The sequence below is a fragment of the Gopherus flavomarginatus genome, chromosome 3, assembly GCF_025201925.1.
Source record: "Gopherus flavomarginatus isolate rGopFla2 chromosome 3, rGopFla2.mat.asm, whole genome shotgun sequence".
NCBI classification, from domain to species: Eukaryota; Metazoa; Chordata; order Testudines; family Testudinidae; genus Gopherus; species Gopherus flavomarginatus.
In genome coordinates, this window is record NC_066619.1 from 76,789,031 (window position 1) to 77,365,746 (window position 576,716).

At 41.2% G+C, this 576,716-nt stretch overlaps 2 protein-coding genes across 3 annotated transcripts; one reads left to right on the top strand and one right to left on the bottom strand.

Annotated features, from left to right (window-relative positions):
• Positions 1-4,032: 4,032 nt before the first annotated feature.
• On the top strand, positions 4,033-247,897 carry PRR16 (proline rich 16). 2 transcript variants are annotated; one of them, XM_050945949.1, is made up of 4 exons: positions 4,033-4,384; positions 154,201-155,100; positions 242,916-243,012; positions 246,694-247,897. In XM_050945949.1, the coding sequence occupies exons 1-2, from the start codon at positions 4,226-4,228 to the stop codon at positions 154,957-154,959; spliced, it is 918 nt and encodes a 305-aa protein (XP_050801906.1). In that variant the 5' UTR covers positions 4,033-4,225; the 3' UTR covers positions 154,960-155,100; positions 242,916-243,012; positions 246,694-247,897. The 2 variants fall into 2 exon arrangements, with proteins under 2 accessions (XP_050801906.1, XP_050801907.1); XM_050945950.1 differs by lacking the exon at positions 242,916-243,012.
• Positions 247,898-264,285: 16,388 nt separating this feature from the next.
• On the bottom strand, positions 264,286-267,637 carry LOC127047535 (zinc finger and SCAN domain-containing protein 29-like). The gene is made up of 2 exons (XM_050945933.1): positions 266,927-267,637; positions 264,286-264,920 (listed from the first exon to the last, which is right to left on the bottom strand). Exons 1-2 carry the CDS (start codon positions 267,447-267,449, stop codon positions 264,415-264,417), a joined length of 1,029 nt encoding a protein of 342 aa, XP_050801890.1. The 5' UTR covers positions 267,450-267,637; the 3' UTR covers positions 264,286-264,414.
• Between the last annotated feature and the right edge of the window lie 309,079 nt (positions 267,638-576,716).

Sequence of the window (576,716 nt, forward strand, 5' to 3'; positions counted from 1 at the left end):
AAGACTGATCCCCAAAATTATAGAACATGGACCCCTAGGAAAACAGAGAAAACCATTACAGGAAAACTATAAACAACTGGATGAATATAATATAATAGGGTCAAGCTAGTCCAACTCCTCTGAGGACAACTCATGTCTCTCTAACTTAAAATACTTTGAAAAAGTTAATAAAATTGTAGAGACAGAATCAGTGGCTATGGTTCATCTCTTCAAAAGTCTTTGGACAAAGTATCTGAGGGCTGACTTGCATAAGGTGAAGACCTGTCATGATTTAAAATAAGTTGACAGAGGTAAAGTAGGAATAAAATTCTGTCTTTTCAGAGTAGAAATGTTTAAAAAGCAGCTGCCAGAGAGATCAGTATGACTTAATATGTTTACAACTCCAAACAAGGGGTTGAAGTGAAAAAAATTGCTAATGGTACACAATTATTTATTTCTGTGTATGTGTGTGTGTATGTTTAAAAAAAAACAGCTGTAAGAAACTGAAATTACAAGGAAACTACCCAGGGCCATTTCATAACTTTAGTGATGTCAGATAAGCTACAGGGAATTTATGCCTTCCTTTGACACATCTGGAATTAAACACTGTGGGAGAAAACATAAGTGAATAGATAAACCAACAATCTATTCCTATATAGTAATTTTGTGTTATTTCTGTAAGCAGAGTCAGGATGAGCTCTGCCCTGACATCTGGTGGGGAATTGTGGCAAGTTGTGGAAAAGAACTTCAGGGGCTGATCTTGTTTGCCCAGACACACCCACCCCGCCTAGCATGAGCCCACAGCAGCCCAAATGGTCACTTTGGCTGCTGTGGGACCCCCAGTTTCTCTGTTATTGGGGCAGGAAGAATAAAGTGTTGCTACCCTCCTTCTGTGAATCAAGGACAATGAAACTGTTTTATGCCCGAGGGACTCACCATCAACTAAGTAGCACTCGCTAGACAAAGGACATAGGTTCCACCTCCTAGTGAATGGAGAGAAGCTAGGGATAGGTATTTGTACTTGGTGGTATGGGCCCCTTTTGATGGCTTGAAATGTTAACTGCATCTTCTCCTTTCTCTACTGTGGAATATCAGAGCTCATTTTAATTCCATTAGGAGTCTAGTCACAGGCTGCTGAGCTGAATTCATGTTAGGCCAATGGTTCACTGCTCTCCTACTACAAGCTGAAATCACTAAGTGCTGGGGGGGCCTGAAGCTATGTTGCTGAGCGGCTGGCAGAGTGGAGCAGAGTAGCTAGTGGAGTGGCTCATGGTGAAGCCTGCAGCAGAACCCCATGGAGAGGCAGGGCAGTTGGCCTTGGACCTTGTAAGGAGCCCCTTAGCACTGCTGTGCCCCACCCCTCCAGGCTGGGAGGTAAAACTCTGCAGATAAACTTTTGAACTCTGGGGCTATACTGACCAGGGACAGAGACTTTGGGATGATGATAAGACCCTGAGGGAAAAAGGATACTAATCAAACTTACTTGAGGGTGGCTCTTTTGCTCATGGTTTGTGTTATGAATCCTGTTTGTGGTGTTTCCCCAACACAATGCCGCACTTTTCCCTTCTTTATTAAAAGGATTTTGCTACACTCAGACTCTGTGCTTGTGAGAGGGGAAGTATTGCCTCCTAGAGGCGCCCAGGGGGTGGTATGTAATTGTCCCAGGTCACTGGGTGGGGACTCGAACTGGTTTTGCATTGTGTTTTTGAAACTGAACCCCGCTCTTATTGCTGCCAACTCAGACAGGCAGAAGGGTTACATTTCTATATAACTTTGCTACTGCAGTTACTTTTTTTTAATTCTAAGTGGGGTCACACAAAATCTACATGAATAGGCTTTGATAGACTTTGGTACCCTTCTCTTCAGAGAATGTATACGAATAGAGCAATACTTCTCAAATGGATTAATCACTGAAACCAGGAAACAGTTTTTGCTGTTTTTTCACCTTGACATTTGTTTAATGTGCCTCTTAACTCAAAATCTGAGATTCAAGGTATAATGCTTAATGGTAGATAGCCCCTCAACTCATATGGTATCTTTTCCTGTTTGCTGACTGGATAAGCAAAATAATCAAGTTTCCAGCATGAATGGCTCCAGAAAATGAATCTTAACGTTGCTTTCCTAGAGTATGTGTGTGTGTGTGTGCTTAAACCAGATTGCCTAATACTTAGGGAAAGTGAATACAATGGGTGTGACCAGGCCACCTGAAATTATTTTAAGATTCTAATGAATGCCTATGGAAAACACTTTTTTAAAAATAGTATTTGCCCAACACTAATAAATCCTTTAAGTCAAGGCCTGTGATTTCTTCTATTGACAAAACTCCCAATGGCATTACCTCCTGAATAAGGGCAACTAGCTTTCCTGCAGTGGTAGCTGAGTTTGCAATTCAGCCTGTGTCTATTCCTTATTCCAGCCCCACACCCACTCTAGACACAGAACTGTTCACCACCCACTTGTCTACATCCGGTGAGATCTGAAATATTATGCACACACGCAGCTCTGAGTGATGTCTTTGCTCTTTCCCTTTTCTTTCCTGCTGCTAAATTAAAACATAGCAAACTGCGAGAAATCCTCTCAGAAACAGAACCATTTAAGATTTCTAAACTAGATGCAACCCTCCAGGCCGATCTTCGTTGCAGGGCTTGGCTGTTTGCCTCTGCTGGCTGTTTTCAGCTGAAGTTGAAGATAAAAATTCGTAATGCAATTTCCAGTGCCTGGACATGACGTCTTCTTGCAATAAGTTGAAAAACCACTAGAGGTGAATATCTGATAATCTCTCTCTCTCTGCCCCAGCAAATTAAATGCTGAAGTCAAACAGCAACGGGTGGAGAGAGTCCTGCCCTTAATTGTACCTATTGCATTGAAGCAATCGAGAGCTATTTTCGTTTCCCCAGTACCTGCCTAAAGGCATAGATTTTAAGTATCAGAGGGGTAGCCGTGTTAGTCTGGATCTGTAAAAGCAGCCAAGAATCCTGTGGCATCTTATAGACTAACAGACGTTTTGGAGCATGAGCTTTCGTGGGTGAATACCCACTTCCTCAGATGCATCATTTGCTGCTCTTGCATAGATTTTGTTTCTAGAGTTAAAAGGGCTTATTGTTCCTCATCTGTGATCACTGACTAAAGACCGAGGTTTCTCCTGCCAATTTGGTGGTGTTTGCAAATCTCCAGCCTCCTTGCTTCTTTTAGGAGGAAAAAGAAAGTCAGGTGCGATTGTTACAGGTGTTATACATCTCTCCCTTTTAAATGAGATCGGTCTGCAGAGACTGGGGCCAGAACAAGACATCTACAGGGCTGAGAATGGGGGTTTCATGCCCACAATTAATGTTCTATGAGCAGCAGAACCAGACCCGATCGTCTGCGGGGAGTTTTGCCAGGCTCTGGCGGTGTGTAAAAGTGCTTCGCTTTTCCTGGATATTTTTTGTTGTGTGTCTGGGAGGTGGCCAAAACTGACCCTGAACTAACGCAGAGAAGCTCCCGCTGGGTAGCGTGAAAGAGACGAAATAACCACTGCCGGACTGGTCGCCTGCAATCGTGATCCAACCATTCCACTGCACGCTGCGCTCCAAGCAGAGACGAAGCGCCTCCTCTGGAGGAGTTGTAGCTACCTCCTCCTCTCCTGTCTCTTACGCACTCACACCTTCTACCCCAGTGCCCTTATAAAAGGGAATCATTTGACCCCGGGTAGGGGGGAGGAATCGGACAAATCCCTTTCTCAGAGAGAGTTCGCACAGAGGAGAAGAAAAGGGGAAAGTTTATGTAAAAAACAAACAAACGTGTCCCTCTCCACCAACCTACCCCCCAGTCTGGGCCAAGCAGTCCTGAAGTGCGTGCTCTGGGATCGTGGCGCGAGCTCGGAGGAGAGCCCGGTAGGCTGCCGGGGTGGGCACCGCGGGGAACGCACGCACGGCTGCCCCCCACCCCGGCTCTCTCCCATCAGTGAGCAGCATGCCCTGTGCTTGCGCGTGTGCCTACGGGAGGGAGGGAGCCAGGCGCAGGCGCAGCGTCCGCCCGTCTGCAGCCCGGGCGCTCTCAGTGCAGATCCCGGGGAGTTGATGGCAGCAGCGCGGTGCGGCCACCCGGCGGAGAGCAGAGCGCGGCGCAGCCCTGAGCCCAAAATGTGTGGGGAGGAAGACAGCGGCTATAGCAGCTCCGGGAGCCCGAGGGACGCGGCCGGGCAGCCGCTGGTTACTCAGCTCTCCTGACCTGCATACCCCCTCCCCACACATCGCTCCCCCAAAGAATGTCAGCCAAGTCCAAGGGGACCCCCGCCTCCTCCTCGCCACCCGAGGGGCCGCCCGCAGCCTCCAAAGCCAAGGTGAAGGAACAGATCAAGATCATCGTGGAGGATTTGGAATTAGTCCTGGGGGACCTGAAAGACGTGGCCAAGGAACTCAAGGAGGTGAGCGGTGCTGCACCGGAGGGGCGTGGGGCCAGCCCCACGTTCCCGATAGGGCGGACAGACGTGCCAACTCTTTGGGAGCCAGAGAGCGCCCCGCGAGCAGTGCGCGGGGCTGGGCGCAGGCTAGTTACACTTTGGCTTTGCCAAGGAGAAATCAACTAGTGTCTCTGCGCGGGGGGTGTAGAAAGCCAGGCAGCCCCCGGTGGTGGAGGCTGGCTCGGTAGGTCCTAGACAGTTGCTCTCTGGAGAGCGATGGAGACGGGAAGGCGCGGAAAAGGCGCTGTTGGTTTTGTGAATGGTGAATGCAAGGGAGATCTCTTTCTGGAGTGGGGTTTGCCACCCAGCAGCAACTGAGAGGGGGTTCTTAGGCACTTGCGTCCAGGGGTCTCCATCACCGTGCCCCACCGGTTTTCTCTGTGTGTCTAGGGGAGGAGGGATGGGGTATTATGACTCTCCAGCCCTTTAAAGCAAAGGGGTCTGTAGGTATTTCCAGACCCTCCCGCCGCTATCCATCCCTGGGGATTCAGATTTACCTTTAACTACTCTGCGAGAGAGAGGCTTGTGTCCGTCTCTGAGCTGATGTGCCACTTACGCCCTGACTCCCGGCGTGGTGGTTGCTGTGGCTGGCTGTTGCGGATGCTATGTTTAGGAGATGGGGGAGGACTGTTGAACTTATTACAGGTCCTGCCTTGGGGAAGTGGCCTTCTCTGCACCGCGGTTGTACGGAGGGGGGAAAAGGTTTCCTCTTACTCCAACGTTAACTTCGCAGTCGTAACCCTGTATTCATCCCGGAGCTGCCTGACTCTAGCTACTCCGGCTGCTGGAAGATGGGGACAGGGAGTGGGGGGCTCCCTCGGTTATAAATCTGCTGGAGGCTTTCCCAGTTATTGGGGAAAGGGAAAGGACGAGTATCTAGCGATCCTGCTAACATGTATAAAGTCTGCATTTTTCTTCTCAGACTTGTATCACCATCATTGAGATGTACATCAGGCAAAATATCTGTTGATTTTTAGATATCTGGTAATCTATTGTAATGTTTCTCTCGTCAGGGACGAGTGTCAGTTCCTGTAGGTTAATCTGCAGACAGAATGTAATTACCAGAGAGATGTTCTTAAATATCAAAATGTTGTAGCTAAAATAATGTAACTTGGCTGTCCTTTTTGGAGTTTGCCCCAAATCTTGATTTTGCTACACAACTGATGGACAGATGGTTGGATTGGATTATGCATTGAAATTCAAGTCCAAAGTTTGTGTGCATTGCCTGTAATCTTTTATTTGACATTTGTATTAGGCTGTGTTTTTTTTGCTCTCAAACATTAGTTTTCTATTTTAACAATATTTTCAACAAGTTTAGTCAACAGTCTTTTGCCTTCAGAGGCAGTCTTTTATTCAGTGGTGTGTTAACATTTAGAATATATATCCACTAATAACAGATGCAATCTCTATATGAGCATGATTAAAATAATCACAATCCAAGATTTTTCACTCTTTCTAGAAGATATCTGTAATTTTCCCTTAATGTGCTACCTGTTCTCTAAGTTTTGTATTCTTTGTGGATGTTTTAAAAACAGAAAAATGTTTCTGGTTCTTATTTGAATAACAGTTCTTTGCAGACATTTAAAAATGTTGCTAGAATAAATTGGCTTCTGTTGCTGCACTAGTACATGTTGTTCAGAACCTACCCTGTGTTCTGCCCCATGAATGTTAATCATTCTGTACATATAACCAGACTCCTGGGTTTCCTCTTGTAAGCAAACAAGATCTCTGTAGTTGGAGGTCAAGTGTCATCATTTACTGTGGCATGTTTCATCTAAGCAGATATGTCTGTTCTGGCTGATTGCATCTGTGAGAGAGAACTGGGTTTACCTCTGTCTGATGGGAGGGGGAATGGCTTGTTTGGACTGTCTTTTCCCAGTTAGAAGTGAAACCAAAACTCTAAAATTCCAGTACTGTTGGGCTGTAAGTTTAAAGCTGTGTGCATATCTTGATTCTTTATCAATGCTCAAAAGCTAAGTCAACACCTGTGAATAATAATTTAAGTATCTTTTTTGTAAAGAGCCATCATTGTACCACAGTATACCAACAGATAAGTGTTGCATATGAAATTATTTGTAATATCCTCTTAAAACTTTGGTTTCATAAAAGTTAAATACATCTTGCCCTGTAGCTATTTTGAGAAAAGGTCTGTGGAAATTTGCTATGTGACTGCTACATTTATAGTACAGGCTAAATCCACCCAAGAATTCTCAACAAATCCTGTAATGTATTTTATCTGAACAGGGAGTAACTGAATATATGCTAAATTAAGAGTCTGGCTTTGCAGAGTCTCTATATAGGTTGTGTATAGACATTGCTGTGCGTTTGGAAGGACTTCGAAGCATCATGCATTAAATAAAACTCCAGGCAGTTATTATTGTATATTAAATATAGACTATCAGACATAAAATGCTGGTTTTATAGGCAGTGAAATGTTAACTGTGAATTAGTAAACAGTTTTCACTATTTCAAAGCATGATAAATACTAAAACCAAGTACATTTTATTGTGGAACTTGGCAGGACTATAAACTGTAAGGCAAATCTTTCCTTTTTCTATTTGCATTCTAAATCAAATACACAATGTTCTTTTGGTAATGTTTTGGCTATCCTCCATCTTTACTGCATGTGTGCTACAGTTAGACTCTTTTATATAGTGCCTTTTCTTGTGGGGTTAATGTTCCTCTTCGTACTGTACCAGGATGAATTTCTTTTTCAGGAGTGTGGCAGTCTGACAATTTGCCTTCTACTCTACTCTATTTTTGCTTTTATTATTTTTTTTAAGAAAAAATGCACCATATTGTGATAGGTCAGATCTCTCTTATACTTTTGTGGAAATCTGCAGCTGCTAAATTGACAAATACAGCGTTCGTTTGTTTCTGGCTCAAACATATGTTTAGGATTGGGATCCTTTATGATATAATTTTTTGAATGGTAGCTGTTAGTTGCATGCATAGTTAATGCACTGGTGAGCTGAAAGATTCAGTGCTTCAGAAGTGAACTCTCTCAAAATAATGGGTATGGGCAGGGCCGGTGCAAGGAAGTTTTGCACCCTAGGCGAAACTTCCACCTTGCATCCCCCAGCAGCTAACTCAGCCCCCCACCCGGGGAGCCCCCCGCAGCAGATACCTCCCCCACCATGACAGCTAACGCCTCTCCCGCCCGTCCCCCCCACGGCAACTAACCCCACCCAGAGAGACTTCCCCTGTCCCCCCATGGCAGCTAAACCTGCCTGGGGAGACTTCCCCCCCCCCCCCCGCCATGGCAGCTAACCCTGCCTGGGGAGGCTTCCCTCCCCTACCCCCGCCACGGCAGCTAACCCTGCCTTTGAGACTCCCCCCCTCCCTCCCTCCCTGCCACGGCAGCTAACCCTGCCTGGGGAGACTCCTCCCCCCCCCGGTCTCCCCGCCACAGCAGCTAACCCTGCCTGGGGAGACTCCCCCCTCCCCCCCGCCTCCCCGCCACAGCAGCTAACCCTGCCTGGGGACACTTACCCCCCCCCCCCGGCAGCTAACCCTGCCTGGGGAGACTTCCCCCCTCTCCCCCCCCCCCACGGCAGCTAACCCTGCCTGGGGAGACTTCTCCCCTCTCCCCCTCGCCACCACGGCAGCCAACCCTGCCTGTGGAGACCTCCCCCTGCGGAAGCTAACCCTGCCTCGGGAGCCCGCCCCAGCTCACCTCGGCTCTGCCTCCTCCACTGAGCACGCCGGCTTCGCTCTAATTCTCCTCCCAGCCCAGGCTTGCGGCGCTGATTGGAGGAGACTTAGAGCTGGGCTGTGTGCTCAGCGGAGGAGGCAGAGTGGAGGTAAGCTGGGGCGGGGAGCTGTTCCCCTGTGTGTCCCCCCCCCATTACTGTGGGTAGCCCTCCCTGCGCGCCCCCCCCAGCTGACCTCCACTCCACCTCCTTGCCTGAGGGGACTTTTAGGTGCCCCCAACTGCTAGGTGCCCTAGGCGGCCGCCTAGTTTGCCTAAATTGTTGCACCGGCCCTGGGTATGGGGAGTGGATATGATGACTCCTGTACCCTAGAATTACATTTGGTTGTGTGGTATTCCACTTAAATTAACTTTCTCCCATCTGTTCTTTGCCCTACATGTTTCTTACTGGTCACTTCAGTAGCTATGGCCTTGAAGGTCCGAGAAAGAGGAGGACTTCTGTAGCATTCCAAGGTAGCAACAAGTACAATGATAGTAATGCCCAATAGTACTGCTTTCTAAATAACTCTGCATTTATAGAATAATGGTACTGTATTTAATCAGAACTAAACAGTCTGCAGCTGATCTCTCTCTCTCTCTCTCTCTCTCTCTCTCTCTCTCGCTCTCTCTCTCTCTCTCTCTCTCTCTCTCTCTTTAGAAAAGGTTAGTTTTAAACATAAAAATAGGCCAAAATAGGCCCAAAACTATCTGATGTGACCTATTAGCCTTCTGCAACCTCTTCAGATACTTCCATATGAAATCTTGAGAGCCCAACTGCTTGAGACAGCTTTACATGTTTATCTGGGTAAGGAGCACATTTGAGAGAGATACTCCAGTGTATTAAGAAACAGGCAAAACCTTGCTTAATTTAATTTATTTCAGTGAAATCCAGACACACAAGTCTTGAAGATATTAAAATTCCTTTCGAAACAGAAGACAAAATTACATCATCTGTTGTAATGGAGTTGTTGTGGCTCAGATGTTAAACTTTATGTAATTTATCATGATTTATTGGTAAGTTTAGGTTAAGGCAGCCACAAGAGACTTAGGAGAGTGAAGGAGTGACTGGGAGACTTGTTAGGATGGAATAGTATGAGAGACAAGTTCTGCATTGCAGCTGATGTATGTCTAGTCCTTCCATGGGTGCAGTTTACTCACTAGAAACAGCCATCTTTGTGTTGTTGCTAGAAGAAAAAACTATTATGAATGTGTGTTAATTGCAGCATGTATCTTGTATTGGAAGAACATGCTCTTTACACTGAGCTGTATGGTTCCTGTTTGTTTAATTTTTTTGGCCCCTTCAGAATATTCACTAACCACCACAAGAGTATGCCTTAATGTCATTCATTTTAAAATTCGCCCATCCAGAATACTGGATGTCGGAGTCTTTTTTGAAACATTTTTAACACTGGTTCTTGTTCTGCAGATGGAATTTACCTATTTACCTGTGAAGCACTTAGATGTTAAGGTGATGGCACTATAAGAAACCATAAGAGCTAACTGAATTTCTGTCCTCTTATTTAAAAATTCTAAGGAATTTTTTCCTTTCTGTTTGGTGTTGATGGACATAGAATGCATGTTGTAGCCCAAATTCTGCATTCTCTGGGAGTTCAGTGGGGAAAAAGGGGTTTCTCCTGTATCTGTAATATAGTGTTGTTGTTATTTGAAAGGCTCCCCCCTCCTGTGTTGATTGCACTAGGGAAATCTCGAATATTGAATCATTTGGTAAATACTTTTTTAGAGATGGAAAAACTCATCAACCAAAACAGATTCTTGAAAGTAATTTGTGAAATATTTGCAGAGCTTTTAATTGGTGAATGGATGTGCTTCAACCTTTTATCAAAAGGACGCAGCTGTTGTAGCCATTGCCAGTGTTCAGTGCAATCCAAAATGGATGTGGTATCTCGCATAAGAAACATAAGTCTTAGTGGCCACGGTTTGAACATGGTGGTTCCTAAGTTTGGAATGTAGAATATTGTTCAGTTGACTGACTCTCATCAAAATTATGGTTGTAGGATTGAATCAACCCTCCCCCCTAAATTCCCCTGAAATCTTGGAAAATCCTAATTCATGCATCAAAAGAAATCCTGGCTACCCCAGTTCTACCTCCCCCATTCTGAGCCCTCCCAAAGAGCTCTGTGTTTTGGATAACTAAAAAAAGGATAAATAATCATTTCCACCCCTTTCTACAATGTTAAATTTCAGTGAAGTTATGAGATAGGAAACTCAGGAGTGAACTGAGCAACCAATAATGTGCTCCAGGCGATGGTAAAGTTAATAGCTAAAACAAATGGCCCGATCCGTTACTGAGGTGGCTGCTCTTTCTCCTATGATAGGGTCAGTGTGCAGTTCTTGTGGGTGAAATAAACATGTTTATGTTGAATATTCTGTATTCACCATCTTTAGGATAGATGTGCACAGACATATCATAGCTCTACTCCCAATAGTCTCAGTTTCTTCACTCAAGACTATTGTGCACAGCTGGTACTCTAGCTAAGAGAAGATACAGTATTTCAGGTCTGATCCTGAAATAACAAGCTATGTGCAGCAGCAGACTATTTACAGAGACTCCCCCTCTAGGAGGAATGGAAGAATGATTGTTATCTCTCTAATTGTATCGTGCATCCAAATCCCTGATGTGTAGGCAGCGACGCCCTCACTGTGTTATGGAATGACATTCCAGCATACAGAGGTCATAGTTCAGGCATGGTCAGATGCACATGCTACAACAGGATTTGGAGAGAAGGGTTCCTTAATCCTCAGCCCTCCCCCACTGTTAATATATTATTGGTAGATATGCTCTGAGTGCAGCACTGTAGAGTAGCCCATATATCCAGGTCTGATTGATGGAGTGGAAGACTGACATACAGCACTGTGTGTTCCTTAGACTGAAGCCTTCATGTGTGTTGCACTGGTGTGACCAGGAATAGTGTTTTGTGTAGGCATCAATGCCAAGATGTCTTGTGACTGGTGGTTTACACATCTGGATTATATGCTCCAAGATTTGCCATTCTTGCCAGGAGTACACTTCTCCCTCAGATTTCCTCATCCCATTTCCTTGATGAGATATGTAGCTGCAATCTTTGCCTTCACTTTTGTAATGAGTGCAGAGTATGATTCACTATGTATCTGAAGCACTGCACAGATTCTTCACTTGTGATCTGTTCAGCAGTACCAAAAAGGGCCATAAATAGTTAACTGAATCATAGTTTTCTTACTCCTTTCATAGCTAAGAGTATATAAAGTATTTATACATTTAAAATGTTACAAAAGTATTATTAAAGTAAACTTCTTACAGATGTTCAGTAAATAGCTACAAAGTTCATATGTGGTCCTGAACCTCTGATGCTTAGTTTAGGATTATCAGGGGCACATTAAATGCTAATGTGATGCTGGGTGAAATTGCTTTGCATCTGACTGGAATCAGGTTGCCATAAGTTAGCAACTCCTTTCATTCTTGTACAATATACAGTTAATAGAAAGAACCAATATATGCATACAACACTATTTATTAACATCATGTGACTTGACAGAAGGAAGTATACTGTCAAATTTGTTAGCTAAATTTTGTTTTCAGCTACATTCATTCTGCTTGTGAAATACAAAATTACTTGAAAGTATAATATATTATTGTACAACCATGAACTAAATAGAATGCATATATAAATTTGGTGGTAAAAATAGTACCACGGTTAGAATAAGTATTAAAATGTATGCTTTTATGAGCTTCATGCAACCTAGATGCTTCTAACAGTGATCAGAAAACAAACTGTAGTATAGCAAAAGCATGAATCTGTTCTTGGAAGTTTTGCCAGTGATTTCAGTGGGAGAAAGATTGGGTTCTAAACTCAGATACATTTTTAAGATTTCAGAAAGTTATTGCTGTTTAGTATGTACGTCTGTGTATATGAATATTTATAGGTGCATAGATTATAAGGTGAGAAGAGACCATTATGATCAAGTCAGATCTCCTGTGTAACACAGGCCATATGACTTCCTTGAACTAATTCCTATATGAACTAGAACCTATCTTTTAAAAAAAAAATAGAATCTTGATTTAAAAATTTCCGGTGATGGAGAATGCCCCATGAAACCTTGGTAAATTGAGTCAGTGGCTAGTTATCCTCACTCTTAAAAAATTCTAGTCTTAATTTGTTTAGGTTCAACTTCCAATGGTTGTGGATCTTGTCATAGCCCTCTGTTATCAAATTTCTATTTGGATGTACTTTTAGACTATGAACAAGTCAGTCCTTAACCTTCTTTTTCATGAGCTAAAGAAATTGAGCTCCTGGAGTCTATCAGTGTAAGGCATATGTTCCAATCCTTTAATCATTCTTCAGTTTATCAACATCATTCTTAAATTGTGGACATCTGAACTCAACGTAATATTCCAATAGTATATGTACCAGTGCCAAATACCGAGATAATATAACTTCCCTACTCCTACTCAAGATTCCCCTGTTTATACATTCAAGGTTTGCATTAACCGTTTTGGCCACAGCATTGCACTGAGACCTCATATTCAGTTGATTATCTGCCATGACCTTGAAGTCCTTTTCAGAGTGCTACTTTCCAGGATACAGTCTCCCATTCTGTAAATATGGCCTATGTTCTTTGGTCCTAGATGTATACGTTTACACTTAGCCATATTAAAATGCATGTGTATGTGTGTGTGTGTATACACACACATCCTTCACTTGGTACTGCACAATATTTTGATTAAGAAACTGGGGCGACACAAAATCTGGGTGGGTGGGCTGAGAACTGTCCTGGAAGTTGTCTCAGAAGTTTTTGCCAGTCTCCTCAGCTTTGGGCACAACTATCTTAATGGAAGAAGGTTTCATAAGCCTATCAAAAAGTTAGTGAACAGCAATTTTGTTAAACATAATTTTGTTAAACATAATGACAAAATGCACTATGTAAAATCTAACACTCCTGTTCTTTCTCATTCAGTTATTATAATAAAAATTAAAAGTTAATTAAGGGGTTTCAAAGCATGTAACTTGAATTGAGAGATTTTCATTAAATTAAAATTAAATTAAAAGCAAAACGAAACCTGAAAATCCTTGAAAATCAAACATAGTAACGCTGAGGCAATTCGGTAGAACCAGAAAGTGGAACTGACTTAAAAAAGATGAAACTAACCAGACTAGTTTCCCTTTCTCAGCAAAATGAAGTGCAGAAAGCCAATAAGAAGCATAAATGGTGAAACGTAAACACGTTTTTTTTAGTTATGAATTTTGTCTAATCTAGGCATTATACCTACTCTTCACAAGAGTATCAGAATTGTGTTACATTTCACAAGTAAAGTAACATGCACCTTGTTGAAGCTTCCTTTTTTCACATGCCTAGAGATCAGGGCTGGCTCCAGGCACCAGCCGACCAAGCATGTGCTTGGGGCAGCACCTTGGGGTAGGGCAGCACTCGGGTGTTTTTTTTTGGGGGAGGGAGGGGGTCGTCAGGACATCGTTGGAGGGATATTTTTTGTTTTGGTGGCACGGTGCTCGGTGGGGGGCGGGGCTTCAGGCGGCATGGCGCTGGGAGGATGGGGGCTTGCGCGGCGCTCGGGCGGGGCTTTGGGTGGCATGGCGCTCGGAGGATGGGGGCTTGTGCGGCGCTCGGACGGAGCGGGGCTTTGGGTGGCATGGTGCTCGGGGGGTGGGGGTTTCATCGGCGCTGGAGGAGTTTCATCGGCGCGGTGCTTGCGGGGGGTGGGGGTAAGGCAGGGCGGCGCTCTTCTTTTTTGCTTGGGGCTGCAAAAAAGTTAGAGCCGGCCCTGGTAGAGATTATTAAAAATGGTGATCATTGTTATTGTGTGGGAAAGCTGGGTTGAAGATCTGGGTTTTGCACATTGTCCTGTCTCATGATTATTGTTAACTCTTGTAGTCTATCTTTTGATAGATCCTGTGGAAAACAGCTAATGTGGTTGGGTTTAATCTTTCAGGGAGAAAGAGTCCCGGAGAGAACCTGGGCCCCACTTGTTGAAGGTGGTGTAGATTAAGGCCCAGACTTAAATTTTAATGTAGTATTTGATGGATTGCTAGTATACAAAGCACCAGAGTGATGTGCTTTTGACACCTTGTTTTGGTTAGTCAGTGGGCTGCCATATCCTGCACCAGCTGGAGCATTTTCAGTGCACTGTAATTATTGAGACTGGAGTTGCATAAGTGATTGTGGCCAAGTCCTCATCTGACAAGATGGAGCATAATTTCCTGGCCTAGCATAGTTGGAAGGTATATTTTACAGATGCTGCTTGGGTAGCCATAGCCATATGTAGCTATCACAGTTTAAATTGTCATATAAATATGTATTTCTTTACAAATATAATATTCATCTCATAGTACCCTGTAATCTAATTTTCTCATTATACAGACATTCATGGGAACCTTTTGCTATTTCACCTTTTTTATAACATTTGGAACTGTCAGTTCCTGCAATGAAAAAGATAATTAAATGGTTTTTATTCTAGAAGTTTGCAGATATCTTGGAAATAACTCAGACTTGCAAATATTGGGTGAAGTTGTGGTTCGTTGTGCAAAGCCTGATTTATGAAGATCCCCTTAGTACAAGGGGAAAAACAGAAGTGGTATAGGGAGGAAGCAGTCTTTTCATGCTAATCCTGAGGAAAGGTGCATGTTGCCTGTATAGCTAAGCCATTGCTACATTAGCTCATAGGCTCTGTGATGAAAGGCTGCAGCCAGTGCCCCCTTCCCACATGGCTTGTGACCAGTCTCTTGTTTGGTTATAAGTCATTGGCTCTCTTGCTATCCATGCATGCCATTCACAATGTCCTCTCCTATCATGATCTCACTGTGAGAACTATTGAAGAGCTTGCTTTAAGCATGACGTCTGCTCAGTCCCTTCTCACAGCCCCCAAAACCAGGGATGGCTCTAGGCATTTTGCCGCCCCAAGCATGGCAGGCAGGCTGCCTTCGGCGGCATGCCTGCGGAGGGCCCGCTGGTCCCGCGGCTTCGGAAAGCCGAAGCCGCGGGACCAGCGGACCCTCCGCAGGCAAGCCGCCGAAAGCAGCCTGCCTGCCGCCCTCGCGGCGACCAGCAGAACGGCCCCAATGGCTTGCCACCCCAAGCATGCGCTTGGCATGCTGGTGCCTGCAGCCGCCCCTGCCCAAAAGAGTAGCAATTCTGCTGCACTTTATGTCCATTGCGGAGGAGGCTTGAGTCCATTGGTGTTTCATTTTTGGTTTAATATTATTAAACTAAAATGAACTGGAATAGTTAGCAGCAATCTCCTCCAGACAAAAAGAGTATTGTCAGTCCTCTCTTCTCCATAGATAATAGAATGTTCATATGTGTTTAAAGGTTAACACACTCATCCATTGTTTCTCGCAACATGTGCCACAGTGCATAATGGAGTTTGACAGCACTGAAGGTTGAATCATTTCCAGAACTCATTGCAGATTAAGTTTGCTCAGTAATCAGAAGAATGCTTGTAATTTTAAAACATTGTTTTTATTTAAGCCTTTCTTGGGAACTTCTGCATTAGGTCAATCTTGAATCACTTTTGGTTTTTCTTTCTTCTCCCTCATGCGATATACTCAGAAAGGAATTATGCCCTTTTCCGTGATGCATATGAAAAGCTAAGGGCCAAATTAAGTTACCCTTAATTCATGTTGAGTTCCACTTTATATGACAAGTTATCTTCTGAAGTTAGCGGAGTAAGGTACTACTCAGTGGGTGTAAAGGGTATCTGAATCTATCCTTATATTTATTACTGGGAACCAGTGATCCAAAGTTTGTGGGTCATGAACTGAATTATAGAAGGTTTGACCAAATGCCTAGAAGATTATATTTGTTTTCTAAACTATGATCGTTCAGTAGATTATAAAATTTTAGTCATCATTGCCAATATCATTGCACTAAAATAGAAAGTTCATGTAATGCTTCTCCAAAGGGAATTAAAGTAAAAAATAGATATGAAAACATTAGCAAATGAACAACGTGGAGCTGATTCTCAGTTCCTTTACACTGTCTCCGTCGAAGTGCAACTCCACTATCTTTATTTATGTAAAGGGATAGAGAATCAGGTCTAGCATCTTTTCTAACTCCAATATTAAGCAAAACAAAAATGATTGACTCTTTTTTGCATACTGTAATTTTTGAAGTGCTTGTTTCCATTTTATGCGTTCTTTCATATATTTTGTTGAAACTTAAGACGAGAACTAAATGGCTTTTAAAAAATAGTTCCATGACTGTTTAGAGAACATTAAATAAGCACATAGAGTATTTCTAATGAGAAAGTAATAGGCTAGCTAAAATAAATTGAAGACACTAATTACTGAAAACAAAATTGGCACAAGTACTTTTGTTATTAAATCAAATCTATTACATATTCAGCCATAATGGTATATTATGAACATTAACATTCCCAATAAACATTTATCTTACCAAAACAAGCTTCAAAATTTTGGCATTAAAATCACAATAATAAACAGTTACTAATTTCAAACCCAATAGTACATAGTGGGTTTGAAAGTGAGATTTCCTGTCCCTAATACAGTGCATAACATGGGCTTCTCTTTAGCACTGGTATGTGCTTTTCCCCCTCCAAATTAAATTGTCATGACAAACACAATGAGATGCAGTTACTTAAATGAACGTTGTGAACTGTCCTGATTAGTTTTGTCCATCACATTCCAACCTCTGCAGAACTCCCTTGAACACAGAGAGATAAAAGCCTTAACTTTGAGTTATTCAGTTTTTATTGACTCGTATTAACACTCCCAATTCTGGAAACAGCTTTTCTTTTCTCTCTGCTTTCTTTTCTCTTCATTCCCACCCCTCCTCAAATTCACTCCAGTATTCCTGCTTAATCTGGACTACAGTACCAACGGTTGTCAAACCTTTTTTTTGTTTTTTTTGTCAGTTCACAATTTGATACGTACATATTTTAAAGTATTAGTCTCTGTGCTCTTAAAGCTGAATAAAAAATTCAATGCACAGATGGTATTTGTGCTGAGGTACTTCTATGAAGTTAACTTTAGTAATGTGATGTTTCCTTCTCTTTCCCAATTTAGTAGTAACAGACTGGCATGGTGGCAGAGTATGGAGGTGTGTGTGTGTGTGTGATCATTATAAGATGAAAGCTTTTTCTCTTAGAGTTCATATGAGGTTAAACTAATATTATTTTCCAGGCTTTCCAATTCAGCATCCAAAAATATTATTTAAAATTCACTCCATTCTTCATCCAAAGACTATGATGCTGCTGCTTTTAATAAATGGTGGTGGTTAGCTTTCAACCAAATGCTTTTATTTTCTGTGGGCACTGTTGGTGATGATCATACAGTCTGCAAGAAATGTGTGTTTATAATTGGTGTAGATGAACTCTTCTGGTACTGCTGTATGTGTGATCTGAGGCAGGATGCTAGGCATAGAGGATAGTTTTGCAGTGCCAAAATTTAATCTCTTTTGCTCTCTGAAGAGATTTTCACTGTGATATCCCCAGCAAGCCAGACTGCCCCAACAGGTCCATGCCTGTGCTTTGCTTTCTCTCCAAAGGCTTTCGCTTGTGTATTGTCTGCAGTTATAAGTTACTACACAGCTCTTTGTAAGAAAGCACATTTATTCTTATAATAGCCTTACAGAGAAAACATATTAAAACAATAAAAGAACCTAAACATATGCTAAATAGTTTACTAGAAGTCACTCCCATCTCCAACCTAGTGTTCTGGTAGGTTTCAGTCCTTCAGAATCCACAGCTGGGTTTCCCCATGGTTATAAGTTCGTTTCCATCTTAGATCCAGATCCATATCCAGAAAGAAGGTTGGGCAGATCCGTTGTTTCTCTGGCTCGGGCCATTGATCTTGGCCTTCTGTAACAGGTAATCAGCAGAGAATAAACCTTTGAGCTTTGAAGAGGTGGTTTAGGCACATGGTACAATTGATGCATCTATAGTTCACATAATTTCAACTGTGGCAGCTTGAACTGGCAGCATGGATTAGATTTCCCTCAGTGGAGGTAAAAATTAATGGGGATGGGTGATGGCCCCCCTCACATTGCCCCTTCCAGAAATGTTTGGAGTTGGGGTAGGATCCCTTTTCTGAGAATTTGACACCAACCCAACTTAACCAGACAACTTTGCATAGACACCTGGATACTCGTACAAGGCCTGGTGGTTGCCTTATGCAGTGGCTCTGAATAGGGATGTGACCTTGCTATCAGGCCAGTGCATTGCTGCAGATCAGATTCTATGTAGTAGTTCCAGATGGGTAAATTACACACAAGAAGTGATGATGTAAGTTACTGCGAATCATAGAATCAGAGTCTTGCAATGGAGAAGGCTTCTTAGGTATTGATAAAATTCACCTGGAATACCGTATGAAGTGTTGATTGCTGCCACCTGGCCATCGGCCAGGGAGGAAGGTTTTTATAGGACACCAAAACCAAACCAATACAACTTATGTGTTAGGCTCTCATGAAATGGGAGTTAGTGATGACCAGAGGCAGCTCACTGCACCAGCAAGAAAAAAACTAGTTTGTGTTAGCCTAGTTTACTCTTTTTACATATTTTATTGTTGAAAAGCATTTTTTTGTATGGAACCTGTTTACAGAGGTTTTTTACTTTAAAAATGAGAGCAGAGAACTAGGTGTAAAGAATGAAGTCATGCAAATGTTAATAAAAGTATTGAACATACCATAACGAAGGTGATCCAGGAACTGAGTTTAAGAGACACACAGACTTGTCTCTGAATTGAGTTGAGGGAGATGATGAAATGAAATCAACCGAAATGAAATCAACTGAAGTAAAATAAATTTTAAAAAAAGGGCAGAAATGATGTCTTGGATGACTTTTGCTTATTTGTAAATTGCATGGGCCAGATCTTTAGCTGATATAAAGTGACATAATGATATCACAACTGTGTCAGTTTATAGCAGCAGAGGAGCTAGCCCTGTGTTCTTAAACAATACTAGCCATTTTGGTCACTTCATTCACGTGAAATTGGTTGCTCGTAGTAAATCCATGCCCTGCCTTGATCATCACACCAAAAATTGACCATCAATGCCTAGGTTTGAATCTATTAGCCACTGAAAACAGTCTAATACAGTTGCCTTTTCTGTATATTAGGCTGTTACAGACAATGCTTAGTGTGCAGGAGTTCTGGTATTCCACCTTTGTTATACGCAAAAAAGAAGCTTACAAGAAGTGGAAAATTAGACAAATGATCAGGGAGGAGTATAAAAATATTGCTCAGGCATGCAGGAGTGAAATCAGGAAGGCCAAATCACACTTGGAATTGCAACCAGCAAGAGATGTTAAGAGTAACAAGAAGAGTTTCTTCAGGTATGTTAGCAACAAGAAGAAAGTCAAGGAAAATCAAGTAAAGTGTAGGCCCCTTACTGAATGAGGGAGGCGAGGCAACCTAGTGACAGAGGTTGTGGAAAAGGCTAATGTACTCAATGATTTTTTTGCCTCTGTTGTCACAAACAAGATCAGCTCCCAGACTACTGCACTGGGCAGCACAGTATGGGGAGAAGGTGACCAGCCCTCTGTGGAGAAAGAAGTGGTTCGGGACTATTTAGAAAAATTGGACGAACACAAGCCCATGGAGCCGGATGCGCTGCATCCGAGAGTGCTAAAGAAGTTGGCAGATGTGATTGGCCATTATCTTTGAAAACTCATGGCGATTGAGGGAGGTTCCGGATGACTGGAAAAAGGCTATTGTAGTGCCCATCTTTAAAAAAGGGAAGAAGGAGGAACCAGGGAACTACAGGCCAGTCAGCCTCACCTCAGTCCCTGGAAAAATCATGGAGCAAGTCCTCAAGGAATCAATTCTGAAGCACTTAGAGGAGAGGAAAGTGATCAGGAACAGTCCGCATGGATTCACCAAGGGCAAGTCATGCCTGACTAACCTAATTGCTTTCTTTGAGGAGAAAACTGGGTCTGTGGTTGAGGGGAAAGCAGTGGATGAGTTATTCCTTGACTTCAGCAAAGTTTTTGATATGGTCTCCCACAGTATTCTTGGTGGCAAGTTAAAGAAGTATGGGCTGGATGAATGGACTATAAGGTGGATAGAAAGCTGACTAGATCATCGGGCTGAACAGGTACTGATCAACGGCTCCATGTCTAGTTGGCAGCCGGTTTCAAACAGAGTGCCCAAGGATCGATCCTGGGGCCGGTTTTGTTCAGTATCTTCATTAATGATCTGGAGGATGGCGTGTACTGCACTCTCAGCAAGTTTGCAGATGACACTAAACTGGGAGAAGTGGTAGATACGCTGGAGGGTAGGGATAGGATACAGAGGGACCTAGACAAATTAGAGGACTGGGCCAAAAGAAACCTGATGAGGTTCAATAAGGACAAGTGCAGAGTCCTCCACTTAGGACAGAAGAATCCCATTCAGTGTTACAAACTAGGGACCGAATGGCTAGGAAGCAGTTCTGCAGAAAAGGACCTAGGGGTTACAGTGGATGAGAGGCTGGATATGAGCCAACAGTGTGCCCTTGTTGCCAAGAAGGCTAAGGGCATTTTAGGCTGTATGAGTAGGGGCATTGCCAGCAGATTGAAAGACGTGATCATTGCCCTCTGTCCAACACTGGTGAGGCCTCATCTGGAGTAGTGTGTGCAGTTTTGGGCCCCACACTACAAGAAGGATGCGGAAAAACTGAAAAGAGTGCAGTGGAGGGCAACAAAAATGATTAGGGGGCTGGAGCACATGACCTATGAGGAGAGGCTGAGGGAACTGGGATTGTTTAGTCTGCAGAAGAGAAGAATGAGGGGGGATTTGATAGCTGCTTTTAACTACCTGAAAGGGGGGTCCAAAGAGGATGGATCTAGACTGTTCTCAGTGTTAGCAGAGGACAGAACAAGGAGTAATGGTCTCAAGTAGCAGTGGGGGAGGTTTAGGTTATTATTTAGGATATTAGGAAAAACTTTTTGACTAGGAGGGTGATGAAGCACTGGAATGGGTTACCTAGGGAGGTGGTGGAATCTCCTTCCTTAGATGTTTTTAAGCTCAGACTTGACAAAGCCCTGGCTGGGATGATTTAGTTGGGAATTGGTCCTGCTTTGTGGTCCCTTCCAACCTCCCGGGGTCCCTTCTGACCCTGATATTCTATGATACCACGCTTTATAACACTAATATTATCGAGCACTTAGGAATGGTGGTCTGACAGTGATGGAAGATCAAAATAAAAGTAAGAAACCCAACTGCATTTGGATATAGGGTAGCTACTGTATGGCATTTCATATCAAGCAACTTTTTCTCCTAATTCTCTTATCTCTAATGAATAAGTGAATCATATCTGAATACTTATTACAGAATTACAAATATTGTGGGTAGCATTTGTTGACGATGAAAAACCTGTCTCTAGCATACAGAATGAAGGCTATGAATTATTACCATTTATTTCTGTGATGACCTGGCTAGCATCTTGAATAACAAATACACTACTAGTTTCCTAAGGTTATTAAAAGGGAGTTTTGTCATCTTCCCCAACTACTTCTAGCAACGTACCTGATGTACAAGGATATTTTCTCCATGATTTGATAGTCTGTCACAGAGCTGCATCTGGGTTAAGTATATAAATTATTTCTGAGCTTCACCATTTAACAGACATCAGTCAACAAAGGACATAAAACAAAATGCTAGAAGTCAAAACTGATTAGAAAACCCCACACTATCATTTCTAAGCAAGTTTCTTTTATGACATCTTCAGGAAAAATGAAGACAGCCTTGACTGATCTTTTACATTTTAAAGATCAAATACAGTTAATAATATGTTTATTATGAAGAGGATGTGGGATCAGTACTTTGGCAGATTAATTCCTCAGTCCATAATCTACCACTGGTTTCTCAGGGCTGGTCTACAGTATGGGGGAAAATCGATCTCAGATACGCAACTTCAGCTACGTGAATAACGAAGCTGAAGTCAAAGTATCTAAGATCGAATTAGCTCCCCATGTTGACTCCGCAACTCCGTTCGGGTTGGTGGAGTTCCGGAATCGATATAAGCGCGTTCTGGGATTGATATATCGCGTCTAGATGAGATGCGATATATCGATCCCCGAGCAATCGATTGCTACCCGCCAATACGGCGGGTAGTGAAGACGTAGCCTCAGATAGTTACACTACTGACAATAGCATGTCATTATACCTATAGGATTTTGAAGGGGATAAGTAAGGACTCATAACGGATTTGAAATCCTACTGATACTACGTTTTCTGAAATCAAATACTTGTTTAGAGACAAAACTCAATTTGTACAGGGAAAAAAATACATTTCCTGAATTCTTCTTTTCTCTTTTTAAGCTTAATTTCGCTTATTAAGAAGAATGAAGCACCATTGTTATCTGTGTGAATTATGAATATGAAATGCTGTTCTTATATGCATGGTTTCTTATTAATGAGTAACTAAGTTGTCTGATACATAAATGGTAATATACTACAATTAAATCTTAATCAACTGGCAATAATTACTACATTATATGGTAATTAAATGTCCATTTTGGGTAGTTTACTTAAATTGTTACCTTGTTTCTTGTACAGTGATTGTAGTCTTGCAACACTACAATGACATTTTTCTTTAAGGACCTTTGTTTTAGACCAGAAAAATGAGCCATGATAATCTGAAGGCAAAACAGTATATATATTATTGCCCCTTCTTTTGAAACTGAGCAGTAGCAGATGTCCGGGCCCTGCGGTCAGCTTCCCATTGGAGGAGAAATCAGTCCTCTGGAGTCTGGGTATATTTTTGGTTTTAGTTGATTTATTTACCCCTGTATACCGGTGCTTGAACAAAGGTGGTCGCAAATGACATGCAGGAATTCTCCCAGGAATCTCAGCCCAGCTGCAATGCCCAGTTTCTTGGGAACAGCTCTGAGCTTTGTATGCGTGTTTCGAGAGGTTGAGAGGGAATACTTGACCGTGAAGGATAAGGGTAAGTGAGGGTGAGATTTTCTTTGCTTTGGATTGGAATAAAGTTTTCCATGCCTCATGAGTGCCCCACCCCTATTCCCTTGGTTGCAAGCCACTAGCTGAGAAACACTGTCCAAGTGACAACACTCTGGTTAAAAATCCAAGGATCCTTTCTGACAGAGGCCTTCTCAGAAAGCGCACTCTTCTCTTTTTATATGGCCCTCTGCTTGGTAGGAGGTCTAGTAAATTTGTCAAGCCCGAGAAATGTTATTTTAATGAACACAATTAAAAATGAGAGAGATGGTAGCTGAAGATTCTCACAAAAGATCATTTAAACTACAATCTGAGTGAAGGAATAACATTACGCGTTTGTTTCTGCATGCTGTAATACCACTACTACGTAAATGAAGTAGAAGAATGTTTTTGAGGAGTTCTGGGTTTTCTACTATAGCACTGCCATCCTTGTCAAAGGAATTCTGATCTAAGCATTGGCTACAGGCACCAGACCATACTGAGTAATTCTTTGCAAGAGTAGAGTTTTATTTTTTCTAATTTGATTTTCATTGTATTTCAGAGGCAAATGTAATCTTTTATGGGCAAGGCTGGTAGCACCACTTATTAAAATTGCCTTACACTTCCCATTTGAAGAGTCTGTGTTCAGTTGTTTGTAACTTTGCCAAACTTTAACTTTCTAGGCAGAAATTTGTCATGCTGTTTCTTGTGGCCAAATTATAACCCTTGGAAAAATTGTGGTTTGCACATGCTCAGTAGCAACATTTTAGATTTTAGTAGCTAAACTCCCCAAAGATTCCTTCTACATTGAGCATGCTTCAACCCAGAGCTGGGCAGGAATCTCCCTGCACTTGTCGCTTTGGGTTGCTGCAGGCTCTGCTGAGTCTGGGTCCAGGTACTGGAGATGAGAGCAGGGAGGCTTTCTGTCTTGTGCTGTTGATGAGACCAAGGCCCAGGCAGCATGGAGGAGGAACCTGCCTGATTTTAGTGCAGTGAGGACAAAATCCGAATCTGCAGTAGCCGGTGGTGGGTGCAGAAACTTGGACTGGAGGTTGGCAGGAGGGAAGAGGGATACTGGGACTGTCTGGGTAAAGGGACAGGGAGCTGTAAGGGAGAGACTGGGGCAATCTGGGCAAAGAGACTGAGAACCACAGTGGAAACTGGGACCCAGTAGGTAAGGGTGTGACTGACGTTGTATGAGGAGCTGTGGGAGACTGGGACTGGCTGTGCAAGGAAACCGGGACTGGAAGCCAGTAGAGTGGGGAGAGGGAGACAGATTTAATGAGGAACTGGGGCAAAACTGGGACTAGCTGGACAAAGAGATTGGGACAAGGATCTGTGTGTGTGTGACTGAGATTGACAAGAAGTCTGGGGAACAAGACTGAAATTGAGAGCTAGTGGGAATGGGGAAAGCATGCCTGGGGGTGGCAACAGAAGGCCAGGTTTGGGGGCAGATACAGGTTGGATGAGGAGTTGAGAGTCAGAGATTTGGGACTGGCTGGGCAAGTAGAACAGGGACAAGAGCTTGGGGGTTGGTGGGGAGAAATGAGGAATGTCTGGACAAGGGGACTGGGATGAGAACCTGAGGAGTGGAGGCTGGGGCTTGCAAGGTGAGGAGAATGGGACTGGGATGAAAATCCAGGGGTGGGGTGAGGACAGGAAAGAAGGAGTTAAGTTTAAGGGATTGGGAAGGAGAGTATGTGCCCACTAGAGCATACTCCTCTCCAGAGCCTTGAATGGAATCCAAGATCCTGAGTCTCATCATTCTTTTGTTTTCATCAAATACCTATGAAATAAACTGGGAAAGTGTCCCATTCCTTACAATTCTACATAGTGGTAGATTATCATCCTTTGGTGTCAGTTACACCAGTGCTTCTCAAAGTCGGGCCGCTGCTTATTCAGGGAAAGCCCCTGATGGTCTGGGCCAGTTTGTTTACCTGCTGCATCCACAGGTTGGCCGATCGTGGCTCCCACTGGCCATGGTTCGCTGCTCCAGGGAAATGGGGGCCGCAGGAAGGGTGACCAACACATCCCTCGTTCCGCACTGCTTCCTGCAGCCCCCATTGACGTGGAGCGGCGAACCGTGGCCAGTGGGAGCTGTGATCGGCCGAACTTGCGTATGTGGCAGGTAAACAAACCGGCCCGACCCGCCAGGGGCTTTCCCTGAACAAGCGGCGGACTGCCTTTGAGAAGCACTGAGTTACACAATTAAATGCTCAAGTGGTGGATGTCTCTGTGGTCCATCTAAAGGTTTGCACCCTGCTGGTGACCCATGTAAGTGTCACTATGATGGAATTTGATTTGTTTCAATTTCTTTTTTAAAAGCTTAGGAATGACACACAAAGTACATTAAAAGAATATTATTAAGATTGCAGAGCTGTATACTCAGAAGGTAAGAAATGCCAGAATGAAAGTTGCCTGTGCAACCTTAATTTGACTCCCTTGTGTATATGTGCTATGATACAGTCTTTACATGATCACATACAATTTTTTCTACAGGACTCCTGCCCCATTGAATGCACAGAATGGACCTGCTCTGAGGATGAATCAAGGCTGTGTATAGTGAAGCAGACTGTTGTCAGTAGGGCCCCTGTTTATTTGTTGCAGAAGTTGGAAGGCGTATAGTGCCGGGAACAGGGGATTGCAAGAAGAGAAAGGATGATCTTGTGGTTAAGACAATTAAATGCTACCCTGGAGAACTGGATTCTATCTCTCTCTCTGCTACAGAGTTCATATGTAATGATGGATAAGTCATTTAAATCAGAGTTTTCACAGGTACTCCCTATTTGTGTATTTCTTGTGTTCTCGCTCCCCAACTTGAGACCCTTGGTTCTGATTTGCAGAAGTGTTGAGCGTTCACAGCTGAAGTCCATGAGCACTGTGCTTTGAATATATTAAGTCCTGTAGAAGGATAAGGTATCTGAAAAATCAGGGCCTAGGTGTCTCATGTTGGACACCCAATATTAATGGATACTTTTGGCCTTAATCTTTTTGTGCCTCAATTTCCTGGTGTAAAATTGGGAATAATACCCTCTCACCTCACAGAAGTGTTGTGAAAATAAATTCAGTAATATTTTGAAGCACTCAGATACTGCAGTGAAAAGTGCTACTGGAAAGCCCATGAGGAAATTAATCATTCTTTAAAGCAGGGTTTGAATAGCATGCAGTAAAGAAGGCCTGCAGACACACATTGAACAATGAGGATAAAACAAAATATTAAATTGCTGCTCATAAAGTGAGCGCCATTTGATGCTGTGCACTGAATGAGGCGGTAGTTCTATGGAAACAATAGTATGTGATCATGTAACTTAAGACTATCATAACACATGCACAGAAGGGGAGTAAATTAAGCTTACCCAGGCTACCTTGATTCTGGTATTTCCGAATTTTTGAGTGATTGACTTTGCAACCTTAGCAAGTGTTATTTTAATGTCATTTTGGTATGTGTAATATTGAATATTGTCCAACAAAGGTGAATCGGTTCTGCTAGGACACAAAGAAAATGGATGAAATGAGGCAGATGTAATTTAGCACACAATCATTACCTTGTTTCTTTGTTTCTTCATAGAAAAAGAAAAACGTGAACTGAAAACAATTAGCAGTTGATTCACCGTTTCACATATCACAACAGTCAGTTTTAGCTAAAATAAAAATAAATACCGTTCCTAGATGTAAAAGGGAAAGATGCTCCCAGCTCTGTGATTGTAGTTTATTTGAAGATTTGAACCTCTGGCTTCAGTGTTCTCCTTGATTGCTAGTCCCCATTCTGCAGTGCATTGCGCACGTTCAATGCCCTGTGCTCGTTTGGGGCCACACACAGCAGGTGTCCACCCAGTCATAATATACTGCAGGATCTGGATCTTATCAGTACATAATAAATATTTTCAGTAGTGATAGTTTAAAGGAGTTTAAACCTTAATTTAAAAATATCTGGATTAAATTATGTTTTTATTACGAGAAATGAGAGACATCTCCTCTGACCTAGAAACCTTTAAAAAATCAGTTGGTGTAAACGTTGGGTTTTTAATATTTTTATCTTATTTTGTTACTCTGCCAAGGCAGGATAGACGTTCTTTTCATTACAATTTAGTGATGCTTTTTAATCAAGGTGCACTGTCTGCTGCAATGTTCGCTTTTGATTATGAATCACATTTAAAGACACTGCAGCCACTAAAGAGCAACATTTATTCCCCAGTTATTGCTGATCCTGTTCATGCTGTATGTATTGCATACAAAAAGTGTTTCTTTCAAAAGGATCAGTGTTTGCCCTTTTATGCTGAATGCATACAACACAAACTGTGATTTGTGGACGTGGTGGGGGCAGTGGCTGGGGTTGAGTCTCATCTCTGGTTAGTTATTTTCTTTTCTGGTTTTATCTTTTGTATTGTAATTTTAATTATGTTAAGTTACCTAGCATCCAGGATAGATGCTCTTTTTTTATATTCATTATAAAATTAAATGTGTTTAAAAAGTAAGTATATCAAAACCAGGAAGTATTTCTCTTCTATCAACTAAGGGTACAATACACTCTCTATTTAATTTCCAGGTCACATCCAGCATTATGTAGTGAAAGGAAATTAAGCACAGAGATATGAAGCTTTTACAATACCCATAACACTCATCTCTCTCTGTATATTCCTCTCCCTCTTTTACTGGGTACTGTCTGCTCTTTCTTATTATAAAGGTAATAGTGCCTCCAGCATAATGTATCAGCGTGTTAGCCGTTACCAAGCCGCCACTCCAGCATTATTTCTAAAATGTTTGTTACTCCTGAAATATATTGTATCTTAAAGACAAAATCAGGACTTTCTGTGCCTCACATGTAGCAAGACTCATAATTTGGGAGTCATGGTTAAGGGGGAATTTGAAGTCACTCCTGTATTCAAAAGTAGTGAACTTTCAGGGTGCCTGTGGCAAAAGCTATGCCAAAGTCAGCATTTTCAGTTCACCATGTGAATGTGTGTGTTGTTTTTTTTTGACATCATATGTTTTGTATATTTTAACTTATGGGGTTTTTAACTGTTGTGCATCTACCTACAGGCTATAATTATCACATTTATATTTTGAATAACTGAATGATAAATAGTTTTTGTGTTTCATTGTAGCTTTGGGTTTGCATAAACCACCAACCTCTAGAGAAAAACACAGCTGAAATCTCTAATTTGGCCTGCAGTAGGCTGCTTTGAAAAGTGGCTGTGGTTTACCAAAATCTTCACAATCCTTGGGGTGCATCTGTCCTAGATTTCAGGTATGTTATGAAACCCAAAAGAAGATGATTTGCCCCTGGCTGGCCTGATTTTGGGTTTTGTTATAAAAGTTTCCCACAACTCTGCCTGTGACATCCTCAGATAAAAAACGAGTCTCTAAAAAATGTAACACTACACATCATTATCTATATCCTAAGGCCAGCTCCCTCTCTCTAAATTGGCTATTTCCTACTTCATGGAGGCCTTGAGGACAAATACATTCGAAATTGTGAAGCACTCAGATACTAGGATATTGGGGCCATATTAATACCTGAGATAGATGGATAGACAGATACTGTTGGTCTTTTATAGGGTTCCTAGAGGATACTAACTAGACTAAGTGCCAGTGCTCTCCTGTGCAGCAGTGCTAATTGCCAACTTTTGGCAGTTGCACATATGTTAATTACTTTTTAATAGAATCAATGGAAGAGAATTTTCCACTAAGCTTCTATGGATAATTATTGCAGATTTTTCTTTCAAGAGCTTGAAGCTTTGTTTAAACTTTACTCTTTCACCCTCCATCAGATCTATTTGCACCAAAATGGTAAAATTACAGCAAATGTATACTCAGATTATGCAATCTGTTCTTTCATACTGTCCATGTCGCTACACAGCGCTTTATAATACACACATATTTAGGGTTAGTATTGATATCCCTGTGATGAGGCCTTATAACTATAGTAAATAAATAAAAAGTTTAGGAGCACTAGGATTTAGTGTACTAAAAATAACCCCCAGCCATCTGGGAAGAGTGGAGGGAAGCAGTTGGTTGGACTGCAAAGGGAATGGATTGTCCCAAGAAGAGTTGTCGAGCGGGGTCGGGGGAGAAGGGAGGGAGAGCCTTGGCCAGAGAAATGCCTCTCCAATCAGAGGATTGTTGCAGGTTAGGCCAAGAAATGGGATGGATTAAACCCTATCTCCATAGAAAACTACTCAGGTTTTCCATAGCAGCCCTTTATGAGTTTTCCTGCAGTCTTTTAGCCCCAAAAATATTAGCTCCTAAACACAGTAACCTTGAGTGATGTTGGAACATAACAGGAGTCTAGCAATCAAAACAAAGTTCCCAGTGGATGATGGGTTCTCCTTAGTATGATTTAGTTCAAGTGATTTTAAGTCTTTTCCCACACTCACAGGATTGTAGTTCATAGACCTTATTAAATATGTTACAGTCTGTCTCCTGTAAGTTGTCAGATCTGTTGATTTCATTGTCATAACACCTCTTCTGGAATTCCGAGGGCAGGAGTGCAACAGGGAATATGTTGTAGACACTATTATATCTTAAATATTGCAGGTGCTAATCTGTTTTTAGTAAAACAGCAGTTTGAGTTACGGACTTCGGGGCAATAGGATTCTTCTCATTCTGATACGATACAAGAAATAGCAGGTATACAGTAAGCTGTTAATAGTGTACCACTGAAGTCATAGTATTTGAAATGAGTTTGTCATTCACACAGAGAGCTGGGTTCAAAGACTGTTCATTCATAATTCATATGAGGATAGTGGAGATAAATCCTTTCTGTAGCAGAATGCTGCAGTTTGTCACATTTGGCACTTTAAGTTTGCAGACAAAATCAGGAGACCCAGAGTTTAGTGTACAAATGGAAAATGTATATTTTCCCCTAATGGTGGGAATGGAGCTCTTTTTGCCAGGATGCACTGACATAAGAGAGACTGGAAGCTCTGTTTTTGTTGCCTTTGGGTTAAAGTCATCCTGCAGATAAAGTTCTACTGCAGTGTTGGAAATGGTTATATTTTAGTTTCATATATAAATATCTCAAACCTAATTCTTAGGAAACTGTCTGGTTCCCAAGAAGATAGCATCTAAGGACTGGCTGTTTCTAAGAGTTTAATTCAGATAAGGGACGTTAGTGGGAGTAATTTGAGGGGATTTCCAATAGTAGGGAGGCAAGGTGGAAGTTGATTCTCGCCTGGACCAAGTACTGTGTCGCCTTCCCTTCACCCCCTGTTGGAAATACTTACTGATCTCTATAATTTGTCTGAGACAACCTCCCCACCATTGGCTCCCAGATCAGTTGGGAGTCGTGGGCAACTGGGGGTCAGATAGGAATACATATAAGAGGAAGAGAACTAGCTGGAAGCTAAAACTTGGCCCCTCAACACAAGTGAGATAGATGTGGGAGGTATTCTGTCCAGCTGTGGGGACTGATGAGGAGGGTTTGAGGAGGGCTGATGAACAAGTAAACTTATCCTCAGTGCTATAAAGGTTAAACCTAACGTATGTTACAAAACATGCACCTGTAACTGTATGCTCAAAAATATTTGGGTGTTTTTGATGTTTATAATCTATTTACCTGTATAAATTAAGAGACAGAGATGACTCATACTTTGAAAAACTGGAAATTTGTCAGAAAATAGCAGTATAATCTTCAATTATATACAATATTGCAAATTAATGGGAACATAGAAGCTTCATCCCCTAAAGGTAGACATAATGAGTCTTATTAATGCACCAGTTATTGTACAATCTCCTATTTGGGTCCCAAGTCATTTCAAGAGAAAAGAAGGGAAAATAACTTTGCAAAGTCAGAGGTAATTTTTCTGGAGGTTCAAAATCTGTATTTGCCTTTTGGTTTTCAAAATGATCTGAAACTGAAGCTTCATTTAGATGTCCCTTATTTACTTGTACTTTTTCTCCTCAACCCCATCCCTTAATAATTAACTTTTTATCCTGTTAATTTTCTAGCTGTGCAACTGGCTACATTAATGAACAATAATTTATAAAGTACCACTGCGTGCTAGATGCTTATAGACAAAACAGAGGAGAAGGTCTCTGCTCCAAAGATCTTAAAGTCTAAGTTCCTGGTCCTTCAAAGAGTTACGCAAGACTAACTTTACGTTAAGCATATTTAGTTCCACTAATGGCAATTATACTGCTCGCATGTGGAAGTCTTTGCAGGATCAGGGCCTAAGAATGTCCAGGCATAATGTCAGTTAGTTTTCATCATAGATAGCCTCTCCACTCCTAGTTACAGAGGGTTTTGTCTGGATTTAAAAATTTTCCTGCATTGTCTGCAACCTGAATTGCATGAAAAAGAGCTGTTAGAAAAATAAAATAAACTGTTTCTTTTCATTGTCTACAGTATTCTATACAAATTCTAGAAATAGCATTAATGGTGAAAAGTCCATAACTTTTTAAAATTCTTGTAAGTTTTAATAACCTGAGAGGCCATTATAGAGGACATGTCAGGTTTCCTAGTAGTACTGTAGTTCTATCTTTCATTAAATCACCAAGCATACTGAATAATGGAAAGCATTGTGGTGGCTTTGCTGTGAATTAAAAGTAATATGTTAATACCAAGAAACTAAGGATTGTCTACACTATCAATTTATATTGGTATAACTACCTAACCCCCGGTGTAGACAGCGCTATATCGACACAAGGGCTTCTCCCGTTGACATAGCTACCGCCTCTTGGGGAGGTGGAGTAGCTCACCCGTAAGCATAGGTAACGTCTTCACTAAGCGCTACAGTGGTAGATAAGCCCTAAATTATTTGTTACTCTACTAAGATGGACCCCAATTTCCAGAGATGAACGGCGAGCAGTGATTAATACAAAAAATTACTATTTTTTGGAAGGCTTGATAATAGTAAAATGTTACTGCTATGAGCCAAAATGACATTATATGCAAAATCTTCCTGAGAGAGGAGTTGTCATAGACTGTAATTAAGGAAAGGAGAGAACAAAAATCAGTCATGTCACATTTGTTCCCAATAATTTTTTTTTTTTTTTACTTTTCTGACCCAGTTTCACTATGAATGATAACTCTCTGATTTGAAAGACTCTAATGTCAGCAGTTGAAGACTGAGAAGCAGCTGGAGGGGAAAAGGGACCGATAGCTAATGAAAAATTTCCTAAAAGCACAATGCAGCAATTTTGGTTATATACAGGAAATGACAGTTATGAATCTTTTACATTAGACTTTTTAGTTGCTTCACTTGTAAAATGTCAAGAATGTACTTTATTTTGAGCCAAATATGCTTTTTCTGCTATTCATTAAATATTTTTATCTTTTGAATGAGTGGCTACTTCTTCGCTCTGTTCTTGGGGGATGCGCAACTCTAAAAGCGGTGTGTAGGGAGTGGGAAATTAGGGAGGATGAAGTGAACTGGAAAGGAGTCATGGTGGAGTTCAACATGCGAAAAACCCAAGTTCCAGGGAAAAAAATATTAGCTGAGTCTGTATACTACAGTTCAAGGCTGCTCAGGGCAACAGTACGGTAACCTAACATCATTGTGAGTATTTAGTTTCTTATAAAAAGAAAAAAAAAACAACCTCAGGCTGTGATTGTGCCATATTTTGTAAGCTAAGTAGGATTGAGCCTGGTCAAAATTGGATGGAAAACAAGGAAATCTGCAGGCTGCTGCTGTAAGTGGTGTTGGTGGTTCAGTGGGTGGCATTCTTCCCAGGCCTTCATGACCAGTCTGCTCCGATCCTCCATATTGCTGGTGCACATCAACATTTTTCATCTTGTGTGGACATTCTCAAATGATTATGGAAAGGGTGCAGCTTTGTGCCTGACTAGTAGAGTCTAGCACAAGTCACAAATGCAATCTATAATTCTACAATGGAACTACCAGATTAATCCCTTTTTCTGCATACTCTTCTTACCCTGGGGATTTCTTGCCCCTCTAGGTAGTCAGTCCAGATGGAATAGGGTGGTGATAGCTCCGTACAGATATTAGTGTGTGAGAGTGACATCACTTATTGCTGAGAGAAAGTGGATGCAGAGTAGTGAGAAACAAATTTTTGCAATGTCATGGATCTCTGATTTCCACTGGATTTAGGTGAACACCAACAAGTTTAGTGAGGCCAGGAAAACTCATTGCACCAGCAGCATATCAGCCCCTTCTCCCTCCAGCAACATAAAATTCATTTTAAACACACAACAATTAATCCTCTTGCCATAAATAGCTTCTCCAGTCTCTCATATCCTGCCTTGTCTTTCCATTCTGCCACTCAGAATTTCCATCAATGCAACTCTTTGCCCACCTCATATGGGTCCCAGATTTAGTGTTGCCAAGTCCTACTTTTTTATTGTGAGTCTTGCAATAATTTTTTCTTTTAAAGTCCAAACCCTGGAACTATGTGAATGCACAAGAATCTTTGCTTTCATTTAAAAAACAAAAGGAAGCTTCTGGTCCTCATGATTGCAGAGATAAGCTTGTAAACATGACCCCTACACGTGGAAAAGCCGGCAGAACTCCAAATCTAATATTTTTTTAAATTTCATGATTTTTAAATCAGTCTAATTTTTGGGGGACACTTAATCATGATTTAACATCTGGCATTAGCATCAGTGTTATCTTGGAACAGCAGGGTCTGTATTCAAGTCTTTGGATGAGTGTCAGTAATGCCACATATGTTTTTCTCAAACAACTTATGATGACTTGTTTCCTAATAATAATACCTAGCTCTTATATACTGCTTGCAATCCATAGACCTCAAAGCATTTGACGAAGGTCAATATCATTATCCTCATTTTACAGATGGGGAAACAGAGGCACAGAGCAACACATTGCCTAAGGTCACCCAACAGGCAAGTAGGAGGGAGAGGAATAAATCTAGATATCCAGAGTCCCAATCCAGTACTCTAGGCAATAGGAAATGCTGCCTCCCATAAGTCTGTTGAGAATTTTCCTAAAGAAAAACATGTTCTAATATTTCTTCTAAACATCTTAAGTAAGGTTTATTTTTTTTCCAGAGACTTTTAAAGTAGCTACATTTGTATGAAGTTGTGCAGTATGACATATGATTCCATTTAATTAAAAAAAAATATTTTCTCTGTTGGTGATGTATCTTTTGTAGCCATCAGCATTACAAAATAATATGTTTATTTCACTTTTGTCTATATTATGAGATTGTTATAACAATGTGACCCTAGTTCTCTAGAGCAATGGTTCTCAAACTTTTTTTTCCGCGGACCACTTGAAAATTGCTGAGGGTCTTGGCAGACCACTTAATGATCTTTCCAAATGTTGTTTGTACCATTAGCTAAGTATTGTAAAGCGCTTTGGATAAAAGCAGTATATAAACCTCCCCCACCCCAATAATAATTTTTTTTTTGTTCTAAAAATAAAAGCACACAACTCATATTTTCATATCAGTAATCTTACCTTTCTAATGTGATGGATGTGGCCTCTCTTCCCTGCTGTGGTAGCCCCTAAGCTGGGGCTGGGAAGGAGGGCTGTCTGTCCCTGGCAGCCATAGCCCTGGAGCTGGATAAAGTCTCTTCTTTCTTTGGCTGTCACAGCCCTGCATGTTCCAAATTCCCCCAACCTCCTCTTCTCCCCCACTGCCCTCTCCCACCAACCCCTTATTCCCCTCAGGGCCACCGCCTCACCTTACATTCTTCAGGGTCCAAGCACCTAATTAGTGGAGCCACGCCTGTGAGGCTCCACTAATTAGGTGGGTGACCTTCATTCTCTTGTGTGCGGCCACCCAGGCGCACACCTGAGAGGGAACTATCCACAGACCACCTGAATGGAGCTCGCAGACTGGTAGTGGTCTACGGACCACAGTTTGAGAATCTCTGCTCTAGAGAGGTAAGTATCTATGCTGATCCCCATTCTTATTCCTTTGCATAGATTCCATTCTCTAGCTAAGTTCTGTGCTGATTGTGACTTTACAGTGTGGTGCATGCTGAGACATTACCTCGCAGGGAGAGCTGGATGGTTGTAGTGGTTATGGTCATAATAGAAGCATGGGGCTGGTAGTAGCACTTTGTAGTAGCCCATATGCTGAACTGGATGTTTCATAGCCTGATTTCTGTGTGCATACATGGATCAAGTTGCTGGAATCTATTATGTTACCTTTGCAGGTCAGTTTTGAGGCAATTATTCATGCCAGTAAGAGGTGAGATAACTCTTCAACAGAAGCCAAAAATAAAAATATTTGTCCACATTTGTCCCAGAAATTAATTTTGACCAGTGACATTGCAAAAGCTTTTTTTCAGACCACACAAGGCTTGAAATAAGCATGGATTTGTGGGGAAAAGCATCTTTCAGATTTTCGGATTTGCTGCTTTCCTGACACAGCCTGATGTGGCTTATCACAACATGGCTTGTCATCTGAAAATAGCTGAGAAAACAAAGGCAGCATTCTGGAAGTTAATGGTAAGGAAACCAGTATTAAGAGCTGACCAAGAAAAATGCATGCTTTTAAATATGAATTTCTCTTCCCCCCCTTACCTGCCATTCCCATTTCACTTAACAAGAACAAAATAACAATAATAATAATAATTAATAATAAATAAAAAATCTGCATACTAGAAACTTGACAGATGATAAACCCTCAGCAGAGGAGACAATTTTTTCACTGCCTATGGAGAGAATAAGTACAGAGTATATTGCTCTGGCTCATGTCTAGTCCTAACCTCTTAATGGAGTATAAGACAAATAATTAATGAAGCCAATGTGCAGATTCATAAGATCTCAAATACAATCATCTTATGTAATTTCAGAGATCACTTGTGGTACTTAGCAGCTCAGAGCCATTCATTCTCAATAATCCAAGTTTTCTGGTTTTGTTTTTATCATGCAAGTCGCTTTTTTTTTTTTTGGAAGTTCCTACTTTTCTAACTTCTTAATTTGCTCTTCCAAATAATGAACATTTGTGCTCGAATCTAGAAGAACACAAAACTAGAACATGTTCTCCACTCAGTGTAATAGTTAAATATAAAGATTTCCTGAAATAAATGTTTTAAATAAATGATGTGGTAGTAATAAGATAAGTGGTGAGTCTGTGGAATTCACTGTCATGCGATATTACTAAAGCTGAGTGAATATTTGACTTTGAAAGAAAATTTTGATTCCCTCATATGCAAGACCCTTTCATATTTGATTTCTGTGATCATTCAAGTACTTGAACTGTACTAGTATTAATACTCTTAAAGTGTATATTTTAGATACTTAACATTCACTAAAAATTAATTTCAAATTGTACATTCATCTATAAAATTTGCAGTTTGTTTGTTTGTTATTTACATAGGTCATCTAGTCAAGAAGCATAAAGAATAACTTATGTACCTAACCCAAAGCAGGATAAATATTTCAGTTCTGTATATCATTTGACATTTGTGCTATTTACAATATGTAACTAATAGTTGTTTCCTGACTGGATGACTTAAAGGTGCACACTTGATAATTTGAATATGCAGATAACAGTGGTGCATGCCCACATTTTGCAGGTGAAATTTAGGTGACCACATCTAAAAATTAAAAATAGCAGAACTATTAAAAATGCTATTAACACTTAAAACAATATTGTGGTCAAATCAGTACTAGCAAGGTCATCTGATATGTGCTCCTTCACCACCACCCTGGATATTTTTTAAAATAAATTGTTGAAAAACAAACTAGAAAATATTACATTATAATCCTTTCTCAAAGTTTTTCGTTTTAAGTGAATGATATGTATGCTAAAATTACCTATAATCAGTAAGGACAAATAAGAAAAGAACCACATGTTTAACTGAAAGGTGTTTCTGTGCTAGAAGTGTGTCCTCTTCTGAATAGAACCTTTTAAACTAGCAACAATTCTGTCAGGATTTACATTTTAATTATCTTTTTTCCCAGAATGTATAATTTGGCTCAAAATATCCCAGAACCTTTTAATAGATTCATAGCTTTTAAGATCAGATGCCAAAGCCAAATACCCATTACAGTCAGCTAGCCTGACCTCCCGCATAATCCCGCGGAGGAGCATCAGATGTCCAATCTGTGTGGAACCTTGCAAACAAAGAGAATGAATCAATAATGCTAATATGTAGGAATTTTTATTTTCAGAGCCCTCTACAAACGTTAACATTTCTAACTCTGGACAAGGCATATTATTATTATCCTCATTTTGTAGATGATGAAACTGAGACCAAGATATTAAGTGGTATATCTAAAAATCACAAAGGCTGTTGCTACTGGGATTAGAAACTTTGTCTGCCAGTAAGGCTAGACCACACCTTGCTCAAAATAGTAAATTTTCTCTTGCCCAGTATTTTAGTATAATAGTGTTATTTTGGTGCCCAAGATTCCTTTTGTTTTGGCTGTATTACTACCTGTGTGCCATTCTGTAGTTGATGTCTTAGAAAGTTCTGGCTAGCCATTTAAACCAGCCTTCACCATCTTGCAAAGCTATTTCTCTTGGGTGCTCACTGAGATTTCTCAGCATGGCTGTAGCAAGCTTAATTTGTTTCTGTGAAATAAGCTTCAGCAACATGTCAAGTCTGTGACGTCTGGGAGAAAAATAACTACAAAACCCTATTAAAAACATAAACCTATAAAAATATGTCATCTAGAAATATTTATTTTTCAATTATTTTGAAGGGCAGTTGTTCTTTTTCGGCTTTGTGCATGATAGACGTATGAAAAGGGGCTTTTTTCTCTTAAAATCTCCATCTAGTCAGCAGCCTGAGGGAGAGGATAAGTACAGAAAGAAAATAAAGTAATTAAAATGCAAACAAAGCTTAAAAAAAAACTTTAGTCCCTCCCCCTCCACACCCCCGATCCAGTCTCAAGGCTTCTGGGCTTGGCAAGCCTTTTTGTCCCTATGTGAGCTGAATATTTTAGCATGTGGCTCGGCGCCTTACACTCCTTCACCCTCCATCTTCCTTGTCACTAGACAAGATTTTTTTTATTCAGTATATAATTTTCAGCCTGCTGCACTGATGTGACAATTTTCAAATTGTAGTAAGCACTCATTTGCAAGCTTGGTTTAGGCAGGTTCTACAGTAATTTCATTTAATTGATCTGAAGTACTTCCATTGCATAGCCTGGCTACTTGGTTTATTTCAACTTCTATGCTAACATTTTTGCCCTTGTTTTCTTTGTCAGCTGTATCTTAATGAAGTCTCATTGGCCCCAGCCCCTCTGCTAGCATATTATTTAGTTTGTTAATAAAGCTCAGCCCAAAAAATGAAAGAATGTAAAAACACAAGTGAATGTGAATCGGTCATTTGCTAACTGGGCTTCACTTTCACAGGCTCTTCAGGATTTTCTACTCATCAGCCCCAGTTAGGGATCTGTTATCTATACAAAGCTTGAGGAAAATAAGATCGGTCTGGAACATTCATCCATCTCTTGAATGTAACCAGATTCTTTTTGGAACAGTAGTAAAAGATTGGTAAATCAGTCTTCTCCCACCACATATTACTTCTGTTACAACCTCTCTTTTGGGGACTGCCTGGTCTTTCCACGTCTGGCACAGCCAGCTGAGATGTGATCCGTCAGAAGTGATTTTCTCCAGATGAAAGGCATCTGAGATCATTAAGGGATATTTCTCTGCCAGATTTTAACTTTCTTCTCTGCCAAATTCGGCACTAGAGCTAATGCTGTTTTTTTTTCTTTTTTCTTAAAATAAATCAAACTTGGTAGCACACTTGGAAAAGTGTGGTGTGTTCTTCTCTTCTTAGTTCTCAAAACAGCTAAACTGTCTTTGTTCAAACTTTTGTTGCTTTTGGTTAGAAAAGAAAAATCTACCCTCATGCAGAGCCCAGATCTGGAAATTACTCATTCTGAGAGGAGAAGTTAGGGAGCCTGCATACGGAGTCTTACAATGAATATATTTGGCTGCCTTAACTTTAGCTGCCAATTATCACTGGCTATAATATAAATATTAAACATAATTATTCCTTCATTTCCTGTTTTCCTGTCCTTCAGCCCATTCAGTTTTTTCTTATTGTTTTATATTGGTGTAATTTTCCGTTTTCAGTGTCCTTTCCTTATTCTTTTTCCATTTCCCTCCCTCTTTTTTCCTCTTTGTTGCATTTTTTCCTTCCACCTCCCTCTTCCCTGTGTTTTTTGGTCTTTTCCTCCATTCATCTTTCCTTAATTCACTTATTTTAAAATTCCATTTAACCTCATTTCTCTTTTAGTCTGTCCCCTTTGACAGTCCCTCCTTCTTGCATTTCCTTCAACTTCTGGTCTCACACTTTACTTCCACAAATATATTCACTTTTCTTGTCCATTGTCACTCCATTCTAGTATGTCTTCCTGCTTATGTCACAGTCCAGTGCTACACGTGTTTTATATCTCCTCTCTTTCTTTGGTTCCTCATTTGGCGTCTGTTTTCTTTCTGTTCCCCGGGCTCTACTGTGGTGAAGGAATGCAAACAAATGTGGTCTCTTTCTCTTGGGACAGAATTGGGAGAGCTGTTAATAAATTCTGATTATTTAGGATTGCTCGTTAGCACTCTGAAATTTGGTAGCTTCTTGTGCCAAGATCAGGCCCAGTATTCTCGGATTTATTATTTACTTAAGAGCCCCGATGGGCACAGCAGTGACAACACCACTCACACTCTGGGAAGGCCTTTTGTAATTGCAAAATTTTTATCTTCACTGTCATTAGTCCTATAAGTAAAACAATCCAAACAAGCAAAGTGAAGTACTGCAATCCTGTAGTAATGTCCTGAACCATTACACTTGTATATTCACTCTGTCCTTAAGAGAATCTCAAAGAGTTGAGACAAATCCTAGTGTGACTCTGGCATGCCAATAAATAGCTCCTACAGCTTGACCCATGGCTGAATGTTTTATAGGCATTGGTATCGATGATGCATATGCATGAGTGACTCCTCCCTCCTTCCTATCTTAACTTCCTAACCCTCATAATATTGGGGTGTCCTTATCCAATAGGTTAGTATATTAATTAATTTAACCTTTTTTGCATGTATGTCAGTTAGTTATGATAGCTACCTGAGGTTGGACATCTGCTGATGTTTTCCTCCAAAAATACTCTAAGTTGGAACAAACTGCCTTTTTGCGGTTACCTGTCAGCAGTGTATGCTTAATAACTTGTGATTATTGCAAAACAAGCAAAAGTCTTATGCCATCTTATGACTTAGGGTCACTGTTAGTTTACTTACATATGCTAACTTCATTAAGCAGCTTACTCCTGCTAAGACTGTAAAGCCTTATTCTTATAGTAAGCACTTAAGCTAATTCTTATAGGCCAGGGCCTGCAGGTCTCTTGTTTTCTGCCTTATTATTCTTATCTGTTTACCTTAGTTATAATCAGCATGGTGATATAGGCAAGAGATTCCACATGGTTTATGTTATCCTATGTGGTGAGGGTTTCTGTTGGGGAAAGATTGATGGTTTTAGGAGGCTTCGTGGCTTTCTGCTCCTGGGTAGAGCTGCTGAGTTATCAGATCAGTTTCTCTGGTTTATGACACTGATAGGCTGGGAGCACAAGGTGCCTTGGCAAAATACATGTGTTGCAGTCAGGAGAAAATTTTTCTTGGTATTTCAGAGGACCACAATACACAGGCCCATGGGCCATGAGGTGGTATGAATACCAAAGATTTAGGCCACTGTCAAGAAAAAATCAGTGCTGACAAAACCTGCTCTTCTCCATCTCATTTGACCTCTCTATAGTATGTACTTAGACTCATAGACTCAGACTCATAGACTCAGACTCTAGGACTGGAAGGGACCTCGAGAGGTCATCGAGTCCAGTCCCCTGCCCTCATGGCAGGAGCAAATACTGTCTAGACCATCCCTAATAGTCATTTATCTAACCTACTCTTAAATATCTCCAGAGATGGAGATTCCACAACTTCCCTAGGCAATCTATTCCAGTGTTTAACTACCCTGACAGTTAGGAACTTTTTCCTAATGTCCAACCTAAATCTCCCTTGTTGCAGTTTAAGCCCATTGCTTCTTGTTCTATCATTGGAGGCTAAGGTGAACAAGTTTTCTCCCTCCTCCTGATGACACCCTTTTAGATACCTGAAAACTGCTATCATGTCCCCTCTCAGTCTTCTCTTTTCCAAACGAAACAAACCCAATTCCTTCAGCCTTCCTTCATAGGTCATGTTCTCAAGACCTTTAATCATTCTTGTTGCTCTTATCTGGACCCTCTCCAATTTCTCCACATCTTTCTTGAAATGCGGTGCCCAGAACTGGACACAATACTCCAGTTGAGGCCTAACCAGCGCAGAGTAAAGCGGAAGAATGACTTCTCGTGTCTTGTTTACAACACACCTGTTAATGCATCCCAGAATCACGTTTGCTTTTTTTGCAGCATGCATCACACTGTTGACTCATATTAAGCTTGTGGTCCACTATGACCCCTAGATCTCTTTCTGCCATACTCCTTCCTAGACAGTCTCTTCCCATTCTGTATGTGTGAAACTGATTGTTCCTTCCTAAGTGGAGCACTTTGCATTTATCTTTATTGAACTTCATCCTGTTTACCTCAGACCATTTCTCCAATTTGTTCAGATCATTTTGAATTTTGACCCTATCCTCCAAAGCAGTTGCAATCCCTCCCAGTTTGGTATCATCCGCAAACTTAATAAGAGTACTTTCTATGCCAACATCTAAATCGTTGATGAAGATATTGAACAGAGCCGGTCCCAAAACAGACCCCTGCGGAACCCCACTTGTTATACCTTTCCATCAGGATTGGGAGCCATTAATAACTACTCTCTGAGTACGGTTATCCAGCCAGTTATGCACCCACCTTATAGTAGCCCCATCTAAATTGTACTTTCCTAGTTTATCTATAAGAATATCATGCGAGACCGTATCAAATGCCTTACTAAAGTCTAGGTATATCACATCCACCGCTTCTCCTTTATCCACAAGGCTCGTTATCCTATCAAAGAATGCTTGCTATCAGATTAGTTTGACACGATTTGTTCTTTACAAATCCATGCTGGCTGTTCCCTATCACCTTACCACCTTCCAAGTGTTTGCAGATGATTTCTTTAATTACTTGCTTCATTATCTTCCCTGGCACAGAAGTTAAACTAACTGGTCTGTAGTTTCCTGGGTTGTTTTTATTTCCCTTTTTATAGATGGGCACTATATTTGCCCTTTTCCAGTCTTCTGGAGTCTCCCCCGTCTCCCATGATTTCCCAAAGATAGTAGGCTCAGATACCTCCTCTGTTATCTCCTTGGAGATGCAGTGGCACATTCATCCCCAGAGTAAGCTCATAAAAACTTTTATTTTGGCCAAATATCTTCAGTGTTGAATGATGACATTGTAATAAGCCGGAGAATGCTATCTAGTGTCACCATTGTTGGGTGCCTTTCTTAAACAAATAAAATAAAATGAATCTTGGAACAGATCCCAGATTATACATCTGCTTCTCAAATTTAACATTTCCTTCAGTGAGGATGACCAGAATTGTCAAATACTTATTTGCAGTGGGTGTACTGCTCCATCTGAAATAATGTACCGGACCGTCTAAAAATATGGCTGCCGGCTGGTTTGCTAACTAGCAAATATAAGATGAATTATGTCTGTCTGTTCCAGCAACGTACTGCTGAATGCGTGCCACTTTTTAATCCCTCTGCTGAATATGCCACCTGTCCATTGTTTGGTTTAACAGGTGTAGAGAGGGAAGGAGGGATGGAAGGAGGAAGTAAGAAAGATTAATTTTCTTAGCATTGCTTATATTTCTTCATTTCCATCTCCTGTCTGTGGGCCAAGTTCTATGAAATGCTGAATGCCTTTAACTTCTAGTGAAGTAAATGGGAGTGGGAGGCAGTGACTCAGTGCCTCTCAGAATCTGGCCCTTGTGATTTGTTTTCCTGTTTTGTAATGTGGCATTAGATATTGCTGAGATAAAAGTAGATAGAATCCACAATTGTCATTTTGGGAGGTGAACTTCTAGAACTGCCTAGCCTTTACTTTTTAAGTAATGGAATGGCTGGTGGCCTGTTTGCTTGATGGTATTTTGACCATACGTGCGATTAAGAAGAGGTATTTTAGTACCTGTCATGTTTTATTTGGTCTGGGGGGGGATTGAAATAACCTTTGACAAGCCTTCTATTTACATCTTTTTCACTTCTCAGTGCAGGCTGGCATGGTATTAGAGAAAAGTGATTATATTTAAGTGCTGTGAACTCTCATGATTTCACTGCAAGTTTTGAGATTTTGGTTTCTTTAAGCCCTTAGTTCCTGGAGTCAATTGTGAGAAGCTAAGCCCTCGTCCAGACTAACCCGCGGCATCGGCGGGTTAAAATCGATTGCTCGGGGATCGATATATCGCGTCTAGTCTGGACGCGGTGTATCGATCCCCGAGCGCGCTTACATCGATTCCGGAACTCCATCAATCCGAACGGAGTTCCGGAATCGACGCGGAGAGCCGCGGACATCGATGCCGCCCCGTCCAGACTGGTGAGTACCTCGATTTTAGAAATTCGACTTCAGCTACGTTATTCTCGTAGCTGAAGTTGCGTATCTAAAATCGATTTTAATTCCTAGTCTGGACGTGGCCTAAGTTTTAATTTATTTTTAAAGAAAGGGCATGTCCACACGGAGACTTGGTGTGCAACAAACTTAAGATTTCCTTGCAGTTTCAACTGGAGAACACACACTAGCTTGTCATGCACTAAATAACTATGTAGATCTGCTTTGAAGGCACAGTAGCAGGGTCCATGGGGCTAGGTGGTGCTCAGCACACTAAAGCACTGTAGATTTACACCCTTCCGTGCTGTGCACTCACTGATCATGTAGACAAGCCCTAAGTCTCTAGCCCTTTTGGTTGCAAAAGAAAACTTGACCTGAGTGTCCTATAAAGGTTCAAAAAGCAGAAGGCCAAATAAAAAGAATCCCAAATGTATTATTATTGTTTAAAAAAAAATACATCATGATATTTAAGCCAACCTCCACAAAAAGGAAGTAAGGAAGCGGAGGTTACTGCTCACATACAAGATGACTCAGGACAGGTTTTAATGCATGCTAAAGTGTTCCAAAAAGGAGCTAGCTACTTGGTTCTGTGCATGATAGGGGCCATGGCTGCTGACTGTGCTCCCAAGCCAGCAGATCAAACCCTTCGGAGCTGTGGAACACAGGGAGGAATGTTAGCAGTGCTCTTGCCTGTTGCTCAAGGGAAGAGCTAAGAGAAGTATATTTCCTGTGGTGGTGAGAAAGGTTTTTTGTATAGAAGAGGCTTCCATTGCCTGTTATACTCCCTCAGATAAGGAGCACAACTGTGCTTCTAGTCATATATCACCAGTGGAAGGAAGAAAGCCACCTTTCTGGTAGCAAACAGTAGCCAACTTTCAGAGACCATGCTGCACAGTGATGTAGGAGGGGAAGTTTGGTTCAGGACACCAAGGTAGAACCCTTTGCTGATGAAAAATACAATGGGATCCTTATTGTCCATGTGGAGAAGCCACTGCATTTTCCCTTTGTTGCTGTTAGTTTAAAAGTTTCATTCAAAAGCCATTATGTTGTTAAACTGCAAGGAACTGAGAGCACGCCTACGCTGCAGCCACTACAGCAGTCCACATATGGGGCTGGGACTGCAGCTACAGCTGTGCCTTTTGTAGGAGTGTAGTATAGATGCTTTTTACACCAATGGAAGAGGTTTTTCCATTGACGTAGTTAATCCATCTCTCCAAAAGGTGGTAGCAAGCATTTTTCTGTTGACATAGCCACATCTACAGTGGGGATTAGGTCAGCCCAATTCCAGTGCTCAGGACATGAAATCTTTCACAGCCCTTAGCGATGTAGCTAGGTGAGGGGTAGGCAAACTATAGCCTGGGGGCCGCATCTGGCTCTTCAGACATTTTAAGCTGGCCCGCAAGCTCCAGACAGGGAGCAGGTCTGGGGCTTGCTCTGCTCCGCACATGCCATGGTTCTGTGTGGCCCCCAGCAGCAGCGGCATGTCCCCCCTCCGACTCCTATGTATAGAGGCAGACAGAGGGTTCCACACACTGCCCTCACAGCTCCCAGTGGCCGGGAACTGAGCATTCATGGCCCACCATACAATTTCCCTACTCAGATGTGGCCCTCGGATCAAAAAGTTTGCCCTCCCCAAGCTAGGTCAATCTAATTTTTACATGTAGACCAGGTCTCACTTTATCTGCCTTGGAAGGTAAAGAGTCTGGGTGGAGCTTGCTGGAATTTGAACATTAGCTTCATGGACTCTAGGAATTTCAAATCTGAGACTTCCGACATCACAGCTGTGTTGATCAGGGTGTGAAGAGCTGTAGACCTTGACCAATGTAGCTATGCCAGCTGAAATCTCTAGTCTAGTTGCAGCTATACAGGCAGAACTGTGCTTTTATGGGTAGAGCTTGTTTTGCTCATGGGGGGTGGTTTTATTGTACTGTATTGTAGAAAAACTTTGCTGATGGCTGTGTTCACACTAGGATGCTTGCTGGTGTAGTATACTGGTATTCCTATACTAGTCAAGCTGCTCCTAGTATAGACATGGCATTAACCTATTAAACCATTCCTTCTCACAGTGTTTAAACTATGTGATTCAATATGTACATTTTAGATGAGGAAATCTCTTCTACGGGCTAATTCTGAACAAGCTGTCAACATAGATTTAAAATTAGGGCCCTACTGAATTCACAGCCATGAAAAACACGTCCCGGACTGTGAAATCAGACCTTCTCCATGAAATCTAACTATTGGAGGGGAGGGGGGAAGGGGCAGGGTTGAGAGTGCCCCAGCCGGTTGCTTATACCATTTACCAGGTGCTAGGCTGGGGAGGGGCAGGACTTCCTCTTCCCCTGCATGGCTGCTGTTGGGGGAGAAGGGGAGATCAGACCCACCTCCGGGTATCTCCCCTAGCTGAAGGAAGCCCAGCTCTGAAGGCAGCACAGAAGTGATGGTGGCAATCCCACGACCTCTTAACAATAGCTTTGCATCCCCCTTCTGTCCGCTTTTGGGTCAGGACCCCCACGGTTATGCCACCGTGAAATGTCAGATGTAAACAGAATTCAAGGCATAGGATCATTATTTCTTTACAGATAGCAAGCCCTTTTTATGTGATATCTAGAGAAGTACTGAAGCCTTCAGCCAGATTCTTCAGATCAGTACTTCTCTAGATATCACGTAAATCAGACCCGGATCTGAGTTAAGATTCTGAACCTTCTGTTCCCCTTGAAAAATGCAGATGGGTTTGGTTCTGGGGTTCAGTTCATTTGCTAAGTCTACTTGCTATTAAGTTATTTTCTTTTTTGCTTGAAACGTGTTTTGTACAAAATTCCTGCAAGGAAGAGGTAGCTGATTCATGTTGTTAGTGAGTAAAGCTGAGGCATCAAATAGGGCTTAGTCAAATATTCAGTTATTTTTGTTTTTTTCCTAAGGAGACATTGGTAAGCTTGCCAAACGAGCATGACTTAATTTGATTTCCAAGATCTGAGTGCCTCTTGAAATGAAAAGGCCTACTCTTCTGTAAACCTGAAATTAGATTACAATAATGCCTCAAAACTGATATAATAAAATTACTCCCCGATAAGTTTGTTGCTATGAAATTTATTTTAAAAATCCTCTCTAACTTTCTTTGCTCTGAGTGACATATATCTTTGCACCTCGAGGCCCTGTTCTCTGATGGTTTTGTATATTGTTTACTTTATAAGAGGGATAAAGATGTGGGGCAGAATGTGTGTGAGAAAAAAAACTAGGAAATTTAAGTTTTGTGTTAAAATAGAACCATCTTCTGAGTAAGGTTCTCGCAAAACTCAGCACTCACTATGTACCATGTCCTCACCCTTGACTCATGCAGATTTTTAAACCTGTTAATATGCAAAGTTACGTTGCAGAGTGACAGTGCTGCTGTCTGCCTTCATTTACAATCTAGAAGCAGCATTTATAGCTATATTTCTCTTGCATTGGTCTCCTTTCACTGAGCGTCTGGTCCTTTGAAGTGCTGAAAACCCTCAATGCCTATTGAAGTAAATTGGAGTTGAGGATGTTCAGCACCTCACACGATTAAGCCCTATGTTAATCACCATATTATTATGACTTCCTCAAGCCACTCTTAAGTTTCGCCATGGCAAAAGCAAATAAGCTGCAAACATAGTTATGCTTGGATGCCACACTTGTCTGGCACTCCTTAAACCTCTCCTCCAAAACGCCTTTACATCCAATTCTATATGTGTACCTACTCTGCTTCATTCAAGCACTGATTGTTGGCATTATCCCACCTACCAAAAAGAAAGATTTGCTCAAAATACATAGTTTGAATATTCTGTAATTCCTCAGTTTCCCTGATTCTAGTTCTGTTATTTATGTAGTCTGATTTTCTTCACTTTATAACTTTTCAGACAGCAGAGCTAGATGTCTGAATGGATCTACCCAGATCATAGCTGGACACAAGATTGATTTATGTACAAAAGAAAGGGTGTATGTCAGGCTCACCTTTTACGGAAGAAGAAAATAAGATTTATTAGATTTTCATTAGGTTGTGTTTTAATTTAGTTTAAGGCAAAATTGCAGTTTGCTAAAACAAATAATTTGTAAAACACATCAGTGCTTAATTTCTCTCTAAATGGTCCTTCTGCCAGGGCACATGTAGACATGTGTGGCTAGGTTGGATGAACTTGATTGTATTTCCAGGCATGTTAAGAAAGCGAGGCAAAGTATCTGCTCAGATACTGAAGTTGTTCACCTACTTTTCTCAAAAGGCTTGTGCTTGGCATGGACATAAAGGCAAGTTTTTCATTGGAGACAGCCCACAGTCTGCAGGTAAGCCAGGCAAATATACACACGTGCTTATAATGTCAGCAATGATACATCATCATAGTGGCACATTACAACAATTGCATGAATAACTACCAAATTTACAACAGTGTATTTAGAGATGGCAGCATAACAATTATGCATGCAAATAGCATTTAGGTATCTAAATTCTTGCCCACATTTGTATGATACCATTATTACTCTACATGTGTACATTTTAAATACAACAGTGTATGGACAATATTCATTATTCCAAATCAATTTTAGACCAAATATGAGCTAACTAAATTGCGTGTGTGATGAGTTAGATCACAGAAACCCCCTTGGGAACTGCCACCTGATGTGCCAACGCTTCCTCCTACTTTCCCTGCCAGCTCAGGACCCCAACACGTTCGTCAGCTCCAACAGAGACCCAGGATCTGAATTACTTGCCCCGAAGCTGCAGACTTAACTGGAAGCAGCTTACAGAAGTGTTCTTGTCTTTAACACTCAAATGCCCAACTCCCAATGGGGTCTAAACCCAAATAAATCCATTTTGCCCTGTATAAAGCTTGAGCAAGTTACTTCACCTCTCTGTTACCTCAGTTTTGCTGTCTGTAAAACGGGGATAATGATAGTGACCTTTGTGAAACACTTTAAGATCTACTGATGAAGCACTCTGCATTATTAATGTTAGTATTATTTATTTATCATATACTTTCACCACTTACACACCATATCTGGCAAGAATACTTCGGCCATTCCAAACTTGTGAGGAGCTTATGGTAGCTGGCATTAAAAAAAGATCTGTCTGCCAAGGAGAGAGGGAAAGAGAGAGGGAGAGGGGTGTTCTTCTTCTCCCCGAAATGTGGAGTTCTATACCCCCAAACAAAAACAAAAACAACCCCCAAAACAAAACAATCCCTCCCCCACAAACAAACAAAACACACATAACAAACATATAAGAAGCAAATTATCTTGGACGAGTGACAGGTTTCTTTTTGGGCTAGAAAGGGAAAGGGCAGATTTCTAGCTTTTCAGCAGGAAATATGACATTGGCTTCTAGCCCTTGGGGGGAGGGTGTATGAAAAAAGCATCATGGGTATATTTTTATTTTTAGTGTTTATTGCTCATAATTTTCCTCTCCCACTGGTCTCCACAGTTGGAATCATGAGCATGAATTACGTGCAGATTTTGGGTAGCTTCCATTGAAACCCTTGCATGCCTGTCTGTTGGTGAAGGAATTCAAAACACAGTCCCAATAAAACTTTTGGAAAATGCTCTCAAACTCTTCTAAAGTCTTTCTGTACAATGTACGGAATAAAGAATTCAGGATGGTGTGGTGGTATGATGGGGTATACAAATCTCACTCTGACCAGGAAAGGGTGAATGAGCTGCTGTGGGTTCAGTCAGCCCCATCCTGTTACACTTACAATAGATGTCAGGCTTGGAGGGAGGAATTAAAAAAGGAGAGCCCAGCTCAGCTGGGAGCTGGCTGAGAGAAAATACAGCCCTGCAACCTGACTCAAGCATGGTAGGACCCAGCTACAAGTGTTGGATTCAGTCAGAAAAAAGTCTGGCCCTGTTGGGCCCGAGTGGGTTCTGATGACCTTCTCCTGCCTGTTGTCAGTACCATGGTGGCTGTGTGCCTGGTTCTTGCCAGCTGCCACCACCTCACTATGCTGTGTGCGCTGCGGCTTGAGTGTCCCAAGCAGCCGCAGCACCTTTTACTCCACAGCACAGCCAGGGGCAGCAACTGGCAGGAATGAGGAACGCAGCTGGCGGCACACGCAGGCACTGCTGTGTCAACCCCACAGGTAGGATATGAGGATGTTGGCACTGACTCAGGTGCAGGAGAAAGGGTCCGAGTTGAGTCCAGAAACAACTCAACCCTCTTGGGGTTCGATCAGGCTTAAAAAAATTTGGCCCAAGCAGACCTCCAGGAGGGAGAATAGACTTTCATCTCTCTCTCTCTTGAGAGAAACTTGGCTGGGGCTAGGAATTGATTAGAGACTGCTGCCTGCCAAAGCCTCCCTGAGGAAGGTTGGCCTGATGTGGAGACTGTTTGATTTGCTACCAATGACTTGCTTGTTGGTGAGTAAGACTGCTGCAGGCGATGCCCTGCCTGAAAGGGGTGACATCCAACTAAAAATCTTTTGTCTTGTGCAGCTGCCCAGGGACCCAGCAGTGGTTTGTCATGCACCCAGGAGCAATGCTTTCACAGTTATGTATAAAGCTTTTATTGGCAATTGTTTGGGTATAACCTGCAAAAGGAGAAGAGCCAAAGACTTTATACAGTTCACTAGGGACCTCACTATTGCCAATCTATTTTAATGCCAGGTGCTCAGAAACTGCGGTGAGGGACAGCAGTACAGAACCATAAAACAGATGACCTACATAACTCATTGTTGGCGTTGTCTCTTGCGTGGAATGCAGCCATCTCAATTTCATGCAGATAAAACCTTTATATCAAACCACCCCATCATGCATATTCTCTCTCTCTTTCTCTCTCTCTCTCTTTCTGGTTGTGTGTATATCAGAAAAGCACAAAAATATGTAGTCACTCATTTTATTTGAATCTAGGCATTAAGACAGATTCTTGGTCATATCAGAAATCATATCAAAAATCTTGTTACATTATAGAATACAGTTATGAGTCTGTCCTGTGCTACTTGGGCACCTAAAACCTTCACTGAAATCAAGGAAATTGACCAACATTGTGTGCAACAGACACACTTGGAAGTGCAAAATACACAAATGTTAGATGTATAATTAGAAATAGATACTAGTGCATATTTATTACCTTTAAAACACATGGTGTGACCACTAAAATCTTCCATTTCTCTAGCTTGGACTGCTCAGGGAATTTCTGTTACATTCAGGTTCTCACAGAGTATTTCAGGGCTTTCAGAATAGTTGCCAAACTGCTCCCTCTTGGTTTGCATGTCTTCAAAAGGCAGTGAACAAGGATGACAGAATTTTTAAAATGCTGATTTCGGTTTTGGTAAAAGGCAGGAAGTTGCTGTTGCTCTGTCTGAAATTAGATTTAAAAAAAATAAAGTCTTTCAAATATAAATGTTTTGAGAGCAAATGGTACACCAGGGCTTGTATTCTGACCTTTCGGCTCTCTGAAATGGAGTAGTTCTAGTCACAGAGCAGTCGGTGGCATTGGATTCTGACCTTAGAACATCTGGTTCTCGCAAAGAGCACAAATGTTAAAAGTGCTATTGGGTAATTAGAACAAGAATGAAAAATAGGAGGTTTAATGCAAATATCAGGAGAAGAGAGACACATACACTTTCAATGTTGATTTTAAAGTAGAAAAATTGGCAAAATCTAGGAACACGTTTACTATTTTTTAAAGGAATGCCAATGGCATCTGTGGTTTACGCTGCTTGAGCGATCCCATTCTAACTCCTATTTTCCATTGTGTATAAATCTCTGTAACTTTTACCCTTCAGCCTGAAATTTTCCAGCCTTGGCCTCTGAAGGTGAACATTATAGAAAATTTGAGTGGAAATGGTTCGTCCAATTTGTGATAGACTAAAAAATGTTTTGCTTATTGTCCTCCCCCCATGTCTTCTCTCCCCCCCTCCCCCGCAAATATATCAGTAGGACTACTTAATATGAAGATGAGTTACAAAATCTGGCCCTTAATCATTAAAATAGTGTCTAGAGGATTATCCTAAACTTGTGAGGCATGACCTGACCATGTAGTGGAGCATGGGAGAGAAGTGGGGTTCAGTTATGTGGTGCTTGAAAGAAAGAAGTAAGGCCAGAGACTGGGCTCACTCTGATAAACATTCTGTGTGCTCAGAAGCCACCTCTTAACATCTCCTATGTTCACCAATCCCACCACCCTTCCATGCACTACATTTTCACTTATTTTCATAGCTAGCACACCATTTAATAAATCAGGACAGTACCTAAAGGCCATGGTGATAGGTGCCTAATAAGTATCTGTAATAGATTTATTCTGTATAGTGCAGTATTCATTGAGATGCAGTATATGGAAGGAGAAGTCCCAGCCCTTTCCTGAGTGCAATAAAGATGGGTAGGAAGTTTCCTTACACACACTCACCTGTGCTAATGCTGGGACCAATCTGGCCCTATACTTTCAAAAACCATACCTCCATTCATAAATTGGTCTTTGCCTGGCTGCAGCTAATTCAATATAGCTTTTCAATAGTGGCATCAGTGTACTGCATCAACATCCATTGGATGCTAAATGCACACCAGCCACTACCTAAGATAGCTATAGTATAACTGTAAGGCTCACATGGTCATCGTCTACTACAGTGAAAATATATCCGCTTGATTTTAACATTGCATTAACTATATCCAGCAGCATGAGTTCAAAATAAATTAGGATGCTTGGATGCATGAAAAAAGGATGGAAAATAATAGAGAAAATATGAAAATGATACTGTGGCATTATGCCCCATATTCTTTATAGTAATATTATTATATTACTATGGCATAACTGATATTTTATGCAAGATAGGACATGTAAGATATTGAAAAGGTTATGATTTACTGAATATGATTATCTTGTTTGTATGCATGTATCATTTTGGTATCTGAAGTTAGGAATATTGTCTATGCATCTATTACAAATGTGTTTACAACTGAGGAACGCCCACTAGGCAGAATGCAATCAGTCTAGATGGCTCGCTGGGAAGAGCCATTAGGGAGAATAATAGGTCTTTGAAGATGCTAATCTCTCATTGGGGAGCCTTGCTGAGCATGCTATAAACAGCCTCATGGCTACCCTGTCCCTACAGGGGCATGTGACCAAGTCACCTGGTGCTGGACTCATAGAATACTACTGTTTTTCAACTGAAAGACATGGGAACTAAAGTTGGAGACAAAGGGTTCCTGCCATATGCAAAAGCTATTTAGGGCAGGGGAGTGACATCATTGTGGTTCTTTACTGACTTTCTGCCCAAAGGAGACTTTTGGAAACACCTGAGAAGCAAGGACTGAACTCAGGATAGAGGGATTTCTAGCCTGTGAAAGGAATACCTGGGGTATTAAGCTGCAAGCAAGTGCGGCTGGCCTTGAAGAATCTCCACAAACTGCCTTAGCTAACAGTTAAGATGAGAATTTGCTACCCGTATCCAATTTCTTTAGTTTATTAAGCTTAGATTGCATTTTTGTTTTATTTGCTAGGTAATTTGCTTTGATCTGTTTGCTGTCCCTTATAATCACTTAAAATCTATCTTTTTGTAGTTAATTTATTTTTGCTTTGTGTAAAAAAAAGTGTGTGAGGGAGTCATTACTTGGAGTAGAAAGCTGTGTATATTCCTCTCCACATTGAAGGAGGGTGAAAATTTCATGAGTTTACACTGTATAGTTCCCTGTGCAGTGCAAGATGGTATAATTTTGTGTTTACCCTTCAAAGGGGGGGTGCACTTGAGTAACTGGGCAGTTTCTTTGCTAAGCCTTCCTACGCAGAGTTAATCTCATTCTGTGTGTTTAGCTACAGCTGGGTGTATCCTTACCTGTGTGTATGCTGATTGAAAGAGCAAGCTTGGAGAGTTTAGCAACTTGCCACAGCAGCACAGTGTGAGAGGGAGCCCAGGCTGGCAGATCGGGGTCCTCAGTGGTACCCTGGTTCCAGGTGGCACCCCAGGGGGAACCTGTCACAGATATATTAAAAATGACTCATTCATTTGGACTACTGTGTCCAATTTTTGTTTTTCCTTAAAGAAGTGATAGCAGAAACTAAACAGGACCAGGCAAGATGGATGAAAATGGTTAAAATTGGTGAATAGTGCGATTTTCAGGCTATACTAACAGATAACAGATAATAAAGAAAAACTATAAATGGGGATTTAGCTGAGGGCATTTTAAAAATGAATTGCTCCCTATCTCTTACCCTATTGCATAAGAAAAGCATTGAGTGAAATTAAAGGCAGTACTAATTGTGGTGCTCAGTAATCACTCCAAGCCAAGGAGTATGACTTCAGTCAGTATCTGAGTTCTGACTGATATGAGCCTCTGCATAGTATGATAACCTGTTCCAACTGGCTTATGCGAGAGCCTCTTGGAGGTTCATTCCCCATACTAATACAAATAAATACTATTTATCAGAATTATGTTAATCTGTGGCATTTTCTGCCACAAGAGATCATCGAGACAAATATTGAGGCTGGATTATTTTATGATTGTTGTTAAACTGTGCAGCTAGCTGTGCAACCTAGAACAATCAGATTTATCTAATCTTATGATTCAGAGCACAGACTGAAGGCCTGTGGAAATCTGAAAGGATTAGGTGCATTATGGGTTAGGATTTGTTTATTTTATTTTTTCTAGGATTCTTGGGAGTCGTCAGGTATAGGCTACTGCTGGTGGGCAGAGTACTAGCCTAGAGAGACCTAACAGTTTGACCCAATATGGCAAACACTGTGTCCCTATTATTGTAGGACTAGGACAATATTAATTTTCATATATGACATTGTAACTCCTAATATTAGCAAAGTATAAAAATATAAGAGAACATCCTTCAGAGTGCAGGTGTCAGGAATTTGTAATGTGTTCGTCGCTTGCTTTTCTTTATAAAAAGATGTTCACTGGGTTTATTTTTCATCAGCACGACTGTAAAACCTTATTGAATTTGAGTAGCTTCTCATTATTTTACTGAGTCATACTGCTAGCCTTTGAAAACACAGTTGACTGAAAAATATGTGGTTGTTAACAGTCTGGGGGCATTTTTTGGCTGTTGTCATAAAATCTAAGCTTTAGTTTCCCTCCTGGAAAATGTAAGTTCAGTAGTGTGGAAATCAGTCATTTTTGTATTTCTGCCCCCCTCCCCCCATTTTTCCCTTCTGTGATTGTTCAAGCATCTGTGCCATCTATAGTGTTTTTTTGTAAAGCAGAAACCAGTGACATCTGCTTCTGGATGCTCTGATTGATTTATAGACCGTTAACCAGCAAGTTGCTGTGCTGGCTCCATAATGCATAATCACACATGGTTGCCTGAGGTGGAGATCTGGTAGGATAGGCAATAAATACTGAAGGGGGCCAGAATATCTTTCTGAACTGTGTGTCTGGCCCTTTGGCCCAGGATATTGCTGAATAAAACACCTTGCTAAACTAAGCAGCAAGTGTGTCGTTAGAGCCAATTAGGAGTTTACTTCTTTTGTGCTTAAAGGATTAACAGCCATGGTGTCTTTGCTATCTTAATTATTTATATGCGTACTTAAGCAATGCTGCTTTTTGTGTTGTTTCCTCTGAGAGTTAAGGGATTCTTCAATCACTTGAGAGGCTATTTTAGTGGATGTTGACTGTATCTCTTCTTTAATTTTGGGAGAATAGTACTTAGTGTTCATATAGCTCTTCAGACATTGAAAGCGTTATACAAACATTATTTAATCAGGTAACAGACCACTGATTAAATCTGAGAGATTCAAAGAATAAAATAATTTGAAGCCTTAAATCTGAATACAATAATTAACACCTTCAAATCCTTACCAGCAATTTTTGTTTTTGATTTGCTGAATACAGACTTATCAGTTTTGACAGATGTACTGTCTTTGATTTAGTTTATATATATTTGTAAGCTGAGTCAAAAGAATGTAGCTTGTAGTGAGCATGTAAGCTTAAATCTTACATTGCACAACCACCCTATCAAACGTTAAAATCAATTAACTATAGCAGAATTGTGAATTTCACATAGACAGCCTTTTAAAGTAATTTTTATCTTCTAGTTAAACTCCCCTTCTTATCCTGTGGTATTATGCAGAGAAGCTTCAGAAAATAAGACAGTATTTAAATGCAGATTGGCTTGTCTGGTCTACCAGTGACTCAAGGTACTTCTCAGCCAATTTAAATGTTTGTAATGGTTTTCAATATTAGCCCTGTTTTTCATATTTTTAAAAACCTAATCATAAAATGTTCTGAACCAGGAAGCAAAAGCATTTTTTAATGTTGAAGGATGGCCCTTTTTTCTCCCTTAAATTGGGGGAGGAAGGAATTGAGTTTTGTTGCTTTCAGATGCCTTCTGTGCTCCTTTTTTTGGGTTTTTTTTAAAGACTTAAAAATTAAAATGACCATGCCTGTCAAATCTTAAAATGACTTCATGTGCATGTGTGAAGAAACAATTTTCTATAGGGACTGTTAGTATTCAATTATGGAACATGACTATATATAAAATACACAATATATATTCACAGCACGTTACAGTATTTTTTAAAATTTGCAAATTATTCACTTACAAAATAGACCATAATGTCTCTTCGGAAGCCCTGATGCTTTTCCTGTGTGTGTAATCCACAGATTAAAGCACCCTAAATAGGAATTGACACAAGCTGTTATAGTCTGTTATGCCAGTAATCCACGATATAAGAGTCCCTGGTTGCGTACATTGGTATGAGGGACCATAATAGCTTAACCATCATGTCAATGTTCTGCAGATAAAATTGTGTCTTATGCAGTTCCACTTAATTATATCCTGTTCTTATGGGAAAAATTCCTACGGAATATAATAGTGATGAAATAAAAAAAGATTCTATAAATATGTGATAGGTTTCTGTAGAAGCTATTGTAAAAACCCGAGAATCTAACAGGGACCAATATGTTTTCAGCAGTATTTTTAATCATTAAATTTTTTTTGATATTTTGCTATTGAATTCAATGAGATGGGTCACAATACTTTTAGAAAGGTTATTTTATTAAATTTTATAGGATTTCTCATAAAACATACTTTTCATAGATTGACAAAGAACAAAATAAATTAACAAAATATAACTATTTACACTTCTGGAAAATGAAGACAGAAAGTGCTGCTAGGTGCAGTAAGCATTAAAAAGTCTCAGATATGCTAATGTAAACACCAACATTTCAGATAATTGAGGCAACTATATCCTTGTGTACCACTGAAACTTAAAGCAAAAATTATTTTTAAAACATCTACAACTGACCGTGGGCACAAATGATAGCACGTAAACTTTTACCAAATAGGACCTACAAATCAGGTGGTTAAAGGTCTAAATGCTAACACCTGATTTGCAGGTGCCATCTGGTATTTCCAGCGCACAAAGCTGTAAACATAAATGGTGGCGTTTAGACCTTTGAAATGTTGGGATTTATATTAGCACAGCGGAAACCTTTTATGATAACTTCAATCTTCAGAGTTGCTCTAATGCTAAAGGGGGAGCTCACTAAAGTAACTCGGTTGGTTGTTCAGCTTTTTCTTTGTAATATTTTTTCACTGTGTATTTTGAGCAAAGCTTTTTACAGCTCATAAAATGAGGCTACTCAGTGAGAGTTTAAGTTATGAATTAAATTTGAAGAGAATTCAGTACAGACAGTTGGCAGACACATGGATTTAGAGAAGCTGCTGTGGGAGGTTTTAACAAAAGCTCTCTGATGTATTTGCTAGTTAGGGAGAAGTAAGAAACTCTCTGATACAAATGACGAGTTGGAAGGATGTATTTTAATATTTAATATATATCTAGACAACTGAAACTGAAGAGGAACATGGGCTAAATGCTGTTCTGTTTTGCTTTTATCTGTCTTTGGTACTGTAATGGACATCATGTGTGAGCACTCCAAATTTTTAATGTATTCATACTTACAATGCTGGTGAAGTAGGGAAGTGCTATTATCTGCATTTTACAGATGGGGAACAGAGGCACAGAGACACTAAGGCTACGTCTACACTACAGCATAAAATCGAACTTACTAAAACCGGTTTATAAAACCGATATTATAAAATCGATTTTGTGTCCACACTAGGGCACATTAATTCGGTGGTGTGCGTCCATGGTCCTAGGCTACCATCGATTTCCAGAGCGGTGCATTCTGGGTAGCTACAGTAAAAGAATGAGACCAATAACTTCGATTTCCGTCCACACTAACCCTAAATCGATATAGTAATATCGATTTTAGGGTTACTCCTCTCGTTGGGGAGGAGTACAGAAATCAATTTTAAGAGCCCTTAAAATCGATTTAAAGTGCCTTGTAGTGTGGATGGGTACAGCGTTAAATCGATTTAACGCTGTTTAAATCGATTTAACTGTGTAGTGTGGACCAGGCCTCTGTATCTTGCCAAGATCACAAAGAAATATTTGGCTGGTGGGTGTAGATTTTGATGGAGGTATCTTGAGTTCTCTATTAATATTGTAATAGCTTCAAGCTGGTGTCATAGGGCACGCTATCAACATCATATTGGACCCACGTGTCCTATAGACATGATAGTTTGGTGCAACTCTGCCATAATGTGTTAATGTCATTTTCAGTGCTGTGGGTATTGTCTTTAATTAGTATGAGCATGTGTCTTCTGTGAAAATTTCTGATCAGCGGCAGGGTCCTGAAGGGCTAGTTAGGGACTTTCACAGAAGATACATACATGTATCAGTTCAAGCTGCCACCCTAATAATCTCTCTACTAATATAGCCTGTAGGAGAGCGGTCTCAGCTCTGCGACGCCTCTTGCTGGTCTCTTCCAGGAATTAGCTCGTTCCAGCTCTGGAGCACCCTCTGCAGGACGGTGATCCGCCTGTCCTCTGGCTCCCATGTCCCTCCCTGGACCCGGTGCCCTTTTACATGGGGTGCTGCCCCCAGGCAGTAACCTGTTTCTCTCAGGGTCTCCCCTCCCTGGGAAACCTCCACCCTGCCTCAGTATATGGCTACTGCCAGTCATTGTCTAGCCCCACACCCTGGGGCAGACTGCAGTATCAGCCTACTCATCACTGGCAAAGAGGGTTTGGACTTGCTGCCTTGGCCTATCCCTGGGCTGCCCTTTGCAACCCCCAGTGCTAGGCCACAGCCTGGGTCTTTCCAGGCTGGAGCTCCCCAGCTCCTCTGCCTTTCCCCAGCCCTGCTTCACTCAGGTACCTTGTGTCTAGCTCTCTGCAGCCAGGCCCTTCTCCCTCTACAAACAGAGAGAGACCCCTGTCTTCCCCTGGCTTCTCTGCCTTTATAGGGCCAGCTGAGTCTGTTTGGGGCATGGCCCAAGCTGCAGTCACTTCCTCCAATCAGCACAGCCTAAAAGCTGCTTTCTCCAGCCACAACCCCTCCCAGGACTGTTTTTAACCCTTCAGGGCAGGAGCACGGGTCCACTCTGCTACATAGCCCTTGTAACTGTGGAATCTCAGTGCTACCCAGTATTAATCAGTTTGTTTATCTTCAAAACCTCCTTGTGAATACAGAAGAAATATTCCCATTTTACGTTTGAGGAAAGAAAGATAAAGATCTGATCCAAAGCCCATTGAAGACAACAGACTAACTTTAGTGGGCTGTGAATGAGACTTTAAGTGACCTGGCCAAGATTGTACAGAGAGTCTGTTGCAGAGAGTGGAATTCGAGCCAGATGTTTTGAGACTCCTTTCTGTTCTGTATTAATCTCAAGACCATCCTTTCCCCAGCAGAAGACTGCTTGAAACAGGCTCTGATCAAAGTACTTTGAACTGTGCTCAGAATGACAATTGTAGTTCTTGTTTTCCCCCTAGATAAGTTTCCCAAAGAGAAGGAAAGAACAAGACCAAAAATGAGTGAAACATCTAGGAAATACAGCTCTTCAGGCTTGAAATTTGATCCATCTATCCAATTTTAAGCCTGGGGGATGTTATAACAGAGACATAATGTTCAGCTAAACTCAAGGGACTGAGAAAGCAGGCCAAAAGCTTCTATAATCACTACAAAGACTGATTCAGTCTCCTCTTCTGTAATCAAGGAGATAGCGATACTTCTTGATGAATATTTTCCATCTGGATGAGAAAACACTCCTTGCCCAGGAGAAATTGCGGCAACATCAGCTGCTCTGGGTAGCTCTTCAGACTCCACATGTTTTGTTAAGCAATCCTAGCATAAACAAGTGCACTGACAGATGTCACCCCTCTCAAAACCAAGAAATCTGACTAAGGACTTCTCTCTAGAAAATTTCATTGGCTGCAGACTTAGGACTGGTGTACACTGGGAACTTACATCAGCACAGCTAAGTCTCTGGGCTTGGCTACACTTGCGAGTTACAGTGCATTAAAAGAGCCCCAGGCGCACTAGCTTACTACCCGACCACACTGGCAAGGCACGTAGAGCTCTCTGACTCCATGGCTAGAGCGCTCCTGGTACTCCACCTTGGCGAGTGGAATAACGTTTGATGCCAGGGCTGCCTAGAGGATTCAGGGGGCCTGGGGCAAAGTGGGGGAGCTGCTGCACTAGTACTAACCTGGCAGTGGTCTGGGTCTTCGGCGGCAGGGGGGCCCTTCAGTTCCTCCGCGTCTTCAGCAGCACTGAAGGGCCATCTGCCACCGAAATGCTGCTGAAGACCCGGACTGCCGCTGGGCCAGGGCTCGCGGGGCCCTTGTGGGGCCTGGGTCTGGGGCCCTGTTTGCCCCCTGGCTGGAGCGCCCTAGCATCAGTGTGAACGAGGTGTTGCATTACTGCACTCTGACCAGCCTCTGGAAACATCCCATAATCCCCTCTAAGTCAAGTTGCCACTCTTTGTCATTGTTTTGGATATGCCCTTTGAAAGCTCCGTTTGACAGCCAGCATGCTTATCTGCTCCAAGACAAAGCAACCATTACTGTGGAATGTTGTGGGTGGGGAGAAGGAGGTCTGCTGCTGTCTGAATTTACAAGACAGCATGCTGACATGCTCTCAGCCCCCCTCCCCCCCCCCAAACCCACTCTGTCTCCCCCTACATACACACAACACACTCCCTGTCACACTCCACCCCACTCCTCTCATTTGAAAAGCATGATGCAGCCACTTGCATACTGGGATAGCCACTGCTCTCTGTGGCTGTTGCAGGAGCTGCTAATGTGGCCACACCAGTGCGCTGTCAGTGTGGACAGACTGCAGCGCTTTCCCTACTGCGCTCTGTGACTGCTGGTTTAACTCAAAGCGCTCTACATCTGCAAGTGTAGCCATGTCCTCTCTTTTTTTGTTTAGCTTGCACTCCCAGAGCAGGCACTACAGACAGATGGACATAGCCCAGAGGGGCTATTAGATAGAACTGTGCAAGAAATTTAGACACAGATTCATTCTATTCTCAATTTCAAACACCAAGGAAGCATCGGGGCATGAAGGAAACCATACAGCATCTTCAGTTTGAAATGTCAGAACCTGTGCCTGTTAAGGGACTGGAAAATGGAGCACAGAAAAAGAGTATGGGACTGTTTATCATTTAAGGCTAGAAACAGAATGACAGGAGGGAAACAGAGTAGTAGTAATACTTACCTGGCAGGAGAGATACTTTGATCTGAGACACCTGAATAGATGCATTAAAAAAAAATACTCCCTCCTCCCCAATAAACAAACACCACTGCCACCACACACAGACAAGTTTCAAGATGTAGGCTCTCAAAGCCACACTGGTAGCCACTGGAGGCTTATGGGGGACTTATGGTCTTGTGTAAACCTGAAGAGCTTATATTCACGTTCTCACTTCGCCGTCTGAGTTTTCTCTGCTTAGCTTATCGATGGAAACAATTCTAATACCAGTCATCACCAGTGGTACTTCACCAGGGTCCTGGAAATACTAATTTTAGGCCACTATCCCATTAATTGTACACCACTAATTGTAGCTGGAGATGCACATTTATCCCTTTTTGGATGCCTTACTGAACTAAGCACAGATACAATGAGATCTGTCCATTTTCTGGCATATCATGGATTTGTGATAGGAGGAAAACCTAAATATTTCCAGTGCAGTCAATCATACATGATAGCAAAGATATATGTTATCAGGAAATAAAACGTTCATATCAAGGGGACTTCAGCAGATGATCAAGTCTATAAAGAAAGTAAAATCTGACAAAGAAATGACAATCTAATCCCTGATTGGCTGATTAAGAGTGTTGATCTCATGAACAGACATGCTACAATGGCTGCAACACATAAGAAACCTCTGTAGAAATTCCTGTTTCATGGATTTGTAGATTTTAAGAACATAAAGGACTGTGAGGGTGACCTAGTTTGACATCTCTCATAATGCAGGCCACAGATGTACAACATCTCTATTTTAACCATCGGCTAAGGCAGGGGTAGGCAACCTATGGCACGGGTACCGAAGGTGGCACGCGAGCTGATTTTCAGTGGCACTCACACAGCCCGGGTCCTGGCCACTGGTACGGGGGGCTCTGCATTTTAATTTAGTTTTAAATGAATCTTCTTAAACATTTTAAAAACCTTATTTACTTTACATACAACAATAGTTTAGTTATATATTATAGACTTATAGAAAGAGACCTTCTAAAAATGTTAAAATGTATTACTGGCACGCAGAACCTTAAATTAGAGTGAATAAATGAAGACTCGGCACACCACTTTCAAATGGTTGCTGACCCCTGGGCTAAGGTCAAGGCCCCATGGACTGTTCTCCGTTCTCTCAGCTAGTGAAAGACAAGGAACAGATTATTGAAAAAGAAAATACTGTCAGGAGGCCAGACAACACATCATAATGGATGTTTCGAAAGATGGGGTTTTGTGGGGAGACATTGGCTCCTCATTTCAATCCAGGGAATATGATCTTGGAAGGAGAAAAAGCACATCATCCACTCGTTAGAGCTCAGAATGATTGGATGTGGTGTCAAAGCATTGTTTCACTCAATGGTCTTGACAGTCCATACATCTGCCATAGCTTTATATAAACAAAGCAGAACACGATCGGCGCTGTTCAAGAAAAAAGCTGGCTGATGACTTATCATAATGAATCTATAGGATCTAATTTACCTAAAGAAAAGAAACTTTCAGGTAAAAGATGCCTGAGGGGAATTGAAACTGAGTTTTGGTTTTTATTTTTTAAAGACAAGGATGCACCATTGAACTGGAATGTCACTATGATTTACTGTAGGGACTTCTTTCTCTGAAAATATATGCCCTTTAAGGCGATAGTGTGTTAGACTAATGATGTTTATATATATCTGATATATCCTCAATCCTATATTCTAAAAATGCAGCATATCTTGCTGTTTTTCTGCAGACTACAAGGCTTATGTAATATATTTTAAAACGGTAAAAGAATGACCTGCTGCCCTAAAAGAAATCCAGATTCCTTTGTATTTTAAGATTAAAGAAGGTAAAAACCTCTTCCTTATAAGAATATAGAAGTACAGTACTTTATGATCAAATGTTGCATTTGTCAGACAGCCATTAAAGAAACTTCACTATGTATTATTTTTATCATTAATATTAATCAGATGATGTCCTCATGACTTAAATTCTGGAATTTTTTTTTAAATTGCTTCATTCTAAAGACAACTAAGTCTTTACTATAAAGGGTATGAAAGTAGTACAGATCAATTTATTTGATTCTCCCAGTCCATTAATCCTGTACCAAAGAGTCTATAAATCAAAAACGTGTTAGTACTATATGGTTGAATATAATACTAACTTGCTATATTGTTTGGATGAGAATAATCAGTGATATTTATACATCGTACCCTGGCCTTGTGCTATATTCTGTTAATCTTTATTCACTTAGGGAGATGCGCAACAAGGAGAGAAACTCCAGGCACACTGGACAATGGTATTAGTAACTCAGTTAATTCCTGCATTTTCTACAGTTATAGATGTATTCACATAGAACGAGAAGCATTTTTGGAAGGGGGATTAGATGATGTTAGTTAATTCTAAATGTTGCACTAGGATGAGGAGTAAGAATGTCTTGTCTAATTCTTTAATTTGTTATCACAGATTCAAGTTTATGTATAACTTCTATATTTTATTTAACATATTACCACAATACACTAATTTGCTATTACAAACAAAGGTTACTACAGTATTTTGGACCATTACTGTAAGTATTACAATGTGGTCCAAAAGACAGTAGTAGTAGGGTGACCAGGTTTTCAAAGCAAACCACCTAAGAGCACGTCACAGCAGGTGAGGAATGGATGAGTATGTGCATAGAGAACTTTTATGGGCAGTCAGGAAGGTGCACAGGAGAGAAGTCTGAGATGCTCCTCTGTCCCTTTTGCCTGCAGATCTAAAGTAGGTTTGCATTAAAATGTGTTGTGGGCTGTTTTTTGAATAACATAGCAAATGATAGGAATGACCCTGAAAAATGGCTCTCAGTTGTCCAGGACATCATTCCTACACAGGGATTTTGGGACAACATGTGACTGGATGGAGAGAGATCCATGAGGGCACACATGCACTTGGTTGGCTTTCTGTATGTTTCACAGCAGCTTTATCAGGTGTCCAGATTCGGCAGGCAGGGGATTACAAAAACTGGGACAAAACACCATTTTCTGTACACATCCACAGAGGCACTAAGGAATGCTTTGAAAACAGAGAAATTCTTTCATATTTTGGGAATAATTTAGAATATGTATTTTTTTATTTTTTATTGTTTTCTGTTTGATTCCAATTACTGTCATTTTAATTCTTAGGGTTATCTTTTCCTGTCTATGAATGGGCAAAATTCCCATAGCTAGAGTGAGTCTGTGTTGGAAACACAGTCAAGTTGTTATGCATGGGTAAAGCCTGGGTTCAGAGAGTATGCACACTATGTAATTGCTGCCATATTGTCCTTCATCAGCTATTCAACATTTATTTTATATTGTTTCTTTATATTCACAAGACTACATTTTATATTCTTTTTTTCCTATCTTTCCTCTCAGGCATTCTTTTATTAGAAAACCTACGTGTTGATCTTTACAATCTTGTGTTTTTATGTTTGTGTTACATAATTAACCAACACAACAGTGTTTCTGTATATTTATTTCTCTTCAATGATATGCATTTTGCATAAGTTTTGCTACTACTTCATGCAGCTTGTCATTCCTTTGTAACTTACAAGTGAATTCATACCTCTGCTCTTCTGTTTGTTGTTGAGTTTCGTATACACTTCAAAAAGAATAAAACCATAAGTAATTAAAACTTAAAATTTAGGGAGCTTCTCATTTCAGGATGAAGGCTCACTTTTCTCATCAATCGCTGTGTAACTCCCATTAACTTTAACAGAGATCATGCATTTAGAAGAGATTGCAGACCCTTTTTTTTTTTTTTTTACAAGAAAATAGAACCTATTTTTTGGAATGGTAGAGAAGAAGAATGGCATTGTAGTTAAACCTCCAGGTTGGGAGATAAGGATTAATTTCTCAGTTCTACCACTGACTTCTTATGTTGTTTAGGGAAAATCACATAACCTCTCCGCGCCTCATCTTATCTGTTAAATGGGCTTAATATTTAGCTCTAGTACCTCACATATGTAGTGTGAAAGTCAGTTAAAGTTTTTAAAGTGCTTTGAGATCTATAAATGGAAACCTTTGTAAAAGTAACTTGGGAATTGGTAAGGGGATGCAGAAATGTTAACCTGACAACAGCTGTAGGGCTGGCTGGAAATTTTCTGTTGAAACTTTTTTCATCGAAAATTGGTTTTTTGATTGAATGAAAATTTTACAGAAAGTGTCCACTTTTCTCAGAAATTTTTGATTTTTTTTTTTCCATTGGAAGAGTAAACTTTTTTTTTTCTGAAAAATCAAACTTTTCATTTTTGTTCAAAATTTTCCATGGGGAAAAACATGCCCCCCCCACTATTCTTTGATCACCTGTTACCAACAGCTCAATATGTAATGACCAAGAATAGTTATCTAATTACATCTCCTTAGTTTCTGTGAAATGAGTTGGTGTCTTTGTCCAGTTAGAAGATAGGAGTCTGCATCAGAGGTGGCAGCCTGTTTTAAAAGTGTTTTCCAGCTCCCAGCATCAATTCTTGCCAGTTCTCCCTCTGTTATATCCTAGTATGTACTACATTAATGATAGAGGCTGGAAACTAGATTCAGTCTATAAGGAGAATAAATTCATTTTTTAATATTGCAGTTCTGCCAACTTTTTTTTTAAAAGATGTAAAATAAAGTAGTAAGGGTATTAAAAAACTTTACAGAATTGTGACCCCCTCCCTGCTTTCAGGCTGTTTCCACTTGGTAGTCAGTTATAAGATGATTCTGATGTCTGTGCAATATGCAAAATGGAGTATCAAAGAGAATTGGAACCAGTGACCTGGAAAAGCTACCTTTAAAGTCAGTCTTGGCTCTGTGCCTTGTTACCTTTATTTCAGCGTATCATGCTAAACCTGTGGGTCTTTTCATTTAAATTGTATGTCACCGTTAAGAGATTTCTGAGTTCCAACTTCAGCCAGATTAATGGAAGTTTGATGTAAGGCAACTGCTCTGTCTGTAATTTACCATGTTGTCCATAGGTAGGGGAGATGTCTCAGAAAGATAGTGTGATCTTATATGTAATGTGTCCTGCAATAGTTGAGCACAGTGTGGGTTGAGTTTGTACCAGCTCCAGAGAGTCAGGGTGTCTGAGATGCTTCCATTTAAAAAATACAACCAAACAAGCACTTCCAAATTTTTCCATTGCTTACATGCCAGTTTGTCAGTTTTGTGTGTCTTCTTACACGGGATATGATGTTAATGGTCATTTGATTCTTTTATTATAAAACGCACTGACCTAATATTTGGCTGGTGGGTGTAGATTTTGATGGAGGTATCTTGAGTTCTCTATTAATATTGTAATAGCTTCAAGCTAGTGTCATAGGGCACTCTATCAACATCATATTGGACCCACGTGTCCTACAGACATGATAGTTTGGTGCAACTCTGCCATAATGTGTTAATGTCATTTTCAGTGCTGTGAAAAGTGATATGAGAAGAATTTGTGCAGGCTTAGAATTACAATTTTTAAACAGCATTCTAAGGAATGGTATTCTAACCTTTAAAAGAGCTTCTCCTGAGCCTCTATTTGTATGTACCTAAAATTGCATGAGAATGTGTCTGTGGCTACACTTCGCTAGGTACAAGTGCGTTAAATGGAATAATACCTGCATAAGTGTTAGAATAGACACTAGCTTAGTCTCCAGTTAGTTTTGCAACTGCAAATTCAAAAACTTATATTTAAAGCTGTTTATATAAAATGTGAGTGCAGATATTTACACCTGAAAAATACAAGCTTCAGTACCACAGTGGTCCAGCACTAGGAGATCTTCCCTTGTGCACCAAACCTTTTCCTTAGCTATTACAATGCTAGAAATCATTAGGTTAAATCAATTTCTTTGGAATCAATTAGTATAGATATGTGCTGATGTTAAATCAATTCTTTGAACTGTCCATGCTCATGATGGATTATTTGATTTGGTAAACTTGACAATGTAATGAATAGAATCTTTCATGTTCTAACTTGACTGAAAATTACAAAGGACATTGAAGATTTAAGAAAAGGGAGTTGGAGAATAAAGATGATGGTATCAAGGCTCTAACTTGAACTTGTGGAACAACTAGAATAATTTTCACAAAATCTCTAATATGTTTATATTGTGCGAGTGTTTGTGTGTGTGGGGAGGATTTAACTGGTACTGTATTGCTGCTATTAAAATATTTAGAAGAATTTCATTGTCCACCTAAATCCTAAGATCTTTCAGATGCCCTGGTTCTTTACCTGAATCTTAAGACAAATCTACTTTTTTCTGTTGCAGTTGCTAAGGTAAATTGGAACAGGAAAGAGAAGTCTCCCTCTACAAGCAAAAGAAAAGGGTGTCTGAGGGGAAATGCTGCTTACCCAAGCCAGGGAGAACAGCAGAGGTCCTCTCTGCTTTTAGCAGAGGCCCAGCAATACTTTGCATGAGTTGCAAGAGGTGCTGGTCTCCTTTGGTAGCATTTTAAAAAGAGAAATGGAAACATTGTACCTAGGATGGCAGACGTTTACATTTAAAACAAGAGTATAGAAAGGGATCTGAGATACCTGTGAATGAGTGAGGTTACTGTGTACACACGTTAAAGTGAGTATTTGTCTTACCTATCCAAAGTGTTGAATAGCAGTAGGTGGAAGGGAGAGTGTGTGACACAACAGAGATTTATTTTATTAGCTTTGGAGAGTGATCATTCAAAATAGGTAGTTGCTGATTTGAATCCAATTCAGGTTAATAGTGACTGAAAGTTCTTACCCATCGGATTGCTGTCTAGTGACTTTTTTTAAACCAGTTGGGTGATCTTAGTCCAGTTTCTTGTCGACATTTATCAGTATCACAAGAACCAACCCACTGCTGGCAAATTTTGGTTCCTTTTTTTCCATCTCAATAGAGAGAACAAGAACTGAATTAGCCTCTCTACAGGTAAGGACTGAGGCACCAATTAATGGTTCAGTATGGAGAAATTTTCAAGGCACTTCTGCTGCCTGCAAAGTTTAAAAAAAAAGTCTCACAACTGAATGCTATAAAGAATTACATTCACATTTGCTTTCTCTTTTTTTAGAGCAATCCACTCGCAGGAGCAACTTAGAAGGAGATACTGTGTTGGGTTTGAACCAGCTCTGAAAAGTTACCTTAATGCTAATGTAGAGATTCTACCTTTGCAAAAGTGTTCTCTGTCACAAATGTCAATAAGTAAGGAAAATTAAGCTATCTCAGAATTTAACTATGGAGGCTCTTAAATCTCGTCATGTAACGGATAGTACATAAATGACAATATCTGACTGCTGAGTTGTCTTCAGTGCAAGCTTAATTGCTGCATGTAAGATACAGTCAAACTACAAAAAAAATCTTTTCTGTGTGTGTGTCTGTGTTGTTGTTTTATTCATAGTTACAATTTTTTTCTTCATGGATATATAAACTAAATTGACTAAAACTAATCACAGCTGATCAAAGCATCAAGACTTTTGAGTTGTCAGACTCAAGTTGCTGTGATGTTTTCCAACTCATTTTCTTTGTCTTGTTAGAGTAAAAATAATCCAAAAGTCTGAAAAGTACTGACCAGCATTACTGACTAATTTGAGATGGAAAGACAATGGTGTTTTATTAATTGTGTGATTTAAAGGGTTTAATTTTTATGTAGCTATAGTGCATTTTAGCACCTTAGGTGTGCATGTCTAAGTTTATCTCTGACAATTACCCTCGTGGCCTTCTTGCTGTACTTCAGGACTTCAGGAAAGTAGTGTGTATTTTACAGATTTTCAGACTAGATGATCATAATGGTCCATTCTGGCTTTAAAATCTATGAATGTATTAACTTAAACATGACAGTACTGGATTCAGGAATTCTGAAGGACAATATAGTGCACAGCAAACATGTTTGCATATGGTAATGGTCATCACAAAATATTTTTGTAACATATCTGACTTGTTTGAGTGTTTTAGACAATGTTGATTCAAACTGATTATTAGGTTCCACATCTGCAAGGACCAAGATTCAGTGTGTGACTTTCTGTCATTGTGTGCGTGTGGAGAATATAAGATGGACAAGAGGAGAGAAAAACTTATGTGATCTAGCTAAGGCCATTTTCTCTGATTCCTGAATTATTTTTACAGAACTCAGGCAGCCTATAGTACCTCAAATTTTGTTCTATGGAGTGTGAACAGTAAATGGCATATTAGTGTTGGTAGTCTGCATGACCTGGTGGTTTCCCTGTGCCTTCAGTGGGAAAAGCTGCGCTTCAGCACTTGGCTCTGGAGTTTGGCTGCCTTGTGTGTGGAGGGCAGGAAAGGGGCAGGGCCATGGTCTCAAAACCAACAGGCTTTATATGTACCACCTCTGGCCTGGCCCTCTCTTACTTGAGAGTGTTGGCTGTAGCATAATCATTGTCTTCTGTGAGGGAGCACTACAGGGCAGGGTATTTCTTGTTCTGTCCTCCATGTTCAATGTGTTAGAGCAGTGTTTCCCAACCTTATTACATAGGAGGGTCATATAAACTTAAGCACAAAATTGTGTGGGGAAAACAGATTATACATACTTCCTTGTGTAAACTAAAATGATGTAAACATGATGACAAAACAATAATGAATCAGCCATTAATATATTGTGTTGAAGCAGGCCGCAAGTCTTATGAAAAGCTCTGGTGGGCACTAGAGCAACCATAATTTGGCTCCTCTGGTAGTGGTTAATATTACAGTGTATAAGTAGCTGAGTAGCAGCGCACAATAGTTCTATCTATCCATCATTAGGAGTGTATCTCATATATTAATGAATATATCTCACTGTGTTCATATGAGTTAGGGAAGTATTATCCCTATTTAACCGATGGGGAGACCAAGAAACAAAGAGATTGTGCCTTGCCCCTTGGTCACCCAGGAATCTGTGGCAGAGCTGAAAATTCAACCCAAACCAAACCACCTTTATTTAGTCTAGTGCCTTAACTGTATCATCCTTCCTCTGGGAAGAATGGTCTACTTCTCTGAACAGCCTCCCAGTACTCCCTGTACAACCTTCACATGGTAACTTGGGGGTTGGCATCTCCCCGTTGAGTTACGTGCCCCAAACAGTTCAAATTCCAGAGTACCTAGATACAGAAACTGGGATTTGGAGCATTTTGCACTCCTTTGTGCATGAGCGTAGGCAACACTTCACCAAGGAGGAACCACAAAAGAACCCCCTGTCACAAGCATAAATCCCAGAATGAATCTTTAAAGGTAGCAGTAGGCCAGCCTGAAGTCATGGAGTCGTGGCAAGGAAGGATTGAGCAGAGGGAGAAGGCAGAGCTGTCCAGAGGCTTTGATTGGGTAAACAGAGAGAAAAGAAGTTCAGTTGCTGTTGTCAGATGCTACCGGTATGGTGCTCTGCTCTGTTCAATGTTAATGTCACTCGGCTGTGTGCGTGTGTTCCCTGTGTGTGCTGTCCCAGCTCTGCGCAGATAGCTGACACAGCAGACCCGAAGAGAACCCCCAATGACCACAGAGTCTAGTAAGGTTTGAAGTCACGTCGGCTGGGTTTATTGCGATCTTGGACACAATGGCAGTTCCCTGTAGGTTTCTTAGCCTAATTCAGGGCATACTACGAGAAAGTGCCTCTTGGCAATGGACCCGGCTCAGTCAGTGGTGGGACTTTCCACTGCCCCCTCAGCCGGACAAAGACACCGCTGCAGGGATGCATTCTTATACACATGTACAAACAAGTTACACATCACTCCTGACGTATTGAGGTGCAACCCTTCTACGTAACCAGGTACAACCCCTCTACGTAGTAAGGTGCTGCCTCTCACCTTGTACATGCTGGTTGGAACAAAACAACTCTATCCATCATATTACCCTTTTGTCCCTGTCACTGGGATGGGTCAGTCTGTTCCTTGTTATCTGTGTGGAATGTGCAAGTATGTGAATGTTCTGATCTCTAGTGTTCAGTACCTTTTAGGTACGTATCTTCTTGCAGCATCAGTCCTTTCCTTGCCAGCTTCTGTGAGCAGGGCCTGCCTCTGGCTAGAGCTTCACTTTGCTTTATGTTAGCAAAGTCTTAACCATTACTTTAGTCAGGCCTCAGGCCTCATACCAGGCCTCTGGTTTATATCTCAGGGCCTCCTCTTACTACAGTGGCCAGTTAGTTCGTAGGGAGACAACCACTGATTATAAGCCCCCTCAAACAAATCAGTTCCCCACACCTTGCTAGGGACCAGCTGCCTCATGCTTCCTTCCTTCAGGCAAACCATCATGTGTCCTTTGATAAGGATCCTTAACCTGATCCTACCCAGCTGCCAAGACTCGTATACTTCTCCTTCCTCATAACCTGCCTTCAATGTTTCAGCTGTAGCCCTTAGCTTCTTATTAGTCAATGTATTGTAAAAAGATACAAACAAAATGAAATCAGCCAAACAAGAAAACTTAATCTTATATATATATATCAACCCTTGTTTCAGTATTCCTCTTCTCTTCTTATCCTTCCACCTATCTCAGTTTTGCCCTGCTCAGCCCCTCTGTACCCACTGTCACACTTAAAATATTTTCCTCTTCAGCCCTATACTGCTTTTGCTTCTGCTGTTCCATCTCTTGCAGTTTCTGAATGTGCCTAACAGTGTCTCTTCATGAAATCATTCATTTTAGAGAACCTCCTAAAGCTCTCTACAAAAAAATAAAAATCTGTCCTTAAGCAGGTCAGATAAGATTAAATGTTAATATTACTCTTATATTGAAATTTGCAACTGGATTATAGTGACTCTGAGGTGATTTCCGGGAGCAAGAGTTCCCTAGGATTAATGAGAGAACCGCATTAACTCCTCCACCCCATCTGCCAGGATAAAGAAATCTCAGCTCCTGCTGCCAAAGGCTATCATCCTTCTAGAATGTGAGAATACCACAATTTTCCAGGAACCCATTTTAGTGTGTACAGTTTATTATTGCCCATGCTGGTGACTCTTTAAATATTCAGATTTATGAAGAAAAGCATGTTTTTTTCCTGATACAACACAGCTGTAGCAGGAAAATACCTTTAATTATTCTTTCATGCTGTAATGACTGTTTCATCACTGATAACTGCTTGTTGCACTTCAAATTCTTTTTGATTAGGCTATGAGTTTACTGAGGTGTTTGTAGTAAATATGCTCTTTAGAGACTACCAGGTGCATCTTTTGTATTTTATTGTCGGAAGTAGAAAGAAGCTCACCAGTTGCCAGTAGATGATGTCAAATGCCTTGGCAGTACATTCAATTCTGTTTCAACTCAAGAATGGTTCACTTCACATTCAAATAATATTTACCCCATTGCTGAATGTCCAGTACATTTGAATATATAATAATTGTGAATACTCATTTCAGAGAGAAAAAACCATTAGGTGTGCATTGATACATGAGCAGGTTGGAAGCAAGGTTCTTAGGAGGTTTAATGCCTTGTATAGCACAGAAACTAGGATAGGTTGTATATTACTGAATCCTAATGTTGCTGCACCATTTAGAACATGTCATTTTACGTATTTTGCAGAGACATTTGCTACTGTACCTCCTTTGAAAGCATAATAAGTAATAGTTCAGGACAGGGAAAAAGTATCTTAGATGTTACGCTTCTGAAAGAAAAATCTTCTCGTTCTATTATATATTCTAACTTCTGCATTTTTCTTGCAACAATATGTTCATAGTTGCAATTTCATAAAGGAAGAGAGAGAATGAGAGAAAATACAGTAGATAGCTCTATGTTGCTATATAATTTATTTCCATTTAAGAGAGATTGGGCTATAACTCGTAGGAGGCAGAGAACTGAGGTCACTGTTTTCTGTGCAGAAATGAATTGTACAGTATTATATACTGATGCCCACTATTGTGCAGTTGTAACTATTACTTACTGAACCAGCAGCTATATTGTTTATGTTGTCATTTTGGTGTCAATTGACAGTTGCTTGAAGGCAAAATTTCTAATATTTTGAGTCAAGATACAGTAAAAACAAAACAGACGATTATAGGCCAAACTTTTAAGCCCTTGAAGGCCCTCATGCCCAGGGAAAACACTCATGCAATTTCATGATTCCATGTGTGTGCAACTATAGCAGTTGAGGGTGCAAATCTCATGTTGCATGCTTAATTGACCTTGTAAGTAAGTAAAAATTTGATTCCCTCTTGAAATACCTGTTTTACCTAGAGTTATAGTAACTGTGCCAAAACTTAATGATGCAAATTAGCTTTTGGTTTTTAAAATTTGCCCTATGTCTCAGATCTAGAACAGGCTGGAAAATGGGTATTTTTCTCATGGAAATTTTCACTAGAAAAAAATCCTCGTTTGAAATTTTTCCCTTTGTGGAAAATATGATATTCCATGGGAAAACTAGAAAAAATTAACAAAATATGGAAAAATCTGCTTTTCCCCTACTTTTAGTGTTTTCCGGCCTTTTTCGTTTGAAAATCGGTAAGAACATGTGAAAAGTGGGGTTTTCCCTTTCTTTCAGGCACACTGTTTTTCAGCTGAAGAAAAGTCATGGTTAACTTTATGTTAAAGTCTCTGACTTAAAGTGAGCAATCGAGAAAGTGTTACTCCTAAAAGTGAGAATGTACGTACCAGTCAAAGTGAGACTTTCACTTTCAAGTTTTTAGTTAATACTTAAAGATGCAAATTTTGCTTTTTCTCCCCTTTTAACTTAAGTCCCCCCCCACTTCTCTAGGGACAAAAAACAGAACCTTTGAAATTGAAGTGAAACAGGAGTACATGTTTTGAGAGTGGACTTGATGTTCCTATCACTGCGAGGATGAAGATCCTTTCGTAGTTATCTTTTTGCTGCATTTCCACCAACATGGAGCCCTTGTTTCTTCGCAAAAGGGCATGTAACTGAGCACAGTGTGGTGCTTGCTCTTTGATTTATACTGTTCACTGATACACATACCATGCCACTTTATATATAATGATACAGAATGTTAGCTATGGCTTAGGAATGTTTAGTACAGCTCATTGCAGGAGTGAGGAGTGCAAAAGTAGCTTTTAGCTACCATTGTGCTTTACAGATCCTGGGCTTATCCACACCAGACCAGTTCCCCATAACAATTTACAGCAACTTGACAATTGCTGTAAGTTGTGCTGGCTGCCAACAGTCCAAAGGTGGCATTAAACTAGCCTGGGATGCTGGGGTCGAGTGATTACCTGTCCATGTTTCTTTTCCCTTGTTTGTGCTCTCACACTGGCCACAGATAGGGGGATGGTATAAGAGCGCTACAATGGTTCTGCATAACCCAAGCACCCCATAACGAGGGAGGATCATCTGCTGGCCAGTTATGCAATCTTTGACAGCTTTTGTCAATGGAGTGATGTGATGCTTCCCTAATGTACTATCTAAAGGGGGATTCTTTACCAGGCCCGGCAGAAAGGAGAGCATGAAATACCCTAGGTATAATACTTAGAGTTTATAACTGGTCAATATAGTAGTTCGTTCCTAACTTTGTCCCTGGGGGCAGTATCTGGGATACCTCTTTTAGTCCATCTTTTTTCTTGGAGAACAATTAAGGGCTAGTCCATAGATAATGCAGACCATTCAGCTTCGTTTGTGGTTTTATTGGGATTCTTCCTGTGATGTTGTCTAGCTCTAGCTGTTGCATTGTACCTCCTGCTGCAGACTGCTGTCCCTATATCTTGCTGCTGAATTCTCTGCCAGCACAGCCCACTTCCTGGCTCAGCACTTATGTCAGAGATTCATAGAAGATTAGGGTGGGATGAGACCTCAGAAGGTCATCTAGTCCAAACCCCTGCTCAAAGCAGGACCAACACCAACTAAATCATCCCAGCCAGGGCTTTGTCAAGCTGGGCCTTAAAAACCTCAAGGATGGAGATTCTTACTTCATGGCTCAGCTCTTGATTTCAGACTCTGGTTTTCCCTCTGCAGCAAGTTTCAAGGCTGCTCTCTCTAGCCTGCTGCTTTCACTGCCACTCAGTTGCCTGCTCTCTCAAGTTTGTGTGTGTATTGTGCGTTTGTGTATTGTATGTATGAATACAACATGAAAGAAATCACATCTGTTAAAATACATAGTATTTTTAACCTCACTAGTGTTTGTATTAAACCCACATAACTACTAATTTACTGTATGGAGTATGGCAGCACATCTTTATAAATGGGAAAGAAACCCTCAGAAGAGCAAATAAATCATATGCCTAAAGCGGTGCTTTTTAAAATCATATTAGAAATGATCGTGTCTGTTTATCTTAAAAAGGAAATGGGTTGAGCTCAGACATGCACAGGGAAGCTTGTTTTCATCTGCTTGTTGCCTCTCCAAATTTTCTTTAAAGAATACTTACTCAAATTGTGTTGCTCCTCCATATCTGTGTTGCAATCATTCCCTGGCAACTGAAGCAACTGCTGTTTTGTATCTCTTCTCCAGCTTTGAATTTTCTAACTGAAAGTGGAATGGGAAACTTCAAAAAACAATTTAAAATCAGCGAAGTTCTAAATGCCAACTAAGTACACAGTAAAGGCGGGTAAGGTAATTCCTTTCATTGGCCCAACTTCTGTTGGTGAGAGAGAGAGAAACTTTTGAGGTTACACAGAGCTCTTCTTCAGGTCTGGGAAACATACTCTAAGTGTCACAACTAAGTGAAAGATGGAACAGATTTTTTTTAGCATAAGTAGTTAACACAATTGGTCCCTTGAAATATGTTAACTACTTTATGCTACACAATCTCTTCCACCTTGTATTTAGCTGTGACACTCTGAGTACGTTTCCCAGACCTGAAGAAGAGCCCTGTGTAATCTCAAAAGTTTCTCTCTCTCACCAACAGAAGCTGGGCTAATGAAAGATATTACCCTCACCCACCTTGTCTCTCTAAAATCCTGGGACCAATACGGCTACATCAGCACTGCATACAGCTAAGTACACAAACTAACTATCATTTTAGCTGCTGCTTTCGAAGAGAATTTAGTTCTTGCCACATCAGATTTCATTTTACTATTAAAAAAAACCCTAAATTGGAGGAAGAATAATCCCCAGTACAAATTTCCTTTAATAGCTTGGGACAGTTTGAATTGGTCCCATAGTGGCGAGGAGGAGGAGGAGGAGGAGGAGGAGGAGAAGTGTTGGGGGGGGAGGGGCAGGAGGAGAGGAGACACAAAACAAACAACTTTCAAGAACAATCCTGCTGTTGCTAGAACTAGAGGATCCAGTAGAGTAGCTCTTAAGGCAAAAGGAAAATTTACATCTCTTCCATAGATAGTTATTCTTTGTATGTGAAATTCTAATAATTTGGGGACATATCTGCTTCTGAAGTCTTTCCTTGGCAGTTATAGTTGCCTTTGTAGCAGTAGTCCTGATTTTCCTAATTAATATTTTATTTTGTAGTGTAGGCAAACTTAGTATTTTATATATTGCAATATATTATTATTGGCTTTAGACTGCTATAGTTACACAAAGATTTTTCCAGAGGGAGAAAAAGTAGGTCTCTCTCTCTCTCTCTCTCTCTCTCTCTCTCAACAGAAATGTTAAAATCCATGTTGGAAATTAGATGCTTGGAGCTCATATTGGTATTAAGACTATACACAACTTGTAGTACGCAAGCGAAGTAGTTGATTTTACAAGATGGGACATAGTACATGCTTTGTATCAGCGTATAGCCATTTGTGTTTAACAATGGACTCATCCTCCCTATGTGTCCATTGTATTTAGTAGAGTAGCTATGTTCTCAGGGAAAAGAAAACTTAGATGTAAAGGAACACTTGAATGGGAGTTATAAGAGATTTGCATGTTAGATGACATTCTGGCCCCATTGAAATCAGTGGCAAAACTTCCAGTGACTTCGTTGGGATAGGCTCTCACTCATTATGGTTGCTTCAGTTTGGCATTCATAAAATTGTCACCCTGTATCTGTATCACTGCAAAGAGAAAATGACAAGTCGGTTCTCTTTTTATGGTTTAAACTTGGAAGTTATGCCATGCAAATCCTCATGTTTTTAGCCAATTAGTATGGGAATACCTTATTTTTTCTTAATCGTATGTACTGTTTTGTCCTGGTTCTATGATTACCCCTTATATGACAATGATATATGTATTTAGTTTCTGTTCTTACTGATATTATAATGGGAATATTTTGCAGTTATATCCACGTCCCACTCAACTATGGAATTTAACAGATACAGGTCACTCTGTTTATCAATGACAGGCTATGGTTATTATTTCTGCTCTGTATCTATCATTTCTGCTAATGATGCCTCACCTGAACAGGAAAATTATTTGGTCTCATGTGCCCCAGAACTGCATTTATGACAGATGCTGGCTATTGCAGCAGATTGCGGTCCTAATCTAGAAAACCCTTCAGCATGCGCTTAACTTTAAGCATGTAAGTAGTCACATTGGCTTCAATGAGACTCCTGATGTGCTTAAATTTAAGAATGTGTTTTGCTGTAAGCTAAGACAGAATCTAATGTAAAGTCTAGCCTATTTTAACACTTTGTGGAGCAGTTTCTTAGCCTTTTCTTTGAAGGCTGATTATTTTCAGTTTCTTAAAGGGAAAATTAAATTTGAACAAATCAGAGATGGGAGAATAAGGATAAGTCCATTAATTTCATATATGGTATTACCAGACAAACTTTTAGGTTATGACAATATTGGTTTATTAACCTGTTGTTATTTTTGACATGGAGGAAGGTGGGATGTTTCTTATAGATTGAAGACTCCTGCTTTAACTGGATGTCAAGAAACCAGTCCTTTGGGCCATGGGAAATGATTTCTGATAGGCATGTGTTTCTTGTTATTGGAAGATGTTGTTGTGATGTTGTTGACATGAACTGTGACTGTATAGTTGCACCAAATCGTCTACAAAGGAGGTCAACTAAGGAGTCTATGGAAAGGTGATAGTTTGATGGTTATGATTATGCTGTCTGTATGTGTGTATCATTTTTGTATTTGAAGTTATGAATATTGGCAATGTACTCATATCTCAGTGTGTTTGATTCTAAGTAGCCTCAGTGAAGCATCTGGACAGCTTCTTGAGAAAAGACTATTCTCAGTAAGTGCCCAGTCAAGAAACATGTACCTGAATCATTCATGGACATATGACTTGCCCAGGTGGTTAGAAACTCCAGTTTGTTCCTGTGACTTTGCACAGAAGAAAGGGGTATCCGCCCACAAGAGAGAGAATATAAAAGTTCCTGAAAGTCTCTCTGCTTTGTCTTCAGCTGGCTCAAGAGATGGCCTCTCCACCTCAAAGAGATGCCTGAAAGAAACTGGAACAAAGGACTGTAACTATGGGAGTGTGAGTGATTGCTGGATCCAGGCCATAAGCCACAAGGTTGGTCTTAAATGAATTTGGCTGAGACTAGGAAGGAGTCTAGTCTGTGAAAGAAGCTTATTGGGACATCTCTGAGGGCGAGATTTACCTATTTTCAGTTTCCTACTGTATTAGGCTTAGACTTGCATGTTTTGTTTTATTTTCCTTGGTAATTTACTTTGTTCTGTCTGTTATTACTTGGAACCACTTAAATCCTACTTTTTATACTTAATAAAATAACGTTACTTACTCTGGGTTAATTAATAAGCAAGTTAATACCTGGGTGAGCAAACAGCTGTGCATCTCTCTCTCTCAGTTTTATAGGGGACAGACAATGTATAAGTTTATCCTGTATAAGCTTTATACAGAATAAAATGGATTCATTTGGGCTTTAGGCTCCCAGAAAGACTGAATACTGGGTGCTGGGAAAGTCCCTGTTAACTGAGAAACCCCTGGGGTAATTGAATCTTTAAGTTTTTGTGCACTGCAGGATGTGTGGCCCAACCTCTTGGTCTCTGCTGTAGCTGACTGGCGTGTCTAACTCAGCAAGACGGGAGTGGAGGGAAGCCTTCTCTGGTTGGGGGGTTTGCTCTCAGTGTTATCCCAGCACATCTGGTGACAGTCTTTAGGGAGCATCTGTGACTGAACCTGTCACAGTTGTCTTCTGAACTGTGGCCCTATAATATAGGGAAACTGAAAGAAATATATAGGGGGTGGTTATTTTTGTTCTTTAGTGACTCCTATTACTTCATAAATGGTTATTCAAAGACATATTTCTCCCCATATCACTTACATATTCATGCAAAGATTTGCTGTCCTCTCCCCTAACAATTTGTTTGCTAATCATTTAAAATGTACCATTTATAGTCAGAAGCTTCTTTTCAGATACCAAAGGAAACATTACTGTTAAAGGAATTATGCATAGGAAAGAAATAAATCAAATATTCAAATATCTCAAACAATGTATTTCGTGTAGGATGTGTTCCTTTTTATTCCCTCACATCACTGTGCATATTGTATTTGTGGAGTGACTTTAACTTCCTTGGAAAAGTTGTCTAGCCATGAGAAGACACATGAAAGCCTTTTATTGAGCATGGACAAAGACTCTGAAGTAGTTGACTGCAAGAGACTACTGCATTTAAAGTATCACAGACTTCTGTTTTTCTTTACCCCATAATTCTTTCACATGGTAGACAATTTATTTCAAAGGCATTAGCTGACCAAGCGGTTGATACAGAATGCTTCATTCAGATCATGCCACAGTGTCAGGTACTTTTGGAAAAGTTCCATCTCAGAAGAAGAGCAAGCACAGCTTTATTTAAAGATACTGATTCCACAACTTATTTAGGGAAAAGCCATTCAAACTATTTGTGGAGACAAACCCCCATTAGTGAAAGTAGCTCTTTATTATGGAGGACTGCAAAAGCATTTCTTATAGGGTCTGTCCTCTCAGATGCCTTTGCAAAACTTGAACTGATTAATCTGAGTTTTCTGGAACTTGAAGATAAAATAAGACCGTGAGCCTAAATTAACACATCATTTTAGTTTAGATGATAAATGTGACTCACATGCTGGCAGGTTTTTTTGCAGTGTTGTAGCCATGTTGGTCCCAGGATACGAGAGACAATGTAGATGAAATAATATATTTTATTGGCAGCTTGGCATTTAATACTCTTGTTGTCAGAGTCTCCAAATTCATTATTTTTAGCTAGATATAGATTCTTTTCTTTTCCCCTCAAGGCAATAAACCAAGGAGATTTTAGCAAGATTGGCCAAGGTCTATACTGCACTCACATTAATCCCCACAGTTAACATGAAAGGAGATATTTTTTCCTATATAAATCTGTCTTCTGAGTTTTGTTAAACAAACAAAAAAACACCCCTCTACTCTCCACAATTTTTTCCCAATTAAAGGATTTTTGAACCCTTAGTAGGGGAAATAACTTAATAAACCTCTCTGGTTGGAGCAAGTTCTCTGCAATTGACCGCTCAATGTCGGTAGAGCAAAGGCTCCTTTGGGTTTGGAGAAGCACTCTCTAAGCTGTTGGTGCTACCTTTGTCTTAATCAAAATATAGGATCAACCCTTTATTGAGGGATCTCTTCCCTATTCATCTGAGGCCTTGTAATCACAAAGTTTATAAACCAGTTTAGTTAAACAGGCACAAATGTCTGTGTGAACACTCTTATTTCAGTTTGAGAGGCTTATTTCAGGGTGGCTTAAACAGATTCCTTATAAATGTAAGATGCACTGAAATAAACCTGTTCACACAGAGGTTTGTACTGGCTTATGTAAATCAGTTTAAAATCACAACTTAAATTAATGAAACTTTCTCAGATAGTCAAGCACCTACAGCTCATACTACTTTAATACAAGTACATGGAATGGATTCTGAATGCAGTAGCTCTTACCATACCATTTTCAACTGAATATCAGACAATAAGGTACCTGTCTAAAATTTTAGCCTGTTGCTTTAATCCTGCCCTCTTTTTTGGTTAAACTAGTTCAGACTGGCCATGTCCTTGGCTTCCACTCATGCATGTTGTGCTTTGGAGGATAGGATTATAGTTCAAAATGATCTGGACAAACTGGAGTAATGGTCTGAAGTAAATAGAATGAAATTCAATAAGGAAAAATGCAAAGTACTCCACTTAGGAAGGAACAATCAGTTGCACACATACAAAATGGGGAATTGACTGCCTGGGAAGGAGTATTGTGGAAAGGAATTTGGGGGGTCATAGTGAACCACAAGCTAAATATGAGTCAATAGTGTAACACTGTTGGGGAAAAAAAAGCAAGCATCATTCTGGGATGCATTAGCAGGAGTGTTATAAGCAAGATGCGAGAAGTAATTATTCCGCTCTATTCCATGCTGATTAGGCCTCCACTGTAGTATTGTGTCCAGTTCTGGGCACCACATTTCAGGAAAGATGTGGACAAATTGGAGAAAGTCCAGAGAAGAGCAACAAAAATGATTAAATGTGACCTATGAGGGAAGATTGAAAAAAATGGGTTTGTTTAGTCTGGAAAAGGGAAGACTGAGAGAGGGCATAAGAGTTTTCAAGTACATAGAAGGTTGCTACAAGATGGAGGGAGAAAAATTGTTGTTCTTAACTTCTGAAGATAGGACAAGAAGCAATGGGCTTAAATTGCAGCAAAGGAGGTTTAGGTTGGACATTAAGAAAAATTTCTTGTCAGGGTGGTTAAGCACTGGAATAAATTGCTTAGGGAGGTTATGGAATCTCCATCATTGGAGATTTTAAGAGCAGGTTAGACAAACATCTGTCAGGGATGGTCTCGATAATACTTAGTCCTGCCATAAGTGTAGGGGACTGGACTAGATGACCTCTCAAGGTCCCTTCCAGTCCTGTGATTCTTCAGTGTCAGCAGCTGGCTGCACACTCTGGCCCTCCAGCTCTGGGAGACCTTCTGCCCCCAAGCTTTGGTGGTCCCCCTGGAGGTGGAGAAGGTTTGGTGGAGTTGAATGTCTATACTGCCCTATAGGTTCTTCACAGATTTGATGTGGGAAGAAATGTCCCCAGATGGGTTCAGATTTTATGAACTTTTCCTACAGCAAGTATAATATTCAGATAATTTGTACTCTAATAATTTTACTGCAGAGAGGGTGACAAGGCAGGTATGTCTTTCTCCCTTATTCTTTGTCCTGTTTTATAAAACTACAGGCTCTCTTCAGAGTTCATTCTGGACATTCAGGTGGATGGAGTTACTGGTGATATACTTGTATTATGTCTGCTCATAAATATTAAACCTAAATTTCATCTCCTCAGTAAATTATATGGTAAAATTTCAGGTTTTAAAATGAGTTTTGATAAATTAGCAGTATTAGCTGGATCTTTTTGTCCAAGCTGTCATTTGCTCCTTTGCTCTATACTCTTGTAACTTTTATCCACCTTTTATCAAAATCAAAACTGGTTATTGAGATGGTTCCTCCTCCCTCTCTCAAGTAGATATGCTTAACATAATTAAAATGACAATATTCCCTAAAGTACTTTATTTACTATGAGTACTCCCCCTCATTCTATCCAAGACGGAGGTATTTGACTTGGAGGGCTTGTTTTCTCACTTCATCTGGCATGGTGGATGCCCACACATGTGCCTATAAAATTTTAAGAGGTCTAAAATGAAGGCAGCCCTTACATTTGTCTGTGTCAAACTCTATAATATTTTCTGTCAAGTTAGTTTCATATGAAAGACTAGCTGAGTGAGATGGGAGATTACATTTCACTATATATTGAAGAGGAGTTGGCTTCTCTAGGCCTGATTATTCCATTGTCTTTCTTACTGGACACATACATACTCAAACAAATAATCTCTTATCTTTTAATCAGGATCCTTATATGCACTTGAAGATGTAATTTAATGGCTGAGACTTTGGATTTCTCACCATTGTGGCCTGCTTATATTAATTGTACATTTCCTCCAACCTGGCTAGCCCTATTTTTGAATCCTGGAGGGATTAAATATATTAACAGTTATTTTACTGTATATTTGCATTCGTAGAGGGATATTCAGTGTATCTCTAATCTTCCCTATGCTAATTTTGTTGCTTTTTCAGAGCTTTAATATTTTTTCAAAATTCTGTTGAACTAAAAACTTCAGTGGAAATAATCTTCAGTATGACTGGTCTAATTACACTTTATCTCCTATATAAACAATTGTATATTTCTCTTTATGCCTCTGAGGGAGTGAATCAGAAATGCCTGGGAGATATCATGCAGAGAACAAATTACTGGTGGCGTAGGATGTAAGGTCTGATTGAATAATAATGAAATTCCTGACACAACAGACACACAGGGATCTCAGTATAAAATAGCTGATAGATTATATATCACACCACCTTGCCATACTTAGGCCCCAATTCTGTGTTGTGATGTGCACAGGTGGACAGCTGCACTCACCTGGAGACCCACTGAAGTCAACAAGGTTCTGCATATGCACAGCAGTCCACCAACATATATCACAATGTAAGAATGAGGCCTAGGGATGTTATGGGATCTAGTCCATTCTGTTCCATGTGCAAGGAGGCCTTCACTGACCAAAAACACTGGTGGAGATGAAAGACTTTTTCATGAGGCAAGGAGACCTTGCCTGAACTGTCTTCTACAGAAGACAAAAAATATCTTGAGTCTAGTGTGGGAGATTTTCTGTCGTTTAGTTGTGAAATAGTGACGGTATTTTCCTTTTGAAATCTCTCAGGAGAACACGGTAAATGATACTGGAGGGACAGGAGTATTAGAGAGTGTTAATGGAGAATAAAAGGCTGGTCTTCATAGATGTGTAGACAAATGAAGTGGGTATATGTGGAAATTTATATTTTTGTTCAGTTCATTTAATTTGTGGGACTAGGGGGATAGATGTGAGGGAAATTAAATGTTGATGCTTCAGTGTTGGTTGGCTGTGGCTGTCACTGTGAATCAATAACATTTACTTTAAGGAAAAAAGATAATTCTGATGGCAGGGAGCCCTGGGCTTCTTTGTAAATCACAGTATCTCAGGAACTAAAGCAATCTTCAACCATATACTTTTTGTTTTGTTTTTTTACAGATGTGAGCTCTCTTAAAGTAACTGGCTTATGGCTTCACTTCTCACACGCAGTCACATATATTCTTTTTCTGTTTGTTGCTGTGAGACTCTCAGGATTTTTTCCATTTGTATATGTGTTGCAAAGAGGATTTCCAAGATTCTGGTGACCATGGGAATCCTATTCCATAGTCCTGTCTGTGCTCTCATGGGTCATGCTGCTGTTTTCCAGTTTGGTTCTGACTGTTTCAAAGTAGACTTCCTCTTCCCCCCATCCCCCAGAATAGCAGCTTCTTCTCTTTGAAATTAATACAACAATTTACATTTCACATTCTTGAGCAGACAAAGACATCAAAAGTTTTCCTTTTTCCAATAGCCTTCCAATGGAGCTATGCTGTCAGGGAGCTGGGGATATATTGGATTGGGAGAAGGGAGGACTTGTTCTCTCATTTTAGATGGAGTGGCAGATTCCTGTACAAGCACAGGATCTAAAATAGAGGGAGTCCTTTTGGTTTGTTGTGTTACTTTGTTTGTACATGTTATTTCTTGATTTTTGTAAGGCTTTTCTCACATTCCCTCCTGATATTTGTATAACCTAGGGAAATGTGGTCTAGATGAAATTATTACAAGGTGGTTGCACAACTGTTTGAAAGATGGTCTCAAAACTAGTTATCAGTGATTCACTGTCAAACTGGGAAGCTGTATATAGTTGGGTCCTGCAGGTGTCAGTCCTGGGTCTCGTACTATTTTATATTTTCATTAATTACATGGATAATGGAGAGGAGAGTAAGCTTATAAAATCTGTGAATGACACAGGGGTTGCAAGGACTTGGGAGGACAGGATTAATAGTCAAATTGACCGTGATATATTGGAGAATTGGTCTGAATTCAACACGATGAAATTTAATAACGATAAGTGTGAAATACTTTACTTAAGAAGGAAAAATCAAATGCACAACTACAAAATGGGGAATAACTGGCTAGATGATAGTACTCCTGAAAGAATCTAGTGGTTATAGTGGATCACAAATTGAATATGAGGTTGTGGAATCCCTTTCATTGAAGGTTTTTAAGAACAGGTTGGACTGGCCCACGTATACTTGAATCTGCCTCAGCTCAGGGGCTGGACTGGCTGACCTCTTGAGGTTCCCCCCACCGAGCCCTAAATGTCTGTGATTCAGTGTTAGCTGCATTTCATATGGGATTTCCTGTGGTTAGCCTTCCCAGACCTGATTATCCAATTGCCTTTCTTGTCAAATATGCAAATCCCTAAGCATATCAAATCAATACTTTTAGCCAGGGCTCTTATGTGAACTTGAATATGCTTATGTAATAACTCTATGGGGACAGAGCAATGGGGAGACATGGGGCTCCTGTGGATCTCCCAGGCTTGGGTGTGAGCCTTGGACCTGCATCTCTGTGTGTAGCGTGCTTTTAGAGCGGTATATCTATGTTGTTTAACATGCGACTATAATTTGAAAGTGATTCTTAATGCTGGGGGCAGAAGTGCTGACTGACTGTCCCAACAGATGAGAATGGTTGAGTGAAAAAGAGATAACGGGGTCTCAGCTGGTCCAGAGAGACCCAAGGCCTCAGATGTAAACTTTGGAGTGGTTGTGGTGCCGCCACAGACAGCAGACATGTATATTGATATCTTAAGTGAAGATCACACACAATGTCTAAACAAATGTTTGATCTCTGGTTTCCAAAATCCTGTAACCAAAAACTAATTATACAAAGGATAGATTTTCACTGGCATTTTAACATAACCTAGGAGAACGAACAGACAGAGAAAGGAGGACTGCAGCAACTGACAAGGACAGCATAAAATGAGCTCTCTGATCTTACTGCTTAGATATTAATGTGCTACAGAAAAACATACAATAGGTGGACATTAGAGGTGCCGGTGTATGAAAGACATCCATTAACAATTTTCAGAAATTAAAAAGCTTTCAGGAAAGATTTCCAAAGGCACAAATGGGAGTTAGGCTTCAATTTCCATGGACTTTCAATGGGAGCAGGAGGCCTAACTGCCGTTTGTGCCTTTGGAAATTTCCACCTTCTATTTTTGCTTATTTCAGTTGAAAATGAAACATCCACCTTTCAAGGGAAATTTGAAGCTGAGGATCAGGTAGAAGAAAGGATGCTAGAGCTTTTGTGAAAGCCTCTAATTAGAGAAACAAAGAGTAAAGCAGTCCTTTAGTGGAAAGGTACAAAGAAAGAAAGCATATTTTGACAGAAATCCCAACATTTTAAGCCTTCCACAGCTATTTCAAATTATATGTAGTATCATCGGCTTGAGTTCTATATGTAGAATCTCCTGAAAACTATATTGTTATCCTCATCAAAGCTCTGCTGGAAAAAAATATATAAACTATTATTGTTGAGCTATTATTGCATTCTTCTCCATGTCAAAAGTGCCTCTTTCTGTGCAGTGAACCACCGACCTGGAAATTGGTAAAAAAGGCAGGAGGACACTTCTGAAAACCAGATGCTGCATCTGAGATTAGCTGTTCTGGGAAAATAAATGACGAAGAAGAATATTGTAACCATGAAAAATGTGCCTAAGAATCAGGAGAAAGAAATGGTGAACAACTCTTGGTGTACATATTGAGGTTGTTGTAAGGTCTTACTCAATGTCATATTATTTTGACAATTAAAAATGAAAGATATCTAATAGTAAAGTGAAAACCAGAAATATCCTTTTCATAATTTTGGAACAACCACTCATCTCCTGAAGAACGATGTAGCTAGTAAGGTAAATTAGTTGATTTCAAATGAGACAGTTTTGTAACATTTATTTTTTCACTGATTTTTTTAATCCCTTTTCCAAGATAACTGCCAAAGTGCTAGTTGTTCAGCATTGTCAATATTGAACAACACCTTGACATGGTTAGTTCTTTAACACTGTTTCCCCTTCCTCCCGGAAATATTTATTTTCTGGGAAGCAAAGATATATTTATTTCTGTCCTCAACTGTATGCTCCAGTTTAACCGAAAAAAAGAGGAAAGGGAACAAAAGTTCACTGAGATTAACAATTGCCAAACTGATGCAAACACTCTGTCCACACTGATATAAAAAAACTTCCTGGGACTTCTAAATTTAGAGTAACAACTTTTCAAATACAAAAACTTTATGCTATAAAATGTAAAACATACAAAAGCTTAATTGCAAGGTAATTGCTAGCCTCTGTTTGCCGGAATGGGCAGCAGGGGATGGATGACTTGATGATTAACTGTTCTGTTCATTCCCTCTGAAGCACCTAGCTTTGGCCATTGTTGGAAGACAGTTTACTGGGCTAGATGGACCATTGGTCTGACCCAATATGGTGATTCTTATGTTCTTATAAATAAATATGAAATATATGATATGTAACTGATATATTAATCAAATTGTTTAGTTTGTGGAAATCTCCATAAACTACTAAACAAAAGTCATAGCTGTGTAACAAAATCATCAGTAGCAAATTGATACATTATGGAATACAAAATATACATCAATAATAATATATATATAGAACCATTCCTACCATCAGCAGCAAATACACACCAGTGAGAAAAGATTCTGTCTTGGAATTCTATTAATAAATTCTTTAAGTGCTACTGATATGGTCCCGCTGTCCTTAGAGCTCCTTGATCAAATTACTGCTTTGGATTATAGAATTTACATTTACTGTTGGGTGCACTTAAGTTTATTTTGGTTCTGGACATTGCCAGTTGTAGGGATCTACCACTTTTTAAGTATAAGGAGTAATTGCTGAAATCTATAGTGTCTCTAAAAACTGGAATGAGCTGTGCAAGCACACCCATTGTAATATGGCCTGATTTTCAAAGGTACTGAGCACCTACAGCTGTCATTGTCCTCAGTGGGATTTGTGGATGTTCAACACTTCTGAAAACGAGGTCACTAATGTATGTTGAACAGGATTCCCTTTGTGATCATAGATAATTTTGAGTGTTTTTCAGTAAAATTATGAAAGTTGCTGAATCCCTGCAACTTCCTTTGTCTTCATAAAAGCCTATCAGGGACTCTTATTCAGCTGGTGCTTCTGTCACCCAACCTGTGTGTCCTTTTCTCACAGAGCCATATTGGAGCTCTAAGAATTCTACTTTCCCAGTCAATTCTGTTGTAACTGAGAGGCTGAAAGTCTGACTGCTGCTGTAAATCACATTGGTTCCCCTTTAGTTGCTGTTTACTTCTGCTCTTCTATTTTTCCTTTACAAATGCTACTTTGCCTGCCAAAATGAATTTATCATGCTTAGGGAAGCTTCTTTGTATTTACCACTTCTTTATATACACAATATATTTTTCTTAAAAGTAAAGAGCTGGCATTATTTCCATCCTTTTCCTCTCATGCTGTTGAATTGCTTCTCCTGGATAATGTGATATTAGTAGTGACTAAAACTTTCAAACTTTGGTGTCTAAATTTAGGTTCCAACATCCATACTTAGAAACCAATTTTCAGAGGTGCCAAGTAACCCTATTAATTGGAGCGCCTGATACCCAGCAACTCTGAACACTAAGTCATTTTGCCCTGATATCAGAAAAAAATCTTGATTTCCCGCACCCCCAAGGTTTTTTCAAGGTTGCTGAGAAGCTGGAGCTCATGTTAACTTCAAGGAGTTCTGGGATTTCTCTGGACCTCTGAAAATCAGCTTCTTTTTGGTTTCCAAATATGGATTTGGGAGCCTAACATTAGGCATGGATGTTTCAATATTATTGGCCACAGCTGTTACACCAATAAAAAATAGAGCATGTAGCCACTCTCACTATCTGAGAGATAAGCAACTTGAGTTCAACTGGACTCTTCAGTGATGCAGTTCCCCTGCCCGGAATCAATAGTCATAAGTGAGTTACAGATGTGTGAGGGTTTAGTATGTATTGTTATGGTGTACAAAGGGAGGAATGAATAATGTGTTGTTTAATGCCCACACATCCCTTTCAAGATTTCCCAAACATCAAATTTGCCAACTTTCTGTTTGTGGTTTTCTGATCTAGGCAGATCAGCTTTGTAGCTTTGTAGCTAACTATCAAGAATCCTGTTCCTGTTGTACTGGGGAGTCTTATAACATAAAATTCTGTGAATACACTGTAGATATTTGGTCTCTTGGCAACTGGAAGTGAGTAGGCAGTAGAACAGTGCAAATAATGGATGTTTTGCTATATTAACTATTCTAAAATCTTGGGGAGAAATCTTTTGTTTGACCCAAAATGAAATGCTTAATTTAGTTTTTGTTTTTTTTTATAATTTAACATTTGTATAAAAAAGGACATTTCTAAATGAGAAGTCACTTCTAACTGAAAAATTGGAAAGTTTAATTTTGAAAATGTTGAAACTTTTTTTGACAACAAGAACTGAATGAAACCAACACAAATTTACAAAATATTTTGGTGTTGCCCAATCTGTATTTTTTGTCAAACAAAGTTTCAGCCCAAAACATTCACCTAGCCCTCCTAGTCAGTCTAGTCTAGTCACCGTGTGTATTTCCAGCTAAAATCTACATTAAACTGAATTGAAGGTCGAGTACATATGAGTAATTTAAAAGTAAAAACATTTCCCTTTGTGTCACTTATTCACATGTAAGGGTCTAACGAGGCATGGGCTAAGTTTATTTAACCTGGTCATTGATTTAGTCATTCATTAATATGCTGAAATAGCATAGCTGAGGTCAGTAAAGTAGTAATTTGTGTAATAACTTTCCGGATTCTTTTTAAGGAAAAGGAAGACTTAGGAGTTTATTGCTTTTGTACTTAGACCTATGCAGACAGGATGCGAATAGTCTGTAAAATTGACTTCTAACAATAAGTAAATAAACAAATCAATCATTTCTGCAACTTCATTTTTTTCATGTTGAAATGAATGTAATGTTCTGTCTAAGGCTACAGCTTCAATCAGCTGTGAGAGAGCTTACTTTGTCAGGCCCCTTGAGAATGCAGTAATGTATTCAGAGATGACTGTACCTCACTAAATAACTTTTGTAAGGGCAGAATTAGGGCAAACACACAGGAAAAAGGCACAACCTGGATGATGTCTTTATGTTCCCAGACAATTGTTCTGCTCATAAAATTCCAACTCTTATGTTCAGAGCTATTAGAATGTGGCAGATACAGTGATCTTAGATTCTGGCAAACAGGGGCGGTCCTGGGTGACTGGAAAAAGGCTAATGTAGTGCCCATCTTTAAAAAAGGGAAGGAGGAGGATCCGGGGAACTACAGGCCAGTCAGCCTCACCTCATTCCCTGGAAAAATCATGGAGCAGATCCTCAAAGAATCAATTCTGAAGCACTTAGAGGAGAGGAAAGTGATCAGGAATAGTCAGCATGGATTCACCAAGGGTTCACCATGGAGTCATGCCTGACTAACCTAATTGCCTTCTATGATGAGATAACTGGGTCTGTGGATGAGGGGAAAGCCGTGGATGTGTTGTTATTCCTTGACTTTAGCAAAGCTTTTGATACAGTATACCACAGTATTCTTTCCAGCAAGTTAAAGAAATATGAGTTGGATGAACAGGCTATAAGGTGGATAGAAAGCTGACTAGATCGTTGGGCTCAACGGGTAATGATCAATGGCTCCATGTCTAGTTGGCACTCGGTATCAAGCGGAGTGCCTCAAGGGTCGGTCCTGCGTCCTGAAATTTTGTTCAATATCTTCATTAATGATCTGGCGGATGGCCTGGATTGCACCCTGAGCAAGTTTGCAGATGACACTAAACTGGAAGGAGTGGTAGAGATGCTGGAAGGTAGAGAGAGGATACGGAGGGACCTAGACAAATTAGAGGATTGGGCCAAAAGAAATCTGATGTGGTTCAACAAGGACAAGTGCCGAGTCCTACTCTTTGGACGGAAGAATCCCATGCACTGTTACAGACTAGGGACCGAGTGGCTAGGCAGCAGTTCTGCAGAAAAGGACTTAGGGGTTACACTGGACGAGAAGCTGGATACAAGTCAACATGTGCCCTTGATGCCAAGAAGGCTAATGGCATTTTGGGCTGTATAAGTAGGATCATTGCCAGCAGATTGAGGGACGTGATCATTCCCCTCTATTTGGCATTGATGAAGCCTCATCTGGAGTACTGTATCCAGTTTTGGGCCCCATGCTACAAGGAGGATGTGGAAAAATTGGAACGAGGCCAGCGGAGTGCAACAAAAGTGATTGGGGGCTTTGATAGCTACTTTCAGCTACCTGATAGGGGGTTCCAAAGTGGATGGATCTAGACTGTTCTCGGTGGTAGCAGATGACAGAACAAGGAGTAATGGTCTCAAGTTGTGGTGGTGGAGGTTTAGGTTGGATATTAGGAAAAAACTTTTTCACTAGAAGGGTGGTGAAGCAGTGGAATAGTTACCCAGGAAGGTGGTGGAATCTCCTTCCTTAGATGTTTTTAAGCTCAGGCTTGACAAAGCCCTGACTGGGATGATTTAGTTGGGGATTGTTCCTGCTTTAGCTGGGAGTTGGATGACCTCGTGAGGTCCCTTCCAACACTGATATTCTATGATTCTGTGCTGAGCCAATGTAATCATTCTGAGAAAATAACAGTTTGGGATCATAACAAAATAAAACTCCTTGAAGCTTTAAAAAAAACTGATCTATAACCAGATTCCAGGACAGCGTGCTTTCCTCTTTAATTCAAAACAAATACATGGAGTTTCCATACAAAGGTCTGAGAGATAAATTAAGGCACTGAGATACAGATCAGTTAACTATGCCTGGAGGCTATGTTACACCTCTCTGCTGGACCACAGCCAAATGAAACATAATAGTAATGCGAGTAAAAGTCTGATATCCAGCTTCTGATATACTAAAAGATGTAGCACTGATATACAAGAGGTGATCTTGGGTTTCTGGAAACTCTTTATTAAAATTCAACCACACAATGGAGAAGAAGGTTGGAATTATTTATCTGCCTCTAACAGAGTTCACACCCTTTTGGGATACTGATAAATTGCCATTTCCAGAGATTAATTGTCTCTGTTGATCACCAAAGTACTTCCGAAGGTTTTTTTTTTATTTTTTTTTATTTTTGTAACGAAGAAGATTGTAGTAAACATCAAAAGATGTTTCTAAAGATTGCCATGGAAAGGAAATTCTCACATCCCTTCAAGGTCTTTTTGTGAATCTACTGCTTTAAAATGTGTCTTGAATACTGTACTACACTTTCAGTATACTCACTGAACCAAGGAGCTTTGCTGGTTTACACCAGGTTCTATTCTAACTATGGTGGTGCCCATTACCTTGGTTATGATTAAGGGAAAGCATATTTATACAAAGGGGAAAAGTAGATTCCCTGTCCTCTCATACTTTTTCTCTGCATGTACATGGTCTTTTTGAAATTAGAGTTTATCATAGATTAAGGGGAGAAATTTTGTGGGAGCACCTTGTTAAAATATTGTCAGCACAGGACTGGGAAGCAGAGCCAGAAACTCATGGCAGGAGAGGCTCACCACAAAAAGGGCCGCCCAGCGGGGGAGCGGAGGGGGGCAATTTGCCCCAGGCCCTGCAGGGGCCTCCATGAGAATATGATATTCTATAGTATTGCAACTTTTTTTTATGGAAGGGACCCCCAAAATTGCTTTGTCCCAGGCCCCCTGAATCCTCTGGGCAGCCCTGACCACAAAACCCTCTTCCACCTGTGAGCATTAATGTATCTGTGTCAGTTAGATAACGAGTGATCAGCTTGTGACTAACACTAAATGCCGTATACTTTAACACTCCAGAGATGCATCTTAGATGGACCTGAAATAACTTCCTCCAAATTTAGAGGGGGAGAGAAATAAATAATGAAAGGGACTTCCTATGTGCAGTGTATATCCAGCATATTTCCTCTGTTTTTTGATACAGTATGTGGCAATTATTGCTAAAGTATTTTGAGACTGACTGTCTACAGAAAATGACTGTGGGGTGGGACCTAGTTATAGTACAATATTCCCTCAACACAGTTAAAGCATGGTCCAGTCTTGCTTTGTAGGCACGATAAACCTGAATTGTAACTATGTTCTCTTCAACCATGCAAAGTTGAACTCTGTAGTTCAATTCAGAAATGCCATTAAAACACAGTTTGGCCTGTGTATGCTACAAGAATGAACCATATTTTAACCATTCCAGGGGGCTATCATGTTGAAACAAGGTCCCTACACGCTGTAATCTTTGTAGTATAGATTAAACTTTTATCATAGCTTTGTTAAATTCTTGTTTCACTTGTCTGACAGTGTATAGATATCAAGTGATCATGTTCAAGTGATCACTATTAGACACATCTTTATCTTTTGCCAACTTATTGTTACTGCAGCTTTTGCTGTTTAATTTATGCAGCACTTCACAAACCATGTTTATTAATTGCAAACAAATTTTAAAGATACTTCTGGTGACCATTGTACATTGACATCTTTTCCTAACTTGCACTTAACAACTTAAATTGTTTGCTCAAGCATCACTGTTGGAAATGAGAAGGAACCACATGTGTGTCCAGTGGCAGAATATAATTCTTAAGGCTTGTTCCCCAAAAAGGCTCTATATGCAGGGGATGCGGGCTCGAGAGAACTCACATAGGGAGAGGCTGCAACTCCAGTGCACCACTGAGCAGCGATTCATGGAAGTTGTTTCTATGGCTGGACAGAGTGGGTGACTGGAGATTGAGGAAGGGTTTTGGCCCTGTGTCATCCCTGCATGTGTACACGTGAGTGTGCATGCACACATGAACATGCAGTGGTATTAACTGCTATTACAGGTTACAGGTTCATCTTTACCCATGGTGTGTAAAGCTAGGTAGGATGTATGGAAGGGAGGATGCAGTTCATCACACTCCATTGTGATCACTTGTTCAAGGTCAGCTTTCTTGGGCTTTGTTCCAGGGTCCTGAATTTGACCATGAGACTGCGTGTATGTGGTACCAAGTTTGTCTGCTAATATTTGACATAGCTGAGTTATTTTATAGCCACTATGCACTGATACTTCAATATATAGGGACAACATTATTTTAACATTGCTCTCTGTGTGTCCTTTCCCCCAGTATATTATCCATGTTTAATGTAATGAGTGTTATAAAGAGGCTTTCCATTATTAGGAAACTTGATTTTTGGAAGAATTTCTTGCCTCTGTGCAGTCTTATGGATTCCCGTATGAAGAATCTGTTCACTTCTGGAGATTGCTGTTAGGCCAGATATTTATAAGAGCTATATACTGAATAAGCCAGCACTATAGTACTAATTTCAGTCATATATAAAATATTCAGTCAATGATGAATAATCTGCTCAGAAACGGTGCACTGGTACTCTTTGTCAATTTAGAATACAAAAATGGACCATTTTAACCAGAATGCTTCAGAAAAATAAATCTTAAAAACATTGAATATGCACAGGAAATACAATAAAATTCAAAGGATACGTAAGAGACTGCTATATCTGACTCTCTATATGGCTCTTTGAGCTTACAGCCCTCTCCTTAGGTTTCTCTTGTAACTGCCTGATTTACCAAGGTATTTTGATCTTGCTATTAAAAAGAAGTTATTCTAATTTTAGATCAACAAGATATATGCAAATATTAAAGGCTCTAACTTTATATTACATTCTATTTTTTTCCCATGTTTTTTTAAAAAGCTTTATATGCAACATGCAATCATCAGGAGAAATTATGTTTACTGATTATTATTTGACAAGAAGTTCATGTCTTTAATTTCAGAAACTGACAGCTGACCTCAGGCCAAATAGTAAAACATTTCAGAGAACAAACTGCCAGATACACTGGCATCTCTTTTAAGACCTTCAGCCTAGCTTCCAGTTAATATATTTTGGAAAATCTGAAATCAGTAAATTCTTTTTAAAAGGATTCTGAATTTTTTTTTTAACAGAAGCTCCATAACCTACTCCTACCTCCTCACATGATGAAGCAGGGAAAGCAATGCTGCAGGCAACCTAGGATAGCAGGAAATATGTGAAAAGGTCAGCCTCCTCCTTCCTGTAATGTTTTAAGTAATGTTCAACACCACACGTAATATCTTATGATCAATACAGTGTAAATAAACTGCTAATTAATTCAGTTACTGGATTTGATCAAAGTTTTCACAATTTGAGGTTATCCGTTCCATCCCTTTTACAAAGACTTCAATTATATTGAGATCATATAGCATTTCATGTTGATAATATTACAAACCACAATGCTAATAATCAAAACAGCAGTCATACAAAATATCTTCAGTTCTGTATTTTTTTTTCCATAAAGCCATTGCTGGAAAGTCATACTAGGTGTAACAGAGATGCGGTCATATCATGCATATCCTAAAGTTGAAGAAAACTATAGAATACACAGACTTTAAAGTAAACGTTTGGTGCAGTATTTTAAAATGATTTATAGCTCAAGATTTCTTCAGCCATACAAGGTGTAAAGGGATTTCATTGTTAAATCTTGAACGTTTCATGAATTACTTACTAATCAGGATTACCTATAGGGATTATTTCATTTACAGTAGGGTCAGGAAATTACATTCTTCCTTACTTGGGCTTAAAAATGCCTAGAAAAAATCCACATTTAATATCTGACATTTACATAGAAGATGTATAATTTCCTCTTGAAGGTTGATTTACAGAGCATGTAACTAATTCATAATTTGGAATGATACTAGGATATACCATATTTGACTCTATGAAGGATCATTATTTTTAACAGATGTGAATTCTTGATGAGGTTAAAGCAAGCAGCCATTAAGGTCACTAATGTTTTTCAGTTCTAATTTTTTATTTTCTTCTCATAAAGCCTTCTTTTAAAAGTTTAATGGGGAACATTTTTCCCTCCTGTGTAATGGGGATGTAGAAGTAGTATAGATTGATGATCCTAGAACTGTGACTATGTAGTCTACATAGTTGTAAAGAGTTCCCCACCATCATCTCTCTAGAAAATGATGGATAACAAATTATTCCAGTTTCAGGAGAGCCATGGAAAATGCCAGTATCATTTAACTTTTCATTGAGATGAAAACCAAATAAATCTTGAAGATTTCAAGGAAAAAAAATTTGCTCCTGTGTGACATTTCAGTTCTGAAGTTGGTAGTAGAGTTATAATAAATCTGTATATGTATTTGTTAACCCTTCATCTCATCTGTTCAAGGATAGTATACTTTAAATGTAGCACTTCAGGGATATTAATATTGAATTACAGGACTTTTTAGGAAATTTGCAGGGCTGGCTTGAACGGATTCATTTTTCCTTCTCAAATATGGAATATGTTTACATCCCCAAGAAGAGTAGTGGAGAATAATTCAGAAACTACTCAAATTCAATTTGTGACTCTTGAAAATATCATATTGTCTTTTCCTTTCTCTGCCTTGATCCATATTTCTAAGCACCCTTATCATGTTTAGAACTCTAATTATGACTTCTACATTTTTAGTGCAAATCTTTGTTTCATCACTTTTTTAAAATTTCAATTTTTTCAGTAGACTTTTGAGAACTAAAGCCGCTTTACCCAATCATATCACTACACCCCACCGAAATTGTCCTTCAACCTCCAGATCCACAATCTGTAATCCATAGTTTCCAAAAATACCCAAAGGAAAGATTTAAAGATCTTGAAAGGAACTAGTGCTTGAATTGGGGGACAGACGGTAAATACTCCAGCTTTTTTCCAACTTCCCATTTTCTTTTCCAACTTTTTTTTTTTGACTGGCAGCAATGAAATGTAAAAATATGGCATAAGCACCAAAAATGTTTCTATTCTCAAGCAAAACAATGAAAGGATTACGGTAGGGTTTAAGACCAAAATTGAACCTACTTTAAAGTTATTTAGTAGGTTTAATTGTACAGTTCCTGTTGACTTTACTGGAAGTTATGTGGCCAAAATCCTATATAATACCTTAATATTTGGGGTTGATCTTATTTTTCATGAGGTAGCATTTTTGGAATTTGATTTCCATTGTTGTTCAAGATTACAAAATAAGGTTAAGAAAAATATCCTGTAAACCCAGAGATTTACTATGAATCATATATGCATTACATAACCATATATTTAGAAAATGTCTGTCTACATAGTATTTTCTTTGTACATATTGTGTAACAATAACAGCGAAAAGCAGTGGACTTGTGTAAGATGTTTTTAGCTACTTTCTTTTTTTATTACTCTGTATTATGCTATTATCTTAGAATATTCAGAGTGAATAGAAAATGTCCTTCTCACTATTGTTTCCTGTTTTTGACTAGTAAATTGGATCACACAACCTATTGGTTCATTCAGAGAGCTCTTACTGGTGCAGCTGACATTTTTAAGGCTTCTTGCTTACTACTTTGTGTGCAAAGCATCATGAACTACATCAGCACTGTTTAGGGAATAGTACTTGCTAGCTACCTCTTGCAGCAGAATTCATAAGGGAGCTGACACACTGTTTTACCCACTCTAGTAAATAAAACTCGTGGTTATTGATAAGGTGCAATAGGTGTTTTAGTCTGCTATGAAGAATGAGCAATAGCATCTTTTAGAAAACAGTTATTTATGAAGAGGTTTTTCCAGGCCATAGCTACACTGGAGAGTTGCAGTGCTGGTGGTGGGTTTACAGTGCTGCAACTTAGTAACTGTCCACACCTCAAGGCACGTCCAGCGCTGCAACTTCCTGGCTGCAGCGCTGGCTGTGCACCTGGTCTGCTTGGGGTATAATGATTGCAGCGCTGGTGATGCAGCGCTGCTCGTCAAGTGTGGCCACCAAAAGGGCTGTAATTGGCCTCCAGGGTATTAGGAGGTATCCCAGAATGCCTGTTCACAACAAACTGGAAGAGTGGCTGAACTCCGGGCACCCCGGAGCCGCTTATCTAAAAAACAAACACAGCTCCTGTTTGCTCGAGTGAGCGAGCGGAGGCAGGCAGAGGAATTGCTTTGGAATGTTCACAGCTGTTTGCTTGAGGAGAGAAGCCACACGGCAGAGGGGGTGGGGGGAGTCTGTGTTGAGCAGCTGCTTATGTGGTCTAAAGGGTATTTAGGAGTGCATAATTAACATTTAGTGAATAAGAGAGGGGTGGGGGAAGGGGTCGAAACTTTTAAAATGATTGAAAGTAGGTGCTGTGTATCTTCCAGTCCTTAGAACTTGCAAGGCAGGGAGCTGACAACAGTGTCAGCTCCAAAAATCCACTCTCTCTGTCTCCCCTACGCTCCCTGTCACACTCCACCCCACCCCGCTCTTTTGAAAAGCACGTTGCAGCCACTTGAACGCTGGGAAAGCTGCCCACAATGCACCACTCCCAACAGCACTGGAAATGCTGCAGATGTGGCCACACTGCAGCGCTGGTAGCTGTCAGTGTGGCCACACTGCAGCGCTTTCCCTACACGGCTGTATGAAGACAGCTGTAACTCCCAGCGCTATACAGCTGTAAGTGTAGCCATACCCCCAGGGTGAGGCTTACCTAATCCAGGTTAATTCCGTGAGTTTGCTTACCCCTGTAGTGTCCCCAAAGGTGGGAAACAAGGCATAGTAGTTTTTGATAGTGGCAGGTTCTGTGTGCGCCTTTCGTTACGATGGAGGATATTTGCAGTTAGCTTGTGGGGGTCTTTTAAGATTATAACACTTTGTTAAGGTCAGTCAGATTTGAGGCTCAGGGGACCCAGTGTCAGAACTGAAAAGCCACAAGTCAGACCAACCTGTCTCCAGCCAAACTGTTTTATTTTCCAAATATTTCTTCTCTCACCAGTAACAGTTCTCTGAATGAGCTAGTAGGGAGTGTGATCAAAACACAATGCCTTGGAATTTGGATTTCTTTTGCTTACAAGTGCTCATTTCATGTGGAAAGTCTGGGAGTGCAGGGAATTCAGAGCCTTAAGTGTATTCTGTTTTAGGGTATGTGTAATTTTTTTGGAGGGCTGATAGTATCTTCATTAGTAAGGGCATAAATGGAGAGTAAATTTGGAGAACTGGGGTGGGAGGTCAAATTTTGGGGCCTGTTAAACTTGATAGTGTCCCTTTTAAAACTACTTGAGAATATTTAATTAATAGTAGCTGCAATAAAAAAGTTAATAAAAATTACACAGCAGTTCCAAGTTTCACTTTGAAGCACAATCTTACGGCTGAATTATGCCTAAAATGGGGGCGGAGGGTAGTAGCCAAAGGCTTTCTAACCTTAGAAATACTAGCTATCAAATCTGTAAGCCAGAACTTCCAATTACTGCTGTTATATTCACAAAAGGCTCTTTCAGAATGCAAGTGACATTATCCCACAGCAGCAGTATTTACTAATGTCTCACAATCACTGAATATAAGATACAGCTCATCAGCTTTGCTACCGTAGCAACATCATAAAACCAGATTAAATAATTGCCATGTTCAGCTGTAAAAGAGGCAAAATGCTTTCTTTGTGTCACAGAAGACCCCGTGGCAGGGGGAAGGTGTCTGCTGCTCTTGCATGACACAGCAACATAGTGTTTGCTATATCAGTGGAACTAAAACTTTCCTGACTACCCTTTTGAAGTCTGCTTTGTTGTGTGTACCCTAAGTTTCACCTCACTTAAAAAGTACTCGCTTACAAAATCAGACATAAAAATACAAAATTGGCACAGCACACTATTATTGAAAAATTGCTTACTTTCTCATATTTACCATCTAATTTTAAAATAAATAAATTTAAATATAATATTGTACTTACATTTCAGTGTATAGTATATAGAGCAGTATAAACAAATATTTGTATGAAATTTTGTACTAACTTTGCTAGTGCTTTTTATGTAGCCTGTTGTAAAACTAGGCAAATATCTAGATGAGTTGATGTACCCCCAAGGGTACATGGACCCTGGTTGAGAATACTATGTCCATAGAATGGGGAGGCATGAGTTTGGGGCAGGTGAATCTCCCATTGACCGCTGTATAGTGAGAGAGTTGCATTCGTGGTTCTCCTGCTGCTTTGTGCCTTGAAGTACCAAACACAATGAGAAATTTGGCCCAATGTGTGGCATCATGTTCAGGATATGGCAAAGATGGGGGGGTCCAGGATAGGTTCTTCCATTCTGTTCAGGCTCAAGCATTTTGTAGCCATTTATAATACTTTTCAGAAAAAGTAAAAGTAAAATGTTACTAGTAACTTGGCAAATCTCTTTTTGAAAGCAGAAGATGAAAAACATGTACACTTTTGAAAATCTGATACTTTAAATATTTAACAACTTGTACTATTCTTTAAATCAAAAACCTCTTTTTCTCTACTTTTTCCATTAAAAAAAAAAAGTCAGTATGAAGAAAAGTAGAATAGTCTGTGTTGGAAAGCTACCTCAGCCTCAGGCAACCAATAAGAATTGTGGGAAAAAAAAAGCAGGTACTATCCTTTCTCTGCTAATACAGAACATTTTCATCCCCTTGAGATTTTACTTAATTTACATGAATTAGGTTTACAGCAGGTAAAGCAAAAGTAATATGAAGCAGCGCTTTCACTGCAGCTGAATTTTATTACTTTGGAGTATTTATAGAATGAGTGCCTTCTGTGAATGTGCTGTCATTGCAGACATATCACAGTGGAAATTGAAAAAATTATTCACCTCTCATAATTTTATTCCATAGTGTCTGGGCAAGAGCAAAATATTAGCTGAATGGTTTTTAAGTATGACATGGGAGATTCTTCAGTTATAACTTACTGAATGCAATTAAATCAGTTGTATTTAATGCATTTGTGGCCCAACCTGTTCCAGGATATTCACCTCTGGGGAAGGCAAGTCGGTGTCCACCTCTGGGTTTTACTTGCTTATGAGGAATTCTTAGGAGCAGTAGTAGTGTAGGCTGCTGAAGGGATACATAGAGTCAGCATAAGCCTTGGCCATGCCTTCTTTCCAGCCAGTATGGGACACCTTTTTGGCTAGGCTTGTCCCCTGTGAAGAAGAATTTTGCAGCAGCTTTCTGCTGCCTCAGCTCACCTTATTTCCTCAGACTTTCAGCTTTGCATACTCTCTTATTATATTCCAGTGGAAACTGGAACTGAATCTGATCCCTGGCTTTTAATGTATTCCTTCTGTTGTCATTGTTACTAAATAAATCTTATAATTCTTTTATAGAAATACAACATCCACAAGTGGGAACATACAATTTCAGATGTGGGGGAAAGGACAACATCTTACCAAATAAATAAATACTGAGAAATATGTATGTGATGGGATCACCCCTGGGATATAGCCTGGGACTGTGGGACTGCTGTGCCAGCTTAACTCTCTCCAGCCTGGGCTGTCTCTCTCAATGCCTTGCTAGTGACTAGCAGCAAGCCCCACCAGGTGCTCTGATTACTCAGCTCAACAGCCTGTGTAGCCCCACACCCAGATATATTGCATGAATACTCCCAGAGCCACTCATGAAGCACGCAGAGAAAGGAACCAGAGCCAAATCCTCTCAGCACTGTACCTCAGGAATATACATTGTCTTGCACTGCTCAAGATGGGCAATGCAAATTTATTAATTTGTTCACCACTTCAACAATGGAAAGTAGACATTCACCAGCCTTGTCAAATCTGAGCAGATTTGCCCCATACTTCATGCAAACTCACTGGTAAAGATAAACAATTAAACACATTTATTGACTATAAAAAGTAGTTTAAGTGATAGGCAAAAAGTCAGTTAGTTACCAAATAAATATATAAGAAATAAAATATAGGCACACCATCTAAACTCTCAACCCTATTAGACTGGGCAGCAACTAGATTAAGCAGTTTTTCTCATCCCACTGGATATTGCAGGTTAATGTACAGGTTTGTTCCTTAAACTTGGGCCAATATCCTCTGTTGGAGTCTTGTCTTTTCAGTGTCTTAGTTGCTTAGCGTTGGTGGGGGAGGAGAAAAGGCTAGTACATGGCCTTTGTATTCTCTTTTATACCCTCAGTCCCATGTGCTTGGAAAATGCAAGTCCAGGCATGTCTGGGAGCATTGCTGAGTCTCCAGGCAAAGTTGAGCAATTCTCCTGGTGTGGCCTCATGCAGGTGAGTCATTGAATTGTAGATCCTTTGCTGGACAACGGCAGTTGCACGGCTCCTGGGCATTGATTACTTTCCTTGCTGTTGTCTCTGGGAAGCTATCAACTGGCTGATTCCCCAACTTACAGCATGTTTTAGTGACAACTATACAACGTGTTCACATAACTTCGTATGCATTGATGATGTACGCATATGGACAGAGAAATGACTTTCACCAGATTATAACCTTTCCCCTGATACCTTACAAGGCATGGTTTATATGTAATATCACAATTATATACAGATGAGGAGTATGTGGGGTGGGGTGGAGGGTGTGCCAGGGTGCTTCCTTAATGTACAGAATGTAGCAATATAATTGAGCAGATTTAAGTTTTAAAAACCATTTTCAATAAGTGTGTACCTATATTTGGTGTTTTAGAAGTGCAAAGTAGGACAATTTGTAAAGAAACAGACACAGGTGTGTGCACACACGTACATATGCGCTCCCTGTAATAAAAGATAAAGGAGAATATTTGACACCCAAGTCAGAAAAATCCCTAGCTATTGAGGACATCTGAGAAATAAGGCCATAAGGTCTATAAATGTGGGTGGCTTAGCTTTAACTCATTGCATATGTCTGTCATGAATGGGGCCATTTAGTGTGACAGTGAAGGAATGGGCAAGCATCATGTAGAAGTTCTTGCTCTGCCTTGGGCTGTTAATAGTCAAGTATTGTGTGTAAAGAGATTGATATAATTTAAATGAATACGCTTTTAAAATGCCAGGAGTGTAGTTGAAATAGAATGGCCTAGTGTCTTTATTTATAGAGGCATCTGAGCTCCGTATGGCTAAGGTTGGGTTGGTTTTCCACTTAAAGCAGTGTGTAAATCCAAGTGCATTGCTGAGAATGAATCCACTTTCTTTTGGCTCAGCCATCAACGCAAAAGACAGGTTTCAGAGTGGTAGCCGCATTAGTCTGTATCAGCAAAAAGAACAAGGAATACTTGGGGCACCTTAGAGGCTAACAAATTTATTTGGGCATAAGCTTTTGTGGGCTAAAATCCACTTCATCGGATGCATGCACTGGAAAATACGGTAGGAAGATAAATTTACACAGAGAACATGAAAAATGGGTGTTGCCATACCAACTATAATGAGACTAATCAATTAAGGTGGGCTATTATCAGCAGGAGAAGAAAAACTTCTGTTGTGATAATCAGGATGGCCCATTTCCAACAGTTGACAAGAAGGTGTGAGTGACAATAGGGGAAAAAATAGCATGGGGGAAGTAGTTATTACTTTACTGATTCTTGGATCTCTTCAAGCACGTGGTACATCAGTCAGTGGTGTGAAACCTTGGCACCAGACTCATACAATCCAGACCACTGTAAAAACATTAATGACTTGTATAACGGACACTGAACACATCACCAAGTGGCAGTCCTGAAAAGACAATAGAAAAGGAAAAATCACTGAAGAAAGCATTGAGGATGCTGTGTGTGTTCCGAGCTCATTTGCACCTTTGTCGATTAGACGGAAGTGAGGGTGGTTGGGGCCACTCCTCCTTTCATATCCTGGAACCCTCTGCAAGGGGACGCCTCAAACAAACACTATGCCCTGGAAGATTATGCAGCCAGGAGGTGCCAGTTTGACAAGTGGGAATATACAGAGGCCATTTGAAGTTTAAAAAACGAAACAAAATAAACCCCGTTCTCCCTAACTTTATTCTTTGGATCTGGTTAAGGAATAAGCATAATATATTCCTGTGATTCTCAGGTGTTAATGATGAGTCTGCACTCAGTTTTGTGTTTTATATTATTATTTGTATTCTAGTGGCACATATAGGCCTCAACTGAGATAGGGCTCTATTGGGTTAGGCACTGTACAGACACACAATAAGCAACAATCCCTGTCTTGAAGAGTTTACAATCCAGATAGACAATTGAAGGGTTGGAGGGAAACAGGCACAGTACAATGAACTGATTTGTCCAAGGACACACAGCAGATCAGTTACTGAGCCAGGTATGCAAACAGTGTTTCTTGACTCCAAGATCACTGTCCTTTCCTCTTACATCACACTGATTTTTACTTTTTTTTTTTTTGGAGCTACAATATTGGTGTTAATGTAAGTGCACAATGATCACTTTATTTGATTTTATTGATAAGTGTTCTGTGAATGGTCGACTTATCGGGTAATGATTAATGTTGTATCTGTGGCCAAGTTACTCACCACAGGCTCTTGTTATTGTATATGGTATATCTATTGTTTTTGCATGGTTCTGCAGTCTCTGTGAAATGAAGAAAATCCATCAACAAGAGTCAGAGAATAGCATTTACAACAAGTACAAGAGTGTGTAGAGAGGGATATGTGCACCAATATGAAATATTAAATGATAATTTATCAATGTTCTATTGGAATTACTGGAACCCAGCATGTCTTGTCACAGTATTGGTGACAAGATTTTCCATATAATTTCCTTGTTATCAAAAATTATATTTGATTTATTGTTCACAGTTCTCTGTTGAATAACAACATTCAGAATCATATTTTTTTATTGATGTCCCTGGTTTCCAGGCAAACGTCCAGTGATACTATTTGAAGGTAGAAAGATGCTCATTTGTTGGTACAGAGATAGAAATGACTAATCATTCCTGTTTTGAAAATCCAGAACAGTGTATATTGCAAACAATTTCATGAAGGAAGTCCCCATAAAGCCAAATGGAGTAAAAGCCATGACTGTTTTTATCTGTCTTTGGAAATCCTGTCTACAGTCAATTCTGACAATGCATGTCTTCAGATTAACAATACCAAGAAACAGACTGTTAAGGTCTACATGCATAAGTCAGAAAAACAAAGCAATCAAACTAAGAAACCTTCATGTTTTTACAAAAAGGAGGGTAGAGTTTGGTCCTAAGTTGTAACCCATAAGAAAGAGCTCTCCTGCTGTATTTTAAGTAATGCATTTTTTATTGTATTTCTCATACTCTGAATGCGTTACTTTAAAAAAAAAACCCGCATACTTTACCAAAGTATATTACGTATAATCTTAAAAAGCTAGAAAACCTTCTCAAGCTCCTCAACCTCAATAGCCTCTCTTATGGTCCCTTAAAAATGCCTTTGTAAGATTCCTCTCAATCCTTATCCAACCACACTCAAGTTTCTTTTTTTTTCACTCGCAGCTAGGAAAAGCCAGGAAAAAAGGTGGGCCTGAAAGGGGTGAAAGGGGGCCGGTGGAGTGTACCGGTAAGAAGCCAGTACTCGTCCATACCCAGCTGACGTTAAAGCGCTGCCCCCCCCCTTTTGCCCCTCTCTGTCAGAGGCAATATAAAAGGGCATGGGGCTCCAGGCTGCTGCCGCCGATACCGTAGCAGCAGCCGAAGCCCCAGGGCCTTGTAAATTGCTGACGGCGTCCCGGGTGGCACGGGCCAGGCAGTGCGGATGGGCTGGTTGGGGGAAGCTGACATCCCAGCCCCACCCTTTCTACCCCAGGCCCCTCCCCTTCTGGGGGCCCGGAGCCCACCCCATACCAGTAAGAATTTAATATTACTTTCACCCCGGGTGAACCTTTTGTATCAACCAGGCAAGGTACAAACAACTCCAACAGGACTTTATTTTTACAGTGGAAACCTCTGTACCAAGCTGCTGCTGCACCCTCTGTAACTCACACTCAGCCTCCTCAACTCCTCCTCCCTCCTTCCTGTTTCCTGTCCTTTCAGACTCCCAACAGCCAGTGCTCCCAGTTCTAATAATCACAAGCAGCATTTAAACACCACATTCCCTCCTCTCTTAAGAAACTTTCCCCCATGAGCAAATCGGAAACAAGACATTATACTGTTTGCAGAAATATTAGACTGAAAACTCTGTAGACTCTACATAATCATAGTCTGTAGTCCAGGCAGGTGGTAGTCTGGGTCTGACAGGCCGTCTCTCAAGCCCCGATTCCAGTGCAGTGTCTTGTGGTGTTGATTCTATGGTGAAGTCATCCAATGCAGACTGGGTGTTGGCATAATCTCCTCTTGGTGCATAGGCAAGTGCAAGATAAGAAGCATTCCATACCTGCCCATCAGAAAGTCGATAGGTGTAAAGTCCCTTCTTCTCTATGATTTTAAGAGGAGTTGTGAATTTATGGTCCCCTTTGTGTAAGATTCCAGGTTTTTGTATTCTAACGAAGGAACCACATTCAAGCTATGGTTCCTTAACACCCCGCTGCTTGTCTGTGAAAGCCTTAGACTTAGCTTGGTTCTGGTCAATTGTTTTTCTCACATCATCCTTGTTTTGGGTTTCAGGTCGTGCCTTTAACAATCCAGCAATGTTCAGTTTAGTATTCATCTGTTTCCCATGCAGTAACTCTGTGGGTGATCCTTGCGTAGTGGCATGTCATGTAGGTTGGTATGCTTGCAAGAAATCAGTAGTGAAGGGTATCCACAATCGCCCTTCCAGTTTAGCTGTTTGAAAACTCTCTTTCAAACTTCTGTTAAACCATTCGATTTCCTCATTGGCTTGAGGGTAATATAGGAATGACCTTCTGTGTAAAATGTTTCTCTCTGCTAGAAAAGTTTCAGACTCCAGGGAGGTAAATTGACTACCATTATCGGAAGCTAGTTCTTTGGGGTTACCTTCCCTGCTCAAAACTGAAGAGAGGAACTTAATTACTGTAGCAGAAGAGATTTGCGAGGTAAACACTATCTCAGGCCATTTACTGAAATAGTCTATTAAAGTGATGGTGTAACAACAGTCAATTGGAGCAGTATCAAAGGGTCCTACAATGTCAATCGCCACTTTTTCCCATGCAGATTCAGGAAGAGGAACAGGCTGTATTGTAGGGGTACATGTCACTGCTATCTTGTCATGCATTTGGCAAATGACATAGGATTTTATGAGTGACTCTGTTTTGAGAGTCCATCCCTGGCCGTAATTTCTGTCATACAGGCATCACATTATTTTGCATTTTAACTTTATGCAGAAACCCATAAGCACAGCCGAGTTTCTCCTCAAACTGGTGGTGGGTCTCAGCTGAAACTGGTGTGTGTACTGCAAGGGTGCTTTGTTGAGGAAGATCAATTTGTCCATTAACTACCTTGAGATTTAAAGCAGCCAATAAATCTCTGCCAAGGATAGGAGTGCCTTTGTGGACAATGTAGAACTCTGCAGTTACACAACAATTACCAAAAGTAACTATTGCTGGCAGGCAGCCATGTACTGGAATATGTTTTTTCAAATAGCACACCAACTGAAGTTTGGGTTCAGTACGAGGCATATCTTTAAAGTAATGAAAATAGATGGAATCAGGTAGTATAGATACTGCTGAGCCAGTGTCCTACATTAGCTGAATAGGGTGTGATTTGCCTGAGGGTATGGCAGAAATGTTTACAGTGCAATTTATCTGTTATGGAATATGTGCAGTAGTGATTTTGTCCACACTCAGCACAGTAACATCTGGTATTTTAATTACATGCACCTGTTGATTGAACTGGCCAGTGCAACATACTTTAGCAGAATGCCCAACCTTCTTGCAATGATTGCACTGAGCTACTTTTGCTGGACATCCTGTGTAGCTTGCAAGATGTTGTGGGGATCCACAGTGAAAGCATGCTTTTACTGAATTTTGAATTTGCTGATTCAGTGGCTTTTCATTAGTTTTCCTCTTGCAATAGTTTGTCTGTAGTGATAGTGAACTTTCCTGCAAAGGAGTCACAGCCTGGACTGTATCCCTGCTCATTATTTTGGCTTCAGCTGTAGCTGGCTCAATCTGAGTAGCAATGGTTATTGCTTTTTTTAGTGTAAGTTGTGGTTCTAGAAGTAAGCCTTCTCTTACACAAAGCATGGTTGTTTTCTCAATGAGCTGGTCTCTAATCATCTCATCTGCCATATTCTCAAAGTCACAAGTTACAGTCAGACTCCTCAGGGAAGCAATATACTGCATTATAGTCTCCCTTGGTTTCTGCTCATGCTGGTGAAATCTGTAGCGATTAGCTACTACATTCACTTTTGGCACAAAAAATTTCTTTAATGCAGTGAGTGCAGTCTCATATTTATCATCTGCAAGGGAAAAAGTGTAAAGTATACGCTGCCCTTCTACTCCAAGGCAGTGGATTAGCAGAGCATGCTTTCTTACTTCAGAAATCTCTGTAGCATTGATTGCAAGCAGTTAAGTCTCAAACATAAGGATGCAGACAGTAAAAGCAATTGGAGGCTCACCAGGATTTTGCAGAAAGGGTGCAGGTGAGTTCAGAGGCAGAAGATCCATTCTCATCGCCAAAATGTTGTATCAACCAGGCAAGGTACTAACAACTTCAACAGGACTTTGTTTTTACAGTGGAAACCTCTGTACCAAGCTGCTGCTGCACCCTCTGTAACTCACACTCCTCCTCCCTCCTTCCTGTTTCCTGTCCTTTCAGACTCCCAATAGCCAGTGCTCCCAGTTCTAATAATCACAAGCAGCATCTAAACACCACAGAACCACAGCAGGAAACCTCACTAAAAAATACCCTGCTGCCAGCTCACTACTAATAATCCCAAGGGGTTTTCATTCGAGCACTTAAGCTGACTACAGCTGCATGGCATCACACAAGGGGAGTCTTGTTCCCTGGGGTTGACAGGACTCAGGTCCCTTAGCACTCAGGAAGTGTAAAGAAACCACAAAAGCTTTTCATTCCCATTTGATAGAAAAGTTTTCATGAAATCATAAGCTTTTGATTACAGCAATCATGAGCTTATTGTGGCTGGAGAAGGTTGCTCTTTCTTCCTTTGCCTTGTTTTGAGTTTGTCTCAGTAAAGTAGAAGTGTTACAGTAGTTTTATAAAAATAGAAACATTTAGTAATTTTATCAACTAGCAACCACTACATTATCATCATCATCATCCTTTTTCTTCACTCATCCTGTGGAAGGTTCCAGACAATCAGTACTAGGACACCATGTCCCAGGAAGCAAGGAGACAAAGAACAGTGAGAGGCAGAGGATATATAAGGACAGACTCCGCCTCTGAGCCATTCAGCATTGTTTACCTTCTCTCCTGGACACTTGCAGCATAGCTCTCAGCTTTTTGGATCCAGCTGGTTTCTCTCCAGCAACCCCTCAGTGTGATTAGAAGAGAAGAATAAGGCCAACTTCAGGAACAGTAGTATCCAACTGAGAAAAAATGTGACTAAGCACCAGTGTGATCCTACACAGATTATGCAGGTTGTCAGTACAAAAAAAATCTTCATAAACCATCATCTAAGGGACCTTGCGCTAACTGCACATGTCCTGCTTTCTGTAATAATGACTCTAATTGTGGGACTCCTTATTCCTCCTACCACATGAACTTGATCCTAGCTGCCTGCTTCCAAGTGGGCTGAACTCTGACACTCTTCTTTGATCCACTGTTCTTTGCTTCCTTTCTTCCCAGTCCTTAGTATCATAACTCTTTGTCTGAAATCTTCTGCAGAGTGGGAGGAAAGAGGAGAGATTCCTACAAACTGAATTACCCAGGAATAACTTGGTCTTTTCATATCTGCCACTAGTTGAGTACTTTTTCAATTGTTTAGCATAACTGACGGCCTTATTCCATTTTATTCTTCTATGTGAGTATTTATTTTAAATAGCAGTTGAGTTTAATCTTCTTGCCTCTTGAATTAATTGCCTTGGTTTCCTTTGAGTCCTTTGCTCTTATCCATTTCAAGACTAATAGTTCACTTGACATTTGACCTGCAACCCTGGATCTTGCCCTTCTCATTGCTCTGATTGGTATCTAGACATTCAGGAACTGATGGAGTTGCATCATGAGAGACAGACTTCCAGTCAGGCAGCTGAAAAGACAGTGTGGATTTGACTGACTATACATTTTATATATATTATTTGAATAAAATTAAATGTCGTGTGCCACCACATAAGCCGACTCCACCCTAATTAGGAAACAAAAGAGATAACAGGGTGCCCGATCTTATGTCTCATTGTGGGCATTATTCTACAGTTGATTCTGATTTGATAAAGAGTGGTACTCTGCATTTGTGAATGAGGAAGCTCTTACTGAAATAATGGTGTTAAATATTTCTGGGGTCTATAGACATAAATAAATTGGATTTTATTTTAATAAAATAGATGCCCAGACCCTAGGCTACCTATTTCTGTGACTATTTTTGCATGCACAGTTACCATAACTTAATAAGAAAATTGTCCTTTTGCATTTCTAAGTGACCGAGTGACCTGTTGGAGTTCAGCATGCTGACCTGTGCATGGAATTGTAGTGACTATGCTCAGAGCACAAAAGTAGTCATACAGAAATTAACAGTGACTTTGGGCCTCAGAGCATTAAAATCAGGCTCATTAGGTCATCTGTGACATGCTCCTGGCAGAAATTTTTACTGCAGCATATTTTCTAATGCTTTGTACAGTTTAGTTTTACAATGTCCCAAGTGCCGTGTCATTTACCAGTTCTCTTGATAAACTATTCTGCAGAAGCCTTTCCACATTTGAGGGCATAGCATTCTGTTTGTGATGTCGTATGAATAGAGGAATAAAAGATCAACCTTTTCTAATTTCTTTGGCTGCTGTGCAGGATAGCAAATCCCATTCCTTTTTCTTTTCCCCATGATTGGTTCCTCTTAGCTCTTTAATAACAGATTCTTTCCCACTCCCCCTTCTTAAGTTGAAAAGCACATGTGAATTTTTAATGTTGAAGCATGTATTTAGTTCACTGTAATGGCCACTTCTGGACATTTTTCAAAGCACTACTGCCACTTCTTCAGGTAGCACATCTTGAAGCTGTGGGCTGCTTTTGGAAAGCTACTGCTGTGCTATCCATTGACAACCCCTCATGTGAGTTGATCTGATGCCTCAGCGGAGTATAGTGCATCATCACATGTGTGCTAGAGACAGGGCTCATTCTCAGGACAGTGGAGGTGAGAACATCTTGTAGAAATAGTTTTTAAAGTCTTATTAATGTATTAATGGGAGACTATGAAACTCTGGCTACTACTCTGACTTAGCAGAATCTTCCAGTTTTGTTTAGAAATAGCCCTAAAACTTTTCCCTAAGAATAGGCATCATTTGATTCTTAGGGAACTGGTGGAAAACATAGATTCATAGACTTAAGGTCAGAAGGGACCATTATTGTCATCTAGTCTGACCTCCTGCACAATGCAGGCCACAGAATCTTACTCACCCGCATTCTGTACCTCGGGGGAACACCCAGCATCCCCATGTTCACCCTTATAATATGATTGTGTGGTATCTAATGCAAAGTTTGTCATGTCGGGTATCTTCAGAATGCTCATGATGTACTGAGCATTGTTGTTATGGTAATTTCATGTATATAGTTATCAGGCTGAAAATGTGTCCTCATGGCTTAAAGCAAGCTCAGGCTGAAACTCTCCAGAAGCAGAGGGGTGTCCCTGCCTGCAGGTATATGGGATCTTGGGGAGCAATTACCACACAGGTGGGGTGCCAATTAATTTCTTTATTAAAGGAAAAAGGAAGTGATGGGAATTTAACAATGAAATACGATGGGATGGGGTGTATAGGGTGTTTACAATAGACAATGATGGAGGGGTTCTTCTTATTGAACAGTGTAGGGAGTTCTAACAGTGGGGTACAGTAATTGGGATTCAGCACAATGGGATATAGTACAGTCAATAAGCGTATCAAAAGAAATGCAAAATAAAATGGTAGCTTCTATATAAAATGGTCAACAATCTTAGATAGAATGTATTAAGTGGTTAGTGGCCTTATACACAATGTAACGCAATGGTATCAATGCAAATACAAAGTATATCAGAAAAGTGGAAGCAACCAATGGGGTGTTATAATTACAAGTAAAATGTGAATCACAGTGCAATAATACAATATGGGTGATAAGTGAAATTATGCAATGTAACGGTATAAAAGAAAAGTAATGACTTAATTTGTGAGGCTAGGATAGCAGATAATCTGCAAGAGTGTACCTAAAGGCTGGGTCAAGGAACAGGAGGTGGGAGGGGAGTGAATGATTAGTGACGACTGATGAGAGGAGAGTGCGGCTGGAAGCAGTGAGAGACTCTGAAGCCCTGCAGGGAAAGGACAACAGAGCAGTGTGATGGTGATCTTGGGTAGGGGAGGGGCAGCGGAGAAGTGTAAAGAAGGGCTAGAGAGAGGTTTAAGCAACAAGCGGACACCAAAAACAAAGGGAAAAAAGCGGCAAAGGGTTTGGGAAGTTTCACGGGGGAGAAGCAGCAAGGGGTTTGAGAAGTTTGGAGGGTGATGCAGATGCGGGGGGGGGAGCAGCAAGGAGTTGGGAAGTTTGGAGAGAGTGCAGATGCGGGGGAAAAAGCAGCAAAGGGTTATAACAGGAAGACACGGAGAAGCACACAGAGGGGGAGATTGGAGCGGGGGAAAAACAGACATGGGAAAGTTGTTTAATTAACAATTTAAAAAAAAGAATAAGGAAAAATGAGGAAGGTTAAAGGAAAACACATCACCTTGCTCTGTGACAGGGAACATTACAGACAGTGTCTCTGGAATGTCAGGGCACTTCCCAGTCTGTTCCTTGTAGGTCCCAGGTCTCCTTCTCAAGCCCTGACTGTTCTGCAGGGATGCTGCGGATTAGACACGTGCAATGGCAGTGGCCACACACCTCTGGGCTTTGGGTGGTAGGACCCTTCTTCCCAGCATCAGTCCCCCATCGGGTTAAGATTCCTCTCCCAGTCTGGCCTGCAAGGACCCTTGGCTAGGGGTATCTTTCTGTGCTGGGCCCTTTGCCCAAGGTCCCCCCTTGGCTAGCCCCAGTTGCTCACCATACCTGGCTCTGTGGCTGCAGCTCTGCTCCCAACACAGGATCTGGCACGGCTCTGCTTCACAGCTCAGCTTGGGCCCCTGCTTTCTCTTTAGCTCTGTCTGACTCAAGCAATTCCAGCTCAGATGGAGGATAGGACCCCCCGCTCCCCTCCGGCCTCCTGACTTCCTGATTAGCCTGCCCGCCCTATCAATCAGGCTCAGAGGCTGAGACTGTCCTGGAGCATTGGCCTCTCCAAATCTTTTAGTGCTGGGAGCTAGCCAACTGAAACACCTCCACTGAATGTTAGTAAGGGGGCAACAGTCCCCTTACATTGGATTGTGTCTGGGGTTGAAGATATTGGCTAGTGTCATTAGGTTGCACAATCCAAGGAACAGTTTACATGCTAGAGGCTGTGCGTGAACAGCCCAGGAGTGGCGGTTCTCACAGTAGAGCAGGGTAAAGTTGGCTCCCAGAGTCAAGGATTGGAGTGGTCTAGCAGATCACTGGTCCAGATAATGCCAGAGGGGAACGTTACACATAGTGCTATGGGTTGTACTAGTTTTGCATTGTATTTGCTGGAAGTTTTTGCATATCTGATTAGTGTATAATAAAAAACATGCTGTCCAGACAAACTGCATTTCCACATTAACCATAGAGATACAAGCTCGAAAAAAAATGAGCCATTTTGAGATTGGATGATGTCATGTGCAGTAGTGACTGAAAATAACATAAACGGCTCAATCCTGCTCCCAATGAAGTCAAAACAACTAAGCCGTTAAACTATATAGAGCATATCCCAGGATGTATGTGCAAAGTTGATGCTCTCCTGATCCTGGTGCATCTCTGTGTAAGTTGAGTCCTGTGTAAGTTGGGTCCTTTGCAGCTTAAGGGCTGCTCTAATTTAGTGCTTACTGCAGTGAAAATGCAGTGAAGGTTGGCAGAGGCATACTAGCCATACTCCATTCCTGTGGCCAGAACCTCGTTTTCCCACTATGAAAGTGGAAGGTGAAGTGAGACACACAAAAGCCTCTAGGCACCAATGAAGGATCACCTTTACTTAACTGATTAAGTTATCTTTTGGTTCAGATTGCTCTAGGTGATCTGATTCTTTCTCTCTAAATTAAAGATTAACTGTTTGGTTTGTGGAATTCAGTGTAGGGACCTAGTTTTGTCACAAAAATTGGGTGTCGGGTGACTTGTATGAAAGATTCCCTACCCCATTTTAGCTGAATTAAAGCATGATGACTGGGTTACCATTTTTGTTAAGACACTACACATTTTGGTTCCGAGTCATCTCACCAAGGCTATTTGACCATAAAAATATGTCAGAAATGTAATTGGTGTCTGGATGGTATCAAGTTCTTTCTTCATGTGTAAATAGTAATTATTTGTTTTGAGTGCTCTCTTATTGTCATTCTGCTGTGTAAATCTTTTCTAAAGCACAAGAAGCCTGTTAGAGAAATAAACGCTTAATCATAACATTTTCCAATTCAGCATTACGCCAACATTTCTAGGAATGGAAATATGATAAAGGCTAGTAAATACATTTCTCTCTTTAAAAAAATGTTCTCTTACCTTTACAAAGACAAATGTCATTAATGTGTGAACTTCCATGTTTTGTGAATTTTTCTTTCTTCGGATTTTGATACTGGATGGAAATTTCCTAAGTAATCAATGGCAATTAGCCAGGATGGGCAGGGATGGCATCCCTAGCCTCTGTTGTGCCAGAAGTTGGAAATGGATAGATCACTCAATGATTACCTGTTCTGTTCATTCCCTCTGAAGCACCTGGCACTGGCCAGTGCGGAAGACAGAGTACTCGGCTAGATGAACCTTTGGTCTGACCCAGTATGGCTGTTCTTATGTTAAGTAATAGATTCTTTTTTTTTTTTAAATATATATATATATAGCCTAATGGGTTTTTTGTAACATCCTCTTCCACAGCTTGTGGAATACGCCATACCATGTTAAACCATCTTCACTGAATTAATATATATCCTACTCAAGGACTATGTCGAGTTCTTAATAATAGTATTAATCTGTCTATAGATTATGAAAATAAAATTATATAATGTAGCTAGAGTACTTCACAGTTTTAAGCAAACAAGGATATTCCAGTTTATCTTTTACGAAGTACAAATAATCAGATACAGAATTAGTTATTCAGTCTGCCATCACATTATTATTTGGAGAGGGGAGCACATCTCGAGAAGGGAAAATAGAAATAATACTAAATATAAAACTGACAAATTTAGGTATGAGAATATGGATGCTACTTCAGAAAAGAGAGAAAATATAATCCCTTCTATCAATAAATGTTTATTTGTAATGTTGCTTAATGCCTATTCATCTCTCTTTTTTGGTACTGTGGAGATTTTAGTGATGCATTGCAAAGTCACATCAGCAGTTTTGCCCATCACACTTAGGAGCAAACTATTCTTTGAGAGTTGATCCTGTATTCCTTACGCAGACAAATCTTCCATTCAAGGCACTAGGTCCAAAGTGTAGTAATGCAGGTTAATGCCAGACTAGTAAAAACTGCCTTCAGAAATTACTTTAAAATCTGAGCAAATTCTGGGACTCCTCCTTCACTAAGGATCCTGTTGTATGAATAACAGTTTGTGGACATTGTACAATGACTTGGAAGTCACCATTTTAAAAATAATTATTTAGAATAAGATAAATGTTAGTAAAAATAATAGTCTAATGTTGATGCCAAAACTTCCATATAACAAATTCTAGGATCATGTTCAGTGGCAGCAAGGGACAAAGTAGCTTCTTATTGGTACTTAATCCTGAGGTCTTGCTGGCCCAGTGTGCAAGAGAGCCGAAGGGGGTTGTTCTGCAATAGGGTAGTGAGAAATGATGTGGCTGTGGAGGTTACTTCAACCCTGATCCATCAGTAAACCTCTCTCAGGGTGTCTCTGAAGGAGGAACAGAAAGAGATAGTGGCCAGACATGGGCCTGTCTTAAGTTTTTTGGATTGAGGAAGTTATTGCAGGCATGCTCCACTGACAGCCATCTGTGTCAGTCAATGTCTAAATAACATATCTGGACGTTGAAGAAGATATTGACTTCTTTCAAGTCATCCCAGCAGTGCCTAAAATGCACTATGTGCCAAATGAGCTGTGGAATGTATGGCTCTTCCCTCAGGGATAGGTTAGATAGGCGCAGAGTCTGTACGTCTACACTATAATAAAAGCCCCGTGGCTGGCCCAGGTCAACTAGCTCAGGCTTGCGGGGCTGGGGATGTGCGGCTAAAAACTGCAGTGTAGATGTTCCCGCTGAGGCTGGAGCCTGGGCTCTGAAACCCCATGGCGGGTGGGGTCTCAGAACCAGGGCTTCAGCACAGAACTGCATATCTACACTGCTATTTTTAGCCTTGCGAGCCTGAGTCAGCTGACTTGGGCCAGTCATGGTTCTTTTATTGCAGTACGGATATAGCCTATGTGACGACCTTGAGAGAGCCTCTTTGGAGTCGCATACAGTTCTGCAGTTGTAGATCCTGTTAGCTCATGTATATGCTGACTGTTTAACCCAATGGTATAGGTAGCTTCAGGCTTTGATCCACAGATGATATACAAGTGGGGAATTATTCACAGTAACTCTGCAGTCAAGTAGTGAGGTAAATTTTTAACATTGGTAGATTTTTAAAAAAAAATTGGGCTTTTTGTTCAAGAAATGTTCAAATAATTTAACAATGTTAAGTGTAAGATTTGCTGTTTAAAGTCCTCTCTCTGGAATCTTGATCGTAACAATACCAATGAAAGAGAGAAGCAGATTATGCAGAAATATTAACTGGCTGATTTCACAGAATCATAAAATCATAGAATATCAGGGTTAGAAGGGACCTCAGGAGGTCATCTAGTCCAACCCTCTGCTCAAAGCAGGACCAATCCCCAACTAAATCATCCCAGTCAGGGCTTTGTCAAGCCTGAGCTTAAAAACATCTAAGGAAGGAGATTCCACCACCTTCCTAGGTAACCTATTCCACTGCTTCACCACTCTTCTAGTGAAAAAGTTTTTCCTAATATCCAACCTAAACCTCTGCCACGGCAACTTGAGACCATTACTCCTTGTTCTGTCATCTGATACCACTGAGAAGAGTCTACATCCATCCTCTTTGGAACCCTCTTTCAGGTAGTTGAAAGCAGCTATCAAATCCCCCCTCACCAGTGTCGAATAGAGGGGAATGATCATGTCCCTCAATATGCTGGCAATGCCTCCACTTATAAAGCCCAAAATGCCATTAGCCTTCTTGGCAACAAGGGCACACTGTCAACTCATGTCCAGCTTCTCATCCACTGTAACCCCTAGGTCCTTTTCTGCAGCACTGCTGCCTAGCTATTCGGTCCCTAGTCTGTAGCAGTGCATGGGATTCTTCTGTCCTAAGTGCAAGACTCGGCACTTGTCCTTGTTGGACCTTATCAGTTTTCTTTTGGCCCAATCCTCTAATTTGTCTATGTCCCTCTTTATGCTATTCCTACCCTCAAGTGTATCTACTACCCCTCCCAGTTTAGTGTCATCTGCAAACTTGCTGAAGGTGCAGTCCACACCATCCTCCAGACCATTAATGAAGATATTGAACACAACTGGCCCCAGAACCGACCTTTGGAGCAGTCTGCTTGATACTGGCTGCCAACTAAACATGGAGCCATTGGGCCCGACGATCTAGCCAGCTTTCTATCCACCTTATTGTCCATTCATCCAGACCATACTTCTTTAACTTGCTGGAAAGAATACTGTGGTAGACTGTATCAAAAGCTTTGCTAAAGTCAAGGAATAACACATCCACTGCTTTCCCCTCATCCACAGACCCAGTTATCTCCTCATAGAAGGCAATTAGGTTAGTCAGGCATGACTTGCCCTTGGTGAATCCATGCTGACTGTTCCTAATCACTTTCCTCTCCTCTAAGTGCTTCAAAATTGATTCCTTGAGGACCTGCTCCATGATTTTTTCAGGGACTGAGGTGAGGCTGACTGGCCTGTAGTTCCCCGGGTCCTCCTCCTTCCCTTTTTAAAAGATGGGCACTATGTTAGACTTTTTCTTGTCGTCCAGGACCACCCCAGATCACCATGAGTTTTTAACGATAATGGCCAATGGCTCTGCGATCACATGTGCCAACTCCTTTAGCACCCTCAGATGCAGCACATCCGGCCCCATGGACTTGTGCTCGTCCAGCTTTTCTAAATAATCCTGAACCACTTCTTTCTTCACAGAGAGCTGGTCACCTCCTCCCCATACTGTGCTGCCCAGTGCAGTAGTCTGGGAGCTGACCTTGTTTGTGAAGACCAGAGAAAAATAAGCATTGAGTACATCAGCTTTTTCCACATCCTCTGTCACTAGGTTGCCTCTGCGATTCAGTAAGGGGCCCACACTTTCCCTGACCACCTTCTTGTTTCTAACATACCTGAAGAAACCCTTCTTGTTACTCTTAACATCCCTTGCTAGCTGCAACTCCAAATGTGATTTAGCCTTCCTGATTTCACTCCTGCATGCCTAAGCAATATATTTATACTCCTCCCTGATCATTTATCCAATCTTCCACTTCTTGTAAGCTTCTTTTTTTGTGTTTAAGATCAGCAAGGATTTCACTGTTAAGCCAAGCTGGTCACCTGCCATATTTACTATTCTTTCTACACATTGGGATGGTTTGTTGCTGCAACCTCAATAAGGATTCTTTAAAATACAGCCAGCTCTCCTGGATTCCTTTCCTCCTCATGACAGGGTTCAGAGTAGTGGCTGTGTTAGTCTGTATCCACAAAAAGAACCAGAGTACTTGTGGCACCTTAGAGACTAACAAATTTGAGCATAAGCTTTCGTGGGCTACAGCCCACTTCATCGGTTGCATAGAATGGAACATATAGTAAGGAGATATTTATACACATACAGAGAACATGAAAAGGTGGGAGTTGTCCTACCAACTCTAAGAGGCTAATTAATTAAGAGAAAAAATTTTGTAGGGATAATCAAGATAGCCCATTACAGACAGTTTGACAAGAGGTGTTAGTATACTTAATATGGGGAAATAGATTCAATGTGTGTAATGGCTCAGCCATTCCCTGTCTCTATTCAGGCCTAACTTGATGGTGTCTGATTTGTATATTAATTCAAGTTCAGCAGTTTCTCTTTGGAGTCTGTTTTTGAAGCTTTTCTGTTGCAAAATTGCCACCTTTTAAGTCTGTTACTGAGTGGCCAAAGAGACTCCAGCAAGAAGTTAGGCTTGAATAGAGACTGGGAATAACTCGCTGATCATCCCGCTTTCTCAGTATGAGACAGGAGTCCTCCCCTCTTGCACTCTCCTGCTTGTGCTTCCTCCCGGTATCCCATTTCCTCACTTACCTCAGGGGTTTGGTCTCCTTCCCCCAGTGAACCTAGTTTAAAGCCCTCCTCACTAGGTTAGCCAGCCTGCTTGGGAGGATGCTCTTCCCTCTCTCCGTTAGGTGGAGCCCCGTCTCTGCCTAGCACTCCTCCTTCTTGGAACACCATCCCATGGTCAAAGAATCCAAAGCCTTCTCTCCAACACCACCTGTGTAGCCATTCGTTGACTTCCACAATTTGACAGTCTCTACCCAGCCCTTTTCCTTCCACAGGGAGGATGCACGAGAACACCACTTGCACCTCCAACTCCTTTATCCTTCTTCCCAGAGCCACATAGTCTGGTCTCAAGGTCATTGGTGCCCACATGGAGAAACAGGAAGGGGGCAGTGATCCAAGGGCTTAATGAGTCTCGGCAGTCTCTCCATCACATTGTGAATCCTAGCTCCTGGCAAGCAGCAGACCTCTCAGTTTTCACAGTCGGGGCGGCAGATAGATGACTCATTCCCCCTAAGGAGGCAGTCCCTGACCACCACCACCCACCTCCTTCTCTTGGGAGCGGTGGTCATGGAACCCCCATCCCTGGAACAGTGCATCTCATGCCTTCCACTTGATGGAGTCTGCTTCTGCTCCCTTCCCTCAGATGTATCCTCTAGTCCATTAGTACCTGTGGAGAGAACATGAAAATGGTTGCTCACCTGTATCTGCATTGTTGGTACGTGGACACTCCTCTTTTGGAGGTCACTTGCTGCTAAATTTCTTCACTGTCCTTCTGTCCCCGCTGTGCAGCCCACTCTGATTCTTCGGAATGTTGTGCCCGTAGAAGCATATACTGATGTCAGTCCAGGAAATCTTCATTTTCTCTTATGAAACACAGGGTGGATACTTGTTTCTCCAGACCTCGAACCTTCTCTTTCAGTACAGAGACCAGTTTGCACTTTGTACAGACAAAGTCGCTTCTGTCCTGTGGAAGAAAGACAAACATGGCATATCACGTGCAGGTGACAACAGCTGAACGCTCAACATCCATATTACCTCCCTTCTAAGAGCTTCCTCATCTGTTGCAGTAACTACTCAGAGAAGCCTGCAAGATGAAAGCCTCAGTGGGCTCTCCCCAGGCGAGCTCCCTCTGTTAGCCTCCGCTGTTTGCCGCTCAGGTGGTTCACTGCTGACTGCCTTTTTATAACAGTCAGACCCACTTGAGGCCGACCTGGAACAAAGCACTCCCAATTCACACTTTACAAACAGTCAAGCTCATGGTCAAACTGACAAACTGTTCCCGCAGCAAACACTCAGTTACTCACCAACACAGCTTCCCTAATGCAGCACTTAGCATACCTCCTCTCGGACAGATCCCAGGCAAACTCCCTCTGTTAGCCTCCGCTGTTCTCTCCTGTGTGGTCTTGTCATTTCAGGATGTCTGTACACACTGCATTTCTTCGTTCAGTCATTTATCGTATTTCAGTATTTGCAGACATTAAAACATATACCTTACTCCCTTTAATTATGCAAAGTTTGGTTGCATGGTCTGCCTTTACTGTCATGTATTTGAAAGCAAAAGAATATCCCTAATCAGTAAATCTCTCACTTCTTTGAAGGTTGAGAGTTGTATAACCAAAGCACGAAGAAACAGCAGGTAATTCAGCATGTACCTCATTAAAAGTTGGTAATATAAATGATTTTGAAGGTTTCAGAAGTGTGGATTGTTATACTACTACTTATCTATATGAATGTTGATTAGGTATAGCACTATACAATATGAAATTTTTAAATAATCCATTTAATGTCATCAGTGTGGCTAATTTGGTATCTCATAGTGGTATACTGATATCTTGGAATACTGATATCTTGGCAACTATAGTTAACAGCAAATCTCCATGTTCTGATCTTTGTGAACATAATAGATGGTGCTGGAGAACAGAGCAGGAGCTCTATGAAAGAAAATTAATTTTCTTCTATTATTGTATGTTCAGAAATTGATTTTTATTCAGTTTGAATATAGCTGCTCTAAAGCTTGGCGAGTTGTAAATGTGAAAAGTACTTTGAAGTAGCATTGTTTTCCTGCCACAAGTGTAAAATATGTACTATTGGACCTTCACAGCAGAGATAGTGTTTGGGAAAGGGCAACACCCCAAAATCTGAAGCGTAAACAGTGGGAGAAATGTCAGATACTGATATTATATTTAAAAGCATGTTTAATATTTTGTTCAGGCTTTTAATAACAATAAGGCAGATAAGATTAAAGGTAGCACAGTGCAGATAGGTAGCATGAGTTACCAGTCACAGCACCTGCAAGCAGAGGATTCCAAATGATCTAACAAGCTGGTACTGCATTTACACCCGCTTCAACAGAAAACTGAATCATGGTCACATTTTTATTAAATATTGCTACTTAGATCAAAATATTTTATAACCCCTGGGCCGAAGACTTGTACTGTCTCATTTTTCATGATGAATGGAAATGATTTCTTCCCTGTCCCTGCAATCAGAAATATACCCCCCACCCTAGTACTGGGAATACACTAGACAAAGCGGGAGATTAATGCAGGGAAACATCACATCTGGTTTTAGTGACAGAGCTGGAATAATACATGCTGAGCTTTCTTTTTCTTATGAGAGAGAATTGAATTCATAAGCCACAGGGGAATTTCAATAACCAGAAAGGGAGAGGGGGGAAGTAAAAAGCTTTATCTGAACCACTCTGGGTCTTTCTAACCTGATTTTCTCTGTAAATAAACACATTAATCTGACAATAAGATGCAGTTAAATGGCTTAGAAGGAAGGGCCTTAAGCAACACCCTAATGCATATTTTTCAATAATATCTGTACTACTTAATTCTCCCAGTTTAATTATGAGATTATAAATCATCATAGCCTGTCTAAAATCCATATCTTTCCCACACACATGACTAAATCCCACAACCTGGATTTAAGTCTGTCTATAGGACCAGGTGGTCTGTGTCTCTTAGAGGTGGAGTTCTATCTTTTCACACACTTCATTCTTTCTAAAAATGGATTAGGGACAGGTTTTGGAGTGTGACTGTACTGTTGTAGCATTGGGAATGTAAAAAATATACAGTTCAGGTTATGAAAGTATACTTACCTGTTATCCCCAGGAAAAAGCAGATATACTTTCTCTCATTCTCTCTCTCTCTCTCTCCATCCATTGGTAGAAATATTCAGAAGGTTGGTTGAGAAGCAGTTTTCCATACCTCTGAAAATGTTTAAGATTTCAAAAAATTTTCCCCTTCCACATTGAGACAAAGCTTAAGATCTTTCAATTTGTGTGTGTGTGGGAAATGAGAGCGCCTCCCTGGTTCCTAGGGCATTTCCCTGGGACGTGGGAGACCTAGGTTCGAGTCTCTGTTTTATATGATTCAGAGGAAGAAGTTGAATCTGGGTCTTCCACATTCCAGGTGCTATACCACTGGGAATCAGTTGCTCGCTCTCTCTCTGGCACAGTGAATAATTATTTATGCAAAATGAGCCAACCCAGAATCGGGAATAGTCTAATGGCTAGATACTCACTTGTGAGGTGGGAGGAACCAGATCTGTTTCTGTTCTGAATCAGGCAGAGCAGGGATTGAATTAGGGTCCCCCAAATCCCAGGAAGGTATCTAACCACTAGGATATTGCTTACTGAAGTTAATAGATTCCTTTTGACTTCAATAGGAGTTGGATTAGACCTGTATTTATTTATTAAACTATATCTGTCCCTTACTATAGGTGTATGCATAACTAACATTTACAAAATTCACATTAACTGATAATATTAAAATCTTTCCCATGTCACCTGTCAGGATTCTAGCCATTCACCTCCTCAATTCAGTTTGGAAAATAGGGCATGTAAATTATAAACTGAATATAAACACACTTGGGTTTTGTTGAACCAAAGAAGAGAACAGGGTCTAGAATATAGAATACTTCACTGAAAAGGCTTTATGACCTACCTTATCACCTTCTCTATTTAATAAACGGTCTTGCATATTGTCTCTCTATTTACATAGGAATCTCTCCAGCTTCTTTTTAGTCACTGTAAAATAATTTTCATACACAAGGAAAAATTATCTTTTTAAGTTTCTATAGTGAAATCAGTCTATGGAATAGTTTAGTGATTTAAAAGAAAACCCAACAGCTTTCCCTAAGTAATCCTTCCAGATGTTATCACTCACCTTTTCTTATCACCCTGATTTTATTTCCTTCCCAGCCCCATTGCAAATGGGTTGTGATTTTTGTCATCTCATAAGCAACAAACATATATTTCTGTTTATTTTAAGGGGCGTTTTAACTATGGTTCCAGAATTTTTTTTTCTGTTTCTGAGACTCCCAAGGTTTTGCACTCTTCACATGCATATGTATATATGTGAACACACACACACACAACAGAAAACAATCAAACTACTTCTCCTACAGGCTGGAAAGGAAGAGGAAAGAAGTATTGTTTCCAGTGCTTAATTTTTGCCAGGGCTGTAGGCTTTCTGTATCAGTTATGAATGTAAAAAAATTGCTTGAGCTCCAGCACCTAATTGTTTGAGCCACGGCATCTCTTTCATTGCAAATTAAGCACTGATTGTTTCCAATTTTTAAATGCTAAGAAATGTTAACATACTTCCTGGAGGAGGGCTATAATAATACCTAAATAGAGGAATATTGAGTATGTTGTATGAGAAATAGATCATTTATTTGGGAAAGCCATGATTCACTTTAGCTGAGAATTGCGTTTGCAGTTCTTAGCAGCAAGGCAGCCTCTGCAGTTCAAGTTTATGATCAACTCCAAGCATTAAATTATTCTTTACACTGAATTCTTTCCCTCTGTGAAAGTGTGTGTGTGTGTGTGTGTGTGTGTGTTTATATATATATATATATATATATATAAAATAGCACTAGCTACAATGCCTACCCATAATGGAAGGTAGGCATTTACTATACTTCACTGCAATTTTTAGCTGTGCATGTAGATTATAGCCATGCTTTTTGATAGTGAATAGATTAGGACCCCACCATACTAGGTACTGCACAAACAAATCACACAAGACAGTCCTTGAGAGTTCGCAGTTTAAGATTTAGACAAAATGCAACAGGTGAATAAATGGACAAAGGCGAGCACGGTGAGAGGACAAATAACTTTTAGTCACAGTGACCTGTGACACAAATCAGATATTCCTGTATTTGGCTAGCTTTCTGTATAACTTGCTTGTACTGGGTGGAAAGTTGAGAAAGACTTCCAACAGGCCCAGATAACAGCCCAGTTGTGCTCTGCATGGTGACAATCTGAGAGATCAATGGAAAACACCAGAAGTGTGACTGGAAGTTGCTATAACTTGTGTCAGGTGTGCTGTGATTCAGGGCAGCATTGGAGATGCTTCCTCTTGCTAGGCCCTATAGACTCTAACGTCTAGTAGGTCACAGTGCACAATCTGCTACAAGTCACCAACCACCACACCCATTATAGGTCCTCTCGGCCCCTGCCAATTGACCACTCCTCACTAACCAGCTGACTTCCCAACTGCTCAAAATTTCCCCCTTCCTGCTGACCTGTCATCCTCTAGTCAGGAGACAGAAGAGCAGCATGCTCACTGCCTAGCAGCTTAGCAGATTCAACATGTTTGGCCGCTCATCAGGTTTGTCATACTGTTACAGAAACATATTTCTTGGACTCCCTATTGAAATGAAGGTAGAGGATCAAGGTTTGAAGCATCGTTGGTGGATTTCTGTGCATCTTCCTATATGAAGCCAGGGATAATGCCTGTACGGTTGCACCTCCCTTCACGTTGACAGTACAGTGGTTTTCAACCTGTGGTCCACAGACTCCTGGAGGTCTGCAGACTATGACAAAGATTTCCAAAGGGGTCTGTACATCCATTTTAAAATTTTTAGGGGTCTGCAAATGAAAAACAAATGACTGAAAAGCATAGTATAAGTTTAGTATCTATACTAGCTACAGTTCCTTTGTCAAATTTAATATTAGATCTAGCCTTTCCCCTGGTATTTAGCTCCTGTGAATGGCCTGATCATTACTAAAAGGACAGTGTCACATTTGGTAGCATAAAAAAGTAATCTACTATTATGTGTTACAAGGAGGGGTAATAAAAATAAGATAAAAAATGATATTACAGCATGGGCAAGTTACTTATGGCAGTCTGTGAGCTCAGACATTCACCTAGCTCGGAGGGAGAGGTGTGTGTGTTTGTGTTAGCATTTGTGGGAAAATATAATGCAGTTATTTATCATATTTTGTGACATTTTGCACCACTTTTCTTGTTTGCTCCACTTTTAACATTGCTGAGCCTTAGAAAAATAAATTGAAATTGATGCTTGTGAAAACAGGTATAACTCTCTTCTTATTTACAAGTTCTGTTTTACCACTGACTGTACTACTGTTTCTATTAGAAACAGAATATTCTTTTTGTGGATTTTTTTGGACTACTTCATTTTGCATCATAATTACTTTACATTGCTTACATTCAATCAGATTGGTATTTAATGGTATTATTTAATGATATGGTATTAATATTTTGGCATTAATGAGTATTTAATAGCAGCACTTAATGGAATAGCATGGTTTGCCATTAAAGACACACTGATTTATGTTAAAATAACCCTTAACTCTAAATTCTGGTTTTTCATGTGTGATGTCCAACTAAAAATAATCTTGTGTATGATGTCTGTATTTAGATTGGTGTCAAGTGACTTATTGAGCTATAAAGCATCTCAGACATAAACCAAAGAAAGTCTTCTCTTACAAATTAGTCAGAATAATATTTTAAGCTTTGTTTTTCTTCAGGAATTTCAGAGATTATATTTTTGCGTTGAAATACAGATGATATTTTGTTTCTTTAGATGTGAAGCACTTGCATCTGAATAGATTAATATATAGTCTCTTCTTTTTTAGTCTACAGGAATGTGCTAAATCTATATGAACTGAAAAATCTCTATTTTCAATGTATCAGACCCTTAGTGTTTGAAATATATTTTTGTTAAAAGAGCAAATCTTGCATCTAAAACTCTAGTGTTGAAGTGCTAAAATATGGATGACAGCTTTGAAGTGTCTACTTATACAGTAATTTATATTTCGCTAGTGGCACACAAGGAGCATAAAAGAATAAACTTATTTACTCAACGCCACTGATTATGTCAGATAAGTCACTAAAAAGCAAATTTATTGTGAAACATTAATGTATGCATCTTGTTTTGAGGCATTAAAACCATTTTATTCTTGCCAATTATATCCTATTGGGTAATCTGGCTATATTTTCATTTGAAATAAACAAAGCCAAGATAATTTGTACAGCACTGCCCCATTTGGCAATAAGCACCAAAAGTCCTATTCTCCTTTTAGTATGTCTATACTACAAAATTAGGTCGATTTTATTTAAGTCAACATTGAGCCTCTGATTCTGCATGTCCCCACTATGCACATTGTGTCGGCAGAGCGCATCCTCACTAACAGGGCATCAATCGACTCATGGAGTGCTGCACTGTGGGTAGCTATCCCACAGTGCATGGAGCTGAGTGGAATGTTTGGTTGGGCTTTCAGTGGCTCCTGGGACTAAAACATTTGCACGGGTGGTTATGGGGACATGTCATTAGCTTCCCATGATGCACTTACCTACCTTCCTCCCTCCCACCTGAAATCAACGGCAAATAAACCAAGCCTTTTTTGCACCTTTTGTTATAAGCCTGGGTTATCCATACAGACACCATAGCACAAAAAGCATGGACCCCACTCAGTTGCACCCTGTTGCTGTGATCGTTACAAACACCTCGCGTCTTATCCTGCAGTATTTGCTCAGCCGAAGCAGGAGCTTCCAGCCCTGCTTGGAAGCCATTATGATTTGCAGATGCTGGTGACAGTTATGCACATCTTGACGTGGTGGAGCGCCACTTCTGAGCCTGGGAAACAAGCTCTGACTGGTGGGACTGCATAGTTATGTAGCTATGGGATGATGAGCATTGGCTGCAGAACTTTCAAATGCATAAGGCTACTTTCATGGAACTGTGCGTAGAGCTTTCCACAGCCCTGAAGTGCAGCGATATTAAAATGAGAGCTGCTCTGATAGTTCAGTAGCACGTGGCAATAGCTCTGTAAGCTTGCAATGCCAGACTGCTGCTGGTCAGCAGGGAGTCAATTTGGAGTGGGTAAATCTACCGGAGGGGGGTGTCTGCTGTGATCCAAGTTGCCAGGGCAATCAATAGACTTCTGCTAAGAAGGGTAGTGACTCCGGGAAATGGGCAGTACAGAGTGGATGGTTTTGCCACGACGGGGTTCCCTAACTGTGGTGGGGTGATAGAACACACATTCCTATCTTGGCACCAGACTACCTTGCCAAAGAGTACATAAACCAAAAGGGGTACTTCTCAGTGGTGTTGCAAGTGGCTGGTGAATCACAGGGATGGTCATCAACATCAACATGGGATGGTTGGGAAAGGTGCATGATGCACATCTCTTTAGGAACTCCAGACTGTTCAGAAAGCTGCAAGCAGGAACTTCCTTTTCAGACTGCAAAATAACTGTTGGTGATGTTGAAATGCCAATCGTGATCCTGGGAGAGCCAGCCTACTCCTTGCTCCCATGGCTCATGAAGCTGTACATAGGCAGCTGGGACAGCAGTAAGGAACAGTTCAACCATAGGCTGAGCAAGTGCAGAATGGTGGTATAATGTGCCTTTGGAGGGTTAAAAGCCTGCTGGTGTACTTTGCTTACTAGGTTAGACCTCAGTAAAAGCAATATCCCCATTGTTGTTGCTGCGTTCTGTAGGCTCCATAATATCTGTGAAACAAAGGGAAAAAAGTTTCCGGCAGGGTGGAGGGTTGAGGCGGATCACCTGGCAGCCAATTTTGAGCAGCTAGACATCAGGGAAATAACAAGAGCACATCGAGGTGCGCTGCATCTCCGTGAGGCTTTGAAAACTAGGTTTATCAATGACCCACAGTAATGTAAAAAGAACAGGAGTACTTGTGGCACCTTAGAGACTAACAAATTTATTTCAGCATAAGCTTTTGTGAGCTACAGCTCACTTCTTCGAATGCATGGAATGGAACACTTACCAAGCTGTCCACTTCATTGCGTGTACTCCCCTGTAAACTACACCCCTGCTAACCACAGTGTGCTGAATGAATAAATGAATAAAGAGCCTTTTCTCCTCAATTCATTCATTATTATAATGCTCACAAACACTGAGAGACAGCAAAGAAAAGTAAGATCACCTGGGGCAAAAGGGCTGATAACACAGAGCCAGAGGAGAAGCAAGGGCAGCTTGGTTACCATTGCACTGCAATAACAATCAAGGGTATGGGAATGGGCACCTTCTGGTCCTTGTACCCTCCCCCAGAGTTGAGTGCACGGGATACTGGGCTTCTTCCCCCATTCCCCCCGCCCTTCCCTCGCATCTCAGGATGTCTGGGAGAGGAGGGTGTGGAACTTGGTGATAATGGCAGCAGGTTCAGCATAGGCTGCAGTGGGACTCTAGCATCCAGCTGCCTTTCTTGAACCTCAGACAGATGTCTCAAGGTATCTGTTTGCTCCCTCATAATCCGCACCATCTTGTCCTGCGTGTTACGCTCGTGTTCCCTGCATGCTTTCCTATCCTCGCGGGCATTGTGCAGGATCTCCAACAGTGGAATCCTCCATGCCTAGCTCCATCTTGTCACTCTCGGAGGCATTCATTAACTCATTGAACATGTTCTCCCGAGTCTCGAGTTGTCTTTTTCTGCCTTCTAATCTGAGGAGATCTCTGTCCCAGCGTGGAGGATGCACTTATGGACAAGGTTTCAGCTGCAAAGAATACAAAGCACAAGGGTAGCACCGACAGTGCATACATTGTTTCTGGTGCAAGATTAAATCTTTTTATGAAAGAAACACCCTTCAATGCACTTCCCTGCAAGCCACAATGTAAGCAGAAGCGCTGGCTACTGCAAGAGTTGGTTTACTGCTACAGCCATGGTGAGTAAGGCCATGAGGCATGGGTGAGAGGTCTTGTGCTGCAGCTTCTTTTAAGACATCCTTGGTTGCAACCTCAGCACAACCCCCTTTCCCATAGAAACACGGATGGTGCTTGAGGACAGGTACCAGCATAAATCCCCACAAATTGTTGGATTGTTACAAAAGCAGCACTGGGTTGGGGTGAAAGGGAGATGAACAGCAGTAATCCCTTCCAACCACAACCAAGGCATGCTTGGGAAAATGTGGTGATGTGATCCAGAATCCACCAATAGGGGCGGATTACTTATCCAGTTGCTTGCAGTTTAAGGGCTAGCATTTAAAACTTCCCCTGTTTTCCCTAGGTGACAATATGTGATATCACTCTCCTGAGGGTAATAGAGGCGAAAAGTTTCAGAGCTTGGAGCAGATGTATCTGGGTACAGACCTTGTCTTATGCTGCAATGCTGTGTGCTGCAATGATGCCAGAAGTGTTAATACTGGAGTGGCGCGGGAAAGTGTCCTACCATGGTGGATGAAATAAGGCAGCTGTCGCAGAAACCTTCTGCAAAGGATTGCAAAGTACCTCTATGAAAGCTTCCTAGAGATTTCAAGGAAGGATTCCTGGGCCAGCCCCAGGCACATAGTCTTTTTCAGAGAGCACCCTCTGCATACCTGGAGTGGCTGTTGATAACGATTATCCCAATATTTTTATTCAGATTCAATATTAAAAATAATAGCATGTAACCCATATAGTTTGATTGAAAATGTGTACTCACCAGAGGTACCTTCCCTGGCACCACCCTCTGCCGACAAATGATCCTGTGAGGGGATGGGCTCCAGAGTTTAAAAAAGTTCTTGTCTGTCGGGGAGAATGGATCCTCTGCTTGCCTGCTGCACGTTCTCCTCCTCATCATCATCAACAGTGTCCTCCTCATTGTTGCCTGAGGGTGCCCAGGGCTCCTGGGAGGTATCCATGAAGTGTTTTGGAGTAGTGGTGGGGCCTAGAATTGCATGCAGCTTCTCCTAGAAGCAACATGTCTGTGGCTCAGAACCTAAACTGTTCGCCTCCCTTGTCTTCTGTAACACTTGCTGAAGCACCTTTATTTTTACGCTGCAGAGCTGTGTCCCCCTGGTGTAGCCCTTCTCCTCCATGCCCTGTGCAATTTTGGCATAGATGTTAGCATTTCTTCTGCTAGTTCAGAGCTCTGCCTGCACAGACTGTTCTCCCCACACAGCAATAAGGTCAACTACCTTCTGGAGCTTGTTTACGGCCTTGACTATCCATGGTCAGCTGTGCTGATGAGCTCTCCTCACCAATCAAACAGGAAATGAAAATTCAAAAGAGCTTTACTGGGGCAGGGGGAGGCTGTTTCCTGAATACATGGCTGAAGTGCAGTGGAGTTGAAAGCGCTATCCAGAGCAGTCACAGCAGAGCACTGTGGGATATATCCTGGAGGCCAATTCATTCGAATGACACAGCGCAGTGTCTACCCTAGGGGTCGGCAACCTATGGCACACGTGCCAAAGACTGCGGCAATTCGGTGGAGGGTCTTTCGCTCCCTCTTCAGCTTGTGTGCTGCTAGTTGCCTACCCCTGGACTAGATGAACTCCCGAGGTCCCTTCCAGCTCTACATTTCTATGATTCTGTGTTGAATAGGCTATGAATGCATAGGGAGAATTCTAAAAGCTGTGGCTAGATTGAATTAATATTAGCCCTCTCCTGAAATAATTTACTCAGTGAGCCATAAGTGTGGTCCAGACTAATGCCAGATTTGGCAGTAGCTCAGTGCCAACAGCCTGACAACCTATCATAGTTCATTTTAAGAAGTACATGATGTGGAATCTAGACCATGTTGGGGAAAAAAAAGAAAACCAAGCAAACGTGTCAACCTAAGACTGGTATATTGACCTTTAGTTTTGTATTCCTTTGCTTTTATGTGCATGCAACGTTCTTTCGTAATATTTGATTTTATTGATTTTTTTTCCTCGTATAACATTGCATTCCTTAAACCAAATACTGTTATTAATATTAATGTATAGAATATTCACAAATACCAGTTTCAGCCATATGGAAACATTTTCTTTCCCCAAGCCTGCATCTATAAAGAACCCAAATGAACACACTTTCTTTCATTCTGTGACTATTTGTTAAACTCTTTAAATATTTTGTGATACAGGATGAGCAGTAGTAGTGCTCTGTGGAGTAAATAATTCCTAAAATAAACCAACAATATGATATCAAAGTCATATGCTCCATTCTGCAGTATGCCCATTTTCCTCTCATGAACAGTCAATCTATTATTATTTATTATTTATTTAATATTTAAATATACAGTCGGTCCTCAATTCACATGATATTTTTTGCACAGTTTTAGTTGTGTGGTCAATGAATTGTGATGCTTTATTTTTGTACATGGCATGGATTCACTTTTACATGGTGTAGCACGGTTGCCGGGATGCACAGATCAGTGATGTAGCCAGGACAGGACACTTGGGTGGGCCCTGACTTCGGGTGGGTGGGCATTGATGGAGGTGGAGGAGTGAAGGCTGGAGGGATCAGGACCGCCTCCCCTCCCCCCTTCCAGCCAGCCTTGTGAGGGGTGATGGACACTGGCCGGGGCCTTCCCAGCCCCAGGCATGCACCACAGGGGCTTGCCCCACTCTGCCTGGCACTCCTCCCAGGGAGCAGTGTCGAGGGCTGGTCCCACTCCACCCAGTGCTCCTGCCAGGGAGTGAGGTTGGGGCATGGGGTTTGCAGGCAAGCCTCTGCACCCTGACCCCGTTCCCTGGGTGTGCTCCTGGCATGTGGAGGGGGCCCTGGCCAGAGTATCCATCGCCTCCCCGTAAGGTCAGCTGGAGGGAGTGAGGGGAGGTGACCCCAATCCCTCCTGCCCCATCCCTTCTGCTTCCCGTCCCCGTCATTGCCCACCCACTCGAAGTTGGGGTCCACCCACGTGTCCCGCCCTGGGCATGCCACTGCTGCACACTCCCCAGGCTCTCCAGACACCCCAGATGAACCCTGACTTCAACAAAATCAGCATTATCATCCTATCAAATTCATCCTCAACATCAGTAAATGTTAGCAGCAAGTTTAAATTTCATTACATTTATTTAATAAAACATGTACTGGATAAATTATGGAGGTCATTCTGTGAGTCTGGAACCTAAATCCTTATTTCCCATAGACCCTTGGTATCTTTTTACGTGATTTCTGTTTGCTCGGTATTTTTTCAAGAATGTAACCACCATGTAAACTGATGCCTGATTGTATTTGTATTACTATAGCCAGCGGCGGCTCCAGGCATCAGCACACCAAGCATGTGCCTGGGGCGGCAAGCCGCAGGGGGTGCCCTCCTGGTCTCCGTCAGGGCGGCAGTCAGGCTGCCTTCAGCAGTGTGCCTGCGGGGGGGCGGTCCCGCGGATTTGGCAGTTCGGTGGCAGGTACGCCAAAGCTGCGGGACCGGCGGACCTCCCGCAGGCATGCAGCCGAATCCGCATTACCAGCGGACCTCCTGCAGGCATAAAAGCTAGAGCCGCCCCTGACTATAGCACCTAGGAGTTCTAGTCATGGCCTGGGACTTCATTGTGTTAGGTGCTCTACAAACAGACAAAAAAGACAGTTCCTGCCCCAGAGGGCTTACAATGTAAGAACTAGACAGTATGGTCAATATTATGGCATCTCCAGTGCGGGTGCACAAAAGACCAGAGAATGAGGGAAACCTATTTCTACCTCGTGCTACTGCAGTGCAAGAGGTAGTCATAATAGGGTGGCAAATGGGCTTACTGGGAGGAAAGATATGTGACTGAGCAACTTTTTAAGATTAGTAGGCTGAAGGTATTGTATAAATTCTTCATCAATATTATTTTATTCCTAAGGAAGATTCATTAGCCTTTTGAGTGAACAAGGGCTCTTTTTCAGACTAACATGTTACCAAGGGAATAAATATATTAGGAATAACAGAAAAAGAGAGTGAGTTCATAGATTTGATGTTGCATCAGAACTCATGTTTTTGTTTTTTTGTTTGATTTATTTTATTTCGTTTCTGTGAAACCAGAAGAGAAGCAGTAGTTTTGTCTAAGCGTTGCTTTAAATTTTGAGATGTGTTGAAATTCAGAATTAAAAGTGAAAATTGATGGATTGTACGGATATCTGGGGGTTGTAGGGTAAACCCATGTGAATTAAAAAGAAAGGATTTGTTTGCAAGAATCTCTGCCAAGCTATAATTCATTTTACATAGCATTGCTATAACCTTCTTATTAACAGATTTCACTGTGGCTCAGAAGATAACTCTTATGCCTCTATCTCATCAGATTGTAAATTCATGTTTCATATCAGGATTTGAACTGATATTCTCCATCTCAGTAAAAGGGAGAAGAATCTCTTTGGGACAGGCTGGATAAAGTAGTCAGGAGGAAGTTAAATTATTTTTTTTTAAAGGAGAGGGTTAAAAGAGAGACTATATCAGCACAAAAATCAAGATGTCATACAAAATTAATCAAGGATCAAAAGAACATGAAAAGAAGACATTCTTGAATTGCTTATACACTAATGCTAGGAGCCTGGGTAGCAAATGAGGTATTGGAATTTTTCATTATTAGCATACATTCGACCTAGTTGGTATCACTGAAACCTGGTGGAATGATTCCTCCAACTGAAATGTTTAAATCAATAGTTGTAGCCTGTTTAGGAAGCATCAACGGGACAAAAGAGATGGGGGGAATGGCATTCTACATAAAAAATGGCATTACCTGTTTCCGAGTCACTGATAACTCAGAAGAAAATAATCTTGAATGCTTACTGATTGATGTCCTAACAGATAAAGTATAAGATGGGGTACTAGTTGGCATCTGCTAAAGACTACCAAATTACACTAGGGAAGAGAATGAGTGCCTCCTTATGCACCTGTCTATAATGTGTTAGGAAAATGTGTTATCATGTGAGACTTCAATTTGAGTGACATATGTTGGAGGTCTGATGCTGCCAGTACTAAATCATCCTTGGAATTTCTAAACATTATTTATAGTTGACATTTTTTTTAACTCAAAAAGCACTGCAGCCAACATGGGGGAATTCTGTATTAGACCTTGTCCAAACAGATAGAGAGGAATGGATCACAGAACTAAAAGTTAATGTCATCTGAGGTACAAATGATAATGACCTGATTGAATGTATAATGTGCAGGCAGAATAAAGTTCAGATCAGCAATATAGATACTTAATGCTTTAAAAGAGCTGGTTTCACAAAGCTGAAAAACTATTTTGAGCCAAATCAGCCAGGAGGAAGAGCTTAATCAGAAAAAAGTTTGATAATTGGGAATCATTTAAGAACACTTTACTAGATGCCCAAAAAGCCACAATCCCACAATTAAGAAAGAAGGCTGTGCTGGTGGAAAAAAAAAATCTGTTTTAGAGGAGAAGTGAAAGCAGCTATAAAGAATAAAGGTATGACAAATGGAGGAAAGGGAAAGTTAATAGTAATGAATATAAATCAAAAGTTACAAATTGTAGAAAATTGATAAGGAAAGCCAAGGGATACAAGGAGATATCTGTATCCAGCAGAGTTAAGGACAATAAGAAAGAGTTTTTAAAATATATTAGGAACAGAAAGAATCCTGACAATGGCATTGGTCCATTACCTGATAGAAATGGTAGAATTATCATTAATAATGCATAAAGCCAGAATTGTTCAATAAACATTTCTGTTCTGTTTTTGGAAAAAACAGATGATGCTGTCTCATAATATATGGTGATGTTAATACTCTTTCCATTCTACTAGGATCTGTGGAGGATGTTAAACAAAAGCTACTAAGGTTAGACATTTGTAAGTCATCTGGTCCAGAAAACTTGCATCCAAGAGTTCTAAAAGTGCTGACTGAAGAGTTTGCTTCACCATTAATGTTGATTTTCAATAAGTTTTGAGCAATGGGGAAGTAACAGAAGACTGGAGAAAAGCTAATATGCCCATTTTAAAAAAGGGCATACAAAATAACCCGGGTAGTTGTAGGCCTGTCAGCCTGACATTGATTCTGGAGAAGATAATGCAGCAGCAGATTCAGGACTCGATTAGTAAGATTAAAGAGGGTAATGTAATTAATGCAAATCAGCATTGATTTATGGAAAGTAGATCCTATCAAGCAAACTTATCTATCTTTGATGAGATTACAACTTTGGCTGATAAAAGTAATAGTGTTGATATAATATCCTCAGACATCTGTAAGGTGTTTGACTTGGTGCAGCCCGACGTTTTGATTAAAAAACTAGAACAATATAAAATTAACATGGTAAAGATTAAATGGAAAAAAAGCTGGCTAACTGATAGGTCTCCAAACATAACGGGGAATTCTTCATCAAAGAAGTCTGTTTTCGGTGGGGTCCTGCAGGGATTGTTTCTTGGCCCTATGCTATTTAACTTCTTTATCAGTGACCTGAAAGAAAACACAAAATCGTCACTGATAATCAGCTGAACATGAGCTCCCAGTGGGACACTATGGCTAAAGAGCTAATGTGATCCTGGGATACATAAAGAGGGGAATCTTGAGTAGAAGTAGAGAGGTTATTTTATTCTCTGTATTTGGTACTGGTATGACCTCTTCTGGAATACTGTGTCCAGTTCTGATCCCACAGTACAAGAAGGATATTGAAAAATGGGAAAGTGTGCAGAGAAGAGCACCAAGAATGATTAAAAGATTAGAAAACTTGCCTTATAGTGGGGTGGGTAAACTTTTTGGCCTGATGGCCACATGAGGGTTGAAAAACTATAGGGAGGGCAAGGTAGGGAAGGCTGTGCCTCCCCAAACAGCCTGGCCCCCAGTCCTATCTGCCCCCTCCCTATCCCCTCAGAACCCCCGACCCATCCAACCCACCCTGCTCCTTGTCCCCTAACTGCCCCCCTCTTGGGTCCCCTGCCCCTAGCTGCCCCCCCTCAGGACTCACACGTCTATCCAACCGCCCTCTGCTTCTTGGCCCCTGACTGCCCCCTCCCAGGACCCCCGCCCCAACCACCTCTGGGACCTCACCCCCCACCTCTGGGACCTCACCCCCCTGCTCCCAGTCCCCTGACTGATCACCTGGGACTCTCATGCCTATCCAACTGCCCCTGTTCCCCGTCTCCTGACCCCTAACACCCTGCCCCATGGCCCCAGGACTCCCATGCTTATGCAACTCCCCTGTTCCCCATCCCCGACCACCCCTCACAAACCTCCACCCCATCCAACTGCCCCCTGCTCCCTGTCCCCTGACTGCCATCCGGGACCCTCTGCCCCTTATCCAACACCCCAGCTCCCTTACCGTGCCGTTCAGAGCAGCATGTTTGGCAGCCGTGCCGCCCAACCGGAACTAGACACGCTGCTGCTCTGCTCCGCAGGATCACACAGTGCAGAACGCTGCCCCCGTGGCGGCTTGGCTGCAGGGGAGAGGGGACAGCAGAGGAGGGAACAGGGGCTAGCCTCTCTGGCCGGGAGCTCAGGGGCCAGGCAGAATGGTTCTGTGGGCCGGATGTGGCCTGCAGGCCGTAGTTTGCCCACCTCTGCCTTATAGTGATAGACTCAAGTAGTTCAAGTAGGTTAAGAGGTGGGTTGATTACAGTCTATAAGTACCTACACAAGGAACAGATATTTAAAAGTGGGCTTTTCAGTCAAACAGAGAAAGATGTAACACAATCCAATGGCTGAAAGTTGAAACTAAACAAACTCAGACTGGAAATAAAATGTAAATTTTTAACAGTGAGAGTAGTTAACTATCGGAACAATTTATTAATGCTGGTGCATTCTGCGTCACTGACAATTTTTAAATCAAGATTGGATCTTTTTTTTGTGAAAGATGTGCTCTAGGAATTATTTTGGACAAGTTCTATGGCCTATGTTATACTGGGGGTCAGATGAGATGACCATATTGTCTCTTCTGGACTTAGATTCACAGATTCTGTTCAGTGCTAACACTAGTACAGTGCAAGAAGTGATGCTGCATTGTTAAAATGTGCTTTATGGAAAAGGGACGTCTATACTTACATATCACCTCAAGCTTAGGCCACGTCCAGACTAGGTATTAAAATCGATTTTAGATACGCAACTTCAGCTACGGGAATAACGTAGCTGAAGTCGAATTTCTAAAATCGAGGTACTCACCCGTCTGGACGGCGCGGCATCTTTGTCCGCGGCTCTCCGTGTCGATTCCGGAACTCCGTTCGGGTTGATGGAGTTCCGGAATCGATGTAAGCGCGCTCGGGGATCGATACATCGCGTCCAGACTAGACGCGATATATCGATCCCCGAGCAATCGATGTTAACCCGCCGATGCCGCGGGTTAGTCTGGACGTGCGCTTAGAGACAGTGACAGATCTTCTCCCCTATTACTATTAAATCTCTGAATCCAAAGGGCTAGAATGTAGTCTCCAGAGAGAAGATGCATCAACCATTAAACTGATTCTACATTTGGACTTAGCACAAAAGGTTGTTTAAACAATAGTGTTGAACAAGTGGATTTAAACATCCTAGAGCACTTTTAGGAGATAACCAAAGTGTCCTGGCTACCTCTGTGCAAATGAGTGATTTTTGGTTTGATGCCTGTTCTGAAAAATGGAGGAGGGAATCACTTTGGGTCTATTGAGAAACAAAAACATTTCAAAACGTTTAGTGAACCAAAGAAAAAAAATTGGGATTGAACTAAATGTTTTGTCTCCCAAAACAAAATATATTATTTAGTTTTCAAGCTTTTTTAAATGTTTATTTTTAAAGAAATTGAAATATATTTCTTAATAAAAATAATTTTGAGTAAAAATAAAAATATTTGAGTTTGGAAAGGTCAAAACATTTTGATTTTTTCAGAGTATTTGGTTTTTTTTTAAATAAAGCCCCCCAAACAGCAAATTCAACATGAATTGGTAAAAGGTTTTGGTTAACCCAAATCTGCATTTTTTGGCAAAAAAAGTTTTGGAAGAAACATTTTGCACTGCTTAGTCCTGGCTAATGTTCTTGTCAATGAATTAAGAACCTAATATCGTAGACTGTGACTAGACTATCAGCTAATTCGTAATGTTCCTTGACTACAAAGTAACTTCAGTGTACTCATTTACGTATTTATGAGTATTTACCTACTCCTCAGAAAGCTCATTGAGGTATATTCAATACTGAAGGGATTATACAGAGCTACATTAATTTGTATTCTAATTTTTTTAATCTCTCTACTGTATGTATTTCTAAGGTGCCACCTTGGTATCTAAATACTTTCAAGACATTTTTTGTTTGTTTTGAATGGGGATTCAATTTTTTTTTTTTAAGGGAAAAAAGGATCAGCATACGGGATTCTGAGTCAACACAGTGAACTTCAATAGTTTGGATGCATATATTTCAATATATTTCTACATGAAGATTACATAAATACATTTCATGACAGGGTACTACATCTAATATTTACTTGAACTCTTATGATGTAAATATATGTAAATTGTTATTAAGAATTTTTTATCACATGAAGCCATATTTAGCTATTTCAAAAATATGCAGAAAGCATTTTCAAACAAAGTACAATAAATGTTCAAAAGCCACATTTCAATGATAAATATTGGCTGTTTTACAGCATTTTTATTTGAAAAAATACAAGAAGTGGTGAAACCACATGGACTAATCAAATTTCACTTTTCAGTTCAAAACTATTTAAGAAAAAAACCAAAACCTTTTTGTTGGTTTTCAGAAGAAAAACGCTATAATAGACAGCAAGTTCTTTTAAACTTATTACAATACATATGTGACTAGAGGAGTGTTGTTTGATATATATGTTCTCTAAACCAAAAAGTGAAACCTTCACAAACTGATAAGGAAAAGCCAAATTCAAAAAGCTTTCTGCATTCATAGTTCTATAGGTTTTACATGTTTCTGTGACTTATAAATAGCAAATTATTTTCATTTTGAACAGTTTTTAATATGGCAAATGTGATCCTCAGCTGGCACTTTTTATTTTGAGTTTGGGACTAGAGTGAACTTATTTTTCCAGGTTTTAAATACTTTGAAAAAATGACTTTTTCTTGCCAACGCACAGACTCTGGCCAGAGGAGCGGGCCCCACTGATTCTGAGAAGAAGGGCTAGTGTTGATGAGGAACCTGATGCCCTTTCCCTCGCATCTTTTCAGATGAGGGAAGAGCTGTATGTGAGACAATATGACCCCTGGATTTTTTTTTAAACAAAATGACTTTTAGAACCTGCTGCAAGATTATCTGATGTACTGTGCTGTACACCTCCCAACCCAGCAAGACCTGCCGCTCTTTATCCACCCCAAGGTAGGACAGGCACTACTTTCCCTTTGCATTTCTACCCAATTCCTCAGTGGACTTTTTGCCACCAGGTCTTGCGCCAAGGTTTAAACTGGGATAAACCAATGTAGCACCAGGCTGAATCTGTCTCAGTGCTTATAATAAACCTTGGAAAGAAAAATATCTTCTGCTGATCTACTGTGATTATCCAAATAACCCCTGAAGTCAGAATTTAATCTTTCTTAAATTGTGATTTTGTTCTGAAATGCTGATTTTTCTGAGTTTTGAGTCCATCATCCCCATAACCATTCTCATAGGTACAGTTTTCTTATATTAAAACCCTTTTCATTTGTACTAAAACTTTAAAGTACTTTGAATTGTGAACCATAGTATTAGCTAAAATCTCTGCATTAGATAGGTAGAGACTCTACCTTTATAAATAGTAAAACTGGAAATACTGAAACAGTGGTTTTCAACCTTTTATCCATTTGCAGACCCCTACAATTCTGAAGGGAGGTGTGGACCTCAGGAGGCCACAGGTGGAAAGCCACTGGGCTAAAATAAGTGTCTGGGGAAAAAAAAAAAGAATGTAAATCCATATTATTTTTCATTGGTGGGTGGATAGAATTACTCTGAAGATCATTAAACACTGCAGTTCGGCATTGTTCAGTAGCAGTGTTCAGGAGAGACCGGTCGTGCGAAGAAGCTGAAAGACACGTTGTGTCTTTGGATCAAGTCGGTGCTACTCTAATACTGAGTATGAAACATAATTAACTTATGGAACACATTGCCATGGATTATTATTGTGGCAATTTGCATAACAGATTCAATATTTAGAGCCACGTTTTTTACGAGAATAGCCTATATTTAAAAATACTATGCAGTTTTTTGCCCACATTTGTATGTGCAATTTGGTTTGCTAGATAGACAGTTGACTAGCAATTTGTTTGCAACAATTTGATTTGTGCAAACAAATTTGTTAATTGAACATGCAAATATAGATGCAGCTGATGCAAAATTTTGCATGCAACCCTCCATTCTAAAAAAATTGCTTTTATTTCCTTGTCTGCAATTACACTATCTAATATAAAAACATTGCAATTTAGTAGTCCTCATGCTTTAAAGATATAAGTTTGTCACCAGCTAAGTCCAGGAAGAAATTTTCTCCAATGAAATATTATGGCAGTTGTATGGTTTCCTCTGAATTGCCATATATTGGTCACCCAGAGACAGGACAAACAATGGATAACCTATTGGGTTGTTTCCAGATGGCCATTCAGATGTTCTTCTATTAATCCCTTACTTTCATGACCTCTACCATTCATTCAAACTATAGCTACTCTATGATGAACAGAATGAAAAAAACAAATATGATGATTTCTTCACATTATGGAAGTTCAAGCTGGTTCCAATTAACATGAGCTTAATTGTATGAAAGTTGCTGATTTCCCCTAAAACTAAATCCCTTTGACTGCAAGTTATATTGAAAATGTTATGGACATTTACTCATGACATGTTTTAATGCGCATTATCTCCCTTCCTTTTTCCAGTACTTGAAAGCCTTGGAAAGTGTGTGTCGTTTGTTTATTTGTTTGTTTTGTTTTTTGTAATTTGTAAATCTTCTGTTGTTGTTCAGAACATGTTGTGCCAGATTCATGTGCAATTCTTGGAAAGAGTAATTGAGAAACACTTAATTAGCATTGCTGTCCAGAGAAGTACAAGGCACACATGCTATTTCAAGTGCATACATTGATTCTTTAGCCTTACGTTTTGACAACTATTTAAGCTTGATGCAAGTCCTAGAATTGGGGAGATGGAAGATTGAAAACCTTATCAAGGTTTTGTTCTTAAATGTTGCAATACACAGTGTAATGCACAGTTTTGCTTTTGGTCTGGTAATACATGGAGAACTACTTAAAAAATCATTGCATTAGTAAGTTCCCTGAGGAAGGATAAAAACAATTTTAATATTATTAGGGCAAATGTCATGCAAATCAGGTTAATCCTCTATATTTTCTAGAAGTTAATGAATCCGTATAATTTTTTCGTATATGATAAGACTTGAATATTCCACACAGGATCTGGAGTGAGAATTTTTTGTTTTTTACACGGAATGACAACTTTGGTATTTTAGTTGGGCTTTTAAAACAGCATTTTTTGATGACAAACATCCTTTAAGCCTATATTTCTAGGCTGCATCAGTTTCTCATAGCCAGGGGCCTATAACACTGCTGCTGTTAGATTTCTGCTTAGTTTGATGCTTTTTTTAAAAAAAAAAACCTACAAGCTCTCATTTTTTGTGGTTGCAGCTAGAATCATATTGTTCATTATGATGTAAACTCTTGCTGTATTCCTTAATGCTTCATGACTTTTTGTTTTTGTTGTTAAAAGGCTTCCCTAGCAGACTCTATTTCAAAGGGTAGACAGAGAAATTTGCCCGTGTCATATGGGGTATTAAAGAGGCAGATCAGATGACTCCTTGTATTGTATGACTTGCCAATGTCAAACCTTTTCCTTTACGATGGTGAATAGGCTTTTTTCCAGCTTCTCTTCACTGAACATCTATTTATGTTGGAATGGTAATGCTAAGTTTCCAGGTCTCTGGGATCCAAGCATATTTTTTAAATTTCTAAACCATTTTTAAAGTTATGAATAAGCTGCTAACACAAGGTGCAGGACTATTTCCAAATATTTGAGACCATCTCTGTATGTGACACAGCAAATGGTGTATTTCTGAATCCACGTATTTATCAGGGGTAACTGTGGAGTGTCTGTGTATATGATGTGCTCCATAGAACTGTGCTAGTTCCCTGACGATGTCTGGATGTTGTGCCATTAATCCTTCTCTTGTGGTAGCGGCATCATTATATGCTGTTCTTGTTATTTCAATAAAGGTAAACTCAATGTAAGTTTCCCTACATGATAGTGCTGTTTTAGAAATCTTAGTAATGAAAAATATAGACTGATCTTGCCCTTGGCTGTTGTTGCTATGACAAGCAATCCCGATCTCTTCTCTTCGTTGTTTACCACTTCCCCAATTTTTGTGTCATCTGCAAACTTTATCAATGATAATTTTATGTTTTCTTCAGATAATTAATAAAAATGTTAGAGTGTAGGGCCAAAACCTGATCACTTTGGGACCCCACTGGACACACTTTTGTTCACTGATAGTTCCTCATTTACAATGGTGATATGAGACCTATTAGCCAGCTTTTAATCCACTTAATACGTAGCAGGTAAATTTTATATCTTCCTAGTTTTTTAATGAAAAATGCTTTGCAGGCGTCTAAGTATATTGCATCAACCAAACTTGTAATCTCATCAAAATAAGTTGTCAAGTTAGTTTGACAGGATGTATTTTTCATAAAAGTCATGTTAATTGGCATTAATCATATTACCCTCCTGCAATTCAGTACTGATCGAATTTCGTGTCAACTGTTCCATTATCTTGACCAAGATCAATGTCAGACTGACAGGCCTATAATTACTCAGGTCATCCCATTTACCCTTTTTAAAAATATTGGCACATCGTTAGTTTTCTTCCAGTCTTCTGGAACTTCCCCAGTGCTGCAGAACTTATTAAAAATAAGCATTAATGGCCCAGCAAGCTCCTCAGCCCCTTCTTTTGAAACACTGCTGATTTAACAATATCTGAATTTAGTAGCTGCTGTTTAACATCCTGTTGATATACAAGTGGAATGGAAAGAGTGTTACCATACGATATGACTACATTATCTGTTTTTTCCTAAACACAGAACAGAAATATTTATTGAATATTCTGCCTTTTCTGCATTATTACTGATAATTCTACCATTTCTATCTAGTAATGGGCCAGTACCATTGTTAAGATTCTTTTTGTTCCTAATATACTTTAAAAAACTCATTCTTACTGTCCTTAAATCAACTGGCCATAGGTTTCTTCTTGTGCTTCCTTTACCAAATTTCTACAATTCCTAGTTTCTGATTTATATTATTTACTATCAACTTCCCTTTTTTCCCATTTGTTATATATAATTTTTTATAGCTGCCTTCACTTCCCCTCTAAACAAGGTCATTTTTTAAAGCAATATGGCTGCCTTCCTTGATTGTGGTTTTGTGACTTTTGCGGATCTAGTAATTTTTGGCTCATAATTGTTTTCAGCTTTGTGAAACTGGCCCATTTAAAGCACCAAGTGTGTGTGTGTGTGTGTGTTTCTCTCTCTGGCCTGGATTTTATTCTGTTTGCACATAATCAAGGTGGTCAAGTTATGATCACTTGTACCTAAGTTAGCATTAATTTTTATTTCTAGTATCAATTTTTCCTTATCTGTCAAGATAGGAGCTAATATAGAATTTCCACAAGTTGGATGCTACACTTTTTGAATTAGGGAATTGTCATCTACAATGTTTTGAAATTCCAAGGAAGTTTTAGTACTGGCAGCATGAGATCTCAAGCATATATCATTCAAATTGGAGGCCCGTATTATCATGCAGATTTATTTTTCTTACACATTATACAGTAAAAGCCTTTTTATCCAGCATGCTGGGGGAATGGGGGTGCCAGTAAGGGAAAAATTCTGGTTAACTAAGAGGGAGGGAGTTTGGGTTCGTGAGGAGGTGTAGGATTGGAGCACGAGAAGGGATGCGGGACATGGTCTCTGGGAGGGAGTTTGGGTGTGGGAGGGGGTTCGGGGCAGGGGGTTTTGTGGTGCCAGATGGGGGGGGGGCGTTCACCTAGGGTGGTTCCCCACAAGTGGCAACCTGTCCCAGCTGCTCCTAGGTGGAGGCATGGCAGATGGCTCTGTGCGCGGCCCCTGCTCAGCCTCATGCGCTAGCTCCGCAGCTCCCATTGACTGGGGTGGTGCCTGCAGGTGGAGGCAGCACACAGAGCCACGTGGCACGCCTCAGCCTACAAGCAGCAAGGACAGGTTGCCACTTGTGGGGAGCTGCCTGAGGTGAGTGTTCCCCAGATCTGGCACCGCAAAACCTCTCCTGTTCCCCAATGCCATGCTTCAAGCCCCCTCCCGCATCCAAAATTCCCTCCCAGAGCCTGCACCCACATCCCCTCCTGCACGCTGAATCCCTTGTGGCCATTCTTCCACCTACGAGCAGCAGGGACATGTCACAACTTCTGGGGAGGCACGCGGAACCAGGTAGGGAGCCTGACAGCCCCGTGCCAACCGGACTATAAAATGGACTTTCTATGAAGATCAGAAATGCTGGTTTATAGAGTCAGATAACACAGCTTTTCCTGTAGATAAGTAAGAAGGTGCTTATCCTGTTCCCAAGTGTGATTTGATGGTTTGTAGAAGACACCAACTAGTACCTCATCTTGTGCTTGGGCATAGGTCTGTAGGCATTCAAGATCATTTTCTTTTGAGTTATCACTGACTTAAAAACAGGTAATACCACTTCTGGTGTAGAGTGCCACTCCCTCTCCTCTTCTGCCTGCTTGATACTTCCTGAACAGGTTAGAACTGTTAATTTTAGCATTTTAGTTTTGAAAATCATCCCACTAGGATTCAGAAAAACCAACTAGGTCAAATTTATGCTCATAAATGAGTAATACCAATTATTTTTGTTTGTTACCCAGGCTCTTACATTGATATATAGGCAATTTAATAATTTCTTTTCTTTATATCCTTTCATTCCTTGATTAATTATGTTCTCAACATCTTGATTTGTGCTGAATGCTCATATTTTCCCTATTCCCCCCCCTTCACGTTTGTTATCAGTTTAATTTCCTCATGGCTAGTCTAGCCAACCTCTCCCCAAAAAGATTGATCCTTCTTCTACTGAGGTGGAGGCCACTCAAACTATCCCCCCTATAGAAGGTGGACCAATGTTCCATAAAACAAAAATCTCCACTGTATGCCACTTACCTAGTGAGCGATTCCCTTTCAGAATCTTCAGCTTTCTGTTTCTCATGGGATAGGAGGGATCTCAGGGAAGATCACTTGGACATTCATCTTCAGCAGACTTCCAAGTTCCTTGAACTCATCTATCTGCGAGATATCTTATGACATAGTCTCATTAGTGTTGAAATGAGCCGTTACCAATGGATACTTTCCCATCCGTTTCAGAAACTTGTCCAATCTTAGAGTGAGGTCTCATGTCTTGGCTTCAGAAAGGTAGCACACTGTCCTGTTTTCTGCCTGTTCCTTGCAGAATAGTCTTTCGCCTCTTCTGAGTATTGAATCCCTATGAGGAACATCTATCTTCCTTGGACAGTTAAACTTTTTTTGGACAAGCTTGATTTTCTTATTGCTTGTGCTGAACTACCATCCACAGATGCGTCCAGTACATCGCAGTTCCTTTGGGCCAGCTGAACCTTGAGAGATATCCTCTGGTTTCCATGTTGAGAGCCTGATATCAATTGGAAACTGCTAGCTGTGTAGAAGTCCTCCTTGTCCTCTTTTCTCTGGTAGCCATAGCCTGCCCATCCTTGTCTTCCTCCAGCCGTATATAATGCCACTATGACCTCTTGGCTCCGGTGGTTACAAACTGCCAGTCCATCTCTCTGACTTCGTAATGGCCAGCTCATTCCTTCCTTTATTCTGTGTCATAACATTTCCTCCCAGAACTGGACCTTAGCGTCCAAAATATGGGTGTTAGCATGAAAACCTCCAAGCTTAGTTACCAGCTTGGACCTGGTATCGCTGCCACCAGCTAGGAATTATACTGTGCCTAGCTCACTGTGGTCTCCCTAAAACCTTCCCTGGGGGACCCCCAGACTCAGATGCCTTGAGTCTTACAACAAAGGGAAATAACCCCCTTCCCTTGTTTCCTTGTTACTTCCTCCCAGGCTCCCCTCCCTGGACGACCCTAGGAGATTCCCTGCTTCCAGTCCTGGAAACACAAGTACCGAGAGATCTAATCTCTCTTCCCCCTCACCCAGAGGGTATGCAAAGTCAGGCTTAGTAAATCTAACACACAGAGATTTTCCCCCTGACTTCTTCCTCCCACCAATTCCCTGGTGAGCTGCAGACTCAATTCCCTGGAGTCCCCACTAAAGAAAAACTCCAACAGGTCTTAAAAAGAAAGAAAAAGACATTAAAAATAGTCTCTATATTAAGGTGACAATATACAGGGTCAATTGCTTAAAGGAAAAAAAAATGAATAAACAGCCTTATCCAAAAAGAATACAATTTAAACCATTCCAGCAACTACACACATGTAAATACAAAAGAAAACAATATAAACCTATTGTCTTACTATCCTCGTACTTACAACTTGGAAACAGAAGATTAGAAAGCGAGGAGATAGAAAGATCACTCTCAGAAATGAGAAAAGGAACAGACCAAGAACAAAGGACTCACACCCAAAACTTCCCTCCACCCGGATTTGAAAAAGTCTTGTTTCCTGATGGTCCTCTGGTCAGATGTTTCAGGTTACCCCTTTCCAGGTGAAAGAGACATTAACCCTTAGCTATCTGTTTATGACATTCTGGAATACAGATGTTTCCTGAACTTGGCTGTTAGCACCTCAACTTCTCTGATTCTCTGTACTGTGTCCACTTACTCATCCAATTCAAGAAACTTCTCTATTTCAGCCACCAATTTGCACTTCAACTTGCATGTTCCCTTTCTGTCATGGTTCTGGTAACTACAGTGACTCCTAGTACTGAAGTTAAATTTGTTTTTGATGTTTTTCAAGCATCTGAAAGGAGTGAGAAGAAGAAAACCTTAAAGATCCACTTGTCGCATATTGAAGCAGCTTTAAACTACAGTTTCATCTCTTTTCTGAACATTTACCATATTTCAGTTTGACCTTTTAATTTGTCTTCATTACAGTTCTCTTCAGAGGCTGAGACACTAGAAAGGTTGAATGCTTGAAAGGTATTCTCTACAGGAATTGTAACGTTTTCAGATCTCTCTGTCTTTGAACATTCCCCCATAGTTCAGATGGTTGCTGTTTTATCTATTGAGCTGGCCATTTTGTGATTGAGAGTCAGATTTTAAAAATACCATAAAATTGCAGTCTCCAAACTGTATGTGAAAGTAGTTAAATTTAGTACAACACAGAGCAACCACTCAACAGTAATGACATTTGCTTTAGGTAAGGTCATGCTGTACTATAGGACTCAGTTGGTGCAACCCTTATTCTTGTTGATGAACAGTTGCTTACATGAGTAGTCCCATTACTCCAAGGGCTGAGCAAGGTGAGTTAGGGTTGCACAATCTGGCCCTGTTTGTTGGTGGATTTCAGAAGTAGTTCTGAGATTGACTACTTGGGTGTTTTAAAGAGGAACTTCCCTAACAAGGATTTTTTTCCAAGCATATAAGAAATGTATTTACTTGCTATGCTTTATTTGTATGTATTTTGTATTATGTACATTTACTAATTACTATACCATAGTTATTTATTTTTAAATAAATACTTGCTCTTCCTGGGCTTGTTTATATTAGAATTTTAGTTTTGCTTTTAATTCAGATTGAATGCCAGTTCTAAAAGGGAATTTTAAATTATAGTGTACCTGCTTAAAAATACCACCTTGCTCTTCAGTGGTGCTTTTCATCAGTGGATTTAAAGCTCTTTGCAAAGGTGGTTAGTATCATGTCCACATTTTACAGAGGGGGAAACTGAGGCACATGAAGGGAAGTGACTTGCTTGTTCTTGTTGCAGCTCACTGTAGGCTGAATCCTAGCGTCAGTCATGACCACGAGCTGACATATTTGTAAGTGTCTACAGTAGAATTTTATTACAGTGTTAACTTACTCTAATTAATTGGTGATCAGTTAACTCAAGTTACGGGAGGAGCAAGGCTTCTAGTGTAGAAATACCTTCCCAAGCCAGCTTCTTCTCCTATTTATCACATTGTGAAGTTACAAAATGCTCAGCTAAAGAAAGCATACAGATTTCTGTTCCAGTAGACTATGCTGTAATCAGAGGTTTGACTTCATTGCAGGACCTAATTGTGAGGGAGCAATGTAACATGGATATCAGACTTGATTTAATCCTTGGATCTAACTACAGGAATCAGGACTGTGGAGCTCTGATGATAGAAAGCCCTGCCAGAACAGAAGTGCAGTATCACCAAAGGCATGTAGCTCCACATATCTAGTGAAGTGGGAGCTGAGTATTGGCAACCCAGACAGTAGTGAGGTTGACCAAGACCCCAGCAGATATGGCCGATCTCCAGGACAGCTTCAGCAAGAACACTCTTACGAAGTTCTGCACAGTTCTTCCCAGCTCCTTACAAAAACTACAAGGGAGTGCAGGCAACAGAGGGGCTGTCATGTGTCCTTCTCTAGGACTGGATTCCTCTATTGGTATAACCGCCCCGTAGGAGCAGAGAAGTACCTCTCCCTCATTCAAAGGTGTGAATCAGGTGCACTTACTATAGGAAACTAGACATGCTTTTAAAAAATAAATACATATTTTCTTTTTTACTCCAGCAGGAAAACCTCCTTTTGCAATGGAAATTGGTTTCTAGTTGCAAACTTGCATTTTCTATTGTACTAATAGTCTCAGGATACTGCTCCTGTGTTGCAACTATTTTCTACGTACTGTTTTCCTACCTGGATTTTAATTTTTGGGGCAAATAGGCAGAACAAAATGACAGTGAACAGAATCATAATTTATTATGGGAAGGAATCAAGGCAGATAAGCTGCGCTATCCTTCCAGAGCCATTCTCAGTGCCTTTTTCCAAATGGGGAAGTGGAAAGACAAAAGATAAACTGTTTAAAGTCATTTAAAATTGAGGCATACTTCGGCCTGGGCTTTACTATGAATCCTGAGGAAAATCTTGTTCTGGCAAAGGGATAGACTGAATCGACTAAAAGGTTTTTCCCATCACTAATTGCTATTGCTCTATGATCCGTGTACACAGTGCTTAAACTGGAGCTGTGTACTCCTACCAAGGGTGCAGTATGACCTTCTCAAATTGATGCTTACCAACTCTGTCTCTGTAAATTATATTGTGATGAGGGACAGATTTGTGTGTAACAATCTGCTCTTTGGCAAGAATCAGCTTTTCATTGTGTGTGTACAGAGCTAAGCACAGTGAAGTCCTGATCCCTGATTGGGACTTCTAGCCACTATTACACTGCAAATAAATCAGAATAACTGGCATAAATTTTTGGTTTGGAAAATGTACTAATTTTTGTTAACCTGCTACTTGTTGCATTAGCACTTCAGCATTTGGCCATTCTCCAGAAACAACCTACACTTTCAGTTGAATTAAAAATCTTCAGCAATTATGTTTTTGCAGTAAGTAATAAGAGTGATTACTGGTTTATTTGAGGGCAAATACATACATTTTATTCAATTTATTTCTATGGAAATATGTGCTAAAACCTGGTCAGCCTGTCAATTTATGCTTTGACGTTTTCTCTCCCCTTCTTTCGGAATTTTAGATTTGAAATTCCAAAAGAATTCATATCAAGTTCAAGAAAGATTTGGTTGTTTATTAAGCTGATCTCTGTCAGCCAAATATTTGGCTAATCATATGGCAAAGCAAGAGGCACTGCTGTGACTTCTTCACCTGAGCAGCCTTCCCTGTTTGTCCGGTCTACACTGGCCATGTTGGTTACTGCATGTCCCCAATTACCCAAAGCTCTTTGAGGGAAAGGGTGATAGGAAGCAAGGGAGACTGAGTGGGATGGACAGGATTCTGTGTTCACAAGAGACGTACAGCTCCCCCTGGCATTTTGACATATCTGCTGAATCTGTTATTAAACATTGTTCAAAGCCAAGCATAATACCAGTCGGGTCTTTAACAGTCAGGTCAGTATGCTTTCACCGCTCCAAGCACTGTGGCCAAACTGCTCCTTACTGGAACAGTTCCTGTGGTAGTTAGGAGATTGCCACTAGATATGTCTTTTCTACCCCCTTGCCTTCAGTTGCCTAATAAACCTGTTCTCTCCCTGGCTGACAGTTTAGCTTAGCTATCTTGTCTGATCTGTGCTGTATTATTCAGTTCTGTAGCTGTTACTTGTTGGCACAGAAAACTTTGAATCTTGACTCTTCCTAGGCCCAATTCTCCAAGCAGCTCTATACAGGCAGACCCTTACACTCACATGAAGCTACACTGAGTCTGTGTGGATGAGCTTACATTATCAGGGCCCAGTGCCCCCTTCATCCTGGTAGATTCACAGTTCTGTCACAGGATATGTCTACACTACCCGCCGGATCGGTGGGTAGTGATCGATCTATCGGGGATCGATGTATCATGTCTCATCTAGACACAACACATTGATCCCTGAATGCACTCCCCGTCGACTCCGGAACTCCACCAGGGTGAGAGGCAGAAGCAGAGTCAACGGAGGAGCAGCGGCCATCAATCCTGCGCCACGAGAATGTCAAATAAGTCAATCTAAGTCGAGTTAAGATATGTCAACTTCAGCTATATTATTCTCGTAGCTGAAGTTGCGTATCTTAGATTGATTCTGCCCCCCCCCCCCCCCGCAGTGCAGACCAGGCCACAGACTCCCTATGTGACTTTAAGGAGTCACTTAATCTGTTTATCTCAGTTACACATGTGTAAACTGGAGCTAGGACTGTATTATTTTTTTCTCCTTGTAAGATCTTTGGAGAAGGAAGTGGCTCTTACTGTGTGTTTGTACAGTGACTAGCACAGAGGGAATCCAACTACATTTTGAGGCCACTGGGCATTACCTAAAGACAAATGGGGGAGAGAAATAATATGCTCTCCCCTTTCGGTGGTTGTGGGGGAGGGTGAAGCTGGTGAGGTGCTGCACCTCTCATAGTGTCTCATCTCCATCTTCATCAGAACCAAATTCTTCTGATGCAAATATATACCTCTGAGGGTAGAATTTGGTCCTTATTTGTTTATCACAAAAAAACAAAATGCCAAATCTGAGGCTTCAAGGCGGAGAAGAATTTGTCTCTTAATTAACAAATATATGTTGAATCTATTGGGTCCTCAGAGAGAGAAAAAAATGTAATGACAATTTTTTTCAGATTGCTGGTTTTTTTTTTCTCTTCAGAGTTATTTTCCTATAGCCGGTCTGTTGAACTATCCATACAAAATGATGGTGTCCAAATTAGCTGTTACCACTCAAGAAAGAGATCTTGGAGTCGTTGTCGATAGTTCTCTGAAAACATAAGCTCAGTGTGCAGCGGCGTCAAAAAAGCTAACAGAATATTAGAAACCATTAGGAAAGGGATAGATAACAGGACAGGAAGATATCAGACTGTCTCTATATAAATCCATGGTACACTCACATCTTGAATGCTGCATATAGATGTGGTCTCCTCTTAAAAGATATGGTCTCCTCTTAAAAAAGATGTATTGGAATTGGAAAAGGAATAAAGAAGGGCAACTAAAATGGCTAAAAGTAAGGAACAGCTTCCATATGAGGAGAGATTTAAAAATACTGGGATTTTTCAGCTTGAAGGAAAAAGAACTAAATAAGTTCCTGGAGGATAGATCCATTAATGGCTATTAGCCAGGATGAGCAGGGGTGCAACCTGTGTCCGTACCCTCTGTTCTCCAGAAGCTGGGAATGGGCGACAGGGGATGGATCACTTGATGAATCTCTGTTCTGTTCATTCCCTTTGGGGCACCTGGCACTGACCACTGTTGGAAGACAGGATACTGGGTTAGATGGGCCATTGGTCTGACCCAGTGTTGCTATTCTTATGTCCTATGTTATTCAGAGTACAGTAAAACCTTAAGAGTTACAAACACTTCGGGAATGGAGGTAACTCTGAACAAAATGTTATGGTGGTTCTTTCAAAAGTTTACAACTGAACATTGACTTAATACAGCTTTGAAACTTTACTATGCAGAAGAAAAATACTGCTTTCCCTTTATTTTTAATAGTTTATGTTACAGTACTTACTGTACTTTTTAAAATTTTGTCTCAGCTGCTGCTTGATTGTGTACTTTCGGTTCCAAATGAGGTGTGTGGTTGACTGGTCAGTTTGTAACCCTGGTGTTCATAACTCTGAGGTTCTGCAGTATTACAGGTATTGACCTTTTTTAAAGTGAACTGAAAGTGAAAAAGAAGTTCAAGCTTTATTGTATGTGAATTTTTGCAAATATGAAAAAGCAAAAGGTTGAAAGTACTAAATATGAGATATGTGAAAGCTTCTTGGATACTGTACAAGAAGTGTTACAAATATTTGATCAAATTCTGAACAGCTGTTCAGTTTAACTATTTGGTGCTGCTTACCAGCACTCATGCAGATGAGTTGTTTTGGATGAACGATTGATGCCTGTCCTTAGTAGATGACATTTGCTGTTGTGCAATGGGCCAACACAAGGCTCGTACATCATTTAAATAGGAATTGGCCTTGTGATGGCCACTTGCACAGAGGTGAATGTCATCATGTGTGTATGTATATATGTATGTATATTTGTATTAATATGAGAATAAGTGTGTTCACTATTTATTGTTCATTATTAACTCTGTTGTTCACATCATACACCTCAATAAGTTAAATAAAACCATGAAATACTTTGCTGGAAAGTTGCAACATAACACTATTTCATTTCTTAGTCTCTAGAACCCTGATACACAAGAGCCAAAAACAGAGAGAGGCAAAGTAGGCACAGCTCAACCCACATTCATCTAGGCTGTGTCTGCAGACAGTCTCTGCTGAAGACTCAGATCATAAATTTCCCCCTGGAGCTCCTTATTCTTCATAATTTTAAAACAGATTTCAGTACACCACAATTATTCTCCTTGTTTGTAATCTCTTCTGCTCCATTGAGGAAGCAGAAACAATATCAAGTGACTTGTGACCTGTCACACACTAAACACAGAATAGTCAATGTGAGCCATTTGCCAGGACCATGAAAGATGAAATTTGTTTGAATAAATTATAATATTCAAATACTGAGAAATAGAAGTACTTCCATAGGCTACATTTACCCTATGGGCACTACAGTGGCATAGCTACGATGGCACAACTATGGTGCTGTAACCCTTTAGGGTAGATGCAGACTACGGCAATGGAAGAGGTTTTTCTGTTGTTGTAGGAAGCATTCTTCTGTCACCCTAGCTATATCTACACTGTGGGTTAGATCACCATAGCTGTAGATTTTTCACACCTCTGAGTGCTGTGTAGCTATGTCAATCCTGTTTTAAGTGTAGACCAGGCCATAAAAATTCCAAATAATTCTTAAGAGAAAAGGCGCTAAATTCTTCAAGTAATTTACTTACAAAGAATAATTAGACTAGCTTAATAAATATTGCTGTATTATCTTGAATTTCAATCTTTTCTGAAGAATTACAACAGAATTAATGTATTGTCACTTTGAAATTTATAGTTCAAAATAATACCTGAATTACAGTCCTTTGTTCTACTAGTATCTAGACAGACTTTGGATAAGTGATTTCAAAGCACATGTAAATAATTGAATCTCCTTTAAAGAGGCTACTTGAATCTCTCTCCTTTTGAATAATCCTTTGGTTAAGTCAAGGACATCAATGTGTTACCTTACAAGTAGAAACAAAACTTGTTATATGAAAACATGCTAAAAATGGAAAATAAATTTAGCAATAGCATTTCTACGATTGAATGTTGTCTGGGTACAACCTGCAATGGTAATAAGGGCATGGGAAAGGTATTTTCATCTTTTTTTTTTTTCAAATTTGTATTTCCCTTCTATGCTTTTATGGCTGTATTTACCTTAAGAGTTAATGAACTAAGTACTGAATAGGGTGCATTTTTCAGGAGGGGCTTTTAATCGTAGCGTACAAAGTTTTGTATAGCTCGCAGAAGGCAACATTACATAATATATAAACAGAACATATAAAGTATGATCATAAATTGGAAAATAGACTAGATTACAAAAACCTAGATACTAGGGAAGTGAGTGTAAGCACATTAGAAGTAGGGTACATAGAGAATCCTCTTAATATAAAATGCATGAACTAGAGTGAATTATCCCCTTCAGGAATAAACAGTAACAATATCTTTATCTTATAAATGATCCTATTTCAGATTTGGTTTAGGGGGAGTCAGATATCTCAAGTAAATAGTCACAAAAGTAGAATGTGTGGTTCAAGATAATCTGGTAACTGCTAATGAGTAAAAAAAACTGTTTTACTCACTACTTGTGTAAAAATTGCTTATATAGGCGTGTATGTTAACTTTTGACAATATATCCACAATATCTCCAATTCTGAGATACATGTTTAAATCTGGATTTTGTTAAAGGTCAAATCTAACAGATCTTCTACAGTAGGTCTGGTTTCAGAAATCATCCTGAACAAACTGAGGTTAAATCATTCAGCCTTCCCTACACGGTGAGGCAAACTGTGTTACGTAGTTCACGCAGCGTGTTATTGGTAGGTAAGCCCTGGAGAAAAATCACAGAATTTCATTGCAGAGAGGCTAAAATTGTATTTCCATTGTTTTCAGATGAGGACTAATCACAGATTTAAAAAAAAAAAATTAAACTAGATTTAGACAAGAAGAAAAAAGAAACAGTGGTTCATAACATTGAATATTAAAATGTTTCAGTTCCAGGAAGGGGATAAAGATGATTGTGAACAAAGCTTTGTTTGTTTGCCTTTACTGTGGTGAACGTTTATCACTGTTTGTGTTCTGATTTCCATGCAGGTGGTTGACCAGATTGACACATTGACATCTGACCTGCAGCTGGAGGATGAGATGACAGACAGTTCCAAAACTGACACGCTGAACAGCAGCTCAAGCAGCACAACAGCGTCCAGCTTGGAGAAAGCCAAAGTGCATGCCAATGCACCTCTCATCAAGCCCCCAGCACACCCATCTGCTATTCTCACCGTACTGAGGAAACCCAATCCACCACCACCTCCACCACGGTTGACTCCTGTGAAGTGTGAAGACCCTCACAGGCCAGTTCCTTCTGCCAATCCTGTAAAGACTAATGGGACCCTACTTCGAAATGGAGGTTTACCAGGAGGACCAAACAAGATTCCTAATGGGGATGTATTTTGCATACCTAATAGTAACTTGGACAAAGTTCCAATACATCCTCTGATTCATAGACCTGATAAAGACAGGTGTCCTCAAACAGGAACACGGGAACGAGTGCGATTTAGTGAGAAAGTGCAGTACCATGGCTATTGCCCTGACTGTGATGTTCGGTATAACATTAAAAACAGGGAGGTCCACTTACACAGTGAGCCAGCCCACACACTGGGAAAGCTTCCTCACCAATGTCCTCCTTTACCACCGCCGCCTCCCCCTCTCCCTCCGTTGCCTCTAGAAAATGGAGGTTTGGGAATAAGCCCCAGTAATAGCTTTCCCCCTCTCAGACCTGCAACTGTGCCTCCACAAACTGCACCAAAACCCCAGAAGACTATCTTGAGAAAGTCAACCACTACAACAGTGTGATGTATGCCACTTGAAAAACTGTTTGTTTTTTTTCCTATATATAAACATAAACAAATAGGTAATGAGCACTTTCTACTCAAGCAATAAAAAGCCCAAATATATTACATCCTGTGTTCAGTGAAGTGGCATAAAAATCATATGGTAAGTACAAAGAAAGTTGTTCACCAATGTCACATGTTTGCACCAAAGAATTTTGTTATTAAAAGCTCCAGTATAATGAGCATGCTACAGGTCATGAGCTGTTAAAAGTGATTGCAGCTGAACAGCTCTAACTATGGTCTAAGAAATGTTAATAGTTCATCTCAAAAACATCATGTCCGCAGTAGCAATTAGAGGTGAAGTTAAGTCTTCCTCAGACAATAGAATAATTAGTACTGTGGTTGTTTTGTAGTGCAGGAAACTTTTAAAATACATTTGCTAGGAACATAATGTATGATTATGTGGAGCAAAATGTAACTCCAGCTAATGTTTCCTGATTGAATCTTAACAAATGAGTTTTTATATGCCTGGTTGCTTGACTCAAGGGTATCTTGTCCGGGGCTGTGCATTATGGTGCACAGTTTTAAGCCAGCTTGTTTTTTGTTCTCTGGTCTAGGGATGAATGGCAATTGGAAGGCATGTTGATATGATCTTAGCAAAACAAACAATATTCAAGTTTGGTTCTGAAACACTCAATAATCAAAAAGCAGAGAAAGGAATGCCATGCTTTTGAAAGAGGAGGCACGGCCTTATGAGTTATTTTCTGCTTCCATTGTTCCATCTCATGTGGGGATAATACTTATCTACTTATGAACTATTTAACATGGATGAGACTTGTAGGTTAATGAGTTAGAGCCCAGTCCTAAAGTCCTTACTCAAGTTTTCCTCAGGCAAATCTCCTATGGAGGGCAATGGAAATTGTATGTACAGTCTTCAGGGATTGGTGCTTAATACTTGTAAAGAGTTTTGAAGATGAAAAGCACTATGTAATGACTAAGAATTAACATGCACAACAAGACATTTCTCTTGTTATGACATTTTGGTGGCTTAACCCAATTAAAATTCTTACCAGTGAGAAAACTCTCCAGTATTTTTTCATTGTTTTACAGAAAAGAACACTTGTTGTCAGGAGGAATGTTGGCTCCTGGGGTTTTAAAAGCAGGCGATCAGTGAAAGAGATTTTATAGGAAACCTTTTCTTCACAAAGTCCCTCCAAAAATAAGCTTGCAAATGACCTAAACACCTGAATGTCAGCAGATGTTACTTGAGTTACACACAAAACATGCACTTAGGCTGTTCAGCTCTGAAAGGGTTGGACAAGGTTGGCATTTGTGGGGTCTTATTAACCAACATAGAAATGTGTCAGTCCCTTATGTTTGCATAGAGCAATAGAAATTCAGCTGAAATCAACCTTGAAACAGCTCCGCTATATTCACACCTTTGTTGTATTTACTTTGCACCAAAACAACAAAGAGCCTGGCAAAATAATTACCCTTTTTACATTAAATTGCTAAATCCTTATGAAACTTTTACCGATAATAAAGGCTGAATTTTGTGCAAATATATCTCTGGAGTTTAAAGCCTCCCATTGCACTATACTGTGTGGTTTATCCAACCATCGTAATGCAGAGAAGTCATTATCTCATGCATTTGATTGAGGTATGCAACGTGTGGCATGCGTGCCGAAGGCAGCACACGAGCTCATTTTCAGTGGCACTCAGTGTACATCTACACTCCGGGATTATTCCGATTTTACATAAACCAGTTTTGTAAAACAGATTGTATAAAGTCGAGTGCACGTGGCCACGCTGAGCACATTAATTCGGCAGTGTGCGTCCATGGTCCGAGGCTCGCGTCGATTTCTGGAGCATTGCACTGTGCGTAGCTATTCTGTAGCTATCCCATAGTTCCTGCAGTCTCCCCCACCCCTTGGAATTCTGGGTTGAGATCCCAGTGCCTGATGGGGCAAAAATCATTGTCGCGGGTGGTTCTGGGTAAATGTCGTCACTCATTCCTTCCTCCGGGAAAACAACGGCAGACAATCATTTCGTGCCCTTTTTCCCTGGATTGCCCTGGCAGACGCCATAGCACGGCAACCATAGAGCTCGTTCAGCTGTTTTTTTTTACTGTCACCGTATGTGTTCTGGATGCCGTTAACAGAGACGTTACTACAGCTCTACACAGCAGCATTTGTTTGCTTTTGCATGGTAGCAGAGACGGTTATCAGTCTTTCTGTACCATCTGCTGCCATTGTAAATTGGCAATAAGATGACGGTTATCTGTCGTTATGTACTGTCTGCTGCTATCATGGGTGCCCCTGGCTGAGGTTGGCCAGGGGCACAAAGGCAAAACTGGGAATGACTCCCCGAGTCAATCCCTCCTTTATGGTTTCTAAAAATAGAGTCAGTCCTGCCTAGAATATGGGGCAAGTGTGCTAGAGAACCAGTGTATCAGAGAGCACAGCTGCTCCGTGTCAGATCCCGCAGAAATGATGAGCTACGTGCCATTCACGGGGGGTGCCCCTGCAACAACCCCACCCATTGCTTCTCTTCTCCCTCAACCTTCCTGGGCTACTGTGGCAGTGTCCCCCCCATTTGTGTCATGAAGTTATAAAGAATGCAGGAATAAGAAACAGTGACATGTTAGTAAGATAAAATGAGAGGGAGGCAGCCTCCTGGTGCTATGACAGTCCAGGCAGAACATTCAGCGGTGCGGAGGAGAGGAGCCCAGCATCCCGCTGCTATGATAGTCCAGGCAGTACAGAATCTTTTCTTTACACAGGAAAGGGAGGGGGCTGATGGAGCTCAGCCCCCAGTTGCTATGATGAGGACGGTTACCAGCCGTTCTGTACCATCTACTGGGAATGACTAGGAATCATTCCTATTTTTACCCAGGCGCCCCCGGCCGACCTCACCTGAGGCAAGCCAGGAGCACGCACGGGCTGATGGTGATGACGGATATCAGTCATATTGTACCGTCTGCCACCAGGGAGGGGAGAGGAGTGGATACTGCTCTTCACTGCTGCAGCATCGCATCTACCACCAGCATTCAGTAGACATAGGGTGACATTGAAAAAAGTCAAGAAATGATTTCTTTCCCTTTTCTTTCACGTGGTGGGGGGAGGGAGTAAATTGATGAGCTATACTCTGAACCATGCTGGACAATGTGTTTGAACCTACAGGCACTGGGAACTGAGCCAAGAATGCAAATAGTTTTTGGAGACTGCTGTGGACTGTGGGATAGCTGGAGTCCTCAGTACCCCCTCCCTCCCTCCATGAGCGTCCATTTGATTCTTTGGCTTTCCGTTACGCTTGTCACGCAGCACTGTGTAGCCTGGAGATTTTTTTCAAATACTTTGGCATTTCGTCTTCCATAACGGAGCTCTGATAGAACAGATTTGTCTCCCCATACAGCGATCAGATCCAATATCTCCTATATGGTGCATGCTGGAGCTCTTTTTGGATTTGGGACTGCATCGCCAGCCGTGCTGATCAGAGCTCCACGCTGGGCAAACAGGAAATGTAATTCAAAAGTTCGCGGGGCTTTTCCTGTTTACCTGGCCACTGCATCCAAGTTCAGATTGCTGTCCAGAGTGGTCACAGTGGTGAACTGTGGGATACCGCCCGGAGGCCAATACCGTCTATTTGCGGCCACACTAACCCTAATCCGATATGGTAATACCGATTTTAGCGCTACTCCTCTCGTTGGGGAGGAGTACAGAAACCGATTTAAAGAGCCCTTTATATCAATATAAAGGGCCTCGTCGTGTGGATGGGTGCGCAGTTAAATCGGTTTAACGCTGCTAAAATTGGTTTAAACGCGTAGTGTAGACCAGGCCTTACACTGGCCGTGTCCTGGCCACCGGCCCAGGGGGCTCTGCATTTTAATTTAGTTTTAAATGAAGCTTCTTAAACATTTTAAAAACTTTATTTACTTTACAGACAACAATAGTTTAATTATATATTATAGACGTATAGAAAGAGACCTTCTAAAAACGTTAAAATGTATTACTGGCACGCGAAACCTTAAATTAGAGTGAATAAATGAAGACTCGGCACACCACTTCTGAAAGGTTACCGACCCCTGCGTTTGATCATATTATCCACGTTTTCCACTGTTTTTCAGTCCCATAATTTGCATCATTATAATGCCTTTACTATTTGTATGATGTCAGCATATTTAATCTCATGAGAGTTGTTGTGAATGGAGTACGTTTGGACCCCAAGTTAGCAGTAGGCACAAGGAACTTGTTTTACAGATATCCTTGATCTCTGAAAGTCACTGGAAGTCCCTCTGCCTTGCTCATGAGGCTCCAGAGCAGCTCCTCCTTCCATTTAAAATATGGTGAAACCGTGTGCAAGACTTCTTTACACACAAACTACACAACAACACAGTGGTTGCTATTAAAAAGGAAAGATTTATCATATGATGCTGCCTCTATCATAAGTCATATGTACCTACCTGTGTAATTTAACTTAATCAGAAAAATCCTTCTGTACTGAAGGAATTGTATTATGTGCATATCCTGATGTATGTACAATCAGTTGTGTGTTTATATAAGATTTGTGCAATCTTATATAAAATAAGATTGAAAATATTTTGAAAAATATAGCACCCTGTTTCTCCTTGGGTTTTGTTCTATTGCCTTTCCCTTTTCCGTTCCTTTCACTCTACCTTGGTGCGTCTATTCCTGCATTTTCTTTTCAGTAACTGTTAGTTCCACATCTAAAATTGCTGTTTGAAATACTGTAAAGAATTCCATTTACTTTTTCTCTGTCTGTTTTTTCTCTTTGCTGGCTGAATACTTTATTTATTTATTTATTTTGCCAGTGAAGCTTTTTCAGCTTCATATTTATCTGCATTCTAGCGAGTCCCTATTGTGATAATATCTCTGTGCTGGGATCTCATTCCTACTATGTCTGTCCCTTATCTTTGTTCTGGGGCTAGGCGCAGCAGCTCCCAAGCCTACTAACCTGGTTTCCAGCAACCAAGGCTCTGATACCACTTCCTCAAAATGATTAATGCAGCAAATAGGTGGTTTGATAACTTTTCTGCCTCTCAAAATGGCTCCCTCTTTCCTTTCCAGAACTGAATTGAGCATGTGGATTGACATTCTTTTGTTCCCCTTCTAGAACTCAAATGCACATAGAGTGAAATAGGAGTTGTGACATTGACTTCAGTGGGTCCAGGATTTTATCCACAGTGTCTCCTTCCACCAAACATTTATTTTTAGTATGAAATTCTCACTATTGATAGGTTCTAACAGATAAAAACTTCACAACAGAAAGAAGTGCAAATTAATTAGCATTTGGAATTATTCAAGACTGAGAACCTGGGACACAAATAGCAAACTAAATTCTACTTTTATTATCTATTAAAAGAAATAAGGGAAAAACATACAAGTGATAAATAATGCAATTCAGTTCTGTAGTTATTGGCTGGCTTTGTAGAGCAATGTATGATGTAGAGTCTGGAGCATTTCACATTTCATTCAGATAACAGCATTCATTGCCAATCACATTAAACAATAGGCTCAAATTAGGTGAAAATTTCTTACTACATTTTTCAAGTAGAATATTGAAATTTAAAAAGTTTTTTCTTATTCTAGCTGTCACTTTTTCAGTATGAGATCTAAATCATATTTATTTTTTCTACTGGAAACTGGAGAATTTTCAGATTACAGTTTAAAAATGGTAAGTAATTCTTAGTTGGTCATTAATGTGAAAATGTTTAGATGTTACTCCAGATAAGCATTTAGTATGCACGGAGTTTGGGATAATATTTAGTCTCTATCCAGGTTACAGGTCCAAGGGGAGGCAGCTGACTAGAGACCTAGGACCTAATGAAGGATTCTCCACTTCTTGTGTCAGTCTCGACTCAGTTCTTCTCCAACAAACTCATCCAAGGTACTAAGTGCATAGTCTCCCTTCCTATGTTCTGTCCCTAGACTCTGCAGGAACTGGTAGACATCCTTCCATCTCCTACTTAACCATCCTACCATACAGAGATGCCTCTCTCTGACCTATGTGGTAATTGTGCATCTCACTTAAGTACTAAGTTTTCAGTCCTCAGCTTCCGCAGAAAAATGGTCTGTGAGGAACTTTTAACTTCAAGCCTAGGCTTTTCCACCCTGAATATTCTACATAGCCCAGTTGCTGAACTTTTAACCTCACGCACTCACATTCTATTTCCCATCTGCTCTCTGTCTCAGTCTACTTCTGGGAATCTTTTTTGGTCCCTTTCTAGAAACTTTCTGAGTTCCTAATAACAAAACAGTCTTTCCTTCTCCACTTTTGCACAAAACATTATATTATTGAATTAAAGCCTAAATTTTCAAGTAGGTGCACAAAATTACCTTGCATGTGTTAGATATTTAATAGGCCATAGTTGAGATTTTCAAAGCAGTCTAAGGAATTTAGACATATTTTCTATTAAAGTTAATGGAAGTTATGTCCAAAAGTGTTGGGTCCACACATCTGGTATTTGTGTGTATGCGCACAAGTCATATCAGTGTTCAAATTCTGCCTTTATTGTAGACTCCCTGTATTACCTACTTCATCTCTCTCTGTCTCAATTCCCCATCCATAAAATGGTGATGATAGTAATTGCCTTCTCCCACTCTATGCCTGACATGTCTGTATAGATTGAATTCTGCAAGAGTTGTCTCTTATGAGTTTGCACAGTGATTAGCACAATGATGTCCTGATATCTGTTGAAGTCTCTAGGTATAAATAATAATTACACTATGAAAAAAAGTGTATATCATCCTGGGGAGAAACACCAAATCATGGACATAATTATAGCCCCCTTCTCCTCCCACCAATGGAAAAAACACCCATACAGGCATGAAGGAATAATAGCACTTCTTTCTCTTTACAAATGTTAGCCCAGTGTGGAGGGGCAAATGAGAGGAAGCTATCAGTGGGGTGAGGAGCCTGCAGTGCTTAGCACTGAATCCAGTTGTGTTCAGTCTCGCCCTTTGCTCTTTCCTGTACAGAAGAAATGCTCCTTGCTCAGTGGCATTTAGAGGAAACTCTGCAGACAACCAGCCACCAGAGGGAGCAGCAGGGATGTGTGATTTGGCCCATAGTCATTACCTATAGAAACTATGCGTGTGCTTTGCATTTACAAAACAAGTTTTGTCTTGATTTTCATAGTAGTTATTTAGCACATCAGTATGAACATGCCAGCATTAATTCACTTTGTCTCTGCTTTTGTATATAGCTTTTAAGATGGCATGATGCTTTGGGGCAGAAATGAATTTCCAAAGCATGAAAGGTTTCATTTTTCTGCAATACTTGCTAAACCAGTCTTACAGCTGACCACGTTATCTACTGAGCATATTATAGATGATGGCCCAATATCTTTGATCTCTCTTAATGCTTCTCTGGTTTTCTTCTGTTGTGAGTTACTTTTACCAATATAATAATTGTACAGTTTTAATCTGAACTTTATTTTGTCATGTTAAAATAAATAAATTTACAAACCATTGGAGGCAATTAACTTAAAGCTTTATAATGTTGTCTGGGAACCTGTAATTAAAATTCTACAAGGAATAATGCAATGTTCTATTCAGCCAGCAACGTTTCTTAAATTTAAATTCAAAATGTGAGGATTGTGAGGCATCTTTTAAAACATCCACAACACAGTATGTTTCACATCTTCCTGAGAAAGCCGTAACCGGTCAGCCAGAACCAGACAGTTCCAAAGACAGATGATTACTAAAATAAAACATCTTTTGATAATATATAATATGCTACAGAGGTAGTGACACTTTGAATTTCTGTAGCTATATTTTAATATAACTAAAAAGGAAAGGCACTAAATATTATATGCAGCTATAGTAAACATGGTTATAGCCATTTCAGACTATTATTCAACCTTGATCCTTTATTAATACTTTTTAAAGTCTGAATTGTAATACTTATTATTCTCGTGTCTAAATCCAGACTTCACACGGTCAAAGGAAGAATCTCGGATTCTTCCATTAATTTAGTGGAGGTCTATGGAAGAAGTTTTGGAATTTAAAAATACAGAATAATTGCTATTTGTTTGAATACTATAATTGGTTAAGATGCAAGTGAAGTGAGGAGACTTTCAGGGAAAGGAACAAGTGGGAATAAAAATGTGTTGTGGCAACTAACCTTTAAAGCTTTGAGGGGAGATCCAATGTTCCAGTTCCACCTCTCACCTTATTTGGACTAATGTGTTTTATTACAGCTTTGCTGATCATAGTTTACTGTTCATAGAAGTAATCAATTCTGATGATGGGTTTTGTCATTTTTTTTATGCTTAAGATGTTTCATGAAATAATGGAAATGAATCACCACATTGTTTGTCTTTATTTGGATAACCCAGTTGTTGGTTTTAGAGTAAGAAAAGTACCAAATACATTGTTTAATTACCAGACAGTATTGTATGGTTCCTTTGGACTCTTATTTTTGCACCTAATTATAGCTCCTTTTTTAGTGACTCCATAAACTGTCTGAATAACTGTACATGTAGTTGAAGTAGAAATGTTGTAATCATGCTTCGAATCATTACCGTGACTACATTTCTTTTGGATTTTATCTTAAAGTAGGTTACATTACAGGGAGCATAGTTTTACTTTGATAATATTTTCCTTTCATGCTTCGTATATGTCAACTGGATCTAGAATCCTTCATCTTTTAAAGTACATACTGAAGATTCTTATGTGCAGTGTAAGTCCAGACATAAAGCAAGAATGGATACATAATGAGTTTTTAATAAAATGCATCAAAATTAGATTTGTGGGAATAATTTGAAAGGTAAAATCTCTTCAAAGACATGCAGCAGAAGAACGGAAGTGTGGTAAGTACAACATTTGGAACGCTTAATCGGAAAATTACTAGGTACCTATTATGTACCTATATTGTATTTTATAGGGCAAAGTATGATATATGACATATAGTAATTACACATGGGGTCCCTAGCATTTCTGAGTTTATTAGGAATGAATGTGCTGTTGCATAATTTAAAACAGTGGCAACACTGATGCTGTTGAGTAAGCACACAGCAGTACAGTTCATAAAATCTGCAGTGTAGTTACATCTTCGTTGTGTAGCAATTATATGGCAGTCCTTTTTTATGTGAAACACTAGCTGGGATTTTATTATGCTGGCTTGTTTTGTGATGCAGAAAGAGCCCAAAGACAGTGGGCAGTTTTGTTAATTATATTTTAACTAGATGACTTGTAGAAGTTGTCATGGGGGGCATGTTCAAATCATATTCATTGACAAATCTTGACGACTTCTATTCTAGCTGCTGCAGATCAGCCTAACAGTAATTGGTGCCTCTGTGACTTCCTGAGCTTAATAACCATAGACGTTTCACCCCATGTAAAATGGGTACTTTAAATTCCATACAACTCACTGCTGTATATAGCGAATGAGCTCTATGTGGCATCCTCCTAGGGGGAAGGGTGAGCTAGTTTTTCCTTTATTGACTGATGTACGTTTTTGGCATTTACTTATTGTCTGCGTGCGCTCGTGCATATGTTTGCACGTGTAAGATAATATTCCAATGCTATTTGGCTGTGAAGAGCTCATTAACAAAGGCAAAGGTAGATATTTACATGTGATGGGCTACGTTGCTTACATAGTGAGTGTTTACCACTATGTGAGCACATCAACTTACTGGGTTATGGTAGTGTTTTGCAACACAGCATCTTCTGGGTATTATGGTTTTTTAAGCCATCCACGTCCACAATTTCCCATGTTGTGATGGCCAACCTTCTGCAGACTGTGACACAAGTAAGAGAGCCTGGTATGCTGAGAAGAACTGAAGGAGCTGAAACGTTTATTTTAGACCATTAACAGCATGTCAGGTGCTTCTATATGGCAGTTATACATACTTGAAGAATCCAACCATAGCCAAATCCTGAAACACCAACCTATAATATTTAAATATTATTTAGTCGATATTTTGTTGCTCATATAATAGGTAGCCATCTACCAGGATTTCCAAACTAAGCATTTTATGTCTTTAAGAATGGGTATGCTTTTGAATCTTTATAGTAATCCCTCAGTGTAGGAGCCTTTCTCATTAAAACAAACAAATCCAAATACTGGACAGTATTATACAATAATGGTCCAGTACAATATAAATGAGATTTTTCAAAAGCATCCAGTTTTAGGTGTGTGGCTCCAATTGACCCTTATTAGAGCTGGGTACCCTTAAGTGCTTTTGAAAATTCTTTCCGATAGTGGTACTGGGTTCTGTTGTGACTCATAACCATAATCCTACATTTGGGGACAGGGGTGAGGCAGAGCCTCAAGGGGTGGTCTAAACTGCAGTGTGAGCCCCTGGTTAGTGGAACTCAAGTGAGCGTATCCTGGGATAGAGAGCTTGAGTGGCCTGAGTGACTGCCCAGATTGTCAATCCTAGGGTAAGAATTTTCTAATCGGGCTTGAGCCTGGAGTTCTGGCTTCCCCACTCCAGCATGCAGATGTGAGTCCAACCAACTATATACCAGACTTCCTGGCTCCCTCCTGAAATGTGGCTTCCCTGGATCTTTGACTATGGGAAAACTGTCCACCCCTGCACGTTACAGGAAGTTTGAGCAGGCCACGAACACATCCCTCTGAGCCATGATTTTGGTGTGTACGCTGCCAGCAATATGAAGGAGGCCACATTGTGGACTTTTGTGGGCCAATGAAAGAGGGGCTGGGGAAAAAGATAGCTTTCTTGTGAGGGATTTCAATACTTGGGGAGGTGTGTGGGGTTGATTGCCATGCAATATAGTTATGCATGTTCTGACCACTTAACAGATGGGGGAGAGGGGTTGTTTTACAGTATGGAGTAATGTAAGGAAGTGATTGAGGTCTGGATGGATGTAGCTAACTTTATTGAGAAATAGTGTTTGCTTACAAGTGCCCAGTTGTCCCTGATCATGTGTTTCCCTTTAACTACACATTGCATGATACGATGAAGTAATACCAATTAATTTTCTTCATAAAATAAAAAGCTTTATTTATAAATATATATTAGAAAAGGACAACATTAACCCATTGCCAGACAGGCCTGCTGCAAGTACCACAATAAAATCATAAATAAATTTTTTTTAAAAGTGCATGAACAAGTGCAAACAAGGAAACCATGTACAAGACAGAAATCGCCTGCTGTTGCATATACCCCCGTTCTCCTTTCACTTCCTTGCACATTTTCCATGCACTTGGCATCAGAGGAGGAGGGTGGAGCTGCCTATGGGAGAGGGGATTAATATGGGTCACTGTATGGGGCAAAGTTGCCATGCCCAGCCGCTGATTGGGCCTGATTGCATGGGCCACCGAGCCATGGAGTTGTCCAAGTGATTCCTGGATTGCAACACAGGGTACTGTGGCGGGGACTCAGGTCATGATGCGGTGTGGCAGGAGCTGGTAGTATTGTGGCTATTAGAGATAGTAGCTGCTCAAACAGTTCTTTCTGCTGAGTTCCATCATCTGCCCTTAGCCACCATTCCTGTTCCAGGAGCTGTGAAGAAAGTGCCTGCTCCTGCACTGCAACCCTGTCCTCAAGCTGTGCAGCCAGCCTGAACCTTCCTTCTTGCCTCTCACCATGCATTTTCTCTAGCCGTAAATCCCTCTGTTTTTGTTACTGGACTTGCTTGATGGTCCCATCCAAAACCTCAACCATAAGTTCATCAAGGAAATGCTTCCTCTTGGAACAGTCCATGAAAGTATGTTGACCCACGCTTTTGCTGCAGTGTGGGTGAGCTGTGGAGGTACTACTGGCTGTCAAGGGCCTGGAACAGGACAAGACATGAGGGTTATTGTCTCAAATAGCTCACTGCAGGAGTACAGAAAAAAAACCTTGTGGACATAAAATGATAGTTTTCCAAACTGAACTTCAGTATATTGTGAGAGGAAGGCTTCAGCCCACCCTACTCACAGCCAGGTTAATCACAGTGAAAGAGACAATGGTCAGTTAAAAAAATCAGTTTCAGTTTTTCTAAAAATTTCACAGCAACTTGGGTTCTGGGGGATGTCAGCTGCCTTGCTGCACAAAGGTTTCTTTATCATTTCAGGCCTTGTGTATTTTGGAGGATATCACAATCGTGGTGCCCAGTTGGCAAAGGGAGATGTCATTCCAAGCTGCAGATGGGAAACCAGCAGTGTATGCAACCAAAGTATTCAAATGTGTGGTGACTGAACAGCACATCTATGAGTGGAGTGGGCTTCCAATGTAACCCTGGAAAATATTTCCTTCACTGAGAGTTCCTGCTACAGGAGAAGTTTGCTGCTGTCAGCACCTGGATTGGATCAGAATTCATGAGGGAATCAACAGGTTGATGTGTTAGCTTCCACATGGCTTAGCCTGTTATGACTACATGCAAATACAGAGAACTCTACAGCCTTCCTCCTCCTCCAGACACCTAGCACTTTTCTGGCCAAAATTTCAAACTCCAGTTGTATTTGGGACAAATGATTTTGTCTGTTATGGAGTGCATGGATTACCTCTAACTGAAATGGACTAGATTTGTCAATAAAACATGTTTCCTTCTTTCCTCCCCTCGTCACTGTTTCCAGGTGGCTTGTTGCACTATTGAATGGTTACTGAGCTATGTACTTACAGATATGGCAATGTAAGGGTTATTATGCTCTAGCAAAAATCTGCAGCTTTCCAGTCAAAATTTGCTTTCAAGGTGTTTTAACTCTTTGCCTTTTCCACTAGCCATTTTGAAGTTCACATTGTGTGTGTGAGGGGTGTAGGGGGGAGGGAGGACAGGCAGGAAGATCCCAAGGAGCTGGCCTACCATCTGCCATTAGTGTTAATAGCTGGGGCTTGTAATAACTTTTGCATTGGTTCATAGAACGGAAATCCCTCCCATTCTTATATTAATAGACATTAAAATGGACCCAGAAAGTTAGTAGGTTCCAGGAAGGCTTCTGTCCCATCTGTGTCTGCTGCAGGCTGTTCCTCGGGCTGATGGGGGGGATGAGCATCAAACAGCTCCCCCAAATATGGCTCCAGGATGTGCTGCTTCTGCAACAGTCACTTCACTGTTCTCACTTGGATCTGCTACTGACTCTCATCTGTCCCCTTGGTGGATTCTGGGGCCAGCAGGTTACCATCCTAGCTGACCAAGTCATCGTGTACCACCTTTGGCTCTATGCTTGGTGCAGTATCCAGCACACAGTCAAATGCCTCATAAAATGGACATGATGTCGGTGAGTTGCCTGAGGTGCAGTTCTGGTCCCTGGTTTTACATTACCCAGCCTTGAACTCTCTAATCTGCACCCTGCACTGTCACCAGTCCAGTAAATTTGCAGTTTGTCTGTATCGCTGTATGCCGGTTGTCATTCTGTATGTTCTTACTAAAATTCATTGTTTTGCTGGCCTTACACCAGAGATTTACGAACATCTGTATGTGCTCTTGCAACAATGAAGCAGTGTGTTCTGTAAAGGACTACTTCTGATTGGTCTCCATTGCAAACACAGATGGTTCTCTAAAGGTGTATTTGCAGCTCAGCAGTCAGAAAACAATGGAAAGGTTAAATGGTGACTTTCCAAGCCACTGCACTACAGTAAAGGGGTTTGCTTCCGTTTCTGTGGAGTCGACTGAGAATTCATGGCATAGAGAAGACAAAGAAAGTTGGCTCATTTGGATTGTGGGATACTGTTGGCAGACTCCCAGGACCCAAGTCTGGGGGGTTGCATCTATTCTGCAAACCAATAGGACTTGAACCTGGGTTCTGTCTTGACTTGACCTCGAATACTCCACCCCCATAGGGTTTGGCCTCAAGCCTGGGTCTGAGCCCAGACTTACACTGAAATGTAGACATACCAAGGAGGCACAGTTCCTGTCAGATGTCCCAGGTAAGGCATACAAAGAAGAGTGTGCATCATCCTATAATACTTGAGATTCAGCATAAACTCCGCTCCACGGCCACCTAGCAGTGTGCTTCCTGTTTTAAAGGAGAGATGAGTGGCGCCATTATGCTGCTTTTTTGGGGGGTGGCTAATGGAGAGCAGTCCTTATGTCAGGAGAGCTCAGGGGCTGCAGTTGTGGCAATCCTTTCAGCATGAGAGAGAAAGGAAATTTCCTTTACATATCCTTTAGGCACTGTATACGTTCTAGCCACCTGTCTCTTGTAAGTTATCGAATTTAGGGTCATTACAGAGAAGTTTTGTTTTAAGAACGTTCTGGCCTCAGCGGCACCCATTTTACCTTGTTCTCCTGATTCCACAACGCGCCTTCCCAAAAGCTGGCAAGTTCCATAGAGAAGGGAAATCTGGTAGAAGAAAAGGAAAAAATCTGCTGATATGTGTGATATACATGTTCCTCAGTTATGCTTGCCTGAGGAAGAAACAGACTTAGTTTGCTTTTTGTTAGGTGGATTTATTATGATTACTTTAAATTTCACCTCAGATTGCACTTGATGTAGATGAATGTAGAGCAGCAGCTCAAGGACATTTCCCACACAAGTGCAGGACAAGTCCCTTCTAGTGCAGGACTGACTTTTTGAAATAAGAGCTGCTAAAGCATTTAACCTACCTTCCTGAGTAAATTAGCATGTGGAAAGCTGAACAGTAATTTTTTTATACATGGTGTACTGGCTAACTGATTTTTGTTTTCAAATACAGTATATTTTTGCAGTGGGGACTACCGATTCTGTAGCCTTGTGTAACCCAGGAATAACTAACTATACAGCACACTATAATTTTAATGTGTATTTGTTTATCTTGATTTGTCATAAGTGCAATAGTAACATTGGATCCCAGACTTGAAAGAGGAAAAAAAAGTGTGTATGTGTGTGTTTGGCAACCACTATGGCAAACCAGAATGAACAGTACTATGGAAGACTCTCAAGCCAGTGTGCTTTGCTGTCTTTATAGTTGATAGCACAATGTTTGTACTGGATAGCCAGTTATTTGATAACAGAATGAATTGGTACATAAATACCTTTTCAAAAGAGCCAGCAGCTGTGGCATAGTGTTTGGTAAATATTAGATTCCGTGTGTGTGTTGGCAGTACGCAGTAAGAGAAGAACTTCAGGAACTTCTTAAGAGATCACTAGAGTTATCTTCAGGAGAAAGATGTAAGGCAGAACACTTTATTGGCCACTATGAATGGTGGAGTGAAGAACCAGGGTAACCCTCTGCCATTGTGGTCACTGTCACAGTGGTCTACTCCATTTCTGCCCCATATCATGTTTCTTTATATATAAAGAAACATACAGAATTAAGGGACTGGTGACAAGCTTTAACTTTACACATGCCAATTTAGCTTAATTTTTTTTTAAACCAGTTCAGTTAAATCAGTACCAAAGGATATGAGGACAGTTTTATTTTGGTTTAAACTGGGTTTACTTCAGTTTTGCTTTAATTTAGGCCTGCTTAGGCCTAGGTATATTCAGGGAATATGGATTTTTAAACTTTTTTTTTAACAGAAACATGCATATGTTCATATGAACTTAAACACAAATTGTAATTCAGTAAAAAATTTCTATTCAGTACTGAAAACTGCAAAAATGATCTCTATTTGAAGTTTAGCTCCATTTACTTCACAAATATATTTCGAAGTATAGACAGTTTGAAAAATGTCCACAAATTAACTTGACATTTCCCACATTATCTATAAATGAATTTCAAATGTTTTCCTGTCTTTTTTTTAGCTCATTGACTGGAAAAAGGAGGAAAAATAGGCTTTCAAATATTCAGGAAGGAACTGAACAATTAGTGTAATATGCTCATTAAAAGTCATTTAATTCCTGTATGGGAACTAAAGATAGAGAAATAATACAAATGTCATAGTGGTCTTCAGTGGGAGTTTTATAATAAGTTCTAGAAGGAACTCTGTCTGATAATGAATGTACAGGAAAAGTGAGATGCAGTGAGTAGACAGAAAAAATAAATTATGTTGAGGTTTAAGTCCTGGTCCGGGATAGGAGAAGAGAATAAATGGTGATGGGAATTGTAATTGAATAATAAGCTGTTAATATGTGTGGGTTCAACTGTACACAGCCAATAGGAAGGTGTGGTGTAGTGCTGCACTGCCCTGGAGAGCACTGGGAGGCATAGTGCTTCATGGTTGCAGTCTGACTTCTGGAGCTTCTGGGCTCACAATCTCTGTGTTCCTGCTAGTGCACTAATTCTGCAGGATACAGCTTGAAACCCCCTGCCTAGCCAGCCAGTACTGCAGGCAGGTGTATAAAGGGGAATCATAACCTTGTCTCCTCCTTGCCCTCTTAAGAGCCCTGTGCCATAGGGGATTATGGAAGACACAATCACTTTGCTTTGCTAGGCACAGGGACTGGAATTCTGTCTGGCCCTTAAGTGGCCCACATCAGGGGTTGGGGGAGTCTTCTTATGTCCTCCATCCATTCCGCACATTAGTATAAGGGCCAGAGAGAATTTTTCCTTAAATCTTTGGTTTGAATTCAGTCCAGATTAGCAGTAATTAAAAGTTATCACCTTGTGGCAGTTGGGAGGGCCTGTTCATAATGCACTGGTGTATTCAATTCTTTTCCAGTTGGACATGACCAAACTCACCAGCATCATCAGCATTTATCCGGAAGCAACTAAGTAGCTCATGAGTAAGGAGAATTAAATGCCATTTTATCATTAGGATGTATTTCCATAGGATTGAGAGCAATGTGAAGAAGAGCTGGCATTGTATGTCTTCTATATTTAAATAGAGTACTTTGGTTCCCAAGGCTGTCAATCTGGAACCAGCACTATATTAGCTCCAAAAAAGCACATAATTCTAACTCTGATTTCCCTGGTGAAAGGTGTTACATTTCACAGACTCAGGGTCTCCCGGATGTATATGTCATAACCACCACTTTTCACTCTCGAATATACAGAATACAGCATTTGAAACTGGCCTTCCCTCCTCAAGAGGGGGACAAAAGAGACTTTACAAGCTGTTTATTTTCTGTGATTCTGTAACTGTTAATTACTATAGACATTTTCATTACCGGAAGTGTCTTGAGGCTGCATACATTGTGGATAACACAGCATTACAGAGTTGCACTTCAGTGAATATAAAAGTTTGTGTAGAGAAGTTTTGCACACAGTTTCACCATATTTTAAATGGAAGGAGGAGCTGCTCTGGAGCCTCATGAGCATGGCAGAGGGTTTTTATTTTTCCAAAGAATATTAACAGTATGGTCTGTAAAAATTCAAAAGTTTAATTTAGGGCTTGTCTACACAGTGCGGTAATGAGCATCAGAGGGATTATAAAGCCCTGTAAAGTGTGGTGCTGTAACTGCCCCATTAGACCCTGCTGACACGTTCTAAAAGAAACCTAATGCACATTGATGTAATCCAAGTTGAAACAGTACTATGTTACACTCTAAAATGTTTCTAGTGAGCATTATCAGCAGGGTCTACAGGGGGCAGTTAAAGCACAAAATTTTGGAGCACTCTATAGTTTACATCCCTCTAGTGTGCATTGCCACACCATGTAGAAAAGTCCTTACTTGTACCTTACAAATTAAAATAGCTTTTTTTTGTCTGACATTCTATAATATTCTGTGTGTGATTTGTACTTAGCTAGGGTGACCAGATGGCCCAATATATGGGGCTTTTTCTTATATAGGCGCTTATTACTCCCCAACCCCGTCCTGATTTTTCATACTTTCTATCTGGTCACCCTATACTAAGCACAGTAAAAAATGGAAAGGAAAGGAGGGAACCTGGCTTTTTACACTCTAGATCAATGGTTCTCAACCCATGCACCACAGGCCACTTGTGGCTCAATCAGCTTACAGCTGTGGCCCATGTGACATCCTCAGGGCCATACAGGTAGTATATATATTGTGTTGATGTGGCCCACATAACACACAGAAAGCTGCATATGTGGCCTACAATGATAAATAGGTTGAGAACCTAGCACTAGATGCTGAATGATATTGATCAGCAAGCAGTGCTTGATTTATACTAACTGACAGGGTTTAAACTTACTTAGAAAACTTCTGTTTGAAGGCAAATGAGTGAAGATATCAGTTACATGTTCATTAAAATGCAGATAATGGACAACTGCTTTATTAGAGCTGGGTGAAATTTTTCAGATTAATAGTTTATTCACTGAGAAATGCAGTTTTGGATGATGCAAAACAACTCATGAATTTGACATGAACTGCAAATAGTTTCATCCCCCCAAAAAATGTTTTGGGGATTGACACAAATTCATCATTCATAGTGTCAATTCATAATGACAATGAACAGGGATTGCACCAGGGAAAGAAAGTGAGAAGGACTTTATAGCTTGGTGGCTAGAGCACTAATTTAGAATGTTGGTGACATGTTGTCCTTTCTCCAGATCAGTTGGAGAGGAAATTAAACCCAGGTCTCCCACTTCCTGAGCGAGTGCACTGTCTACTCTGTCAAGCTTATATAGTAGTCTTCTGCTGCTGCCTGGAAAGATCCATTTCACATTGAATAAAGCATGTTTCACTTGACCTGAAACTTATTTTTCAATTTGCTAAAATTTTTCATAGGTTGGACTCAGTTTGACCAGTTTTTTTATTTTTTTTAAACTGACAGCAAACAAACAAAATCAAGTATTCACTCAGCTGTTTTTCAGATTGTTTCCTGTAATGTCTCTGTTTATTATTTTTGAGTATCCCAAGCATGTTAGGCACTTGATAGAAATAGGTAGTGATGGTCCCTCATCCTCACAAAGAATTTACAGTTTGAATACAGACACAATAAATGAGTCTCATAAAATGAAAAAATGATGTGGGAGAGGAGGAGGATAAAAGAAGATAATATTGGTCTCTCACAGTTGGCATAAATACCTGCTGATAGTCTGTTCAATTAGTTTTTAAATCTTTGAACTCATTTTTCATAGGTAGAAAGGGGAAATGACTTTTCTGAGGGATCAAGAGGAGGAAAAAAGTGGTTAACAAATAGATTCAGGAAAGTTATACAATGTATAGGTGGCTGCATGAAAAATATGTGGAGTCAGGAGTGGAAGAAAGAAATCAAAGGGTCATCGTGGACAGGAGAGAAGGAATGGAGAGAAGGTCAAAGACATAGATTTAGGCTGTGTTGTATAACCTTGAAAGAAAAGAAATGACCCTCAAATGTCATTTAGTACCTTGCCATAAATATATAATTCTCTGAAGAAAGATCAATGAAGAAACTCAAGAGGTAATTCTTTCTAGGAGTGAGAGCTTCTGGTTTCTGACTTTCCTCAAACGGGTCAAAGTAATGTCTTCCCATGTAGAAAATTAGTAAGCTATTGTAACCAGTAGAATATCATAGCCATCAGATTGAAGAAAGGTTTAGAACTTCACAACTACAGTGCAAGAAACTGCTTCCGGCTTGAAAATAAAGAGAAACATTTTAATTTCAATCTTATTCTTTGTAGAACTATGTATCCCAAAGCTTCTTTGACTGAATGTGAAGGAGGATCCACTCTTTATAGCAAAGCTTACATTTTAATACAGTCACATGCATAGTCATATCTCTAGGAACAAATAATGAAGGGCACACTTGCTGGTTGTCAGTCTGCATCCTGCAAAGCAGTGATTCTCAGAAGGACTTGGTGGTCATGGTGGATAACCAGCTGAATAGAGTGGAATAGAGATGACAGTTCCATTTTACAGCAAGTTTAGAGGTTTCAGAATTTGTTTTCCTTCCACATTAGAATGAAAACAAACCCTTTGAACCTCTTTCCAGTGTGTGTAGCCCGGGATCGGGGAGACTCAAGATTTAAGTCCCTGGTCTGCCTAATTCTGAGCTGAGTTTTTTATCAGAGATACCTCCAAATCAGATAGAGCAGAAACTTGAATGTGGGTTTCCCCTAGTGCCCTAACTATCAGGCTGTAGAATTTTTCTCATATCAGGAATATGGGAGAGAGCATGCCTTGTGGAAACTAATATATCTCTGTGAAACATTTCAGCTTTGACAAAACAGCATATTTTCTAGCCAGCTATACAACTGAATTGCTAAGAGGACTAATATGATCTTTGGATATACAAATAAGTGTATACTGAGGAGAAGTATGGGTGATGGTATTACCTCAGCATATGGTATTAGTGAGACCTTTCATGGAATACTGTGTACATTTCTGGCATCTATACATCATAAAGGATGTTGAAAAATTGGTGAGAGTTCAGAAAAGATCTGCAAGAATGATTTGAGGTCTGGAAAACCTGCCTTTATAGTGAGAGATTTAAGAATATGATCTGTTTAGCTCATAAAAGAGAAGGTTAAAAAGAGACTTGTTGACGGTCTATAGGGAAAGATTTCTGATAATAGAGGGGTTTTTAATTTAGCAGACAAAGATATGACAAGAACCAATGGCTGAAAGTTGAAACTAGACAAAATAAGACCAGAAATAAGGTACAAATACATAACAGAGACAGAATTAACCGTTGAAATAATTTACATAGAGATATGGTCAATTTTCCATCACTTGAAGTCTTGAAATCAAAATTGAATTTCTTCCTAAAAGATGTGCTTTGACTCAACCTGAAGTTATGTGCTTTGTACAGGAATTACTGTGTAAAATTCTATGATATTATGCAGGAGGTCTGACTAGATGATTATAATGGTCCCTTCTAGCCTGAAAATCTATAAATAAGAACTGCTCAGGAAGAGCAATGGAAATGGATCTGGAAAGATTATCATAATGATATTGTTAGTTAGCTTTTATTCATCATCCCTGCTTAAGACTTCCAGTAATAATGGGAAAAAATCTGGGTCAAATTCTGTGAAGGTATAAATAGACACAACCCACCTACTGGGTCATACAGTACAAAAGCACATTAATCAGTGAATACTGGTATGTGTTAATAGCACTCTGAATTGGATCAAGAGTTTAGACATCAACTTTTTATATCAGATTTTTGTATTGTGTTAGATTTACTTCTCCATTATTCAGAAGAATTATTCAACAGCAAATTTAAGATTAGATAAATGCATGTTTTATAGTGTATCAGACAACTTTCTGACACCAGTATATGGAATTAGACAGTGAAAAGATGCAGTTCGTGTTACCTCTAGTGATGGCGAAGAGATGGTCAGGATGTCATGTTATAGACACAGCCATTACAGATGTTCTTTCACCCCAGTGCAGGCGGACACTTGAAGTTCATCTGCATTTGATCCGTGAGAGATGATTCTGAGCTTGTGTGATTTTAGCTAGTATGCTAAAACTAGAAGTGTAGCTGGGGTAGCATAGGCAGTAGTTTGGGCTGGCGGCCCGAGTATGCACCCAGGGGTATGGGAGGTTTTGTACTAAGGCAGCTAGCCCAAGCTGCTGCCCGTGCTGTCCCAGCCACACTGCCATTTTTAGGCACTAGCTTGAGTAGAGCTAGCACAAGAGTGTCTGTGCAAGGTGAGAATTACACCCCCAACTCAAATGTAGATGTAGCCTCGGTTCCCCACTTTTCCCATCCAGTGAAGGAAGATAGTCATATTCAGCCTGATTCCCTCACCACACTCACTGTGACGCTGTACCCCATAATGATTTATGGGAATATGACATAACTGGAATATGTTTTGTGCTGCCTGTGCCATGTAACATATCTCTGTAAAAGTTATGGTCTGCTATATCTATTCATCCTATTTGTACACATACATCATTTTGTACTTGAGATTAAGAATATTGGCTGTATACTTGCTTGATTTCTAAATAAGCTTTGTGAGGCATTTGGTCAGCTTCTTTAGGAAGGAATTCACAAGGTTAAGTACCTGATCGGAAAGCACTTGGGGAACAATGCATCTTGGAATGCTCCAATCCACATAAGTCTTCCTGGAGACATACAAGATACCCTGTGGACAATGGCTTCTGCCTGTAAAGACTGTGAGCCATGCATGGACATGTAACTTGCCCAGGTGACTCCAGAACTCCATCCTGGAGTTGGGCTTTGCTTAGGAGTGAGGAGGGGGTCTCCACCCACAAGAGAAAAGTCTGTTTAAACCCTTGGGGGACACCTCCATTTTGTCTTCAGCTGGCTGAAGAGAGAGCATCTCCACCCCCCAGGATACTTGGAAGAAACTGGAACAGAGGGGTGTGAGTGATTTCTGGACCCAGGCTAAAAGGAGATTAGTCTGTAAAAGGGAGCATTCTGGAACTGGTGAGGATCTTGTCTGTATTCAGTTTGATTAGACATAGATTTGCTTATTTTATTTTATTTTGCTTGGTGACTTACTTTGTTCTGTCTGTTACTACTTAGAATCACTTAAATCCTATTTTCTGTATTCAATAAAATCACTTTTTACTTATTAATTAACTCAGAGTATGTATTAATACCTGGAGGAGCAAACAACAGTGCATATCTCTCTATTAGTGTTACAGAGGGCGAACAATTTGAGTTTACCCTGCATAAGCTTTATACAGGGTAAAACGGATTTATTTGGGTTTAGACCCTATTGGGCGTTGGGCATCTGGGTGTTAAAGACAAGCACACTTCTGTGAGCTGCTTTCAGGTAAACCTGCAGTTTTGGGGCAAGTAATTCAGTCCCTAGGTCTTTGTTGGAGCAGACAGCAGTGTCTGGCTCAGCAAGACAGGGTGCTGGGGTCCTAAGCTGGCAGGGAAAGCAGGGATAGAAGTAGTCTTGGTACATCAGGTGGCAGCGTGATCCAACCCATCACACTCATCTTATGTGTTGGTGAGTTGTGAGGGAAGTGAGTGCTTGGGAACTATGCTGATGGGTAGTTCAGTAAGTGGAGGAGCTGGAACTCAGCCTTCAAACATTTTAATGCTATATGTTATATAATATCATTAATATTATTTTTATCATTATCACCTATAAGGATAAATTCTCCCCTGAGTGTCACTAGTGCAAACCTGGTGATTCAGTGGGATTTCACCAGTGTATCAGAGGAGAATATTTGCCTAAAATCTGAATGTGGGTCATGCTTTCTTAGCAACCAGACTTTCCATACTAGCAAACAAATCGTCATCTTGTTATACTAACAAAGATACTATCCCTGCAGATGTCCTTGAAATACTGATGAATCTTTAGCAGCAAATCTAGCACAACTCAAGCTTGCATAAATAGGCTAACAGTCAATATTTTCTCATTAAGAACTTATTGGAAAATTCTTTTTGCCTTATTTTTCCCTTTACATCCTAGATTAAGATGATTTTTTCATGACTCAGCAGTGCTTAATTTGTGCCAGAGTTAAGTTTTAGGTTTGCCATGTCAGCGACTAAAGTAAAAAAATAGCTTGAGCCTTGGCACCTAATTGCTTATGCCACTGCACCTCTTTCATTACAAATTAAACACTGCAACTCAGTTTGTTTTTCTGTTTAACAAATGTGTATATTGCAAGCAACTAGCAAAGAGGGAAAAATATGTTTGTCCCTTTTATTTTTTTTATGATGAATAAAAATGGACTAGTTTGGGCTTTTTTTAATGCTTGGATTTCTGCTCTGGTCTTGCACTGAGAGAGATGAAGGGTATGTCTACACTTCGAGCTGGAGGTGTAATTTCCAGCTCAAGGATACATACCTGTGCTAGCTCTGACTGAGCTGGCGTGCTCAAAATAGAAGTGTAGCTGTGGCCGCAGAAGCAACTGGAGGGGCTAGCCACTGAAGTACATACCTAGCATCTCAGACAGAATCATACTTGGGGTGCCTAGCGCTTCTTGTTGCTCACACTGTGATAGATATACTTTGGTGTGTGTGTACTAGCTCAATTAATATGTCTCCATGATCTGGAAAATAACCCTCCACCTCGAAGTGTAGAGATACCTTCAGATAACTGGAGAATTAGTGAAAAGTGATCTCACAAGAACTCAGAGAGTAAAACCTGAACAGTTGAGAAAGGAAGGCATTTTTAGCCAAACTGTTGAAACTTTGGACTTTGTTTGTTTTGAAGAAACCTATTTAACTTCAATGACTAATGAACATCTTGGACAAAGGCTCTCTGGCAAAAATTCAATTCTCTTGGCCCTTTCCATGAAAGGGGTCCCAACTCAAAATCAGCCAATTCTGAGACTCCCCCAGGGCTGTGCTTTTGTCAAATTCTCCCAGTTTCCACTAGCTCCTGTGCAGCTCTGCTTCTATTAGCGATATTGGGAACATCAGTGTACACCAGTCACCTGCATTTTTACCACCGGTTTTAGATAATACATTTATGTATTTTATATTTTTGCAACTTCTGTCACAAAGTTATTGAGAAATGACCAAGAATGCCGTCACTGTATGAAAAGGGCATATTTATTTAAATTATTCAGCAGTCCCAGGCTAATATAATAGTTATGTTATATTACCAGTGTAAATATTAAGTGGGAAAACTCTTGCAGTTGTGATGGTTCTCTTTTATTACAATACAAAGACATCATAACCATGATCACAGGTTCTTTAAAGCTGACAGTAAATTTATTTCTATGACAAGCTTATTCTCACCTTGGAGGGAGTCGTTATTTAAGCAGAATGTCAAACTAGCTGTGATGTAGTGAGATACAGGAAGCAAGTCAAGCTCTTTGAATCAGACGTGTGATAACCTGTCACATGTAGGCTAGCTATGATGTATAATGACTATTTAAAAAAAATTGGGATTCATTGTAAAGTAGGTGAATTTTCATATTGTGCTCACAGGAACATTTTCCTGGAATGTCAAGTACTGTTATAAATGGAAGAAATAGGATTTTTGGTACTCAGTTGTGCAGTAGAATAACATTCATTATAACAGAAACAAAGACAGTGATGATTAGTGGTTAAATATGGAGGAAGTAATGTAGATTAGTAGTTACAGGATTCCTGGGTTCTATTTTGAACTGTGCAACTGGGTTTCTGTGTAATGTTCGGCAGCTCATAAGTCAAAATACAAATTAATGTGTGCAGTATTCATAGCTATTGAATGTAACATTCATTTTCCCCACAATTTCTCTACAGAATTACAGCTATGACAGTACAAACAGCCAACATTCCAGTTTCTCTCTGTGTGTGTCTCTCTCTCTGTCTTTTGGTTTTTTAAAGGCAAGGTGGACCACCAAGTAAGATCATAAATAATCTATGATTGACTCACTAAGCCACATAGGTTTTAGAAAGATGACGGCTTGTGGGTAGGTAGCTACAGTATTTTGGTAGCTGTTGCTGTTATAGTACAAGCTCGTATGCTGCTGCATTTGAGACATTATAAAAGCATGTCCTTGGTCTATACTAAATGCTTCTTTTAAGAGGTTTATTTCTATGTCGGTAATTGGCTGTAAATTTATTTGAGTTTCACCATCACTGCCTCGGACATGAAATGAATTGTTTTTCATTAAGTTTAAGTGAATACAGTGTGTTACATAAAATATTTTCAAGGAACCTTTTCTCTGTCACTGTAGGTGGCTAAAATGTCCAAAATACAAAGAAGATAGTGCTATCGCACTGCTAGGTGACTCTAGGACTCAAAATCAAAGCCAGGATCTTTGGTAATAAGAAAGGTTTGTACTGACTGAGTTCTCTACAGTGGAGTCAATCCTGCTAAGTAAATCAACTGTACAACAGTCTGTTCATCATGCTTGATTGGCAAAATTACAACTCATGGATCTGATCCTGTAATTTTTACTTAGACAGAGTCCTGTTGACCTTATTGGAGTTCATAGTGAGCCAGATTTTTCCACTCTTACTCACATTGGGTAGCATTTTGTTTTTGAGAAGCACCAATGATTTCAATGTGAGAAAGGGTATCAGAATCTGGCCTACTGTCGGTAAAGTTGCAAGATTAAGACTTAGGTTTTATCATCATCATATTGTCAACTTACATTGGTGTTTTCTGTGAATACTATTTGCTGCCGTCATGAAAAAAATCTATTAAAAATAAATAAAAATTGACATGTTAGGATTCTAAGGGAATCCTCAGCTTATCTTCATTAAATGTTTATAAATTGTGTGACATATTGAATCATTATCAAGTTGCAAATCAAATAAGCCTGCAGTTGATGTTTTAGTCCTGCACAACTCAAGTTCTCTATTTCATGTGAAAAATGGTAAATAGCAAGTACCATCAGAGAGGCAACAGCAGCCATTTTCAATCTTCAGTTTATTTATGGTGCATGTGTTTATGAATTCATGTACTATAGTTATTTAGATTGATGTGGTAGCCAGTGTCATTTAAAAGTTAGTGTATTTTTTCCATATGCAAGGTTTGTTTTAACTTTGATGTTGGGTAAATTAATTTATTCTAGAATAGCATGTGCACTCTTGATTGATTTACCATCTCCAGATGGGATTGGAAATAAGCAAATTCAGCTTAATTGAAAAAATGTTGTGTCCATTTTATATTTTCAAAGGGCCTCCTGAATATTCACTGAACCTAAGCATGATAAAACACATTTTTGTTCACTGTGTGTGATCCACTGTGGCTACTATGTGATAGGCAGAGGATACTATAGTGCAGAGCAGAGGCTTACAGGAAACACCTGACAATTTGTACAAGTTGATCATAGAAAACTTACTTTGTGTTAAAGATCAAGAAATAAAAATATATCTGATAAACAATCTCTCTTTTTGAGTTTGTATAAATACTATCTTTGCTGACTGTTTATGGGAGAGGACAGTGAATATGGCCTCATTTCCTCCTTGCTAATTCTTTAGAGGCTAATACAAATAGCAGCACTAGCCCTTTGAAATCCATGCACTCTAAGGCAGTGGTGGGCATCCTGTGGCTCGTCAGGTAAGCTGCTGGCGGGCCACCAGACTGTTTGTTTATATTTGCACGGCTGCCCGCAGCTCCCAGTGGCTGCGGTTTACCGTTCCCAGCCAAAGGGAGCTATGGCCGTGTTGCCCACCACTGCTCTAAGGCCTTGTCTGTGCTAAGAGAAGATTTTTAAATGCACAAAAAGGAATTAAGTACCCAATTTAAACTGACTTTTAGTGGGAGTTAGGTGCCAAACTCCCCCTTCTGCCTTTGAAAAATTTCCCTGAGAAATTTTTCATAAAATATTTTCTTACCCTGGCTATCTATGATATACCTCTATCATTGTTAGTATTGGTAGGAGTGCCACTGTAGTCTGACTGGCAAAACGTGGGAGTGTTTTAAGTACCATTTTGTATAGACCTGCTATAGTAGTTAAACCACCAATGGCTGTCACTCCCATTTGGTGATAGGAATGGTGGGAATTATTGACAAAGTTGAGTAGAGACTTGACCCTTGAGTGCAAGCACTTTAATCGTAGCCAACCCCCACATGGACACACAAATGCGCCTTGCCTTCTTACACAGAAGCTGGTCACCATCAGGCCCTAAACTTCTGTTCCAAAGAATTGTCCCCTTCCCAGTAATGTTGTAACATTTGAACAATCAAAATAAAAAAAACCTCTAATCGCTCCCCAGCCTTCCTTATGCACACACTTTGGGCACAGTGGAAGTCCTTCCACTCAGCATTTAAGTATTTAGAATGAGTGTCTGTGATACCTTGTGCAAGGCAATTGAGTCGGGGGAAATACAGCCTGCCACCCTTTCTTCCCGCATTGGCCACAAAAGCATGGAGGAGAGCAGTAACTAATCCTTGAAATGCATTGAAGTATGAAGAGAGACTATTATTTTGAGGAAAAAAATATACCCCACTTAACATAATTCTGCCTCAACCATCCCTTTACCCTCATGCATAGCAAGAAAGAGAACTCTTGTTCACTTCCTCCTTGTTCAGTACTATTTGGTTGATTGGCTGATTATTTGAATGTCAAATATTTGGCAATTCTCCTTTCCTTTTGTCTCTATATGTATTTATGTTTTAACTTCACTTCAAGAAGAATTTCCCAGTTTTCATTAGTAGCAAATGCTTGCCAGGCTTACTCTGAATTAGCTTCATTTCCAGTTCTCCCAGCTCAGGTTATTGAGTTGTTAGTTAGCTTTATTTTTTTCCAGATCTATAGTTTAACTTATTAATAATGATTTTTGTAATTCATTGTCTTCTGATACAATAAAAGTTGAATGCATAAACAAGATGAAACTTTGCGGACACCCACAAAACAAATCAGTAGAAATGATCAAATAATTTGAAACAAATAATTTGAGTCAATGAATTTAGCCTCCTTGCTATACTTGTGAAATACCAGACTGATTTCATTCAAATAATTTCAATAATTCAAAAATAGGTTTTTTTCCCCAATTATTTAAATTCTGTGTGTTGATTAAACAGTTCTCTTGGAACATTTGCGGGTTACTATTTGAGCCAATTGCGATTGGTTAGTAAATAGTACGGGAGTGTTTCTTTATTGCAGTGTAAGCATGCATGAATTTAAATTGCTGTTTCAGCCAATACTTAAATGTGTACCTTTTTGATTTCGGCTTCCATGAACATTTGCTAATATTAATGGAAAAGCTTTTGCAGTATTCACCCAGGTCTGCTGAACATCAGTGACTCACATAAAGTGCATTATATTTTTTCTTAACCTTCAGGTCTAAATAATCATAGATTTTCTGGCCAGCAATGTCACTTACTCTTATTGTTAAATAGAAGTATAAATAAAATATGTATGTTTATATGATATCTTGCATCTCTGGATCTTTAAGTGCCTTAGCTTAGCTTGTAACATTCTGTGAGATACTGTAGCATGTTATACAGATGGGATACCAGGGATACAATGACCCAAAGTCACAGAGTAGGGTAGAGACAGATGAGAATCCCAGAATCTCATAGACTCATCGACTTTAAGGTCAGAAGGGACCATTATGATCATCTAGTCTGACCTCCTGCACAATGCAGGCCGCAGAATCTCACCCACCCACTTCTATAACAAACCCCTAACCTATGTCTGAGTTGTTGAAGTCCTCAAGTTGTGGTTTGAAGACCTCAAGCTGCAGAGAATCCTCCAGCAAGTGACCCATGCCCCATGCTGCAGAGGAAGGCAAAAAACCTCCAAGGCCTCTGCCAATCTGCCCTGGAGGAAAATTCCTTCCCGACCCCAAATATGGTGATCAGTTAAACCCTGAGCATGTGGGCAAGACTCACCAGCCAGCACCCAGGAAAGAATTCTCTATAGTAACTCAGATCCCAACCCATCTAACATTCCATCACAGACCACTGGACATACTTACCGGCTGATAATCAAAAATAAATTGCTAAATTAATTGCCAAAATTAGGCTATCCCATCATACCATCCCCTCCATAAACTTATCAAGCTTAGTCTTAAAGCCAGATATGTCTTTTGCCCCCACTACTCCCCTTGGAAGGCTGTTCCAGAACTTCACTCCTCTAATGGTTAGAAACCTTCGTCTAATTTCAAGTCTAAACTTTCTAGTGTCCAGTTTATATCCATTTGTTCTTGTGGCCACATTGGTACTAAGCTTAAATAATTCCTCTCCCTCCCTGATATTAATTCCTCTGATATATTTGTAAAGAGCAATCATATCCCCCCTCAACCTTCTTTTGGTTAGGCTAAACAAGCCAAGCTCTTTGAATCTCCTTTCATAAGATAGGTTTTCCATTCCTGGTCTTAAATCCTGGTCCCCTTTTCTAACCAATTAGACTCTTCTCCTTTAAAGCTAATATATTGGTTGGTTAATATTGCCTATATGACAAACCCTAACTTGTTTATGTTGGTTTGGGTGTGATTTGTTGAGGTGACTTGTTGATTTCTTATTTTTTGCTTCTTGTAGTGTTTGAAGCTTGCATCTGGTCCTAGAAAGTTTGTTTAAAATTGTTTCCTCTCTCTGAAAATGTCTTTTTTGGACAGTTGTTTCTTTCACTAATTTATCCTTGACGTTCTGAACCCAGCATCTTGAGACCCTGTAAGTAAAGGCCAGCAGAAATTGAGCAGGAGGCAGAAAATCTTTTTCTCAGTTTTTCCTACTATTGACAAGACCTCTTTTGGCAGCCGAAGCATTGAGAATTTTGTAAATGTGCCATGTTTATTTTGAATTAGAATCCCTTTGCGACATGTGCAGTAACAAGTATTTTGGCACAGCAATGACATTTTAAATGTGTTTTTCCCCTGCTATTATGGTAAATCCATGTGTGCATGTGGATGACCATGAGTGACTATCATAGCGTAGTTAGCAGAATGCTAGATATAATAGCAACAGTGCCTCTACACCCAAGATTGCAAAAACCCGTTCATGGCAAATATCGTAGAATGCTCCTATAATAACTTACTGTTAAAAACCAAAAATCCCTGCATGTGGCTAGAATAAGTTTGTTACTTCAGAAATAGGAACTAATTGAAATAATATAATCTTACACCTAGATTTATAGATCCCAAGGCCAGAAGAAGCCATAGAACTTCCCCCCAAAATAATTCCTAGAGCAAAACTTTTAGAACAACATCCAGTCTTGATTTTAAAATTGCCAGTGATGGAGAATCCATCGCAACCCTTGGTAACTTGTTCCAGTGGTTAATTGTGGTAATCCAAGATTCTTCTTCAGCACTGCTCGCTGCAGTATTGGAGTGCCTGCGCGTGCCATGCCTTTGTCATAGCATTTTGTTTTATAAGTGTTGCACTCAGGCCTGTTTAACACCCTATCATTGCCAGTCCAGTTTATCGGATTTGCATGGGTGTTATGTTTATTATGGTAGTGCCCAGAGCTGTACAAGCACAGAATAGTAGATGGTCTATGCTTCAAAAAAACTTACCATCTAAGGTGCATCTACACTTCGAGCTGGGTTTGATTCCCAGCTCAAGGATACATACTCGCACTAGTTCTCATGGACCCAGCATGCTAAAAATCGAGTTCTGACCTGTGGCAGCATGCTAAAAATCGAGTTCTGAACTAAGGCAGCATGAGCGGCAGGATGGGCTAGCCATCATGAGCACATGCCTAGAATCTCGAATGGGTATATACACGGAACATCTAGCACTCTCAGTGCTCGCGCTGTCATAGCTTGTAATGAGCTAGCGTGCATGTTTGTCTCCTTGAGCTGGGAATCACTGTTGGATGAAAAGCACTGACCACACCAGTTACTAAACTTAACTAGTTTGAAGCTTTAGTAAGAAAATTTGCAGACATGATATTACCACTTTCATCAAGCATGAAGCATAAGTCAAGCAGCTAGAGCTCAATTACCCAGTCCTGGGTCAGAGGTAGGATGTTTCTGTCATCATCAAATCCATGGCGGTCCAATTTGGTGTTAAATTGTTCCACCCCTTTGTTAAATACACATCCTTCTCTTGTGGCATCATGGAATTACAGATTATTAAAACTACTTCATCTATAAACATTCTATTCTAAATATATTTTAATATACAATAACCCCAAATCCTTTTAACTGATACTTTTTTATGTATTCTACTAAAATTTTAATTGGTACCTGCTTACCTGTTTCTTTTTTAACTGTTACTATCTTCCTGCTTACTCAGTCCAGCTGGCTTTCCATTGCTTTTATGTGTTTCATTATTTTTCAAAATAGTTATCTGCTTCTTGTGGCTTGGAATTATTGATTGGTTAACTCTGTTCAGTCACTGTACTAGGGAGGTCTACATCTGGCTAGTAAATCTGGTTTGCTTTGACCCAGACCAAGAATCCACTTTAGATGAGGCACAAACCAACTCCATAATTTTATTTACAGCCCTTGAAAGCTGTATCAACAAGACACATACAGAAAACAGAATAAAATTCCTTTTACATTTTCTTATAGCACTATTAAATATATACTATCTACTTCTCTAACATTATTCAAAGTACATTTCTCTATCACAGTTCTTTATACATTACCTTTACAACACCCTCAGCTTGAAATGTGGACATACTTTAGATAGGACTGACAGAGTGGCGGAAGCAACCACACACAGTGAACAACGTGATGGCACCAAATGTTAGTGCCACAGTTATTTGAGGGAAAATGGGATTTAATTGAACATGGATAAGCAAAACAGCAAGACAAGGAAAGGGATGGGGAGAGTAGATGGTATGTCAGGAAAGGAAGAAGGGTGTGAGGGAACAGGTGTGGAGTGAGGCTGATATGAGGAGACTCTGAGGGGTTTTGGAGCAAACAGCTAATTAACATAGGGCATAGAATGTCCAGTCAAAACTGTAAAATATTCTTATGATATCATTAATGCCCCACCAGTCCCTGCTTAAGCTGCTTCTGCAGCTGCTCTGCTGACTTCAGTCTTTGGTTGGCTCCCCTCTCAAGTTTCTTTCTCAAAGGCCACATCGTAGCGGGTTGGAGTGTTGTCATGTGAGATATCTCTCCTAAAAACTTTAGTGAAAAATTCTTAAAGCTAGTGCTCAGTCCTGTTAAGTTTAGAGTATGGAGTCACCCCACAGAGTGAAGCTCTTTCAGCACCTTGCAGGATTGAGACCCTACTTATTTATTATTGATTTTTGTGCATTTTATTAATTGTGTTAGATGAGAGACGGGACTGGGTAGGAGGCGTGTAGAACCCCCAACTTGTTTTTACAGCTTCATTTAATAGTTTTTGCACCTTCATTACTAATGTCACCACAGGAAATCCTAAGACCACCATGTGAATTCCAGTAAAAAGAGAAGTGCAGCATAAAATAAGTAACCTTTGATAAAAGTGGTAGAGTTGATCCTGGGAGTAACTGATGATTATAGGACAAATAGAGATTCATCTTATAGAACATGACAGGTCAGAGGGAATTGCATTGAAATGTCATTTTTAATAGTTTAGATAGTGTTAACTGTCTAAACAGACTAGGCCAAATCCACTCCTACAGCCACTGGCTACAGTAGAGTTACATCAGGGATGAATTTGTCCCACTGCACTGATAGGACATGAAGCTCGAAAAGGGCATGCAAGAAAGATAAACTGAAAACAGATGTCAGGAAGCATTTTCAGAAGCATACATTTGTGGAGTAGCTACTAGGCAAAGCGGTTGATGATAAAAACACAAGGGGACAGGGAGGGATGGAGAGGGAGAGAAAGCATGGTGGCAGAGTCATTCAGGTAACTGTTGGATATGCTTCAGGAACTGGAGTACAGAAAGAAGAGAAAATATTTATGAAATGAATGCTTGCTCTGTATCTCAAGGTATATTAGAAGATCCATGCATGCGTCCTGAATACTGTTGAAGGGAAATGATTTCTATCAGCAATTGCTGCTTAAACAGTCAAGTCCCCCAGGTCATCTTAACAGTGTGCAAGAAGCATTTATTTATAATTACATTGTGATTTATGAAACATAGTGATTTGCCAAATCTCACTCCATCTCTGTCTTTTTGGGATTTATCTTGCTTTCTTATTCTTTTTTGTAAGAATGATAAGTAGAGCTGGTGAGAAAAATGAAAGCTTTCTCATAAGAATTTCTGAACCAAAAATCTTTGAAATTTTTCAGTACAAAAAAATCAGTTTTCTTGCAGGAAATTTCAAATGGATAACTTTTGCTTGGAATGGAGAGTTTTACTTAATGTTAAGGGCTTTTTGTTTTTGTTTATTTAGGAGTTTTTTATTTATTTTAATCAAAGAATGAAATTATATAGGTTGAAATTCCAACTGAAAATTATCTTTTTGTTACAAAATTGTCTTCAATAATTTTATTAATCATTTAGTTAGTTAGTGAGTGCTCATAATTGATACTTTCCTGTGAAAACTTTAGCTTCTGAAGAAACTGCGTTGTTGTCAGCCGACTGGGTCAAAGACGGTCTACCCTAATAGTTGGAGAGGGCATCTAATAAGGAGCCAAAGCCAACACTCTCACAGGAGGTCAGGAATTGGATACCACACGCGACGGGCAAGCCTGGTCAATACTTGGAAAGCTGGAGCTAAAGGTCACATTAGAGGGCAGGAACTGGATGCCAGAGCCAAGGGTAAAGACGGACTCTGTAGTCAGGACCCAAAGCCGCAGGTCAGAACCAGAAGGCAGGAACTGGAGCGAGCAGGGTAGCAGGCAAGGAGGAGGTTCAAGGCAGGGGCAGGACATAGGCAAGTCAGGGTGCAAGGCAGAAGCAGAAGGAACAAGGTAACAAAGGAGCAGGCACAGTGGTGGGTATGAGCATTTAGAAGCCAGTGAACCGCTGCTGCTTCTGCTGCTGCTGGCCCCTGCAGCCAGTCAGGTGGTGTGGCTAATCTGGCAGCGTGACGCACACCAGCTGTACTGTTGAGGCTGGCTGGAGACTAGCTCTGCTCTGGGCCCTGATTCCTGCCAGTTGTTTTCTGGGGGATCATTTTGCATAGAATTCTTTGACCAGCTCTGATAAAATTTCAGTCTCGTATTTGATAATGTGTGTAATGCCTTGCCTGTCTCCACAACCTTAGAGGTGGGGAGGCTTTGAGCCAGCAGGGAAAAAATCCCTTTGTCTCTTTGAGGATTATGCCTTCCCTATTTTTTCCTCCTCTCTTTGAGGGAACTCAGCCTCTTCATGGGTTGTGGAGGGGATTTCTGTGGCTGGCTGACTGGGCAGAAGGGGCAGTGTAGACCTGTTGACTCCTGTCACCCAAGAAGAGACCTTATTAGTGTTTCCCTTGTCCGGGGGCACATTCTGCTCTGGGAAGAAGAGTCATCCTCCTCGCCACCCCTTGTGGTTAGAATAGGACTGAGCTTTGCAGCCTTGCTGTGGGTATTATGCTGGTTGCCAGGAAATGGGGGCCAGGAAGAAATTTTTCCACTTACTGCCAGACTGGTCTGGGTAGTGTGGGTTTTTTTCACCTCCCTCTTAGCAACCCAGGAACCCAGTGCATAGTACATGTTGTAAGTTCATGTTATTGGAACTTGGCAGTGTCCAGTCTCCAATGCAGCTAATTGATCAATAGGGGGTGCGGTTTCCTGACAAACGGAAACTGGAAATGGATTAGATAAAGGCGTTTCTTAAAGAAGTTGGAGACTGGAGTTGGGGCTCCTAATGTATGGTACAGCGAGGAAACAATCCCCACTTCCTCGCCTCCTTAACCCTCACACAAGGGAGGGCAGTGGGGTCCCAGTAGTGGTGCTGGGACCATGATAAAAGTGTATGTTGGGATTGGGGGGGAGATGGATTGACAGCAACCATCCACTAGATGGTATGGATTATGGAGGGAAGGAGGATGTGCGCTGGACAGGTTACTGCTGGGTAGTTTCCAGATGTTGCTTCGTAAAGATGTGGCCTAGTTAAACCATATTTCTGGTGTTTTACCTTACCAGTGCCTGGAATAAAGCCTTTGAATATTTATGTGCAAATAAAGAGTGGTGTTAAACGTGCAATAGCACTCTTTACATGTAAGAATCTGTGTGCAAGTGTGTGGATGCACATATTGTTGGTCCTTTTAAAATATATCTCTGTGGTTCTTAAGTACAGAAGCACTTTCAGGATAAGTGGACAGCATCTTTGGAAAGTGTTTTTTTTTTCTACATCTTTTCCTTCTTTCCCCTTAGAATATTGTAAAGCAATTTCAGAGTCAGGGTTGAAACCCAATAAAATATGGTCCATGAATGTCCCCTTCCCCTCCTCCTGTAGCAATTTTCTATCAGCAGCAATGCTGAGTTAACTTTTTGTAATTAAAAGAACGCTTTTATTGTAAAGCCAATAACAAATCCTTTTTATGAAGAAACCATGACTAAGTGTGGGTTTCTTAGAATCAATGCAGATCTCATTTTTGAGCGTTAAAGCAAAGATAGCATTAGTGACAATGTTTAGTGAACTGGCTGTATGATTTGAATGTTTCATAGGTATAAACATTCTGAGAGTAAAATCCTGATGCTTTTATTTTTGTGCTTATGCAGGAGATAATGCCATAGGTACCAGGTGCTCTAGGCATGCATCATTTATGACTGCTTTTTCCTGCAAGCTATTTAATTCTTAACGTTGCCTAGAGTCTTTGAATACCCAGAAAGCTTTGAAGAGTGCATTTTACAAATTACCTCTGTGTGTAGCTAAACCAATGAATTATGCTCATGGTTTTTATCTTTTACATTGGGAAGATAAAGGTTAAGGGAGTTTACTATAAAGAGTTTACTATAAGGGAGTTTACATTAATGTTCGTCCAGTAGGAATTTTGTCCAGCGTAAAGACCTCCAGTAACAAATTTGTGGAAATAGATTAACAAAACGTTGGCCTAATTTCCTAAAGAAATTCAATCTTCAGATTCACTCTTGATGCACCACTGCCTGCTTTGTTTCTTCATCTCAAAGGAAACTTTGAAATAGAATGATATTCAACATCCTTTAATTCTTTGGTGACTATATGTTCATTTGGCTGACAGTCTGAAAAGTCAAGCCTGTGTAGTGCAACCCTCAGAGGGATTGCCAGTTTTTTTGCATTTTAAAGAAAGTTGAAAACTGACATTAAGTAAATCTAATGTAAATATTTCAAAGATGGCATTACTACTACTTCATAATTTAATTAATTGAATTCTGCAGAACAGAAGTAACTGTGTGGCAGTGAGTAAAAGGCCAAGTCTGAGGCAGATTAATGGATCCAAACTTCCATGCTCCTTTTGCAAAATTGGTTACCTACTTCATTTAAATGTGTAATGGGAGCTGAATTTAGCCCACCATAAACCAGACCCAAAATGTGTGTTAATTTTTTCACCACATAATTATCTTCAAATCTACATGAAAATCCGTGGGCCAGAATTATATCATTTTACATTTACTTTGCCCAGCTGTAAATAACTATACAAGGTGCAAGGCGGTAGAGAATCACGCCCTGCTCCTTTTTACTTATTTGCTCACAGAGGTTAATGATTGTCCTTCATCACATTGATCCACTAAACCATCCTTTCCATGGAAAACTTTGCAATAAGTTTCAACCTATTACAGGGAAGTATACATTAGTCATTTTATGGGATAGCTCAGGATGACCTGCATTCCTATGCAGATGAGGTCAATCCATCATTGAATTTAATGGATTTATAGCAATAATGTATTTGGCCATGGAAAGCATCAGCCCTAGAATCAATTTTCTCACAAATTATCTTCTCGGCCCTTCTTATATTCTACAATTGGTTAGCCTTTTTTTCCTCTCAAATGAGCTACAACTCCTTCATATTCAGCAATGGCCTCCCTACTATTTTACTGAACTAGTTCGAAGAGCATTGTTTTTTAATAGTTTTCCTTTATTTCCATTGTTTGTAACATTCTTTTGAATAGAATACAAATGTCTTTCCTCTAATGCATAGTCAACCTGTGGAACTTGTTGCGGGGGGATGTTGTGAAGGCCAAAATTATAACAGGGTTCAAAAAAGAATTAGATAAGTTCATGGAGGATAGGTCCATTACCAGCTATTAGCCAAGATGGTCAGGAATGCAACCCCATGCACTGGATGTACCTAGCCTCTTACTGACAGGAGCTGGGAGTGGATGATAGGGGATGGATCACTCAATGACTACCTGTTCTGTTCATTTCCTCTGAAGCATGTGGCATTGGCCACTGTCGGAAGACAGGATACTGGGCTAGATGGATCATTGGTCTGACCCAATATGGCTGTTCTTATGTGTCCAGGAATGCACTGTCTCTATAATATAAGCAGTGTCATATGATTGGGTAGACTGATGCTATTACAGAACGCAATAGAATGTGAGGGGGAGGGATAGCTCAGTGGCTTGAGCATTGGCCTGCTAACTCCAAGGTTGTGAGCTCAGTTGTTGAGAGGGCCATTTAAATTTTTTTGGGGGGTGGGATAGCTCAGTGGTTTGAGCATTGGCCTGCTAAACCCAGGGTTGTGAGTTCAATCCTTGAGGGGGCCTCTTAGGGATCTGGGGCAAAAATTGGTCCTGCTAATGAAGGCAGGGGGCTGGACTCAATGACCTTTCAAGGTTCCTTCCAGTTCTAGGAGATTGGTATATCTCCAATTATTATTATTATTTAATGCTGTGAATGTTACCCTTTCTGCCTTACTTTCCTTTCATTTCACAGAAGGCAAACATATGAAAGAAAAAAGCAATCAAATAACAAACAAAATGGAAAATAGGAGAACAAACTTCCAGTAGACTCCTTCCAGTACATCACCTTTGGCAGAGGTAGGAAGATGGAGAAACAACTCAAAGGAATAATAATAAGAGCCTATCAAAGGGCACAAAAAGGTCTTCATGTGATAGGCTTCTACCTTCCTATTAGCAGAAAGGAAGAAAACAAACCACAAAAGGTGAAATCATCTTGGATTTATCATAAGCATGACATTTTCCTGTGTTCCCTCTTTTCCATTAATAGTTAACTATGTCCAGAGAGTAAGTGCAAACAATGGACCAATGGAACAGATGGTAACCATCTTATGCCTAACACTGGGATGTGGCCCTTAGAAATTGTATCTCTATATACAAGAGGATGACAACAATGATTATATTGGATCTATTACAGCTGTGGACTGCATGTTGGCCATGCCATTCTAAATGACAAGGCAAGATTAAGAAATGTTAGATTAGAGTTCAGTGTGTGCCCTGTCCTTTTTATACAGTATGGAACCTGCTGTAGGGAGTTTCTGGAGGGCTAAATATTTCAGATGGCTTCATTGGCTCATATAAAATAAAACAAACTATAACTTGTACTGTAAACACAACAACAAAACTGGAAAGACTGTCTACCAGGCAGAATTTTTCCAGGGAGCTGGTTTGAAGACTTAGTAAAACGAAACTGTCATAAAACACAAAACAGTGTATCTGGTTCTCTCATGTATTTATAGCATTTTATTCTTTTAAACACCTTCTTTTCCTCATACTGTCAAAAGAAGGCTCAAGATTATATTATTTCAAGTGAAAAAGAAAATTGGACTGGCTTGCTTTTATTTATTTTCTATTATGTTTTATAGCCACAACAATGAAGGCTGGGACTCAAACACTAAATGCACTGGGGGTGTGGAGGGTGGGGGCAAATTGGATAGTCGATCACAATAATTAGAGTTGTGTGCTTCCTGTTTACAAAGAAATAATTGACCTACATAATGTGCAGGTCTCCAGAAGTAAAAGCAAAACAATAATGGGCATGCATTGCTGAAAGTAATGACTTTAAATTGGACTTTGTAACCAGTTTATCTACTAATAGGGGATACCAAGACAAAACCAAATAGACCTAAAGTCAAACTGTGCTTTTAATAAGAAAATAAACAAGCACCGAAAAAATGGAATTAAAAGCAACCATGAAAGCTCTTGGGGCTGTAGGTGTATAAATCACTATACTTATCACAGTCATAGCTAAGGTGAAAACTCATTGCCATATAACAAAATCTTCATGTGTCACGTCAAACGTGCAAAACATGTCATGGCCAGAGACAAGCTTGCCAGCTCACTTCTGAAAGCTTTCTTGCACAAAGCAAGTATCAGAGGGGTAGCCGTGTTAGTCTGGATCTGTAAAAGCAGCAAAATGTCCTGTGGCACCTTATAGACCAACAGACGTTTTGGAGCATGAGCTTTCGTGGGTGAATACCCACTTCGTCAGATGCATGTAGTGGAAATTTCCAGGGACAGGTATATATATGCAGGCAAGCTAGAGATAATGAGGTAGTTCAATCAGGGAGGATGAGGCCCTGTTCTAGCAGTTGAGGTGTGAAAACCAAGGGAGGAGAAACTGGTTCTGTAATTGGCAAGCCATTCACAGTCTTTGTTTAATTCTGAGCTGATGGTGTCAAATTTGCAGATGAACTGAAGCTCAGCAGTTTCTCTTTGAAGTCTGGTCCTGAAGTTTTTTTGCTGCAGGATGGCCACCTTAAGGTCTGCTATAGTGTGGCCAGGGAGGTTGAAGTGTTCTCTTACAGGTTTTTGTATATTGCCATTCCTAATATCTGATTTGTGTCCGTTTATCCTTTTCTGTAGCAACTGTCCAGTTTGGCTGATGTACATAGCAGAGGGGCATTGCTGGCATAGGATGGCGTATATTACATTGGTGGACGTGCAGGTGAATGAACCGGTGATGGTGTGGCTGATCTGGTTAGGTCCTGTGATGGTGTCGCTGGTGTAGATATGTGGGCAGAGTTGGCATCGAGGTTTGTTGCATGGATTGGTTCCTGATCTAGAGTTACTATGGTGCAGTGTGCAGTTACTGGTGAGAATATGTTTCAGGTTGGCAGGTTGCCTGTGGGTGAGGACTGGCCTGCCACCCAAGGCCTGTGAAAGTGTGGGATCATTGTCCAGGATGGGTTGTAGGTCCCTGATGATGCGTTGGAGAGGTTTTAGCTGGGGACTGTATGCGATCAGTTCATCTGCAAATTTGACACCATCAGCTCAGGATTAAACAAAGACTGTGAATGGCTTGCCAATTACAGAACCAGTTTCTCCTCTCTTGGTTTTCACACCTTAACTGCTAGAACAGGGCCTCATCCTCCCTGATTGAACTACCTCATTATCTCTAGCTTGCCTGCATATATATACCTGCCCCTGGAAATTTCCACTACATGCATCTGACGAAGTGGATATTCACCCACGAAAGCTCATGCTCCAAAACGTCTGTTAGTCTATAAGGTGCCACAGGATTCTTTGCTGCTTTTGCACAAAGCAGGGATCCATTTCAAGTGAAGTTTCCCCAGTCATCCACTAATACAGAACCTCTGTGTTGAACTGTAATAAACTGTAAACTTAAACCCGTGCCTTCTTTCAGTCTCCCTTTAAAAACGTATTATAATTGTGACTTTTTTTCACAGAGGTGCAAGTTCTAGGCCTACTATTGTCAAACAAACTGAAGGGGAAAGATAGTGGTAGCTGCTGAATGGAGAGACACTGAGCCACCCTGCTGGCATCAGAGCACAACCCCCAGTTCAGTGTTTGCTGGTATCCCAAACAGGAACAGCATACATCCCCCTGTGCTCTGCAGCACTTGCTGCTTAACACAGTATGAAAGGGTTCTGGGGGCCCAATCATAAGCTTAAAGGAATCCATCCCAAGCTCCCATTCTGGTATTGGGACTAGTAGGATAGCAAACACATCACCAGATTTTTCCTTCCCTCACATCTTGGAGCTCTGCAGATCCTAGGACCAGCCTAGGTACAGCTGTATGTTAGGTACATCCTTACATACTACTGATTTTAATGACTCACAGCAGCAGGGCAGGTAAATTTAATGACCAGCAGAGAAAGAGTTAACTTAATACACTGTTTGGGTATCAAAGCTCTCTCTTTGTGTGTGTGTGTGTGTGTGTGTGTGTGTGTGTGTGAAGAGAAGAGAAGAGAAAATATATTATCTTGTGTTCAACAGGTTTTAATGGTATGGATTTACACATAGTTATTCTCAGTCTTATCATGTCATCCTTTTCTCCCCGGGTTATCCCAATGAATAGCTACCCTAAATAGGAAAGGTTCAAGAGGTGCAAGTTGATTAAATGCTAGCTGAAAGCATCAGTAGCTGATAACAGTGTAACAGCAGTACTTAAAATGTGCTCTGCTTTAGAGGTTTTAATTGAGACACAAGTTCTTTCCCCTTGGTTTGGTAATTCCTTAATAAATCTTAGGGTAAAAGCTCTAAGAAGCAGTTTTATTTTACTGCAGTTGTCAAATCCTCCTTTGTACAACAACTAAAATGGGTAAGCAGAAAGGTAACACAAAAAGTCCTCATTACAGGACCAGTTTGTTCTGGGTCAAACTGAGCCACCATGGAAAATACAAAGCTGTAGATGAAATGTCTTTGGGTATGGCTACATCTGGAATTTCAAAGCGCTGCCCCGGCAGCGCTTTGAAGTGTGAGTGTAGTCAGAGCAGCAGCGCTGGGAGAGAGCTCTCCCAGCGCTGCATGTAAACCACATCCCTTACGGGTGTAGCGTGCAGCGCTGGGAGCCGCGCTCCCAGCGCTGCTGCCCTGATTACACTGACGCTTTACAGCGCTGTATCTTGCAGCGCCCAGGGGGGTGTTTTTTCACACCTCAGTTGCAGCGCTGTAAAGTGTGAGTGTAGCCAAGGCCTTTATTTGATAGAAATTTAAAATAGTCACCCATTCATTAATGCTGAATTACAGGTGAATCCTAGGGAGGTACTTATGTCACCTACTTTAGTTTAAGATGATTCATAATAAATAATTCTATTACAATAAATACCCAGGGCATTAATAATAATTGAATCATTTTAAAGTGTTGCCATTTATTTCTTTTAGTTACAAAGCAATAAGCCAATACATGACTCTTAGAGTACTTCCCTGATGGAGAAGACACATGACAGCATATTCAAAATCGTTCATTAAAAATTAAGATAAGCTTTATTCATTAACATGAACTTTCCTACAGAGACAGAAAATATAACTATCCAAAATCACGGTTGGGGAAATTTTGTAGCTAAATTACCATGTCTATATTATATCCAGAAATCATTTATACAAGTATTGGACACATTTCAGAGATCTTACCAAATATAAAAATACTCCACAGTGAAATTCAGTTTTAATTATCTCTACTTGTTTTAGTCACTATGTTATATAGATTGATTACCTCTTTCCAAAAGCAATTTCCTGTTAGTGTTGATGTGATGGGATGCGTTATCACAGACTCTTAGAAGCTATAGAGGTAAAAGTCCTATCCCTGTTCCCTGCATGGTATTTTCTAGTGTTTTGTTCCGTCTAGTTTTAACCAACTGAGCTTCCCCACTTTCCCAGAGGGACTATTTCACAGCCTATTACACCTCACTTTCTTATTTCCATTTCCCATTACTTATAGTTATACTTTCATATATAATACTAAATAATTCCTCATAATGACGGGTATTTACACACTTCTGATATATGTAGTATATCATCTTCTGATATTTAAATAATATGTTCATAAAAAGTTGAAAAATGTTTTTTCAACAAAATCAAAATATTTCACAAAGCATTTCAGTTTCTTCAAAATTTGGCATTTTAAAATTAAAGTTGAAAAAATCAGTATTAATTTTTCATAATCAAAAAGTATGAGACATTCGGACCATTTTAATTTTGTTTTGAGAAGAGAAAAGACGGTTACTCACTGTTGTTCTTCGAGATGTGTTGCTCATATCCATTCCAGGTAGGTGTACGCGCCGCGCGTGCACGTTTGCCGGAAACTTTTTACCCTAGCAACTGCAGTGGGCCGGCAGGTCGCCCCCTAGAGTGGCGCCACTATGGCACTAGATATATACCCCTGCCGGCCCGCCCGCTCCTCAGTTCCTTCTTGCCGGCTACTCCGACAGTGGGGAAGGAGGGAGGGTGTGGAATGGATATGAGCAACACATCTCGAAGAACAACAGTTACAACGGTGAGTAACCGTCTTTTCTTCTTCGAGTGATTGCTCATATCCATTCCAGGTAGGTGATTCCCAAGCCTTACCTAGGCGGTGGGGTCGGAGTGAGAGGTCGCGGCCTGGAGTACTGCAGAGCCAAAGGCGGCATCATCTCTGGACTGCTGAACCAGGGCGTAATGGGAAGCGAATGTGTGGACCGATGACCAGGTCGCCGCCCTACAAATCTCTAGGATTGGGACGCGGGCAAGGAAAGCCAGCGATGATGCCTGTGCTCTGGTGGAGTGAGCAGTCACACGGCCCGTCGGGACATGGGCCAGGTTGTAGCAGGTCCTGATGCAGGAGGTAACCCAGGAAGATATCCTCTGGGAGGAAATCGGCAGCCCCTTGACCCGGTCCGCTACCGCCCCGAATAACTGGGGGGACTTGCGGAATGGTTTGGTCCTGTCCACATAAAATGCTAGCGCCCGACGGACATCTAGTGAGTGGAGCTGTTGCTCCCTGCGGGACGAATGGGGCTTTGGGAAAAAGACTGGGAGGAAGATCTCTTGGTTAACATGGAAAGCTGAGACCACCTTGGGAAGAAAGGCAGGGTGAGGCCTCAGCTGTACCTTGTCTTTATGGAAGATGGTATACGGTGGGTCCACAGTGAGGGCCCTCAGCTCTGACACTTGTCTAGCTGAGGTAATGGCCACTAGGAAGGCGCTCTTCCACGAGAGGTAGAGCAGGGAGCAAGTAGCTAATGGCTCGAATGGAGGGCCCATGAGCCGAGTTAGGACCAGGTTGAGGTCCCATGAAGGGGCAGGAGGGCGGATTTGTGGATGGAGCCGCTCCAGTCCCTTCAGGAATCTCACCACCATAGGGTAGGAGAAGACAGAACATCCGTCCACTCCAGGATGAAACGCGGAGATGGCCGCTAGGTGGACCCGGAGGGACGACAACGCCAGACCCTAGGTCTTGAGGGACCAGATGTAGTCTAAAATAGTGGTGACGGGAGTCTCCATAGGGCGAAGACCTTTCTCCGAACACCAGCAGGAGAAACGCTTCCACTTAGCTGAGTAAGTAGCCCTGGTGGAAGGCTTTCTACTGCCCAGGAGAACCTCCCGAACCGGGGTAGAACAGCGTAACTCGGAGCCTGTCAACCACGCAGGAGCCATGCCGTAAGGTGTAGAGACGGAATGTCCGGGTGACAGAGCCTGCCGTGGTCCTGGGTGATCAGGTCCAGATGTAGGGGCAGGGCAACTGAGTTGGCTACTGAGAGGTCCAGCAACATGGGGTACCAATGCTGTCTGGCCCATGCTGGAGCTATGAGAATCACCCGAGCTCTGTCTCTGCGCACCTTGAGGAGAACCCTGTGTATCAGCGGAACGGGAGGGAATGCGTAAAACAGGTGGGTTGTCCATGGGATCAGGAATGCATCTGATAGAGACCCTGGCTCCCGACCCTGGAAGGAGCAGAATGCTCGACACTTCCTGTTCTGCCTGGACGCGAAGAGGTCCATCCGGGGACGACCCCACCTCTGGAAGAGTGAGAAGGCGACGTCTGGATGGAGGGACCACTCGTGCGAACGGAAGGATCTGCTCAGCCGATCCGCTAGAGTGTTCTGCACTCCCGGGAGATAGGAGGCGGAAAGGTGAACCGAATGGGCTATGCAAAACTCCCAGAGGCGCATTGCCTCGAGACACAGGGGAGAGGACCTGGTGCCGCCCTGCTTGTTGATGTAAAACATGGTCGTCGTGTTGTCGGTGAGCACCGCGACACAACGACCTTGAAGGAGATGGACAAACGCTTGACAAGCAAGACGGACCGCTCTCAACTCTCGTATGTTGATATGGAGGTTGATCTCTTGAGGTGTCCACAAGCCCTGAGTTCTCTGGGCGCCGCAATGTGCCCCCCAGCCCAGATCTGAGGCGTCCGTAGTCAGGGATGCCGAGGGCTGGGGCGGATGGAACGGGAGCCCCGCACAGACTATGGACTGGTCCAGCCACCACTGAAGGGAGTCCAGTACCCTCTGAGGAACGGTGACGACTGTGTCCAACGAATGTCTGGCCGGCTGGTACTGCGCGATGAGCCAAGATTGAAGGGGCCTCATGCGGAGTCGGGCATATGCCGTCACGAACGTACAGGCTGCCATGTGGCCTAGAAGGGCCAGACATGTTCGTAGAGAGGTCAGCGGGGCCGCCTGCAAGCGCAGAATGATGGCCGACAGCGACTGGAACCTGGGCAAGGGTAGCAAGGCCCTGGCCAGGGTAGAGTCCAGAACGGCCCCGATGAACTCTATCCGCTGCGTGGGGAGCAGGGTAGACTTGTCCACATTGATGACGAGGCTGATTCTGCAGACGTAGTCGCGGACCTGCAGCTCCGATGTGCCTCGGATTAGCCAGTCGTCCAGATAGGGGAAGATGTGAATGCAGCAACGTCGAAGGTGTGCGACGACGACTGCCATGCATTTCGTAAACACCCTCGGGGCCGTAGAGAGGCCAAACGGGAGGACCGCAAATTGATAATGTTGGCGGTCGACCACAAAGCGGAGGAAACGTCTGTGCTGGGGGGCAATGGAGATGTGGAAATAAGCGTCCTGCATGTCGAGGGCGGCGTACCAGTCTCCGGGATCCAGGGATGGGATGATGGTTCCAAAGGATACCATACGGAACTTCAACTTCACCATATACTTGTTGAGTTCCCACAGGTCGAGGATGGGCCTGAGGCCGCCCTTGGACTTGGGGATTAGAAAGTAGCGGGAATAAAACCCCTTGCCCTTCTCGTTTTCCGGAACCGCCTCTATGGCTCCCTTGACGAGGAGCGCGTGCACCTCCTGACGGAGGAATTGCTCGTGAGAGGGGTCCCTGAAGAGGGACGGGGATGGTGGGTGGGAGTGGGGGGGCGAAGAAAACTGCAGGCGATAACCGGCCTGCACCGTACGCAAGACCCAACGGTCCGATGTTATTCGGGTCCACGCCGGGAGGAAAAACGAAAGACGGTTGGAAAACTGCGGGGAAGGATCCGGAGGGGAAACTGGTACTGCACCCTCGGGTGCACCTTCAAAATGAAGGCTTAGGTCCTGGAGGGGCCTTGGCGGAGCCTTGGTTCTGCCCCATTTGGCCACCGGACTGCCTGCGGCGGTTGTTCCTGCCGCGGCGCCTAGAGAGGTCCTGCCGCGGGCGGAACTGAGGGTACGGCCGCCGCTGCTGCTGCTGGTTCTGCTGCCGGAACGGCCTGCGCTGTGTCGCAGGCGTATGCATTCCCAGCGACCGAATTATGACCCTGTTGTCCTTGAGGTCTTTTAGTCTGGGGTCTGTTTTATCAGAAAACAGGCCCTGGCCTTCAAAGGGGAGGTCCTTGATAGTATGTTGGAGCTCCAGTGGAAGGCCAGAGACCTGATGCCAAGAAATTCGGCGCATCGTGAGCCCCGAGGCCAGGGTCCGAGCGGCCGAGTCGGCAGCATCAAGGGAGGCCTGTAGCGATGTCCTTGCTACTTTCTTGCCCTCATCCAGGATGGTGGAAAACTCCTGGCGGGCGTCCTGTGGCAAGAGCTCCGCGAACTTCGCTGCCGCTACCCACGAGTTGAAGGAGTAGCGGCTGAGAAGGGCCTGCTGGTTTGAGACCCTGAGCTGTAGCGGCCCCGCCGAATAGACCTTGCGGCCCAGGAGGTCCATTCGTCTCGCCTCCTTCGACTTGGGCGCTGGGGCCTCTTGACCGTGGCGCTCCCTGTCGTTCACCGACTGGACCACCAATGAGCAGGGTGTCGGGTGAACCTAGAGGTATTCATAGCCCTTCGAGGGGGCCATGTACTTCCGTTCCACCCCTCAAGCGGTCGGAGGGATGGAGGCCGGTGACTGCCAGATGTTAGCGGCGTTGGCCTGGATTGTTTTTATAAAGAGCAGGGCCACTCTGGTGGGCGCATCGGCGGAGAGGATGCTCACCACCGGGTCCTCAATTTCAGACACCTCCTCCGCTTGCAAGTCCAGGTTCTGTGCCACCCGGCGGAGGAGGTCTTGGTGCGCCCTAAGATCGAGCGGGGGAGGGCTGGAGGACGAGGTACCCGCCACTGCCTCATCCGGAGAAGATGACGAGGAAACCCCCGGCAACAGAGTGTCCATGGGGGGTTCCATGTGGGGCTGCACCTCCGTCTCTGGAGGGAGCTCTGGGTCTCGGTGACTGGACCTGCCGTCTGCTTCCGGGGAGGGAGAGGGTCTAGATACCGTCGCCTCCGGTGGTCTGCGTTCCCCCGTAGGGCGGGGGGTAATGTGTTGCGGACCCTAGGCTTGGCAATACGCCCATGTGGTCCAAAACCCCCACTGTTGAGGCCCTCGCTCTTGTGGTGGAGGGTCCTGGAACAGGGCCGAGTGTCTGTCCTGGCCCATGGCATAGGCACTGTCAGCCTGGGAAGACACCGATGGCTCCCTAGAAGGCCACGGAGGCGTTGAGCCTGATTGGTATGCGTCTCTGTGCGCCGAGTCCGACGATCCCCTCGGTGCCGAGGGTCGGTGCCGCGACCCACATCGGTGCCGGGATCAGGATCGGGAATGGCATGATGACCGGTGCCGGGATCCGGATCGGGATCGGGAGCGATGTCGGTGCCGGGAGCGGGACCGCGACCTTCGATGAGCGCGGTGCCAGGACGGCAGCGGAGACCGGGACCTGCCACCGGCGCGGTGCCGGGAGGTTGACCAGGATCGGGACCTACCACCTGTTCGGTGCCGGGAGGTCGACCGAGGAGCCGAACGTCGAGGTTAACGGCTCCTGGAGTCTCGGTGCCGGCGGTGAGAGGAGCCCGACCGGGACCGTGCAGATGGCGATCGGTGCCGCGAGTACGACCGGTACCGCCTGGGAGAACCGTGCCGGGACTCCGAGCGGCGCCCCGAGCGCGAGCGTTCACGCCTCTGGGGTGATCGGTGCCGGGACTCAGGAGACAGCGCTCGAAGCATCGGTTTACCCCTGGAGGTTACCCGTCCCGGGGGTGCCGGCTGAGGCTGCGATGGCTCCATCATCGCGATCAAGTCCCGTGCCGAGGCAAAGGTCTCCGGCGTAGACGGTACCAGTAGCTCGACCCCTGATCTTAAGGGGGAGCTAGGAGGGGCTGGACTCGACGGACCTTCTGGGCCTGGAGTTGACAGCAGCCCTGCAGGCGGTGCCATGGCCAGGGTAGGTGCCGGGCGCTCCACTCGGGCCTGCCTCGATGGTGTTGCAGACGCCGAGGGACGTGAGTCTGCTCCCGGTGCCGGAGATGGTCGGTGCCAGGGAGTCTTGCCGGTGCCGGCGCGATCCGGTGCCGGAGTAGAATTGGCCGACTGCGCCGCCGGTGCTGGAGTCAGAGCCGCTTCCATGAGGAGAGCGCGGAGCCTCTGATCTCTCTCCTTCGTGCGAGGCTTAAAGGCCTTGCAAATGCGGCACTTTTCGCTGATGTGTGATTCCCCCAGGCACTTAAGGCACGCGTCGTGGGGATCGCTAGTAGGCATCGGCTTCTTGCATGCCGAGCACTGCTTGAAGCCCAGCGAGCCAGGCATGGGCCCGGTGCCGGGCGCCGGGGAGGGCAACGGCCCACCCGCGAGCGATGTTAAACAACTATATACAAGACTCTAATTAACTACTATACTAACAAACTATCTACGAATTATCTATGAACTATTTACAACTAAGACGACGAACAAGTACAGGAGAGCTAGGGACGTGGAGGACAGCAAGCCGCACTCCACAGTTCCAGCAACCGACACGGCGGTAAGAAGGAACTGAGGAGCGGGCGGGCCGGCAGGGGTATATATCTAGTGCCATAGTGGCGCCACTCTAGGGGGCGACCTGCCGTCCCACTGGAGTTGCTAGGGTAAAATGTTTCCGGCAAACGTGCACGCGCGGCGTGTACACCTACCTGGAATGGATATGAGCAATCACTCGAAGAAGAAATCCCATTTTCTCTCTTTTTTTTTTTTTTACTCCTTTCCCTCTTTTTCCCCTCACTGTAAAAAAAAAAAAAAAAAAAAAAAAAAAAAGAGGATAGCCTGCTCTATAGATTAGGTAATAATTATATTGACTAGTTAAGCATTCGCAGTTATCACTTTGAGGGTTGATAGGTTCTTGTCCCAAGATCAGGCCTAGTATTATTAAAATTACTATATAGTTGGGAACCTCGATGTGTACAATTGCAACAATCACAATATAGAAATTCTTCTATATTTCCAAATCGGTTATTAATACATTTAAGCAGAGTGACAAACACCACAACTCAGTAAGTGAGATAGACGGGCTACAGAAACTACATCTGCACAGCCATATACTCACACCACCCCTTGCAGGATGAGCTGAAATGTTAGCCATTATCTCTTCCTCATCACCATCATCTTCTTCCTCATCACCATTGGCTGTCATTCTGGCCCCTTTCAGGGGCTACATCTCTCTCTCTCCCCTACTCCCACAGACTGGGATGCAATGTTTATATGTTATGCTGATGCCACTATAGCTAATGCATATTCAATAGTTTTTTCCCCCTTTTCCTTATTTGTATTTCCTCATCCTACTAATTCTGTAGATTATTTTCAGCTCATGATCATACCTGTCACCCCTTCCTTAAGCAGATTTGTGGTTATTACTTCCATGTTTCTAGCAGTAGCTCTTACAGTAACATTCTAACTCCTACCAGTAAGCACTTTCTTAGTTCCTAAAACCTAAAGGTAACTGTTTATCTATGCCAAAGGTTATGACCTACTTAACCACACTTATGCTAGCTTATGCTTCAGCTAACGTTTTACAGGATACTGTACGTTTCTTGTGTTACAGCTGAATATAATGAAAGCAGCTAAATATAATGAAGGCAAAGCAGTGAATATAGTAAAGGCAAGCTAGCCCTCTGGGCTACAGGAGAGAGGAATAAAAAGGGTGGGGAGTGTTTTTCATCCCACTTTCTAACTTAAAAATGTCCCCCACTTCTTCCAGGGGGAATAAAGTGAGCAGAAAGTTAAAAATGGGGGTGGGGGAATAGCTTTTTCCAAATAAAACAGAATGAATTTTTTCATCAAGCTGCCCCTTCTCCCCCTACCCCAAAAGTCATGAACATTTTGTAATGAAACAAAGCAAAAAAATCCCACACACCTCTTTTTCCTCTTTTTTTGACCAGCTGTAACTTGTTGGGTATCATGTCTCCCTTCAGTCATTGTTCAGTGAGGTTATACATATTTTAATGCAACCCATGGAAAAGCAGGTGACTGAACAATAAACCTTTTAATTTGGTTGAAGAACTTCCACGTGTAAATGTGTTACTCAATGGTTTGGAAGCCTAATCAAAATTCCTATCTAGAAGAAAACTTAAAATCTACTTTCCCACAGAAGGCAGCCCAGAATGTTTGTTTTTGATTTTATTGGCATCCGTTGTAATTTTGAAAAAGTTATCATTTGAAAAATTCAACACATTGAAGGGACATTATCTTTCTTTTGGTATATACTGAAATATTTCTATTGCCTTATAAGGCATTGCTAATGTCTATGAAATGTAATGTTACCTATAATGTTTCTCAGTTTGCTCCATGAAAAATGGCACTTTTTTGTCAATGAAAAACTGTAGATTTACTCATAAAACAATTCTACAAGCCTGCTGATCATTTTTGTTGTTCTTGTCTGGACACTTGTACTGACCAGGTGGCATTGAAATGCGCCAGTCAGATTGCAAGTATTTTTTTTTAAATGGGTTCTAAGGTAGGGTGGAATTCGATCCTTCAGCTATAGACAAAGAATGTTACCATCTGTGGATGGGATTGCTTAGCGACAGTGTTGGGGCAGATTTTCTGCCCTGTTTTGCTCCGTATGTGCAGCTGAGGTGGTACACAGAGACTGCAGAGTAGCTTCATCCCCCTTCATAGTGAGAAGAGAGCCAGCATCAGTGCCTTATTTAATCCTTCGTATAGCTCACAACACAGAGGTGTCAAGGTTAGTATGCAATGTTACTGCTGTACTGTATGCTCCAGCTGCTCTAAGCTGTCAGACAGTTCCATGGATCTCCTATAGGCTGCTCTAACATGTGTTGGGGCCAGGTAGAGGATCAGGGAGCAATAACTAGCTTCCCACTCTTTGGGTGCAGCTGAGATTCTGGCCCAATAACTAGAAGGATTTATTCTGACATCAAAATGTGTAGCACAATGAACTTGGTATGTATACAATGGAGATTTTGCTTTGGAGGAAAGGCCTGATACGAGAAGTCATTGTTTAGTGGATCTGGATATGATATTTAGTCATAGTGATCAAAACACATTTGGATCAATGTCCAAAAGGATCATTAGAACAAAACTGTCACACATAAAAGCATATTTCTGGAGGTGGAAAAAGGCATGACTGCACAAGCAGCTGTAAAGAAGAGACACTTGGAAGGATTTAAAACATTTTCTGGTGTCTTTGCTTGGGACGATCACACATTGGAATTGTTATGACCAAGCACTTAAAGAAGAATTATATTTTTATTGCTTATTGTAAGAGCGCGGGACTCACCCCTGCGGCACCTCCTGCTGGTTGTCCAGGAAATTAGTGTTTCCTGCCCGGAGCGCCCTCTGCAGGCTGGTGTCTCGCTGCTGCTGGCCCATGTCCCTCCTGGACTCAGTGCCCCTTGTCCTTGGGTGCCACCCCCTGGCAGTACATCCACTCTCAGGGTCTCCCCACCCAGAACCCTCACCCTCTATCCCCACCTCGTCTCAGTCTTAGGCTACTGCCAGTCACCATCTAGCCCATGTTCACTGGGGACGACTGCTGTATAATTGCCACTCATCATTGGCAAGACGGGTTTGGACCTGCTGCCTCTGCCTACCCTTGGGCTGCCCTGTTGCAACCCCAGTACCTTTTCGTCCCTTAACAAGGCCTGCAACCTAGGGATTTTCCAGGCCAGAGCTCCCCAGCTCATCCAGCCTTTCCCCAGCCCTGCTCCACTTTAGGTACTTGGTTCAGTTTCCCAGCAGCCAGGCCCTTCTCCCTCTAGAGACAGAGAGAGACTCCCTGCTCCTGGCTCACTGCCCTCTTTAAGGGTCAGCTGGGCCCTAACTGGGGCCTGGCCTCAGCTGAGGCTGCTTCCCCAATCAGCCTTTCCCCAGCTACAGCCCTTTCCAGGGCAGTTTTTAACCCCTCCGGGCAGGAGCAGGTGACAATCCCGCTACACTCATATTGATTTCACATTCTATCATTGCTTTGAATTGCTGCCCTAAAACTGATACCTCACTCTGTGGCTTTTACACTTGTAAAAAAAAAAAAAAAAAGTTCCTCACCAACGGTACTTTTTCTCCTAAATCTCACTCATCAGAGGGAGGAAATGGTCATTCCATTTCAATAGTGTGGGTGTCTCTCATGTGGCCTCGATACCGACTTGGTCTCACTCAACTGTAGAGGTAACTATTACCAGTTCATTTGGATGGGATGCAAGAATACCATGTTACAATAGAAAGGAAGGTAGAGTCATTTTCCTAAAGGATGAAAGCTGTGGAAAATATGGCTTGTATTATCTGCCCTAATTACAAAAATAGGTTACGTTTACTCTACATAATAACTTATAAAATAAATATATTAAATCATCAGAGATACTTTCTTTATATCCTGCATTAATGTGCAGCACATGTACCATGTTCTGGTCCACTGTGTATGATCCCTTAACCTACAAGTCTCAAACATCTGTCAAAATCAACATTAGGACAAGACTTGTGTCTGAAGTTAACATACAAAAATGGATTTACATTAACAGAAATATAAAAAGGTGTAGCAAAAATATTACAACATTACAGCCTTTGAGTATAAACTGATACATAGAACCTTGATTTTGAACAGATCTTCAAGACAGCCTCTCTTTTCACACCTGCTAAATAAATGCAGAAATAATTGATGGCTTTAAATCATTTAACTATTTCATAGCACCCACATATCTGGTGGTTAGATTAGATGTCTCAGTGGCACCAACTGCACACAGATAATCATGGTAAAAAAAACATGGGCACAAAAAGAGAGCACAGTGTTCACTGAATTCCATCCACTTATCGCAAATGGATAATAGATGTCGGAAATATAATAATCATAAAGTGAGTAATCTGAGAATAGCAAATAACTACCCCATTTGGGATGCTGTTGGGTATTTTTTTTAAATATGGTGTTCATTTGATATTAATCTCAGTTTGCATTGTTAATTACTGTGTGCATGAAAGGACGGTAAGGGAAAGAATTATAATTTATAGAAAAAATAGTCAAAGTAATATAATTTAATTGTAATGGTTTCTGGAAGTCTCTTTATGACACTGGAATAATACATTTACCGGGGTTTCTACTATGAAACGTTTTTTTTGAAAGATAAACAGCTCCATTTGATAGATTTGTTTCTCTGAAATGAAAAGGCAATGCAAATTATTTAGTTAGTGTTTGAACAGAACATTGAAGATGTAAAGTGTAATAAGAAAAGCCAAAGAGGAGTTTGAAGAACAGTTAGCCAAAAACTCCAAAGGTGATAACAAAATGTTTTTTAAGTACATCAGAAGCAGGAAGCCTGCTAGACAACCGGTGGGGCCACTTGATGATCGAAATACAAAAGGAGCGCTTAAAGACGATAAAGTCATTGCGGAGAAACTAAATGGATTCTTTGCTTCAGTCTTCACGGCTGAGGATGTTAGGGAGATTCCCAAACCTAAACTGGCTTTTGTAGGTGACAAATCTGAGGAACTGTCACAAATTGAAGTGTCACTAGAGGAGGTTTTGGAATTAATTGATAAACTCAACATTAACAAGTCACCAGGACCCAATGGCATTCACCCAAGGGTTCTGAAAGAACTCAAATGTGAAGTTGCGGAACTATTAACTAAGGTTTGTAACCTGTCCTTTAAATCGGCTTCGGTACCCTATGACTGGAAGTTAGCTAATGTAACGCCAATATTTAAAAAGGGCTCTAGAGGTGATTCCAGCAATTACAGACAGGTAAGTCTAATGTTGGTACCGGGCAAATTAGTCAAAACAATAGTTAAGAATAAAATTGTTAGACACATAGAAAAACAAACTGCTGAGCAATAGTCAACATGGTTTCTGTAAAGGGAAATCGTGTCTTACTAATCTATTAGAGTTCTTTGAAGGGGTCAAGAAACATGTGGACAAGGGGGATCCAGTGGACATAGTGTACTGAGATTTCCAGAAAGCCTTTGACAAGGTCCCTCACCAAAGGCTCTTATGTAAATTAAGCTGTCATGGGATAAAAGGGAAGGTCCTTTCATGGACTGAGAACATGTTAAAAGACAGGAACAAAGGGTAGGAATTAATGGTAAATTCTCAGAATGGAGAGGAGTAACTAGTGGTGTTCCCCAAGGGTTAGTCCTAGGACCAATCCTATTCAATTTATTCATAAATGATCTGGAGAAAGTGGTAAACAGTGAGGTGGCAAAGTTTGCAGATGATACTAAACTACTCAAGATAGTTAAGACCAAAGCAGATTGTGAAGAACTTCAAAAAGATCTCTCAAAACTAAGTGATTGGGCAAGAAATTGGCAAATGAAATTTAATGTGGATAAATGTAAAGTAATGCACATTGGAAAAAATAACCCCAACTATACATACAATATGATGGGGGCTAATTTAGCTATAACGAGTCAGGAAAAAGATCTTAGAGTCATTGTGGATAGTTCTCTGAAGATGTCCACGCAGTGTGCAGAGGCGGTCAAAAAAGCAAACAGGATTCTAGGAATCATTAAAAAGGGGATAGAGAATAAGACTGAGAATATATTATTGCCCTTATATAAATCCATGGTACGCCCACATCCTGAATACTGTGTGCAGATGTGGTCTCTTCACCTCAAAAAAGATATTCTAGCACTAGAAAAGGTTTAGAAAAGGGCAACAAAAATGATTAGGGGTTTGGAGAAGGTCCCATATGAGGAACGATTAAAGAGACTAGGACTCTTCAGCTTGGAAAAGAGGAGACTAAGGGGGATATGATAGAGGTATATAAAATCATGAGTGATGTTGAGAAAGTAGATAAGGAAAAGTTATTTACTTATTTCCATAATACAAGAACTAGGGGTCACCAATGAAATTAATGGGCAGCAGGTTTAAAACAAATAAAAGGAAGTTCTTATTCACGCAGTGCACAGTCAACTTGTGGAACTCCTTACCTGAGGAGGTTATGAAGGCTAGGACTATGGCAGTGTTTAAAAGAGAACTGGATAAATTCATGGTGGTTAAGTCTGTAAATGGCTATTAGTCAGGATGGGTAAAGAATGGTGTTCCTAGCCTCTGTTTATCAGAGGATGGAGATGGATGGCAGGAGAGAGATCACTTGATCATTGCCTGTTAGGTTCACTCCCTCTGGGGCACCTGGCATTGGCCGCTGTCGGTAGACACATACTGGGCTGGATGGACCTTTGGTCTGACCCGGTACGGCTGTTCTTATGCTCTTACGTTATGTTCTGTAACTGATAAATAATTCTGTAAAAAAAAAAAAATAAAAAAAAAGGCTGAACAATCCAATGTTGCTACCTGATGATTACATGCCAGGGTGCGCTTGCCTGTGGAAGCCCATTAATTTGGGGAAGTTAAAGATTACACCTAATAGGACATAGGATCTTTGGAATTGCCATATTGGATCAGACTAGCCATCCATCTAGTCCAATATTCTATCTCCAACAGCAGCTAGTACCATATACTTCAGAGAAAGTTGCCAGTAACCTTACAGTAGGCTAATAACCAGCAACAGCTAAAGGTTGGCTTATTACTTAAAGCACTAGGGCTTACATCCCTTTCAAATCTTTTGCTAATTCAGTTTGAATATATACTAGGATAACTCTGGACTTCCTTAGCTATACAAAAGACCAACTCTTCTTTGAATTCTGCCCTACTCTTTGTCTCAATAATATATTGTGGTAATATAATTTATTAGTTCTAAATTTGCCATCTTTCATTTTCATTGATTGCCCCTTTGTTCTTGTGTTATGAGACATGGTGAATAGAAGCTGCAGTAGTATCTATACCATTAATTTATGTATATTTTTATCATGACCTCTTTTCCTTTGTCTCCTATCTAAAACACAAATTCCTATTCTTTTCAGATGAGTATTCTCTGCTCTACCTACTCTTGTCACTCATCTCTGAGCCCTCTGTAGTTCTGCTAACACTACCACTTGATATAATCTGGGGAAACATTAATTCTAATAGCTGGATTGCAAGACAGGTTTGAGAAATACAACTGTTCTGTGAGTACAAAGAAACCCACATGTCTGTTGCAGTTTAAATAAATAGTTTTTGTGTGTTGTATAAAACTAGACTGGTAGATTGTGTGTTATATTATTCACATATATGAATAAAAATACTCAAACCTATTTCCATATGTGTTTTTAAACTCTGGGACAAATGTAGAGATCCCATTCTTAAATATGAAATTTGTTAGCTGTAACAATACAATCTGCGTAGGAGTCAGACTCCTCAACATTAATTACCATGGAAGAATGGAGATTTATTATGTATTTTCACATCCTAACACAAGAAAGTAATCCAAGAGGTTTATGAAGGTTACAGTGTGTCTTTGAAGAAATCTGTGTGTATAGACCATTAATCCCCTCTACTGCTCTCCTAATATCTATGTACTACAGTTTATACCTACTGCATTAAATCAAGTAGAGGGCCTGAACTTGTTGACTAATGCATTTATCTATTTATTTACAGAACATCTACATTCAAATAATTTTCAAGTCATCATAATTAGCAATTTTACCATGTGGTTAGTCAACCCTCCAAATGTCCAACAAGACCTTCAGTTTATTTAAGGCTACTTCAGTCCTCAAACCTACTTTTGTTATAGAATCTTAAATAATTCTGAGATTACTTCCCACAAGTAATCCTACAAGCTACTGTAGCTGCATGTATCTTTTTAGTCTGCTGTTTACTCTGCATAAACTATTGCTGAATAAATCCATACACAGTTTATAATTACAACGATGCATTTTGAAACCTCTTTTTACCCACAAAAGCTTATGCCCAAATAAATCTGTGGGTATGTCTACATCTACAATTTTGCAGCGCTGGTTGTTACAGCTGTATTAGTACAGCTGTATAGGGCCAGCGCTGCAGAGTGGCCACACTTACAGCAACCAGCGCTGCAAGTGGTGTTAGATGTGGCCACACTGCAGCGCTGTTGGGCGGCTTCAAGGGGGGTTCGGGGAACGCGAGAGCAAACCGGGGAAGGAGACCAGCTTCCCCGCGGTTTGCTCTCGCGTTCCCCGAACCCCCCTGCAAACCGCAGGGAAGGAGACCTGCTTGCACAGGGGTTCGGGGAACGCGAGAGCAAACCGGGAAGGAGACCAGCTTCCCCGCGGTTTGCTCTCGCGTTCCCCGAACCCCCCTGCAAACCGCAGGGAAGGAGACCTGCTTGCACAGGGGTTTGGGGAACGCGAGAGCAAACCGGGGAAGGAGACCAGCTTCCCCGCGGTTTGCTCTTGCGTTCCCCGAACCCCCCTGCAAACCGCAGGGAAGGAGACCTGCTTGCACGGGGTTCGGGGAACGCGAGAGCAAACCGGGGAAGGAGACCAGCTTCCCCGCGGTTTGCTCTCGCGTTCCCCGAACCCCCTTGCAAACCGCAGGGAAGGAGACCTGCTTGCTCGGGGGTTCGGGGAACGAGAGAGCAAACCGCAGGGAAGGAGACCTGCTTGCTCGGGGGTTCGGGGAACGCGAGAGCAAACCTCAGGGAAGGAGACCTGCTTGCACGGGGGTTCGGGGAACGCGAGAGCAAACCGGGGAAGGAGACCAGCTTCCCCGCGGTTTGCTCTCGCGTTCCCCGAACCCCCCTGCAAACCGCAGGGAAGGAGACCTGCTTGATTACCAGAGAGGCTTTCTCAGGTATGCTGGGATACCTGCTTATTCCACGGAGGTCAAGAAAAGCGCTGGTAAGTGTCTACACTTGATTACCAGCGCTGGATCACCAGCGCTGGATCCTCTACACCCGAGACAAAACGGGAGTACGGCCAGCGCTGCAAACAGGGAGTTGCAGCGCTGGTGATGCCCTGCAGATGTGTACACCTCCTAAGTTGCAGCGCTGTAACCTCCTCACCAGCGCTGCAACTTTGTGATGTAGACAAGCCCTGTTAGTTTTTAAAGTGCCACTGGACTCCTTGTTGTTTTTGTGGATACAGACTAACATGGCTGCCCCTGGCACTTGACATCAATTTGCATAGTCTCTCTAACCTTACAAATAAATTGAATATCAAAGGATCTACTAATGACCTTGAAGCACTCCATTAATCAAAGTCTATATTTGGACATATCCTCTTGTGCTTTAATTGCCTGATATTTTTTAAAGTGAGCATCCGCAAGTGGCAACCAAAGTGCTGACACCTAATCTACAAATAAGAGTTTATGGCTCAAATGAAAAGTGTTTGTGTGCTATTGATAAGAATACATATTGATCTAAACCCAGTCCTTGGTAAGTGTGCTGTTATTAGTGACCTTCAATATAGCAGTAATGGAAGATTTTTGTTTTCTTATTTGTTTGACCTTTAATTATTTCCATTTATGTGATCAGTTATTTTGTTACCAGCAGCTTTAAAAAAAAATTCTGACCTTGCCTACAGGACTCAAGTTGGTTTATACTTACCCAAAATGACTACACTTTTGATAGTCGGTGTCATTTGGTGTCTCTGCACATTACAATATGACTCTGATTGTAAAAATGTTCTGTCCTAGGAATCAGGGAGTTCCCCTGTTTGCAATTAAAGATAATATAATATAATTAATAGTGCTACAATGTCACAAGTCATTAGCTCTCAGCTGAATGGGTATTAACCCCAGATCCAACTCATCAGAGATTTATGAAAATGTTTTACATGGACCCAGAAAGGATTCCAGAGACTCCAATGGTGAAATAAGATTGCATTTTAACAGGCAGTATTTTACAACTATTAGATATATTCCTCCAAGACCTATTTCAATTAAAGGTTGCCAAACAATCAACAAAAGAAGGCACCGGAGTTACAGTAAAGAAGCATGGAATACTATGGTCCTGTCAGTGTGAAGAATGGCAAGCTACAAAAAAAGGAACATTTAATTCTTTGGTTCGAAGGCATGTACTAAGTCTTCTGAAAGCTATGAAACTCTGTATTTCAGGCAGTGATATAGTACCTAACTCAGTGCATCTTAAATCTGGCTTCTGTTGGTACAGTGCTTTGCACAAGTACCTCAGCTCAACCCTTTCTTCATTCTTTTCACTAGTAAGGATAGCTGTAAGCAACTGAACAAAGCTGGCAGATTTTAAATGAACTTCAAAAGATTTTACATAAACACACACTTCTCAATATGCATAATAGCACCAATGATAATTCTGCCTCCTGTAATAGGTGAACACAGCCCATCAACTAACTACAACACTGGTAAGTCAGTCTCCTTGCTTCCTCTATCTCAGTGCTTAACTTGTAATGAAAGAGGTGCCAGACTCAAGCAATTTTGTGCAGGGGCTCAAGTGATTTTTTTACAATCATAAATAATGCAGCAAGCCCAGAGGTGCTAGGGCTATGAATTGCAAGCCTAGAGGTGCCAGGGCTAAACCCCAGCAAACCCTGGCACAAATTAAGCACTGCTCTATACCTTAACCTTCCACCAGAATTTACCACCTCTGAATGAGATATTATTAAAAACAAAGAAACACATACTAAGAAATGAGACATTTCCTCTTGTCTCATTTGTGACCTAATGACTTCTTATCTGGATGAATCATCAGACATTTGCCAATGGGCATGAAATAGTTAAACAGGGGACTTTAAAATACGCTAAGAGACAAACTTAACACAGTAATCCAATCACTGCAAGTCTACTTCATGAACTGGAACAAACTAATGCTTTCATTGTGTGGGTTGAATCCAAAATGATAGCAGCTCAATTACTTATTTAGTATGACACCACTTAAATTTCTTCTCAATTGCTATAAAGTAATTCAGCACATGATCAAAACCTTTCTATGGGAAGAGACAAGGCCAAAAGTTAAAACAGGAAGATTAGAAACTCATAAAACAAAAGATGACTTAGCGCTTCCAAATACAAAGCTATATTATATTGCAGATGATCTTTCAGAACTGGTTACTTTTCTTGGTCCTACTGAATCATTTCCTAATTGGATGCATTTAAAAGCTCTAGACGTGGAACTTTTTCCAACCTAAACTTTCTTACTTGCACCAGTGAAAAAGTTGACTCAGCCAATATTTAAATACAGTAGGATGACAGCAGGATATACAAGCATAAAAGGAACAATGTTTAACCATAATTAACCCCTCATTCTTCCTTATGAAACAGTAAGAGAAGAAATTTGAGAATAAGTCAATTTACTTGGAGGACTAGGAAACAGCAAATCTTGTTTCTCTTAAGGATTTGTGTCCAGAGAGTTTACTAGTTAGTGAATCTTCACAGATCCTAGCAAAGTGATTTTAACTTGGGGAGCAATCAAAAATTACATTTCAAATCATTTCATATTACTGCAAACAGGCTTTAACTTGGGAAGCAATCAGCAACCAAAATGTCACATAATTTCAAGATATTTGCATTCCTTCTTCTCTTACATGTTAAAATGTGTATCTTCTCATCTAGTCTAAAAATTTTATGCACTGTTACTTGGACTAGCTTATCCCTACCCATGCATTTCAGTCTCTGCAAAACAGATGGAAACATAAATTAAATGTATACTTTGATGAAAGATTACAGACTATAGTACAAGATGTGCTATTGCATCAGAAATGAAATTGCAACAATTTACATTCATACAAAGAATATACTGGACTTGTATGCTTGCTCCAATGCGGCCTATAAGACAATGGTGTGTGCTGGTGCTATGGGAACCGAGTGGTAACATTTGGATAATAATGTCTGAGTATCACACATTTTTATAAATGTTATAATGCCATGGAAACTACATGGAATCAAAAGTTACTGGCTGAAACAGAAATGTATTTGCTCCAGGAGTTTTCATCAGTACATGTTATCACAAAGTATTTTTTTTTAATGGACAGCAATTGCCTTTTTTTAAAAAACACATAAAGATCAATTTTTTAAAAGACTTGCCCTGCTTTTAAAAGCTTGGAATTTAGTGTGTTGACAAGGCAACAATTTCTTCCTAGGAGTACCTGTAAAGTGGACCACTCATCTCTTGTGAGTGCCTCCTAGCACCTGGGTTTGATGCTACAGGACTTTTCCTGCTCCTGGAACATCCTGTAGGTTGTTGACCTCACTAGGCAGGTCTTCGGTGGCTCAGCCTTCCAGCCACGTCACACAGTCAGAGTGAATGAACCCCTTCTGGGGTAACAAACGTCCAACAAAACTATTGGCCCTTACCAGGGTCTTCAGACCTGTCTCTGGTCCCATTAAATCCCACCCTTCACTCGAGTTTCTAAGTGAGCTTAGTCCCCTTCTCGGGGCTTAGGCCCTTTTCCGAGTGGTCGGTGGAAGAACCCGAGCTCACCCACTACTCCGGGTCCCAATCAGGGACCCTATAAACAGCAACCACGTATGGCTACTGCTATTTCCTGGGCTTTTTCCCTTCTTGTCTCTTTCTCTTCACCCATACTCAGGGCTGAAGTTCTCAGATCCTGTTCCTCCTCACTGAATGCAAATGCCACAAGAACCCATCTTCTAGTTTTCTCTCAAGCTACTGTGAGCATCAAGGAGCACGATTTCTGCTCCTCTGGTCCCAGCCAGGAACTTACCAGCTCAAGCCCTGCAGCTCCTTTTATCTGAGCCTTCTGGGCTCTGATAGACTGCTTTTGTGCAGCCTCTCTAAGCAGGGCTGGACGACCCACCTTCATTGCTTCCTCCTGGGGTGGGATGTAATAGGACCGCAAGGCCTCCAGCAGGGGCCCATGAAAGTCCAAGTACACCCCATTACAGCACCTTATTAATAAATTCAATAAGCAAATTAAGTATTTCATGTAGTATAGGAAGAATTTCTTATGTAAAGGAAAACAGATGTGCAAGTGATAGATGCATTGATCACTGAAGTAGTGTTGTGGACGTAGAGGATTGTAGCAATTCTAGACACTTTTTAAGTGTTTGGTTGTCTTTTTCTTGTCTAAGCCTGTATTATTCTACAGTTTTATATCATTGATATAAAAATCCATACAGACACTTGTAGAAATAATTCTCTCCCACTCCCCAACATAATTCCTTGCAAAAACTGGAAAGACACATTTCTACTCAACATTAATAAAGATAAAAAGCTTAATCACTTACGTATGGATAAATCATAAGAAACTGAGACTGAGAAGTACAGCAGAGACAGCAAATTATTTCTATTTTTTAATTACCTACACACAATGGTGTAGATTTGTGAACGTCCAGAAAAAGTGAAATCTCTTGCCAACTCTCATGATTTTACTGTAAGCCCCATGAGATTTGGAATTTTTCTTTAAGGCCCAGATCCAGGAATTATATGATTAAATGAGCATGTAAGCTTTCATTTTTACAAAAGATGTATCTAGCCCTCTTGGTTGCAGTGAATAGCTTGAAAATGAGAACTCTAAGGACTCTCAAACCAGAAAGGAAATAAAAAGAATCCAAAGTTTATTTTTTCTATGATCTTTTACATGATGTTTGCATCATATTTAAGCCAGTCTCATAATTGGGATCAGACTCATGATTTTGGAACGCTTGCAATACTGTTGACTACTCAGTGCTGAAAGGGTAAGTATTGACTACTATACATTGGCTAGCAGAGATGATTAATATGTATTATCTTCATCATATATACAAGTATTCATTAAGAACTAATAACATTAAGCAGATAGTGTAACTGTGATATAGCCGAACTATCCTATACCATAATCCTGTAATCCCGTAATTATCAAATATCACGTAATTCCTTGCATTTGCTGAAGTAAGCAGTTGGCATTAGCAGATAGGAAACTTGTCAAAATCAAGATACATTTGTTCTATGTCTTAGTACAAGCTAGGGAAGTACCTGCATGGACCAGTACCTAGAATGCTAGTATCCAAAACAAAGATAAAGAAGGGAAAGAACAAGTTAGGGAACTGGGTTAAAATGATGGGGTGGATTTCTGTGATATGTTAAGAGCTGTGAAACTCGTAAAATAAAACTACCGAAATGTGTAACACTGGGAGCACACCTTCTGCGTAAGGTGAATGTGACATCACAGCACAAGATGGCTTCCCAGAGACTGGTATTTCTCCTGTACTGTATTATTATTATTGGCTTATAGCAACAAAAATGACTGACATATGACCTTGTTCATATATTTCATATGAAAGTGTGGTCAAGCAACTGGCTGTACAATTTATAAAGAGTAGGTGAAGGGTGTATAACCCCAATAGATAATATGTCAGATCATTGGGACCACTAGTCTCTTTTGAGAAAGAGATTGTATGGAAAGGATAAGGTCACTGGGCTTTACAAATTAAAATAATGATAAGCATCTACTATTTTGGCTGCTTATCTAGAATGAACTTTCACTTTGAATCTTTTGAGAATCAACCACATCAGTGAAACAACAGGGACTAATATGGGTCCTTCAGGACTTAAATTCTCAGAGACTATTTCCCGGAGCCCCACCCACAACCCATTCAGGGCTCCAGGCTTCAGCTGCAGGGTAGGGGGGTCTCAGGGCTCTTCAGTCCTTTGGAGGGGAAAGGAGGCACCGGTGCCCAAGTGCTTTAGCCCCATGTAGACGTGCCTGGGCTCAGGGTTTCAGTGAGTTTGAAAATATTTTCCAGAGCTATGCTCCGGATGGCTCTGGCTGAATTTAAGCCCTGCAGTCCATTACTCGGTGCATATTTTTTCATCTATGGATGACCTTTTTATAATTGTTTTCTAACAAAAACCTGAGTTAGACTATCAGTAAATATTCTCAGTAGTCAGCCCTGGGAAACAGCTTCTCTTAGGCGTCTGGGAGCCGTGGGGACTCCAGCCTGAAGTAGTCTCTATGGCAGGGCTGCCCTGAAATTGCAGACCATTCCAGGACCTTCAGGCTTCCAGCTCTATGGCAGGGAGCCTGGAAGCCCTGAGAGATCTGGAGAAAGCTGGGGTTCTCATTGTGGTTTCCAAGTTCTCTTGTGTGGAGTTCGGCATCTTCACCCAGAGAGACACAGCTAGAGCTGGGACTCCCAGGCTCTCAGCTCCATGGCAGGGAGCTGGAAGCCCTGAGAGCCCAGCTTGAGCCAGGGTTACCAGGGCTTCCAGGGTGCCTGCTGCAGATGTGGGAGCTGAGCCCTGGTTCAAGCAGATGAGCCTGGAAGCCTCGGCATAGTGGAGCTGCCCAGGAGCCTTGGAACCTGGAATCCCATCTCCCCAGCCCAAGTGCAGTCCGCATGGAAGAGCTCCCCAGCAGCACTCCAGACAAGATGCCATAGAAACACTGCCTATAATGGGATGAAAATTCCTCAAACCTGAGCTAAACTGTTTGGGTTTGACAGATCAGCATTTTCTGATGAAACTGTTTTGCTGGAAAATTTTCGACCACTCTAGTGACAAGGATGTACCATGGAACCAATTTCATTCTGCTACAAATTACGAGTTTAAGTTGTTTTCAGGAAACAGGAAGGAAGTCATGATTACGCTGAACCAATACTATGCTTTGATAATTCTTGGAAGTAAGCAAATGGCAGATAACATTTAACTTTAATATACTCTAATTTTCTAATTAATTAAAAGTAAAGAAAACCATGCTGGCTATGCTTTCTGCACATACTGCTAATCACAATGACATAGTCTAAATGATACAGCAAAGCAAATTTTGCAAAATGCAAAGCAATATAGTTTTCCATTTTAGTTTATAGAACAGCAAATTAAGAATGTATGCAATAGTGAGAAAAAGCTCAACCAACTATGGAGAGTATAAAATGTGTAGCCTGCAGGGACAGACTGGCTACCTCTTATACAAACAGTAGATATCCTTAGAGCAACAAAGATACAATGGTGAATATGAGTTCAGATTGAGTAGAATATTAACATTCCAGTCCCACCCTTTGTTTCAGCCTTTGTTGGTTGGGAAAGAAATTCATGTACATAGGAGCACACATTTCATTTCTCTGCCTACCCTTCAATTAGTTCAAAAGAATTTAAAAGAATTTCCGAGGCTGTTTAAAAAAAAATGAAATTCCATAATCTGGTACTATTTGACTGGGTGTATATACTGTACTTTAAATAGAGATTCTAAACATGGCATACTGGGGGCTCATATTTATTGTTTCTCCACAGAATTGCATATCAAATGTTCTCACCTTACAAGGTGTCATGGTATAATTCCCCACTCTGAACCTTAGCGTCCAAAAGATGGGGTACCAGCATGAATTCCTCTAAGCTCAATTACCAGCTTAGAACCTGTAGCGCTGCCACCAACCAGGAATTTCAGTGCCTGGTATACTCTGGTCCCCCCCATAACCTTGCCCGGGGACCCCCAAGACCCAGACCCTCTGGATCTTAACACAAGGAAAGTAAACCCTTTCCCTCACCGTTGCCTCTTCCAGGCTTCCTCTCCCTGGGTTACCCTGGAAGATCACTGTGATTCAAACTCCTTGAATCTTAAACAGAGAGGAAAATCCACCTTCCCCCCTCCTTCTTTCTGCCCCTCCCAGAGTCTCCCTGAGAGAGACAGTAATCCTAACACAGAGAGAAAATAACCTCTCTCTCCCCCTTCCCTCCTTTCTCCCCACTAATTCCCTGGTGGATCCAGACCCAGTCCCCTGGGGTCTCATCAGAATAAAAAAACAATCAGGTTCTTAAACAAGAAAAGCTTTTAATTAAAGAAAGAAAAACAGTAAAAATTATCTTTGTAAATTTAAAATGGAATAGGTACAGGGTCTTTCAGCTATAGACACTGGGAATACCCTCCCAGCCTAAGTATTCAAGTACAAATTAAAATCCTTTCAGCAAAATACACATTTGAACTCCTTCCAGTCAAATACACATTTGCAAATAAAGAAAAGAACCATAAGCCTAACTCACCTTATCACCTAGTACTTACTATTCTAAACTTATAAGAGCCTGTATCGGAGAGATTGGAGAGAAACCTGGTTGCACGTCTGATCCCGCTGAGCCCCCAGAGTGAACAACAACCAAAAACTAACAGCACACACAAAAACTTCCCTCCCTCAATATTTGAAAGTATCCTGTCCCCTGATTGGTCCTTTGGTCAGGTGACAGCCAGGCTCACTGAACTTAACCCTTTACAGGCAAAAGAGACATGAAGTACTTCTGTTCTATTAACCCTTGACTATCTGTTTATGACACAAGGGAAAAGAAGGTAGAGCTGGCCATTGGCAGGAAGAGGAATGGGTGCTTCAGTAACTATGCGAATCCATTAGTTATTCCCGACAGAGGGTGCAGGGCATAACACCCACATTGTACACAACACATTCTACCTTCTACTACTGTTATGGTCAGTCACTGGCTTTGCTGGCACTCTGTGGTATAGGGGGAGGATTTCTGCCACCTCAGTTTCTGTGGGTCTTTCCATTTACTCAGGCTGTGAAATGGGATGAGGATTTGGCCATAAATGGAAGACAGCAGCTTTCTTGTAAAAAAAAAAAATCCTGTTCACTCTATGAATAAAACTGCTTCATAAAATGACTATAATACTGACATGATTTACATTGCTATTTGCTGTTGCAAAGAATGTAATAAATGTATTAATATTTTTGAATTTTCTTAATTTGCTCTTTAGCCATGAACACAAATGCTGAAGAGTGCAATGTTTAGCTAACTCCCATAGAACCCTGTTAAAGTGAAGTTGCCTGGACTTCAGCTCTGATTTAAAATGATAAGAAATAAGTCATTTAAAGGGGTTAGCACAATCACTATTCACACAGTAACAGAGGAATACATGATAAATTTGACTGATGAACACTGACATCTCTCAAAGAGCACTTTCAACCATTAGTGCTAATGCTATGGCAGGTGTGTGGGGAAGAGGGTATTTCAGAGGGTATATTCATCTTTGAAAAGTTTAACCATTTACTTGCTGCCATCAGATTTTGTTTGTTTTTTTCTGTTTTTTTTTTAATCTCTTATTGAACTCAGAAAAACTTCTAGCAAATGCATTACATCCTCTACAATTCCTTGTTCTGTATAAGCAATATACCAGGGTACAAAGAGGACAGGTATTTTTTTTTTATTTCTACCTTTCATGGACTAACACTCAGTCTGTTCTGCTGAAGCCCACAGGAAATAGACTGTGTGTGTATCTGAAGTGATTATTGAGTACAAATGTTTTTAGTTCATGTCATGCCGTGAAATAACATGCATGGCTTTTATATGTGTTTTGCCAGTGTTGCATATGTTGAAATGTTTGTGTTGCTCATAAATGAAATTATGAACATGGAACGGGGTGAATTATTTATATCCATTTAAATTGCCATAATTAGTTTTCCCCTTTAAAATAGGTACTGTAGGTCTAACTTTTGGCTGCTTGATGGTCTCTCTCTCTCTCTCAACATCTCAGAACTGGTCTCTTGCCTTCTTCAGGCTATGAGCATAGGCTATAGTTTTGTTTGGTGAAACAAGTTCAGCCAAACAGTACAATACCAAGGTGTAACAAGCTCATCCATCCAGGACCATCATCCTTGATCACTGATCAATTATTAACAGAGCCCAGTAACAATATGATGGTTGGCAGATTAACTTCTTGAACATAATCACATAATTTATATAGCCCATATTTTAATAATTTCCCAAAGCGCCTCAAAAGCTTTTTGGTTCTGTACAAATGAAATAAATAATAATACATTAATAAAGTTCTTTCACAGAAGGCTAATTTGGGAGAAACAGCAGATGGTAAACAAGATCAGTGCAAATTTAATAAAAATTCAAATGACTATTAATGGAAATTATTTTCCAATATTTGCCCAGCTCTCTGCAGGTTTTGTATGTTTTTAAATAAAGGGGTCATTCATTACCTCATCTGTATCCTTTTAAAACAAGCATCAATAAACATTTCATCTCTGTAAACAACAACAAACTATACATCTCATTTTTTTAATTGTAGATTTCAGACTACACTTTCCCAGTGAAGGCAAAGAATGCAGTTAGAAGTGTTTTTACTTCACAATAGAATCTTTTCTTGTTTCATTTGTATGTTTAAGAATAGGCCTGTATTGCTTAAGAGCAGTGTTTTTAATGTTTTAAAAATGGAATTTCATACCAAGACCTCTTCTATAATGATATGATAATTTCATCTATGATATCCGGCAAAGATCATCAAGTCAAAAATGCAGGTCAAGGAATATTTACCAGTCTGGACTTACTAACTAATTTTATACATATAGTACCTTTTTTATGATTTCTTTTTATAAGTTGATAAATATGTCAAAGAAATAATAACAAATATACAAAGAAACTGTGACCGTGAAGAATAAATTCCACTGGGATATAAATGCCTGATACAGCAACTGACTTGTCTCTATGCAGAAGGGCATAAATTGGATAGAAGTATAAAAGTATAGAATTAATAAATTTTAACTTTTTATTTTCCTTGGAGACAAACACTGAGAAAGACCCTGGTCTGATCTTTTATTTTTATATGTACATATCTGTCATTTATCTTCTACGTAGGTCTAGAAATGCGAAGCTATTCTGCCCTGATGCATCTACAATTTTGCCTAGCAGTAGGATATTACATAAGGTTTATATGTATGAAGAAGTACTTCCTTTTGTTTGTTTTAAACCTGATATCTATTAATTTCATTGGGTGACCTCTAGTTCTTGTGTTATGGGATTTTATAGACCTCTATCATATCCCCCTTTAGTCGTCTCTTTTCCAATCTGAAAAAGTCCTAGTTTTTGTAATCTCTCCTCATATGGATGCTCTTTCATACCCCTGATCATTTTTTTTTGCCCTTCTCTGTAGATTTTCCAATTCCAATATATCTTTTTTTTGAAATGGGGTGACCAGAACTGTAGATAATATTCAAGGTGTAGTCATACCATGGATTTATATAGTGGCAGTATGATATTTTTTGTCTCATTATCGATCCTTTTCCTAATGGTTCCTAACATTCTATTAGTTTTTGACTGCTGCTGCACATTGAGCAGATGTTTTCACAGACTATCCACAATGGCTCCAAGATCTCTTTCTTGAGTGATAACAGCAAATATAGATCCCATCATTTTGTAGGTGAAGTTGGGATTATGTTTTCCAATGTTCATTACTTTGCATTTATCAACATCTGACTTGTGGAAACTCCAGAGCATACACGATATTTCAAGAGAGTGCTGTCTGTGAGGGGTCATCCTCTTGTTAGTCACCCGATAGTATGCGAGGACCCAAGTAGTCAGATGCACACCTGTTATCTACCAGGTTGCAGGGGTGACCAAACGATAAAGGTTCATTTTTGGATGTTTAGAGGGGGAACAGTTGTGGCACAGTGTGCAGGCACTGAGACGTATGGCTTTACCTTAATGGTTTATTAGTGATACAGAAACAATATTGACTGAGACGTATGGCTTTACCTTAATGGTTTATTAGTGATACAGAAACAATATTGACTAACAACTCTATTTATACAAGGAAACACACAATATACTCATACAAGGAAAGACACAATATACAGTTAACCCAAAAAGAAAATCTTGTTAGCTTCCAAAAACAATTAATTACAAAGCATACTTACTAATACAAACCAATGCAAAAACATTACTGCCGGCAGATGCGTAAGCTCCACTGGAACACGAGAGCTGAGAGAGGCTTCGAGGTGATCAGGCTCAGTTACGGGTGCGCTCAGGGTGCAAGTGACTCAGGTGCGTTCTCCTCTCTGCCTGTCAAACTGTGGGCAGGACAGATATACCCAAAGTGACACCCCCCCCCCCCAAGATCTAGTGAAGAAATCGCTGACAGCTATATGGGGCTTCTCTTCTACCAAATAAGGTAAAATTAACTATAGATAGGGTTTCGCCGAGTTTCCCCGAAGAGCAGGGGATATTCTGTTGCAAGCTGTTTGCAAAATATCTGTAAAGTATCTGTAAAGTTGCAACAGAGCGGTCAAACTTCAGCCTTAGCCTTTACTGGAAGCTGTTTGCAAAATATCTGTAAAGTTGCAACAGAGCGGTCAAACTTCAGCCTCAGCCTTACTGGAATGGTCAACCCTCAGCCTTTACTGGCAAAGACAATAACAGGAAACAGCTCGGTGTACATGCTGGCTTTGCATCTAAGCATGGAGGCCAGGGCAGACATGCAGAAGCAGGTCTGGTGTTACAACACCTCTAACACAATGGAATATCAGCAAACATAGGTTCTTGATGAACATCTTGAAAATATGAAAGAGGACCTGTTGGGGGTGAGTAGGATAGAAGACGGGGTGCTAGGAAGTGAGAAGAGGAGTCAGAGATCTGAAAATCTTTAGATAAACATCTAAAAGTTCTATGGCTTAAGTAACCATATAGACTTTCTAGGATTTGACTAGCTCTGTTTAGCATGCTCCAGTATTCACTGCCTCTAATCATTTGGGGATAGTACTGCAAGAGCAAACAATTTCTGAATGTACAGATACATAACATAAAATACATAAAACCAAATACAGGACAAGTGTCCTTGCTGTTAACCATCATAACAGATCAATGTAGCAGGTAGGTAGTCCCATCCCTCATGTTATCCACAGGGTGAAGCAATATAATTTTGTAATCTACTTTTAAAATAATCATCTACCAATGGTTGTGGCCATCTGTCCATACATAGAAGGAAGTGTGTGAAGACAAGTTTGAAATTGCAAGGGTACCATCTGCTTCTTATTTTGGAGTGCTGCAAACAGACTTAATTTGAACTCTGGTTTGGGAAACAACAAAAGAACGGACCTTATCTGTTTCAATGTGCGGACAGGTTTAACAGTTCAAACATAATTCCATTCTAAATAGCCCAGAGCATTCAGTATGTACAGCTATTCTGATTTGGATCAGGCCTTTTCAGCAGACCTTCTTATATTGAATACCAGAATTGTTTAAATAAATAGAACCGTATTTTTTCAACCCTGAAGCAGACCATGACTTTTCAACCCCTTTGGCAACCAAATACTTGTAGCATTCCAGACTCAGTATTGTGTGATGGTTTTCTGACAAGATGAACACTGCTGGTGTTCTGCATTCTAGGCCTGTGCTGAATATGCATACCAATGTACAGATTATTTTTGCCAGTAACCTTTTTCAGATTAAAATTAGAAACAGTTAAACCAATATGTGTTTGACTGTTGAGTCTCTGTTGCATTGGCCAGAATGTCCTTTTTGTCAAGTGAATCATTTCACAGCCAGATAAACATTGACCCTTGTTTTTAAACAAGCCTGATCAGCCATTTTTGAGTCATTGAACTAGTCTGCCCTGGCAAAGATTTCAGAAATTGCAAATGTTGATGATTAATTTGGGGAAAAAATCAAGTTCATATTAATTGTTGTCCTCCTAATATAATGAAAAGAATTACAGATTTGGTAGTCGGATGGTCTACTCCACTTGCCTCGTAGACCAAGGACAGCTCTTCTTCCTGCCTTTAGAGCAGATTTTGAGACCCACCTTATGTTGAGTATTTCCTTACTCTTTGACTGGTCCAATTCTACTCCACATGATTAAGGGGAACAGAATCTAACACTTAATGATTGAACTGGGGCATGCCTGTTTGAAGAGCTTTTGTGCACCACTACCTCATTCAGCTACATACTCTCTGTCTATCATTGGCAACTGTACTGCTCTAAACCGCAGTCTCATGCAATCTACCACATTCTGGAATCACAAGAGTCAAAGCTCCAATGAGTGGTGCGTAGCTCTGGAGCCACAGTTCCAGCACAGAGGCTGGCTGTAGGGGGTAGAGGTGTAAGGAGGTTGGCCAGTACAGCCAAAGTCTTAATCTGAATCACTGACACCCTGAATCACTGGTATGTTTGCCCCAAAAGTTTAGGATTTTCTATGCTATTATATTAATCTTTTTTGATCTACAATGATTATTTCCTTATTTTAAAAAGTGAGGAAATGCTAATAGGGAGAATATGCATATAGGTTGATTTATTTTTCAATAAGTCAGAGCCATTTACCAGTGAAAAACTATAATGCCAGTGCAGACAGTTTTGTACATTCTCTAGAAAGCTGAGCCCCTACCACAGAGAGATCTGTAATCCTTTTTCTACCAAATTAATTTATGTCCAGTCTGGCTGAGCTGGTTTGTTAATGTAGTTGCAGAGCCTAAAAAACAATTCTGGGATGCCGGGTAAGTTTTTGCTGATCAGCTATGGAGTTTTTTTTCCCTGCCATTCAAACTTCAGCATGTATTCAGTTAGGTTTCCAGTATAACATGTCCTGTTTTTAGTTCAGATTGTTTCTACTGCCATTCATTCTTTGGGAGCTCCAGACTGTAGGCTATTCAGAAAAATAAATTCCATCTGCCCGAGGAATACACAAGATATTTCTGAGATGAATTGGTAAATTTTGGTAAACTGGAATGGCAAGGGAGTCACAATCAGGCTTCTAGTCACAATCAGAGTTATTCATAGTGTATAGTGTATTCATCCAATTTTATAATTAATATTACTTATATGTTCAGTTTGCAACTGCCTTTCCTGGTCATAAGCACTGACAACGCGCAAGAGAGGAAGCAGTTATTACTGTACTTGAAAATTTGGTTCATTTATCAATAGAACGTCAATCACAGTCAACCAGATTTATTAACCCATGGGTTTTAATCAGAATTATTCAGCACAGATACAGAAAGATAGGGATTACATATTTTACCACTCCGTCGATCTGGGGTACAACCAACAGCATGGACTGTCCAGAAATATAATTCACTGCTGAGTAGTATATATAGGCAAACTCCCCAAAATTGGTGTGATTCATTCTTACCCTAATATTTCCATTCCCATGCAGTTTTGCCCTTGGTGTACAAGCTTGTCAGAAATGTGTACCTGTTTCTAGCAACAGTTATATCAGTTGCTTATTAGTTTCACAAACCTTAGCAAAACACTATGTTTATCTCTGTGTGCACCAAGAACAAAATCTTACACAGTTTTTAATATATTTCTGTACAGAGGGTGCTGAGAAATGGTTCGCTTTAGCATAAGTATGGATTCTCTTAAGGATACATACTGGCTAAATAATTTTGGTAACAATGTAGGAGGAAAGGATCTGACCTGTCCAAAAATTACATTTAAGCCTAACAGACATTACCATAATCCCCACAAGCTGGTACTTCTGATGCTCAGCTGTCTTTTTTGGATAAAGTGACTGGGCAATGAAGAAGGTTTACTAGTTTTGTTTGAAACAAAGATAATTTAGTCACGAAATTTAATTTGGACCCAAAAATCATTTTCCATGACTGTTTCTATGAACAAAGTTTTGGGTACATGAATAGAAAAGTGGTGTAAATCCACTATACCAGAACTTAGTTTCTGATTTACCTAAATGTTCGATCACAAATTTACCCACTAGTCACGCTGCAAACTTTTGGCAATAGATGGACAGTGAGCATATAGTTTTCAGTAAGAATCTATAGATACAGATGAAAATGAGAAATACCTATTGATCTGTTATGGGGTTACTTTCATGACAAAAAGAACAGGGCTTGCTCCCTATATCAGTGAGAGGATAGATTTATTTGTGGCATACTCCTCTCTGTGATTACTGCTAGTAGCTGTTTATTTTATGATAGTTGGCTGCAGATGTGCAATTTACAATAAAGGGCAGGTTGCTTGATTAAAAAGTGAGGTATGGAAGTACATGTATTTCTAGAAATCACACACTGACCGTTGTGAATGGTAGGGGCCAATGAGTATGGAGACAATAATTATCATTTTTGGCCAAGTAGTTGCAACTTTATTTAACCTTAGGACAGCTTCTAAATGCAACTGGTCCTGGAAGCAGTGAAAAATGGGGACAGGGATTAAGGGTCCAGTCACCCTAGGCTATAAACAGCTTTCCCATCTTTTCATGTTCAGATCAATAGCATACCAACATTTCCTGGAGGACAGTCCCACACAGAGGTGCCACATCAGATAACTCCTAGGCCTTGTAAACATGCCCAGATTTCTTTGTGAATCTAACCCCTTTTTCTGATGCTGGGCTGATGTCAAATTTGCAGTGGTTCATAGAGGTTTATCTTCACCTACTGCTGTTCTTCTGTAGGTCAGTCCTCATCAACCCACCAGTCCCAGCATTTGAAAGACGCAATAGGAGTTAACTCATTGTGGCCTCTACCAAAGAGGACTGCCGTTGGCCAGCAGCTACTGTGGCATGGTCAGGCGTGTGGCACTGTCCCTTGCCAACAATATGGGCCATCTCTGAATATATATATGTATGTTACTTATATATGTTATATTTATACTCCTAGACAAAAACAAAAGTTTCAGTTATACACACACACACATGCAAACTTGATTATTGACCTGTCTCTTTAGTAAATACTGATGCTAGAAAAACAGGGCTATTGCTCTTTAGTGAGCAATCTCAGAAGTACCATCAAAAGGTATTCTGGCATTCTAAACTGTTTGCTGACCCATGTGGTAGGGGAAAAAATTAATCTTTTGGAGAAGTGAACTCTTGTTATCAGTGCTTGAGACCATGTGTTTCAAAGCCACAAAAAGGGCATAAAATTGTGTCTCCATCAATTAACGATTCAAGGGTTGCTCCTTTCTCATGCAGGCATTAATGCAACTTGACTGGAGAAACAGCAAGGTTGGAATGGGGTATTCATTTTTAGAGGTCAAAGAGATCTCATTTAAAGAAAGCAAAAATATCCAGATGTTTCCAAAGTACTGTCCTCCAGCATCGCTGTTAAGCAAACATAGTTAGCCAAGACCTGCATTTTCATGATATTCTTAGAACAAGTAAATGCAGTGCAGGTCATAGATATCCAATATTTTAAAAAAGCGGGTGATCGAAAGAGATGGTGCTGGATCTGAACACCCCTAAACTTTGGAAGAGAGAGGCTTCAAAATCCAAACCAAACCAAATCTGAATTTTATAAACAATCTGTATCTTCATAATGGAGTACACCAAGCCCCTGACATGGAATATAACTTAATGCGAAATTTGGATGTAGATCAGGTTTTTGCAGCATGAACCCATCTCCAGTAAAAATATAACACAGAGCATCAGAATATAATTGAACAACAATAATAATAATAAAACCCTTTATGTCCAAATGACCCCAGACTAGAGAGACTGGATCTTCTAGGCAGGCTGAGAAGAGCTGAGCACAAATCTAGAGCAAGACATGAAAGGCAGCTCTAAGTCTCTTTCCCTGGCCTTCATCCTGAGACTGCCAAATGCTGGCTTGGTCTCTGTTGCAAGTTAGAAGGCTCTTCTATCTTGCAGCAGCTACCAAAGGCACCTGTGTGCTGCTTCAGCAGCCAAGGATCAGCTGGGCATAAAGGAAACCTGGACATGACCCTTTTTTGTCATCTTTACTCCCTGTATCAGCACCTGAAAGGAGCATCTGATATAAAGCCATTCCACCAGCTCGCCAGCACCGGAGGATTTCTCTCAGCAGGGACAGCACCCTTTAGTGGCCAAATCCACTAGCATAAGGGCTATTTTGCACGCTAAAGTGATATAAAGCAGCCAGAGCACTCTGTAGAATCAGGACAATTATTTTTATGGGAAAATGTTTAAACGAGCATATGGCTTTGGTATCTGTCTCTTTTATTCAATGCTGCAATATTGTTTCATTACTTATGCAGTGCAAAAAGTCATTGTGATTTTACCTTCCTGTCACATTAGCATGTTTTGGGGGAAGAGTTTAATGCAAAAGTAGTGTTACTTCAGGAATCTCCATATCAGTTCTGGCAGTCAAATTCATATTTAATCCTCAGTGGCAAAATATTTGTGGCAGAGGATAAAGGTAGAAGTTGAATCCTGTAAAACATTTGTTAACAAACAAAATGCTGTCAGTTGGAAACATAAATGTTTTCATCCCTAGATAGGGAAATCTGTAAACAGAGTGAGACAAAGCATTGTACAAATATCTTCTAATGTTTATTGGCTTGAAAGATGGTTTGGAAGATGGGTGTGGTCCTACAAGGCAGTTCAATTGCTTGAAGCATGGCAGAGAGATATGAAATAGATGAAAGATCAGTAAATGTCAAAATGAGCAGGAATAATGGTAGCTACATTATTTCATACATGGTTCCTTTCACCCATACACATCTTTTAAAAATAGGCAACTGAGGGGTTGCCAGTTCAGTTCTCCACCATTGAGCCTAGCTCCAGGCTGAACAAGAAAAGGTTTCACTTGTGAGCTGGAAGTTGTACTCTGGTATGAACTGTTTCCAAACAATTTGTGTCATATTAAGGATCAAAGAATAAAATAACTTTAATAGCAGATGCATGCATTCCCAATTGATTTATTCATTGTACTCTGTTGCATGTCTTGGGAACAGCATACTCTCTTCAGAGAATTGGTTAGCACCAGATAAGGCTGACTGTAACTCTGAGGCCCAGTCTACACTTGTGGGGGAGGATTGATCTAAGTTATGCAATTTCAACTATGTGAATAACGTAGCTGAAGTCAACGTACTTAAATCTACTTACTGCAGTGTCTTCACTATGGTGACTTGACTGCTGCCACTCCCCCATTCACTCTGCCTGCACCTTTCGCTGAGCTGGAGTACAGGAGTCGACAGGAGAGCTCTCAGGGATCGATTTATCGTGTCTAGACTAGATGCAATAAATCGATCTCCGCTGGATCAATTGCTGCCCGCTAATCTGTCCGGTAGTGAAGACATACCCCGAGATGTGTCTGTGAAAGGAAATTCTGGTTATCTATAGCATGTAATGTTATAATATGGGTGAATACCCGTTATGGATTGAGTTAAAACCCCATTGAGATTAATATGTGTGAACTAACCCTTCAGTTAACATAACCGTAAGCTCACTACCTAAGACAAAAGGAGTACATAAACCTGCCCAAAAGCTTTTGGCTGAGTATTGTTTTTGGTATGTGTGTGGGGAAAGATGGAACAGACAAAAACTGGGAAAGACTGAGGCCTGATCTACACCTAAAACTTGGGTCAACCTAGCTTTGTTGCTCAGGGCTGTGAAAAATTTTGCTCCCTGAGCACCATAGTTAGGTTGACCTAACCTCCACTGTAGTTGCAGCTAGGTCAATGGAAGCATTACTCCATTGATCTAGCTAACATCTCTCAGAGAGGTGGATTGCGTACATTAATGGAATACCCCCTTCCATCGATGTAGGAAGCTGCAGGGCTATAGCTGTGCTGATGTGACAGCTATATTTTAGACATAATCGGAAAGAAAGTGAGACTGAAGGAGCAGCTAGAAGCATGGTGGGTGACCCTGGAAGAAACCTGGGAAGAGGTTGTTGGGTTGTGTGTGCAGGCTGAAAAGAGTGTTCTAATAACAGTACATTCCACAGATAACCAGAATTTCCTTTCACAGGCACACGTCAGAGCCACAGGCTACCTTATCTGGTGCTAATCAGTTCTCTTCGGAGAGGATGCTCCTCCCAAGACATGCAACATTGGTGCTGTGAGGAAAAAAAAGCTTTCTTGCTATTTGATTCCTTCTGTGATAAGAAATACAGAACTTGGTATGTTCTTCGTAAATAAACACAACTGCATCAAATAAATACTTATCACCAATTTCTACTCCCAGCTGGCATATCCATAGGGCCCAGAACTTGACTAGCTGCTTCAGTCAAAAGGGGGCAACAGTACCAGTGAATTTGTGTTCTGATGTTTAATAAGTTTGTCAGGCTCTCTGGAATGGCTCATGAACGTGAGTGTCAACTTCAGGGCAGACTGTTACAGACGAAGGCACAAACCACAAATTGGCCGTGTTCTATAATTAGATTTTGCCAACCAGGTATCAAGTGTGAACTCCACAGGCACTGTTACAGCGTTAACATGGAGTTACAGATAGTGCCCTTGGGCACGCCGGGCTATCTTGCCGCCCAGGCAAGACTGCCTTTGTGATAGATGGTCCCTTATACCAAAAATCACATCAATATTCAGGTTACTCCCAGTCCCAAAGGACCAGTCACTTATCCCAGGTCAATTGTATCTGAGGTCTCTCACCAAAGACAACACTTGTGGCCAATCCTTTAATAAACTAACTGAAGAGTTATTAACTAGGAAAAAGAAATGAGATGTATTTATAAGGTTAAAACAGGTAAACATACACTCACAAATGAGTTACAGTCTTAAGTAATAGGTAATAGAAGCTGCTGTAATGTGCAAGTTCTTTGTGTCTTCTAGGACTAACTCAGGCTAGAAGCTTGGGGATCCCTTCCTTAAGCTTAGAAATATTGCTCTCTTCAAATTCCAAGCAGCAGAGTGATACAGTTGTTTCTGGTCAGGAATTTTTATTCCCTTACCCCAGAGTTCAAACTGTGATGGGACAAGGGTTTGTGCATGTCTCCTCTTAACGACTGTGAAAGGAGCAATCAACAAAGTCTTTTGTCCACTGGTGTTCTACAATGGTTCAACCGGTGTCTATAGGCATTCTTTAATTGGGGAAGAGATGATACCTCTTGTGATAAACTTGTATTTCACACTTAGTAATGCATTTCTCCTGACTGGAGGGGTTTTCAGTTACAAAGCAAACACTTAAATACTACCTTATAGAATGGGATACAGATATTGTAAGTGAGATTAATGCATGCAGCAACTCACAAGCATTTCATAAAGTCAAACACTAAATACATCTCTATAAATCTAATGCCCAGATGAGCCAGACTGGTTCCCAGCTACGCATTCATCAGTGTTCAGTGAAGCCTAGAGGCCTTGGCCTGAGCTGGCACCTGGCTCTGCCACTATCACAAAGTTCTATTTTGATTTTCTCATGAAGGCAATTAAACTCATGAATACGTCAAAATGTATTGAAACAGACACTTTATTTGAATTTAGCCATCAGAAAATCCCCTTATTCTCTATAACAAAAAAAAAATAAAAAGTCAGCACCTCTTGGATCTATGTAATATAGTTCCTTTTGCAGGTTCCTCTTGCACCTGTAACAAGTCCTGAGTGGTATCTGTAAATATTGTATATCTTAAATATGTATAAATTCCAATGTATTGGTATGAATTATCACATTTTGAATACAACCTCATGATTGCTTATCATGAAACCTTGTGTGAATAACTTTTTTGACTCCCACACTAACTAAATACACATATATTTCTAAATACACAAGCCTGTACATTGTCCTCATGTCCCTAGGTGATACTCAAGTCAATATTGGTAAACTCAAACTGAAGTTAGTGAAAGTAGTACTGAAACCGGCTTTGAATTTAGCCCTGCCATCTCTGGTAATTTTTTCCACTGGAATTTTTCAAAGAAAAATAATTAATTGAAATGTTCACATTGGGAAATAAGTAAATAAGGAAAAATTAAAAAAAAATAAGGAAGTGTAGAAAACCCTTTTTCTCCCCATTTTTACCAACTGGAAAACAATATCAAAGTATGAAAGGTATGACTTACACAGAGATACACACTTTCTCACTTTTTTTGAGTATCTTTGAAATGGTAACAAACAAATCATTGCTATGTTATGTCTCACTTAAAAAAAGAGAGTGTTTAAAAAAGCAACATAAATTAAAATTTAATAATGTAAGTGTTATTTTCCTCCACTCTAACTTTTCCTACTTTTCTAAGAGAAGAAGTAAAAGAAAAAATACAAAATTTGGGGCCAATTTGCCCTGAACTGTTTTGCTTTGATTTTTTTTGAAAATTACATTAAAAATGATATTTTGATGAAAAAAATTAGTTTTGACATTATGCTGCTTTTAATGAAAAAAATTTTTCTTTAATAATTTCATCCAGCTCTAGTTAGATACAAGTCTAGGTACAAGGCAAGAAAGAGCAAGCACGACAGCAGTCTTTAGCCATAAGATTGTCCTGTTTTTGAATCATCCAATTTTTCTGAAAGAGATGTATTTGAAATATTCCATAGTTTTTGATAATCTACATGTCAGCTATACAAAAGAGACAGAGAAGGAACTGGTAAATCATCTCTCCTCATGAACCAATAAAAGGTGACAAGAAAATTCATTTCACTAAATAGTGTCCAATTGTGATGGATCTGGTATCCTTAGATAAGAAAAGCTGCATATAACATAATGCTCAGAAGAAGGTCATAAGAACTTTATTTTCAAATGCCTCCACCCTTCCTGTACTCTTGAAGATGGGAAGGTTTTGTCTGGACTAGCAGGGGAAAGAGAACCCTCAGCCCCATTAAAGATTACAAGTCCACTCCCTCCTTGTGGGTTTGAGGAGGGGGGCTCTGTGGCTAATTAGTTAGACAGAAGAGTACAGCATAATCTTATTGGCTGCTAGACATCCCAGGGAAGGGTTTAGAAGAACTTCACCATGCCAGGACATGCTGTTTTGTCTTAGAAAAAAAAAACGATCTCCCTTCTCCACTCCCGCACAACCCTCTGTGATTAGGATAAGACAAGGTTGTTGGGTTTTGCTGTAGGCCTTTTCCCTCCCTGCCAGACTAGTTGGATGGTATGGGTTTTCTTCACCTTCCTTTTAGCAACCCAGGGACCAAATGAGAATGTTAGGTTATGAAATGAATTGTTGTCACAACTTGGCAGATGTTCAGCCCAGATAATTGTTCAGAGGGGGCTCTGGTTGACTGATCAACAAGAATTTGGAAGCAGATTAGGAGAAGGTGTGTCCTAAAGAAGGTGGAGAATTGGTTGGAGCTCCTAATGTCTGGTACAGCAAGGAGACAACCAGCTGTTCCCCACCCTTTGGGCAAGGCAGTGGGGTCCCAGTAATGATTGAGAGACCAGGTTCATGGGTGGTTGACAGTGACCTTCCACCAAGTGGAACCTATTGCAAAGGATGGATGACCTGCACTGGATACGTTATTGCTGGAAAGTTCCCAGATGTTACTTAATAAAGTTGTGGCCCACTTAAACCACATTCCCGGTGTCTTTTATTTTATTTATTTATTTTTGTCCTCTTGTGGTGCTTGAGAAAATAAAAGACTTTTTAAGAACAAAAAGAGTGTGCAAGAGAATAGAGTCGTGGCTGAGCAGCAATAACCCAACACTGAAAATCAAAGCTTTGGTAAATTGACTTCAACACCTTGACTTATTGGGTCTGGTTTTCAGAGGTGTTGAGAACTCCCTATTCCTATTTCAATCAGTGAGAGAGGAAGGAGAACAACACCTCTGAAATCAAGCCCATTATGACCAGTTGATTTATTAGGATTTTTAATTATTAACATTACATGTTTTTATTATAATACTGCATATTTAAAAATATAACTAAACTCTGTCTAGGAAACAAATATTTTGCTACCATACTATTGTTAGACATGCCAGGATGTTTTCCACCCTTAATAAAATAGCTTTGGCAAATACATTCTGATATTTTAACAAACATTTTTCACATTAATATTTACTTGGTATATTACTCTACAAGCTGGGTTTTTTTTCAGTTTTGCAATAACACAGCTTTTGCTATAAACCTCAATTTTTACAGGACTGTACTTTACCTATATATTGTGTGTGTCTGAAATTTAACATGTATGACCAATAACTGGCCTGGTTTATGTCTCACCGTCAATGGAGTTGCTAGGTTGCACGGGGCATAAGTTTGTACAAAATTTGATGGATGAGCTAAATGCAAGATCATATTTAGATTGCACCACTTTTGCATTTTCAGAAGCTTTGTATTGATTTTCTAATTCAAATGATGGCTTCTACTGTTAAGTGTTAGAGAACTGCATAATACATATTGGCAACTACCAATGACCCCAGAAGATTTTGAATGCTGGTACTGAAATCCATGAAAGTGGCAGTTCTTTATTGCCTTACTATGTTGTAAAGAAGGAAGCAAAAAAAATAATTGAATAGGAGAACTGGAAATAGCCAGTTATTAAGGGATGAAATGAAAACCTGTGCAGATAGCCACCAAAAGACCTATGCACCATTTGAGTACCACTTAAGCCCTCCAGTGATATGTAAATCTTAGTTCAGCCTCTGCATGGGGTAAATTTCACATCCTGTACATTCAACAGGATTTAAAATGAATAAAATACTATTGTTCATAGTTCAGTGGTTCATGTATCAGGTTCAGATGTCGAACGGATCAATTGACTATTAGTTGAAAAGAATCAGAAATGTAGATGGCAAGGTGATGTAATTCCTCAAAGACATGTTTGATTTATGTTATCAGTATTTCTGCAATTGAATTAATAGTGGTAGTCTTGAATGTTTATAAGTACAGGAAGATCATGCAGGTATTTTTGAAAGAAGATTCACATGTGTGCTTATTTTTAAGGTCCTGGAATGTATGAAATTCCTATTTGTGTTGAAGGAACTGAAGAACAATCATTAAGAGGAAAATAGACCCCTATATTTGTAGTATTGTTAAATAAGATAGTGGCTTTTAAAAATGTATAGTAGGATACTAGGGAGAGTTTTTGACTGGCCTTTGTAATGTTGCAAACACATATGTACTGATTGGTTTCCACAACAGTTGGAAAATAATCTAATTCAGGTCTCATGAAAGGTGTTGGGTTGACAGCCCTGGAGACTGAAGCTCTCTATCCGCTAGACAAGTACACTACAGGCAGAAGCCTTGGCTACAATCTTTCCCATGCTTGGCCTGCCATTGTTTCTCAATAGAGGACTGGAAGGATTGCTTCTAGGGACGCAAATACAGTTTTATTTCCATTTCCATTCAGCCACTTGCTCTCTTCTGAAACTGCCAATAAGTGTTTTCATTAGTGCCAATGTTGAAGTAGATGCTTTTCCATTAGGGACTGAATTAAGAGCATCAATCGCTTCACACAAGCCACGAAGAGACAACAGATGGTGGGTGTTGTCCTCACTGAAGTCAATGGCAGAACTTCCAGGATGGCACCAGGGTTTCACCTGGTAACTTTGGTTGTTGCAGACCTCAGCTGCATTTGGAACCAGTGATGTAAAGACGAAAGGCTCAGTGGCCCATTGTCCTTTCCTTGGGCTAGCCATTTCTCTGTCTCTCTCACTGAACTCTACCTTTCTGTGCTGTTCACTGAGAGAAGCACTGCAGTGTTTCAGTCAACATTACTTTAATTAAGGACCTTCAGTATTGTTATATTATCTTTTTATGTTGTATCCATAGTGTGCTAGCTGCTTTACAGAAAATCATGGCATATTCCCAGGCCTTAATGAGCTTTCAACTAAGGAGACAACAGCAATAAGATAGGGGACCTGAGAGGTAACCAAAATAAGACATTTTATCGTAGTTATATGTTACGTTGGCCAAGCACAATCCTTCTTGTATTCGTTGTGTGCTTATTCTTCTCCTGTTGCCAGTAATAGTAGTTGTTGTATTTACTATCAAGTATTTATATTGCATTAGTGCTAAGGGGCTCTAATCCTGATAGGGCCCCATTTTGCAGTACAAATGCTCATGTAGACAGCAAACTTGTACAAATACATCATTTAAGCAGTAGACTTCAGTTACAAAACATGATATACTGTATTTTACTAATCCTTTCTTCATATGCTTTCTGGATTCATTAAAGACAATGAGCCTTATTCTCAGCTGGTGTAAATTGGTATAGCTCTATTGAAATATCTGAATTTCCAGCAAAAGCTCTCGCGTTGTCAGTGCTGTAGTAAAATAAAATCAAAAACCATTAAAAGAAATAGAATAAGAGTAACGTTATTGTTGATGCAGTGATAATAAGTGTCATCTACCTGCAAACATTATGGATTACAGCGAATAAAGAAAGCAATAAAAAATTAACAGAGTTAATTTTAGATTTTGAAATGTTTTACATCGTAGTTCAAGGTTATAAGTGAAACCATTTTAATGAAGACAATGTGTATTCTAATTGATTTCATGTTGGTATACTGATTATTTACAGGTTCAAAAAGTCAGACTGATTCTCTGAGTAATTACTACTGGAAAATTACTAGAAGTAAAAGCATGTTCTGAAAGAGGGTAGCTTGAAAAATCAATATAATTGCTTTACAGAAAGGTGTGGGAGTGGAGTTGTTAACATTCAGTTTTGCAGACATTTGAATGTTAATCTTGGTTTAGGATGGGAGACAAATGTTTGAACACAGTAACACACTGCTGAACATGGATGTGATAATATTAGTTTATAAAGTCTGAATGATGGAGAAGCACTAAATAAAAATTCCACCTCTCTATCTCAATGGGTGAGGGAACTTGACTGGGCCAGCGGTGAAGGGGTAAATCCCAGCAGCAAGAGAAGGAGACACTTGCTGAGTGACGCCAAGTAGCTCCTCCTACCCAGAGTCTCTGACACCCGTTGGCCAATTGGGGTGGGGGTAGGGGTGCTGATCGACCAACATTCCCCAGTTTCTGGGATTTAATCTGGAGCAAGGACCATGAGGACCCTCTTTCAGCTCTGTTTCAGCAACCCCACCCTTAACTAGGAATGGGACTCAAGCCTGACAGATGATGTGGGTCTAGCTGATCATCCATTTGGAGGTCAGGAAGGAATTTTTTCACCCTTAGGGACAATTGACAGAGGCCCAGGGGAGTTTTTTCACCTTCCTCACAGCACCTTCAAGCCACAGTGCATTAAGTAGGAATGTGCTTGGTACCTAGCTGAAGTATTTTTCTTAAGTTGTGAATTTGTTGCAACTTTCAGCTTGTTTCCAGTGAGGTAAAAAGGATAAAATGAATGGGTCCCCTAGGTAAAAGGCCTGTGATTTTGCTAATGGGCCTTAGCCTCATGGGATAGGGTGAGACCTTATGGCCGTTGGAGACTGAGGCTCCCTATCCTTCTGCACCCTCTACTCCTGTTATGGGGGGTGGTGAGCTGAATCCTGGATAGTAGGCTGAGGAGAGCCTTCCACCATTTATGGGTTATGTGGTAAGAGCCCTGTAACCCCCTGACTGGAACCACTTAAATACCTGATACAGGAGAGTATGAGTGATGGCCAGGTAGAGCTCCACTCATGTGTTTGTTTAATAAAAGTTATGGCCTGCCACTTACAATCCCTCCATGTGTCTTAGCCACTGTGTCTGGATCAAATATTGGCTACTTGAGTTCTGGATAAAACTTAACCACTATGCTCTCCACCAAATGTACTCTAAACCACCATTTGTATTTGTGTTTAAAAAAAGGAACCAAGGTATAATGACAAAGATTTCCAAACCCTGAATAGCAAGAAAATATGTTTGTGCCCTAAATGAAGATGAAAGAATTACAAATGGACAGCAAGAACAAAAAAACAAAAGCCAACTGACTAACTTCCATTGAAGGAAGAATTAGGCTTTAGTATACACACAGATTTCATTTCAAAGGAATAAGAAAAAATCCAAATAGCACAACCTAGACCCGGTTCTAAATATCTGTAGTGTTGAAACATAACAGTGTGTCCAGAAAGATGTCAATAGAATGTAGAAATGCCTGGAAAATATTTACTCCATATTTTTCAGGGTTTTAAATTGTTAAAAACTAAATGGAATCATTTCTACATTTCTTTTCTGTATCCACAATTAGAGCTGTGCAGATAATGGATTATTATTCTATTATTATCATTATTATAATATTTTATTTTTTATTTCAGGTTCAAAAGAAATTTTTTGACATTTTCAAATAAAAAAAATAAAAATTAATTTTGGGTCAAATGAAACATTTTGAACTGAAGTGAAATGTTTCAGTTTGATTTTGAGCATTTTTAACATTTTTGAAACAAAATGGAAGGCAATTTTCAAACAAAAAGCCATGTTGAACTGAACACTTGAAATGTTTCATTTTAATAATTACATGAAATGAAAGATTTTGACTTTTTTGACTTTTTTTGTTTGTTTTTGTTTGATCTTGTTTGATTATAAACAGTTCAGCAAATCCAACACAAATTCATTAAACCTTTCTGTTATGGAATCTGCATTTTTCACCAACAAACAGTGTTGGTTCTACTTACTTGAATAACCCACATATGAAATAGTTATTAATTATAATTCCAATTACATTGCTTGTGTTTTAAGTGACCTGGGCATGCAGCTTGCGGTTACTAAAGGGGGTTTTAATATTAAATACTGTAAACTGGGGACCTGAATGAATATCCTCTCTGGTTAAATATAAGTGACTGTTTATACTAAGTTTTAAATCAGTGTTCATTTACTATTTAGAAATTTTTTTAATTAGTACCCTTATAGGTTATTTTCCCCTTATTACATCATCTTATTAAAAGCTATCTATACAAGACTCTATATTGTAGTTTGAGTGGAAAGCTGATAACAGAAAGATGCACTACTAAAATGACTAAATATTGGACATATTCCAACTGCCCGTCTTTCAATATGTTTACACTAAATATAATTTTGAGTAAAAATGAGGAGGGTATGTGTGTTTTTTAAATTGAAATGGGGGAGGGAGGTCTAGAATGAAACCGAGGAGGGTTTTAGAGGGTAAGTTTTAGAATGTAATTGATTTCTTTGGGGTGGGGTCTTTTGGAATGAAATGCTAGTGTAAGGAAACGGTTGAAATGGTGGTACTGGTTGGGGAATGCAGAGAGAGGGAATATAATGATATAGTCTCTCTATATACCCCTCACTAGCTCTGGCCTCCCCGTCCTCCACCTCTGCATCTCTCTGTATATTTATTTAAATTTCTCTTTGTGTCTTTAGGTACTTTTATGCAGTTGTACATCTCTAAAGTTTACTGCTTTACCCTATATCAGGATATTGACAGGTATGGGTTGTAATGCTTACCAACTCCTTAACAGGTCTATTGTGGAATTAATTAATTTAATGCAGTGCTTTGAATATATACATCCCCCAAAATGGGAGAACTTGTAAAATTAGATGCTACATGTCTCAAAGCGGGCAGCTAATCACTGAGATCCCCCAAATTAGTGGATGTTTTTCCAAATTTTTGTCCTAAATGCTCTCTCTCTCTCTCTGCCTCATTTCCCCATCTGTAAATTCAGGATAATACAAATTTCTTACCTTACAGGAGAGTTGTGATGGAAAAATTGCACAAGCAACCTTAATTCTATCATTTCCTAATTTCTGAATGCTTCACTTTACAACTTACTAGTCTGTTAATGTTAATACAGCTCTTTTGTATGAAATATTTATTATTTTAAATTAATGTAGAGATGTTCACCCCATCTGGTTTCTGTGTTTCAGAACATTGCAAAACTATGTTTTGTGTGGGAGATCCCATATTAGCATACAAACGATTTTTTTTTCTTATGGAGACCATCAGTCACAAAGAGACCAATTTTTAGACATCATGTGAAGGTATCAAAGTATTCAGCTGTGCCCTGGGAATGAATCATGCAATGCAGGGTGACATCCAACATAACAAATGCTGCTAGGAGAATACGAATAGACCTTTCATGTTTCACATGGATATGAATTTAGATTTATAGAGAGAGACTGCATGTCCAAAGGAAAAAAAAAAAGAAGAAGAAGAAAGTGAATTTGATATCACTCATAAGGGAATTCAGTGTTGTTGTGAATAAGTTTGAGGAAGGACTGCATGCTGACAGACAGTACTGATAAAATTATTCATGTTTGTATTGAATTGATTAAGCCCTTCATGTATAAATTTAGATGAATTGATTGTGGAATTTCCATCTTGCTGGACCAGTGTGCAACACAATCCAGGGCCATTGCCACCACAATGTATTTTTTCACAATGCAATATTAGCCTGAGGAACTCATTGCCACAAGGTGTAACTGAGGCCAAAAATTTTAAGGATTCAAAAAGAGTTACATATTTCTATAAGAGAGCACTACAGATTTAAATGGGATATAAACTTTTGATTCAGCATGCAAACCAAGTCCTGACTATCTGGAATTAGGATGCAACCTCCCCTAAAGACAAATTATACCATAATTGTCCATTATACTATTTCTATGAGAGGCAAAATACTGGACATGGGCCACTGTTGTCATCTGATATGGCAATTCCTATGTTGCTGTACACCCACATTAATCCTACAGTGAAATGCTAGCAGAGCTTTTTCTAGTACCTGTCAAAATGATTATTGACAATGCATCAAATACCAGGTGTAGCCTTGCTTTGTCTTTCAGTAGAATTGAAGTGATTGACCCCTAGATCTCAGATGTAGGGAAATGACTGTTTCTGTTTATACTGTGCCAACACAAGTCTTTCTCTGTCCCCATTACCTCATCACCTGATGAAAAGATATCACCAGTCATTTCTTGTTTTTGTTTGCTAGATCAATGCTGGGGATAAAACCTGGCTCAAAAACTGCAGGAGAGTAACAGTGTTTTAGCGTCTAGTTTCTGGAGTGGAAGGATGCAAAAACTGGAGAGGTAAACAAGATCTGCTACAAAGTTTAATATATGGTTATGATGAGGAAAATGACTGTGAGAAACTGAAGTATTACAGATATGCTCACTGTGTTTATTCTGAGATTAAGTCCTTGCTTTAGTAACAAGGAAATTATTAGTTTTTGTTTTTCTCCCCTTAACCAATGCAGAATCAATGTAGCTATGACGAAGTGATAGGGATTCTTCTAATCTGACACAGTACATAATAGACTTTTCAACTAAGTTTCAATTGCAGAATCTTCATTATTTATGATAATGTGGGACCATGAAGAACCCCAGGTTGACTTTCAGAGCCTATGCTGAGTTTTCAGTTTTTTTCAACTTTCTTTAACTATAAATACATTTGAGTACTTCTAAGATGGACGTTACTGAGAAATAAAGACCAAACACCCATTATGCCATAATCAGAGTATAGCCTCCGTCTAAATGTGCCACATTACCTCAGTTGCAGTCAATTGCCATAAACTGAGTATGTACAGTACAAATCTGAAGATTATTTTGGATTATACATTTTCTCTAAAGAAACTACATGCTAATCTGTGCCTCTGGTATGTAACAGGAGAGATTTGATTTATTTCTAAGGTCTCAGCACTTAGAACACCTGCCAACAAGGGATTCGAGACACTCTGAGTGGATGTTCCAATATCAGTAACTACATCTCATCACATCTCCTTTCTGTCCATGGGCAAGACTGGAAGCTCCTCACAGCTACTGTTGCTGCTTGTTTCAACTACGTGCTAGTTCCCACTATGTTTCTGTCATATAAAGTGGCATAGCGTATATACTCTTCGATATCATTCTGCCATGATGTTTCTGTGGTTTTATTGCTGTTTTCTGACATTGCTAACTTCAAAATCTCAAATTTAGCAGGGTTCAGCTGTGTGCTGCATTTTTGACAAACCATAAGTAAGTCGGCCACTATCTAAAGAAAAAATGTAATATATATTATTGATATTTTAAAATTGGTTACATTTGGCATTAGCCTTTCTGCCAAGGGAAAGTGGTTTGGGTAGCAGTTATTCAAAGAAGTGGGAAAACCAGCAATTATGTCTTCAAGGTGCTTAGCATAACAGATCCCAATTGGGGCTAGTTGCTACTGGAGTATAAATATTAAATGTGAATAAATATCTGTTTTCTTGCTCCCTGAGCTGGGATTACAGCACAATTGGCATGCTCAGCCCAGAGAAATGGGAGGGACAAGTTGAAACTATATTTAAATTACTCTTCAGTGCCCTCATTTGATTGGCACATGGAGTAACATTGTTAGCTCCAGTGTATCCGACAGGCTAGTTGTAAGGCACCTGAGTGTTGTGGGGACATTAAGAGAATCATAGAATTGTAGGATTGCACTCAGGCAGGACTAAGTGTTATCTACTTTGCATTTGTCCTTATTGAATTTCATCCTATTAACTTCAGACCATTTCTCTAGTTTGTCCAGATCGTTTTGAATTTTAATCCTATCCCCCAAAGCACTTGCTATCATCCACAAACTAATCCTATCCCCCCCACCCCAGCTTGGAATCAACCACAAACTTTATGAGTGTAGTCTCTGTGCGATTATCTAAATCATTGATGAAGATATTGAACAGACCTGATCCCTGCAGGACCCCACTTGATATGCTTTTCCAGCTTGACTGTGAACCACTGATAACTTTTCTCTGGTAACGGTTTTCCAACCAGTTATGCACCCGCCTTATCGTAGCTCCATCTAGGTTGTATTTCCCTAGTTTGTTTATGACAAGGTCATGAGAGACCGTATCAAAAGCCTTATTAAAATCAAGATATACTACATCTACCACTTCCCCCTTATCCACAAGACTTGTTATCTTGTCAAAGAAAGCCATTAGGTTGGTTTGATATGATTTGTTCTTGACAAATCCATGGTGACTGTTACTTATCAGCTTATTAACTTCTAGGTGTTTGCAATATGATTGCCTAGTTATTTGCTCCATTATCTTTCCAGGTACTGAAGTTAAGCTGACTGGTCTGTAATTCCCTGGGTTGTCCTTATTCCCCTTTTTATAGATTGGCACTATATTTTCCCTTTTTCAGTCCTCTGGAATCTATCTCATCTTCCATGACTTTTCAAAGATAATCGCTAATGGCTCAGATATCGCCTCAGTCAGCTCCTTAAGTATTCTAGGATGTATTTCGTCAGGCTCTGGTGACTTGAAGACATCTGATTTGTCTAAGTAATATTAACTTGTTCTTTCCCTATTTTATCCTCTGATCCTACTTCATTTTTACTGGCATTCATTGTTAGATGTCCAATTGCTACTAAACTTTTTGCTGAAAACTGAAACAAAAAAGTCAGCACTTCTGCCATTTCCGCATTTTCTGTTATTGTTTTTTCTCCCTCATTGAGTAAAAGGTGTCCCTCTCCTTGGTCTTCTTCTTGCTTTTAATGTATTTGTAGAATGTTTTCTTGTTACTCTTTATGTCTCTATCTAGTTTGATCTCGCTTTGTGCCTTAGCCTTTCTAATTTTGTCTCTGCATACTTGTGTTACTTGTTTATATTCATCCTTTGTAATTTGACCTAGTTTCTACTTTTCGTGGGACTCTTTTTTGAGTGTCAGATGAAGCCAGTGCAGTGGGATAGTTTGCTCTTGTTCCCTTAATAATATCTCTTTGAAAAACTGCAAACTCTCGAACTTTTTTTCCCATTAGACTTCTTTCCCATAGAAGGAACCATGCATGGAGGAAATCCCTACAACAAGAAAACAACCTGATAAAACTATCTTTGGGGCATTTGAAGTTCCCTTTGAAGGTCTACTCATACAAAATGTTTCAACAAAGTAATAGCAAATTTCTGAACACTGTAATATTCATGGTTTTACAGAAAACACTAATAATTGAGCTGGGCCTCTCCGCTGAATCAGTATCAGACTTAATATTAGAGAGTCAGTGAGGTAGCACGTGTTCTAGTTGGTTCAGTGATACAACGGTAAATGTAGGTGTAAATGCAGACTGCACTGCCTCGCAGATCATTCTTCCTCATGACATGTACAGCCATACATTATCATGGAAACAAGCCTGGGAAAAAAGGACCACAATGATGGATTATTTAATTGATCTTTTTAAAATCCTAACTTTGTATCAAAGTTAAATTTTAAGAAGCAGGAGTTGGACTCCTTCCTAAATTTAGTTTGACTTCTGAGCAGTACTTTAAAATATTTAAAGTTCTCTTTTCAATAAAGATCACAGACTTTTGCTTCTTAATTTTCAGTATTAAGGGTTTGTGTTTTTTAAATACACTATAGTTGAAGAGGGCATTCTGTTACCCTCTCACTACACTACTTTCAAAGCTTCTAATTTACATTCTGGGCACGTAAAATATTGTCATTGGTTTCAGGGGCATGCACAAGGGGGAACAAGCAGGGGCACAGGTTCCCCAATAATTGTTGAGGGCCCAGAACTCCTCTGACCCTGGGGCTGCAGGGGCAGGGAAGAGCGAGCTCCTTCCTAGGGCCTTGGAGAGGGATAAAGGGAGTTCCTGCTGAGATCGTGGGGAGGGAAGAGCAAGCTCCTACCAGGGAACGGGAAAGAGAAAGCTCTTAATTAAATGAAAATGTTAAATGAAACTCTTCCCTATTATGGTTTTTATTTGTTGATAACTATATGTCTTTAAAGTTTTGTTTTCTGTTTTGTTTTCTCTTTGACAGCTCCTTCAGGCTGGAAGGAATATCTACATTTGGAGGCATATCAGTTCTTTGATGTTGGATTCATCATTGTGACTTCTTGCAGGCTAGCTCTGATGAAAGTAACCTGACCCTCCTTGGAGCGTGGAAGCCTTTAGAGTCAGAGCACAACTAATTACTGGTGTAATCTGCATGAAACCATCTGCCTCAGATCTGACAGCTATGAGCTGAGCCCTGACAAAAGCCACAGCCTTAAATTCTCCTCACTAGGAAAGAAGAATAAAGTGGACTAAATACCTTGCCCAGTTACAGAAACAACTGTCTCCAAGCCTGACACTTGAGGAGTTCAGTACTGAGCAATTAGAGTAACAAACAATAAATCAATTTTTCATGCAGTCCAGCCAGCATCCAAAAAATATTTAAATATGTAGCCAAAAGGAAACATGAAGCACTTAAGTGATTGCAGGAAAAGCAATGCATGTACTACAACAGAGGAATATTGCTATTTGTGGGGAAAGAAGACCTCTGCCATCCCTTGTACATATTCAAAGCCATAGAAGAATGGAGCATCAGTGATGCTAAAATGCTTGAAAGAATGTTGTCTCCTGTTCTCCACCCAAATCTGAAGAAAAAAAATTAGCTGTTACAGATTGCATCTCAATGCACTTCTGATATTTGCACTGTCACTTCCATTCAGGGTAATGATGTGTGCCATCATTTGCACAGATGGCCCCATGAGATTTTAGACTGCAACAAGCTGTATCTTGCAGGGGCTCCAAAAGGAATTAAAAAGTAAAAAGCTGAAGAAAAGGAATGCTCTCTTACAGTGAGGATTTCTCCCCACAGGAAAATAGTCCTTAAGATTAAAAAAATATGTATATGAAAAAAGCATCAACATGATAAAGTGGATTTAAAAAGGGATCTAATTTTTTTTTAATGAAATTAATTTTATATCATAGTAACAGCCAAGAGATTTAACCTATTGAACTATATACCCAGAATGTTCCTGCTGGACATTGACAGTATCCTCCTAGAAAATATGAAAGAACAAAGTCATTTGTAATATGTATTTGTCATATAGTAATTTTTATAACCATTTATCTATGCTTCATGGAGAAATGTAAAAGACAAACAGCATTTTCAGTTTATTTTTCTAAATAAATGTGTTGTTTGTATTATTTGCAGTCACTTATTTTAGATGGTTTTCATTACCCCAAAAAAGGATTTAAAGATGGAACCAAAACATAGCAACTGTTTTGCCATGTTAAATCGTAACGATTTGCAGACTGAAAGCTTTAATATAAATATTATAATTTGTAAAATTATAACGTATATTTATACTGGCAAATATATATGGAAAAGAAGAAGAGGAGGTATTTTAACTCTTAGTTTCAGTACATAGGTTATTTTAATAGTCACATGAACGAATGGGAAGTTATATAATTGGTACAGGTTTTTTTCTGTAATAGTATGTTGTAGCAAATGAAGATTCAGCTGCCTAGGAACTCAGAGAATAATTCTAATGTTCATGATTTTCCAAAATTACACACAGTCCCCTTATCAAGTGATTCACTTCATCCAGGAATGATTTTTTTCACACTGTAACATACTCACCAGGCCATTAAAGATACCGCTATTTGGTCAAGAGGAATTTGGGAATCTAAGGGGTAAGAGAGATTGATCATTACAATCATCCGCAGGTTTTCATTTAGGAACAGTCATTGTATCTGTCTAATGGGTTATTTTGTTATCAAGTCATTGAGCACATTGATTCTAGAGCTGTTTTGAATAAAAATATATATTTTCCTTTTTTTCATAATCCTCTAGCCTGCGTGTAATTTCAAGAGAAAAAGCAAAGCATGTGATATCAATTCTCTTACTTTAACCATCAGCTTTAATCTAAACAGGCTTTTCTTTATTCCCTTTGCTCATGAGGAACATACTAATTAAGTGTTGAGTAGGGAAAAGTGTTCTTTCAAAAATAATAATATACAGTTGAATTTGGGTAAATAGCTTAGTACTCATGCTCTGTTTTAACGTGCTAACAAACGTGTATATGCTTCACTCCTTCTTACGGATGAAATGATAGAACTGCTGAAGTGTGTGTCTGAAGCCCTATTACTGCAACAGGTGATAAAGTTCTTGGGCTTTGGGAGAAGACAGATCTGAGTTCTGTCTCACTTAAAACTGTGAAGCCATGGGTAACCACAGTTGCTGATTGAATGATTCACTGCAAAAAAAATCAAATCAATTTTAGCCCTATTTGATAGTAACTGTGATATTTATGAATGTACTAGTTATTTGTCATTACTGAAAAGTGGCATGTTCCTGTGTCGTGGGGAAGACCCCCCCCCCACTGCCACAAGTGTCAACAAGAGATGAGATCTCGGAGCACAGCTGAGTCACGGCCTTAGTTCACACATACAATTTTAGTTGACGGTTGACTCATAGATAAGTTGCTATGAATATTCACAGATTTGTCATTTGCACTGTAGAGTCGGTCACCTAAGTCACAGAGACTCCCAGACTTTTAGGGCCAGAAGGGACCATCATGATCATCTAGTTCAGGGGTGGGCAAACTACAGCCCATGGACTGGATCTGGCCCATCAGGGCTTTGGATCGAGCCATAGGATTGCCACCCTGTGGCGCCAAGGGGCTAAAGCAGGCTCCCTGCCTGCCCTGGCCCCATGCCACTCCCAGAAGCAGCCAGCACCATGTCCTTGTGGCCCCTGAAGGATAGTGAGGGCAGAGGGTTCCGTGTGCTGCCCTCACCTGTGGGTACCTTCCCCGAAGCTCCCCCATTCCTGGCCAGTGGAAGCTGCAGTGAACCGCAGCTATTAGGAGCTTCAGGGAGGTACCCGCAGGGGAGGGCAGCACATGGAGCTCTCTGCCTTCCCTCTCCCCCAGGGGCCAGAGCGATGTGGTGCCAGCCGCTTCTGGGAGCGGCAGGGAGCCTGCTGCACACCACTGCCACCCCAGAGCCTCTCAAGGTAAGCAGCGCCAGGCTGGAGCCCGCACTCCGAACACCTTCTGCATCCCAACCCCCTGCCCTGAGCCTCCTGCCACACCCCGCACCATCTCCTGCACCCCAAGCCCTTGCCTGGAGCCCCTTCTTGCACACTGCACCCCCTCCTAACCCCTTCTCCCAGCCCTACATTCATGGCCCTGCATGCAATTTCCCTATCTAGATGTGGCCCTTGGGCCAAAAGGTTTGCCCACCATGGTCTAGTCTGACCTCCTGCACTTTTTAGACACAGAATCTCACACACCCACTCCTGTAATAGATTCCTAACCTCGGGCTAAGTCACTTAAGTTGTCAAATCATGATTTAAAGACTTCAAGATACAGATAATTTACCATTTACACTAGTTTAAATCCGCAAGTGCCCCATGCCCCATACTGCAGAGCAAAGCAAAAAAAAACCCCAGAGCCTCTGCAATCTGACCCAGAGGAAAATTCCTTCCCAATCCCAAATATGGTGATGAGTTAGATTCTGAGTATGTAGACAAGACCCACCAGCCAGACACCTAAGAAAGAGTTCTCTGTAATAAATCAGAGCCCCATGTAATGTCCCATAACCAATTATTGGAGATATTTCCTGCTAGCAGTCGCAGATCAGCTACATGCCATTGTAGGCAATCTTATCATACCATCCCCTCCATAAACCTATCAAGCTCAGTCTTGAAGTCAGGTAGGTTTTTTGCCCTCATTGCTCCCCTTGGAAGACTGTTCCAAAACTTCACTCCTCTGATCATTAGAAGCGTTTGTCTAATTTCAAGCCTGAGGTTGTTGATGGCCAGTTTATATCCATTTGTTCTGGTGTCCGCACTGGTGCTTAACTTAAATAATTCCTCTCCCTCCCTTGTATTTATCCCTCTGATATATTTGTAGAGGGCAATTGTATCTCCCCTTAGCCGTCTTCTGGTTAGGCTCAACAAGCCAAGCTCTTTCAGTCCTTTATTTTGTGTGTTACCCCATTAGGTGGCCTGAGTTTTATAACTAGAGGATTCTCATTTTATGTTTGCAAATTATCTACATCCATAATTGTTTAATTAAATTACTGTATCGTGCTAATAATAGTATTTCAAAATAGTCATGAAAGAATTTCTGGTGTGAATATTCTCACAATAACATTTGCAGCCGTGTTTATGACATTTTTTGCTTTCTGCAAACATTCTTATGACTAAATACTTGTTCATCTGAATGCAAATAAATGAGAAAAATGCAACTTAAATAACCTGAATTAATATTTACAAATATGTTTTCTTCTTTACTTGCCCAACTCTAGAGAAAGCTGTATGATATTTTTAATATACTAACTGCAGCTATCTAATACTCTAGGCACACATACAGTTTTATAAGGACAAATACAGTAGAGTAGGAAGTCCTGGGTGCCAATGGAGCTGTTATTCTATGTTAATAATGCATAAATAATAAAGATAATAGAACACTTTAGTCTGAATTACAAGAAACAGTTCGTGTGTCGTCCGGAAGATGACGTAGCAAGAGAGATTATGGTTCTCAGCAAAAAATACTGTTGTTTACAGATCTTTATTAGTAGAGCTTTTGCATATTTCAGAAGATGCTGAAACAAATATTACTCACCACCTTTCAAAATAGAGGTCAGCGCAGATAGAAGTGCCCAAATTCTGCTGTCCGTGGCGTTAGGATAAACCCACAATCTTTTACTTTTATAGACTTACTTCTGTATAGATGGGTGTAACTGATAGCAGAACTTAATAAACCATATATTCTGGTTTGGCTACCAGAATGCACACCAGAAAAACATAATGGACAGTACCATTAAACTGCTGTGTAGAAACAACTAATAAAAGCCCAGTAATACAGTTAATTGCAGTGATTTAGATTTATTTGCTGTTTTTGTGTGGTCCAGCTATTCCCCTGAGCTAACAGTTCAAAATAGAAAGGTCAATACTTTACTGGAATTGGAGCCATCTCTAGGCAAATAATTAGTTCTGAAAGTCTTTTATTTAAGTCAGTTTTCAGTGCCCACTTTTAGACTTGGTGCCCTCTTGCATTTCTTTGTATGTATATGTGTATGTATTTACATAACATGTTTTTTAGCAAGTTCTTAATTAGTGAAATGTTGCAGAATGTTGGGGCATCCAAAGAGGTAAGAGTGGTTGAAATCCTTACATTTCTGGAAGGAAAAACTGCCGCAAAGTACCACTAATTCTGGAGATTTAGACAGATAAATATGATACAGATAAATATGATAAAATGGTCCTTGTAGTCCAAATTTGCAGAATTCATGTATGTCAGGGGTCTCAAACATGTGGCCCATGGAGTTATTTGCTGCAGCCAACCATGCTCCCCCTGCTAGTTATTTCCTGTGGCTGCCAAGCTCCCTTCCCCTGGCGCCCACCCAGTGCACCGCATCCCTGCTCCTCTGCCTACCTCTAGGCACTTCCTGCTGCCAAACGGCTGTTTGGCAGCACTTAGCACTTTCCAGGAGGCAGAGGAGGAGGAGCAGGGAGCTGTGCACTCGGAGGAGGCAGAGAAGAGGTGGGGCGGGGGCGGGGATTTGGGGAAGGGGTTGGAATAGGGGCAGGGAGGGGGCGGAGTTTGAGTGGAGACTTTGGGGAAGGGGTTGGAATGGAGCAGGTGGGGTGGGAAAAGGCAGGGCAGGAGTGGGTCTCATAGAAGGGATGGAGTGGGGGTGGGGTCAGAGGCAGCGGGGTGGGGTGTCAGTGTTGCGGCCCATGGACCAATGTACTAGTCCTCATGTGGCCTTCCTGGTGATTTGAGTTTGAGATCCCTAATGTACATCCTCTTGGTGTCTATACTGAACTATGCTGACTCAGCTGATTTGAGGAATTTGGGGTAGATTTTTAAATGTATTTAAAAGTTACCTAAAGATGTAGGTAGATGCCTAGAGTTTTTTTCAAACATGCCTAGGGTCCAGATTTGTAAAGGTCTTTAGGCATTGTTCCTCTCAGTGTTGCAAGGCCTAAGATGCACAAAATGGTGTCACAGTGTTCAGCATTGCAGCACTAACTTTTAGACAAACTGCTGCCTTGTGGAATCCTCAGTCCTGAGTTGGAACCCCAGGCTCCCTATGCAATGTGTGATTAGGCACCAAAGGAGATTCACAAATACCAGGGAAACCACCTAAGCTAGCCAGGAAATGCCAACGAGAGGATCGGGTACTAAGTCTCATCCCACAGAGGTAGTGAGAGGCCCAAGGGAAGTCCTTTTCTCCTCTCGGGATTTAATTATATATACAAAGTGGAACAGCTTCAACAGAAAGGATTCAGAGAGTGACTGTCCTAAAATACCCCATAGCCTTGGAGTTAGGGCACTCTATGGGACATAGGAGGCCCAAGTTCAAGTCCCTGCTCCAAATCAGGCAGAGTGGGGATTTGAAAAGAATTTCCCCAAGTGAGTGCCCTAACTGTTGGATATTCTGGAGGACACATAGACAGACAAGCTCCGACCTGAAAAATTCCCAATCTGGTTACTTCTGGCTGTCCTTTATGTAAGGTACAATTCGGTCAGTAGGCTCAGAGAATGCCTGCTGGATTGGGTCCTGCAGGCAAGATAGATGGGGGAATGCCTAGTTTCAGAATCCTGCCTTGGTTTAGGGTCATAGGTTATGCATAGGGAGTTATTCGGGGTCAAGTGCCACCGCTAGATTTCTGCTTGGGGGCAGGAGGAGAGGTGCTCTGTCTTTATTCTGCTTTCACCTGCTTCCCTGGTCTTGCTCAGTCCTTGTCCCTGGCAGCCAGGCCCATGTGGGTAGCAGAAGGGGTGGGACCAGCCACTTCTCAAGCCAGCTCTTCTGGGAGTCGCTGCTCTGTGTCCCTCTTCCTCTGGCACATTTCTGGCTTGCTCGGCCCTGCCCCTGGCAGCCGAGCCAGACCATCCACCGCTGCCCCATTCCCAGCCAGGTTCTCTCTTCGGCAGCTGCTACACTCCACAGAGCAGTGACCTGGGGCACCCAGCTTCAGCTGGAATGAGAAACGGCTCCCTCCATTAGGTTGAGTAGCACTCATTCGCATGGGTAGTCCTACTCAGCGTGAGGAAAATTATCTGGAATTGAGTCTTAACCATTAGTATAGAGGACAATTCTCTGAATAGTTTTTGCCTCTACATTTTAGGAACTGAATAAAGCATAAGAAATTAAAACAGACTGCAGACACAGAAACCAGGTGCTTCAGCATTCATAATACTTAAGGCATTAAGACATTTTTACTGAGAGATAAAGAAGAGGTTGATATTTAACAATTATTTCCAAAAGCCTGGAAGAAAAAGTTACCTAAATTAATCAGTGCTTCATTTTCCTGTTGAGACTTCAGAATGTCTGGTGTAAAATGTTTTGACAGCAACTAGTCACTACTGTGGCAAACATTTTAATGCAATCAAACACATTCAAGCAGTGTAGCTTTGTATCTTGAGCAAAAACCATTTGGGATCACATTACCATACAAGAGCAGAACATATTATTATTCTTTATCTGAATGTGTGCTTAATCATAATCAAACCTCTATTTATTATGTGTTTTGTGGATCAAAATATTAACCACTAAGGCTATTATAAGCTCAGAATTGAAAATGCTTCTGTGTTGTTTCATATGAAAGAAAGACAAAAAACTTGAAAGATGTTAGGATATAGATATTCAGGCCTGTCTACAAAGGCCTATACTTTAAGAATGTAGGTGTATTCTTATCACTTTGCTAGTTATAGAGGTATAAAGGAAAGAATCAAAGATCACTGTGTAATGGCTTCTCTTACTGTGACAGGCTAAGGCCTTCAGCTAAGATGTAGTTAGGCAGCCATAAGCTGGGAAGCGTATGGTCACATCCTCACATTCCAAACTAGTCACATTGAAATAAGGTGCTATTGGGCTATTAGGAATACAATCCTGTCCTGATATTCCTGTCACCTCCAGAGAAAGGCAAGAGCCTAGATGATGTAAAAGGAAACTTAGTTTAATAGCATCCTTTGGGCAAGAACTCACTTATCAATAGACACAGCTGGAAAACCCTTATGTCTGTATAGATGTAGTTGTAAAATACTCACTTTTGTATTGTTTTGTATGTTTATTTGCATAGTCTCTATCTGGTTCTGTAATTGTTTCTGTCTACTGTATAATTAATTTTCTTGGGTGTAAACCAATTAAGGTGGTAGGGTATAATTGGTTAAATAACCATGTTACAATATGTTAGGATTGGTTAGTTAAATTTCAGTAAAATGATTGGTTAAGGAATAGCTAAGCAAAACTCAGGTTTTACTATATAGTTTGCAGTCAATCAGAAAGTGAGGGGGAATGGGAACAGGGACTGGGGATGGGGGAATTGGGATCATGTTTTGCTAAAGGGGGAATGGGAACAGGGGATGGGAACAGGAACAGGGACACAGGCAAGGCTCTGGTATCAGAGCTCGGAAGGGGGACACTAAGAAAGGAAACTGGAATCATGCTTGCTGGAAGTTCAACCCAATAAACATCAAATTGTTTGCACCTTTGGACTTCGGGTATTGTTGCTCTCTGTTCATGCGAGAAGGACCAGGGAAGTGAGAAGGTGAAGGAATAAGCCCCCTAACAGATGTGAAAGTTCAAAGACATATAGCTGAGCTATCATGTAATAATACATCATCATCGGATCATTCTGTTTAAGTAGTGAAGGCAATACCAATCTTTAAGAGCAAGAAAGTAAAACAGACGAATATATATTTCAGAAGGAAAAACATTCCCCTAAATATCATAGTCCTACAACTCACTGGGTAATGCTATTTACATTTTTGTGTTCTGTTAATATGCACACTGTTTTCTTAAAGATGTCATTACAGTACTTTTCTACTGGAATAAAAGCACTCTTTCAAGAAACATGGTTACTCAGGTGCAAAATAAATTTCACTTTTTCCAAGGGAGACTCTGATTACAGTATCTTCAGCTTGCTTCTGAAGATGGGCTAAACACAGATACCCATACCTAAACCCCTTGAATTTCCTAGATCTGAACAGCTGTTTGTGTTAGATTTTGATCAAATTCGATAGATATCCCTTGACAGCAGCTGAACTCATAATATTTCCACTATTCAAGGTAGCAGAATAATTGTAAAAGCAGGCAATCTTATAAAATGTATATAATGATTAAAAAGAATCTTGCAAGAGCAGCTGGCTAATAGAAGTGCAGAGCTGAATCCAAACCTGAGCTCTGATTCAGCCCCATATAGTCTAAATTTAACCTGGATTCTAATACCCTTGTCTTGGCTCATATCTACTTGATTCAGTTTTAAGAGATTTTGTATTATTAATTAACATATGATGGCTAAATTGTTCAGCAAGATTACACTTAACAGGGGAAAATATTGTTTCCAAAAGGACACAACTGGATGTCTTTCAGAAGTAGGACTCTTAACAACTGCTATAATACGTAGCACCACACTTGAGTATTTTCAAGTGTCATTCTCAATACTGTCAGTGTAATAAGCTTAAACCAAGTCCACTTATTTTTTCTCACACATGCTTTTTAAATTATGTTTGAAGATACACTCTTTAAATTGATCTTTTACTTCCTTTTTCTTTTAAGTAGGTCACTAAAGATTATTGATCTCCCAGATTCAAAGCTATTGTAATTTTCTTTAAGGACATCTGGTTTTGCAATATTAAGAGTCCTTTTACCTATTCATCCCTATAGCTTCAAAATATAACTGTCATCTTTGATCTTATAAAACAAACTAGTTAATACACCGGTTGAGAATTTCTGTGGAAAGCAATCTAAATCCCTTTCTTTTTGGGGTATATATTTCTTCATATTGCTCTTGTATTAGTGGTTCATAGTTTAATCTAGACAGCACTAAATTAATCTTAAGAAATAGAGTAAACATTTTTTACTTATTTGGAGAGCATAATTCCATAGAACTATATTGGACTGACTGTAAGCAAATTAATTAAAAAAAACTTTTTCTAAGGAAATATTACATATACAAAGTTTTTAGGAGATTGGTGGGGAGTTTTCATATTTAGAAATCACTTTCTTTCTTGAACATATGATGTGAAATCCTGGCCTCACTGAAGTCAATGGCAAAACTTTCATTAACTTCATTAGGGTCAGGAATTTTCCCATAGTTTCTGTAGATGTTATAAAAGATGGCATCAATCCAAACCTCTGGATCTGAACACTCCCAAAACCTTGTGTAAGTTCAGAGATGGATCTGGACTTTGCGGCTCAGGCCTATTTCAATTTGTAATGAGAGAGAAATTTGAGGAGAGCAGAGAAGGAAGAAATACCTAACAAAAAAAGCCTGTCATAAAGAAGAAATCAGGAATAAAAATAGTACAGTTCATACTAAACTGTATTAATTGTTTAGCAGGTTTTTTTTCTTTTCGTAAAAAGAATATTTTATACTGGTACCAAGGGTGGCTAGAGGAAGCAAATATTCTTTATTAACTGCAAAAAAAAACAAAACAAAAAACCATTTCTTACAGAGAAGACTTTCAGTTTATTTTTGTTGAGCACAGAAGAGGAAGATTAACAAGAAGACATGGTATGAAAACCTGAAGTTCCAAATTCTGAGACCCAGCAATGAAAATAGATGCATGAAGTCAACCAATGCAGCAAACTCAGATGACAACTGATGCAGAAGCCCAATGAATTTGGGCAGAATACATTTTTTATGTAGAATTCTAATATCCTAGGGTGGAGTATCCTATAAAAACAGTAAAACTGAAATTGCTTAAAAGGTTTACAACACAGAAACTAGTTGACTTCAAGCTGTACAGCCAGAACCATACTAATATTTAAGCTACGGGACCAAATCCTGTAGTCCTTATTCAGTCCTTATTCAAGCAAAATTCCCATTGACCTTAATGAAAATTATGCCTGAAGGACTCTGCAGGATCTGACTTCTGTGAAATTAAAGAATATGTGACAGAATAAGATGTTCAAATTATTATTATAATTATATAAATTAAACAAACATTGGTATATTTCCAGGAATTTGTAGGTATTATATTCTGACTCCCAGGAATCTATATTATTCCATAAATATAATATGAACATACTGAGAGTCGCCAGGCAACACTCATTTAACGAACTGAAGGTTAAAATGTTTACAGAAGTTGGCCATGCATCCGACGAAGTGGGTATTGACCCACGAAAGCTCATGCTCCAATACGTCTGTTGGTCTATAAGGTGCCACAGGACTCTTTGCTGCTTTTACAGAAGTGTATTTCTTAGTTCACACTAAGATCTGCAGGTCAACCATGCCTAACTTCTTCAAAATTAGATACCATTTCTCATTTGTTTTTTCAGAATTGTTTAATTTTTGTTATGATCATCAACTAATTTTGCAGGATACATATATATACACATAAAGTCTATGTAGCACTAAGAGAACAAAATATTAATGATTTCTATTAAAAATGTTCCCAAAAAGATTTGAAAGAGAAATGTGTAAAAGTTCCATAATAAAACCAGGTAAGTTGTACCAGGTTTCCTGCTTTTATCAAATCAGAATTTGGATCAAGTTCACCCAAAGATTTACTGGAATTTGCAAACTTTTTGATAAATTAATGTTGTTGTTTTACTGAATGTGGATCTATTTATGGATTGGGTAGAAGTTAGGGTTGAGCATGAGCAACCCTTTTTAATTCAGATCTAAAGTTCCCTGAGTTCAGAAGGATCTGTGATTGTGGTTTGGGACTGTTCATCATGTGAAATTCTGGAGTTTTCTTGCAGAGCCAGAAAAATCATGGCAGTTTTGCTCTGAGTTTGGCAGTTTCTTCAAGCATGAAACTTAAAAAATCTCAGTAGATGAAAACTTACCTGAGCCCTAAATTGGAGAAAGGATTTGGATGAACCCCAGTGAAACTGAAACCGCTAAACTTTGCAGAGCTCTGCCAAGATCACATTTGACCTGATTTATCTCTTGTATTTCCCTTGACAGATATTATTACCTATCAGAACCTATAGCACAGATAGAATCCTATAGAGATATATTGTGATGTTTGTCAGCTGAGACGGTCAATCTATAGTAAGAAGACTAGAAATGAAGTGCAACTCCCACCTTAGCAAGTTCAGTGTTGATGTGGAGAAAGACATTTAGTTCATCGCAGAAGGCGTTTCCCACACTGCTAAGTGTGTGCTGAGTAGATTGATTACAAGCATCAGAGAATATGACCAAACTTCCTTTTGTCTCTGGGACTCAAAGGAGTCAGCTGCTAATGACAGGTTTCAGAGTAGCAGCCATGTTAGTCTGTATCCGCAAAAAGAACAGGAGTACTTGTGGCACCCTAGAGACTAAAATTTATTTGAGCATAAGCTTTTGTGGACTATAGCCCACTTCATCAGATGCATAGAATGGAATATATAGTGATGAGATATATATACATACATACAGAGAACATGAAATGTTGTCCTAGGACAACTCCCACCTTTTCATGTTCTCTATATGTATACATATATCTTCTTACTATATGTTCCATTCTATGCATCCAATGAAATGGGCTGTAGCCCATGAAAGCTTATGCTCAAATAAATGTGTTAGTCTCTAAGGTGTCACAAGTACTTCTGTTCTTCTAACTGCTAATGAGTGGTTTTCAATTGTACACTACTATCAGGGACTGGGGGAGCTGCTTCTCCACATGTTGATAGAAATGTAGTTTCACTTCCAATTAATTTTGACAAATGTTAGTCAGACCTGTATTGTGGCTCTTCACGTTCAGTATTAAAAGGTTGTGAAAATGATATTTCTATCCAGCAACTACCTAGTGGGTTGGAAGAAGGGCAGGATTATGGGTAGAAAAAGCCGAGATCAATTAATCTGGCTTTATATTTCTAATGTGCCCATCATCTAGAGGCCAAATATAAAAATTAATAGAAGCATAAGTGTATTTCAGTGAGGAACTATATTCCCTGCTCTTTCATGGGGTGTTGATGACTTCAAAATAATTGTTTCGACATTTTGCCCATTGCCCTCTCTGTTTTTAGTTGACATATAGTTTAGTTGCAAATATTTCCTTAGTGTAGGTGTCAGCAGTATTGAAATCTATCCAGACTTTTGGCACTGGAGGAAGAGTTGTGGAAATTGCAACCAGATCTAGCTCTGAATACATCAAATATGGAAAAAATAAGTTTAAAATTGTCCAGAAGTAGAAGAGAAATGAACAACTTCTCAAATGATTCTATCACTCTGCCTGTCTATCTGCACTATCTAATGGTTTTCTGTTGTGCCCATAACCACACTATATAAGCATCACTAATGTGTTTCCAAATATGTTTATATAGGGTCAGATTTTGCCATCTTTACACACAATGGGTAGCATGTTAGCCCCCAAGTAGTTCCACTGGAATAAGATACTAGTTAGCATTAGTAAAGCTAGTAGAGCAGTGGTTCTCAAACTTTTGTACTGGTGACCCCTTTCACATAGCAAGCCTCTGAGTGCAACCCCTCCCCCCTTATAAATTAAAAACACCTTTTTATATATTTAACACCATTATAAATGCTGGAGGCAAAGTGGGGTTCAGGGTGGAGGCTGACAGTTTGTGACCTCCTCATGTAATAACCTCCTGACCCCTTGAGGGGTTGCAACCCCAGTTTGAGAACCCCTGTGGTAGAGTCTGACCTATAGTCAGTTATTCTCATCATATGCAGACAGGTAAGACAAGAATACACCAAGAAAATTAAAATGTACAGTAGCAAAAGTAGTTGAGTGTCTTCAATACAGGAAAATCTTAATAGGAAAATTCAGTTTGGTTAGTTCAGGAATGTAGTTATGTGGACTGAAAACTGACTATAAGACTGTAAATAAAGGAGCAAAGAATCCTGTGGCACCTTATAGACTAACAGACGTTTTGGAGCATGAGCTTTCGTGGGTGAATACCCACTTCATCCGATGCATGTAGTGCATGTAGTACATGCATCCGACGAAGTGGGTATTCACCCACGAAAGCTCATGCTCCAAAACGTCTGTTAGTCTATAAGGTGCCACAGGATTCTTTGCTGCTTTTACAGATCCAGACTAACACGGCTACCCCTCTGATACTTGTAAATAAAGGGTAATTATAAAAGGCAATGTACAGAGGAGGGAGAGGAGTAACTGAAAACTTAAGGCTGACTATCAGGAAAACTTCTGGAAAGTGAGAGCTACTAGACTGTGGAATAATCCGCAAAAAGAAGTAGTGAACACCCTTTATCACTGTGATTTTGGACTTTTAAAATTAGATAGGAAAAAAAGCCACTAAAAATATACTGTATTAATTAATCAATACTTAATTTACAAAGATGGGCCAAATGTTCTGATTGATATTTTTCATCTCCGATTTCTGTGTTTCTATATATTTACTGTATCCAAATATTCTTCTAGAGCCCTTCAGCTCTTCCCCATACATCCAGCAGAAGGGTTTGCTGCAGGTACTCTAGTGGAAGCACAATTAAAATAATATTTTGTATCAAATATCCACTATCAATATCACTGGTGATAAGACAATTGAATCTGACTATTATTATTTTGATTTGATAAGACATGTATTTCAGATTGCACAATGTGTCTATGGCACAGGCCCTTCAGTACCACGCTTTTGTGGCTACATCTTAAACTGCCAACAGTTTTCAATATAGCCAGTCAGGGCCAGTTGCTTGTAAAATAAATATTTTGAAATGCCATGTGCCATCTAGTTAGTGTGAAGTCCTTGCTAAGTGCAGTACATGATGAAATCAGCTACCATTAACGGAGATGAAGAGTCTGACCTTCAGAAGGCCAAATTATGCCTCCTTCGCCCCCCCATAATTAACCTGATTGCTTACAGAAATAGCAATAGCTTTCAACTCTCCAATACTATAATCATACTAATGTAAATTGTCAGCATACATGCAACATTTTGCAGGGGTGTTGTTCAGATCACTTCCATTTCTGAAGAAGAAAATAATGGAAGATAGTGATCTATGCTGCTGTTCTGCATGCAATGACAGCACAGTTGACACTGTAAATAGATTTCCCTTTGCCATTCGTTAATTAAGATATATAGAAATGGCTAATGGATACTGACATTTAGAGAAGCCGTCTGCTAGCCAGTATATATTTTCTAGTGGTGACCAGAATTTTAGTGCAAGTCTACATTTTTTTTCTTGCAGGTACAAATTGAGGGAGAGAGATAACTATAAATTCTAGTGCGAGTTAGTGCTTTTAAGTTACTGGAGTTTTGAATGAAGGTCTAATGGATAATCTGGAAATGTATGAAATCTTGTCCTTTAAACTACAACAGATCTGGGAAAGAAGAATAAATACTTCAGTGAGATACACATACGCTGAACAAATACAAAGGTAATTGAGACTACACAACTCATCAGGTTATTATTTGTTAATTATATTAATGCCTACGGTGTGACTGGGATGCCTTGAAGGCCTTTGATTGTAAAAAACAAACAGAATAAAATAATATGAGAGAGGGAGGAAAGATGTTGGTCAACATACAGGCATTTGTAATATTTTGCTTTATTGTGCATATGGCCAACTGCCACTCTACCAAGTCAATATTAAGTGACTAATAGTGAGTAAGTTGTGTATTCTCTGTAACTTAAAGTCTTTACATCAAGATTTGGAAATTTAATAACTTAGCCAGAGATTATGGAGCTACTGCAGGGGTGGGGTGAGGTTCTGTGGCCTGCAATGTTCAGGAGGTCAGACTAGATGATAATGCTGGTCCCTTCTGGTCTTAAAGTCTGAGACTAATTTCCTGTAAGTACTGTGGCAGAAGTGTGTCTTACAATGAAATATGTATGAGAAGAGTGTAGCAGCGTGTTGGCCTGTCTCAGGGAGGCCATTTCCAAATATTAGAGTTGGCATGGAAGATAAGTTGAAGATGATTGTGTGAGAGGCTACCAAATAAAGTCTGAAGGCTAGCATCTTTGGCAGAGTGAAGAGGCTGGGGGTGAGCAACACAGAAAAGCAAGTTGAGTGAAGCTGCATTAGAGAGATATTCGCCTGCAATTTAAATGTGAGGCCATGTCTACATCTACAATTTTGCAGCGCTGGTTGTTACAGCTGTATTAGTACAGCTGTATAGGGCCAGCGCTGCAGAGTGTCCACACTTACAGAAAGCAGCGCTGCAAGTGCTGTTAGATGTGGCCACACTGCAGCGCTGTTGGGAGTGATGCATTGTGGGCGGCTATCCCACAAAGCACCTCGTCCCACAGCGGCGCTGGGGCTTGTGGGAAGGGGAAGGAAGTGTGATTGTCTTTCCGCTTCCTGTTCCTGTTCCAACGGCCAGCGTTGCTTTGGTACACATGCGGAGCACTGTGGCAGCATTGTGACTGTACAGCGCTTTTTCTGCATTATCTTTCAAGAATGGATCCTCAGCTACTGAATACCTTATTAATGACTATTGCCAGCACATCTCGCCTGGCTGTGGAGCTATTCCTTCAGCTGCTAAATGTGAGTGAGAGTGACATTGAGGAGTCAGACGATGATAGTGAATCGCATCAATGTGCAGACAGTACATTGCTAGTGGCAGTAACAGATGTGCTCTGCTCCGTGGACCGGCGCGTTTGGGCTCGGGAAACCAGCACTGAGTGGTGGGATCACATCGTCCTGCAATCATGGGATGACGAGCAGTGGCTGCAGAACTTTCGTATGAGGAAAGCCACTTTCATGGCACTTTGTGATGATCTCGCCCCCAACCTGCGGCGCATGAACATGAGATTTAGAGATGCCCTTTCTGTGGAGAAGCGGGTGGCTATTGCAATCTGGAAGCTGGCAACTCCAGACTGTTTCCGATCGGTGACGAACCAGTTCGGAGTGGGAAAGTCGACCATTGGAATGGTGCTGATGCGAGTTTGCAGGGCCATTAATCGAACACTGACAAGAAGAACCGTGACTCTTGGGAATGTGCAGGACATTTTAGATGGCTTTGCAGAAATGGGGTTCCCTAACTGTGGAGGGGCAGTAGGTGGGACGCATATTCCTATTATCTCTCCACCCCACCTGGCATCAGAGTATGTTAATCGCAAGGGGTACTTCTCCGTGGTTCTGCAAGCGCTTGTGGATCACCGTGGGCATTTCACTGACATTTACTCTGGATGGCCTGGAAAGGTGCACGATGCATGCATATTTAGGAACAGTGCCCTGTTCAGGAGGCTTAGGGCCGGGACCTTTTTCCCAGATCACAAGATAACAGTAGGGGATGTGGAAATGCCCATTGTGATTCTGGGAGACCCCGCTTACCCATTAATGCCATGGCTCATGAAACCATATACAGGGAAGCTTGACAGGAGCAAGGAACGGTTCAACTACAGGTTGAGCCGGTGCAGAATGACTGTGGAGCGTGCTTTTGGCCGTTTGAAAGCTCGCTGGCGCAGTCTCTATGGGAAGCTAGATTTGATGGAAAGCAGCATAACCGCCGTTATTTCCACGTGCTGCACCCTCCATAATATTTGTGAAGGGAAAGGTGAAAGGTTCAGTGAGGAATGGACATCCGAGGTTAGACGCTTGGAGAATGAGTTTGCTCAGCCAGAGAGCAGGGCTAATAGGGAGGCCCAGGAAAGGGCTTCAAGGATTAGGGATGCTTTAAGGGAGCAATTTGATGCTGAGAGCCAGCAGTAATGTTTGATGCATGTGTCGTGCTTTGCTTTACCTTGCTGTGTATAATTTACCATTTCTAGCACCAATTAAACGTATTGAAAGAAATACAAACCAAAAACTTTTATTTGTCATACAGTAAAAAACATGCAAGGGGGTATGGGTGGTTCACAGTACATTAAGAGGTTTTACTATGTGCTATTTTACTCAATTGTCACTGTCTGATGCAAGTCACCATTACTTTGCTGCAGAATGATGGGGGTGGAGTGCACTGGGTAAGAATTATAGATATCTTGGTTAGTAGGTGATCTTATAGGTGTTGGGGGCAGCTGGTGATAATAAGGAACTGGCTGCTGCAGAAAGCTGTTTTGAGGATATACAGGGGGACAAGGAAGAGTGCTTTGGGAAGGCTGTGGGTTATCATGGTATATATTTGTCTGCATGGCTACAAGAGACTCAAAAGACTTGGTTTGGCGAGACAGGAGGCTCATCATCTGCCTGGCTATTTTTTTGGCAGACAATTCCTTTCTCCTGCTTTCTCTCTGCCTCCATTCATGTACAGTATTTCTCCATTCCTCAGTCTTCCTACTTTCCCTGTTGTAGTGGTTCAGAACGGTCTTGATCAATTCCTCTTTTGATTTCCTAGGATTACGCCTCAAGTTCTGTAATCTACGTGAGGCTGGTGATACAGCTGCATTATTCGAGTTCCCTAGAAAAAATAGAGATAGAAACATGTAATACACAGGGGCATCATTGTTTATTATCAAATTTTGAAGGACATTTGAAACTTTAGGTAGCATCCCTCTCACATACCTCACATAACACTGTAGAGGTCAAGAAAGCTAAGTCATGTCGAGCAATGGGGTGAGTACTTTTGCTAAAATTTCTCCCATGTTAGTGGGATGCCTTGGTTCCTGCTTGGACTGGTGGCTGGGGGAACAGCAGATCACACCGCGGGGCTGAGTGCCTGCTTGGACTGCTGGCTGCGGAAACAACAGAGCACACCGCGGGGCAGGGTGCCTGCTTGGAAGGGGGGCTGGGGAAACAGCAGATCACATTGCGGGGCAGGGTGCCTGCTTGGACTGCTGGCTGGGGAAACAACAGAGCACACCGCGGGGCAGGGTGCCTGCTTGGAAGGGGGGCTGGGGGAACAACAGAGCACACCGCGGGGCAGGGTGCCTGCTTGGACTGCTGGCTGGGGGAACAACAGCTAACACCACGGGGCTGAGTGCCTGCTTGGACTGCTGGCTGGGGGAACAACAGCTAACACCGCGGGGCTGAGTGCCTGCTTGGACTGCTGGCTGGGGAAACAACAGAGCACACCGCGGGGCAGGGTGCCTGCTTGAAAGGGGGGCTGGGGGAACAACAGAGCACACCGTGGGGCAGGGTGCCTGCTTGGACTGCTGGCCGGGGGAACAACAGCTAACACCGCGGGGCTGAGTGCCTGCTTGGACTGCTGGCTGGGGAAACAACAGAGCACACCGTGGGGCAGGGTGCCTGCTTGGAAGGGGGGCTGGGGAAACAACAGAGCACACCGCGGGGCAGGGTGCCTGCTTGGAAGGGGGGCTGGGGAAACAGCAGATCACACCGCGGGGCAGGGTGCCTGCTTGGACTGCTGGCTGGGGAAACAACGGAGCACACCGCGGGGCAGGGTGCCTGCTTGGAAGGGGGGCTGGGGGAACAACAGAGCACACCGCGGGGCAGGGTGCCTGCTTGGACTGCTGGCTGGGGGAACAACAGCTAACACCGCGGGGCTGAGTGCCTGCTTGGACTGCTGGCTGGGGGAACAACAGCTAACACCGCGGGGCTGAGTGCCTGCTTGGACTGCTGGCTGGGGGAACAACAGCTAACACCGCGGGGCTGAGTGCCTGCTTGGACTGCTGGCTGGGGAAACAACAGAGCACACCGTGGGGCAGGGTGCCTGCTTGGAAGGGGGGCTGGGGGAACAACAGAGCACACCGCGGGGCAGGGTGCCTGCTTGGACTGCTGGCCGGGGGAACAACAGCTAACACCGCGGGGCTGGGTGCCTGCTTGGACTGCTGGCTGGGGAAACAACAGAGCACACCGCGGGGCAGGGTGCCTGCTTGGAAGGGGGGCTGTGGGAACAACAGAGCACACCGCGGGGCAGGGTGCCTGCTTGGACTGCTGGCTGGGGAAACAACAGAGCACACCGCGGGGCTGAGTGCCTGCTTGGACTGGTGGCTGGGGGAACAGCAGATCACACCGCGTGGATGCCTACGTGCTGGGAAGGGCGGGGGGCGGGGGGTTTGGGGGAGGGGAAACAGAGCGCCTTGGGCTGGGGAGCCGTGAATCTAGCTCTCTGCCCTCAATTATCCCTAAACTATCAACAGGCTTTCGTACTGCCAGACATATCACTGCTGCGTGTTACCTGGGAAGAGAGGGAGGGTCTTCTACAGGAATGTGGATACCGCCCTGGCCCCTATGCAGCTTGCCTGTGTGCAGCCATGGTCCCCCCACCCCTCGCTGCACAGTGGATTGGATGAGTTAGCCTGACCGGGACAGGGACCACAGTGGCTCTCCCTATAAACTTGAGAAAGCACATTGCCCAAGCTCTAGCTGCAACTTTTCAAGAGATTACTGAGGCAGATTACACAGATGTCATAGATCACATCAATGGGCTATTCCACGTTTAGGCATGCATGCAGGCAGCCATAACGAAAATCCTCCTCTCCCAAAACATTGCAATCTACTTACCACGAGCACGATCCTCAGCTTCCTCATCAACGTCCGCTTCCAGCTGCTGCGACTGGCTAGTCTCCTCAGGGCTGGAGAAGAGCTCCTGGCTGCCTGTGTCCTGAGACTCCGGGGTGTCTCCCTCCACGCCAGTAGCATCACTGTATTCATCCTCTACACCATCCCCCACTTCTCCCTGCTCTGAACTCTCCATTGTGCTCCTAGGATTCACGGTGGGGTCACACCCAAGTATGGCATCCAGCTCCTTGTAAAACCTGCAGGTTGTGGGGGCAGCTCCTGAGCGTCGGTTTCCCTCACGGGCTTTGCAGTATGCACTCCTCAGCTCCTTAATTTTGACTCTGCATTGCAAGGCGTCCCGTTCGTGGCCCCTTCTCATCATGGACTGCGATATCTGACCATAGGTATCATAGTTTCTCCTTCTGGAGCGCAGCTGTGTTTGAACAGCCTCATCTCCCCACACACTAATTAGATCCTGCAGCTCTGCATTGGTCCATGCTGGGGCTCGTTTGGTGCGTGGAGGCATGGTCGCTGAATGATTGATTGATTAATTGCACTCCACGCCTGGCTGAGCAAACAGGAAGGTGATTTTTGAAATTTCCCGGCGCATTTAAAGGAGGGGTCAGGTGAGCACAGGGCAGAGGAGTTTTCTTGATTACCAGAGAGGTATCCTCAGGTATGCTGGGATACCTGCTTATTCCACGGAGGTCAAGAAAAGCGCTTGTAAGTGTCTACACTTGATTACCAGCGCTGGATCACCAGCGCTGGATCCTCTACACCTGAGACAAAACGGGAGTACGGCCAGCTCTGCAAACAGGGAGTTGCAGCGCTGGTGATGCCCTGCAGATGTGTACACCTCCTAAGTTGCAGCGCTGTAACTCCCTCACCAGCGCTGCAACTTTGTGATGTAGACAAGCCCTGAGACAGAACTGCATATTCCTCTTGCTGTTGCTTATACATACAATGTGCAGATACTATCTCCCGGAAGAGGGAATTTAAACATGAAATATGCATGCATTATATTTTGTAGACAACATTTAAATAGTCATTGCAACATCACAGGAAACTGCAAGAATATGAATGCTTGCACACCCAAAACATTGAATTTAATGCTGAATGCAATCATTAGGAGCAGGAGTATAGTTGTCTCAATCTGTCATACAGGCAAGCAGAGAAACACTTTAACATGTTATGTAAATCTCCTCTTAAAGCCCCTGCACATAGCCCAGGCAGCAAATAAAACTAGAGCATTATCTGTGTAGCCAAAGTTATAATGAAAGACAGAGGGCAAAAAAAGAAATGTAGAGGAAAGATCAAAATACTCAGGGCATGATACACATTTACACTAAACCTCTTTACACTGCGCTGGCAATAAAAGGTGAGTGTAAATGCTCTGAGTTGGTGTAAAATGTAATTCAGACCCACTTTAATGACACATTACACTGCCATAGTGGTATGAAGGAGCCTTCGTGTAAATGAAAACCAGGCCCTCAAAATGGTTTCTATCCTCAGTTACCAACCCAACTGATGAACATTAATGTTTGTTTTGGCCAACTGTAGGAATAGACCCTAAATTAGAGTTAGCAGCAATTGGCCTCTTGGGGTGAATGCTGTAAAATGGGTGCCATTGATTTCATGGATACATAATATTTCTCTTTGAGGTGAAACAAAAAATAAATAAATCTAACATTTTATCTTAGGATTTGCATATCATGTGAGAGTCTAGACATATTCTACCATGGTTATCATTACAAAGTCAGCATATGTCAAAGACACAACAAATTGCTACCATGGTCACTCTTACAAATTTTCCAGTTTTGCTTTAGAACCATAAAGTAAACTCAATATCTACTTCCATATATTTTCTACAGGGAATACCTGGAATACTACAAATATTGGGATAATATTATTTGTGAATGTGTCCCTATGCCTGCAAATGAACCTATGCAAATAAATCATTATGCCTATGCAGAATTCCATTTGTATTCTGTGTACTGTATATGAGAAGTGTAATATCTCAGATTCAGTTGTCCTTAAACATCAATCCTTCAAATGTTAAGGCATTATATAAGACAAGTGGGAATAGTGGTCCTTGTATCTAAGATACGACATTATACATTATTTATCAAGGAAAATAACTGTGATAAGTCTCGGCGAATGTTGACTTTTTAATTGTGACCACTGTATGATGATCCCTTGAAAAAAGGATTTGATATCTCACTGACAGATCCACAAAGTGACCCAGAAAGTATGGGCAACAGCTCATGGTGTTGCTATAAGAAATAGTGAAAAAGGTAACTTTTATAAAATGCTCCTATTAGACTCAAATTGGACATAGAGAAACAATGTGGGTGGGTGAATTGGACCAACTTCTGTTGGTGAGAGAGACAAGTTTTTGAGCCTTCTGAAAAAGAAGAAAAAGAACCATCAACAAGTCCTGCTGTTCCATATATACGTATGGGAAGCTCAGATTTTCTTGTCCTGATAGACACAATCAGGACTACAATCTGGATACACTCTGTCCAATTGTATCAGATTCAAAATTTAAAATAGCATACATTTTAAAATATTATTAGTTAAATATTAATATTAGTTAAATTAATTGTGTTTTACCATGAGAGTAAATTAATAGAAGCTAGTTTTTTCCATTGCAGTATTCCTTTAACTCTGGTACGCAGATCATTTGGAACAGGTGATGTGAGTGTTCATCTTTATACAACTGAATCTCGTGCCTGCTTTTGATCAATAATTACAAGATCCTAATTGCCCTACCTTCTTCTCCTTAGTTTTCTTGTTAAAAACAATTTTAAAAAGCATAATTTTAGAATTATCTTTAACTCTGCCCTCCTCCGCAATTAGAGCATGCTCCTATGGTAGTGCTGAACACACTCCAAGTCCTTTGAAATCAATGGGAGTCGAAGCAGCTCTGCCCTTACAGGCTCAGACCAAAGATTTACCTCTCAGATTTCCCAAAGCCTTGTTTATTCCCCCTAACTCCAGTCATTAACTCTTGGCTACACTGGCACTTTACAGCGCTGCAACTTTTGCGCTCAAGGGTGTGAAAAAACACCCCCCTGAGCGCTGCAAGATACAGCGCTGTAAAGCCTCAGTGTAATCAGTGCCGCAGTGCTGGGAGTACGGCTCCCACCGCTGCAAGCTACACCCGTAGAGGATGTGGTTTACATGCAGCGCCGGGAGAGCTCTCTCCCAGCGCTGGCGCTCCGACTACACTCACACTTCAAAGCGCTGCCGCTGCAGCACTTTGAAATTTCAAGTGTAGCCATACCCAACTGTCTGTTTTACTGCACTAATCTTTCCCCTGTAAGCTTTAACTGATTCTTTTGTTTTTGACACTCATTTGGCCTTTCTCCAAACCCAAGACTTCTTTTTTTACTCTCAAAACTTTGAGCATTCTCTAGTGTAAATATATTGACCATTCCTTGCTCCGCAGAGTTTCCTTTTAAAGAGGATTATAGTTTATTTACTTTGCTGTAAAGCACTCTTAATGCCTCCTCTAACATATTAAAACTTTGCCTCCAGCTTATATACAATATCAACAGATTTATTCATTGACCTCTATTCTCCTACCAATTCTCTGTTTCCCATCTCGTGTTATATTAATTTTAATCTGTTATATATTATTTTAACAAATTCCACATTATTCTCTCTTTATCCTTTTATGTGCCAAGAGCTATGACTACTTTGTTATAAAAGAATGGAAGTTCTTATTGTAATAAGTAGATTTTCATTGTCTATTTCTGGAACGTACTCAGCAAAAAGCAGGAAGCACTCAACACCCTGCTAGACTCAGCCCTACATTTCTGTTTTATGAAATTGCAATTCCAAAGACTTAAAAATAACTAATGGATCAAATTATAATTATTAAATTATAATTGTCTGTAGAAGCTGCACATAGTATAAAGCCATTCAATTTCTGTTCTCAAAAGGAGACTACATCTTTGTGTTGAAAATTCCTGGGTTAAAAACAATATATATTTGCAGTGTTTGAAAGCTGTCTACAATTGCAGGAGTTTAATATATAGATTCGCACTGTTTTCAGACATTGTGGCTTACAAGTTTTTATTTTCTTGGTTTGCGCACACAGATTGTCACACCCTCATTGTCTGACTATCATGGATGACACGTTTTGGCTAATATCTTACTTGAAAATAGAATGACAAAAAGTACTGTAACAGGGTTATCCATGACAAATACCTTAATAAGAAAAGTACTCTATGCACCAGAAATGGATTAATAATGTTTTGTCTATTCTGAAAAAAATGTGATTATGTTTTTCATCTAGATCAAGTGGAGAATTATACATTACTTTTTGCTAATATGACTGAAGAAATCAATTAAGATTCATAGGAATTCTAGATTTTATTACACAATAGCAACTAAATACTTCATATAAGTGATGTTAGAGGACTTCATTAGCAACAGGAAGACTACTATACTTTATTACAGAAATAATTAGTTCTCAGAGAACGCTTGTATATTAATTGTGAAAACAGATAATAAAGACAGAATATGCCCATGCTAAGTTTAGCAAAATTGCTCATTATTTTCAGCCAACATGTTAAATCCTAGTACATTCACTTCTTTGACTCCACAGTACACAATTCTCTGCTAATGACAGTTTCTTAGGGAGACTGGTTACTGAGCTAATGGAATATGCTCACAGAGGAGTTTCTTAAAAGGTGTTTTTGTAAATCTCATAACCCAAGAATGTGATAAATATCAAATCGTTTTCTGAACATTGGGAGAAAAATTCACCACCAGTGTAAATGGCACAATGCCAGTATCATGAAATTATTTTAACAGTCTTTGCAAGTACAAAACTAATATCTTATTTGTCTGAGTGCCCAAACCAATTTCTCTCTTGATGGACATTCCATAGCTGGGAAACCTGTAGCATTTTATGACAATTTATAGACTACTTACCAGGATTGGAGTCCCATTGTACTGGATGCTGTACAATCCCATAGGAAGACATAAGTCCCTACTTTGAAGTGCTACTAACATACTTTACAATAGTTTAAGACAATACAGAATAAATGAATATTACAAACAGTAGGGAGCAAGTGGGGGAAGGGAGGAGAATGGGAGTAACAATAATAAGATCACAGAGTTACAGAGGCTATCTACCAGCATAATTTGATGGTTCTAAACCATTTTAGCAATTAAAAATACGTAAATCATAGAATCCTATAAATGTAGGCCTGAAAGGGACTTCAAATGGAAACCATGTCCAACCACCCCATTAATCCCCTTGGTCCTCTACCTGGCCCTTAATAATGTGCAGTTTCCTGTAGGCTTTGTGAGAACTAATGGCAATTACATTGCACAATGGACCAGGTGAAAATATGTTCTTTGGCATTTCAGTGATGTTCAGTATAATGAACTGTCAGAGGCAGGAAAGCAGGATGAATGGATCATTGATTAGTTCTGCCACAAATTGGTTAGCTCTATGTCTGTGGGCAATGAAATAATCGGCCCAACCACGCCCACAATTTAAATGGGGTTTTTCTGGGGTCTTTCAACCTTCAGACCACAATACACAGCATTCATATATATAAAACTCAAACATTTATGCTACTCAGTTGTTGGCCGGTAACAGGTGTCTGGACTCTCTGTCAGGGGACCAAGCCAGGGCAGGTTATGGCTGGAACTGGTTGAACCAGTTGCCTTTTTTTGAAAATACTTGGAACTGGAAGGATGCATTCATGAGAAGACGTTACTTAGGATGCTGTAGTAACCAGTTAGAGGCATGAGTTCATGGTTCAGTATGTGTCCACAGAACAGTCACCTTGCCATCACAATCATGTTTGCACATCCACACCCATGCTGCTGCTTTTTTGTATCATATGTTCTGAGCAAATCTGGGCAGCTACCCTATAGCATTGCATCAGGAAAGAGAGAGAGATTTCATGGAGAACATGCACTTACAGTGGTACCTGTATCATGAGAGACAATGAACTCCACAATGGTCTTCTGCACAGATAACTGCATGGAGGTAGAACCAGCCAAGCCAGTTGCACTGGACACACATCAGATGCCTTGTGATTACTTAGCATAGAAACCTTTCTTTTTTGAGGGTTCATCCTGTGCCCCATTTTGATTAAATATCTAGGAAATGGTGTTGGATCCTGGGGACTTCTGGAACTTTTCCTTCTTTCCAAACATTCCTCTGAGCTTTCTGAAGGCTCACAGAAGACCTATAGATATCACTTAGAAGCCAGTGCTTCCGGGAGCTGTGGCTGGAACTATGGGGTATGTATCAGAGCACAACTGAAATGGTGAAGCAGGGCACAAGTGTGAAAATGTAGAAAAATTGCACCTAAAACAGCATGACTAACAAGGATATGCTACACTATCACTAGGATTTCTTTTATTCCTGCTGTATTTAGAGAATTCTGTCTTGTTTTCCATAACCTTACTGACAATAGATTTTTTTCATTTATACTTTCAGCTGCCCTTTTCAATTGCTTGTATTTCATAATTGCTAATTCACATTTCTTTTTGTTTCAATTTCTCTGATGAAGACAGGAAAAATGTATGGATGCTCTGAAAAACACTAAGATAAACTTCAAACTGGAACCAATGAATGTGGAGATTTTTATACTATTTCTATTGTATGGACTATATTCAAATGTGGTGTTTGTATAGTGACAGCTTAAAGGTTTAAAATAAAATAAATAAACTATTGTGATGGAAAGGTTATAATTTTATTGGGCTAATTTCTTACAGGCAGCTATTATATCATATTTGGCCCATTGTATATTCTCCTAATACTTCTCTAGCCTCCTACGTCCACAACTAGGGAGTGTGGAGGAAATCTATGCCTCCTCTCAGTGTAGTTCCTATATATAAAAAGGAATTCAGTGCACACAAAATCTCACCAAAAGTTTCTTCAGTACTCACACTCCACTTTGCTCTGAAGCTGTGGAATTTACCAGCAATGAGCACAGTAACCATCCCATTATATCCAGTGTGTCTTTTAATAGTCACAAAGCTCCATCTGATCACAAATTATTTAGCAGCGCCCTAATTACTATTGATTTGAAATGCTATTGGAAATGACATATTTGCTAATTAGGATTTCCAGTGGGATATAGAAAGAAGCCTCTTTAGATCTGACTGAGGACCAATATATTTATAACTGATGAACTGAAAGATTTAAAACTAACTGGTCTGGTTTGATTTGAAGGTGTTAGTGATAAAAATGTAAGACTTAAATTTGAACTTGGAGGGAGCCTCTTGTGTATAAGTGTTCAATTGAATAAACTGGTTTGGTACCGTATTATTCAAGGGCTTTCTGAGCACCTAGGAATATGCATACTTAGAAAAGTGTTTTGCCAGAAATATTACTTTATCTTTGAAACCAAATATAATAAAAGCTCTCCTGCAGATCTGATTCCCTCATGTGTAGTATATATTGACAACAAGTACCAATAGAGTGAATTTACGTGTTATATTCAGGTCTGTGTATTCGGATAATAATACTGATAAATCTCATGTTATTCTAACTAAATTTGAACTTGGCATTGATTGATGTACTGGAAACAACACTTCTGATATTTCATACAAACATGTTTAGGTGCCTAAAGAAGGGTCCGTAGAATTAGGTCAACTGCACTTATTCCTGAAAGGTATTTCTGAATGGAAAGTAAAAATAAAACCATGTTTTATAATCCACTCAAATTGGGTTGATTAAAATAGGATTAGACATAAAACTTCATGCATGCATGCGCACACGCACATACACAGAGTTTTACTTAGGATGAAATTAATGTCAATGAAATCTTTCTGATCTTGTTGAAGAGTTTTGTATTTATTTTGACAAGCAATGTCCTTTTAGGTGCCAATTCAGAAAGATACTTGATCATGTTCTTAACTCATAAGATGTATGTAGCCTCATTGATGTCACAGGGACTAGTCATAGCTTAAAATTCAACATGTGCTTAACTACCATACTGAATCAGGTCTTACTTAGGAAATTAGAAAGAGCATGAAGGAAGAAATCTGGCCTGGAGTCTTGTAAGTGGACCATTGCTTTAAGAGTAGCACAGTGATATCTATAGCTAAGGTTGCCAGCATGTTTCCCTTCTAAAGCGTCTTTTTCAAGTTCATATAATTTTACCAAACGTCTACCTTGTGTGTGGAACTTTTCCAGTCCTGTTCTCTCAGTGTTAATCTTTGTTAGGAAAGTTTAATCAAAAATGTTTGTCATTTTGGAATAAAAAGGGAGTGGAAAATAAGTCTTTAATAATTAGAACATTTGTTTGCACCATTCATCTCTTTTAAACACCTCTAGAATCTTATTGCTGTAGGGTTAGGGTTACCAGATAGCAACTGTGAAAAAATGGGACAGGGTATGGGAGGTAATAGGCACCTATACAAGAAAAAGTCCCAAAAAACGGGACTGTCCCTATAAAAATGGGATATCTTGTCATCCTACTGTCTAAGTTTATGAAGTATTATCATTACTATTGTTACAGTCTATGTTCAATATCATATAGACCATACAAATCAGTAATGACCTGTGTTTATTGTGGGATTGTGGTGGGAAATAGATCTGCTTCTTTGCTCTCGTATAACATTTTTGGTTCGGGGTAGGGGGGCGTTCAAAGAACATGAACCAATAACCATTAAAGCCTGAGCTTCCCTGATTCCATTTTCCCAATCTAAAATGAATCTCTCAGAACCGTAAAAGTTCCATAGCAATACAAACACTTGGTATTAAATTAATGTTTTAAATAGATGTTTTCTTTCTTAATTTAAATATAAGTATCTTAAGTATATTTAAAATACATCTACTTTTATACCATATACATTTTACAGGAACTAACTAAACACATACAAGTCATCTGCATTTCATATATATGTTGTAGGTACAACATTTGTTTAAATTAATTTTTTTCACAAGGCAAATTTACACTACTTGTCTGGGAAATTGTCAGCATTTAAAACAGCATCTTCCTGTTTTCCACCTACCATACAGAAAGGACTTGGTTGAAAATTTTGTTACTCTGGTGATGAGTCAAATTATTTATTTATTTACAGTACTAAAGCTATAGTTTTGTCTTCCAAAGTGGGAGAGAGGGGCATTCAAGGAGTAAGACTCATTGTCAAGGAATGCAGACTCGGTGCTCCTGCATTCTTTATGGATAAAAGCCACTATACTGAAAACGTCTGTGAGAGGCAATGGGAATATTGGATATGCAGGGAATACAGACTCTGGGTGTATGGTCAGGATAACAACATAAAGTATTCTTTGAAACTGCTGGTAGAAGCAAGTGGGATAGAAGGGAGAATCACCACATAGAAATTCTTTCACTTGCTTTAACTTCATTGTATTTTTATCATCATATTTTTCTTTTCTTCTTGATTCTTAGAAAAGAGTTAACAATATTTGATCACAGCTGTGAAAAATAATTTGATTTCAGCTGTTTAAATGCAAAAGAAAAGCCCTCCAGCCATATAGCCTGGCTATGCAACATTCCACTTTGTAGCAATGTATCATCCTTTAGAAGTCCTAGTTGTTGATTTTAAAGGTAACAATTCAAATTTGACAGATCCTGAACTCTGACTTGTTGAACTTTGGTCCTTTCATGAACAAAAAATTAAATACCTGAACAATCTTGACATCCCAGAGCCCCACTCAGGGCCACTCCAGGGTTTTTGCTGCCCCAAGCAGCAAAAAAAAAAAAATGTCGCGATCAGCTCTACTGCCGCCACTTCAGTCTTTGGCAGCAATTAGGGAGCTGGTCCTTCGCTCCGAGAGGGAGTGAGGGACCCACTGCCAAAGAGTCAGATGTGCCACCCCTCACTGTTGGCCCCCCAAAGCAGCTGCTTGCTGGGCTGGTGCCTGGTGCCAGCCCTGGCCCAACTATGAAAATAATTGTGCAATATGTCAATCTGCTTGTAAAGTAATTTTATGCAGAGTGTGTTGTGTCTGGAGAGGATTCCAAAAATTAAGAGGACTCTGTGAAATGTACAGATTTATTATTATTAATTATTTTGAGATTCTCTTCACTGTAGGAGTTGGGTACTGTGGCAAGGCAATAACTCATTGGTGCGGAGCATCCTGCTGGTCATCCAGGGAATTAGCTTTTCCAGCCTTGGAGCGCCCTTTGCTGGCCTGTATCAGGTGTGCCTCAGGCCCCCATGTCCCTCTCAGACCCCGGTGCCCCTTTATCTTGGGTGTTGCCCCCTTGCAGTACCCCCACTCTCTGGGTCTCCTCTCTCAGGGGAACCCCCAACCCTCTATCCCCATTTTGCCTTAGTGGCTACTGCTAGTCATCATCTATCCCCGTTTCACTGGAGCAGACTGCAATCTGTAAACCACTCATCATCAGCAAGGGGATTAGGACCTGCTGCCTTTGCCTACCCTGGGATGCACCTCTGCAACCTCAGTACCCTTCCTGGCTTTCAGCAAGGCCTGCATCCTGGGGGTTTTCCAGGCTGGAGCTCCTCTGGCCTTCCCCTAGGCCTTCTCCATTCCAGGTACCCTCCTCAGCTCCCAGGCAGTGCAGTCCTTCTCTCTCCAGCAAGAGACTGACTATGCCTGTGCACCTGGCTAGCCGCCCTTTTATAGGGCTTGGTGTGGCCTGACTGGGGAATGGCCCCAGCTGTGGCTGCCTTCTCCATCAGCCTTTTCTTCTCAGCTTTCAGCCCCAGCCCTCTCCAAGGGCTGGCTTTTAACCCTTTCAGAGGAGCGGGGCTACTGCCCTGCTACAGTACTTTTTCCATAGTTATGAAGCACGTGAATTACTCATCAAGAGGTTATGACTCTCCTTCTTCCTTCTTTTCTCATTCAAAATGATGTTTCTAAAAGGGTGAGGGCAGACCAGTTCCACACCACCAGTCAGAAGAAAAAAAAACTGTATCAAGAGATGCCTTAAAAGTGACAGCACTTGAGCTCAGCCTGCTACCTGAATTCCACTAGAGTTAGGATGTTCCACTGCAAACACCTGTCCCCAAATCTCAGAAAAGACAGCCTGGGATACAAGAGCCAAAATATGCATACTAATGGGAGTCACCAAATTGAATTAGTGTGAAAGGTGGCCTCATTCCATTTAGGATTTTGCCAATAAGAACCAGGATGCAGAATCGTACCTGGAACATAAGTGCTACTGTGATGAACTCTTGTTAAAAGGTGAGTTACTGTCTACTGAACCACCTTCGGACTCTGGATGGCCTTGAGAGTCATCCTCAGATAAAATGCATTTCAAAAGTCTGTGCTGGCAATAATCCTCATGGAAACCCTGGGCTAAGTCTCTTGACTAGCCAAAGATGGGATTGGGCATTTCCACTACTATTCAGGAGGCCAAAAAGCAGGGATGAATCCAGCAGCATCCCAAGGCGGTGCCACATTTTGGTAACCAGAGAACAAATGCCCTCAATTAAGGACAAAGCCCTCATTAATTCCTTCAAGTGCTTCCCTCTGCCAATTAACAACTTCACCATCACATCTGAATAAATCTTAGTTCAGTGCTTCTCATCTAGATTCCTATTTTATCCAGACAATGGGACTGCAGTGAGACTCCAGACAGGAGATATAGCGCTGGATGTCATATTGATTGCACTGCACCCCAAAGCATCTCCCATGTATATAGAACAAAAGGTGTGGCAAGATTACTTAAGAGATGAGTTTACACTAGACCCTTGTGATCCACAGACAACTCTCCACCAGGAGAGCCTCCTGCTTGCCAAGGAGCCACGCAAATCCTGTCTGGCTGGAAATGCATCCATAAGACTGTTTAAAGATTTTAAAGAGAGATGTTTTTCATCAGCCTAACAGTGTCATTACTACTACATTAACTTGAGACATCATGAGCATTTTGTTTAAAAATATATATTTCATGTGTAAACCCCATTAAGTTATGCTTATGTAAACGGTTGTGCTGTAATAACAATAATAATGGCTGCTCTCCCTTTGGCTTTGAGCCCTTAACTTTTCTAGCTGCTTCTTAGTAGGCCTGTAAAATCACATCCCCCCATGGAGCAAGAGTGAAAGCCTAGTGCATTACCAGCTTTGTGGTAATTGTACAAGAGTCATAATAAAGGCCGTCACCTCAGTTGGCAGCCAGGTAAAATAGACCTCATTACCAACCTAACAAGAAGAGAAACAGAAACAGTTTTCTAGCTGCTGTATGATAGAAGAAAAGAAAACCTTATATGCTGTTTATTTTTAAGAGACATCACCTCAAATTGGTAGTACAGGAAACATTTGCTGGTAATCTGTAGTGAGCTGTCTGGTCACAGGATGCTGGCTGTCTTCCTCTTTTCCAGTTGTTGAATTGTATTAAAAGATAGTTTAACAGTCATTACATTATTTTACTTTTCCATGTAAGTAATTGCTTAATTGACACAAAGCTGTTATACGATTGCAAATGGGAGAGGAAGTGGCCGCAAACAATCTCTATATTATTATTCTTTTGGAAATCAGCTAGTGAAAGAATCCTCCATTATTATGTATGCTTTGAACAGACAAAAAATAGCCTTTGTTTGTAAGATGCAGCACAGTCAGTTTGTTATACTCAGGGTATGGCTACACTTGAAATTTCAAAGCTCTGCCGCGACAGCGCTTTGAAGTATGAGTGTGGTCGGAGCGCCAGCGCTGGAAGAGAGCTCTCCCAGAGCTGCACGTAAACCACATCCTCTACGGGTGTAGCTAGCAGCACTGGGAGCCACGCTCCCAGAGCTGCAGCACTGATTACACTGAGGCTTTACAGCGCTGTATCTTGCAGCGCTCAGGGGGGTGTTTTTTCACATCCCTGAGCGCAAAAGTTGCAGCGCTGTAAAGTGCCAGTGTAGCCAAGGCTTTAGTTACACTGGATAAACCTACACCTAATGAATGTGTATTATGAATCCCTTTTAAATGATGAGAGAGAGAAAGAAATGTACTGATCATTGCTGCTACATATATCCACAGTACAACATAGGAATACACCTCAGCTGCTAATCCAGGTAACAGATATGTCAACACTGAACTTCCTTATTCCAATGGAAGGAAAATGCTTTAAAAAATGCTACTCTGTTCCACAACAGTGCAGAAGATTCTGCAGAGGCCAGTGGTGAAGTGTTTAAAGAAATAAACAACTGCTTTGGTGATGTAATAATTATCAGACTTGTTTAAAGAATTAAGCTACTACATTCTTAATCTGTGCTCTAATTCTGTCAGTCACAGGAATGTGGTCTAGAATGGCCCTCAAAGGTTATCAATTCTGCAGGTGTCAAAGCACAGGTTGTCCCATCTACAGTGGCAGCTAATGTTCTAAGCATGGGGTTGGGAGCAAGAAACTCCTAAGCTCTAATCTCAGCTCTGACATGGATGAGCTGTCAGCATTCTGACATGTTGGCTTTTATGCCAAAAAATGAAAGTTGCTGTTTAGCTGAAAAGATGTAATGAGACTCTATGGCTTTTCAGTTTTTTTTTGTCCATAGACCATTGGTTATAATGTACTGCCAGGGGGCAGCACCCCAGATAATGGGGCACTGGAGTCCAGGGAGGGACACGGGGGGAGAGGGGGATGAAGCGGCGGTGGGACACCGGCCTGCAGAGGGTGCTCCGGAGGCTGGAAATGCTAATTCCCGAAGATGACCAGCAGGAGGCACCGCAGAGGTGAGTCCTGCATCGCCACATCATCTCATTTGAGTAGAGTGACCTGAGGACTTGATATGAATCCAGATCCAGTAATTAGTTTGAATTTTTCTGTGGTGTATGTTTAGATTTGTGTTGATACCCTTGGACAGAAAAAAGGAACATTTCAGATTCTGAGCAATATTAGAATAATTTTTAAAGAAAATATTTGTATCAGAAATATCTGGATGTTTTTAATAGAAAATAGTTATCTACATTTCCTGGAGTGTTTTGAAAATTGTAATAATGAATTCTTGCAGTCTGCTTCAAAATTGCTCCATCTTCCTAATACTTTTGACTTTGGTAAAAGTCAATTTTTTGGTCAATGTTGGAAATTTGGGCTTCAATTCTGCAACTGCATGTGATTCCACTGGGGTTTAGCCTAGTAGCAGGGGTCTGGCTAATTGCAGAAACAGGTTTTAAGAAAAGAGACAAGCCAAGGGGTGAAAGAAGATCAGAAAAAAATTTACCATCTGTGTACATTTTCAAAAATGACATTTCTGAAGTGGAAGTATTTTTTTCTAACTGGTTTGCCTTTTAATGATAAAGTACTTAAAGACCTATAATGATGCTATATGCTTTGCAATGTGAGAAACTATAAAGAGTATTTGTCTTATTTCCATTAAAAACAAACAAACTATATCTGATTTTTAATTCCTCTCTAACACTCAACACCATCTTCATCACACCATTCTGGTACATAATGATTAGCGGGAGTGAACTGAGAGCAATGCCACAGGCAGCCTCTTGCTTGTATTACAGACCAAGCATCTTACCTATGAGGTCTCCACTGAAATGACAGTATTGAGTTTGTTCCATGGGTGGGTGCAGAGGGAGAGAAGTTGTGTTGCTGACCAAGACTTAAGGCCATGTTGAATCATATAGGCTGGACATGTGACCTTGGGATCAAGAACTCTTATTTTCATGTGTTTTAGCAATCCAAACAGCAGAGACTTAAGTTCAGGTTCTTTTAATTTAATCCAAGCAAGTTTTACTGCTTAAAAAAAAAAATGTGTAGCAGCCAGCCACAACAGCTTATGAAAAATCCTAACCATCTGTTAAGTTTCTAACTAAAACACCCTTAGATTAAAAAACTACAACCAATGTAGAAAAATAGCTTTTAACTTATGTGGTTTGCTAATCTGTGTGTATGTTTGAATAACCATAGCTCTTATTTTTCCTTGAGAACCTGAAATAACAGACATCACAAAAAGAAACAAAAAAACCTTCCTCTTCTGTTTAAAGATAACCTGTCTTGAATTAGTTTTCATGTAAGGATGTGTTATCATTGAACTTCATGCCATTTTAAAAAAGTGTACAGTACGAGATCTCCCAGTTTGCTGGAGTCGCAACTTAATTCTATCCAGATGGTATCTGGTGATAAACTGGCAGCATTCCAGTTGTATGTTATTAATATTAATACAAAATCAATCTTCCCAGTACTTTTTTAATACCAGTAAATATGCCCTAATCTCTTTTTATTTTTTCAAATCACAGAGGCTGGTGCTTGAGCACTGTGTGTATATGTTCACTTTTTTAATTTTTCAAACATATATATCCTGAAGCACAGGATATGGACATGTATGTATGTGGGTTTTTTTTCTTACTACTTTTTGTCCATTAAGCAAATAAATAAAACAATTACCAAAATCTCCTCACCAGGGTTTAAAGTGTGATTCTGTTTAGAAAAAATGACTAAAAAATAGCATCATGTTGTTCTATATTTACTGTGTCTCAGGGTCCTTATCAGATGTGCTTGGATTACATGTAATATCCAGTCCTGAAAGCTCAGTCTAGATTTTGAGAGTCAAACAGTGGGTTTTTTCCGGTTTGTGCGTCACTCACCACGAAAAATTAGTAGTCCAAATTCTGCCCTTTGTTAAAAATTGTGCATTCCTATTCTTTGGTGCTTGCCATTATTTTCACTTTTTTGCTCCCTTTAGATTATCACTGCTGTGCATCAAGTCACCTGCCAACTGTGTTCTATAGCGACTTATGCTTGAGCCAATTTGCTGCCAAAACTGAGTTTAATCGAAAACCTTTGATCAATACTTCGTATATTTCAGTGGCCCATATGAAAATTGTGCAGCATGAAATGAAAGTGCCAGAAGGAAGATGAATATTGTAAAGTGTCACTTAGAGCAATACCATATGAGCACACAGCAATAACGTACTGTTTAACAGTATTAAAGACAGTCTGAAATAGTTCAAAAGTGCTAGCAAGCTTCAGCACAAAGTGACTGCCTGCTTTGAGATAGGTTTGGTACTTTTCTGCTGTAGCTGGCATCAGCTAGTCTGGCAATTGGTCTAAAATGCTCAGTGCAACTAAGAGGCTTTTTTTAAAGGCAGTCCTTGCCTTGGACTCCTACACATTCTATCGTGTGGCATCTTTGGTGAATTTTCTGACACTACGAACAGCTGTATCAGTTTATCTCTGTGGGAGAGGCAATCATGCCCATAGACTCATCCACAGTTTCTTAAAAGATGAGGGCGTGATTCTGCCCTTTTTTAAATATTGGTTTAAATCTGGATTAGTTCTATAGCAGTCAATGGAATCATAATACCCATAAGTGTGGAGTCTAGTGAATTTTTTAGGTTAAAAAACCAAGAAAACAAAATTCTGAAAAACATCAATTTCATTTTGACAATTTACAAATAGTTTCAACTTTTTTATTCAAAATGGCTTTTTGTTTTGAAATTTTTAATTTTATTGTAAACTTTTTACAAAGAAAAAATTGAAATACAAATGTAAAATTTTGTTTCAGGTTGGCTGAATATTTTGTTTGACTCTAAACTCTTTTTTACCACCAGTGAACTGAAAAAATAATTGTGTACAGCTCTAATTGATGCCTTCTATTAAATAATATTACTTTTAAAAATCTAACATAAAGCTGCATTGGACCAAAGTTAGAATGATTTGTGTTTTCTGTTGTTCTTGCTTCCATGTTCCAGCTAGTCAAATTGACTGACTACCTTGGAAATAGATATCATTTAAATACAACAAACTTCATTGACAGACAACAAATTAACTATGCTTAATATTAAGAAAAATACATATTAGGGATAGATGATTCACATTGATAAAATAAGCATTAATTCAAACCTTTTCCTAAAATGTAAACCAAATGTAATATGAAAAATGTGTGGTTAAATTTCCCCCGTTTTATTTTTAAGCATCTCTCTGTGGCCTCAGTGTGTCTGGGACCACACATGAGAAACCAGAAATCTCAAGAAACAGTCTGTTCTTGTGAATTTTCCAAACTGATTTCTAGACTAAGTTTATATATTTGAACTGTTGATTACTTATTTGAGAAGGTTCAGTTTTTATTCTTTTCAGGTTTGCTCATCATGATGGGTGAGTGCCAAAATGTTTGCAGTTTCAGATAAGCCCTGGAAACACTTGGCCAAAACTATCTGATCTTTCTCAAAGTTCTCTTTTGCTTTATGGCTATCTTTCAGGGTAAGTACAATTCCAAAGCGATTCCCCCTCTATGATCCACCAAGGGTATCCACTCTAGGCTCCTGTCTCTTAGCTGTCACCTCTCTTGGGCAAAGGCTCGTGTCTCACTCCCTCCTGACTGGGGTTTTAAGCCTGCACAGCTTCTTGGATTACACTGTGACATCTCCAGCAAGCCAGACTGTCTAACCAGGCCACTGTCTACACTTTACTTATTCTCCCAAGGCTATGACCAGTGTATTGGTTGCAGATGTAAGTTACCACATAGTTCCTTCCAAGCTTTATTCCTAAAGTAAAAGCATTTAAGAGAATACATATTAAAAAGAGCCTACATGCATACAAATACCTTACTAGTAGTCACCCACGAGTCTTATGGGGCCCGAGTAGGTCAAGATGTCCAAACCTTCCCTAAGGATGGGGGACCTCCCTTGGACAGCGGGTCCTGTCCATGTGCTGAATAAGAAAGAAGGCCTTGAGTCAATTTAAACTTAGGCTATTTATCCAAAATTCCTCTCTTTCTCTGTTGGTCTTTGGAGAATCTAGTTTGAACTAGTATATGTGAGCATCTCCAGGAAGTGGACCCTCTCTGGGCAGGGTTGCAACTTGGCTGATTTTTCTGAATCACCACCCACTGTTTTTAGTTCTTGGAGGAGCTGTGGTAGCACCCACTTCTTCCCATACAGTAAAACACAATCATACAGAAAACATTCATTTAAAACAATGAATCCCAAAAATACTGCATGGGGTTACAATATATGCACATCTGTCTCTCAGACAGGTTACATACAATCCTGGACCACAATAATTTATAAACTTAATGAAGGATATTGCAAAAAATTGTCATATCTGTCACAATGAAATTGTTTGGTTACCATCATTGGCTCTCGTACTTACTGGTCAGAATTGTCCAAGAATGCACTGCCTATGTTAGTGTTAAGGAAACTCTGGAGTTCATAAGGTTTGATGGTAGCAGAGGCCCCTTCACATGCCCCTCCACCTGCTGACAGCCAAGATACATGTTGATTTGAAATGTGACATGGTTCATAAAATTATCGAAACCAGTTCCCTCATCTCTTAAGTAAGTACTGCGTGAGTGTGTATAGATCTGATTTAGACTTACATAGGTTTAAATATTAACTGCTCTGTATTTTACATTCTGTCAAACTGTCAATAAATCCTTATAACAGCCTAGTTAAACTGAAAACGCTAAATGTTTAAAAACATTTAAAAAATGTATATTCAAAAGGCCACAGATTTTTATTACCAAAGAGAAAAATTGTAGAAGATAAAGTCCAGTAGTCTTTTTATTCAACAAAATATAAAAATTTATGTGCAAATCCTGCCCCCTCTGGAGCTGGGATGGTACAAATGTGGCAGAATCACTTGGGTTGTCCTGTGTGCATGGAGAGGAATTTGGGGAGATAAGGCCTGATCCTACACCTAATCAATTCAATGGGAGCAGGATCAAGCCCCTACTACTAGGGACCACCCTCTATGGAAGTTGCAGAGATCTGAATTTCCCATGTAATAAGGTTTGTGGGGGCAGTACTGTGTAATGTTTTTGACCCTGTGTAATATTTTGATTGTGTGGGTATTTAGGCAGAAGCTTTGCTATGAAGAAATTATTCAGTTAAAGAAACTCTCAAAGGGAGATATACTTATCTCCTAGAACTGGAAGGGACCTTGAAAGGTCATCAAATCTAGCCCCCTGCCTTTGCTAACAGGACCAAGTACTGATTTTTGTCCCAGATCCCTAAGTGGCCCCCTGAAGGATCGAACTCACAACCCTGGGTTTTAGCAGGCCAATGCTCAAGCCACTGAGCTATCCCTCCCCCCTATATTTATAATATTTATATAGTTTACATCAAAAAACGTTACTTGTTAATGCCACAAAAGCTAAATCACTGTATCAAATCTAACAACTAGTATTTCTCCAAGATCTAACTGCCTATGCACTTATTTAAACAGAACTTACAATGTCTGCTGTAGTGTTTGGTTACTCCCATTAGTTTCATAGACTGGTCAATCCACTACTTCATATTTCCTAGCCCTTGGAGTAGGGGCATAGCTACTCAGACACCACAGTGCCTATAAACCAGGGGTGCTTGAAATACCATGATGATGGACCTAAGATAAAACCTACAGGGATAGACAGAGCTTTAGGGACTGCCAGGGGGATCACAACAGAGAGGAAGATACACTTACTTGCTAGCCGTTTGGAATTTACCTTACTCAGCTACTCAGATTCAGCATGGGGAAATTTGTTTAGAAAACAAATATATTTATATATTTTACATCAAAAAATTCAGCCTTGAAAAAAGTCTTTTTTAAAAGACTGGTAATTTTTCTTTTTACAGTCTGGAATAAGTAAAGGAATAATATATTCAGTCATGAGAGGAATATGTTGTATGAATTTTTTTATTCATTTCTTTTGACTGCACAAAATGTTTGTGTTAATTCCTCATGACATGCACAATGGCCAGATAAAATCATGGATAAGGATAGACTGAAACTGGAATGTATAATACCACAGGGATCTGTGTTAGATCCAGTCTTATTTAACATGTTCATTAATTCTCTTCAGGAGGGAGTAAATAGCATTTCTAATGAAATCTGTAGATGATTGGGAATTGAGAGGACTTGTGTGAACTCCAGTAGAGACAGAGAAATAACATAAAGGGACCCAGAGAAATTAGAAATATGGGCAGCATGTAACAAAATAAGATTCAACTTAGGATAAATGCGTCATGGAAATATTATCAAATTTTATAGTCAATGGGACAGCCCAGAAAGGGGTAGATGACAGTAAATTAGACGTGAGTTTACAGTAAGATATGACAGCAAAGAAGTGAAGCTCTGGTCTGTGTGCACAAGGTTATTATGTCATGCAGTCCCTCTCCATATAAATACTGCAGAGATTCCTGTGGCACCTTATAGACTAACAGACGTATTGGAGCATGAGCTTTCGTGGGTGAATACCCACTTCGTCGGATGCATCCGAGGAAGTATTCACCCACGAAAGCTCATGCCCCAATACGCCTGTTAGTCTATAAGGTGCCACAGGACTCTTAGTCTGGATCTGTAAAAGCAGCAAACACGGCTACCCCTCTGATACATATAAATACTGTTATCTATAGGATTGGTGTGGCCATGCCAAGAATATTACATTCACTTTTGGCTATTTGGAGACCAGGAATATATTGACTAGTTGGAGAATATTCAGAGGAGGGCTTCTGGAATTATCAGGGGATGAAGGGATTGATTTATAAACAAAGTTTTAGGTATCTGTACTTCAATCTGTAATATGGGCAGACCATATTAAGGTTGCATATCTGAGCACTTAAAAGTTAGAAAAAACAAGAATTATGGTTACCTTTAATTTTTTTTTCTACAGGACTCCTTCCTGAGAATATTCTTCTTGCTCCAAGCATGGGACATGAGAATGTTTCAAAGCAAAGGTTGCCAGAATTTTTTAAACTAGGTAAAATACTGCATTTTTCTTTAGCCTTGTTCTCAGAAATGGCTAAACCATTATGGCCAAAATTTTCCAAAATAACTCAGCCTGAGACCTCCACGATGGAAAATTTCAGCCCAAATAGTTTGGCAAAGTTGTAAGCAACTGAAAGCAGGGTCTTATAATGGGAAATGTTGGGCTACCTTCATAATAGGTGGTGCTACCAGCCATCCCTATAATTTGAAGGATAACACGAAGAATGGAGAGGAATTCGCATGATATGCTGAGGAAAAACTAGAAGTGATAAGATTAATTACGAGGGACAACATTACCCTGAACAGTAAGAAAAAAAATCCTCCTAAGGTAGAACTATTGGAATTTAGATTAGTCTCCCAGGGGAATAAATGTATCACCTGGGATCTTTTAACCTGAAGTGAACAAAACACGTTCCTGCATCAATATAAAGATGGATTGGTGGTTTAATGGGTATTTTTTATTTTTTTCAATAGCTGTATGAAAAAATAAAATATATTAAATAATAGAAAATGTTTACATTTAATTTTTCTTGCTTCCTGCTGGTGAAATCCTGGCCTCATTGAAGCTAATGGGAGTTTTGCCAATGGTTTCAGCATGGCATGAATTTGACCCAGTGTATGCCAAATTTAGTCGTTGATAACTATGGCCTAGATGTGGTTTTACTAGAATCCCCATATATAGGATAGTGCAGTGAAGGAACTGTGCCTCAGAAAGAGATATAATTCTCTACCTGGTCTGTCTCCTTTTGCTCCTGAAGAGAAACAATCTGCTTCTATCAGGATCAGATTACTTCCTCTCTGCTCAGATTTGTATGGCTCCATCCATTCCCAACCCATTCTCTGCCTACTTGCCCTGAATAGGGAGTAGTGGGTTCTCAGCACCTGTGTCCCCAGACCAAAGGTTTAAATAGCCCATGCAGAAGCATGAAAGTGAGGTGGGATGGAGGATTCTTACTCTCCTTTATGATCCTCTGCATTGTCCAGGATACAACTTAGAGCTTTTAATACAACTAATAGCTCCTCTTTACACTGCTATTCCCAGAGGAGTTGGTCACAACCTAGCTTGTACTTATGGTTGTCCACTTCACTGATTAGTGAATAATAATATTATCTTCTGAGGAAGGATTGTGTTTAGTTCATCTAATTGCCTGTGTGACTCCTCAGCATGGGAACCTCATCTGTAGTGCAGCTCCCCTTCATCCCAGTGTGTGTGCTAAGAACTCATGTTTTTCCTCACAAAAAATGTGTGGGGAAACTGCTACAGTATTTTCCACTCTCCTCAATGGAAATCCTTTTGAGCTTTAGGCCTGCTTTTTCTTTTCCAGCTGCCACCAGCACACATCTGTGCAGCCCCGTTATCCAGTGCTAATGTATGCTCATTAGGCATGTTTATTAAGTGAGAACAAAAGTGGTTGCAGTTGCCAACAGTGCTCAGTTCTGAAGCATTCCTTCAGGAACTCCTTTGACTCTTCATCCAAACATTGATGCGTCAAGATCCGTACAATCCAATACCAACCTTGCAGCTTCTAACCAGGAAAGAGGAAGCTGTTTACTTCCTGTGTCTGAGCTACTTTTGCAATGTGTGTCCCCAGATACAAAGTGTCAGTTCAAATGAGTAGTCAGACTATTTCTAAAAATAATATATGAAATTCTCCAATGTAAAAATTGTATCCCCCTAGTAAATTTGACTGCTTCAATTATTTTGCAATGCTGGATTTTGCTTTCTGATCGCTCCTAAAAACAAGGGCAGGCTTATAAACTAAGTTAATAATAATACTAAAAATCCCTTGTACCTAACCCTTACCAAATAAAAATACAAACCAAATGGGAGCTTTGTACTCTAAGTTCTGTAGCCATATTTAATTTAGCCATGAGATGAGGGTATGGCAGTGTAAAGCTTCCACCTTCATGCTTCACAGGGATGGGGTTGAAGGGACCAGCACACCCCAGAACATGACTGGGAAGAAGCATGGTCTCTGGTCTGCTACTCTCAGAAGACTTGCTGAACCATTTTTCTTGAATCTGGCCTTTCATCTAAGTACAATAGGCCTGATTCACATCACCAACCAGGGCTGGAGTGTGAGGAAGAGTAGCACAAGCTGCCTAAAAACTCCTCTTTACCATCTGGGTCTGCCGGTTAATGTGTCTCCATAGTGGTTATGTACATCCCTGGTCTAAAAATTATATATGAAGACTTTCAAACAACTCCAAGTTCTGGCTGAGACTGTTATGTTGACAGCACTTACAATCAGGGCGTGGCCAGATTAAAGTATAAATATAGTAGGCTTATGCCTGTCACATCAGCTCTTGGAGTCATGTGATTAAATCAGGATCTCAGCTTTCATTTTTTTAAAAACTAAATGCCTAGCTCTCACGGTTATGAAGAAAAGCTTGAAAACATCAGAGGCGTATGTCACAGTGTGTTTAGGGGCATGGGTTATCCTAATCTGGTCCAGAACTGAGGCCCAGTTTTCAAAAGGGCTCAGCTTTCATGTAGGCACCAAAATAAATGGCCGTCATGGCTTTGCATGTTGGATGCTGGACATTTTTGAAAGCCTTGCTGTTAGTACAATGCTTAAACGGGAGCTTAGCTCTGTTTTAGAAATCTGGCCCTGAGCTCTTTTGAAAATCTTGCTCATAGAGCAACAGGAAATTCTTGTTACATCTTGCAATCTGAGATTTAAAAAAATATTAAAATATGTAAACTATTTAGCAAAAATGCTAGAATCAGTCCCTCACTTATCAGTTTTTGAAAGGGATAGACCCTTAATTATATAATGTTTATCTAGAAATGTTGTAGACAAAAAGTGTTTATATGGCAAATGGATTTATTGATGTAATATTCATAGCCTCATTTAACAATCTCTCATGACTGACTGTTAATGTAGTAAAGCAAATAAGATATAAAGCTATTGAAAACAGTGAATATAAAAATGAAATACAGTGCAGATTCAAAGAATGGAACAAAAAATATACTCGGGGAAAATGGGCTTGTCAGAAACCCACATAACCCAGGAGGTTGGCTGGCACTTATTACAAAAAAACAAAGTGTGTTAGTATAAATGGAGGTGAAATAGAAATCTGAATTTTTGATTTCTTGCATTTGCTACAATCTTGGGCTAATCCAAACCCCTTTGAAGTTAATAGGAATCTTTTCACTGACTTCAATGGGTTTTGGATCAGCTGTTAGGCTTCAGCCTTGCAAACACCTATGCAAGTGCCATACATAACATTATCCATGTGAGTAAAGTTATGCATATTAGTATTGGTTGGATCAGAGGCTAAATGTTTTTTAAGGAAAAAATTATTTTAGTGGAAGTATCGATAAAACCTATTGCAGAGAAGCTTTGCAACTTTGTCTGGAATATTTACTAGTCCAGTCAAAAACATCTATTTACCTGTCCTTCCTACAATGTATTAATAATGACAAAAACACAATACTTTTACTCATCCATTAAAAAAAGTTACTAGCCAGGGTGAGTAGAATTTTGCAATGCCGATTTAGGAGAAAACATATACTGGTATTCAGGCTCATTTAAATATTTAGGGCTGGCTTTTCTTCAGTAAATAAATATGAATGTCTAGGTCTGAAAACTGACACTGCTCCTCTAGTCCTTTCTCATGGAAAGCTCTGCATTGATTTCAATGAGGAGATTTTACCCTTGTATAGGCAAATGGACAGGTCACAATATATTTACTCAATGATGCCAGTTGAGTAAAGTTAAATTTTGACACTTGACAGTGGAGCTAATGTGGTCCATCATAGATAAACCAAAAGTCTATGTCACACTGTACATTCTTCAGCTATTCCAAAGCACTTTACAAATCAATTAGATACAGTAGTAAAGTGAGAACATAAACACCCACTAACAATAGTCTAAATGCAACCTTAGACAACAGAACTTTCCTTACTGAAAGAGCGAGTATTGATCAAGGCAACAGGGTTATTTCCTACTCTTTTCTAAAAAGTGCCACGAGACCTATAAATTCTATCTGAACAGCTGCCAGAGACAGATGGAACTTGGTTTAATGTGTCTTTTGAAGCAAGACAACTCTAACAGTGCAACATGTTCTCCCCCCCCTCCAACATTTACTACTGCAGCATCAGCAGTTTAAATACAAGCCCAAATCCTGTGATAGGTCATGATCTGAGCTGGAAATCTAGCTTGTAAATCAGGCTGTATCTTATGCATTATGCAGTCATAAAGAGCTGGAACTAGAGTTGCTGGGTGTTTTCTCACACTCCCTGGCTTGAAGTGGTTTCCATTGTATACAGGGTTTAGATTTTGGTTCAATGGCTCTCAGCACCCCCGCTATATAAATTGTTCCAATACCCCTGTCCACAAGGCAAGTCCTCTTCCTAGCATCCAGCCCAAGTGACAGGCAAGGTGTGGGAGATCTTTGAATTGAGACAAGAGGAGGAATTTTCCTGTCACTGTAGGCTGTAGAGTATAACTAAGTCATATGGCTGGACAGGGCTGGCGCTTCCATTTAGGTGACCTAGACTGTCGCCTAGGGTGCCAGGATTTGAGAGGGCAGCATTTTGCCGCCCTCGGCGGCAATTCGGCAGTGGGGGGTCCTTCCACGCTCTGGGTCGTCGTCGGCAATTCTGTGGCGGGTCCTTCACTCGCTTCGGGACCTGCCGCCGAAGTGCCCTGAAGACCGGGAGCACGGAAGGATCCCTCCCGCCGCAGAATTGCCGCCAATGACCGGGAGCGCGGAAGGACCCCCGCCTAGGGCGCCAAAAACTCTGGTGCCGCTCCTGTGGCTGGAGTAGACTACATAGCCCTACTGACCCCTTTTGCAGAGAATGCCTGGAGCCCTTCAAATCCCCAACAGCCCCTGAATATGGTCACACAAAGAGTCCTTCAGATTTGGTTTCCTTTCCACTCAAAGAGGTATGCACACCTGTGTGGTCTCCATAATCTTATCCACCATATCTCTTTGATCAGTAGAACTGAACTAGTCCCAATGCCAGAGGGAACTCCATGGGTGAAGGATTTACTGTTAAATCTTCATGCTAAAAATCATAATGAAATTTGAATTAGAAAATGAATTAACATGATTCTGAATGAAGTAGCTTATTTGGTTGAATTGCTTTCCAAAAAATTAATAGGCACTAAAGGTCAAATCTGCAAAATCATTACTTTGTCCTCATTCAAATTCCTCCTTAAAACTCTCTGCTGCTGTGATGTCTATGATCATTCAGAGATGACTAGGCTGTTGGTGTGCTGACACTTCTTCTTCTTAAGGTAACCAGGAATTTTCCTGTTACCTTGTCATTTCCCTCATAGATTTGTTTTATGCATTATATGTATAACTGTATATAGCTTATAAATTCTATGGAGAAGGGGCAGTCTTATTACAGGACCCAGCACAATGAGACCCAAATGCCTGATCCGGGCCATTAGGTGCTACCAGAATATAAAGAATAATTGTTGCTTTGTAAAAATGCTGGCAGTTTTGAGTTCTATAATTTTATGCAGTTTGCCTTTCTTTAGGAAATTAAAATGATTCAACACTTTTGAAATGATCCCTTGGTATATCAAGAAAAATTTACATTATTTGTAAACAACAAACAGCAAAGGGTCAAGTTCTACCTCCATTTACATTCCATGTGAGACAAATCCAACAATATCTTGAACAAACCTTATGGAGTTAAGTTAAACCTTATTTAATTTAGTATTTTGGAACTACACTGGATTGAAAAAGTGTTTTGGAACTCCACTGTATTGAAAATGGAAATATTTATGTATTATTATAGGATTATATGGAACTTCTTTAGAAGTAAGGATGTGGTTAATGAAATCTATGGAAGACCTTAGGGACTTCAAAGACTTTTAGGACAATATATGTGAAGTGGATTTCCTGGGAAATATTTGGGGAGGTGACCCAGCTCAAATCCATCTTTTGTTTGAAGCTGCACTTTGAGCAGGGATTTATTGTCTGGCTGATTAGATAACCTGTTCACAGTCTCTACAAAGAGCCAAACTTGATAAATGAGTGACTCCTGGAGTCATAGATTCTTGTTTTCAGCAAAGAGTGTGATGAACTTGAAGCCAAGTGAGACCCATGGGTCAGATTTTGAAGGACTGATCCTACCAGAATCCATGTTGGAGGCGGTGATCTCAGATAAGTTTATTAACATGTTTAGGTTCTTTTATTGTTGTTAGGATATAGATATTCAGGTCTGTCTGCAAAGGCCTATACTTTAAGACTTATCATTTAGCTAGTTATAGAGGTATAAAAGAAAGAACCAAAAATCACTGTCTGTGTAGTGGCCTTCTCTTACTGTGACAGTCTGAGGCCTGGTTCTTTAGCAGCCATAAACTGGGAAATGTATGGTCACGTCCTCACATTCCAAACTTGTCATATTAAAATAAGGTAATCTGAGACTGTTAGGAAGGTGATTTGATCTATCACCTCCAGAGAAAGGGAAGAGCCTAGAAGATGTAAAAGGAAACTTAGTTTGATCGCATCCTGTCTGGCAAGAACTCAGTTATCAATAGACACAGCTGGAGAACCCTTATGTCTGTATAGATGTAGTTGTGAATTCCTTACTTCTGTGTTGTTTTGTATGTTTATTTGCATGGTCTCTGTCTGGTTCTGTGATTGTTTCTGTCTGCTATATAATTAATTTTGGTAGGTCTCAACTAATTAAGGTGGTGGGATATAGTTGATTAGCTAATCATGTTACAATACGTTAGGATTGGTTAGGTAAATTTTAGTAGAATGATTGGTTAAGGTGTAGCTGAAAATATTACTATATAAATTAGGAGCAAACAGGAAGTAAGTTGGGATTCGAAAAATAAGGAAAAGGAACTTAAATTTAAGCTTGCTGGAGGTTCACCCCAATAAACATCGAATTGTTTGCACCTTCGGACTTCAGGTATTGTTGCTGTCTGTTCATGCGAGAAGGACCAGAGAAGGGTGAGAGTGAAGGAATAAGCTCTCTAACAATTGTTTTTAATATGTTTTCTCTGTAGTGCTTTTACTTTAAGAATAAAATATGTTTGCTTAGAAGTATTATGCGGTAGCTTAACTATGGGCAGTTATACTGCTATTAGTCTCTGAAGAGAAAGCAAACTGGCCGTTTAGGCAGTTTGTCTTTTGCTGGGAATATCACAATGAAGGCAGGAAACTGTGCAGTTTGGAAATATCCTGGTGAGAAGAGAGTGAGCCATGGGTCTCCATCCAAGAAAGGCAACATTTAGGGAGCCAGAAGCCTGAGAGTAGGTGCCCTTGCTGAGTCATTAAGCGGAAATACAAGGGCAGTTGCCCTGAACTGTGGCATCATGAAACCCTAATTGAAGCTTGGGCAGTTGCAGAGGTGTAAGTGAAAGCGGAATTTGACACTGCACATGTTTTTCCTGTTTTTAAGGTGATTCTGATACTTGTAATATCTATTAGACATGGGAGTTCTCTAACCAGCAAACAGGCACAACACAGAAACAGCACTGCAAGCTTCCACTCCCTCAGAGTGACTCTTGTTTGGAAGGGCCAACTCTAGAAGGGAAAGTCAGATAATCTCAATGCTAAGTCAGACAGTCCCATCTACAGAGATTGCCAGCAGGAAGCCAGATGGTTTGTTTGTTGTGGTTATGAAACGTTTGGCCTAGATATCATTTATATTCACAGAGGATTTTGGACTTAGTCTTATCCACTAATAATTAGCCCAGATCAATTAATAACTGGAAGCCTGCTAGGGTTTTGTGGGGTAAGCAATCTCAAACAAACTCTTCCTTGAAGTTTGCAGAATCTTCTAGCTGAAGTATGCAATTCTCTCTGGGGAATTCTCACACCTAGGCTGCCTTGGATTGAGGTTCCCTTTCACAGCAAAACCCAAAACTATGTAAATATCCTATGATTTATTATGAAAGTTTTGCACAGCTTTATTATAGTCACATGTTTAACTATAAAGGCATGAATGCTACTACTGGAGGACCAAAACCTGCTGGCTGTGTTCTCTATGACCATCACGTAGTCCCACTGACTATTCCTACAAGTAAAGCATGTAGGATTTGGCTCACAGTACAAAAAAGCACATATGTATGCATTTGTGGTGAGGGAGACAACTGATTTAATTTTTAGGGTCAATTAAAGGCAGAACTTCATAAGAAAAAATCCAGATCTTCTCAATCCTGTTACTGAGAGTTATTGTTATCTATTAGGGGAAGAGTAATTCTTTGAATAGATTTAATAAATGCATTCAGAATCAGTATTTAATCTTCTGAAATGTGGTCCAGCCTTTCTTGAACGTTCATCTTTTTGGCAGAGAAACAAGATATTCCTTATGGCTGCCACACAGACAGATGAAATCTCCCTTGCTTCAGTGTGAGGCTCTGAAGCGTATTACAAGAAATTGTAAGGTTGTGAACTGATTCCTTTTTCAGTGTATTATTTATCTGGCAACATAAACAAACATTAACACAATGTGTCCAGTTCACTAAACCAGAGGCAATATATTTTAAATGAGCATTTTGGCTTGGAACTTGACAGATTTCCAGCAATTTAAGCCTTGATAATAAAAAGCAAATAAATAAAATAAAACCTGCTATGTAAAGTAAGCCACATGTGCAGTTTGGGCAGATTTAATGTGAGTGTTCAGAATGATGATGAGAGCTAGAAGGAGAAAATTAGGGAAAGCATGTAAAATGGAGGAACAACATTAATTCTCATCTTATTACGGCTTTATTTCATTGGGATGTGGAACCTTTCTGGGTGGGTGCAATATTTTAATGCAATGCAAGACATGTCTGTCTGCAAAAGTTTGAACAAGGAAGGGACTAGGACTCAGTATTAAGTCTTAGTAATATGCAGACGTCACAACCTCAGAATGATTAAAAAAAAAGAACCTTTGCAATATCAGTACACTGATTAATCAGACCAGTTTTATCCTCTTGTAGCCAATGGGTCTGATGCTCCCAGCAGGCGAAGATTAGAATTAGTGCAAAAATACATTAGTGAGTTGAATAAGGAAATCCAGGCTTTCCATGTCAAAAGGTTCAAATGATTTAATGTTCACAAACTGAAGCGGAGAGAAGTGGGCGATTGCTGTTTGCATTTCAGTGGAACACCCAGCCTTGTCTCCCCCCAGGATAAATAAATATTGTTTATTCAAAAATGCCCTGCAGCAGGCACTAGTCTTTTAAGTTGCAGAGCTACATGGCAAAGGGCAGTGGTTCCTCAGGGGCACATTTCAAAGAAATTCAGGATTTATGCACACAAACCTTAATATTTAAAGTGCAGTTATGCTCTGAAAATTACTCTGTTTGAATGGCATTGTGGGGTTTCATATTTATTCTTGTTCGATGTTTTGCATGTCAAATTTGCTCGGCATATAAATTGGGGGGGGGGAAGGGATTTTCCTAACAGCCAGCCTGACAAACTGAACCAGTGATCTGAAGTCAAACTGCCTTCTCTTCTGCCTTAGTCTTCTTAACTAGTAAGAAAGATTCTGTAGTTGGAACTAACTACCAATTTTGTTTGTTGAGTAGAGGCAAGCCAGAAAAGAATCCAGCTCACACTCCTGTAGCTGTGCTAGCTTGGCTGGACTACTGGGACTGAAAGGTAGCAAAATCATACTTTTTTCCAATAAAGCAAATAGCTGAGACTCAGAGGAGTCATTAGAAGCAGATTAGTAGAACATTGTCAAAATGTAGCCACACTTCGGGTCATCAACACACTTGATTTGTTTTTAATTGTGATTTCCTGTCCTTAGCCCTCTAATTCTAGGCAAAAATGAAGCAACCTGATTAACCTCCTTTGCATCCCCATTAACTTCAGGGAGATTGCACAGGTAAAAAAATCAATTCAGAATGTGGGTCTAAATATTTAGGTCAGAATTTTCAAAATCATCTGTGCTTTGGGGGCCACAGCCTAAAGCAAATATACTGGAATTCTCAAAGGTTACTGGTCATCTAAGTAACCAAATGAGCCTGTAACAGGGTGTCTATGGTGGAGATTGGTAAGAGATGTGAGGAGCTCATGTCCAAGTCTTGGAGGGCACTGCCCAGTTCTAGGTGCCCTATGGGGTTTTTGATACAAACAGAGGGTGAGGGCATCTTCAATATGTTCAAGTTTTGCCTCTGCTGCTTGTTCAGTTCTGGAAAGGCTGCTTGTAGAGTGTAGCTCAGGCTTTTTGTTATTAGCATGAGGCCCATAGGTCTAGAACATGTCTAGAACACGTGGAGAGTTGCTAGGTAGCTGACATCTCCAGGCTTCCACCCAGCAGCTGCTGTAACTAGGTTGTGCTCCATGACCTGCTGTGGACACACCATGGTAAGTCCCTCCTCAAGGGGTTTGACAGGCAGCAGCCTCATAGCTCCTGATTGGCATTCCAAGATGTGTCTAGGCAACAGAGTGGCTCTCCTGTAGTTGTTATGACCATTCCTATGCCTGAACTCCTGCCTTCAACCTCAGATTGATTTGAACTTTGCCTCCTGACTTGGACCCTAAAATCTGGCTTGGACTCTGACCCTTGTTATTGAACCTGGCTTGGAACCTGACTATAAACTCCTTTGCTACTTCCAGCCTCAAGTTTGCTCCTGTTCTGACCCTTGGTCTCAGTTGCCCTTGTTGGGATCCTGACAGTTAGTTAAATACTAGACAAATGTGCAGATTATCAAAAAAAAAAATGAAATTGAGGTGCAAGTGGCGGGGTGGGAAGTATGATGGGAAAGAACACAATAGATGCATGGATGGATCTGTTAGGGCCAATAGGTGCATGGCTGCTAATGTGCCATGGCTAATTAACACAAAATGAATGCTAATTTATTAATCATAACAATCTTGTATGGGTGGATATGTTATCAAATTTGTGAAGCCTTAAGTAACATATTTTAGATCATCTAAGCCAGTATTTCTCAATCTTTTCAGGTTGGTGACTCCTTATTCAAAATAAAAAAAAATTCACATTCCCTACTTTTATAGTAAATGTATTGATGATAAAAATAAGCCTAGATAATTTATTTGCGTATTAGTTTCTAGAGGTTGACAGAGAATACTTGACATTGAAGGGTAAGGTTATGTGGGAAGCAGGCCTGTTGACAGAAATTTGGGGCCCTGGTACATCAAGGTTCCTGGACGCTCCCCCCTTATTTCACCCCCATTTGTTCCTAATACAATTATCCTAACTTCCCGCCCACCTTCTCATCAGCCCTGATGGGGAGTGAGATTTTCTTTGCTTTAGATTGTAATAACATTTTCAATGACTCCTGCCTTTCTGCCCCTTTATCCTTGATTGTCTTTAATGAACACCCATAGGAGTTGTAATTCACCAGCTGAGAAACAATGTTCTAAGCCCATGTTGGAGTGGTGCCTACATTAATGGTATATTATTCAGTACTTTGTCTAGTCCAGTTTCAAAAGTTTGAAGCAATGGGCTTCTATCACTTTACTTGGAAAAGCATTTCACAACCTTTAGAGGGCTTATGGTTAGCTTATTCAGCATAACTGTGCATCTGCCTCTGAAGATTATGGCAGGGTAGGGAATGACTGCAGGCTATTTGACTGACTAGAAGGCAGCAGCTGGTAAGTATGGAATTCTGGGGAGACAGTGAGGCTTTAAGTGGACCTTGGAGGAAAGAGTGGTGAAGGTCTCTACTTTCTTTACAGATCTGATGAGTTTATCCAGATTAGCTTGCAATGTCCCTGTTTGTATGGATCTGAAACCCTAAGCATGACTAAAGAGCTGTAGTTCCCAAGGTAATGACACCTGTTACACCTTTGTGTCCTCTTTGAGGCAGCCCACTTAGGTCAAGGCCTCTAGCCATCAACATTTTTGGGGTGGAGTCCCACAAAACTCTCCCTCTAGACCAGGGACTTAGGCAGCAATTCTTCCTGCAATTCACTGTGATCACTTTCACAGATCTGACTTTAATTCAGCAACTTCAGTCCAGAATTAACCAGTGAATATTCTATGTGTGCATAATATCTGCCACACTGTGAACTCACTATCAACCAGTTCCACTGAATTAGGTTTGTGACACCATCAAACCAAAACCACTGAGAGTTTCACATTTCATATAGTCCTAATTTTTGTACTTGTTTCCAGTCCTGACCAAAACCAGGTTGTTCTGAGACAAGTGAAAACTGAAATTATGTCTCAAAACCAACTATTTAGACCGCCAGACCCTAAGTTAAAACACAACATCATTATTAAGAAAAGCTGTGAGAAACTAACAGTTCCTGTTTTGCAAACTTGCATGCCCTCAAATTTCACATTATTCACAATTTCTGTGAAAAGAGACTTTATGTAGAAAATGTATCTTGATTTAAATTTGAACCTTCTAGATGTTCCAGAAATCATCACATATAATATTTATATAATATTTAAGGAATAGCTTGCTTTCACGATGTTAAAAATAATTGGGTTTTCATAACATAAATTTGTATATATGCAAAAAGCTGGGTAATGGTACAATATAAATGGGTAAATATAACCATATTTTTATACTGTCTGATTTATACTAAAGAATGTAGGAAAAGACAGAGAAAAAATGGAGGGAGGGAAAAAGATAAAAGAAGCAAAAGATCATACAAAGAAACATAAACCAAAACAAACACCACTCTTTTTGTTCAATTCCAAATGAGCACATATGATGGCAAAGTGAGGAGGTCTAGGCACCACACAGAAATGATTTACATAAGGGATAAAAGATTGCCATTTTATTAGTAAAAATAAAGGGAAGATTCTTAAATTTCAGTGTATTTCACAAAATAACTTTTTCTCTATTTATTCAAATTACACAGAGATTTTGTATCTCCTGGACCAAAATTATCTTTGTCCAAATAGTTTTCCAGGACTGACTCTATTAATCTAAGGATATCATCACAGAAAGAGGTTATACCCTGGCAATCCCACATCATATATGTGAATGTAATTTTGTCAGGGCTGCATCTCCAATCTTTGGCATTGTCATGCCTAAATAGTATAATCAGATGGTAGCCTAATAGAGAATATAGGTTAATTTATATTGAAAGGTATTTGCATATTGGTTCAAAGAATACCTTTGGGCATTATGAACAAACCTGTGGTTTTCCCCTTGCTTCTCTTTATATACTTACCGAACGACAATAAAAGACAGCTTCAGTCGCATTTATTATCATTTGTAGAATACTAAGTGTGTTGGGAGCAAGTAGTTGTGCATTTTCAACTGTACATTTACTCAAGCTGGTGCTAAAACAAATTCCTGGCGTAGGACAATTTACATTTGTTGTGAACCAAAATGTCCTTGCAAGTATGTATTCCACTGTAGAGCCATAATTCCCAGAGAAAAGATTATTTAGAAGTCCCTTGGGAAAGGGGATTTAGCTATAAGTCTTTGTAATTGCTGATACAGAAACCCAGAGATTTCTGCTATTTTTTTTTTCTAATGAAGTTTGTATTTTCCTGGACTAGGGGATGTATAGTGGAAATGTTCCTGAGATAGATTAGATCTGAGAATCTTCTTTTTGAGACAAACCAAATGTCCACAGTGACTATCACCTTATTATAGTCATTATATCTTAGTCATTGATTGAAAGAAATATAGCCAGGGAAGAAAGTTTGGATGTACAATGAGAAACAGAGGCTGGTCAGAGCTCAACATGAAATCTACTTAAAATACACTAATGACTTTTAATGCAAAGAGACTGTATTTTAATATTTGTTAAAATAATATATTATACAGACTAAACTCTTGTACAATTTGACATACATGAGCCAGATTTATTGATGGTATAAATTGGCATAGCTCCACTGAAGGCAGCTGAATAAGTTACACACATAGGCTATGTCTGCACTTATGGGAGTATGTAGAGTACAGACCCAGCGACTCCACAGCATGAGTATAATCAGAACAGTGGATGGCGAGGCCTGGTTTGGGCAAGTAGACTAGAGTGTCCTGCATGCCAAGCAGTCTACATTGCTTTTCCCTATGGCGTGTGTCTACATGTACCCTACATGCTACCTCAAGTGTAGACAAGGCTATAGTCTTCAGATTTAACCTGACTTTTAAGTCTCAGTGAGGTCTACAAAACAAGCACATGTTGATGAGTGCCAGTTCCAGAATTTTAAGTTAATGGACCCAGCACTTACAGACACCTTCACCCAAACCTAGAATAAGTGTCACCGGTCAGTACAAAATGGTAATGTTGACACTTTCAATCATTGCTGATCATCTTGGTTGCTGTCTACTAAGAAGTAAAAACTGGACTTTCATTGAATTCTCTCTTCCTATATTTTAATTTCCTGTCTTTCAAACATTATCCTTTCAAGTATTTGAAGACCTCTCTCATTTCCTAATAAGTATTTTATATTGTTTTAGTTGAGAAATAAAATGTATCTAAAATAGTCACACAAATAATGCTTTTTTTAATTTGTGTGTATCACAATTTAATTGTAATTATTTTCTATAGCATTTCATAACAGTATTAAAGTGACTATTGATTTCTCTAGTGTCTGCTGGGAGATGACTCATATTAAAAGGCAAAGACTAAGCTACTTTGTTCAGTGGAGCCAATTGCAGGTTCAGGATTAATTACTGCAAGATGGTGAAGGGTTTCTTTTCAAACTCTTGTTAGCCAGTGAGCAGCTTTAAACATGAAAAAGGGTTGTGTGAGTCAGCATTTGTACCATGGAGATTTTCTCTTCTTTCTGTATGACTTAAATGCTTTTAAGGTAAATGGTAAAATGCTTGCCAGATTTTCTTTATGGATGAGCAGGATAAATCATTTTCTGTGGGTCTAGAAATTCTTTTGATCCTGTGGAAAGTTATACATATACTCCATACAGCAATGAAGTAGATGTTATAAATATTTGAAGATGCTTTCCTTTTGATCACTTCTAATCAGTGAAGTCACTGTTAAATAGTTTTGCAGTAAGAAGGCAGCTGTATCTTAACTATTTAACAGAAGTGTTTTTGCAGCCACCAAGAAAGGAACACCCTTGCTCCCAATATCACCATCATCCCAACCTTCATTCCGTCTTCCTTCTAATTAATGTCTTTGGTAGATCTTGTAATATGCATTACGGCCATTTGTGAAAAGTTCACAGTTTAAAATAAAGCAAATTGCTGGAATCTGGATTTTCAGTGCTGGAAACAGTTCTGTTGCAAAGAACTGAGTGGTTCAAAAAATGGAAATACTTTTTAATATTTTACTCTTTTTTGGTCAAGATTTTGTGTTGATTTTGTTCAAATGACTGCCCTACCTACCATAGAGTGTTGGCATCCTTTCGTCTGTGAGAGATGATGGGAATTGCAGCCTATGATGGTTTGCAATGTCTCATGTGACTGAATAGTCCACCGAGATTTGCATGATCTTTGACTGTCGTTGCAAATGTATGTGTCTTGATTGGGAGCTGCTTGCTTCTTACGGGCTCTTCAAGCTATAGGAGCCAGCTCCTCATGGATTTTGATACCCTTATGGAGATGATGGCTCCACTTGTTATGATCACTTGCCAAGATTTCCCATTGGTCAGGATCATTTCCAAATTCCTTCATATCTCGCTTGCATAAGTCTTTATAGAGAAGCTTGAGACATCCTGTTGTTCTTGTTCTTGTTCCCTCTGATAGCTCCCCATATAGCATGTCCTTGGGAATGTGTCCATCTTCCAACCTACTCAGATGGTCCAGCTAGCGCAGCCATCTTTGCTTGAGCAGGGATGTCACAGTGGTAGATTTGCCCAGTTCAAGAGTACTGAGAAGATTCCAAAGACTGTAGAGGCAAGAACACACCTTTGCTTCACTCCACTTTTCATCTCAAAGCTGTCCAAAGTGGACCCTTCAGACTGGACAGTTGCTCTCATGTTGTTGTGGAATGAACGCACAAAACTTAGCAGGGTTGGTGGAAATATTTTTTAGTATTTCAAATAGACCTGCTGACTGTGTTGAATGCTTTGGTTAGGTCCACAGAGATGATGTACAATGGTCAGTTTTGCTCTCTGCACTTTTCTTGGTGTTGATGCAGAGAAAATATCATGTCTATAGTTGATCTGTCAGGACTGAATCCACATTGTGATTCAGAGTAGACACGATTCATCAGCTGTTGTAGGCACGCTAAGATGACTTTTGCGAAAGCTTTTCCTACTACGCTTAGTAGCGAACTACCCCTGTAGTTGTTGCAGTCCCTCTTTTCGCCTTTATTTTTATACAAAGTGATGAAGTTTGCATTGTGCATCTCTTGTGGTAACTCACCCTCTTTCCAGCATTTAAGTAGTAGCTGTTGAAGATATGGTAATAGGCAGTCTTTCCTGCACTTGAGGATTTCTGCTGGGATGCCTCTTTTTTTTCCAGGAGCATTGCCTCTTGATAGCAAATCAATGGCCTTGCTTAGCTCTTCTATAGATGGCTCCACATCTAGCTCTAGCATGACCTGTAGAGTTGGTATTTGGTCCAGTGATTCACTGGTGATATTTCTTTCTTGTGCATACAGCTCTGAATAGTGTTCAACCCAATGAAACAATTGCTTGCTTTTATCTGTAATGATTTCACCGCTGTGCGATTTGAAAAGGGAAACCTTGTTGACAGTGGGACCTAGAGCTTTCTTCAGGCCATCATACATGATTTTGAGGTTTCCTGTGTGTGAGGCTGTCTGTATCTCTTCACAGAGCTTGATCTAGTAATGATTTGCACAGCATCTGCTTGCTTACTGTACCTCAGTTTTTGCATGTCAAAGTCTCACTTGATGCTCTTTGTTGGCTTCTTGTTGTGTTCCAGGTAGGTCAGGGGTGAGCAAACTTTTTGGCCCAAAGGCCACATCAGAGAATAGAAATTGTATGGCAGGCCATGAATGCTCATAAAGTTGGGGTTGGGGTGTGGGATGGCATGTGGGCTCTGGAGTGGGGCTGGGGATGAGGAGTTTGAGGTGTAGGAGGGTGATCTGGGCTGGGACCGAGGGGTTGAGAGAGCAGAAGGTGGATCAGAGCTGGGGCAGAGGTGGAGGAAGGGTTGCAGGTTCCGGCTAGGGGTGTGAACTCTGGGGTGGGGCTGGGGATGAGAGGTTTGGGGTGCAGGAAGGTGGTCCAGTCTGTCATTGAGAGGTTTGGAAAGTGGGAGGGGGATCAGGGCTGGGGCACGGGGTTGGGGCATGGGGAAAAGCTCAGGAGGTGAAGGCTCTGAGCAGGACTTACATTAAGTGTCTCCCAGAAGCAGTGTCATGTCCCTTCTCCAGCTCCTATGCGGAGGTGCAGACGGGTGGTTCTGCGTGCTGTCCCATCTGCAGGCACTGCTCCTGCAGCTCTCATTGGATAACTTATGAGCTGAAGCAGGGCATGCTGTGGCTTCCAGGAGCCCTGTGGTGCAGCCCCCACCCAGTGCCCCGGTTGGAGTGGGGACGAGCCACTGGTGCTGCCCCTGACCCAGTGCCCTGGCTGGAGCGCCGGAGCGGGGCTGAGCCATATGGTGCAGCTCACGGGCTGGCTTAAAATGGCCTGCAGACTGTAGTTTGCCCACCTCTGAGATAGCCTGTGTTCTTAATGTTCATGAGAGGTAATAGTGTCGCTTCTTTTTGTGTAGCTTCCCCTTTTCTGAAGTTAAATGCTACTGTGGAGAGCTACTGTGGAGAACTTCTTTGGTATTTCCTCCCCACTGCCACCCCCAACAAGGATGTTACATTTAATTACATTATAATTGCTACTACCGAGCAGTTGAACTATATTAACCTCTTGGACCAGATCCTGTGTGCCACTTATGTCTCAATCAAGAGTTGCCTCTCCACTGTGGGTTCCAGGACTAGCTGCTCCAAGAAGCAGTCATTAATGATATCTAGAAACTTAATCTCTGCATCCTGTCCCAAGATGACACGTACCCAGTCAATATGGGAATAGTTGGAAATCCACCATTATTACTGAGTTTTCTATTTTGTTAACCTCACTAGTCTCCCTGACCATTTCACAGTCACCATCACCATCCTGATCAGGTGGTCAACAATAGTATATTGCTACTGTTACACTCTTATTATTCGAGCATGGAATTTCTATCCATAGAGATTCTATGGTACAGTTTGATTCATTTAAGATTTTTACTATGTTTGAAATTACGCTTTCTTTCACACACTGTCACTCCCCCACCTACATGACCTATTCTATCATTCCTACATATTTTGTACCCTAGTCCCATTGATTATCATTATCATTAATTCAATCTGAAACAGAATGTTTCATTTTGGTTTTGAGCTGTTGTAACCGTTTAAAAAATGAATGAAATTGAAGTAAACTTCAAAACTAAAAATTGTTTTGAATTGAAAGAACAAAATGTTTTGCTTGCTCAGTGTCGCTCTGAAGAAGATAAATCCTGCTCTAGTGGACTGAAAATAGGACTAGAAAGCAAGGAGTCCTTGAATTCCAGTCAGTTCTGCTGCTGACTTTCTATAGGACATTTGGAAAATCGATGAATGCCTTGGTAAATCTGCATTTTTGAAACCCAAGTCACTCTAGTGTTTACATTTTGAGATGAAAATGTTCACCTAATTTTGTTCAGTCTCAATTTCTCCATCTGTAAAATAGGGATATCCTACTGTGGTTCAAAAAGATCATATTTGGATTACAATACAAACCAATATTGCAACTCTGTGTGAAACTACTGGGTGATTTGGAATAATATTTGTTTATCCATATCTATTCTATATGTTTAGTATGTTTGTACGTTGATTGCATATTTAATTCTTCCAACAGTTTTACTCAAGTTGTTGCCATTGTTTATTTCCATTATAGTCGTGTTTACAGATCTCAGCTTTAAAAGCCCTACTAGTATTGCTAAGGCTTCTCTTTGCTATTGCCATTCCAGCATATGGGATGGGGACTACTCCTTCCACAAACACACCTGTCATGGTTACAGGGTTACCTGCCCCTTTCTGGTCTCTGTAAGTGCACTGCCTCAGGTGTCATGGATCATGCTTTTGCCTCTCCTATGGTGGAATCATGTGATTCTCCCCCATTAGACCAGGCCTTGGGCTACAGCACCCTGTGTATTGATCATGCTTACCCAGCAGATCCATCTGGCTTGGCACCTGCGGTTCTCCACTTTGGGAGACTGTGACTAGAATGAATATACTGAGTAGACATGCTTTGTATGCTAAATTATAGTTTAATCTTAACAGTAGGAACAATACTTTTTTTTGTTTTTCATTTTTAAAATTTTTTTATGTTTATGCAAACTGTCTACATGCATATCTTTATCTCTCAAATTTTCATCCTCTGTGATGGGAGCTTGAAAGGCTCAGCTTCTTCAGATCCTTCAGGGAGGGGTCTGTGTGTGTGTGTAACCGTTTCTCAGTAACCATTGTTTCCTTCCCTACAGAGAGACAATTTTTATGCAGCCAGAAGTCCTTTGTCTCAGTTTTCTGGGCATGGAGACATATACCCCTTGGGAAATTGGTATGTTGAGCTGAGCAGGGGTTGGAGGTGGCGCATTAAAGCAAATGACTCTTGCATAGTCCCTTAAGTGGTGGTAGGTGAATGGCTATCTGAAGCCACTGTACCCTTTCCTGTCCATGCATAGTCAGCTGCCTCTTTCATTAATCCCTTGTACTCAGACAGTAAGACCCCTTACTTCAGTCAGACAAACATACAGATCAGTGGTATTCATAAATTGTTACAAAGCAACCCCACTTCCATCACAGCCCCCTCTAGCACTGCAGCAGTGCTTAGTGCCAGATTATGCCTGTCTTTTTACCCTAACCTTCACACTACTTCCAAGGATGACTGCGAATTATAGCAGGGGTAGAAGATTTGTCACAACTTGCAAATTTCTAAACATAATGGGCCAGATCCTCAACTGATGTAAATCAGCGTAGTTCCACTGAAATTGCTGGTGCTATGCTGATTTACATCAGAGTCTAACAGTTTTCAGCGACTGGAATATAGCTACACAGATATCATGACTTTTCTGGATGTTGTTTTATTGTAACCCAGGTAAGATTAGAAAATACTTTTGGATATAAATGTTTATTATTGGAACAAATCATCAGCTGGTATAAACTGAAATATCTTCAATGAAGCCACACTGAATCACTCCAGCTGAGGATCTGGCTTGTAGGATGGACAAAACTTGTCACTGTTAGCAGGGCCGGCTCCAGGGGTTTTGCAGCCCCAAGCAGCCAAAAAAAAAAAAGCTGCGATCGTGATCTGCGGCAATTCATCAGGAGTCCTTCGCTCAGAGTGGGAGTGAGGGACCCTCCGCCGAATTGCTGCCGAATACCTGAAAGTACTGCCCCGCTCCGGAGTGGCCGCCCCAAGCACCTGCTTGATAAACTGGTTACTGGAGCCGGCCCTAATTGTTAGTGAAAATGATGAAGAATTATATTTTGATACATTTATAAGAGCTGATTTGTCTTATTTATCTCAGATTTGTCATATCTTCTATGTTACGGAAATGTTTCCTAAATGTTTCTGCATGGCCCCACAATATGCCAATATTTTTATGGCCGACCTGGAACAACGCTTCCTCAGCTCTCGTCCACTCATGCCCCTTCTCTACCTACGCTACATTGATGACATCTTCATCATCTGGACCCATGGGAAGGAGACTCTGGAAAAATTCCACCACGATTTCAACAGCTTCCACCCCACCATCAACCTCAGCCTGGACCAATCTACATGGGAGGTTCACTTCTTAGACACCACGGTGCAAATAAGTGATGGCCACATTAACACCGCCCTATACCGAACACCTACCGACCACTATGCCTACCTTCATGCCTCCAGCTTCCATCCTGGGCACATCACGTGATCCATTGTCTACAACCAAGCACTGAGATACAACCGCATCTGCTCTAACCCTTCAGAGAGAGACCAACACCTACAAAATCTCCACCAAGCATTCTCAAAACTACAATATCCACATGAAGAAATAAGGAAACAGATCAACAGAGTCAGACGTGTACCCAGAAGCCTCCTACTGCAAGACAAACCCAAGAAAGAAACCAACAGGACTCCACTGGCCATCACATATAGTCCCCAGCTAAAACCCCTCCAATGCATCATCAGGGATCTACAACCCATCCTGGACAATGATCCCACACTTTCACAGGCCATGGGTGGCAGGCCAGTCCTAGCGCACAGACAACCTGCCAACCTGAAACATATTCTCACCAGTAACTGCACACTGCACCATAGTAACTCTAGCTCAGGAACCAATCCATGCAACAAACCTCGATGCCAACTCTGCCCACATATTTACACCAGCGACACCATCACAGGACCTAACCAGATTAGCCATACCATCACCGGGCCATTCACCTGCACGTCCACCAATGTAATATATGCCAACAATGCCCCTCTGCTATGTACGTCAGCCAAACTGGACAGTCTCTACAGAAAAGGATAAATGGACACAAATCAGATATTAGGAATGGCAAGATACAAAAACCTATAGGAGAACACTTCAACCTTCCTGGCCACACTATAGCAGATCTTAAGGTGGCCATCCTGCAGCAAAAAAACTTCAGGACCAGACTTCAAAGAGAAACTGCTGAGCTTCAGTTCATCTGCAAATTTGACACCCTCAGCTCAGGATTAAACAAAGACTGTGAATGGCTTGCCAACTACAAAACCAGTTTCTCCTCCCTTGGTTTTCACACCTCAACTGCTAGAACAGGGCCTCATCCTCCCTGATTGAACTAACCTCATTATCTCTAGCTTGATTGCATATATATACCTGCCCCTGGAAATTTCCACTACATGCATCCGATGAAGTGGGTATTCACCCACGAAAGCTCATGCTCCAAAACGTCTGTTAGTCTATAAGGTGCCACAGGATTCTTTGCTATCATTTCCATAATTTGCAAAATCTAGATTAGGAATGGTGGAATTGAGGGAAGGATAGCTCAGTGGTTTGAGCATTGGCCTCCTAAACCAGGGTTGTGAGCCCAGCCCTTGAGGGGGCCACTTAGGGATCTAGGGCAAAATCAGTACTTGGTCCTGCCTGATGAAGGCAGGGGCTGGACTCAATGACCTTTCAGGGTCCCTTCCATTCTATGCGATAGGTATATCTTCATATATTCTTATAATTCCCAGGTATTTTGTCCACTTAACACAAATTGTGTTCAGTTGCTTAATGCAAAATTTTACCGTAGACAAAAATTAGATTTTTCATTTTAAAAATTGTTTTTATAGCTAATTCTTTGTAAAGCAAAAACAGCTTCACATCTCTTTAATGCAGTTTCATCCAGTGACTGTCTAAGAGACAAAGGTATTTACTTGAGCTCTTGTTTATAAAAGTTCAGCAGTGAAGGAGAAATGTGCTTCTGAGAAAGTCTTTGAGATAGCTACACTACACCCTGCAGTTCTTCTCTCAGTAGAATGCATAATTCTGAGGAAGACGGTGCCATAAAAGAAACCCTTTCACATGCTCAGGGAGAATGTCTTTGGTTCAGGTAAATTTGTTGATGACTTTGATCCTGTAATGAAGACACACATACTCTCTTTGTATTTTCAGTGTACATCTCCACAATCACTACCTGGAACAACTATGCATAATTAAATTATTCAGCTGATGATGGAAAAATGTCAAGAAGGATCTGCCTGTGATGATAAACACTTCATAGAAACTCTATTTTCACTGGAAATTGCAGTACAGAAATGTTGAGATTGTGTTAAATTGATAGTTATGAGATAGAAGTGCTATACATCCTTTAACACCTAGGCATGATGGACTTATTAAGGAAACACTGAACGAAGTATGTTGTATTGCCCAAGTGTTGAATAGGTCGTACATTTAACTTTCCCTTGTAAACAGTGCAGTACTTATTTTGTCTGGTTGGATTGTGGCTTTAGGAACAAAGTAGGGTGTTCTGTCCCTTGCTCTTTGCACAAAATACTTAATATGAAGGGCACAGGCCTAGTGGGGGTACAAATAGCTGTTTTTTTAATCAACTATATAAACCATGCTTGGTCTAGTGCATGTGCACTCTCTCTCTCTCTCTCTCTGTATATATATACACACACATTGCTGCACTCACACAGTTCTGTTGGCTTCTGAAACACAGAAGACAGGGAAGGCCACTAGAAGGCTCACAAAATATAAGAGCTATTACCTAATTCTTATACACTAAACAGGGTAAGGTGAAGCCATAGAACATTAGGAGTCCCCAAAGGGCTTGTTGCTCATCTAGGAGGATTGTACATGGGAATGGGAGTTCCACTGCACTTTGGAAAGATGAAGTGTCACTCCTGCACCTTATACCATCTTAGTTTTGCTGGTTACTGCAGATGGGTAGGGCCATGGCACCAACAACACTTCTTCTCTTTTAGGTAGTCTGCCACTCTTTGCTATGATTATGGCTGCCTGAAACAATGTGGCTTGGGAAGGATCCTTGTTCTGTCTTCCTCCTTTGTCCCTATACTCTGACTTCCTATTGCACAGGGTTAGAGTTAATACTTTATTTTTTAATATATTTTTGTCTGCAAATTTAACTGTAGCTTTAATTAACATGTGGATTAGTTTCCAGATTAAAATGCCTCCTCACAGGGAGATCTGCAAATCGTCCAATAAGATATAACGTGGGATCCAATTTACAACAGTGACTCAAATTTTTTCACTTTGCTGGGCATTGAAATATTCGTTCACATGAAGGAAAAGTTTATTTACAAACCAAACTAGCTCCTTCTTCTAATATCTTTTTTGCAAAAACACCAAACTAGCCATCCTGCTTCTGGGGTTAATCGATGACCAAGAGCATGTTATAAAATTCTGCAGAAAATGCCTTACAGTAAGAAATTTTAAAAGCTTAATCTATTTAGCCAAAAATAAGGGTGAGAGGTGACTTGATTAGTGTATAAGTACTTTGAAAGGGAGAAAATATTGGGTACTCAAGGTTTCTTTAACTTAGAGCAGAAAGGCAAAACAAGAGCCAAAGGCTGCAAGCTGAAGCCAGAAAAAAGTAAAAATTAGAAGTAAGGTGCATATTGCTAACAGGGAAAGTGATTAACTTTTGGAACAAACTGCCAAGAGAAGTGATGGATTTGCCACCTCTTGATATCATCAGATCAAGACTGGATGACATTTTGGAAGGTTTTCTTTAGTCAAAAACAAGTTATGCCTTCATCAGTCACAAATTATTGGCCTCAGTATAGGAGTAACCGGGTGAAATTTAATGGCCTGTGACATACTAGATCAGACTAGATGAGCTAGTGATTCCTCCTGTGATATTTACCTGAGTATGTGTGAGGCTCCTCTGGGATACCCATGGTTGCCAAGCACCCCACCACGACCTGCCCTTAGTGTGAAGCAATCTTGTTGCTGCCCACTGTGGGTCAGCTCCCTGAAACCACCAGCCTCTGGCAGCACAAGCACTGCCTTCCATGCCCCTGCAGGTCTTGCTCTCTCTGTGCAAGTAGCAATAGGCACACGCCAACCTCTGAATAGCTGGAGCTTTCCCTGCAGTATCCAGCCACTTCTCCACTGAACATTCACAGAATTACCAGGCCTGTGGTTAGGGTGGCCAGATATCCCGATTTTATAGGGACAGTCCTGATTTTTCACACTTGCTGTCTGGTCACCCTACCTGTGATTCCCAAAGCAACAGTACACACTAGTTTGTAAGATTAATCTCACCTTGCTTAACACTGCAGCACTGAGATATATTTATAGTGAAAGCAAGAATAAGTTTATCATCAAAGCATAAGGATTCCAGTGATAGTGAATAAGAATATTGGGAACAAATGGTTACATACAAAACAAAATCACAACATGATTTCTAGAGAGTACTTAAGTAACAGCTTACTTCCCTGTCTAGAGAAACTTATAGCTGTGAATGAGACAATACCCAGCTTACATCTAAACAGGTAGATGGAGAGAGATCTCCCATATGACAATTTTTTTTCACCTTTTGTGATGCGTAATACTATGATACAGCCTTGTGACCATATTTCAGGTTATATACATAACTCCTTACAGTATGTGAACATACATTTCACAATAACATTGATGACCACTGTGATGCCGGCTTTCATTTGAGACCTTACAAGACATTGTTTGGTGAACCAGAATGTACATCTCAGAATCAGGTGATTTAGGCAAATCCTCTGCACCTTCTTGTCAGTTGCCATAAGAGGTTCTTGGGTTACTGTAGTTATGCTTAGCATTTTTCCTCTAGCTGACTGTGAAAAGTGAGTAGCTGCCTTCTGTGTCTCTAAGAGCCAGAATTTCCTCATGCAGTGATTCTCAACCTTTCCTATACTGTGAGCCCATATTACAACATGAATACCTCTGGAACCCTCTTCACATCTAGCCATAAAAAAAGTGAGTGCTTGTGATCCCTCTGGGTCTGTTTGCAATCTCTGGTGGAAAATCCATGGCATTATGTAGTGAGAACAGAGCTGAGACCCAAGAACTCTGAGTTCTGTTCTCATGTTTTTCACTGATTGGTTTTAATAAAAATATGCATCAATACTGCACTTTAAAAACATTATTTAGTTATTCCAGACAACGTCCCTGCAAGGTAAGTTACAAATCATTGTCCCTTGTGTAAAGATGCAGGAGAGGAAGACCCAGGATTAGAATCCACAGCTTCTGATGCCCAATGCAATGCCTAACTGTCCAGACTTGTCTGTCACAGGCAAGTCACATGTTAACATCTCTTTGTCTACCTCCTCATCTGTAGAAGTGACCCATTTGCATGGTCATTGTTAAAAATACCTTGTACTAGTTTTCCACAGCTTTCTATGATTTATTTCTTGATGTGATAGGAAGCAGCCATTTAGCACACATGCAGAAGTGGGAAAGATAACCTGCACAGGTTATGGTCAATGAGTGGGGCTTCTCTGTATTACCACAATATGAATATAACGAGAGAGAGAAAGACTACACATTATTTTTAGTGTAATTAAATTTTATTACTTGCGCACACGTTCATTGCTCACAAGACCCTAGATAAACATTCTAAACAAAACTGTTTTAAACATTAAATACAGATTTTTAACTTTCAAATGGCAATGCTAAATGGGAATCAGGAGTGCCTATGGCTTTCCATGCCTACAGTTTAAACATTGTGGGTATGGTCAGATGGGATTTTCAAAATTAGCATGAGGGTGCTTGACAAGATTTGGGCACCTGAAATTTAAGCATGGCCTGAACAAGCCTAACTCAGTAGGCACTGGTGGGCACAGAACTGCCTCCTCATTGGGTGCTGTGTTTTCAGCTTAGTTTTGAAAGAGGGAAGAGGTGGGGCAGAGAGACATGTGGAGAGCAGAGCAACAGTGTGAAATCAGTCTATGTAGTTGTGGATATATTTTCAAATCTGTAGTCTTATTATTCAATCAGATCTAAATGATGTAACCTTTCCAGAAGGCATAACCCCACACCTAATCAGAGATTTTCCTGTAGAAAAATGAGATTGTAGAGAAAGAGGCTTCACTATGGTGTACAAGTATATCATCAGTGCAGGAGGAATATGAAAAGTTAGATTGTTAGTTTTTGTAGGTTAGTTTAGATGTAGACCAAGATATTGAAGTGGAAAATAACAAGGTTAAGTTATTTTGTACTCACTGAACAATTTCATTAAATGTTCCATGCCATCTGTAGAAGTGAGTGTAGAGGAAATACAACGTTGCTCTTTGTGGGTAAAAGATAAAAGTTGCCAGAGAGTCGTTTTACACTTATGTAAAATGACTTGTTGTTTTCCACCTCCTAGTTAGTAGCAGCTGTACACACCCCAAATGGATCTATTTGGAATGCTAGGGAGCAGTCTCAGCAGAGAAGCCAAGGACTGAAAGGAGACTGATAACTCAACTGTTCTCTCACTTGTAATGGTGCTCCAGATCGGATTTAAGATACATTAACAGTAAGGTATAAGGAAGCTTGCAATGCTGATCTCTGCCCTAGTCCTGCACTTATTCTTTTGGGCTGGGACTTTCAAAGGTCAAAGAGAATTAAGTGTCTAACTCATAGAATTTCAGTGGGATATGGAGTCCTTTGAAAGGCCAACCTTTAATATATAAGGCTTTTAGTTTATACAGATGCCATGTACTTTTCAAGGGCACTGATGTGCCTTTTTAAAAAGGTTGTGCTTTTTTTTTTTTTTTTTAAATCCCAAATGCCTTCACCAAAGAATTGGAACAAGTAGAAAGCTAAGGTGAGAAATCAGTGTATAGATCTTCTGGTATCATTCTATGTATGGTCATTCTTCAAATATATTACAGGATATTAAATCTGTTATCCATTTTATCCAAAGGCACATTCTCATTTAAACTTGAAGAACTTGAGTCACAAACCACTATCCTGCATGAAGCAAAGGATAGCAAAATACACCATATTAATGGACAGACCCACAGTATGAGGGAAGCAACTGCTCTACTTATTTCCACCCCTCCTCCTTTATCCCAGGTAACACCAGTGCCCCAGCTGAGTTGAGACAGCATGGCTCTGTATATGGGAGTTGAACCAAGGAGGGCCCAGGGGAGAAGCCCGGGAGTAACCACTAATCATGGTCTAAACACTGCTTAAAATCAAGGTTGAGAGAGGTAGTTTGTATGGAAGCAAAACTAACAGAAAATTCCTCCCTCTCCGCCCTCTAATTTAAACACTTTCATTTTCTCAGACTTCAGTGTTTCCTAGTTCTGGCTAGGGCTGGAAGTAGATGTTTCTAGCTACTTTGAGCGAGTCAGCTCTTATATTATTGCCTGTCTTGCCAGACAGAGGGCAACATCAGAAACTTGGAAGCTTACTTTTGTGAGATTTCCATCCTAAGTTTTACACCCAAGGAGTTTGAGGCACTGGGTGAGAAGCCATTGAACAGTCATCCATCACTGCTTAAAATGCCCTGGTCACATTAAAAATAGGTAGGGAGTGTCTACGTTCAGTACCTCAGTGTTCTATGGAGTTCATTGTACAGGAAGAATTTTAAAGGGTCAGGACTGTATAGCATTTAACGGATATTTACAGCTAACAAAACTTTTTCTTGGTACCGGTCTCATCACACAATCAGGGAGCACTTATAAGACACTTGTATTTCCATTACAACAGTCATGCTTTTCTTGTTTGTTTTAAAGGAGCACATTTTCACCCCAGAAACCTATTGTATATTTTAATGTCTGTGTAAGTATAGTGACAAAGGATGCACATTTCACCATTATCATAACGCAGAGGGGTGGGGGGAAAAGAATTGCAGGTGAAGTTCAAAATCAATATAACACAATTACCTTTGTTTTTCTCAGCATTTTGATGTTTTTCATTTCATTTTAAAACATATTCTTTTAAAGTTTAGAATTGATTGTTTAAATGCAATTAAAGATTTGCAGCTGTTAGCATTTGTCAGCATGTCTCATTATTGAATATTAAAACCAACAAATATTGATATATTATGGCTTATTGCTACGTATGTAGATGTGTCACTGTCCAAAAGAGCTTCAAAAAGAACAAGTAATAGTATATGGATCATTTCTACTAAAGTACCCCTTAGATCAGCCCATATCTGGGAAACTGTTCAGTTATTTGCAGTGGGGATTCCATTATCATCTCTCCTTTAGGGACATTTGTCAAGTGTTGGATTCTCATTGTAATTGCTTCCTGCAGGAACCCCAGTATGCTGGACACACTGTAGTTCCCTTCATCAAGTACTAAACAGCTGTTATGTGTGGGCTGGAAGCAACACCTGCAGCTGAGGGGCCCAAAAATGATGAAATGCTTCAAACATCCTGTGGCTTAAAGAGATGAGTTAGTGCCACAGAGTATGTCTTCAGCTTGGAAAACAATCAGATGAAAGAAGAAAGATGAAGAGGTGTTTGGAAGCCAAAAAGCTCAGCTACTGGTGAGGCCAAGAGCTGAGCTGCCATCTCAGGATTCAGGCAGCCCAGGAGCAGAGGTTAATGGTTTTGTAAGATGATATGGACAACTTGAGTGACTGGAAGGGAACGGTTAGGATGGGAGTTTGGGGGCCCTTCTTAAAGCTGTGATTAGAATCCCATTCACAAATTGTTGCTGCCTGGATGTGGTATTGGCATGATATATATTTTCTGCTTTAAAGAAAATTTGCAAGGTTCAGAATACCTCATGTGACATTTATGCTGCATCTATAAATGGGAAGAAAAAACATTCCTTAAGCAGAAAGAAAACCTGCTTCCATCTAAATTATCACCAGAATCCCATCATTATTAACTTTGCAGCTGCATTTTTTTGGTAATGCTAACCTAGAGATGTACTAATAATATTATTCTTAGATTCTAGGAACAGAATGGAAGAAGCAGTTTACTGGGCAAATTCACTCAGTGCAATGTCTATACGGTGTCTTTGGGAGCTTGTCTTTTACTAAGGCATTATATAGCCACAGACTGTTATGTCCCTAAAGCTGACAACTGTACAATTTAGACATTTATAGGTAAGTAGTAACTTATAAAAAAGCACTTACCAGCCATGAAATAATAGTTTAGACTGAAGTGTATTATGCATTGAGTCCAGTTATTACTGATCAAAATGATTCTAAGAGTTTTTAACAACAACAAGAAAAAAGTATCGCTGGGCCTGTCAAAGATACTGCAATCCCTGAGGGCATACGTAAACTCTACTCCCTCATTTCTTACCATATTAATCCCAATTCATACATAGAGACATCAGCAGCACTTCCAGGAACTGGCTATCACATTCAGTTTATTCTCTAATGATCATTAGCAATACAATTTCAAAAAGCAATATAGAACAATTAAGAATATCAAAAACAGCATTAACCATATTATAATTCAAGGACCCAGCCCTGCATTTTTTTTTCCACACAATTAGTTTCCCAAAGTGGACATTTTGGGAAGTGGGAGCAAGGAATCCAGACATTGTTCTCATGTGGGGGAGAAAAGCTCTGACTCTGGCAGGATAAACAGAACTTTACATTTTTATTTTTTTTAAAAAAGGCTGCCCTCAAGAAGGATTTATTTGTTTACTGTTTTATTTTGGCAGCCCTCACAATGTGCTATGTACTGTACACACACATGAAGACAAACCGTTGTCAGAAAGAACATGCAATCTAAAGAGATGCTTGAAGAAGCCCATTACACTCAAAATGTATACAGGTTCTACATACAGTTATGTACATTGAGGATAGTGGGGATAAATACACTTACCTCATTACCCCTCCATGTATCTGTTGTTAGTTGGCCCCTTTTCTGTGGGCATCACAGAAAAATTTAGTCTTGAGAATTGAGTTGAGCCTACTGGGTCAGTTCAAGCAAAGGCATTCCATCAGTCTGGAGGAACATGGAATAAACTTAAATACATGAATAAAAGAGCAATGTAATTAGGCAACCTCCTGCTTTAAGAAACTGCCCCAAAATACTTCTAAAAATATTGAGTCAAATTCAGGAGTGATGCATAACACTCAGCTACATTCCCTTTCAAATACTTGAGCTCGCTGTACCCATGTGTAAGGAAGTCTGTGATAGTATAAGGAGTGCTGGGGAGTTAGAAGTGGTACAAGTTAAAGTAGAGTGCATGCCTCTAAAACTTATAGCTTCTTGAAGCATCTCAGCACTTTGATTATCGCCAGATAAGTATGCCCAGTGGTTGGTGATGGGATGTTGGATGGGATGGGATCTGAGTTACTGCAGAGAATTCTTTTCTGAGTGCTGGCTGGTGAGTCTTGCCCACATGCTCAGGGTTTAGCTGATCGCCATATTTGGGGTAGGGAGGGAATTTTCCTCCAGGGCAGATTGGCAGAGGCCCTGGAGGTTTTTCGCCTTCCCCTGCAGCCTGGGGCATGGGTCACTTGCTGGTGGATTCTCTGCAGCTTGAGGTCTTCAAACCACAATTTGAAGACTTCAATAACTCAGGCATAGGTTAGGGGTTTGTTATAGAAGTGGATGGGTAGAGTTCTGTGGCCTGCTTTGTGCAGGGGGTCGGACTAGATGATCACATTGGTCCCTTCTGACCCTAGAATCTATGAATCTATGAATCTATTCCAAGTAGGCTGCACACTGGACGTAAATGTCTCTGTAAAGAAAATCTGAGTGTAGGGTATCTGAGTTACACCTCTTCAGGCACCACTTCTAACCTTGTTCTATTGAAGGCAATTCTGTTCCACCTTTATTAGAAAACCATGGTTGTTAAACAGCCGTTGTTTATTGGTCCCAGAAGCAGTCACTTTAGGATAGCTTTCTCTGTATATTTAAAAAAAAAATGATGGGCATCTAGCGAATCTGAAAACTAGACTCAACCTCCCAAAGCCTTGTTGTGGAACTAAGTGCCCAAGTGAGGGCCATAAGTAAAACACCAGTGAAGGACAATTTAAGCAGCATGAAATGAATTTCATGAGTAATGTTTTCAAAGTAGGTCACACTGTAGCTCAAGGTATTCCAGGCAAAATGAACAGAATTTCCTTTTTTTCTGTTTAATTGTTTTCACTTCAGGCTAAAAGATATGGTGTGGTTCAAAGAATTAATAATAATGCAACAAGCATTATCTGTTTCGGTATGAATTACTTCTTCCAAAACTTCAGTTTAATGAGTCAAAATGTCTAATTTTCAAGTGATAAATAATGTCTAAAATAAATTTGTATCTGACATTAGATGACATCCCTCATAATGAGAATCAACAAAAGGTTGTGCTCATAATCATTGATATGTTTTGTTGTATTATGTGTTAGATTGGCTTGTTATACTTCACTAGAGGGGCTTCTGTAACTCAATATGAAAGGCCTGAGAAGTGATAGAAAATGCTTTGTTTATCTGGTTACCTTGCCCTTGTGTTCTGAATCTTTGCCCTACAACATGTTTCAGTAGACTGTGTGGAAATTTCATTGTGCAAATGTTGTTAAATCATAGATTATTAGGGGTTGGAAGGGACCTCAGGAAATCATCTAGTCCAATCCTCTGCTCAAAGCAGAGCCAATCCCCAACTAAATCCCCAAATGGCCCTCTCAAGGATTGAACTCATAACCTTAGAGATAGCAGGCCAACACTCAAACCACTGAGCTATCCCTCCCCTCTGTAAAGGAGTTTTGTGGCTTAGTGGCTCACACTAAACATGAATCCTGTAGTGTACTAAAACATATGTAAAAATGTATTTACTCTGAGGAGCCATTAGTTTCTTCTGCTTCACTGTACCTGAGGCTGAGGTTTCAAAGCTACATGAAAACATGGTGCTTGGTAGAAGACTCTTTAGCTCTGCTACTCAAAACCACTACAGGAGATTCTCATACAGTACTGTGCTGTGGCCAAGGAAGCCTGATATTCACAGTAGTTAAACTTCCTTAAGAACTAATCTGAAAACATTCTTTTTGCCTAAAAACTTGGAAAAACCATCAAGAAAAACCCTATCTGACATGTGGCTGAAATTTCAGTGGAAAGGAGAAATTGAACAGAGGGGGGAAAAAACCCACCTTTCTGAGAGACATCAGCATATGGAGATGTTAGAAATGTAGAACTGGTGGAAGATTTCATCACACTTAAAAATTGTGTTTACTGTGAGCATTAAGCCATATAGGACAAGTTATGGGTCTCTTTCAAAAGACAGCAGTGAAAAGAAGAAACTGAAATTAATCCACAAGCAACTGATATTGCTGTAACAGGTTCAGATACACAGCAAACAATATTTGGGCTGAAATGCCTGAAAGGTTGGGACTGTGAAAGTTCCCAAACTAGTCACTGTTGCAGTGGATCATTCACTGATTTAGATAGGACTCATCTCTAATCCACAGAGCAAGCAACTATGATTATTATAGATCAAGGGTTGTGATACGGATTTTCTTCTGACTCAGCAGCAAAATGAAAATTCTGAATGATAACATGTCATTTTCCCTTTTCAGATTTCCTTATTGACCTAGTGAAAAAAAAAACGAAATATCCAACCTATACAAAAATAAATAAATAAAACCACCCTCCGTATGCCCTAAAGTATCCAGGAACTTTGGTTGAGAATTACAAAATGAAGAGACTTTATAACTAGGCAACGCATTCAAGAAACAGCCAGCAAGGTGAAGAGGAGCCTATTCAGTTTGGGCAGAAGTGTCTCTACTCTGAAACCAATCACGCCAAGAGTGTCAAGAAAATTTGGAACAAGGAAGAAGCTAGTGATAGGTGAGCAGAGGGAGCAGCGAGGGGAAGTCATTTGCAACTGTGTTTTGTTTTTTGGAGGGGTGGTGGTAGTGGTATGTGTAACATTGTAACCTGGTAGACAACCTCCTCCTCCCTGTTCCCCCACCTAATAATTTGTTTACACCAGTGTCTTAACCTGACCTTAATTTTGTCTGACAAAATCTGAATGTTGTTTTGCTACATGTTATCCTGTTTATGAATAAGTCTTGGAGATCATCTCCATCAAATTAATTTAATAGACTTCCCTTGTTCTTTGCCTTGCCTCTACATAAACCACATAAATTGCATGGCTACAGTTGTTTTATTGTTAACTTAAAATGTAAAAGATTTCTTTTATATAGGGTAACACGTAGTATTGGAAAGCATGGAAAACCAAATGACTACAAGATTTCCCTATAATATCAAATTTGGTATTTTCAAATTCTAATTTGTTTCTCTTAGTTTAATAATTGAAATAGTGATCATGAACTCATGATGTTCTTGTGTATGCAGCCTTTCAACCAACCAATGTTATTTGGTTTGGTTTAGGCAAAGAGAATTATTTTTCAGTCCTATTTCTTCATAAAAGCTTAGAAAGTTTGGAAATGACAATTTTTTCTTTAAGAAATGATCAAAGCTTTTTCCTTTTTAATCACACATGAGATACTGTTTTTTCTATTGGCATGGTAGAGAAAAGCTTTGTTCAGGACAGGCTCTGAAGGGATCTAACCAGCCTAAATTACATTACCATGCACTAAGACCTGAGCTACACCTAAAACTTAGATTGCCCTAGCTATGTTGTTCACATCCCCGATAGAAGTAACTAACTGACCTAAGCCCCAGCATACATTCCACAAGGTTGATGGAAGAATTCTTCCATTGACTCAGCTACTGCTGTAACTGACATACCCCTTTGGTTGCTGTAGCAAGTCTACACTACCGTAGCACAGCTGCAGATCTGTGGTTGTGCTGCTGTAGCATCGGTAGTGTAAACAAGCCCTAAGAAATTGTGATATTCCTTTTTTATTGATTTCTTTCTTCTCTTAGCATGGTGAGCATTGTTCCAATATGATCAATATATTCTTTTTCTATCCTCTTTTTAAAAAGATATTTTCACTGTATAAAACAATTATTCTTCCCATTTCCCAGTTTAATTAGGAAATAGTTATTGCAATCCTGTTCCAATTACCTTTTGGATAGGAAACAGTACTTGGTCCTGCTAGTAAAGTCAGTGGACTGGACTCGATGACCTTTCAAGGTCCCTTCCAGTTCTATGAGATAGGTATATCTCCATATTATAAAACAGAGCTTTGTTTTTAAACAGGTCATCTGAAAATAAGCTTTCCCTGGTTGTGCAGCTGTGTGTATGCTTACTTTCTATTACCAGAAGACAAGTCTCAGGCCTAGTCTACACTACATGTTTAAACCGAATTTGGCAGCGTTAAACCGATTTAACCCTGCACCCGTCCACACAACGAAGCCCTTTATATCGATATAAAGAGCTCTTAAAACCAATTTCTGTACTCCTCCCTGGCAAGGGGAGTAGCGCTGAAATTGGTATTGCCATGTAGGATTAGGGTTAGTGTGGCCGCAATTTGACGGTATTGGCCTCCAGGTAGTATCCCACAGTGCACCATTGTGACCGCTCTGGAAAACAGTCTGAACTTGGCTGCACTGGCCAGGTAGACAGCAAAAGCCCCGCAAACTTTTGAATTTCATTTCCTGTTTGCCCAGTGTGGAGCTCTGATCAGCATGGGTGGGGATGCAGTCCCAAATCCAAAGAGAGCTCCAGCATGGACCGTACAGGAGATACTGGATCTGATCGCTGTATGGGGAGACAAATCTGTTCTATCTGAGCTCCGTTACAGAAGACAAAATGCCAAAGCATTTGAAAAAATCTCCAGGCTATGATAGACAGAGTCCACAGCAGGGACTCAGCACAGTGCTGCGTGACAAGCGTAACGAAATGCCAAAGAATCAAATGGACACTCATGGAGGGAGGGAGAATGCTATTCCATTTGCATTCTTGGCTGAGTTCCCAATGCCTGAAGGGTCAAAAACATTTTCCCGGGTGTTTCAGGGTGTATGTATTCAATTTACACCCTTCCTCCCCCCGCCCCCTGAAAGAAAAGGGAAAAAAATAGTTTCTCGCCTTTTTTCAATGTCACCCTATATCTACTGCATGCTGCTGGTAGACGGGGTGCTGCAGCACTGCAGCACCCCAGCATCCCCTTCCCGGTGGCAGACGGTGCAAAATGACTGGTATCCATCATCATCATCAGCCCGCTAGTGCTCCTGGCTGGCCTCGGTGAGGTCGGCTGGGGGTGCCTGGGTAAAAATGGGAATGACTCCTGGTCATTCCCTGCAGATGGTACAGAAGGCTTGGTAACCGTCCTAATCATAGCAGCTGGAGGCTGAGCTCCATCAGCCCCCCCCCCGCCCCCCTTCATGTCTAAAGAAGATTCTGTACTCCCTGGACTATCATAGCAGCTGGAGGCTGCTTCCTCCTCATTTTATCTCACTAAAAACTCAAGAGTTTCTTATTCCTGCATTCTTTATTACTTCATCACACAAATGGGGGGACATTGCCATGGTAGCCCAGGACTGTTAGGGGAGGAGGGAAGCAACGGGTGGAGTTGTTGCAGGGGCACCCCCTAGAATGGCATGCAGCTCATCATTTCTGCGGGATCTCTGGGGCTCTGACCTGGAGCAGCTGTGCTCTCTGGTTCTCTAGTACACTTGCCCCATATTCTAGGCAGGACTGACTTTATTTTTAGACAAAACAAAAAGAAGGGAATGACACAGGGAGTCATTCCCATTTTTGTCCATGCACTCCCGACCGACCTCAGCGAGGCCAGCCAGGAGCACCCATGACAGCAGCAGATGGTACAAAAGGATTGATAATTGTCATCGCCAATTTCCAAATGCATACAGTGCAAATGACTGATAACCATCATCTCATCGCCAATTTACAATGACAGACGGTGCAATAGGGATGGTAAACATCTCTGCTACCTTGCAAAGGCAAATGAATGCTGCTGTGTAGCACTGCAGTACAATGTCTGTCAGCAGCATCTAGTACACATACGGTGACAGTGACAAAAGGCAAAACAGACTCCATGGTTGCCATGCTATGGCGTCTGCCAGGGCAATCCAGGGAAAAAGGGCGCAAAATGATTATGTGTCGTTGCTTTCATGGAGGAAGGATTGAGTGACAACATTTACCCAGAATCACTCGCGACACTGTTTTTGCCCCATCAGGCATTGGGATCTCAACCTAGAATTCCAATGGGCGGGGGAGACTGAGGGAACTATGGAATAGCTACCCACAGTGCAACGCTCCAGAAATCGACGCTAGCCTCGGTACATGGACGCACACCACCGAATTAATGTGCTTAGTGTGGCCGCGTGTACTCAACTTTATACAATCTGTTTTAAAAAACTGGTTTCTGTAAAATTGGAATAATCCCGTAGTGTAGACATACCCTCAGCCATATATTTAATCATTTCCACAGCCCTTGCTGGTAAATGGCTCTTTTTATGTTGTTATACTTGAATGCAAGAGGGCTGAAAAGTGAAGGATTTGTGAAATGAATGAAGTGAAAAGTTAGGATGTTAAATGTCATTGTAGAAAACCTCATCTTTCTCCTGGGGAATAAACTGAGCTGAAAAGAGTCAAGGTTGAATTACTATTTTCTTCAGTGCAAAAGGGCATAGCTATTTTGGCACACAAAGAGATGCATACAGTTATAGGGAGGAGAATAATCAGATTTTCACCAAATCCATCCTACATTCCCTTAAAAAAAATTGGGCCCAATATAAGCCAGTATAAGTGGGTGCAATTGCAATAACTGTGCCCAGATACACTGGAGCAGGTTTTATTCCATTCATACTATTTGTTTCCAATAACTTCAAATCCAGTTCCCAGCAGAGAGAAAAATCTTTCTGATATATAGTCAAAACTAGTAATAATATCAAGACCACGCATAATCCCCTCTTCAGTCTGGAAAGCTGTCTTCCCAGAATTTTGTTTGATTCCTAAAGGCAGTGGTTCTTAGTCTTTTCCATACCCAGACCCCTTTTTCTATATCGGAACCACTCCATCTTTCCAAATCCCTTTAGGCCATCAACTCCCACCCACGTCTGCTGAATCAGAGTCCACAGGGCCTTGATTCAGTTCACACATCTCTGAGCTATGGTTCCAGTCTCTCTGCAGATTCAGGCAATTATCACTGCGTCGGTTTGTGTTTTGTTCACATGTTTGAGGTTATTTTCACAACATGAGGGCTAAAGACATTTGTTTTCCAAATGAAAAAAAAGAGAAGGGAGGTCGTGACCCCACCCAGAAAATTGTTAGGTTTTGACCCACATTTTAAGAACCTCTGCCACAAAGTATTTTTCATGCTTGTGGTAAGAACCCTGCTCAGTCAGTTTTTCTCTTCACTAAACATATATTCATTTTAAGGAACATTTCTTTTACAGACGATCCTCCTACTGATTGCCTAATTCTGCACCCATTAAAGTCACTGACAATGTTTTGGGAGCAGAAGCAGGTTGAATTTCTTATTTCTGTTACCCACTCCAGAATTTGAGTTGTAATTAAATTGATATGTGATGTGAACTTTGTAAATGGGAAACATTATTGTCTTTGACTGATGATTAGTTGCCTTGTTTATATAACCTCAATCTTATTCTTGATGCATACCCTCCGTCCCTATATGCAGCCAGTTACTGTTCCTATCTATCTATCAATCTATTTATCTAAAAATATGATTCAGTGTATATTTTCTCTTTGTATTGTCAGTTCCTAAACACATGACATTTTACTGTATATTTATTTTTGAATTCCATGTTTTGGGTTTTTTCCCATGGTCTCAGTCTCCATGATGTGTCTGTTTTAACCGTTTTTTTTCCCTAAAATGTGAAAGCCAATTACAGTAGTTTTAAATAGTATCCCAACACATATGCAAGTCCGGGGCCCAGTCATGCCAGTGTGAAATTCTTAACTCCTGCACAACATCCAAGTAAATGGGTGAGGAGAGGCCCTATTACTGCTGGAGTGATAGGCTCTTCCACACCCACATCAGGGCAAAAGGATATGGGGCAGCCTTTTACACGGCTTTTAATGTTACCCCTCGGCAATCAGCAGCCATAGCTCATCTATGTGCAACACACACTGCAAATTGATTTTGTGACCTATGGAACCACACATAATTGTATATTCACTGGCCATTCTACCCTGAGTCCACAACCAACCTATACCCCAAATCTAAGTTTTCCTGTGCAGTGGGCTGCTGTTAAAGGATTGAATGATCCTGAATGGCTTCTGAATGAGACTCTGACATCTACAGACCCTCCTTCACCTTCCCTTCATGCAACAAAACCATAGTAATTGGTCTTCATTTTGGCCTGTCTACTGCTGCCATGAGGAAAGGCTTAGATTTTACTTAGATTTTTCTGAAAGCCTTTGACAGGATCTCTCACCAAAGGCTCTTAAGCAAAGTAATCTGTCCTGGGATAAGAGGGACAGTTCTTTCATGGATTGGTAACTGGTTAAAAGATAGGAAACAAATGGTAGGAATAAATTATCAGTTTTCAGAATGGAGAGAGGAAAATAGTGGTGTCCCTCAGGGGTCTGTACTGGGACCAGTCCTATTCAACATACTCATAAATGATCTGGAAAAAGGGGTTAACAGTGAGGTGGCAAAATTTGCAGATGATACAAAACTACTCAAGATAGTTAAGTCCAAAGAGTTACAAATGGAGCTCACAAAACTGTGTGACTGGCAACAAAATAGTAGATTAAATTCAATGTTGATAAATGTAAAGTAATGCACATTGGAAAACATAATCCCAACTATACATATAAAATGATCTAACTTAGCTGTTACTACTCAAGAAAGAGATCTTGGAGTCATTGTGGATCCACTCAGTGTTCTGCAGCAGTAAAAAAGTGAACAGAATGTTGGGAATCATTTATGAAAGAGATAGATAATAAGACAGAAAATATCATATTGCCTCTATATAAATCCATAGTATGCCCACATCTTGACTACTGCATGCAGGTGGGTCGCCCCATCTCAAAAAGATGTATTGGAATTGGAAAAGGTTCAGAAAAGGGCAACAAAAATGATTAGGAGTATGGAACAGCTTCCATATGAGAAGAGATTAATAAGATTGGGACTTTTCAGCTTGGAAAAGACATGACTACGAGGGGATATGATAGAGGTCTATAAAATCATGACTGGTGTGGAGAAAGTAATTAAAGAAGCGTTATTTACTCCTCATAACACAAGAACTAGGGGTCAGCAAATGAAATTAATAGACAGCAGGTTTAAAACAAAAGGAAGTATTTTTTCACACAATGTACAGTCAACCTGTGGAACTCCTTGCCAGAGGATGTTGTGAAGGCCAAGACTATAACAGGGTTCAAAAAAGAATTAGAAAAATTCATGGAGGATAGGTGCATCAATGGAGATTAGCCAGGATGGACAGAGATGGTGTCCCTAACCGCAATTTGCCGGAAGCTGGGAATGGATGACGGGATAGATCACTTCATAATGACCTGTTCTGTTCATTCCCCTTGGGGCACCTGGCATTGGCCACCAGCGGAAGACAGGATACTGGGCTAGATGGACCTTTGGTCTGATCCAGTATGGCTGTTCTTATGTAACATGAACATTATCCACTATTCCCATGCAGGAGTCATTTACTTCCTGTGTGCTACAAGTGTCTTTATTAGTGGAATCTACAGTTTGCAGCAACCAAATTTCCTCCATCTGTTTCTTTTGGCAATTCCTTTGATGACCTCAGAGATGTCTGACAAGATTTATTCTCTATAAAAGATTCTAATGTTTGCTTGAAAGTACTTTTCCCCTCTAATTTCACTGCAATTTCAACCCTAGCCTTAGATTTCAGTACCTTACCTGAGGCAAAGGTAAGATTTACTGGTCTGCAGTGCCAGATCCATAAGTCTAATCTTTTTTAAGTGGTGTCTGGAAGACTCTAGACTGATTTTCCATAGAATTTCCCAGTATTACAGGCCAGTCCTTGCTTACAGACAGCCCCGCAACCTGAAGCAAATACTCACCAGCAACTACACACCACACAACAAAAACCCAGGAACCAACCCAGGATCCAAACCATGCAACAAACCCCGGTGCCAACTCTGTCCACATATCTATTCAAGGGACACCATCATAGGACCTTAGCCACACCATCAGGGGCTCGTTCATCTGCACATCTCCCAATGTGATATGTGCCATCATGTGCCAGCCATGTACATTGGCCAAACCAGACAGTCTCTATGCAAAAGAATAAATGGACACAAATCTGACATCAGGAATTATAATATTCAAAAACCAGTAGGAGAACACTTCAATCTCCCTGGTCACTCAATAACAGACCTAAAAGTGGCAATTCTTCAAGAAAAAAAACTTCAAAAACAGACTCCAAAGTGAAACTGCAGAACTGGAATTAATTTGCAAACTGGATACCATCAAATTAGGCCTGAATAAAGACTGGGAGTGGGTGGGTCATTACAAAACCTAATTTCCCCCTACTGTTACTTCTTGTCAACTGTTTGAAATGGGCCACTCTCATTACCTCTACAAAAGTGATTTTTCCTCCCTTGGTATCCTATTGTTAATTGAATTGTCTGGTTAGATTGACCTCCCACTTGGTATGGCAACTCCCATCTTTTCATGTGCTGTGTATTTATACCTGCTACTATATTTTCTACTCCATGCATCTGATGAAGTGGGTTCTAGCCCACGAAAGCTTATGCCCAAATAAATTTTGTTACTCTCTAAAGTGCCACAAGGACTCCTTGTTGTTTTTGCTGATACAGACTAACGTGGCTACCACTCTGAAACCTGAAATTATTTTATAACTCCTGTATCACTGGCTTCTGCCTGATCATGTAGGGCCAAATCCTGTTCCAGTTAACAAATGCATAGTAACAGAAATCTGTAAACCACATCGACCACATGTGGGACACACCATTACACTCCAATTCAAAGAGCTGTTGCAAAGTTCTGCATGCTATAGAATATAGATTTGTAGCAGCTCTCTGAAGTAGGATGAGTGGGACCATCCCATCCTTCTTCAAGTGGATTCTGAAGACCATGTGCAATGCTGCTGCATTTAGCCCCTTGTGCATGGGATTTGCCACTATATAGTAATACTTTCTAAGGGTCTGATCCAAAGCAGATGAAGTCAGCAAGAATATTTCCATTGACTTGAATGGCTTTGGACCAGGCTTTTATGGAATGAAAATACTTAAGAGTGTATATTGATTTTTTCTACTTTCTCTTCAGTATAATTAACATGGCCACCTTTATCGTTGTGTCCTTTTCCCTGTTGCATACAATATATATAAATAACTTCATTTCCCATACTCCTTGTTCTCTTCCATGCAGCTTATTCTTTCTTTAATTTACTGCTAAACTCGTTTTACAGTAACTCTCTACCTGTATTCTGCTGTCAGCTTATATCTTCTCCTTTGCTCTTTTTATTTCTTTATTCATTCAGGGTGCCCAAAGGGACCCTTTCTTACCTTAATAAAATTGCCTGAGGACATATTCCTGCTAGATGTTATCTTCCTGAAACTGGCCTTAGTCCTATTTCCATGTCCTTTCCATTAGTGTATGGATTTCATTTAAAATATTGCACTTTGGGGATAGCTTCATGAAAAACATCTAATCTGTGGGAGAATCCTTGTGGCACAGCATAATATAATCTCATATCAACACAATTCAGTGAAAGACAGATCAACAAATTTCACTCTGGCCTAAATCACTTCCTGATTCTCTCAAGCTTACAGAATTGGTTTTCCTTACAATCATACATAAAGCCTGATTCTCTTCTCACTTACATTGATGGAAGCAGGGCCGACTTCAGGCACCAGTTTATCAAGCAGGTGCTTGGTGCAACCACTCTGGAGCAGGGCAGCACTTTCAGGTATTCGGCAGCAATTTGGTGGAAGGTCCCTCACTCCTGCTCGGAGTGAAGGACCTCCCGCTGAATTGCCGCAGATGATGATCGCGGCTTTTTTTTTTTTTTGGCTGCTTGGGGCTGCAAAACCTCTGGAGCCAGCCCTGAATGGAAGCCAGTGTAGTAAAACTGGTACAAGGAAATAATAATATCTCTATTATGATGATAATTATTTGTTGCTATTATTTTACATATGGAAAAACTAAAGCACAGTGGTGTTAAGGTGCTGATTTTCTAGACTGTGTATGTGTGGCGTCCCCCTTTTTTTTTCCTTCTCCAAGTTCCATTCGTGTGGCTGAGCAGGCAAAATTGGTTAATGCACACTCAAATGGTCAATTGTGAAAACATTTACGTGTGGACAAACACCTCATTTACATACACCATCACTGTAGTTCTGTTTAGTCGTGCAATTGAACGTGTATCATTGTGTGCAGAATGAGAGATGTCCTAAGAGAATTATCTAAGGTCACACTGGAAGCTCTGTAATCATGTCAGTCTTTTTTTCTCAAAGCTCTTCTAAAATTCTCTGCTCTAAGGAACAGCTGAACAGTCTCTTTGAATTCTTTCCAACAAAGTAATATCAGAATGGAGCTTTCTTAATTTTCTTCAACATTTTTTTAATAAAGCAAGTCCAAAATATTAAACAAGGATAAATCATAAGTTTAGAAGGTCACAGGCCCCGAGCTACGTCTTAATGTCATTCAAGCCTGTTAAACTCAGTGAGCAATCTGTGTCAGAATGCCTAAAAGTCCAGAGAGACTTTGGCATAGAAGGCGTGAGCCTGTGAGGTACTGAGCCCTTAAGAGCTGCTGTGGGTTGAGGGCACCAGATCAAATCAATAGAATCTGAGGGCACTCTGCACCTTGCATGATGCCCAGTGTTAGCAATGGCACAAAAAACTGAGTTAGAGCTCAATATAAACAGAACTATATTCAAACTCACATCTTTTCCCAGTGTTTTGCATTTCATGGTGGCCAATTTTAAAATTAACACCCAAACCTATAAATCCAGCATCAATAAAGCTCCAGTATGAAATTACTTTCCCCAAATATGTTAACGTGAAATAAATAAAAAGGAGAATGAAATAATAATTGATACTTGTTTCAAATCTAAATTGGAGTCTCACTTTTCTGTTCCGTTCTTTTTCCTGCTGTTTGGTTGATCATCTTCTCAAAAGAGCCCTGCTACATGTGAGTGATCCTCTGTTAATGTATACATAATTAGTTAGGGTCAGTTTTTCAAAAAGCACCTAAGTGACTTTGGAGCTTCAGCCTCATTTTCAGAAGTGTCTTTGTCAATCTAGCCAATAAATGCCTAACAGACTTAGGCACCCAACTCCAATATTCAGGCAATCGCTGTGATCCTCAAGTCCCCTCAGCTGCCACCTAAACCTGGAGGCACCTGGGTTTCCACTGTTAAAGTTCCCTAGACACCTACATTTCTGCCAGTGAGCACCTGCATAGCCACCTCCATCTAGGTGGTTAGGCACTGACCTCATGTCTAAGTTTCAGTACAATCCTTATACTAAACATTCTCCTATCTACCTTGCCTGTGGGGCCTGGTCTGGTAGGCATTCTCAGAGTACACCTAAACCCACACAAAATGGCATGGGAGGAGGAGGTGGATGTCTCCCTTATAACCTTTAGTCCAGTGGTTAGGATACTCATCCAGGATGTGGATGTCTCAGCCTTAATTCCACTCTTTGCCTGATGTAGATCAAGGAGCTTGGGTGAGTGCTCTAACCACTGAACTGTTGAGTTGTTTGCACACTCTGTCCCAATGCATATTTAATGATTTAGACACAGTGGACCAGTTTTAACAGGAGAGAGTGTGAGAGACTAGATATCCCATAGCTCAGTAGTTAGGGCACCCATAGGAGATAAGAAACCCAAGTTCAAATTCCTGCACCACATTAGGCAGAGGGGGGACAGAATGCAGGTAATCTGCAATCTGGTAGAGTGCCCTAACCACCGGGCTAAAATTTAGAATGAGGTCCTCCTCCTTCTCCAGCCCTAGTGTGTCTTGAGAGGGGTGGGCAGAGTAAAGAAACAAAACCGTGGGATCCATGAAAGTATACAGGTGCGTAAATCTTGTGTTTAGGCACTGAAATCCCAGTTTTGGCTTTGCTATGACCCAAAAACCTGCCAAACCCTGTAGATGCCTAAACTCACTTGGCGCCTAAGTTTTCAGAGTAAAAGTTCCCTAGGCACCTATGTTTCTGCCTCTGGGCATGTGCACTGCTGCCTCCCTCTAGGCATCCAGATGCCTATCTCTTTCCTGAGCCCCAGAACGATTCATGAACTGGGAAAGGTTACATGAAGGGCTCAATCCAGTAAGCAGGCCATCTACTGGATCATCTCCCTTTCAGAATCCAGCTGGATAACTATTTAAGTATTTATCCACAGTGGATCAGCCATTGGGCCTGAGAAAGAGAATTATTCTGTATTCTAGTGGTTAGGGTACCCACCTGGGAGGTAGGAAACCCTGTGTCCAACTTTCTGCTCCAATCATTCTTTCATTAATTATCCAGAATGCAACAGCTTCAACAGAAGAGCCTGAGGAATCCCCATATCAGACTGTCTCATAGCTCTGTGGTTAGAGCAATCTCTGGAGAGGTTTAGGACCCCAGTTTAAATCCTTTCTACTATTCTGGTAGGGGGGTGGAATTTCAACCTCTTTCCTACATTCCAGGTGAGTGCTCTAATCACTTGGCTAAAAGTAACAAGTGCATCAACTCTTCCTCCTCCAGCCATGTTGGGTGGAGCAAGCTAGGCACCTAAGTCGCCTGACTCAAGGCACTGTATTCCTGTTAGTGGATCTCTAAACTGAAGCTAGGCATCAGCCTGAGGCGGACAAAGCTTAGTACACTTCCATCTGGCTGGCATCTCCCATGGGCTAGAAGTGGTGTTCCTATGATGTTTTGTAGGCACCTTGAAGTTAGATACTGTGACAGACATCATTTGAACACCTACATACGTTTATGTATCCTAGCCTATGTGACGTGCAGCTAAACTACACAGTGCAAATTACAATGACATATAACTTTTTAAATTTATATTGATGAGATTAATTACAAGGTTACGCAATACTGTTTCTGTTCCCTGATTGGCTCCCTTATGTAACTAGCAATCAAATGGGTATATTGCAACTGAATATATAATAAACATTCCTCTTGTGTGTGGGTTAACTGCTTTAGTAACAGAAAAATTAATCAGCATACTATGAATGTCTAATATTCTTATTAAACTGATCACAAACTGCAGACCAAGTAGTGTTTGCTGAAGAAATTTGAAAATAATTTTGAATGAGAAATACATTTGAGATGTTTATAATCCATTCATGGGAAATTTGATCATAAATTATTTGTGCTAATTATTGGCTCAGCTCTAGGTATTGTACTATGAATAGAATACATGTCATACTATCACACTGTGCCTTGGAACTACAAACTGCTTAAAGATCAGACTAAAATTAGGTCACTTACATGCCAGAATCACAGAGTGGCAAGGGATCATGCATATAGCATAGACAAGTATGTTTGAAACCATATCCATTCACTTTAGCGTTCCTCCACTTCAGAGGTAAATCATTAAAATGAAGTGGATTCTGTAGATTTAAGATACCGGCAGCCACAAGATGTGAACTTAAATTCTTCCTCTAAACTATCTTCACCCAAATATTACACAAAAGGAGGAACAAGTGTATAGGATGTAAGATTAAGTAGCAAAAGACAGAGTTAAGGTGACTTTAAGATTATTTGACTTTCAATTTAATTTTTTTAAGTATCTTTCTTAACTGTGCATTTCCCTGCTTTCTAACTTTTGTTTGTGGGAGAGGGCACAACATTTTCTTAATATTTTTCCCCCTTTAATACCAGTTTAATAACTTTGCCAAGGAATACTTTAGGTATTTCAATTCCAATAGTTTTTTTTCTTGATCCTACCCCAAACTTAGTTTAAAAGCTTTTCCATTCATAGAAGCCTGTCCATTCACATAAGTTTGTGTATCAAACATTTGTTGGTTATCAATTTGCACCTTTTTAGATACTTGAAAAATTACAAATAATTTCATGCTTGGAAAAATTTCATCATTGGTACCCAAATCAATATCTCTCACGTTTAACTCACAGTTGAGTTAGACTAAATAGATCCACTATATAAGCCAGTTCTTCTCTGTTTAGATGAAGTTTATCTCTGTTAGCCTATCCAACTTCACGATATATGATTGCTGTCTTTGTAAGTGGCTTTTCCTTGTATTATTGTAACTGTGACTTACCTCTGAACTTTTTGTATATTTACCATGATAAATATACTGCCCTGAGCTTTGTTCTTCACAAACAATATAAATGGAAATGGAATGTCTGCATTTTTAAAGGCCTTGCATGCATCATTTAGATCTCATAAATGATTCTGGAATGTCTGTCTTTTAATAAGGGCTCCATGGATTCTTCTATAACCCTTTGGGACTCACTCTAGGCAACAATTAGGGGAACTTGCATAACTTTTGTCTCCGCTAGATAACTGATAAGGCAGCCCTAGAGGATAAACACAAGATTTACCATGCAGATGCTCATCTCTTGAATGAATCAGGAAGCAGAAATATCAACCAAATGCAGTACTACTGATTCATATTGATATTTTTAGTAGTAGAACTAAGCAATCTTGCTATATGGAAGGAAATTGGGCAGGCAAATGTAAGTTTAAAGACGTTTCAGAACTCCTCTGCTATTGCCTTCTTACTAGCCTTCACTTTTGGCTCTGCTATTATATAATTGAAATAAAATTGCATTGAATTTCTGAAGTAATAGAAATCCCTACAATTCCTCAGAAGAGGCAGATGAAATGAATGTATCGGACAATTTTCTCAGTGATTTGTCATTTAAAAGTCACCTCAAATGCATATCAGAACATTCACAAAAGAAACATATTCAGGGAAGGGAAATTCTACACAAAATTCAGAATATGCCTTCAGGAAAGTTTCTAGGAACAGTTTTCTTTAAAGTGCTGAAAAAGCTATGCCTTTGATTGCTACAGGGAGCTCTTAAGGAAAAATTTCAAAAAGGCCAGTTACCTAAAGAAATGAGAGTAAACTTTAATTGCTTGTCAACCTTGAAGAAGAAGAAGAAAAAGACAAGGCAGAGCTCATAATTCTCCCTCTGTTTATAACGTCACAATATTCTCCTCCTTTACACAGGCTGTATACTCACTCCAAAAATTAGAGTTAATAGATTTAATATTTTACTAGCTCAAACCAAGAGATTTTCTGCAGTGGATATTGGCTTGAGATGATCACAATGAATGGTTTTATGTCTTCCGCCTTCCTAGTGGACAGAAGAACAAAGCTCAGGGTCCTATGTACTCTCCCTTTATTTTCCCTCCTACTAGATCACCAGGTCAGGAAAAGTCAAACACTTATCTGAGTCCTACCCCCAATAAGAGCAGAGTGCTGAAAGGGGTGTAGAACAACTACAGGTGTATGCACCTAGGTATGGTATAGATTCAGCTGCCAGTTGACAGGCTATTGTGGAACTTCATTTCCCTAGTAGACATGCATGGTTATTGTTATGTTCATGGCATACACAAAGAGAGGTTAAATAAAAACATTTGTGCTTGCTGGAAGGTTGCACTGTTGCACCACTTGACTTCTTAGAATTCAGAATGATAACCCACAAGGACTCCAAAACAGAAGGAGAAAGCAGGCTGCTCCCAAAGACAGAGCAGCACAACTCACACCATTTTTGGGCTAGCTCTTTCCAGGATGCCTGATGCTGCCCGATTACATGCATCCCTACGGAGTCCCTTAGCCTGAAAGCAGGCCCAAGAACCCCCTCGAAATTTAAAATGGCAGCTTACAACTATAATGCTGCACATTTCTCACTAAAAACAGCACTGCATTTGACATTGATTGGTTTCTTTGGCTGTCTCAATAGAGAGATCAAGGACTCACTGGCTATAGAAACTGAATTATACTTTTACACTTAGAGTTAGTTTTTCTAGAATAGGGCAGACTTGGAGGATGGTCCTGAAACTTGTGATGCCAGTTGCCATGCAGTACCTGTCCTGAGGAAAAGAAGTGAATGTCAGAGAACTTTTACAGGAGAGAATTGCTTCTGGATATAGAAAATATTGGAAAAATAAAGTTGCACTGTTTGATAGTGGAAGTACAATACTCTGGTTTCTTCTTCTAGTTCTAAAGTGTGTAAATAGCAGTGAAATGCTCTTTTTTAACTTGATTGTCACAACTGCAACTCTGAATCTGAAGAGAAGAAAGATGCAAGCCTGGGTGTGAATGTAGACATTTCTTATACTATCCTTCAAGGGCCCAATTCTGCTTTTCTTATTCTGACAAAACTGTTGCTGTGTTTGTCCAAACACTGTTGTTATGTTCAGGTAATTAGGTCTACTGCCAAAGATTTCAACCACTCTTCTTAGGTGCCATGTATGTCAAGCTGCCTATCACAAGGCAATGTGGCCGTACCCATGGATAAGCAGCAGTATTTCAGTCCCTACCCATCTCTCCTGCCCAAATCATTGTTCTTTGATTTGGAGGTGGAGAATTATGCCAGCTGCAAGTTTTTCACATGAGGGGAATTATAGCTAGCGTTGTTCTTATTTTAAATAAATCACTTGGGGAAAGGAGAACACGGATCTGTGTATAGGTTATTTTGTTCACTATGCTGAGATAAGTATGTCTGAGTGATTTCTGACTGGTAGAATATGAGCCGATAGGTATATTGTCTTACCTCCTAGGCATAATTTGTGGGGGAGAAGGGTTGGAGGGAGAGGACGGTTTCAGCATAAGCCCCTGAAAATCGCAGACTATCTGAGTTGGCTGAGAGGCTGAAAGTCTTGTGTTCACTTCTACTTTAACATTTTAAAGATCAGCCAAATATATTTTGAGACTAAATCCTGTTTTGTATTTCTTTAAAACCAATAGAAAGTGAATTAAGAGGGGAAAGATCAGCCCTGTCTGTATTCATTTAATGATAAAATACTACAACAGTGTTTTTCATCCATATCTTTTCTCAATTTATTTTAGTTCCAGAGAATACACAACATGACCTGCTAGAAAAGGAGGTTAAATCCATCCAGCCCCATTATTTTCCTTGAAATTATTATTCTGGCATAGTTTTCTTTAGAGGATTATACTGCAAATCTAAGGAAACATAGTCCCTTAAATACAAAACCCCAAACCTGAAGAACAGGTGTTGCATGTGTAATAGCACAGAAAGTAGTTTCACGAGTAAGCTTTAGAGCCACTTTGAGTAACAACAAAGTGACTGACTTGAAGTCCCACAAATCTCACCTCAGTTTTAGAAACACTTAAGCAAATATGAAACTTGGGTTCTCTTGCTAATTTGACTTTAACCCAAGGAGAAAACTATAAAACAGATTGTTTCTGGTCCAGTGCTGCTATACAAGGGGACAGGAGTGTGCTAGGAGCCTTCCTTGCTTCCTTTCTTCCATCTCAACACATATGAACCACGCAGGGGTGAGCCACAATTCCAATGAAGAGAAAGGTGCTACCCAGACCAGCACCAGTAACCTCTGGAAAGGGGCAGGCTGTGGCCCTGATCCGCCTCTGCAATGGCTAGCAGAGATGAGCCAGCACAAGGTGGACACATTCAGCAGCCTGTGACAGAGTTGCTCCTCAAGTGGGAGTTCCTCAGAGCTCCTATAGGAATTAATCCAGAATTCCTGTTTAGGCGCCCATTGCTGAATAGCTCCTTACCTCTTTCCAATGCCACACGTCCCCTAAAACCACAATATGGCCCTGTGTGTTTTTATAAGGGGAGTATGTTTGTGCTATGTGTGTATTAAAGGATATATAGACATATTCCAGAGAACAAAAGCACTGTTTAAGACTTAGGAGATTTAGTAGCAGAAATGCCTCACTTTATAAATTTCAGATTTTAAAATAAGTTATCTCAACCCAATTCCACGGATAAACCTTTTGCTGGAGACAAATATATGTTGTGTTCCTGAAAGTCAGGGGAATCACAAATTTTAATCATTCTGTAAACCATTTGTTAGCCAAGTACATGAAAGTTATAGGCTATAAAGTGCCTAGGTGTCTGTGGTGCTTTGTATGTAGATGGCTATAATAAGAATCACTCTGGATTGTGATATAATTATGTCCAGAAACTGAACAGAGGGATGAGCTTATATCAAACTGAATTTAAGGTTACCTTGCAAAGCCTTATCTTAAGAATCAGATGCCTTTAATTGTCTCCTAATGCCTCCTGCCACAAATATGAGATTTATGTATCTGTTTAAATTATTAATGTATTGTATAAAGTGGCTTTTATTTCATACAAAGAGCCAATTCATCTCTTTTATACAAGCAATAAAACCACTGATGTCCATAATTTTCCCTGGATGAGGTTGGAAAGATTTTTGGGCAAAATTTTGTCTAACTTTTTTTGTAAATAGAATTCTATAACGGAGACTCAATAAGGAGCTACTTACTGCACCCTACTTTCCTCAGAGCAAAGAAGGAGAAACCTGTACTATCCCTTTAAAATATAGACGCCAAACATTTTTCTCTTCCTTTATACTGAAAGTTCTAAATACCTCCACAACCCTTACTTTTAGTATCATAAATGTTGAACAAATCAACTGTTTTTAAAGGATAGATATTATTTATCAAACATGTAGAGGGTGTGTAGAATACAAATGAATATTGAGGCTAACAAAACTCCCACGTTAAAAGGATTAAGCACTACTGTCCAGCATCAAATAAGGGGAAATATTCCTAAAGGTCAAATGAAATGCTTTTAAAAATAGATGACCAGTTTCTAAATTGTGCACATGCAGTTACTGAGACACAACCAGCCATTTTGCTGCACAGTTACTAAGATTTATTTATTTATAGGTTTTTCTGTGGTACTTCTCAGTGTAGTATTTGAACTGCTCACAAACTTTAATGGATTTATCCTCTCAAGACCTCTGTGAGCTAGGGTTATATTCTTGTCCCCATTTTGCAATTGGACAGGGGCACAGAAAAATGAATTGACTCGCCCAAGGTCATGCAGGGAGACCCTGGCAGAGCAGGGAATAAAGTCTCTATTTTCTGAGTCCTCGTCTTAACCCTTTGAGGAAGATGTGGAACTTGTACCAACCATGGTACTTGTGTGTACAAATTATGCATGCTGGCACTTTTAAAAATCTGTCACTGATCCTGCAAAACCCTGTAGGATCTCACATTTGTCCTTATCCAAAAGTCACTGATGTCAGTAGGAGTCTTCCCATTGATTACAAATTGTTCTCATTAACCTTTAAGAATAGAACAAGAAACAATGGGCTTAAGTTGCATCAAGGGAGGTTTAGGTTGGTGTGATGGGTTGTCCACCCCACACTGGACTGAATGGAGTTAAGGTGGTTGGATAGGTCAATTAATACCACAGGCTGCACCTGGAGCAGGAGCCATGGAGCAGGAGTTTGATTCGGAACAGGCTCACTTGTGCAGGAACAAGTTCACCTGTGCAGGAACAGGCGGGGCCTATAAACCATGTAGCAGGCTCCATACTGGCTAGCAGCTGGAAAAGGGTAGTCACTTCCTGGGAAGAGAGAGGAGTGTTTGGGGGTCACTGGAAAAGGCTGTAGGAAGCGGTAGCTCCCTGGGAAGAGGCAGGAGGGTTTGGAGCTGGTTTGCCTAGAGAAAGGAGGGGAACCAGAAATGTAGGAAGCAGTCCAGGGAAGGAGCAGTGAACGTAGAGAGAGAAAGCCCAGAACTGCTGAGCTGAGGGTCCCTGGACTGGAATCGGGAGAAGAGGGCAGGCCCAGGTTCTCTTACCAGCCACTGAGAGTGTGGCATAGAAACTGAGGTAGTGAATGGGAAGACTGTCTAGGACTTCTGATGGACTGTACCCAAGAAGGGGGAATGCTGAGTGACCTACCTGGAGGACTAAGTGATGAAGGAGACACTGAGGGTCGTGGGGTGAGAGAGGAGCTGCAGACTAGAGGGAGAGACAGAGAAACAGTGTGCAGACTGTGGACAGGGGTGTTGTCCTTGAGAGCTAATCCCCAGAGTGGTCAGGAGGAGGGGCCAGACTAGTAGTGAGTGGTGCATCCATGTGACAGTTGCACATTTAGGAAAATTTTCCTGTCAGAGTAGTTAAGCACTTGAACAAAGTGCCTAGAGAGGTCGTGGAGTCTCCATCATTGGAGGTTTTTCAGAACACATTAGACAAACATCTGTCAGGAAGGGTCCAGTTACTACTTAGTCCTGCTTCCAATGCAGAAGACTGAACTAGATGACTACTGAGGTCTCTTACAGGCCTACACTATTATTCTGGAAGGCTTTATGTAACAGTGTCACCTGGTGATGTTTGCCAGAGCATATTTGAAATGAGATGTGATACCAGAGTCATGGAAAAGAGTTCCAAACTGAGAGTTGAAATGTTATCATGACAACTGGTTCCTATGGCTTTCTCCCCCAGTTTGTCTTGTTTGCTGTTTCTGAGGGACAGAGGCCTTTTACTGGCTACACACCTGAAAGGTTGTGGAGGTATATCGTGAGATGAGGCAACAGTCTTGGAGGGCCTCCTCATTCCAGAACACTTAGATTTTTGTTACACTTATATTGTAAGCTTTCTTTTTGTTCTTTGTACAGTGCCTAGCACAATAGGGCCTTAGTCTATGACTGGGGCTCCAAGATGCTACTGCATTATAAAGAATAATTCAACTCTGGGAGTTTGGTGGCTTACATGAATTTTGACTATTCTTCATTGTATTTATGCACATAGCAAGTGCAGTATTTGTTCATGGTCTCTCTAGCATATACTCTGTAGTGCACACAAGAAGTTCCTAGGTGATTATTTCAGGATGAAAAGGCTCTTAGTCTAGGCACAATTGGTTTTCTGAGAGGATTATGTGCAGATATGTATATTTTATGAAAAATATATTTAAAAGGTCAATTGGATTTTTTGATTTTAAAAAAACCCATTTAGAATAAAATATCTGCCCTCTTACCTGAAAGCTTCTCTCAAATAATATCAATACAGTCTCATCCATTACAATAGTGATCAATGAAGCTGTCCTGCAAAATACATGAGAATTGCTGCCCGTTTCTGTGCTTCATATAACTTATATGTTGAGTGCTTCATATCTGACATAACTACTGGAGAGTAACTCATAGAGTGAAAATGGAAGAAGTTAAAAAGGAGGAAACAAATCCTTCGACTCCTTTCTTTTCATTAATAAATACAAAATGAGCTTCAGTATGCTAGCAGAGGCTGTGGAAGTGCACTTTGAAGGGTGGGAACAATGGTGCATAGTGAAACCTGAACACCCTGAGCACTGTACTAAGCATGGGGAGCGGAAGGAAGTTAGAATGGGCTCTATGCCTGAGGCATGGTGGCAGTCAGGAGCAGTGGGTGGAGGTGGGAATTTAGAGTTTCAGGAGTAGGCAGTGGTGTCAGGGTGGGTCATCTTCAAGAGGAGTGGGTGACAGTCGGGGTGCCAGGCATTAGCAGGGGAAAGAGCTGTGTGCTCTGCATGGGGAGTGAAGGGAGCTACTGACACTTGACCTGATCACCCCCGGTTCCTGCCTCCTCCTCCTCCTCCTCAGACCAATTTGGGACAGTGTGGTGATCACTTTAGCCCCTCTGGGTCCCTTCCTTGACTCTTCTTCTCTTCTTCCCTCTGCACCCTTCCCCCCCGCCACCCATTAGCCATGGAGACCCACCTGGCCTGAGCACAAGAAACAATTAGCCTAAGAATTATTGGCAGGGGTGGAAACATACGCACCTCCAGTATTTCTCTTGTGGGGATACTAGCCCTGATGGCTTCCCTCCCCCCAAGTTCTACCACGCCTAGCTAGAAGAGGAGCACACAGAAGCATTCATCTAGCTTGAGGTTGGTTTTCTTCAGACTGGATCTGTGCCATTCCTGTAAACTAGAAACTCCAGAAGGAGGGACTTTATTGTGTCCTGTCATGCAATTTATCTTAAATACCAACATTTCATTTTTTATCTTGCTTAAAGATGAAGATTTTTTTTTCATTTTCTTACTATAAAAGCAGTGGCCAGAGAACTGGTGAGCACCAAAAGCTATATTTCAGACAGACATTAGTCTGATGTACATCTTCCCTAATATTTGGGCTAAACTCCTATATTAGTTGATTTTGTAGAATGCAATAATTACATATGTCATAAACAGATAGCTAAAGGTTAATGTCTCTTTCACCTGTAAAGGGTTAACAAACAGTGACCTGCAACACCTGACCAGAGGACCAATCAGGAGAAAAGATACTTCCAAATCTCGTGTGGAGGGAAGCCTTTGTGTGTGTTTTTTGGGTTTGGCTTTGTTCTCTCGGGGTCCTGGACGGGACTAGAGGTGCAGCCAGGTTTCTGCCAATCTCCCTGCTACAGTCTCTTATCTATTCAGAATAGTTAGTAAGTAAAAAGGTGGTTATAGTCTTTTAACTTGTGTTTCTTATTTGCAGATGTGTACTTGTTGGAAGTAGCTTAAATTGTGTTTCTGCTGGAGAAAGCTTCTTTCTATTGTCTATAAGCTAAAAAACCCTGTATATTTACCATCTTGATTACAGAGACAGTTTTTATGTTTTTTCCTTCTTTATTAAAGTTTTCCTCTTTTTTAGAATCTAATTGATTTGTTGGTTATCTTTTGTAAGACTCCAGGGAAGGGAGTCTGCACTCACCAGGGAATTGGTGGGAGAAAGGAAAGGGAGGAGGGAAGAAAAACCTGCTCTCTGCGTTTATCTCTGTGTCTCTCTCTGGGAGAGAGGGAAGAGAGGGGAGAAGGGTGGAATCTCTTTGTTTAGATTCACTAAGCTGGAATCTGTCTATCTCTCCTAGAGTACCCAGGGTGGGGAGAATCTGGGAGGAGGAAAGGAGGGAGAAGGGAAATGTTTTTTTCCCCTCTGTTGTGAGACTCAAGGAATCTGGGTCTTGGGGGTCCCCAGGGAAGGTTTTGGGGGGACCAGAGGGTATCAGGCCCTGGAATTTCCTGACTGGTGGCAGTGCTACAGAATCTAAGCTGGTAATTAAGTTTAGAGGACTTTATGCTAGTACCCATATCCTGGACGCTAAGGTCCAGATTTGGGAATTATACTATGACAACATAGATTCTCAGAGAAGTAATGTAGCATTTTAAAGTGATCTAACACGCCCACCGTAGCAGTCAGTGGGCAGCTGTTCTTGTCCTAGTCATTGGCTTTCCTTTCTCATAGGGACCTAGAATGTACTGCTGTTCTACAGTATCTATGTAATCTGACTAGGAATTTCTGATTCCAAATGCATACCTACATCTTTATTTCACTGGTGCTGATGTCCAGCAATTTTCACACTTTGGGAAAAAATGAACATTTTTTTTTGGTGGTTTCCTCTAAAACTTACAAGTAATTGCAGTCAGAGATGAATGAAAAAATGACTCCATCATTCTTTTCTCTCAAGTGCTTTCTGTAAATAGACAATTGACCATTTAAAATCATGACGGTTCTGGTTTTGACTCCTGTTTTGCTCATGTAAGAAAACTTGGACTTTGATAGAGAATTCAGAGTTCATTTTTAAGACCGTTTATGCAAATACATGATGAAAAAAAGTTTCTTACAGCATATATCAGGTAGTTTGAGATTAGTACATTGTGAATGTGTACATTCAACAGTTTTCCACTGAATAGTTGTTAGTTAATTTAAAGGGCCTGGGGCTCCAGCTGCTGACGCGGTAGCAGTGGGTAGGAGCCCTGGTCTGCTAGAATTGTTTGCTGGAATAGATAAAATTTCAATATAATCTCCAAACACCAATCTGATCAGTGATATTCCTTTTACATTTGTGGGCTTCATGTACAATACAGTCCCCTCATAAATTGTCACTGCCATATCCACAACTTAGTTTTGAATGTTGTGATATATGCAACTAGCACTAAGGACCGGATCCAAAGATGATGTAATGAATCCTATTGAGTTCACTGGACTTTGGATCAGGCTCAAAACTCTCTATTCAGAAAAGAACTTAAACTCATGCCTGCTGTTAGGCTGAATAATAGGGGTGGATTGCTAAATTGGGGGCCTAGATTAGTACAGGGGTTCTTGACCTGGTTTTGCCTTAGCATATAGAATCAAGCTTCTCTTTAAAATTCATGTCTTAATTCAGTGAACTTTGTATTTTCAGAGACTACAGCTAATGTCATACGACACTGGAAGAGAAGCCTGGTGTTTGTGGGTGGGCTGCAGGAATAAAGTCAAATTTCCCCTGTTGAAAAAGAAAGGAAATCATCCTCAAGACTAGTAGACTGATTATATAAATGCATGTGTACAGTATTCTAGCTAAGGTTACAATGTAAGCCCCTTAGAATGTATGACAAAGTCAAATATCTTAATGCATATTCATTTTAAATGACTTTGCATTGGGGTGAAAGTAACTTAAAGGACCTATCGGTATGCAAGGCAGCCGGGGTTCTGTGCAAGGTGGGGGGCGGATCTCCACCCTGGAAGGGGTGGGGCCTCGGTGGAAGGGGCGGGGCTGGGGCCATACTCCCCCAGCCAACCCTTCAGTGTTGCCCAACCTGTGCCACCCATGGCTCGGGTGGCTATTTAAAGGGCCTGGGGCTACAGCTGCTGAATCAGTAGCAGTGGCTAGGAGCCCTGGGCTCTTTAAATCGCCACCAGAGCTCCAGGATAGTGACGAATAGGAGCCCTTGGGCTCTGGTGGCGATTTAAAGAGCCCAGGGCTCCAGCCACTGCTGAGAGCCCCAGGACCTTTTGAATTGCTGGGCCCTGGGGCAGCTGCTCCTTTTGCATCCCCCTCGCCATCAGCAGCCCTGCCAGTACATTTCTTAAAGCACTGCCACGGCAGCTCTTTAATGTCAGCTGTATACTGGTCTGTAGCGGCGGCCACTTTCTTACTGGTACACCGTACCAGCTTACTTTCATCTGTGCTTGGCATACAGATTTTTTTAAATGCTGATTTATGGCTTAAACCTCAAACATTGTAATCAGTTTTATGTTTAAAATATAAGTTGTTATAAATGTACAATGTGCCCAAAATCCACTTAACACTCATTTGTGAAATTACCATGATTTATTATAGCCACATTTGTACATAAACTGAGCAATAACAGCTGAAAGGGCTTAATTAAATTGGCTATTTAGGCATGCCTCAGGAGCATTATGTTGAGATTGAAAACTGTGAGCAAACTGATTCAGCTGTCCTGAAGTTCAGCAATGGCCCTTATTAAGACATGTCCCTCAGTATGATGGTGTTATCTGATGGGTATAGAACAATCACAGATGCTGTTGTTAAACAATATATTCATATTGCCCATTAATATTTAAACAAGTAAGATCCTCTAAGAATTCTAGAGAATGAAAAGTGGAAAGAAAAAATGAAATTGGATTCAGTGCTCCTGTTTAGTCCCGATGTGACCTAGTTTGGTGTGATGAGGGGTGGGGGTCGGGAGAGCTGTCTCTGGTAGTTATAAATGAGAGACAGCACAAAGGCAAGGCAGAGCTTAGAAGCCACAGTTCAGAGAGAACACGCATTGGCAGAGCATATTTAGAGAAGTAGAGAGACTCCGCCTCAGACCTAGATTGAGAGAGTGGATGCTTCTGAAGGAGGGAACACTGATTTCCTTGGATGAGCAGTGGAGCTAGATCAGGCTGTTGAAAGCAGAAAATAGTTGGGAGTCACCTACAAACATCCTTAAGTCATACAGCCACTGCTAAAGAGGGTAAAGGCTGCCAACAGTAGAGGGAGAGGTCTGCTGGCTCTCTGAGCTGGAGAGCTGAAGCTGAAGAGATGAGGTTGGAAGATATGGAAGGAGGGTTGGGTGAGATGCTACTGACTCCAGGGCTAAACTCGGACTTGAGAATGAAACTGGGCATAGAAGCATCCCCTCTAGAGGACCTAGGATGAGGTGTAGTAAGAGACACTGAAGCTGTACTTGGTCTTGATGGACTGTGCTGGGGAATTCTGGGTTTTGGTTGTGGGACATCTATTTATGTTTATGGTCCTTTTTGATAACAAATCAACCTCATTAGGGCTATTTATACTTAGAAAGCTTTTCTGGAGTCTCTTCCTCAACTGGCTCAGCCTGCTCTGCCTTTGCTTCACTTCCCATCTGTACTTCTACAACCAACTTGCTGGATGATTTCTTCTGGCAAGGACTTTATTGTGCTTAGACTATCATTGGTACACAAAGTGCCCTATCCTGATACAATTAAAGTCCAATGGAAGTTTAGTTGTATGTACTGTCATAGTGTCTAGAGGACTCAATGTAGGATCAGGGACTCAGTATAGGCTCAGGATCATGTGACAGTCTTGGACATGCTTTGTAATACTATAAGACTCCTGATGTGTAACCACTAGTTACTGAGAGACTGTATAAGTTATATTGGAGTAGTAAAATGTTTATTATATGCCAACTGTATGCTAGAAAAACAAACAGGAAGGCAAAATGGCTCCCTGGAAAAGATACTGGCACAAATTCAAAAGGCAGTGAAGGCACCTATTAAGTCTGAGGATCCTAAATCCTGACTCCAATGAAGCTGCAAACCTTATTTTGCCAGGCTGGAAGCCCAGAGAGCAAAAGAATGCTGATCGGTTAAGAAACCCTTATTAGGAGTGAATGGGAAGGTCAATTAGCAGCAGCGATTCAGAATGACAGAGTCTGAGAAGTTAGGCTTTTCCCTGGATCTGGGGAACAGCAAGCCTTGGAGAAAGGCAGGGATTTGTATAAACTGGTTTATAATTTTCCAATATGTTTTGTATAAATATTTTTGTTCTAAATAAATGATACTTTAGAGAAAGGCATCTGTTACTGGATACTGTCCCTGTTCCCAGAGGGAAATGAACTGCTGGTACTTTACCAAGCTTGGGTTATCATGGTTGATCACAGGCCTGCTGCTCAGACTCTGGTCTGAGAATGAGAGAATTGGTGACTCCACCCTAAGGGTATGGCTACATTTGGAATTTCAAAGCGCTGCCCCGGCAGCTCTGCGGGAGTGCTGCCCTGGCAGCGCTTTGAAGTGTGAGTGTAGTTGAAGCAGCAGCCCTGGGAGAGAGCTCTCCCAGCGCTGCATGTAAACCACATCCCTTACGGGTGTAGCGTGCAGCGCTGGGAGCTGTGCTCCCAGCGCTGCCGCCCTGATTACACTGACGCTTTACAGCACTGTATCTTGCAGCGCTCAGGGGTGTGTTTTTTCACACCCCTGAGCGTGAAAGTTGCAGGGCTGTAAAGTGTGAGTGTAGCCATGGCCTGAGATTGCTAACAGCCAGGAGACTGACACCCTAGAGGTAGTGCGCTTGAAGAGACCAGGAGGGGTCATAAGTGCAGTAAGTCCTATAATTGACAGTCCCTGTGTGAAGTAGCTAACAGTCTAAAGTGAAGCAAGTCTGGGTTACAAATTTCCATTTGGCAAATAGAGCCTTTTAATTGTATTTATTTTTATGTATATTATCTATACAGTGCCTAAAATGTACTTGATAAAACATACACAGACATAGTTTACAATCTAAACATAGACAAAACACAATGAATATAAGAGAACAGGAAAATGGAAGGAATATTTACCCATGTAGACTTGAATGAATACCCTAAAAACCAAAGGCTTAGGAGGCAGCGCCACAAAATCAGTGAATCAGACTTTATTATTGTATTACCAAGAGAGGAATTAATGAAAAAACAGAAAAGACTCTAGAGGAACATCAAATTTCCACATAAAATCAATCCTGTCACAATCTGTGTGTTTCAGTTGAAATTTCATTGCAGAAGACTGATACTGCCTATCTCCCCTTAATGTGTCTTTTGGGGCTTTTTAAATACAAAAACAAAAGGATGGAAATAAGAGTACATTTATAAGCCATCTCTCCTGAAAATAAAATGTAAAGTCAGGACATAGGGGAGAAAGTGTCTTCGCAGCAGACTGCTTTATCTCTCATCAGTTTCACTGTGCTGCCATTCTGATGTTCACTGTTATTTTCATGATCAGTATCTTGAAATTGACGGGGGGCATAACTGGTGATGACATGGCTTTTTTTCACTCTCTTTTCTTGTTTTTGTTTAGCATTAGGTGAAACTGTCCATTGACATAATTTCCGCAGAATGAGACTCTAAATACCATCTTGAATATGATGGACTCAATCCAAGTTACTCTTAAATTGGGTGGTCACAGATACTTCAGGAACTTATAGAGCAATAGCAACAGCCATAAGAAGTTATTTCATATTTATTCTTAAACTAAATATGATAAAGGAGATGAACTCTTAGATGTGTTTATTATAATATAAGTGAACATTAGTGCTGGTTTCACAATGGGACATAATTATGAGGTTTAGGTAGAAAATGGGGACTGAAATCAAACTTCCTCAAACTCTGTAGGACAGATCTGGTGTTCCTACAAAGGCCCATCTCTTATTAAATGTTGGCAGAGAGCACTATTACAAGGAAACTTTGAATTATTCACTTCAAATAAACTATCAGGAGAATTTAGCCTTTTATTTCTCTTCACAAGTGTCATAAACAGAGTGTTAAGGGTTAATGTCTCTTATACCTGTAAAGGGTTATAAGCAGGAAACTGGACACCTGACCAGAAGACCAATCAGAAGACAAGATACTTTTAAATTCGGGTGGAGGGAAGTTTGGGTGTGAGTTCTTTGTTCTTTGTTTTTCTCTCGGAGGGTCTGAGAGAGACCAGACATTACTACAGGCTCTCTAAGTCTCTTTTCAAGTAGTGAGTAAAGAACAGGCAGTTTAGGTTTTTTTTAAAATTGTTTTACTCTATTTGCAATTGTGGATCTGGCTGGTTAACTTTTATATGTGTAGTTGCTGGGAATATTTTGATTTGTATTGGTACTGGGGGGAAAGTCTCTTTCTGATATCTGTAAGCTATAGGACCCTGTATATTGACATCTTGAAGTTACAGAGATAATTCTTTACTTTTTCCTTTCTTTTATTAAAAGATTTCTTTTTAGAAAACCTGATTGATTGTTTTTTTCCTGTTTCCCTTGTTTTATCCCAGGGGATTGGGATAACTCACCAGGACGGGTGGGGAGACGGGAGGGGGAGAGATAAAATCTCTCTCTGTTTTCCTTGAATCTGTTTGCCTCTTTGTGGAAGGGAAGGGAAATGCTTCTCTGTATGGTGATTTAAGAGGTTAGATCAGTATCTCAGGATAGCCCAGGGAGGGAAGTTCTGAGAGGGAGAAGGTGGGGGAATGGTTTATTTCTCCTTGTTTTAAGAACATAAGGGGTCTGGGTTCTTGGGGTCCCCAGGTAAGGTTGGGGAGGTCAGAGTGCCCCAAAACACTATATTTTTGGGTGGTGGCAGCCTATCAGATCTAAGCTGGTAATTAAGCTTAGGAAAATTCATGCTAGTATCTCATTTTCTGAACTCTAAGGTTCAGATCTGAGAAAGAATGCTATGACAACAAGCCAATGCTGACTTTTATGGATATATTCAATGGTAAGTATTTGCCAAAAACTTAGTGTGTGGTTGGATGTTACTGCTTATTTGTTTCCAGTAGAGCCCATGATGTGTTAAGTGCTATGCTATTATAAATGAGAGCATGATCGCAAATCCTAACAATATAAAAAATGCAAGATAGGAAAACAAAGGAAAGGCTTCAGTAACAGTTCCCAGTGAGGCAGGGAAACATTAGTAAAATACATCTAGTTGTTGCATACCTCAACAGACGCCACCTTGTCTGTTCGCTGTCCCTATTACCGAGGTAGTCAATACAGTCTAAATTTGATCAATCTTCTTGGCACTATAGAGAAAAACTACTAAGGAAGTAACTTATAAAAGTGTGTAACTTGGATTGGAACACATCAGAAGTATATTTATTCCATGTAAGTGTGCTTGACAGTATTAGAAACCCAGATAATGCAACAAAAAGTAGAGTAAAGTACTAAGGAGAAAATAATAAATGACTGAGTATCTGGAATATGAAGCAGAGGAAAAACTAAGAAACGGTGAATAGTTTACTTTTAGCCGACTACCATTAATGTTGTCAATAAATAGTTTCTGAAATAAAGTGCATGTGTTCTAGGATCATATCACTTAAAGAGGACAGGAATTGAAGATGAAAGATACAGCAATATTACTGTACTTCATTTGCAATGACAGATATGATGGTATCTCTTAAGAAATTTGTTGATTCCTCTTTAAAATCAAGTTCATGACAGAAGGAATATGTATTCTGTACTTCAATAATGGGGCAGGGATTTCAGAAAAAGATCCTGTATAATGAGATGCTTTATCAAGAAGAATAAAGCTGTAAGGTGCATACAGATTTTTCAAGGGTTAGAGTTGAGGATACACATTAACTACCAAAGACTGCTCTACTTATTGGACCTATTAGAATACTTCAAAACGCTCAACCATGACCTCCTCAGCTGATGGTGGAAAAGGACCTGTATGGGTAAGTTTTATATGGACCACATCTTCTCTCATAAGGATTCCACGGGGGTTATTTGGGGTGCTAAATTGTCTGGAATTCCCATGCTCTTTTCTTGGAGTGGAGAGCTTTATCTGCCTCTTAACCCTTACACCAAGGGTAGTCAATAGGAAGACCATGGGCCAAATCCAGATTTCCAGATGCTTTTGAATGGACTGAAATCTTTTTATTTATTTTGTAGGATTATTTTCTCTAGAATCTGGGCCTTGATTATACCTTGGCCAAGAAATTTGGACCTTGACAGAAAATAGACTACCCCTGCCTTACACCCTTTAGATCCCTTCTACAATGAGTTTTTGCTCTTGAATAACTACAACATGTGGATCTCTCACCTGGCAGACTAAAACCAAACCACACAACAAAAATAAGGAACAATTAAGTAAACAGTAAGGAAAACTTATTAAGTTGCTAACCACAATAGTTATACTGCATTATACTCCCATTATATATCTCTGATGTCTAACATGAGAATGCTAAGTCAGCCAATGAACAGAGACACCCACCGTTGGTCCCCGAGTTGTTGTATTTCAATGACCCTTGTATATGAAAAGTACTCAGTGTGAAATATTGGCACATTGAACTCAATAAGAGATTCGTCACTAACTGTTGTGGAGCTAGGTAGGGTTTCACCCCTAATGTCTAGCAATGACTCATTATATACTTCCATAGAAGTATATTAAGCTTCGGGAGGTGCAGGGAGGAACAGCTCTGCCTGTGATGACACAATGAAATTACAACATAACTTGGTGGTAGAAAGGGGAATAGGGAAGTAGGATGAGAGCAGTAGAGGATAGCATTAAAAACTGGGAGTGAAATACTGATCTTTGGGGAGCATGATTTCAAAAGTATTACAAATCATGTATTTTGTTTTGTTTTACCTGTTAATTTTTAAAAATAAAACAAATAAAAAGACCATCATTAGCTGCAAGAGTAGTAAAACCTTATCTATCCATGATTTAATCATCCCTGTGAGTTTCTTGATTCTGCATGTATTGCCAGGATCTGGTGGGATGATTCATATGGGACAGTTGGCTTGTCTGCTTGGATACTTGTGTGGACAAACATAATTGAATTAAGTTAAACCTTACTGAATTAGGTTTAATATCTTTGAGGTCTATTGGATTAAAATATAATTGTGTATGTTGTGGTATTGTATGTAACTCCTGTAGGAGGAGGGGGATGCTAATGTAATTCATTAGAGAAGGATAGGAAATATTTGGTCTTCTGAGTAAGACTGCATGCTTGCCTTGACCTGAAGCTGTGATGAACTTGAAACTACAAGGAAACTCCTTGAGTGGGGTACTGAAGGATTGTCTTCTCAGAGCCCACATTAGAGTTAGTGTGATCTCTGGTAATCTACATGCATTCTAATAAGCTCATCTGATTGGTTTTTAATATATTTTTTATGTAGGTCCTTATCTGAGGAGCCTTTGAATCCATCAGAGGTATTCTGATTAGACAGACCTCTGTGCACTGGCTTCGACTGACTGAAAAGCCAATGATGGTGCCCTCTGGGACTTGACTGAGCTTCTGTGTGGGAGAGGCTGCTGAGAAGTTGTGGTGGGTTCCATTTTGGGCTGGGGAGTTAGAGCTGAGCTCTGCTGCTTCCCTTGTGGTTGGGCCAAGTAAAAGCTGTGACTGAGCTCTGTTGTTGAGCTGCTGGGTTTGAAGACATGAGACCAGGGTTAAGACGACACTGCAGCTGAACACTTGTTAGTGTGGAACCCAGCTCACAGTTTCCTTCCCCACTGTTAGGCACTGAGAGTGAAAGCTGGAAACTGTTGGTTGTGCAGCAAATTTGAATCTGGCTCACAGTTGATTGATGGAAGTGAGTTACCCAGGGCTTTGGTCTCTGGATTGAAGATACAGTGTTAAGAATCAGTTTGGCTATATCAAGTATAAGAAGAAAGGAGGGAGAGATTCATTGTATGGAAAGAATCAGGGATTATTGGTCTCTGATATAACAAGTGTTATTGCCAGCTAGTACTGTATGATCCAAGCTGGTCCCAGTACAAAAAATCGCCACATTCCTTTTTTTTTCTTTCATTTGGGCTGCCTTTGCCAGACTTAGTGCTGGTCTGAATTCCTGCATGCCCAGTATGTTGGTAAAAAAAAGAGGACCCAGCACTATAAACTTGAGGGAGAGAGTGCATGCTCAAGGATAGGGTGGATCTGCATATAATGCTAATAATGTGGGTTAGGTTTATGTTGCTGTTGAAAGCTCCAGCCTTTAGCTGTGCTATAGCAGTATTATCTACTGACCTGGTACAGTTTAACAACTTTACCTATATTAATCGGTTGCATTTTCTATTATATGTTGCTAGGATAACTTTTAAATAAAACTATGTTAGTTCTATTTTTGGTGATTTATTGCCTGAATAAGATCCATTATTTATATTTTCATTCCTGGAGGCGACGGATGTACATTCCCAGGTGTATACAGTGCCTGTTCAGATGAAGGCACTGCCAAGTATAAACATTGATTCAAGTAAGAGGACTACTGTTCTGCAATATTTTAAGGATGTTTGTTTCATACAACTCTGTAAAAACAAAGGGGACAGAAGTGACAGTAATTACCACAGAGGGTAATCTGAACATTGAAGGAAAAATTGTATGCTGTATTCTTTTACCTAAACTTCAAACATTAGCGGAGATAATCTATCTTAAGAGCCAGCGAGGCTTCCTCTAAGAAAGATCCTCCATAGACATTATCTTCTCTGTAAGAGAACTGCACGAAAAGTGCTGAAAAACGTACTCCACTGTATCTCTCTCTTTTATAGATTTAACAAAAGCCTTTGACATGGTTAGTTGGTGAGGGCTTTACTTTGTCCGCCTTTATTACTAAGCCTTGTGAAATCCTTACACGGTGGCATGAAGGCAACAATTAACCATTTAAAACCTATTAATCATGTGCTAACCATTATAACCTATTTATGAATCCACCCCTAATATCAAGTGTGGCAGTATATGGACTTCAGTCAGGCATCAGTGGAGACAGGAAGGAAAGGCTAGATGTTTTTTTTTTTGCGTTGTTAAAAAGAACAGATGAGATTTAGTGAGCAAGGCTTGAATATAGGGAGATAAGAAGTAAGAATAGTTACAGATTACACCCCAGTTATAGACCTTTGAGACAAGATTAGTGGAGGTGTTAGCTGTCATAAATAAGAGGCTGGAGGGGGATTAGAAAGAAAGAAATTCAGGCACAAGGCAATGTGTGCATATATGGTTACCTTTCACTTTTTAAAAAAATCCCTTCTATCATAGCTTTATGTAGTTAGCCCCTAATAGAAGTATTGGATGAAGTGTTATATAGACAGTGCTCATAAACCAAGTTTAGAAGACCTTAATTACATAAATGAAATTATGTGCACCAAAACAATGAAAATAAATGTTTGTTAATGTAATGATGTTCCTTTCCCCCATGCCTCTTGTGGCTTTAAGCAGACAATCTAGTTTTACATTCTTAATGTGAGATCAAAGGTGAAAATAGAATTATTTCATTATATTCCTTCCAAGATAGACTTTCATCTTCAATCTAACATCTCTATAATCCCTCTGGAGACTTTATCCATTTTCTTAAATTCCTGTTAGGGTGCTAAACTGTGCTTATAAGTATTTCATCACTTATTCTTTGTAAATTTCATATATAAATTACCTAAGTCCCAGAAAATGCAGGTGGCTACTGCTAAAACTTATTGAATTTCTGTAATTTTGGGTGAAATGATTCTACAAAAAGTGTTCTCTTGAAAATACAAGTTGAACATAAGAGACTTGATTCACCCCCGCTTTACTGCTATCTTAAATTGATAAAACTTGAAATAGTGAATTTGGAGTAAATCCATTCTCAAGAGCTAAAATCAGAAGTAAGTCTAGAGGAGAACAACTTTAATTACTAAAAGGGGGGAAATAATAAATGTAAACTTCCCTTTTTTGAGTTTAAATGCAAACTAAATTTCGTTAAACTGAAGTCTGGAAAACTAAGTACAGTTCTAATCTAGAATCAGTCTGATGATGTAATCCTGTTTTCTGGCCCTTTCAATGTCAATTTATTCTCCCTTCTAATCTACCTAAGAATTATTTAGATTCTTTAGTTAGACGTAGTCAGTTACTTAGACTTGCACTATCTATCAATGTGTAAATTATAGTCCACTCATTATAAATAATATTTGAATATAACTATCCAAATTGTGGTCCATTGGCACATGTAAGGAAACTAATAGGACATAAGAAGATAAAGTACATCACCTCTTATTTAAGGTACATTGTCTGGCTGATCAACATGTAGATGACACCAAGGTGGATACCCTTTCTTTTCATTTACACATCCATATTTGGGTGACAGTAGTTCTGCTGAGCAAAAGGGAGCCTAAATTAGTGTAAAATGATTTAAATTTACAGTACTGTAAATATACAGATTTCTGAAACTGGCCCAAATTGTTGTCAGCTGTATGTGATTAAATTGTATGTGATCAAATTAAATTGGCTGTAACCTAAAGTTTTTAATGAAGAAAGATTTAACATGGTCAATAATTGAAACAGGAGATTTTTGTCAATTCCAAATCTACCCCATAAGAATTAATACAAGTAAGCTGCTGAATGTGCATGTTCTGTTTAATCTCCAGTCTGATAACTTGTCAAAACAAATTACATATGAACATACAAGGCACTAAGGGGTCAGCAAAGACATTAGTAGGGCCTCCAAGAGACTGCAAGGATAGTGTATGGACAGAAGAGACTGATGGTAAAAAAAATCAAAAAAGAAAAAGAAAATCAGTTTTTAGTGTGCACAATGGTCAAGGCGGGGCACAAATATGCACTTCTCAATGAATGAAGAAATATTGAATGAAATCAACATGTCAGAATAACTGACTCTAAGGCCTGGTCTGCACTCTGATTTTAGGTTGAATTTAGCAGCATTACCTCGATTTAAGTCTGGACCCATCCACACAATGAAGCCCTTTTTTCGACTTAAAGGGTTCTTTAAATCGATTTCTTTACTACACCTCTGACGAGGGGATTAGCGCTGAAATTGGCCTTGCCGGGTCGAATTTGGGATAGTGTGGACGCAATTCAACTGTATTGGTCTCCAGGAGCTACCCCAGAGTGCTCCATTGTGACCGCTCTGGAGCGCTTTCAACTCAGATGCACTGGCTAGGTAGACAGGAAAAGGCCTGCAAACTTTTGAATTTCATTTCCTATTTGGCCCGTGTGGGGAGCTGATCAGCACAGGTGACCATGCAGAGCTCATCAGTATGATGTGCACATTGCCGGGGCACATTGCCTGTCCCATACTTTGTGAGAAGTCTATGTCCTCATCACTCTTATCACCATGTTGCCGTCGCCTCCTTTTCTGGTTTTGCTTTTGCAACTTCTGGTTCTCCACTGAAAAAAGGCGCGAAACAATTGTCTGTCGTTGCTCTGATGGAGGGAGGGGTGACTGATGACATGGCTTACAGGGAATTAAAATCAACAAAATGGGTGGCTTTGCATCAAGGAGAAACACAAACAACTGTCACATAGAATGGCCCTCTCAAGGACTGAACTCAAACCCCTGGGTTTAGCGGGCCATTGATTTCACAAATCAAATTGGGTCAATTTCTTGTTTTGATCCACTCCATCTATCTTTTACATCTTAGGCTGCCAGAAGATGGTGCAGTATGACTGCTAGCCATTGTCATCTCCTGGGTGCTTGGCAGAAAATAGGAATGACCTAGCTGAGTCACTCCCATGTTTGCCCAAGCGCCCCTGACAGACCTCACCGAGGTTGGCTAAAAGAGCACCCAGGAGTACGATGATGATGGCTACCAATTGTAATGCACCATCTGCTGTCAAAAGGCAATGAGCTGCTGCTGTGTAGCAATGCAGTCCCACGTCTGCCAGCACCCAGGACACGTACAGTGACGGTGAGCTGAGCGGGCTCCATGCTTGCCGTGGTATGGTGTCTGCTCAGGCAACCCAGGAAAAAAGGCACAAAACCATTGTTTGCCATTGCTTTCAAGGAGGAATGGAGGGAGAGGAGGGCCTGACAACATGTACACAGAACCACCCGCAACACTGTTTTTGCGCCATCAAGCATTGGGATCTCAACCCAGAATTATAATGGGTAGTGGAGACTGCAGGAATTGTGGGATAGCTACCCACAGTTCAACGCTCTGGAAGTGGACGCAGTCTGCCAACTTAGAGCATTTTGTGTGGGGACACACACAATGGACTGTAAAAAAGATTTCTAAAAAAACTACTTCTAAAAATTCGACCTAATTTCATAGTGTAGACATACTCTTAGGGGCCAGATGGGATTCACATAGAACTATGAAGGAATCAAAAATAGAGACAAAGTGGAAAAAAATCTAAGCAGGTGTATTTAATTATTTTTAAGTGGAAGGAAGAATGGATTGAGAGAATCAAATGTACCATTCCTATTTCATGAGAGCGGTCAGAGGATCCTGGAAATTAGTGACCTATAAACCTGAATTCAGTAGGGGAAGAGATCAAGCAATCAGTTTACAAAGGATTGAGAGGAATGTCTAGAAAACTGTGTTAAAAATTCTCATATGGGTCCAAAAAAAGCGAGTATGTTTCATAAAATGGATAGACTTTTAAAAACTCTAACAAACAGTCATGGAAAGATGGCTGAATCAGTAACAGTACTATACTTTTCAAAATCTTCTGAAGTAGTCTCATATATAAAGTTGGTAATTATTAATTCAGAAAAATCACCTCCTGAAGCATACAAGCATGTATTGTTCGAACTGAGCATGTATTTCACAGCAAACAACTGAATAGAATGTAGCCTTCCCTTTTCAGTGTATTAAAAAACAGAATGGTTTGATTGAACAGTATCCATATTCTATATTCAAAATATAGGCTGTATTGGTTACTTGGTTTGGTCACATAAGCCACATGGTGATATTTCTGTTTCACGATTAGATGAATATAACTTCAACAAAACTCTTCAAAGTTCACTAATAAAGAAGGTTTTAATAGCTCAGGGAAATGTAATACATTAAGGACAGGCAGTTTAAAAAAAAGGCTGGATTAGGAATCTTCAGAAAATGTAATACTAGAAGTTCAAATTCAGATTTTTGATAAAAATGATTGAAAATACAGGAGAAAATATTAAATTCTTGATTTTCCCTTGTCCCTGGTCTTTGGAAGAATTATAGTGATGGTGAAAACATTTCAAATGTTGAAATTTTGGGGAAAAAAAACCCCTTCACATCCCCTCCACAGCCCACCTTGGTTTTCAGCCAGCTGTATTTCTGGCAAAACAACACATTAAAAATGAATCTACTGCAAGACATATTGGCAGGATGCAGAATTGAAATGTTTTCTCATTACTTTCACACACAAAGCAACTGTATCCATGCACACTCCTAGCAGTCAATGGTCTGATTTAACTGCCTCTGTACCAGGGTTTAACTGTGTGTGGACAACAAGTCTTTAATGAAATTCGTTAAAAAAATTAGCAGAAAAAAAGAATACATGAGCAAGTCAGAACAGCCTGCTGATGTGACAACATTACTTTTCAATGTTAACTGATAGACCTATTCATAGATGTAAGAAATAGGTTAGTAAGACTAAATCATTTTAAGGATGAGATTCTGCTCAACATAGATTTTAAATTGTTGATTACTTGTAAACTGCTGTATGTTATGTCCTCTATTTTCTATAAAATACAGGATAAATGTTCTATTCTTCTCTGGCTTAACATGATTCAGAGTTATATGTCCATATGGAAAGGAAAATGTGAAAGTGAAGAACTTGAGATCTAATCAATTTGGTCAGTTGTTGTAAAACCATCTGTCAATGAATATGAATGAAGCATGACATGAATTGATATTCCTTTGTTTCTCAGTCTGGGAACTTAGCTTATAGTAGCCATATCTGTTGATTGTATTGATGTATTGGGTATATGCTATTTCTATTAATAGGAATTTCCAGTTAACATTTTGAGTTGTGTTCATAGCCCGTTGTGGATAGTTGGCGCTCTTCTGACACTTGTGCAATGGACTTTACAGTTTGTCCATTCTGAGGCATTTCTGCACCATTATCAGTGTTCTCAGCTCTTGATTTAAATGCATTCATTTATTTAAAGTTTGATTTTTTTTTAAATTCAATTCACTTGATTTATTGTAGTATTATGTTTTAACAATACTTGGCATATCCGTAATGCTCACATCTTCAAAGCACATGAAAACAGTAATTAGACAATCTTTTTGCAATTTTATATTTCATGTAAATATAATGTCAAACAAAGAAAAGTTTCATTGGTTTATCTTTAATTCACTGGTTTCCAGGTTTCTAGTAATTTCCATTTAAACTACATATTATAAATTTGCATTTATGAATTTAAAACATATGCATAATTATGTTCTTAACTTTCTTTCATTTACTGTTTTATTTCTGTTGCCTCAAAAGATAAAAAACAAACCAAATGTATACTTTAAAAAGCCGTTTAAGTATTCTGATCAAATTCTATTTGCATATTCTTCCAATTAATAGAGACATTGACAACAACAAACATCCAGCAACTATAGTCCCATATTCAACCGTATCATAAATCATCATAGCTGAATCTCTAGCTCCTCTACCTAGGAACTGCCTCCTCCATCCCTCGCCTTTAAAATGCTTGAAGAAGATTGGTTTCACAACATGTTTGGAAGGTTAACACATCTGGGTTCTAGAAAACCAAGGAAGGAAGTAAATTCCAGAACTGAGGATTCCTCTTGGATAATGTCATACCAGCAGCTTGCCTGTTTGTATGGAGGGTGCTCCTGCTCAAGTGCCTCTATTGATATCAATAGTGATAGTATGGTCCAGTGAGAGAGGCATTTCCTCAGGTAAAGGAAATAATAGCTATTTAGGGTTTTATAAGTGAAGACCACACTTTTGAATAATACCAGAAAACTTACTGGAAACTAGTGGATTTGTCAGAGTATCTGTGTATTAAGCTTTGTGTACACTACTCGGCAAATGGGTAGCTGTGTTCTGTACTAACCTGTGGATCTACTGGATAGCTCTCTTTACAGTGTCTTCTAGTATTCAAGTCTGGAGGTGACATAGGCATGGATATTGATTGCAAAGTCCCCATTAAGGTGAATAATTGCACTCTTCTGTAGATGAAAAATGCCTTTTTTGAGTCTCCTTTTTTTGACTACCTTTACTTGCTCCTCCAGTTTGTTGTCCCCATCTCACCAGCTAGTGCTCAACTTTGGCATTTTCTGGAGAAATCCTCATTCACTCTCTGAATTCACAAAGTCCCAAGGTTACTGTTTCCGCTGCACTAATTGATTTTAATGTGCTGGACATAGACCTGGATATTCGCCTAATCCGGAATACATTGTGGCCCCTGATTCATCAGCTCTCCTAACATGATACCCTCCCTGCCTCTCCCCCGCAACCCATCAGAGCGCTTGGGGCAGAAGAATTTTCCTCATACAGGAAATAGTATAACCATTCAAGTAGTTCAGTCTACTCTTGCTAGCGAGTGCAGAAGTCCTAACATGTTCATGGTCACCAGTGTTACAGGCAGTTAACATACCTGGAGAAATCAGTACACTTTATCCTCTCCTATTGCAACAAGAACTTTATATAACTATGCAAATAGTGCAGTATCCTTAAATACCAATGGTTCAGAAACCACAAAGTCTAAAGACTACAGATATTACCAGAGTCGACTTGCATGACCACCTCCAGAAAACAGATTGGCTTTTCCAGAGACAAATAAAATCTCCACCAACAATTTCCCTAGTATATTCCAGCTGGCCTTCACTAAAGGACATGAATCCAACTCACAGATTGGGGAATGAAGCATTCCTAGCAATCCCAGAACCTCAGTGCATGAAAAAGGACTAAGCTCGAGCCATAAAGAACTAGCATTTGCCCCCTCCAGTTATTGCCCTCTAGCCACAGATGTAGACAACTTAAATCACTGAAATTTAAACTTTTTTTTTGATCTATGAAGTAACTTCTAATGAAAGAAACTAAACAGTATCCATAATTGGCAGCAAAGCAGATTCACAAAAGTTTGCTGTTAGATACTTTCCAGATGCTACGAGGGAGTCAAAGGAACAAAGAGAATTTTTAGAATTGTATGTGCCAGTCAATCAGATTCTGCCAGAGACTTACACCATCAGAATTCCAGCCATCTTATTGTAGTGCCTTGGAGCCCTAGTCATGTACCAGGATTTGACTGGGCTAGGCACTAAGTAAACACGGGGGGGAAAAAGACTCCTAGCCCCAAAGAGCTTATAACTTAACTAGAAGACAGACAACAGGCAAATGTATTCCTCTGTCTAAGGAAACAATGGGACAGTATTTCTGAGTATGATAGGTGATGGTCTCATATAATCTACCAGTCATCAATAACCGTTGTGTCCTGTGAGGACCAAGGCTCAGAGGGTGGTCACTGCTTTAGTCATTATCTGTATATCAGTAATCATTTCATGTACAGTGCCCTTACCAAAAATCTTATCTATGATTTTTACACATAGCCCATCTGCTTGTTAAAGACTGCATTAAAACTGAGTGAGAACTTGTTCCATGAAAATAATTTAAATTTAATATTGTCATGATTTTATGCAATAAAGGTGATTCCATCTCTTTGGATCACTGTAGGCATGTGAATTCTCCCATTGAATCAACATTTTGCCACCCAATTTTAATTAAAGTACATCCTAACTTTAACTAGCAATACTTTAGGTTTGAATGTACATTCCCTACATTTTTTCTCAATCACGTTTTCGTAACTTAGGTCCCAGGTTAACATATTATGATCAATCTGGATAAATCTCTCCAACTATGGACACACCTGTTCATGCAAAATAGGTACTGAATTTTGAAAACGTTAACTTGTGTTTTCTGCAGAAATATATAATGCAACGTTCTTCTCTTTGGACCAGGATTTCATTTTTAAAAAGTTTGAGATATTTGAAAAAGGTATAGAGGAATATTTTCACTCATTAAAACTTTTTTTAAAGATCCTTTAAAGCTGTCTTTGGCTGTTGCACTCTCACCTCAAACCATTCTTTTCTTCCCACCCTCAGATGGGATCTCATATGAATCTCCTTTTATTTTCCGAAAGAATGTAGAGATAAAAGTGCAAATGTAGTACTTGTTAGATTTAGTGGAAGGAAAAAACTAACCCCTTTTTAGTAAGATTTGTCTGATGGTAAACCCAAACTCAGAAATGCCTTGTGGCCAAAATGGAAAAATTGCCAAGGGGTCTGATCTGAAGTCAATAGGACTCTCTTCACTGAATTGAATCAGGCCCACATGAACAAACTGTATAAGATAATTGAGCATGAAATACCTTACCTCATTGTGATAGAAACAAAAAGGGAACACACTAATGAAATGAAGAACTGGGTTATAAGAATGTTCAGACAGTAATGGAACATATGTTCTAAGGGAAAGAAAGCTTAGGAAACCAAAGATTTTAGATTTTCCTGGGTCATCTTGTAAATGTCTTTCTATTTCAAATCTTCTCCTTTGAAATGTATAATCTTTCTTTTGCACTCTTTGTAAGTCTTCTCTTAAAGTGGAGATGGAGACAAGCAGGCAACATGGTTTCTAGTAGTTTAAAACAATGAGTGCATCTATTTCTAGGTATCAATTTGTAAATGCAGTGTTTATAATTTTGGCACTGTAGGCAATTCTTTCAGATGTAATACATGACAATGAAAGGAAATGGAAACAACTGGACAAAGCAAAGTCATACCTACAGTTTTACTGGTCAGATGAGGGATTTCAAAATGTATTAGTTACATAGGGCCTGAAGAGTGCACAGAAGTTGGCAGAGGAACTTCACACTGAAGCTATTTTCCTACCCATTCAAGAATACAAGAGTCACCGAAGAAGACAACATTTTGATTACAAGGCACGGGATAATCCCATAGGAGACCCCAAACAACAATTCAAAGTTGAATTCTTTAACCAGGTGCTAGATTGTGCAGTACAGTCAGTTGAAGAACATTTTATGCAGCTCAAGGAACACAGTAGTATATTTGGGATGTTGAATGATATTCCAAAACTCATAGACTCATCGACTTTAAGGTCAGAAGGGACCATTATGATCATCTAGTCTGACCTCCTGCACAAAGCAGGCCACAGAATCCTGCCATCCACTTCTATAACAAACCCCTAACCTATGTCTGAGTTACTGAAGTCTTCAAATTGTGGTTTGAACACCTCAAGCTGCAGAGAATCCTCCAGCAAGTGACCCATGCCCCACGCTGCAGAGGAAGGCGAAAAACCTCCAGGGCCTCTGCCAATCTGCTCCCAAGGAAAATTCCTTCCCGACCCCAAATATGGTGATCAACTAAACCCTGAGCATGTGGGCAAGACTCACCAGCCAGCACCCAGGAAAGAATTCTCTGCAGTAACTCAGATCCCATCTCATATAACTTCCCATCACAGACCACTGGGCATACTTACCGGCTAATAATCAAAGATCAATTGCCAAAATTAATTGCCAAAATTAGGCTATCCCATCATACCATCCCTTCCATAAACTTATCAAGCTTAGTCTTAAAGCCAGATATGTCTTTTGCCCCCACTGCTCCCCTTGGAAGGCTGTTCCAGAACTTCACTCCTCTCATGGTTAGAAACCTTCGTCTAATTTTGAGTCTAAACTTCCTAGTGTCCAGTTTATACCCATTTGTTCTTGTTTCCACATTGGTACTAAGCTTAAATAATTCCTCTCCCTCCCTAATATTAATCCCTCTGATATATTTATAAAGAACAAGCATATCCCCCCTCAACCTTCTTTTGGTTAGGCTAAACAAGCCAAGCTCTTTGAGTCTCCTTTCATAGGACAGGTTTTCCATTCCTCGGATCATCCTAGTAGCCCGTCTCTGAATCTGTTCCAGTTTGAATTCATCCTTCTTAAACATGGGAGGCCAGAACTGCACACAGTATTCCAGATGAGGTCTCACCACTGCCTTATGTAACGGTACTAACAGCTACTTATCTTTGCTGGAAATACCTCACCTGATGCATCCTAAAACTGCATTAGCTTTTTTAACAGCCATATCACATTGGCGGCTTATAGTCATCCTGTGATCAACCAATACTCCAAGGTCCTTCTCCTCCTCTGTTACTTCCAACTGATGTGTCCCCAATTTATAAATAAAATTCTTATTATTAATCCCTAAATGCATGACCTTGCACTTTTCACTATTAAATTTCATCCTATTACTATTACTCCAGTTTACAAGGTCATCCAGATCTTCCTGTATGATATCCCGGTCCCTCTCTGTGTTAGCAATACCTCCCAGCTTTGTGTCATCCACAAACTTTATTAGCACATTCCCGCTTTTTGTGCCAAGGTCAGTAATAAAAAGGTTAAATAAGATTGGTCCCAAAACTGATCCCTGAGGAACTCCACTAGTAACCTCCTTCCAACCTGACAGTTCACCCTTCAGTACGACCCGTTGTTGTCTCCCCTTTAACCAGTTCCTTATCCACCTTTCAATTTTCATATTGATCCCCATCTTTTCCAATGTAACTAATAATTCCCCATGTGGAACCGTGTCAAATGCCTTACTGAAATCGAGGTAAATTAGATCTACTGCATTTCCTTTGTCTAAAATCTGTTACCTTCTCAAAGAAGGAGATCAGGTTGGTTTGGCATGATCTACCTTTTGTAAAACCATGTTGTAATTTGTCCCAATTATCATTGACCTCAATGTCCTTAACTACTTTCTCCTTCAAAATTTTTTACAAGACCTTACATACTACAGATGTCAAACTAACAGGCCTATAGTTACTCGGATCACTTTTTTTCCCTTTCTTAAAAATAGGAACTATGTTAGCAATTCTCCAGTCATAAGGTACAACCGCTGAGTTTACCGATTCATTAAAAATTCTTGCTAATGGGCTTGCAATTTCATGTGCCAGTTCCTTTAATATTCTTGGGTGAAGATTATCTGGGCCCTCTGATTTTGTCCCATTAAGCTGTTCAAGTTTGGCTTCTACTTCAGATGTGGTAAAATCTACCTCCATATTCTCATTCCCATTTGTCATCCTTCCATTATCCCTAAGCTCCTCATTAAAGACTGAGGCAAAGTATTTATTTAGATATTGGGCCATGCCTAGGTTATCCTTAACCTCCATTCCATCCTCAGTGTTTAGCAGTCCCACTTCTTCTTTCTTTGTTTTCTTCTTATTTATATGGCTATAGAACCTTTTACTATTGTTTTTAATTCCCTTTGCAAGGTCCAACTCTACATGGCTTTTAGCCTTTCTCACTTTATCCCTACATGTTCTGACCTCACTAAGGTAGCTTTCCTTGCTAATCTGGCCCATCTTCCACTCCTTGTAGGCTTTCTGCTTTTTCTTAATCACCTCTCTGAGATGCATGATCATCCAGCTTGGTCTGCAACTCCTGCCTATGGTTTTTTTCCCCTTTCTTGGGATGCAGGCTTCTGATAGTTTCTGCAGCTTCGACCTAAAGTAATTCCAGGCTTCCTCCGCCTTTAGATCCACAAGTTCTTCAGTCCAATCCACTTCCCTAACTAATTTCCTTAATTCTTTAAAGTTAGCCCTTTTGAAATCAAAAACCTTAGTCCCAGATCTATTTTTGTTTATCCTTCCATCTAGTTTGAACTGAATTAGCTCATGATCACTCGAACCAAGGTGTCCCCTACAACCATTTCTTCTATGAGGTCCTCACTACTCACCAAAACCAAATCTAAAATGGCATCCCCTCTTGTTGGTTCTTCAACTACTTGGTGAAGAAATCCATCAGCTATCACATCCAGAAAAATCTGAGCCCTATTATTGTTACTAGCACTTGTTCTCCAGTCTATATCTGGGAAGTTAAAGTCTCCCATGACCACACAATTCCCATTAGTGTTTACTTCATTAAAAACATTAAAAAGGTCTCTATCCATATCCAAATCAGATCCCGGCGGTCTGTAGCACACCCCAAGCACTATCTCAGGGGAGGCTCTAGTAGCTTTCTTTCCCAGTGTGATTTTTGCCCAGACAGACTCTGTCTTATCCATTCCATCACTTCTTATTTCTTTACAGTTAACCTCATCATTGATATACAATGCTACTCCACCACCTTTGCCTTTGTTTCTATCTTTCCTAAACAGCACATAGCCTTCAATACCTGTACTCCAGTCATGATTACTATTCTACCATGTTTCTGTTATCCCTATTGTCGTGGAAAATGACCACCAACGAGTTGAGTTGATCAGACAACCTGAGGCTCCTTTATTGATTAATCAGAGAATACATGCATATGCATGGAGAGATGACTAGTCCTCTAGCAAGAGGTAAGTTGCTCTACCTTACAGCAGAGATACCTGTGTTTATAAAGCCTAAAACCGCAAATTATCATATGAGCTTGTACATCTGTCATTGCCTTATTTGGGTGATACATGACATGTTCTCAAAACAATTATTGCAAAAAGAGCTAAAATTGCTAAGCTTGTTCCTTTTTACTTCCTCTTAGGAAGCTCCTTCTATTGCCAAGACCTTGACACCCCGGTTATTCCTCACTTGCGGTTTAAGCAGCTGGTTCTCAAGTAATTTTGAGGAACTTATGTTCCAAAAATACTTATTATTTGTTCTGTTAGTTGAGTTATTATGATTTATATTTTATGCTTGCATGAGCTACTTAATAACCTATAATGACCCAACAGCTGTTAGTTTTCTGGCAGTGATAGGCTGGTTATTTTAGGGATCTTCCAGTTTTTTAACCCCATATAGCAGCGATTTTAGCAGCATTTAGTAATATAATAGTGTTATAATAGTAGTGTTAGGATAGTGTATAGTAAAATCAGAGAGTGAGCCTCAGGAGGGTTAGTGGAAAATCAATTTTCTTACTCTGCTATATGTTAGCATGATTGAGGCCTAAGGCCTTGAAATGATTACGACCCTGATTACGACCCGGCTTTTGGGCCGGGGGTTAGTCTTCTTTATCAATTTAATATCCGGTTTCACTTCCTGCACCAGTAGCTCTAGTTCCTCCATTTTGTTCCCTAGGCTCCTCGAATTAGTGTACAGACATCTTAATTTTTGCCATTTGGCTTCACTGACATTCTTTACCTGGTTAGGCACAGACATTCTATCACCAGCATCACCTATTAGACTGGTATCTACACTACCCTTCCTCCTTATATCAATTCTTCTGTCCACGGCTGTATCCTTTCATTTTTGTTTTCTTCCCTCTCAAGGTTAAATTCCAGCGTGGAGACTACCTGGACATCTCCCAACCATCTCCCCCAAATTCCTAGTTTAAAGCTCTCTTAATCAGTTGGGCGAGCCTCCATCCTAGAAGTCTATTTTCCTCCTTACTCAAGTGAAGTCCATCCCGAGAGAACAGTCTTCTGTCCATAAATGCTTCCCAGTGGCCGTACATCCCAAAGCCCTCCTTATAGCACCATTGCCTGAGCCATCTGTTGATCGCCATAATCTTGTCACACCTTTGTTGCCCTTCTCTAGGAATAGGCAGAATCCCACTGAAGATCACCTGAGCCTCGATTTCCTTAAGCGTCTTCCCCAGTCTGGCATAGTCTCCCTTGAGACATTCCAGCGAGAATCTAGCCGTATCATTTGTTCCCACATGAAGGACAATCAACAGATTCTTCCTCGCTCCTGTTAGGATCCTTTTCAGTCTCAGATCCACATCCCGTATCTTAGCATCCGGCAGATAGCACACTCTTCTGTTCTCTGGATCAGCTCTAGTTACAGGCCTGTCTATTCCTCTCAGTAAGGAATCCCCAATCACATAGACCTGCCTTTTCCTGGTGACAGTGTGATTCTCCGGTCTATCCCCTGCTCCCACTGGCTGCAAGTCCTCCCGATTCCTATTCACCCTTGCAATCCTCCGCAACCCTTCCCGTATCCTCCTGGGGCTCATATTTGGTGTTGTCTCCATTGACTCTTCCCCTCTTCCTGTAGCAGGTCTTCTCTTTTTCCTTGCCGTCTCTACTTCAGTGACCACCTGCTGTGCCCCTTCTTCATTTTCCAACTCTGCAGACCTGTTCCTGAGTTCTATTTCTCCTTCGCTGGCCCGTCTTTTTCTCTGCCTGGTTCTCTTAGTCACATGCTTCCACCATCCACTTTCCTCACCCAGTAATCTCTCCTCAGAATTCTTAGGTCCTGCTTCCATCTGCAAGTCTGAGCTTATCCCTTCAGCCTCCTCATTTCTTTTCTCCATCATCTGCTCGAACCCTCTTCTAAACTCAACCTGAGTTTCCACCTGCATCTCCAGTCCTCGGATCTTTTCTTCCATCAGCTTTATCAGGCAGCACTTCATGCAGACAAAACTCTTTTCAGGTACCCCCTCCAGGATCATGTACATGCCGCAGCTTCCACATCCAGTCATCCTCCTTGTGTCCCGCTTCTCCGCTGCCCCTCCCCTACCAAAGATCGCCATCACACTGCTCCGTTTGTCTTCACCCCGCTGCTCCGCAACTTCCCTGAAGTGCTCTCCGCTGCTGCAACCTGTTTCTTCCCTCAGCCGTCTCCCTCATTCTCCACGTGCCTTCCCATCGCTTGCATGTTCAGCGCCCTCCCCTCTTGCTGCTCCCAGACTCCCCTTAAGTGCGCTCCAGCTGCTCTTGTCTCCCGTACGTCCAGCCCGCAGGCTCCTGAAGACTGCTCTGGGCTTCACCCCGCAGGGCTTCAGAGTCTCTCGCTGCTTGCAGCTGCACTCTCCTCTCATCAGTTGCCACCGATCATTCACTCCCCTCCCTACTCCTGTTTCTTGACTCAGCCTTTAGGTACACTCTTGCAGATTATCTGCTATTACAACATCACAAATTAAGTCATTAATTTTCTTCTATGCTGTTACATTGCATAATTTCACTTATCACCCATATTGTATCATTGCACTGTGATTCACATTTTACTTGTGGTTATAACACCCCATTGGTTGCCTCCACTTTTCTGATATACTTTGTATTTGCATTGATGCCACTGTGATACATTGTGTATATATATAGCTATTAACCACTTAATACATTCTATCTGAGATTGTTGACCATTTCATACAGAAGCTACCATTTTACTTTGCATTTCTTTTTGGTACATTTTGCATTCCACACTGTATCTAGAGTTGTTCCTATATAAAGTTGAGTTGCTTATTGACTGTACTGTATCCCATTGTGCTGAACCCCACTTACTGCACCCCACTGTTAGAACTCCCTACACTGTTCAATAAGAACCCCCCCATCATTGTCTATTGTAAACACCCTAGACACCCCATCCCATCGTATTGCATTGTTAAATTCCCACCACTTCCTTTTTCCTTTAATAAAGAAATTAATTGGCACCCCACTTGTGTGGTAATTGCTCCCCAAGATCCCATATACCAGCGGGCAGGGACACCTGTAACAGTTGCCAGTGGAGAACGCAGCTTCTCCAAGCTGAAGTTAATAAAAACACATCGATACTCTACAATGACACAAGAGAGGCTGGTCGACCTTGAGCAGGAGCTGGCCCAGACTGTGGACCTTCAGGAAGCAGTTCAAATCTTTGCAACCAAGAAGGCATGGAAAGCACCACTTTGGCATTTTTATCTGTTTGAATAATCAGAGTTTACTATGCAGACAAGAAAAGTTACATTTACTGCTCAGCTGTTTGAAAGTTAAGTGTTACTTAACATTTTTGAACAAGGCATTTTAAGCTGTTAGTTCTCCGTTATTGGGGTAGGTAGCAGAGCAGTACCATGAGAGGAGTAGAACAGGAAGAAGGCAGAATTGAGACCTTTCATAGTTTTGGCCCAAGTGAGGGGGCATGGGAGCGTCATTTGAGCTCCCTGCCTCAGGTGCCAAAATGTTGTGGGTCAGCCCTGTGTACTATTATGAGGGACTACAAGTGTACTCAAGAAACTGTCAGTAATCAGGTACTGATCTTTTATTTGACAAGCAAACAGATATTGCCTCTGAATGAGTGCATTAAGATTGTCTGAAATTCAAATGTCAGTGATTGCTGTAATCAGTGAAGAAGAATGTTTTAGCAATGTTGTATTATCAGTCTTTCAAGGGCAACAGTGAAACCATGCTCCCAACTTCTATTGTCCAAGCTTTTTAAAAATAAAACATTGCCATGTGTAGGTGCTATTACAAATATGACTTTAAGATTAGTCTACAGGAAAATATATGATCCTAAAACTAAAAATTGTTGTCTAACAGATAAGGGTAGAGAATCAAACAGATAGCTAAGGGTTAATGTCTCTTTCACCTGAAGCACCTGACCAGAGGACCAATCAGGAAACCGGATTTTTTCAACTTTGGGTGGAGGGAATTGAGTGTCTAAGTCTTTTGTGAGTCTGCCTGCTTTCTCTGAGCTTTGGAGAAGTACTTTCTACTTTCTAGTCTTCTGTTTCTAAGTGTAAGGACAAAGAGATCAGATAGTAAGTTCTATGGTTTCTTTTCTTTGGTATTTGCATGAATATAAGTGCTGGAGTGCTTTGATTTGTATTCTTTTTGAATAAGGCTGTTTATTCAATATTCTTTTAAGCAATTGACCCTGTATTGTATCATCTTAATACAGAGAGACATTTGGATGTATTTTTCTTTCTTTTTATATAAAGCTTTCTTTTAAGACCTGTTGGAGTTTTTCTTTACTTCAGGGAAATTGAGTCTGTACTCACCAGGGAATTGGTGGGAGGAAGAAATCAAGGGGAGATCTGTGTGTTGGATTGCTAGCCTGATTTTGCATTCCCTCTGGGGGAATAGGAAAGTACTTTTTGTTTTCAGGATTGGGAACAGAGAGGGGGAGTCTCTCTGTGTAGTTTCACAGAGCTTGTGTCTGTGTATCTCTCCAGGAGCACCTGGAGGGGGGAAGGGAAAAAGGATTATTTCCCTTTGTTGTGAGACTCAAGGGATTTGGGTCTTGGGGTCCCCAGGGAAGGTTTTTCAGAGGGACCAGAGTGCCCCAAAACACTCTAATTTTTTGGTGGTGGCAGCAGGTACCAGGTCCAGGCTGGTGGCTAAGCTTGGAGGTTTTCATGCTAACCCCCATATTTTGGACGCTAAGGTCCAAATCTGGGACTAAGGTTATAACATGGTGGCAGCAGGTGGGATATAGACAGAATCCAGAAGCCAGTAGGAATATTATATTTTTCTTTTCTCTGCTAAGGGCTTTTTAGCAGAGAGAAACAGTTGGTTTTAAAAGGGAACCAGAGAGAATTTTTTTTTCTGCTCTCTCTGGCAGTTTGTGGCTTGCATGTTAAGCGAGAAGCCATTAAGAGACTGTTGAGGGTCTTTTGTCATGCAATAGCCCTCCCATTAGGAGGCAAGTACCAGCACTTATATGCATGCAAATAAAGTGGTTTTTCTGGTTTCCCTTCATTGAACATTAGCTAAAGAGAGAAAAGGAAAAAAGCACTGTTGCTAGGCAGACTCCAGGAGGGAACAGAGCCTGCAGTTCAGAAGATAAACACCGGAGGGCACCCCAACACAAGAAAACAGGAACCATGACTTCTAAGGCAAAAATTGGCGCCGAAGAACAAATCAAAGAAGCTGAACACAGGCGACAACCGGAAATAAAACAAAAAGAGATGGAGATGAAAGAAAGAGAAGAACAGATCAAAGAGGCAGCCTACCAAAGAGAACAGGCAGCCTACCAAAGAGAACAGGCAGCCAAAGAGGCAGCCAAGGAGGCAGCACACAAAAGAAAACTAGAAGAAGAAGAGGTGGCCTACCGAAGGAAACAAGCAGAAGAAGAGTTGGCCCACAGAAGGAAGCAAGAAGAAGAGGAGGCGGCCCACCACCGAGAACTGGAAAAACAACAAAAAGAGAATGAAGAGAAGGAAAAACAGAGAAAACATGAACTGGAGTTGGCAAAAGCTGGGCTGCCTGTGCCAGCCAACCCTAACAACCCGGCGCCAAATATTGCTCCACAGCACAGGAAATTTCCCACCTACAAGGCAGGTGATGACACCGAGGCCCTCTTGGAAAATTTTGAAAGAGCCTGTCTTGGGTACAGCATTCCCGAAGACCAGTACATGGTAGAATTGAGGTCACAGCTCAGTGGACCTTTAGCAGAGGTGGCAGCTGAAATGCCTAAGCAGCAAATGAATGACTATAAACTTTTTCAAACCAAGGCCAGATACAGGATGGGGATAACCCCAGATCATGCCCGTCGGCGCTTCAGAACCCAAAAGTGGAAACCAGAGGTGTCATTTCCCAAACACGCCTACTACATTGCAAAAAACTATGAGGCCTGGATAACAGGAAACAACATTAAAACCTTGGAAGAACTAAACCTCCTCATACAAATGGAGCAGTTCTTGGATGGTGTTCCTGAAGACATCACACGGTACATACAAGATGGAAATCCCAAAGATATCGCTGAGGCGGGGGAGATTGAAGCCAAATGGATGGAACTGGCAGAAAGCAAGAAAGCTACTGTCAAGGGGAATGATTACCCCAGGGGGCACACAGACCATAAACCCTACAACCGAGGACAGCCAAAGACCCCACATACCACCCAAGTAAAGCCACAGATACCCTACCCTTCAACCTCACCAGTCTCCAGTAACTCACCTCGGCCCAGTGACCCATCAGATGGAAGATGCTTTAAGTGTAATGAACTGGGACATATCAAGGCCAACTGTCCCAAGAACACCATGCGAGTGCAATTCATTACACCACCATCACACCAAAGATCCCCAGGCCCGGATGCCTCTCAAATACCCTTGGAGCGAAGGGAAAATTTGAGAGTGGGCGGAAAGAAAGTTACTGCGTGGAGAGACACGGGGGCACAAGTGTCAGCTATCCACCAATCCTTCGTTGACCCCAAATTCATCAACCCAAAGGCCAAAGTTACAATTTACCCCTTCATGTCACAAGCTGTAGACTTGCCTACAGCTCAACTGCCTGTCCAGTACAAAGGCTGGTCAGGAATGTGGACTTTTGCAGTCTATGACAATTATCCTATCCCCATGCTACTGGGGGAAGACTTGGCCAACCAGGTGAGGCGGGCCAAGAGAGTGGGAATGGTTACACGTAGCCAAACCAGGCAAGCTTCCAGACCCATTCCTGTTCCTGAACCGTCCACAGAGGCCCCGTCTGTGTTACCAGAGACCCAGACAGAGGTAGTGGACCCGGATTCCATGCCTACCACTGAAACAGCCACAGCATCTCCAGTCCCAGGCCCGGAACTGAAACAGCAACCAGCACCAGCAAGTGCAACCACATGTTCAATCTCAACGCCAGAGGGCGCCAGCGAGCCAGAACTGGCAGAAGCAAAAGACAGCCATACCCAAAAGGCTCAGCCAGAGCCTGAAATGCCCTCAGGTGCACCAGCGGAGAGCGGTTCACCAGCAACGGAAACAACCCCATCACCTACATCGCTTCCAGAGGGACCAAGCCCAAGTCCACAGTCTGAGGAAGAACTGGTAACCCCAGCCTCAAGGGAACAGTTCCAGACTGAGCAGGAAGCAGATGACAGCCTTCAGAAAGCTTGGGCGGTGGCATGGAGCACCCCACCGCCTCTCAGCTCTTCTAATCGATCCCGGTTTGTTATAGACCAAGGACTTTTATACAAGGAAATTCTTTCTGGTGGACACCGGGAAGAATGGCAGCCGCAAAAAACAGTTGGTGGTTCCAACTAAGTACCGGGGGAAGCTCTTAAGCTTAGCCCATGATCATCCCAGTGGCCATGCTGGGGTGAACAGAACCAAGCACCGGTTGGGGAAGTCCTTCCACTGGGAGGGGATGGGCAAGGACGTTGCCAAGTATGTCCGGTCTTGTGAGGTATGCCAAAGAGTGGGAAAGCCTCAAGACCAGGTCAAGGCCCCTCTCCAGCCACTCCCCATAATTGAGGTCCCATTTCAGCGAGTAGCTGTGGATATTCTGGGCCCTTTCCCAAAAAAGACGCCCAGAGGAAAGCAGTACGTACTGACTTTAGTGGACTTTGCTACCCGATGGCCGGAAGCAGTAGCTCTAGGCAACACCAGGACTAACACTGTGTGCCTGGCCCTAACAGACATCTTTGCCAGGGTAGGTTGGCCCTCCGACATCCTTACAGATTCAGGGTCTAATTTCCTGGCAGGGACCATGGAAAAACTGTGGGAAACTCATGGGGTGAATCACTTGGTTGCCACCCCATACCACCATCAAACCAATGGCCTGGTGGAAAGGTTCAATGGAACTTTGGGGGCCATGATACGAAAATTCATCAACGAATTCTCCAATAATTGGGACCTAGTGTTGCAGCAGTTGCTGTTTGCCTACAGGGCTGTACCACATCCCAGTTTAGGGTTTTCACCATTTGAACTTGTGTATGGTCACGAGGTTAAGGGGCCATTACAGTTGGTGAAGCAGCAATGGGAGGGGTTTACGCCTTCTCCAGGAACTAACATTCTGGACTTTGTAAGCAACCTACAAAGCACCCTCCGACACTCTTTAGCCCTTGCTAAAGAGAACCTAAAGGATGCTCAAGAAGAGCAAAAGGCCTGGTATGACAGACATGCCAGAGATCGGTCCTTCAAGGTAGGAGACCAGGTTATGGTCTTGAAGGCGCAACAGGCCCATAAGATGGAAGCATCATGGGAAGGGCCATTCATGGTCCAAGAGCGCCTGGGAGCTGTAAACTACCTCATAGCATTTCCCAATTCCTCCCTAAAGCCTAAAGTGTACCATGTTAATTCTCTCAAGCCTTTCTATTCCAGAGACTTACAGGTTTGTCAGTTTACAGTCCAGGGAGATGATGCTGAGTGGCCTGACGGTGTCTACTACGACGGGAAAAAAAGACGGTGGCGTGGAAAAGGTGAACCTCTCAACCACCCTGGAACGTCTGCAGCGGCAACAAATCAAGGAGCTGTGCACTAGCTTCGCCCCATTGTTCTCAGCCACCCCAGGACGGACTGAACGGGCATACCACTCCATTGATACAGGTAATGCTCACCCAATCAGAACCCCACCCTACCGAGTGTCTCCTCATGCCCAAGCTGCTATAGAACGGGAGATCCAGAACATGCTACAGATGGGTATAATCCGCTCATCTACCAGTGCGTGGGCATCTCCAGTGGTTCTGGTACCCAAACCAGATGGGGAAATACGCTTTTGCGTGGACTACCGTAAGCTAAATGCTGTAACTCATCCGGACAACTATCCAATGCCACGTACCGATGAGCTATTGGAAAAGTTGGGACGTGCCCAGTTCATCTCTACAATAGACTTAACCAAGGGGTACTGGCAAGTACCGCTTGATGAGCCTGCCAAGAAGAGGTCAGCATTCATCACCCATGCGGGGGTGTATGAATTCAATGTCCTTCCTTTCGGCCTTCGAAATGCACCCGCCACCTTCCAGAGGCTGGTAGATGGTCTACTAGCTGGACTGGGAGAATTTGCAGTTGCCTACCTCGATGATGTGGCCATTTTTTCAGACTCCTGGCCCGAACACCTACTACACCTGGAAAAGGTCTTTGAGCGCATCAGGCAGGCCGGACTAACTGTTAAGGCCAAAAAGTGTCAAATAGGCCAAAACAGAGTGACTTACCTGGGGCACCAGGTGGGTCGAGGAACCATAAACCCCCTACAGGCCAAGGTGGATGCTATCCAAAAGTGGCCTGTCCCAAAGTCAAAGAAGCAGGTCCAATCCTTCTTAGGCTTGGCCGGATACTACAGGCGATTTGTACCACACTACAGCCAAATCGCTGCCCCACTGACCGACCTGACCAAAAAGACCCAGCCAAATGCAGTTAAGTGGACTAATGAGTGTCAAAAGGCCTTTACCCAGCTTAAGGCGATGCTCATGTCTGACCCTGTGCTCAGAGCCCCGGACTTTGACAAGCCATTCCTAGTAACCACAGATGCATCTGAGCGTGGTATAGGAGCAGTGCTCATGCAGGAAGCAACAGATCACAACTTCCATCCTGTCGTGTTTCTCAGCAAGAAACTGTCTGAGAGGGAAAGTCACTGGTCAGTCAGTGAAAAGGAATGCTATGCCATTGTGTATGCCCTGGAAAAGCTACGCCCATATGTTTGGGGACGGCGGTTCCAACTACAAACTGACCATGCTGCACTAAAGTGGCTTCATACTGCCAAGGGGAACAACAAGAAACTTCTTCGTTGGAGTTTAGCTCTCCAACATTTTGATTTTGAAATTCAACACATCACAGGAGCTTCTAATAAAGTTGCTGATGCACTCTCCCGTGAGAGTTTCCCAGAATTCAGTAGTTAAAAAGTGTTCTTAAAATGTAGAAGTCTGTTAGTTATATACTTAGTAGTATATGTAAAGGTGCATGTGTTGTAGTAATCTGTTTATTTTAAAGTTCTAGAAGGAAATCGCCGCCAGTGAGCTTCCCCACTGTCTGCAATTTGGGGGGCGTGTCATAAACAGATAGCTAAGGGTTAATGTCTCTTTCACCTGAAGCACCTGACCAGAGGACCAATCAGGAAACCGGATTTTTTCAACTTTGGGTGGAGGGAATTGAGTGTCTAAGTCTTTTGTGAGTCTGCCTGCTTTCTCTGAGCTTTGGAGAAGTACTTTCTACTTTCTAGTCTTCTGTTTCTAAGTGTAAGGACAAAGAGATCAGATAGTAAGTTCTATGGTTTCTTTTCTTTGGTATTTGCATGAATATAAGTGCTGGAGTGCTTTGATTTGTATTCTTTTTGAATAAGGCTGTTTATTCAATATTCTTTTAAGCAATTGACCCTGTATTGTATCATCTTAATACAGAGAGACATTTGGATGTATTTTTCTTTCTTTTTATATAAAGCTTTCTTTTAAGACCTGTTGGAGTTTTTCTTTACTTCAGGGAAATTGAGTCTGTACTCACCAGGGAATTGGTGGGAGGAAGAAATCAAGGGGAGATCTGTGTGTTGGATTGCTAGCCTGATTTTGCATTCCCTCTGGAGGAATAGGAAAGTACTTTTTGTTTTCAGGATTGGGAACAGAGAGGGGGAGTCTCTCTGTGTAGTTTCACAGAGCTTGTTTCTGTGTATCTCTCCAGGAGCACCTGGAGGGGGGAAGGGAAAAAGGATTATTTCCCTTTGTTGTGAGACTCAAGGGATTTGGGTCTTGGGGTCCCCAGGGAAGGTTTTTCAGAGGGACCAGAGTGCCCCAAAACACTCTAATTTTTTGGGTGGTGGCAGCAGGTACCAGGTCCAGGCTGGTGGCTAAGCTTGGAGGTTTTCATGCTAACCCCCATATTTTGGACGCTAAGGTCCAAATCTGGGACTAAGGTTATAACAAGGTGCTATTACAAATATGACTTTAAGATTAGTCTACAGGAAAATATATGATCCTAAAACTAAAAATTGTTGTCTAACAGATAAGGGTAGAGAATCAAAGCAGCAAAACAAGACTTCCACAGGGATCCTAGTACCAGGAAAAAGAAGTTCTGTAGGTAGACCAACAGAAAGGTGTCACTAGAGCTCAGCAGGAAATGCTTTTCCCATCCTATGAACACATTTGAGATTTCAAAGATTTTCCTGTTTTGCATCAGGACAAAACTGAAGTCTTTCAAAACGTTTAACAAAAAAAGAGATCAGACTGACTCCAGAATAGCCAATAGCTTGGTTGTTAGGGCACTGAACTGGGAGATAGAAGACCCAGCGTCAAATCCCTGCTCTGCCTTATTTGGAGCAGAGATGTCCCTCATCTCCCAGGGTGAATCTCATTCTCTCTTGTTTTGTTCCTAACATCCATCCTAGACCGGGGAAATCTTTCTGATGAAAGTTTTGCCAAAACTGTCCATTTCAAGTGCAAGGTTTTGGTTTCAACATATCTACATTTTCCTACCCCCCTCCCAAAAAAAAATCTTGTAAAATGCCAGTCTAGCCCTACATGTCACTCAACTAGTATCCGGATTTCAGAGTGTACTGAACCGTTTATCTGAGGTTTTTCATTTGATTTCTGGACCTGAATCCTTGATACATACTATCAGAGCCAAGAATCAAATTGGGATCCTCAAGATAAAAGACTCTACCTTTTACGGAAAAAGCTCTCTCCGCTGGCTGTCTTCAGCTGCAAATTCTTCACATTAGACCAGTGGTTCTCAACCAGGGGTACGCGTATCCTGGAGGTACACAGTTCTTCCAGGTGGTATGTAGCAGGATGGTCACCCGCTCCATCCCTTAAAGGCTTACAGCCAGCCCTCAGGGAGGGCTAGGACTGAGAGGAAAAAAAACCTAAGCTGATTGGGGAAACAGCCTCAGTGGGGCCATTCCACAATCAGGCCACATCTGTACCTAGAAAAGGCTGTGGGCCAGGAGCTCAAACAGACTCTCCCTCTAGCTTATGAGCGAGAAGGGCCTGGTTGCCTAGAAGCTGAGGAGTGGAGCAGGGCTGGGGAAAGAGTAAAGGAGCTGGGGAGCTCCAGCCTGGAGAACTCCCCAGGCTGCAGGCTTTGATAAAGGCTGGAAAGGTACTGGGGTTGCAGAGGGGCAGCCCAGGGTACGCAAAGGCAGCAGGTCCAAACCCTCCTTGCTGATGATAAGTGGCAATTATACTGCAATCTGCCCCAGTGAGCGTGGGCTAGGTGGCGACTGGCAGTAGCCAAGATTGAGGTGAGGTGAGGTGAGGATACGGGGTTTGGGCTTCCCCGGGGAGGGGAGACCCAGCTAGACTGCGGGGTGTTGCAGAGGGCAGAACCCCAAGAGAAGGAACACTGGGGTCCAGGAGAGACATGGAGGCCAGTGGCAAGGCGAGACACCAGCCTGCAAAGGGCGCTCCAGAGGCTGGCGAGCTAATTCCCTGGATGACCATCAGGAGGTGCCACCGGGTGAGTCGTCGCCTTGCTACAGGGTACATCAACTCCTCTATATATTTGCTTAGTTTTACAACAGGCTACGTAAAAAACACTAGTGAAGTCAGTAAAAACTAAAATTTCATACAGACACTGGCTTGTTCATAATGCTTTATATACTATACACTGAAATGTAAGTACAATATTTATATTCCAATTGATTTATTTTATAATTGTATGGTAAAAATGAGAAAGTAAGCAATTTTTTAGTAATAGTATGCTGTGACATTTATGTATTTGTTTGATTTTGTAAGCGAATAGTTCTTAAGTGAGGTGAAATATGGGATACACAAGACAAATCAGTCTCCTGAAAGCAGAGCTGGATTACCCAATAGGCAGACTAAACATGTGCTTAGGGCACCAGGAAAGCAAGGGGCACCAAAAAAAAAATGAGTTTTTAAAAAAATTATTTGATATTTGATATTTCAAAAAAAGCGTTGAAGTAGTCATCATGGGAAAAATCAGAACTTTGTTAGACTTTCTTACACTCCACTACACACTCTTCCCCCATTTTCTGTTCTCTTTTTATTATTTATCCCCACCTAAACCAGGGGGGCATCCTACTATAGATCGAAATAATGCGAGGAAATCAAAGACTGTAATTGATCATTCTACTCCTGGTGGTAAAATAGACATTGTTCTAGAAGGTGTGGATATGTCAGACTGAACCTGCGCATGCTGTAAATATTAGGAGAAAAGATCCTCGTATATGGGTTGATTTCAGTACCGATGATGTAGCTTACTGGATAGATCGTGGACCAAATGACTGTCAACACCACACTGGGCCATTTGAGAAATCACGTTGGACTTTTATCAATGGCAAACGAACAAGATATTGTCTGCAAAAATGGTGAGAAATACACTTGAGAATGGCTACTGATACACTTAAAGCTCATATGAAGAGGAAAGGTGAAGTGTACAAAGAAGTATCAAGTAGATTTTCTTTTCTAAATGATATGGACTTATCTGATGAACAATATTCACATGGTTCCCAAAAGCTAGTTGATTCATACCCTGTTGACTTGAACATGAAACTCTGTGGAGAAGTACGGCAGTTCCACTGTTATATGCGCACAAAGTTTAATTCAGTCACATTGATCTTCAAGACACAATATTGAAAGATGGAATACAATGTGTATTTCCAAATGTAGAGATTGCACTACGTATTTTTCTAACATTGATTACTAACTGCTCCGCAGAATGCTCTTTTTCTCAGCTGAAAAGAATAAAAAACTTTCAGAACAATAATGTGTCAGAACAGACTTGATTCACTTTCCCTATTGTGTATGGAAGCAGACATGCTTTGTCGAGTCACCTTTGATGAATTTGCAATCAGAAAATCTAGAAAGAAGCTATTTTAATTTCAGCATACATGTAAGATTTTTGTGTGATTTTGAAAAATAAAATTTTATTTTACGGTATAGTATTGTTTTTATTTTGAATTACATATGGAGGGGCACCATAATATTTTCAGCGCTTAGGGCCTCTAAAGATCATAATCTGGCCCTGCCTGAAAGGAGTACAGTTGTCTGGAATGGTTGAGAGCCACTTCATTAGAGCGACAGAAAGAGAGGTAACCTGGTGGGGAAAGAGCAAGAAAGTGAGATGAGGCAGAATAACAAGAAACCAGGTCCCTTTGGGCTATGAGAAACCCCAGGTAAGGGGAAAAGGTCTAATTAATATAAACCCACAGGAAACCTACAAATAAAGTTTACTATCTCAGGGTTTCAGTGACATGCTCATTATACATGAATTTGCTGTGAGATATAACTGTAAAATGGCCAATGGAACTTTGAGCCATATAAGATGTCACATCACAGAGGAGGGAGATAAGTTCCCCTTCTCTCTGACAATGGTCCAGCTAAACGCAAATGATCAGGTGACTTGAAAGATAAGAAATATTGTAAGAGCTAAATATGTATAGCCTAGCCAAGTGATTGCTAAGAGGTGAGGAGTTCAAAGAAACAGACCCCTATAAATATTGAAGTCTTTAAGCACTAAGTGGGCTAAATGAAGGTTTAAGGACTAATGGGAGGCAATTAACAGAAGAAAATGTACACTGAATATTAGGAAATCCTTCATGATATTGACCTATATTAGCTTGGGAAATTTCCTAAGGGAAGCCATGTAAACTTATTGGTTGGAATTCTAGAGCTAGTCGGTCAAAAACACTAAAAATGCAATAAGAACAATCCTGCATTTCCCAATGAGAGACACTGTAGGATCTAAGATCTTTTTATCTTTAACTTCTATGATTCTATGAGAAATAGGAATGAATAGACTTTTTTCTGAATCTGATAATCCATCTGAACTTCATTGCTATGAGTGAAATGATCTTAGACTATATGCTGCAATAATGCAAGGCCACAAAAGCAGACACCATTACAAAGTCAGTATTTTTGAACAGACACCTAGTTTTTTACTCCTTTTTGGAATAACCATTATGGTACACATATGAGATCTCTTATCAAATGCTGACTTAAAGGGTTTGTCTACACAATGGGCTCATATGTTCTGTAGAGTTGTGATTTCTAAAATGCACTGATGTGTTATATGTTAATTGGTTCACGTAGACTCTGTTGGTATGTTTTAATGTAGAGATATTTGAAACAGAACTACGTTAAAGCACGGTAAGGACTCTTTAGTGAGCACCAGCAGAATCTACATGGACCAGTTAATGTGCAGCTGATTAATGCGCTTTAGAAATCCCAACCACATAGAGCTCATTACCTCACTATGTAGACAAGCCCACAGTATCTGATTTATCTGGTAACTTTACAGATGCTGGTCAAATGTGACTCAGAATACAATAATCCACTTTCTTCATCCCCAACACACTATCTTTTTAATCATGCAATACTGGAGATAATGTTGGCGTTCAGTCTTCAGTCCTCAGGCTCATAAAAGAAGATAGGTTTCTAGGTTAGTATAACAGTGCCTGTGAGAAAGAGACAGCAGTGGAGTGAAAGGATTTGGAGTCAGAGGTGGATTCTGGTTTTGTATATAGATGGCAGGGATAATGACACCTTGGGGCCATTAGAAAAACGTGTTTGGGGCATGAAGCCAATTGACCTAAAAGCAAGATCCCTCTATGAATTACTTAATAGGCTTTTCCTTAATGAGATGCTGACTGAGGTGGCTTCCTGATTCGGGGAGTCTGTTACAATAACATACAACTTTTATACTGGACCTAGTTCCTTTTAACCTCTGTCTGTTTGGGGAATTTTCTAAATGTTGTTGACCTCTGGCCTTCTGCACACACACAATGTCTTTCACAGACATAACTTAGTGATCTAATTTAATTCCCTGGAAGAGGGTACTAAGATTTACTCTGTGTAGCTCATCAAGGAGAGTGAGCCTATATTTTTAGCTCGGTCTCTTCCTTACCTTTGTTTCTTTGTCAATAATTTGTCAATAATTCCTTTAATACTCTTTCACAAATATCTAAAAGCTACCTCTATTTGCACCTTGTTAGAAAAAAACTTTCCCTAGACTGATGCTTCCTCTAAATACTGCTCCATCTGTAACCTTGATTCCATTGTCTAAGTGCTTGGGAAATGATTTTTCACTCTGAAGATCTCTCAACAATGCCCTTTAGTCTTTTGAATTTGCATTTTTCTTTGGATGTACCATGCATACTGGGCTCTTCCATACAGTTGATTTCACTGCACTTGCAATGGATTTACACCAGAGAAAACAACTTGCTCTGAAGAAGCAAATATATAGCTATGTTTTGCATGGTGAAAAAGAGAACTTAAATCAGAGATTCAGGAGTTAAGTCATATTTATACCATTGTAAATGAGAGCAGAATTGTAGACCTTAAAATCATGACCTCGTCCATTTTGCTGATGACAAATCTTTCTAATGCATCATTCTCATTCAGTACAGTGGACCATCTAGTGGACCTCTTCACCAGCTATATTGGAGTATGTGCCCCCTCCTGTCTTGGTTTTGCTCCTCCTTGTTAAACCGCTCTTTCCCTGTATCTGGTGTAAGTTATCATCCGATCCAAAATTTCTCCTCTATGGTCTCCCACAAGGTTAGTTTCATAGCCATCTGCCTGAAATTGTCGTCTTGGTTATTTTGGCCTCAATCCAGGGCAATGATTCCAGAACACACCCTGGACCTTTGGAGATGCAATTTTTTTTTAAACAGTTTTGTATTTTCCTGATCTTCAGCTGGGAGCACACTGGATTGGCCTTTCCGAAGGAGTTAGAGCAGCTTGAGGATGCTCTAAATTAGCCAGCTAGCCATCGCCTGGTTAGATCCACTGCTCCCCATGCACATGCGCTCTGCTTGCTAGAGAATAGAGGTGATGTAGAGTGGTTATGTTTGCTCTATACATGAGCAGTTACTCTAACTGTATAAATGGTATAATGGTACTAACCTCCTCTGTAGAGTATTTTTGAGATTTTTGATGAAAAGCAATGTAAAAGAGCTAGGTATTACACTGTTGGAAGATGCCCTTATGTTTGGGTGAACCCCCGTTTGAACTATGCTGGTTTTAGGGCTGCTTTATGCTGCAAATGGAATGGAGACCCCAATACAGTTGAGAATCCAGGCTCTCTACTAACTGCTACTTAAGCTCAACTATACACACTGTATCTTTTGACATATTTAATGAGTCTCATGTTACATTCTCTGCCTTTCATGCCTAATTTGTCAGCCTTTTGCCTGTCCTGTAAATTCATAACTTGAGCCAAGATTTTCAAAAATGACTAATTTTGAGTATTGGAACATGTTTATGTGCCCAACTTTGAACACATTAATGGGGTGTGATTTTTCACTGCTCAGTACTTTTAGTTATGATCCTTAAGGCATCTCAATTTGAGCACCCAAAAACTGAGGTATCTCAAATCATTAGTCACTTCTGAAATTATTGGTCTTCATTTCTGTTTCCTTCAGATAAGTATCTCAAAGTCAAAAGTACTTCTTGTGGGAAAATAAAATTCTACTGTGATTCTTGACTCAGAACTCCCTTTTACCTCCACTGGCAAAAACTTTTGGTGATATTCTTAACCCAAAACTTTCCTTATTCTCCAAAATCTCTTATGTGTACACATCTCTCGGCATATGTGAGCAATGTTGTAGAGGTGTTAAGTCCTCAGCTCGCTCTTGTGAAATTTGAATTCATGACTTAAACTCCTTTCCTTTTTACTATTGCATCTTCTGCCTCTGACTTCCCTAAGTCCCAGATCTCCAGACCTCAGAATGTGCAATATACTACTGCTGTGCCTTGTAATGTATACAAAGTAGTGTTCTCACATGACCCCCATCCTCTGACAAATTCACTAAAGCCTCCTAAGAGGTATGCTTGTCCAGTGAGGTTATGAAGACCTATCCCATAATCTGGGTCAAATCAAGGCATCTCACATTTTCATATGAAATTTTCAATGTACTGTGCACTAACTACAATGATGTATAGAAACTATATTGATAGCTATTCTAAATAACTAATAACTTTGGGAAAAATCATGAGCTGTTCAAAAACAAGTTGAATAGAAAAATATTAAATTAGTTAAATAAATGACTCATTGCAAAATTTTCACCAGCTCTAATAAAAGGAAGAACTTCCTTGACATTCAAGTAACACTTTACTCTTTCCAATATGAGTTATGCTGAATATTTTTGTTTAGTGCACATTTTGCACAGTCATTCAGGAAATCAGTATTTGACCATGGCTGGCATTTTTCAAAGTCCTCTTTTCTATAATCATTACAGGAATTAATTGAGCCTTAAAATTATCAAGATGAGTGATGAGAGATTCCCAATATATTTTGTGCACTGTTCTTGGAGGTAATGGCTCCTTTAGATGTGCTTAGCCTGTTTAATGCTTGCTTTCAATTATCAGTTTTCAAATATGCCTACAAAGCTCATCAACCTGTATTTGCAAATCTTTTGGTCAGAAGTTGAAGACTTGGAAGTCAAGAATAACAACACTAAAATCCTTGTTACCAAATATCTTTTATGTACAGTTGGAAAGTTTGACAGGATTCACTCCACAAACTGCATGCCTCAAGTAATTTGCACATGTAGTCAGTGGAATTACATGAGCTGATCTGTAACTATATGTGCTAATACGCATATCTTACCACATGCACACACTATTATTCTTTGTATTTGCATTTGTGAAAAATCCACACACAATAGGAATATCGTTGTTTGCAGATCTTGTACACTGAATTGCGTACTAAGTCTATTTTTTTTAAATCTGGCAGTAAATGTTTCCCCAGGCTTATTAAATTTGGGGGACTTCATGTATCAAAGTGGGAAAGTCACCTTAGTATGAACAAGATCAGGATATAGCCCATTTACACTGTTGTACCAATGTGTCAGTTAAACCATCAGTTACATTGCTTCTGAATTTGGCTCTTTGCTTCTGTAGCATTCATCCAAAATAAGAAACTATTTTGGCATAAGTAACTTGTGGGAATTTTACACATCAGACAGTAGACACCCTTTTTTAAATTTATCATTCTTTGGTAACACAGTTACATTATCACTTTTATACATCTGACATAACCTAGAAAGTAAAAAACATCGATGGGACATCTTTTTTTGCTGTCTGACTGTCTGCTCCTACTTGAAATCACTTCAGTCTGAAGTCTGGCCTTTATATACATGAAAGAATAAATGTGTGGTGACCCTACCCCCGTGACATCTAATCTTAACATGAATTGAAGGGAGGAGACAAATAGATTTAACCTTACAATCTTTCTGTACAGATCAGTTTTTTCTTAAGTTAAAAATTCTTGTCAATGAGCTTAACTCACTCATTTTTATATTTAGATGGATGTTTTTACCTCTGAATATATCACAATAGAAAGCAACCAGAATTTTAGAGGAGAGAGTGTCATAGCAGCTTCACCCAAGATGCCAAAAAAATTGATCTCTTTGAATTGAAAAGAGAATTCTTTGGAGTACCAAGAAGCAGAAGTGGACAGGTAGTTTGCTTCTAGACTCTCTGTGCTGTCAACAGAGGTCTTGTAAAAAGTAATGGTTTCTTCTTGAAGAAAACATACTTGGAATAAAAGACTGCAGAATATGAATAAATTACTAGGTTGCAGCATCTGGCTCAGCCATGCAGCATCTATTGGCCCAGAGGAGTTGCTAAACAGCCTCTCACTCTTTTTGTACCATAGGTACTGTACTATCCTTTATTCTAACAAAGTGACATGAGAGAATAAATGGTAGGGATAATGTGATCCTTCACACTTATCTTTAGAGGAAACCTTCATCTGTTGAGAATGTTCTTCAGTAGGTATGAGACACGAGGGAAAATCACCATAATACAAATACAGCCAGCCTGGGAGTCCTGTGCACTGGATTCTCACCGATTTCTTTTCCCTTCCTGGTAGCAAATTGAGGAGTAGCTGCAGTGGTGAGTAGGAGAAACTATGCATGGGGGAGAGCAAGAAGACCAATATTTCAGCATCTTAAACCTTAGCAAATGAACTACTGTAGACTCTCTAGGATTGCTCCTCTCCTCCCCTGTGACTGTAGATCTTTTGTGAGATACTTGCTTATCCTTTTCTCTGCTCCGCCCTCATCAAGCTCATATTGGGATGGTGGTGAGGGAAATAGTTGTCCAGTCTCCTCTCCCTAACCATGTCTTGTGAAGTTTGGGTGTATAATTCCTTCCTGGCCTGCTACATACCATGTTCTTGTGCAGTACTGGGGAAATTGCGAGTGATTGGACCATTTCTGAACTCTGAGTTTAGGGTAGTGCCTGGTCCTGCAGTCATCCCTGTAGATAAGCTGCAGGGGCCCTCAGCAGGTATTGGATGGGTAGGCATCTATTTAGGTTTAACTGAAGCTAGCTGAAAATCAAAACCTCCGGACAAAGGGAAATCTTGATACTTTGATTTTTTGTTTTCATTATGAAGTGGGACAAAAAGTCAAAATATTGAATATTTTTTGAAGTTTTTAGGATTTTATTTTTCTCCAGTTCAAAAATGACAAAATATTTTCATTTGACTGAAATGAAGCACTTCAACATTCCCAAGTTAAAAGTCTTTATTTTGTTTAGTTGAACTGAATTGAAATCTTCTGGCTCCATTAAACGTTGAACTGCATCCATTGAAGTTACTGCAGTGCACCGTGGAGTTGTCATTGCTATGCCTCATACCCCCATTTCCCCCTGAGATCCCTGGACAAACATTCTCTCCCACGATGCCCCATGGTCATGGGACTATCATGAAGCACTAAAGCAGTTTAGCGAGAAGGGGGACTAAGGTACATCACAGGAGATGTAGTCTGGCCAGGAACTCTGGTCTACAGAAAAGAATGGGACGTGAGGCACCTACTAATGTCAAAATGAACTGAAGCTAAACATTAAAATACTTTGATTCAACTTGACCCTACCCAAAACAAAATATTTCATCTAGATTCTAACAATAGAAAATCATTTTTCCCATAGAAAATTTTTACTTTGGGAAACTGCATTTTCCATCAAAAATACATTTAGGGTGAAAGTTCCTCACCAACGGTAGGTAGCACATACTGTTTTTCCCCTCATACTTTTTTTAAAAACTAAGTAGAAAAACTGCCAGCCTACACATTAAGTAGAAATATTGTGCACATCAGTTATGTCATGTTTGCCCTTGGTGTTCTATTATCACTCACATTTCTTAATAGAAAAAAACTTTGAACATCTTTTGCTAGCTCTGTTTGTTCTAGCAACAGTTCATCTTTTTGAAGTTTACTACTGCTATATTTTGATGTTTGATATGTTTCTATAACTAAAAATAAATAATGGCTTGTAATGCCTTCATTTCTGTAATTCCTCTCACACATTTTCAACACCTAAATCATAAGTATGTGTGCCAGCAAATACCTTAGCATTTCACTGTAGATGTATAATTTTTATAAGACGAGAAGCAGTGACACTGTAACTAAAACTAAGATGACTTCAAAGGTCTGGGCATATAGGGGAAATGATGAGTACCTTCAATTCCCAGTGAATTAATGGGCCTGATCCTATGGGTGGTGCATCTCCCTTTAATTCCAATGGGGTTTGAGGATGTTCAGCAGCACTCCACATATTAGGTACTTTAAACCCCTAACTTTCAGTCACTGGTAAAACTGAAGAAAAACACACCTTTCTGATCCATTTTAGACGCAGTGTACCTACTTCAGAGTAAATATCTACATCTGGATTTGGGCATTTTACAATGTGCTTCAGGTAATTTTTTTTTAAACTTAAATGACTTGAAACCAAATGACTAGTGTATCCTCAGTCCTGGTGGAGCTGAGGAAAAGGTGCCTTTAAACCTCTTTGTGCTCCTCTGATCATGAGGTTGCTTCATGCTGGGCTGGTCCCCAGGTGCAAATTGCAGCAGCCATCAGTGGGATTGTAGTGGGGCGGAGTGCCCCACTCCCTGAGAGTGTGGGCTATGGCAGGCCTGGGTGCCTGCGCAGACAGGGAGCCAATTACAGAAGGGCTTATTGTGAGCCAATCAGGGCCAGGCTGAGCCCTATAAGAAGGCTGCCCAGGAAGGGAGCAGTCAGTCTGTCCTAGGCCTTTTAGAGGGGCAGGTCAGTCTCCAAGGGTGAGAGACTAGCACTGTGGACAGCGCAGTGCTGGCCAGGCTCAGGGAGGCTAGGGAGCTCTAGTCTGTAGCCTGCCAGGCTACAGGCCCTGAAGGGAAGGGCCTAGCAGGTGCAAGGGGGTCATAGGGGAAGCGGCCCAGGGAAGAGGACAGATGAGAGGAGAGAAGGAGGACAGCGAAGCTGCTTCCAGAGGGTCCCTGGGTCGGGACCCAGAGTGGAGGGCAGGCCTGTATTTCCCACCCCCCTTGCAGTACACCCAGCCATTGGCTGTAGGAAGCGGCCATTACAGACTACGCCAGATCCCTGACAAGAGGGATTGGACTCAAGAGGGTGTGGTTGGACATGGTTGCTGGGGTGTAGGACTGCTGATCACCAGCCCCTGGAAGGGGGTGCGGATGGACTAAGAGGCACTGCTGGAGGGCAGCGTCCTTGAGGAGGACGCAGCTGAGCAGGGAGCAACATGGGTCCAGAGACATCAACAGAGGGCGAGACAACGTACTGGACACCACCAGGAGGGGGCGCTCCACTGGATAGAGCTAATTCCCAGAGTCACCAGCAGGAGGTGCCAGGTGGTGAGTCCCAAACCACTATAGGGATGGAGTGTGATGTAAGAGCTGGTACACCACCTGAGGATGCCCCTGTTATGATATGATCCTACTGTGACAACTTAAACTGGGTTTAGAGCAGGGAAGAACTGCGTTAATTCTTCTCTATCATTTAAAAATTGTATTTTTAGCATGTGCAGTAGAACATTACAGAAATGTTCAGATTAACAGCTACAGAGAACTCTAATTTAAAGTGTCATCAAATGCAAAGTGGGTTGAATTACAGAGTTATCAAATACAAAGAACATTGATTTCTCGATGGCAGCCATTCATGCAGAATCGCCCCCTGCCGCCTCCTTGAATTGAATAGTGTTTATTTTTGACAACACTGTCACAGAAATGTTTTACTTGCCTTTTCAATTTCTTTTAGTTTCTTAATGCTGGGAAATTGATTTGGATGAAGGAAAGAGGAGATTCAAAACCTTTTAAGTTCTGTATAGTATCCTTACATTCCCTCTACAAAGCTAGAAACATTTTTACTCATAATTAACATTATTCTATGTTCTTTTCTAGCTACTATAAAACTCCTTGTGCCGCTGTATTTAAAATTTTAAATCTACTGCGAAATAGAACAAACCAAAATAGAAGACAGCACTAGTGCATCCGGGACTCAATAATGATGGACACTTCAGTCATTTGTGACAGTAGCTTAGGGTGGGAGAAAGGTGGTTTCTGCTAGAATCTTTGCGAAATAACCCCCTCTTATGGGGAGGAAGGGACAAATATTTGTGAGTTCCTGAATGGAGCTGGATGGGAATTTTTCCAATAAAACATTTTTCATCAGAAAATGCTGACTTGTTGAAAATGCATTTTTTCATTTGAACATGCCAGTTTTGACAGACAAGGTTTGCCAGGCTCAAGTTGGAATATCTGTGGAGGGAGAGCAGGAGTCCTGTTGGTGGTTCACATACTTACATAGGATGTGGGAGACCTAAGTTGAAGTCCTTGGTCTGAACCAGGCAAAGCGAAGACTTAAACCTAGTCTTCCATGTAGGTGAGAGCCCTGACCACTAAGCTATTGACTACTTGAGGGTCTCCCTATGTGTGCTGAAAAACTTCAAAGGGTCTTAGTTTTGTCCTTAAGCAAACTAGGGCCCCAGGAAAGGCTGGATGGGGTAAATATTCAGTTAGCCCAATCAACTCAAGGCTGACAAAGACACAGGAAGGGAGTGCAGGGGGGACAGAGGGAGGAACAGAGCTAGCTGGGTTTAGTCATACAGGGGCCTTAAGGGAAGGAGACCTCTTTTCCCCTCAGGTCCTGCTAAGATGACCTAAAGCTCAGTAATCATTGTAAATAAGCAGGAGCGTGGGGATTGTGTTTATATTTGTGATGAGGAATTGAAATAAAGTTTCAGTGAGAACACACCCAGTGGAGTCCATGTGGTTTCTGCAGAGAAGAGGGTTGAGGTAGAGCCAAGCCCCTGTTAGAGCTTCTCTGATAAAATGGGGGAGAAGGAGATGGTGCTACTACCTCCCTTAACTTCTAGCCCAACAGGTAAAATCACCCAGTAGGTGGGAGACCTGGGTTCAGTTCTCCCCTCTGTCCGATCTCAAGCAGGAATCTGAACTGGATTTTCACAAAAGTATGCCCTAACCACTGGAATCTAGGGTATTCCAGGGTTGTCATCTCCCAGTCTTTCCTGTTGAAGCTGTTCCACTAGTTATTGATTAATAATCATGGGCCAAAAAGAGTGAGTATGACTCTGTAGCTGGTGGCTTGGGCACTTGTGTGGGATGTTGGAGACTCAAGTCTCTGTGCCATTGAATATTTAATTATTTATACAAAGTGGAACAGCTTCAACTGCTGGCCATAGATTTCTCTGTCATCTTACTTTCCTTTGCATTTTGCACAATTTCCCATTTATATGCATTACTAAAACTGAGCAAAATATTTTGGCAAAACTTAGTTTTCAGTGAAAAATGCAGATTTAGTGACAGTCTGCTGCTGATCTTTATTTAAGATAATAGAATAAAGGATGAAGGCCATGTTTCACAAACTTATGTCCATTTCAACAAATTATATTGGCTCACCAAAAAATAAAAAAAGCCCAACCCAAACAATCAGTGTTTTTTTTGAATGTCAGAATTAAACTCTTCTAAAAACTTTTTTTGATTTGAAACAACTTTTTCAAAGTTTATTTTTTTGAAAAACATTTAAAATGGTCAACATTGAAACAAAACATTTTGATATTTTTGAAATGTTTCCTTCATTCTGAAAACAAACTTATTTCCTATTTTTTTTTCAGAATTGTCAATGAAGTGTGAAAATGTGTTCATTACTATCAATTATCCCATTCTTTCCTGTGTGTTTCTTTTTCTATAACTGCTTTCATTTCTCTTAGTGAGGGCAATGGTAGTTCAACGTGCCATGACTGGGCCTTACTTAACTTTGGACTGAGGAAATTTTGATGTTTTAATGCCAAACAGGCTAGCTAATGCAGATTCCTCTTTAAAACAATAATTGGAGCAACTCAAATCACAAGTTTCATCCTCCTTACAATTCCAGCTGGGATATCCTCCTCACATGCTAAGAATAGAGCTGATTGGAACTTTTCCAGCAAAATGTAGTTTTGTCAGAAAATGCTGATTTGCTAGACCAAAATGTGTGTTCAGCTCTATTACAGATTCAGCAAAACTTTGCCAAAACACAGGCAGGCTTCCATTTGTTTCAGGGTTTGCAGCTGGGGCAGGGAGCCTGCCAGGCCCTAGAGCCCTTACCAGAACTTTGGCTCTGGTGGGCTCCCTGCTCTGTGTCCAGCACTGGGAGTCCTACCTGTGCCAACATGCCTACAGAGAGCCTGCCAGTCCATGGAGCCATGAGGATATGGAGAGCCACAAGTAGGCTGGGAGATGTTGAAAATAGGCCATCTTTCTTGGCAATTTACCAAGAAATACACACGTTCTGAATTACAAACATTGCCCCCATCCTCTATGCTATGATCTTAAATAAAGAGCAGGTGCAGACATCATAGTCAGCAAAAGGTTTTTATAAGGTGAGGGCATCATTTGTCAGATGAAATGTGTGTTCTCACATTTTAATCTCTTTTTAGTTTCCCAGATGTCAGGATGTAACCCTGTATGAGCAAATCTGAGCTCAGCAATAATCCACAAGTGTTAAGAACAAGAATGTTTACGATGAACAGTGTAGTATAGTACATCTGACATATAGCAGAACAGAATTAACTGAAGATCTACAGTATGCAGTACTGTCTATGTTTTGTGTGCTACACAGTGAATGGCCAGTAATCTTACTGCTTGGTCTGATTCTTATGAGTAGGAGACAGGAGTTGGGGGTCAGCATTTTGTACTCTTACTGTAACAGATGAAATGACTGCTGCTGTATGTCAGATATTGAACAGCGGCCTCTGGGCTATGTGTCTCCATCTCAGTGGATTAATAAAATTGGAAATGTGACAGATAATGAGTGTAAAGGTATCCCTGTTTTTAGCTAGTTAAATCTGTTGTTTGCATTTGAATGACTTTCCTACCTGTAAAGAGGAAGGAAACAATCTCCCTGAAATGATAAAAGCATTTATAACTTTTGCACTGTGATAAATGATCAGTAGTTAAGTTGCCACATGCAATTTTGCATAATGCTGTAACACAACATGTTTCAAAGTTTTATTAAATCTGCTTTATCCCACCATGGAAGAAGGCAGTCATTTACCAACAGGTGGCTTACAAGATATGGTATTTTAATGCCTTCATCTGTGATAACTGCTTGGTGCCAGAAGTTAGAATCTCCTGGAAGTAAATTGCTTGCTGGTAAATTCTTACAAATCCTTTGTGCTCAGGGATGAAGGCAGAGTTGGTATTTTGGACTTTAAGACATGCTTTTAATGTTCTTATATTTTCAGAGACCTGTATTTGATCCTCTTTTAAAAAGTTGTTAGTTACCCACTTAACATATTTTATTTGTTGTAGGGCTGTTGACCTTTGGGAATTGGAGCACTGCAGATAGTTGTGTATGCCATGGAAGCCCTCACTTTCTCAAAGCAGTGATTAGGAATCAGTCAGAGAGGGAGTTCTAGATATTTCATTCACCTCTTTACTGAGGATCCACGTCTTCTGTGTTCTTTCATCTGCATTCTCCTTTTGTTTAAGAGACAGCTGGGATAACAGCCTTCCAGAAAATGAAAATATTTTATAAATATTCCCACTTGAAAACCTGGTAAACATGGGAAAGAGCCTAATGCCTAGAGAAATCTTAATTCCAATTTTTCCTTTTCCTTAAAGTGGCAAATCATTCTTATGTACAGTATTTCCCTCTCTTAGGAGGCACAGTTAATTAGAGCTGGTTAAATTCTTTATTGCCACTAAATTGTCCAGTAAAATCGTTTCTTGTTCTGAACTGATCCAGATTTGTTCTGCAAAGACAAGGAGGAAATTTTAAAAATAATCCTTTTGGCAGTGTACTTATCTTGATTAATACTGACATTAAAGTCCTCTCAAAAGCTCTAGGTTCTTTTGACAATATCAAAGCAAAATTCTATGTAAATAATATCAAAATCAGTAACAATTCCTCAGCCACAATAACGACTCAGAAGATTAAGGTCAAAATGAAATGCTATGTTAGCTTCTCCAGACATTCAAACCCTCCCCAAACCCTAGGAAGGTAGATGGATCTTGCAGCAGGATCAAATGGTCAACAAATTCAGGCTATTTTGGAGCAAGGGTAGGGAGTCTATTTCAATGTTAAGGGCCCTCTCAGAGGGGAGTATCCTGCCACCAGGCTTCTCCAAAAAGTGTAATTGTCACAGAGGGAAAACCTCCTTTATGCTGATCTATAAGTATTGTTAAGGATAATTTTAAGATAAATATCAAGGAGTAGACAATCCTAAGTGTCTCCTATATTGATTTTGGAAGAATTTATATATAAAATGTGAAATACCTCTGGCAATGGTAACGGCTCTCAAAAGAGGAAACTTCTAAAAATATGAACATGCTATATGACTAGATGACTGTAACTTTCCTTGGTGGTTTGTACTGGACAGTAGAAAGACTTGCAGACTGACTTTAAAAATTTTATGTGTGTGTTTCTATCTCCTTAGAAACTTACTCTGGTATTTTTATTGATGAAGGAAAAACATTGAAAACAATATGCCATGTAATTCACTAACAAATTTACATCTAAAGCAAAATTAAAGTGGCGCTTTAGTGATTAATTCTGGAGAAAGCATTGTACAAATTTGGGGCCCAGAAATATGGATTAATTGGAATAAGAAACACTTCAGTTCTATCTTTCAAATAGGAGAGCAAGGCAGGTCAAGGTATTGAGGCCTAGGTTTTTATTAAGCAGATAACAAGTATATGCTGGGCCCTTGTTACCCGAACCAGGTTAACCTGAAACTTTCTCACTAATCTAAACATAAGAATATCCAACTTCTCTATGCTTTTGTACCTTGCTGTGGTATTTGAGAACTTACCTTAGTGAGTTTTTTTTTCTGAAGCCCTTCTGCAAGATAGAAAGTGTCTTTGTACTTTTTATGGTTGATAGACTCCAGAGAACCTTTCACCTGTGGAGCTTTAAAATTGAGCTTTTCCTAGCCTCTAGTGACTTTTTTTTTTTCAATCTAACTCCTGGGTTACCTGACTTTGATGTCCCAATTAGTCACATAATCAAGGTTGTACTGTATATAAGCTCATGCTTTAGCAGGTTCCTTCATTTAAATGTGTCCACTTGCATAAAAATATACAAGCATGTGTAGCTTCACTATATAGATGGCAGAGTCCAGAAGACTGTTGAATAAAAATGATGAAGCCATTAATGCTGAGGCAATGCACTAACAATCTTCTGAGCCTGTGATCCAGCAGGCATCCTGAAATCATTCTGGGACTCTTCTCCATGGCTCACTTATTTCCTACTTCTTAGTACTACTCTTCTCTAAAATTGGAACAGGATTTGGCCCTCTGGCCTATGAAATATTTTAGGATGACTTTTGTATCTTGATAGATACGCAACTTTATAATGAAAAAGAAATACATTTACCTTATTTAAACAAAGAAATAGGAGCTCTGAGAGGAATTTTTCTCACGATTGCAGCTTTATTAACTCTGATGGCTTAAGTGACATTTATAGGCCTTGTGCTGGCTCTTGGCACAAGGATGAATTTCACCCTATGGCCCATTGCACTACTAGAAATATTGAGTATCCTTGTCTGCAATACAGCATCTCATCTGAGTCTAACTATGCTAGAGAGTACTTTTGGCACTAAACGCATGACATGCTATTATTCATAACACTGGCTTCCATCCTTTTGCTGACAGAGCTGGTTTCCTGGCAGATAATCCACATGCCACAAGTAACAATTGTTCCTGCTGTCTGGTTCTTATAATTGCAGGTTAAAATGGCACCAAGTTAAATACCATTTTTCTGCCTGAAAATGTTTCAATAGCGATTGTTACAACACCTAAGATTACTATAACTGCAGGAGATAAGAGAACAAAGTTTCTCTATTGTTTACTTTGTGCCTATGACAACACTTTGTATCAGTTCATGTCAATGTTTTTGTTCTTCTTGTACAAATATTAGCTGTTAGTATCTACTGTTTTTATGTGGATTTTCTATACAACAGTAACAGTGGAAGGAGGAATTTAATGAAAATGGGATTATAAAATAATAAAGTACTGGTAGGAGGACTTGCCGGTATATGTAACACATAAAATCATTCTCCCAAGATGCTTTGTATCTTGTATCTAAACAAGAAGTTGGTGGTAGAAGTTGGGAGAGAAGCTGAGCCCTGATTAGGGGGTGAGGACTCTCTGACAAGGGGTCCTATAAAGGTAGCCAGCCAGTCAGGGAGTGGCATAGACAACTGCAGCAGCACAGGAGCCAGCAAACAGAGCCGTAAACAGGGGAGCTTGAGGGGAAGACTAAGAGAGCCAGGCTAGTGAAGGGAGTGTGTGGTGGTCTGGCAGTGTACTCGTTGGGAGTTTGTGTTGCTGTGGGTGGTGGTGGTTTGGTTTGTGTTTCCCAGACTAACAGGACTTAGGTGAGAAGGCTATTATAGATACAGAGGCAGCAGTGGTAGTGACCCAAGCAGTAGAAGACACAACGAAGATGACTGGATGTGGAAGCTGTGGCATGTACATGATCCTGGAGGGGGTACCTGAAAAGAGTTTCATCTGCATGAAGTGCCACCTGATAGAGCTGATGGAAGAAAAGATCCAAGCATTGGAGATGCAGGTGGAAACTCTGATTGAGTTTAGAAGGGAGTTCGAGTGGATGATGGAGCAAAGACATGAGGAGGCTGAAGGGAAAAGCTCAGACTTGCAGATGGAAGCAGGACCAAAGAACTCTGAGGGGAGACTTGCTGGGTGAGGAAAGTGGACGGTGGAAGCATGTCACTAAGAGAACCAGCAGAGGAAAAGATGGGCTAGTGAAGGAGAAATAGAGCTCAGGAACAAGTTTGGGGAGTTGGAAAATGAAGGGGCACAGCAGGTGGTTGCTGAAGGTGAGAAGGCAAAGAGAAGAGCAGCTAGCCCTATAGGAAGAGGGAGAGAGTCAATGGAGATAACACCAAATACAAGCCCCAGGAGGACACGGGATGATTTGCAAAGGATTGCAAGTGACAATAGGAATTGAGAGGACTTGCAGCCAGAAGGAACAGGGTCTAGACCAGAGAATCGCACCATCACCAGGAAAAGGCAAGTCTACATGATTGGAGACTCCTTACTGAGAAGAATAGACAGGCCTGTAACTAGAGCTGATCCAGAGAACAGAAGGGTGTGCAGTCTGCCGGGTGCTAAGATACAGGATGTGGACCTGAAGAGGATCCTAAAGGGAGCAGGAAAGAATCCACTGATTGTCCTTCATGTGGGAACAAATGATACTGCTAGATTCTCGTTGGAATGTATCAAGGGAGACTATGCCAGACTGGGGAAGACGCTTAAGGAAATCGAGGCTCAGGTGATCTTCAGTGGGATTCTGCCTATTCCTAGAGAAGGGCAACAAAGGTGTGACAAGATTATGGCGATCAACAGATGGCTCAGGCAATGGTGCTATAAGGAGGGCTTTGGGATGTATGGACTCTGGGAAGCATTTATGGACTGAAGGACTGTTCTCTTGGGATGGACTTCACCTGAATAGGGGGGGAAATAGACTTCTAGGATGGAGGCTGGCACAACTGATTGAGAGCTTCAAACTAGGAATTTGTGAGAGATGGTTGGGAGATGTTTAGGTAATCTCCACACTGGATTTTAACATTGAGAGGGAAGAAAATGAAGTAAGAAAGGATACAGCTGTGGATAGGAGAATGGACATAAGGAGGAAGGTTAGCGTAGATGTCGACCTAATAGGTGACACTGGCGGTAGAATGTACGTGCCTAATTGAGTAAAGAATGTGAGAAGCCAAACAGCAAAAATTAAGATGTTTGTACACTAAAATATTTTTCTCAAAGGTGTTGTAATTCAACTGTTCTAGAAGTAAAGACAGCAAAGTCTCACAATCATGTATTATTTGGGTACCATGTTTATGAATAAAGATCTGTTAGGGTTTCAACATCACTTGTCAGAAACTTAATCTGCAAATTCTCCACATTAAAATCTTCTCCAGGATGAGTTTAGGTAACAAATTCTCCACATTAAAATCTTCTCCAGGATGAGTTTAGGTAACATACTTTCAGATGCAAAACCTTCTTTTATGTGGGGCAGGGACTAGAAACTTTAGAAGAAATTTCTCAGTTCTGGTTTTATGTGTTCAGTTATTCTTACAAATTATAAATATCAGAAATATGCAAATAAGTGTCACATGGTCTGATAATATGGCATATAACCCAGCAAGATAAGGGAGGTATTTCTATCATATGTATTTTGCTTTTGTAGGACTAGAAAGTATTTTATTTTTACCTTAAGGTACTTCAAATGTATCAAACATTCCTTATTAAACGAGATAATGTCTATCATGACAAGATAATCCTGGATGCAGAATGAATGAGAAGGAGAATTTATTCAATTTCATTATTTTTACAGTGTAAATGCATTATTCAAGATAACTTTCCCTGTACTGTTAATATCCTTATACATCAGCTGGGGATTAAACATCATCATGACTACTTTATCTAAACCTGTCTTGTAATTGTGATTTTGCTGTAGTTCATTTGGACCTCCTGTTCTTTAATTTGTACATATGTGGGTGGAAGAAAAGAAACAGACTCTGAAAGGCTTTTTTCCATTTGAAATATCTTATTTTCCTGTCAGTCAGAGGAGAGTATTATCAGAGCTGTTGTTGCTGGATTGATGGACTAGAGCTGATTGATGTGTTAGCAAGCTACCCCGTCCTTTACTAAAAAGGCAATGTAAGCACCCAGTCTTTGAGGAAATATTAAGCCCTTCCATACATGAATTGTTGGCTTTCTATTCCCTTTGATTCTCCTGTAAAATTAAAGGAACAGAATTTTCAAATGCAAATAGGTATCCTTTGAGAGAGACTCATGAAAAGCTTCCATATGCATGAATGTTTAAATCCATCATGGATTCCATGTCTCTAAATGTTTAGCTGTCTCAGGTGATCAGTTTGCTATTTATGAAAATTGCTTCAGGTGTTCTAAACTGCATAACTGTGCTTTGTTGACATAATAATTTTTCTCAACAGGTTAGATATGTATATATAATGACACCTGCAGTGGCCTGAACATTTCACATTTTGAAGTGCAGATGGAGCCAAGCAAAACTGGAAAACATGGGCCAAACCGGTACCTGGTGTAATGTCATTGGCTTCACTTGTGCTAATCATGAATGATTATGGCCTATTTCAGACTATCGTTTTGGGCAGTTACCCTGCAGTTGGAAAATCAAACAAGCCTATCACCTGAATGTTAAACAGCTACAGCAATGTTGGTTTTCCACATACTGTATTGTCTGTTACAGCATATTTCCTTAATTGTTTGGTGTATATATGAGTTTACAATTTATCTGACAATATAATACCTACAATATTTCAAAACTGTCTAGTTCTTGTGACATTTAATGTATTGTCATGATGCGTCTTCTATTTTCAGTGCAGTAAATATCCTGGAAACTCTTTTTTCCTTTTTAGAGAGAGGATTTCCAATTGTATGTGTTAAGTGCTGCTCCACAATCCTTTAAATAGAAAGGACTAATTAAATCTGAGAGCTGGGTGTTGCATTGCACATAAATATCACCACCTTGAAATTTTTCTGCTTACATTTCTTTAATAAAACAATGTGACACAGATAGCAATTTCCTGGACAAACCATATTGAATTAAGTTATAGTATCTTGGGAGTTCATTGTATTTAAAATGCAAATGTTTGTAATGTCTCTAGAGGAGGACATGCTGTTATGCTTATAAGAAGCACACGGAATCTTTTTCAGGGGAAAAGGCAATATGTCACGTTTATTGAAGATACCACAATTAGCATATGCATTCAATCTCACCTCCCCCCCCCACACACATACACAGTCCCACCAGTCAATGTTATAGTTACCAGTCCAGATCAATCTAGTGGCCAGCTAGGTTGATCACGAGTAGGGAGGAGTGGGTTCCGTCGGTCATGACATGATGCTCTGGGGAAGTCTTGGCAGGACAAACCCAAAGTTTCATGGCAAGGCATCCTGTTTTATATAGTGATTTTTCCTTCATTGGGACCAATGAGTTTTTCACCATCAATTGTTTGAGTGCTTGTTTTCTTAAATTGTCCTTCTCATTCTTGTTCTTTCATCAAGTTTCTCAGGGAGTTATTCCATGATGATTTTGATCACCACTATCTTGGCTTCATTGATAGATGCCTGTCTCATCTTTAAAGTCATGAATCTGCCCTCCTCTGACATTTCAGTAGGAGTGTTTCAGCTTCCTGGAGCCCTGTGTCTGTCTCTGGCTCCTCCCTAGACCATCTGGATAAGCAATGGCCTTCACACTTACCTCTTAACCAACACAGTCCTCATTCACACACAAATAGGGTGACCAGAAGTCCTAATTTTATAAGGACTTTCCTGATTTTTGGATTTTTTTTGTATAGACTCCTATTAGCCATCACCCTCTGTCCTGATTTTTTTTGCACTTGCTGTTTTGTCTACACACAACAATTAATTTACACAGAACATTTTAAACAGGAACATCAAATTGCAATGCAAAAGAAAACATTCATGGCATTCCTCTACTTATTTTAAAATGCTAAACCTGCAACAAATTGGTGACCCTCAAAGGATCTGTTACTGCCTTGAAATCAATCCAGACACAGATTCTGATGTATCTCTACCAATGGCTCATTAAGCCATTCTTTCTGCTATTCAAAAAGTGTGGCTGGCAGAATATGATCAAATCAGACACCAATACATTTAATACATATTGTACTCTTTATCCTTCATTCTAAATTATATAATACCAACATAGACTCTTACTACTACAATGCCTAATGTAAACCCTGGGAAGTGTTGAGAGTTTCAAAAGATTCTCTCAAGCAATATGCCAGATAAGAATGAACTTTCAGTTGGGCGGGTGTGTAGGAAATGCTGAAGGGAAGAATGAAAATTCTCACCTCTGGACCTAACCATTTGAAGCTATGCCCTGAGAAGAACCCCATTTTCAGCTGATTGCTTGTTCCCCTTGTCCCAAGAGCTGAGGCCCAAATGCATAAATCTGTCACTTTGATTAATGTGACTTTTTCTTCTGAGCTAAAAATGTTATTTTCTTGTAACCACAGAAAAATACCTATGTGGGGTTTGAAGGACTGGCTCCAACCAGAGCCCTTGTTGGAGTTGGGGTGATCTCTGGTAAACTTATTAGTAACGCTGCGAGTTTGTCATGGAGGTCACAAATTCCATGACTCCTGATATGGCTGGCCTGATGGCTGCCTGAGCAGTCTTGGACCATGGTTGCTGCTGTGGCAGTCTCGGGCCACTGCCCCTCTCCCCAGTTGGGTTGGGGTGCGGAATGAGGTGAGGGCTCTGGGCAGCGTTTACTTCAGGGGGGCTTCCCAGAAGCGGCAACATCCCTCAGCTCCGAGGCATGGCCAGGCAGCTCTGCGCGCTGCCTCTGGCTGCAGGGACTGCCCCACAGCTCCCATTGGCAGTGGTTCCCAGCCAATGCGTGCTGCAAAGCTGGTGCTTGCGGAGGAGGCAGTGCACAGACCTGTGTGGTCACGCCTCTGCCTAGAAGCAGAAGGATTTATCTGATTTCAGGAAAGCACAGAGCTGGGTAGGGAGCCTGCCAATTCCCCTCCCCCTCACCCACCCTGAGCACCAGCGGGGGTCCCAGGCCACCCTCTCAAGCACCATCAGGGGTCCTCCAGGCCACCCATTCCCCAAGATTTAGTCAGTCAGAGGTATATAGTACCCCTGTGAATTTTTGTTTACCGCCCGAGACCTGTCCATGACTTTTACTAAAAATACCTCTGACTAAAATGCAACCTTACTTATTAGCACCTGGGTAAGTGGTTTTCTTTATTGTTTTAATATTCTCTGTAATGCTTTCACCTTTAAGAATAAATATGCTTGCTTATAAAGAGCTGTGTGGTATGCAATAATTGAGCAATTATGCTCTTTATGGCCTCTGAGGGGAAAGCAAAGTAGGCCTGTTTAGAGAGTATATATGCAAAAAAAAGCAAATGCAATCTTAGGATTTGTATCATACTGATGGCTCATTATCCTGTGATTGACCACCACATCTAGAACTGTCTCTCCTTTGTGGCTTCCAAAGGAGAAGTCACTGGCTTGTAGCAGAAGTGCCTAATAATAATAATTAATATGGATGCACTTTGTATTATTGAATTTCTTTGCATTTGTTACTCCTATTTTCAAGGGCATCCAGACCTTCCTGTATAACATTCTTATCCTCCTCTTTACTGATGCTTCCCAACTTTATATTGTCAGCACACTCCTATATTTTGTGACAAGGTCATTAGTCAAAATATTGAATAAAATTGGTCCCAAGAAAAATCCTTGAGAATCTCCACTAATAACTTCCCTCTAATCTGCTGGCTCACCTTTCAGCACAACCTCTTCCCATCTTCTGTTGAGCCAATTCCTTATCCACCTTACAGCCTTGTACCAATCCTCACTTTCTCCAAATGTAACTAATTTCCCAAGTGGTACCATATCAAAACCCTTACTAAAGTCAAAGTATATTAAATCTACAGCATTTTCTTTATCTTGAAAAGTTTTTTTGAGAAAATAACTGATTATCATGTTAGTCTGGCATTATCAACCTATGCTGCATTATTTCACATTTTCCATTTACCTTCAAAATTTGTTCTAAACCCTTGCATACTACTGAGGTCAGACTAACAGTTTTGTTAATGTCTAGATCACTTTTCCCACCCTTTCTTAAATATAGGTCCAACATTAGTTATTCTCCAGTCATATAACAAATTGTCTGCACCCCTTCCCCACCTTTTGAGCTCCTTAAACACTTTAATTTTTTTCTTCCACTTCAGATGTAACTTCCATTTCTAGACACTCATTTCCATCAGCCATCCTGTGTCAAATAGTCTGAAATAATAAGGTGTAACATCAGAAATGTAAATACAAGGCTGACTGCAGTCCTTAGCTGTAGTGCTTGAGGTTGGCAAGAGGCTATACCTAGTATGCCTGTGTCTCCAAGAGACTGCTGTCCCAGTGGGTGATTGCTGGCACACGAGGCTTTACCCATAGGATCATAGAATTTTAGTACTGAAAGGGACCTCGAGGTTTTCTAGCCCAGTCCCCTGCAACACTAGGCAGGACTACATCATAACTAAACCATTCCTGTTCTGAAAAACCTCCAGTGATGGAGATTCCACAACTTCCATAGGCAACTGGCTCCATCGTTTAACTATCCTGAAAGTTGGGAAGCTTTTCCTAAAGTCCAACCTAAACCTCCTTGTCTGCAGTTTAAGCTCATTGCTTCTTGTACTATCTGAAGAGGTTACGAATATTTTTTTCTCCCTCCTCCTTGTAACAACTTTTTATATACTTAAACTGTTATGTCATGCTGAGTCTTTTCTTTTCCAGACTAAACAAACCCCAATTTTTCAATCAGGTTGTGTTTTATAGACCTTGAATAATTTTTGTTGCTCTTTGCTGGACTTTCTTCAGTTTCTCCACATCTTTCCTGAAATGTGGCATTCAGAACTGGACACAGTACTCCAGCTGAGGCCTTATCTGCGCAAAGTAGAGTGAAAGAATTACTACTTGGGTCTTGGTTACAACACTCATGCTAATGCATCCCAGAATGTCTTATCTCTTTTTTTCTTTTATTTACAAAATTTGTTACTGACTCATATTTAGCTTGTGATCCACTATAAATCCCCCAGATCCCTTTCCACAGAGCTCCTTCCCAGGCAGTCATTTCCCACTTTATGTGTGCAACTGATTGTTCCTTCCTAAGTAGAGTACTTTGCATTTGTCCTATTGAGTTTCATCCTATTTATGTTGGATCATTTCTCTAGTTTATCCAGATCACTTTGAATTTTAATACTATCCTCCAAAGCACTTGCAACCCCTCCCAGCTTGGTATCATCTGCAAACTTTATAAGTATATGCTCTATGCCATTATCTAAATCATTTATGAAGATATTGAACAGAACCAGGGAGGAGTGGATGGGATGGGGGTCTGAGGGCAAGCACTTCCGGGCACACTGTAAAGTCAGCACCTGTGCTTCATCCTCTGGAATCTCCATGTCCCCTTCTTCACTGGCAACTGGTGAAGGAGACAGTGTAGAAACCAGCTGTGTTGACTCTACATCTCTAGTGCAAAGGGAATCCCCAGCTGGAAAGATGTTAACTCTTACGCCCTTTGCACAGCTCTGGTTGTGTGCGGGGAGGAGCTTGCACCAGAGCTTGTAGTTGAGCCTACTTTAGTTTATAGTAAAATAGCTTTCTGTAGTTCTTCCTGCCTATGGAGCAGTTGAGTCATTCTTTGTCTTCTTATCAACCATTGCTCATGTCCTTGTGCTGCCTGGAATTTTGATTCCTGCATCATTCCTGATTTAAACACAACCACAGAATGTTGCATATATATTTCTTAGAATTTTTTTAATCACAAAACCCCTTGAATTACCTGCTCACTACTTTTGTTCTCCCAGACATTCTCCTTTTAAGACTTACCATGTATGCTGATCAACTTAGCCTGTTCTTCCTCATGTGCTTTGACTTTGTGCTACTTCTTCCCGATACTTGATTCCTGTGCTGCTGCATCTCTCATTGAAGTGGAAGCAGACAAGCCTGTGATGTGCACAAAGAATAACAAAGGCCAAAGGAAGATATGGTCACTATTTTGAATGTTTGGTTTTTCCATTGATCCATCAGTAAAAGCAGTTGCATAATATGTTATTTCTTACCTTATGGTATCTCATGGCTCCTTTTCATTTGCTTCCATCTTGATGTTCATGCTGCAGGCAATTAATGGCTGCAGAGCTTTTCATAGGTGGGGTGACTTATGGCGGATGAAAGTACAGACTTCCAAAGTAAAACACTAATTTAAAAGCTGAGCCATGTGTTTGAAATTAGCGCATTTTAAAATGATATTGCAACATATCTGACTTTGTTAGACTTGCTTTCCAAATGCAACAATGTAGTATGTTCTTGAATATGATAAACTGGAGATGATCCCTAGTTATGCTTCTTTAAGCATTAGAGGAAAATTGAATTAATAACTCCATTAGCCGAAGAATATCATAAGTGATGCAGCCAATGACTGAAGGGCCCACTGACTTCACTGAATAAAATACAAAACTTATAATACATTTGTCTGAAATGGATTTATCACTCTGTGAATAATTTTTGTCCCAGAGACTGATGGATAAGTTTTAAAAAAATATTTCCATTCCTGTTCAGACAGTTATCCTCTTTGAAATCAGAATGCTGAAAAATGTTAAATTTAATACAACTCAAATTCACACTTACCATGAATGTTTAAAAGAACTGTACCCATCCTACACAATCATATGGATTGTGAAAGTGTCACAAGGCAATCTTCCTTAGATTAAATCTATCCTCTATTTGTATTTCACACGCTATCTATCTCTGTGGTATGGAATAAATTAACATATACATCTCTAGTTTTTTTCTTTTATGACATAGGAATACTATTTTCTCACAGGATACCTGGGATATTGTGAGGATTAGCTAATCTGAGTTCACTCAACCACACCTCTCTCAATATTTAAAGAAAATATTTAGAGCTAGGCTGTCTCTGCTGTAGTGATGTTTTTCTGATGTGATGGAGGAAAAAGAATCTGACTCTTAACAGTTGCAACACTGGATTTATGAGTAACAGGAAGACAAACTTTTTTTTTTTCTTGTCCCTCCTCAGTCTTGTCTACTTCAGAATTTTAGCTACTGGTACAGTTGGACTAGGGTAAACTACTGTAGACAGTTTACACTGCTGCACCAATATAAAATGTGCTTTACCAGGGTAAGCAGTGTCTATATAAGTACATTGGACAATCAGGATGGCTGAAATTCGAGTGTGGAAAAGTCCTTACTACTTTGATACTAAGTAACAGTCCTTTGGGAATGCCATTCTTGCCAGCTTTTACACAGACTGCACAAGATGGGAAAGCTCTTTATTCTGTCCTCTACTGCCATGTTAGAGAACATGAGAACAAAAACTCTCCTAGGAATATATCAGCCATTCTGGAATAGAAGCACGTCTCTGGAAAGCAAATGATGCCATATAGATAAATGCCAGATAGATGACACTTAGTGAGGAGTTGTGATTACATATGGAGAAAGACAAAACAAATCGCAAAAAGAGACAGTGAAAATGCACTGCTTCTCCCCACAGACCTTGGAGCAAAGTAGGAATGAAAAAATTCACTGTAAACTACATAAACTACCTCATTAGTGTAGACTAGTATTCAGACTGCTAGGAACTTGGACTATCAATACAATCACAGTGACCACCTTAGACAAAGCAATGAAGCATTCAGCAAACAGGGTATCCCAAAATGTGTAGTTTCAGATAATGGACTCTTGTCTACTTTCAGTGAATTTGTGCAGTGTACCTGGGAATGGGAATTCAGTCACATCACATCACTCCTAGATCATAGCCAGTCAAATGGTAAAGCCAAATCAGAAGTAAAAAATGGTGAGAGATTATTAAATGGAGCTGGAAAAAACAAAGAAAATATCAGGCAAACCATTCCTGAATGGAAAAACATTCTCATGGAAGTCCTTAATAATAGCTCAGTAGAATGTTTTATGTCAAGATAGGTACTGAAATATGCATCAATCGCCCCAGCATTCCTGCAATCAACAGTGGTGGAAGGAGTAAAAGAAAAAAGGGAAGAGATGCACACACAGGCTAAAGTCCACTATGACCAGCAAGCTAAATTAGGGTCAGAACCTAGAATTTCTGTTCTGCGGGAAACTGGCATTTTAAAAAAAAGTCATAATGTATCAAAACAAAATCTCAATATTCTGTGGAACAGGATTTCCATCCTTGTTTTGGAAAATCTGAAATATCTTGTTTTGGTTTTTTTTTTTTTTAAATGAAATTGATGCACCTGTAGCTGCTGAGAGACCTGTAGCCCCACTTCCATGCTTCCTGCCATGAAGTCAGGAATCTGGCTGCCTTAAGATTCCCCACTTGAAGCTCAGACTCTCAGAGCTTCTAGCTTTCTGCTCTCTGGCATGAAACCTGGCTCAAGCTGATGCTTCCATGCTTGCCAGGCTCTCAGCTGTGTGGCAACCTACCAAGCAAGCTGCCAAAGAGGCAAGTGGGCTTGCAGGAAACCTGCCCAGTTTTCCTGAGAAGCTTCTACAAAATCATCACATTCCATAGGAACACATTTCACTGAATCAGCATTTTCAAATGGAAAAATATTCTTCCAGAAAAAATTTCAACCAGCTCTATTGAACATCTCCCAGAACTGCAAGCAGGCGACCCCTTTTAGGATCAAACTATTTCCTCAGGGCAAATCATGCACTTGGAAGCAAGTTACAAGCATTGACAAGAGAAATCCTTGTCCATATAACTTATCAGGGGAAAGGCATAATATTTCACTGAAACTGTAAATACATTTACCTGCTATGCACATAAGAGAAAAAACATGGATGTGAGGAAGGTGAAATATGCACTTCAATAAGACTTGACCAGCAGTACATGGAAGGAACAGAGGTGGACAAATGACTGATAGATATTGGAACAAAATCTTGAATTGCCACACCTCGAAAAGAATCAAGTGCAAGGCAGCCCCCTGTCACAAAAGGGACTCTGATATAAACCCCCCTGCAAGGTATATACATGACTTTATAAAATGCTAAGGTGTAAAAGAACAGCCCTTCTCCATTCAGAAGAAAACACATTAGTTGCCAAGCAAGTTAAAAGTTAATTTAAATAAGAAAAGGCTGGTGTTGCCATAGACATTATGAGGCATTATAGAGTCTAATGGCTTGTCTACTCTTACAGAGCTAAGCATGGCTGTTGTACTTAATGGAGAAGCTACCTATGCTTCTGCCATCAGCACAGATACTCCTCCTTCCCGAGAGGTGGTAGCTATGTTCACTGAGGAAGTCCCCTCTACATAAGTTTGTAGTGTAGACCAGGGCTTAGACCAGGGCTAAGCACATAATAGGTTATTGCCTCATGTTACAAGGCACAAGAGCATTTCATCATCATAATTAATAATAAATGTAATTAGGTTATAGTGCTCATGTTTAATTTTGCTTTATCAAATATATAGCTTCCCAATAAGGAGCTCTACAGTATGATCACATATACTAATTTAGAGAGCTCTGCTATTGGGAAGTACAGTTAGAAATAAAGCCTGAGTGTTGCACTGTCTTGGTTTTCTCTCTTTATGCTCGCATGCAGAACAGATGGAAGGCTGAGTGGCAAGCAAACTGAGTTCTGGAGCTGTGAGGCAGGCAGGGAAAACAGCCTGTTGCTGGCAGGAATATACACTGCAATGATCTGCAGGGAGGAGGGGTTCAGTAGTTGTACATCTGGAGAACAATGTACATGGGCTCCCACTAGATCATCAACCAAAAAAACCTGAGCTCCCTCTGAGGGGTCTGCAGGCCAGTCCTTCCTTGTCTTGTGGTGGGAGTGGACTGGAGGAGGTATCCCTACTACTTGAACTGAGTAACCTCACATGATACCGTTACTTTTATACCCCTGTACTATACTCTTTCTAGGCTCTGGGTTAGGAAATTTTGGGTTGGTCTTCTAGTGTTTAATTGTGCCTAGGTTTTTTCCCCATTTATTTTCTGACAGCTGTGGTAAAGCAATCCATTGTTGTTCAAAATGTGAGTGTATTTATGGCAACTCACCGAGGGCTAGAGCCTCTGGAACCTAGAACCAGATTGAAGTAATAAAATGTGTACAGCAATGCTGTAATGGAATTGTTCTTCAAAGAGTGAGATTATCTATATATCATATTACCTATATCTATACATTTATATAAACTAAAGAGAAAATATTCATATTTGTAGAAAGAACAATAAAAGGATATGAATGCCCACTGAAGTAGTAAAAAGAATGGCTACATTTTTGACAGTGTAATACAAAAATATAATCAGTCAGGATAAGTTATTCTTCCAAGAAGATAATGAAGAATGCAGGAAAGTCTCTGCCTGATTTTGACTAATTCGATAAGTAGAAAACATGAATAGTCTTGTCTTTGAAGGAACAGCTCATGCTGAATGATCCTACTGATGCCACAGTTAAGGCTATGTTGGGATTTGCAGTTAAATTAGAATTTTAAATTCCTCTATTTCCCACTTTTAATGATTACATGTAAGCAATGCACACCTCCCTAATTTTTCTGATAATACAAAAACAAGGGGATATTCAATGAAATTGAAATGGAGAAATGTTAAAACTGTTTAAAAGGAAATATATTTTACAGAACACACAATCAGGGAACTCAACCCATATTCCTTATGGAAGCCAAAAACCTAGTATGATTAAAAAAGAATAGACATGTATAAAGGTAATAAGAACATATGTAGTAACATTAGACAAGATTTTAAACAAGATCTATATAAACGCTCACACTATGCTTCAGGATATAAACCAACCCCCAACTGGCAAAATGTAGGATGAAACATTCCTTATAGGCTGGTTATCCCTAATTGTATAGTATGGGCTTACTTGTACCTTCATTCTCTAAGCATCTGATGCTGGTCACTGTCACAGTTAGGATACTAGACTAGACAGAGCAGTGGTCTAATCTAGTATGGCAATTCCTATTCTGGCTGAAAAACTGGATACTTCCCCACTGTAGGGAACTCTAGAGCAATTTAACTCTCACAGAACTTCATGATTCTAAATCTAAAATGATCAAAATGGGATTCATAATTTTTTAATATTCCACTTTACAGGAAAGAAGGACATGAATTGCTATTATAATAGTTCTTATTGTCTCAAGGCATTGAAACACTGTTGGAAGAGGCTCGTTTGGCTAGCTGTGAGCTGTTTACTTATTGTTCTGGCTTTACATCATCTGAAATGATGTCAAATTAACTTTATCTCATTTAAGAGCAGGAAAAGAAGAGCAGGTTCGGCAATGCCCATTTTAGTGCCTTAGGACCCTGTATTTAGAGAGAGGATGATTGTTCCCATAAGCCCAATTACCAATGTCTGAGTGCTTGGGAGGTCTGAGTTGCAGTGGTGAGTGCATTACAAGGGCACACGAAGGTGACCTGGGTAAATGAGCATATTTGATGGTATTGTTTTTCAGTATTGTGATCAGAAAACAGAAAGAAACAAGAACTCAGAAAAGAAACTACCTTTTATAAACACTTTGATTTCTGTGTTTTACATATTCTGCATCAGAACTATAGACATTAGACTAAGACAAATAATGACCTTTAGATAATGTGTAGTGGCCTTTATTTTAAGTTTTAACAAGCAATCAATTTTGGTCAGTTTTTTTCAGAATGAAGAAATAATTTTCTTCTTCTTCTCCTCATCTAGTGCTTTTAAGCAGATTAACATTTTGGCAGCAAAGGCTTGCAATTTCACTGAGGAGTCCTTATCACTGAACATGTTGTCAAACCAATGATTACTTACACCGTACAAGTGACAAGACATGTTCTTAATGCGTGCACCTTTTATTACCAGCATAGAATAATTTTGGACTCAAAGGGTGGTGTTATATAAATTCAGCATTGATAATGTTTGACAGCCAACTGTTTGCTTCACTTTCCTGCCACATTAGTGTGTTTTTCTTGGCAGAAAATACTCCGTGTTTCTATTAATTGAATAAAAATGAAGTGCATCGCACAATTTCCCTTACCTTTATGAAAAAGGCACTGAAAGTACAAGTATTACTTTATTGCTACCTACTTGTTCTTAGTAAGGATTCATACAGATATTTAAAATGATTTTTAATTTCTATTTGTTTTGTTTATTCCTTTAAGTACATATTCTCAACCTGGTGCACGAAGAGTTTGTGTAGGATTCTCAGAGCAGGTACTGTAGTGGATATTTACTGAAGAGGACAGAGGTCAGGGAAGGAAGACAAGGTAGGTTTTATATCCTGTAATTAAATTGCTTCATCTTAAGCTGCTTCTTTAAAATGGGCATAATAAATAACCAAAACAATAGTGAGGTGCTTAATTAATTTTTTGTTAAGCTTATTGAGATCTTTGAATGAAAGGTTCTGTTAAAATGTAAAGTATTACTCTCCATAATAATTTCAGTGTGGTGTTAAACACACAAACACACACACAGTGGAGTGGCTAGAGATCTGAATTAGGTGCTATGCTGGGGTGTTACAGTTCCCCTGCACAGATAAACCAGGAAGACTTCTACACCCTCAGAGAACTTTGCAATATTTGGGGCTAAATTCAGAGGTTTCTAAATACTTCACCACTATCTCTTTCCGGTTGTGCAGTGTCCATATCAGCATAGCAGGCCCTTAAAAAATCTATTTCTTAGAGCTTTCAAGCTTTTTTTATTTGTGGACCCCCTGAAACATTTCAGATGGAGGTGAGGACCCCAGGGGTCTGCAGGCCACAGGTTGAAAACAACTGTCTTAGAGAGAATTGACTGTTGGAAACCCTTCTGAATGCAATTTGAGTCTTGTTTGAGAAAATATACTTCAGACGTACATCATGTCTTGACTTGAAGTGTTTAATTGTGTTCTAAAATATTAATTAAAAGCAGCCCCGAAAGGAATGAACAATATAATTATTTAATAGAATGTGAGAAACATAATTGAGTTTGCAAATATCTGCCTACTAGTTTCAGCAATGATTCTTTTATTTTTGTTTGCTTATGAATTGGCATTGCAAAGAAGTGGTCCTAGTGGCTGAAATGAAAGCACATTATCCACACAAAGAATGCTTCTACAGGTGTCAGCGCAGCTGAAACTGCACTGCATAAATGAATTTCTGTCCATAAAAAAATAGATTAATCCATGATGATGATGGTATTGTCCTGAATCTATTTAATATCCTTTATTTGAAAATGTGGTATCCTATGAGACGTGGGACAATAGACATTTTAAGAAGGAGGGGAACTAGACAAAACAGGGACAAATTAATAGATAATCTAAATTATATTAATTTAAAAAGTGATACTTTGTTGCCTGCATATATTTTTAGTCATTCATTTCATTGACTTATTTTTTTGAATGTCAAAACAGTGAAGCAAAAAGAACAGAGGTTTATTAAACTGCCAGATGGAATCCTACACTTAAATTGCTTATTGGACTTAGATTCAGGAAGATAGATCCAATGGAGCTACCCTGATTTATACCAGCTTCAAAGATATGATCTGAATTCATCACCATGGGAAGTAGCTGGTACAGTTGGCACTGTGGTACAGAGAATACTGAGAAACATATTGATATAAATCTTTTTTTGAGGGAGTGAGTTTAGTAATTGTGAAATCTAGCAGATTGAGAGCCCTGGTGACTGAATACCTTTGTTTCATCACTGAAGAACTGACAATGCTGACAAATTTTACCACATTCACCTGCCAACATGCATCATGCTTGTGTCGGAAGAACCACCACTAGCTGTTCCCATTTCTTTGCCATTTCAGTTTTTGGCTTGCTTTCTGAAACCATCAACAAGAGCACCAGTTCATGCTTCATAGGGTTGTTTTTCCGGTCTGCTAGGAAATGAGTATAAAGTACCAATTCATTTCATATAAGATTCCAAAAAAGATACATCAGTTGTAGCTATGTTTGGGTGCATAAACCATATCCTGCCACTGAGAGCTTAAGAGACAGAGTAAATGCCTCATCAGCTACAGCTAAGTGGTGGACCATGAACAGGGATACGAGCCTACAGACCAGATGGGAGTGGGGGTCAGAGAACCTGAGGAAGACCCTGTATGAGCTGTAAACTGGCAGGAAGTGGTTCAAAGAGCTGGAATGTCTAGTACAAAGCACTGGAACAAGTTGTACAGTGAAAGGTGCCAGGAGGCAGATGAGGTAAGAAGTGGCTCAAGAAAGCAGTAATGAGTCTGAGCCCTGGTCTACACTACGAGTTTAGCTCAAATTTAGCAGCTTTAGATCAATTTAATCCTGCACTTGTCCACATGATGAAGCCATTTTTGTTGATTTAAAGAAATCTTAAAATTGATTTCTGTACTCCTTCCCGATGAGGGGATTAGTGCTGAAATCGACCGTCCTGGGTTGAATTTGGGGTAGTGTGGATGCAATTCAACAGTATTGGCCTCTGGGAGCTATCCCAGAGTGCTCTGTTGTGACACTCTGGACAGCACTCTCAACTCAGATGCACTAGCCAGGTAGACAGGAAAAGCCCCGTGAACTTTTGAATTTCATTTCCTGTTTGGCCAGCGTGGCGAGCTCATCAGCACAGGTGATCATGGAGTCCCAGAATCTCAAATTAGCTCCAGCATGGACCAAACAGGAGGCACTGCATCTGATTGCTGTATGGGGAGATAAATCCATGCTATCCAAACTCCGTTCCAAAAGATGAAATGCCAGAATATTTGAAAATATCTCCAAGGGCATGAAGGACAGAGGTTTTAACAGGGACCCGCAGCAGTGCCACATGAGACTTAAGGAGCTCGCGCAAGCCTACCAAAGAACCAGAGAGGCAAACGGCCACTCCAGGTCAGATCCCTAGACATGCCACTTCTATGATGAGCTGCAGGCCATTCTAGGGGTGCCCCTACAAACACCCCACCCCTGTGCTTCTCACCTCCCCCACCCCTCCCAGGCTATCTTGACAGTTATCCCCCCATTTGTGTGATGAATTAATAAAGAATGCATGAATTTGAAACAACAATGACTTTATTGCCTCTGCAAGCGGAGATCAAAGAGGGGAGAGGAGGGTAGTTGGCTTACAGGGAAGTAGAGTGAACCAAGGGGGCGGGGTTTTCATCAAGGAGAAACAAACAGAACTTTCACACTGTAGCCTGGCAAGTCATGAAACTGGTTTTCAAAGCTTCTCTGATGCACAGTGCACCCTTCTGTGCTCCTCTAACTGCCCTGGTGTCTGGTTGCGTGTAATCAGTGGCCAGGCGATTTGCCTCAACATCCTACCCCCACCATAAACGTCTCCCTCTTACTTTCACAGATACTGTGGAGCACACAGCAAGCAGTAATAACAATGGGAATATTGGTTTTGCTGAGGTCTAATCGAGTCAGTAAACTGTGCCAATGAGCTTTTAAATGTCCAAAGGCACATTCTACCACCATTATGCACTTGCTTAGCCTATAGTTGAACTGCTCCTTACTACTGTCCAAGCTTCATGAGCCATGGGAGCAAGGGATAGGCTGGGTAGGTGCGACCACGCGGTGCTGCTGACTGGGAGAGACTGAATCTCCATTAGACGAAACTTAAAGAAGAGAATGACCTCGAGTCATTCCCATTTTTGTCCAGGCTCCCGCGACCGACCTCACTGAGGCTGGCCAGGAGCACCAGGAGCACCCATGTCTGCCCAGGCGCCCCGACCAACCTAACCAAGGTCGGCCAGGAGTACCCATGGAATGACGACGATGGTTAGCAGTCGTATTGCACTGCAGTCTGCAAGGCAAGGGGATGCTGCTGTGTAGCACTGCAGTACCACATCTGCCAGCAGCACCTAGAAGACATACGATGACAGTGAGCTGAGCAGGTTCCATGCTTGCTGTGAGTTGCCGTCTGCACGGGTAACCCAGGAAAAAAGGCAAGAAACTATATTTTGCCATTGCTTTCACAGAGAGAGGGAGGGAGGGAATAAGGGGGGCTGACGACATGTACCCAGAACCACCCGCGACAATGTTTTTGCGCCATCAGGCTTTGGGAGCTCAACCCAGAATTCCAATGGGTGGCAGAGACTGCAGGAACCATGGGATAGCTACCACAGTGCAATGCTCCAAAAGTCAACGCTAGCCTCAGTACCATGGACACACACCGCGAACTTAATGCATTTAGTGGAGACACACACAATCAACTGTATCAAATCGATTTCTAAAAAATCGACTTCTATTAAATAGACCTAATTTAATAGTGTAGACATACCCTGAGGGATGCTTAGCACAGGGTCTATGGGCTGGAACACAGAGGTGATGAAGGCCCTGGGTTCTCCTACCTCCCACTTGGAAAAGGAAGTAAAAGCCCTCCTGATGCAAGGAGGGAAGGACTGTTGGGCTGAAGAATGGGGATATCATCATTCAACCTTTTTTTTTTGTTTTTTTACTATCCTGGAAAGGGTGAGGCTTATAAGCGACCTGGCTGGAGGGCTGAGTTCTGAAAAAGGGCAAACTGGCACAGGCTCAGAGGTACTGTCGATCAAGGACACCGGTAATGAAGAAGCTGCTGCACCACTCCTGGCCATGAGAGAGCACACCAGTTGGTGAGTGTCCCCACCAGAGTAGCCAATTCTGTATCTGCCACAAATGAGAGTGCAGCTTGACAGGCACAGCCACAGTAATGCTCTACAGCCACATGTCCCTCAGAGTAAACCTGCCTATGGAAAGTGTTTTCAGTGATTCAGGACCAGGTTTTCCACTGAATAAACAGGAAAATTATTTTCGGTAATAGTTATGCTACATGCAGAGCCTCCTTGTACTTGGAGTAATGAGAAGAAGGGTGAAGTGAAGAGTGGAGGGGGGGAGGGAAGTTCTTAAAATTTTTACAGGACTTATTAATGGAGCTGGTCAAAAGATGTTTTGTTTTTGTTTTCCTGCAGAAAACTGACTTTTCTGAGAAATCAAAAACTCAATTTTTGGCTGAAATCCAACCATACAGATTTGGAAATGCTGCTTTGGTGCCACAAGAGAATTGTAGTTAGGTGCCTTATGCTCCCATTCTATTCTGAGCCAGGTTTCCTGATTGGGATACATCTTCCATGATGCACCATGGTCTTCCCAAGCTACTGGAACAACCTTGGTGTTTTTTCACCTTCCTTTGCAACATGTGGGTCGCTTGGCAGATTTATCTTGTTTATCTCACAGTCAGTGCCTTACATTTGCTGGGGCATTGGAGCACCTTAGTCCCTCCCAGTCTCTTAGTGCAACACATAATCTACAATCCATGGGATGTAATACCTTGGTCTAATTTCAATAGTTGGGTTTAGTGCGCATGGGCTGGGTGGTATTGGTGGCCTATGATACACAGGAGGTCAGACTAGAATTCGTGATCCTTTCTGGCATTAAGCTTTCTGGGTATATCTATGCTACAATTACCACCACCACCACCCCGCCATGGCACCGAGTCTCGGAGCCTGGATCTATTGACAGAGGCTCATGAAGCTTCAGGTGAGGGGCTAAAAATTGCAGTGTAGGCATTCAGGCTCAGGCTGGAGTACAGGATCTGAGACCCTTCCCCCTCACAGGGTCTCTGAGCCCAGGCTCCAGCCTGAGTCTAAATGATTACATTGCAATTTTTAGACCTGTAATCTGAGCCCTGCAAGCCCAAGCCATCTGGGTTGGGCCACTTGTGGCCATCCTGCAGATCTTTTATCTCAATGTAGGCATACTCTGACCTCATCTAGTACCTGAGTAATCAGTTTTTGTGTTGAGTCTCCACTGGGGCTGAGGAAAATCTTCCTATTTCCTAGAGTGGCAGCTCTCCATTTACAAATAAAGCTTCATACCTGTATTTGTCCTGCAACCCTTCAGTCTATGTAATTATAGTCAGTGGAGTCATATAGTCATATCCCTCTACCCCCATGCATTTCTAAAAACCTTTCCCATGCTGGGGTGCAAGGCTCCCCTACAGACTATGGCTCTGCAACATGGGCGCCCACAATCCTGCTTACTCCATGCAGCATAACTGCAGTAGATCCACTATTTTTTTAAATGTTATAAAGGGGTGAAAATGAGCAACCACAAATGATTGGCTCCAGTGATTTTCCACTGCGGCAAAACTGAGCTCCATTCAGAAATTGTTTTTCCTAGCGTCGGCACCTTTTTCTGTATTTGTGACACAACGGCAGGATTCCATGTGGAAAATTCTTCTTAGAAAAGCCATGTTGAACTCAAGAATAGAAGAATCAAGCAATGTGGGCAGTTGGAAGGCGCTCTCCCAAACAAGAACAGCAGTATGCAATCCAGAATTGAAATTTAGCTCCTTTTAAAAGAGCTGCAGCGTAAAATAAAAAGTTTCTGACTAACTTGCCAGTTCTGGGTTCCTTAGGCACATTGGAAGCACTTCCAAAAGCTGTTATAACATCCTTTAGAGTTGGAGTGTAAATTGTGTAATTGGCTCTTGTGCAGGTGTCTGATGAGTGTATGTAAGTACTTTCCCCCTTTTTATGTGGACCAAACACAATCACAGTCCCTGTGAGCAGAGATTGTGATCACACTCTCTTCACAGAGCGAGAAAACTACTTGAAAGCAAGGGAGGGAGGTCAAAAATCTTTGTTCAAATTCCAGCTAAGACACAAAAAGGAGCAATATGCATCATCTTAAGAGATGATAGAGTGAGTACCCTGTGGTACGCTCAGGAATAGAAGCGATTGTAGCTCAAGAGGCACAATTTCTCTCCAGGTGTGGCACAGCTCCACATCATTCCCTCCACATTACTGCTTGTAAATCACATAGCGTACCTTTAAGACAATAAGGAAGGAGAAAGTAGGCAACTAAAGGAACAGAGATTGCGACCGAAGAGAAATATTTCTGAGACTCTTTATAAGGGTCTTATTCTGACTCCATTACTCACTGAGTAGTACCTTATTCCACACAGTAGACCCATTGACTAATCCCCCTGAGTAATGGTGTCAGAATAAATTACACACACCAAATTTGGGGCCTGATCCTTCAAACATATATTCATGCAAGTGATGATGAGCTACAATACTGACTGAATGGGACTGTTTGCGTGAACAAGGACAACAGCTTTCCAGCCTCTCTCAACTTTCTCTCTTTCATATCAGCGATTTGAAATTCTGCTTGTGGAAAATATTTTTGAGGAGCAAGTAAAGTATTTCCCCCTCATTATCATCAATTATCATGAGAGCCAGGTGCCTGGGCTTTGTGCCTAGGCTGGAAGACTTTCACTACAATTTTGCAGGTCTCTCTTAAATTTATAAAAGACTTAAGGGCTAAAATTTGCTCCCTTTCAAGTCTGTTTTCAAACTTCTATTGGCTTCAAAGAACAAAAGATTGGGGCCAGAATATGTGTAAACTTATTGTGCTTATTTTTGAATATGTGTAAAGTTTCTAAGTTATTATGCCTATTCTTTTTCTTTGAAATGTTCCACCAATGGAAATGACTTTTGTGAACAGGAGGAGTACAAAATATTTTCCATGCCAAATTAGAGTTCTTTTAAATAACTTAAAAGGATTGAAAGCCAATTCTCTTTCCTTACATTATGAATCAGAGACTACCTGCTAAAAATATAAAAATTAATATTAAAAAAAGCAGTACGAAGTAGAAAACTCCTTAGATTACTGCATTGCAAATCAAGACGACCCTTTTAATTTCCAAGCACACACAAAAGTAGATTTAGTATACAGTATTTGTTTAGTGCTTTAGTTTACCTCCAAATCTATCATATATATTATGCTCTTAAATTTTCCTAAACTTCATAATAAGTGTGGGAAAAGATTCCTTCTAAGTGTGTATAAGGTAGAAATTAGTGTATAGGTGTTTTATTAACTCTGTCAAATAAAAAATACATAGAAGATGGGAGGGAGAGGGATGGTGGGGGGAGGAAACACTTGTTATTACCAGAAGCTCCTTTTTAAATAAAGGATAAAATGAGTTATTTAGTATTTTCCAAGACTTTGACAATCTTACTATGTCTAACTACAGCTGAGTATTAACAGGCCTCTACCTTAATGAATACTTGAGCTTTCTTCTTTTTATACATAATTTAATATAGATGATTCAGCAGTCACAGAAGTTATGGCTAATAGGCACAAGTATTGCTGACTTGATTGCACATTAATCCAAGCAGAAATAGAACATTCCTTGATTGAAAATAACTGAAGTTAAACAGAAATGGATACACAAAGGGTGGGCAATTGCTAACTCATATTTTGAAGATTTGGATGCATTATGGGATTGATCATCAGATAGTAGGTCCTTTCACTTCTAAATTATCAGTTCTAATTTAGCCCAGGTCAATTTATTGATTAAGTTATTCCCATCTGATGGATGTTCAGCGCTCAGGAGACCGGTGATCCCACCACAAAGGCACTACAACTAACATGAATTAGCACCTCCTGTTGACAGTTTCAGCAGAAAAGCCGAAGACTGAAATGGCACAGGGATTAAATTACTTTTTCATCCTTAGAGATGGTTCCTTCAGGTCAGGGCTGAAACCTATTGGTGGAACAAAGGGGTGGAGCTTGTATTGTTGGTGTCTGCTATACCTAGGGATATTCTGCAGATAAAGAACTTCAGCACGTGGGGTGACACTTAAGTATCTTTCATGATCAACCATATATATTCTTTCTCACACACACACACTTTTCCTCTATGAAAGAAATATCCATATATTCTTAGGGAAATTTTTCTCTCAGTTCACATGCAGACCTTTTCAATGGGAGAACATTGTTAAAATGTTCTTTTTAAAAATAGATTGTTTAAAATGTTTTTTAAAAATAGATTTAAGATCCACTTTGTACAAATCATTCTTTATTGCACTAACGTTAAAAATGAGATAATCCATTCCTAATTTGTGAAGTAACACCCAAGAATAGATTAGTGTCCTCATATTCAAATATATTTACTGTTGAATTACTTACAGCTTTTTTGTTGCCTGCCATCATGGTCATGGCTAGGTACTTGGAGCTGACTTAACCAATTAGGAAAGTATTGCTGGGAGCCTTAAATACTCTGTTTTCTTAATGTATTTAGTTAATGTAAAAGTAAGTATTGAATACATCGAATATGTTCTAGTATTGGATTTCCCTCTGCTCTCTACCTCTTGCAGGTACTAGAGGACTATTGTACTATGTCTGTGTTTATGAACATCTTAAATAAGGTCTTTAAGCTTGAGATATGGTATTGTGTCCTCCTGGGTTCTCAGTCTAATGTGAAGTGCAAATTATTGCAGTGAAAAAGAACCACATATAAAAACTTCAGCTGAAATCCCACCCTAACTGAAAATGAACTTGTTTAGGGGAATACAGGTGGAGCAGATTGGTTAGTGGCTGATCGAAGGGCTTAGGAGGCATCCAACTAATATAAAGCAGTGTTGCTCAGGGAGCCAGTAGACAACGTAATAACAGTACTTCTTACTTGTGTGTACTTCCAATGCCTAGTGCCAGCTGGAGCTTGCAAAGAGAAGTGATGGGTTCTTGCCATGACCTCAAGATGGCTGAATGCCTGCTCAAGGCTGCCAAAAGGTACAATAAGCAGGTATCCATCTTGGTTCTTGGGAAAGCAATTGGGAGCATATCCCATTTTGTGAGGCACCCATACAGGAGCACACAATTGGATTTTCCCCATATTTAGTTATCTGAGGTATTATAGCTAAACATTCCTTTTTACTTTGAAGGGATGATTCTAGCACAGGCAAATTATAAATAAGCAAGTACTGTGCATGTGTGATAAACACCTGGATTGCCATTATTTCTATTAATTTATCTGAATTTTATATATTTTACTGCATCTATTAGTTACATATTTTACAGGGGAGATTTTAGTGAAGGATTTAATAGGACTAACTTCTGAAATATTTCTTATGTGGGATTGGACACTATGGGCTACTTTCGGCCATATTAAGCAAGGGTTGTCTGTCACACCAGACAGATGTAAACTACTGTGAAATTGCAAAAATTGAGAACAAGGCCCTAATTCAGTGAAGTATTTAAGCTTGTGCCAATCTCCAACCACATGAGTAATTCCATGGACTTGAAATGACTTACTTTCATGTCATTCACTGGAGTTAATTGAACTGCTCATATGCTTGATATTAGACAAATACTTAAGTACCTTGCTCAATAAGGGCCCAATTTAGGAAATATACAATTGAGAATGCATGATTCCATCCCTAGAGCCCCAAACACCTGAAAGGCTTAGTAGAAATTTTTTTTCTAGACCTTATTATAGAATGGGGCAAATCTTGCTCCCCTTACCCATGGAGATGGTCCCATTGATTCATTACTTGTGTGTGTCAAGTAAATTGGATTCTGCTCCACATCATAAAAGAAATAAAAGTATCCCACAAAATCCAAATTATTCAGAAAGCTCCAGTATAATCATATACTTTCAAAATTATACCACAAATGAATTAATGATTTTGTCTTCATTTTTGGTATTCTTCATGCTATATAGGTAGGAAGCTTAATTGGTTGTACCATTAAATTGATTCACAGAACAACGAATGGAGACAACCAATTTTGCTGTCAGTCAGATTTTTAACAATGCTATTGCACCTTGAAGCTTTAGGGTTTTCCCCAACATACTTCAGTACGCATGATGGATGCCTTTCAGAGACTACAATATTAAAAATTGCTGACATAACTAGATTGTGTATTTTATAACTGCATAGAGTGATGGCAATCCAGCTAAGAATGTCTATTTAATAGATAATGCCATCATATTCTTGTCTACTGTAGTTTATTGGCAAAAGGCAGCTAACCTTGAAACAATGCTAATCTTAAGAGAATATAGTAGAATTGGAATTGCAACCCAACTGGGTACTGGTCAGGAGGAACACTTTTTAAATACAGAGCACTAAGACATATGTTTACAGTCAGTGAATCCTGTGGGGAAATAGAAAACACAAAGCTAGTCTAACCTTGCTGATTATACTGAAATGAAAATGAACTGCTCCTCCCAATTAATTGACAAAATTAATCTGGGAAGGATGATGTTAGGAAACTTACGCAAAAGACTGAAAGCAGATATTATGCACTGTACTGTGATTAAATATCAAGAGTATCAATCACCATAATTAGACCTTTCTAAATGGTTTTGCTTTTTTTAATCACGATTTTTCCTCCAGCAGGCACTTTCTTGTGTTGTTGACTAGTGCCTTTGTGGACAATGTGGTTGGGGGATAGGAGAAAAATAATACTTCCAGTGTTTCATTTAGAAGCGAGGTTAATACATATGCACAATAAACTAAACAAACAAAAATTGTAAGTCTTTAAAGTGCAGACTGAAAACCTAATCAGATTTGAAGGTATACAGTTAGCTATTGAGGCCTTACTTCAGCAAGTCACCTAAGCATGTCTAGTTTAAATATGAGTAATCTAATGGACCTGGGGCTACTTACATGCTTTAAGTTATGCATGTGCTGAAGTATCTTGCTGGAACATTCGTTAGGCATCTGAAACAGCTCCACTGAAGGCAATAGAAATAATACCATTGGTTTTAATGGGAACTGGATTGGGGCCCAACTCAGTATCTGAAAAATACGAGGCACATTTTGAGTATCAGTGTGTGATACATAATATCTTTTTGTGGTCATGTTTGTGAAGTGAGCTCTGCATCAGGACTAAACTATTTCACACAGATATAGTGAACAGCTGCCAAACAGTAACAATAAATATCTAGTTACTTATGACTAGAGCTGCATGACCTATTTGTAGGAGACAATTTATTTGTCCAGACAGAGCACTTATTTTGTTTTGCTGTTTGTTATGTTTCATGATCACAGTTTCCATGATTTTTTATGCAAGCATATTTCACCCAGTAGACTGTTCGTAAACTATTTGCAGTGATGATTACTTCGGGCATCCTTCACCCTTCAATACTAAGTTTGTTCTGACAAACACAAGGAGGTGCTTCTACTCCCTGATTGGTTGAACAGAACTCTTAGTATCAGGTTTCCAGTGCAAATATTTGCAATAAAAATTTTGTTCTCTGTGAATATTCTGCAATGTTCATTTAAAATCTGCTATTTGCTGAAGATTCCTACCAGTTAATAGGTTCTCTAGAATTTTAATGGAAGTGAACCCAAAAGGGGCATGGGTCCAGGGGAAGTGAACTTTTTAAAGAAAATGTGAATGTTCAAATTATTTTTTTCAGTATTCATCCAGTTTATGACTTGCATTCAAACCAGTGACCCAGAGGTGAAAAAATTTGCATCCTATTACTGTTGCCCATAGCTATCCAGAACCAGTAATCTCATGCTAATAGAGAGAGAACAAAAGACCTTACAGACACCAGGATTTTACAATAGCATGGTGCAATCTGGGATATAAATCGCAGAGAGCTACCTAGTTTGAAAGCACTGGGCTCAATGGGACCAGGAGTAGAAATGTGGGAATAATGGGGTTTTTTGGTTTGCTCTCAGTTCTGGGGGTGAGGGAAAGGGGGAGATTGATTTTTTTTTTTTTTACTGAAAAAATTCAGTGACATCCTTACAAATTTGTGTCATGTTTATGTATCACTGAATATATATTTCTTTCTGAAAAATGGTTTTTGCATGAAAAAATGTGCCTAGCTCTCCTCAGGGGGTCTTTCCATCAACCAGGGCTGGCTGCATGAAAAGTTGCAGACCTTGATGTTAAGTCACTTTTGAGTGGTCATGTGCAAAAAGATATTTTAAATCACTTTTAAAATATGTTTTTACTTGGAACAATAATTCAGCTGCTTTTCAGTTTTCTAGCTTCTGTACAAAGAAACAGCTTTGAACTGAGAGGAAGTATGGAAAACTTCACACAAATAAAACTTTTTGGAAACTTTTTATATGCATATCCTAAGGGATTATAGTGGAACCCTCTATAGTCCATAGCATTAGTTACCTGCAATACTACTGTAATTTGTGGCTGCATACACAGATATCATGGCTGACAATGGGAATGGAACTTGGGATCTTAAGGACCAAATATACAGATTTCTAACATTTAGGCTAAAGGAGGACTCCTTTATCTGTAAGTAGCAGGCTGTTACAATTTCTGGGGCAGCCACTGGGGGAAGACAAGAGCATATACACTAAGCCACTGTTGCAATATAGTATTTAAAATTTATGAACAATCTTGGAATGCAGTCTTTTGATTGAAATATTAGAAATGCTGGACCTTCCAACTAAATATATAATTTTGAAAATGTATTGGTAATAGTAGTAATTAATAACCTACTCCTGATTATATGGAATTGCACTGATTCATCAGGTATTGACTAATGATCTGATCAAGAAACTACTCAAGTTACTAGGAGTCTTTCCATTGACTTTAATGTGCACTGAATCAGGCCCACAGGCAAGATACTAGTACAGACAATCCTATATTGTAGCCTGATCTGACATGGCAAATCACAAACCCTGAGCATCCTTCATTAAATGTTTTCCCTAAATTTCATAACACTTATAAGAGGAATTTTATTAGAATTTCTGGAAAAAAGTAATTCATATTGTGATGTTGAAAAAAGGTCAAACATTCCTGACTGGTTCTATTTAAAATAACATTTGGAAAGCAATATGAGTTAGATTATTAGCTATCACAGGAGAGTCCTGAATATTTTCCGTAAGCCTATCATCGATAGCAGTTTTTCCCTGTGATGTGACTTACTACATATTCTACACACAGATTGTTTTTAATTTGGATACATTTATTCCAGACAATAGTCAAGTATGTTTTTTGTAATAGTGTACATCTGCAAATTCTTTTAATTTGTTGATACAATTGAGCACCGAATAGTTAGATAATTTTGAATCTTAACTTTTTAAGTGCTAAAATCTACAAAACTGTGTACAGATCAGTCCACTTGCTCTCAGTATGATCAGTAGCCATTCCAAGTGCCCCCGTGGAGAATTTTTGAGCAGGAAAGGCTCCGAGAAGATAGTTTGGTGAAGGTCAACATGTATTTCTATTGGAAAATGCTCCAAGAGGGTACTAAGCCACTGGTCTAAGAACCCACAAAGCACAGATCAGTGTACACTCTACTCTGCCTAAAGATCCAGGGGAATTTGAGAATCTGGGGCCCCACACCTTTTCCCATCGGAGGGAGAAGGAAGAGGCACTCACTTAGGCTATTTCGCCTATCTCTTCCATGAAGTAAACAAGTTATTGTTGCCGCCTGCCCACAGCTCCACAACAGAAAAGGAAGAGAAATGCCTCGTCTCTCTCCCCTGATGACATTGGTGGTGGTTAGGAGAGAAGAGTCAAGTAAATACTAAATCAAAATTATCTCAGATCATCATGTACTTTGTTTAGGTTTATGTTGTTATGAAGGGCACATCCTGAAGCACTTATTCTATCTTTCCTTGCTTGTTCTTATTAACTGCTATGGTGACTTATTTATATCATGTCTTTTTTACTCAGCCAGATCCACTGTGATGGGATGTGTCCACCAAACACCTGAGGAAATGAAAGATGGGCTAAAATCCCATCTCTTCAATAGGACCACAACCACCACCTGTTACAGCAAGGATGTGGAAGGAGGGAAAGTGGAGTCTTCTGTGAAGGATCAGTGACTCTGGTTCAAAAGAAAGGAGGGAGAGAGGCTCATGGAAAAGTAAAGGCTGCTTTAGGGCTGGCAACCCTGAATTTGCAAGAAACCTCGGTACTCTTGGGACAGATGAGTTAAGTCTGGCCCCGTTTCTCTCATGTTTCTTGTTCTTATCCTTGTAACAAATCATCATTGTCTGTGGAGTCTAATCTAGTTACCCGTTATTTTTTATTTCCTGGCCTTTTGTGTCGTGGCATCCTCTGATGCCCAAGTGAATGGAATTGAAGATTTCTTGAGTAGGGACTTCAAAATTTGTCCCCAAATGTATCTACTTACTTATACAACTTACATGGGGTGACATACTTGAGCTAATCAAAATCCTTCATGTACTGTTCATGTTGTACTATACATCAAAATTGCAAACAAGCTTGCACACAGCTCATGTTTTCTTGAGGAAGCATATTGATTCTGACTTATGCTAGGAAATCTTAGTTTCTTGTTTGAGTTCTCCCAGTGTCCCTTTCAATTGTTATGAGTGAGGCAAATTGGCATCTAGACCATAAAAATGACTACTTAGTCATAATACCAGATGATAAGGGCCTTCATAAAGTTTTCCCCAGGCTCAATGTGCAATCATTGGTGCATATGTTTCACCCTTCCTCTAACTGCTCACTATAGTGCAACAGTGAAATGTGTCATCATCTTAAACTAACATATAATTGAATTAGTGTGCCTGCCAGAAGTAACAGATTTCAAAGTAAGATCAAAAATATAAATAGTAATATTATGCAAATTGCTTCTAAGGCAGTAAAGTAGCATGCACAAAAACAATATATTTAGATGACAACTCCAATATCCTTTCTAAAAAGCAACACTGCATGGCATTGATTTATTCATTTTATGAATATGTAGTTGCATTATCTTAGGGAAAAAATTGCCCTTTTGTGCTAGGTGCTTCCACAGCAGACAGGTATCTGCATGAGAGCTGAGGATGATATTCAAGGCAGGGGTTATGAGATCTGTGAGTATATGGATGCAGGGACCCTAGCAGCTTGCAAAGTAGCTGGGATTACTAGCCTCTCTTAAGTTGATTTAAAGAGCTGTCATAGGAAACCATTTGCAGTGCACAACAAGTTTGTATGGGTGCTACAAAACCCCAGGAACTATGATACATGTTCTTGACAGCCATCTACTGACACCTTATCTATTAACTATTTACATATACACAGACACAGTCACTCCTATAATAGCTACTGTTGTTGTTTTCATCTAGTGTAGTTAGGGTGACCAGATGTCCTGATTTTATAGGGACAGTCCTGATTTTTGGGTCTTTTTCTTATATAGGCTCCTGTTACCCCCTACAACCTGTCCCGATTTTTCACATTTGCTGTCTGGTCACCCTAAGTATAGTGGCTTTGGGAAGGTATATTGAGTGACACAGTAACACCACTCTAACCCTTGGTGTAGACAGCACAATATTGATGTGAGGGCTTCTCTCTCATGGAGGTGGATTAACTACGCCAATAGGAGAAGTTCTGTCAGTGTAGTAGTGTCTTCACTGAAATGCTACTGTAGCTTTTTAATTATAGACCTGCCCTTAGCTTGGCTATTCCTTAACTTTTAAAAATGTCCTTTTGCAACCATAATATGCTCTTACTGCGTAGTGAGCTTTTCTTTTTAAGGAATTGTGCAGTATGTGTGACCATTCAATATGTGCATAAAGTGAAAGTCATGCCATACACCTGCTTTTCTTTTTTTACAAGCTGTACCTTGTGTGGTGCCCAATAACCACTCTGAGGCCAGAGACCCTCTCAAGTCATTGAAGCATTTCCCAACTGTTGCTACATATCAGCACATACACATGAGGGAGGGTCATGGAAAAGAACAAAAGAAGGAAGGTGAGAAGCCTTAAGATTACTACATGCACCTCAGCTTCAGCTCAACGGCTTCATTATTTAACATTCTGTACTGCTGAAGCACTCCATTTAAACGTGCAGGCTGAATTACACTCCTCGTAAACAAAACAGGCTGCCCCCTAAGGGACTGTCACAAAGCATCAATATCAGCATAGTCAAGTTAGGGATCATCTAACAATTACAATACATACTCCAAACAATAAAAATTATTTCATAATACTGCTACTTAGCTTTTAGATAGCACTTTTCATCCATCTCTCTCAAAATTTGTACAAAAAGTGGCAGGTATTTTTATCCCCCTTTACCAGATTTGGAAGATGAAACAGTGCAGGGAATAAGAATGTTGGTTTGGTATGTGACAGGAAAGATACAAGATCAGGCCTCGGAGTACAGTTTTTCCCCTACTGTAATAAATGACAGTGCTGGAATAGGCTACAGGATTGGTCAGTCAATTGCTCTGACTCCAGCCCTTCAATGGAGATTGGCTGTTGACCACACTTGGCAACTCTGCTCAGTCTGGTTTTAAATTGTGCTCTCTGCCCTAGCCTGAGATCAATAAAACCCTTCTCTTTGTTGGAGCTGACTATGAAAATTAATAATGTAATCATTGCAGTATATCATATTTACTTTTACATGCCTTCCTCCCCTCCCCGCTTTTAAATTTTCATCATGCCACAGAAACTTCTATTGACAATTGATTACTATGCTGTAGGAGCTGTTGGGGCAAAACTGGAGGGCTTGGTATCTGAGTAGGGAACATTTAGGGCTGTACTCAACTGAGTAGGCAGAGGAGATAATTTCTGCCTTTTTGTAACTCTGTGGTTGAGAGGCTTTTAGCAATGGGCAGGAGATGTTGCTTTTCCTCTTCACTGACTCTGCTCACAAGGTGATGATTTGAAATGCTTGGTGCGTGGGGGTGGAATATGAAGTCATACTTCCTCTCATACCAGCTCTTGACAACAAGCAGCTTCTCCACTGCCCTTTGGCTGAATATCTGCCAGCAAATCTAAAAGCAATGGAAAAGTATATTAGCTGGATATTTCTGTTAAAATGATCCGCAGTTAAATAGTGGACAATGTTGAAATGATAAATGCTATCCTCAGGCTTCAGAGCTTGCACCTGTCCTAGAGCTGTTGTTTCAGGCTCTTTGGACACTCACCATCATTTTGTACCCGATTATTATTTTGAAGGCTTTTTTCCCCATAACCATAGAAATGTGGTTTTTTGGATGAAAGGAACTTCAGCTGCACTGTTATGTGGCAAATTGTGTGGCTGCAGAAACCTGGACTACATAATACCCAGTCCATAATGTACATTTTTGTCTGTTTTATACAGGTAATTATTTGTATTGTGGTAGTGCTGTGGTGGTCATGGACCAGGGCCCCATTGTGCTAGGTGCTGTACAAACACAACAAAAAAGATGTCCCTGGTCCCAGAGAACTTACAAAATAAGATGTGAACACTAAGTACTGGGAGACTTCGTGATTCAAGGAAATAGTGTTGGACTAGGTAGGTCCAGGGCTATCTAATCCAGGATAATAGTAACCAATGATCTGTATGAAATGAATGTGTGCTCTTAGTACAGTTCCAGGTGCAAAAAGAACCACATAGTGAAAAATCAACACATTAGCTGGCACGAAGTGTGACCTTTTTTAAAATCAGAGATACTTTGAATTTGTTTTAAGACACACAAGCTAAGTAATAGGACTTTTAGTTGTGTATTGAAACTGACTGACTGAACTCTGAGATTTGCCTCTCACTATCAGTTTTATTAATTATCACATGCAATGGTTGCCCAAAAGCAAATATTTAACTTATACAAAATGTTGATTTATAAGCATAGATGGCTGCTAGGTTAGACACAGCATTCAGAACAGAAATGATTTATATAAAATGTAATTATGGGTCATCAGGGATGAAATCTGATACTAAGCTTTTGTTGAGGGCCAGGAACTAGCTGTGAGGAAATAGTCTGTGAATCATAAAGAGTAAATCAACATGATTTTTTCTAATTGGTCCGACAAATACCGCAGCTGATTTTGTGTGTATGTGCTTATATCTGATACTTCAGTGTAGTAATTTTGGTCTGGATATGCAAAAGCAAATTGGATACTGAGCTCACCAAGTTGCTTTTTTGAGGGAGAGGTTAGCACTTCCTTTGTTTTATCCACTTCAAACAAATGTTTTAGATTTGGGCTAGATCCTACACTGGTGTAAATCTGTATAATTTCCTTGACTTTATGGATCTACACCAATTTACACCTGCTGAGTATCTGATCCAATAATTATGACATAAGAATTTGAGCTGGAAAAAAACCACAAATAACCATATTTCTGTTAATATGATCAATAGCTATACAGTGGACAATGTTGAAAAGTAAAATGTTATCCCCACGTTTCAGAGCTCACACCTGTCCTAGATCTGTTTTAGGCTCTTTGGGACACTATCTATTTGTACGGGAATATTTGGAAGGTTCCTTTTCACAGTAATCAGTCACTCAAAGTTACATAAATAAGTGAGGTTGATTGAAGGCATAACTGTGATGGTTAAGCCATAGAAGAAAGCGCTTCTTCAGTATTCATGAGTTCAGCATGCTACTTGGTTTCCAGTGTTCATAAATCTAGGGTCGTGATCAGGAGACAAGACATTTTAAAAAAAAACCCTTCTAATTAAAAGCACTGAGAATAGAAAAGAAATGTATAAGTTGCCACAGCAATTGACAATAATATGTAAATTAGTCCAGTTTAGAACGTCTGGTCTCTCATTATTTATATTCTTTAAAGCTCACTTTGGACTCAGTCCCACAAGGTGCTGAGCACCCTGAACTCCCAGTGAAGGTTTTCATTACTCTGTAGGACTATGCTCCTTCTGAGCAGTTGTGACTTGTAGTAATAAACAAGACACTGTAATATTTGGATTTCTGAAAAGCAGCAGAGTATTATAGAAATGTCAGGTCAGAATTGAAAACGGCTATGGCCATAAGCAGTACAACCTGTATTGGTCACCGCCAAGTGCTCGGTGGCATTTAATTAACCCAAAATCCTCAGGGAGTGCCAGTGGCTTTAGGTGGATGAATGCCTGAGGAGGGCAGTGGAACCTTTGATGGACAAAATGCCATCAAAAGGCAGATGAGTAAATTCAGTCAGTGTTTTTGCCAGCAGCATCCATGCAGGAAAAGACTGGGCACTTCAGCTGTGGCTAATTAACCAATATAGGAGTGAAGCCCCCAAAAGCAGGCAGATGGACAATCTCCTCTGCACTGGCAACTCATGCAGCATAGCTGCTTCCAAATGTATCCCATCCTTCCTTTGATTCAAACAAGTGAAGTCGAGAGGGGAACACTGACAGATGGGCAAAGCAGCACCTCCATATCAACTGCCCAGGCTATTGCTGCCGCATCACATGGAGAGCAGCACACACACAACACGGAAGGTGGCAGTTACGGGTTATAAGATCTCCCTTGATTCTCATAGAGGAGGGAGCCAAGGGTCACCTTCAACTGTGGGAGGAATCATTGCATTCCACTGGTCAGCCACTGCCTGCCACAAAGCTGGGCAGCCCCTGGACATTTAGGTGCTGACCCACCACAGTCGGTCTGCCTTATGGGGTGCGTGTGGCTAGACCAAAAGTTGAAAGACAGACAGAAACCTGGCAAAAATAAGAAACCAAGAACTTGGAAGCAGGGATGTCAGGACCATGTGTCTGGGACTGATAGACTATGACCTGCAATACACTAGCAGCATATGGAAGTCAGCTTTGATAAACTGTGAGCTGTACAAGCTCAACGCTGACATTGCAGCACTCCAGGAAACAAGACTTGCGGATGCTGGTTCTGACCAAGAGGCCAATTATACTTTCTTTTGACAAGATAATAACAATGAAGAAAATTGTCTCTGTGGTATGTTTCACTGTGAGAAACAAGTGGGTAAAGCTCCTAGAAACACCCGTTGGGAACTCAGAGCATACCATTAAACTTCAGATGACCATCGGCTCTGTGAACATCATTAGTGGTTATGCACCAACACTCAAATCTAGCCCTGAGAAGGATAAATTTTATGACTCCATCAAGTTGTCAAAAGAATACCATCAACTTGAGCAACTTTTTCTTCTCAGTGAGTTCAATGCAACAGTTGGTGCCGACAACAACTCATGGTCAGATTGCCTAGGACATTTTGGCATTGGCAAGATAAATGAGAACAGCCAACGAATTCTTGAGTTCAGTGCCCAAAACCAAATATGCATTATCAATTCATATTTTACAGGAAAAGATTTCCCCAAAGTGTCATGGCGACATCCACAATCCAGTCACTAGCGCCAATGAGATCTTGTTATCGGGAGGAAGACCTATCCTTAGTGGAGAACACGCACAATCTACAGCGCTGATTTGTGACACTGACCGCTCCTTGATTATTAGCAAAGTGAAGATTACAACCAAGAAACTACATAGAGCAAAACCTGGGAGCAAGCCCCAAATCAATGCTATAAACATCAAAATGCCAGGAATGAGGAAATGCCAGGAGTTTGCCCACGCTTTTGAACTTAGATGCACTATCAGAGAAGGCAGAGGAATTTTGAGAAGATTTAAGAACAACAATCCATGAAACAACTTGAGCTACATTCAGGGGAAACAGATTATGAAAACAGGACTGGTTTGAAGAAAATGAAGGGGAACTATTACCTCTCATGAACATTAAGAGAACAGGCTATCTGGAATACAACAAGAAGCCAACAGAGAGCACCAAATGAAACTTCAACATGCAAAAACCGAGGTACAGTGAGCAAGCAGATGCTGTGCAAATCATTACTGGACCAAGCTCTGTGAAGAGATAGACAGCTTCATGCACAGGAAACCTCAAAGTCATGTATGAGTGTCTGAAGAGAGATCTAGGCCCCACTGTCAAAAAGGTTGCCTTTCTCAGATTGCACAGCAGTGAAATCATTACAGGTAAAAGCAAGCAATTGTCTTACTGGGTTTAACGCTATTCAGAGCTATATACACAAGAAAGAAACATCACAAGCAAATCACTGGACCAAATACCAACTCTAAAGGTTATACCAGAGCTAGATATGGATCCCACTGTAGAAGAGCTAAGCAAGGCCACTGATTTGCTGTCAAGTGGCAAAGCTCCTGGAAAAGAAGCATCCCAGCAGAAATCCTCAGTGCAGGAAAGACGGCCTATTACCATATCTTAATCAGCTGCTACTTAAATGTGGGAAAGAGGGTAAGGTACCACAAGAGATGCATGATGCAAACATCATCACTCTATATGAAAATAAAGGCGAAAAGGGCAACTGCAACAACTACAGGTTGCTACTAAGTGTTGCAGGAAAAGCTTTTGCAAAAATCTTAGTGCACTACAACAGCTGGCGAATTGTCTACCCTGAATCACGATGTGGATTCAGGGCTGGAAGATCACCTATAGACATATTTTCTCTGTGTCAATGCCAGGAAAAGTGCAGAGAGCAAAAACAACCATTGTACATCACCTTTGTGGACCTAACCAAAGTATTTGACACAATCAGCAGAGAAGGTCTATTTGCGATACTAGAAAAGATAGGATGCTCTGTTGAAGTGTTATACATTCATTCCATGAAAACAACTGTCCAGTTTGACGGGTCCAATTCAGACATCTTTGAGATGTGGAGTGGAGCAAAAATGTGTTCTTACTCCCATGCTCTTTGGAATTTTCTCTGTACTCTTGAACTATGTGTTTAAGAACATGAAAGATGGAGTGTAACTCCACACAAGTTCTGATGGGAAACTGTAAGGTACTAATCAGGGAACTTCTATTCACTGATGATGATGCCTTCATAGCCCATGATGAGGATCTACTTCAAGAGCTCATGGACTGTCTTTCAAGTGCCTGTCAGGCATTTGCTCTCACCATCAGCATTAAGAAAACTCTTGTATTAGGACAAGATCCTTCAATCACCTTAAATGCAAACTAGCTAGAAGTAGTCCAAAAGTTCAGCTACTTAGGTTCTACAGTAACCACCAACCTCTCATTGGATAAAGAACTACATGTTCACATTGGAAAGGCTGCCACCACCTTTAGCAGACTAAGTGGAAGTTAAATCCTAGTGAAGAAAATAGAAAGAAGCATAAACTCTGGCCAAAAAAGAATTAAGTACAGCTAGCCAAAGATTCAAAGTAATAGCAATTTTTTAAAGTACCATTTATGCTCATCAGGAGAAAAGGTTAAACAGTTTCTACCTATATTTATGCTGCATACTCAACAGCAAATGGCAAGACAAAGTTACCAACACCAAGGTTTTTCAAAGGGCAAATTTACCAAGTGTGACCACTCTGCTCGAGCAAAGATGACTGCGCTGGTGGGCCATCTGAGTAGGTTGTAAGATGGATGCATACCCAAGAACATGCTATACAGGGAGCTATCAGAGGGAACAAGAACAACAGGACATCCCAAGCTTTGCTATAAAGACACATGCAAGCAAGATATGAAGTAATTTGGAATCAATCCTAACCAATGGGAAATCTTGGCAAGTGATCTTAACAAGTGGCACCATCATCCCCATCATCAAAGTCCATGACAGAAGCTGGTTCCTACAACTTGAAGAGAAAAGAGCCAATAGGAAGCAAGCAGTTCCCAACCAAGGCACATACATTTGCAACTGCTTAGGGTCAGGCAAATCTCACATTGCACTATTGAAATCATATGAGACATTGCAAACTATCTACATCATAGACTGCAATTCCCACCATCTCTTGCAGAAAAAGGATCCCAAAAATTATAGAAATAGAACTTGCCATACTAGACTAGATCAATATAGAGTTGGACAAGAATTTTTTGATTAAACTATTTTTGTTGGAAAATGTCAGTTCATCGAAACCTTTTCTGCAGGAACATACCAGCTTTGATAAATATTTCATCAAGATGTTTCTTGGGTGGAATTTCTAACAGAGACTGAGGGACTCTAGAATATGGAATAGCCTTGCAGATAGGGCACTTATCTGGGCATAAATCCCTGCTGTAAATCAGGCAGAGCAGGAACTTGTACCAAGGGTCTCCTGTATCTGAGATGAGCATCCTAAACACTAGAGTATTGGCTTCTCTCTTACCTTGATTTTTCATCAAAAATGGGAATTAATTCAGAGGAGTCCCATGGCCTTTGTTATACAGGAGGTCAAACTAGATGATTACACGGGTCCCTCCTGTCCTTATATCAACATTGTTTCTTTGAAGATTTCTGGAGCCTTTAGTATTTGGATCAGGAATGGAAATTTGGCAAGGAGGATTTCCTTGATGTCTGTCTTGGGGTCAGAAAAAATCCACCCAGATTTTCAAAGCATTACAATTCAGATAAACCACCATTTGCATATGCTCAGTAGAGGATGTTAGAAGCTGCTAAAAATCTCTGAACATTCCAGCTCTACTGAGCTGGCTGCAGCACCCCAGATGCAGGTCTACATTTCCAAACTGGATTGATGCATCACAGCAGTAGCAGTGTTTAATTTGCACTATGAGACTCTATTTAATTCAATACCCACGAAGGAGAGTGAAAGAGGCAAAAGATATGAAGAAGAGAAAAGAGATTCTCTTCTGGTTAAGGCATTACACAGGAATGAAGGGAGATGCATTCTATTCCTGGTTGTACCACTGATGGCCTTTGTGACATTAGGCAAAACTGTATCATAATAAATGTGTGCAAGGATGCCAAATTAAAATTGCCCCTGCAACCTTAAACCTGTTACTTCCTAACTTTTGAGGCTTTGGTTTTGTAACCTTAACATTCTTGTAATGTGGTTCTTTGCATGGAATACATTGTCACTTTGCTTTTCTACCTCTGTTGCAACTGAATTTCTCATTCTTTTTATTTCCTCTTGTGTAATACACTCTTAACAGATAGCTATGGTATTCCTTGTACCTTTAAGAAAAGGAATGCAAACTTCTTTACTCCAATGCAAGCGGTATCAAAAGATTCCATTTCACTCATTCAGAGCAAAGACAGAGAGGCAGTCAAATTGACTGTGAAAAAATAAACTGTGCTGAAGAACACCTGCACACTCCCACACCATGCAGCCTCTCATTTTGATGCTATTAGGGAAAGGGACTGCAATCCAGTTTAAACAGAAAATAGTTGTATATTATTTTCTGAACCTGGAAAAGTTTTAACTAGGGGGAAGCAAATCAAGAAGGAAGAAAGTGGGATCCAGTAAAGTTTTCTACTTGGCCAAAAATCTGTCACCAGCACCACCAGAAAGGGTGGAAGAATGAAGCCCTCAGCATTGGTTTTTATGCATTCTTGGGCCAGTGGTCCTCCCCTCTAGGAACATCTTAGAAACAGCACACATTTCCTGCATTTCTTAAAGTGCACATATAATAAAATCTCCTCTATCGCAGGTACTCAGCAACACAACCAGATTTGCTGTTCATGTGTCTTGGGACTGGATCCTTTGGTAATGCTTATCTGGAAATCTCTAGGCCAAATTCTGCTTTTACTTGCACTGGTGCAACACCACTGAAGTTAGTGTGGTACCACCATTACAGGTGAGGTAATTGTCAACAACATGTTTCAGTAATTGCTGAAGTCTGCCCCTCTATTCCTCTCCAAAATGTTCCTTTTAAATACCGTTTTGATGCTTGGGTCTACATTTGATCAGTCCTAATTACCTTATATACTAAATATACATTTATAACAGCATAGTTTACATTCTACTTTTCCTGAGTCAGGTGAGTTGTCTTAGAGATGTTAACAAGACCCTGTCACTGTACAATACTACACAGTTAAATGTAGTTTTAAAGCTTTAAACCTGTTCTTTTTGTCAGGCTATCATTCTTTATTTCTGTACCTGGGGACCTATAGCTCTGTTTCTAATTTTTTCCCTCTCTCTAGAGCTTAATCATGCTTCCACAGAAAGCAATGGCAAAAATGTGTGCATCCTACATTGTCTTCTCTCTATGCTCTCCCCCTATGTTTATCAAATGGCACTGACTCTTTTCCTTTACCACATTTCTTTCAGGCACTGCCTTTTCTATATTTACACATCAACCCTCCCCATCTGGTAACAAGTATGAGCATCATCTTAGAATCCTATCACACAGTACTTTTAAATGAGTTGAGTTAATGGAGCATGCATCATTTTCAAAGTTTTCTATCATAAGTACATAGTGAATGCAAGACGAAGCAGATTTGAAATTATATTCAACCATTTATACCTTCCTAATGATCCCCAGTTGGTTCTTTACTCATCTAATACATTGAACAAATCTTTTCTCCTCTACTCATTCTGTGTGCATGTGTGTGAGAGAGATGCATATGCACCAAATTAGTAGAGGAAGAAATATATATAAATATATATCCTTCCTTATGTGTGGGAAAAGGCTTAGGAAACTCTCTATTCAGGACTGTACATATATATTGTTGGACTGGGTACTGAATTCTGCATGTATGTTATGAACCCATTATTTTCCATAATATAATGCCAGTTTCATTTTCATTCTCCAAGAAGGTAATTGTCAACAACATGTTTCAGTAATTGCTGAAGTCTGCCCCTCTATTCCTCTCCAAAATGTTCCTTTTAAATACCGTTTTGATACTTGGGTCTACATTTGATCAGTCCTAATTACCTTATATACTAAATATACATTTATAACAGCATAGTTTACATTCTACTTTTCCTGAGTCAGGTGAGTTGTCTTAGAGATGTTAACAAGACCCTGTCACTGTACAATACTACACAGTTAAATGTAGTTTTAAAGCTTTAAGTATAGTGATCTCGGTCTGCTTAGTCCAGTGGCGCAAACACTCGAGAATTCAGGCCAAATTCTGGAAATGTATTGATCAGGATACAAAAGAGAAAAAGAATCAGAATAAGACATAAGTACTTTGGGGGGAAATTGAGTGATTATGCAGAACAAACTTAATCAAAACCATCAAAGTCCCTTTTTCAGAGAGAGGATATTAGTTAGAGATCTTATTTTGTCAGATAATCCTTCTTTGTAGGGAGGAAAGATTAGTTCTGTTGTTCAATTCTATGGTATGAATAATGGACACTTTCCTGGCTTCTGACAAAACAGATAGGAAAAGGAGGAGGGGAAAGAGAGATGATAGTAAAGGTGAGGTAAATGTTGTGCTTGATGATGATCTGAGGATAGCAGTTATCTAGTCAATCATAGACAAATGCTCTGGATTGGTAGGTTGGCCACGATGGTTGTTCTTTCTTTAGTGATTGTCCAAGTAGCAGTATAACCCTTTCTGAAAAACGGATAGCCTTAGTGTCCAAGTGCGTGCTATTGTTGAGTGCCTAGTGGTTGTTGCATTTGTTCAGAGTCTCCCCACTGTTGTCATCTAACACACACATTTTGTAAAGCCTTTGGGGATAATTTGAAAGGTATTGTATAAAACCCAATTCTGTTCCGTTAATGCTGGTCTTGTTTTTCCTGCTTACAAGAGCTTTCAGTTATTTAGTGATTAAGAATCAACCTAAAGTCCAACACTTTGGAGAATTTCACTATCAAGTTTTCAAAGATATGTTATTGAGACACTGCTGCTCACAGTGCTGGCCTTTACCCTGTCCAGTTCCTTTGTTGTTCAGTATGTATAGCTGTAACTTTCATTTCCTTCTGTCTGTCTATCTAATGAATTCACACTTCTGCTCTTGCTCTTACTCTCTTCCTGAAATCACATCCCTCGTTTATTGTGTGTAATGTTTGTTTCTATATAATAACCTTTGTTATAGTGCTTACTTAAGTAGGTTTATGCTTTTTCATTTCTTCCTATACGGCATGAATCAAATAAAAACACTCCAAGTGTGGGTTGATACTATGTTTGCAAACCAAAAATGACTGAAGTCTTACAAAATGAATGCTACCCTCAGCTTGTCTCAGTTCTACTCCAAAGTTGAAATGTAGGTTAGCAGCCAGATTGGATGAAAGCACTGTGATCTAGATACAGTGACTCAAAAATGTTGCCTGAAACAGCAGCTGGCATTAGGCAACATGCCAAACGCTGTTACTGATAAAACCAAATATTTCTGTCTTGAACAAATTAAAACTTCTGCATTACTACCTTGACAATGCCATCTGAATGAATTGAGCTAAACTGGAGGAGCAAGGAAAGGCCATGAAATATCTGTGATAAGCATGAAAGCTGAACACTGAAATCCTATTGAATCTTTAATGACTGTGTGGAAATGTTCTGAATGGAGATGCTAATTTAGCATGTTGCTTAAATATAGTGAAGGAGCTCCTATTATTCAGTGTATGTATGTCTAAGGGTACGTCTACACTACAGGATTATTCCAATTTTACATAAACCAGTTTTATAAAACAGATTGTATAAAGTCGAGTGCACACGGCCACACTAAGCATATTAATTCGGCAGTGTGCGTCCATGGTCCGAGGCTAGCGTCGATTTCCGGAGCATTGCACTGTGGGTAGCTATTCCGTAGCTATCCCATAGTTCCCACAGTCTCCCCTGCCCCTTAGAATTCTGGGTTGAGAGCCCAGTGGCTGATGGGGCAAAAATCATTGTCGCTGGTGGTTCTGGGTAAATGTCGTCAGTCATTCCTTCCTCCGGGAAAGCAACGGCAGACAATCATTTCACTCCCTTTTTCGCTGGATTGCCCTGGCAGACGCCATAGCATGACAACCATGGAGCCCGTTCTGCTTTTTTTTTTTTTTACCATCACCGTATGTGTACCGGATGCCGCGGACAGAGGCGATACTCCAACGCTACACAGCAGCATTCATTTGCTTTTGCATGATAGCAGAGATGGTTACCAGTCGTTCTGTACTGTCTGCTGCCGGTGTAAATTGGCAATGAGATGACAGTTATCTGTCCTTCTGTACTGTCTGCTGCTTTCATGGGTGCCCCTGGCTGAGATCGGCCGGGGGCGCAAAAGCAAAACTGGGAATGACTCCCCGAGTCAATCCCTCCTTTATGGTTCCTAAAAATAGAGTCAGTCCTGCCTAGAATATGGGGCAAGTGTACTAGAGAACCCGTGTATCAGAGAGCACAGCTGCTCCGTGTCAGATCCCGCAGAAATGATGAGCTACATGCCATTCACGGGGGGTGCCCCTGCAACAACCCCAGCTGTTGCTTCCCTCCTCCCCCAACCTTCCTGGATTACCGTGGCAGTGTCCCCCCCATTTGTGTCATGAAGTTATAAAGAATGCAGGAATAAGAAACAGTGACTTGTTAGTGAGATAAAATGAGGGGGAGGCAGCCTTCTGGTGCTATGACAGTCCAGGCAGGACACTAAGTGGTGTGGGGGAGAGGAGCCCAGCATGCCACTGCTATGATAGTCCAGGCAGGACAGAATCTTTTCTTTACACAGGCAAGGGAGGGGGCTGTTGAAGCTCAGCCCCCAGTTGCTATGATGAGGACAGTTACCAGCCGTTCTGTCCCATCTACTGGGAATGACTAGGAACCATTCCTATTTTTACCCAGGCACCCCCAGCCGACCTCACCTGAGGCAAGCCAGGAGCACTCACGGGCTGATGGTGATGACGGATATCAGTCATATTGTACCGTCTGCCACCAGGGAGGGGAGAGGAGTGGATACTGCTCTTCACTGCTGCAGAATCGCGTCTACCGGCAGCAATCAGTAGACATAAGGTGACATTGAAAGAAATCAAGAAACGATTTATTTCCCTTTTCTTTTACGTGGGGGAGGGGGAGTAAACTGACGAGCTATTCCCTGAACCATGCTGGACAATGTGTTTGAACCTATAGGCATTGGGAGCTCAGCCAAGAATGCAAATAGTTTTCGGAGACTGCTGCGGACTGTGGGATAGCTGGAGTCCTCAGTATCCCCTCCCTCCCTCCATGAACATCCATTTGAGTCTCTGGCTTCCCGTTACGCTTGTCACGCAGCACTGTGTAGCCTGTAGATTTTTTTTTCAAACGCTTTGGCATTTCATCTTCTGTAATGGAGCTCTGATAGAATAGATTTGTTTCCCCATACAGTGATCAGATCCAGTATTTCCCGTACAGTCCATGCTGGAGCTCTTTTTGGATTTGGGACTGCATTGCCACCCGTGCTGATCAGAGCTCCACGCTGGGCAAACAGGAAATGAAAATCAAAATTTCTTGGGGCTTTTCCTGTTTACCTGGCCACTGCATCCGAGTTGAGATTGCTGTCCAGAGCGGTCACAGTGGTGCACTGTGGGATACCGCCTGGAGGCCAATCCATCGATTTGCGGCCACACTAACCCTAATCCGATATAGTAATACCGATTTTAGCGCTACTCCTCTCGTCGGGGAGGATTACAGAAACCGATTTAAAGAGCCCTTTATAGTGATATAAAGGGCCTCGTAGTGTGGACGGGTACAGCGTTAAATCGGTTTAACGCTGCTAAAATTGGTTTAAATGCGTAGTGTAGACCAAGCCTAATTCATTGTAATCTGAGCAAAAGTAAAACTGATTTTATTGTGCTTTAGTTCCTTCTCCAGTAAGGATTATACCTATAGCACTAATTGGAAGGGACATAATAGGGGGATTCATTGAGTCCACTGTCCCTAAATAATTCTTCTAGATGTGTTCTGGGGAAAGGGGAAAAGTCATTCAAAGCAAAAATGTTCATCAATTCAGTGAATACAAAGCTGTAGTGGCCAGATCCCCAAGTGCCTTCTGGTTACTTTGAGTCACACTGATGGAACAGAACAGCCATAAATCTAGTGGATTTGGCTACTTGAGGATTTCCCTTGTTGGTGTGAATTCTCAAGTGCGGTCTAGGAAACAGTGGCATGAGTGTGACTAAGGCAGGATGGCAGAGGAAAGGGGCATCCATGTGCATAGGCAATCCCAGGCTGCTGGAACAGATCCTTGGGGTCGCAAGCAGCAACCTATAAAATAGATCAGCCCTGAGACTGGCCTATTTTATGTCTTTGGCCAACTTGACAGGGAAACAGCCACAAGATCTAGAGTGGGGAGGTATAATCTCAAGGTGGCTTTGTACTATTCCCTTGCTGTGCTGAGTACAGCTTGGATGCATTCTGAGATCTATGTCTAGGTTTATCCATCGTGAAAGCTGAGAATTACGAATCTGATCTGGAGAGATGCTGAGATGCATCAAAAGCTCCCATCGACTCCAGTGGGTGTTTCTTCACTGAACTGAAATTTGTGGAAGGTGTGGGAGCTTGGCACTTTTCAGGATCAGACCCCAAATTCACAAAGGTCAGGAAATTCAAAAGTTAAGGTTCCCACAAACACAAATTCATCAATATTTTGCATATAGCCTTTAGGATTGCTATTAGTGCTGTTGTATTTAGATGGTAGAAGTGGGAACACAATATGCTGCGGGAGGATCTTTTCTTAGTGAAGTCTTTGTTACTGAGCGAGCAATCCTTGACAATACGATCAAGCAATGATATACTGTAGAAGAGTTGGAGCTTTGACACCAGCAGCAACATCAGCAATGTCCTGAAACAGACTGATGTGAAAGCTGAAGATAAATGGCTTGGGGAGTCCACAAGAAAGCATGCTCCTGCTGTACTTATCTGAGTACTTATCTGAGCTATACTGTGGACCGGACAACTAACTAAAAATGGGCGTATGGTCTGTCCACTGAATTGGTTGAACTATTTGAGCTGACAATTCAGTGTTTTTATAGATCAATTCTGTGTTCTCCATAAAAAGAACATGAGTGAGCATAGAATCAGAGCCTTTCCCTTCACTGGGTTTCCTCACTGAGACTAAGGTATAGCTGTCAAATCAGCTGGGTCAGAAGATGCCTGGAGCCCTTTTCCCTCGTTGGGTGACTTGTCTAATCCAAATCTTCCACAGCCTCAGAAGCTGGGAAGCAAGAGAATTTGTTAGGGAGTAACTGTCAGGAAACAAGGCCTGCAATGCCAGTATCCAGGCAACCAGATGAACATAGCTGGATGGAGTAGGCTGCCAGATTGGCTATATCACCTGATTGGATGGAAGTCAGCAGACCAGCTTTTAAGCTCATCAGCAGTTCAACTACTGCTCAAAGATTTTGTCCATGGTTGCAATAGTGCCTGCTTCTTCCCAGCCTTACCTCACTCCAAGTAATCCAATTCTGACTCTCAGCTCTGATTCTTGATTTCTACATTTGGCTGTTGCATCTGGCCTCTGACTCTGATTCTGACCCTATGTTCCAGTTCCTGGCTTCTGATTCTTCCTGCGATCCTTGGCTCTGACCCTGGGCCCCAATTTCTGGCTACCAACTCATGTTCTATCCACTGGGCTTGACTCCTACTCTGACAATCGGGCATGACTCCTGCTCCAACCACTAAGCATGACTGCTGGCATCCCTGTCATGTGACCATTACATCCTTGCCTGTTAGTCCTGGTGTAAGCCCACTGCTGTGCCCCACCCCCTTACCCCCCACACACAAAGTGATTGTTTTGGCCCACCAGAGGGGCTAGAAAGCGATACCCTTTCAGCTTCCTAACACATGCCCTCCTCAGGACTAGTGGTGTGCCATTTTCAGGAGGAAGGAAAAGGTTATGGAGGAAAGGACATGGGGCAGGATCTGTGCAGCAGAGAGGAGCTGGGTGCTACTATGCATACAGTCAGTTTCCTAGCATGTTTCGGCTCCAGAACAGACAAAAGACTAAAAGGAAGAAACTCTGGGAGAAAAACCAAAGAAAACTTTGAGCACCCTAGCCCTTCCAGGTTTCTCAGGGAAATGTCACCAATGATTCCTATAGTGGTATAGTCAGTTCAAAGAAATGCTAAATATGATTGTTCAGCCTGAAAAGCCATAACCAGGTGAGCTGTCTGCTGTCTTAGAAAGGTAGAAAGGTGGCATGACTGAGGCATCTTGGGAGTGGAATTCCAGGGATGAGTGGGATAAAAGAGTGGCCTCCTGGATTAGATATAACCTGTGGGGAAGCTGTGTGACTACAGTGGAAAAATCTTGGGAGGCAATTTAGATATGACACAGAACCAGTGGTTGCAAGGAGAAAAGAGACTGGGATAAATTCTGGATTGTTGCAGGCCATTCCAGAGGTATTTTTAGAAGGATTGAGAGGATTGCTGTCACTGATCAGTTTTAAACAGAGAAGATGGAGACTGGGATTGAGATGCCAGAGGGAACCAGATGACATAGCTCTGATCCTACTTTTTGTGCACCTAATACACAAATATCAGGCTCTACTGGTCCAGTGATACTGAACTGCCATCAGAGGACTTTGAAAAGGAAAATAACTATATAATTTGCAAATCAACCCTCCAACTTTGTTCTATGATTTGATTAACTTAAATCTCAGCTTTAAATAACAGAGTGCAACTATGGGGAATGAAAGAACTAGATGTCCTTATTGATAATATTGCTGGAAAAGAATATTACTTCACCCTATATTTTCAGTCTAACAAGAATGACAGTTAAAGTCTATCACAAATATTTTTGTAGAAGACCAATTAAAAGTATAATTATCTGTGGTAAATAAAGAAGTTCATATATTAATTTGTAAGAAATATTCATGTGAATGAATAATTGGAGATGGTTTGATTTCCCAGAACTAGTTCAAAATAATTCGTGTACTAAATATATTCAACTTGGTAAAACAAAAAGGGTAAACATCTTTCTTAGTCTAATGGAATACTGGCACCTGCAAATAGTGGTACTCATATAATAATTGGAAACTTAGGCAATGAAATCCTGGGAATGTAAAGACCTAAAAATGGTCCTGGTAACAAGAATTCTAAAATTCAATACTTTAACTGTAACAATCATGGGTATATTTTTTAATATTAAAGAGAGAATCTGCATCTTGAAATAAAATGTTATGGGGTTGTTTGTTTCTATTATGGGTGCATTCAGAGTCCCCAACCTTGACCAGCCTTATCTCATCATTATAGTCCAAATCCTGATACTCTACAATAAGAAGCATGATACTCATAGTCCTTTATGAATCAATGGGATACACAAGGAGTAGCAGGCTGCTCAGCTGGAGGAAGGGCATCAGAATTTGTCGCTATATGAAATGAAGTATGGCTTTGAAATCTGAGATTTAATGTATAATATTGACTAGATTTCAAATATTTGTCTAGTTTTTCTCTAGACATCCATGACTATCACAGGAGTTGATACTGATTCATATGTACATATTTATTTATCTTAGACATGTCCTAAGTGTACAAGTAAGCTAGGTTTTTTGGGGAGGCTGGGGGGTTAGAATTTAGGTGTAAAACTTTTTTTCCATAAAATTTTTATTTCAGACACTCGTAAAGCTGTTTGGACAGGTGGCAATGTGTAAGTGAAATAGTGGCAGAAAGTCCACTTTTACCTCAATAATCACAAGGTTATCTATCTGACAAAATTACCATAAGGAATTAAAAATTGAAATAGGCAGGATTGTGAAAATGTAAACTAAAACTGATGCACCTTACCATGGACAGGGCCCTAACTTACAGCTTAGTTCATCAGCATTTAGAAATTACCAACCGCCAAAGGGAGAAAAATATATGTACTTTAGATTGAATGTCTTGAAAAATAACCTAGCTTGTAGCTTCTCGGATAGATAGAGCTATGTAACATTTTTTTTAATCAAAACTGAAGAGAGCAGTTTTAATCTATTCTATCAAAATGAGCAGCAGCCTTGATAAATGATGGAGTTCTGCCCATCACTGTTAAACTAGTGGAGAGTTGAAGACTATGAAACGTATGCAAATCATTCTTTTCCGGTACTCTACCAAACTGAGAGCAGGTCGAGTGCCTCCACAGTATCTTGTTCTCGTGATGGATAAAATTGTTTATAAGCTTTATTAGTTCATTTACTTTAGTAGCCTCACTTTTCTTTATCAGGATCAATGCAATTACTACAGATCCTTGAATTTTTCCTCCTTGAACTAGAATATCTACAGTTGTTTTCATAAAGCTGATAACGTGCTGCAGAGTATTCACTTTGTGTTTAAAGTCTGTCTGCCACTCGTTTTACTTGAACTTACTCTCCCTTTATTGAACCCTTAAACTGGAAAGCTATGGTATATTGTACCATCACTTCTCTGGTGCCCATGTCTGCATCTATTATAAGCTAATCCTTTTTTCTTTTTGTATTTGTATTTTTCCATTCTTTATGGATAAAGACATTGCTTTCCATGTAGTTCCCCCCCATCCCTTTTACTACATAGACCTTCCATTTTAAAGCACTGTTACCGAGAGATGCTGGGACCTTACGTTTGACTAATTAAAAAAAAAATCTGATCATCCTCCAGCACTTTTTTTTATTAGGATTATTGTCCTTACTGCAAGGATTTTTTTTTCCTTGCTGATATTGATAACAGTGTGTTTGTCAAAGGAGGGTGGAGCAACACTGCATGTGACAACAGGCCCAGCTGAGCTAGGCATGGTCCTTGATCTGAATAATTTAAAATCTAATTTGAGGCAAGATGTAATAAGGGAAAGTGACATCGAAAAAGGAGGAAGAAGAGAAGAGAAGAGTAACAGTAATAAGGCTGCATCATTATTTGATTGGTTCATGCATAATTTGATGGTTTAAATTACCTAGCCGTTTGTGCATCTGTCTTAAGCGACCTCACTTTCACTCTACCTATTGGATTACAATGAAATGTTCAATAAGCCATTAAGTAGTTATTGAGCAAACTGTTGGCCTGAAATATTTTGGTAAATGACCTTATCTAACAAGTATGCTTTCTGGCATTTGTATTGAATCACAATTCTCTAAAAATATTGTGCAATAAGCTATAAAGAGACTACCTGAAAAAACAGTAAAAAGAACAAGAGTACTTGTGGCACCTTAGAGACTAACAAATTTATTTCAGCATGAGCTTTCGTGAGCTACAGCTCATGCTGAAATAAATTTGCTAGTCTCTAAGGTGCCACAAGTACTCTTGTTCTTTTTGCGGATACAGACTAACACGGCTGCTACTCTGAAATCTGAAAAAACAGTGCATCTGTGATCCTGAGAACTCTGGTTCAAATTGTTACTTCACACAAACTTTAAAGGTAATTTAAATGCATGTGGTAGTACTTCAAAGGTTTGTTATAGAGACATTGACTTAATGGAACTGGTGTGGTTTTTGGTTGGTTGGTTGGTTTTTATGAGATTGTCCCAAATTGGAACGTTGGGTCTCACCCCTCTCAGACTCTGGAGATCCTTGAATTGACATTCAGATCTGAACTGTACAGCTCTGGATCATTTATTTAAAATATATCATTTCTGTATTTGTATCTTAAAATTATCACCTTATCACTAACACCAGTAATAACACTATATTTTCCTTCTGAAATAAAAAAAAAAAATTAAGCTGTTTAACACTTGCAGTACATTGCCATTTGCAAATGACCAAAACACTTCTCAAATACAGTACTAATAAATCTACTGTTATTTCCTGGACACAACTGCTGTTGCAAACACCATTAAATTTACCAAGACCAAATTTATAGAAAACTCATCTTTATAATGAAGTGGGAGACACAAGTAAACGAGGCAATGGACTCTAGATTATATGAAATGAATTTGTAATTGATCATGGTTGTGAAATATGATAAAGGTACTATATATTGATAGGCTGTGTCTGCAGTTTTTTTCTGATTGACAGAATGAGGGAAAGGCATTCTCCTTACAGATTCTTGCTTTTGAGTTATAAGTTTTGGATGGTGCTGTGTCTCAGGTCTGGCTTGGGTGGCTAGTTAAAGATCCTTGAATGCACATGTATCATCTGATCTGCTCCTTGTTGGAACATTGAATCGTCTCAGAAGACCATATCATCTAGATGTCAGCAACACACTATTTATGCAAGTTGTTTTTCTCCAATGAGGTAGGCTTAAGAAGGTTGCTACCAACCCATAGTTTTTAAAATAGACAGTTAAGTTGGAGTGTTCATTTGTGCAAAACCAACCTGAATACTAAAACATTTTTTTCCCAAGTGGAAAGTGTTAGCTTTTAAATTTACAACTGATTGCTTTGGGGATTTTCTTCCCAACAATATAACATTTTTCTGTTCACCACCACCCTTGCTTTGTTTTCTTGAAAGTCAGACATCTATTGTAAATTGTTCTGTTATACTTATATGATATACTTCAGCATGAGTACTTAGTACTGGACTTAGACTTTACTTGTATTTGTACAGGACATAAATTATATAGAGAAAAGAAACTTGGAAACTTTACCCCATGTTCAATAGTTATCTCAACCTAAAGGGTTAAACAGGTCCCATAAATGTTTCAGCACCAACTCTTCCCTTTAGCAGCCGTGTGTGTATGTATATATATTTTCATGCTTTTTCAGGGTACAGCCGTCACCTCAGTGCACACTTACAGTCACTGTTCAAGTGGACTCACTATTTTATGGGCCTCTAACTTTGTACCTGTAGTCAATTGTGGGTGTAAAGGGCAGAATTTAGACATCTATCTTATTTGCAAGCACAATCAACTAGATGTCTATATTCTGTCATTTGCAGCTGCAACTGATTAACATAGTTTTAATGTGTACTCAAACATTTATTCTTATCTTATGTAAGTCTATTCAGGAGACATGGTGCTGTTTATTAGTATAACATTTTCCTTCAAATTAAATTTGGCCAAAGCTGAAATATTTTTGTGTAGCTGTTGATGAAGTCTCTGTCAAAACATTGCGTCTAGGCCAAAAAAGAGACCCAGGGTAGTGTTTACGGCAGTGAGCTGGGAAATGCAGGGTTAAAGACCTATGCTAGTTGATTCAGACCATGGATTTGAACCTGGGTCTCCTACAGCCTAGGTGAATGCCCTGACCCTGAGACTATCTGTGGGGTAAGCAGGGACAGCTTTAGGGATTTTGCCGCCCCAAGCATGGCAGGCAGGCTGCCTCCAGCAGTTTGCCTGTGGAGGGTCAGCTGGAGGTCCCTCCACTGCAGGAGGTTCACCGAAGCCGCGGGACCAGCAGACCCTCCACAGGGACACCTGCGGGAGATCCATTGAAGCCATGGGACCAGCGGACCCTCCGCAGGCAAGCTGCCAGAGGCAGCCTGCCTGCCTCCCTTGCTGCGCTGGCAGAGCGCTCCCCACGGCTTGCCGCCCCAAGCACGCGCTTGGCGTGCTGAGGCCTGGAGCCGCCCATAGGGTTGAGGCCTTTAATAGTTCTTTTCTGTGTGAGTGAAAAATCAAAAGGACTGAGCTGTATCTTGATGAAGAACTGGAATGTCTTTGAAATTTCAGAATTTTGAGGGATTGGAAAACTTTCTTGGCGATCACTAATTCACAGTGATTTGGGATGAAAACCTCTCCTTTGAATCAAGCAGCGAAGGGATTTGAACCTGTATGTCTCACAGCCCACATAAATGTACTGAATACAGGGTCTCCCCCACTCCTTCCCAAATTGAAAACCTTGGGGTTCTTATTACAAAATGGTCATTTTGACACAATTCTGTTTTCACACAAAAAATTTGGAAGATTGTTTTCATTCCAATGTGGAACAAAAACAAATTTAAAAATCTTTAAAGTTACCACAAAACGAATTGTGCTCTGATCAGCTCTACTGTTCACTAATACAACCCTTTATGTTTTAGGCCTGGTCCACACTAAGCAGTTAAACCAATTTTAACAACGTTAAATCGATTTAATTCTGGTGCTGGCTGTTTTTCCAGTTCCTGGTCTGGGACTGGAGTCACTGTGGCTGTTTCAGTTGTTGGCATGGGATCCGGGTCCACTACCTCTGTCTGGGTCTCTTGTAACACAGACGGGGCCTCAGTGGACGGCTCAGGAACAGGAATGGGTCGAGAAGCTTGCCTGGTTTGGCTGCTTGTAACCATTCCCACTTTCTTGGCCCGCTTCACCTAGTTGGCCAAATCTTCCCCCAGTAGCATGGGGATGGAATAATTGTCATAGACTGCAAAAGTCCCCATTCCTGACCAGCCTTTGTACTGGACAGGCAGTTCAGCTGTAGGCAAGTCTACAGCTTGTGACATGAAGGGGTAAATTGTCACTTTGGCCTTTGGGTTGATGAATTTGGGGTCGAAAAAGGATTGGTGGATAGCTGACACTTGTGCCCCTGTGTCTCTCCACGCAGTAACCTTCCTTCCGCCCACTCTCAAATTTTCCCTTCGCTCCAAGGGTATTTGAGAGGCATCTGGGCCTGGGGATCTTTTGGGTGATGGTGGTGTAATGACTTGCACCTGGTTGGGGTTCTTTGGGCAGTTGGCCTTTATATATCCCAGTTCATTACACTTGAAGCATCTTCCAGCTGACTGGTCACTGGGTCGAGGTGGGTTACTGGAGACTGGTGAGGTGGAAGAATAGGGTGTCTGTGGCTTTCCTTGGGTTGTAGGTGGGGTCTTCGGCTGCCCTCGGTTGTAGGGTTTATTGTCGGTGTGCCCCCTGGGGTATTCGCTCCCCTTGACAGTAGCTTTTTTGCTTTCTGCCACTTCCATCCATTTGGCTTCAATTTCCCTTGCCTCAGTGAGATTTTTGGGTTTTCCATCTTGTATGTACCGTGTTATGTCCTCAGGAACACCATCCAAGAACTGCTCCATTTGTATGAGGAGGTGCAGTTCGTCCAAGGATTTAACATTGTTTCCTGATATCCAGGCCTCATAATTTTTCCCAACATAGTAGGTGTGTCTGGGAAATGACACATCTGGTTTCCACTTTTGGGTTCTGAAACGCCGACGGGCATGATCCGGGGTTATCCCCATTCTGAATCTGGCCTTGGTTTGAAACAGTTTATAATCGTACATTCTGTCCTTTGGCATTTCAGCCACCACGTCTGCTAAGGGTCCACTGAGCTGTGACCTCAGCTCTACCATGTACTGGTCTTCAGGGATGCTGTACCCAAGACAGGCCCTTTCAAAATTTTCTAAGAAGGCCTCAGTGTCATCAACTGCCTTGTAGGTGGGAAATTTCTTGTGATGTGGAACAATCATTGGCGCAGGGTTGTTAGGACTGGTGGGAGCATCCTGCCTGGCCCGCGCCAAGTCTATTCCATGCTTTCTCTCTTTTTCCCTCTCTTCACTCTGTTTTTGTTGTTTTTCCAGTTCTCGTCGGTGGCCTGCATCTTTGGCTTCTTGTTCTCTTTTATGGGCTGCCAGTTTGATGTTTTCTTCCCTTTCTTTCAGGTCCACCTCTTTTTCTCTTTTTTCCATTTGTCGCCTGTGGTCTGCTTCTTTGATTTGTTTCTCTGCCTCCATTTTTGCCTTGGAAGTCATGGTTCCTGTTTTATTGTGTTGGGGTGCCCTCTGGTGTTTATTGTTGGAAGTGCTGGCTCTCTGTTGTCTCCTGGGGTCTGCCTAGCAACAGTGCCTTTTTTTTCTTCCTCTAGCTAATCTTTTAAATGTAAAGTAAACCAGAAAAACCACTTTATTTGCATGTGTGTTGTGCTGGGTACTTGACTTTCAATAGGAGTGCTATAGTTTAACAAAAGACCCTTTGTCAACCTTAATAGTTCCTTGCTTAATATGCAAGCCAAACTGCAACCAGAGAACAGAAAAAAAAATTCTCTCTGGCTCTTTTTAAAACCACCCTTTCTCTCTGCATAAAAGCCCTAGCAGAGAAAAAGAAAATATTCCTACTGGCTTCTGGATCTTATCTTTCCACACCGCTGCCACTCATGTCATAACTGTCCTACTCAGATCTGAACCTTAGAGTTCAGAACATGAGAAGCTAGCATGAAACCTCCAAACTTAATTACCAGCTTGGATCTGATATTGCTGCCACCAGCCAGAATTCCAGTGTCTGGCTTACTCTGGTTTCCCCAAAACCTTCCCTGGGGAACCCCAAGACTCAGATGCCCTGAGTCTCACCACAAAGGGAAATAACCCACTTCCCTTCCCCCTCTTTACCTCCTCCCAGATTTTCCCGCCCTGGGTACTCTAGGAGATTCCCCGCTTCAAGTCTTTGAAACACCACACCGAGAAATCAAATATTTCTCTTCCCTCACCCAGAGGTTATGCAAATTCAGGCTTAGTAAATCTAACACAAAGAGATTCTCTCTTCCCCCCTGTCTTCTTCCTCCCACCAATTCCCTGGTGAGCTGCAGACTCAATCCCCTTGAGCCCCCACTAAAAAAAAAATCCAACAGGTCTTAAAAAGAAAGCTTTATATAAAAAGAAAGAAAAAGACATAAAATTTGTCTCTGTATCAAGGTGACCATATACAGGGTCAATTGCTTAAAAGAAAAAATGAATAAGCAGCCTTATCCAAACAGAATACAATTTAACACATTCCAGCAACTACACACATGTAAATACAAACAAAACAATATAAACCTATTGTCTTACTATCCTTGTACTTACAACTTGGAAACAGAAGATTAGAAAGCCTGGAGATAGAGAGATCACTCTCAGAGCCGAGAGGGTCATTGAACCAAGACAAAAAACTCACACCCAAACTTCCCTCCACCCAGTTTTGAAAGTATTTTGTCTCCTGATTGGTCCTCTGGTGAGGTGTTTCAGGTCACTGTTTGTTAACTCTTTTATAGGTGAAAGAGACATTAACCCTTAGCTATCTGTTTATGACACCCGTCCACACTACAATGCACTTTATATCGATTTAAAGGGCTCTTTAAATCGATTTCTGTACTCCTCAATAAGAGGAGAAATGCTAAAATCCATATTAACATATCGATTTAGGGTTAGTGTGGCTGCAAATCAAAGTTGTTGTTATTGTTGTTATTGTTTAGCTACCCACAGTGCAACGCTCCGGAAATTGATGCTAGCCTCAGACTATGGACGCACACCGCCGAATTAATGTGCCTAGTGTGGCCGCGTGCAATCGATTTTATAATATCTGTTTTATAAAACCGGTTTAAGTTAATTCAAAATTACCCTGTAGTGTAGACGTACCCTTAGTGAGATAAAAGGATCTGTATCATTTCAAGCTGGTGGCCACCTAATGTGCAGATACTTTGAGCACTGCTATATCTTAAACATCTTGGTCAGAAAATAACCCTTGTGGTTTTTTTTGTCACTGTATTTATATAGTTGCATAGATCAAAGTACTGGTTGAAGAAAATGAAAGATCTACAGAGACTAACTGTTTATATTTCCCATATGTGTTGAAATGATTGCAAAAATATTTCCCTAATCATCTGTCGTCTTGTCTTTAATTTTCATTGGCCACAAACTGTCAGAAGAACAGTAGATAAACTGTAGATAAATTTAGAATAGAACAATGTCATAACTTTAAAATTCAACATAATGCATAGAATAATACCCTACATTCTGACCATCCAGGCTTCTCAGATGGCACAAATACTCAGATTTCATTCTGACAAGAATGTATAATGAAAATTTGAGAGGATTAGGCAAACCTTACAAATAATCTCCAGTAACTGTTTCATAGCAAGCTAACTGTATTACCTCAGCAAGTGCAACACATTTCTTCATTTGTTGTTTCTGCTAATCAAATATTATATATATTCTTACAAATATGTGAAGGATCAAAAATGGACACTGTTTAGAGTCAAGCACAGATGTTTTTTACGCACAGCACTGGCGGAGTATCACTTTGCTTATCAGGCTCAGAGACACTACAGAGCAATTAATGACAATATATTATATTGGCTGCTCATTGGGTGGAGAGAAGCGATGTGGATGAGTTTCCCAAGCCCCTGGATAGGTTCTAGGAGTAAGACAAGATAAACACAATAAACCAATGGTCTAAAAGACTACATAATGGCTCTGCCCAAGGCTCAAATTAACATACTGCTGACACACAGGTAATTACCCTCAAACTATGTCTATTAAAGTATATAGGTTAAATCCTAATTTTGGGGTGCAGAGGAATGAGGTAGCTTCTCTCCCGGTTGACCAACAGGTACATTCCTGGAGATTTAAAGCAAAAAAGCAGTAATTAGTACTTAACAATAACAATTGCTTATAAGTTTACCCTTGCATTTCTGTGGGCTAGGATTGGCATGCATACATCTGTGAAGGGAGGGTGTCATAATTCATGTCAAAGCAGCAAAGAGTCCTGTGGCACCTTATAGACTAACAGACATTTTGGAGCATGAGCTTTCGTGAGTGAATACCCACTTCGTCAGATGCATGTAACACGGCTACCCCTCTGACACATAACTCATGTCAATCATATTAGGCCTGTCCCTGAATTCTGTCTGGGATCAGAGGGGTATTGTACCACTATCTCCTCCCAGTATTAGGGAGTAACTGTGAGGCCTTTCTCAGTGCTTCATGTGCCTATAACTCACGATAAGGACGCACAATTACATTTGGAGTTATGTTGACTCTGCTCACTGACCTGAAACACACTAGGTTATCTGTTTACCCCAGCTTTCTCTTAGCTATGTATTGTTCTTTGTTAGCTAGTCCTCATCCAGGCCTATATGAAAAGTTTTTAGCAGAAACTGTAGTTAAGATTTTACATCCACAGCAAATGGATTTTGGACCTTCAATATGAATACATGTGAAAAACAGCCAGAGGGCCTGATTCACCACTGGATTACTCTGATGTCAGTATAAGATAAATTGAGTTGTTATAGCATAAAACTGAGGAATGCAATGGTGAATCAGGCCGCTGGAGCTTTGAGTGTCTGGTTTCCAAAAAAAGAATTTACATTTACAGTACATTTGGATATCAGCTACAGTTAGTTTGTGTTTGTCAAATTTTAATATGCCATTTTCGTTTAACAGTAGCACTATACTACCATGGAAGTAAACTCTTAAATGAAAGGAGAAGTGTATATGGCACAAAAGGGTTTGTTTCGTTCCACTAAAAAGGTTAATTTAAAAAAAAAAAAGGAAAGCCTATTACAACAAAAGGTTAGTCACACTGAATTAATCTGACATTGAGTATTTTGTCCTCTCTTGCTGACACTGAATTAGGATTTTACACTGGTAAAACATTAAAGATGACAAGAGGCCAAATTCTCTACTAGTGTAAATTGGTGGAGCTCCTTTAACTTCAGTAGAGTTGTTTCAAATCATACCAGCAGAGAATTTGGAAGCACATGGAGACTGAGCAGATACAGCTGTGGTACTGCAACTTCCAACATTTAAAAGCATTTGTAGTTAGTGCTCATGTCATGGAGCTACTGGATTATGGTGTGCTGTATTCATATGATGCCTAAACATTTGCTGGTAATTATTTCACAATCATATATATATAAAAAAAAGCTTCTGACACAAAAAAGATTAGTTGAAATAAAGAACATGTAGGCAAATAACAGGTTAATGCAGACAATTAAAGGTAGTTGGATGAGTGGGTGGATGTGCCCATACACTCAGGCCTGGTCTACACTACGCGTTTAAACCAATTTTAGCAGCGTTAAACTGATTTAACGCTGTACCCGTCCACACAACGAGGCCCTTTATATCTATATAAAGGGCTCTTTAAATCAGTTTCTGTACTCCTCCAAGAGTAGCGCTAAAATCGGTAATACCATATCGGATTAGGGTTAGTGTGGCCGCAAATCGACGGTATTGGCCTCCGGGTGGTAATCCACACTACACCACTGTGACCGCTCTGGACAGCAATCTGAACTCAGATGCACTGGCCAGGTATACAGGAAAAGCCCCGCAAACTTTTGAATTTCATTTCCTGTTTGGCCAGCCTGGAGCTCTGATCAGCACAGGTGACCACACAGAGCTCATCAGCACAGGTAACAATGCAGTCTCCTGAGAATCAAAAAAGAGCTCCAGCATGGACCGCATGGGAGGTACTGGATCTGATCGCTGTATGGGGAGAGGATTCTGTGCTAACAGAACTCCGTTCCAAAAGACGAAATGAAAAAACATTTGAAAAAATTTCCAAGGCTATGATGGAGAAAGGCCACACCAGGGACTCAGTGCAGTGCAGAGTGAAAGTTAAGGAGCTCAGACAAGCCTACTAGAAAACCAAAGAAGCAAACGGAAGGTCCGGGGCAGGGCCAAAAACATGCTGCTTCTACGCTGAGCTGCATGCAATTCTAAGGGGGTCCGCCACCACTACCCCGCCCCTGTCCGTGGATTCCGAGGTGGAGTTGGTAATCTCAGTCATGCCTGAGGATTCTGCAGACGGGGAAGATGAGGAGGAGGAAGAGGAGGACGAGCATGCAGAGAGCACACAGCACTCCGTTCTCCCTAACAGCCAGGAGCTTTTTCTCACCCAGACTGAATTACCCTACCAGCCCTCCCAAGCCAGTAGCCCAGACAATGAAGCCATGGAAGCGACCTCTGGTGAGTGTACCTTTGTAAATATAAAACATGGTTTAAAAGCAAGCGTTTTTTAATGATTGATTTGCCCTGAGGACTTGGGATGCATTCGCGGCCAGTACAGTTATTGGAAAAGTTTGTTAACATGTCTGGAGATGGAACGGAAATCCTCCAGGGACATCTCCATGAAGCTCTCCTGGAGGTACTCCAAAAGCCTTTGCAGAAGGTTTCTGGGCAAGGCAGCCTTATTCCGTCCACCATGGTAGGACACTTGACCACACCATGCATGTAGCAAGTAATCTGGTATCATTGCATGACAAAGCCTAGCTGCGTGTGGTCCTGGTGATTGCTGGCATTCAAGCAACATCCATTCTTTATCTCGCTGTGTTATCCTCAGGAGAGTGATATCGTTCATGGTAACCTGGTTGAAATTCAGGAATTTAATTAAGGGGACAGAGATGGCCATTCCTACTGGGCTGTTTGCCTGTTGCTTAAAAGAAATCCTTCCTTGCAGGTAGCCAAGCGGGGGGAGGGGAGAGGGGGTAATGGCGCTGAGCTTTTTCGCATTTGGCTAGCAAGGATCTTCCTTGCTACCAGCCACGTCGTGGGGAGTGGGGAAGAGGGGTGATAAGCAGTGATCTTCCACGATACCAGCCACGCGATGGGGGGAGGGCTAAAGCGATCATCCCAGAGAATTGGATGGGGCGGGGTGATGGTTTCTGCTGCTGCATGTTAACAGGAAAGAAGCAGCACTGAACAGGCTTTGCTTGGTATTTGGGAAAGAAGGGCACTGTGTATATGAAAGCTGCAGAAGCTGAAAGACAATGGCTTACCATGGCCACATGCAAGCTGAATTCTGCTTCCTGGACCTGCGTCTGTGAGTTCTCTAACACCAGAGCCGCAGGCACTCAATATTAAGATGCAAAATGCGACCTTGTAGTGAAATCATATGTGCTATGTAAGGTGAATAGTGTTGTTCACTGTGAAAGAATATAACCATTGTTCTGTAAAATGTATCTTTTTAAATGCTTCTCTCCCTTTTTTACCTCCCTCATGCAGCTGCAAATTTTGCAAGCCTCCCTGCTCCATCTCGAAGGCTATCTCAGAGAAGGTGGAGGAAACAAAAGACGCCATATGAAATGTTCTCGGAAATCATGGAAGTAACCCGCAATGGAAGAGCTCATCTGAATGAGTGGAAAGACGTGGTATCAAATTAGAGGAAAGATGCCAGTGAACGTGAGGACAGGAGGGACAAATGTGAGGATAGGAAGGACGAACGTGAGGAGAGGAGAGAGGCTTGAGATGAGAGGTGGCGGCAGGAAGATCAGAGGTGTAGGCAGGAAGATCAGCGGTGGCGGGATGCAACACTGGGGCTGCTGCGTGATCAAACTGACATCCTCCGATGTCTGGTGGAGCTTCAGGAACAGCAGCAGGGTCACAGAGTGCCATTGCAGCCCCTGTGTAACCACACTCACCATATTCCACATCATCCTCACCTAGAGGTGTAAGAATACGTGGGGGAAGGCTTTGTGCACCTGCCCACTCCACCCCCGTGGACAGCCCAACCAAAAGGCTGTCATTACTTTGAAATTTTTTTAGTGGCCTTTTCCTTCCCTACTATCCTCCACCCAAACCCCACCCGGGCTACCTTGTCAGTTCTCTCCCTCTTTTTATAATGACTTTTTAAAAAAGAATACATAATTTTTAAATGAAAGTGACTTTATTTCCTTAAGCAAGCTGTAATCGAAGGGGGAGGGGGGGTTGCTTACAGGGAATGAGTCAATCAAGGGGGGGGTTCATCAAGGGGAAACAGACACAGCAGTCACACTGTACCCTGGCCCATGATGAAACTCATTTTCAAAGCTTCTCTGATGCGCACCGCTTCGTGGTGTGCTCTTCTAATCGCCCTGGTGTCTGGCTGCGGGTAATCAGAGGCCAGGTGATTTGCCTCAGCCTCCCACCCCGCCATAAAGGTCTCCCTCTTACTCTCACAGAGATTGTGGAGCACACAGCAAGCAGAAATAACAATGGGGACATTGGTTTGGCTGAGGTCTGAGCGAGTCAGTAATGTGCACCAGCACGCCTTTAAACGGCCAAATGCACATTCTACCACCATTCTGCACTTGCTCAGCCTGTAGTTGAACAGCTCCTAACTACTGTCCAGGCTGCCTGTGTATGGCTTCATGAGCCATGGCATCAAGGGGTAGGCTGGGTCCCCCAGGATAACTACAGGCATTTCAACATCCCCAACTGTTGTTTTCTGGTCTGGGAAGTAATCCCCTTGCTGCAGCCGTTTAAACAGAGTAGTGTTCCTGAAGACGCGAGCGTCATGAACCCTTCCTGGCCATCCCACGTGATCCACCAGTGCTTGCAGCACCATGGAAAAGTACCTCTTGCGGTTTACGTACTGTGTGCCCTGGTGCTCTGGTGCCAAGATAGGGATATGAGTTCCATCTATCGTCCCCCACCCACAGTTAGGGAATCCCATTGCAGCAAAGCCATCCACTATGATCTGCACGTTTCCCAGAGTCACAACCTTTTGTAGCAGCAGCTTAGTGATTGCTTTGGCTACTTGCATCACAGCAGCCCCCACAGTAGATTTTCCCACTCCAAATTGATTCCTGACTGACCGGTAGCTGTCTGGCGTTGCAAGCTTCCAGACGGCAATTGCCACTCACTTCTCAACTGTGAGGGCTGCTCTCATCTTGGTATTCTGGCATTTCAGGGCAGGGGAAAGCAAGTCACAAAGTTCCATGAAAGTGCCCTTACGCATGCGAAAGTTTTGCAGCCACTGCGAATCATCCCAAACCTGCAAAACTATGCGGTCCCACCACTCTGTGCTTGTTTCCCGGGCCCAAAATCGGCGTTCAATGGCTAGAACCTGTCCCGTTACCAGCAGGATCTCCAAAGCACAGGGGACTGCAGTTTGAGAGAATTCTGTGTCCATGTCCTCATCACTCTCGTCGCTGCGCTGCTGTAGCCGCCGCCTCCTCGCCTGGCTTTGCAGGTCCTGGTTCAGCATAGACTGCACAAGAATGCGCGAGGCATTTACAACGTCCACGATTGCGGTCTTGATCTGAGCAGGGTCCATGCTTGCTGTGCTATGGCGTTTGCACAGTTCAGCCAGGAAAAAAGGCACGAAACGGTTGTGTCATAAACAGATAGCTAAGGGTTAATGTCTCTTTCAACTATAAAGGGTTAACAAACAGTGACCTGCGAACACCTGACCAGAGGACCAATCAGGAGACAAGATACTTTCAAATCTTGTGGAGGGAAGCCTTTGTTTGTGGGTTTTGGGTTTGGCTTTGTTCTCTCTGAGTCCTGGATGGGGCTAGAGGTATAACCAGGTTTCTGCCAATCTCCCTGCTACAGTCTCTTATCTGTTCAGAATTGTAAGTAGAAAAGGCGGTCATAGTCTTTTAATTTGTTTTCTTTTTCATTTGCATATGTGTACTTGCTGGAAGTAGCTTAAATTGTGTTTCTGCTGGAGAAAGTTTCTTTCTATTGTTTATAAGTTGGAAGACCCTGTAACTTTTTACCATCTAAAGTGCAGAGATAAACCTGTTACTTTTTTCTTTCTTTTTTTATTAAAAGCTTTGCTTTAAGACCTGTATGAGTGTTTTCTCCTAGTTAAGGCTCAAAGAAGCTTGAGTCTATATTGCCTGAGGGAGGGAATGGTAAAGTTCCTCTTTGTGTTAGATTCACGGAGTTGAATCAGGTGATCTCCTAGTGTTCCCAGGGCGGGAAGGAGCTGGGGAGGAAGGAGGGAGGGGGAAGGAAATGGTTTATTCCCCTTTGTTGTGAGACTCAGGGAATTTGGGTCTTGGGACCCCCAGGGAAGGTTTTTGGGGGAGACTAGAGTCGATCAGGTGCTCTACTCTAAGTCCTGATTGGTGGCAGCCTATCAGATCTAAGCTGGTAATTAAGCTTAGGGGAATTCATGCTAATACCCATATTTTGGACGCTAAGGTCCAGAATTGGGAATTATATTATGACAGGTTGTCTGCTGCTTTCACAGAGGGAGGGGTGAGGATGTACCCAGAACCACCCGCGACAATGTTTTTTGCCCCATTAGGCACTGGGATCTCAACCCAGAATTCCAATGGGCGGGGGAGACCTTGGGAACTGTGGGATAGGTACGGGATAGCTACCCACAGTGCAACGCTCTGGAAATTGACCCTAGCCTCGGTACATGGACGCACACCACCGAATTAATGTGCTTAGTGTGGCTGCGTGCACTCGACTTTATACAATCTGTTTTACAAAACCGGTTTATGTAAAATCAGAATAATCCCATAGTGTAGGCATACCCTCAATGTATTGAGCCAGGCACTGTTAAAGCAGCTGCTAAGTAAGTGCATTAACAAAGCTTTAGTCTTGATTTATGATTCAGTCATGACCTTTTCTAAGCAGATGGCTGTTCATGTTAAACTATGCCAAACTCTGGTTATTTGGTGATTATGACTGGGGCCAGTAGTAATGCTTCTTGTTCAGGTTACCCTAAACTTCTGGTATGAGACTCTTTCAGTTTCTTATAACTTTGTCAAGCATGAACCAATAGGGCTGAAATTTTCCATATTAGGTGTCTGCTTCAGGCTGAATTATTCTGGACTTTTCATTGATATTTTCTTAAAATAATAATAATAATTAATAATAAAGTTCAGCTATTTCTGAGAATGATGTTAAGTTTTTGTCCATTTCTTCGAACATCTCTAGCACCCCCATACTTTGGAGAAGGAACTTGAAATTTGAAAGGAGTGTGGCCTTTGTGTTGAGGATATGCCATTTGCTGACATTCCCTATAATTCTTGCTTCCAGATAATCTGCATCAGGGTGGGACTGTGCACCAGAACTGAAAGCAGAGCATCTTTCCGTCCTGTGCTCTCAGTGACCCCCTGGGTGGCACCCAGGCACTGTGGAGAAGGAAGCTGCCTGATTTGAATGCAGAGGGGAAAAACCTGGGGCAGGGGGAGGGAAAAGTCAGATGCAGATTGGGGTGAGTCTGGTGACACTATAACTGGAGGAGGCAGAGATTGAGCTAGAGCCAAGGGGGAATCTGGGATTAAGAGAAGTGGGAGAGGCTCCTTGAACCTTTTGGGCAAGGAGATTGTGACAAGAAATCAGGAGAAGACACTGGGACTTGGAGCAGTTGGTTGGTGAGGGAGCTCTGAGACCATATTCAGAGGTGATGGTGGGAGGAAGACTGGGACTGACTGGACAACAAGAGTGGGACTAGGAACCAGGAAGAGTGGGGACAAAACTGATAAATTTCTGAAGTGCAACTGAAATTGACTGGGGAAAGAGACTGGGACAAGGAGCTAGGAAAAGGGCTAGAGGGAGGAATGACATTGGATGAGGAGCTGGGGAGAAGGGGAGAGACAAATCAGATGAGCTGGGAGAGGGAAACTGGGACTGATTGGGCAAGGAGACTTGGATTAGGATGAGAAACCTTAGAAGAGATTAGGAATGGGTAGGCAAAGTGTTCACTTAATTATTCAAAAGATAAATTCAAGGGAAAAACCTTAATACTCATCTTTATGGAAGGATACACATCCCTTATGGAATATAAATGACAATCTCAAGGAAAGTGAGACTATTGTTGTCAACAAAGAATGGAGTGAAGTTAGGAATACAGAAGTAGACATGGGAAGCTGGTACCAGAATGGAGGGATGGGTCATATCCATGCCAGACTGCCTGGGGTCCATCAGCCAGCAAAACTAGTATTCTAAATAAATAATTCCCAGGCACAGAGTACTCTGAAAGGTGTGTGAAGTATAATGTTCCAAGTCATAGTCATCATAAAATCATGAAATGGTGATTGAATGATTATTCTGTAATGCAATACTGTTTTAAGTAATGTTACTCCTAGTTTCTGTTTCCCATGCCATGGTGTAGTGGCTATGAAAATAAACGGTGTAGCGCATAACTGAACCAAGTGATTATTTTGACTGAACTTTGCAGATTTAGTTTAAAAGAAATCAGACAAAACCTTTAATTTTTATCTAATTTGATGTTTTCCTCATAGATACCAAATATTTGCCATTTGAAAATGATTTTCTGTGGAATTTGTGCCATGTGTTCTAATGCTATACATTCGATTAGGTACTATGTAGCAGTAAAGAGTGTGAACAATAGGGGTGCAACACAGAACTTACAGCCCTCGGAAGAAGGCTAATGTGGCTTTAAGTCACCTTTTAAGCCTTCCCAGTTCTGCTCTTGGGGCCACAACAGACTTCAGCATCCAGTTACAACAGGGTAGTGTAACAGGCAGCCTTGAGCAAGGGCAAGAAACTCACTTTGTGTTTGATTTTTGACTGGCTTGAGTATTCAGGGAGAAAGATGTTGATTTGAAAAAGTAAAAGTCTTAGCTGGAAATGAATAGAACAGGTTCAATCAAATGTTTAATGTTAATGTAATTAGTTTGTACTGTGGCTCACACCAATTTAATTATATTAAAATCATTCAATAAATGTCTGTACTTCAAGGTTCGGCATTTATACCATGGATTGCAAAGTTAATTCTCTACATTTGCTTGTCACCTAACTCTACCCATGTCACTGACAGTTTCCGTAGGCCACTATGCTACCCATTCCTGCATGGAGAGGGGAGAGCAAAACCTTTTGAGAAGAAAAGAGCATGGCAGTGGCTCATCGGGTATCGTCCCTTCCCTATTACTTCAAATGATCCATCTAGCCCATTAGCCTCTTTTGGGGAAAATTGAAAGTGTGAGTGGAGGGCAGGATCCAGACCAAGGGACAAGTTTGAACTGCAAACCCAATGTAAAACATTCACAATAGAAATCATGGATACCCGATGGTGCTTGCAGCAGCATACCTTACCGTACCTGAGAGATGTCACAGAGTACATCAATAGGTCTGGCAGCTAATGGGAGAAAACACCATGCCCAGGCCAGTCACCTACATCTAGGGGTTTCTAAAGAGAACTACTGAGGGGAGAGAGACCATCTGCACAGTTGACCATGATTGGTGGCCTTGGAGTCCAGATACCCATCAATCCCCAGCCTCCACTCAGCCTTCGGTCTCAAATCTGAGCCAGTTCTAAAAAAGGAGTAAAAACGAGGAGGCATAAACAAAACAAAAATGTTGGCATGAAGAGCTGTGAATATCTTATTATGGACTTCCAAACTGTAAGTGTTTTACACTTAACAACAATTTATAAGGACCAGAAACGTCAAAAGACCTCAGTAGTTAAAAATAAATATATTTATATTACCAAAGGAATGTGAAAAAAAATTCCCTCTGCAGACATGGATTACGCCTCCTTTTTAGAATACCACATTTATTTGTTGATCTCCTTAGTGAGCAGAGTTCAGTATATTAATTAGATACCAACATACAGGGAGTCTGAATGGTCCAGAATATTGGACCGAGATGTGGGTTGCTTTTCTCATTGACTTGTTTTGTGACCTTGGGCACAACTATTTACTTAACCTTTCTTCTTCAGTTTTCCCATCTGTAAAAGGTGGGTGATATGACTTACTTTTATTAAGGATTTTGAGACCTACAGAAGTGTTATATTGTATTTCTTTTCTCCATACAGGATCTCTTAAAGATACACACAGACATACAATTCACGCCGGGGTAGAGGGCCTGCACAAAGCCCTGAGCACCACTTAATCCCCACATTAAGGGAAAGATTCTTGGGGTGAAATCTTGGCCTCATTCAAGTCAATGTAAAACTCCCATTGACTTCAATGAAGTCAGATTTTCAGCTGTGATCTTTACATATATGTATATTTGGAGTAATTCTATTAAATCCTTTTCCTTAAGCTGACCTTACACACTGGGGCAAATTTCACTCTCAGATAAAATGTGTTACAAGTATTTTCTTGTGCAGATGAATGTTTGGGTGGTTTGCTTCAAAAAATAAGTGGCACTGCTTTCTTTTAAATAATCTGTAAACGGAAAATAAAATTACTTAACCATGGCATTTTTGCCAGGTCATTTTCAATAATGAAGTGTAATGCAAAATGTATAATTATTTAAAATAAGTTTTTCTTTTGAAACTGAAATGGTTTTCTGATACTGAAGTATCATGACTAACTTCAATTTTCTGTTTAGAATGTTTTTAAAGAGGAAAAAAGCCCACTTTGTTCCAACTGTAGTTCACATGCTGATGTTGCTTCTTCCCAATTATTAATGGATTCCAAGGTCAGAAGAGACCCCTGTGATCATTCTAGTCTGATGTCCTATATAAAACAGGCTATAGAATTTTTCCAAAATAATTCCTGGGGCATATCCAATCCTGATTTTTAAAAATTGCCAGTTATGGAGAATTTATTATAACCCTTGCTAAATTGTTTGTGATTAATTACCCTTACTCTTAATGTGGATAAGTTGTCAATTTTTCTGTCACCAATAGCATTCTGGTGAAAAGATCTGTTGAAAAAGATGAATGAATGAAATGGCTTTTTTCAAAAAGCCATGTATAGTCCCTTATAAGGTATAATCACCTATAGAAAGAGCTCTCCAAAACAGAAAGGGGATCATGAAGTCTGCCTTTGATGCATCAGTCTGACCCCTGATGAATTTCTCACTGCTAAAAATGGTATTGAATTTCTCAGCTACTATTGAAATTGTCTTGTGGGAAGTTGCTACCATTTCTGCATTTGAATGATTTTTTGTATGAGTAAGATGAACAGTATATATACTCATTATACACAAGAAATGCTAATTTTTTTATTTTGCATATTGAGTTTTTTTAGGAGGTGAGATAATGAGTAATTTATATATGAAACTACATAATAATCAGTCTCGAGCTTCTATTATATTTAAATTAATTGGATGTGTTCTTTCTGAGTGAACTACGCTAAGCTTTGGAAATCATCACATTTGTATCACATTAAGTTTATTCCAGTTCCTTGTTCATATGACAAACCATACAGGATTACTGACTTCTACAATAAATCAAACTAGTACACCTAATTGGCTTGCACTATGAATAGGTTCTCTTGTCTTCTATATGGTTTGGCTTCCTTGCATATTACCTTCTGACAAGCATTATAATGTAACTATAAATACTTTATAATCTTTAAAACAAAGCCAATTCTTTTTTATACTCTACACATTTTAACTTTTTGCAAAAATGAATTTTATTTCACTTAGAAAACATCATCTGTTTAATCCCAGAGATTTTTGAACAAGATCTTTTCCTGTTAAAGCAAAGAATGTTGATACTGACTCACATTGGCTCAAGCTATTTAATCAAACATAATTCTAGGAAAACAATAGCATAAATTTGATTTCAGGGTTTCATTTCAGTAGGTTATGCTGTTACACATTTTCTTAGAAGAAAATCATGACTTCTGATCAAGAGCTCTACATTTTTTGTATTTTGAACAGTTGTTGTAGTCATCATAAAGACAAATGCCAAAGACGTAGCTTCCTTGCAGATGAAGTGCCATCTGCTTCCTAGCTAGAGCTTTAAGGTGGTCTGGCTGGATATTCAGTTTGTGTCCATCACTGGGATCTGTGATGCTGGCAGACCAGGTGCCAGCTCATGCCAAAACCTTGGGCCTCAGTGAACATTGACAAATGCGTAGCTGAAAATCAGACAGGTTAACCGGTTAGTGTTGCTAAAGATGATATTAGAGGTATAAGATTGTGTTTAGACTTTACAAAACGCTTGTAGGATACTGCATGTATTACTCTTATAATATTTGTATCCCATGTTATAAGGTAATATTTAGGTGTTTGCTCTGCAGCGATAAAAATGCTTGCTAAGACTATAAATCCACACAGTCAGGAGAGAAGCATTACCAAGTGTGAAATACTGGGTTACCACAACAGCTGTTTTCTTCTCCAACAAAAGAATGTTTCTAGACACAAAGCAAGCCATTGCAGAACATCAGAATACAAAAGTGTTTGTTTGCTTTCCTCACAGCACTAAAGGGAGTACATGCACAAGCTCTTGTCCCATTACAGCTTGAATGCTCGGGGAAGGGAATAAAAATGCCTGACTGGAAGAAACTATTCCTATGTTGCTTGAACACTGAGGGACAAAGATTTCTAAGCATAAGCAAGAGGTCCCTTTGTTTCGCTTGGATTACCTCTAATGGACATGTGGAACTGGCATATTGCGTCAGTTTCTATTACCTTTTGAGTCCTAACTTGTGTGTGTGTTTACTTGGTTTGACCTTGTAAACAGGGCCAGTTCCAGGCACCAGCGCAACAAGCAGGTGCTTGGGGCGGCCAAGGGAAAGGGGGGGCACGTCTGACTCTTCAGCGGCAATTCGGCCGCGGGTCCCTCAGTCCCTCTCGGAGGGAAGGACCTACTGCCGAACTGCCACCGAATGATGAAGTAGCGGTGGTAGAGCTCCTGCCGAAGTGCCACCAATCGTGGCTTTTTTTAAAAAAATTGTTTCCAACACTTGAAGCGGCAAAAACACTGGAGCCGGCCCTGCTTGTAAATAATTATTTTTTCTAGTTAATAAACCTTCAGTCAGTTTATTACAGGATTGGCTACAAGTGTTGTTTTTGATTTGAGAACTGAAGTACAATTGACCGGGGGTAAGTGACTGGTCCTTTGTGATGTGATTTATGGTATAAGGGACCATCTATCACAAAAGACAGGCTTATCTAGGTGACCAATTAGACTGGCATGCCCGAGAGGTCTGTTTGTGACACCATGTTAAAGCTGTTATAGTGCTTTAGGAGTTCATCCTTGTTAGTTGGTTGGTGCAACCTAATTATGGAACCTATAGTTTGTGCCCTGTTTCTTGACAGTCCTCCCTGAGGTTGGCACTCATGGTCTTGAGACACTGCAGCCAGCGTGACAGTCTTTTCATACCACTTAAGCTTTTGCTGACCATGTGATTGCTGGCCATGTAGCAGCATTCCTTGATAAAAACACTTTGTAATTTTTTGATCTTCCATCCTAGCAATATGTACGGACCAACAAAAGCCACTGAAATTGACCCAATGCTGATGGAGCTGGGTTTAGCTATAAATAAATTTGCTGATCTCATAGAAAGCAGCTGACAAAAATAAGAATTGAAAACATCAGTACGCCATTCTTCAGTCTCTCTGTGCCCAGGTTTAACTGCCATCCAGCAGAGCAATAAGGAATGGATCACTTGATGATTACCTGTTCTGTTCATTCCCTCTGGGGCACCTGGCATTGCCACTGTCAGAAGACAGGATACTGGGCTAGATGGACCTTTGGTCTGACCCAGCATGGCCGTTCTTTTGTTCTTAGAGCTGGTGTAACAGTAGTTCTATAGATCTGCAGCTTCATAGTAAGCTTTATGTCATGATAGCCCCTACAGAGGCCACTGAAGGACTGGAAACATGGTAGCAGCTGCTGCTGTAAGAGTGTCCACATCTTTTGAGCACTGTTTATGATACTTCCAAAATATTTGTGATCTTCCTGTCTGGTTGTAATCTGGAGTTGGAGGATGTTTGACGGTAATGGCCAGGAACTTAATTTTATACATATTAATAACCAGATCAAGGCAAGGTGCTTCTTGCCCAACCAGATCAGCCATCAGCTGCTGCAATTTAACCAAACTGAACCCACAAAAATCTCAAAGCAAAATGGTGCCTCCTCAAGCTTATCTGTCAAACCAATCTATGCCAATATTGATCCACAATCTTAACAGTACACAACCTTACTGAAATATCATGAAAATAAGAAACCATGCTATGTATGTGCCATTGACTTGAATGCAATTTTCTATTCCATTATGGAGGTCTTCTGTCAATGACAAAAATCTTCCCAGGGATGCAGAGTTGCCTCACCAGATCCCACAAACTTACTCAATGCGCTGAATCAGAGCCCTGATGGAAGGCTATAAAAGGTGCTATGTGCAGCTTGTTAAAATCAGCTATCTTCTCTAAAAGTGGTTTGAAATTAAAGATGTGGTCAACAGTGGAATGACCATGTCTAAAGCTGAACTGAGGCATGAAATGCATCATTGTTTAGAGACCTTAATACAGAAACACAGACCCATTTTCCATGGGGGAAAGCAGTTTGATCAAAACTGAACCATTTTGTGAAATTGTGTTAATTTTCCCCCGTTTCTTTTTTGGGGGGAAAAAAATAAAAATCTGACAAAAACATTTTATTTCATATTTTCAGAATTAAACTGACACAGCAAGTGCTTTACTCACCGCTTGGCAGCACCTCTTAGTGGCTCAGCGGGGGAATTAGCTCTGCCCCCTGGTCTGTCACCCATTCCTGCAGTTTAGCCAATCATTCTACTCAGTTACTCCATGGCTTCTCATACACCAGGAGGAGCAGCACTTCCCTCTTCATAGCTTAGCCCTCTGGCCAAGTCCCATTAAAGTTCTCCCCATTTCTGTGCCATCACAAGCCCTTTGAGGCAAACTGTCCCAGGCAGTCTGCTCCCCACCTCCTGGTTTCTGCCACTTCCCTCAGTGGCTGGTAGGGGAACCCAGGCCCAGCTTCTACTTGGGTTCCAGTCCAGGACTTGCAACCCAGCAGTTTAGGACTTTTACTCTCCTAGCCCCCACTACTCCTTCCCTGGACTTCTTCCTGGTCTCCCCTTGCGGCTTCCTGCACTCCCTGATACAAGGGGAAAGAGCAACTGCAGGTTTTCTCCCTCAGTCTGCCAACTTTCTTTCTTTATATATTATGCCTGGTTCCTTCCCACAGCTGGACTTCATCTGCAATTAGGCCCTAGTACTCTCTAGGTTTCCTTCAGGTGCAGCCTAAAGTTAATTGGCCTAATTTACCCATTCAGGTCTTGTGGGAGGTGGACACTCTATCATAAACATCTCTGGTTTTGAAATGACTTAATTTTGATGTTTAAATTTTGCTATATGAAATGTTACAACATACAATAAAAATCAAAATTGAAACAAAATATTTCAGTCAATCCAATTATTTTTTTCTTTTACAACAAGGTTAAAATGTTCAGATTTTTTTCATCAAAATTCAAACTCCTTTGCAAAATGGGTTTTTCATCCTCCTCTCAGCTCTAATTTTAACATAGGTTCATGTTTGTTTAGTTAAGCTACCCCATTCTGCACCAGTTGGAGATTCAACACTGTTACATACTATATTTATTTTCAGCTACAGTGCTTTGAGGAATTAAGCATGGAGATCACAAATGCCTAGACCTCTGTGGCCAACTGTGTAAAGATGGGTGTAGCTTCTTGCAGGGCCATATGTTGAAGAAAGGGTGTTTGGCAATAATCATCCAATGGCAATGAAATCAGAGGGACCACCATCCACCAGACCTGCCTATTAAGAAAGTCCTCTGATAAGGTGTATGGTACATGTTATGTGAGTGAGGCACTGGGAAAGGTGTGTGTGTGTATGTGTATGTATGTATGTATGGGAGGGGGAGAGAAGGAGAGGGATTGATTTTAAATTGTACCTGCTTTTTAAAAATATTTCTATATCATTTCATTTAATTGAACTTGTGTGACAGAGTTGAGGTAAAAATATCCAGTAATAATTAATCACAGTTTGGTCTAAATCTGAGATTTGTATATTATAAAGGCAATGTGGATGAGGTAGTATCTTTTATTGGACAAACTTCTGTTGGTGAGAGAAACAAGCTTTCAAGCCACATAGAGCTCTTCTTCAAAAGCTTGTGTCTCTCACCAACAGAAGTTAGTCCAATTAAAAGATATTACCACATCCATCGTGTTTCTCTAATAGCCTAGGACCAACATGAGTACAACTACCCTGCAGAAAGGTTTGTATATTGACTGTTTTATTTCTTACTGTGCTAATGATCTTCTTCAGGTTTTTATTCAGCAAATATTGTATGGTAATGTTTGCATAGCCCAGGGAAATTAGCCACAGCACTTTACTAGTTCTGCCTCTTAAATTCTGAGAGTGGAGTGTCTAACAGCAGTTGACAAAGAAAGTGTAGCCAGTTATAATATTTCATCAAATATTAGGAAGGTGCAAGCACCAAAGAGGAAGACATGTCTGGGGTGGGAGGGTAGTGGGGTATAACAGTGAATACTATTCAGAACTCAATAATCAAAGGAATGCATTCTGAAAAGGAAAAGAACAATGATTTTGATAAGGTTTTATATATAACGTTAGTTACTGGTACAATTTGCTGCATATCCAGTTTGGTTCTGGTTCATGTTTGTGATGTACATATGAATACATTAACATCATTTAAAAATAATTAGTATTTACCACCTCAGAAATCTTTTTAGAACACAGAATACCACATCACTGTGGAGAGGCAAATGTCCACCCACTAAGTGTTAGATTGGCACCTTGCATCCTACCTCAGTAGGGGACACCAGATGGCTTGGAGATTCACAGTTTGGTCCGTTCTCCATTTGTTCCATGGGCACCTTGTGATTGATCTTGCAAGGAATAACAATCAGATTGAGGAAAGGAAGGTGTAGGCTGAATATTAGGAAAAATTCCTAACAGTAAGATCTATTAGATTTCAGAATGGTCTCCAAGAGAAGTGGTGGAAGAACCCATCATCTGGCATAATTAAACTAGACTGCACAGAGAGATAGAAACTATTGCAGACAACAAACCCACAAGGACAGAAGATTGAACTAGATGATTTATAGTTTCTATGAGTCACATGTTAAATAACTTATGCCAGGTTAAAAAAAATCCAACTTCCATAGCACTTTACAAGGGTGAAGCTGCCAAAAATTACTCTTATGAGCAGTGCTGCATAGACCATATGGCATCTTTATTGTTTCTGGCTCTTAGAAAGTATGAGAACTGAAATGAAAACATTTTTGTTTTAATACATAATGTATATAAGATAATATAGAATAACGCACCACACCATGTTTTTCTCTGAATTTAGAGCAGATGCCTATGCTTTTCTCATATAAATTGCAGCTGCCACCACTATAATAGTCTCGTAGCTTTGGCAAGAGGCAGACTCATTTAAATGTATAAGACCAGTATATTTCCCTTCAAACTGAATTTTTGTGGTTCATTGTGGGCTGGGTACATCACTGGTAAGTTGCAATTAGTATTGTTCTTTAGCAACTGTCTGAGAGCGTAGATTCAAAATGGCATCTTGTTCTTTCTGGTTGTGGGGATAATGTAGAGTTTGAAAGCACCATGTGCAACTGTTTTATCCAAGGCGTGAGTGGGATTCAGGTCTAAAGGGTTATTTTAGAAGGAAGGGGTTAAGTAAAAGCATGAAGCCTTTCTTCTGGACCTGCATATAGATAAGGAAGGAAAGGAGAAGTTTCCATCAAAAACTTATCTGCTAGCTGGGGGCAGGTTACTATTTGCTCATGTCTTGTAAAGTGTCATTTGAATGAGAAAAGAAAATTAAGGATCAGATTGAATAGAAAGAACTCTTTAGGCAACTGCCACATTCTCTGTGCTGTGAGAACAGAACTAGATGTTTGGATTTGGTCCTGCTTGTGGAGATTTTTAAAATCCCCTTTTAAACTTTATAAAAACACATCACTGCTGTCTGTAAGCAAATGATAAACACTTGCTAGCTGGTAAGTTGAACAAGGCAGAATACAGTGGACTGAACTTCTAGTCAGAGCAAGCCTGCTCTAATGATTAATGCAATGTACAACAGGAGTTTCAGCCTAAGGCCTGGTCTACACTACGCGTTTAAACCAATTTCAGCAGCGTTAAAGTGATTTAACACTGCACCCATCCAGACAACGATGCCCTTTATATTGATATAAAGGGCTCTTTTAACCAGTTTCTCTACTCCTCCCCGACGAGAGGAGTAATGCTGAAATCGGTATTACCATATCGGATTAGGGTTAGTGTGGCCGCAAATCTACGGTATTGGCCTCCGGGCGGTATCCCACAGTGCACCATTGTGACCGCTCTGGACAGCAATCTGAACTCGGATGCGCTGGCCAGGTAGACAAGAAAAGCCCTGCGAACTTTTGAATTTCATTTCCTGTTTGCCCAGCATGGAGCTCTGTTCAACACAGGTGGCGATGCATTCCCAAATCCAAAAAGAGCTCCAGCATGGACCGTATGGGAGATACTGGATCTGATCGCTGTATGGGGAGACAAATCTGTTCTATCAGAGCTCCGCTCCAGAAGACAAAATGACAAAGCATTTGAAAAAAATCTCCAGGCTATGATACAGAGTCCACAGCACAGTGCTGTGTGACAAGCGTAACGAAAAGCCAAAGAATCAAATGGATGGCTCAAGGAGGGAGGGAGGGGGGTACCGAGGACTCCAGCTATCCCACAGTCCCCGCAGTCTCCGAAAATCATTTGCTTTCTTGGCTGAGCTCCCAATGCCTGTAGGGTCAAACACATTGTCCGGGATGGTTCAGGGTATATCTTGTCAATTTACCCCCCTCCCTTCCAGTGAAAGATAAGGGAAGAAAATCGTTTCTTGACTTTTTTATATGTCACCCTATGTCTACTGCATGCTGCTGGTAGACACGGTGCAGCGGCAGTAAACAGCAGAATCCTCTCCCCTCCCTTCCCCGGTGGCAGATGGTACCGTACAAAAGGACTGATAGCCTTCCTTGTCATCATCCCGTGAGTGCTCCTGGCTGGCCTCAGGTGAGATCGGCCAGGGGCGCCTGGGTAAAAATAGGAATGACTCTCGGTCATTCCCCGTAGATGGTACAGAACAGCTGGTAACTGTCTTCATCATAGCAAATGGGGGCTGAGCTCCATCAGCCCCCCACTTTTCATGTCTAACGAAAAGATTCTGTACTGCATGGACTATCATAGCAGCGGGATGCTGCCTCCCCCTCATTTTATCTCACTAAAAAGTCAGTGTTTCTTATTCCTGCATTCTTTATTACTTCATCACACAAATGGGGGGGACACTGTAACGGTAGCCCAGGAGGGTTGGGGAAGCAGGGAAGCCACAGGTGGGGTTGTTGCATGGGCACCCCCTAGAATGGCATGCAGCTCATCATTTCTGTGGGATCTGACACGGAGTGGCTGTGCTCTCTGGTACACTGGTTCTCTAGTACACTTGCCCCATATTCTAGGCAGGACTGACTCTATTTTTAGATACAACATAAAGGAGGGAATGACCCGGGGAGTCATTCCCATTTTTGTCTTTGTGCCCCCGGCCGACCTCAGCCAGAGGCACCTATGACAACAGCAGACGGTACAGAACGACTGATAACCGTCATCTCATCACCAATTTACAATGGCACAGCAGACGCTACAGAATGACTGGTAACCATCTCTGCTATCTTGCAAAGAGAAATGAATGCTGCTGTGTAGCGCTGCAGTATCGCCTCTGTCAGCGGCATCCAGTACACATACAGTGACAGCGAGAAAAGGCAAAACGGGATCCATTGTTGCCATGCTATGGCGTCTGCCAGGGCAATCCAGGGAAAAAGGGCATGAAATGATTGTCTGCTGATGCTTTCACTTAGGAAGGAATGAGTGACGACATTTACCCAGAATCACCCGCGACACTGTTTTTGCACCATCATGCACTGGGATCTCGACCCAGAATTCCAATGGGCGGGGGAGACAGCGGGAACTATGGGATAGCTACAGGATAGCTACCCACAGTCCAATGCTCCAGAAATCGATGCTAGCCTTGGACCATGCACACATACCATTGAATTAATGTGCTTAGTGTGGCCGTGTGCACTCAACTTTATACAATCTGTTTTACAAAACTGGTTTATGTAAAATTGGAATAATCCAATAGTGTAGACATACCCTAAGATGCCATCTCTCAACATTCCTGTATGATATTTTGCTACATTATGTATGGTGAGAGATAATTCTATAATAGAAGGATATTTTTACTGCAATAACACAGTAAAAATTAGGAGCAATGGCTGTGAAAAGAGAACCTCTATTTCTGCTTCACCTAGGTAGCCAAATACAATCATTATGGAGATGCTCCATTGCGGACTTAGAATTTACTGACTTCAAGGACAGGCGGCCATGCGTACCAGGTGATCATTAGCATTGGTGGATGATTTTAGAGTTAGGGCTTGGCTACACTCCAAATTCCATAGCGCTGCCACGGGAGCGTTCCCGCGGCAGAGCTTTGAAGTGCGTGTGTGTTCACGGCACCAGCGCTGGAAGAGAGCTCTCCCAGCACTGCAGATACTCCACCTCCCCTTGGGGATTAGCTTGCAGCACTGGGAACCGTGCTCCCAGTGCTGGGGCAGTGTTTACACTGGTGCTTTGCAGCACTGTAACTTGCTGCGCTCAGGGGTGTGTTTTTTCATGCCCCTGAGTGAGAAAGTTGCAGCGCTGTAAAGTGCCAGTGTAGCCAAGGCCTTACTTAGAATCACATAAAATTCAGGAATAGCTCTTCTGTTACTATTATTCAGTATTTGTTCTCTTTCAGCTCAAAGATGTATGATTTAAGATTTGATGCAGCTGGCAGCAGTTAGCATCTGAACTGGAACTGAAAGTTAGCAGTTAGCATCTGAACTGATGCAGCTGGCAGCAGTTAGCATTTGTACACACTTTGGTTTAAAATAAATACACATCATGTGAAATATCTGTCAGGCTAAACATTATTAGTTGGCTAATTTCTTGTAGTGATAATGAGAGGTGGGTCTTGAGAAGGTATTTGGAGGACAGTACCTTGGCCACATGGAAGAACTCCTGAACACTGACATTGGAGAAGTGGACAGGTGAGTTTTGCTGCCAGAATGGCAGGAGAGATCCAAGATAAATTTCAAAAGTGGATGCAAATTGGGAAGGGCAGAGTCACATAGGACCTTGAAGGTTAGGGCATGAAGACTGAACTTAATGCAGTGAGGCAAATTTGAGAGGAAGGATGGTCTTGTGGGTGAGGTACTAGCCTGGGTCTTGGGATGGTAGATGTGGTGCTGTGTATAAGAAAGATGACCATTTGTATCATTATACCACTGTTATACAATTGAAACAAATCTTGTACAAAGTATGTCATGTAAGGTGTCAATGGAAAAATTACAATCTATCCATATGATTATCCTGGTTAAATCCATGTATCATCTTTGCATCTAAAGTTATGACTATTGGCTATGTACTTGTATCTTACACATATTATATTCCTGGATGACAACCCCTCCGCCCCCCCAAAATAGATTTATGTCAAAGCTAGACAGCTATGTGTTGATGGCCCATTAAGGACACTTCACTGTAACAATGGGCCATTGAAGAACTTCATCCTGCCCAGTAGGTTTTCCTGCTGACACCTCAGAATCCAGGGACCAGTGGCCACCCTCCATGATTCAGTAAACTAGGGTTTTCAATCTTTCCAGACTACTGAACCTCTTTCAGGAGTCTGATTTGTCTTGTGTACCCTAAGTTTCACTTCACTTAAAAGCTATTTGCTTACAAAATCAGACATAAAAATACAAAAGTATCACAGTGCACTATTACTGAAAAATTGCCGACTTTCTCTTTTTTTATTATATAATTATAAAATAAATCGATTGGAATATAAATATTATACTTACATTTCAATGTGACACTTTAGGCTGCTTTTCATTTGTGAGCCTTGTTGTTTTGGAAGGCAGTTGAAGCCACAGCAACATTTTTTTATTCACATTCAGTCTATTCCTACTTTCATTGCTGGCATTAGGGGGGTGCAAGCAAAGTAATTGCCTGGGGCCCCATGCCACAGCGGCCCCATGCAGCAGGAAGTTGCTCAGGCTTTGGCTTCAGCTCCAACTCTGGGTGGCAGCGCTCAGGCTTTGTCTTTAGCCCCATGCAGCAGGACTAGGGCTTTGACTTTCTGCCCCGGGCTGGCAACCCTATTAAAATGAACTCGCAACCCACTTTGGGGTCATGCCCCACAATCTGAGAACCACTGATATAATATATAGAACGGTATAAACTGACTTTGCTAGTGCTTTTTATGTAAAACTATGCAAATATTTAGATGAGTTGATGTAGCCCTGGACTTTGTTTGGGACAGTAAAATTCAATGCACATGGCAAAGGATATAAAAATACACCTGAGACATCTCCATTTTGTCTTCATTTCCTCTTCCTTTTCTGTGGACTGGGTTTCTAACAAGGAAGCTCTGAGAAAGGACTGTTTCAGTAATTCTAGAGGGACTTTTGCAGACTAGCAGCTGATTCCATCAGTGCTATGATCCTGATCTATGAACACTAAAAATCACTTGTATGTATATGATCTATTAACCTCTCATAATCTCTTCTTCTTTTCTTTTTTGTTTTTAGTTTCCAAAGGATTGGCATCAGTGTGATATTTGGGTAAGAACTAAGATTCACATTGACCTGGGATTAAGTATCTGATACTCTGGGATCAGTAAGAACCTCACATATGGTGAAATAAGATTTAAATAACCCCTCACCATATTAGACCTGTTTATCTGGATGGGAGCCAAGTGCTGCAATGCCTAAGGGCTCTGTGTTTTTCTTCTGGTTAACCAGTGTGGTACTGCATAAGCTATTTTGTTACTGGTTTGGTTAATTTAATTATAGAATAAACCACCATCATTTTGGGATTGTCTGCTCTATTTCTTGCAGTCTGTCTCAAGTGTGGCATTCTCAGTGTGGTCCTTCCAGGCACCCAGTCACAGCAGGTTTCAATTCTCAGCACTACTGAATGCTGCATGTGTGATCCTGGACAAGTCACTCAGGCCATGTCTACACTTACAGTTTTGCAGCGCTGGTAGTTACAGCTGTGTTCGTAAAGCTGTGTAGGGCCAGCGCTGCAGTGTGGCCACACTGACAGCTACCAGCGCTGCAGTGTGGCCACATTTGCAGCACTTGCAGCGCTGTTGGGAGTGGTGCATTGTGGCAGCTATCCCACAGAGCACCTCGTCCCATTTTGGCGCTGTGGCTTGTGGGAAGGGAAAGGAAGTGTGCGGGTCTTTCCGCTTCCAGTTCCAACGCCCCGTGGTGCTTTGCTACACATTCCAAGCAGTTTGGCGGCATTGTGAGTCTGCAGCGCGATTTATGCAATTTTTGTTACAAATGGAGCCTGAGCTGCTGAGGACCTTGCTGATGAATGTTGCCAGCACATCACGCATGGCAGTGGAGCTATTCCTTCAGCTGCAAAGTGACAGTGAGGAGTCAGACGATGATATTGAAACACCTGACGCTCAAGACACTCAATTGCTTGTGGCAGTAACAGACGTGCTTAGCACCGTGGAACGGCGCCTTTGGGCTCGGGAAACCAGCACTCAGTGGTGGGATCACATCGTCCTGCAAGCATGGGATGACGAGCAGTGGCTGCAGAACTTTCGGATGAGAAAAGCCACTTTCATGGGACTGTGTGCTGAGCTCGCTCCTACCCTGCGGCGCAGGGACATGAGATTGAGAACTGCCCTGCCAGTGGAGAAGCGGGTGGCTATTGCAATCTGGAAGCTGGCAACTCCAGACAGCTACCGATCGGTGGCGAACCAGTTTGGAGTGAGAAAGTCCACCGTTGGAATGGTGCTGATGCAAGTTTGCACAGCCATTAATCGCACCTTGCTAAGAAGAACTGTGACTCTGGGGAACGTGCAGGACATTGTGGATGGCTTTGCAGAAATGGGTTTCCCTAACTGTGGAGGGGCAATAGATGGGACGCATATTCCTATTCTATCCCCACCCCACATGGCATCAGAGTACGTTAATTGCAAGGGGTATTTCTCCGTGGTTCTGCAAGCGCTTGTGGATCACCGTGGGCGTTTCACTGACATTTACTCAAGATGGCCTGGAAAGGTGCATGATGCACGCATCTTTCGGAACAGTGCCCTGTTCAGGAAGCTGAGGGCCGGGACTTTTTTCCCAGACCGCAAGATCACAGTAGGGGACGTCGAAATGCCCACTGTGATCCTTGGAGACCCCACTTACCCCTTAATGCCATGGCTCATGAAACCGTATACAGGGAAGCTTGACAGGAGCAAGGACGGGTTCAACTACAGGCTGAGCCGGTGCAGAATGACTGTGGAGTGTGCTTTTGGCCATTTAAAAGGGCGCTGGAGGTGTCTTTACGGGAAGCTAGATTTGGGGGAAAGCAGCATCTCTGCTATTATATCCGCGTGCTGTACCCTCCATAATATTTGTGAAGGGAAGGGTGAAAGATTCAGTGAGGAATGGACCACCGAGGTTCGACGCCTAGAGGATGAATTTGCACAGCCAGAGAGCAGGGCTACTAGAGAGGCCCAGGAAAGGGCTTCAAGGATTAGGGATGCCTTAAGGGAGCAATTTGATGCTGAGAGCCAACAGTAATGTTTGGTGCCTTTGCTGTGCTCCTTTCTGCCTTGGGGTACAATATTTACCACTTCCTGCAATAATAAAACATATTGTAAAAGCCATAAAATCCTTTATTCAAAGTACAGTACATAAAAGACCAGGGGGGTTAGGGTGGTGGACTGTACATTCAGAGGTTTGAATATGTCCTGTTTGGATTACTGTTCAATGTCTGCTGCACTTCAGGATTACTATGCTGCAGAGTAATGGGGGTGGAGTGCACAGGGTAAGAATTGTAGTTATCAGGGCTGGTAGGTGATCGTACAGGTGTTGGGGGCAGCTGGGGGTAATAAGAAACTGGCTGCTGGAGAAAGGTGTTTTGTGCAAATACTGGGGAACAAGAAAGAGATCTTTGGGCGGGATGTGGGTTACCACGGTACAGATCTGCCTGCATGGCTATGAGAGACTCGAAAGAGTCAGTTTGGCGAGCCAGGAGGCTTATCAGGTGCTTTGAGGTTTTTTTGGTAGCCAATTCCTTTCTCCTGCTTTCTGTTTGCCTCCACTCATACATTTTCTCTCTCCATTCTTGCGTCTTCCTACTTTCTCTGTTGTAGTGAATCATAACTGCTTTGATCAATTCTTCTTTTGATTTTCGCGGATTTTTTCTCAAGTTCTGCAAGCGATGTGAGGCCGGTGATCCGGCTGCATTAGTCAAGGTCACTAAAAAAAACATAGATAGAACCATGTAATACACTGAGGCTACATTGTTTATTATCACACAGTGAAGGAGTTTTTAGACTTTTTGTAGCATCCTTCCCACATATCTAACATAACACAGAAAGGCCAGGGAAGCGAAGGCATGGCGAGCAATGGGGTGAGTGTTTCTGCCCCGACTGCACCTGGGAGGGGGAATTGACCGATGGGTCACTGGGGTTTATCTGCACTGGGTACAGGAGGTAGCTGGTGTCCTGCACAGGGGACAGTAGTGAACAGGAAGGTGGTGAGCTGCTGGCGGGGGGGGCTGTCCCCGTAAATGCCGGCCTGCTGGTGAGGGGGGAGGGAAACGCACCATTGGGCTGGCTACCTTCTGGAAAGGAGGGGGGGAAACCGTAGCTCACCGCGGGGCTGGCTGCCTGCTGGAAAGGGGGGGTGAAGACCGGAGCGTGCCGCGGGGCTGGCTGCCTGCTGGAAAGGGAGGGGGGAGACCGGAGCGCACCGCGGGGCTGGCTGCCTGCTGGAAAGGGGGGGCGGAGACCGGAGCTCACCACGGGGCTGGCTGCCTGCTGGAAAGGGGGGGGGAAACAGGAGCGCACCATGGGGCTGGCTGCCTGCTGGAAAGGGCGAGGGGGAGATCGGAGCGCACCGCGGGGCTGGCTACGTGCTGGAAGGGGGTGGGGAGACTGGAACGCACCGCGGGGCTGGGGGGGGGCGCAAACCTGGCGCCCTGCACTCAAGTATCCCTAAATTCTCAACAGGGTTTCCTACTGCCAAATATATCACTGCTGCGTGTTACCTGGGAAGAGAGGGAGGGTCTTCTACAGCAATGTGGATTCCGCCCTGGCCCCTATGCAGCTTGCCTGTGTGCAGCCATGGTCCCCCCACCCCTCGCTGCACAGTGGATCGGATGAGTTAGCCTGACCGGGACAAGGACCACGGTGGCTCTCCCTATAAACTTGCGCAAGCACATTGCCCACGCTCTGGCTGCAACTTTTCAAGAGATTACCGAGGCAGATTACAGAGACGTGATAGAGCAAATCAATGGGCTATTCCATGTTTAGGCATGCATGCAGGCAGCCATAACCCCAACCGTCCTCTCCCAAAACATAAAAATCTGCTTACCCCGAGCACACTCCTCAGTTTCTTCCTCACCAGCAACTTCCAGCTGCTGCGACTGGCTAGCCTCCTCCTGGCTTGAGAAGAGCTCCTGGCTGCATGCCTCCTGGGACTCCGGGGTGTCTCCTTCCACCCCAGTAGCCTGACTCTCTGCTTCCTTTACACTCTCCCCCATTTCTCCCTGCTCTGAATTCTCCATTGTGCTCCTAGGATTGGCAGTGGGGTCACACCCAAGTATGGCATCCAGCTCCTTGTAAAAACGGCAGGTTGTGGGGGCAGCTCCTGAGCGGTGATTTCCCTCACGGGCTTTGCAGTAAGCACTCCTCAGCTCTTTTATTTTGACCCTGCACCGCAACGCTTCCGGTCATGGCCCCTTCTCAGCAAGGACTGTGATATCTGCCCATAGGTATCATAATTTCTCCGGCTGGAGCGCAGCTGTGCTTGCATAGCTTCCTCACCCCAAACACTGATGAGGTCCTGCAGCTCAGAACTGTTCCATGCTGGGGCTCGTCTGGGGCGTGGAGGCATGGTCGCTGATTGATTGAATGATTGATTGCACTCCACAATTGGCTGAGCAAACAGGAAGGGGATTTTTAAAATTCCCGGGGCATTTAAAGGTGGGGTCAGCTGAGCCCAGGGCAGTGAGTGTGCATGGTTACCAGAGAGGCTTCTAAGGTATGCTGGGATACCTCCTTATACCCCGGAGGTCAATAAAAGCGCTGGTGGGCGTCCACACTTGCTGACCAGCGCTGGATCACCAGCGCTGGAATCCCTACACCCGAGGCTCGACCAGGTGTACAGCCAGCGCTGCAACCAGGGAGTTGCAGCGCTGGCCGTGCTTTGCAAGTGTGGACACATCCTAAGTTGCAGCGCTGTAACCCCTTCACCAGCGCTGCAACTCTCTAGTGTAGCCATGGCCTCAATCTCTCTGTGCCTTGGTTCCTTTTCTCCAATATTTTGTCTTTTGTGTCTATTTAGAGTAAGGTTTTCAGGGCAGAGTTTGTCTCTTACTCTGTGTTTACAAAATACCTAGTACAACATGTCCTAATTTGGGCTGCAGCCTCTAGGTACTATACTAAATTATTCATAATAACAAGAGTGGAAAAGAGATGGGGAATGATAATGTGGTCAAACAACGGGCAAGGAAGACGATTTTCCAGGTGTGTTGTGAATGGAGAAAGTTTTCCAAAGCAATTAGTGATGCTTTTGTGTTTGAAAGTTGCATACAAAACAAAAACAATAGCTGGTGATACCCAAAGTAAAGTTTTTATGCAGATTCATTTGCTAAATCAACCTTAAACTGCCATAGCCAGTGCTGTGGAATTCCTTTATTGTTAAAGTGCAAACCTTTGCTTGCAGGAAATCCTATTCCATGCCAACTATTCTTGTACAATTCACAGGAGAGGTGGAAAGAAAATTCCTGAATATTTAACATTTTTAAGTAATAAATATTTAAAATGTGGGAACAAACAGCAAAATGTATTAAGTGACTATGTACAATTGGAATATAGTGTAGATCTAGAAATACTTATACTGTTCTGCATATAAATTCAAGGTACTGTTTAGTGTCTTGTATTTAACAAGTACTGATCTTTCATGATTTCTGTAAAGAGATTCATGATTTAATTACTTATTTCTCCCTCCTTCCTGTATATATTAAGTATTACCTAAGTAGAAATTTGCTAATTCAAACTGACTGGTAGAGCCATAGAAAAATAATAAATGAATAAACACAAGCAAAGGATGCACTTTCTCATGTATTAGACAAGTGCAACTTGGTTTTAATTATTTTAAAATTCATAATGTAGTGGATTAGGAAGATTAATTTTATAAAGTTAATTCTATATTATTATTATGAAACCTCACTACAGAGCTCTTCCATTAAAACTTTACTGAGAAGTACAGAGAGCATTTATTTGCCCAAATTTTAATAAAATACAGAAGGCGGAACAGAGGGGATACAGAGAAATAGGAGAAGGAGGAGAGAAGCTGAAGGGAACCAAAGAGCAGAAATAGTGATGATTCTAACCATGTATTCTTTCACTGAGTGATGTTAAATGAGATAGTGAAACAAGCCAGAATGAGGTGAGTAGAATTCATCTGCCTCTCATTATGCCTGATGCTCTTCATTTTGAACCCAACTTTAACTCTCCACACAAAACTTCTATTATTATTGCAAACTTTTACATCAAGAATGAGTACTTAGGGGATTTGTTAACTTCATAACTGTGACACTGAGCCAGAAAGGTTAAGCAACTTACAGGCTAAATGACCCAAATTCTACCTTTAAAGACCTATTAGAAATGTATGTGAATGGTAATTAGGGCTGTTCCTTATGAATAGATAACAAAGCCATGTTAGATAGACCGGAGCTTTGACATGTAGACTTGTATTGTTAGAGAATTGGAAGAAGATAGTAATTGTATTGGTCTGTGTTTACCTATAACTTGTTACAGGTTAACAAGTTAGCTAAACGGGCCATGGGAGGAAAGGATGAGACAGGGGCAGGGCTGCAGGTGGAAGGAGTGGGCTGGATCTACTTTTGTGGTTCTGGCTGCACTTTTCCCTCCACCTTCTTATTTATACACACCCCATCCATGGCCCCATGAAGTCACAAGATTTCCTTGTCAACTTCCTCCTAGCGATGGCCAAAGTGGCCATCTATAACACCAAGGAGAGGATGTTGGCCAAGGGGGTTATCTGTGACTCTAGGCCCTATTTCCGTTCTTCTCTCTGTTCACATATCTGGGCAGAGTTCCTCTGAGCCATGTCTGCTGGCTACTTTGATAGCTTCAAGGATCAGTGAGCACTGTCTGGGGTTCTCTGCTTGGTGTTCCCTTCAGGTTTCCTACTTTTGACCCTTTAACCCTCACACGTGTCCCTGTTCTTTTCTTTTGTTGCCTCTGTACTCATTTGGGTTCTGGGTTCAGTAGTTCCTCACCTTAGACTGGAGGAGAGGCCTTTTGCTGTGGATGGGCTTGCACCAACCCACTTCCTGGAATGCAACACTCTTACAGTCTGGTCTGATTTTGTTACAATACGTATAAAATAGTTAAAAACTCTTTATCAATAAATTCTGTGCTTTGTTGGTTTTCAAAATACAATACACTCAATGCTAAATCTGGCTGAAACGCTTGCTCCTGTAATGGATGCAGTACTACGATTGCTAGCTTCTGTTGAAATGCTTGGTCATTTTCCCACAGTATCTCTGTTCAGCTTGGTTTCAGAGCAACTTTCCAATCCCAATGAGCTCAGCTCCCACGTCAAGCTCCCTTCAGTTTTGTTGCTGCTCCACCTTGGCAGGCTCATGCATTTTAAAAGTTTACTTTTTTGTACATAAAGTCATTTCAATAGTTTTTAAACCATTTTAACCAAACCCCAGTGACTGAAGATTGATGAAATTCAATAACACTTGGAACATTAATAAACTAAACATTATTAAATAATATTTCCTTAATAGATTTAACCCTAATCAATAAGTTGGATTTGTTTCCAATCTAGGTCATTTCAATCTTTTATATACTTGATCATAAGCCAGTTCCCCCCAAGATGGATAAGTAAAAATGGAAAAATTTTATAACCCGTTCATAAGCCAACCCTGTAATTCAGGGGTCAGCAAACTTTGGCTCCTGGGCCACCAGGATAAGCCACTGGGGGGGCCGAGATGGTTTGCTCACCTCGAGTGCCTGCAGGCATGGATGTAAACTTAAGTAAACGAAGTGTCCTGGCGCACCAGCTGCTTACCCTAATGGGCAGGGACAGAAACTAGTGGGAAATTTTTGGGAGGAGAGGAGCTGGGAAGTAACCCTTGTAACCACCCCTGACATGACTCCACTCCTAGCCTGGCACCTCCACACTCTCTCCATCCCATCAATTCCCACCTTATCTGGGGAGGGCCAAGGGAGGATGTCTCTGACTTGGATGGAGCTGCTCTGGCAGGCTGGGTGGCATGGCCACAGCTTGCTCTGGCAGGCCAGACCAGGTGGTGCGGTCACAGAATGTTCCAGGGGGCTGGGTGGCACAGCCTCAGCCTGCTCTGCGGGGTGGGGCTGAGCGGCACAGTTGCAGCCTGCCAGCCCTAGAGCTGCAGCTGCTTTGAAGGCTGGGGGGAGAGCAACGTGGCCAGAAGAGGAGAGATTCTGGCCCTGCCTCTTCCCTTCTGTCTCTGCTGGCTGTGCTGCCTCTCCTTGCTCCCTCTGTTGTGGGGAGGGGCTGAGTCTCACTTCTCCCTCTCTATACCCGTTCATAAGCCGACTCCCTTCTCTAGTGCTTCCCTTTTTACTAAAAAAATGTAGCATATGAATGAGTATATACGGTAATTGCTTAGTTTTAATACAATTATTCTTTTTCCATTTACAAGATACTACCATATAAGTTTTTATTTCCTAATAACAGTTACTTTACACTACTGTTAAACAGAACTTTGTGGAGTGCACAGGGTACTGTGAAGGACTGGGAACACTTGAGGAATGTGGAGGGGGAGTTTGGGGAGGGCATGGACCAGAGTTCTGTAGTGGTTGCAGGGGAAGTCATGCATGGATGTGCTCAGATTGCAGGGTAATGAGGGACTTCATCATCTCTCTCTTGTCCTCCAGAAGCTTTATCTTCTGCTCCTACCCCTGTGTCTTTTCTAGCCTCAGTCTTTCATTAATTGTCTCCCTCCACACTCTTGCTTTGCTATGTGTTGCACCTGTTGACTGCAGCATTTCCTGAAACATATCTTCCTTACTGTTGGTTCACTGCCTTACCTGATGTAGGTGCTCTGTTGGTGCAGAGGAGTGGGTCCTCAAGGGCACATCTGCAGAAACCAAAGACACAGTGAACAAAGACACTATTGTGAGTGCACTCACAGCCACGAATCACAAGAGTTACACACACCTCTTCTCACTGTTCCTTGGCTAACACGCAGATTGGTGCGAGTCCCAAATATGGTAAATTCATGAAGGGGAGGTGGGAAAGGGAAATGGGAAAGAAAGGACAAAAGGTGGTTTGTGAAGGGGGTACTGCAAGTGGCTAGGGAGACTGTTCTGAACATTGGTGCCTTTTTCCACAGGCTAGGGTAATCGAACCCGATATCTCACTCCTAAGGGTAATTCAGGATGCAAGCATGCATCTCCTGCATGCATGTGGCTTCAGACCAGCTCCAAATGCTTCTTACCTGTGTGCCACTATGGTCCCTGCAGAAGTAATTGCCAGGTGGTGTGGCAAAGTTTTGTAGGGTGAGAGGAAAACCCAGGCAGCTCTGCCAAGGAACCTTTGGCAAAGGATTGCAGAATACCTACAGGAAAGTTTCCTAGAGGTCACTATGGGGGATTCCGGAGATATAACCATGTACATTAACAAACTTCTCCGTCATAGTCCCACTGCATAGATGCACAGGTTCTGTTGTTAATTTCTATCCCATATTCCTCCTCTATCATATAGCAAAGTACATGAGAGCTCAGTCTCCTTTCATCATTCAGTATCAAAGCAAAATGAGCACTTGCTGGAGCTCCCCTCTCCTGCATCCTGTGCACCAGAGCCAGTGTGTTGAGACTGGCTAAATCTATCTGGAGTGGAAAAGAGATCCTGATTTGCCAGGCCACTGGACGACCCTGCTGTGTGTTCCACATCATCCTTCAGCTCTACTTCCTTGTCTACCACTTCATCATTGGATTTAACTCTTCTGGTCGCTGCTTACAGTCCCCCTGAAGTATCCATGGGGCTCTGGCAGTGGAGGTGCGGTAACCACCAAGGATGGCTTCCAGCTCCTTATAGAAATGGCATGTCTTCGGTGCCTTACCAGAGCAATGGTTGGCCTCCCTTGCCTTCTGGCATGCCTGCCTCATCTCCTTGATCTTAGCATGGCACTTCTGTGTGTCCCTTTCCTGACCCTTCCTCTGCATGCCACTGGCAATCAGTCAGTAGTTATCAAAGTTTACACAGCTGGAGTTCAGCTGCTACTCCACAGCCTCCTTTCCCCATAGACTCAGCAGATCCAACAGCTCCAGTGCGCTCCATGCGGGAAAGCATCTGCTGCGGAAAGCTGGATTGGTCAGCTGGGAAGATGCAGTGTGAACTGTGCATGCCAAGCAAACAGGAAGAGGAATTAAAAAAATTATCAGACCTTTAAATGGAGAAGGAGCACGGAGTTCAAACTGCTGACCAGACAGTCAGAATGGGCATTGTGGGACACCTCTTGGAAGCCAATTAAGGTGACATAACCAAGCACAGTGTCAATACTGATGCTGTACCATTCTGACTATGTTGCAAAAAGCTCTCTGCTGCTCGTTGAGGTGGTTTTATTATGTTGGTGTGGCAGGGGATTTACCTTGGCAGGAGGTGCCTTTCAATGTGTACACCTCCACCATTTTATCAATGAAACCTGACTTTTGTAAACAAAAGTGTGTAGTGTAGACAAGGTCTTACTGAATGTTATGGCCAATATCTTTATTATGCCAGCCTGCTTAATTCTTTTAGCACCCCAAAATTTGAGCATCTGCATAAATGCTCCCTTTAATTCCTCACTCTCTTTTATTAAATCACTTATCTCCCAAAGTGAGACATTTCTCAACTGATTTCTCTAGGTGAGACTGAGCTTATCTTTGTGCTATTTTGCTCTCATTTTTTGGCTACAATTACTTTTCTGTCTGTGGTCACCTATGGATCTTATTTTTTAGAGTTTCAGTGGCCTTCAACAGACATGCTCTGCCAACCATTGTTTTACACAGGTATTCAAAGTACTCCCCTCTATTCCCCTTATGTTACTGAATAGGAGACACTTCTGTACTATAATTTAATAACATAGTTTTTTTCTTATTTTTGCATTTCTTGTCTAATACTATTTGTTGGGGTTCCTTTTCCATGCAGTTCCACTCCCCCCCTGCCACTTCCCTGGGGAATCCATAGAGACCTTCTTTAGATTGAACCCATCCCTCCAGTGCCCTGGAAACCACCTCAAATTTAAACCCTTACAACACCATTGCTAAACTGATAGGTTGTGATCCTTGACATTAAAGCTGTGGTTAAATGCTTCAGCTGAATGGAATCCAAGTCGTGGCACCACTAATGTTGGGATTATCTCCAAGACCTTTTCCACTTGGTTTATTCAGAATACTTTGTCCAGTTCTTGGAGAATCCTTCATCCAGTTCTTTGAAATCCGAAACACTCAGTCTCCAGATTTCATTAGTCAGATTCTCTTATGTGGCACACAGTAAAGCTATGCTGAGTGGATCAGACTCAAGCATAAGGGTGAGTATATAGCATACCACACATCCAAAATTACACAGAAAGCCTTTTTCTGAATACACATTTGAACATTACATTTTTAACCCTATTTTGCACCATATGCTTCATGACTGACTTGATTACTTTTCAGGAACCAACCCCTGTACAGTATGCTCTGTCCCATGTACTTTTCATGCAGATCCTGATCTTTACATTCCAGGTTTATCTTGTCCATGGTCCTGAGCATCAGGGTATTCCTGCTTATTTTAGCTAGCACAGTCATCCTAACTCCACCGTACTGTTTGCAAAGCCTCTATTTACAACTCAACCTTCCATTCACCTTCCCAGTCATGCCCACTAAGAAATGAGGTAAGTTACTTCTGTCAAGCCAGGCCTAGATGGTCCAAGTGACAGAGCCAATGGTCAAACCAACCACTGCCAGAAGAAGTGTTTTCAGAGCAAATGGCCCTTTCAAAACCCATCAAGGTTCAGAAATGGCAATTATTGACAGTGTCCAACATCCTCTCATCTATCCTAGATGTACATATTTCTTTCATTAATTGGCTGTATCAGTTTAAGATGGTTTGATGAATAACTACATTGACTTCACTTGAAGCATACTTGATTTGTACTGATATAAATGGAAAGAGTATTATGCTGTACATATCACCTGTGGTACTTAGCTACTGTACATCACGAAAAGCCTTGAAAGAAAATTCCAACTGTTGGAGATTCAGTGCATGAACAAAAAAATAACTCCAGACTGCTTACATGAATCAATTTGACTGAAAACTGATGCTTGACTCATTATTTTTCAGACAGAACATATAATAATAAACACAACGGAACTGAAGATCATCTTCACAAGTGCACAAAGAATTTTTTGCATTTTGTGATATGTTGAAATGTTCTATGGCTCAGTTAAATAAAAGGTAGCATTGCAGTTCCATGTGGCTATTAACAAAAGTACATTACCAATGATTTAAAGATTTTTCAAAGTTTTGTTTTCATCAGCACTAATACATTGTTTATTGATGCAAAACACCCTGAATACAGAACGTTATTTGTATTTGAGGTGTGGATCCAAGTCCTTATTGGCCAACCTAGTCATAGGGAAATTTTCAAAGAGGGTGAAAATCGCAAAATTTTCAGAGGCCAAACGCGAGGTGTCTCACATTATATCTGGTGATAAAATGGGAGAGCTGCAGGAGGAGCGATTGTTCAGGGAAGCATGACTACCTTCTGGACACTGCAGCAGTGGTAGGCACATATGCTAGTGAAAAGAGTTGTAATGTGTTTGGGACATGAGAGAGATGGACACAGAACACATGGCCCCAGCAGAAGAAGTTCAGAGAGACTGCCATGCAGCAGCCCCATATCCTGGCCCTGGGTTGAGGGAGTTGGCTTTCATCTCTCAGGGTCAGTGACACTTAGTATGAAACCCAGTTACTCAGACTTTATGTGGGACAAGTGGATTTCACCCCAGATTAATTAGGAAATGCTTCAGGAGAATGTGCTTTCCATATTAAGACAAGTGCATCCAAGATCACGTGTTATGGAAATTCTAATACTGCGAAACAGGTTGCCCACTGCCATAGTGCCTTGTTTGGTCTCATCTCATCATTTATTTCTCACACTACAGGTTAATTCTGGTTAGTGACTGACAGTGTAGTGTTGTTGTGAATGAAATGTACTTTGGGAAATGTGTATGCACATTTTATAGCTTGCAAAATAAATAAAACAGAGGGGCTTGAGGCTCTGAGGATATGGAAGTAACTAGATGTCACTTTCAATGTCTCATCCCTAAACAAAGAGTTTTAAATATGTACAATGAAACTTCATAGCCCAAATGTTCTAAAAAGAATTACAATGAGCAGTGATATGGCAAATGCAGGAAAGTTTTACTGATTCAGTGCACAAAAGGAAGACTGGTTTTGTGATATTAGTATGTGTCCATTGGGATGAGTCTGGCTAACACTTGTAGAGCATAGAAAATAATTCCAGTCAAACTCCCCATAGTATTTTAGACTCAATTAAGAAAATGGAAGCATTTAAACAACAATTCTAGGCTCTTCTTTCTGATGGCTTTGCTCACGATTTTCACAGGCAGGCAGTGAGCAATACACTGTTAAAATGGTTTTTCATGTAAAGCAATTTTATATATTAGTAATAATTAGCTCTCATGTGACAATTTGCAGCAAAACATCTCAAAAAACTTTCCAAAGGAAGGTAAGTAGCATTACCCACATATCATAAATGAGACCAATGAAGCACAGAGATATTAAGGCAAACTTTTGTATCAGTGTTTATTAATTTTGCTTGCCTCAATTTTTGTGTGCCTAATACCTGCCATAGTCCCTCTTTTTCATAGGTACTGAAAAACTACAGTGTCGATAGACTTCATGTAGGGTTGTGGGTGATCAACTCTGAAAATAATGCTCTGGGTGTCTAAAATTGGGACCTCAAATTTAGAGGTCATGTTGGAAATGTGGAGTTGGCAAAAATCAGTGCTATAAGTGGAGTATAATTTATGGCTAAGAGAGGCTAAAAGCTGTATCACCCATCTTCAATGGAGCAATTGAAAACCAAATCTAAAATGACTAAAGTCATTCTCAGCTCCCAGAAATTCACATCTGGTGTTACATAGAACATAATCTGACATGGATTTTTTTTGTTGTTGTTATTTTGTAAGTCACACATCAATTATTTAAAGTTAAATTTAACAGCATATTGAAGTTAATATAAGGATATTGTTCACAGGTGAACTTTTTTCATAGGGTTATTTTTTTTCCAGCATTTAGATTATAGTAGAATATAATGTGCTGAGCAGTTTCCAAACACAGAGAGAGCCCATAAACTAAAACAGAGGAAGGGAAGGGAAGGGATAGAACATAACAAGCAAAGTCATTGTGATAAAGGGAGGGGCAAGCTTTATTAATGATGTTTTGGTTGTAGGTATATTTTAAATTAAAATATATCCTCTTAGTATATCAAAAATTCACTTCTGCATTATTGACTATCTTTTGCTTTTTATACTGTAGTTATAGAGCACAATGTGACTCAAATAGCCTACAGCAATTTGTCATCAAAAGTAGATTTCTTCTTGTGAATGACAATGTGGTCTTGTACACATTGGGAATAATGTCTGTTTACCAAGTGCAGCATTTTTAGTTATTTTTTCTTATAAAGTTATTTGAGTTGTGTTTGTGCTTGAACTCTCAAGGCCCAGAACATGCTCCTTCCTAGTAACTTTGTCTCATTTAAAATGTATGAGCTACCAGAGACAGTTCAGAGAGTCACCTTCCATAACCTAGCAAAGAAAAGGTGGAAGTTTTAAACAGATTGCCTGGGTGTTTGTTTTGCTGCATTTTTTTTAAATGGAGAAAGTATAGGAAATATCAAGTATGTAGGAAACATGCCTTTAAACTTGGCCTTAGTTACTATTTTCTTCAACTGCGTTGAAGAAAAGTAAGAAATAGTGGAAAAACCAGTTTCTTAACTTTTCAATTTTTCCAGTCAGCACTACTTAAAGACCTCCAAGTTTCCCTTGAATAATCTATTTGCAGTTAAAAAGTAGAAGCCCTCTTCTCCTTATTCCATCATTTTTTGTTGCATGATTTCTGTTTTTATATTGTTTCACCCAGAATTACCATTGCTACTGGCAGTTTCAACTAGCTAAACTGAGTCACAGAAAGGCCAGCCATGGCAGTCGATTATCCATGGCTAAGGGAAAAATGTATTTTGCCATCCCTGGACCCCACTACCCCACCCATTGCCCTGAGCTCCCTTCTGCAGCCTTACACCCCATGCCTGCCCTGGTCCTTGCTTCTTGATCATGGCAGCCACTGAGCAGTGTCTGCTGGGCAGGTGCACAGTTAAGAAGGAAGTGATGCCATCACCTTTACTTCTGCACAGCTGCTGTTGGCAGCACCAGCGTCAGAGCTGGTGGCTGGAGAGCAGCGGCTGCTGGTTGGAAGCCCAGAGGAGCTCGGGCTATGAACTGCCAAACCTAGAGCTGCCAGGGCTCAGCCCAGGCAAGCCGTAGGACAAATTAGGTATTGACACTGCCTCCTCTCCCCATCCACTGCACCCTGAGTGGGTGCCCACCTTTGGAATGGGCTCTCGAAGGAACCTCTTCATTATTCCAGACTTGCTCACCTGCAAGGTAAGCCATACGGCTTCAGCACTTCCTTAGATTGGCCCTCTGGGTCTTCAGCACTCCTGCCTCACACTCTGGGTATGGCTACATTTGGAATTTCAAAGCGCTGCCGAGACAGCCCTTTGAAGTGTGAGTGTAGTCAGAGCGGCAGCGCTGGGAGAGAGCTCTCCCAGCGCTGCATGTAAACCACATCCCTTACGGGTGTAGCATGCAGCGCTGGGAGCCGCGCTCCCAGCGCTGCTGCCCTGATTACACTGACGCTTTACAGCGCTGTATCTTGCAGCGCTCAGGGGGATGTTTTTTCACACCCCAGTTGCAGCACTGTAAAGTGTGAGTGTAGCCAAGGCCTTAGACTCCATTCAGTGAGTCCAATTAAGACAGAGTCCTAATGGAGACTTGTATGCGTTTCAGGGGTTAGCGTGCCTCACCAAGAATTTGCATTCACACACTCATACTGTTGTCCAAACACTCAGCTTTGGGCATGGCTACACTGGAGAGTTGCAGAGCTGGTGATGGGGTTACAGCGCTGCAACTCACTCTGTGTCCACACTTGCAAAGCACGGCCAGCGCTGCAACTCCCTGGTTGCAGCGCTGGCTGTACACCTGGTTTGCTTGGGGTGTAGCTATTCCAGCGCTGGTGATGCAGAGCTGGTCATCAAGTGTAGCCACCAAAAGCGCTGTTATTGGCCTCCAGGGTATTAGGAGGTATCCCAGAATTCCTGTCCACAACAAACCGGAAGAATGACTGAACTCCGATCTCCCCATAGCTACTTAGCTAAAAAACAAACACAGCTGCTCTTTGCTCCTGCGAGCGACTGAGCGGAGGCAGGGGAATTGCTTTGGAATGTTCACAGCTGTTTGCTTGAGGAGAGAGGGGAGGGGTAGTGTTGAGCAGCTGCTTATATGGTCTAAAGATTTAGGAGTGCATAATTTGCATTTAGTGAATAAGAGACAGGTGGGGGAAAGGTCAAAACTTTTAAAATGATTGAAGGTAGGCACTGTGTATCTTCCAGTCCTTAGAACTTGCAAGGCAGGGAGCTGAGAACAGTGTCAGCTCCAAAAATCCACTCTCTCTGTCTCCCCCACGCTCCCTGTCACACTCCACCCCACCCCTCTCTTTTGAAAAGCACGTTGCAGCCACTTGAATGCTGGGATAGCTGCCCACAATGCACCACTCCCAACAGCATTGCAAATGCTGCAAATGTGGCCACACTGCAGCGCTGGTAGCTGTCAGTGTGGCCACACTGCAGCGCTTTCCCTACACAGCTGTACGAACACAGCTGTAACTCCCAGCGCTGCACATCTCCAAGTGTAGCCATACCCTGTATTAACCAACTGGAACATCGCATAGGAAGCCCCGAGGGCAGTACAGAGAGCTGAAGGTTAAAGCATGGCTCATTCTGGTTAACTCAGAGCTTGGCCATGCTGTAGTTAAGCCCTTGGTTCAAGTTCTATCTGTCTCCCTCCATTTTACTGCCTTTGATTTCAGACTCCAGGTGAGAGTTGAATCTCCTTCCAGCAGCCAGCTCTTATCACCCACCGCCCCAGTCCTTTCTTCTCGAGCTGGGGAAATGCTGTTCAGGCTCCTTAAGCATAGGTAGGGAAGTCCATGTCTCTCTGGGTTGTTGGTTGCTAGGTGTCAATGTCTGGACAATTGGCTTTGCCATTGTTATCTCAGATGCACCATTGATATGAGGACCTAAGGCCCATGCCCCTTCTTTTCCAATGACCCATTTAATCCCAGACAGCTAGGTGTCATTTGCACCTGTATCTTAACCTGCTCTAAGAGCAACCATCCTTTTCCCACCCACTAGGTGACCATGAAGAACAGGAGAAACTGAGGTGCACATGAGGTGCACATCTCATAAACATATTACATAATAATCCCACTTAGTCACAAAAGATTGACTGTTTTGTGGTGTGTTCTCTGAAGTGCCCCACATGCTGACCTATGGGATATAGATGGGGGTTCCTATTTGCAGCTTCTTGAGCCTGTGCCACTTTCTTTAAATAATAATTGGCAGGGCCGTCCTTAAGCATAAGCAGCATACCTGGCTGCTTAGGGCACCCAAAAATTTCGGGCACCCCTGGGTCTTATTGTCCACCTCCGGCCGCTTCCTATCCCTGTTCTGACTCTTCCTGCAGGCTCCCACAGCTAGCTGCTGCAGCATGGTGAGTCTTCCTCCAGAGGGGATTATAATGTAAAAGTGAAAAAGCCTTCCAGACCTATTAGCACAACATTGCAACTTTTAAAGAGCCATTCAAGTGGTAATGAAGCCATTTAACAGGCATTTGCCAACCCCTAAGTATATACTGTCAGTTTCTGAATTTACTGATAAAAACAGTTGTGCATTACTGTAATATTTACTCAGAACATGTTAGTCTACAGGCCCTTAGTTGAAAATTTGCTTTAAAAATATTTCATTAGTGTGTTCCTGATCAATTGGAGGAGTGGTGTTAATATAAACAGAGAACGATTATCTCATCTCAGATTCATGGATGACAGTGTACTAATTGCCGAAAGCACCAACCAACCGCAGAGCATGCTAGGAAGACTTGACAAGAAAAGCAGTCAGGTCAGCCTGAAAATGAACCACTGCAAAACAAAATACATACGATCAGATGTCTTACAAAAAGCCAAATACTGGTAACAGAAGAAGAAATCGAAGAAGTGGAACAGTACATATATTTAGGCCAAGAAGTTAATATGCTCCAAGATCTGAATGGAGAACTCTCGCAAAGGATTTGGGGAGGATGGTGTGCATTTATTTCCATCAAGGACATCCTCAAAGGAAAAATCGACAAGACCACATGTACAAATATCTTCAATTCAACAGTGCTGGCAGTGAAACGTGGGCACTGACGAAGAGAGAAGAGCAGCGGCTGTTGGTAGCTGAAAGGGCAATGGAATGCGCTATATCGGGAATTTCCCTTTTGGACCAGATCCCAAATGACATGATCAGAGAATGCAGCGGTGTGAAAGATAGTGACATGGGAAGCAGATAAAACAAGATGCAATCGGCGGGCCACACAACACGGCTCACGGACAATATGTGGACTGCAATCATTGCTGAGTGGACCCACGAGAGCAGAAAAGACCAACTGGTCGGCCTTCAAGAAGATGGGAAGATGACATTGTTAAACATCTTGGACAAATGTGCAGAAGAAAGGCAAGAGTGCGAGAAGAATGGTGGATGTGTTGTAATCAGCGCAGCCGTAATGACAGCTGAAGACCAATGGATCCAGGTGTTGCTGAAACTTATAAAATCACATCTCTAAAAAATCTTGCATAGATTTTAAGATGCACAATTTCAGTATTCATCTTTCGCCTTAAATGCTTGGATCTTCAGCCATATAGCTTTTTAAATAAATCCTTCAAAGGACCACCCTTATCTAAAATACACATTTTAATTTTAATTACTATAGTACAAAAAATTTTGCTTCCAAACTCTTCCTGCCCATCCCTTTCTCCCTTCACTACCCTGTTGAAGGGGGCCCTTAAAGGGACAGCACCCCTTTCCTGCTAGATAGCTGGACAGACAAATTTCCCTTTCTTTAGTTGATCAAATAGTCAGAAGAAGTTTTAAGAGAATCATAGAATATCAGAGTTGGAAGAGACTTCAGGAGGTTATCTAGTCCAACCCCATGCTCAAAGCAGGACCAATCCCCAGACAGATTTTTGCCCCAAATCATCCCCCTCAAGGATTGAGCTCACAACCCTGGGTTTAAGCAGACCAGTGCTCAAACCACTGAGCTGTCCTTTCCCTCAGTCTTGCTTGTTGAATCTAGCAGAACCTGTACCTTAATAAAGCTATAAAATCCTTTCTTATGCCTAAAATCTTTGGAAACATATTTTTTAAAGTTGGTGGAATATCATAAACATGTCTATTGTTATGGAAATCACACAAAGTAAATTAGTGTTCCCTTTTTCTAAAATCAACGAACATTGTTATGAACACACTAAACCTCTGTGACAAATTATTTTAAAAATGTTTTTGTTTCAGTGAGTTAAATATGTAGCAATCTGGAATGATTACTTTATGAAGGCTTAAGAGTATGTTTAAAATATAAAATCAGCTTAGAAATATTGATTAAGAAAATGTAAAACAGAGAAGAACAGCATCATGTATTCCATAATATTTAATCTTGTATTCAGCAGGACAGCTGACTTGCCCTTTCTACAAAGTGTTTGCAAATAAATCTCTCACAAACTTCAGGGTACATCAAAAAACCTATGCCTGACATTTTTATTCCCAAATTTAATGCTTTTAATTAGGTACCTTCTGCATGCTCAGTCTTCACCTACTGGCATGCAGTGGAAAACATGCTCCATTTTCTTTAGAAAGAAATTGCAGAAGTGTGTTTTTTTTCAAATGTCCTTTGTTTCATTTGGGTTCAAGGATTTGGTTGGAAGCGGGTGATCAGGCAGTGGGAGGGAAGAGAGGAGGGAGATAGTGGGGAGAGGGCGGGGCATGGGGCAGAGCGGGGGTGGAGTATGGGCGGGGCCACTGGTGGGCTGGGGAGCTAGCCTCCCCAAGCAGCAGCTTCACCCACCACCCATGGACAGCAGGTGAGAGCAAGTTGGCTTCCACACATCCAGTGCTGTATTCACAGAGCTGAATGCGTAATTGGTGATTGGGCCACTAGCTACCCAAGAATACCACCATAGTCCAGTGGTTTGGGTACTTACTAAGCATGTGGCTGAGACTAATTGAACTCCCCCTTTTGTTTGCTTAGGAGGAACTTAAAGAGCTGTCTTCCTCTTCTCAAGTGAATGGCCTAATTGCTGGATTAGGAGGTATTCTGATGTGGGGAAAACTCCCTTGGCCTTTTTTGTTGGAGCTGTTCTACTTTCATTCCATAGTCATTGGGCCAAAGAGTCAGAAAGCAAAGCAAGCATCCCTGGTTGTTGAGTGCTTTGTGTACTCCCTAGGTCAGGGATGGTTCTGGTTCAAATTCCTTTTGTTCTTGCTAAGCAGATTTGATCCTTGATCTCTTAGCCCTCAAGAGAATGGCCTAAGTGATGGGCTGGGAACTATCCTAATGTGTGGGACCCCTGATGTGCCTGTTGAAACTAATCTACCTTCATTAAGAGAAATTGTGCTACTGTTAGTCATTCCCAACCTTGGACCCAAACTAGTGGTTTGTATACTTACCTAAAACAGGAAGAGTTGCTGGTTCAAATCCCCTTTGTTTGCTGACACCAGATTTGAACTGTACTCTCTCACCTCTCAAGAGAATGACTTAAGCGTGGATTGGGAACTATTCTGATGTGGGAGTTCCCTCAGTCTTTCCTCTTGAAGCTGGTTTATTTTACTCTGTATAAAGCTTATACAGGGTAAATTCATAAATTGTCTGCCCTCTATAACACTGATAGAGAGAGATGCACAGTTGTTTGCTCCCTTAGGTATTACTTACATAATCTGGGTTAATTAATAAGCAAAAGTGATTTTATTAAGTATAAAAAGTAGGATTAAGTGGTTCCAAGTAATAACAATCAGAACAAGGTAAGTTACCAAGCAAAATAAAACAAAACACGCAAGTCTAAGCCTAATACATTCAGAAACTGATTACAGATAAAATTTCACCCTCCGAGATGTTCCGATAAGCTTCTTTCACAGACTGGACTCCTGCCTAGTCTGGGCCCAATCCTTTCCCTGGTACAGTTCTTGTTAGATCCAGCTCAGGTGGTAAATAGGGGATTTCTCATGACTGGCATCTCCTTTGTTCTGTTCCACTCCCCCCTTATATAGCTTTGGCACAAGGCGGGACTCTTTTGGCTTGCTAGGTCCCAACCCCTCCTTCTAAATGGAAAAGCACCAGGTTTAAGATGGATTCCAGTACCAGGTAACATGGTCACATGTCCTGTGAACCCCCTAAAACTTCACTCTTCCTGGACTGACTCACAGGAAGGCTTGCAAGTAAATAGAGCCATTTACTCCCAATTGGCATAGTTGATGGGAGCCATCAAGATTCCATAACCACCATTAATTGCTCACATGTTGCATAATTACAATGGGACCTCAGCGTTATATTTCATATTTCTAGTTTCAGATACAAGAATGATAGATTTATACAAATAAGATGACCACACTCAGTAGATGCTAAGCTTTGTAATGATACCTTACAAGAGACCTTTTGCATGACGCATATTCCAGTTACATTATATTCACACTCATTAGCATATTTTCATAAAATCATATGGAGTGCAACATCACAGAGACACTCTGACATTGGAGCTCCCTCAGTCTTTTCTGTTGAAGTTGTTCCACTTTAACTACATGTTAGCTGGGATAAAGCCTACCTGCAAGTTCTTCTGTGGTATCAGGATTATAGGACTCCTCTGGGGTGTGAGTGATCCTGATTCAAATCCTCCATCTGCCGGTGTAGAAAGGAACTAGTGCTTGAGTTACAAGGGCTTGTCACTGAAGTGTAGACTATTTGGAGTGAGTTTTGCTGTCTTAATTCACTAGTAATTGGACTCACACAAAAGACCACAGTCATTCTTTTGTCCCCCCCAGTGCCTAGGCTATGCCCCCAGGCTGTAGGATACCTCAGGTCACCCCCAGCCCCCTTCTCTGACCTGGGTGTGAACTGAGCGCACTCATGGAGAGCCAGAGGGGAGCAATTCCTGTCCAAATCCCTTCTCTAGCCCAAGAAGACAATGGCTGCTTGAGAAAGAGAGATGGTTTGGCCAAAGATGTCCCAGCCCAAAGGGTAGTCATCAGAAATCCCTGTATAAACCACCATTGAACAATGCAGACTGGTTATGTGAACAAGGATCTCCAAGAACCCAACTGTGTACCCTAACCACCAGAGTACAGCATGACTCTGACTCAACTTAGCCAAAAGAATAATTGTCAGGTGGAACAGCTTCAAGTGGAAGCCCCTCCATGCTATGCACTAAACATAAAGGCTTACATTTGGTCTGCAGAATAGCACTCTTTACACTGCTTGCCAGAAGGTCAAAGGGTGGTGGGGGCGGGGGAATGCAAACCAGCCTCTCCCACATACCAGGCTTTAAGCTCAACCACAAGGCTGTAGGGGGAGCCAGGCCTGCATATGGTATAAAACACAGTTAACTTAAGTAGAGTGTCAAGGAACCTCTGCCGCACTATAGCCAAAAGACCAGGATACACTCTAGTGCCTCAGGATGTCCCTTTCCAAAGCACAGACCAAGAGGAGTTGAACCAGCAACTCCTACACATCCAGCCAGAGGCCGATTAGGGGTTTGTGGGGCCCTGGTCCCCTCCCCACTCTGTCCATCTGCATGTGCTCCTGCTGGGGAAATAGAGTTGGGATGCAGGATCTTGCCCCCACCAGCATCTCCCACCCAGCACTCCTGCTGGGCAGCTGGCTTACAGTGCAGGGATTTGCCTAGCTCAGCCACCTCGCCTGACACTTCTAGGAAGCGGGTTTGGGGCACGGGGGCATCTTGGCAGGAGTGCTAGGTGGGTGGGTGGAGCACGGCAAGCCCCTGCGTCCTGACCCCAGTAGAAGCACGGGGTGAGTGGAGCAGGTCTGAACATCAGGCTGCCCATTTTTCTGCCTCCTCCCACCCCCAATTGGCCAGAGCCTCTGGGCATGGGCCCAGTGGCCAGGGCCAGCTTTAGGTCAATTCAACCAATTCCCCTGAATCAGGCGCCACCCCTAAGAGGGCCCCTCGCCCAAGCCCCAGTACGGCGTATTGGCAAGAGCCAGTGCGCCGTACCGGGGTGGCCCAGCTTCCCGAAGTGACAATTTAAAGGGTCTGGGACTCTCAGCAGGGACTGGCGCCCCAGGCCCTTTAAATTGCCACCAGAGCCCCTCCGCTTCCCCAGGGCTCCCTCTGCTATTTACAGGGCCGGGCGGTGGAAGCAGGGGAGCCCTGAGACCTTTAAATAGCCCCCCAAGCCCCAGGCTGCTGCTGCTATCCCGATGGGGGAGGGAAGAGGAGGGGGCACTCACCATACAGGATGTGCTGTACCCCCTGTACTCGCACCCCCTGCCTGCACCAGCCCCGCACCCCCTGCCCTGCCTGCAGCCAGCCCCACACCCCCTACCCACAGCCAGCCCCGCACCCCCTGCCCAATCTCCAGCCAGCCCCTGCACCCCCTGCCCTGCCTCCAGCCCTGTACCCACCTGCCCTGCCCACAACAGCCCCTATATCCAGCCAACCCTGCACCCTCTGCCCTTCCTGCACCAGCCCTGCCCACATCAGCCCTGCACCTGCTGCCCGCACCAGCCCCGCACCCCTGACCTGTCTCCAGCCAACCCCTGCCACGCCCCCACCGCCTGAAGCCAACCTGTCCAGCACTCTTCTGTCTCCTGCCCTGCCAACCCATGCCACACCCCGCTTTGACCCTGCTCGAAGCCAGCCAGCCTACCCTACACCTCCCTATCTCCAGCCAGCCCCGTACCCTTTGCCCTGCATGCCGCCAGACCCTACCTCCAGTCAGCCCCTGCCCTGCCTTCATCCAGCCCCATATCCACTGGTGCCTTGCAGTTCCGAGGGCAGTAACGCTGCACACCTGCTTCAATGAGGGGGGGCAGAGAGCAGCTGGGACCGCACACCCTACGGTGATCAGACAGAAAGTGTGAAAAATTGGAACAGGGGATGGGGGGTAATAGGATCCTATATAAGAAAAAGACCCAAAAATCAGGACTGCCCCTATAAAATCGGGACATCTGGTCACCCTAGCATACCCCCAGGGAGTGGTAGAGACCCACACATGTGAAATGGAGCTCATTTCTAGTTCAGGCCAATCTTTTTAAAAAACAAACTTTAGGTAGGGTTAACAAACATCTGTATTTTCCTGGATATGTCAGGCTTTTTGGTTCTTAAATCTCCATCCGGACGTATGGTAACCCTATTGGTACAAAAAATACATACTGTGGCAAATCCATTAAATCAGAACTTTTTATAGGGAACCGGTTGTTAAGAAATAAAGACTTTTTTTAACATGGTCTTTTTTTTTTTCGGTCATCCTTTCTGAGGCCTCACCCAAAATGTTTAAATTGGGCCCCGCACTCCCTAAAGCCAGCTCTGTCAGTGGCTAAGCCACCATTTCACCAGCATTGGAGCTTAACCAACAGCAAGTAGAGGAAAGCTTACCCTGAGGCTGACCCAAAGAATAGTTAGGTCAAGTGGAACAGTTTCACTTTACACAGCCTCATTACACCAGCCCAAAGTTTGGATGCACAGCCAGGGTGCAGGAAATACTGCTTTCTTAAGGGGTACAGGGCAGCATTGCCCACATCCTATGGGCATAGTTGAACCACTGACCTAGAAAAGGAGCCTCACTTGCTTGCTAACCTAAAGAATAGTTATGTCAAATGCAGCAGTTTCAAGAGGCAAGTGTGAGGGGGCACCTCCCCCCATTGCAGCAGGTACAAGAGGTCAGGGGAGATGTGCCAGGCTGCTGCCTTTGATGTCTGCTGCCCAAAACAGTGCCTGAGCTGTGCCTGCCCCAATGCTCCCACACCCACTCGCCCTCCCTCCTCTCCCTGAAGCACTGCCCCCTGGCCAGGCTGGAAGAGGGAGCTGTGGGAGGGAGTGTACACCGCCCCCCCACCCTGCTCTCTCCTGTGTGGTGTTAGGCAAGCAGATCGCCTGAGCCTGATATGGAGCTGGGCTTGAAGGCCCCCCCCCACACCTCATCCAACCCCCACCCACACACCCTGCCTGACCCTCTCTCCCTCCCCACATAGAGCTGGCCCTTGCCCTCCTCTCCCCCTGACCTGCACAGTGCTGGCCTGAGCCCCTCTCTCTTCCTCCCTGCACACAGGTGACCCGAGTCCCTCTCCCTTCTCCTTCTCTCCCCCCGCCCCCCCCCACCTGCCCCTTTTCATGGATCTGGTCCTCCCTCCCATGTGGTACTGGCTCAAGTCTCTATCTCACCCTGCGCAGAGCTGGCCCAAGCCACTCACCCAAGTTCCCCTCCTCACCTATGCTGGGTTAGCCCGAGTCTCACCACTCATCCTCATCCCCAAGCCCCTTTTTCACAAACCTGGGCATTTGTCCCAATTACGCTTGGCCCCCACCCACCCCGGGAGTTGGGGCTGGAGATGGGAGTGGAAGCTATGGTCGGCAGTAGAGCCGGGGGCCTGTGGGTGGCTGTGGTTGGGCCAAAGCAGGGGGCACATCAGAGCTGGCTGGTGTTCCAACCCCACATGGGAGACTGGGACCCTGTGCATCCCCCGAGCATTTCTCTGTGCCCCTCTATGGCAGCGCACCCCCACAGTTTGAGGACCACTGCCCTATGCTGTAGTAAGAGAAGCCTAGGGAGCCTGGGCAACTGTAGGGAGTCCCAAGCCCAGTGCCTGCCCTGGGGGCAGTGTGCCTGACAGCAGCCTGTGTTAAGGTGACCAGAAAGCGTGTGTGAAAAATTGGGATGGGATGGAGGGGAGGGGGTAATAGGAGCCCATTTAAGAAAAATGGGCCCAAATATCAGAACTGTCTCTATAAAGTTGAGATATATGGTCACCCTAGCCCATGACCTTACCCCCCGGCTGCACCGTACCCCCCGGGTGGAGGGTCCAGGGCTCCCCTCAGCAGCCCAGACTCCCTGTGCAGCTCTTAACATGGCCCAGCTTCTGGCCAGGTCAGGTGGCTCAGCTTTGGGGGAAGGGGAGGCGCCGGGAGCGGGGCCCTGTGGCAGGAAGTATGTCGGGGAGCCCACATGTTCTTTGTGCTCAGGGTCCCAATAAATCTTAATCTACCGCTGTCCTGACTTGCTCACCTGCCAGGGTAAGCCACATGGCTTATACTGCACCTCTGGGCCCGCATCATGTCTGCCTCCCACCTTGACCTCTGTTCAGTGAGTCTGCTCGAGACAGAGCGCTGATAGAGTTGTGAATGCTCTTCAAGGAATAATGTGCCTCACCAAGTATTTGCATTGACACTCCCACAGCATTGTGCAGTCAACTTTATTTATCAACTGGCCCACCTCCTAGGAAGTCCTGATGGCAGTATAGAGAACTGAATGTTAAAGCACAACCCAGCCTGGTTAACCCAGAGCCCAGCCAAGCTGTAATCAACCCCTTGGTTCAAGCTCTGTCTGTCTTCTCCATTTTACTTCCTTTGTTGAGCTCCAGCTGCTAGCTCTTATCATCCACCTCCTTATCACCCCCGCCCCTCTTTCTTCTCAAGCTGAGGAAATGATATTCAGGCTCCTTAAGGCCCAATGGGGCAGTACCTGCCCCTCTGAGTCGTTGGTTACTAGGTGTCAATGTGCAGCCATTGGCGTAGCCATGGTCTTCTGAGGCACCATTTATGGTGTGTGTAGGGGGTGTGTACACCAGCCCCTCTTTGTCCAATGATCCACTTAGTCCCGGACAGCTAGGTGTCATTCACACTTATGTATTAGCCTTCCCCAAGAGCAACAGGCCTTTTCCACTCACCAAGTAACAATGGAGCCTAAAAGGGAAACTGAGGCATACATAGTCTTGATAAACATAGTACAAAATAGTCTGTCTTTGCCACAAAAGTGTACACAGGAGCCCTCTTCCTCATCCCTTGGCAGTTTTGTGGGAACATTAGGCAGGTTTTTAACAATCTCACATGAAATAGAGGAGTCACCTGAGGACTCCCTAGCTGTGGAAACCACTAAGTGTAGAAAGTGGATTAATTAATTTCCTCCTCTCCTCTGAGCCTGATCAGAAGGGATTTGAACAGGAGGAATCTGCATTTTCTCAAGTGAGTACCCCCAGTCACTGATTTATGGGATAGACTGATGTGGGTTGCTGTTTGCAGTGTCTTAAGCCCATGTCATTTTCATTAAATAGTAATTGGGCCCATGGTTAGCCAAGAATCCCTCTGTAGTCCAACTGTTTGGGTGCCCACACAGCATGTGCGTGAGGCTGGTTCACCTTTCCCTCAGATTGCTGAGGAAGGACTTAAAGAGCATCTCCCTCTTCTTGAGCGAATGTCCTACCTGATGGACTAGGTGTTCTGATGTGGGGCACCCTCAGTCTTTCCTATTAAAGCTGGTCCACTATCACTAAATAATAATTGGGCCACTGCCAACCTGCAAATCTTTTGGTAGTGCAGTGGTTTGGGAGCTTGGTTTAAAAATTAGGGCTTTGTGATTCAAATTCCCTTTCTGTTTGCTGACATGGGAGTTGAACCTTACACGCTTACCTCACAAATGAATGACCTAAATACTGGATTGGGAGCTATTCTGCTGTGGGCATTCCCTCAGGCTTTTCTGTTGAAGTTGTTCTACTTTAACTACATGTTAACTGGGCCAAAGTTTCCCTCTAAGGGCGCATCTACAGTACAAAATTTATTTGACATGGACACAGACATTCCTAGAAGCATGGCATGTGGTGATTGGGAGATCATGGTGGCATTGGGCCTGGTTCATGCCATGGAATGCTGATTCTGGGCCTGGGAAACAAGCGCAGACTGGTGGGACCGCATAGAGGTGCAGGTCTGGGATGATTCCCAGTGGCTGCGAAACTTTTGTATGTGTAGGGCCACTTTCATGGAACTTGTGACTTGCTGTCCTCTGCCCTGAAGTGCAAAGACACCAAGATGAGAGCAGACCTCACAGCTGAGAAGTGAATGGCCATAGCACTATGGAAGCTTGCAATACCTGACAGCTACCAGTCAGTCGGGAATCAGTTTGGAGTGGGCAAATCTACTGTGGGGGCTACAGTGCAGCAAGTAGCCAACACAATCATTGACCAGCTGCTATCAAGGGTAGTGACTCTGGGAAATGTGCAAACCATTGTGGATGGCTTTAATGCACTGGGGTTCCCTAACTGCGGCAGGCAATAGACAGAACGCATATCCCTATCTTGGCCCCGGCACACGGGGGCGGCCAGTACATAAACCACAAGGGGTACTTTTCCATGGTGCTGCAAGCACTGGTGGATAACAAGGGACATTTCAACGACTTCAAAGTGGGATGGCTGGGAAAGGTGCATGATGCTTGCATCTTCAGGAACTCTGGTCTGGTTGAACAGCTGCAGGAAGAGACTTACTTCTCAGACCAGAAAATTACTGTTGGGGATGTTGAAATGCCTATAGTTATCCTCGGGGACCCAGCCTACCCCTTAATGCCATGGCTCATGAAGCCGTACACAGGCACCCTGGACAGTAGTAAGGCGCAGTTCAACAATAGGCTGAGCAAGTGCAGAATGGAGGTAGAATGTGCTTTTGGACATTTGAAAGTGTGCTGGCGCAGCTTACTGACTCGGTTAGATTTCAGCACAACCAATATTTCAATTGTATTTGCTGCTTATTTGTGCTCCACAATCTCTGTGAGAGTAAGGGGGAGACATTTATGGTGAGGTGGGAGGTTGAGGCAACTCGCCTGGCTGCCAGTTTCGCACAGCCAGACAACAGGGCAATTAGAAGAGCGCAGCAGGTCACGCTGTGCATCAGAGAAACTTTGAAAGCCAGTTCCATGACTGGCCATGCTACGGTGTGACAATTGTGTTTGTTCTTTTGAAGTTACCCACCTCCTATATATATGAAAGGAAATAAAGTCTAAATTGTTTTAAAACTGTTTTGTATTATTTGTTGCACAACACATTGAGAGAAATCAGAAGGCAGACTGGGGTAGGGGGGACTTAGGTGTGTGGAGGAGGAGGGAAGGACAAGTCAAGAAACCAAATCAAAAGTTTGCATATGCCAGCTTTCTGCTGCTTGAGTGATCCTCTGGGGTTGTGTGTGTGGGTCCCCATAGCCTCCCGCCCCTCGTGTTCTTGGGCGTCTGTGTGAGGAGGCTATGGAACTTGGCAAGAAGGGAGGTTGATTATACAGGGGCTGCAGCGGCAATCTGTGGTCTTGCTGCCTTTCCCGCATTAGATCCACCATACAGCAGAGCATGTCAGTTTGCTCCCCCATGAGCTTGACCATAGCATCCTGCCTGCTGTCATCACACGCGTCCCTCCTCTCTTCATGTTCCTGTAATGCTTTATGGGACTCCACAATTGTTTGCCTCCACGCGTTCAGCTGGGCCCTATCAGTACGGGAGGACTGCATGAGCTCAGAAAACATATCTTCCCGAGTTCGTTTTTTCCACCTTCCACCTTCAGGACCAGCCTCTGGGATGGAGTAGATAGGGGCCATGTTGAAACATTTGCACCTGCGGGAGGAGAAAAAGAGAGGGTAGTATTTTAAAATATACATTTCAGAGAACAAAGGGGACACTTTGGTATGAGTAAGCCATCACACATAGCTGGGCAACAGAATTCAGCTTGCAGGCAGCCTAGGGGCACATGGGGGCTTCTTCTACCTTCATTTCAATGTTTTCAGACTACTGGGACTCCTTTGCCATAGCAAGCAATGCCTGGTGGGTTTGCCCTAAAGGAGGGCCTGCGGGATCTCTGGGATGATCATTTCACACAACCCCCAACACCTGCCCCCCCCGTCACCTGCACCCACTGCATGGCTCTGATGAGGCTCTGAGAAGGGAAGAGCCCTTTAAACTATACACAAAGAGCCCAGTGTGGCTGGGTTTCCCCCTTGCCTCCTCACCGTGTGGCTCCAATCAGGCTATTAGGGGGAGGCTATTGGCTGCATGTTGAGCATAGTTTCTCGCTAGGGGGGAAACTGGATTCCGCACTTGCCGCCTGTGTGCTCTCCTCTTCCTCCTCCTCCTCTTCATCCTCCAATGACTCTTCCTCCTCGCTCCGTGCAATGCCCCCCTTGCAGGTATCCATGGACAGTGGTGGGGTAGTGGTGGCATCACCCCCCTATAATTGCATGGAGCTCACGGTAGAAGCGGAATGCATTGGGCTGTGACCCAGAGTGTCCATTTTCCTCTCTGGCTTTTTGGTATGCTTGCCTGAGCTCCTTGATTTTTGTACAACACTGCTCTATGTCCCTAGAGTTGCCTCTTTCCCTCATGGCCCTGGAGACTTTAGCGCACGTATTTGAGTTCCTTTTTTTTGTAACGTAGTTCTGCCATAACAGACTCATCTCCCCAACATGCGATGAGATCCAGTACCGCCGGTTTGGACCATGCTGGAGCTCATCTGTGAATCTGGGACTGCGTGATCTCTTGTGATGGTGGACTCTGCATGGTCGCCTGTGATGATGGACTGTGCTGACAGTCATCTGTGTTGATGGCGACCAAACAGGAAGTGAAATTCAAAAGTTCCTGGGGATTTTCCTGCCTACCTGGCTAGTGCATCGAAGTTGAGAGTATCTTCCAGAGTGGTCACAAGGGAGCTCCCGGAGGCCAATAATAGCTCCCGGAGGCCAATAATGTTGAATTGCTTCCACAATACCTTTAAGCCAGGATTGCGATCTCGATTTAAGTGCGACTCCACTTGTCGAGGTGGATTACAGAAATCGATTTAAAGATCCCTTTAAATTGAAAAAGTCGGTTTGGTCATGTAGACGGAATCTTTTTTTTTCGGAATTAACTCGGCTAATTCTGAAATAACAGACTAGTGTAGACCAGGTCTAAGTCCCTCTATGGTATGAGGGTTATGGGATGCCCCCTGGGGTCTGAGTGACCCTGGTTCAAATCCCATTTCTCTGCCACAGTAGAGGGGATATGAGGTATAGGAGTTTATTGCTGAACTGTGGGCTATCTGGAGTGAGTCTTGCTTTTTTAATTAACTAGTAATTTGTGGTGGTGGTGGGGCACAGAAAAGACCCCAATCACTATTTTATTCCCATCCCCCTAGTGTGTAGGATACACATTGAGGCTGTGGGAGACCCCAGGTCACCCCCCCTTCTCTGGAAGGAGTGTGAACTGAGAGTGCCCATGGAGAGTGGGCAATCCCTGTCCACATCCTCTCCCAGTCCAAAAAAGACAATGGCCTCCAGTGAGAGGAGGTTTGGACAAGGATGTCCCACTCCAAAGAGTAATCATCCAGGAGGTGGGAAATCCTGTGCAAACTGCTGCTGAATGAGTAGCCTGGGGTTTTGTACCAGACTCTCCAACAACCCAAGCAAGTACCCTAGTATCCAAGTACCTATCCTACCCATCAGAATACAGAATGATTTTGACTCTTGACCTGGCAGAAAGAATATTTAAATGAGGCAGAACAACTTCAAGAGGCAAGACAGTCGGAGCCCTTCAACTCTATGCACCAAATGCAAGCACCCGCAGCCGTGGTGCAGAAGAGCCCTCTTGAAACTGCTTCTCAGCCATTCAAGGGGGGATTTGAACCAGCCTCTCCGCTGGCCTCTCACCCATCCCCCCTCGGCATCTGCTGCTGTCTTGGGCTCCCCACCTATCACTCTTGCCTGTGCTGCCTTCCTGAGCTCCCCACCCTCAGATCCTGCTGCCTCCTCCCCACACCATTGCCCCGAGCCCCCTTTCACACCCTTGCTGGTTGATCCTGGTGTCTGGAGAGCGGTGGCTGCTGGCCAGGAACCCACAGGTGCCGGAGCTATGAACTACCAAACCTAGAGTTTCCATGGCTCAGTTCTAGTGAGCCTCAGAACAAATTGAGCTCTGACAGCAGCTCTGACCATCACGCCCTGGGAGGTTGTCCACATTGCCCACCCATAAGGCCCGCTCTGTCTACTGCTCTCCCCAAAATGAGGAAGTAATAAAAATGCACTTAATGCTTACATGCTGATGCATATATTACAAAGTAATAGGCAATATTCACAGGATTGATATTGATAGGCTTCTTCCTGAGGAATGATATTATTGACTTTTTGGAGATGAAAGCTATATGGCTTGTTGCTCCTGTTTTTTCTGCTACTTCAGCTTCTGATTATCCCACAGAAGTATCTTACAAGTGGAATTTAACTTTTTGACTCTCATGTCTTCACTCTCATATGTGAGAGAAGGGTTCCTTAAAACATAGATAAAAGTGAAGAGTTGTTTTATTAAAAATGAAATGCGAAACCCACTGACTTTGTTTTCCATGGAAAATATTTTGCACAGATGTCTTACTTCTGAGTACATAGCCCATGTCAAAAAATCCCTGGAGCAAAATAACTATAGCCTTAAATAACCATGTGTCTCCTGGAATGCAATCAGCTGCAAATCTCTAGTAATCTTTCTCAATCAAGACTGTGTAGTTAATGATATTTAGTGAGAGCTAGGCTTCCACAATGATTGCACTGATCTTCAGTTTCTCCTTCTTTGCCCCATAATTGATACAATTCTATCCTGTACAGGAAAATGGAATGAACAACTATCCAGCTTTCCATATTTGTCATCCTTATTTAAAAACAAACAAACAAACAATCTTTTGTATAGCTTATCTTGTGTGTGTGGGGGGGGGGATAATTTTTAAATTATTACAAGAAACATGTTAATTTGTTCATTGAGCATAATAAATACTAGTATGTATTTAATGAAAATTTCCCCAATTATGTTTAAGGAAATGATTTTCTAATTTTACAAGACAAAAATATCTATTTTATCATGTTTCTAACAATTTGTTTTTATGGACAGGGTTGCATTTTTATCATTTGACAATAGTAAGGGATCACAAATTCATCTTTTCTAATACTTTACTGAAGACTTTATTAGGATAACAAGACAGTAGGTTTTTTTTTTTAATAAACAAGGTTTAACTGAAAATATTTTTTCTCAAAAGTTTGATATTTTTGTTGGAAAAAAATCAAAATAACATTTCACTATCACAATTTTCAGGGTTTTTTTAATTCTTTAGTTTGTACTAATGGGATAATTTTTATTTTCTGTTTTTATGCTTATCCCTCTCCTCTTTTATACCTACCTCAGAGGAGACTGGTAAAACAAAAACAAAAAATTAAAACAAGTTTTTGTTTTGAACATTTTCATTTTGAATTTGTCAAAAAGTAAAAAAAAAATCAACTAGTTTTGTTCAGAAAAAAATAAATTAAACCAGTATTATCCCAACAGCTGCTCTTTTTCTCTTTACTAATTGCATAGGTTCTGCCTAAACCCTTTCCCCATACTATTCTGCCTAGCTTCCTGCTATAATTTTAAAGAAACTACACTTATCCTGACATCTCCCCCACCTCATCTCTACACCTAGCACCACCCCTCACACATCTTTAACAAGAATGAATGCTTAATAACAGATTATGGCCCCAGATGGCTTCATCGCTAGCTCAGGACATCATTTGACCCAAAGGATGATGTTGTCCAGTTAAATAATTTGGATTCACAAACACCAAGATTATAAATTCTTGAGCAATGACTCCAGTCCCGTCACAACAGTATATCTCCCTTTTTCTAGTGTGGTTTTTAAATCTTTCAAGCAAAGTGGTTCTAACTCTTTCCTTTGGAGACTATTCTACTATCAAAAAGAACTCATTGGTTGAAAGATTTACCTCATATTGAGCTTGTTTCCTGTTTTGTTTTGATTTTTTCCCATCTAATTATACTCCATTGTTACCATTGCTGCTGAGATTTCAAATTCAGTTGAACTACCTTGTAAATAGAGAAAGATAATCTGTTTCTTTTGGATGGAATAGCTACATCAGTTTCAATCATATGATCCCAGGGCCTAGCTTTGTCCAGTTTAAATCATATACATATTTTAACCTAGCAACTAGATCACTGAAGTTTATAAAAATGTAGTTTATTTCTCAACATTTAGGCTGTTTATTTTTTCTTTATGCATTTCATTCAGCTGAGGTACTGAAAACAAACTATAAATATAGAGCCAGATCTTTGGAAGATGCAAATTAGTGTAGCCCCATTGAGGCAACTGATTTATAATCCGTTTCAGTTTTGACTCTCCTGTGCTACAACAATGTGACTATTTTCTATTTGCAACATTACAGGGAAAGACAAAGTCAGTTACAGAAAAAATCATGACAACTTTTCTAGTCATGTTAAGTTTTGGAAAGTTTTTAAAAACAAATCCTAAATTTAGAATATGTATTATTGTCCTTTGGCAGTGTTCCTTCAACCAGAAAGTAGTATTTGCTTTCTTGTGCCCCTCTCTCATTTCTTTCAATTTTTTTCCCCTTTTCTTCCTAATTTTTTTGGATAGGTTTTTTTTTTGTTTTTTGTTGTTTTTTTTTACTCTTCCTTGTCCTCACAATGAAGATCAAGCATGATCACATAGGATCTACTTGCAATCTCAGGAAAACAAATGGGAATAGCTTTATTTCATGTCTCTGTGAATCCATCAACTGAATTTACCATTCCTTTTGAAATCAATACACAGAGAGCAATATTTTTTTTTTGTTATCAAGTGAGACTGTGCTCAGATGGCAAGCTCACAAAAAGAGTTAATTTCCTGATCACCGAGCAAGAGGCAAAAAATGACAGGTTTCAAATACGTCTTTAAGAGAATTTGACCTTTTCATTCCTCCTCTCAAACAGCCTTAATTGTCCTGAGCAATGATCATTAAAACAAAAAGCCAGAGCAGTAGAACTAAATACAGACATGGTTGTATGTCCATTCTTAATATATACACATTTCTTTATGTCATAGAATCAGAAAAGATCTAAATAGAAAAGATCTATTAGGTCATCTAGTCCATCCTCCTGCCAATATGTGCTTTTATCACATTATTCCCCAACACCAAACATTCTCAATTTGCACACTTTTGCAAAATAAATTATTCCATTAATTACATTTCTCATTTGCCATCACAAACAAAAGTTTACTAAATTGAATTTATCATGCACCTATCCCTCACCTCATCACTACTCTACTCAGGGCTGGCTCCAGCGTTTTTGCCTCCCCAAGCGGGGGAGAGGGGAAAGTGCGATTGGCAGCACTTCGGCGGCAGCTCTACCACCGCCGCTTCATTCTTTGGCGGCAATTTGGCAGCAGGTCCTTTCCACCTGCTTGCTCCGCTGGTGCCTGGAGCCACCCCTGACTCTACCCACACTCATTTCCCCCTGGGACTTACTATAACATTCCACACCTGGGAGCAGCTTAAAATGGAGGTCATTAAAATAAAATATGCCAAAGAAATGTTCCCTCACTTTTCCCCAAAGTGGAACTGGCCTGGAATATGGGCAAGATGCAGTGCTGCCCCAGTACCAGCCAATACTTCATGGAACCTCAGGAGTTGAAAAGGGAGGTCTGGGCCCCACTCTCCTTTATACTAAAGCCTCTTTATGCCACACAGTGCTTGAAGTGCTTGCTTTAAAGTCCCTGTACACTGCTTGAATGTTGTAAAAGGGCTTCAATTAGGGTTGCCCGGTCTCCAGTTTTCGACTGGAAAGCCCAGTCAAAAAGGGACCTTGGCGGTTCCAGTCAGCACAGCCAATTGCGCCATTAAAAGTCCAGTTGACATTGTTGCAGGGCTAAGGCAGGCTAGTTCCTACTTGTCCTGGCATTATGTTGCACCCCAGAAGTGGCCAGCAGGTCCAGTTGCTAGGCAGGGGGACCACGGGGCTCCGTATGCTGCCCCCCGCACCCTGAGCACTGGCTCCGCACTCCGATTGGCTAAGGAACCATGGCCAATGGGAGCTGGAGGGCAGTGCCTGCTGGCAAGAGTGGTGCGCAGAGCCTCCTGGTCCCCAACTGACCAGAAACCAGGTCTGCTAGCCACTTCTGGGGTGCAGCACAGAGACAGAACAGGCAGGGAGCCTGCCTTAGCCCTGCTGTCCCACTGACCAGGAGCTGACCGAGGTAAGCCCACACCCACATCCAGAGCCCCAACCCTCTGCTCAATCTGGAGCCCCCTCCAAACCCAGAGCCCCATCCTGCACCCCAATCCCCTCATCCTCAACTCCACCCCCCAGTCTGCACTCCGAGCTGGAGCCCTCACCCCCCTACGCACCTCAACCCCTGGCACCAATCTATAGCCCCATCCTACACTCTGACCCCTTCATCCCTGGCCCCACCTCAGAGCCTGCACCCCCAGCCCAGAGCCAATACCTCCCTCCTGTACCCCAATCTCCTCCTCAACCTGCAGCTCCCTACCACACTCCTAATCCCTTGGCCCCCAGCCTGGAGCCCCCCTCCTGCACTCCAAATACCTCATCCCCAAACCCACCCCAGAACCTGAATCTCCAGCCGGAGCCCTCACCCCCTCCCACACTCCAACTTTCTGCCCTATCCCAGTGAAAGTGAGTGAGGGTGGGGGAGAGTGAGCCACTGAGGGAGGGAGAATGTAGTGAGCAGGGGGGTGGGGCCCCAGGGAAGGGGTGTGGCAGGGGATGGTGCCTCTGGGAAGAGGTGGGGCTAGCATATTCAGTTTTGAGTGGTTAGAAAATTGGCAACCCTAGCTTCAGGATAACTACTATTCAGATGGAGATGCTTTCTCAAAAGTGTTCTTGTGATGGGTGAGGCCATCTGTTGCCAGCTCTAGAACAAGCAGGGAGCTGCTGTGTTAGGACTCTGGCTATATTAAATTTTGTTGGGTTTTTCTGGCAAGTGTGGTCAGGCCTCATTTTTTGGATATGGTTCATGGATTGAAACCTCTACAAGACAAAGACTATATTTTTGTATACTGCCTACCTCATTTTCAGGGTTGAACAAGTAACTTTGCCTTTGTGATGGCTTTCACTTTGATGTATTCCCTTTCAGAAATAACTCTTGTACTCTTTGTAGTTCTGCCCCTTTAAATTCTGTTTCAGTGTTCTTTGTCTTTCACTTTTGACCAAGGATTCGGTTGTTCTAATATGTGGTACTTCTTCACATGCATAGAATGTACATAAGCTTTGGGATGAGTCTTTGCAACACAATGGAGAGGTTAAAAAGGCTTTTCAGTTCTCTATTTTTTCTTTTTCAACACTCTCCTTGTTAAAGGGTCAAATATTTGTCAGGCAACATGCTGATCCTATGTATTATTCATTTTGAACATTAGCATGCTCAACTTTCATTACACATCCCCCATGCTGTGCTAATTGCATTAATAAACATTTGTACCCAGCAGTTTTTGTTACTTGTACCTGCACAGGTTGAACTTGTATTAATGTGTTAAAGTCTATCACTCATCCAGAGTATGTATGGCCCAATTTTAAAAGGTAAGTAATGATTTCCAATCCCCTGTGGGTTTGGGGACAGAATAGGTGCACTGCTCCTCCTGCATGTTGTAAGAGGTGACTAAAAGGGGGCTGCCTGGAGAGGGATGGGCTCCACCAGGTTAGAAAGCTGCCCAAGACACAGCATATGATGAGCAAATCAACCATGTCCATATCAGATTGGTTGCAGCCTGGGTTAATAATGACCATGCCAACCATTTCCCACCAGGGCCAACGTGACAAGTATACTACTGGTTGTCAAAGTCAGACTCAGGACTCAAAGTTTGTCAGACCACTCTGTTTATTGGCACAGCGCTCTGCTAATGACACCCAGATAATGTGAGCATCATGCAATACCCACCCTACCTCAATTTATACGATAAAAAGGGAGCAAACTTGACAAGATAACAAAGGGAGCAGAACTGACAAGTTCACTGGAGGCTAGATATACATAGTTAATTTCCTTGCTGACTTTTACCAATCTCCAGCTAATGTTTCACCATTAGCTTAAGTGGACTCATTGTTTATGTCTTAATGTTCCTTTTCTTGACACCTGTATTTTAACATTTCAGCTCTTTTGTTTAAAGGTATATATAGCATTTCTTTAATCATTTCTATTTTTACAATATAATTCATTCTACTTTCACATAGTGCAACCCCAACAAAAAGGATCTGTGGAAGAGATAACATCACCATAGCCACATGGAATGTACGGACATTGAGACAAATAGGGAGGTTGAAAGAATTCATGTACAAAATGGAACAATACATCTGGCACCTCCTAGGAATCTCTATCGTCAGGTGGAAGAACTTTGGAGAGGCACTAACAGAAAAAGGCCATGTACTCTATTACAGTGGAGAGGACAAACATGTCAATGGTGTAGGATTTCTTGTGCTTAAAATCTCAAGAATTCAGTATTAGGATGCCACCCAATATCCAGCAGGTTTATTTCCATCCGTCTAAAGGCTGTACTGTTCACTGTCATGGTGGTACAAGTCTATGCCCCTACAACAGACTATGATGATGAGCAAATTGAAGATTTTTACAATCAGCTTCAAGACATCAATAAGGTACATAAGAAAGATATTCTGATTGTACAGAGAGATTGGAATACTAAAGTGGGTATTGACACAGGCAGATTGGCGAGATTATTGTGGTCCTTTCTGTAATGCAGTAACCAATGAGAGAGGACTGAGACTTTTGGAGTTTGCCAGCTATAACCATCTGGTTCTTGCAAACACATTAGGAGCATATAAAGCATCCAGCTGAGCAATGTGGCATGCACCTGATGGTTTACATCACAGTCAGATCGCCTACATCATGGTGCAAAACCGATTTCATTCTGGGATCAACAAAGCTAAAAGCAAGGAGCTTCCCTGGTGCTGATATTGGAAGAGATCATGACCTTGTGATGCTAAATTTTTAGCTGCAGCTAAAGAAAATTGTCAGGTCCACCAGAAACAAGTTTGACTTAGAAAGACTTAGAGACCAAAGCATTGCAGAGTCATTCCAAGCAATGATTGGTGGAAAATTTGCTCTACTGCTTGCTCTAGAGGAAGATGTAGAAACAATGACCAACAATTTCAACACTGTAATGAATGAGGTGGCAATGAACATTCTTGGGAAACACCATAAGAAGAGACAATCCTGTGGCACCTCATAGACTAACAGATGTATTGGAGCATAAACTTTCGTGGGGGAATACCTACTTCGTCAGACGTCACCCACGAAAATATATGCTCCAATACGTCTGTTAGTCTATAAGGTGCCACATGACTCTGTCGCTTTTTACAGATCCAGAGTAACACGGATACCCCTCTGATACCAGACTCCATAAGAAGACAAAACCATGGGTCACAAATGAAATACTACAAATGTGTGACATTAGAAGAGAACTCAATAGAGATAAGAACAGCACTAAGGGTGCTGATAAATACAGAGTGATTGGCAGAAAGATCAAGAAAGGAATCAAGGTGGCCAAGGAGATATGGATTGAAAAACAATGCTCTAAAATTGAAGAGAGTCAATAATAAAAGTATCAAATGAGCCTTCCAGATTATAAAAGATCTGATGAAGGAAAGATGGACCAAAGCTAACGCAATTCAAGAAAAGAAGGGAACAGTCTTACAGAAGAAAAGGACATCATGAATAGGTGGACAAATGACTGCTCTGATCTATACAACCACCAGAGAAATGGAGATCCTACTTTGCTAGACAGCCCAGATTCCACAGAGGAGGATGACTTTCCAATACTGCATGAAGAAGTGAAGACAGCTGTGAAATCACTGAAGAACAGAAAGGCTACAGGTATTTACAACATCCCAGCCAAACTGATGAAATTTGGAGGAGAAATAGTAATAGATGTACTCACCAAGTTCTGCAACAAGTTCTGGCAGACCAGTGAGTGGTGCTCCATATGGCCACAGTCACTAATCATCACTCTGCCAAAGAAAGGCAACCTGCAATTGTGTCAAAATTACTGGACCATAAGCTTAATGAGGCATCCAAGCAAAGTGATGTTGAAAGTCATATTGAACAGATTGAAGCCACAAGAGGAGAATATCATTACTGAAGAACAGGCTGGCTTTCATGCTGGAAGCAGTATCACAGAACAGATTTTCAATCTTTGTGTTCTATGTGAGAAATACTTACAACACTAGCAGGACATCTACCAAGTCTTTGTTGACTTCAAGAACGCTTTCACAGAGTATGGCATGAAGCAATCTGGGCAACCATGAAGATGTACAATGTTGGTCATAAGCTTATTCTTACCATTATACAACGGTATGAGAAGGCTAGCAGTGCAGTTCTCGTCAGTGGCACAATAGGAGAGTAGTTTTGCACCATTGTTGGAGTCTAGCAAGGCTGCCTTCTTTCGCCCTCACTGTTCAACATCTACTTGGAGTGCATAATGACTGATGCCTTAGATGATCTCATAGGCACAGTCAGCATGGGGGGTGGCGGGGGAGAAACTCTCTCAAATCTTCGGTTTGCTGATGACATTGACAGCCTGTCAGGCAGCAAAGATGAACTTGCCAACCTTGTGAAATGATTGGATGAAACGACCATAAACTATGGAATGGAAATCAATGCAGAGAAAACCAAGCTGATGACAAACAAACAAACATGACGGGATCAGCTCACATATCACTGTCAATGGACAAGAGCTGGAGACAGTGAAACAGTTCAAGTATTTGGGGGCAATCATCACTGATGAAGGATCGAAGGCAGAAATTCTGGCAAGAGCTGCGCAAACAACAGCAACAGTGGCAAAGCTAAAGCCAATTTGTAGGATTAAGAACATCTCCCTGGAATCCAGACTGAAACTGCTGCATGCATTGGCCATCTCCATTTTTCTGTATGCATGTGAGTCAGACCCTTACGGCAGAACTTGAATGGAAAATACAGGTAGTAGAGATGGGCATCTCCTGGGCATCTCCTACCTTGACCAAGTCACTAATGAAGAAGTCCACAACATCATCACCCAATGCACTGGGTCATATGAAGATCTCCCGGTGACTGTGAAGAAATGCAAGTTGAAGTGGTACAGCCATGTAACAAGATCATCTGACCTATCTAAGATCATCCTCCAAGGGACAGTACAGGGGAAGAGAAGAAGAGGTAAACAGAAGTAGAGATAGATTGAAACATAAAAAAGTGGACAGAAATGGACTTTGCGGAGACTCAAGCACTGACACACATCATCAGGGGTGGAGACAGTTAGTTGATTGCTCATCAATGACGGTGCCCCAACGACCAATGCTGTCATGGGAGTGACGATAATGATGAATGATTTCCAAGTTAGAAATAGTTATTATCCTGAGGAATGTAGAGCTTTGACACTATTCTTATCATTCTAAAAAAATAAATATATAGATTGTCCTTTTACCAGCTATTCAAGTCTTCTGATCAGCTGATAGGTCTGACAGTGGAAGGAACTGCACTGTAATCCAATGTGTGCTTGATGCAATTGCTATTGTTGTTGCCATATAGCACCATTATAATGTCATGGAGGTAGCTTAGCAGCTACACAATCTTGACTTTCAGTTTTACACTTAACATGGAAATTCCATTCACAAACAGGAACCATTTAAATGAAAGAACAAACCTGAATTTACCATACAGTACTTCTACTACATTCAGCAATAGTTTTCTCTCTCTAAGGAACTCAAAATAAATGCATTTTAAAATTACACTTGGATGCTAACATTTTTCAGATACTTATAACTTAAATACATAAACCCTCCATACAAATACAAAACTCTATATTCAAATCCCCCAGATGTCAGTCCTTAGTAAAGATCTGACATACAGTGCTTTTCAGAAAAAAATAATTAATAGAAATTAACAGTTGTTTTCACAGTTCATTATAATTCTCTCTAGATTCACCATGGAGGATGATAGAGAATGAGTGACTGCTTTAAGTTTCCATACCCAGAAGGAAGGGTCTGGAGAAGAAAAGAGTTGGAGCTCATTAGGGAGGCTCAGTAGGGCCACATGGCACAGAGACAACCAGATAGAGTGTTGCAGCTCATTGCTGTAAGAGGAGAAATGAGGGAAAACTAACCACTTAAATGTTTTTTCTCAGCTGATGGACCTTGGCAGAGGACATTCCTGGTGCCAGAAACCAGATGAGGTGTGCTTCAGTAGGATACTCCTCCAACAGATTCTCTAGGAGAACCTCAGGTGCCAGTCCTCCCAGAGACCTGTCAGAACAGATAGACAACTGCTCATGAATGGGCAGGCCAGTGTCTGGCTACAAGAGAAGAGCTTTGCTGCAGCATGCCTACTATGATTAATCGGTAGGAGTCTTCTCATCCTGCTGAGTCACATGATTTGCACAAGTCATGTCCACTCTTTCTAAATTGTTAGAGTATGCTAGAAATGAGTTAAAAAAATAGAGCCATAAATCTGATCCCTTTGGGAAAGAGGCCTATTTTCCAGTTTTCATTCCAGTCTCTGAGAGGTTGAAAAAACCCTAGAACCACTCCTGAGATTTCAGGGTAGTCACATCTGAATCAGAACTCTAGAGCTCTGAGGGCACAGTGCAAGGCAAGTGGGGATGTAAATGTACAATGTTCCAGCATGCTGTGCATTAGACATTCATGAGGAAGCTCTCTAGTGTGCATTGATGTACTGTGGTTTGAAACAACACATCAATGCACCTTAGGGAACTTTTAGTGTGCAGCAGCAGGGTCCACCTGGACAGTTAAGAGTACATGTCAGCTTGCCATGCAATAAGTATTTGTATAGATGTGCCCGGATTTGACCTAAAATGTCAACCCTTGTCTTAATGTACTCCAAATCCAAACACCAATTCCTAGGCCTATCTCTAGTTAATATGGAATTAAAAATACTTTACACTTCCACACCAAGTTCTAGCAGAGGAACTTAAAGCATTTTATAGACATCAGTGAATTGGCTGTTTCTACCCCAATTGTCAGAGCTGTCCCAGATTCTAATGGGAGGAATGTATATGTCACAAGTTCTCCTGAGTAGACCCCCACTCTTACTCCTACTTCCCCATCCTAACTACTGTAGGTTATTGAAGGGCAGTCTCCCACCTTGGCTGGGGGGGTAGGTAGGTGGTTTTGTTTCTCACCTAAGCTTCAACAGATCCTTTCTGGGGCAAGATGGGGGGGGGGGAGAAATGGGAAGCACACTAGTGGGCCCCCTTGTCTTAGGACCGCTGCAGTCTTTTCTGGCTGCCATTATTTCTTCATCAGCCCCCCACCCTCTGTGATAATGTAGGAATCCACCTGAGCAGGGCTTTAAACTGCAATCAGGGAGAAGAGGGAAAGGCCACTCAAGGGCACTTTCATGTAAAAAACAAACAAAAAAAATAAAGAAAAATCCATTTTATTTTTTAAAAAGGCCATTTACTCACCTTCATTTTTATTAAAAGCGGTCAGTTAAAAAAAACAAGTGTAGTCACACTTTAAGAGATTCTTAAATCTACCATAGTTTGCTGTCTTTCCTTTATCTATTTGATCTGTCAGTCAGTCAGTACTGCTCTGATTCCCTATCAGATCACACTCAGCTAAGCTGTAGCCAAATGTTGTATCAGACTTGTTCACCCAGTTAGTTAACTAGTCTGTCTGTTAGCTATTCTATATGGTAACATTATTTTCTGAAATACATGTCTATTGCTTTTCTTAGTCTCGTCTCACAGTTTGTAATCCAAATGTAATAAACACTTCCACAATATTTAGTTAAGGATACCCATAGTCACATAATGATTTTTTTTCAATTGTATTAAATAGTCATTAACAGAGCCTTATGTTAGAACCCTTTGTGCTAATGTATTTACTAATTAGTGTAGATTTAGTGAAAATGTTGTACAGGTATGTCTGTGTCAATCTCCTCTGATTGGTGCTTTTCTCTGATGTGCTTCTCATATCACTAGTGTAGGCAGGCATATAAGTTAGAAGTCTCTTGAGTCTACTCTAACTTACATGCTTAATTTTTCTGATAGATGTTCACTTTTTTATAATTAGAAGAAAATATGATTCAGTTGCTCCCTGACATATTCAGCCATTTAGATTTTGTTCCCACCACTTTTCCAGCCTGTGAACCCATTTTAACAGATAAACTATCTGAAATGCAGGTGTCGTTGTGTCAGTCAGGTAGAGTATATGAAAATCAGTATGTGCTGTATAGTAACAGCAGGTAGGTTCATTATGGACTAATACAACGAGGCAGTATATAGACCAAAATATTAATTATTCTTAATAAGGAGAAACCTCCATGTTTTTCCTTCCTCTGGGCTTTTTCTGTAGCGTTTTTTTTAGGTATGTTTTTGACTCTGATCATGCAAAGAGCTCTGGGTAGGGTTCTGTGAGCAGATCCTTAGACCCACCTGGCTCTCCACTGAAATCAGAGGTATTCCCATGCAAAGCAGTTTGCAGGATTGGGGCCTTAGATTATAAAGTCTTTGGAGCAGGGAATGCTTTCATTTTGTGTCAGATGCAGTGCTGAATATACTGATAGAATTTACCAAATAATGGCATACATACCTAGTTCTCATAAAATATTATAAAAGCATTTCTTTTTGCATAGTGATATTAAAACATAAGCTTTACATGCTAAAATTTGTATTGACAATTTCAATTATCACTAGAGTTGAGGAAATAATTCCTGAACCCCTAAAATCATTTGAAAAATTACACCTTTTTCTCCAGAAATAGTTTTTGAACAAAATGCAAAATTATTGAATATTGTTATTTGAAATCTATGAATTTCTTCAGTGAATAATTCTTGGCCTGCAGATTGTTTGAGAGCAATTTGTTGTGAATATTTGTAATTCACAATACTGCCTTTCTTGCTCAGTTACAAAGGTCATATAATGAAACAAACGATATGTACCTAATAGTCAACACAAAGATAATTTTACAACTGTTACTATGTAGGAAACATACTATTGTGGAATCTTCCAGTATATTCTCGAGCAGCAGAAACCCTGATTCCAGTGGACTAACATCATGTTATACTGAAAAACTACCATCAGCCTAGATTCCCTTATTTACTAATTACATAGAAATTAGAAACTGATCTTGAAAACATCCCCCTACTAATGTATGATTGTCACCACAGTATATAAGTAAGTGTCTTATCAAAATGTCTCCTGTTCTGTGCATCACTAATAATGAACTGAGAAAACAAACTTGAAAACCACGTCAGGTTAACAAGAAACCTAAATTATTTAGGTTTTCCTTGTTCCCTTCCTTTCCTTGTTACTCAGAAAAATTGTGTCAAAATAATACTATAGTACCTGCATCCTTTGAAACTAGTTACATGGTAGAAGTGGGTGGCACAGGCTTCAGAGCAGATTGAATGCTGCAGATTCAAAACTGCTAAGTGATTCCTGTTTTACTTTCAGTAATACCTATGATCATAAGGGAGTAGTAAATAGTTCTGCTTATGATCACATTCCCTCTGACTTTCTACATGTGCATTTTGCATTCATACATTCTTTTCTTTACTGTCACAAAGGTGATTTCTGATACCTATCCTGGGTAAGGCAGGTGAAACTTGTCCTATCCTTTACAGTAGACAATAGATCATACCCTGGACTGTTTAGGCTTGAGGACAGGCAGGCAGGAACAGGAGAGGTGAAGATAACACCTACACACAGACCAACTTTTTGTTCTGTGTTTGCACAGTACATAGCACAATGGAGTCCTGGTGCAGAAATAGGGCTTCCAGGTGCTCTGGTAACACAAATAATAAATAATAACAATAACCTGGTCAGACTATTTGTCTCGAAAGCTGTATTTCCTAGGTTTGGCTGTTTTCTTCCATTCATAAATTGACCACTGACAAACTGGTTTTCATTTGTCTATTTTAAACAATATATTGTATTAATGTGCTCATGCATAAATGTTCAAGTTGCCTTAAATATATATGGTCCTATGGATTTTTCACACTGTTCAAAGTGCATTTTCCTCATAGTATTTGGTATTCAGAATTTGCTATTTGAGCCATGTGGGTCAGCTAAGTCACATGAATTCTTTCCATTCTCTTATTAAATAACCTAAAGTTAGCACTTACGGCATGCATTTGCTCATTTTTGTATGAATACTCTTGATATGAATAAAATTTTTTAAACCATCCTTCGTGGTTCCTTCAAATGGAAGGAATTAACCCCTTGTAGGTGTTTCCTAGCTATTCCTGCAAGGCTCTGCATGTTCTGTTACAACAACCTGATTTGTGCAGCACACTAGATTTGGCATTATCCTTGAAAATTAAGTGGAAGATTCAGCTAGGGTAGAAAGCAGTTGCTCAGCTCTTAAATAGAGTCAAGTTTTATGTAGGTAAAATACACAGTGCTCTAAGCTCTGCTCTGGCTACTTGTTACTTTCTGAGTGAAATTCATTTTTTGTTTACATTGTGTAAGTCCCTAACTAGTGTGGGACTGGTTTTCAGAGGCCTCTGAGCCATCACACAAATTATGATCCACTGACTCATTCTTACTCTTGGTTTCTGGGATTTAAGTCTTCATGATGGGAGAAGTTCTGTCAGTGTGAATTTAATGAGTAGAGCTTGTCAACATTTTCAGATTTTTGTCAGGAAATTTTAAGGTTTTTGACCTGTTCAGTTAATGAATTCTAAAGCACAGCATAAGATTTCTCTTTGTGCAAGACTTTAAAAGGCTTTTAAGTTTAGTAGCAGGGATTGGGGAGGGAGATGTGTACTGTTTCTTTAAAACAGGAGCAGGAAGCCAAGGGACTTGAGAAGGTTCTAGGCTAAAGCTCTAATGTAAAAGAGTAGCTTTTGTGATGATCTTCTAGTGTTCTTTGCTTTAATGTTAGAAGAAAATTGCTTTCTTTTCACATGACAGGATAGTGATGAGTTTTAAATTAAATGGATGGTGTTGTCTGTAGAACTGCTTTTATAAACCACCCATGTGTGGGTGGTCCTACTGTAAGTAGAGATGATCTGATATTTTTAGTCAGCTAGCCAGCATACTATGTGAAAATAGTTTGCTTCCTGTGCTCATTGAGACTTCCAGGCCACCTCCTCATGCCTGGATAGAGCCTGGAAGGGGAATTTTGCCTCTTGTAACCTCCCTGAGGGCACTTCATTGGCCAGCCCATATCTTCTCTCTACTCATTCGCTGGGTTTTCTGTGGTTCAGCCCTCCTCCCAAGTCACATAACAGCTTACTCTCTTTCTGGGGTAACAAGAGGTCCAACTTACAATCCAAATCAAATGACCAAACCAATTGTCGAAGGCTCCACCAACGTCTTCTGCCTCTTGGTCCTTTCAGAGCTCCTTCTCTTGCTTCTTCCCAGCAGAATTCCCCAACTACTTTCCTTTGCCAGGACTCCAGCAGTTTTCCTTGGAGGATCTCTTTTTTCTCTTTAGGCCCTAATTCAGGGCTCTCTGCACAAGAGCCATACTATAGATCATTAAGCCTGACTGTCTCAGACTCTTTCCAGAAGGGAAGGCCTCTTGCTGCTCCCTGCAGGGTCTTTCCCCTCTACTGAGGTCCCAGCTTTATTTAAGTGGGTTAGTCTTTCTACCATCACAGGTAGGGTTAGTCTTTCTAACTAAGTCCCACTACACCCAGCTGGGATCACTAATTAGCTCTTATATTGCCAACTCATCAGTGAGACTGAAAGATTCATGAGCAAGGTTGAGTCCAGCTCGCCTCAAATGGCTAGCCAGACAGCCTGTGGCAGACTGATTTTGGCATTTCCCTACAAAAATGAAGTTTTGTTTAATGAAAGTGAAGTTCTCTTTAGAAAAGGATTTTACCTTGCATAAAAAAAATCCTTTTTCTAATGCTCAGCTTGGTGCTAGTCAGTAATGGAGTAAAGCTCACCAGGAAATACAAAAGAAGGGTTTTCTTGTACAACTTCGGTTCAGATCCTTTGTATCCCTTATATATCTGCTGGTTTCATGTTTTTCAGAAACAATCCAGCCACTGAAGAATTCAGGTTGCTCCTTTTATGCGGTATACAAATTAATCAGAATTCAGGCTTAAAGGATAACTCCCAATGACTATCCAGAGAGATATTGCACCAATTTTTCAAATTAGGTACTTAAGTTTCATCTGCAAGATATATGCATCTGAGTTTAGGGTTAATTGCACCTACAAAAATATGCAATTGCACATAGAAATTGGTAATTGCTTATGCAAATTATTTGCATGTGAAATTACCTCACTGAGCCTATCTGCACACATTTTGTATGCACAACTTAAGACATCAGTTTTTGATAAACACTTGAGATAAACTTGGCTCATTATATACTAACCACTAGAAAATGTTCTGCTGCTCTCTGGAAATATATGGGATTCTTCAAGAAAATTGAGTTAAACACTACTATTTTATACAAATACAAATCTTGAATGACACAAAAAAACAAAATAAATACCCCAGCATTCTTCAGCAGTCACAGTATGCCAAACCATCTACTGTGGCATTTATGTCATGAATGCACATTGATTTAGCCTGACCCTCCAGCCTTAAATGTCACAGTGGAGTAGTCTGCAAGTCCATTAAAAAATTCTTCTTTACTCAATGAAAACTCAGAACTGAAAAGTGTCTATTTAAATAGCAAATTTCAAAATAGAAAAAAGGTTTGAAAGGAAGTAGGTCTCTAGACCCAGATTTGTAAAGATGGTTAGACGTTGCTCTGCTCAGCGTTGCAGTGAGTGACTTAGACTAAGACACATTTTCAAAATGGATTTAGGAGCCTAAGACTCATTGAAAGTCAGTTAGATGTAGGCTCCTAGGTGTCAGTTTTTAAAAAGTATTTAGAAACCTGAAGATGAAGATAGTGACTACAGGGATTTTCAAAGGCACCTACGAACCTAATGCCATTGATTTCAGTTCTACTTTTTATTTGTTCTGCTTTTCTGCTTGATACCGTGCACTAAATCTCACTAAAGCATCCTAGCGATATACATTTCTAGCGCTTCTTAACTACTCTTTTGTCCTCCTGTCATTGCACAGAAAGTATTAGATTTCAGAAATATTGAGAACACTTCCATATTTAAGGAACTATATCCCAGGAATCTTTTGGTCTTTTGACCCAAATTTCCCTACAATTTCTATCTGTGTAATTAATCTGGTTTGCCAACATTCAGACTGATCTGATTGTTCATGTGACTTTGAGACAGAATGCAAAATTGAACTTTAAACAAGCAAGTATGAGTGGCATCTCATTTTGCTGTCATGATTAGATGAAGGCTGGCTGGCTGGTAGGATAATGGTGTAAGTATCACCACCTTTCTGACTCTCAAAAGTTACAATTGGTTCTTGAGCAAAAGATCAGTTCCTTGATGGCTGTTAATGGTGTTAGATGAGTTGCAAGTTATGAGTCAGCTGTTGATCTGATATTTCTTTACTGGTTTGAAATATGCTGTGAGTCAGACTCTTTGACTAAAAACAGATGGAGCCTCAAATAGATTTTAGCCTTTAAGTGTGGCACAAGACTGCTGCCTCTTTTCTGAGCTCAGTGGCCCCTTCTTAATACCAGCTCAGCTATTTGCTTTGTCATAGCTCCCTTTTCCCCCATGGTTTGCTGGTGGCCTTTTTTTAACCTTTTTTTATCCTACCATAGTGCCACTAGGTCTCTTCCTGACTCCTTTGTCTGCCGTCTATGCTTATCCTTCTGTCTAACAGGTTGCTTTATTTCTTCTACCCATTCTTCCTCTTTCTCTGTATTAGACTATGTTCACGAGTGAGAAAATCAATCACCTGTGTTCTCATTCCCCACAAATACTAACCTCTGCTCTTTCCCTGCAGTAGGAAAGATAACTGAATGAATAACCCCTAATCCTGGTCATATTTATCACAGAGAAAAAAGGATTGGGAAGAGATTAACTATTTTAAAGGCCCTTAATGATATAATGGATATTCCAATAAGTAGCTAATGAATTAATTAAATATTGTACATGGTACATTAGCAAATGATGAGCTAGTGAAATTTTGGGACTCTGGAGTCCTGTAGGTACATTAATTAAGATCAGTTTTGTCTTCCAAGGGCCAAGCACCTCAAACTGCCATTAGTACCAGTCTTCACATACGGAGATTGATTTTATGCTTTGTTTTATTTTTCTTGCAATAAAAAAAGTGACTGTAATATGATGAAGGTAAAGCCTCCTCTGAGGTTGGGAAAGCCACACATTAGAAAAGCACATCGGTGCTTATTAAAGCAGTGAAAGCTGCAAATATTTTATCTGAAGTGATCACTTAAGTCCTTCTCAATCTCTTCAGCAAAGCTGCCATGGTGGTACTCTGTGACTTGGGGTTGTGCAGAGCTGAGAATGGGAAGGAAGACACCACAACAGGAGACAGTTTAAGGTCTTAGCTACAGTGGAGATTTATTGCACTTCAGGGGCCAGACATTGCTCCAGATGTTCCCATGAAACTCCTAATAAGACAGTGTAAACCACTAAGGCGTGATTTGCACTCTGTTGCAAGTAGAGGTGAGTTTCATTGATGCAAATAGCTGTTTTACCTGTCTATTATAGAGGTTTGCACTGTAGCGGCTACACAGGCAGCAGAGTACTGAGGATTGAAATCAGGGCAAATTTCCAGTGTAGACAAGGCATAAGCTGCAACACTCTTTCACCTGTTGGCAGGGAGAGCTGCAGCTCAGTTTTCAACTCACCCCACAGGCCATCCAAGGGAACTCAGGCTTTGGTATTTCTTATGTAAAAACAGGTAAAATGAATGAAGGCCCTATATAATAAAGGAATAACAAAGAACACAAACTAAGTTTGTTTTGCATTGCAGATTATCTTTCGGGAATTCATCACTGCCTGATGCTCTGGTGACTGGCACTTTATAAATACCTAAGAATCTAAGACAGATAAATAGTTTTCCAAAAGTTATATGGCTAAGACTTATTAAAGTGATTAGTCATTTTTTTCAGATGGCCAGCTTGAGCCACCTTAATGTGGTTTGATTCTTGGAGGGTGGACACTTTAGCACTATCTGAAAAATCAGGTTCCTTTAAGGTTCTTCTAAGTTTGCTATCCAAATTTAAGACACTCAGAACCACTACTTCTGAACATTTTGGCCTGTGTATCTATATTTTTGCTTTTTACCTACGCCACCTTCAATTTAAAATATTTCTCTCAAGCCGCTATGATACTTTAATTATTTCATATAATACTTCAAATTACTAATGTCCATGTTCCCCATCAAATTTTAATATCTCCTCAACACCAAACCATATCAAATTCAAAGGCTTCACGGTTGCTTGAATGCAGCAAAACCTTTCCAACTGCTAAAGGGAGATGACCACTATTGTACAACCAAATCAACTAGCTGTCAGAACAGGTCTCTTTTTCATGTGTTTCATACAAGCTACTAAAAGCACAGTTACCAAAACTGATCTGAAAATCAACAAAGAACTAAATAAAAAATTAACAGAAAAGTGGACACTGCAACCAGCTCTTTACACATGCAATGAAACAGTGAATTATGGAGAAACTCAAAGGGAGTATATTTTTTTGTTATCCTGAATGACATTCTTTTATAAATCACATAGCTCTTGGGAGGCTTAAAGAATGATTGATCTAATAGAATTAAACTTTTGACATGACATGAATTAGATCAGCATGTATAGACAAATCTCCACTTCTGGTAAAATATGTTTTCTCCTGTACACTCTACCAGAAGAACTAAAATGAATCAGTGGAAAATATAGACATTGACTTAATCTGTTCTCTTTGTCTGAATATGCCACTCTAGGTCTTCCACTTCGTTCTGTGAAATTGTGATAATTTTACGGGAATTCATGTGACCTGAAGCCTTAGAAATTAAAGAGCTCTTTATTGCCACCCGTTGGTGAAATGGAAGAAGACTGGCCCAGAGCTTAAACACTTCAGCTGGGGAGGGGATCCATTGGGAACAAAGCTCTCTGCTGGCACCCACTGGAGAGCAAGGAGATTGATGGAATGGGCCAGGCCTTATTTGTATTTTAGTTATGTGACAGTTTGGGGCATTTTAGTTAGAATACAATTAAAATTCTGCTATTGAAGTTTTTGGGAAATAAAAGGACAAGACATCGACAATGCATGTGCTTTGGGTTACTCTGAATGAGACTGCTGTCAGGCACAGCTGGGGAAGTGAGTCTAGACAGAGCTAGGAGACAAGGGCTTCTACGGGGAATGCCTGTCTGGTGGGGCAGACTCTGTAAAAGATCCTAGATACTAATGATCCCTTCCTAAAGAGCTGAGCTGAGCCTGCTGGAGAACAGGCTTGGGGCGTCTGTTACCACCATTAGGTGGGAGAGAATTCTAAGCCCTGGAGTGACATTCAGTAGATTAAGCTGCTTTTCCTCCCATGGAATTTATATGCCTGCCCTGGGAGTCACCAAACCTATTCCTGGCTTGTGAATTTGTTGGAGCCCAGCACAGGAGTGACTCATCACCTTGCAGACCAGCTTTGATAAATAGGGGGTCATCCTGGGCTTCTTGTTAGCTCCACCCCACTGTTCCTGGAGATCTGGTGCAGTAAAATCTGGCCCTGTGAATCAGAAAGAAACAATCGAAATTTCATAGATCTAATCAGATTTATGGGATCATAACATATAAGCATGAAATGGAAGAAATATATACCTACCTACCTACAGCTGCTTCTGCTAGTTTATTATGCTTTCACTACAGCTGGCTTCACTGTTATGTCACTCTGTGTACCCAATTCAGAAAACTTGTTATTTAAGGAAACACAGTGACACACTGGCAAAAAGAAATGGTCTAATTTGTTTCCATGATAGTGCTCTAAGAGGCAAATAGCACTCATAACTGACTTCTTTTCCTCAATGTATTTTTATTTAGATTTGCTTCTATTCCCATATGGCAACAACAGAACCAACCAGAAGTAGGGTCACTTCCAGTATAGCAATCTAATATTTCCCCTCATCTATCAAACAATGGGTCAGAACTTCCCTAGGAAAATGCAGAACAATCAATTCAATTGCAGCAGTGATACTTGTAATAGCCAATGCCCAATTACCAAGCTGACACAAAGATAACTAGAGCCAGGGATGGCTCCATCACATGTGCAAGTAATAATATGTGTATATTAAATTGTTTGTATGTGTGTGTATAAGTGGATGATGGTGTACTATACCATAAAGGCTTTTTCAGTATGCATTTTGGATAGGTCCATTACACAGAGGAGACAAACCACAAGTAAGTTATGCATATCACGCCAGACAATCACTGGTAAAACTATAAATCATGAGTTCTGTATATGTTACATAAGTTATAGCACAACTACCTCAGGGATGTTTTAGAGAGCGTTTTTTATAACTATATTGGATTATTTCTCATTCCTCCAACTGCAAAACATGATGCCTCAACCACCATGAGCTCAAGCATACAGGGCTCTCAGGAAAACCATTAAAAATGACTGTCTCATAGCTTTGCCATACCTAACAATATCAGAACTTTAAAATCTATTATGGTTGACTCTTCCGGTGTGAATGCTGGATCCCTCTGAGAAGTTGTAAATCTCCCCTTCCTAAAGGTATAAAGTTAGAACCCACACATCTTGAAGAAACTCCAGTTACAGGCAAGTAACATCCATTTCTTCTTCAGGTGATGACCCCTAAGTATACTCCGCACGTGGGAGACTAGTAAGCAGTAGTCAAACAGGACGTGGGTGTGAGGATGCAAATGCTGTATCTGTGTGTAGTACTGTTGTTCCCACAGCTTTATCTGCAGTAGAAGACTAGACCAAAATATTATATATTGTGAAGGGTGTAAGAAGCACCCAGTTACCACCTTACATATTTCAAGTAAAGGTGCATCTCACAAAGGTTGCTTGTGCTCAGGTGGAATGGGTTCTCACTCCCAATAGGGTGCAGTGGAGGGGGAATATGAGCTAGTTAGCAGCAAAGGATGATGCAGCGTGAGATCTTTTTAGAGAGTCTCTAAGCAGATAGAGCTTGACCTCTCAACCTCTCTGCTTTGGCAATAAAAGTCTAGGTGTTTTTTGAATTGCTATTATTCTGGGTAGATAAAGGGACAGTGCCCATTGAGCATCTAGGGAATGAAAACTTCTCTCCTCATCGGAGGCATAGGGTTTTGGAAAAAATACTATTAGATTGATGGTTTGATTCATGTGAGATGCCGACATTACCTTAGGGGTGAATTTTGGTTGGAGGCAAAGAGAGCGTTTCTTTATGAAAGGTGGTTTATGGCAGATCTGCAATGAACACTCCCAGCTCATTCACCTTTCTGGCTGATGTGATGGTGACTAGGAAGACAACTTATTTTGGGAGAGACAGGACAAAGCAGGTGGTTAATGGTTCAAAAGGAGGTTTGGTGAGAACCAACAGAATGAAGTCAAGGTCCCATTGAGGTGCTGGCTACACTTTGGTGGAAAGAATTTAATAATTGCTTTTAGAAATCTAGTCCTCATAGGATGAGTGAAGATAGTGTGGTCCTCAATACAGGGATTAAAAGTGCTGATTGTTGCCAGAGGGACCCATGGGGAAGTGATAGACAGACCCAATGTCTTAAGGTTATATAGGTAATCTAGGATAGCAGTCCCAGTGGACTCTGGAGATAACTGGTGTTTTCAAGACCAAGAGGAGAAACGCTACCCTTTGTATGAATAACATTTCCTGCTTTAGTTGCTTCCTGCTTTAGTTGAGGATGGATTGAACCACTATTGAATATGAATGCTGTACATGTGATGTCCATCCAAATACCATGTTATGTCAGCAGATCCGGAAATGTTCAGATCTGAACAATAGAACAATGGAACCAAAACTGCCTTGGCCAGCTGGGTGCAATGAGGACATTTAGCAGGACTGGTGGTATCAGTGGGATGAGAGGGAAGGCATAGCTGAGGTGATCCATCCTGTGCAACAAAAGGGCATCACCCTTTGAGCCTTGGCCCAGACCTGCTTTAAAGCAGTACAGGGGGAGTTTTCTGTTCCTCTCTGAGGCAAAGAGATCCCAGGATAGTGCTCCCCATTCATTACAAGTCTCTTTGAGAACAGATTTGTGACTCTCCCATTCATGGGCAGTTGAAAAATGTCTGCTGATACTGCCTTCTAGGGAGTTCTACACATCTGGTAGGTATACTCCTGAGAGTGGAATAGTGATATACCACTTTCAGAAGTCAACTGTCTCTATGCATGCGGGTGGAGGGATCTTGTTCCTCCCTGCTTGATTATGTAGAAGACAGGCATCATATTGACCATCGGATGAGTTCAGAATGTTTTGTAGGCCAGACAGATCACCTTTAATTCAACTATGTTCATGTTATTTAATTTTAAGATGAATACATTCAGATGGCATAGGTCAAGAATCTCGAGTCTCCACTGGATTTCTTGGTGATCAAGAAATGTGGGGAGTAGAATCCCATCCCATAATAATGAGAGGACCCCTGGTTCTTGTGTTATGTAAAGGAGTGAAATAACATTTTCTTATTCACTGTCTCCACACCATTCATAATTTTAGACACCTCTAGCATATTGCCCCTTAGTCGTCTCTTTTCTAAGCTCAGTCCAATTCTTTTTAATTTATCCTCATATGGAAGTTTTTCCATACCCCTCATCATTTTTCCTGCACTTTTCTGCACCTTTTCCAGTTTTAATATATTTTTGAAATGGGGCAACCAGAACTGCAGTATCCAAGGTGTGGTTGTACCATGGATTTATATAGTGGCTTTATAATATTTTCAGTTTTATAAACTTTCTCTTTCCTAGTGAACATTGTTAGGATTTTTGATTGCCATTGAGCAGATGTTTTCAGAGAACTATCAACAATGACTCCAAGATCTTTCTTAAATGGTAACTGGAAGGCCCACCCTCAAAGTGCCAGAAGACAGGACAATGTCCAGTAGGCCTTGTTGTATGTCCTGGACCTCTTTGAGAGGTATCTGGAGCTTGGATGCCACCCTCTGCAACAAGTTCTGTTATTTCTTGTGGTCATTGGGTGGAGAGGAAGATGATGGAGCAACCACCTCATCCAGTGAGGAGGATGACATATTTGTTGGAACAGGGAAACCCTGCTCAACCTCCTACTCCACTAATTCTGATGGAGCCAGCTGGTGTTGCTGAGAGATTCTTGCATAGAAACAAGACACCTGCTATATGGATCTCAAGGGCCCCAGTAAGACTGGTAAGGATTGACCAGAGAGGGAGAGTCTCAAGGCCTTGGGTACGAGTGGTCCCATAGGTAGCAATATTTGGAAGGAGGGGGACATTTTCAATATTTTGTTGGTTGTTTCCCTTGTGGGGTAAGCCTCATATGCAGCATCAGATTCACTTGATGAAATGATAGGCTCTTGTTCTACCAATGGTATTGACGGGAGGATGTTCCAGGTTGTAGATGTAGTAAGGAAGGATATTCTTCTCTTCAAGGTGGTTTCCTCAGGTGTAGGGTTTTCTCTAATAAGAATCAGGCCAGATAGCAGTGGTGATTTTGGGTAGGACAGAGTGAAGTTTGTTGAGGTAAAGGCTTCGGTCTTCCCTGATGTCTGGGGTGGAAGGGCTCTTTCTTAGAGGAGAATCTAAGAAGATTTGTCCTTACACCTATGTTCATGTCCTTGACTCTCATGAGAGGATTTCTTAAGTTTCAGAGTTTTTGCCTTGCCTCTGGTGGAGTGCTGCTCACCATCTGGTGTTTCCCCAGACTGAATCTGAATGGGGCTTGGGGTTTCACAGCCTGCTCCATGAGGTGTTTCTGCAGATGAAGTTCTCGTCCCTTGTGAGTTCAGGGAGGAAAGGAGAAGCAGATATTTCACTTGGTGGCAATATGAGCCTCCCCAATGCAACAAAGCAGTGCTGGTGGTTGTAACCAACAGAGATGGAACAGGGGCAGGAGACACAGTTTTTGAACCTGGAAACTCTTGGCTTAGTCCCTCTTTAGAGGAAGAAGCTCCCCGGGGTGCGGAGAAATAAATTAACTATGTGAACTATAAATACACTAGAACACTAAAATATTAAACCATTAAAAACTATTTAAAAATATATTCATAGGATCAAAGTAAGGAAGATTGAAGTAGACACAGAGGACAATAAGAAGGAATGGGGGTGGCTTCAGTTCTCATGCCCTTTATACTCTCAGTCTGGAGCACCAGGAGAACAACTGCACATTTGTGGACAGGGCCAGTGTAACCACTAGGCGAACTAGGCAGCCGCCTAGGGCACCAAGATTTGGGGGTGCCAAAAAGCAGTGCCTCTCAAATTTTTTTTACACTACGGTGGAGTCACATCTTACGTGGGGTTTAGGTTCTAAGGTCAGTGCATAAGAGGAAAATCATGTATAGTGAAAATTACCGTAAGTATAGTACACATACTTACACATAGAACATGACCTATGAAGGAAGGCTGAAGGAATTGGGTTTGTTTAGTTTGGAAAAGAGAAGACTGAGAGGGGACATGATAGCAGTTTTCAGGTATCTAAAAGGTTGTCATCAGGAGGAGGGAGAAAACTTGTTCACCTTAGCCTCCAATGATAGAACAAGAAGCAATGGGCTTAAACTGCAGCAAGGGAGATTTAGGTTGGACATTAGGAAAAAGTTCCTAACTGTCAGGGTAGTTAAACACTGGAATAGATTGCCTAGGGAAGTTGTGGAATCTCCATCTCTGGAGATATTTAAGAGTAGGTTAGATAAATGTCTATTAGGGATGGTCTAGACAATATTAGGTCCTGCCATGAGGGCAGGGGACTGGACTCGATGACCTCTCGAGGTCCCTTCCAGTCCTGGAGTCTATGAGTCTATGAGTCTACATAGTATACACTGTATACACTAGAACAGGGGTCCTCAACCTACGGCATGCATGCCAAAGGTGGCACGTGAGCCAATTTTTTTTTAAATGGCAGGCTGTGGGTCCTGGCTGCCGCTGAGCCCGCTGCCGGCCTGGGGTTCCGTTCACTCAGCCGGCAGCGGGCTGAGCAGGGCTGGCGGTCAGTACTCCGGCTGGCAGGAGGCGTCAGCCGGAACTCAGACATCTTAAAATTCATAATAAGCTATGCTCCGGGGGTGGGGGGGGGAGCAAGGTGAAAGTTTCGTCTAGGGTGCAAAATATCCTTGCACCGGTCCTGTGTGCAGACCAACAGACACTACATATTTGAAATTGCTCGACTCAGGTGCATGGTGCACATGCATACACATATGTAGAATACACATAGGGACCATCTTTCGAAGAAAAAAAATATCTTGGGCAGGTTACAGTGCATGGTCCTAACTTTAGTGAGGCTATGAACAGGGATCCATCTGTCGGGATCACCTTGCAGATTTAGAGCCTGTAGTATTTTGTTAATACTATAGTATTCTGTAGTTGGGTGTTTTTGGCATCAGCCACAACTTAATAAATTGGCAATAGACATAAACTCTAATGGAGTATCTGCCTTAAAGCTCAACATCTGAAGACTCGGTTTTTTAGAAGCTGATTCTCTGCAAAGTTCTTCTTAATACTTACATGCAGTGGTTTAAGCACAATCCCAATGAAAAATATTTTTGAAATGTTCTTGAATACATTTGGAGCTGAATCTTTATTAATACACTTTTTCCTTGGATTATATAAGTTATGTCTTGTAATGTATTATTCCTTCAGACAATGTAGCTTGCTGTGAATGCATGTAAGTCCTTTAGTTCGTAATTCTTCCATTTACTTGCTGAGTCCTTGGAGACCCTTAGTAAATTCAGCCTACTCCCTCCACATTAGTAATCATAATAATGAAATTTTTAAAGGCACTTTAAAACAAGTAACTTAAAATGGAACTAGATGTTACAAACATAAAAATCTTTTCAGGTACAATTCTGTCCTGCTTTGCAGCTGTGGATGTGAATACCTGGAAAGGAGGGAGAAGGAAATAAAATATATTTTTAAATTATAGGTAAACTGTTAATTAAAAAAAAATTCCAAACACAGTAATTGTTGAATTATCAGAGCTCTTTTATATTAAAGCCTAATATTCTGTGCTCATATTTCCCATTTTTAAGAGAAAGAAAATAATTTCATAATTTCATATTCCTTATGGCATCCAATCTGGTTTACCATACATAACTATTTCTATTATAAACTATACTTTCAGATAAGCATATCTTTGTGCAACATTCAGTTTGGAGGGCAACATGTTTCAAGGTGAATTCATTTGGAAGGTATGAGCAATATATGGTCCAGTCAATTCTGAGTGACAGATGAGTAGAAAAAATACTTCATTCCTATTTATATACAAATTATTGCTATCTTTTTCTTTTAACATGCCAATAGGTTAAATGGCTGAAAGTTGTATAGTTAACCTGAAAATACACCTCGTCATGGAGCAGTGAATAGAGCCTTGATCTGGACAAAACTGATTTTGATTTGATCAAATATAAGCATTGGAAAATTGCTTTTTGAGCATGCATAGTAAAGTGTGATTTTTTTTTTGCTGCTATTGTTGTGACCTTCTTGAATGCATACTTAAGGAACAATGCATTGCATATACTTTTGGCAGTAGTTGAGTGTGCATTTAAATGCCTCTAGGTGTTTCCAAAGTTGTACTCAGTTAGTGGTGGAGTTTGGCTGATACCAGACATAGGTTAGTCTGTCATTCCCAAAGAGTTTCTAGTATTTTTAATTTGAAGGTTTCCTTTTAGTTGAAAATTAGCTTCTGATTTTTGCATGTACAAAAAATGCACAACATACTCACAACAAATAGACATTTTTGTGTGCAAAGCAAGTAATGAGTTTTGCAGCTTAACTTGTGCATGACCAAATGAACATCCATTGCTCATGCCAATGTGGGGTTTGTATGCCTATAAAATAAGGCTGGCTGAAAATATGAACCATAAGCTTGAGGATAAATTCAGTTATAGAATCTTCTGTCACCTCAAACAATCCCTCAGATCTCTTCATTCCTGCCTATGGAACCAACATATCTAGCTACCTCCCCATTACAGCATCCTCCCTTAAATCTGAGCAACTAGCTCCTGGCTTTAGAGCTGCCTATATTTCTCTAAACCCAATAAGAGCTTCTTTTGCCCACCCAGGCTCATTCCTTTTCACACCCTCCTCATATCAACCTTTAATGTTCTTTTGTAGAGTCTAGCTGAATCCTGTTGGCTCCACTTTAAACCTTGGAACGATTCCTATATAAAGCAGTCTGCAACTTCATAGACCTTAGAGCACACACACAATACTGGAAGCACTAATGCCTTGTAAAGAGGAAAAAGATGGATGGATAAAGGTGAGTTATCACAGATTTCAGATATGGATTCATATCCAGGCATTTGGATGGTAACCAGATCTATTTTCTTATTTACCTGGAGACTCATCTTTTGTGGTCCATTGGTCTGTCACAACACTCCAGTGTTTGACTACATGGTTCATCATTACAGCAGTGACTGTGATGTTGCAAACGCTAAACTATGACATCGCCATAGGAATTGAGCAAGAGGAGCAGGTTGATTAGAAAGAATAACACAAATAACATTGACTATTACCAAACTGGGGAAAGAAATTTAGCTATTGTAAAGTGCTTGACAGTTAAGTCAAGTTTTGATGAAACAGCATTTGCAGAGTTTGTCAACATGTGGCAGTGGTTCTTTAAGGAACACTGAACTGTTCACTGTTTGCCACTGGCAAGTTCAGAGCTCCTGCCATTAAAACTAATGCATTTTGCAATTGTAGTTATTACTAGAAAATATTAACCTCGGGTGCTGAAGAGCAGCACATTTATCTAGCAGCATTGGCTATTACTAGTGGCAAAGCTCAAACAGGAAAACAGGATTCTTAATCCTGCCACTTGAATTGATTTGTGTATTAACAATAACTTACTGCTTACATTAAATATAAAAAATAATATTGAAGAAATGTGTAAAACTGGCTTTAATCTCAGTGTTAAAGTTAAGAAATAAAGCCCAGAGAAATAAGAAAATTCTCAAGTTAAGGTTCATATTGCCACATCCTGTACATTTAACAAACACAAACTGTAATATATTAATAGGTTTGAAAAGATTAGATTTTATTTAGTAAATGTGGATTTCACCGTACACACACACACAGATGAAAAAAATATTTGCATTGATAATTGAAATCTATATTTAGGCAAAGTTTGAAAAATACTGTTTGAGAACTTATCAGAGTTTAATTTAAGGATATACATGCATTCACAGCAAGCTACATTGTCTGAAGGAATAATACATTACAAGACATAACTTATATAATCCAAGAGTTTAATTTAAGGTTATTTCATTTGCACATTTTGACATGATTTTGATCATTTGCGTTTTAACAATTATAAAGGTTTGACTTTTGGAATCTGTGTCAACTGTTATTAAATAATTCTCTGACACATCTCCCCTCCCTATCTGACCGCTCCCATAATTTCCCACAACTGTAAATATTTAAATAGATGCAAATAGCGAAATGCTTAAAACACATAATTTTGAACAATAAAAATAGAAAAAAATGCTTAAAAATAAACCAATATCGGCCTTAACTATAAAAAAATCTAATTCTGCCAAGCGTATGTAAAATGTTTACCTTCACAGAAAGCAGAAATAGAAATTACTATGTACTCTAATGTAACAGAATTAACACTTCTGTAGAAAACCTGAGCCAGACTGACTGCCGCTGGCACTGGGAGGCCTGAATTCCCCCTTGCAGCAGAAGATGGATTTGCCCCAGGGGAACAGCTTTAGTTGTCAAGCCTTGGACAACTTTGTTATCAGGTTTGGCAGAGGGATGATGAATCTATTCATCCCCAACTGTTCTGGCTAACTTCCATCCCCAATAAGCACTGTCCACCCTTGGTCCCCTGAAAGCTCCCTAAGCAAAGGGAAATCTATAGTTGTCTCGCAAGTTGCAACACTGTATTCTGCTTGCCTGCAGACATTCCATTGTTGAGATCCTGGCCCTCTGGCATACGTTAGTGGAAGCCAACAGAGAGCAGCGGTGAAAGTCACACATTCGCAATTTGCTGACTTTGTGTCCTTGTTTTCTCATTCTTAATGTTGCATTAGCATTCTTAAAAATGTAATTTCTCTGATTCTTCTTCGAGTGATTGCTCATATCCATTCCAGTTAGTTAGGTGTGTGCGTGTCGCGTGCACGTTCGTCGGAGAAACTTTTACCCTAGCAACCCTCGGCGGGTCGGCTGGGCACCCCCTGGAGTGGCGCCGCTATGGCGCCTAATATATACCCCAGCCGACCCGGCCACCCTTCAGTTCCTTCTTACCGCCCGTGTCGGTCGTTGGAACAGTGGAGTGCGGCTTAGCTGACCTCCACATTCCCTAGCAGCTCGTAGTTTTTTCTTATCGTTGTTATATCCATAGTTGTAGTTAATTGTTGTTATATATATATATAGTTAGTTAGACTTAGTTAGTGTTAATAGTATAGTTGTTAGTACTTGTTCGAGGGGATCGGGGGTCAACCCCTTCCCCGCACCCGGAGCTGGAGCTCATGCCTGGCTCACCGGGTTTCAAACAGTGCTCGGCCTGTCACAAGCCTATGCCGGTAGGAGATCCCCATGACTCCTGTCTAAAGTGCCTCGGGGAGTCACACTTATCGGCTAAGTGCTCAATTTGCAAGACATTCAAGCCGAGAACTAAGAAGGAGAGGGACATCAGGTTAAAGCAGCTCCTCATGGAAGCGGCCCTGACACCTCCGTCCTCGACACCAAGCACAAGCCAGTCGGTAAGCAAAGGCACCCCCCTGGCACCGAGCGCTGCCACCAAGGACTCCCGGCACTGGCCCCCGCCGGCACCGAAGCCTACTCCAAGCCTCTCCCTCTCCATGAAGTCGAAGACGGCGAAGACCCAGGAGAACCCGCCAACACCCGCCTCGCAGCCAGAGCCTGCACCGAAGTCGGACCGCCCGGCACCGATACCTGCTGTGGCACCGCCTAAGCCGGCCACTGTCGACTCCAGCCCCATGAGGGCCGTCGAGTCCGGCGCCTGCCAGCTCCCCGGTACCCACCGTGGTAGAGCTTACTTTGCCGTCTATCCAGGAGACGTTTTCTGCAGCAAGAGACCTGATCGCGATCACTGATGCGGCACTGCCTTTACTCCTGGCACCGCCGGCGCGGGTACTGCAATCAATGGGCAAGCCGACCCTGACCAGACCATCATCTGTCAGCGTGGCTGACCGGCACCGCTCCAGATCGCGATCCCGCAGACGGTCCAGATCGAGACGTCGTTCCCACTCTCAACGGCGATCCCAGTCGCGGCACCATTCCCCTAGTCGGCACCGTTCGGACTCCCGGCACCGGTCTCCACCTCGGTACCATTCAGGCTCCAGGCACTGGTCAACATCTCAAGCATCAACCTGGTACTCGCGGTACCGCTCCAGCTCCCGGCACCGTACCAGGCACTGCACCTCCAGGAGCAGGTCAAGGCAGAGAGACTCGAGATCTCAGTCGACCTCCCGGCACCGAGCCGGTCGCAGGTCCCGGTCTTGCTCTCGGTACCGATACAAGTACCGGCACCGGTTGCCACAACCGAGGGGTGTGAGGTCCGTTGAGACTTTGGCTCCAACCTTCGCTGCTTCACCATGGCCGTCCAGAGACACGTCTGCATCCTCCCAGGCGGGCAGCTACTACGCCCGGGACCAGGATCCGGAAGTACCGGTGGGTGTGTTCCAGGACCCCCGTCTGCAGGATGTAGGATCCCAATAGTGGTCCTTCTGGACACCCTGGGCATACCATCAGGCCCAGGGTGCTCCCCTGGTCCAGACCCGTTCTGCTACCTCGGAACATCAGGTACCAGAGGCCACCATTTCCTGCCCCTCCACTGTTGAGTCGGAAGAGCAGATACCACCAGACAGATACCACGGGGCAGCTGGAGCAGGAACCGACCCAGGAGCAGGAGGCCATCCAGGACACACTCATCCCCGGAATATCCTCCTCCTCCTCGCCAGATGAAGCCGTGGCAGGGACCTCATCTTCAGGACCCCCGCCGATAGACCTCAGGGCCCATCAGGACCTCCTGCGCAGAGTGGCCCTTAACATCAGTCTACCTGTGGAGGAGGTTCCAGAAGTTGAGGACCCAGTAGTGAGCATCCTCACTGCGGATGCTCCCATCCGGGTAGCGCTAGCGTTTATAAAGACCATCCAGGCCACTGCCGATACCCTTTGGCAGTCTCCAGCCTCCATTCCACCGACGGCTAAGGGAGTCGAAAGAAAGTACATGGTACCCTCTCGGGGGTACGAATATCTGTACGTCCACCCTCCTCCCTCTTCCCTAGTTGTCCAGTCGGTCAACGAAAGGGAACAACATGGCCAGCAGGCACCGGCCCCTAAATCCAAAGAGGCTAGACGGATGGATCTCCTGGGTCTCAAGGTCTACTCAGCAGGGGCCTTGCAACTCTGTGTAGCTAACCAACAGGCCCTATTGAGTCGGTACAGTTACAACACCTGGGCAGAGGTGGGTAGGTTCCCCGAGCTACTATCCCCGGACTCATGCCAAGAGTTCAATGCGTTCCTGGAGGAGGGTAAGAAAGTGGCCAGGATCTCCCTCCAGGCCTCCCTAGACGCGGCCGACTCAGCAGCCAGAACCCTGGCCTCGGGGATTACCATGAGGCGCATTTCCTGGCTTCAGGTCTCCAACCTACCCCCGGAACTGCAGCAAACCATCCAGGACTTACCCTTTGATGGCAAGAGTTTGTTCTCGGACAAAACAGATTCCAGGCTGCAAAGCCTGAAGGACAATCGAGTTATCATACGCTCGCTGGGGATGGATACCCCTGCGACCCAGCGTAGACCCTTCAGGCCCCAAGCACGCCGCCCATATTTCCCACCCCGCCAGAGGCAGGACTTCAGCAGAAGGCGCGGACGGGGAGGCCGCAGACGTCAGTCCAGCTCCCAGGGGGGCCAAAACCAAGGGCCCTCTAAGGCACCACCGGGCCCCAAGTCTGGCTTTTGAAGGTGCACCCGGGGACAGCGTAACAGCCTCAGGACAGGATCCTTCCCCTACCTTCTCCAGCCACCTCTCCCACTTCCTCCCGGCGTGGTCCCAATTAACGTCAGACCTTTGGGTGCTACGCACGGTGAAGCAAGGATACCACCTATAATTTGCTTCTTCACCACCCTCCCGCCCCCCTTCCTGGTCCATCTTCAGGGACCCCTCTCACGAGCAAACCCTCCTGCAGGAAGTCCGATCTCTCCTCGCAGCAGGAGCTATAGAGGAGGTACCTCTAGAAGAGGAAGGAAAGGGGTTTTACTCCCGATATTTTCTGATTCCCAGGTCAAAGGGAGGTCTCAGACCTATCCTAGACCTGCGGGGCCTCAACAAATGGATGCTCAAGTTGAAGTTCCGCATGGTCTCCCTGGGAACGATTATCCCATCCCTGGATCCTGGAGACTGGTATGCCGCCCTCGACATGAAGGACGCGTACTTCCATATTGCCATTTTTCCACCGCACAGGAAGTACCTTCGCTTTACGGTCAGAAACCAGCACTTCCAATTTGCAGTCCTACCCTTCGGCCTCTCCACGGCCCCAAGGGTGTTTACAAAGTGCATGGCCGTCGTGGCCGCCCACCTCCGTCGGCAGCAAATTCATGTGTTTCCGTACCTGGACGACTGGCTCCTCAAGGGGTCCTCCCAGTCGCAGGTACGACACCATGTCGAGGTGGTTATGGACCTTTTCTCCCAGTTAGGCCTGCTCCTCAAGGCCGAGAAATCCACCCTGGTCCCCACGCAGAGGCTGGACTTCATAGGCGCAACCCTGGACTCTACTCAAGCCAGGGCCTACTTACCTCAGCCCCGCTTCCAGACGATCATCTTGATCATACGAAGCGTGCAGGCCTCCACGATCACCTCAGCTCGCACCTGTCTCACACTCCTGGGACATATGGCCGCATGTACTTATGTGACAAAGTATGCCAGACTCTGCATGAGACCCTTCCAAACATGGCTTCATTCGGTATTCCGCCTGGGCAGGGACCACCTAGATGGCCTGGTGACAGTCCCCCCCGGCCCCCTCCGCTCCCTCGACTGGTGGCTAACTCCATCCCTCGTATGCACGGGGATGCCGTTCCATCCACAGCCACCGTCGATGACTTTGACAACGGATGCATCATCCCTGGGTTGGGGGGCCCACTTAGGGCACCTGCGTACCCAGGGTCTCTGGTCGTCCCAGGAGTTGACACTTCACATAAACGTCCAGGAGTTGAGGGCAGTCCGCCTCGCCTGCCAGGTGTTCCAACAACACCTACACGGCCGTTGTGTTTTGGTATTCACGGACAACACAACGGCTATGTACTACATCAACAAACAGGGAGGGACCCGTTCGTCTCCCCTATGTCAGGATGCCGTTCGACTCTGGGACTTCTGTATAGCCCAGTCGATAGATCTTGTGGAGTCCTTTCTTCCAGGGGTCCAGAACACACGAGCGGACAGGCTCAGCCAGTCCTTTCTCTGCCACGAATGGTCGATCAGACCGGACGTCATACATTCCCTCTTCCAGAGGTGGGGATTTCCCCGCATAGACCTGTTCGCTTCCCGCTCAAACAGGAAGTGCCAGGAGTTTTGCTCCTTTCAGGGTCTCTCTCCCGGGTCAATCACGGACGCATTCCTCCTGTCGTGGAGGCACCACCTATTGTATGCCTTCCCTCCATTTCCCCTAGTGCACAAAGTCCTGTTGAAACTCCGCAGGGACAAAGTGAGTCTAATCCTGATCGCACCTGCGTGGCCCAGACAGCATTGGTTCACCACACTGCTGGATCTGTCGGTGGACTCTCCAGTCCCCCTCCCTCTCCATCCAGACCTGAACACACAGGACCACGGCAGGCTCCGTCACCTGGACCTATGAGCCCTCCACCTCACGGCGTGGCTCCTACATGGCTGAACACAGTGGAGTTGAGCTGCTCCGTGCCAGTTCAGCATGTTCTCCTTAGCAGCAGGAAGCCTTCCACCCATTTAACGTACTCGGCGAAGTGGAAACACTTCTCTTGCTGGTGTGCAACTCAGGGCGTTACCCCTTTGGAGGCTCCGATCCCCACTGTCCTAGACTACCTCTGGTACCTTAAGCAGCAGGGCCTGGCGACATCCTCCCTGAAGGTACACTTAGCGGCCGTATCCACTTTCCGACCAGGAGAAGGTGGCCACTCCGTGTTCTCCCACCCATTGGTCGCTCGGTTCATTAAAGGCCTAGAGCGTCTCTATCCCCCTGTACATCGCCTTGCCCCTACCTGGGACCTTAACTTGGTCTTAAACAGGCTCATGCTCCCACCATTTGAGCCACTAGCAACTTGCTCACTCCTGTACCTATCATGGAAAACAGTCTTCCTGGTGGCCATTACATCGGCCAGGCGGGTCTCCGAGCTGAGAGCTCTCACAGTGGACCCTGTTATAACCTTAGTCCCAGATCTGGACCTTAGCGTCCAAAATATGGGGGTTAGCATGAAAACCTCCAAGCTTAGCTACCAGCTTGGACCTGGTACTTGCTGCCACCACCCAAAAAATTAGAGTGTTTTGGGCCACTCTGGTCCCCCTGAAAAACCTTCCCTGGGGACCCCAAGACCCAAATCCCTTGAGTCTCACAACAAAGGGAAATAATCCTTTTTCCCTTCCCCCCTCCAGGTGCTCCTGGAGAGATACACAGACACAAGCTCTGTGAAACTACACAGAGTGATCCCCCTCTCTGTTCCCAATCCTGGAAACAAAAAGAACTTTCCTATTCCCCCAGAGGGAATGCAACATTAGGCTAGCAATCCAACACACAGATTTCCCCGATTCCTTCCTCCCACCAATTCCCTGGTGAGTACAGACTCAATTTCCCTGAAGTAAAGAAAAACTTCAACAGGTCTTAAAAGAAAGCTTTATATAAAAAGAAAGAAAAATAAGTACAAATGTTCTCTCTGTATTAGATGATACAACACAGGGTCAATTGCTTAAAAGAATATTGAATAAACAGCCTTATTCCAAAAGAATACAAATCAAAGCACTCCAGCACTTATATTCATGCAAATACCAACGAAAAGAAACCATAGAACTTACTATCTGATTTCTTTGTCCTTACACTTAGAAACAGAAGACTAGAAAGTAGAACTACTTCTCCAAAGCTCAGAGAAAGCAGGCAGACAACAAAGACCCAGAGACTAAATTCCCTCCACCCCAAGTTGAAAAAATCCGGTTTCCTGATTGGTCCTCTGGTCAGGTGCTTCAGGTGAAAGAGACATTAACCCTTAGCTATCTGTTTATGACACGCCCCCCAAATTGCAGACAGTGGGGAAGCTCACTGGCGGCGATTTCCTTCTAGAACTTGAAAATAAACAGATTACTACAACACATGCACCTTTACATATACTACTAAGTATATAACTAACAGACTTCTACATTTTAAGAACACTTTTTAACTACTGAATTCTGGGAAACTCTCACGGGAGAGTGCATCAGCAACTTTATTAGAAGCTCCTGTGATGTGTTGAATTTCAAAATCAAAATAACCTGGTCTCCTACCTTGAAGGAACGTTCTGTGGCATGTTTGTCATACCAGGCCTTTTGCTCTTTTTGAGCATTCTTTAGGTTCTCTTTAGCAAGGGTTAAAGAGTGTTGGAGGGTGCTTTGTAGGTTGCTTACAAAGTCCAGAATGTTAGTTCCTAGAGAAGGCATAAACCCCTCCCATTGCTGCTTCACCAACTGTAATGGCCCCTTAACCTCGTGACCATACACAAGTTCAAATGGTGAAAACCTTAAACTGGGATGTGGTACAGCCCTGTAGGCAAACAGCAACTGCTGCAACACTAGGTCCCAATTATTGGAGAATTCGTTGATGAATTTACGTATCATGGCCCCCAAAGTTCCATTGAACCTTTCCACCAGGCCATTGGTTTGATGGTGGTACGGGGTGGCAACCAAGTGATTCACCCCATGAGTTTCCCACAGTTTTTCCATGGTCCCTGCCAGGAAATTAGACCCTGAATCTGTAAGGATGTCAGAGGGCCAACCTACCCTGGCAAAGATGCCTGTTAGGGCCAGGCACACAGTGTTAGCCCTGGTGTTGCCTAGAGCTACTGCTTCTGGCCATCGGGTAGCAAAGTCCACTAAAGTCAGTACGTACTGCTTTCCTCTGGGTGTCTTTTTTGGGAAAGGACCCAGAATATCCACAGCTACTCGCTGAAATGGGACCTCAATTATGGGGAGTGGCTGGAGAGGGGCCTTGACCTGGTCTTGAGGCTTTCCCACTCTTTGGCATACCTCACAAGACCGGACATACTTGGCAACGTCCTTGCCCATCCCCTCCCAGTGGAAGGACTTCCCCAACCGGTCCTTGGTTCTGTTCACCCCAGCATGGCCACTGGGATGATCATGGGCTAAGCTTAAGAGCTTCCCCCGGTACTTAGTTGGAACCACCAACTGTTTTTTGCGGCTGCCATTCTTCCCGGTGTCCACCAGAAAGAATTTCCTTGTACAAAAGTCCTTGGTCTATAACAAACCGGGATCGATTAGAAGAGCTGAGAGGCGGTGGGGTGCTCCGTGCCGCCGCCCAAGCTTTCTGAAGGCTGTCATCTGCTTCCTGCTCAGTGTGGAACTGTTCCCTTGAGGCTGGGGTCACCAGTTCTTCCTCAGACTGTGGACTTGGGCTTGGTCCCTCTGGAAGCGATGTAGGTGATGGGGTTGTTTCCGTTGCTGGTGAACCGCTCTCCGCTGGTGCACCTGAGGGTATTTCAGGCTCTGGCTGAGCCTTTTGGGTATGGCTGTCTGTTGCTTCTGCCAGTTTTGGCTCGCTGGCGCCCTCTGGCGTTGAGTTTGAAGATGTAGTTGCACTTGCTGGTGCTGGTTGCTGTTCGAGTTCCGGGCCTGGGACTGGAGATGCTGTGGCTGTTTCAGTGGTAGGCATGGAATCCGGGTCCACTACCTCTGTCTGGGTCTCTGGTAACACAGACGGGGCCTCTGTGGACGGCTCAGGAACAGGAATGGGTCTGGAAGCTTGCCTGGTTTGGCTACGTGTAACCATTCCCACTCTCTTGGCCCGCCTCACCTGGTTGGCCAAGTCTTCCCCCAGTAGCATGGGGATAGGATAATTGTCATAGACTGCAAAAGTCCACATTCCTGACCAGCCTTTGTACTGGACAGGCAGTTGAGCTGTAGGCAAGTCTACAGCTTGTGACATGAAGGGGTAAATTGTAACTTTGGCCTTTGGGTTGATGAATTTGGGGTCAACGAAGGATTGGTGGATAGCTGACACTTGTGCCCCCGTGTCTCTCCACGCAGTAACCTTCTTTCCGCCCACTCTCAAATTTTCCCTTCGCTCCAAGGGTATTTGAGAGGCATCCGGGCCAGGGGATCTTTGGTGTGATGGTGGTGTAATGAATTGCACTCGCATGGTGTTCTTGGGACACTTGGCCTTGATATGTCCCAGTTCATTACACTTAAAGCATCTTCCATCTGATGGGTCACTGGGCCGAGGTGAGTTACTGGAGACTGGTGAGGTTGAAGGGTAGGGTATCTGTGGCTTTACTTGGGTGGTATGTGGGGTCTTTGGCTGTCCTCGGTTGTAGGGTTTATGGTCTGTGTGCCCCCTGGGGTAATCGTTCCCCTTGACAGTAGCTTTCTTGCTTTCTGCCAGTTCCATCCATTTGGCTCCAATCTCCCCCGCCTCAGCGATATTCTTGGGGTTTCCATCTTGTATGTACCGTGTGATGTCTTCAGGAACACCATCCAAGAACTGCTCCATTTGTATGAGGAGGTTCAGTTCTTCCAAGGTTTGAATGTTGTTTCCTGTTAGCCAGGCCTCATAGTTTTTTGCAATGTAGTAGGCGTGTTTGGGAAATGACACCTCTGGTTTCCACTTTTGGGTTCTGAAGCGCCGACGGGCATGATCTGGGGTTATCCCCATCCTGTATCTGGCCTTGGTTAGAAAAAGTTTATAGTCATTCATTTGGTGCTTAGGCATTTCAGCTGCCACCTCTGCTAAAGGTCCACTGAGCTGTGACCTCAATTCTACCATGTACTGGTCTTCGGGGATGTTGTACCCAAGACAGGCTCTTTCAAAATTTTCCAAGAAGGCCTCGGTGTCATCACCTGCCTTGTAGGTGGGAAATTTCCTGGGCTGTGGAGCAATATTTGGCGCCGGGTTGTTAGGGTTGGCTGGCACAGGCAGCCCAGCTTTTGCCAACTCCAGTTCATGTTTTCTCTGTTTTTCCTTCTCTTCATTCTCTTTTTGTTGTTTTTCCATTTCTCGGTGGTGGGCCGCCTCTTCTTCTTCTTGCTTCCTTCTGTGGGCCAACTCTTCTTCTGCTTGTTTCCTTCGGTAGGCCACCTCTTCTTCTTCTAGTTTTCTTTTGTGTGCTGCCTCTTTGATTTGTTCTTCTCTTTCTTTCATCTCCATTTGTTGCCTGTGTTCAGCTTCTTTGAATTGCTCTTCGGCCTTAATTTTTGCCTTAGAAGTCATGGTTCCTGTTTTCTTGTGTTGGGGTGCCCTCCGGTGTTTATCCTCTGAACTGCAGGTTCTCTGTTGCCTCCTGAAGTCTGCCTAGCAACAGTGCCTTTAGCTAATTTTCAATGTCAAGTAAACCTGAAAAACCACTTTATTTGCATTCATATAGTGCTGGTATGACTCTCAATGGGAGTGCTATTGTGTGACAAAAGACTGTTAATAGTCCTTAACGACTTCTGCTTAACATGCAAGCCACAAACTGCCAGAGAGAGCAGAAAAAAAAATTTCTCTCTGGTTCCCTTTTAAAACCAAACTGTTTCTCTCTGCTAAAAAGCCCTTAGCAGAGAAAAGAAAAATATAATATTCCTACTGGCTTCTGGATTCTATCTATATCCCACCGGCTGCCACCATGTTATAACCTTAGTCCCAGATCTGGACCTTAGCGTCCAAAATATGGGGGTTAGCATGAAAACCTCCAAGCTTAGCTACCAGCTTGGACCTGGTACTTGCTGCCACCACCCAAAAAATTAGAGTGTTTTGGGCCACTCTGGTCCCCCTGAAAAACCTTCCCTGGGGACCCCAAGACCCAAATCCCTTGAGTCTCACAACAAAGGGAAATAATCCTTTTTCCCTTCCCCCCTCCAGGTGCTCCTGGAGAGATACACAGACACAAGCTCTGTGAAACTACACAGAGTGATCCCCCTCTCTGTTCCCAATCCTGGAAACAAAAAGAACTTTCCTATTCCCCCAGAGGGAATGCAACATTAGGCTAGCAATCCAACACACAGATTTCCCCGATTCCTTCCTCCCACCAATTCCCTGGTGAGTACAGACTCAATTTCCCTGAAGTAAAGAAAAACTTCAACAGGTCTTAAAAGAAAGCTTTATATAAAAAGAAAGAAAAATAAGTACAAATGTTCTCTCTGTATTAGATGATACAACACAGGGTCAATTGCTTAAAAGAATATTGAATAAACAGCCTTATTCCAAAAGAATACAAATCAAAGCACTCCAGCACTTATATTCATGCAAATACCAACGAAAAGAAACCATAGAACTTACTATCTGATTTCTTTGTCCTTACACTTAGAAACAGAAGACTAGAAAGTAGAACTACTTCTCCAAAGCTCAGAGAAAGCAGGCAGACAACAAAGACCCAGAGACTAAATTCCCTCCACCCCAAGTTGAAAAAATCCGGTTTCCTGATTGGTCCTCTGGTCAGGTGCTTCAGGTGAAAGAGACATTAACCCTTAGCTATCTGTTTATGACAGACCCACCCTACACTGTTTTCCATAAAGACAAGGTACAGCTGCGACCCCACCCGGCGTTCCTCCCTAAGGTTGTGTCTGCCTTCCATACCAACCAGGACATCTTCCTCCCGGCCTTTTTCCCGAAGCCCCACTCTTCTCGGAGGGAGCAGCAGCTACACTCCTTAGATGTACGCAGAGCACTCGCTTTCTACATTGAGCGAACAAAGCCGTTCCGAAAGTCTCCCCAACTGTTCATGGCGGTGGCGGATCAGATGAAAGGCCTGCCAGTCTCCTCTCAGAGGATTTCCTCCTGGGTGACTGCATGCATTCGCGCATGCTATGATCTAGCTCATGCCCCTTCTGGCCACCTCACTGTGCATTCCACTAGAGCTCAAGCGTCATCAGCCGCCTTCCTGGCGCGCGTACCTATCCAGGAGATATGCCGTGCAGCAAGCTGGTCATCGGTCCATACATTCACCTCACACTACGCACTGGTCCAGCAATCAAGAGATAATGCAGTCTTTGGCGCAGCAGTTCTACATACTGCCACATCTCACTCCGACCCCACCACCTAGGTAAGGCTTGGGAATCACCTAACTGGAATGGATATGAGCAATCACTCGAAGAAGAAAAGACGGTTACTCACCTTTGTAACTGTTGTTCTTCGAGATGTGTTGCTCATATCCATTCCAAACCCACCCTCCTTCCCCTCTGTCGGAGTAGCCGGCAAGAAGGAACTGAAGGGTGGTCGGGTCGGCTGGGGTATATATTAGGCGCCATAGCAGCGCCACTCCAGGGGGCACCCAGCCGACCTGCCGAGGGTTGCTAGGGTAAAAGTTTCTCCAACGAACGTGCAAGCGGCGCGCACACACCTAACTAACTGGAATGGATATGAGCAACACATCTCGAAGAACAACAGTTACAAAGGTGAGTAACTGTCTTTTTTTTAATGAGAAAAAAATGAAGATTAAGGACTGTTAAGCCTCCATAAGTGCTTCTATAAAGCTATAGTGCTATATCAGACTCTGGATAGTGACAGTAGTGCTAAATATCTATGGCAGTGCTTCCTGTTATTAACTCAAATGGCCTTAAACATTTGAAAAGCTATGGCCTTAAGTACTTATGCACAAATAACCTGTTCTAAATGTTCAAATAATTAATTGACTTATTTGAAACTTGGATTGTTTTTCTTTTTATGGCCCTGTATGGTCAAATTATATATCATTTCATTTTTGAATGCTCTCTAACATGGCAATATCTAACATAGTATTCTGATATAACATGACACGTAAGGGAATTAAAATCAAAAGTAATTTATTTAAGAAGCTAATATATTGTGGAACTACTAAGTTTATAAATAGAAATCTAGGGACAGGACTATTACTGCTTATCTTTGAGAATATAGCAATAGAAAATCTAACTCCTAATTGGGAAAAATGTATTATGATTTTCTTTTCACCTCTGTGTTCCTTTTTACTTGACTACCCTTTCTATAAATCTTTCTTTCCTATTTCAAATATATCCTGCATATCTCTGTATTCTTCATAATTTGTTAACTACAAATTTTACTTTTTTTTTAATCTGTGAGATATAGACAGACATATCTATATCTCACAGATAACTATATATATCATATTGTATATATATTGTATATTTTCTGTCCCTTAAAGTTCTTTTTTTTCTCCTAACATTTTAATTAAATATATTTTTCAGTTACTCTGATGAATGGACTCCATTATAGAAATTTATTTTAAAAAATATTTTTTAATGCATTGATTTAGGTTAACTTTTCTTTAGTATTTATTAATATATCATTCTACATTTTGTCTCATTCTACATACTATATGTGTGATTAATAGGTGTGCAATAGAATACTGCTTCTTTAAATAAGAATTTTGTTTGTCATTGCAAAACACCCAACATAAAATATAATATACATGCTAATTAAAAAAGACATGCAAATATAGATCAATTTTACAAATGCACACAACTTCATTGATAATCTGTCAAATATTTTAAGTACTATTCCTAACAAATGAAATGGACTTTGTTAAAGTCAAGTGTTTTAGTCTGAAAAACTGGATATGTGGACTAAGGATGGCAAGGTCCATCAGTGTGGTGTTTATTGTAATTTTCAGATAGAAGTATATGAAGAAACATTAGACCAGAGCTACTAAATGTGCAAGAGACATTATTTCAAGTATTTGTAACTTTTGAACTATTTCCGCCCCCCCCGACAATACTTTCCCTAGTTTCTTCATAATATTAAGTGACTGAAGTTATAAGGAAAGTTAAGCTTTGGAATAAATTTCCAAGAGAGATTGTGAAATCGCCATCATTGAAGGTTTTTAAGAAAAGGTTGGATAAACACCTGTCAGGGATTCTTTAGGTTTACTTAGTCCTGTCACAGCTCAGGGGGCTGGACTTAATTTCTCACAGTCCCTTCAAGCATTTCCATGATATTGTAAGTTTGCTATTTGTGCTGTACATGAGGCTATTCTCTGAAAACCATTTGGACATTAAAGCTGGTGCTGAAAGGAATGGCTTGCTGGGAACATGACACCACTGCTCTAGGATCTACACTGTTCTCTGGGTGGAGTTTAAGGTACTGGTTATGACCTATAAAGCTCTAAATGGCCTATAAAACTCTAAATGGTCCTTTGTTCTGAAAAAGCCTGAATTTAGTGACTTTCTGGTCTCTTTGATATGGATTTTGGACAGGACTGAGGTTAAATTCCCGGGACGAAGGGAGAATAGAAAGGAGCTTTTGGGAGCTAGCTGGCTGGCAGAGTTATTGTTCTTGTCTGAATGTTTGCTTGTTAAAGCTCTCTATTATTATATTGTGAATGTAACTGTCAGTGTGCCTACAGTCTTTGTATAGGAACTTATTTTGTAAGCTAAAATCTTTCATTTGCCTATAAAATACATGATACTAAGCAGTGCCCAAGGTAAACCTGCCCCCTATAGTTTTAATTTATTCCAGGACTGAATGGCTGAGAATCAGGGAGCTACAATCAGCTGCTTGTCAGCCATGGCACTCCAACCTGCACTCCCCTCCAATCACCCTATTCTTGTCTTCATGAGCTCCTCCCCAGAATCTCATCGGAAGGAGAGTAAAAATTTCCAGCCACTGTCCATTGTTCCTGGCAGAAGTGGGAGGGCAGAAATCCCTTCTCAAGACCAAAAAATCTACAAGAAAATGTTATGTAGACAACATTGCAGACTCTGGATTATCTGAACCTCCTAACTTTCCAGTGTGTATTCACGCTGGCTTGAACAGCCAAACATCTCATATTTAGAAAATTCTTAATGTAGATATGTTTCACTCTTTCGCAATACCTTTTCTTTTGATTAAAATAATGGAAATTAGAAAAGAATGAATGATATTTTTATAGTATTCATACTGTAATATTGGATATGATGATATTGTATGAGAAACCTCATTACATGAATTTGAGTAAATTGCTAGTACCAAAAAATAAAAAATAAAAATCATGGTTCAGGATCAAGGGCAGATAGTAAAGAATGGCCAGAAGAGGAGGGGAAAATGCAGAGCACTCTTTACCAGGAGAAAAAAAGACAGTTACTCAGATTTGAATGCAATTATGCTTATCCTCATCATGTTCAGTGATGTAAACTTCTTGCCTCTACCCTTCAAATGTAAGTGCTTAAGTTAAAATTGAAGACTGACAGAATTCCTATGGAAGTATATAGTACTATAGCTCATAAAGGACTGCTATTTTTTTTTAAATATTATACATATGGGGGCCCAGTCAGGTAAAAGACCCCATTGTACTAGGCATGGTGCACACATGTATTAAAGAGTCCCTAACTCCAGGAATTTATGGCTGGCACATTGAGCCAAGAGACATCAAATTTCCTTTGGCTCCTTTGAAAATCCCACCTTTTAAGTTAGTATCTGATGAGAGAACAGGTCGGAGAAAAAATAAACACATGAGGTCAGGGCAAGGTAACAGTGGAAATGATTGTTTGGGATGATAAGTAGCAGTCTGAGTACATCAACTGCTTGACCATAGTAACTACTAGCAGATCCTCACACTGATGGGAATTATAGGTGCTGTCAGAAACGGGCCCTATAGTACTAAAAACAATAATAAATAATAAATAATAATAATAATAAAACCCACTTTAGATCAAGACTCATAAAAATTACTACTGAGGGACTATTCAGTGGCCTATAGCATGTGATATGAATTGGGTAGCTCAATGACCCAATCAGGCACTATCATTTTAGTACCATTAACTTACATACTGACAGTCTCAGCAGAGAGGCTAAGCATTCAAAGGCAATTGAAATTGAAGTACCTTGCGATGCTATACTGGATCTGTTGTCAAGTAGGTTTATTAATCAGCATTTTTTAAAATGGGGATTCATGTACATTAATCAGATGTTGCCCATTGCTATAAAATAAAAACATTTTTCCCCTCGCAGTATTCCAAGTAGAATGAAGCTGCATGTTACTAGATTTTCTTAATGCAGAAAAGTGAACTAAAGATGCTTTATTTTATAACGGTCTACAGTTCTGGAAACTCTGAACATAACTTGGTCTGTATAAACACAGACGTTGAATTAGTGTATCCTTTTTCAGCCACAGGGCATTAGCCTCTCGATTTTCAGTACATCATACTGAAGATTTTATGAGATGTGTGAGTTATCAAAATAAGGTGTTTACCATGCTTTTGAAAATTGTAAAGACCTGAAGATGACATATAGCATTACACATTGAATAATGGGTTGGGAAATCTGTTAAACCAGAGCAATGATTTACCACAAATAATCCAAACCAGTGCCCACAGATGTGACACTTTTTTTATAGTCCATGATAAATGTATGCATAGGAAGGATTAATCTAAATTTAAAGCACAGTATCTGGAGTATGATAGATGACCTAGATTACATGAGGGTTTTCTTTGTCTGTTTGTTTTGGGCGGGGGGTGTCTTTTTTTTTCTTGTTTGAAAATGTAAAATACGTTTACTGAGCCTCAGCATGAAAACAAATGACATTTTTTATGCAAAACCCTTCACATAGATTCAGTGCAAGAGAAGAATGCTGCTGAACTCTTGGGTCTCCAGCTGTAATGATGCAATAATGGGTTTTCTGGAACATAGCAATGAGATAAAGAAACATGCTTAAAATAGTATAACACCCCCCCAATTTGTATTTTATTGTATCATAATTAATAATGAATTGCATTTTGTTGGCCAGATAATGCTACTTGCTAAGTTATAAAGATTTGTTACTATTTTAGTGATTAAGACACTAAGGGATGGATTGTCCCTGGCTTTCATGGAGACAGATGGCATTGGAATAGTACAAAGAAATTTTCTCTCCTGCCCCTCTGTGGACCCCACTGAACTGCAGCGTCTGGGCTCAGGGGAGTACCTGCAGTGGTTTTACCTACTCACAAAGACAGAACTATAAAACTTTTAATGGCAACCACTGTGGTTCTTTCTCTGACTTAATATATTACTGTGTATGAACTGCACAGTGTTGATTCTTATTCCTCCTCCTATTCCAGTTTTTGGTTCATTATGTCTCTCTCTCTCTCACTCTCTCTTTTTGTATGCATTTATTTTCGTGGAATATCTGTTACATAAAATTCAATAAACAAAAATTGCAACTAATCAGCCAGAGAAAATACAAGGTTATTACCAATAGCTTAGGTAATGATGGATAAGCAACAGTGCATGTGCACTCTGAAATAAGGACTCATACACATATAACCTAAGGTCTTAACCTTCTGGATATTACAAGACTCAGTCACAGGTAGTGTCTGTGGTGATGATGAGACATTTGTGTTGCCTTAAGAGTCCTTTGGATGCAAGTGCTGTTATTCATATCTTCACTTGTTACAGTGAACATGACTAGGAGGTTGTTTCATGTCTGCACTAGAATTAGCAGGCTGGTTAATTAATACATATTAAAACACAAAGTTGAATTCCCAAAGTAAACAAGCCCACACAGAGTAGGAAAAGTTTATTCAGCAAGTGCTTGTCCCTGCCTGCAGTATCAAGACAGCACCCAATTTATATAACTGAATACAGGATCTCTCAGTGTGTTCTTATCTGACCCTTGTGATAGTCTTAGGCCTTGATCCTGCAAAATTAATATGTGGCAACAATTACAAATCCCAATGTAAGAATGTATATACATATCTGCAGAATTGAAACTATAGACCAGGGACTATATTTTTTATTTATTTGTGGTAGAGTGCACTGTTAACACAAACACATCATAATTTGGGATCAAATTGTGAGATGCATATTCAATGGGAATTTCATTTCCTTGAGTAAGATCAGATTAAAGATCTCATGGTTTTGCCGACAGGGGAAGGGTATGACTAGTGTGATAAGCTTTTAGTGGCATGCTGAAGAATGATTGTCTTCTTATGCTTGAGAACACGAGATCTCTCCACTTTGTAAGTCAAGTGGATGTAATGGATTACATAGGCTATATGAAGTTGTGCAGCATCCTTCTAAATCTGAAGGATTATCCCAAAAGTAAGATTAATAGTATCCAAAACTTTTCTAGTGAAAAATATTTGCATACTCAGCTTTGTTTTCTTGAAGTTGTAAATGGCATGCTTTAGGAATGGGTGTTTTTGTTGTTTTCTGAGACATGTCAACTACAATTGTAAGTTGCACTTAATTGGACAACTTACTTTATAGATGCTAAAGGATGTCTACACATAAATAAGGGATGACTGAAAATTAGTATAAAAATGATGTAAAATGATTTAAGAGTTCCAATTTGCTTGAATTTATATAATGAAATTCCTCAGATCATATATGATTTGCTAAAGAACCCAAAGAATCAAAGATTGTAAATTTCCCTTCCATGCCAGTTTCTAACTACCATAGACTGCAGATTCATTAATCCACTTGTCAGAATTTTTTTTAAAAGAATATTGTTGACATGGATTTTTATAAATTGTGGAAATACTTGAACATAATATAGAATTGTTCAGTCAGCTAGCAACATATGTTGTGGTAAGCAGATATCCTTATAGAAACAAGACTTTTCAAATTGGATTTGTGTAATGTCACATTGCTAGGTATTATAATACCTAGCACTTTTCATCTATAGACCTCAAAGTGCTTTAAAAAGGAGATGTCATTATCCCTATTTTACAGATGTGGAAATTGAGGCATAATGGTGAAAAGTAACTTGCCCTAGGCCACTCAAGCCCCAGGCAAATGTGCTAACCACTAACTACGCTGCCTCTCAGTATTGAATGATTACATGTATTCAAAATTTACTAACCCAATATTCCAATAGGCAACCATTTATTGACAAGTATATTAAAAATCAGCTGTTCCATATATGTGTGCAAATATATTCAGCTAATGAACATTATGGGCCAGATCCTCAGCTGGTGTAAATTGGCACAGTTCCACCATAGTTGATCTAGCCAATGGCATGTACATAACCTGAGGCCTGTCAGGTGCCCCCTTTTTCACCATGTCATTGTTAAACCTCTTGTTCTTACCTTCCTAGTCTGTCACAGCTATGCACTTCCATATGTGCCCATGTGTTTCCTCTTGCTGTATCTCCCCAACCCCTTCCACCCTACCAGTGATGTCAGCCTCATCAACATGTTTCTCAGCTACTTATACCTTCTTAAGCTGCTTAACAGAGCAGCTTTATCAGAATTGCCATGGATCTTTCATGGCACAAGGACAGTGAAATCTGTATTGTGATGCACTGGCATTATCATAACAACTGTGGCAAGGCAAATTCATATTAGTAGCTTTGTTTGTATTACTGGTGTTTCTTTAATAATTGCCAAATATTGTAGGTCTGCTCAGTAGTCTACTGTCTAACTAGAGCCAAAATAACACTATGATGAACAAGTCACTGACTGAGCCATTGTGTGTATTTCAAAAAAATAGATCTAGCCGGATCAAAAACCTATGTAATGGTGGTGGTGACTTGGAAGCTGCCACATAGTGTCATTTCTGCTACTCCACAAACATTAAAAAACAGTGAAAATAACTGATGATCTCACACACACTACCTGGCATAGTTAGGGTTGTCGTAACAAGTGGTTTAAAAAAAATCTGGTGCCTTTGTTGGTCACATCTATGATAATGATTTGTCTAGACCAGACGGCACAGATGCTGTCTTCCTAATGAGTGTGAGATGTCTTAATTTTGTTAATATAATCTTGGATGCCTTTCTTGTTTGGACTGTACTCTTAGACTTTTAATATCATTTTGTCATAAATAATTGCCTTGCATTTACTTACCAACCTTTGGAATCAATCATTGAAATATGTTCTGTCATTATTACAGTAACACCTAGTGTACCCATTGTAGATAGGTGCTGTGCAGAGTAAAAAAAATAGTCTCTGCTCTGAAGAACTTAAAATCTTTAATTATACCCTCAGTGTTTGATGCTAACTTTATCCTCCTCACAGACCTTAAGTGACACAGTGTGATCAGCATTATTGTTATTCTCTCTGATAATGACTATTAAATCTGACCTCCACTTCTCTCTTGTTGATATTCCTGTTTCTTCAAGATGTGGGAACAAACTCTAAAACACCGAGGTGGCATGTAGCAGTTGCAAGCCTTCCTATCCAGTAATTAGGCAACTTTCAATAGGTTGTTTCCTCCTGATTTGTTACAGCAGATAATGGTTAATAATAATGGAGCTTCTGGGACCAGCAGTTCAATCAAAGTGTTAATCCTTTGGTGATGCTGATAATTTTCCTCTGGCTACCCAGTTTCTAGGCAACAACTAAGCAAATCATTCCCTTTCCTTTAATCAGCACAGCCCATTAATGGCTTAACAGCACGTCTGAAACATCACTGGGATTAACTGGATAACAGGGCAGAGCTACAGAGACATCACTCTGCTTTCACCAAAGCATCTTTCTTCACCATTGTCATGTTCTCTGAAAGTTAGATTATTTCCCCATTGTTTTTTGCAGCTCTTGATTACATGTGGTTTCTTCAGTGTTTAGGACTGCACTTCATGTATTGTATCATTAGAAGTGTCAGAATTCCTTTCATCCTTCTAATCTACCATCTTGTCTTCCTAAATTGCCAATTTTCTAATCTCACAAAACTAAACACCCTTTCCCCATCCCTTCTCTGAGGCCCTGCCCTCACTTACTTCATCCATCCTCCCTCCCTCTGTAGCTCACTCTTCCTCACTCAGCTTGGGCAGGGGGGTTGGAATGCAGGAAGAGGTGAGGGCTCTGGCTGGGAGTACAGGCTCTGGAGTAGGGGCCAGAAATAAGACATTCAAGGTGTGGAAGGGGACTCTGGGTTTGGGATTGGGGTAGGAAGGGGTGCGAGCTCTGGGGTGGGGCCAGGGATGAGGGGCTTGGTGTGCAGGAGGGAACTCTGGGCTGGAGCTGAGGGGTTCGGAGTGCTGGATGGAGCTCAGGGCTGGGGTGGAGGCGGTGGTGTGGGCTCTGGGAAAGGGCCAGGGATGAAGGGTTTGGGGAGGCTCAGGGCTGGGGCAGAGGGGTTCAGCGTGAAGGAGGGGACTCAGGGCTGGGGCATGGGAGGGAGTTGGGATGTGGGCTCTGGGATGCAGTGTAGGTGCAGGAGGGGACTTAGGGCAGGGGGTTGGGGTGAGGGAGGGGGGTGCAGGCTTAAGCCAGGTGGTGCTTACCTCAAGCGGCTCCCTCAAGTGGCCAGCATGTATCTCTTAGGCAGAAGGACCAGTGAGCTCTGTGCAGTGCCTGCATCTGCAGACATCACCCCTGCAGCTCACAATGGTTGTGGTTTCCAGCCAATGGGAGCTGTGGAGCTGGTGCTTGGGAAGGGGCTGTGTGCAGAACCCCCTGGCCACCCCTGTGCAGAGGAGCCAAACATGGTGTCTGCTTCCAGGAACCGCCCAGAGCCAGGGCAGGCAAGGAGCCTGCCTTAGCCCTGCTGTGCCACTGACCAGACTTTTAGCAGCTCGGTCAGCACCAGGGCCCCTTTCAATCCAGTGTTCCAGTCAAAAACCAGATGCCTGGCCATCCTATGTCTTACCCTGACACAACTTTTTGTGTCTGAATTGTTTTGCCTGTTTAGACTGTAAGCTGTTTGGGTCAGTGATAATGTTCTCCCTTCTCTTTTATATAACACCAGGTACATTGTTGGTGCTTAAACAATATTTGCAAGTAAACCATAGTCATGATCACTGCCCCCTGAGCTTGATCCTCTCAAACATGCAGTGGAGATCTGCTTCCCAGTTGAGCAAAGAAATATTCACTTCTAAGCCATGGAGCATTTGCTTAATGCAGTGATGAGTAGCAGGTGGATACAATCTAGTGGTAGATTACCTAGCCCTATGCCCTCCCACACAGCCCCCAAATTTTGCTGTGTGACAGCATGCAAAGAAGCTCCTTGCAGAGCTGTGCTCCATGTACAACATTGGTGGGCATGATTTGCAGTGGCTCGCTCATGTTGGAATTGAACTGATCCCCTAACAGGCCCCTTCTGCACTTGCAGAGGACTAGGCAGAATTTGCATCCTTTTAAAATTTCTCATTGGTGCTTTTTTTTGAGGGGTGGGGGGAGGGGGGACGCACTGGCCCTTATCATCAACTTTCCTAGTTTGTTTTTCTTATAACTCTCTGCATGATGTCTTGGAGAATGGGAGGGGGAAGTAAAATGGCAACTTTCAAAAGACAGCTATGTTGCTCTTTTTCAGTAGAGAATTTAATTGTGCTTAAACTATTTTAATTTGAGGGAATACATATTTAATTTTACCTGCATAGTGAAAGAAGCCCGAGTTCTGAAAAGCATTTAAGCAGACATGTAAGTCCATTCCTATTCAGCAAAGCATGTAAGCACATGCTTATAAACTTTGACATCAATGGAATTTTTCCATGTGTTTAATGTTAAACATGTGCTTAAGTGCTTTACTGACTCAGGTGCACCAACAGCAAACAATTGATTAGTGGTGATTTTCTTCATGTTTTAAAAGTGATTGATTACGCACTGAAAGTATTTTAATGTGGTAGAGTGACCTTTTATTATTAAGGATATTTTATTTTAAAAAATGTATTATCAGAAATACAACCATTTGTCAGAAAAATATTGATTACTATGTATACCTAGGGTAAAACAAAATGTGGTAGAATAACACGCATGAAAATGAAAAAGTGAGACCATATGCACTTGATAAATCTGCCAGTTGACAATACTGTATGCATTTCAGCTCCAGGCTCTGGACAGAGTACTCTAGGAGGAAACTTATGTAGTTAGCTTATGACATCTTTGGTGCCTGGTTAAAAGACTTCAATATTATAATGAAATGATAAAAGCAAAATTGTTCTTTGTACTGCTGCAGATTATTACTTCAAATATCTATCTTAGAGGGTTAGCAAAATTGAAAATACAGTTCCAGTTACCCCAAAATTTTGCCTCCTAATACAAGGAGTCTTTTGTAGCCTTTATATTTTCACTGTTCTATCCTTCTGTTGCATTATTATTAAAGGTGTCATTACAGTTACCTGGTTTTAGACCAAAGAGTAGGATGACAAAAAGTGGCAACAAACACTGATTTAATTTAAATTTCAATGGGTTAGAGATGTGCAAAAATAAAATGGAGAAAAGGTGCAGTGAAAAATTGCTAGTCAAAGTTCACTTAGTACTGGAGGCTCAGCAATATATGACCAAAACTACTAGTTAGCCTGTGCACACTGAAATCGGCAGGCTTTGCACACTTCTGCTGAAAATGGCTTCAGACTCCTTTCTAGAAAAGTAGGGTGATGGTTGATTGATCCCCTGGTTATAGCAATTCTCAATTACCATTAGAAATCTTCATTAACATGCATTTTCATGTTGGTCTGAGAAGACCCAGCTGCCTTTTTTCTGGCTCTGTATATTATAAGGGACTGTATATCATATTATAAGGGTTCTGTATATCATAAAGGACTTTGAGATCTCCAGCTACAACTGCTATATAAAAGCTCTATATTTTTACTACTAGTACTGTCCAATCGTGTCCTTCAGCATCCTGAAGGAGAATGCCCATTTGGTCCATTTTCCTGCATGACCTTCACCGTTATACATTATTTAAATGTATTTATTACAATAGTGTCTAGAGACTGCAAACAGGATCAGGGCCTTATCATATTAAGTGTGAAATGCTGTACAGACATAATACAAGTGAGCGAACACTATCAGGCCTTCTATTTTGTACCAACAGTTAAGCATGGGTACACTACACTTGTCCTCAGGCTCTCAGGCCCAAGTATCAGTAGTTTTGCCTGCATTTGTAGCTGACATTTGACGATCTCCAGCTCTCCCAACTTGTTTAGTTTATGAATCATTGAGTCCTTCCTTATTGGTTCATTGTAAATAAGTTACATTTGTGATGGCAGAGTTTCTTATACATTATGAGACCATTAATGGCAACCTCTCCAACCCAGCCTTTGACAAAATATGTTCTCCTTAGGTGAGCCTAAAAGCCTTAATCAATATTTATACTTATACAGTCACTATAGGTGTCACAGAGACACATATCAATGACTTTTTAAATTAGACCAATATGTTTTGTCAATTTCATCAGCACAAATCATATTCTCTGCATTAAACAGACATGTAAATTCACCTGTTCTTTCATTCATTTATTTGTCCCTTTCATTTTAATCCTGACTGCTCAAATTCAGTAAAAATATTTTCCCTTCTTCCCAAGTACCCATACGCCCCCTAAATACATGGTTTCTGTGATAAAAAGCCAACCAAAATAAACGAACTTGCACCATTATGCATGGCAGAGCAACATAACACCACTGGGCCCAATTCACTAAATTTTAATACACCCTTTATGCAACTTCACATTTAAATAACAAGAAATTTATACACTCAAAGTGATTTATATATCCAAACTGTATAAATCTTCTCTCTTTGCCTATAAAAGACTCCACACTCACTACATGCATCCTCATCTAATATGTACCTCCAGGGTACATGAACCACAAAACGAGGCAGAGTTGGCTAAAAAGAACGTCCCTTTGTGGGCACTATAACTTACTGAAGTGAAAATTCTAAAAATGTTCCCAAATGTGCCAGCTGTAAATTAGAGCAGTTAAGAGTAGCATTAAGCAACTATTCCGTTAGCCCTGCTTCACCTCCAGTATCTCAAGTCATACATCACTTTTCCTATAAAAGGAAATAAATGGAAGATAAGTAGACCTAGGTCTAGTTTAGGACCTGAAATATATATATATCAGACCAAACTGAATTAACTTTCCTTGCTTAATAACCAAGCCAAGTGCAAGGTTACCAATGTTTTATGTTCAATTCAAAATGGAGAACATTGACAAGCAGTGCTTCAGTTAGAAAAATAGGAGTAATATTATGTACTTGATTTAGACAGGGGCTTGAACCTGGGTCTCCCACATACCAGGTGAATACTCTAATGCCACTCACTGCTAAAATGGTGCTGCCTCCTGGCAGTTGGTGATTAGCTGAGTCAACCTGAAAACCCTTCCAACAGTACACACCATCAGTTTCTGACTCACATTGCCACTCTCACAATCACTGACAGGGAAACCTAAGCCCACCCTCTACTCCATGTTCCGGCTGAGCTCAGCAGCCAAGCTTTGTTCCCTGCACCTTACTACCTTCCCCTGAGCTGCTTCCATACTTCCTGGCCTTCCCTACTCCTCTGGGTTTGCCAGTCTCTTCACTCCCTCCTCTCTGAAACAAACTTTAGGCAACTCCTCTCTGCAGCTCCCTTCAAATTTCCTGTGTTGTGTTGAAGCCCCACCTGTGCCTCACAGGTGAGCTTCTCTCTAATTACCTGCCTCCAGCCCAAGGCTCCCTGTTTGCAGCCTAATAACTGATTGGGCCCATTCCTTTTAAAACAACAACATAAATTTTGGAGCCCAGTGGTTAAGCTTTACATAGTACACTAACAGAGCTGTATTGTTTAAAAAGAATGTATATTGAAAGGGGAAGTCTACAGACCAAAAAATGGATTTTCAAGAATTAAAATATTCTCGTAAAGGGAGGAATCGATGACAGGGTATGCAAGGCAGAAAGGGGTGGAGACCAATGTATTGGCATTGGTGTCAGCTTGGGAAGGAAGTAATCAGCCCCTGTTAAGGGGCTGTCCCAAATTATTTCCCCCTTGGAGTAAATGGAAGCAGGGAAGGAATTGTGACTCTCTTCCTTCAAAAGTTTATTCCAATGTATATTGTAAGATTGTAGCATCAAAATATTCTATTGAAATCTCAGACTTCTGCTGTCCCCAATCTTCTCAGATGACTGTGATTCAGAATCTGGTGCTGGATCTATATTGGAAATTTGTGCATGGTACCTATGTCTATAATGAACCAAAGGAAAAAGCATCTGCACCAATCTTTTCATCTCCTAGTTCAGGAATTTTGAGTGTCTCAATTGATAAGGCTCTGAGTGTTCCAGCTTGGGTCCATTTCTTTTTGAAATACGTTTCTGCTCTTGAATATATGCCTGATTTTTTTGTGGAGGAGGGGGCATATGAAGGTTGCTTACTTATAACTGGAATTCTTTGACATGGCTCTGCATATTGATACTTATCGTTTTTCTACCACCTAGTGCTGCCAGAAGCCTTTCTTAGAGTGCTTGAATGCCCACTTCTACCTCTCTGCTCAGCATCTCTGAACACTCTGGGGAGGCTGTATAAGGTAGTGAAGCACCTTCTACCACCTCAGTTCCTTCCACTGCCAACCTACAAACACAGAATAAAGGGTTCTAAGAATGAATGGAAGGTGAGTGGGAAATGTGAATGTGAACAGCGATCTAGAAGAATTCCAGTTATCTTCAATTCATCTTTGAGTGACTCTGCATATTCCCACTTATGGGGAGTTTGCTAGACAGTGCTGAAAATAACCTGGATGAAACAGCCCTAACTGACTAGAGTGAAGCATGGCTATACCAACTGTAGCAACAGCCCTTGATGCCAAATTGAGAGCATAATGTTTAGTAGAAGTGTACTCAGAAATCCAGATTACAGCCCTGAAAACCTCAGGAAAGGAACTTGATTAAGGCAAATATGACATACCAGGGTACGATCCAGACTAATAAGTAGTTGTGTCATCCCTGCTCTGTAACCTGGGGTGCCCTTTACAATGCCTTGCTGCTTACAAACAGCTTCCAGTATGTAAGTTACTCCCAGTTATGTCTGTGTGTGTGTGTGTGTGCCGCAGCCAGTCAGCCACACATTGGCTCTTACCAGCCTTAAAAATTACCTGAGTCCTAGATTTCCACCCAGAAACATGTGTCCTATATTGCCCAGCCCTCTCTGTACTGTACAACTATATTACAGCCATTATTCTTTTAAGGGAATAATATGCACACAACTTGTTTCTCTAAATGAAGTTACCCAGACACTTCAATTTGAACACACTGGATTAGATAAAACAGTACAAAAATGTATTAACTACAAGGAGATAGATTTTAAGTGAGTACAAGTGATGAGGCATAAAAGTCAGAAATGGTAACAAGAAAAATAAAGATAAAATGCCTACTGTTGCTTCACTTAATTATATTAGATTCAAAGCAAATTTTTCTCAACATATGCTTTCAGCAGTTTTACTGACCAAACTCTGTAGGTAAAGACTATCCACCAGAGTCTACCTGCTTCCTTTGTCTCTTAAGGTGCAGTGAATGCAATAGGCAGATTGAGAGGGGTGTGTGTGTAGGGGTGTTTGTCCCTCCTTTTTTATGTTTCAGTTCCCTTCTTGAAAAACATTTCATCTGAGAACTAGGAGCCAGAGTTTATGTGGAAAGATATTCCTTGCTGTTTTTTCTCTCCCGTTTGAACTTCCTGCATCTTCCCTTCCTGCTTGATGACTCTGTTTACTGCTTAAATGTAAATTAAGCAGAGCACATATTCCTTTGTTTAGGATAGACCGGCCTGCCAACTTCTGTCTGGGCAGAAAAGTGAGGTTTGGAACATGTATTAACATCAGACAGGAGACTACCATAATTTCACATACAATGTTGCCATGTATTTTATTAGGACAATATTGACCAGCAAATTACTAGTGTTCAAATGACACCGTACAAGGCATACCTTCTACAAACATAACAATGGTGTGGGGTGTGAACAGAGGGGTATAGTCTGTCACAGAAAGCAAAAGACACTGCCCCAGGTCTGGTGGAATGCGATTGGATATTTGTAGGTACAGAAATTTCTGCTAACATGCAACATTCAACAATACATTGTTTAATCTATCTAGGAATTGTATGGTCCATGTAATTTTTAGCATAAAACACAAATAATCTAGATACTTTTAGAAAAAAATTACTATGTTTAAATAATATGAAGAGCTCTTCTAGCATCCAAAGTCTGTAAAACAAGGTTTCCTCTTACTAGTATGCAGCCTTGGAAAAAATACTGGCAAATTAATTGTGTAATGTAAAATTCAGAAACTGCTTTTGGCAAAACCTGGGATTAGCCATAAGAACAATCTTATCTTTATGAAAACGTGTAAATGGTGGATTGGCTATCAAGGCATTTAATTCACTCATTCTTCTAGCTGATGTTATGGCATTAATGAATGTCATCTTGAGAGAGAAATAATACAAAGGACACTCAGCTAAAGGGTTTAAAAGGTAGCTTCATGAGTGTAGTTATGATGAAATAAAGATCCCAAGGAGGGACAGGGTTCTTCAAAAGGGGATACATATTAGGTAATCCCTTCAGAAACTGTTTAACTGTATTATGCTCCAACAGCAATCTGCCAAAACATGGTAAGCTGAAATGGCTGCCAAATGAACTTTCAAAGATGGGTTAGATAACGTCTCCGTTTTTAAGTATATTACATATTTTAAAATACAAGGTAGGGAAGCTGAGACAGGAGAATCAGATTTTCCCTGCCTCCAAACCACAATTCTTGACCATTTCCACTAACAGCAGTTCCTCACAGACAGTTTGCTAGAATTAAGCAGTACATTCTGCACCAACAAAAAGTATGAGTGTTCAAGAATAGATAGAATCAAAGTCTGATTGCCCAGGCTGTTTAGGTGAAGGGAAAAGTGCATAAAAGGCCACTATCACAAAGCAGAAGGAAAGCATCTGAGATGGATTAACTTCCTGCCCTCTAGAAGAAGTAGTGACACTTTCTGTTGAACCTCTTACCAAACAGGTGCACATCTGGTCAACCTCAACTGGCAAAGGTGCTCTGAATCACCAGATCCTTCAGGGACTATTCGTACATTTGAGAACTGTCCTGCTGAGAAGATCTACAGTCACACTGTTCTCTCCTGCTAAATGCAGGGCCACTGGATGAGTGTTGTGGAGTTTACACCAGTCCCATGAGCTGATTTCCTCTGCACATAGTTGAGCTGAGTAAGTACCCCCATGTTTCTTGATATATTTAGCAGAAGTATTGTCCATCACTACTTGAACAACCTTCCCATGTATGTGAGGGAGGAACTGAGGCCAAAATGAATGGCTCTTAACTCCAACATGTTTATGTGCAAACCTCTTTCCTGAGAAGTCTGGTGACCTTGAACTGTAAGATAACTCAGATATGCCCCCCACAGCCATTGTTTGATGCATCTGAAGTTAAATGGTGAAGAGGGATTGAACTGGATGATGCTGAGGACATTTGGTCCGACTGCCACCATGTCAGTGGGTCCAGAATGTCTCGAGGCGTGTTGACTAATATTTGAAGACTGTCCAGGATTGCTCTGAGACATCCAATACTGCATTGGCCTCTTTCTGAGATGCCCAAAGGGAGTCACGTAAGTAGCAGCTGCTATGAGACCCAGGAAGAAAAATTACTTTTTGAGTCTGACATATTTGAATGTTTAAAACATATTGCATTATTTTTAAAAATCAGTCCTGTTTGCTACCAAGTCCAATAAGGAATCAAGAATAAAATTATTTGAGTTTAACAGAGACTTGACTTTCTGATGTTCAGAAGCAGCCCCAGGTTGCCAAAAAAGGTTGTTGTATAAGTGATCATTGTGAACAATAGCCTTTAACTTCCAGATGTGGGTAACCAAAAAAGACCCTGCTTTATCAACCACTACCACAGAGAGGCACTCTGTAAATACTCTTGGAGCTGTGAACAGGCTAAAGGAAATGCCTTTAACTGGAAATGCTATCCCATCACCATGAAGCAAAGGTACTTTCGATGATTATATCAGAGAGAAATAGGAAAATGTTAACCCATTAAATGAGTCATGAACCAATCCCTAGTTTGAAGGCGAAGAGATTATGGCGGCCAAGGTCGTGTTAAAGTATGGAACCGAAACTACTGAATGTATTCATTCAAGTTCCTTAAATCTAAAATTGGATAAATCTTCCCATCCTTTTTTCATACCAGAAAGTATCTCTAATAACCTCTTGACCTCTCTAGTATGTGGTTACCTCCCCGATAGCCCTGATCAGAAGTGATTGCTGCAAATCTGATAGTAGAATAGCTTCATGAAATGTTTCCCTGAAAAACGAAGGTTGAGAGAATTGAAAGGGGCTAGTTTCTCAAACTGAATGGCATCACCCTTTTCTATAATTTCGAGGACCATTTGGCCAGTGTAATAAGCCTCCACTAGCTGATTAAAGTGGACTAGCCTGTCTCCAAACAGAGGAAGGGAAGGACCCTTGCCTATTGCTTCTTGACTACGAATCCTCATGTCAAATCTGAGGCCTGGTGCTCAATACAGAAAATAGGGAGGAAGCAGATTGTTTATATTTAGGCCTCAATTTTAAAGACATTGTCCTGTGTTTGCTCTAGAAACATGTAGTCTGCTGATTTTGTTGCTTACATCTTTGATTTGGTGAAAAATAAGCAAAAGAAAGACTGTGAATAATACTGTCTCAATGGAGAGAAGGAATAGGTCTCCCCCAGCAGAAGAAAATCAAGCCCAAAGAGCAGGACTTCAAGCTTTCATCTTTTCACTGAAAAGACTATCCCCTTTGAAGGGGAGATCTCCCACCTTAATTCTAGTATCCAGAGCCAGAAAAGAGGAATGAAGCCAAGCATGTCTCCTCAGATAAACTGCAGAAGCCAACACTCTGGCAGAAGAGCCTGAGGCTCTGGTCAAATGAAGCCCTAAGAGCATGCTTTGCCACATTTTGAAGCTGGAAACAACCTGGGTTTTAGCCTTGGAGCCATAGGGACCCTTTCAGAATCTGATGGATCTGAAAAATCTGCCATGTGGGATCTGGCACTGCTAACAGTGACCATCTTCTCCTTTACTGTTTTCTTTGGAACCAACACACCTAGAGTCAATAACATGTTTCTTGGTTCTGTAGCAAGCGATCTGCCTTTCTCCAACTCCTGACTGCCTAAACAGCAGGATCCATAGTCATACCCAACAAAGGTTCTGATTTCCTGGAACTTTTAAGCTGCTTTGACTTGCTGAAAGAAGATATTAGACCCAATGAATGCCTGAGTCTTGAGGGTTTAGCCTCAAAGGTCTCCTTAAAGAAAAGCACCTGCAATCTGTTCTGCCTCTTCTTGCAAGCTCTGGGGTTGAAAGTCCAAAGGACGGAATACCCAGAAGGAGAGTGGCCCTCTTCCATGCACTTCAGGCACCTAACATGGTCATCCAAAGCCTGGAAGACAGCTGGACATTAAGCATTTCTTTTTATTCACTTCTACCCTACCCTGGAACTGAGATACTAGCTAATTTAACTATCTATACCAGGGGTAGGCAACCTAAGGCTCTCGTGCCAAAGGCAGTACATGAGCTGATTTTCAGTGGCACTTACACTGCCCAGGTCCTGACCACCGGTCCAGGGGACTCTGCATTTTAATTTAATTTTAAATGAAGCTTCTTAAACATTTTAAAAACTTTATTTACTTTACATAAAACAATAGATTAGTTATATATTTTAGATCTATAGAAAGAGACCTAAAAACATTAAAATGTATTACTAGCATGCAAAACCTTGAATTAGAGTGAATAAATGAAGACTCAGCACACAACTTCTGAAAGGTTGCCAACCCCTGGTCTATACTGATAACTAAATTATTACAATGCTAAAGAATAATCAGGACACTAAGAACGGAGAAAACCCCTAATCAGAAAAGATCAGTTTGTTCATGTCTGTCTGGCAAAGCAGGTGGAGGGAACTGAGGTAGTAGAGGGAGTTATTATATAGCCTTCTCCACAGAATGTTCAGGGAGGGGCAAGGGTAGGGCACACAGTAACCGGACACTGCTTGGAGAAGATTCTACTGTTAGGTATCACTAGGGGGTGCAACACTCTTGAGTAGGAACATGCAGAGCCACTCAAAGAAGAATCAGAACTTAAATTTTATGTGTTAGCTTAATAGATTTCCCCTTTTTTCATACTCTCCTCCCCTTTGTTCTTTGTCTCCTTGAAACTGACATTTGCCTCCCTGTGGCCTGAAGTGGAAATGAAAAACTCTTCCTTCAGAGGACTTCAAACCTATATCACTCCATTTGTATTTACTGGCCATGAAATGTTTTATGAGTTTAGCCCCTTCCCTGAGGCATGTTCAAGCCTCGCTGTTGCTTGCTAATTGGAGTGGCTTCCCTACACTCCTTGTGTGGCCTGGGTCCTAGGTTCTTCGTTGTGATGCCTGGGGCCTTCACCCAAGGTGACTCCTTTCTGAGCCTGGGACACAAGGGGTGCATCCCTTGGGAAAATGAATACTCCTCCTCTTCACAAGGAGTATAACCCAATACACAATAAACAAAATGCAGTAATTCAAATTCCAACAAATGAAATGCCACACCCAAAACTGTAACAAAGAAGATTTTACTGGGGACAGGAATCAGGAGCTCTAGGGAAGGAAAGGAGTAAGGTCACTAATAAATGCTAAAACATCAACAACATTATTGTCAAGTATCAGAGGGGTAGCCGTGTTAGTCTGGATCTGTAAAAGCAGCAAGGAATCCTGTGGCACCTTATAGACTAACAGATGTTTTGGAGCATGAGCTTTCGTGGGTGAATACCCACTTCCTCAGATGCATGTAGTGGTAATTTCCAGGGGCAGGTATATATATGCTAGCAAGCAAGCTAGAGATAACGAGCTCAGTTCAATCAGGGAGGATGAGGCCCTGTTCTAGCAGTTGAGGTGTGAAAACTAAGAGAGGAGAAACTGGTTCTGTAGTTGGCAAGCCATTCACAGTCTTTGTTCAATCCTGAGCTGATAGTGTCAAATTTGCAGATGAACTGAAGCTCAGCAGTTTCTCTCTGAAGTCTGGTCCTGAAGTTTTTTTGCTGCAGGATGGCCACCTTAAGGTCTGCTATAGTGTGGCCAGGGAGGTTGAAGTGCTCTCCTACAGGTTTTTGTATATTTCCATTCCTAATGTCTGATTTGTGTCCATTTATCCTTTTCCGTAGAGACGGTCCAGTTTGGCCGATGTACATAGCAGAGGGGCATTGCTGGCATATGATGGCGTATATTACATTGGTGGATGTGCAGGTGAATGAACCAGTGATAGTGTGGCTGATCTGGTTAGGTCCTGTGATGGTGTCACTGATGTAGATATGTGGGCAGAGTTGGCATCGAGGTTTGTTGCATGGATTGGTTCCTGAGCTAGAGTTATTATGGTGCGGTGTGCAGTTACTGGTGAGAATATGTTTCAAGTTGGCAGGTTGTCTGTGGGCAAGGACTGGCCTTCCACCCAAGGCCTGTGAAAGTGTGGGATCATTGTCCAGGATGGGTTGTAGATCCTTGATGATGCGTTGGAGGGGTTTTAACTGGGGGCTGTATGTGATGGCCAGTGGAGTCCTGATGGTTTCTTTCTTGGGTTTGTCTTGCAGTAGGAGGCTTCTGGGTACACGTCTGGCTCTGTTGATCTGTTTCCTTATTTCCTCGTGCGGGTATTGTAGTTTTGAGAATGCTTGGTGGAGATTTTGTAGGTGTTGGTCTCTGTCTGAGGGGTTAGAGCAGATGCGGTTGTACCTCAGTGCTTGGCTGTAGACAATGGATCATGTGATGTGTCCGGGATGGAAGCTGGAGGCATGAAGGTAGGCATAGCGGTAGGTAGGTTTTCGATATAGGGTGGTGTTAATGTGACCATCACTTATTTGCACCGTGGTGTCAAGAAAGTGGACCTCCCGTATAGATTGGTCCAGGCTGAGGTTGATGGTGGGGTGGAAGCTGTTGAAATCGTGGTGGAATTTTTCCAGAGTCTCCTTCCCATGGGTCCAGATGATGAAGATGTCATCAATGTTTAATGACATTATTGTCCACATCCCACCATTCACAACTATACCACATATCCCAGCTCCCTCCCTGGCACCTTCACGGGTAGATGGAATGCCTAGGATGAGTCCAGAGATGGGTGTAGCAGCACTGCAAATGTTGGCCAGGTTAAAGAAAATGAGAAGGGACCCTCTTACAGTGTTTTCAATCGTGGGTGGGGCAGGCTCCTCTCTTGGCTTCCTGTTCTGGAGTCCTGTGGAGGTTCTGGCTGGCTCAAGGTAGTCAGCACTGGTTGGTTCTTTGTCACCCTGGACACTGGTTTCAGTGGGGGTGAAACTAGATCCCAAAGCAGTTCAAAGTCTCCCATTGTGTGGACGAGGAGCTAAGCAGAGATTTCTCAAGCTGTTTTGCTTCTCTGCTCTAAACTCAAAATCCCCCAAAGTGAAACTAAAACTAGTTCCTGTTTCTCTGAGTCAGAATGCTGAGCACTCCTGGCTCCTTCTTGGCCCAAACAACTCTCTATTAAATCACTCCATCAGAAGCCTCCCTTTTGGATTTTGCAGGAGTTCCCAGTCTATTCTGCCCTGAGTTTTATTCTAAACAACCTTGGAAATGGTGTTCAGAGGCACTGGAAATTTTGTTATTGTAGTCTAAGGGTAGGTCCCCTAAAGGTTCAGTCCAGCATTCCACAAGGGGACAAACCCCAAAGGGGATTATATAAACTACATGGATACATATTTGCTCATCATCCCACTCCAATGACTGATTAGAGCAAAACTGTTCTCAGCTTCAGATCTCTGACTGCAAGAATGAAGTCCAGATTTAGCAGCACACTTCAGCAGATAATTAGAGCCATTGATTGCAATGGGAATACTAACATGTTTAAAAGTATGTGCTGAATTGCTCTATTGAAGCTGGGCCTGAATTTCCAAGCTGATCCACCATGTTCTCACTAGAGAGTCCTGTATAAACTAATCTCTTACCTGATCCTTTCACATTGCTCTGCTTTTTATAGAGAAATTTCATAGAGAATGTCTAAGCATGAGATGGCTACTCTCTATGGCTAAACAATGTTGTAACTTCCATCTTCAAGCCATTACTTAAGCTGACTTTCTGGCAGTTAAACTAATGACTTAGTAGATGGATTTGTCAGGCTGTTCCACAGGGATTTATGTGGACTATGCTGCACTGTGCAGGTAAAGAAAGAATGTACTTCAGCAATATGAAAGAATAAAATACAGGAAAGAAAGAAAGAGAAAAACTGATGGTAAAGGAAACATTTAATTGTACTAAACAGCAGTAGGATGGTAAGGAAAGAGACAATAGCATCAGGAGTTAATTGCATCATTATTGGTGATGTTGTCCAACTGCATTTGACAATACACCATTTCTGAATTCCTGTGGCATTTCCAACTGGAAACAATGCTTTACAGTAATGCAGCTCAGTGGTGGCTCTCTAATACAGACATGATTGTGGTAACCTTAACTTTGAACTTCCTGACATTTGGTTCTTTCAGGTCTGAGTTTTAACCCTCTTTTAATATAGTTTTTTAAATGAACATAATTGCATTTTTACAACTTCTATAATTATTTGATAGTCTCTGGGGAAGACCTGAGCATCCCTTACTGAATCACACTGATTTGAATAATCACATAGTTCTTATTTGAACCTTGTAGGAATCTGAGTGAGAACCTCTTCATTATTGCATCTTTTGCTTGAAACCTTTTAAAGAACTATTGGCACTTTGAATAAATCCTGCATCTTAATGACATCTTCATGAATATTAATATAGCAGCACTATGAGGACTTCAGATCATGTTGATTTTGTTGATACATTCTGTCACAGAAGTATACTGAAATATGGATTTTAAAATAAAATCATTTCTGGATTACTTTGAGTTCCTTAGGTGTTTTTAAGTTAAAACATGAATTCAGCTTGTGTGTAAATGGTTAAAATTGAATCAATTTGTGTTTATTTTTATTATTGTACAATACAGTCAAATTTATTCTTGTTCACATTTGTTAAAGGTCCTTTGAGAAAGCCCATGTAAAGCTAGGTACCAGGCCTTGCAATGAGTTTGCACTCCCTGCACAACTTCTCTGCATCCAGCCCTCTGCTTGTGCAGTAGAAGTGCATCAGTTTGGCCACCAGGAGATTTCCAGGCCCACAGAAGAGGAGACTAGATTTGATTCTAAAGACAAACTTCTGGCCTATCTTGTTTGAATATACTGGAAGGGAAAGAGAACATGGAATGTAATTCCCCAGAATGGACTTGCTCAGCTGAGAACAGAATAAGGACCTAGAGCTCCCTTGCACATTAGTGGGAGCACTAGCCAATCCAGAGGTGGTCATAGCTAGTTAGTTTAGGTGTGTGACCAGGCCTCTTGCAGCCTTATAAACATGCTACAATCAGTAGGATGCACTGGGGGAAACATTTGCTTTTCCTTTGTAGCAGTAATAAGGTGCATTCCAGAGCAGTGTGGTGTACAGACAAGATGGCTCAAATTAAGTTTTTCATTTTTGGCCCTTAACAACAGTATAACTACATCAGCTCAAAATATTCTACTGGAGTTAGCAACAAATGTCAAGCAAACATTGTGCATAATATGGCTCCATGCAGACATAGGTTTCTATCTGCATGAATCCAGTTGCAGGATCAGGGCCACCAAGACAGTTAACTAGTTGACCATCATATACACTGTACCATATAGTTAAGCAAAGATCAAATGTTAGATCACGAGGAGAGGAAACAGGTCTGGAGATGTAGGCTATAGGACTTAGAAAAATATATTATTTATTTTTTGTATTAGCAAAATTTCTACAAGCCCTAGTCATGGACCAGAACCTCTTTGTGCTAGGTTTTGTACAAACATGGAACAAAAAGATGCTCTCTTCCCTAAGGAGGTTGCAATCTATGTATTAGACAAACACAACAGATGGGGACTGGAGGAGTAGAAGGAAACAGTGAGACTATATTGGCCAGCATGCTAGGCTGGAGACAGTACACCAGCAGCTTCACTATATTAAAGGTTTTTTTATAGGCATCATGGCAAAGGAAGGCTTTGAAGAAAAATAAGGAGGTAATTTTGTAGCTGCTCATGGGGTGTTCCTCCCAAGAGTGAAAGGCAGCATGGAAGAAACAAAAAGGTGCTTGTTTGAAATTTTAACAAGTGGGCAATTGAGGCTGGCATTGTTGGCTAATCAGAAATGGGCGTTGACATCCCAACAATGAATGAAAAATGGTAGAGTGGGGTATCCCATGATAGTAAAGACAAGCAGTTTATGTTTGATGCAACATAGAAGGGAGAGCCAGTGGAGATACTCATAGAACCATAGCACCAACAGAAACTCAAGAAGTCTTCTATTCCCAGTCCCCTGCACTCAAGACAAGGCTAAGTATTATATAAACCATCCCTGACAGGTGTTTGTCCAACCTGCTCTTAAAAATCTACAATGATGGACATTCCATAATCTCCCTAGGCAATTTATTCTAGTGCTTACCCACCCTGACAGTTGGGAAGTTTTTCCTAAAGTTCAACCTAAACTGCCTGGTTGCAATTTAAGCCCATTGTTTCTCGTCCTATCCTCAGAGGTTAAGAACATTTTTCTCCCTCTTCCTTGTAACAACCTTTTATGCACTTGAAAACTGTTATGTCCCCTCTCAGACTTCTCTTCTCCAGACTAAACAAACCCATTTTTTTCAATCTTCCCTCTTAGGTCATGTTTTCTAAACCTTTAATCATTTTTGCTGCTCTTCTCCCGGACTTTCTCCAATTTGTCCACATCTTTCCTGAAATGTGGCATCCAGAGCTGGACACAATACTCCAGCTGAGGCCTACTTAGCATGGAGTAGAGCAGTCTTGCTTACAACACTCCTGCTAATACATCCCAGAATTATGTTTGCTTTCTTTGTAACACTGTTACACTGTTGACTCATATTTAGCTAGTGAGCCACTATGAACCCAGATCACTTTCCACAGTACTCCTTCCTAGGCAGTCATTTCCCATTTTGTATGTGTGCAACTAATTATTCCTTCCTAAGTGGAGTACTTTGCATTTGTCCTTATTAAATTTCATCCTATTTACTTCAGACTATTTCTCCAGTTTGTCCAGATAATTTTGAATTTTAATCATATCCTCCAAAGCACTTGCAACCCTATCTGCCTTGGTATCATCTGCAAACTTTATAAGTGCATTCTCTGTGCATTATCTAAATAATTGATTAAGATCTTGAACAGAATTGGACACACAACTGATTCCAGTGGGGCCCCATTTGATATGCCCTTCCAACTTAACTGTGAACCACTGATAACTACTCTCTGGGAATGGTTTTCCAACCCCTTATCCACCCATCTTGTAGTAGCTCCATCTAGGTTGCATTTCCCTAGTTTCATTATGAGAAGGTCATACTAGATAGTATCAAAAGCCTTACTAAAGTCAAGCTATACCACATCAACCCTTCTTCCCATCCATAAGTCTTAATATGCTGTCAAAGAAAGTTATTAGGTTGGTTTCACATGATTTGTTCTTGACCAATAGTCTATGCTAACTATTACTTATCACCTTATTATCTTCTAGGTGTTTGCAAATTGATTGCTTGATTATTTACTCTATTATATTTCTGGGTACTGAAGTTAAGCTGACCAGTCTGTAATTCCCTGGGTTGTCTTTATTCCCCTTTTTTATACATTGGCACTGTATTTGTCCATTTCCAGTCCCCTGTAATCTCGCCCATCTTCCATGACTTTTCAAAGATAATTTGCTAATGGCTCAAATATCTACTCAGGCAGCTCCTTGAGTATTTTAGGATGCATTACATCAGGCCCTGGTGACTTGAAAACATTCTAACTTGTCTAAGTAATATTTAACTTGTTCTTTCCCTATTTTAGCCTCTGATCCTACCTAATTTTCACCGGCATTCATTATGTTAGACGTCCAGTTGCTACGGAACCATTTCTGCCATTTCCACATTTTCTGGTATTGTCTTTCCCCTCTCATTGAGTAATGGACCCACCATATTCTTGGTCTTCCTCTTACTGCTAATGTACTTGTAGAATGTTTTCTTGTTACCTTTTCTGTCTCTAGCTAATTTAATTTCATCTTGTGCCTTGGCCTTTTTAAATGTGTCCATACATACTTGTGTTAATTGTTTATATTCATCCTTTGTAATTTGACCTAGTTTCCACTTTTTGTAGGATTCTTTTTGAGTTTCAGTTCATTGAAGATCTCCTGGTTAAGCCAGGGTGGTCTCGTGCCATACTTCCTATCTTTCCAACACAGTGGGATAATTTTCTCTTGTGCCTTTGATAATGTCTCTTTGAAAAACTGCCAACTCTCTTGAACTGTTTTTTCCTTAGACTTGCTTCCCAATGGATCTTATCTACAGACTCCCTGAGTTTGCTGGAGTCTGCCTTCTTGAAATCCATTTTCTTTATTGTGCTGTTTTCCCTCCTACCATTCTTCGGAATCATGAACTCTACCATTTCATGATCACTTTCACCTATGCTGCCTTCAACCTTCAAATTCTCAACCAGTTTCTCTCTATTTGTCAAAATCAAAGCTAGAACAGCCTGTCCCCTAGTGGCTTTCTTTGCCTTCTGAAATAAAAAATGGTGTCCAATGCATTCCAAGAACTTATTGGATAATCTGTGTCCTGCTGTGTTATTTTCCCAACAGATGTCTGGGTCTCTCATCAAACCTCCCATCAAGTCTTCCAAACCACAAAGTCCTATGCTTTGGATGATTGTGGTAGTGGTTTATAAAAAGCATCATCCATGTAAAGAGATGGGGTGACATATTCAAAGTGATGGGAAATGATATAGGAGCTTGAGAAAGAAATACTTGCTAGAAAATCAGAGTATGTGGAAGTCAGTAGCCTGGTAGTATAGACCTATAAGGCTACAAAGCTGATATATGTGCAAGAGACTGGGAAATCCTGGAGACCTTTGAAGAATAATAAAATAATAATATACAATAATAATCTTCACTTATATAGTGACACAATATGTAATCAACTCCTCCTACTTGAAGGGATACAGTGCTGAAATGTACTTAGTGCTATCAGTTGCAAAAATAAAAGGATACAAGGTTCTCTTTAAAACAGAGAATGAAAATGATGGAGTAAAATTAGATCTGAAAAGTTCCATAAAGCTGCAACAGCAAAGGAGACAAAAACCTATGGAGATCAGTATTACATTAAGAACAAACAAATTTGAGCTTACTAGGCTGAGTTTCAAAACACGTTTCTTCTAGGACAAAAGCTCTTTCAGTGCAGATGAAGGCATCACTGTCATTGGTAAATAAATGATGAGTCTCCTCTGCTTTTAAGCGATAACCACTCTAATTAGTTATGCAATGATCAATGTGCTTCCAGAAAGGAGATGTCCAAAATACACTTGGAAACACCGTAAAAAATTTTGGATTTATATAGTAGGAACACAGAAGAATTTCTTAGTGTAATATGTCATCAGTTGTCTTGAATAGGCAATAAAGTCTGGGATGCTATATATTTTCTGCTTGTGGAACTAAAACAATGAATATTCCTGTAAAGTAATCCCAGCCACATGTACAATGTAGAAGTGACTTGTTCATAATTAAATTTCAAACTCTACTCTAACCATATCCCAGGATACGTAAAATGTATTACAAATTCAGGATAGGATTTATCAAAACAAGTAATGTGCAACAGGGAATCCATAGATTTCAACCTATGATTTGAACTAATTACCAGAATTATGATTTTTTATTAATGTGGAAAATTAGCTCTTTCACTTTAAATCAGGCTTGCAATTTATCAGAATCATGCCAGAGACTAGATTGAACGTCACATAATACTTCTTTGACCTATACATAATAATGTTACTCTCAGAATTGAAATTTGAGTGTGACTTTTAAAAGAATGAAATCAATAACATCAATATGTAATTAAAATCAATAACAGGCTAAGTGCTAAATCTTAGAGACTGGCAGTAGTGAAGACTCAGATTGTTGCTATTTACATATTATTTGACAGTGATTTAACAAGTAATCACTCAGCCACACTGGAACTAACGCATGAAAATTCTTTTTTATTACATGTAACTTCCTTTGGAGTTTGCTAGCTCCTGGAACACTGAACTGAGCCTCTAAGGGTCCTACCCTCTGGCTTCAGAACCTCCAGACACTATTTCTCAGCCTGCTTAGGGCCTTTGGCAGGTGTCTACAAAAGCCAATGAAGAGCTTCAGATGGAGTGATTATATAGATATTTTGCTAGACCAGTGACAAGCCAGGCATGCTCATTCCCCAGTGGGAGGGGACAGCCTGACTCAGAGAAACAGGGACTAGTTTTGGTTCCAAGTTTTGGGCTGTGTGAGTTTGGAGCTGAGAAGGGCAGCATAGCCTGGCGCGTCCCTAATCAACTCCTGCTCACCACACCAACTGAGACTGAACTACTGTGGGATTTAATATGTGAATGGGGAGTGCCAGCCTTGCATTGACCAGCGATCAGGGATCCAGAGAACCACTCCTATGCAGGCTACCTACAGCCCGCCGAGATCTCCACAGAACCCCAGACAAGAAGCCAGGAGAGGAGCCTGCCCCCACCAAAGGTTGAAAACACTTTTAAAGGGCCCATTTCATTTTCTTTAAACTGGCAAACATTTGCAGTGCTGCTACACCTATCTCTGGACTCATCCTAAGCATTGCATCTACCTGGCAAGGTGCCAGGGAGGGAGCTGGGGATTGTGAATGGTGGGAGGCAAGGAATTTTTTATATTGTTGATTTTGTTAGTATTTTACTTCAACTCTTTTTTCTCTAGAGCATTTGTCTTCTGTCCCCAGTAGAATCCCTTATGTTATTTTGGTCTTTTGGGATGTGACATTTCAGGAGTGGGGCTTGTATTAATGTAGTGTGATGTTTCTGTACTGGGTTATATTAGTTGTTAATGGAATAGTATTAGTCATTTTCCCAAGGATTCACATCCCTTCTGACCCAGGCACAGGGGAGTCATCTTGGCTCAAGACATTGGGTGCTAAAATAAAGAATCCAGAACTCAACCTATGTGAGGAGAAGGAAGAAACCACTCTGATTAGCAAGCACCAGAAAGGAGGATTGAGCCATGCTTTGGAGGAGGGGTTATATATAATTTTACCATCAGTTCAACTGAAAGCTTTACTTAGAGCAATAAAATTTCCTCCAGGCGCAGTACCACCCTGTTCACTCATTAATCCATTAATAGCCTGATCAAAGGCCCCATGAGGTGGATGAAAAAAATTGCTATTGATTTCAGCAGTCTTTGGATCAGGCCCTAAAATCCACAGAACAAGTAGAAAACTCTCTGAAAAATCAGTTCTCCAAGTTGTCCTCTTGGAGTGAGTGAGCTGTCTACCATAGAAATGAGTTGGGAGCCTGTCCTCCCCCCAACCTGATGGAGCCTCACAAAAGTGGGCATCCATATGGAAGCCTTGTGCTTCTCTCCCCGCAGAGGCCTTTATCTGTGGGGCACCTCACACCACTCCATTAGAGCCACATTAGCAAAGATTCCCCTTATCCTTGCCAGCTTCAAGAACCTATGTGCGAAAGGGACTGTATTACTTTGTAGACAGAGCTCCAAGAGTCTGGGGCAAGGGCTGGGGAAGATGATGTATGTTTCTCTGATTCATCACTTCCTCCACCTATCCCATCCTTTCTGCACTCCCTTTGTCCACTGGATCTGTGTGGGGGCTGGATTGGAGAACCTCCTTCTGTGCATATTCAGATTAAGGGGGGCACAAACTTCCCCTCTCCCCCAAGTAACTTGCAGTTATCCATTGACACAATTAGATTGTACATCTATATTTTGAGGTCATAAAGCAGAGTCCCTGGCTCAAAAATGCTATTATTTCATGTAACTGATGTATTTAAGAGTACATTGACTTTGCCAATGTATTTGTCAGCTTTGTTGAGAATGGAGCCATCTTTGGATTAACATATGGCTAGCTCCTTTGAAGACCACTTGTGAAGTTCAACTATGCAGAGTGTGGCTGTCAATTTACTGAACAAGGATCTTTACAAACTTGTATATTGCATCAGTGGTCCAAAAACATTACTTTCTTCCAAATTGTTTCCAGGTGACTCCACGGTCTTGTTCTGTGA

Bases quoted from the DNA above. Each gene is read 5' to 3' on its own strand.
- PRR16 (XM_050945949.1), top strand. From the start codon at position 4,226: ATGTCAGCCAAGTCCAAGGGGACCCCCGCCTCCTCCTCGCCACCCGAG. The intron at 4,385-154,200 runs GTGAGCGGTGCT...ATTTCCATGCAG, and splicing joins TGGCCAAGGAACTCAAGGAG to GTGGTTGACCAGATTGACAC.
- LOC127047535 (XM_050945933.1), bottom strand. From the start codon at position 267,449: ATGCCTCCACGCACCAAACGAGCCCCAGCATGGACCAATGCAGAGCTG. The intron at 264,921-266,926 runs GTAAGTAGATTG...TATTTTTTCTAG, and splicing joins AGCTGAGGATCGTGCTCGTG to GGAACTCGAATAATGCAGCT.